General features: G+C 43.2%; 4 protein-coding genes across 7 annotated transcripts in view; 2 read left to right on the top strand and 2 right to left on the bottom strand.

The window, feature by feature from the left end:
* The window catches only part of MTRES1 (mitochondrial transcription rescue factor 1), a 16,774-nt gene extending 847 nt beyond the window's left edge, over positions 1–15,927 (top strand). Inside the window, exons 2-5 of one of the 2 annotated variants that reach the window (XR_014471724.1) lie at positions 1,436–1,910; positions 6,473–6,545; positions 10,674–12,487; positions 12,530–15,927. Coding sequence is in view for 1 of the 2 variants with exons in the window: in XM_083176948.1 (XP_083033074.1) it covers positions 1,444–1,910; positions 6,473–6,545; positions 10,674–10,877 (744 nt within the window). In the remaining variant the exon portion in view is untranslated. Of the gene's footprint in view, positions 1–1,435; positions 1,911–6,472; positions 6,546–10,673 lie in introns of both variants that reach the window. The other variant, XM_083176948.1, reaches the window with a different exon arrangement.
* Positions 15,928–31,363: 15,436 nt separating this feature from the next.
* Positions 31,364–40,958, bottom strand: BEND3 (BEN domain containing 3). Its single transcript, XM_083176947.1, has 4 exons — positions 40,606–40,958; positions 38,939–38,990; positions 36,957–37,150; positions 31,364–34,060 (listed from the first exon to the last, which is right to left on the bottom strand). Exons 2-4 carry the CDS (start codon positions 38,976–38,978, stop codon positions 31,814–31,816), a joined length of 2,481 nt encoding a protein of 826 aa, XP_083033073.1. The 5' UTR covers positions 38,979–38,990; positions 40,606–40,958; the 3' UTR covers positions 31,364–31,813.
* A 43,192-nt stretch (positions 40,959–84,150) lies between these two features.
* Positions 84,151–300,757, bottom strand: PDSS2 (decaprenyl diphosphate synthase subunit 2). Of its 2 annotated transcripts, none has more exons than XM_083176945.1 (9): positions 300,418–300,591; positions 292,965–293,252; positions 225,672–225,806; positions 154,017–154,215; positions 128,050–128,124; positions 107,583–107,756; positions 94,206–94,334; positions 92,637–92,672; positions 84,151–85,807 (listed from the first exon to the last, which is right to left on the bottom strand). In XM_083176945.1, exons 2-9 carry the CDS (start codon positions 293,234–293,236, stop codon positions 85,649–85,651), a joined length of 1,179 nt encoding a protein of 392 aa, XP_083033071.1. In that variant the 5' UTR covers positions 293,237–293,252; positions 300,418–300,591; the 3' UTR covers positions 84,151–85,648. The 2 variants fall into 2 exon arrangements, with proteins under 2 accessions (XP_083033071.1, XP_083033070.1); XM_083176944.1 differs by lacking the exon at positions 300,418–300,591 and adding an exon at positions 300,625–300,757 and having other exon boundaries at positions 84,152–85,807.
* A 24,202-nt stretch (positions 300,758–324,959) lies between these two features.
* On the top strand, positions 324,960–487,257 carry SOBP (sine oculis binding protein homolog). 2 transcript variants are annotated; one of them, XM_083176942.1, is made up of 8 exons: positions 324,960–325,428; positions 372,019–372,157; positions 374,314–374,445; positions 378,323–378,517; positions 383,842–383,993; positions 429,060–429,155; positions 472,667–474,621; positions 485,310–487,257. In XM_083176942.1, exons 1-7 carry the CDS (start codon positions 325,333–325,335, stop codon positions 474,617–474,619), a joined length of 2,763 nt encoding a protein of 920 aa, XP_083033068.1. In that variant the 5' UTR covers positions 324,960–325,332; the 3' UTR covers positions 474,620–474,621; positions 485,310–487,257. The 2 variants fall into 2 exon arrangements, with proteins under 2 accessions (XP_083033068.1, XP_083033069.1); XM_083176943.1 differs by lacking the exon at positions 374,314–374,445 and having other exon boundaries at positions 324,961–325,428.
* The last annotated feature ends 53,433 nt before the right edge of the window (positions 487,258–540,690 follow it).

The following is a 540,690-nucleotide window of genomic DNA, read 5'->3' as shown; positions in this document are numbered from 1 at the left end:
GGTGTTCTGAATGCTATTACTATTTTATTGCATAATCTAAAAGTTAATGGAATTCAGTATAGTGGGTCTACAAACATTGCCCAAGAACCATTAAGGAACTGACGGCTTCTTTATGCTAGAGACCTATACACTACGCAACTTCTCCGAGGGGACAAGTCGCATCCTATGCCCCTTGATCTCACACAATATATTGAATGCAGTCTTAAGGTGCCCATACACGTTACAATTATTGTATCCAATATTGGATACAATATCGCATCTCGGATTTGTGATGAGATGAGGTCTAGTACAAAAAGTATGTGCAGCACATGCGATATTGTATCCCCAATATTGGATACAATAATTGTAACGTGTATGGGCACCTTTAGTGCCATCCCATTCCGTGCTGCCGAGAGTCTGTCCGAGTCGAAGGTCCCATATCTGACTGATCAGATGCACATGGGACCGGGCATCAGATCGGATGTCAAACACATCAATTTGGCCACGTTTCATATGATTTCTTGGCCCAATCCATTGGAAGTGGAAAAGTGTCCAAATCGCACTAGTGCCTTGATGGCTAACATTGACAGATGTTGTTGGCAACCATCAATGGCAACGTTGGCCATAACCAACTGACAATAAACTGTATTTCATGTACTAGAAATTTCAATTGCATAAGTTTTTTTTTTTTTAATCACACTGTGGGGACTTATAGTATGGCAAGTTTAAAAATTACAGCTTTTAATTGTACCTCAAACTGTTAAGGTAATGCAAAATTCCTTATAGAACCTCTTTCCTCATAGTTATAGTATAGCAATATGGAACTATTGCATTCTATATTTAGATGGTGTTTGCTATTCTAGTTGGGATACATTTCTGAACATATAGCAGCTTGTGCCTTCATTAACTGCATTGGGTGTAGTGTAGGCTCAATATGGTTACCGAACCCCCACCCCCCCAGTCTGAGGAACGTGCAGTTCAATATTGGCTATGTAGCCAAAGACCTGCATGTTCTGCGGGATCGCAGTGATGTCACTGACAGAAAATATAGTTCAGTTCAGATGCACTACCCGGTTTGAACAGTGGCACCACCAATATAGCTAGCTATATAGACAGAGCCATTGGTCTGCTAATGTGTACAGTGCGTTAGAATTGAAAAATACAAAAATCAAATGATTTGGGTGGAATTAAGTAACACGCCTAATGACAGCCAGACTCGCCCATGTGATTTCTTTTTACTATTAAAAGGAATGTTTTTTTTGTTTTTTTTAAGGACTAGATCCATTATTTTATTTCTTTTTTATTAAGTTATGGGGATAGCGTGACAGGATCCATGCAGTTAAGGTGCACTCTCTACCACAAGTGATGTATAATATTCTGTCCCAGTGTCCCAGTGTATCTTGCTTGCACTGCTTACTGTATTGATTAGTGTTGTCTGTTTCATTCTAATAAACAGGCTATGAAATGACTGGAGTTAGACAATACCTCCGGGCTTTTAAAACCCTACATTTTTATACAAGGATATGTGGAAGTTCAAGCTCGTTAGCTTACAGTCATGCTCAGTGCAGCACTCACTGGACTCATTGTAGATATCTGACACGTTTTAGATGGGACCACAATCTACCAACTACTACTGGCTTGTTCCACACAAACTCTAATGGTTTTTTGACTACTTCCCTACAAAATGACTTCCTTTATACAGTCAGGCATAAAAGTAAGAAATCTCAAAAAAGGAACAGGACAGGCCCTGATGAAGATGATGATGATGTAAAAGAAGTTGATCCAGAAGATAGTGATTATGAAGATGAGCCAGTGGAAGATGAGCCAGTGGAAGACTCCACTATTCCAAAGGACTATAAAGATGTAGAAAAGGCTGTGCAGTCATTTCGCTTTGATGTAATCTTCACTGCTGGATTAGACTTGTCAAGAAAGTAAGTTATGTTATTTGCTCTCATATGTGTAAAATTAAATTTAACTTCATGGGCTAATATTTTTTCCAAAAACTGCTTAGAAATGTTTTTTTTTTTTTTTTTATAATTGAAGTAAGCTAAAAACATTTATTTTAAACACAGTAAAGTTGCTGTTTTTTTTTTTTTTTTTTTTTAAACACCGATTTGAAACCACTTACCCATGGAGTGACCGGAACCCCATGCTGAGCGATGTACTTAAGCACCATTGAGTGTACATGGAGCGTTCTGTGCTTCATTTCTAAAGCTGGGTCCATACTAGTAGATATATCTGCAGATCAATCGATCTACAGATATATCTACAAACCGGCAGCGTGTTCTCCATGCACTCTGCCCAATCCGTCAGGACTCACATCACAAATGGGAAGGTACATTTGCATGCGCCCACCGACTGAGCTGTTAATCATCGGCAGCTCCCGGCGGGGCTGTACATGTGGCCTGCGGATCGCCCATACACACAGGCCCTTATTCAAATTTGATCGCAGTACAAATTTGGGTACTTGTTTCCTAGCAAATTGCTTAGCGGGTGATTCTGCGTAAGAAATTCGCATCGCATGCGGTTTTTGCGTGCAATACGATTTGCATGCGATGCGATTTTCCCATGTAATTTATTCACTGCTTTTTTTTGCCCCTGGCGATTCACAAAATCGCATGTGATTCTATAGGGTGTGAGTGATGCCATTTAGTTTACTATACACTTATATGAGATGTAATAAGCTTGAGGCACCCCCCCACTATCCACGCCACCCCGAAGCATGGCGAGCGCAGCGGAACGCATCCTCCCAACCTTTTCATACCCCCACTATCCACATGAGCATGGAGTTGATTTTATATAGTAATAGTCCGCTCGCCACGCTTCGGGCTCGGTGGCTCGCTGCACTCGCCACACTATGAGGGGTATTCAATGCTGCAGCGAGGGGGTTAAACAGCGAGGATTGCTGAAAACCAGCGATCCTCGCTGTTTAACCCCCGCGCCGGCCGCTCGCTCTATTCAACGTACTGGGGAAATCCTCGCTGTCACAGGAAGGCGAGAATTCACCAAAACAGCGAGACCCGCGGCTGCTGCAGAAAACTCACCGTTTTTAACTGCGGGTCTCGCTGCTTCTGGAGCCGCATCCGCCAATTCCCCCTCGCTCAAAAAACGGAGCGAGGGGGAATTGGCGGATGCGCAGGCTGTGTTGAATGCTGTCAGGGTGAGTAGTGACAGCGAGCAGGAAGACCTGCTCGCTGTCACCACTCGCAAACAGCATTGAATACCTGCCTATATATCTTCAACTCCACGCCGACGTGGATAGTGGGGGTATGAAAAGGTCAGGAGGACACGTTCCGCAGCCCCTCACGGGGGTCGCTGCGCTCACCACGCTTTGGGATAGTGGGGGCGGTGCCTCAATCTCATTGCACCTCATATAAATATAGTAAAGTAAATGGCATCGCGCCCTATAAAAATTGCATGCAATTTTGCGGTGTGATTCGATCGGATCGCACTGCCCGGGGCAAAAAAAGAGCAGTGAATAAACTACATAGGAAAATCGCATCACATGCGATTTGCCTACGGTGCCATACGTATGGTAATTGGGCACCATGCTAGGAAACAAGTGCCCAAATTTGTTCTCAAAATTTCAAAAAGCATGTGCATTGCAGGTGGGGAAGATTTAACGTGCAGAGAGAGTTGCATTTGGGTGGGGTGTATTGAAACTGAAATCTAAATTGCAGTGTAAAAATAATGCAGTCAGTATTTACCCTGCACAGAAACAAAATAACTCACACAAATCTTAAGCTGTGTACACACGGTGCAATACATTGCTCAGTGTCTCCTTTTTATCAGTGACCAGAGATGGTTGCTGATGAACAGGAGACTCTGCCGGGGGAGCTGCACAGGGAAACTGCTGATCGCAGGAGCAAGCTCCTGTGACCATTAGGAGGCTGAACACGGGAGCGCGCACTCTGTGATTTATCGCTGCAGCACAAACAAATCCCTGGCAATATGGTCGCTCAGCGTCTATATTGCCAGCAATATTGCATCGTGTGTACACAGCTTAACTCTCTGTATACATGTTACATCTGTCCCACATGCAGTCCACATGGTTTTGCCCATTTTGAGAACAAATTTGTATCTGCATAAGGGCCACAGCATGATGCACCGATATATCTTTAGATAATGGCCATCGGTTGTATTGCACAGTCAACGCGATATGTCTGTGAATGGCTCTGTTCAGATACAATGCCCGTACACAGTGGCTGATGGTGCATCAATATATTGGCCAGTGGGTATGCACCTTAAGTAATCTAGACAGATTGGTAAAGCTGGGTACACACACACACACACACACACACACACACACACACACACACACACACACACACACACACACACACACACACACACACATTTTTCTGTACAATATGTCTGGTGGGAACAAAAATCTTGTAGTGTATGAAGCATATGGCAATAAACCATTCGCTCCCAAATACTGGTAAATAGACAAAAACGATTGTTTGTATAGATTTGTTAAACCAACTTGATTTAACCAATTTGTCTGAAAGACTATTGTTTCCTTTCCAGTATTTATTTATTATCGGTTTTTTATACATACGCATACATATTCTGCAGCGCTTTACAGAGAATATTTTAACATTCACATCAGTCCCTGCCCCAGTGGAACTTTCAATCTATATATACCACATCTACACGCACACAGCCATTCTAGGGTTAATTTTGTTAGGAGCCAATTACTCTACCAGTATATTTTTGGATTGTGGGAGGAAACCGGAGTACCCGGAGGAAACCCACGCAAGTACGGGGAGAATATACAAACTCCGAACAGTTAGAGCCATGGTGGGGATCGAACCCATGACCTCAGCACTGAGGCAGTAATGCTAACCATTACACCATCTGTACTGCCCAAATGTTCTATTCTTATACATTCAGTGTCGGACTGGGGCATGAAGGGCCCACCAGGGAAATGCTCTCGCAGGGGCCCGCCAAGGGGCGTAGTCTTTTTTAAAAGGGTGTGGCCACCTGACCAGAGAGGAGTGGCTATACACTGTGCGAGTTTGGGCCAATTTCATCCGCTTTTGGCACTTTGGGGCAAAATCGGCCCAAAATCACAGGTGTGTGACATCTGATCCATAAATACCCTCCCTGATAATAATGCACATAGGTCCCACAGATAATACAGCAAATAGCCCCCCCCCAGATATTACAGCACATAGGTCCTCCACACACAGATAATAGTACAACACATAGACCCCCCCCCCATATATAATATTACATGGGTCCCCCCACTCAAATAGTACAGCACATAGGCCCCCCATATAGTACATTACATAGGTCCCCCACTCAGATAATAGTACAGAGCACAGGTTCCCCCACTCAAATAGTACAGGCCATAGGCCCCCCCTTTTAGTAGACTACATAGCCCCCCCCCCCACTCAAATAGTACAGCACATAGGCCCCCCAAATGGTACATTACATAGGTCCCCCCAGTACAGCACATAGGTCCTCCCTATCCAGATAATATGGCACATCGGTCCCCTCCCCCTCCCCACACACACAATACAGCACATACCCCTCAAAAAAAAATAATATATATATAAAAAAGTTAATGCAGCACATGGTTAGTTACCTACCAGTTTGCAGAGGGGGTCCAAAAGCACCTCACTCTCCACCAGCCAGGAGGAGATCTCCCGGGACTTGTACTTCCCCAGAGGCATCCTGCAGCCGGGGGAGGCGGTTACTGCGGGTGGGGATCTGTGCTTGGGGCCCCAGGGGCGACTGCTCCCGCTGTCTGCAACTGCAGACTCCTTCCCATGTGCTGCGCCGGCGGGCTCACTGCGCAACATCATTATGCATTTGATGTCTTGGTACAGCGTCCCCTGCCTGTAGGGCTCCACTACCCTGCTTGCAGCCGCTATTGTGGCGGCGGCGGGGATAATGAGCGATAGCCTGTAAAGGCCCTGCCCCTAAAGAAATGGGCAGGGTCAGAAATCACTGGGGGGGGGGGGGGTGGGTGTTTCCCCGCCAGTCCGAGCCTGTATACATTACCAGATTTCTGTTCACACCAGATAAGATTGGACAGATAAATCTTTAGGTGTGTATCCAGCTTTAGAAAAGAGGCCAAAATTATTACAGGTGTATGCCCCTTTAGGCGGGGGTATTACTTTTTGGAGGTCTGTCCCAGAAGTGGCAATCGCATAACAGATGAGACCAAGAAAACAACACTGCAGCAAGAAGGGAGCGGGGCAAGCAAATACCACATGATGACATTATAATATTTGCACCTTTCTACTGTCTGCACCATGATGATGAATGCCAACATGGTCATGGTTAACGTTATGACCATGTCAACATTACGCCTGTCGATGAATCATACCAAACCTGTAATTTTTAGATCTAAATCTTCTACAGTGATTTAGGGGATACTATACAGCATAATGCAGTCTGTACATGTAACCTAATTACAAAATAACGCAATCCATAATGTGAACATAATTTCTATCAAGTAATGATAATGTTGTGTTTATAGCAAAGTTGAGGATGAATTTTACAAAGGCAAGCTGCGTCTTAATGGAGAGAAGCTATGGAAGAAAAGTAGAGCGGTAAGTTCTGTTTGAATGTAATAACTGTACTGGTAATGCCAAGGTTTTGATCTGATTTTTGTTTTTATGTGATAAAATAGAAAATTACTATTCTGGTAGGGCAAGTCCTACCTACATCAGTTTCAATCATTGGTTTATTTTCATTAGCGAGAGTATGATTTCATATTGACATATTGAATACGTTTGTTCATACACATGTATTTACTTCTGTATGTTTCTATAAGACAAGTGTTTTGTGGTGTGGTCACATCAGAGACCCTAAGGGCCATTTCACACACTGTTTTTGACCGACTGGCAGAACATTTTTCCGGGTGTAAAAAGTTAGTGTGTGTAAAGTTAGTGTGTCCTTTCACACGGATTGGCCGCCGGGTTACAGCTAGAATTATCCACTGACTTACCCGGCTGCCATGCCATCCCTTCAACTCGGTGAAAAGCTAATGTTATGAGTGCTTTCACACACACACACCGGCTTTTCACTGAGTTGTAGCCAATGTTGCTGCTGCTGCACATGCCTCATTAAATAAAACCGTCTGAAAACCAGTGCATGTGATAGACACTGACAGCTGGCAAAACCCCCAGTTTTTGTCAGGTTTTTTTGCCGGCTGGTCAAAACCGGTGTGTGCATAAAATTACCATAAGGATAATGCTCAGGAGAAGAAATAAAATAATAATAAAAATTATATATATATTACACACACTAAATTATTAGAGGTTTCTATAACCTGGATAAAGGCACCCACTTAGCAGCCACCTGTACTCAATGTGATTTCAATTCTGCAACAGCTAAATGGCTTACCAAGAGACTTCTGAACCCAGTGTAAGTGTAATTATTGATACAGACCCATTAGTAACATATACAGTAATTGTTGAAAATACTGGGTTGTATCATTAACCTAGGCTTTTGAAGTGTACTGCTGATGTTACTTTGGATTTCTTTGTATAGTTGCAGTTCCTATTAAACTTAGGCAAATTTTCTGTTCTACCGCTGTATATGATTTGGCTTTGTTAGAGTGAAAACCTTTGTAGGACTGTATCACTGTAAACCACATTCTGTAGAATGTCTGTGTTTGCATGTATCTGTATACAAGGGGTTGGTTTTCTTTAGTACTTGCTTTCTGCAGTGTGATACTAGATATTATGTATGTTTTACCTTGCAGTACTAAATATTAAATAAGACCTACCAAACCCTTATTCTAGGGATTCTTAACCCTTTGTCATTGTGTTTTTTTTCATATTATTTGACTGCACCAGTGATCGCTGGTCGCAGGAACATGCTCCTGCGACCTGCTGATTTCCACTGCCGGGCTTCCCCCCCCCCCCCCCCCCCCCTCTCTGGTCGCTGATGAAAAGGAGAAACTGAGCAATATATTGCTCAGCCATATATTGCTCAGCTATATATGGCTGAGCAATATATCTCCCCCATGTGTATGGGGCTTAAGAGAGCTTTAAAGGGGAGCTGGTAAAACCATTAACAGATTTATTCAACCAGTCACTAGCAACTGGAGTAATCCCAGAGGACTGGAAAACCGCAAATGTAGTCCCACTGCACAAAAGTGGAAGCAAGGAAGAGGTAAGCTACTATCGACCAATGAGCCTTATATCAGTAGTAGGGAAATTGATGGAAACACTCTTAAAACAAAGAGTTGTAGAATATCTCAAAACTAGCAATTTACAGGATCTGAAACAGCATGGGTTTACTGGGGGAAGATCATGTCAAACAAATCTTATTGACTTTTTTGATCAAGGTGGGGCTGTAGATGTAGCTTATCTAGACTGGAGTAAGGCTTTTGACACTGTCCCACATTGCAGACTGTTAAATAAACTTGAAAGCTTGGGAATGGATTCTAAGATGGTTGAATGGATAAAAACTTGGTTGCAGGACATAAAACAGAGTTGTAGTAAACGGAGTACAGTCAAAGGTGGGAAGTACCCCAGGGATCTGTACTTGAACCAGTGCTTTTTAATATCTTTATTGGTGATATTGCAAATGGAATGGAGGGTAAAATGTTTTGCAGATGACACAAAGGTATACAACAGGGTAGACACACCAGGAGGGGTAAAACAAATGATTGATGATCTAGGTAGAGCATGGCAACTACAGTTTAATGCCAAAAAATGCAAAATTATGCACTTGGGTCTCAAAAATCCAAAGACTAAATATAGTATAAATGGCACTATAATGGAAACTGAGGAAGATCGGGATCTAGGTGTCACTATTTCAGGGGACTTAAAGGCAGGTAGACAATGTAACAAAGCAATGAAGAAGGCGATTCGGATGCTTCGTTGCATAGGGAGAGGTGTCAGCAGTAGAAAGAATGAAGTAATAATGCCACTGTATAGGTCATTGTTACAACCTCATCTAGAATTCAGTTCTGGAGGCCATATCTCCAGAAGGATATAAGTACAATAGAGACTGTACAAAGAAGGGCAACTAAAATGGTGCATGGTCTACATCAGTGGTTCCCAACCCTGGTCCTAAAGTACCCCCAACAGTGCACATTTTCCAGGTCACCCAGCAGGTGCACTCATTATTCAGACACATTTTAAAAGATCCACAGGTGGAGCTAATTATATCACTTGTGATTCTGTGTGGAGACCTGGAAAACGTGCACTGTTGGGGGTACTTGAGGACCAGGGTTGGGAACCACTGGTCTACATCACGAAACGTACCAGGAAAGACTAAAAGATCTAATATGTATACTTTAGAGCAGAGAAGGGAAAGGGGGGACATGATAGAAACTTTCAAATATATCAAGGGTTTTAACAAAGTACAGGTGGAAGGCATTCTTCACAGGAAGAGTAGCAACAGAACACGAGGACATGCACTGAAACTAGAGGGAAGAAGTTATTATTACTTCACAGAAAGAGTAGTAGATAAGTGGAATAGCCTACCATCAGAGGTGGTAGAGGCAAATACAGTAGAACAATTTAAACATGCTTGGGATAAGCATATTGATATCCTTACAAAAAAATAAGGATCAAAATATGGTTTGAGGTAACATGTTTAAAAAAGGGGCAGACTAGATAGGTCAAGTGGTTCTTATCTGCCGTCAAATTCTATGAAACCCTGATTGCTCACCCTCTTGGATCCGCCACTGGAATGAAGTGTAGGTGGTGTTCCTCCAACCCATATAGTACTGAAAGAATTACTCTCCCCCACACCCACCTCACAATCAACAATTCAAGTTTAGCAGCACGCAGGGACACCTCCCACACAGACACCCAACAGGCAATTTTGGTCATATCTATTTTTTGGAGGCTGATGAGGATATCTAACGTAGAGAAGTTCAATTTTTTTTTCTTTGCAATTCAAACAGTCTGTTTTAAATTAATTTGTCTTTTTTTTTATTCAAAAATGGTCTACATTGAATGCATCTGCTATTAGCGCTAGAGCTGTTGAGACTGACTAGACGTTGGACTTAAATGGGTTAAGCAATGGAAACTAACAAGTTATCCGATAGATAATGTAGCTTTAAAACTAGGATTGGGCATTGTCCTAAAGTTGTAAGATATGTAGCATTTATGTATATTTGAAGCAAGCTGTCAGCCCTGACAAAAGTTATCCCTCCACCTCCATATGGAGGTGGAGGGATAACTTTTGGCAGCGCCATTGTAACACACAAATTTTGTTGTTTATTGTATTGTCTTGGTTGGGCTACTGGTGTTTAACCCTAGTGTGTCACGGGCAGGAGCCGGAAGGTTGCGCATTCATTTTTCACAAATCTTGTAAAAAAAGCTGTCAGCCCTGTCCAATTAGAGTACACCTTATTTGGTGGTTGTTGTTTGGTTAATCCATGGGTCCTCAAACTGCGGCCCTCCAGATGTTGTGAAACTACTAATCCCAGCATGCCTTGCCACAGTTTTAACACTCCCTTATAGCAAAACTGTGGCAAGGCATGCTGGGATTTGTAGTTTCACAACATCTGGAGGGCCGCAGTTTGAGGACCCATGGGTTAATCCATTATTATCTTATGGGTGTTGGTTATTTGGTTGATCCATTATTATCTTTTTCCTAATTATAATAGACCTAGTGACAGCTGACACTTGTCACGTGTTTAAATGATTTGTTTTATAGCTTTTATTTACGATTTCATTGTAAAAAATTTTTTATCTTTTTCCTTTTTTTAGGTGAAAGTTGGAGATATTTTGGATTTAATTGTTGAAGAATCTAGTGAAAATGAGACTACAACAGTGATGAGAATTGTACTGAAAGATGTGCTAAAAGAAAAGACATCAAAAGATAAATACAAAGTTGTGCTTAGGCGATGGAAAGCTCTGAAGGTTCCTAGGGCTTTGGAGACTTTCAAACAGACCACTGGTGCAGAAACCTGAGAATTGGGGTTTTCACTGGGAAGTGAGAATTCTAAAACAAAATCTATTTTTACTGTTAACGTGCATGGTATTTTGACTGTTAACAATTGTTTGTTCACATTCTGCTGCCTTAGTTTGTGATTTGTTTGTCTTTTCTTGCTAATATTTACACCAGTGAAGAGCAATTTGATAACTGCCAAATGCTGTCACACAGCGGTTCTGATTCTGGGTTGTAAACAAAGCATAAAAGGAGAACTGGACAACTATGTTGCAATGCAGGGGAACAAATTGTTTCTTTTCTCTTTGCAATTAGGGTAAATACTGGCTGCTTCTGCATGTAGTCCACAAATGCTTTTAAAGCCTTATTGTCACACAGCAAATAAGAGTTTAGATAGATTGTACTCCTCCCAATTCTGCACATTTTAAACCTCTCATATACAGTTCATCATGGTTTTTCCTAGGTGCAAATTTGCTCCTTTATTTTGCCTTGCTCAAGTTCTGCATCAACTTCATTAACTTTGATTAAGATATTAAGGCAGGTTTTTCAATATGTTCCAATATTCCCGCTGATGGAAAATCAACACTCCTCTATTTAATGCTGTCATTTCTGACTGCATTGAAGGTTTTCTGATCTCTGGGGCAACAAACCGCTCGACAGGGAGCCTGTCAGCAGCGGCTGCTGTATCAGCATTGATACTGTAGCTGCAGTCTTCTGAAAGCTGCTCCAAAGGACTGCCCCTGTATGGAGCCGAGGAGATCTGTCAGCCACTGGAGGGCTACCTTCACTGACCGCAGCAATGGCCGGACACACTGCCTGCGGGACCGCCTCTCTCCGGTGCCAACACTAATCGGCTACCCAGAGAGAAAGCGGTCGTCCTGCAGGCAGTGTGTTCGGTCATTTCGGTCAGTGACTGATAGATCTCCTCGGCTCCATACAGGGGCTGTCAGTCTCTGCAGCTATGGTATTAGCTCTGATACATTGACCGCTGCTTCCTGGCCAGATGCCCCCCTCCAGAGCCGAATTTCTCAACATTTTCTTCTATGATCCCCATGGTAGCCATGACACTGGGCTATTCCCCTCCTCCTCCTAGTTCAGACAGGACTTTTTTTCAGGGACTGCCCACCTTGGGTATAGTAGCCTCCTACCTTTCCCCTGTGTCTTTCTCCTGTATCTGTTCTAGTTAAGACAATGTAGATGGTTTCTTTACTTTTAAACAGGGTTACTTCTATTTCAGCTGGAGTTGACTGGGTGGCTCCCCGGAGAGGAGAAGAGTATAATGCTGCCCATACACTTATGCGATCAAATGCGATACGACTTCGCAATGCAATGCATCTGATCGCATCAAGTGGTGCCCAGTGCAGCACCTGATGTCGCATGCCACCCTGCGATGGACATCGGGTGCTGGAAGAGGGGTGGTGTGGGGCTGTGTAGGCGGGACCAGAGCTTGTCAGCAGCAGCAGTGACTTTGAAACACTGGACAGCTCTCTGATTGGCTGAGAGAGCTTTCTCTCAGCGGCCTCAGCCAATCAGAGGGCCGTCCAGTGTTTCAGTCATCTGCTGCCGAATCCCACCGCCTGAAAGCTCCAGAGGTCTGATCCCCACTACACAGCCGCCATGCCTCCCCAGCCAGGTGCCGCTCCCCGTTACACAGCCGCCATGCCTCCCCAGCCAGGTACCGCTCCCCGCTACACAGCCGCCATGCCTCCCCAGCCAGGTACCGCTCCCTGCCACCGCTCCGGTCTCCGCTACACAGCCGCCATGCCTCCCCAGCCAGGTACCGCTCCACGAACCCTCCGCTGATTGCATTCGAGCAATCGCATGTGGTTAAAAACCACATGCGTTTGCTCATGAAATTCGCTAAATATTATGTGCAGCTCATAATTCGATTTGTCAGCCAGCTGTGGCCAAAATCAAATGATTGCATGCAATATCTCACATATGTATGGGCAGCATAAGAGGAGTGTGGCCTGTGTAGAAACCTGTCTCTTACACTATAATGCATACTTGCCTGTATTTGTGCCTTCCTGCATGAAAAGGAGTGGTCTAGTAATACCTTAAAAGGTAGTCAGCATAACGCTGGATTGAGGTGTCTGGCAGCTGTGGTGTGCTGGCATTGATGCTGCGGTTGGCGGCAGGAAGGCAGGAGAAGCCTGTCCTGTTCGAACACAGGAGACTGCTCTTACAGGTGGGTGGTGTACAGGCAGAAGTGTGCGAGACTCTCACTTCCGTCAAGCGCTACCCAGGTGCACATTCTAAAAATGTCCCCCTCTGAAACCCGGCTTGGAACATTAATTTCCGCTCGACCATCCTGAATATGGGCAGTGTGGTGGAGCAAGGGTTAAGGTACTAATTTAAAAAACCTGGGAAGGAACATGCTGCTGTGTGTCAGTATTCACATTGCAGCCTGCTGAGTTGGATTCTAGCAACATGGATCTGCCTTCTCCCCAAAATCCAGATAAAGGAGAATTAGAAAGAAAAGCGCTGCTTGGGAAGATGCAGCAACTATTGGATACAAAAGCAACGAAAGAAGGGTTTTTATTCAAACCTGTTTTTGGTGCAGAAAGGAATCTTCTGTCTACATCAGCGTTATATATCCCAGGGACAAGAATATAGTCGAGGTATTCAAGGTATTCTCCTCAAGCATTTGCTCTGCTCATTCTCGATACAATGGCAGATCAACTTCAGTTATGTCTTCCCACCTATACCCATGATAAACACGATTCCAAAGAAGATCAGGTGGAAGTGCTGGCAATCCTACCCTTATTGCCAAGACCAGACCACCTGTGTCAGGGGCCGATTTTACATCCAGATCCGAAAACCATGCGAGGGGAGGTGTCACAAAGACACATCCCCTTGCATGTGCCCGCAGCAGGAGAAATCATTCAATGGTAGCCAATCATCAAATGATTTCTCCCTTCTTAGCAAATATAAGTCAGTGGAGTCTGACTGACTTATATTTGTGGGCAGCGGGACAAAGACAAGATGGGTGGTTGACATCATGTGACGTCAGCTGCCCGGCCCGCCTCTCGTCCCACCTGCAATCCCATGGGAACGCCAGTGAAATTCTGGGTGTTCCCATGGGCAAAAACCCCCACTGCCACACACTCCCGGCTCGCACCGCTTCCGTGCGAAAGGCCCTGTGACATTGTTAATTGTTGCGACCGTTTGCAGTCAGGGAATGCACATGTGCAAACTCCAACCATTGGGGCAGGGGACAAATTTGGTTTACTCTGCGTGAACCAGAGTTGGCCCCTGAGTTTGACAATCACTGATCTTGAGATGCTTAATGAAACTTAAGTGTCTAGACTTTTTTTTAAATATGCAACTTGTTAACCATTGTCTAGATTTATTTTAACAATATCAGTTCATTAAAAAATTATATCATATCCATTGTAATAGATCATCCAATCTTCTATTCAAAACACATTGTACTTTTTAATTATACGTTATCCTTAATAGCGCTGCTCCAGAACCTTGTGTTCTATTTCCCAATTTTCTTTGTCTTTAGCATGTACGACTAACCTGTTTGTGCAGCTGCTGTGATTAACCACACATACTGTATTGAGCGCCCCCAGGTGGACACCCTCACTCGGTATCCACCTAATCCCTAGTGCAGTGTTTTTCAACCACTGTGCCATGGCACACTAGTGTGCCTTGAGCTGTTCTCAAGTGTGCCCTCAGATCTACAGATGCCCAAACCAGTTTACAGCCACCACCAGTTCAACTGTTATTTACTGTTCTCTTCTTTTCATGTAATGGGCCAGTGTATTTTATTTTTGTTACCTGTGAGGACCAGTGTGATTATTTTTATCTGTGGGCCAATAGGTTTGGTTTTTTCCTGTGAGGACCAATGTGTTTTGCCCTGTGGGGATCTCATGGTGTGCCTTCGAAATTTTAAAATCTTAAAGTGTGCCGCAAGGTAAAAAGGTTGAAAATCACTGCCCTAGTGTCTAGAGACTGAGCCTTTATTCTAAAAGCACTTTTTCACCAAATTACAGGTGAACATTACACGCACATTCATCTAGCTGCGTAGTGTGACTGCACACATTGTGAATGATTGATTGCCTTATAAGTTTTATTTAGGTATTACTACAAACCTTTATTCTATGGCATACAAGCAATAAAAAAATATATAATATTTAAAATGTTAAGAACAATATTAATATATTTTAATTCTTCTCAGAAATAAAACAAACTGAAAGCTGCTCCATCAAATTAGTATTGCCCCTCGTGCTGAAAAAGAAGGGGTTGTTCTGGACTAGAAAGACACACAAAACCTATTTTCCCCAGCACACCAAGGGGCATTAGCAATAAGACTTGAAAAACGACAAGGTTGTAGGTAATTTAGTGATCTTATGCTGGGTACACACTTGGCGATCTATCCTGAACGAGATGGATGATATCGTAATTGTTAACAAAATATATATATAGTGTAGGTTGTACACTCAATGTTGTTAACACTGCGTGCTCCCATTATGTCACAGACCAATATTGGTCAATGTATATGTGAAAGACAAATTAGCGTTACAAGTTGCAGCCCCCATTATTCCCAATAAGGACAGTGTCTTCAAGCTCCTAAATGTACAGCCTTTCAGAATTTTGCCCTGTAGTCTATCCTTATCTGACGTTAACCATTTTATTCTTGCAGGAGAAAGGTCATAAAATCCCTCTCCCAAAGCCTCTGAGCAGCTTTGGTAATGAACAATGTGTCAGATTCTTAGGGAGAGTTTTAAGAAAATGTGACGGCGGCGATGGGCCCGGGATATAACTCTTTGTGATAATTGTTCTCACAACCCCTATTCCTATGAGTTAGTTGTAATAATGTTCGTAGAGGGAGTCATTTTACTTAAAAATGAAAGTCAGTCACAATGAGCACGGACAGTGGCATCCCCCAGTCGTCTTTTGCCACCAAAGAATTTCTTTGAGACCCAAATCTCCTTGGAAGGACATCCAGGGAACTTTCTCATAGTTTGTTGCTACGTGCCCTATGGGGTTTTGGTCATAACCTTTACTCTTATGATTTATGTAGCTTAAAGCAGTTAGTAAGAGGAGTTTCCAGAGGGACATACACTAGCTTTTTCTGGATTACTTTTTATTTTCTGTAAGTGAGCATGCTGCACATTGCTGATTTTAGGATACATTTACTGTCCTTTATTAGCTTTGCACTTTTACTGTGAATGCTGTCAGTATAAAGACGCTTCATCTAATGGTAATGCATTAGTGTGGCCAATCCCGGGATCGGGATCGGCGGGATCCCGGGATTTGGCCTAAAAAAGTCCGGGATTTCAATCCCGGGATTGGAGAATCCAATCCCGGGATTTCGGGATTAGACTGCGCATGCGCAGTCTAATGCCGGGCAGCGTCTGAGCACTCGCTCAGACGCTGCCCGGCTGTTCCCGTAAGATGACCTGGCGTGCGGCCTGCCTAGCGTGACAGTAGAGGTCACGCTGCGCAGGCCACACGTCACCAGTGACCGCCTGCCTACCCGCCGGCCTGCCTTTGCCTGCCCGCCTCTTCTCCACCGCCCGCCTGCACGCCAGCCTGCCTCCGCCCACCTGCCTGCTGTCTTCGATGGAGGTGCACTTGCCGGGAGGCACCGTGCACCTCCAAACCCACTCCCGCCCGCCCGCTTCCTTATGTACTGTAAAGTAGATGTGCGGGTCGGCCGGGGTGGGTCCAATGCTAATAATGGGCTTTTTGGTTTGGATGCCAATCCCGGGAATCCCGGGATTGAGCATTTTTCAATTCCGGATCCCGGGATTGAAATAATGCCCCGGGATTGGCATCCCTATAATGCATATTCAATAGTAAGGAAGTCATACACTATCTTACAGAGGATTTAAAAACAACTCTTGTTGCAGAAGGAATTGTTGGTACAATGGGTACATTTACTAAAGATTGTATCATATTGAAGATTGCAAAAGACTAATTGCAAACTAAAAACTGATTGGTTGCTATCGGCCTTTCAGCATCATCACCACTTTTCATTTTTTTGAAGCGTTAGTAAATTTACCACAAGGTCTTCTGGAATAAGAGTATTAGGATTGTGAAAATGTGTGGGCTTACTGAGGCTAAGCTATAGAAACAATTAAAATAAGGTAAACGTATTACTTTTTTTTTTAAGGTAACTGTAATCAAACTGGCATGTATTTACAAAACAATGTCATAATGAAAGTGTGCTTAAAATAAACACAGAATTTGTATTTTATTAAATATTTTGTTGGAAGAAAAAAAATCCTCTTTATTTTTGTCTATGGAGACATCCTTTTAACCCCTTCCCGACATTTGACGTATATATACGTCATGGCCGGGATGTACTTCCCGACACATGACGTATATATACGTCATGACTTCAAAGTGCCACTGCGTCTCGAGACGCAGTGACAGAGGGACGATGTCTGCTGTCCCTGACAGCAGACATGTCCCTGCATGCCCAGGGGGCGATCGCTGTGATTGGCTGTTCAATGTGAACAGCCATTCGCAGCGTTTTCCTGTGTTACTGGCGAATCAGACGCTCGGTAACACAGGTGTCAATCACCGCCGGGTGTGAGGGGGCATGAGGGGGTCATCGGTGACGACGACACCTCACCCCACCTGCCCCCAAGGCTGTGATTGGTCCGTCGGACCGACGGACCAATCACAGCCAAGGCGCGCCATTTAAACTAACGGTGACTGCGCTGCAGACGCCATTCCGGTCTGGAATTGCGTGCAGAGCGGTCACCGGCCACTCTGTCGTGATATACATACCTGAACCTTGCCTGATACTTACCTGATCACCGCTGATCACCGCTGGTAGCGTGCTGCCAGCAGTTGGATGCTTCCTGGATCTTGTGACTTCCTGTGTCCTGCTGCTGCAGTGTCATAGTCACAGATCGTGAGAGATAGTGACAGATAGTGACAGAGCGTGATAGAGAGTGCTATATTTTGTGTCTGCTGCACCCCTTTTGTGCTGATCAGTATATCTGTGCTGATCAGCAACTTTTTGGGTTTTTTTTTTTTATATATATATACCTGTCAGTTGCACCAAAGGTTGTGCTGCCTGTGCAACTGACTGCTGCCCCCCCCTTTTGTGCTGATCAGTTTAAATTAATTAACTGATCAGCAACTTTTTGGGGGTCCAGGGTTTTTTTTTTATATATATACCCTGTCAGGTTGCACCCACAGTTGTCTGCCTGCTGCCCCTCACTGCTAATCAGTGTCGCATCACTGCATCACTGATCTGCAGTTTTTTTTTGGGGGGGGGATTGCAGTGGGGTTTTGTTTTTACACCCACGTTGCTTTTGTGGGTGCTTTTGTGGGTGTCCTGTGGCCGCTGATCAGTGACGTACATCACTGAACAGCATTTTTGGCACAGGGTTGATATCATTTTTTTTCTGCAGTTTTTTTAAATTGTTTTTTTTTTGGAGAGTGCTGTGGTATTTTTTTTTTTAAATTGTTTTTACACCTGTTGCCTTTTGAGCGCTGTTCAGTGACGGACGTTACTGACCAACATCTGTGCTCAATTTTTGGCGCAGGACCTTTTTTTTTTTTTTTTTTTACCCCTTCAATTTTTTTTTTTTTTATTGGGATCAAATTCCTGTATAAAGTATTTTTTTTTCTGCACTACATACACACTACACACTACATACCCCCGTGTTGAAATAAAGTTTGTACCCCCCAACACTATACACGTGTTGAAACATTACACTTACAGAAACACAAAAATAAAAATGGCATCCCAAATGTCATCCCAAATGTCATCCCAGTCATCCAGAAGAATGTATTCAGCGGAGGAGGCATATGCCATGCTTGCCTCTGACTCTGACACAGCCAGTGATGCAAGCGGGGAATTTGAAGGATTCGTCTTAAGCTCCTCTTCCTCCTCTAGTGATGAGGGACCCCCTCAAAGACGCCCCCGTAGAGCAGCTGAGACCCCCCCCCAAATGATTGATCCCGTATGGACCCCACCACCAGACAATTTTGAGCCCCAGGTTCCTGAGTTTTTGGCCATCCCAGGAATCCAATTTGATTCAACAGGTCTCAGAGAAATTGACTTTTTCAAATTATTTTTCTCTGATTTTATAAATTTAATGGTGGACCAAAGTAATTTATATGCCCAGCAGTTTATTGCTCAAAACCCCACGTCATCATTTGCTAGGTGGACCCCTGTAGATGCAGTAGAGATGATGACGTTTTGGGGTCTGGTGTTACATATGGGCATAGTAAAAAAGCCAGAAATTAGGCAATATTGGAGTACAGATGTTCTGTACAGCACCCCACTTTACCGTATGGCCATGACTCGGACTCGTTTTGAGATAATCCTTAAATTTTTACATTACACCGATAATGCACAGTGCCCACCCAGAGATGATCCCACCTTTGACCGGCTGTTCAAAGTTAGGCCGGTCATTGATCATTTCAGTGCCAAATTTGCAGAGATGTACATCCCTGAAAAATTTATTTGTATCGACGAGTCCCTTATACATTTTAAAGGAAGGGTTAAATTCCGCCAGTACCTTCCCAGTAAGAGGGCAAGGTATGGCATAAAAATGTATAAACTGTGTGAAAGCACCTCAGGGTACACCCACAGGTTTAGGGTATATGAAGGGAAGGATTCAAGAATTGAACCGCCAGAATGCCCCCCCTCCCTCGTAGGTGTTAGTGGAAAAATTGTCTGGGATTTAGTGCACCCCTTCCTGGATAAAGGTTATCACCTCTATGTGGATAACTTTTACACTAGCATCCCCCTGTTTAAGGCCCTTGGTTCAAGAGGTACAGCAGCTTGCGGTACTGTGCGCAAGAACCAGAGAGGCCTCCCAAAAACGCACATTGCCCAAGTACTGAGAAGGGGTGAAAGCAGGGGAATATGCACCGAAAATATGTTGTTGGTCAAATATAAGGACAAGAGGGATGTCCTTATACTGACAACAATTCATGGAGACAGTACCACCTCCATCCCTGTACGAGGTACCAGTACCCACACCTCAAAACCTAATTGTATCCTAGATTACAATAAGTACATGGGCAGAGTGGATCTTTCAGATCAGGTACTGAAGCCGTACAGTCCCCTGCGGAAAACAAAAATCTGGTACAAGAAGCTGGCCGTGTATATCATCCAGATGGCACTGTATAACGCTTACGTGCTATTCCATTCTACCAGCCAGAGGGGGACATTTATGCACTTTCAAGAGGAAGTCATAAAGGGCCTAATATTTGGGAACCAGCAGGCAGAGGGCCCCAGTACTGGCCCCCGTATTGTACCAGGGCAGCATTTTCCTAACGAAATCCCCTCCACTGCAAGAAAGGGCAGGACACAAAAAAGGTGCAAAGTTTGCTATAAAAAGGGAATAAGAAAGGATACTATTTTCCACTGTGAAACTTGCCCCGACAAACCCGGCCTATGTATAAAGGAGTGTTTTAAAATATACCACACATCTATGGATTATTAGGTTCATCATTTCACCGTGCTTCGGGGTCTTGCTAATGCCACATAGCACCCACCATTCATTCCACCAGAATCTGACCTGCAAAATCCAAAAATCACTCCTTCCCTTCTGAGTCCTGCCATGCACCCAACTGGTATTTTTTGGTCACATATGAGGCATTGCCATACTCGGGAGAAATTGGGGCACAGATTTTGGGGTGCTTTGTCTCCTTCATTCCTTGTGAAAATGAAAAATTTTGAGCCAGAACTGCATTTTTGTGTAAAAAATGTAATTTTTCATTTGCACAGCCCAGTTGTATCAAAATTGGTGAAACCCCTGGGGGTTTGAAATGTACACTATACCCCTAGATGAATTCCCTGAGGGGTGTAGTTTGCAAAATGGGGTCACTTGTGGGGGGGTTCCACTGTATTGGTGCTTCGGGGGTCTTGCTAATGCGACATAGCACCCACCAACATTCCACCAGAATCTGAGCTGCAAAATCCAAAAATCACTCCTTCCCTTCTGAGTCCTGCCATGCACCCAAATGGTATTTTTTGGTCACATGTGAGGCATTGCCGTACTCGGGAGAAATTGGGGCACAGATTTTGGGGTGCTTTGTCTCCTTCATTCCTTGTGAAAATGAAAAATTTGGAGCCAGAACTGCATTTTTGTGTAAAAAATGTAATTTTTCATTTGCACAGCCCAGTTGTATCAAAATTGGTGAAACCCCTGGGCGTTTGAAATGTACACTATACCCCTAGATGAATTCCCTGAGGGGTGTAGTTTGCAAAATGGGGTCACTTGTGGGGGGGTTCCACTGTATTGGTGCTTCGGGGGTCTTGCTAATGCGACATAGCACCCACCAACATTCCACCAGAATCTGAGCTGCAAAATCCAAAAATCACTCCTTCCCTTCTGAGTCCTGCCATGCACCCAAATGGTATTTTTTGGTCACATGTGAGGCATTGTCGTACTCGGGAGAAATTGGGGCACAGATTTTGGGGTGCTTTGTCTCCTTCATTCCTTGTGAAAATGACAAATTTGGAGCCAGAACTGCATTTTTGTGTAAAAAATGTAATTTTTCATTTGCACAGCCCAGTTGTATCAAAATTGGTGAAACCCCTGGGGGTTTGAAATGTACACTATACCCCTAGATGAATTCCCTGAGGGGTGTAGTTTGCAAAATGGGGTCACTTGTGGGGGGGGGTTCACTGTATTGGTGCTTCGGGGGTCTTGCTAATGCGACATAGCACCCACCAACATTCCACCAGAATCTGAGCTGCAAAATCCAAAAATCACTCCTTCCCTTCTGAGTCCTGCCATGCACCCAAATTGGTATTTTTTGGTCACATGTGAGGCATTGCCGTACTCGGGAGAAATTGGGGCACAGATTTTGGGGTGCTTTGTCTCCTTCATTCCTTGTGAAAATGAAAAATTTGGAGCCAGAACTGCATTTTTGTGTAAAAAAATTAATTTTTCATTTTCACTGCCCAGTTGTACCACAATTGGTGAAACCCCCGGGGGTTTGAAATGAACACTATACCCCTAGATGAATTCCCTGAGGGGTGTAGTTTGCAAAATGGGGTCACTTGTGGGGGGGTTCCACTGTATTGGTGCTTCGGGGGTCTTGCTAATGCGACATAGCACCCACCAACATTCCACCAGAATCTGAGCTGCAAAATCCAAAAATCACTCCTTCCCTTCTGAGTCCTGCCATGCACCCAAATGGTATTTTTTGGTCACATGTGAGGCATTGCCGTACTCGGGAGAAATTGGGGCACAGATTTTGGGGTGCTTTGTCTCCTTCATTCCTTGTGAAAATGAAAAATTTGGAGCCAGAACTGCATTTTTGTGTAAAAAAATTAATTTTTCATTTTCACTGCCCAGTTATACCACAATTGGTAAAACCCCTGGGGGTTTGAAATGTACACTATACCCCTAGATGAATTCCCTGAGGGGTGTAGTTTGCAAAATGGGGTCACTTGTTGGGGGGTTCCACTGTATTGGTGCTTGGGGGGTCTTGCTAATGCGACATAGCACCCACCAAAATTCCACCAGAATCTGAGCTGCAAAATCCAAAAATCACTCCTTCCCTTCTGAGTTTGCCCTGTGGTTTGGTCAACGTGCACACTAGGGCCACATATAGGATATTTATGAAAACAAAAGAATTGGGGGAATCAATTTTTAGTCACATTTCTCTAGTAAAATCTACTGTGTTCCTTAGAAAAATGTATTAAAATTGCAAATCTGCAAAAAAAATGAAATTTTGAAATTTCACCTACACTTTGTTTTAATTCCTGTGAAACACCTAAAGGGTTAACAAACTTCCAAAATGCTGTTTTGAATACTGTGAGGGGTGCAGTTTTTGAAATGGCATCATTTATGGGGGTGTCTCACATACAAGTCCCTCAAAGTCACATCAGAACTGAACTGGTCCCTAAAAAAATCAGTGTTTGAAATTTTCTTGAAAATTTGAGAATTTGCTATTCATATTTTAAGCCTCCTAGTGTCCAAAAAAATTAAAAGGATGTTGAAATAATGATGGAAACATAAAGTAGACATATGGTCTATGTTAGTTATTAACTATTTTGAGTGGTATGATTATTTGTCTCACAAGCAGAAAATTTAACATTTTGAAAATTGCTAAATTTTCCATTTTTTTATGACATTTTGGTATTTTTCACAAAAAAACACAGACTGTATCGACCCAAATTTACCACTAGCTTGAAGTACAATGTGTCACGAGAAAACAAACTCAAAATCACTGGGATAAGTAAAAGCAAAAAAAAGTTATCCCCACTTAAGTGATACCTGTCAGATTTGAAAAAAAGGGCTCTGTCAGGAAGGCAAAAACAGGCTGCGGCGGGAAGGGGTTAATAATTGTATGTCTATCCTATGCCCCTGGGAAAAATCGTGAAAAACGAATTTATTTGCATTAAGTTATTGACCATAATACAATGTGAGCTATTAAATACCAAATATTCATCAAATTAATATTTAGTATTCCCAAAAGTACAGTGTACACGAAGTTATACATCTTTTGCATCTTAGATGGTACAAAATACCATCTGGTTTGTTTACAAGCATTTTCCATTAAAACTACATTGATAGTAGCTTTGTCAACTGTGCACCCACATAGTGTAAAGGAGATTGCCCTGTTTAAAAAAATGTATTTTTATTTGCTGTCATGGATTTATACTATTCTGACATGGTGTTATGTTTATTTATTGGTGTAGCAAAATGTCAATAAAATTTACTTGAAAAAAAAAGAAAAGACTGAGTACAGCTGGGTACTCAGCTATACAACCCTTGGCCCTGCAATGCTCGGTAGTGGGAGATCACATCTTCTTTGCTACACAGCCGACCTCCCGATCCCATACAGAAGCCGCTTACCTCACTGCTACAGTGTCTGCCTCACTACTGGATACACGCTACTTGGTTGATAGTTACCATGAAATGTGGGAATGTGTAACAGTATTTATTTGGGTTATTTAATTGCTTTGGACTCCAATTTTTACTTTGTAATATCTAAATAAAATTGTTTGTGTGAGTCTATACTTCCAGAAAGATCAGTAAAGAATGAAGGGAAAATTCTCTTGATACCCACGTTAAGCAATAGGAGATTTAAATGGTGTTACATGGAGTAACATCGGAGTAAGGGTTTTATGGCTTGTTGAACGTTACAAGTGTGATGGTCGTTGGTTTCTTTCCAAATGACTAATGGTTTTTGGTGCATTAATAGAAAGTGGGCCCATAATATTTAAAATAAATAAATTAACCCTACTTATATGCTTGGCAAGATACCAGGCAAGTCCAATCTTAGCACAGAAGATTTAAAAATAAATCTGTAAACTATCAATCTTCCTCCTGTGACGTTCTAGGCATGATTAGACTAAGCCGTTTACAATAAAGAGACTACTGTATCTCTCCTGCTCCAATGATTTGTAACTTTGACCGTATCTGAATGGCATGCAGTCACATTGTCAATACTCTCATACAGTGCATCTGGAAAGTATTTACAGCACTTTTTCCACATGTTGTTACATTACAGCCTTATTCCAAAATTAAATACATTTTTCCCTCAAAATTCTACACACAATACCCCATAACGACAACATTAAAACAAGTGTTTTGAAAGATTTTTGCAAATTTATTTAAAATAAAAAACAAAGAAGTCACATGTACATACGTATTCACAGTCTTTGCCATGAAGCACAAAGTTGAGCTTAGGTGCTTCCTATTTCCATTGACCATATTTAAACTGTTCCTACAGCTTAATTGGAGTCCCGAAAGTGAAGCATGGTGGTGGCAGCAGCATCATGCTGTGTGAATGTTTTTCAGTGGCAGGAACTGGAGATTAGTCAGGATAAGAGGGAAAAATGAATGCAGCAATGTACAGAGACATCCTGGATTAAAACCTGCTACAAAACAGTCTTGACCTCAGACTGGGGCAACTGATCATCTTTCAGCAGCAAAGCCACCCTAGTAGAGCAAACACATGGTTCGATATAGACTATTTCTCTATTTGATTTTGCTTATATAAGCAAAATCAAATCAAAATTTCAATTTGATCCCGTTGCGCGGACCCGCTGCATCAAAATCAAACAGAACAATAGACTGTGCGGGCAAGAATATATCGTCTAAAACGAATATGTACACGGCGCCGTGACATTCAATCAGGTCTGAATCGGGATGGAAGCGAAAATACATTGTACCATGTGCACACAGTTAAGATACCAAAGAAGTGGCTTCAGGATACCCTTGTGAATGTCCTTGAGTGGCCTAGCCACAGCCAAGACTTGAATCTGATTTGAATATCTCTGGAAAGCTCTGAAAATGTCTGTGCACCAACTCTTCCCATGCAACCTGATGGAGATTGAGAGGTGCTGCAAAGAGGAATGGGTGAAACTGGCCAAAGATAGATGTGCCAAGCTTGTGGCATCATATTCAAAAAGACTTGAGGCTGTAATTGCTGCCAAAGGTGCATCAACAAAGTATTGAGTAAAGGCTATAAATACTTATGTACATGTGATGTCTTAGTTTTTTTCTTTTAAATAAATTTGCAAAAATCTCCCAAAAACAAAATTTTTCACATTGTCATTATGATTATGGTGTTTTGTGTGCAAAATTTTTAAGGAAAAAATGTATTTATTCCATTCTGAAATAAGGCTGCAACATAACAAAATGTGTAAAACGTGAAACACTGTGAATACTTTCCAGATGCATATTAGATACAAGAATGTCAAAAGTTATGTTGTCTTGATAAAAACATCCACATAATACATGTCAATGTCTACAAATGTTACTGCCCATTTCTCAGTCAGTAATTACAGTACAGATGGGGCTAGTTAATCTTTTATCTTGAGTGCGGAGGAGGAGTGTGACTTGCCTTTAGCATTTTTACATGATTTAAGTAAATCTGACTGGTTTTTACCACTCAAGTGATGAATACATTTTACAATTCACTTTTTCAAGTCTGCATTTATGTAAGAATACAATTATGAAATAAAAACAGGAAAGCCATTTTCTTTGGTAAAATCATGTTTACTTCACCCTAATTTAGGCTAAATAACATCTGAACATTAACCTTTAGCTCTAACAGGAAATAGTTAATGAAAAACTGTACATTTAATGTTAGACAACAAATAGATGATGCTGGTGAGACTATTTACATCTAAAAAAAAACAAGAGTCTGGATATCAAATATCTAACCTGAGATGTAGCACAGCATTTTTAACAATATCATGCTTGCTATTTGCCTTATGACCTTTCCAAACAAAAATAAACGTGCCACTAATGAGATGTAAAAATGACATCTCTATGTAATGTGTAACAATAATGAAAACTCAGTAGGAATCACATTAACCCAGATATTGAAAGAGCAATGAAAACATCAGCTGTGGAGTGTGCTGGTCCCTTTCACTATGAATGGGCTAAAATATAAAGCAAAATGTGCAATGTAAATCTATGTAATAGAGATAAGAGGTATATATATTTTATATGCTATAAATATAATATGTGTATCCTACATTTAAACACTGTATTGATACTAATAATACCAAAATAAAGTATTGAAAGTTGACATTCAATTTTATATGTCGAAGTATGGAAATATCATTTTAATAACCTATATTTAACCTTAGAGTGCAACTCTGATTTATTGAGCATTTTGTCCAAGACGGTTGTGCTGCTTTAAGAGAATCTGATAATATAAAAAAATGTGCAATTTATTTATCTATTATAATCAAGGCCAAAATGTTTCATAGCTAACTTTTCTGATACCCAATAGCCCATATAAAAGGAACATAATGGTCCCTAAGTTAATGGGTTTTATTCCAACTTTAACCACAAGGTCCTCTTACAACTCTTATTTCAAGTAACAAATATCCTAAGAATGCAAAGCCCTTAACCTATGCGCTATTTTAGTTCCACTAGACCGTAGTAATCAATGTGTTACTTCAAACCTTGTAAAGGTTGAATTATTTAAATAATGTTCTAGTGAACTTCTATAAACATTTGCTACATGTGCCCTAAAGACTATTTTGAGAAGCACTAGTTTATATAATAAATAATATTGGAGTGACCGGGTCATTAAGTTTAATGCTGTATTTTATCATTTGTAAAAACACACAAAACACTGTGAGCTATACATGTTATAGCCTCCAAGGAGGAGCAGGACTTTTGTACAAGCAGTCATTTACAAGGCAATACCTGGTTGGTTTTGCCTTGTAGATGACTGGATCCCCATTGCCACCATCAGTCACAATGGTTGCAGCCCTTGGCCATCTGCATAAGCCAAAATATACTCAGACAGGCCTTCGGATTTCTTTTGCCGGGTTCATCAAATCTGCGCCTAATCATGCAGACTCTGGGCTTGGATTGTCCCTGCTTTGAAGAACAGTAGCTGATGTAATGGGTGGGGGGTGGGGCTGCAAGCGATCACATAGGACTCATTCTGCACACGCACAGAATGTGTCTTGTGCATGCACAATTATCCCGGTATGGGGTTAGAACATAAAACACCTGGTTTATGTATGAACCTGAATTAGGCCCTAGTTTATACCATATCTCCAAAGTTCTTGTCTATAGTGAAAGGTCTGTGTAATTTGTATACTAATTAAATTAACAAAAGAACAATATGAAAGCACGGAGTTATAAGATAATAGCCAGTATGGGTCTAAACCTTCGTAGTTGCTTTCTTAAAGCTTTTGAACAACACGTGGTATACTGCTTTAGATTATAGTAATTTAATAACTCACAGCAAAATATTGAATAAAGGGTTGACTTCCTAATACATTTTTCCAGTTGACAATTTGTACTAAATAGTCAGAGGTATAGATCATGGGGTCATCAGCATCTAGGTCATCACCAAAAGGTCAATCCTGGAAAAAGGTCAACACGAAGAAGGTCAACATGAGTTTTTCAAGTTTTTTGTTGTTGTCAATGTTGACACTTCAGCATGGTAATCCCCTAAAAGTGTACCATGTAACCTTGGCGAGTGAACTTCAGGTCACTTTACCATCCACGATTGGGAGCAGTAAAGTATGTAAAAAAAATGAAAACAATTGTAAAAAACTCATGTCGGCCTTTTCATGTCCTGACCATTGTCATGTGGCTATTTTGCGCGTGTCGAACTTTTGTCTATGTTGATCTTTATTGTGTCATCCTATTGAATGTTGACTTATTATCTGGATCTCCTAATCAGTACATTATACATATATGTATATTGTTGGTTGCTATTAGTACTATTTGCTAAACACAAAATGGTAGTGTTTTGTAGGTGAATTTGCAGAATATAGAATACACTAAAGATCACCTACACTTCCCAAGAGGAAAGAAACTTGGAATACGTGTACATTATTAAAATGAACCCATGTAGAGGAGAAAAATGAGGGTACATAAAGGATTCTTAAGCTAAGTTTACGTCTACAAATTAGAGTAGGGCCAAAGCAGTTAAACTTTCTGAGCATGAACATGACGTCTACGGTGATGCCTACATTAAAGGGCAGCAGAATATTACCTTGGATTTCAAGAAATGATTTAAAAAAAATAGGATTCTTACAGCTATATGTAAATCCTTGTTTTTGAGATGACCTTTTTCTTTTTTTTACAGTCACCAATGCTTTATCATGCTATTGGCGATGATGGACGGCCAGGTGGTGTAATGGATGTTAGCGCGAGTGTATGTTTTCCTGCTCAGCATATAATAGAGACAATAGAAGAGATGAACTAAGCATTGGAGAGTGATAAAATAGAAAGATAAAGTACAGATCATTCTATATCTAACCTCAATACAACTTGTGTAAGAAGCCTGCCATTAGAGCTGCATCGTCCTGTTTGTTTTTTTGTTGATGAAAATGCATATTAGTCACAACACAAATGTAAGTATGACACTTTAGGAGCCTGTACTGATTAATTTGATATATGACACTTGTATATTGTGTGCGAATGAGTCTGTATACAGAGCACAATGGAATTTGTTTTGTAAATGCTGCAGCTGCAACATTGTAACACTTTGTGACTCAGTTGCATACATACAGATATACAAGTGCTGCACTTAAAATCAATCAGCACAGTCTCCTGGTATGTTGTGACTTCAATGCATTATCGGCAAAATAAAAACAGCTAATGCTAGCAGAGTCTCATGAGACCTGGCGATGTATGAGGACACATCTGTACCAACTTATCAGCTCCTAACTGCCATGTTACAGGTTGTTTTAATATCTCTTCAAGGCTTAGTAAATGGACCCATAGTAATCAATTATCTTTGCCATCTTCATCTGAAAATTAACAGATTGTATGTACTATGTGACTTTCTTTAGTAGACACTTGAAAATATTTTTTACTATGTTTCATAATACTGCTTTCATAATGTGACGGTCGGCCCTGTAAAATCATTTCTGGAGGGGGGTGTATCCTACTAACTAAGCTGCTTTGGCTAATAAAAATGGGCAGATATTGCGATTTAATGAGTGATTGTCATTATCACAGTATCCAATTACCAGCCGTTTGTATTGCCCGAAAAACGAACCCACGATCGGGCTAAAAAACATATGCGATCAGGAATAAGCCCCCACTCCTATGTGTTGTCACAGGTCCCGGCAGCTGCTTATCGGGGTTTCTGCTTCGCTTGCCTCAAATAACAGCGTTTATTTGGGGAAAGGATGCCGGCATCAGGGCTACTAGGATAGCCTCAGCTGAACCTATTAGCAGCTAATAGAATATTCCCCTAAGTCTCTATCCGCTGGCAGTATCAGACATAATTCAAAAATTTAGCTGGTACAATATTTGGAATATTGTACTAATGTACAAATGTGGAAATTAGACACACACGTTGCCCCGAAGACAAATGATCAGGATTACAAAAGAGAAATAATGAAATGTATAGTTTTTGGTGCAATGGATGTTCACTTTTCACTCTATATAGTCCATCTAATAATATAGAAACCTGAACTACAAACATACAGAAGTAGCATGTGTGCATATGCTTTGCATTCCATGAACTGTCCAATACAACACTTGTCATGGCATGTTAGAATATCTTAGTACTTGAAGTACAGGTGACATTGGCAGTAATTGCATTAATCAATTGCAGCTATCAATTAAGAGGTAGCCTTTGCATGTGTCTTATTGGCGAAGGGCATACACAAAAGTACCACTTTAACAAATGGCATTCATTTAAACAAATCATATTACTTTACTTGTGTGCAAGAGGCTACCCAACAGTAACTAGCCTTACATTGGGAAAAGCAATGCAAAGCTGCTGCGGATGTACTAACATAGCTGGCAGGCTGCACACAAAACAGGACTACTACAGTATGGGGCCAAGTTGTGACCTTAATTGTTAAATATCAGGACCCTCTCCCACACAAGTATAAGGCATTTTTCACATAACAAGAAAATTTACTGTAATGCCCTGAGCAAGATTTTTCATGGAAAATCCACTAGTCAAAAACAAATGAAAAGTAGGGCCTTGGGAATGGATTACATTGGTTTTCATTCCACTTGTGAAGTTCAACATAGTTTATGTGCTTATTTTAAATAAAATATAGCATTTCTGGCAAACTAATCACCAAAAGGGTAGACATATTGCAAAATGGTGTTAAATACGGCTTAATTGACATATGGCGCTTAATAAAATTTATGCCACCCATGGGGTGTATTAAGAGGGTAAGGGGCCTCCAAGTAGGGGCAATACACACAAATATCAGACTGGCGTGGAAGCATTCTCTGCCTGTCCAACCTATAGCCAGGCCGTGAATGTTAGTGAGTACTAAAAGCCATTCACTGTGCAAAAGCATGTGGAGAGATAGAGGAGCTTGTTATGATTTTTGATAATTGTTTCCCGGTAATGTGTGATCAAGGGCTCCAGTGCATTGCTTTGTCCAGAGCCTATAAAGCTGTCAAGATGGCCCTGGGTGCGGAGACGCAAATTGCAGGTAAAATGGCCATGGCTGCATATTCCATGATATATGAATCTGGAGGTATGCAGGGTGTGCAACGTGGAACCACTGGACCACATTCCCTGCATCCACTCTAGATATGTCACTGACAATGACAGTACATCCCCATCTAGAGCAGTTTGATTTTGAAGTAAATGTTAAAGCAACCTCTTTAAACAAAATACTAGGTAACCCTTCATTTCTATAGGGTAAAATGTCTCAAGGGTACTTGTGAGTTATCTGGACGCCCGATTTTTTGATTGTATGCCTTAAGTTAAGGCATACAATCAGATGCGATGCGATGCGATATCGCATCGCATCGCATGCGACCATCGGATGCGATGACCCGATTTTTCCATAGGAATCAATGTTAAAATGATTCCTATGGAAAAAGGGGTCCTTTTCATACCCCTACTATCCAAGTGGGCATGGAGTTGGATATAAACCTGTGGCGAGCGTAGCGAGCCACCGAGCCCGAAGCGTGGCGAGCGAAGCGAGCCCCGCGAGGGGACGGTATTCCGTGTCCCCTCGCGGGGCTCGCTACGCTCGCCACGCTTCGGGCTCGCTACGCTCGCCACGCTTCGGGCTCGGTGGCTCGCTACGCTCGCCACAGGTTTATATCCAACTCCATGCCCACTTGGATAGTAGGGGTATGAAAAGGACCCCTTTTTCCCATTGAATTCCATGTTAAAATGGACTCAGTCCATTTTAACATTGATTCCTATGGAAAAATCGGGTCATCGCATCGCATCGCATCGCATTGCATCCGATGGTCGCATGCGATGCGATGCGATGTGCCCGATCCGACCCGATTTTGAAATCGGGCGTCCGGATAACTCACAAGTACCGTCTCAAGCAGCAAGAAATAATTTTTTAGAGACCATCTAATTAAAAATACAAAAAAAAAAAAAAAAAAAACATACAAAATGGGACAAAACGCAGTATGAGAATAGTGAAACAAAAAAAATTAATATAGGTTTTGAAAGGAAGTGCAAATATGCAGTCAGTCTCACATACTGGCTAACTATGTTCAGAAATAGACACAAATAAAAGCAGCACTATAAATCTCTACATACACTACTACAATAATTTAGAAGGTGTTAACAATTTTCAGCAGATATTGATTTGATTTTTTGAAGCTTTTTTGAGTATATCACATTTTTTTCTGTTTGGGCGTCTGCACCTTTCATCAATGCTAGGAATACATTCATAATGCCATACTTCTTCCATCTTATCCACAGGGTATACTGCCTCCACATAATGTCGGATCAGGCGTAGCCTTACAGGATCTAGTTGCTTCTTGTTGCATGCACCTGAATGGTTGTACTGTAGCCTAAGATTGTCTGGAGTAAACAGCTCAGGGAAAAGTCTTACCAATAGTCTGGCAGCAAAATTACCAACAGAAAGGCTCTGTTGAACAATGTCTCTTACTTCTTTGTCGCTCAGAAGGTACACTGAAGGCACAGGAAAGTCAGGCGGTGGAACAACAATCTTATCCAGTGGTATTTTGCAAAAGTCCTTTGTGCTGCGCTCAGGAGGCAAGGGTGGTCCTTCAATTAGATCTCTGTATCTGTCAGAGTTCAATTCAAAAGGCACAAAGTCTCTCCTCTCCGACATAGGCACATATACCTTCCTCTGTTGCTGATAAGATCGCCTTTGCTCAGTATCCCTGCGGCGACATCTCTCATCCAGCTTTCCTACAAATTCTAAAGTCCAAACTCTGTCATTCCTTGCTCTGGGGTAAAGCATTTGCACATAATGGCGGATAAGTTTTATCCGAACAGGATCAAGCTGTTTTTTCCCTAGTGAGCCACTACAGTTATATTGTTTTCTCAAGTTCTCGTGTGTGAAAAGCTCGGGAAATAAATGAACCAGAAGCCGTGAGGCAAAATTGCCAATAGACAAACTAGTCTCATATATATTTTTAATTTGCTCTTTACTGAGCAGGAATTGCGGGAAAGGAACCTCAAAGTCCGGTGCTGGAATGTCAATATTATCAAAGTCAAATGGAACAAGCCATATTTTTTTTGACCTTCTTCCTGGTTTATCGATATCAGAGCCATCTTCTACCTTTACAAGAGAAAGATCATCAGGTAGGTTAGAATCATAACAGTCGTCCCTTATGTCGTCACATTCACTACCGTCCATAAACATGCTTTCCAACTCATCATTTATTCTCTGCACACATTGCTGCAGCCAAATCTCCTCCTCTTGAACATCAGGAAAGTAAATTTCTGTATACTGTCGAATCAGTTGCAATCGCTGAGGATCAACAACAAAATTCTCAGGATCTCCAAAACACCTCTCATTAAGTTTTCTTTGGTTAAAAATTTCAGGAAACAATCGGTGAAGTAAAAACACAGAAAATTCCCCTGGAGAAGAAGCCTCCTCCAAAAATTCATTGAGGTCTTGCGCATTGAGAGCATATTCTGAAACAATGGCATCGGCTCTTTCCAAAGTTATATTTTCCTCCTGCTCTTTAGATTCCACAAAATGAGAATTTTGACATGACTGAGTCTCAAAAAAGCTGGAGGTCTGTATACCATGATGGCTGCTTTCCATTTCCCTCTCAGCCCAAAAGCGATTGAAAAAATCATTTATTTGAGGTAAGACATCAACCTGCCAGACAGTATTGCTTTTGACAGAAGGGTGGCATGCTTCTACATAGTTCCTTATAAGTTGCAGATGAAGGGACTCCAGTTTATTCTTGCTGAGAAAGCCACAAGTGCTACAGTTTCTGGAGAATGCATTACTTCCAAAAAGCTCTGGAAAAAGTTGAACCACTAGCCGACATGCCAGGTCACCTGCTGAGGTGCTCTGATCCATCACCTGCTGTATCTCAGCACTAGTTAGCTGATATTCAGGAGGTGGATGAAATTCTGCCACCATGTCTTGAGGACTGACTTTTTTCTTTATTCTACTTACCTCAAGTGATAGCAGGTCTACTTTACTGTGGAGCTGTGACATATTGGAATTAAGAGTATTGAGTGTGAAAAACATCTTTTGTATTAAAGAATATATGTTTGAGTCATCACTAACTGGTGAAGCTATTGAAGTGCCACTAGTTTCTCGTTTACGAAAGTCATTAAACATGCGATTGGTTGAAGGGCTGTCTTGATTTTTCTTGTCATAAAGGTCATAAGATAGCAATAGATCAGATGTAACAGGATTTCTTTTCTCTGTAATCTTATGTGATATTCCATATAAAGGTTTCTTGTAAGATGTGGCAAATTCATTGCCCGTTTCTTCTTCTTCCTCTGGAGATGCCGCATTGTACTCCGAACTGGTAGTTAATGACTCAAAGTTTGGCTGCGTGGAAGATTCTGAATCTCTGTTCCTTACGCATGAAAGAAGGGTCTAAAAAAAACACAAAAATTTGATTAGTAGTGATATACTGTATAAGAAAGAATGCTAAACAATAATACAGCAATAATTGGACAATTTAATTATTTAATCAATATTATTATATTATGCTAGAATATCTAGTACGTAAATAATTAATAATATATTTTTATATAATGAATTATTTATGCATAATTAAGCATTTGATGGAATAATATGAAATAGAAATCATTACTATATGATCCTGCAAATATAAAAAATAAATATGTTCAGCCGACATAGCTACTGAAAAGTTCAAATTGTTGTCTTTTCATTTGTTAATGAACTAATTAAACTAACCACTATCAAATATATATTTTCTTAGAAAACAAACACTATGGGTGAGTAGCATAGATAATACATGTCATTTGTGAAAATTATTTTAATATCAACACATGAAGAAGCAGATGCAACAGACACAATAACAACAGAGAACTGACATTTGTGACAAATTAAGAAAAAAAACCTTCTGTCGATTAAGGGAAGTGATTAATGTTTTTTTTTTCTGTGTGTTTTTTCTTACATGAATGGTAACCACTAAATTGATTTCATACATGCATGCTAGTGCCAGAATCTTCACCATTAATATTTAGAATTTATAGTAAGAGAAGGTTCTAGTGTGGAACCAGGAGATCATCTGGGCAGTTTGGCATTATTTGAATACATAAGGAGCGGCCTTTGGCTGGTGGGCCAGACTAACCTGACATGTGGGAGGAGCCGCAAATGTACACAATCATTCAGGCTTCTCTCACAGGGATACTGCCAGGCAGAGAAGACATTGATCCGTGAGGCATGTGGTGAGTATAATATCCCTCAATAGGTAATTGTTTGGATTCTACATGGACAAGAGAACAGATCTTCATGGAATCCATAGGTAATGTATGTGTGAATGCATGTAGTATGTAATAAAGTTATACTGTTCCTGTGTGTTTGTGTTTTATTTCACTATTTGTCATGTTGTGGAACTACAAGACCCAGTGGGCCCTTTAATGCCCCACATGCTGGGACTTGTGGTTCTCAAAGTCCCTGCATGCGGCGCAGGCTTGCTGGGACTTGTAGTGCCACAACATTACACAATAGTTTAATCTACTCTTAACCATTTATCAGTCTGGTGCCCACCACCCCAGGGGCACCGGGGACAGCCCCAGGCTTCAGCCTGGGCAGGGGGTCACTCTGGAAGGGGTCCCCACTCCTCCAGGGTCCCTGCCTGGGCTGACCAGCCACAGGGATGAATGATTTGGTCAGGGGGAGTTGCAGAAAAAGTTTCCCCTGTTGGCTCTTTGTGTCTGGTGCTGGTTGCCAAAATATGGGGGACCCCTACTCATTTTGATCTCGTATTTTGGGGACTAGGACCAGCCCTTGAGCCTGGTGCTGGTTTTAGAAATCCTGGGGGTCCCCTATGATTTTTTACCCCTGAATTTCTAAAACCAGGACTGGTTATTTGAGCCTGGGCTGGTTTTGCTCAGGAGGGGAGACTTCATGCAGTTTTTTTCCCCGAATATTAACTTTTACACATTTTTTTTGGGACAGAACCATGCACAGATCGCACTGGTCTGTGCACGGTTCTGTCAAACTCTATTTGTTTTGTGATTTTTGGTAACAAAAATCGCATCCTATTAAATTTGCAAGTTGTATACTTTATAATGGGAAACATCTGGATGTGAATTGAAGTTTGAGAAAAAAATTGACAGGTCAGAATGTGCGGCAAAAAATGCAATTTTTACTGCAAATTGGACCCTATTAAATAGGCGATTTCAGAAAAACATGCAAATTCAGCCGTTTATTGACTAAAAATCGCAAAACTCAAAATATAATTCGCAATGTTGACATTTATTAGAATTGTCATTTCATTGATATGTCATAATGTAGAACTGACCATGTCCACACTGATGTTATGTCAACATTGTTTGAATGTTGAGATTCTGTTTTTCTGTCATTCTGTTCCAAACCCTAATTCAAACAACCATCCTGAGGCTAACCCTAGCTGTAACCCTTAAAGTTGTGTAAATGTCTACATTCTGCAGTTGTAGATATTAACCCCTTGAGTGGCGGGTATTCCTGGGGCAGGACAAACTGACCACGAAGGTGTGCATGGGGTGGGGGGCAGACATGAGGGATGTATGCCCCTAGAGGTGGTGCACAGCTGGAGGCACCACTGGCGCACACCTATTTATCAGTGGCATGCCCGGAAATTTCTCCAAAGGGACCAGGCCGGTGTGTGAAAGGTATCCGGCATCCCGGCTTGCTTCCATCTGGACAGTGGATTCCGGGGTCCAGACTGCAGGGATCCGGCAGAGGAGGCTGTGTGCCTGTAGCACTATTTGTCGGGCAGCAAGACAGGAAGAGCTGCTGGATTTGAAAAGACTGGCCGGACGCTCTCAGCCAATCAGCGTCCGGCAAGTTTTTTCAAAATGCTTTCAAATTCTCCCGCCCTGCTGCCCGGCAAATAGCGCTACAAGTGCTCAGCTGCCGCTGCCAGATCCCCGCAGTCTGGACCCCGAACCCCACCACCCACTTCCCCCTCATACCAGAAAATGCAGGGACTAGGCCGGGGTGAAAGGGGCCATGTCCCTGCATGATCCAGGGACAATATTCCCAGGTAAGTCCCTGCATTTTCTGGTGTGAAAGGGGTATTACATGCTTATATGATCAGTACAGCATGGCATTTGGAAGGAAATTATTTTCTTAATCTCTACTGTACTTTCATAATTTAGATTCTATATTGTGTGTTCTTTCTCTATATGCAATTTTCAAAAAGTTTGTGATACTTTAACAGAAAATATATTTTTAAATCCCTTACCCTAAACACCCAAGGAGATTAATTTAATTACAAGTTTTTTTTTTAATATTTAATAAAATATACTGAAATTACCTCTGGGATGAGTCTTCTTTTTTTAATAGTAGTTATAATTTCAGAATCATTGCTGTCACACATGAGAGAGACTTGTTTCCGTTTATTGGAGTGACAGTTAAGTGAACATTCTGGTGCCATCTTCCGCACTGATGTAGCACGTGTATAGCCCAGCCGACTCTCTTCACCCAGAGTTTCCGCTTTCACTACTTTAACTGTAGGGGGTTCATAGAAGTGTAATATAAAATTTTTACTAAAAAACACATAAAAAACAACCAGAGAATAAGGTACAATCTGAAGCCCCTTACACACGGTGAGCGACCATTTAGCCATGCATACATGGCGACTGTCTTCGGGAGCACGCTCCATCAACCAGCCCTGTAATGGTCGCAGGAGCATGCAGTGGCTTCCCGACAAACAGCTGTGTCCACCTGCGGCTTCCCCGGCAATATCTCCTTTTCATCAGCGACCATCTCTGCTCGCTGATGAAAAGGAGACACTGAGCATTATGTTTGCTGAGCAATATATTACCAGAAATCATATTGCTCAGTGTGTACAGAGCTTAAAGGTGGTTACAATCTTGACAATGGGCGGGACAATTTATCTTTATCCCAGACCATGCAAAATTGCCAGTACACACTAGGAACATTTAATGAACAACAGAACAATTACTGTTCTGTCCTTTATTAATATGCATGGCGCCACATGCAATATCATCCAGTTGGCTGTGCAGCATAAAAAAAACAGACATATGAATTGCCAGAAATATTGGGGTGAAAAAAAAAATCACAAACATTTTTATCTGTGGAAAACTTTTCCGCCTACTATTTGAATTCCCCGCTAAGGGGGGTATTCAATATTCTGCTGATATTCCTGACAGGGGAAATAGAGACGGGGCCCAAATGAATGCTGTCTTTCCCGAATGCCTTGAACTTGGATCGCAGCAGGATGGGCCTGACTTTAGAAGCAGTTGAGCCCATTCTGCCATGAACGGCCATGGATTGTGGACAGGGCCGGTGCAAGGCACCAGAGCGCCCCAGGCAAGTCGGGGTGGGGGCGCCCCGGTGTCTGCCGCCCGGGTACCTGTCCTGCGGCGCTGTAAAGCTGGTGGCGGCGGCAGCGGGGGGTCCCTGCAGTCAATAAGAAATAACGAGTGCTATCCGCCGGGATATGCAGAAGCGCTTCTGTTTGGAAACACTGGCCGCACGCTGATTGGCTGAATCTCAGCCAATCAGCGTGCGGCCTGTGTTTCCAAAACAGAAGCGCTTCCGCATAGCCCGGCGGATAGCGCTCGTTATTTCTTATTGACTGCAGGGAGCCCCCGCTGCCGCCGCCAGCTTTTACGCCGCAGGACAGGTACCCGGGTGGCAAGGGGGGGCAAAATACCGCCCTCCAGTGGCCGGCGCCCTAGGCAAATGCCTAGATTTGTGGCCGGCCCTGATTGTGGAGCTCCTGGCCGTATCTCGCGACCATGCCCCCTTTTTGGCACTCGGAAGGCGGGACATTGTATCCCGCCTGCAGATTGCCACTCGAGCCAGCAGGACATAGTTACGGGTCGTACCACCCGACTGAATATCCCCCTAAGACTGATAAACTAGTTCATGCAAACTTGTCAGGTGCTCTTTATTCACTGAGATAAATTGGTGTATTATAATGGAATATTATAATTTATTTGTATTGTAAATAGGGGGAAACACACATTAGTAAATTACACACACACACATGCATACCTCCCAACATGACTCTCTCCAGGAGGGACACATTGCTCTGTTCCTGGGCTTCCCTCATAATGTATGATTGTTTCACACAGGTTAATTCGATAACAAAGGTGCTTCAACACAGGTGAAGGCAATCATTAATTAAGGAAGAAGTCCAGAAACAGAGCAATGTGTCCCTCTTGGAGAGGGTCATGTTGGGAGGTATGCACACACACACACACACACACACACACATATATATATATATATATATATATATATAAACAGTGCACATCAGGTACATACCTTCAGTATCATCTTCCTGTCGGAATTCAACAGAGTTCATTTTCCTACCCACCTGTTAAACGATAAAACATAACCACCTATCTCAATTGTACAGTGCACATGACAGACAGTGAAAGTAATTTTGGATACAACAATTAATGAGCATGTAAGTCATTCACTAGCTGAGAACAATAACTGAGGTACAGAAATAAAGATTGTAAGATCTTTTCCAACAACAAGAGGTTGCTTTCACAAGAAGAGGGACTATGATGGAGAAGAGGTTGGGCAGAAGATTTGAGACTAGTCTCTCTGCATTGCACGTGGCAGACAAAGACAACAGGACTGTGGATTTTTGTAAGTTAATATTAAAGAAATCCAAGAGAATAAGCCTCACTAGAAGTGGAAGAGGTTTTTTTTAACTGTTTGTACAAGTTTACACTTCACCCAAAAGACCTGATGTAAATGTCTTTAAGTTTCATGGTAACTCAGTTAGTCTTGTCATTGGGACAAAGGGATTGAGCTGTCCATTCAATGACACTTTCAGCTGTGGCGTTTCCTCCTTTTCCCACTCTTTGGTAGATTAATTTATTTAGTTTTGCCTGTCCATGGTTTGAGGTAGCTTATACCTTGGCTTTTGGCACCTTAGTCAAATCTTCTATGGTCACTGCTAAAATGCAAAAGAGTCTGACAAAACAATCTAGGAGGTATTTCAGGAAACGTGGGTTTTTGCAGTCGCTACCCCATTTGCACATAAAAATGGGACACCTCCGGGAGAATGGTTTCTCCTGCCTGAGGCAGTTAAAACAAAATCCCTGAAAGAAAAATGTAGCTTGCACCGGCCTTTTATTGAATACAATTGTTTGTGGTAAATTACTGCAGGTTGACAAAGGTCAAATAAGAAGCATCCTATGTTCTATTTTATTTTTGGCAGACATTTAAACTATATCTTTCTCACACAATTTCACAAACACAGACGGTAGAAGACTAGCTTTCAAAGCTTTTGCTTCAAGCTGGCTTACAAGTGTATAAGAAGTTGTGGAATAGCTTCTTTCACCAGAAATTGATCATTCAATTTTAATATATTTTAAATATCCATGTTTCAAACTGCATATGTGTAGAAATTTGAGCACACAGTAACCGCTACAAACACCGGGACAGTGAAATAATGGACACTTCTTTCGTATCTATATGAAAATGCTGACAATGCGCGCTTACGGTGTACCCAGCTCACACCACTAACGCAGCAGTGCACTGACTGTCTACGACCAGCATGCACGCAGCGGCAGCTTGCCGTCACAGCGCGCTCCAGTCCTCCTCAGTCCCTACCCTCACACTCTTTATAGTCCAGAGCAGGAGAGCGTTGCTGCTGTTGCCCGCTGGCCACGCCCCCTCATGTTCTTCTGTGGCCGCGGGACGGCGGCCAGTGACGTCACAGCGGCACTAGAATGCAGCATCGCGCGTCAGGCGTAGTGTGTGCGCGAGAGTCAGCCCCACGCGACACGCACAGCACTCCGCATATTCCTCTTTTGCGACTTTAGGAGAAGGGTGGCGCCGCTGTTACTGGCTAATGCTTGACTCCCTTTCCACGCCCGGCTGAAGCTGGCAGACCTCCTTAAACCGCTATATAAGGCTTGGAAGCTCGTGTTATTCCCGTGTTTTTAGGCTGCCCACTGCGTGATCCCACTCACCTTGCATCGAGACTACGGCTCCGAATCAGGTGCGTGACCCGCACTCCAGAGTTTGCGATGTTCTTGAGCGGGCGCGCCTCCAGCACCCCGAGATCGGGGGTCTCTCCTCAGCTTCGTGTCGTGTGTTTTTCCCACAGCCTCCCCACAGTCTTTGTGTGCTTCGTGTCCGTGCGCTCTCGCGTGACGTGACGGGACTCCGTGTGTGTCATTTCCGCAGAAGGACACAGGGAGACAGGCTGCAGTGGGAACAGCCCCCTGCCCTCTCTCCACTCAGGACACTGCACAGGGAGGGTGTGGGGGACATGCATCAAGGACACAGTCACTCATGTATTATCCACTGGAGTGTGGGAAGCAGCTGTGTGTGTAGTAACACGGTCACGCAGCTCCCACATGACTTGCTGCAAACTTTTCCCACGTACGTAGCAGCTGCTCTGCCGCAGTCAGATGCACAGTGTGATGCCGGACTGCGTGCCCAGGATTCTGTGCTTCTGCTGTTGCAGCTTGTCAGGATTACACTTTGTTTATGTAGTTCATTTTTGTTTTTTTCTAATGATTGACCATGTCTGGTATATGATTTTCTTGTTAGGACAGCATATATTATTTATGGACTTTAGGGGTGGGCACTGACTACTGACCCACCACTTTTTCGAATTATTATTATTATTTATTTATTTTAGAAAGATTGATTTTCATTCCCCGTACATTACAAATTTGGATGGATTCTGGAGACCTGATGTATTGTTTGAAACAATACAAAAATCTTAATTCTGCAGCACTAATAAACATACCTGTTCCCCATCTTTTCCTGCTGCACTATTACTGTTGAATTAAACACAAACATCAATCTGGTAGATCAATGCTGGACCACAGGTTGACCATCCCTAATTGGCAATCTGATGTTTCAGGAGAACCCTGTTCCCAAAAATGACCGTATAGTATTTGTAATTGTTTCCTCAACACTAATTACTAGTTAGAAACCCATCAAACAGATGGAAATCAGGGTTGGAAATATTATACTTGCACATAAGCTAGCAGATTGCTGGAACGGGTGCCAGAAAGGGTCCTGACAGACTGGCTATTCTCCCTTGTGGGGGTCCACAACCCCCATAGAGGGAGAATAAAATAGGTGGCGAGCCACCGTGCCCGCAGCGTGGCGAGCTCACCAGGGGCTTTGTTGTGCTCGCCATGCTGTCTCGCATGCATGCCAGTCGGGATCATGACTGTCTGAACCCTATACCACACCCGCTGGAACTGAGGGACTCCTATGGATCTCCGGGACTTAGCTGATGATTAGTAAAGTGGATGCTGTGTGTGTCAGAACCAGATTTAGTCATCAGGACTCTAGGCAATACACCAGTTTGGGGCCCCTTACATGATTTGTTGTGCCCAAAGTCCCTATGTGAAATTTCCTGGGCCCAACCAAATAACCCCTAAACTAACTAATAGCAAATGTGCTTAACCAGCCTTAATACAGTGTCCCTAATTACTATAAAGGCAGGCACACATGATGTTCTGTGTGTGTGTATATACACACACACAGAGTATCTGTATATAGATTATATACACACAGATGTAGTCATTTTCAGTTTTGCCATAATGTGCACACACGGGTATAAGCATTGTGACATGAATGTATTCCCTATGGCAGTAAAAACTAAACACAAGAATGACATATATGGCTCTGCAACATTGACAACGTCCTCTCTATTTGAAAGTTTTGATCGCTTTTGACTACTTTAATAGGAATAATCAAAACATTTGTCTTACCTTAGGTATCTCTCCGAATACAGTACAATGGCTGGATGGTGTACCTAAATGACAATTTTAATGACTATGTTGGAATTGTTCAGAGAAAAACAACGTTTAGACATCAAGTGAATAATGATACCCAAATAATTTCAGAAATAATACTGAATAGGGTTTCCCTATGGATATTTGCACTACGTTCAATTCAAAAGAATAGTCACCCTAAGAAATGTAAATATCCTCTTGAGACATTAAAACCGATTATACCTGAGAGACCCAAGTTTATATATGCTGTGCCCCCACTATTAAAGACAAGCTGGTGTCCAGTGCTTTGCGTATGGATGGAAATAGATTTTTGCCTCATTACAATGGGTTGTTTAGATGCAGGGTCTGCAAATTGTGGAAGTCATACTATAGTTCCCACTCTAAAATGACCGATTTCGAGGTCAATGGTAAATATTTTAAAATTGATGATTTTATTATGTCCAACATAAGATATGCAATAAATGCCATTGAATGCACCTGTAATCTCATCTGTGTAGGTAAAACGAAGAGGCAGTTGAAAACCAGATTGGTGACCACACATGAAACCTAGTTAAGGGGTTACAGAGCCACCCCCTTTCAGCCCATTTTAGGGACAAACATGAGATCTTTAAAATGGATTATTAAAAAAAATAGCAGGAACAATAATCTTGATGTTTGCTTAGCCCAAAGGGAAATGCGGTTTATTCATGAATTGAACTCATTGAATTCTCATGAGTTGAATTCAGACTTCGAAGTGGTTTTTAAAGTGATATTTTTTTGTTTCTTGTTTTGTTTATAATAGGTTTTTTTAGTATGTGTTGTAAGTCAAAAGCAGATGGTTCTGTTTTTAATGGAGCCATATGCCAGTCTTGTGCTTAAAGTGTTTGTTTTTTGTTATGTATATAGAGTAATTATTTATTAGTTGTTTATATTATATTGCAGTCATGTGATCAAGACTCTTCGCTACGTTTCCAAACAAAATATATATATGCACAAAACACTCTCGGAGTGCATTCAAACATTAAAGAAGATCTGCATGTGATACCTGGAAATGACACAATGCTGAATTTGGCAAAAGCTGATCACCGCATCCATCTCCTAGCTAACGCTAAAGGCCCACGTATAATGCATTAACCAGCAGGACAGAGCCGGTCACTGCGTCCATCTCCCTGGCAATGCATAGAGGCGCTCGCATCGCACGCCCACTGCGACATGCAGCGATCGCAGCCATTTGCTGAGACTCACTGGGTTGCCATGGAGACTAAATAGAATCAACTTTATTGGCCATGTATGCTTGCGCACATTAGGAATTTTTTGTGGATTTACAGTGCAGCATCAACCAGGGAGGGGGGGACGGACGACATACATATATTAAATTGAGACATTATATGCGGGGAACACATGCCCACCGAGCTGCACAGCACCTAGGCAGCCATCAGCGGCACCACTGGTCTTTGCAGCAGCCAGGTGGGTAATAATATAAGCAGGGACAGTACAATATCATACCCTCCAACATGGCCCATTCCATTAGGTACAAAATGCTCTGTTCCTGGACTTCCCTGCCATTTGCAGCTACAGAAGTGAGGCTCCAGCACAGTCCAAAATTAAAAGAGGGGGAGTCACATCAACTGCCAGTGAGTCCAGGACAGTTATGTTTAGGGTGGCTCCCCTTTTGGGATATTGGACTGTGCTGTAGACCCACCTCTGCAACTGCCACTGGCAAGGAAGTCCAGAAACAGAGCATTTTGTACCTAATGGAATGGTTCATGTTGGAGGGTATGTAATATCACACAGGGAACACATACCCACCATGCTGCACAGCACCTAGGCAGCCATCAGGGGCGCCACTGGTCGCTGAAGCAGCCAGGTGGGTAACAATATAAGCAGGAACAGTACAGTTATCACACAGGGAACATACCCACCGTGCTGCACAGCGCCTAGGCAGCCATCAGCGGTGCCACTGGTCATTGCAGCAGCCAGGTAGGTAACAGTATGGGCAAAGACATCGCAGTTGTAGCAGAGACAGTACAGTTATCACACAGGGGACACAAGGTTATATCTGGTTGAGTGCACAGATCCTAGGCAGCCATTTGCGGCGATATTTGCAGTGGTGATGGTGGTGGGGGGAGTCATTGAGGCCTGGGAAGAGACAGTGACGCCTGTGGCTGGAGTTGGGCTCCCGCATCTGCTGGTGATGGGGGTCAGCAGCTGGGGCCTGATCATTTCCAATGAGTCCGGGGGCCTTTGTTTTGGGGCCGTGGCTGAGCAGTAAGCCAGGGTGTGAGATAGGGGGGCCAAGGCTGGGCCTGCAGTAGGTGCAAGCCAAAGGCTTTATCTCTGCTTGTATCAAGCCATGTTAGGTTACACTGAATATAAATACATCTATCTATATATATTCTCTCTCTCATATATGTAGGTGAAAGTGCACTTTTTGACCAAACAAATTATTTTATTATGCTTCAGATTAAAAAAAAATGTATTACTGGATCTGTAGCACCTTCACAATAGCCCTGCAAGTGTCAGGAGTGATCCGTCCCAAAATTTGACCAGAAAGGAGGGTTCCAAACTTGAGATCTTTCAGTGATCGGCCGGTAGCCACATACCTCAGGGTAGCTGCCAGTCTCTCCTCAGGTTATATTGCCCTCCGCGTGTTTGTGTCCTGCCTCCCAATATAGGGAGTCACCGGGGCCAATAACTCATGGAATGTAGCCTCATCCATCCCCAGGTAGTTGCGGTGGTCCTGTGGGTTGTTGTCCCTAATTTCAGTAAGGAGACACTTGTGAGTGTTCTTTTTCTTAAGCCAGTCCTTTGTCCAGCAGAACATCACCCTCTTCCTTCTCTGAGCGCTGTCAAGTCTTCCCTTTAGAAAGCCATAGGCTAACAAGAGATTATAATGATAGGGATGCATAGCAGAATAGAAGAGGAAAAAGCACTTTGTTCGGGGGAAACAAAGCAGTGTACAGTAGCAAAGTGGAACGCTCGGAATGTATAAACCAGCCTCACTAGCCACAGAGCAGATTGTAGAAAGAATTTCTACATGGCTGCGGTTTATATATAGTAATCCCATCCCACCTGATGAATCACATGTGTACATTGCTGGTAAAAAAAATGTCCTTTCAGATTTATCACATCAGATGGATCACAGTAGGCTAGATTGCATGTGATAACTAGGTACTGCTTTCCTAGCACGGCGCCCGTCTCATTGATTGTATTACTTAAGGCATACAATCAACTCGATGGACCCAATTTTTTAATCTCATGGATCCATAAAATGCATGAGATCCATGAGATAAAAAATCGTGAGCCCCCAATAACCATTGTTAACGCCACCAGCACTATCAACGCCAACCCGAAGCGTGGCTAGCGCAGCGAGCCTGCGAGGGGCGGCGGTGCGCGTCCTCCGACCTTTTCATACCCCCACTATCCACGTCGGTGTGGAGTTGATATTATATAGTGTGGCGAGCCACCGAAGCGTGGCGAGCGGACTACTTTACATGTATTCCGCGTGCGCTCGCCACGCTTCGGGCTCGCTGCGCTCGCCACACTATATAAAATCAACTCCACGCCGACGTGGATAGTGGGGGTATGAAAAGGTCGGAGGACGCGTACCGCCACCCCTCGTGGGCTCGCCACGCTTCGGGTTGGCGTCAATAGTGGGGTGGCGTTAACAATGGGGGGGCCATTTCACCCATGAGGGAGGGTAAGCAATTAAAATTGGGGTTTTGGGGCCTTTTTACATTGATTCCAATGTAAAAATCTCGTCGATTCCAATGTAAAAAAAAATCTCATTGATTCCAATGTAAAAATCTCGTCGATTGCATCATCTAATGCATCTTATGCCGCACAAACACATAAGATGCTTGAGATATCAGCCCCACACATACAATCTAGATTGTGGGTGCCGTGCTAGGAAAGCAGTACCGATAAATCTTTTTTTTCAGCAGGAACTCCGTTCCTGAGCCTCTTATTAAATATGACCTCATCAGGAACTAGGTTCCTGAACCTGTTCTGGACCAATATGTTCTTTCCATAACATAAGTTTTATAAGTCACCTATGAGTGCCTTTGTTTATAAATACAATATATACATCTCCCTCTAATTTTATTTATTAGATCTGCCTCCAGACCCGGAGTTCCTGGACCTAGGTTTTTTCCGTCCTATCAGTAGTTGGTCCTAGATGCACCTTGATAAAGATCCATTAAGGATCGAAACGCGTCGGTGGAGACCAACTACTGATAGGATGGAAAAAACGTGGACGGGAAAAACGGGGCCCCATTGGCCTCGTCCACCTACATAACAGCTCAGTTTCCAGTTTATGCCGGTCCTATACAGTTAAGTGGCTCCAGTGTGTGTTTTTTGCTTTTGTAAACACTTTGTTATAAATAAAGGATACTTGTTTTTAATTAATACAGTATCCATAGTGTATACATTTTTTTCATCTTCTATGGGATAATACCCTATCTTTCCTTGGAGGAAGAAACAAGAGGAGAAAGACCCACCTTACATGCAATCAAAATTACAGTCCTGAGTGAATAATTTGATTAGGGGGATTTACCCCATCATATGTACATCAACTACGGTATCATATACACCATATATGGTGTGATATGTGCTGTTAAAGTATAGATCCTTTGAGTGTCTCTTGAAGGGGGACAACCCCCATACCAAAGTCACTTGATATACTGCTTATTTACTGTGATTTGAACGTATTTAAATTGGCTATAAAGTCAAACAGTATTGGGGGAAATGGTACTACTCAAAATATTATTATCAACAAACACTTTTAACTTGAGAGGTATATATTGGTTTATATGGGGTTCTCACGGATAATTAAGGATATATCTTTATTATTAGCACATACAAATAATGAATTAACCACAATGTTGTGGTCTAAACACTCCTTCACTAAATACTGTACCTATATAGTACATTAATAAAAAAAAGGGGATATGAGAAACAAGAAAAATATTACTCTTATCACTTTTATACTTTATACACTAATATGCACTTATAATGTTAAGGGCAGAAATGTCTAGGTTAAAACAATCTTTCATTAAATAAGGTACAAATATAATATATTAATAAAATAGTCTAGGTAAGATTTTAAAAGATAGCACGAAATGGGAAGGTTAGTTATTTATTTACTTATTAAGTTATTCATTCCTCTGTATGTCCTTTTCTTATTTAAAGTAGACTACCTAGGAACCGAAAAGGGGGAGAAAGGGAGAGGGGAGATAGGGTCGCCAAGAAAGAATATGAGACAATTATGCATAATGGGTTGACGTAGAAAATGGGAAAGTTTGCTATGTATTTATTGTTGTGAAAATATGTACATGTCTTGTTTAAATGTTGTACGTTGATTGTTTGTACGTATATAAATTTTTGAATAAAGACGAGTAAAAAAAAAAAAGATATTATCTTTGTTGAACATCTGCAGTGGACACCTTTTCAATCAAGTGGAAGTTGCTTCTGGGTTATGTGTTTTCCCTCTGATAGGTTGTATCTTAAAGAAGATAAGAGAGGATCAAGTAGAGGCGATAGCGATCCTTCCCTTCTGGTTAAGAAGAGCATGGTTCCTGACAGCTTTGAAAATGGCACTACAAAAACCTTGGACTCTACCCATCAGTGCGGACTTTTTGCACCAGGGTCCATTTTATAGTCCAGATCCAGCAGGATTATGTATGAAGACATGAAAATTGAAAGTATTCTGTTGAAATAAGGATTATAACATTAAGTAATCCAGGTTTTATTACAAGCAAGAAAATAGTTTATTCTCTGGCATATTATAAGATAGGGCAAAGATTTATCATCTGGGGGGATCCTCAGAAAATGTCACTAACTCTTCAACAGCGCAGGTCTTATGGTTCATGTCTCACTAGGTCTATCAGTCTCTACTATTAAAGGATAGATAGTGGCCCCAAGTGTATTACTGGGCAGGAGATTGGTGGAAGACAGACTGATTAAGAAATTATGCAAAGCCATTAAGAGAATGCGTCCACCCAATACATTTTTTGTGGCTCCTTGGCATTTGAACTTTTTTCTGAACTCTCTAATTAAATCATTCAAACCATTAATAGAGTCGGTTCTCAAATTCCTGACCTGGGAGTAGTAATTACATCTGTAAGAGGAGTTGTATCAAGCTTCAAAAAGTGACAAAGTGGAGAGTGATCTCCATTTTGTCATTATTTGAGGCTTGATACACCTGGCCCTATGAGATATCAGCCCTATACATGGAAGAACCATACCTAAATATATCGCCAGATAAAGTGGTGCTGAGAACTCATTCTGACTTCCTTACTAAAGTACTTGTGGAGGAAGAAAAAGTACTCTTTTTTGGGGGGGCACAATGTAATGAATTTTTAAAACTTAACATTTTTATTAGTACAATCAATTATTAAAAATGACATACACACAAAGATAAAACAGATACAGTGACGCTTGAGAAGTGTCACAGAGAGTCCACACAACCAATAATAAGTGTGTGTTTTTTTTACCTAAGAATTTCTCAGGGATATCACAAAAACACCACTAATTATAGATTACTTTGTGTGTGTGTGTGTTATCTAAAATATATTTTCCCAGCACTCAGGAATCCATTACAATTTGGCAACATCATCAAGAGCTATCAGAGGGTGCTCACCTAACACATCCTGTAGGCATTAGTCTGGGTATATCACTGTGAATGTACCAGTCATTCATGTATGTTAGGTTGTTTGCGCAATTAAGTAATTACCTCAATTATAAACTTTTATGCACCATTGTTGCCTTTACCTTATGTTTGTAAAAAAAATCTTTGCAAAACTGCTAAAATATACTGCTTTAACATTGTATATTTGCTATAAGGGATACATAATTTATCCCCTTCACTATTTCAGTCTCTAAAAATTCTTCTGTATCACCTCCACATATACCCTCATTATTGGATTCAGGTTAAGGTAGATTAAGGGTTGGCATGAATAGGTTGTGAAAGGTAACCCACACTATGTCCAGGACTGCTGCTTGTAATCATGGTGTGGGCCACAACTCTCACAAGTGAGCGGGTCCCCTGTAGTTCAGGGTAGAAATGAAAGGCAGCATCTGCTTTCCCTGATCATAAAGGAATAGGGGCCCTGTTGGTAAAAGCCAGCACAGATCTGGGATGAGAGTACTCCCATGAATAGTGTGATAAACAGGTATGAATGTTGTTTCATGAATCCGGTAATATGCTGATGCTCACCACTTGCCTGCAGGTATAGGTGGCCAGTGAGCGAAACATCAATGGAAAGAAGGCACCCCACAGACAGGAAGAAGTGGAGAAAAGTAGGGGCAAGAATCTTCTTTTTACCTGTTATGGGTTGAGCGGTGCTGCAGCATGCAGAACCCCTGAAGGGAAAATAAATAAGTGACAGTGGGCCTTATTCTGATCGGAGCGGCCAAACGTGCGTACGTTCGCTAATAACGTACGCTATCCGCACGCGGCCGTTGGGGTTAAGTCCACCCACAACTCAGCCGCATACGTACGGCCAGAAACAACGTCGAAGGGGAGTGGCGTACAAATGTGCGTACGCCAACGTACACGGACGGGCCAGCCCTTACACTCCGACAACTGGCGTACAATTGAGCGTACACCACCGTTTACGGACGTCTCTCGTCCGTCTTCCCACCGACTTCTTGCGGCTATCTGAGCGTACGCCAGCTTGCACGGACGGGTCCCTATAGTTTTCAATAGAAAAGTCAGCTTATGTCACCGCTCGTGAGAGTGAGCGTACGTCCGTGTACGCTGACATACCCTTCACATATATGGACCTGCAAATCTTGCCTTTCAACTATAATTATGAAAATTAATTAATTGATTGAATTAATTAATGTGCAAAATAGTGGGCATGGGCTTAAAACATTGCTGAAACATCCTTTGTAGGTGTTAGATGTGGTTTATGTTATTGTATCATAAATACAAAACCTATGTTTGTATTAGAGTGAACACGTTGACACATGTCGACTTGTGTAGATTGAGTGTGCTACTGTGTAAAGTCTATGAAAGCACGTAGTGAATGTGTCTAACTGTTTAACAAATACCTACCTTAGCATATATAAGCAGGTCTTAAAAAGATTCTTACCTTAAATTAAACAAACCTTTAAATGTAGAGAAGTATGGAAAGATAAGCTTCCAATGTGTTTGAGTGCTGTGTGTGGCTTGCAGGTAGTGAAATCATGGTTTGGACTTAATAGACTGCAGCATTGGTTATTACATTCAGGTGTATGTGTTTGGTAGTAAGCAGCGTAAATTAGCAAACCCAGGCCCACGCTGGCATGCGGTATCTGTAGGGGTGGTTTGAGATGGCGGTTGGCGGCCGCCTGTTTTGTGTCCGAAATGAACGGTGCTGTAGGCGATCGTGCGGTAGTAGCACCGCTCATTTTTGGTGCACACCCCCGTGTACGCCCATATTTACGCCCATTTTCCCTCATTATTTCGGCCGCTCCCCTCTTCATGCCCCTATGCCGCCCCCAATGCCCGTACACTCGCGTATAGGTTTTTTCGCACGTAGAGACCCGTCCGTAAGCGTTGTGGAGTGGTCGCGCCTGCGCATTAGCGAATGTACGCATGCGCAGATCATAAAAAACACCGGGACGTCCGCGTACGGCCCGGCCGCTCCAACCAGAATAAGGCCCAGTATCCTGCAGGTACCTGACAGTGTCTGCCACACTATATTGCAGACACTGGGCGGTATTCAATGAGGCTGATTCGCCATGTTTTTATGGCAATTTTGTGCTGTAAGGCGAATTTTTGACTAAAACGGTGAATCACCCTATTCAATGACCAGATGGCGAATACATTTCAAGGTTTTTTCGCCATGATTCACCGAGTAGCAATCGCTATCTTTTTATGGAGAAGTGGAATGTGAACTTTTAAAATAAAGTGTTTTGTTTTTTACATTTGGTGTCAAAAAATCAGGAATTTTATTCTGAGGAGGGGCATGCAGGAGTTAAAATTTGCCGGTCAGGGGCAGCGAGCCCCTGACTCGTTGAATACTGGAGCCGGCGATGCTCCGGAACGCGGCGAGCAGTGGCGAATGTGCAGCGAATCCTAAACAGGATTCGCTGCACATCGCCAAAATGCTCATTGAATACTGCCCACTGTGGGTCTGCGTGCCATGGCCAGATAAGGCTCTCAGCGTGTGAATACACTGTTTACTGGGAGCCGTGGAAGGTAGAGCTTACAGGAGTTGGGTGCTAATTAGTTAAATCATGCTGCGTGCAGCGGGACTGTGAGAAGTGGTCAGGGGTCAAATGGCTGTTTCGCAAACTTGATTCATCAGTTCTCTTTTTCTTCCTCCACAAGGACTAGTTATATTTACTCTCTGGGGAGATAAAATGTACCCAGGTACTTTATTATAACAATTGTGGATTTAAAGATGGAATACTGTGATTTTGATCTCAAAATCTGTGCGATAAACTTTTACACCGTTGCTTTCCCACTTCCCCATTCCCATCTGTAATATTCCTTACTAAAGTAGTTTCAGCATTCGATTTGAATTAATAGATTATACGGTACTTGTGTAGTTTCATGGCGCCACTTACGTAGTCAGCGTAGTGTTCCTGTCAGCATCAGCGTAGTGTTTCCACGGGCAGCGTAGTCAGCATCAGCGTCGTGTTCCCGCAGCCAGCGTAGTCAGCTTGTGTCTGCGACTGTGTGTACATTCGCGCCTAACTGTAGCTTACGCAGTTAGTGTAGACAGTCAGCGTTGTGTCAGTGCTTATTACATTGTGTGGGAACCATTGACCATTTTTAACCTGCCTGACATGACAGGTGTGAATGTGTTCCTGAAACACCACTATCCACGTTCATAGCCCCACTATCCACGTCGGCGTGGAATTGATTTTATTAAGTGTGGCGAGTGCAGCGAGCCCCGCAAGGGGACTCGTAAAACGGGCCCGAAGCATGGTGAATACACGAGTATTACTTGACCCCTCGCTGTGATTCGAGCTCGTTTTAAGCTGTGCTCATCACTCTTCGGGCTCGCCACACTTTATAAAAACAACTCCATGCCAACGTGGATAGTGGGGATATAAACACGTCGGGAGGACGCGTCCCGCATGCGCTCACCATGCTTCGGGCTGACGTGGATAGTGGGGGTTTGAAATGGAGGCATTTGCCAGTATGTAACATGGAGCAAATGTGTCCTTTATTGTGCATGAGACGCACTTGCGCCCACACCGCCCCCTCTGTGCACAAGATGCACGTGCTACCGAACCCATAACCCTGACCATCTCACTGAAACGGACACGGGCAGGGTTGCCGTACCCTGCCACAAGAATTACTGAGACGCTTGTGCGATACAGAGTGTATGAGACGCTCGTGCGTCTCAGACAGATGGAGCGCCTCTCCGCCGGCGACCACCAGTGCAGTGGATCTGGCGGTTACTGGCTCTGTGTGAGAGGCGCTCAATAGGCTTGCCAGGGACACTGGGGACAGAGCTGCAGCTCGCGGGGACAGAGCTGCAGCTCGCGGTGACAGTACGTGACTACGCTGCCTGACGGGGACACTACGCTGAGTATGCAGGGCTGCCGCTGGGACACTACGCTAACTACGCATGGCTGCCATTGGGCTTCGCTGACAGCATAGCGTTAGGTGGCGCCGTGAAACTACACAAGTAAGATTATACTGCCTGCTTTAAATCCTGAGCCTAATGACAGGTTGGAAAAAAGAAGACTTGAATAAGTAGGATTTGGTCAGGGGGATACTAGGGGATAATAGGAGAGACTAAATGACATTAGAAAATCTAAACATTTATTCATCATTCCAGAAGGAATTGGGAAAGGTTTTGCTCCCACAAAGCAAACTATTTCAAGATGGATCAAAGACCCTATTGCATTCACATGCAAGAATGAAGGATAAGATGTCCCAATTGTAATCAAGGCACAGGTGACCAGGGCTATGGCTACGTCATAGCCCTGGTCTACAGCATGATGGTCGACAGTCATTAGGTCGACATGGGAAAAGGTTAACATGGGTCAATGTCAACATGGTTCTAGGTTGACAGGTCGTTAGTTTGACAGGTCATTAGTCAACAGTCAAAAGGTTAACATGGGGTTTTTCACAGTTTTTTTGAGCTGACATGTGCCGACAGGCGGTATTTCATGCCCTACCATCCAACAGGGCGTGGTGGGAGAATAAAATAGTGTGGCGAGCGTAACGAGGCACCACGCCCGATGCATCACGAGCGCAGCGAGGAGATGCGGTGCACTTTAAACTGTGTCCATGTCGTCTGTGTTCACATTCAGGTAAAAAAAACTGAAAAACCCCATGTCGACCTTTGGACTGTCGACCTACACATTGTCAAACTAATGACCTGTCGAACTAATACACTTTCGACCTAGAACCATGTCGACCTTTTCCCGTGTCGACCGAATGGTGTTGACCTGTTGACCATCATGCTGTAGACCAGGGGTGGCCAAACCTGTCCTCAAGATCTACCAATGGTGCATGTTTTCCAGGCAACCTGTGGATCTATAGTAGGAATGAATGCAGCCTGTTTTAAAATGTTACCGTTAGTAATTACTACAGCTGTGCACCAGCTAGGTAACCTAGAAAACGTGGACCGTTGGTAGATCTCGAGGACCGGTTTGGCCACCCCTGCTGTAGACCAAATGATCCCAACCCGCGAGGAAGGCACAGACGTCTATAAAGGACCTCGGCGAAGCAGCAACCAGGTCCTCAAGTTGGTGCAATCGTTTTTTTTATTTTTATTTTCCAGTATTTGGGAGCATATAACATATTGTCATTTGCTCCCATACAATATTAGATTTTTTCCCCTACTAGCATTGTGGGTTGGTTGGAAAGATAATCTCTCTAGGTGTAATATAGGATTTGTTTTGTTCATGTGATACAGAATTCTAGAGTCATGCCAACATGATTAGATAGAAAATTTGCCAGAATGAATTTTGTGCGTGTGCTTAATATAAGTACATAGAGGGGTATTCAGACATTGCCGTTGTTTTATCATATTCAATATTTTTAACTTATCATTTTGTTCGGCATTCGAATTTCTTTTTCGCATGCGAAGTTTTCGCATATTCTAACTTTATAAGGTGCGTTACACCCCTCTGCGAAATCTGGCCAATCACGCGATGTGAGGGCATATATTTTTCGCTTTCCCGCCCTTATTTTGCATATATAAGTTTTCGATCTGCGTAGTCATATGCCATTTTCATGTCAGACGCGGAGGAGTTACCATCGGCAGAGCGGCCTACAGCTCCAAGAACATCGCGGGACAAGAGCCGGTCTACACGTGCATACGGTGGTGAGAGTTTCCATGTATTTGTGGTGCAGTGTTGTTTTTAATTATGTTTTGCATTTTGCGATACGCTGGTTTATGTTTGTTTATTTGTACTGGTATAAATGTATTTGTGTGTTTGACCTTTGCAGTTTCCAGGATGTCTCAGTGGGCTTTGGGGGGGGTATGTTTGTCTGCCTGCAGTGGTCTCCTCACAGGGCGCTGCACTTGCTGTCTCTTGAGCATGTTTTCAGATGTCCTTTTAAACCTATTGGCTGCTGGATCAGTGCTGCTGGATAAGTTTAATGCAAATCTGTGGTGTCTCAGTGGGCTTTGGGGGGGGGGGGGGGGTGGTATGTTTGTCACATATTTAAGTAATGGATCTATGGAAATTACATGAACACATGAAAAATGAAATGAACACACACAAAAAAACAAACCTAAAATAGAGAAAAAAAAGACGCATTTTTAACATGTGCCAAGTTAACGCGGCAGGAAAAAAGCGCAATAAAAATCGCGAAAGGCATCCTCAGAGAAAGTGAAAAAACATAGAAAAATGAAGAGTGAATAAGCGAAATCATACTACAGTGAAAGATACACTGATATAACAAAAACGCGAAATGATAAATTCATCAGTTTTCACAAGAAAAGGTTGAAAGAAACAAAACATTTACAAAATTCGAAAATTACAAAACAAGTGAAAAATCAATGTGTGAATACGCAATAACAATTAGAAACCGGGGAAAAAAAGTGAAGAGATTCCGCACAAAAACCCTTAACGCCCAACTCTGAATACCCCCATAATCCTTTAACCATGTAGACCTATCAAGATAAATCGGTACTTATGTATTATCTGGGCTCCCATGTTAAATGCACCCTATTTTTTCATACCCCTACTATCCAACTACGCATGGAGTTGATTTTATATAGCGCAGCGAGCCACCGTGCCCGAAGCGTGGCGGTCTCATAAGAAAAACGGGAGCCCAGATATTACATAAGTACCGATAAATCAATATCTTAGTTAAATGAAAATATATAGTACAATGTATTAGAACTCAGAATTGTTTACTGTGCTGGTGATGACAATATATATGACCAAAGGACAAACAGCTTTGTTCTATATAAACATAATATATAATATTTTTGAATGGTACCTGGATTACATTAGTAACCACTACATACTTTTGCAGTATTCAAATTGTTACCACAAGAGGTCACTTTAGGACCAATTTTTTTCTGTTTCAAAAACATTTATTCCAGGAATAGGAAATAAACTAATGGGAACACATTTTACAAATGTAACACAAATGTAACACAACAAAGGGTATATATATCTAAATATATCTATCTATATAGATAGATATATATCATATATATATATATATAAAAATAAAAAAAACAATATATATATATATATATATATATATATATATATATATATATATATATATATATATATATATATATAGACATTGTAGGGGCTCTGCACACACTAAATTAACTGATAATAAATAGTGGAGATTTGGTTCATGAATTGATCAATGCATTTAAGCCTGCAGCCCCCTTCACGGGACCCCACTTTTCTGCAGGTCCTAACAGTATCGCTGAAAATGGCTACAATACACATAGCTATCACATCAATGTTTGATTCCAGGCATGCTATCTGGTCTGAAGCTCACAGCACACTTTGCTTTTATAGGTGAGCAGCTACCAACACACCTGTCACTAATCATCTAGGGAAATGGTTAACATAAGCTATGGAATCTTAGTTAAAAACAGGGTGCATGAGAGAATGTGACCACAATAAGACTAATTAAAAATTGTTATCTAATAAACAATATATACACTTAACATTGTTTATTAGATACATTTTTTTTTTAATTATATCTTCTCAATCAGGGATTGTTTTTATGCTTAATTTTTTATTATTATATCATCTATTATTATGTGTTATTTTGATACCCCCGGGAGGTTTATGTATGTTATTTATTTATGCTGATTAAAATGAATGTATACATTTAATGAACAAGGTATACATTTATTTTTAGATAACATTACTCCCAAGGCAGCATTCTGTCATTGGGGGGTATGCAATCCGGGATCACGGCTGTCGATCCCCGCCGACAGCCGCAATCCTGGCCCGTTTGCGGTCAGATCGACCGCATAACGACAGACGGGATTCAATGTCCCGCCTGCCGATGGGCACATAGGAGGCGTGGCAGCAAAAACGGCCATGGATTGTCGATCTGCGGCCTGGATCATGACAATCCACGGCCATTATCGGCAGAACGGGCCCGACAGCTTCTAAAGTCAATGCTGTCGTTAATGACAGCATTGAATAAATAGCTGCAACTATTTACCATGTCGGAAACAGTGGCGGCACATTGCATACCCCCCTTTGACTTTATGATGATGACATTTTGACTGTCCGTTGCATAATTGTCATCAGTTTAATCAACTTATGATAGATGTTACAAAGTTATATGTTAGTTGCCTTGTAGATCAGTGGTTCGCAAATTCATTCCTCAGGATCCCAAACAGTTCATGTTTTCCAGGTTTCCTCATAGACTCACAAGTGAATAATAGGTCCATACACACTGGGCGACTATGCCCAGCATGTATGGACAGCGATGATGCCAATCACCGCTGCGGGGAAAGCCGCTCAATGCATACACTCTGAGCGGCTTTCCCCCTGCCCGACAGTGGAGGGGGGAGGACGGCTTTGCATAGCGCAGAGCTATGCAAAGTCGTCCTGAAAGCCACTCATCTGCTGGTATAGCCAGCAGATGAACGGCTTTCCCGGCGATGATGCGGGTGTGCGCAGCAGTGCTCATCGCCGGGGCATACACACTGGGCGGCATTGAGCTGAAAGACGCTCAAACTGGGTGTTTTGAGCGACTTTCAGCTCAAAGTCGCCCAGTGTGTATGGGCCTTAATCAGTAGATTTTTTTAAAATGTGTCAATGAGTAAATGACTAAACCTTTGCAGCTGATTAGTGACATAGAAAACGTTTACGGAAGGCCTGGCCAACCTGTGGCTCTCCTGCCATTGTGAAACTACAAGTCCCAGCATGCTTCGCCACAGTTTTGCTATTAGAGAATACTAAAACTGTTGCAATGCATGCTGAGATGTGTAGTGTCACAACAGCTGGAGAGCCACAGGTTGGCCAAGTCTGGTTTAGGGCTACTGAGAACAGAGTTTGAGAAAAACTTTTCTAGTGACAAAATGACAGATATTTCAAGGTGCATTTCTAAGGAATTCAGGAAAAAGCCCTGAACACATGAGAGCAAATTTGACATTAATGGGTTTATCCTTTAATTTTGTTACTTTGCAGTAACAAAGACTGAAACATTGGCTGAGATACTGTTTTCAAAGGGCATTCCATTTCAGTAGGAATTTTCTTACAAGTCTGTGGTTAAACATAACAAGACACATATGTCACATTGTGTAAAATGCCTTGTATCATTTTTCACAACGTGACATATGTGAACAATGTGACATAGCCCACCACAGAGGCCAGAGAGAGCACCAGTCTGTCACAGGGGACTGGAATACTTACATTTTCCAAAAAGCAACTAAGCAGATTGCTGAATGGAGAGCTTGTGAGGCTATTGTTGGTAGGAAAGAGGCCTGAGGTAAGAGTTAGCAAGGAACTGAGATGGTTGACATTATAACAGCAGTGTATTACAGAGTATAAAATTACTGTATGATAATGTGTGCCACTACTATAGCTAAACTACTGTACATATCAGAGAAAGCAGGGCAGGGACACACAGAAGGCAGGTCCCAGGGTGCAGGACTCAGTGACTGCAGTTGCCATTGTGGTGATACACCGAGTGGGAGTAGATCTGGCGTTGGGTATAGGCTGTTGAAGGTATGCCTGATTCTCTCAGGTGTCTCCTGCGTGGGAGCAGCCATGTTGGATACCAAGGTTGCTCCAGTCCCTCTCCAGGGATTCTCTCAGGAAATCCTGTGCGTTCTGCCCTTATAAAAAGGGGCTCGGCCTATGACTCCGTGCCAGCTTCAAGTTACCTTCTGGAGTAAGGTTCTCTGGCTTAGTGCTCCTGTGGTTACCATTGCCTATCCTGATGTTGTTCCTGCTTGGTGTGCCAGAGTGGTTCCATCTTTCCTGTCATGCCAGCCAGGTTGTCACAGGGGTTCAGCATTGTCCGTGCCGGGGTACAGTATCTGCACCTGTCAGTACTCCGCACAGTGTTCTTCAGCATCGTTTCCAAGTCACCAGTTTGCACAGTGTTCTTCAGCATTGTTTCCAAGTCACCAGTTTGCACAGTGTTCTTCAGCATCGTTTCCAAGTCACCAGTTTGCACAGTGTTCTTCAGCATTGTTTCCAAGTCACCAGTTTGCACAGTGTTCTTCAGCATAGTTTTCAAGTCACAAGTTTGCACAGTGTACTTAAACATCGTTTCCAAGTAGTTATCTCAGTGTTGTCTCAAGTCACAGATACTAAGTACAGTATTCTTTAGTCTCAGTTTCTAATCACAGTTGCAAAGTCTTCAGAGTTCTTTAGTCTCGTCTTCTAATTAGTTTTTACAAATTCTTCACAGTATTTGTCAATATCATTCCGCAAACCATCATCGTAAGTCTTTACAGTATTCCTCCAGTCATATATATAGTGGCAGATGCTCAATTTGTTTAGTAATACCACTTAGGTGCATGAGAGGGAGGGGTTAATACTGAATAAGTAAAATAGACATGCTTTCCTCCACCTCACTGAATGGTATTAGTAACCAATCTTGAACACTACATGCTAATAGAATTCAGAGATATTGGTTACATATACCTGCGCAGGTGTATGATATGCCCCCAAGCCATCGTCAAGGCTTCTCTGTATATTGGGGGTCCCCAGGGCTACATCTAGGTGCAGGGTGCGCACACCCCAAAAGACTGGCATAAGCTAGAAAGCCCAGGGTGGCACACCAGTGAGATACCATAGTGCTAATAAATATTAGTGATAGGAAGCCAAAGCTATATATATATATATATATATATATATATATATATATATATATAGAGAGAGAGAGAGAGAGAGAGAGAGAGAGAGAGAGAGAGAAATTAAATTAAAATATTAAAGAAATAGTGTTAAGGTGTGTACACACTTGTACAATTTAGACCAGGCATGTCCAAAGTCTGGCCCGGGGGCCAATTGCGGCCCGTGCTGTCATTTCAAGCGGCCCGCAGCCTGGGGAGGGGGGCAGCAAGGGGGTAGCTTGCTCCCGTAACATGCAGAGCGGAGGAGGGCAGCAGCGGCAGCCCAAGCATCTCCTGTCCTTGCAGTGCCTGCTTTGCCTCTACTTCCTCTGGCTCACACAAGGGGCTGGGAAACATGCAGAGTGGGGGACATACAGTGAAGGAGGGTCAGGCTGGGGGACATACAGTGAATGGAGGCAGTGATGGCCATTCAGAGAAGGGAGAGCAGGGGCAGGCTGGGGGAAATACAGTGAATGGGGGCAGAGTGGGGGTCATACAGTGAATGGGAGTCATACAGTGAAGGAGGGTCAGGCTTGGGGACACACAATGAATGGAGGCATTGATGGACATTAAGAGAAGGGGGGGGGGGGCAGGCACCCATTCACTCTGTCCCCCATACAGTGAATGGGGGACATAAAGTGAAAGAGGGACAGACTGTGGGACAGAGTGAATGGGGGCAGAGTGTGGGACCATTCTGATGGGATTAATGAGTCAAAGAATGTCAGGCTGAATGGTCGGCCCCCCACATTTACACTTCACCAAATCTGGCCCTCGTCGCAAAAGGTTTGGACACCCCTGTTTTAGACTATATTACAATTTAGACTATGTATACTATGTTAGACTATCTGCATACTATTTAGACTATATAGTGCAGATCTGCACTATATAGTCTATGCAGCCAAGACTTTCTGGCTGCGATACGGGAGCGCGCATCGGGATCACATTGGGATCGCAAGGGATAAAACCCATACAATCTGCATGAGATCCAGATGAGATTTTGACTATATAGTCAAATCTCATGCACATTGTACAAGTGTGTACACATCATTAGTGAGTAAAAGAAAAAAAATGTACCAAGTGTTAATATAATGTAGGGGTGTGCCCTGTGCCGCACTAAAGCCACCCAGTTCAACCAGTCCAGGGGCACCGCACCCTACACCACCGTTACCCTAAATTGGTATTTCTCCAAACTCATCTTCTAAGTTCCAGCATACAAGTCTTCCAGTATTCTTATCATTGTATCCAAACCACAGTCTGCAAGTCTTCATGTTACTCCATATTGACTTTATCCTCGGTCTGCTGTTCTATATTGATCCGGCTCCAGTTTATGTCCAGTATCCTCCACAAACTATCAGTATCCTTCTATGCATGTGATCATTGAACTGTACTGCAAGATTCTTTTATTAAACCGTCAAAATATTATTGGGTTCTCCTCAGTTTCATCCAGTATCCTCCAGTCTCTCTACATGAGAAGGCACTAAATACGGCTGCCAAGTTTTCACCACAATCCCACCACCACGTCCTCAGCTCCTCCTTTCCTGCCTGTCTCACAAAACTTCCCAAGTGTGACAAATAGGCCCCTATAAACTTTAATAGAGACTGAAATGTATGAAAAGTTGTCTTTAACGCTTTTCTTGATCTTGCATATGTACAACAAAGTCTAAGTGGAACATACTGTACAGTAGTTTAAAGATATATTTGATAAACTGTGGAATTAGCATGGGAGAAGTATGCTGCACAATGACTTTTACTTTCAGGGTAATGAACTGCAGCATGGCTAAATACCAAATTATGTCAAACCTATTGTCACAATTCAAGAATAGGTTGATTCATGATCCTGCTTCTCAATTCTAATGGTGAGATTTACCAACAACTCTTGAGTTACCAGTGGCATACCATGTATTTTGGAGTATTCGGTCACATCCATGGATGGGTTGATAGATGTTTACCTGTATTGTGAAATTGCCTAAAACTCAGCACAGAGGTGCAGAGTCTGATGTACCAGTGGTGTACAATCAGAATCAGAAGGTTTGGGCGTCATTGCTCCTGACACACAGGTCACAGCCCTCTGAATTGGGTTCCAAGTATAGGAGATGGTATAGACTGGAGTCAATATAGGTTAAGGTTATTTGCTGTGACTGTATAATTATGAAGACCTAGACTATCTCCTCCATATTCCCTCCTACCTTCCCCTTACTCCAGTTTCATAGCTTATGTGTGCCCTGACCTGTCAATGCTCTAGCTATAAAAATAAACTGATTCTACACATTGCATGCGCAGATAAATTTCAGATCGCTAACTCTTGAAAGACGCCACACCACCCGAATCGCCAACAGTTACATCTGTTGTTGCTAAAAGAGTACATAATGAGCAGCCAAAATAATATGGTGGACTCCGCCACTGTACCCTTCTACAGCTTCCCTTCCCTCCCATTTATTTCACTTTTGTTCCCCTAGCCTGCTTCCCTCTCTCTCATTACCCACTCTGTATATTTCATGCTATTCTTTAACATCTCAAACTCCACCTTATCATCTTCTTTTTGCATTAAAAGGTCTTTAATTTTACACAGGTCTTTGTGTGTACCCTAAGGGGATCTATGGTTGAACTTGTCTGTACACTGCAGACTGAGACCAACACAGAAGAAGAGGAAGACTTAGTGCAGCTGGTGCCGGGGACCTTTTGCTTGCTCCCTGACGCTGACCAGTGCTGCTGGACCTGGTGACAGCTGTCATTCAGGGCACTGTGACATTAACCCCCCCCCCTCCCCTCTATGGATGGGCACTAAACACCCTTCTGAAGGCTTATGAGAACATTTCTGGTGGAAATTATAAAGAAACTGTGGAGTCAAACATTTTACTCAACAACATTTTTCAGGGCCATATCCCTTCTAGTACCCAAGTATTGAACAACACAACAGAAATCCCGGAGTCCAAGACATGTTTAACCTTGTTTTCATCTTAACGGACAATAGAAATAGCAGGAGGTTATTTTGGATGCTGAAAACTGATTAATAAGGAAATTTACTTAGATTTCTAGATCTTTTCTGAGATCTTGGTTCACTGTTTCCTGTTGCTTACTAGGCGAGAAGCTGAGGAGAAGCACAGGTTTAAACATTTGCACAAAGCTCTCTAGAATTTTTAGGTAAACTGTACCCTGAAACAATGTTCTTAGGGAAAGCAGTAAGTCTCAAAAGTGCGTATAGGTATTTCTAGTAACTTAGGATCAGAAGGCAATCCCTTCACTGGAATGAAATGGGTTGGAGAATTTGTTCACTACCTCCAGATGGTATCAAACCCTTGGCTGGAAGGCAGATCAATGATCAACTCCATAGAAAATTGTGTTCATGGTTGGTCACAAACTCCATGGAGACGCCTACAGCCAATCAGGGCTGAGTGCTTCTAAAGCAGCGACAGCGCGATCCTCCGCTGTCAGTACATCGGAGGCAGCCGGCTCACCCCGCAGTCAGTGCAGGGTGAGCCTGCAGTGGAAAGGACGGAGTCAGCGCTGGAGCCTGGTGTTGTAAGTATACAGGTGTAAAATGAATGTATGTTTAATAAACTTTTACTTTTGTGGGGGTTTTTTTTACATTCTTTTTACAAGTGAACTACAAAGTCCAAGGGGGCCCATTAATACACCACATGCTGGGACTTGTGGTTCACCAAGTCCCAGCATGCGGTGGAGGCCTGCTGGGACTTGTAGTTCACCTGTAAAAGCAATGTGGGGGTTTTTTTGGTTGATTTTACCATATCAGGCCAGTGACCTTATGTAAAAAGTGTCCCCTGGCTGTGGCCAGGGGCGGCTCTAGACCTTTCTTCTAGGGGGGGTGGTTTACGGTTACATTCGAAACCCCTCCCCTTTCCAGTCCTGACCCCTCCCCTTTCCAGTCCTGACTCCTCCCCTTCTAGGGCCCCATTACTCCTAAATCACCCCGGCTGTCACTATTTTGTCGGTTACCCATGAATCAATACTACAACTTGAACAGCTATGATAGGAACGGATACTTTCCTCCCTGTAGCAGACATTTCTGTAGCTTAGCAACCTCATTAACTTCTTGGCATCTGAGGACAGTACCATGGTGGAGGGGTGAGGTATGGCCAGTGCAAAACGCTTGTATTAGCAAGGAGGGCCTGGTGATGCCCCCAGGAGGCAAAGCAGTGGTTGTGTCCAGAGGGAATATTTAAATGTCTTCTGTTAGGTGCGGAGTACATGAGTGGCAGCACAGAGTGTGTGGCTGCTGGTGTTGGACTGGGGGAGACAGGGCTCTGTGTGAAAGGGACATTATTACTGTAAATAATCAGGGTGGTAGTGACCAGTAATAAAGGGAACACTGTCAGGGCTGCACAGCTGTCACCTGCACACACATTTATCTAGGTAGTTGTATATACACACTATAGGTGCGAACACACGTACAGATTTTTCTGTTTGATCTATCTGGTGGGAACAAAAACCTGGAAATGTATGGGAGCAAATGACAATCAAAAAATTGTTCCCAAACGCTTGAAAACAGACAGTGATCAGTCAAACAATTTGTTTCAATCATTCTGATATAACAAATTTATCAAAGCATATATTTTTTCTATTTTCCTGCATTTGGGTGGAAATTTTTGATTGTCATATGCTCCCATACATTTCCAGGTTTTTGTTCCCACCAGATAGATCAGACAGAAAAATCTGTACGTGTGTGCGTATCTTAACCGTATTTGGGGAGAGGGGTGACATGCTCTGTTCAGAGGGACGCTGCACAAGTCAGGGAGCAGCAGCTGTGAGTGTAATGGCTTCTACAGAGTGTCTAAATCTGGGGTAGCCAACCCTAGTCCTCGAGAGCTACCAACAGTGCATGTTTTGCAGGTCTCCTCACAGAATCACAAGTGAGCTAATTAGCTCCATCTGTGGATCTTTTAAAATGTGTCAGTGATTAATGAGTGCAGCTGTGCAGCAGCTAGGTTGTCTGGAAAATGTGAAATGTTGGTAGCTCTCGAGGGCTAGGGTTGGCTACCACTGGTCTAAATGAAAGGATAGATGAAAGAAATCTTATTCAACAAACTATGCCAGGGGTGACCAAAACCTGCTGCATTCATTCCTACTATAGATCCACAGGTTGCCTGGAAAACATGCACCGTTGGTAGATCTCGAGGACAGGTTTGGCTACCCCTGAACTATGCTGATTAACTGCGTTAGAAGAATTTATTGTTACCTGTGTCTGGGAGCTCGGCTCACGCTCACCGACACTGACAAAAGCTGGGAGGAATGACGCCCTCTCCGTATCCATCCCTGGCTGTGGCATGACACCGCAAGCTGTTGGAGCCCGGTGATGGTTTCAAAATACAGGGGGACCTCCAGTTTTTTTGTCCCCCGCATTTTTGGAACCAAGCTCAGTCCAAGAGTCAGGGGCTTTTTGTCCCTCATATTTTTGGAACCAGGTCTGGCTCAATGAGCCCTGGGCTGGTTATGCTCAGGAGGGGGGAGCCCACGCATTTTTTTTTTTTTAACACAAAATCACACATCCTCAAATTCGCACATTTTCATGACTAAAAATCGCACTTTATCGTACATTTTTGCCACAAACTCACATCTCATTAAATATGCGAACTCGCTGAAAAAATGCGATTTTCAAAAGTGCAATATAATGTGCAATTTCAGAAAGTGCAGAAAAATCGCATCCTATTAAATGTCACCCCAGTAGTCCATTCTCTATACTCTCTGACTTTTCCAACCTATTCATGGGCCCACTTATTCTTTACTTCTAATAATTCCTCTATCAACATGTCACCTTCATCGCTTTTAATGTATTGTCCCCTCATTACTGCCGCCTGTCCATTCATCATTCTATTTACATTAATCAACCTCATCCTCCATCTCGCCCTGCATCAATCATGATCTCCACCTTTCTGCATTATTGTTATTAACCTTCCTGCAGTTAAACACACCATCCTATTATAAATTACCTACATTGTTAATCCCTTTAACCATTAAAACTTGGTTTTCTGCTCTACATGTTTGTAAGTGGATCACATATGATCACACCTCTGATGTGTTGAGCTCACTTGATTAGCGAGAAAATGATCAGTGATCAATACCCTATGAGCAAGTATAAATATAGTGCCCCTGAAAGCTGTGCCCAATAATAAGCTACCATAATGATCTGGGGTTTGTCAAGCCTTGCATTAGTTATGGTTGCCTACATTTTCATTTGTTTTATCCTACTTAAAATAAGGATCATGTGTTGAATTGTGTACAAAATGATATACCATGTAGCATGGTTTTGCCTTGTAAATAACATTTCCCATTTAAAAAAGCCTCTGTGTCCCGCATAGCCACCTGACACTACATACCAACGCTACACCCCTATACTGTAACTCTAGATAAGTCTAGATAACACTGCTGGACATACTGTAAGAAGCTTCTGGAGTTAAATTCTATGGGAAATTAAGTCTTTCTTTGAAGCTTTAAAAGAATGAAGTTGTTCGATATAGGCAAGTTTGTACTCCCGTTAGGAAATTGAATGGGCATGCTGTTGTTTAAGCCTGTTTCAAGTTTGTACCACTATGTACCTAATGCTTACAATTGGGACACAACAAAAAGTTTGAATAGAGGTTTCTATTGTGAGAAGGCAATCTTCCAGGTCTTTTTCTAAAGACAACTTGGCATCAGGAGATGTGGGCAAACACAAAGGGCGTAGGAGGTACTATGGGATATGTTAGGTCAGTGAGATATGTATATATTCCTTTACTTGAGAAGTCAATGCGAGTTTGTATCAAAAAGATTTCTTGTACGTGACACAAGGATGTCTTAATCCAGCTCTGCCTGCAGCCAATTTGCAAAGGCATCATGAGGTGCAGAGTCTAATTCTAATTCATGAGGTGCAAAGTCTCAGATGCACAATCACCCTGGTGCTGCCTGCCTTCATTCTAAGGTCCTAAATGTTCCAATAACTAAAAGGTTCATATTGCAGTGGCCAGGGGACAAATGCAGTACATACTTTGAGGTCAAAGTGGACTTGTACTGGGGGCAAATCTTAGATGGGTGTAGACAGAGTTACTGGAGGTGCGTATTACTGAGGACCTCCTTGGTAATGAGCTGGGGAGAAAATTCAATGTCCATTTTGTCAACATAATCACTTGTAGCCATACCTGAGCTCAAGCAATGGTTATGGAATATACACACTACGGGATTGACAGAGAGGTTCCTGCAGCAGGGTCATCTCAGTTTTTCAATGTTAAATTTACTATATGGTGTGGAAGATACAAGAAACCCTGGTCCTAATCTTCGAGGACATTTCCAGGCTACCTCAGGGATCAATACTAAATATGTAGAGCAGATGCACCAGCAACTGAGGCAGTTAATGGAGCATAACTGCTAATCTGGCATGGGCCGGCTCATCGGGAAAATGACTACAATAGATGAGCCATCACCTGGCTGTCGAACAGAAGGTTAATGATAGTATAGCGGAGAAAGATAAGCTATAGGCTATCTTGTCTGTAATATGTAAATGATGGATGTATACAGTATAGCACATGGTTAACATATTTATTTACATCTATTGCTGTTCTATTGGACACAGCGATGGAAAGAGAAACACTTATGCTATAAACAATATGCTACCTAAGTTTAAATAAGGCAAGGGACGATTTGGAAATGTCTTTATTATGGAGTTGAGTGACAAGTCCAGAGACATCTGGTTCTATGGATAGTTGGAGATAACTGCAGAAGTAAAAAGTTTTTCAGTCTTTAGCATTTACCACTTTAATGACATCTTCATCTTTGCTGCTGGCAACCACCCTGTATGCCGAAACTGGAAAACCCAGTCTGTTGGGCAGATCAGATAACCCACAGGGTCCTTAGGTTGGTCAAAAGTGGGGTTGTCAAGAAGAATCACATTGCCCCTGAGCATGTAGTGTCAGTGCCCATGAAGTATCAATCCATTATGTTTTTCTTGAAAAACTGCAGGCTACATGAGGTACTGTATCATACATGTCCTAGTAGACACATCAGTGGCTGAGCGTAAAAGATGCGATTATTTATCATTTTTATTTCTTAGAATTATTTATTTATGTACAGTAGGTGTGAATGTGTTTGGCCTGTTCTTCACATTTCCTGTTTTATGTAAGATGTAATATCCCTTTTTAGGAATATATGTAATTTAAATCTGGTTTACTCTGTCCTTGGTAATTTTGGGGTTATCTGCATCTACTATGCTTAGTAACCTCATATTAGTTTATCCAATACCTGTAGCACTCTTTTAAAGATTAGGCTGTTTGTAAAATAGGGCCTTTTAAAATATATGTAATTTTAGCTTTTTTGCTGGTTTTGAATATCCGGGTTTTGACTGGATATGATTAAACGCTGTACACACTAGGTATTATAATGGCCAATATCACATGCAGCAGGGCCCCGCTCCCCCCTTTCATCGCTCACCCCCATTGGCAATGGCCAATTTGCACGTACTGATGGCAGCATTCTGCTAGATCGCCGCTGCTACTGATAATGGCGGTTACAGTGCTCACCAACAGTGTATACTGTACACCATTATATTTAGATACAGCTCATTCAGATCTAGGTCATTAACAATTTGCACTAACCAAGGCTTAGCTCTTTACAATGCTCACAAGTTTCAGGATATTTATCTATTATTTATTTATTTACAGTTTCTTATATAGCGCAGCAGATTCTGTTGCACTTTACAATAGTAGACAGTGATAAAAAAAAACTGGGTAACAGACGACAGACTTGGAGGTAGGAGGGCCCTGCTGCAAGCTTACAATCTATAGGATTATATAGGATATTGAAGTTCTGAAAATTGGTCTAAATTAAGATACAGTAGGTTTAAATTCTTGGATGTCCAGATGTGCCAGGTCAGGATCTTGTTGAGGAGCATGCTGGTGCATTATATTATTCTATATACCCAAGTATGTATATATATATATATATATATATATATATACCTTGATGAAAACACACTAATGCCATTTGTGTTTCAAGACAAAATGTGTTAGCATTTTTTTTCTTCCTGATGCTGTTATCGGATTGACCTTGGATGTCATAACCAGGAACACTCTTGTTTCAATATAAACACATATTAAATATAATTAATGTATTTTAAATATACTGATATCGCGCCTCTCATTCAGCTGGCAATAGAATCGCCAACCACCAGCCCCCGCTATCCAGGGGTTTGTGCAGGCGCATGAAACGCTCTCAGCCACTCCCCCTCCGCTGGTCCGCACGACCTCCCGGCTAATCCTGCCTATCTCCATGAAGCGGAGATGGGCAGGGATTCCGCTGCCGAGTGACGTGGACGCTGGCGCGTCCCCGTCAGATGGAGCACCTCTCGCCAGCACAGGGAATCTGGCGATTCCCAGCGCTTATTGGGAGGCGCTGCATCTGTACTACACTATGGTTGTGTTATGCTTTCACTTCAAAAAGATGTGAGGAAACATGACTTTCCTTATGGATTTCCATCTTTCATTTATAAAAGGAATTCCATTTATTTAATATGGTTTAGGTAAAAAAAAAGTCACTTGTTTATGTGTTTCTCACACAGTAGTGATCTTTTAATATATTACAGTAGGAGGCGCCCTTGTTTTATTTACAGAACTTTTGTGGATCATCTGTGGGATCTCTCACCAAGGTTTGCAGTCACTTTATAAAAGTACCCTTGAACTGGGCACAGTGTGCTATGCCTTGAATAATAACTAATGTGACAGCACCTTTCAGAAGACCGAATATCACCTCCTGGAAAGGTGACAGGACTTTGTAACTGAATGAAATAGGGCGGTATTCAATCCCGGGTTACGACAGTCAGAATCTCTGTAGTTTTTCGTTCCTTCCGACAAGAATTTGACAGTCGGTATTCAATGTACCGGCTGTCGATTGTCGGAAATTCCGCAAATCAGTGAAAAGAAACGCGGATTGACGAAAAACGTCTGTGAATTTCACAATCCCCAGGCATTTTCGACAAAAAAGATCCAACTTGTTTTAAAGTAAGGATCTGTTGTCAGAAACGGTCTTCAATGCAGTTGGCAACGGCAGCATTGAATAGGTGATGGCCGCTATTTCCCCCTTCAGAAATAGCGCCCATCCCCCGTCGGAGCTCGTCCTGTGATGTACTGAGCCGGCAGCTGGGAGGTCTGCACATGCGTGGTCAGCGCTAACCCCCCCACTGACCGTACTTCCCCGGCAGCAGTGCGGTGTATAGCCCATGCCAGAACAGTGGTAGCCCGGGGATGCAATGCGCTGCTGCCTGATGATAATACATTGAGCAGCTTCACATCCCCCATAGAAACCTATGGCGGAGGCATACGGTGGCGGTACAGGAGGGATCGCAGATTTCTGCTGTGGTCCCTCCTACATACATTAGGGTGATACTTAAAATTTGCGGCTAACCCCTGAAAACACCCAGGGATTTACCGCAAATATAGAATGATAAATTGGCCCCTTAGTCCCTGCCTCCAATTACATCCAACGTTGCACTGTTGGTTTCCAGGGATGTCAGCCACTTCCATACCACTGGGGACAGTCTGCACTGGTGTGAACCCTGCACCTCTTCCGAAATATGCTGCTTGTCATCTGGCTCCCAGCCGAATATCCTCCCGGTGCAGGTCATCATTCATCGTGCCCTGACAACTGCTCCGCTGCGTGATATCTGGCTACAGACTATACATATTAAGCCATATACATCCTACACATCTAGAAGCAGCGGATTTGAGTGGATATCTGACTGTCTGCCGCACAGGACATAAATCAGGTAACATTCTTGCCACGTTTGAAGATCCAAGGACACTCATTTACATATATTTTTTACTTTTATATTTAGTATTATTAATTAATTACATTTGTGTATCGTCTTTATACGTGGTATTCACTGCACTTTAATTGAACTTTTCTGATTAATACATTTTTATTATACTATAATTGTCAGTTTAATAATTTTTCTGGTACTTGTTTCCTAGCACGGCGCCCGTCGTGGTAGATCGCATACCTTAAGTTAAGGTAACTTGTGGATGTGATTTTCTGTCAATTAAGTGTTTTAATTGCCGGCAAGGAGAAAATCGCGTTGATCGCGTCCATCGCTTGCCATTATAATGGCATGCGATGCGATCAACGCGATTTTACATAGGTAACAATGGGAAATGGCCCAATGGGCCCAATTTTTGATTCTATATGCACAGTCATGGGTTTTAAGTATGTGAAGTGTCCCCCCATTGTTAACGCCACCCCACTATTGACGCCAACCCAAAGCATGGTGAGCGGCGGCGGTACGCGTCCTCCGACCTTTTCATACCCCCACTATCCACGTCGGCGTGGAGTTGATTTTATAAAGTGTGGCGAGCGCAGCGAGCCACCGAGCCCAAAGCGTGGCGAGCCCCTGTATACCTGTGAAGTTATGCGCGTCCGCTCGCCACGCTTCGGGCTCAGTGGCTCGCTGCTCTCGCCACACTTTATAAAATCAACTCCACGCCGACGTGGATAGTGGGGGTATGAAAAGGTCAGAGGACGCGTACCGCTGCGCTCGCCACGCTTCGGGTTGGCGTCAATAGTGGGGTGGCGTTAACAATGGGGGGCCATTTCACCCATGAGGGGGGGGGGTATGCAATTAAAATTGGGGTTTCGGGGGCTTTTTACATTGGGACCAATGTAAAATTGGGTCTCAGTGACCATTTTAACCCCTTACCGCCGCAGCCTGTTTTTGCCTTCCTGACAGTGCCCTTTTTTTCAAATCTGTATCACTTTATGTGGGGATAACTTTTTATTGCTTTTACTTATCCCAGTGATTTTGAGATTGTTTTCTCGTGACACATTGTACTTTAAGTTAGTGGTAAATTTTGGTCGATACAGTCTGTGTTTTTTTGTGAAAAATACCAAAATGTCGTAAAAAAATTGAAAATTTAGCAATTTGCAAAATGTTAAATTTTCTGCTTGTGAGACAAATAATCATACCACTCAAAATAGTTAATAACTAACAAAGACCATATGTCTACTTTATGTTGACATCATTATTTCAACCTCCTTTTAATTTTTTTGGACACTAGGAGGCTTAAAATATGAATAGCAAATTCTCAAATTTTCAAGAAACACTGATTTTTTTAGGGACCAGTTCAGTTCTGATGTGACTTTGAGGGACTTGTATGTGAGACACCCCCATAAATGATGCCATTTCAAAAACTGCACCCCTCACAGTATTCAAAACAGCATTTTGGAAGTTTGTTAACCCTTTAGGTGTTTCACAGGAATTAAAACAAAGTGTAGGTGAAATTTCAAAATTTCATTTTTTTTGCAGATTTTCAATTTTAATACATTTTTCTAAAGGAACACAGTAGATTTTACTAGAGAAATGTGACTAAAAATTGATTCCCCCAATTCTTTTGTTTTCATAAATATCCTATATGTGGCCCTAGTGTGCACGTTGACCAAACCACAGGCTTCATAATAGAAGGAGCACCTACTTGATTTTGGAGCCTCCTTTTTATGAGATTATTTTTTAGGCACCATGTAGGTTTCTAGGCACCATAAGATGCTAAAAGTTAGGAACCCCCCCCACAAGTGACCCCATTTTGCAAACTACACCCCTCAGGGAATTCATCTAGGGGTATAGTGTACATTTCAAACCCCCAGGGGTTTCACCAATTTTGGTACAACTGGGCTGTGAAAATGAAAAATTACATTTTTTTACACAAAAATGCAGTTCTGGCTCAAAATTTTTCATTTTCACAAGGAATGAAGGAGACAAAGCACCCCAAAATCTGTGCCGCAATTTCTCCCGAGTACGGCAATGACTCATATGTGACCAAAAAATACCATTTGGGTGCATGGCAGGACTCAGAAGGGAAGGAGTGATATTTGGATTTTGCAGCACAGATTCTGGTGGAATGAATGGTGGGTGCTATGTCGCATTAGCAAGACCCCCGAAGCACGGTGAAATGATGAACCTAATAATCCATAGATGTGTGGTATATTTTAAAACACTCCTTCATACATAGGCCGGGTTTGTCGGGGCAAGTTTCACAGTGGAAAATAGTTTGCTTTCTTATTCCCTTTTTATAGCAAACTTTGCACCTTTTTTGTGTCCTGCCCTTTTTTCCAGTGGAGGGGATTTCGTTAGGAAAATGCTGCCCTGATACAATACGGGGGCCAGTACTAGAAGTACTGGGGCCAGTACTAGAAGTACTGGGGCCCTCTGCCTGCTGGTTCCCAAATATTAGGCCCTTTATGACTTCCTCTTTAAAGTGCATAAATGTCCCCCTCTGGCTGGTAGAACGGAATAGTACGTAAGCGTTATACAGTGCCATCTGGATGATATACACGGCCAGCTTCTTATACCATATTTTTGTTTTCCGCAGGGCACTGTACGGCTTCAGTACCTGATCTGAAAGATCCACTCCGCCCATGTACTTATTGTAATCTAGGATACAAATAGGTTTTGAGGTGTGGGTACTGGTACCTCGTACAGGGACGGAGGTGGTACTGTCTCCGTGAATTGTTGTCAGTATAAGGACATCCCTCTTGTCCTTATATTTGACCAACAACATATTTTCGGTGGATTGTGCCCTGCTTTCACCCTTTCTCAGTAATTGGGCAACGTGCGTTTTTGGGAGCCCTTTTTGGTTCTTGCGCACAGTACCGCAAGCTGCTGTACCTCTTGAACCAAGGGCCTTAAACAGGGGGATGCTGGTGTAAAAGTTATCCACATAGAGGTGATAACCCTTATACAGGAAGGGGTGCACTAAATCCCAGACAATCTTTCCACTAACACCTACGAGGGAGGGGGGGCATTCTGGCGGTTCAATTCTTGTGTCCTTCCCTTCATATACCCTAAACCTGTGGGTGTACCCTGAGGTATTTTCGCACAGCTTATACATTTTTATGCCATACCTTGCCCTCTTATTGGGAAGGTACTGGCGGAATTTAACCCTTCCTTTAAAATGTATAAGTGACTCGTCTACACAAATGAATTTTTCGGGGATGTACATCTCAGCAAATTTGGCGCTGAAATGATCAATGACCGGCCTGACTTTGAATAGCCGGTCAAATGTGGGATCATCTCTGGGTGGGCACTGTGCATTATCGTTGTAATGCAAAAATTTAAGGATCGTCTCAAAACGAGTCCGGGTCATGGCCATACGATGAAGTGGGGTGCTGTACAGAACATCTGTACTCCAATATTGTCTAATTTCTGGCTTTTTAACTATGCCCATATGTAACACCAGACCCCAAAACGTCATCATCTCTACTGCATCTACAGGGGTCCACCTAGCAAATGATGACGTGGGGTTTTGAGCAATAAACTGCTGGGCATATAAATTACTTTGGTCCACCATTAAATTTATAAAATCATCAGAGAAAAATACTTTGAAAAAGTCAATTTCTTTGAGGCCTATAGTATCAAATTGGATTCCTGGGTTGGCCAAAAACTCAGGAACCTGGGGCTCAAAATTGTCTGGTGGTGGGGTCCATACGGGATCAATCATTTGGGGGGGGGTCTCAGCTGCTCTACAGGGGCGTCTTTGAGGGGGTCCCTCATCACTAGAGGAGAAAGAGGAGCTTAAGACGAATGCAAATTCATCGCTTACATCACTGGCTGTGTCAGTGTCAGAGGCAATAAGGGCATATGCCTCCTCCGCTGAAAACAGTCTTTGGGATGATTGGGACATTTTTATTATTTTTGTGTTTGTGTAAGTGTAGTGTTTCAACACGTGTATAGTGTAGGGGGGGTACAAACTTTATTTCAACACGGGGGGTATGTAGTGTGTAAGTGAAAGAAAAAAAGCTCCTGCGCCAAAAATTGAGCACAGATGTTGGTCAGTAACGTCCGTCACTGATCAGCGCTCAGCGGCCACAGGACACCCACAAAATCACCGTGGGTGTAAAAATTTTTTAAAAAAAGACCCCACAGCACCCTCCCAAAATTTTTTTTTTTTTAAAACTGCTGATCAGTCAAAGGCAACAGGAATTTGATTAAAAAAAAAAATGAGATCAACCCTGTGCCAAAAATGCTGATCAGTGATGTATGTCACTGATCAGTGCTCAGTGGCCACAGGACACCCACAAAATCACAGTGGGTGTAAAAAAAATTAAAAAAAGGACCCCACAGCACCCTCAAAAAAAAAAAAAAAATGCTGATCAGTCAAAGGCAACAGGAATTTGATCCAAAAAAAAAATTAGATCAACCCTGTGCCAAAAATGCTGATCAGTGATGTACGTCACTGATCAGCGCTCAGTAGCCACAGGACACCCACAAAATCACCGTGGGTGTAAAAAAAATTAAAAAAAAGACCCCACAGCACCCTCCAAAAAAAAATAAATAAAAAAAAACTGCTGATCAGTGATGCAACACTGATTAGCAGTGAGGGGCAGCAGGCGCACAACTTTTGGTGCAACCTGACGGGGTATATATATATATATAAAAAAAAAAAACCTGCACCCCAAAAAAGTTGCTGATCAGTTAATTTATACTGATCAGCACAAAAGGGGGGCAGAAGAGACAAAATTATATTACACAATGACGCTGCAGCAGCAGCACAAAATTATATTACACAATGATGCTGCAGCAGCAGCACAACAACCAGGAAGCACCAGCAGCAGGCAGCACGGATGCCACCACACCACCAACGCTGATCAGGTCAGTATAAGAGGACAGATGGGCACGGAGACCGCTCTGCACGCTGTTCCTGACCGGAATGGCGGCTGCAGGGCTGTCTCCGTTATTTTCTCTGAGGTGTAATGGCTGTGATTGGTCCGTCGGTCCGACGGACCAATCACAGCCTTGGGGGCAGGTGGGGTGACCACCAGTGACCCCTTTACACCCGGTGGTGATTGGTGCTGTACTTAACAGCACCAATCACCACCGATCCCTGTGTTACCGAGCGCCGTTATTCGCCGGTACACAGAAAACGCTGCAATTGGCTGTTCACATTTGAACAGCCAATCGCAGCGATCGCCGATGGGGGGGGCATCGATGCCCCCCCTGGGCAATGAGGGAAGATGTCTGCTGTCAGGGACAGCAGCCATCTCCCCTCTGTCACCGCGTCTATAGACGCGGTGACACTTTAAATGCATGACGTACATTTATGCCATGCGTCGGGAAGTACATCCCGACCATGACGTAAATGTACGTCAAATGTCGGGAAAAGGTTAAATTGATTCCAATGTAAAAATTGCGTCAATCGCAACGCATGCGATTTGGTTGCATGTGATGCGATCAACGCAATTTTTTTAGGTCCCGATGATAAAAATCGCTGGCGCCGTGCTAGGAAACAAGTACCATTTTTTCCCATCACCCACTAATCTGTGCTGCTTTCCACTCCTTGGGCCTTATTTTGGTTCATTCTTTCTGACCAAATCCTTCTTAGATGGGTAAAACCATGAGCACCGCAGGTGAGGCAGGTGTTACTTGTGCAGAGAGAATTAGATTTGGGTGGGGTTTTACTTCAAAGTGAGATCTATATTGCAGTGTAAAAATAAAGCAGCCAGTATTTTCCCTGCACAGAAACAAAATTACTCACCCAAATCTAATTCTCTCTGCACATGTTACATCTGCCCCCCTGCAGTGCACATGGTTTTGTCCATCTAAGAAGGATTTTGTCAGAAAGAATGAACCAAAATAAGGCCCTTTGTTCTGAGTACAGTTGCAATCCTTAAATGTATCTCTTTGATTTATCCTTTTTTAATCTGTACAGAGACATCGCAACTTTGTAGGCAATTTTTTTTATTAATAATGTAAATTTTCTTTATGGACAGTAGCTGCAGTCTTTTCAGATTATGAATCTTACAATATGGTCACAGCTGTGTAAATTTAAGATTTGTGTTGTTAAATATCTCCTATGGGATAAGAAAAGGCTGTATTCTCTGTTTGCACAGATTGGCTGCAGTAAAGATAGGCAGTCAATTAAGGACACTCTCAGAACCATTCAGCAATCTTCATAAGCAACTTTAAATGATAATCTGGGAGAAATCACCACTTTATTTCTTACTGTCCTCTGCCCGCCTTCAAGGTGAGGATTATCCACCTCACCTCCCTTGTGGGACAGGAAAGTGTTCCAATGCCTGCCTTCTACCTACCTGTTGTTACCAGCCCCTTCCACTATTTCATATCAACCTGCAATTATTCACTGAACCCCCCAAGCTCAGCCGCTGCCTATGCATACTATGGGGTTTATTAGTTAAAATGCAAGAATGGTACTTGTTTCCTAGCACAGCGCCCGTCAGGGTTGATCGCATGCCTTAAGTTAAGGTACTTAAGGCATGCGATCGACGCGATTTTCTGTCAATTACCAGCTTTAATTGCCGGTAAAGAGAAAATCGCGTTGATCGCGTCCCATTATAATGGCACGCGATGCAACCGACGCGATCAACACAATTTTCCCGTAGAGAACAATGTTAAATGAGTTTTAAAGTTACAATTGCTTTGATTATAATGGCATGTGATGCGATGAACGCGATTTTACATAGGGAACAATGGGAAATGGGCCAATATGGCCAATTTCTCATTGTTTATGCCCCCTCATGGGTATTAAGTATGCTTAATGCCCCCCCATTGTTAACGCCACCCCTCTATTGACGCCAACCCAAAGCATGGCAAGCGCAGCGAGGGGCGGCGGTACGCATCCTCCGACCGTTTCATACCCCCACTATCCACGTTGGCGTGGAATTGATTCTATAAAGTGCCCGAAGCAAGCCCCGCAATGGGACGCGTATACCTGTGAAGTTATACGCGTCTGCTCGCCACGCTTCGGGCTCGGTGGCTCGCTGCGCTCGCCACACTTTATAAAATCAACTCTACGCCGATGTGGATAGTGGGGGTACGAAAAAGGTCGGAGGACGCGTACTGCGGCCGCTCGCCACGCTTCGGATTGGTGTCAATAGTGGGGTGGCGTTAACAATGTAGGGCCATTTCACCCATGAGGGGGGGGGGGGGGGGGTGTTGCAATGAAAATGGGGGTTTTGGGGGCTTTTTACATTGAAATCAATGCAAAATTGGGTCTCAGGGACCATTTTACCAATGCAAAAATCACGTCGATCGCATGCGATTTGGTTGGCATGCGATGCGATCGACGCGATTTTTGCGGCCACAATCAATACAATTAAAATCGGTGGCGCCGTGCTAGGAAACAAGTACCGCAAGTTCTATTGAAGATATGGTGTTGCTATGGGCAACCAATCAGATTCTATTACCTTCTAGAAGGTGCTAAATAAATAAGAAGATTGCTTGCTATATGAAACATCCCATCTTCAGTAAAACTCACATCTCAATAAATAAACCATTAGGTATCCACAGACTATGGGCCTTATTCTGATCTGAGCTCAGTACAAATTTGTTCTTAAAATGGGCAAAACCATGTGCACTACAGGTGGGGCAGATGTAACATGTATAGAGAGAGTTAGGTTTGTGTGAGTTATTTTGTTTCTGTGCAGGGTAAATACTGGCTGCATTATTTTTACACTGCAATTTAGATTTCAGTTTCAGCACACCCCACCCAAATTTAATTCCCTTTGCACAGGTTACATCTGCTTCACCTGCAGTGCACATGGTTTTGCCCATTTTAAGAACAAATTTGTACTGAGCTCAGATCAGAATAAGGCCCTATGTTTCTCTCTCACTGACAAAATGGTACAAGAGCGATTTTCACAGATACCTGCACTTGAACAGTAGAAAAATCACTATTTAGCATGTGTTCCTGTAAGAAAGAGGGGTCCTGCTTGGAGGCTGCACATGGGATTTCTCCTCTAAAACGGGCTCCTCATCTTGTGATCCATAAAAAAAACCTTTAGCTGCCTGGTGTAAAAAAATTAAAATAAAACACCTATTTGGGGGATCAGGTTTGGTGTGAGATAACGGAGAATAAACTTTTTGTAAAAAAATGTGACATTGGAGAGTACTTTCAGGCAGGCTGAGTATATAGAGAACTGAAAACATACTGTAAATACATACAAGTACATAGCACTATTAAAGTTAACTTAAGACAGCTTACTACAAATGCTGCCTACTCCTTGGACACTCAAGTAAAGCTGCAGGACGACGGCTTGGTGAGGGGAGGGTGAACTTCAGCTCTCAAAGAATAAACTTTCCCATCAATAATATTTAGTGCATTTTTTTTCCAGGAAAAGGGGTACAGAAAAAGAGAGAGGAAGGGGAGGGAACATAAGGGATGCATACAAGAAGAACCTAATAAGAACACAACCCTGCAACCCTGTCCGTGTCAGCTTCAGGGAGACGCACAGGGTTAGGGGCTCGGTAGCAGTGTGTCTCCTGCACAAAAGGGGAAGGGGGGGTGCGGTGCGTCTCATGAACAATAAAGGATGCGTTTGCCAGTGCTCCGTGTTACATACTGGCAAATGCCTTATTTTCAAACCACCACTATCCACACCAGCCCAAAGCGTGCTGAGCGCAGCAAGCCCCGCGTTATGCTTCCTCCCGACCTGTTCATACCCCCTCTATCCACGTCGGTGTGGAGTTGATTTTATACAGTGTGGCCGAAGTGTGGCGAGGGGCGCGTAAAACGAGCCCCGCAAGGGGATGCAGAATACACGTCAAGTAATCCGCGTCCTCTCGCGGGGCTTGCTGCGTGCTCGCTTCACTTTATGAAATCAACTCTACAATGATGTGGATAGTGGGGGTAAGAACAGAACGGGAGTTCACCACGCTTCGGACTGGCATGGATAGTGGGGGTGTTTCAGGAACACATTCACACCTGTCATGTCATCCATCTTAAACAATAATGATGACACGTGTTAACTGCGCTAACTACGCAAGCTCCGGCTAGCCGCGAACGTACTGACTACGCTAACTGCGTAACGCTAACTACGCGAACTACGTCAGCTCTGGCTAGCCGTGAACATACTGACTACACTGGCTGCGGCAACATGACGCTGATTTTGACAGGGGCTGCGGGAACACAACGCTGATTCTGACAGGGACGCTGACTACGCTGGCCGTGGAAACACTATGCTGATACTGACAGGGACACTACGCTGACTATGTAACTGTCGCCGTGAAACTACACAAGTACCAAAAAAAGCTTCACTATATTCATCCAATAGAGTGCGGAGATGAGGTAACAAGGTCAGAGGCTCTGTAACAAAAAGGAGGACATTTTTCGTGAAAAGGCAAAGGATGAGTCATATAAGCAACCATGACACCAAAAGAACAAACATTTTAAATACCCAGCTATTATGCTCTCAACTCCAATATTTGCAGTGTCACCCACAATGGATAAAAGAGAATATAGAATTGGCTACTCGTTTCCCATAAAAAGGCAGTTTGGTTTATCTAGACTAGTTCACAATCTCATACCTTGGAAAGAGTCCATAAAGTATTCAGTTAATAATTAATATTGATGACACACTATTATTGAACCCAGGGGCGGATTGGGATTTTAAACCAGCCCGGGAAATTTCTCAAAGCAGCCCTAATGGAGGTGGGATCTCGTGAGGGGGTGTGGTCAGCCAAGGGGGAGAGGATACTCCCGCCTCATATATCACTCCCCCCCCTTCCTGGTTGGCCAAACCCCTCACCAGATTTCCACACCACAGTTATGCTGCAGGCTACGGTGTATGAAATATTAGGGTTGGGCTGGGGGGAGGGGGGGTTATGGACAGGGTTAGGCTATGGGTGTGTGTTTATGGACAGGGTTAGGCTACGTGTTTGTGCGTGTATGGACAGGGTTAGGCTACAGGGGTGTATGTACAGGCAGTTTTAGGCTATGGGTTTGTGTGTATGAATAGTGTGTGTGTATAGGGTTAGGCTACAAGTGTGTGTGTGTGTGTCTGTATTTATGTACAGGGTTAGGCTACGAGTGTGTGTGTATGGACAGTAGGTTACAGGTGTGTTTATATGGATAAGGTTAGGCTTCATGGGGTGTGTAGTTGCTACAAACCTGGCCTTCCTGTGGTTGAAAGGAGCCTGCTTCTTGGGGAGATGCACCGGTCCAGATTTACCTCATGTCACCCCACTCCAGCTTCAGAGGTACAGACTCTGATACTGTAGGGCAAATAAGATGTCATTACCTCACAGTAATTGCCACCTGTATGGAGCTGGGCTGGTAGGTTCTGCTGCTTGGGAAGTACAGGAAAGTACACTGACGGTAGTAGCATCATACCCCCATCATCCTCCTCCTTCCGCCCCATAAGTCAGTCAAACAGCATATGAGAGGCAGGGCAAGTGGCACAGGCAGCAGGTGCAGTGTGCACTGCTACGGTCAGTGTACTTTCCTGTACTTCCCAAGCAGCAGAACTTACCATCCAAACTCCATACAGGTGGCAATCACTGTGCACAGCAGCAGTGAGAAGTTGCAGAGCACATTGCCCAGCATACGGCGCATTCTCACAGTGTAGAGCTCCTCTGCATCTCCTGGTACTCACTGGGCTCCCCGCTCTGTGCCATCCAGTGAGGGGCAGCAGCTGACATGGGGATATCCTGCACTCAGGGGGTGGAGGCTGTGCTCAACAAGTGATGTGCAGCAGCAACACCCACTCAGGGGAGGCGCTGTCACACACAGGGCCGGTGCTAGCCATCCCTGTGCATTGCATATAACTGCCACTACCCTGCACCCCTGAACCACACACATTACACTACCGTTGCTACCTTGCAACTCCCTCCCCGCACTTACTACTCTACTGCTGTGACCCTGCACCACACTCACTATGCTACCACCACCACACTGCACCCAATTCCTCGTACACACTACACTAACACTGCTATCCTACACCTCCTACCCTACCTTACACAAACTACACTACCACCACTACACTGCACCCCACTCCGTGCACACACTACACCACTGCCGCTACCCTACACCTACTACCACTACCTTATACACATGCCGCTACCACCACTACACTGCACCGCACTCCCCGCACTACAGCTGCTACCCTACCTTGCACACAATATGCTACCACCGCTGCACTGTACCCCATTCCCCGCGCACACTGAACTATAGCTGCACAAGCAGAAAACCCCTCCCCTGCATGCATCACATACCTGACAGTGCTGATGTGGCTGGCTTCTCTATTCATGCTTTCTGGCTCCTCCAGTGAGTGCACATGTGTGCACCATGCTCAGCAGCAGAGCATCGGGAGGAGTGGCTGCTGGGTTGCTGCTATGGGGTAGGGGGAGCTGCGCTGCAGAGCAGAGACTGCTCTCTGTTCTCACAGGGGACGAAAGAGAGGGGGGTGCAATGCTGCTGGCTATTTCCAAAAAAAGCGCCATATCATATGCCATGCTGCCAGCGCCGCTGTCTGTCACACAGTGTGACAGGCGCAGGCAGCGGCTGCTGGCAGCAACATTGTAGACACCTCCTGTAGTCTCCATACCAGTGTATGCAAAGCCTCCCTGCTTTGCATACACTGCTGAGTGGCTCCGGCTGGTGACACAGCAGCGCTCACCTGGGACAGGATCTGTGCACACCGCAGTGGGGATCAGAGGGCGGAGCCATGAGTTGTCACTCACGAGCTCCGCAAAGGACCATGGGCACATGGGCAGCAGCCCTCCCACAGCCATATTGGAAATGGGTAAAACGCCGCGGCCGCTAAGCTAACCACTGAGATCGCAGTCCGCGGCGCAGCCAGGGGGGTGGGGGAGAATTGCCCGGCCCGATTGTAATGTTTTATAGGCCGGCCCACCGGGAAGTGGCCGCGTTTCCCGGTGGGCCAGTCTGCCCCTGATTGAACCTGATCACCATTGTTCATCACAGGAATTTAACTCTCTTACTTTCCCAGAAGACAGGCCAAAGTAAGTTATGACTGTAACACATTTTCTTATGGGGCCTACACACGGGGCGATTTCAGGGCATTTTCTAAATGATCTGACATAAATTGACTAAATCGCTTAGAAAATGCTCCTACATTGCTCCGTGTGTAGGGGTCATAGCGATGCGCATCACTATTGCCCAGCAATTAATATACAGCATGCTGTATAAATCCAGTTAAATCGCCGGTCAGGGCCCATGTTCTCACCGGAGAACACTGGCCCTTACAAATCTCTCAACACACATAGCTGTGCAGCGCTGTGTGCTGAACAATCCAGCATCGCTCAGCAAACTCTCCCTGTGTCTAGGCCCCATTACATGTCTGGGGTATTTAATTGAACATTCCAGTTCTAGTAGAAGTTCTAGTAGAAGTATTGGAATTTAGGGGGAAAAAAAGTGCACAATCCGGGAACTGGAACACTTTAGAAACCGAAAGACAGAACATACGATGGGTTACAGCTTCTGGTGGACTGACCAAGTAGCAAAGTTTACAGTGAAGGATTATAAAGACCAGTGATAATCTTACTGTGTCCATTTAGTTTTTGTGGATTTTTTAATTATTACTAAATGAAAGTGGGGTGACATTGAATCAACACAGACTCCGACATAAGCTATTAATGTTGGTTTTTGGCCATCTTGTGTAGGCACAAATGGATTTGGCCATAGAAAACCATGTAAGAAGGGAAAATGTAGCAAATGTAAATGTTACACCTATTTGTTCCTTCCTATATAAACGTTTTGCCCTTTGTAATTCATTTTGTAAGGTACATTTTAAACTCATCCCTTTTACCTGTAAATCTTACAAAATGCTAAAAACTGGTACGCTTGTCACAAAATATTTCTCGAAATATACTGCTTGTAAAAATGTATGTGATGTATTTTTATTATTCACAGGATTGTCAAATATTGTTCTAAAAGCATTAAGTTGGTTTACAGAAGCAGTTCATGTTTATGACATTTGTAACAATTGTAATGTGTGTTTCACACATTAGATCAATGCAATGATTTCTTGATAAGTAAAATATAATTCTCTGTGGGCTATTATCTCAGTATCCATGGTAACAAGACAGAATACTTTCACACTGCTTTGTTATGTGCTAGTCAAATATGGTTAAACACTTTAGCGCACAGGTATATGGCTTAAGACAGGAAATGCACAGAGTTATATCTCTAGGGAGAAACCGTTAATTTGCTGCGTCTTGCCACATCAACCACAACCTTCTAGCACTTTAGAATTAAAAGGTCAATAATAAGGGCTTCTTTAAAAGCCATTGTTATTTTACTATAACAGCCCTAAGGTTTGGGGGCTTGACACTATTTCCTGAATAAAAAATAACAAGAAAAAAGGTAATATACAAGAAAGCTGTGACATCTTTTATACAGTAAATGAGTAGAGCACACTGCAGAGATGTCTGAAAACAATGCTACTTTGTTAAAACAGAAGTCCTTTGCTAATGAGTAGTAGTATGTTACAAGCTATCGAGCAATAACTTGTAGGTGTAATACTGTAGGTGAAATAAAACTGTAGGTGAAAGGAAGGGAGAATTGGGGAAAAAAAGAGAACTTAACTGAAATAACTTTACTTCAAGTGTCTAAGTGAGCGATGTAATGAAATCTGTTTGCTGCGCTAGCTGTCTCCAGATTGGTCTGTAATTACAGCACAGAAGGAAGAAAGGTAGCTGAGTCTCAATCTAGATCATTTGTGTAAACTCAGCCTTCTTGTCAACGATGTTCTCACGTTGCATGCATGCAAACCACAAAAAACATCTCCGATGAACAAAACAGAGACAGGCTCGAGTTCAGAGTTTGTGATTTTACCTTATATTCTTGTCAATGGAGCTTTGAGAGTTGTTTAATCTGACAAAGGTTAGAAAACATTTTCAGATACACCAGGACCATTAAAAACAAAGGAAATCTGTTCTTCCACATTCATTATGTGCAAGCAGAATTCCAGCTGGGTACAACACTGAAATTATAATATTTCTCTCTAAGAAAAGTGAATAAAGATGAAAAGCTACAGTATAGGCATACACAATTACAATGTGTTGTATATTTCAGTCTGGAGTCTGTCTGGGTATGACAAGCTACAGATTATTATGATTTAACCTCCCCAGAGGAATTACCTTTTAAAGACTTCATTCAAAAACAAAACAGAAAACACTTATGTACTTCTTAGATAAACGTTCATTTATTTTTATACATCTGGTTGTATTCTCTGGTGGCCAAGACATTCACAGGGGAGCTTTTATATCATTCAAAATCTATAATAAAAAGCAGCATGTACGGGCGAGACACGCGCTCCTCCTAGAACTCACAGTGACAGTTGTAAATGTTAATTCATTGATAGTATTCCATTAATCATCACTGCATAGCATATGCTGCTGCTTAAATGTCATTGGCCTTACTTTAGTTTCTTTACCATTGCAATTACTCTGACAATTTAGAACATATTTGTGTCTGAAAATCTCATACACTTTAGAACAGTAAGTGCACTGGTTTTATTATCCAAAACAAAAACAATGCTTTAAAATGAGACATTTAGTTAATAAATGTAGAAAACATATAAATCATTTATATTGAACATTACAGACAGAGCTATTTATTTAGGTGTCAGTATATTGTGACATTAAAAATAATTATTGCAAAATCTTACAACATGCTTGTAGCATTATATAATGCAGATTGGAAATGCAGTATTGTCTAGAACAGAATACTATTAAAACATGACTGCATTCACTTTCAATTAACAGCCTTCACATTAGTACTGTGTGCACATTTTGGATGACTCCGTTTCACATTTCTTGGTAATGAGGAGTGTCCTTGATGTGGGCACACACTGCTCGCTTATGAGGAACTTAGTTTAGAGAAGAGATTTCCTACTGACACCTGCAGAACCCCGCCCCTTCTGTCCTCCCTGGAGCAGGAAAACCACAGGCCACCACACTGGCGCCATCCCTGGTTATGTCCAAATCAATAAGGGCTTATTTCCTGGCCATTTGCTGAGGTCACTGCAGCACACCTCATTAATTATTTCTACTTGTTCTGCCTCAAGTATGCTTCTGGCATGACAAGAGAAAACGGTTTGACCTTTTTTTTTTCTAATTCTATTTATATCTTTAGCAATTCAGACAAGAAAAGAATAGGTTGTACACCCGGCACAATGTTATGAATGAAAATTACGATGGACTCTAGTCCATTGATGACCATTCAAAAATTCCAGTCCACAATATTCAGATGAACTAGAATAAAATAAAAATAAAATGAAGCAGCAGCATTTAGCTGAGGACAGTGTCAGTGAAATCTTGTCACAGCATGTACAATGTTCTCTAAGGCAGATCTGGCCTTTGAGGGAGGGAAGCAATGTAAATTCTCCAGAGCTTTGTCTCCATGGTAACAGCACAGGTCAGCCGCTGCAGTCACACCTTTGCCAGCGTTGACTGCTTCCTGCAGCTGGAAGAAAGCACAGGCACACGTTAAACACCTGTCATATTTCCACATGGCACATATTTATATCTCCTGTTATTATCTAACAAAGAAAACTACCAGCTCTGCTGAAATAGAAGATAACTGCTTCAAGTGATCACATCATGCTGATAAGTATAAGACAGCTTTTTTTGGGTTAAGATAATGGGGAATGTCATGATCTGCCTGATTTGCTAGGTGTAAAGTTCAAATCACTACTTTTCTAAGAAGCTTTTTCTTTTCCAGTGACAACTTGTGTCAAAGGGGCTTCATATCAACAATGAAGAGCAGAATGGAGTTTAAACTCTGCACAAAACATGTCTGTAAACTGATCAGCAAGTGACTGTTGTTCCCATTAGTAACCCTTTGAGTGCCAAGTGAATTTGTAAAAATTGGTGTGAAAATTGCCAAGCAAACATTTTTATTCATCATAATGACCTGTAAAGTTTACCTTGTATAAGAAATATAATCTTTTTTTTCACACATTTTTTTTTTAACGATATAACAAATGTGAGCGACGCTGGCATTTTTAGCCAATATTTAGCAAATCTCTCAGAGAGATGTTGACACTAATGGGTTAAGAATTTGAATCCATACAGGTCATCATCATGGTGTATTCATTATCTGAATTTTAACATTGATGTTATAATTACACCCCTTTTTCCTGTCTGCTCTAAGGCAATAATAGATGTAAGGAAGGCATCCTAAAAAGCAAACTAAAATGAGAAATATTTGTGGATTATTTTAAATTTTGTAATGAAAATTTATGACATTACTATAACTCCCACATTACTATTTCACAAGAGAAGTCACAGTGCACAATGGTACATATGTCCAAATGAGAGCCAAAGAAAAATACTGGCACAGGCCAGCAATGTACATATTATTGGCACGACTGCCCACCAGGGGTTAAAGTGAGCCGGAACGGTACAGAACTGCGTTCGGTCAGTTCCATTTTGGAGGCGGAACAGTTCCACCTCCGTCTCCATTGCTAAAGGTGAAAGCCGGGCAGAGCGGTGGGAAACCCAGATGTCTCAGAGCAGGTCCATCCATCCGTGGCACAGCTATTGATACTCCAACTCATGAGCCAATCGGAGCTTGCGGGACAGCAACAAATCAGGAGCTGCCAGACTGCGAGCACCGATTGGCTCGCGAGTCAGCGAGTCATTTGAAATAGCCGTACCACGGACCCGCTCTGAAACATCCATGTTTCTTACCGCTCTGCCCTGCTGTCTCCTTTCCCACACAGTGCAGAGCACTGGGCACGTTACCCCTGGCACTGAGAATGTAATACTTGGTAATGAGCATGTATGTAAGCAGCACGTATGTGGCATAATATGTAATGGGCATTATGTGTTTGGCATATTGTGTAATGGGCATTACCGTGTTTGGCATATTGTATAATAGGCATTAATGTGTGTGGCATAATGTGTAATTGCCATTACTATGTGCATAATCCCCTGTCCCATAAAGCCATGCCCTAAATTGTTTTTGTTTGCACTGTGGGGCATCATTTGAATTAAGGGTGGTATTATGTGGCCCATATTATTCTTTTCATAGGTGTGTGAGATAGGCCATATATATAAAGCATGCAGGGGGGCGCCGAACACCCTAGCACCCACCCTGGCTGTACCATAATGGCACGGAAGCGAGTTCCACCACCTCACCAGGACCACTTTAAGCACTGCTGCGCACCATTATATAGTAATAAAAAGTCAGTAATGTAAACATTGCAGTCGCAGGTTAGCAATGTACTGTATAGGTTACAGCGCCACTGCCCCCCAATGTATATTTTGTTATGGCGGTTACATATACATTGCTGGCGCAGGTGAACGGATTTTTCCCTCCATGCACGGCGGCAAATGAAATCGTTGCTGTGCACATGGGCGGAGCAGAGTGAGGTGGCGTTTACCTGTTCGCTGGGCTGTGAATATACACAGCCCAGAGATCAGTTCTGAATCAGGCCCAAATAACAGAAAGGCACTGAATAAAATGGCCCCTGCTCCCAAAATTCTAACCCAGTTCTGAATCAGGCCCAAATAACAGAAAGGCACTGAATAAAATGGCCCCTGCTCCTTGAAATTCTAACCCAGCCCATTATGTAATTAGCCTTTTATATGAAAGATTTTCAGCGAAGTCTTTCGCCTCCTGAAAATCTCTCGCTCTTTGGGGAAAATAGCTCAGTGTGTACACACTACTTTGATGAGAGATATATCTTTCAGAGATTTTGGCAAAGTCTTTTAAATGAAAATCTTCTAGTGTGTATGGGCCTTAAAACACACTAGAAGATTTTAATTTCAAAAGACTTTGCCAAAATCTTTGATCTGTCACCAAAGTAGTGCATACACACTGAGCTATTTTCTCAAAGAGCAAGAGATTTTCAGGAGGTAAAAGACTTTGCTGAAAATCTTTCATATAAAAGGCGATTTACATAATGGGCGGGGTTTGAATTACAAGGGTGGGAGCAGGGGCCATTTTATTCAGTGCATTTCTGTTCTTGGTGCCTGATTCAGAACTGATTGCTGGGCTGCATATATTTAATGCCCAGCAATCAGGTAAACTTGCGCCGCAAAATTCCACTCATGTGCACAGCAAACATTTAATTTGCAGCTGTGCACCTGGGGAAAAAATCCATTCACTTGCACCAGCAAAGTACATCATAACAAAATATACATTGGGGGGAACAGTGGCGGCGGTAACATATACATTGCTGGCCTGCGGAAAATTTAAGGCATGGCTTTGTGGAACAGGGGACTATGCACACCGTAATGCCCATTACACATATACCACATACTGTAATGCCCATTACACATTATGACACACACTGTAATGCCCATTACACATGCCACACACCATAATCCCCATTCCATATAATGCCACATAAGTGCCGATTACCTACATGCTCATTGCTAGGGTTTTCCTGTACGGTGCCAGGGGTAACATGCTATGTGCACTGCACTGTGCTGTTCTGCATCCTTACGCTCACCTTGCCCTGCTGTCTGTCCCTGCCTGCATCAGTAAAGGAGACCGCCGGGCAGAGCATTGAGGAAATCCGACTGTTTTAGAGCATGTCCATCTTACCGCAACTCGCAGCCAATCAGGCAATGGTGGCTCACGAGTTGCAAGCAGGCGTGTCATTCGAAATAGCCGCACAGCGGATGGTTGGACCTGCTCTGAGACAGCCGGGTTTACCACCACTCTGCAGGCTGTCTCCTTTACCAATGCAGGCAGGGACAGACAGCAGGGCAAGGTGAGCGGACATTTTACCTCCAAAATGAACTGACGGAACGCAGTTATGCCCCGATCTGGCTCAATTTAATCCATGGTGGCCAGTAATATATACATTGATGGCCTGTGCAAGCTATGTATATATTACTGGCTAATAAGCAATCATTGGTGCCCAGTGGTGCCTGTAATATATATATATTGCTGGCTTGTGCCAGCAATGTATATATTACTGACTAATACTGCAAATTATCATTGGTGTCCAGTGGTGACAGTAATATATATATTGCTGGCTTGTGCCAGCAATGTATATATTACTGACTAATACTGCTAAACATCATTGGTGCCCTGTGGTGCCTGTAATATATACATTGCTGGCCTGTGCCAGCAATGTATATATTACTGGCTTATAACATTGGTGGCCAGGGCTCCGTGCACTGAGCAGGGTGGGCTGTGTGGCGGGCAGAGGGAGCAGCCTCCGTGTGGAGCAAGCCAGCCTGCCTGCCTGACAGAGCGAGGCGGAAGGGCGGGGCGAGCAGGCTGTGTGGCGGGGCGGAGGGAGCAGCCTCCCTGTTGAGCCAGCCTGACGTGGCGGTGCGGACGAGCGGGATGGCGCTGGTGAGTATGATCTGGTGCAGGGGAGGGAGCAGGGCGGTCAGCCGGGCTGAAAGACTATAATCTTTCAGCCCGCGCTGCGTACACACCTAGCGATGATGGCTGAAAAACCAGCTATCATCGCTAGATGTGCTGGTAAAACCAGCAGACTGCCCACCTCGCTGGTGATAATGCGGGAGCGCGCATCATCGCCAGTCGGCTGTCGGTGGGGCATACACACTAGGCGACTTTCAGCTGAAAATCGGCTAGTGTGTATGGGCCTTAACACTAATGTGATAGCTATATATATGGTAATCTTTTTGAGCAATAGTAGATTCCTGCAGAAAAGGGGGGTCCCCTGCCAGGGGCTTCAGGCTTCACACACATTGGCCCTTATTCTGATCTGTGCGGATATTCCCGCATTCTTACGGAGCGGTCCGCACGCCACGGTGTTTTGCCGCATGCGGCCATCGTCCGTAGAAACGCCCACGTGTCCTCCGCATTCGGACGGACTCACTCTTTAAGAACAGGGCGTGTTTACGGACGACATACAAACCATGCGTGTGCGGGAGAAACACTCCGATTCTGCACGGTATTACAGAGTATTACAGAGTATGCTCGGGAATACCGCATCCGAACGGGAGCCAAGCGGTGCTACCGCACGTAAGCGGAGTATTTACGCCAAACAACCCACTATTATGTATCTTCTGCAATACATCACATGACCCACTTATTCAATTACCTATCCTCATAAAAAACTTCTTATTTGGAATTGGAATCAATTAGATGCCAATATATCCTTACAAGCATGCCTAACACATGCATTGCACACATTAACCCTTACAGCAATTGAAGTGCAATGGTTTCTATTAAAGCACTGACAAGCGTCCTATTAGTGAGTAATGAGTAAAGGAGTCGATTCTATTGGGTTCAGGTGTTAATGCTTGTAGTCATTAGGCGGTACGTTCGCCTACCGCATGAACGAGTGGTGTCCGCAAAGCAATAGTACACTTGTGGACACCGCACATTTCTGCCCTTTTTGATCGCGTGCATTCGGAGTGCTATCCGAATGTACGCCCCCCAACATAAGTGTACTCCCCCGTGTCCGCCCATGTTTCCGCCCCGTTTTGCCCACTTTGAAACTACGCCCATGTGTCATTCCGCATGACGCCCATAATACGCCCATATTTCCCGAGTGATTGCGGTGCACAGTTTTGTACGGGATTAGCACGAACAGGTACGGAGTCAAGGCGTGGCACATGCGCGTTGCGTTCTCCACGCATGCGCAGACGCCGTAAAGACGCGATCCGAAAGTATGCGGTAAAGTACGCGTCAATCAGAATAAGGGCCATTGTATGTAGTCTTTGTCAGAAATTTAATTTTTTTCTTTAGAACAGGCATGTCCAAAACGATGTCCCTCCAGCTGTTGTGAAACTACAAGTCCCATCATGCCTTGCCACAGTTTTGCTATTAGGGAATGCTAAAATTATGGGAAAGCATGCTGGGATGTGTAGTTTCACAACAACTTGAGGGCCACAGTTTGGACATGCCTGCTTTAGAATATACTCCCTGCTAATGCTTCTACTGTGAAAACGCTGTTGTACCATCTCGAAGGATAATACATAAAAAAATCTTCTAAAAGTGTTATTTTTGGTAGATCCGTTATTAAAAAAATAAAATGAGAATGACATATCGATACAATGTGCATTATTATCTAATGCCCAGCCTTTCAAATTAAGTATTAGCCTAACAATTACTTTAGGGGAAGAATCCTCTGAAAACATCACATTTAGGGGGAAATTTACTAAAGGAAATTTGTAAAAAAAATAGGTGTATTTGTATCCAGAAATACACTTATTTATGACATTTACTATCCTGAAAATACGGCAATTCGTATTCGTATTGATAGCACATCAATACGAATTGCCGTATTTTTGGGATAGTAAATGTCATAAATAAGTGTATTTCTGGATACAAATACACCTATTTTTTTTACAAATTTCCTTTAGTAAATTTCCCCCTAAATGTAAACTAGATCCCAAGTTCTTAAATGGGTATGGGTCATTGGGGTCATGTTAGGTTGACACCTGAAACAAGTTGACAAGCTCAAGGTTGACATGGATGGAAGGTCGGCACAAGCATAAGGTCGACGGTCAAAAGGTCAACATGGGTTTTTCACTTTTTTTGTCCCAAATGACGACACCTATACCGTCTAATGTAAGGTACACACCAGAATGACCAGGATCGTTACACCAGGCAGACCCCAGCTCACAATTTGTTAAACATTTGATTTTGTGCGAAACGATCTCAATCCGATCCGGATGCGACCGCCAGATGGACACCCGGTCGGAGTCGGATCCTACCTGCTGCAGGTAGGATCCACAAAACAACCAAACTACCGGCAGGGACGCACATCGGATCGCATCGGATCTAAAAAAATGGCAAAACATGCCCAATGTTCATACAATCTACATACAATCTGTCGGAATTGGATCTAAATTGACGGGATTGAGGCCAAGTCATTCTGGTGTGTACCCAGCATAAGTGTACTGCGTCCCCTCGCATGGCTCGACTGCACTCGGCACACTATTATATTCTCCCTCCACGCCCTAGTAATAGTAGAGCATGAAATACCGCCTGTCGCCTCAAAAAAAGTGAAAAATCAATGTCGACCTTTTGACTGTCGACCTAGCCATTGTCGACCTGGTGTCGAACCTTCCATCCATGTTGACCTTAAGCATGTCGACCCTTTTCAGGTGTCAACCTAACCCATGTCGTCCTTCAGTGGTCGACCCAATGTATGCAGACATTTCCTGTATCGACATAATAACCGTACCCCTTCTCAAACTCGGTCCTCAGGGCCCTACACAGTTTACATTTTCCAAGTTACCTGTGGATTTCCGCAATGCCCTAGAAAACTGTGTAGGGTACTGAGGACATAAAGTATAAAGTAATAAATAAGCTATAAAGTAATAACAATTTCTACATCTATCCTTACCTTTGCTAGATCTATTAAGTTTCCTTTGAGTTGAGCCTAGAAAGAGAAGACAGAAAAAAAGTACTGCATATTACAAAAAAATAAATACATTTACGGTATAATTTTACAAAAGCAGATAACTACAAGTAAATGTGTTTTAGCATAAGTGATCCTTGTAAAAACACTGGTTAACTTATTTGTTGTATGGAAACAAAATGAGGTTGTAAACTACAATTCCAGCTTTGTACCTAAACCAATATATTTACAGTACAAGGTCAGCAAAGTGGCTTGATCTTCAAGGAGAAAAAATATACATTAGATGTATATAATATTTGTACAATAAACAAAACAGATGCTACATCACCTTTAACAAAGCACTCGGCTAGAAATACCATAATGTAACCCTCTATGCATCTTTATGGCACCTGCACAAACCCTGCCTTATAAACAACAGATTTGCAGGCAGCACAAATTGAATTGCCACCCACATACAGTAATTCCAACTGATACTGCACCTGGGAATTGATGGGGAAAAAAAACTTTTCTGTCCCAAAACTCCCTGTTTAAAGTACATTTGGAAAATGATTAAAGAGAAGCTATAATGTATAAGGCTGAAAATCTATCTTCTCATGAGATCCCAACACAACTACACAAAGAGAACAAAACATTTACAACATTAATCTTAAGGGGCGTACACAAGGGACCTGGCTTTTTTTGTGCTGAGCGACGTGCTGCAGCACGAATACTCAGCACATAGTGGGATAACCGCTCAGCATGCTGCAATGTGTTGATGCTGAGTGTTGACGCTGAGCGGGGCTTTGCCTAGTTTTCTAATAGGCAAAGCCCCACGATCTAGGGAGAAAGCCAGTGCAAGCAGCCAGCCGACGATACTGATGCGCTGGACCGCGCATTGGCATCGCTGCAGGGCATACACACGGAGCATTCTAATCAGATCGCTTTCAATAGGGTTTGAAATCGCCCCGTGAGTATGCCCCTATACACTTTGCCTTTGCACTTGACTTTTAAGCCATCACAAATCAAGCAGTAAGATGGGTTATTGCATCAACTCAAGTACTTCCCTGACAGCAATCTATTCTAACCAGATCCCAACAGGTGTTGCTGACCCAATAACTCCTCCCATCTGGAGGAATGATTATCGGATTGGTGCACACCAGTATACAATGAGCAATTTCTCGTTCAGTGTTTATTTTCTTTTAATCTGTAAATTTTTATCTGGAAGTATAAAGGCTCCATACACTTATGCGATTTAGGCTGCTTCCACCCGATTCAGATCAATCAGATTGAGAAATCAGGTGAAATAGTCCAAAATCGCATGTTTTTGACAACGGGTCCGATCCAATGCGTGGTTCTGTGCACATTGGATTGAAGTCGGACCTTCTTGCGCAACAGACCTCTGACTCGGACCACCTCCTGGCAGTGGGGAACGGGGTTGCATGCGATACATTACATGTAGAAGGATCGTATACGATCCCGGCCAGCTCAAGGGGGAACGGATGGCCATACACTGCTGCGAGAAATGACAGTAATACATGACCACCTTAAGACTACTTCACTGAATTGAGTGTTTACCTGTTTGACCAACTCCATCCAGGCCTCTCTTCCTATAGATTCCTGATGTAGAATGACTGGAGCAGAGTTCAGACTAAAGGACGAACCACTGTATTTCTCATTCATGAATGGCTGAAGGTCGGAGTTAAGCTGAAAAACAATCACCACATGTTGAATAGTATAATCAAACACAAAAAAGATTTTAATTAACTTTTTTTTTTTCATTGGGCAGACACTATATAACATAATTCTGGAGCATGGACCCAGCAGTAATATAGGGAAACTGCCCCATTGAGAGCTGATACACTATACAGAAACAAATCAATAACCAATGGCAAAGTAAATTAGGGATAGACAATGAGCGGTATTCAATGCAGCCGGTGAGGGGGTTTGTACGGGGAGGATGGCTTATTTTCAGCGAGGATGGCTTTCCCAAACCCCCTCACCATATTCAATGTTTGGCCAGAATCTTTGCCGGGAGAGGCCGGCTAGGATCCTCTTATACTGCAAGGTTTGCCGCAAATACAGTGAGTCCACCGCATTTTGTGGCGGGCCACACTGTTTTAATAAGCATATTCGCCATTTCCACCTCGCCTCATGGAACAGGCAAAGGGCAAGTGAATACTCTGACAGCGAGGTAAAGCTATCCTCACCGTACAAACCCCCTCACCGCGGCTTTGAATACCGGCCAATATCTTGGCCCAAAAAAATTAGAGGCCAAAGTAAATAACAGCAGTTCACTATACTTATATATGTGTTGGATATATACTGTAAGTAAATGAATACTTAGTATATGATGCATTGATAATGGAGAGTGGTATGATGTGATGACTGGAGACAGTGTGAAAAAACCCTGTGAGTGCCAATTTGTCAAAATTGGTGTGAAAATTGCCAAGCAAACCTTTCTATTTATCATAATGAAGAAAATGTTCACAAGAATAATCAGGCGCTTTAGACAGTAGCTGGAGTTCTAATAAAGCAGCTGCTCAAAATGTGGGGGTAGTCAATCCTCACCAAAGAAAGAAACCGCAGATATCACACACAAGGCATGTGAGCAGCGCTATACTAAAAAACAGGGATTTTGTACTTACCGTAAATCCTTTTCTCCGAGTCCACAGGTGTCACTGGAGTTACACTGAGGAATAGAAGGCGACCACAGGGAGCATGGGCACTTTAAAATAATTAATCAGTGTGACCAACTCCTCCCCTTCTACTTCCCCTCCCAGGCAGTCATAAAGATCGTGCCCGAAAGGGAGCAGAAAGATATAACACACATCCGAGAGGAGGTTCATCACAACATAACATCATTCAATATGTATAGTAGAAAAAGAATATATATGTATGAAAAAACAAACACACACACAGAGTCAAACCAGACGAGACAGGTGTGTAATAACCATGTTTAAATAACCCTGACAAGGGAAAACTCCAGAGGTTACCCAAGAGGAACCTAACACTGAACGTAACAGGTGGAGAACAGCGCTGAGGTGGGCGTCCAGTGACACCTGTGGACTCGGAGAAAAGGATTTACGGTAAGTACAAAATCCCTGTTTCTCCTTCATCCACTAGGTGTCACTGGAGTTACACTGGGGACGTCCCAGAGCTTTCAACCCGGGTGGGTGAGCGCTGAGATCCCCTTAAAACAGAGCGGCCAAACTGAGAAGCTGGTGCCGCAAAGGTATCAAACCTATAAAAGCGCACAAAGGTGTGCCGACCTGACCATGTCGCAGCACGACAGAGCTGTTGCAAGGAGACCCCACAGGCAGCCGCCCATGAAGGACCCACCGATCTGGTGGAGTGCGCACCTATGTTAGTAGGAGGCGTATGAGCCTCAGCAAGGTATGCCTGACGAATAGTCAGACGGATCCATCTGGCCAGCGTTTGTTTTGAAGCTGGCCATCCACGACGCACTGGGTCGTAGGTAACAAACAAGACATCCGTCTTGCGAAGAGAGGCCGTGCGAGAGACATAAATCCGCAGGGCCCTCACCACATCCAAAGACCTATCCTCAGATGAAGCCTCTGTGAATGCTGGAACCACTATGGGTTGGTTCACGTGGAACGCTGAGACCACCTTTGGAAGGAAGGAGAGACTGGTACGGAGCTCTGCTCTGTCCGGGTGAAACTGGAGGAACGGTGAGCGACAAGGAAGCGCCCCCAGTTCCGAAACGCGCCTGGCCGAGGCCAGAGCCAAAAGAAGAACCACCTTCCAAGTGAGATATCGAAGATCCACCTCTTCTAACGGCTCAAAAATCGATGACCTCAAGTACCTGAGGACCAACTCTAGGTCCCAGGGAGCCGTAGGCGGACGAATAGGGGGCTGAAGCCTCAGCACCCCCTGGAAAAACGTGTGGACTTCCGGAATGAGAGCTATACGTTTCTGGAAAAAAACTGAAAGTGCTGAAACCTGCACCTTAAGTGTATTCAGTCTAAGTCCAGAGTTTAACCCCTCCTGTAAAAACAGGAGCAACCGAGCCTTCTTGAACAGAGTAGAGGACACTCTGCGTCTTTCGCACCACGCCACATAGGATCTCCAAATACGATGATAGTGTCTGGAGGTGACTTCCTTCCTGGCCCTCATCATTGTAGGTATCACCGCCCTAGGGATACCTGCATGTCTCAAGATGGACCTCTCAGCAGCCACGCCGTCAAATGTAGACGTCCTAAATCTGGGTAGATGAAGGGACCCTGACTGAGGAGGTCCTCTTGAAGAGGTAGCGGACACGGCTCGTCGATTAGAAGATCCGTCAGGTTGGTGTACCACGAGCGCCGGGGCCAATCCGGCGCTATCAGAAGCGCTGTTACCCCCTCCCTGCGAATGCGCTGTAATACCCGAGGTATCAGCGGAAAGGGAGGAAAGAGGTAAATGAACTGGAACGGCCAAGGGGCGACCAGAGCGTCCACCCCTGCGGCCTGAGGATCTCGAGTCCGCGCGAAGTATGTTGGGAGCTGGAAGTTGTGGCGGGACGCCATCAGATCCGCCTGCGGACACCCCCAACGATGTACTAGGGACTGAAATACCTGAGGGTTGAGGCACCACTCCCCCTGGTGGGCATGTTGCCGACTTAGAAAGTTGGCCTCCCAATTGTCTACTCCGGGGATGAACACCGCTGACAAGGCCTGAGCATGATTCTGAGCCCAGAGAATGATCCTGCTTACTTCCTTCATCGCCGCCTTGCTCCGAGTGCCGCCCTGTTTGTTTATGTAGGCGACGGCTGTGGCGTTGTCGGACTGAACTCTGATTGCTCTGCTCCGCAGCAGGTGTCCCGTCTGCAGAAGAGCATAGTAGACTGCTCTGAGTTCCAGCACATTGATGGAGAGTAAGCTCTCCTGTCTCGTCCATAAACCCTGGAACTGGTGTTCCAGCGTTACCGCCCCCCAGCCTCGAAGGCTGGCGTCTGTGGTGAGGAGAGTCCACTCCCATATGCCGAACCTCCTGCCCCTTTGCAGGTTTTCGGAGTTGAGCCACCACAGCAGAGACAGACGGGCTCGAGGAGACAGGGTCACCCGCTGCTGAAGATGCAGGTGGGACCCTGACCACTGGTGAAGGAGAGACAACTGGAATTGGCGCGAGTGGAAGCGGCCATATTGTACCGCCTCGAAGGAGGACACCATCTTCCCCAAGAGTCTGGTGCAAAGGTGCACCGTTACCTGTGGCCGTCGCAAGACCGACCTGACCAGGACCTGCAGGGACTGAACTTTGTCGGGTGGTAGAAAAACCTTCATCTGCTGGGTGTCCAGAATCATCCCCAAAAAGAGAAGACGTTGGGACGGCTGTAGCTGAGACTTTGCAAAGTTCAGAATCCACCCATGACTGATGAGAGTCTCCTGGGTGAGTCGTATGTTGGACAACAGGGCCTCCCTCGAACGATTCTTCAGAAGAAGATCGTCCAAGTAGGGGATGATGGTAATCCCCTGTGCCCTGAGGACCTCCATCATCACCGCCATCACCTTGGTGAAGACCCTGGGGGCCGATGAGAGACCGAACGGCAGGGCCTGGAGCTGCCAGTGTTGTTCCTGTATAGCGAACCGGAGGAAGGCCTGGTGAGGAGGCCAGATGGGGATGTGCAGGTATGCGTCCCTGATATCCAAGGATACCAGGAACTCTCCCTGTTCCAGTCCCTGAATCACCGACTGCAGGGACTCCATCTTGAATTTGACCGCTTGTAGAAATGGATTCAAATCCTTTACATTTAGTATAGGCCTTACCGAGCCATCCGGCTTCGGCACAAGGAACAGACTGGAGTAGTATCCCTGAGTACGCTGATCCTCGGGTACTGGTATCACAACTCCCGTTGTCCGCAGCTTGTTGATTGCTGACAACAGAAGTTGCGCCTTGTCTCCTAAGACTGGGAGACCGGTCTTGAAAAACCTGTTTGGAGGGACTAACCTGAAATGGATTTTGTAACCCTGGGTCACGAGATCCCTTACCCACGAGTCCTGACAAGACTGCAGCCAGATGTGACAGAAGGACAGCAGTCGGGCCCCGACTCTGGGATCCCCCAGATGAGACCGTGGACAGTCATGCGGCTGGCTTTGAGGACTTGGGCTCCTGGACAGCTGCCGAGGCGCCTCTGCCTCGTCCTCTGGAGCCTCTAGATGGAGCTCCGCCTCTGGAACGACCTCTGAATCTGGTCGTAGGCCGAAAGGACCGAAAGGAGGGCCTTTGAGGGGTCCTGCGTGTAGCTGGAGGAGCCGCTGAGGGAAGGAAGTGGGACTTACCCCCCGTTGCTTGGGAGATCCACTTGTCGAGCTCTGGCCCGAAAAGAACCTCCCCATTGAACGCCAGGGCCTCCACAGCACGCTTGGACTCTGCGTCAGCCTGCCATTGGCGTAACCAGAGAGCTCTGCGAGCTGATATAGATAAGGCCGAAACCTTGGCTGCAACCATGCAGACGTCAGAAGAGGCGTCTATTAGATAATTGGATGCCTCCTGGATCTGTTCAGCCAGCTGAACAATAGAAGCAGGGTCAGAGCCCTCACGGACCTCTGTTAGGATCTGAGAAGCCCATACCCCCATGGCTTTATTTACCCAGCACCCGACCTGGGCCGGACGCTGAATAATTCCAGCTGCTGAAAAAATGTTCTTAAGGGTTACCTCCAACTTACGGTCAGAAGTATCCTTAAGAGTAGTTGCACCCGGCACCGGGAGAACCGTCTTTTTGGACAGTCGAGAGACTGAAGAGTCCACTACTGGAGGAATCTCGACCCTCTTTCTACCCTCTGGTGGAAGAGGATAAGCAGCCAGAAACCTCTGAGGTACCTGGAATTTTTTATCAGGATGATTCCAAGCCTGCAATATATGTTCATCCAACTCCTCCGCTGGGGGGAAGGTGGGTGACTGCCTTTGTCTCTTTCCAAAGAAAGAAGGACGAGCAGGAATGTCTGTGTCATCTGACACCTTGCAGGCAACCTTTACCATATGTATAAGGTCCTCCAGACCTGGAGTGGCTGGGGCCGGCTCTTGCGTAACTAACGCCTGAGCCTCAGGTTCCACATCATCATCATCATAATTATCTGGAAGGGCAAATTCGCCCTCCTCCAGATCAGGCATATCGTCATACTCCCCAGAATCCCCAGAGGGCTGTAATACCCTTTTCCTGAGTAAGGTAGGGGGATTTTGCCTAGAAGATGAAGCAATGGCGCCCTCTGCTGGTGTCAAGGCCTTTGTTAAGCTCTGCACAGCAGAAGTCAAGGAAGCCTGTTGAGTTCTGGAAGTTTCTCTGTCCTTTTGAGCTGCAGAGAGCTCGCAAGCTAAATGAGACATCACATCAGCTAATTGTGAAGCCCAAACAGGGGTATGAACGGGGGACTCTGGAGCTGGGGGTAAAGCAGCGCATTTATCACATACAGAGTCTCCCTCCTTAGAAGGTGTAAATTTAACAGCACACTTCTTGCAAGTAACCCTCTTGGAGCTACCCCCTGCCATGGTTCAACAGAACACCCAGCAATCACCACACACTACCAGACTGATCACAGATAGTAGGTATAGGATAGGCAGCAATATATTATGCTGGAAGGGAGAGACAGTGAAAGTAAAAGAGCTGTCACAGAGCTTTGTACAGCGCTATGGCATATACCTAGGAGCGCTATAGCTCTAAGTTTGAGACACAGCCCAAACTGTCTCCACCTAGCTCTAATCCCCACTGTAACTCACAGACCGGATAGAGCGTTCAGCAGGACGGTCACCAGGGGACAGGAATCGCCCAACTGCAGTCAGGATAGATCTGCAGCGCAACTGTGGAGCCTCCAGCAGCGTGTTCAAACGGCGCCAAATGTCCAAGATGGCCGCCGCGACTTGCAGGAACGCTGGGGTATGCCAAGGCCTGCTGGGAAGTACCGCGCGGTAACTCCGCCCCCCGCCTGGCAGCTCCGTCACCCATAATGGCGCCAGGTTTAAAAAACCCTCTGCTGCACCGCCGTTTGTGTCCCTGACCTTCCTCTAATAGGAAGGCAGGGTAATACTCAGAGTGCTGCGGCCATGCCGTCGGCGGTGGGGCTGGGGGAGGATCGGGTGCACGCTGCGTGAGAGCGGCGCCCGTTACAGCTCCAGAGACGGTGGTCTCTGTCAGCCAGGGAGCCGGGCGCAAACCCTTAAGCAGCAGCCGGCTCCCTCCGGCAGGCTCCCACGTCGCAGGCAGATAGTAGCAGCAACTATCTGCCTGTCCTCAAAGGCAAAACTTGCTGCTTTATGCCCTAATTATCAAAAAGCCCAGGAGATGAGCCAAATGTGACCTGCTCCCTTTTGGGCACGATCTAAGACTGACTGGGAGGGGAAGTAGAAGGGGAGGAGTTGGTCACACTGATTAATTATTTTAAAGTGCCCATGCTCCCTGTGGTCGCCTTCTATTCCTCAGTGTAACTCCAGTGACACCTAGTGGATGAAGGAGAAATAAACCAATAGCAAATTTTACTTTCACTAAAAAAGCGACCACATATAATTAAAGTACAATATAAATGAAACAATGAGAGTAAAAACCGTGACAATAATTCCACGCCACAGGAACTAGGATTGGAGGTGTGGATAGGCCCAGAGCGATTTTTAGGTCACAGGTAAGTGCACATTACCAGTTCTTGTATACCTCTGTATAGGCAGAGTGCTCCACTTTTATTGGGGTGGTATTCCTCACTATTGATACGGAGCTCGTAATGACCTGTAATGCTTACCTTATATAAATAATATTATCTTTTTCTTAGAATTTATATAACAAATATGAGCGACGCTAGCATTTTTAGCTGATATTTTGCATATCTCTCACAGTGGTGCTGGCATTTGTAGCATATATTTTGGGCATCTCTCACAGATGTTGGCACTCAAATGGTTAATAGTGTATTTGTATATGCAGAGTTACATTTAAATAATATTTTGTTGGAGGCAGATAACAGATAAATGAAGGAATCTGTCCCTTTTTTCAGTAATAATTTAGATAACCAGCAATTAGTCAGATGTGTCCTCATAATTCTAGACTACTGAATATGCCAACCCAAGGCACCTGGCACAATTGAGGCATGCTGTTTTAACTGGTGCTATGTTACAAAACTGCTTTGCCAGACTGAATTCATTCATTTGATATGTGACACCAGCATGTCCATGTGCGACTGAGTCTCAATCTGTATACAAAGCAGAAGAGAACTTGGCCCCCAGTAGTTGCAGGGTGGCATTTTGTATACAGATTCAGACTCTACAAATTTCACACATCAAAATAAACAGTGCAAGTATGTTGTTTTGTCACTTATTTTGATTGTGGGAATAAGAGCACATTGCAACAGGCGCTCAGAGTGGCCAAGTAATGGAGGACTTTCTTTCTCTTGCCACTCTCTGCTGAATGCAGCATCACCTCTGCCTGCAATGTTGCCTGCATTGTGTGTATACATTTGCCAATGACAGCTCTCCGATGGGTTCTGCCGCTGCCAATTTTGTGCTGGGTACACATCACATAGGACCTTATTCAGGTCCATTCGCTCCCCCCACGTGGAGCATTATTAGCGACTGCGCATAAGAATTTATATGCATGTGAATTGCTTATTCGCCATCCGTTCGCACCTAGCAATGCGGGTGAAGGGCGTGGGGTGGCGGCGATGGGAATGCCTAGCGTTTCATGGGCGTTCCCATGCTAATGCAGCCATGATACAGGTGCGGGTGTCGGGGAGCTGATGTCACCGGATGTCAGCTGCCCACCCTCTTCCTGTACAGGGAGCTTGCAGATCTAACACACCAGAGAGTGTCTCAGATTAGCGCGCACCTTAGAAATCATTTGATCCTCGACAACCACCGAATGAGTTCCTCCCCGCACACAAGCTGCAAATGGATGTCTATGCTAAATATCTATTCGCACGCGTGCGTTGGAACTCGGCGTGTGCGGGAAGGGGGGGAGGGCGCAGCATTTTTATAGGCTGAACATTAATTTAAAGTGCCAAATTATCAATAAAAATGGCAACTAAAAATGTCTGCACAGTCCTGTTGTAAAGCATCAACTTAAAACAGTGCTGCTGTGGTATGTCTATCCTTTGCAATACATTAACTACTGGCCATGTTTTATACTTGCTTACATACTGCTTATATTTCCATAAGTGTTGAGCAGTTTGCAATGTAACAGGAAAAAGTCATTGCTGTACCCAAGGGAGGCCAGGATGCTCCTGGGCAAAACTTAAAACATCAGGGAATACATCCGCAGAGTGCTCTGTACATAGAAAATACTCTTGAATAATGGATTCAAAATCTGTTCTTTTCCATTACCTTTAACATGAAAAGGGACAAAATGTTTTATTTTAAAGCAAAATGTCCATTCCTTATGCAAAAATAGTCTTTTCATGTCTACTTTTGGCATCATACTTTGAGAGAGAAAAAATGTGAAATCAGGTGTTCAGGTGACTATTCAAGGCCGCCCACACATGGGTATTAAACACCAATCATTCAATGCACGCAAAACTCCCAGCAAAGATTACAAGGCAATTTTTGATATCAAGGTTCAAAGAAAAAGCAACTGCTGTATAATCAATAAGGTGGGACAGATGACCACCTAGGGCCCAGAGGGACCCAAGAGGCCTGCTTGACACCCACTCACTGGCATATATATATATAAACAAGAAAGAGAAATACGTGGGGCGCTCAAAGATGAACAAGAATATGAATTTATTAAAAACACACATAAACAGAAAATTCACAATACATATAAAAGAAAACTCTAAAATAAAGATATATCACTGTACCATAATATAAGCACTAAAAAACTTGTACATCAAAAAAAAGGGGGGCGTGGACTCTCTGCCCCTTGTAATTGGGGAAAGGAGGTATATTTTCTTTCAGTTAATCCAATTTGTTATTAGGGCTAATGTCCACTTATATTTGCACCATATGGTTTTAAAAAAGATTAAATTGGCTAGTGTGCACACTTGTCAGTCCATAACAGCAGCGCTTATTTATGGTGAGGGTATCGGTTTTGAGTAGGTGATACAAGGATTTCTGTTGTAGATTTTAGAAACAGTGTCCGTCCTCTTATCACAGATATTAAACTCTTACCCCTCCGTGGCGCTGGGCAGTAATAGAAAGCTGTCGGCAATCTGGTGTGTGTAGCAGCGCTTGCTGCCTCCGTCTATCTGAGCTGACCTGTAGCTTTGATCGGGTCAGCAGGCTGGATAATCCCGACAGGAGCCGCCTCGCTGTTGCCTTCTCTTTGCTGAAGTTCCCGCACAGCGCTCTGCCACAGCGTCTGTGTTGTTCAGGGGGAATCTGTGGCTTTAGCGTGGAGGCAATTCCGGCTCTTTGTGTCAGCAGGTATCGGAAGACGGGAAAGCAGTACTTCAGATGTCCATCAGAACGCGTTTCGCCGCACACTGGGCGGCTTTCTCAACAAGGTATGGAGTTCATTCTCCTTAACCAGCTATAAATGCTGGTCTGATTGAGTTGCACAGGTGTTCATGGTTGATTCGTCACCTCCTTGATTTTTAGTCAGTCAGAAAGTTTTTGACTATCTCGTTTAAAGTGCTTAAATCTATTCTTTAGATGCATGTGCTTATTCTTATATATGCTTACAATCTATTGGTACCAGTTAGTATTATATGCTCCATAGATAGCCATTCCGCATATTTGTATTCCATATTTGTATATATATTTGTATAAATCACACTTTTAATCATTATTAAACATAAACGATTTTTAATTAATCTCTCTTTGCTATATCGGACAGATTCACGGTATCTAAACTAAACAGACATATTTTTAAAGAAAAAGTTATTTTAATAAAAAACATTAAATGAATAAATAATATAATATAATAGGACATCAGGAGAAAGATAGTAAACGTAGATACTATTTCTGGAACATATTTAAGCAGGGTATTTGCTGGTCTCATTATCTACCATCTGAGTATCTATCATGCCATTCATCTTTTAATTATTAGTTGCTTAACCTCACTGCAGAAACAATATCTCGATTAAACATATCTAATATTCCATCAGTATCACTTCATTCTACACAATTTTATATTAATATATACAGTGGCATAATTAAATTCTGTTATTTTTTAAAAAATGTTTTTTTATAAAAATTATTATTTTATTTGTTTGTTTTTTTGTTGTTTTTTTGTTTTTTTGTATGAGGAACCCGTACTATTTCTAACGTATATTATACGTATATTCATATCCCTCCTGTAAATAGGGCAAATTGATAAGGCAAATCTATATTGATATCTCACATGTATTTTAACTTAAATAAGGTGAAACAAAGGGAATTGAAGGTACATTTTCAATTACATTTATATGAAAGGAGAAGAAGAAGGGAAAAAAAGGAGATGCCACATTGTTTCTATAAGATTTCATGGACAATAGCAGCCAAAATCACAGAAAGAGTACATTTAGACAAAAACTGACATAGATCTTTTAATATATCTCCATCAATATCTGAATGCAGATGGACAGCAGCGTTCATACTATCAGTCCGCATTCAGGATGCGACTAGTGTGTCATACTTAATTTTTAATTTTTTATTGACTATAATATGCAGGTAATAAGGAGAAAAAGAATATTTATAAAGGGAGAGAAAGGATGGGAGAAAGAGCAAGGTCATACATAGTCTTCTACATAAGGGTTGGGTGGGGAATAGACACCTTTAAAGATACTCTCTATATAGTCTATCTGTGTGTCACTAGATGAATTCAAGATCAATGTTCTCATTTAGACCCTGAGGTTTTAAAGACTGCAGCTTCAGAATCCATGCTGCTTCCTGTTTGCAGAGAGTTCTAAAGCGATCCCCTCCCCGACAAGTTACTTTAATTTGCTCAAGTCCAATCACCAGCATTCCGTCAGGATTGCTGTTGTGTGCTTCCAGATAGTGTCTTGGGACACTGTGATTCGTGCGTTTATTCAGAATATTCCGCCTATGTTCTGTTACTCTGTTTTTAAGCTGCCGTGTGGTTCGTCCCACATAATACATATGACACGGACAGATTAAAAGATAAATCACATAACTTGTGGCACAGTTAATAAAGGACTCTATTTCAAAGGATTTCCCCGAGGCCACCGCTTCAACTGTCCGTCTTTTGTTACTTACATGTTCACATGTTATACATCTTGCATGATTACATCTGAAAAAGCCCCGTACCTCTGGACCTATCAAAGTTCTTTGTGTAGAGCTTTTTCCTTTTTGAGCGCTTTCCTTAAGCATGCTCGGGGCTAGGATATTTTTAAGGTTACGCGCCTTTTTGAAAATTATTGGCGGTTTTGTCTCAAGGTTTAATTTTAATATTGGGTCAGTGCTGAGGAGTTTGTAGTTCTTTTTAATGATGGAGGTAATTTTGCCAGCTGCTACATTATGTGTTGACACAAAAAAGGGAGTTTTGTTATCATATTTATTTTTAGTTCTGTCTTTATCTTTATTTTTATTTTCATTTTCCTCTTTGTTTTTATTTCTATAAAGCATCTCTTCCCTATTTAGGCTCTCAGAGTATTTAGAGGCTTCATCCAACACTTCTTGTGGGTATCCTCGATTTTTAAATTCCCCCAGTAGGGATTCGGCCTGTTCTTTAAACTGTGTGTTGGAGGTGCAGTTCCTCCGTATCCTGTGCAGCTGGCTCTTAGGTACATTTTTTAGCCAGCTTTTCTTATGGTTACTAGAAAACGGGATATAGCTGCACACATCCACAGGTTTTTTATAACTGGCAACCGTCACCACACCCTCCACCACCTCCACCAAAATATCAAGAAAATTGATTTGTGTTGGATGGTGCGTGCAGGTGAAGGATAAACCAAAATTATTAGTGTTCAGATAAGAAACAAATTCTGTGATAGATGAAGTGTCCCCGTGCCAGATAAAGAACAGGTCGTCGATATAGCGACCGTACAGGACCAGGTTCGACGCGTAGCTCCCCCCCCAGATGTATTGATGTTCAAATGCTCCCATATATAAATTTGCGAAGCTAGGCGCGAACCTGGTCCCCATCGCTGTACCGAGGACCTGTAAATAGTGACAGTGATCAAACAAAAAATAATTGTGAGTGAGAATAAATCTAATTGCATCTAATATGAAAATACGCCTCTCCCCTGAAATGTCATCGTCTGACATAAGGTATCTTGAGACTACCTCCACACCTTTTTGGTGGGGGATGTTGGTATAAAGTGCCTGAACGTCACAGGTCACGAACTGGTATCCGGAGTCCCATTTTAGACCTTCAACCATCTGGATAAATCCAGTGGTATCCCGTATGTGTGATTTCAGGGAAGAGGCGTGTGACTGCAAAAAACTATCTACAAATTGTGATTTGTGGTTAGTAGAGGCTGGCAATCCTCTCACGTGGTTGGCAGCAGGGTGACAAGTTACACCTCCATAGTCTCTAGCGCCAAAGACATTCTTGTTGTTTCCAATATATATATATAAAATGGGGCAGGTTGTTCAAGGGGCCCCGCGTACAGGGGACCCGAACAACCAATTTCTTAGATAATGTTTTATTTGTAATTTGCATTCATGTTTTAATCAACCATGTTTTGATGCTTTCTAGCATTAACAATCCAGTTATTAGGCTCTAATATGATTTGACATCTTTCAATAAAACCATTTTTTACTGCTTATTTTTTTTTACATCTACCGTATATACTCGAGTATAAGTCGACCTGAATATAAGCCGAGGCATCTAATTTTACAACAAAAAAACTGGGAAAACTTATTGACTCAAGTGGGACCCTCACTCAAGTATAAGCCGAGGGGGGCTTTTTCAGCATGAAAAATGTTCTGAAAAAGTAGGCTTATACTCGAGTATATATTGTAAATATATGTAGATAGGCTAAGCATATTAATGTACAAAATACATGCAGAGACCTCTCAATAGGACAGAAGGATCTACATTTAAAATAATTATGAAGATTAAACCTGAGAGAGCTTATCAGTGTATTGACAACAGATACATACCTTATAACTCAAAGACATGTGCTTCCCATACTGGAATGCCATAGATTGAACCTCTGTATCATGCTTTGCCAATTCCATTGCAGCTTGACAGCTTTTGGCCAACAGTGCACCATGAGATAGAAAAATGTGTTCCATCCAGTTAGTTATTCCAATATCATCAGTGAAAGAATTTTTCTGCAACGAAAATGAATTTATAAATAAGGAGTATTTAAAAATATTCTTACATACATTAAACTACAACTTGTTTAGTCTGCAACCCAAATATCATTCTGATTCCCAGTGGAGATTTTTTTTTTAACATACAGTATTTGCTAAATAATACATTTATATTATATGTATTTAATATTAATATGCTTAGAGGATTGTTTGCCATATAATTGTGTATAAATCAGAACGTGTTGGATTAAAAGGAGGACAGTGTGGGTGGTTGTCCCAGGGTGAAGTGGATGCAAAAGCCCCTTATTTCCACGTAATGTTTTATTATAATAATAATTTCATAGTTGCTGCCACATACAGATCTTTTAAGGTAAGCAGCTCATCAATAGAAATGATCAATTGTTTTCACTGTCGCAATAACACATTTTAACGTCAATCTTTTTTGTAACGAGCCACAAAACATGGAAAACAGCGAATTATACTGACAGCGAAAATTCCATTTCTTCCTAAACACCCCTTGGCAGCCAAGACTCCTCCTTACCTAGTTAGACAGGACAACCGTGGGCACATATTCTTGCTCCTCCCCTTCTTCAGTTGTCTTTTGAGTTTCTCCCTCCTACGCTCTCTGCAATGCCGTAACAGAGAATGGGAATGAATGGCTGCTAAGACCTGAAGAGAGACAGATCTCTCTTCAGATCTAGCTCTGAACTCCCTGCTATTAAGATATCATCCAGATATGACTACACCTGGATCTGATGTTCCCTTAGACGTGCGATTAAGGTCACCAACACCTTCAGAGAGGTAGTCAGGCCGAAAGGAAGACATGTAAACTGGTCACATCCCTTGATACAGAACCTCAGGAACCTACTGTCAACATTTCCATATGTCCTTCCTTCAATGTCCTGATAAATTAGTTTAGACCGCTTAAATTCAGGATCCTCCTGAGCTATTTTTTTTTTTTACAAGAAACAAGCTGAATAGAAGACTGTATGCCATTGTTCTCTCTGGACAAACTCTCTAGATCTGATGTTTAATAACTGGTTCAAAAGAGCTAACACAGCTGTCCTTTTTAAAGGCAATTTTGACTGCAGGAACCTGTTCTGCACAGTAAGTGTTTGACAATGCTGATGACCCACTTGGTGTTGACTATTTATCCCAAATGTCCACAAAATGTATCAATCGGCACCTCACCTGAACAGGAACATAGTTACATTGCTTCGTATATTACCTAAATGGTTTACGAAAGAACGTTGAGAAGACCCAGAGGAACCCCTCCTGCTGTAATGATAGCCTGATTTGTAGCTCTGGCCTCTCGATACTGCTGCTTAGAAGAAGCTGGCAAAGGAAATCTGCTCTTCCTGTCATGAGGCTGGCTAACAAATTTTCCTCCTGTAATCATTTGAATCAAGGCATCTAACTTGGCCTCAAACAACAATGTACCCTCGACTGGCAGGGTGGCTAATCTGAATGCCACACTCCATGTACACAACCATAAGGCTCTTCTTACTGTCACCCCAGATGCCACAGCTCTAGCTGAGAAGGAAACCATATCTAGTGAGGCCTCACAGATTTACTCAATGGCCTTTGCATGATCTCAAGGCTCCTCAAAAAATACTGTTTAGAAATTTGCTCTTCCAGATCAGTATGCATATTCAAACCCCAGACTCTTAAAGCTCTGGACGCCACAGCAACTGCCACTCCTGATTTCAGAGATGACAAATGCAACTTCTTAAGGGAGTTCTCCATCTTTCGATCCATGGCATCCTTGAAGGATGCTCTATCCTCCTAAGGGTATAGTGGTTCTCGATGTCAGTTCTGCTACAGCTGCATCTACACACCAGCTGAGAAGTTGCTCATCTCTAAATGGGTACATCCTATCCATTCTGGACAGACTCTATCTCTTGTCCAAATTCATCCATTCTTTAGAAATCAGATCCTTCATGACCCTCTGAACGGGAAAAAATCTTCCCTTTTTAGAGCAGTCTTAAAACAATGGGTCCCGTTCCTCCAAATGGGCAGCATCCTTATAATTCATAGTCTTATAGATAGTTTTGCCGCATACTTTACTGCACTTCCAGGTTGAAAAACCAACTCTTCATTGATCTCATCAAACTCTTCAATGGATGTCAGCCACATCCTCCATAAATTCTTCTGACGACAACGCTTCCTCATAACTAAACCCTGCCTGAGACCTGGACATCTTAAGGGTTTGAAATTCCAAGAATTCTTCCTTAGAGACAAAGGACATCTTAATCCAGTCCATCAGTTCTTGTAGAACATTAGGCTGGCTGGAGCTAGCTGCATGCCCTCTGTTCACAATCTTCACAAAATACCCCTTTATGATATCACGGCATGATTTATCACAGGCTGCATGATTAGAAGCCACATTTTTCTTCTTCTTTGAAGTCTTCTTAGGCTCCATCGAAGACGGCATACGAAATAATATTAATATCAGCTAACAAATAAATAAGTGACTAATGCCTTAAATGAAAGGAGAATGGGGGAGAGGGGAGTATGGGGAAAACCCACGCACAAGTTACACCTTACAGTGTAATATAGAATTTGAAATTAATTAATATGTCAAATTTTGAGTCCACAATGTGAGAGAATTAAACAGCAAATCGCTCATGTGGAGGTGCACCCCTGAGAGTAAAAATGTAGCATAAGAAAAGAGGGGAGAAAAAGTACTCTCCTTTGTTTGGGGGCACGCTTTTGTAGAAAAAATCTTTCAAGTACTGATGATAAAATTTAAAACATAACTTTTAATTGTCTTTAATAAAAGGTTGTTAGAGGACAAAGACACAGACAAACTACACAGAACATATAAGGTTGGTTATTATAACCAATAACGGCTCAAAAGAGTCTCGTCAAAGAAATGCTGACGTGAATATAAATTTGATTACCAGTAAAGTATAATAAATAGACCAATATGCAAGTCAAACCACAATGGGTAAGTCTGTTATACACGTTTTGCTGGTATTTTTATAATGGTAGCGAAATGGAGAAACAAATTCATATATCTGGTCAACACCAATAATTGTATGGTGTGTACCCACATGCACAATTCAAGATTTCTAGATGTTTGAGAGTAAAAAGATTTTGTTATATATAATTCTCTAAATACAGTATTATCTTAAATTTAAGCATACAGGAAAGCGATGGTAGCCACAGAGTCTGATGATTGCTTATAAAGATTTATGGAATAGACACTGAATGATTAGTGAAATCCCAGTCACTGATACTGTCTCGACCAACTAGTCCTAGTTCTAGGTCGAGGCAATGAATAGACCAGTGCTGTGAAGCCAGATTTACAGGAATAGAAGAGTGAAAAAGTAAATGAGCATCTGCTGTCTCTTGCCCCTGGATAAGGTGCCCTGTTGATGATATATCAGAGCAGGGTCTAGCCGAAATCCTTGGGGTAGAGATGAGAGTGCTGATGATATGGAAATGTGATAGGGGTGCCCAGATAGGGTGTGTATAGAGACGACTTGTATCAGGTGGGTTGGTAGGCTGCTGCTTCCCATATGTCAAAGCATTGATGGGAAGTGAGCGGTACACACCACAAGATAGCGTTAATTGACAGAGAGGGATATCTCCTATCCCTTCATGCAAAAAATAGGGTGCCCTGTTGCGCAAAAGACAGTGCAGGGTCCTGCCAAATCTCACATGAAGTAGGTAGGGAATCTCTGAATAAAGATGTGAAAAGGAGAAAAAGGAGACACAGTGGTCTAATGACAATAATCTTACAGTGTTCACAAGCAGTGTTGCGTTAGTGCAAGAGATAGTTCTGGAGTTAGGGCATAAGTATAAGTAGTTATATACCATATGTAATCAAGGTGAAGTGTCACAAAGAAATATCGCATATGCGGACAATCAATACAGACAGTCTACAGGGAAGATGAGTGTGTCCGCCAAATGGCGGTAGCTGTAGCTGAGCAGGTCGGTGTGGCTAACACCGCTTACCTGTTGCAGGAGAGCTCCGTGTCCTCCGTGAGCTCTCAGCATGTGTCCTGTTCGGCGCTGGGTATCGGCGTCACAGTCAGCCGGCGCCGCAGGCGGTGTGTGCTTGCAGACAGCTGTTTCGCTATGAGCTTCGTCAGTGAGCAGCGCCGAACAGGACACATGCTGAGAGCTCACGGAGGACACGGAGCTCTCCTGCAACAGGTAAGCGGTGTTAGCCACACCGACCTGCTCAGCTACAGCTACCGCCATTTGGCGGACACACTCATCTTCCCTGTAGACTGTCTGTATTGATTGTCCGCATATGCGATATTTCTTTGTGACACTTCACCTTGATTACATATGGTATATAACTACTTATACTTATGCCCTAACTCCAGAACTATCTCTTGCACTAACGCAACACTGCATGCGAACACTGTAAGATTATTGTCATTAGACCACTGTGTCTCCTTTTCACATCTTTATTCAGAGATTCCCTACCTACTTCATGTGAGATTTGGCAGGACCCTGCACTGTCTTTTGCGCAACAGGGCACCATATTTTTTGCATGAAGGGATAGGAGATATCCCTCTCTGTCAATTAACGCTATCCTGTGGTGTGTACCGCTCACTTCCCATCAATGCTTTGACATATGGGAAGCAGCAGCCTACCAACCCACCTGATACAAGTCGTCTCTATACACACCCTATCTGGGCACCCCTATCACATTTCCATATCATCAGCACTCTCATCTCTACCCCAAGGATTTCGGCTAGACCCTGCTCTGATATATCATCAACAGGGCACCTTATCCAGGGGCAAAAGACAGCAGATGCTCATTTACTTTTTCACTCTTCTATTCCTGTAAATCTGGCATCACAGCACTGGTCTATCCATTGCCTCGACCTAGAACTAGGACTAGTTGGTCGAGACAGTATCAGTGATTGGGATTTCACTAATCATTCAGTGTCTATTCCATAAATCTTTATAAGCAATCATCAGACTCTGTGGCTACCATCGCTTTCCTGTATGCTTAAATTTAAGATAATACTGTATTTAGAGAATTATATATAACAAAATCTTTTTACTCTCAAAAATCTAGAAATCTTGAATTGTGCATGTGGGTACACACCATACAATTATTGGTGTTGACCAGATATATGAATTTGTTTCTCCATTTCGCTACCATTATAAAAATACCAGCAAAACGTGTATAACAGACTTACCCATTGTGGTTTGACTTGCATATTTGGTCTATTTATTATACATTACTGGTAATCAAATTTATATTCACGTCAGCATTTCTTTGACGAGACTCTTTTGAGCCGTTATTGGTTATAATAACCAACCTTATATGTTCTGTGTAGTTTGTCTGTGTCTTTGTCCTCTAACAACCTTTTATTAAAGACAATTAAAAGTTATGTTTTAAATTTTATCATTAGTACTTGAAAGATTTTTTCTACAAAAGCGTGCCCCCAAACAAAGGAAAGTACTTTTTCTCCCCTCTTTTCTTATGCCTTAAACGAAGCCTCCACAATTTTTGGAGTGCACTTCCTAACATGATTTATAAAGACATAACAAGACATACAACATATATAATATAGTAACTGGCACTTTTAGTCATAGTCATTGAGGCTAAAAAGGGCTCGATGGCTGTAATAGATATTTGTACAGTTATATGATTGAGTCAATAGTTTCTGTATTTACCAGTCCCATATTAGGATGTTGCTTTCCCAGTGACCATGTTTTTACCAGACACTTTCCTGGATATTTAGACAGTCTCTTATCAGAGTATAGTCTTCCTTTGGTCAAAGGTGTAATCCAGGTGCTGGATGTCAATACTTCTCAGGCCACAAACAATGAAATGAGGGACTGCCCAACTGGCTGAGTCCCAGCGGTGTTTGTGTGGTTGGCGATCACCCGCTGTAAGGCCTCACAATACGTGTTTCTATGCCTGCATAAGTAAATCAGTGGCTTCCTCAGCTTTGTAGGGGGGGGGGAAGGATGCTTCATAATGCTGCACCACAGCCTGCCACCGATACCCAGTCCTGGACAAACAGACAGTCATGATGGCCAGCCATACGCCAAACAGCTTTACACTGAGAAATACCACAGCCACACTTCTGGGTTCACTCATGGCCCTGGGTCCTGGCTTTTTTGCAACACCACCCACCACAAACAGTCCTCCATGCAGCATCCCACGGCCAACCAGGAAGCTACGCACCTGGGAAAGACTCCTGTAAGGGCACAACACTCCCAGGCAAGACATCCAGCAGATGAGGCAGGAATCACATGACCACACTCTTTGCCCCCCCCCCCCCATAGAGCCACCACACATATGAGGTAAGCCTAATGGTAAAAGCAAACAAAACCTACTCTGTCCTCTCTCTAACTTTACAGATAGAGTTGTGGTCACAGGTTGGCACTCCAAATTGACAATAACAGTTCCATTGCCAGGCACATAAATGTATTACTAATAAGCACTTACCACCCACGACGTGAAGGAATGGAGCCGGCACACCGCAGAAAGTGAAGAATGATTTAATGCAGTAGCATCGTAGAAGAGAGTGTCAGCTGTTTACCCTATAGCTGTTTCAACTGCTCACAGGCAGTTTTCATCAGGGGTGATAGGAGAAAAGACACCTGAGGAAGGGGGGGGGGGGGGGCGGGAAATGTGTCCTGTCTAACTAGGTGAAAGGGAGGCTTAACCCACTGTCTTGGCTGCCAAGTAGGCAAGAAAAAGTAGATTGCAAGAAAGAATAAAAAAAAAACTGTCAAAAAAGGAACAAGCTAAACTTGAACAGAAGAGAAGCGAATAAGTGAGAAAGTCACAAAGCACAGACTACTGAAGAAAAATAAAGCACTCTTACTTCTGCCCATACTACTCTCCTGGATCCTGCTTGAGACTCACAATTTTTAGGGTAGCTCCCCACACTCGCTGAAGAGTGGGCAACCCTCCTGCATTCTGCCCACTTGTGAAGTGGAAAAAAAGGAGAGCTTACCAGCAGTCTGGCAGAGGGGGTGGGGCACAATTAAGCAATATTATACCAATTGCATTATTGGTACTCTTTACCTAGAAGGGCGCCAGCGATTGAAATCGCGGGCGTCGGGGGTAAAATCGCGGTCATCGCGGGTACATAAAAATCTGCTGCCCGCGATGACCGCGATTTTCCCATAGGGAACAATGTTAAAAAGGCTGATTGACCGCGATTTTCATGTAAAATGCCTCAATGCCCGCGATTTGGCCATAGGAATCAATGTTAAATGGGCTACAGAGCCCAAATAGGCACAATTAACCCTTAAATGTCCCCCCAAATTTTTAACGCCACCCCACGATCCACGCCAACCCGAAGCGTGGCGAGCGCAGCGAGCCCGCGAGGGGCGGCGGTACGCGTCCTCCGACCTTTTCATGCCCTACTATCCACGTCGGCGTGGAGTTGCGAATAGAATAGTGTGGCGAGCGCAGCGTGCCACCGAGCCCGAAGCGTGGCGAGCGCAGCGAGCCCCGCGAGGGGACGCGGATACCTTCACAGGTAAACGCGTCCCTTCGCGGACTTCACAGGTGTCCGTGTGGCCACGGACACCTGTGAAGCCCGCGAGGGGACGCGTTTACCTGTGAAGGTATCCGCTGCGCTCGCCACGCTTCGGGCTCGGTGGCTCGCTGCGCTCGCCACACTATTCTATTCTCAACTCCACGCCGACGTGGATAGTAGGGCATGAAAAGGTCGGAGGACGCGTACCGCCGCCGCTCGCCACGCTTCGGGTTGGCGTGGATCGTGGGGTGGCGTTAAAAATTTGGGGGGACATTTAAGGGTTAATTGTGCCTATTTGGGCTCTGTAGCCCATTTAACATTGATTCCTATGGCCACATCGGGTCCATTGAGGCATTTAACAGTAAAATTGCGGCGGTCGGGCCATTTAACATTGATTCCTATGGGAAATCGGGTGCATCGCGTCGCGGGCATCGCGGGTACATTTATGGCCGGCCGCGACGCGACCGACACGATTTCCATGTTTAACATGGGTTTCAATGGGAAATCGCGGGCATCGCGTCGGTCGCGTCGCGGCCAGACATAAATGTACCCGCGATCACCACGACGGGCGCCCTTCTAGGTAAAGAGTACCGCATTATTTTAGCCCCACCTATATGCAAATTTGTGCCAATCATGACACATGTAATAATGAAAAAAGGTTTTAGAAATTCATTAAACATGGAAGAAACAGGTGAAACGGTCCACAAGATCACGAATGACAGAATTTTTTAAGTTTTGGAAGAAGGAACAACAAACGAGCTTATTCAGTACATTCAGATAATCATTCCACAGTTTCTTGAATATTGTTATGTGAGACTTCAAGCCCACAGCTTTAGAACGATCAGAGTCAACAAAACAGCACTTAATCAGGATGACTTCTCTGAAGATTACACTTGTGCACCCCAAGATGAGATCAATCGACCCACTGGCATCAATCAAGTAAAGTTATTCACTACAGAAGTATGGTTTACTGAGAGATCACAGCTTTTTTTTTTTTTACTGGTATCAGATAATCTTATGCAGCAGCCCATCATGTAGATGTAACTTTGACACATTCAGTACCACCTACTACATAGTTCATTATTATTATACATAGCATTCATTAAATATGTATTCATTTTGGAGTTATATGTACCAAAATGTCCACCTGCAATTTACAATGCATCAGCATTGCGACATGTAATCTCACAAACACTTGTATGAACTAAATATGAAAATAAAAAAGATGATCCTCTACCTAAATGATGTTGAGATACGTCCACATACATCTATACTCCCTGCACTACAAGTCGTGTTACATTTAATGTATGAGCGCTGTGTGACTCTGTAGTGCAGGGAGTATATCCCTGTGACTTTCTGCTTTAAAATACATTTGCAAAACAATGCAAATAGGATGCACAAGCATCTTATACTGATTAAAATATGTGGTATGCCTAATTTCTGTGTGCGTATCGCGGCTGTATCTGCATACATCTAAACAAATATTAATAATAATCGTAGTAATAGATAATAATAATAGTTCACTCATGTATGAAATGAAAGGTTATTGCTTATATAAATGTAGACACTACATTATTATTTGATATAGGATTATGATTTATGTGATGTTCATAATGCTAGCAACATGAAAAGCTCTTAACTGAAGTGATAAGTTACAATTTAAAGTGCAGTAGTAACTAATAGAGGCATCAATAAAAGCATGACATTTGTGCAATGCTGACAATGTGCCTTGGTGAAGGGAATGGTTATTAGTAAACAACGTTCTTAGATATAAAAGTTAAGCCTACAAAATGTTCAGTCTCAGATGTGTGTGCAAGTGTATGTAATATCAAAATGTGACTACTTGTAACATATTTTGCTTCTTTTGTGTGTGAAACTTGGTGTGTGATATTTTTTTATTTGGCACTCCAGGCCCCCTATAACCAACATGAATCAAACAGTGCCGTACAGTGTGCGGGAAACACAGTTGCTGATCTAGAACATGCATGGAAATAGCGACTCTCTCTCTCATTAATTCAAATGGCATTAAATACCATCTAACTACATTATCTCTTGTGTTTAATAATAAACAGATTTTATGTGAATGGGCGTATAGCACCATGCAAAAAATCATGTTGAACTGTTGCCCATAGTACAAAATGCAACATATGATACGCTAAGAAAAGAATGAAATTTAAGCCCATCTCATTCGTATGAGGTATCATCTTTCTAGAAATCAGAACCAGAGACTAAATAAATCAAATTCCTGCAGCAGTCTCTAATCTTACTAACTTGAGCACGTGCCAAAGGGTGCAATGTTACATAGAGAGGAGGGATCACAAAATTTGAGACTGATTTGAAAAGAAATAATATCTTTTGTAGCGAGAAAGCGTCATATCAAAATTCACTGTGCACAGACAGTCTATTAATTCAGGAATGGTAATGGGGTAATATAATGACAGATTCAGACTTTCAGGTAGGATAGGATAAAACAAGTGAATGCCAAACTACAACTAAAGCATCATATTATTGTTTGTAGGGATCTACATATCATGGCTACAGAGCAGGTATACTGAATGGTTGCTATTATATTAATATCAAAGTATACTAGACTAATGATTTAAATAATCTCAGTTATATCCTTATACAGTTGCTATCCTTAAAGACGCATATATATATATATATATATATATATATATATATATATATATATATATGAACTTTTATACTGAAGTTATTTGACACTACAACTGACTTGTGTCACTACTGTCCCATGGAGGCTTTGCTCTTTACAATATCTAAGGCAGACATACTGTATGGCAACCAATATAAGGCAACTCTTCTAAAGCTGGGTATACATTAGGCGAAGTGCGTACCCAGCGGCATCAAGGGCGATGGGACCAGGTAGGAAGTTGGCATTGGCAAAGTGCATAGACACTTACTAATGCTGGCAGTGACGGAGAGAGCCATGCCAGCATCCATACAATACGGATTGTGTAGTGATAAGTATTTTGGTGGCAAAAGCATCTACTGACAGACATAGAGATGCAGCATGTACTAATAGACATGGGAACAGGACCCCTGCACACAATAGATCCACTGACAGACACGGAAATAGGGGTCACCTCCCTCCCCAGCCAAACAGCTGCGTCCCTGTACCTGAGTAGTCCATGCAGCTGGGTCAAGTTCCAGTAGCTTTTAGGAAAGCACTGGAAGCTGCAGTGGCCACCTTCCTGCTCACTCCTTGTCCGCTCGTTGGGCTACTCCCTGCTTACAGAAATGTTGATCAGGTCCCTTCCCTCCCCACATTGCTGAATCCCTGTACCTGAGCTGTCCATGGTGCTGAAGTGTGGTTGCTGCTGCAGGCACTGTCCTGCTTACTCATTACCTGCATCCTAGCCACTTCTTACCCAAATGTGTATGGGCCTAGCCTTCACTGAGCTTCAACTGAGGAAGGTATGCCAGGGATTTACCCATCACCCCGGCAGGCCATTCCGACCTTGTCTGTAACATTTTTCAGTAGGTATTCTTTTATTCCTCATAATTTTAAATATCTGCATCAGAATTTACGGTATTAGCCGTGCACCCGGTACGTAGTTAGCGTAGCGGCGCTGTCAGAATCAGCGTGGCTGCGCTCGCCACACTTTATAAAATGAACTCCACGCCAACGTGGATAGTGGGGGTATGAACAGGTCGGGAGGATGCGTAACGCGTCCGCTTGCCATGCTTCAGGGTGGCGTGGATAGTGTGTGGGGGGGGGGGGTTTGAAAATCCCTTTATGCATGAGGCGCACGTGCGGATGATTTGCGTGTGCGAATCATCACGGCACCAGGCGCACTTTACGGCGGGCTGAATTATTTTAAAAGTGCTCACATCTCCATAGCGGTGCGAGCAATTTTAAGCAAATTCGGCCCAGCGAAGGGTGCGAGAGGGGCATAAATTTGGGTGCCGTTTTCAGTGCTTAAACGCATGAAAACGGCACCCGAATAGCACCTCGCACCCTTCGGACCTAATAGGATCAACCCCATAGAGTGGCATACAATACACTAACTTTTTTTTATTCATACACTTGCCCATTACTACTGACATACATCTACTGTAGATAAATATTAAAAAATGTATCTTATTATGGTATAAAATATATTTGTATCATACTGAACAGGAATCATTTTCTTTTCAAACAAACCGAGAGCAGTAATGTAGTCTGCTGTGGTAGCATTGCACAAATCTACCATTGCCTCTCTCCCACACTACATATATTTCCCAGTTCACTCTCCATTTGTTCACTCTTTTCCCTTTGTATACAGTATAAGCTCTTTTGGTCAGGGCCCTACACAATTCTCTTTCCTAGCACTATGCTAGTCCCCAGTGCTCCACTCTGCTTCCTTGTCTCCACCCCTTCAGTGACAAATGAAGGGTTGACAGGAATCACTGAGAACCCATGCCCACATTATCTGTACTACCTAGTCTGTGAATGAGATTTGTTATTTCTGCTACATAATTATAATTCGATCTGCTTTTTTGTTCAGATACCCTCTTACTGTATGTTTCCTTGGTTTACCTTGTACTGAGCTACATTCACTTCTTGATGCATTATATATAAAAGTTAGTAATAATAAAGTAGCATTTTTCCAACTGCTTTGTAAATACAGTTCTGACACTATGAGGAGGAGAGAATGGGAAATATAGCTGAAACTAGAAGCAGGTAGTGGTGGTATGCCAGAAAAATAGCCCATTTCAGATATATTCAGTATGTAATTGTTTAAGTAAGCCAGGGAAATTAATGTAATATAGAGTAGGTATGTCAAGGCTTTATGGGGTAGAGGCTTACAGTAGATAAACAATTTTGATAAAAATAATAGCCATTGTCTGAATCACAATGAAATCACATGACCCTTAGTAATCTAATGACTATCCTTCAGTCATTTGGTAATAAGTATATCAGAAATGCTTCAATAAAACCTATGCAGTGAGCAAACTAATGCAAAATAAAAATATTTTGCAGAAAAACCTGCTGCAGCCTGCAAAATAACTAGGGCTGGGGAAAACAAATAGCATACAGCAAAATCTGCATCAAAAGGCTTAAACACAGGTATGTAAGGTGCCACGGCTGTGCCACTTAGCTTATTTGTTGTTGAGCAGGTGGGGAGAGACGCATCGCCATCCAACCATCTCACCTGTAGAAGAACAGTACAGGGGCTTTCATAGCATATGAATAGACAGTCAGGCCCTATAATCAGCTACATGGCTGCACATGCCTAAATAAAAAAATGTTGTGTGCAGTCCTCATTCTTATTGAGAAATAATGGAATTAATATTTCTCCCTAGAGTAGGTCCAACTGAAAAGTGAAGGGAGCGTTTCAACATGGATATAATCATATACTGGATCCAGGGGTTTCTCCATTCTCCTGACACAGATAAAGAACTCCACACAAATATTGAATCTCCCACATATTATAGGATGGAGGCACATATTTATACTGTCCAGATATCCAATGCTAGCATAGAATTATCCAAGCAGACTATTATACTGTAAATATAATTGCAGACACAGATGCTTTCACCAAGCAAAACAGGTGTGTGTGTGTGTAATTATTTTTATTTTTTATTGTTTAACACTACTTTATATTATGTATTAAGCAGTGGGTAGAATCCCTGTTTCCATGATGTAAAGGCGACATTTATTGAGGGGGTGGATATATTTTACAGCCATTATATCTGTGGAGGGTCACATCGCCTAATGTTCTTACTTTAATTAATGATGTTGAGAATTACTATCTGAGATAAATATAATAAGATAGAGGGGCATATTTATTAAGCTTGGAGAAGAGATAAACTGGAGATAAATCAGTGAAAAGGTAAAAGGAGATAAAGCACAGCCAATCAGCTCCCAACTGTCTTTTTCAAACACAGCTGATTGGCTGGTGCTTTATCTCCTTTTACCTTTTCTCCGCTTTATCTCCAGTTTATCTCTTCTCCAAGCTTAATAAATCTGCCCCTAAATCACAGCTTCATTGCTTCAGGGCTAGGACGTGGTGTGATAAACAATACACTCACTAATAATTTGTTACAATCAGCTGTCACTTTTACTTCGTGCAGAGCTAAAACATTGTGAGACTTTTAACAGTACAAAATACGGAACTTGTTTCCGAGCGTGGCGCCCATCGCATACCATAAAGGCATACAATGGTATGCGATGCGATGTTAGCCGATGTTATACAATTTTAAATTGTATACCATCGAATTGTATGCCATTGTATAGCATATACAATGGTATACGATTTATTTTAAATTGTATAAGCACCCTAATGGGTGTTTTCAATGTTAAATGTGCCCCCTATAAGATAAATAATTGTATAAGCACCGTAATAGGTGCTTACAATGTTAAAAGCACCATGCCACCCGTACTAACAACGCCAACACGAAGCGTGGCGAGCGGCGGTGGTACGCGTCCTCCGACCTTTTCATACCCCCACTATCTACGTCGGCTTGGAGTTGATTTTATATAGTGTGGCGAGCGCAGCCAGCCATCGAGCCCAGCGAGGGGACGCGGAATACATGTCAAGTAATGCGCGTCCGCTTGCCACGCTTCGGGCTCAGTGGCTTGCTGCGCTCACCACACTATATAAAATCTATTACACGCCGACGTGGATAGTGGGGGTATGAAAAGGTCGGAGGACGCGTACCGCCGCCGCTCTCCACGATTCGGGTTGGCGTTCATAGTGGCAGTGGCGTGGGGGTGCATTTAACATTGTAAGCACCTATTAAGGTGCTTATACAATTAAAAATTGTATACGGGGACAATTTAACATTGAAAAAACCCATTAGGGAATCGCATTGCATTGTATACCATATACAATGGTATACAACATTTAAAATTGAATACAATGCCATACGACTGAATATAGTGGGCGCCGTGCTAGGTACTCAAAGTACACATTAATAACTTAAGCCTAACACATAGGTCAAAACTGCTGGGGTAAATACAGTATATACTTGAGGTAAAAGCGGTCTTTCAATAGCCTTATAACATATTGGAAGACCTGAAACTTTTATATTAAATAAAAATGTCATATACTGTAGATCTTCCCATTACAAGCATTTAACATTTTAAAATGTTGCTGGTTATGCTTGTTAAATATTTAATGTTTATACCAAGTTTGAAATGAGTGTACAGATCTACTTTTTGTGCTTTTTTGTTCAAATGATGATGCAAAAATCTCGTGAAATAGAAAGAGCTGTAGGATCAAAAACTGCCTGATACTGTAATCCACTAACAAGTTGTCCAAGTCGAATTGCATACACGCCATTTTAGAATGGTATGGCCACCATTTTGGTTCGCAGAGTTACGCAAATAAAGTATAATACCCAAGTTCTGTAATAAGGCTAACCCAGTGCGCTGCCATACTAATACACGTAAATTCATAGCCCACACTCACAAGTAAAAAAATATAGTTAATATGGTTTTAATTCGCAGCACATAGTTTAACTGATAATACACAATCTTTTTTGGACATATTTAGCATCTATAGGTTCCGTCTCTCATGCGCAGCACTCCGGTCCATGTGCTCTGAGAAACCTTAGGAAATCAGGTTTGCAGCTGGTTTCAGTGTTGATTTACAACCCCTATGAATACATCTGAAGACAAAGGAATCTAGGTGCATTCTCCTGCACCAATCTAATGGCCCATACACACTTGACGATTTTCAGCAGAAAATCGGTCAAAACAGCCGTTTTGAGCGATTTTCGGCTGAAAATCGCCCAGTGTGTATGCCCCCCAGATTGCCGACTAGCGATGATGCGCGCTCCCGCATTATCGCTAGTTAAGTGGTTCATCTGCTGGTTTTACCAGCAGATGTGGCGATGATGGATGGTTTTTCATCCATCATCGCCATGTGTGTACGCCTGCCGGGCTGAAAGATTAACCACTTTCAGCCCGGCGGACCGCCCCCTGCCCCCCGCCACCTCGCCTGTCATACTCACCAAGCTGGTCCGACTCCGCAGCTCCAGTCATCTTCTCTCCGGCTGCTGCTGCTGTCTCTGCTCCCCGGCGACTAGCCCCGCCCCCCGCCCTGCTCAACACAGGAGCAGACAGCACTGCTCCCTGCCCGGCAACACAGTGCACCCTGCTGGCCCCGCCCCCCTGGCCACCAATGTTTATATTCATTTAAATGCACCAGAAATATATTATATATATATATATATATATATATATAATATATTTTATATATAATATATATATATATATATATTTATATATATATATATATTATATATATTATATATATAAAAAATATATATATATATATATATATATATATATATATATATATAGATATAAAATATATTATATATATATTTAATATTATAATATATTGTTGATGCATTTAAATGAATACATTGGTGGCAGTGCGCATATAAACATTGGTGGGCAGCTGTGTGCGTCATCATCTGACTCCATGGGGGACGGCCAAGGATGGTGCAGGGCACAGGAGCGCCCCAGGCAGAGGGGGACGCTCTGGCGCTTACCTGCTCCACTGGGGGGGATGCAGCCGCCACATTGCTCCACAGGGGAATTATGCAGCCACGGCCGCATCGCTCCTAGGGAGGGAAGGGGCTGGCGGGTGATGCGGTCGGCGATGCATGTCTGTCTCCACTGTGGGGGGGGGGGGGGGGAAGAGGCGGGCAGGTGAAGAGGTGAGGGCTGCCGCGTTGCTCCACGGGGGTGGCGGGTGATGTGGCGATGACCGCCGAGGTGCTGTTATACTGTTTTTCTCTTTCTGTAACCCCCTGCTGTCCGATAGGGACTAAATACATTATTTGGAGACTATCTCCTTATTTCTTGAGTTATACTTGAGTCTTGGCTTTTATTCGCATTTAGCGACAAAGGTGTAATACGGAAATTGTCCTTTAAAGGTGTACTCAAGTTGGGTACTCAGTACTGCGAAAGATACTCTTTTATAAGTATCAGTATAGCATGTATCATACACGTACAAGGTTCGCTACGCTGTGTTACACTTTGTTCGCACGTAGCTAGGAATAAAGGGTTAGTGGTTTACGGACAAAGTACGTAAACTGCACACTTCACTTGTTATCCATCTGGTCATATTTATATTGATATTGATAAAGTCTAAACAGCAAATAATGCAGTGTTTCACAAACCCAGTTGTCAGGGCACACACAGTTCATGTTTCCTCATATATATATATTTAAAAATAAGTTTTATTGGTACTTGTGTATTATCACAGCGCCCACTAAGCAAATAGCTTAGCACCTTATTCAGTGTAGTGAGATCGCATCGCATCACATGCAATTTGCACATGATGCAATGGTACTAGTTAATTTTCACTTCACCCCTGGCAGCGAATTGCTTCGCATGCGATTTAGCACAACCCCACTATCCACGTCACTCTGAAGCATGGCGAGCGGACATGGAATGCGTCCTCCCGAACTTTTCATACCCCCATGTCGGCGTAGTCAAATTGGGCGCCGTGATAATACACAAGTACCGTTTTATTCAAATGATAACATACCTAACAAAAATGACCTAAGCAAAGGTCTAAAAATAGCACACACACATTTAAAAAAACACAGTCATAAGGGGCATACACACGGGTGCGATTCTGACTTCACTTTCTTTATGATTTTGACTTTATAAGAGAATTGCATTAAGTACATTTGGGGGAAATATACTAAGACTACTGTGTATTGTACTTTACATGTGATGTTGCTATGGGCAACCAATCAGCTTCTGTCTACTATCTTCTATAGGGTGCTAAATAAATAAGTGGATTCTGATTAGTTGCCCATAGCAACATCACATTAGATAGTAATAAGGCCTTGTCTGCAAAGAGCTCTATTTTGGGTTATTCAGATCTAACCAGGGGTGCTGAGAGGGGGGGGGGGGAGCAGGTACTAATTACCCAGGCCCAGGCTTGCTGGAGGGGCCCCTGGTCTGACACTCCCCTTCCCACTCCGTCCCTCCCGGGCAGCTGCAGCACACACCTACAGCATGTGCTGCTGCTGTTGAGGTGGTGGTGGTGGTGGGGGGGGGGAATAACACTCCCCCCTCGACTTTGGAATGTATTCACCCACCTTAATATTTTTTGGGTGTGGCCACGCCTCCTGTTATTACCACCCCGCAAAATTTTACCGGGGCCCAGGATTCCTCTCAGAGGCCCTGGATCTAACCTCTGACCGTTTTTGTTCAGCAATACTGTATGTGGAAGCAGATTGTCAGAAAATAGGCGGAAAAGGTACTGTAGGAATATCTCGGGGTGACTTAATAGAGAAGGGTATGGGCAAATTATAAAGGTTTTTAAAATAAGTATAAAACTCAAACTATATCCTCAGGGTCAAACGTGACCCCCCCAGATATGCATGGCTAAAGCTGGGTACACACACAAAGACTTACCTGTCCGGTGGTAATAAAAATGTATATCAGCAAATGACAATCAACCTTTCCTCCCAAAACTCCAGAGGAAATCTCAATTAGTGTTTGTTCCCTAAGGCGGGCTGTCTCATTAATAAAACTACCCTGTTCTCCCTGATGTATTGTCCTGTTTTACAGATGTGCTCTACCTAGGGGGCCTGAAACACTTGAAGGGATAGGGTACTTGTAGATTTTGGGAAACACTAGGACAGAAATTATAACTGCATAGATAGACACTTTGGGGTCATTTATTAAAATTCACGCTATGAGATGTGAATTGTTGATTAGTTCTTTTATATATTTATTTTACCAGTATTTCCGAAGTGTGAGCAAAGAAAATATTTTACAGTATTTACTCCATCATCATACAAAAAAGGTGAATAACTGAGTTAGGGCATTCTCATTCTGCATACGCATATTGGAACACAGATGTCAACAGAACTTTTAGGGCCAGATTCAATTATCAGCGTTGGTTAGTGCAAGCGTCTATCTCAAGGCTAATAAATGACAAACCCATTTGCTCGCACTGTGGTAACACATTAGCCCATATGTTCTGGGTAAGGTATCTGGAGCTATTGGTTTACTCGCTTGAAGTAGCTGAAGTAAAGCTCTACTTTCCACAGATTTCTGTTCGTACCTAGTGGGGGTGCTCTCAGAATTGTGCGGTAAGTGTAACCAGCAGGCTTTACCAGAGGCTGACATTGAAAAAGCATCATGGATAATGTCATTTGGTACTCAATTTTGTAGAAAGCTAAAAATTATAACAAAAGCAAATTGTAAATCATGTATAATGGATTTCTCCTACATTAAGGAAAAACCCTACCATCAGCAAAGGACACCTTCTTAGTTTGTATTTATAGTCCTGGAGTATAAGGGGGATATTCAATCTGCTCCAATGTTTTCCGACATGGGGAAATATCGTCACTCACTTATTTAATGTTGCCACTAATGGAAGCATTGAAGGGTGTCATATCCGACTTTTTTTAAATCTGTCAGAAATGGCTGCGGATTGTCGAATTCACGTCCATTTTCAGGCAATCCGCAGTTGTTTCCTTCAATTCATGGACTTTCCGACACTCGGAACATTGAATACCGACTATCGAATCAGCCAAAAACGACCGGGGTTCTGACTGTCGGAATGTCCCACCAGTCATAATCCTGGATTGAATACCCCCTAAGGAGCACATAGCGGAAGTATTGTATATTTTTTACATACATACACGTCATGACAATTGTACACCACACATGACATTGTAAAAACAGTTACTAAGGTAGCTGCAGGCTATACTGCTATTTGTATATTGATCAGATATGAATACCAGCATTTATTCTATGGATAATTTAGAAAACAATAGAAAGCCTGAACAGCTTTCTGTCTCCATGTGTTATGAAACTAAAACTGCCTCCCATACTTGCCTACTTTTCTTCCCTCCTATCCAGGAGAAGTCTTGACACTGGCATCATCAAGCCCTGCACCCACTTTGGCAAAACTGTGGGAATCTCAGGACTGCTGGGACCGGGACTACAATGATGTGAATTGAATAATGTTAGCCCTGCTCCCTGTGCTCAGACCCGTGAATACCAGTAATTATCTCTCCATCCTGCTTGCTTCATTAGGATGCAGGATATATGTTTGCTCTTCTGGGGATGTGGGAGACTACCCGAAATATTGTGAGTCACCTGCAACTTCCAGGAGAGTAGGCAAGTACGCCTTGCCAGTGAATGCCATAACACTTAAAAAGACACGAGACCTCAGGGCAGCTTGCAATGCTGGTATTCATGGAGTTGAGTGACTTTTTGCTACTGCATGTGCCAAAAATCCCTAAATACTTTTATGGCACATGTGTTACACACAAACATAACGTTGCTATCTCAGTGATGTTTTGGCAAAGAGCAGGGCATTCCTTGGTGGTGACGGGGAAGTTGCTAAACAGATGCATGGAGTAGGTTCGTCTTATGAGTATGTTATGCTAGTATCATGGTCGTGTTGCTGAAGTGTTTGCATACCCAGGTGCTTGAATGCTCACTTTGGAAGACATATTCACATGATATCTGCACCTGCCATAGGTCTGGCAGGTAATAAAGGCCTTTATAACAGTGTGTACCGATGCTGACAGTGGGTATCTCACCTTGCATATTTACACGCATGGATGTACACCAGGAAGGATTTTGAAACCGCATTTGCATAAAGTTGCATGCAGACGACCACCAAATAACTGCAGCAAAGCTAAATCAGGCTCAAGTTGTCCAGGTCTGATTAACCAATTACTGATCAGTACACCAGAAAGTACTTTGAATTATTAGCCTAAATAACATGTGATGTTTTAAATCTGCAACATCTCACAGTGCAACACTAGAAGTAAAATGTCACTGATACAGTTTAGCGCTCATTATATACATAGAACTTATATATAGAACTGCTTACCTCTGGTAAATATGAATTTTCATAGTATATTCCTTGTACAAGATCTCCTATTGCGCTGGATACAAGCTCCACAACCTACAACAAAATAGTACAGGTGAAATCACAGAGAGAAGATGATTAATAAGGAACACTATTCAAAAGGCTGGAGCAAGAAGGGTACCTGTCACCATAAGTAGAGTAAAAGTGTGTGATACTCTTGTGTAAATAATTAAATAGATGAGGATTGCTTACTTCGGTGGTACAATACATAATGAGAGCTTACAGGTTAGAGGATAAAATCCTATTATTACAGCAACATTTTGATATTTACGTCTGATGATTCGAGGACACACTACCCTAGAGATTAAAACTGAAGTGAAGAGGATGTTCTATAAATGTAACCTCATACACAACAGACCTTGGGACTTCATACCTCTTTTACACCAAAATCCCGGATCCGACCCGATATTTGGAACATGGTTCCAAGCCGGGTCGGAACCGGGATTTGCGCCATTTACACTGCGGTACCGACAGTGTAAAGGGAGGCGGCACTTGAAGATGACATCATCTCTAATCGGCGGGACCGCCGATAACCGTGCCGGGGCCCAGGACTGCCACGCTGAGGGCAAGCCCAGCACCAAGGTAAGCTGCTGGACTGCCCCCAGCCTCCGTGCACCCCCCACCCCCATCCGCAAGTTGAATGGATGCCACACACAGGCATCCACTCACCTCCTCCCTGCTTCCACTGCGGATTGCACAGTAGAGCAGCAAAGGCTGTGTTCGCTCCCCTGCCCAACCTCCATACTGACCGCAGGACGCTGCGGTCTGGAGGTTGGGCTTCCCCATTGCTGTAAACAGGAGCCGGGTCAGATGACCCAGCATACGCGCTTACACTGCCCCCCACCTGGGTCCTCTGGTTCCACCCTGGTCAGGACCAGGGTAGGATTTGCGGGGAAATGGACCTGGCTCTTTTTTTCAGCTACTCCTTTTATACCGACGCTGACCCGGGTCCACCCCGGTTTTTTCCTTGGTGTAAAAGGGGTATAAGATGCTCAGAGAGCAATGCCAAAAATAACAATGGGGCTCCAGGCCTCAATATAGAAATCGGCCCATCACCGCAACAGCATGATTATGATCAGCCACCCAGATGGGCAGACATAAATCAGTATCCAAATGTTTTAGTTTTTTTCTCAGAAAATTATGCTTTTTTTATGATAAGCTGCTTGTAGCAGTTTAGCATATGCAATCCTTAAATAATGCATATGCAGGAGGAGATGCATACCAACAGCTGCCTGCATTTTGATTCATATAAAACTTTGATTGCAGTTCAAGAGGAACATTATGACCATTGGTTGCGGTAACCTTACTCAGGCTGCCTACCATGAACTGGCTTGTGAGGCCAAGGAAAGTGGATATCACAGGTACAGTCCTTGGCCTGGTCACTTCTGGTAAATGGGGGTGACAAGCCCCACATTTCCGGAAATACTGTCCACCCCACCCTTTTAAATCCCAGTCAATCAGGCAAAGACAATTGCAGTTGTGCAATGCCATCGCAGAACCTGCCCTGAACATGCCATTGGGAATTCTGTTGCGGAATGCAGAAGTGATCCCAGCTGAATTAGGCCCTTTATCTGGACTGTAGTCCCTTTTGTCAAGCATTGCTGCTTGGATATTATTCAAGCTGTTTATACCCATTTGCTGTACTGTTTTTATGTTCCCACTCAATACATTTTTACCTTTACTATGGGCCCGATTCAGACTATTCTCAGCCTGAGTGATTATCGAAAGAACGCACATGGATCATAGAGCACATGCACTAGGCCTCCCTGCAATGAAAGCTAGTGTTGGCTTTTCATTGCTGGCCGTACGCATAAAGATTAAAAGGCAGCCGGAGTTTGGGGATGGCACCTGGCCATTTCCAGGGAGTGTTAAGGAAAAAACGCAGCCAGGCCCAGCCTTTACGTCAGCTTCAGCCCCATTCAGCCAGTTTCTTTGCAGCCACCAAATAAGTCCCTGGCTACTCGACCAATGCAGACATGGGGGCAATCATTTGATTGTGTGATCGCGAATCGATTTGCAGATTATTGCAAGGCTGCGATGCCATTCGCAGCCTTGCACATGAGCGGGATTTCACTCTGGTGGGGCGGCAGCTAAATGATTGCAGGGCTCTGCTTTCTAGAAGCCCTGCGATCGGGTCTGAATCGGGATCTATGTACAGTGACTTATAGTGGTATGTTTTACATTATTAATTAGACTACATGTCTATAGTCATTTTGCTTTTGTAACAATGCTCTATGAGTACAATGGTATTTGATCGTTGATTTTTAAAGTGCACACAGACATCATATCGCACAGCTCAAAAAGTATGTGCTGTGTATGCGATGCGATGGGCACCTTTACAATAATGATGTGTGACACCCAGTCAGAAGTGCTTGTAAATAATTGATCTAATGTAACAATCTAGGAAACAAACTCAACAATTGATTTAAAAGAGCATCTATCTATCTATCTATCTATCTATCTATCATAAAACAATGAGCACAACACAGTTTGTAAAAGCATGACAAAAAAGACCAGCTTTTCTAAGTACAGGAAGGACCACTTATAAAGGCAAGATGAAAAGGAATGAGACTCTAGTGTAAATTTAGTGTGAGTAGAAGTTTAGAAATGTTTCCCATAGCAAATCAATCAGATTCTAGCTATTATCATGTAAAAAATGCTAGATAAATAAGTATTATCTGATAGGTTGTTATGGACATCTCTCTCTTCTAAAAACGCCCACTTTAGTAAATCTACCCATACAGTTCTGAAACAAAAATACATAATAGTGAAATACAAATAAAACAAAAATACAACCTGAAAGTGAAAAAAAAAACAACGTTACAGTAAACTCCACTACATTGCTGTACAAACTCCACAATCATTTCTAAACAGTTTGTCTGGACTCCATTTAGAATGTGCATGAGGTAGGAAATGAGAAAAGAATTGGGCACACTGATGTCTTTTAGCAGCCAGCAAAAGTTTTTGGTGTCTGTCACTGTCAAAGGCTATTTGTTTCATGAATACACCATGAGCATAAGGCTATCAGAAGGAGTTTAACAACAGGTAGTAGAAGCACCCCGGATGTGCCTATTATTATTATTATTGTTTGTTGATGTGGCCCCACAAGGCTTCTGCAGCGCCTTACAGTACATAAATGAGCAAAACACAATTCAATAATGAATTACAGTACAAGGAAATTTAGAACAAGTACATGCTAAATAAAGACAGTTGCATTAGGGGACAGAACACTGAAGTAGTTACTAGGGAGGCATGTCCCTGAAGATGGGGGTACGCCCCCGGCGTTTTACCTCTATTTAGCTCTATTTAGGGGCTGCCGTCGAAGTGGTTTGTAGGGTGAGGATGGCTTGTTTTTGGTGAGGTTCGCCGAAAACAAGCCATCCTTGCCATCTAACCCCCTCACCGGCCGCTCGCTGTATTCCACGTTACGGGGAAATCTTCAATGTCAGAGGACGGGGAGGATACTCCGGAACAACTAGGTTTGCCGCAAATGCATATATATATATATATATATATATATATATATATATATATATATATGTGTGTGTGTGAAAACTGTATATCCAAAGATACATAGAAGACAGCACTCCTTGATCCTTCATTTATATATATATATATATATATATATATATATATATATATATATATGCAGTCCAATGCTGGCACTCCCCTTACACGGATTCTTGATGCCCGGGTGCAACACTCGAAAGGGAAATATAGAAAGCAAATAGCGGCACTCCTAGGGACTTGGTTGAACAAATGACAGACACAGATGTCACTGACGTTTCGGATTTTACTCCCACTTTGAAAACGGAGTAAAATCCGAAACGTCAGTGACATCTGTGTCTGTCATTTGTTCAACCAAGTCCCTAGGAGTGCCGCTATTTGCTTTCTACATATATATATATATATATATATATATATATATATATCTATCGGGGTTTGCGGCACGGCACTCTCCGACCTTTTCAATAGGCCCCGGTGCCCTCCGGAATACATAGACAAAGTTGAAACTAATCAAGCAGTGGCACATCGAGGATCTAGTAAAAAAAAGTATTCTTTAAAGCATCAAAGCTGTGATCAATGTTTCGGGGCCGGCACGCCCCTTTGTCAAGGCGCAGGTGTAACGATTGGTTCATTTGCATGCTATATATATCTATCTATATGTATATATACACTATATTGCATGTGATCCCAGAAGCATTCCAACAGATCGGATTGGTGTGACTCTCAGGCTCCGGAGCGATGGGCACAGTACCATGCATTGTATCGGACCTGCTGTCAATCACTTACAATTTGGATGCTTTTAATGCGATTGAATGAAATTGCATAAAAAAGCCCAAATTGCATGTGAATCGCTCTAGTGTATTGGGGCCTTTAGAGACTAATGATTGTACCTGCACTCTATATATATCTATCATACAGTATATCAATTGACTTTAACTTACTATAGCATCTTGGGTATGTTAGCAAAATTTAAATTAAAAGAATGGATCTCTGTATGGAGAAATTCCTTTCTAGGATTCCTTTAAAATGGTTGTACTTGACCACGATCGCCACAAATTTTCCCGTACACCTTCTACATGTGTGCAATAAAACTGCTGATGCCATGGTTCCATATCCTAAAGCACGATGCTGAGAATTTAATGGGAATCCATTTCAGGTTTTACCAAAAGGACGATTAAAGGAAGTGAAAGAAAATCATTATTTCTGGTTATGTAGGAAGAGAGTATACTATATACATACATCAAGTGCTGAATGCAATAATAACAATTCCTCCAGGCAACTCCATCTGTTATAATATGAAGACAAGGGGTAGTTAGTGTCTGCTGCAGGGTGAAGTCAGCCATCTGAGAATCATTTGCTGCCTTCTATCTCCCTTATTGGCAGCCTCATCTCTGATCTACTCTATACCACTTATCTATCAAAACAACTTATTCATACTGTATGTAACCAATAACAACTTTTACAGGGATTCAGTGAAGCAGCAATACTATATATACCGGATTTGGCAATTAAGGCTTATTAACCACTTGCAAAGGCGTGCACAGCACATTTTACTAGGGGGTGCACCGTCAAAGGGGTTTGCATAGCTCCATCTATTGGGCGTGTCTAACCCCGCCAATTAGGCATCTACCATCATCGATTGGCACTGGTTACAAAATATCTCAGCCACACCATAATCTGCCTTTTTGTTTTAATCTTCTGATCACTCTTTGTAACAGTACATGCAAATAAAGTCATAAACATATATGGATGACGCAGGTATGTAGTAATATGACAATGGTCTAGTAAAATTAACAATGCAAACATACATTATTGATTGATAAGTGCTTCTGTTAATGGAATACAGTTCTCAAAAGTATTTTGCTGGTATTGCTAGCGGCAGAGATGTTCATAAGGGTGTGCACAGCAGCACCCCTAACACTCAATGTGCGCACACCTATGACCACTTGAGTGGTATGCCAGGAAAATTTCCGGGCTCAGCTGCTCTGCCGCAGCGGGCTGTCCCAGAAAATTTCCGTGCATACCACTAAAGCAAAGGTGTGCGTCAGTGGTGTCCAGGTGTGCACCACTGGCGCATCACCTGTCCGGGCACCCCCCCCCCCCAGTGGACACTCCCTCCCATCCCATCAATCCCTCTCACCTCTTAGCTCCGGCGATTGTATGCCGGAGCTTCCCTGCCCCCCCCGCCGCCATTAATTCTATTAATTGAAAGGCGGCAAGCTTGGGGATGTTCGGCACGGCTCAAGGGGGACTCGGGATTTCGGGCGCCCGAGTCCTCCCGAGCCTGCCACCTATTATGATCGGTGGCAGGGGCAGCGGCAGGGCACAGCCGCTCTGGGATACGACAGCAGAGCAGAGATGAGGGAGAGTGGCAGGAGGGGGTAGAGACCCAGGGGGGGGGGGGGGGGGGGGTGGCCCAGAACTCTGTGGTGGGTTTTGCTGGGGCAACACAAACCTGCACTGGTAGGTTTGTCCTGCCCCAGCAAAACCCACCACTCAAGGGGTTAATGAGGCTAACATTCTAACCACCTTGTTTTATGCAAAAGCAATAAACCTACTGTATGACCACTAAAGCCCTCCATTGCAGCTTTGGCCTGAATCAGGCAGAGCCTGTGACCTGAGCACATCTATTGAAGGTGAGAATTGCCTTGGAATATCCCAGACTCTATTCTGAATTTACTGCTTTTTAATCCGATTTAAGTTTTAACAGCTGGAATCCACCAGGAATTGAGCCTGGGTCAATTCATATCACACACGGGGCCTTCCCAGATGGAGTCTGCTCTCTCTCTCTCTCTATATATGTATATATATATATATATATATATATATATATACATGTAAGAAGGGATGTCACTCAGAAACTTTCAATGTAGAAAGAAATACGCTGACTGCGGTAGGTTACGATCGTAACCTACCGCAGTCAGCGTATTTCTTTCTACATTGAAAGTTTCTGAGTGACATCCCTTCTTACATGTATACATCTTTACCTTGGATGCGCACCGGAACAAGTTGTACTATCTATTGAGAGTGCCAGACCCTTGGACATTACTATATATATATATATATATATATATATATATATATACTTTAATATGGAGTTGGTCCCCTTTTGCAGTTGTAACAGCTCTTCTTGGAAGGCATTACAAAAGATTTTGGAGTGATTCTGTCAGAGTTTGTACAAATTCATTAATTTATGAGGTCAGGCACTGAGAAGGCCGGGCACACAATCTCTGTTCTATTTCATCCCAAAGGTGCTTTGTGCTGGCCAGTCAAGTTCTTCCACACCAAACCCATTAAACCATATCTTTATAGTCCTTTCTTTGTGCACTGAGGCACAGGCATGTTGGAATAGAAAAGGGCCGTCCTCAAAATGTTGCCATAATGTTGGAAGCACAGCATTGTTGAAAATGTCTTGGTATGCTGAAGCATTACGATTGTCCTTCATTGGAGGTAAGGGACCTAGACCTGAAAAAAAGTCCTATACCATTATCATTCCTCCACCAATGTTCACAGTTGGCATAATGCAGTCAGGCAGATAATGTTCTCCTGGCATCAGCCAAGCTCATCTGACGGCCAAACAGAGGTGTTATGTCACTCCACAGAACATGTCCATAGTTCAGTGTTGGAGTGCTTCATACCACTCCATCTGATACTTGGCATTACACTTGGCGATATGAGGCTTGCATGCAACTGCTCGGCCATAGAAACTTATTCCATTAAAAGCCTGTTGCACAGTTTTTGGGCGTACATTAATGCCAGTGGAATTAGGAACTCTTCTGCTATGGAATAAGCAGAGTGTTGGGGACTTGTACACACAATGTGCCTTAGCAGTCGTTGACCTTGGTCCGCTTCATGGCTGAGGTACTGCTGTTCCTAAACTATTTCACTTTCTAATAATATCACTTTACACTTGAATGTGGAATATCCAGCAGGGATAAAATTTCATGAACCGTCCTTTTGTAAAGGTGGCATCCTATCACAGTATCACGCTTGAAGTCACTGAGCTCTTCAGAATTACCCATCTTGTATCACAAATATTTGCAAATGGAGACTGCATGGCTAGGTGCTTGATTTTATATACCTGTGTCATTGGGTCTGACTGAAACACCTGAATTAATGATTAACATGTGTGGCAAAATACTTTGGTCTATATATTGTATCTGCATGATATATTGCTAATAGTATCAGATGAGTGAACAATATATATAGTATATGGTGAAGTGTACACACAGCCTTAAACAGGTGCACAAAGGGTCTCTGAAGAAAAAAATGTCTCAAAAACATCTGTGGGATATTTATCCAGTGTACCCCACAGACTGTGGCCATAAAGAGGACAATTATCGGTACTTATGTTAGCTGGGCGCCCACTATAGTTAGTACGCTCATACCCCCACTATTTATGTCGGCATGGAGTTTATTTTACATAGTGTGGCGAGCGCAACGAGCCACCGAGTCCGAAGCGTGGCGAGCGCAGCAAGCCCCGCGAGGGGACGTGGAAAACTAAGCAAATAGCTTAGTGGGCGCCCAACTAACATATAAGTACCCAATTATCTTATTCAATAAAAGATATAATTAATTTTGAAAAATATTATTGATTTTCAACATTGTAATATATCAAATAAAGCTCTGTATTTTAATAAGGGTACTAATACTAAAGTTTACTTTTGTGCAAACGCTTATCTGTAACTAAGCCAAGTGGTTAGGAGTACAGTTTTACTCTACAATACACTTCTAATATTTATGCCACAACTCAACTTAAAACTTATGATACCAAAATATGACTAATCTGTGTCAGGTCTTTGTTTTACTAATATGGGCCACAGCAAATAGTGTGTTTAAAAAATAAAAATAAAATAAAATGTCTTTGAAGGCAGCCCTTCATATATACAGCCACAAAATGGGAACAATTTATATAATCTCATTAAATAAAATATTACAAACTATAAAAATAAATACTTAAGAGTTACTGATGAACAGCTATTCAATCGATCATTATGAAAAACCAGGACGACTGCCAGCTACAAATATTTTGAGTCACAATTCCTCAAAAATTAATCTATCCTTACAAATGTAACAGTTTAAATAACATGGTAAAATGAGTCAGGTTTTTTTAGTGTTATTTTTTTATTTTCCCTGCACACTAAGAATATTTTGAGCTCAAACAATTATATAATTGAATGATGGCTAAAGAATTGTATTTATTTTATTACAATAATTAACTCATTATGCAAATCAGGATTTGTGTTGGGTCACAAAAGGCAAGTATTGGGCACTTTGCATATCTACCCAAATTTCATTTCTAGGATTAGGCTAACCTAAATGATGCACTGTTTGGCGGGATCATGTTGATTGTTAAAATATAGTTATGAAATTTGTAAATTAGGTCTGTTGTAAGTCTTTTACAATAGAGGGTTTTTAGTGTCCTTGTACTGCAACTCTCTACGCCATAAAAAGGAAAATGTTCTCAGGTGCTGGACAGTTCATGTTTTCCAGGTATCCTCATGGAATCACAAGTGCAATAATTATTTCCACTTGTGTCAGTGAATGAATACACCTGTGTATTTGCAAGGCGACATGGAAAAAGGTGAACGTCAAAAGCCTGAAAGCATGATCCACATCTTGCACTAATGAGTGTTAATCAATTATGGGTCTGATTTAGAGTCAGTTGTACTTTTGAAGTACAACTGTCTGCGGTAGGCTGCAGGGGATGTCCAGCACAGAGCAAGCTTGTCCCATTTGCGATGTGCCTACAAAAAGGCACATCGCTAAAGTGCAAGAGCTATGCTCCACAGCAAAGCACTCACACATGACCAGTATCCCCATCTGCGCAGCGCCAAGTGCAGGCCACCCGTGTTCATTGTCCCAGCGACTGCGCATGACGTTACACAGCGGCCCACGCCCTCCCCCAGAGGGATCCGGACATGCCTGTGTTTTCCGGGCCGCTCCCAGAAAATGCTCGGCCCTCCCCTCAGCGGTCTGTTGCCAACCTTAAACTGCAATTTTACGAAGATTGCCGTTTAGTGTTTGCACACGGAGATCTGCATCTGAGTCTGAATTAGGCCCCATAAGTATATCTGACTGACATGACTACTTCTCTGGCATTAATAGTCATTTATGACGGCAAAATATCTCTTTGTTGCGTCTTAAAAAGTCAGTAGTCCGGATACATGGTTAGCCTACAGGAGAAGATAAGAATTTATTGTCACATCTATATAAGAGAAGCTTAATCATTATAATGCAATAGGTATTGTTAGCCGTGATATATTAGCTAATAGAATGTTATGACTTAAATTGCAGAAATGTATATTAGTAAACCAAATAGTAGTAAAGTAAAGCTGCCGGTGATTACGTGAGATAAACAAAAATGGAATGTTAAAATAAGCCAACTGTGGTTGACTGTAAACTTAATGCACCAATTTCAAACAAGTATAGCTGGAGGCTACCCCTTCAGCTGCTTTCAAACTTTTTGCTTCTTGAATGTTTAATTTCCTATGCGTGCACTTCAGAGGACATCTGATCCTTCCTATAACTCTGCCTAGTTCTGATTGAATTAAGGGATTTTGTTTCAGTCTTTATCATTCTTGTAATTGAAGACATCAAGCTGAAGGATGTAGCCCTAAATAACCCTATACCTCTCAGTATCGCAGTCTGCCTTTATTTGATAATAAAACTTCCTAAAGACCTATTGTGTTTCAGTTATTCTTCCATGGCCCCTTGATTAACACATTCACTGCTGAAGAGACACAAATAGAACATAAAATCACCTTTTCTTCAATATTAGCTCATGCTATGGGAATTGCTAGATGTAGGAACAGACTTTTAATAATAAACTATTCCTATGTGTTAAAATAAAAAATATGCTTACATAATACAGTAGTCTTTGCATAAATCACATTTATCTGCCATGTAGCCTACCCTTTACTAGGCTGCCCCAAAGACTTGTAATAAAATCAATTGGTAATATTCCTGTAACTAAAACCCTGTAGAAACTAACAGGACAATGTTTCTACAGTGTTAACAGATGTGTTGAGTTATTTCAATAGGGAAAAAGAGGAAAACTAGGTGCCTACCTCCCCCATGTTTTCCCAAATGGTATCAGATAAAACACGGCTCCCAAATCCTGCAGTATTAGATATCGCCTATAGGTCTACAACAAGCTGAAATGAAATGTCATGCCTCATATTGTATTACAGTATATGCAAGAAGCATCACCAGATTATTCTGACGGCTGATACATCATATGGATCAATCACTCACTAGCAAATCTTATGGTTTGTGAAGCGGTCTAAGCTCTGAGGCTGGTACTGGTAATACGAAGAGGAATGTACAAAGACACAGAGTCCTGCTCTAAATGTCAAAGTGATAGAATGAACTTTTAACAATGCATCTAGCTGTGGAGATCCAGCCTTCTTCCTCCCTCTGCTGAAACATGATACACAGCACAGATTCTATTTCTACTTTAAATGAAGTAACCACCACAAGGTTACGTTCTGAGCATTTGCAAAATAAAAACAAAATTATCTCTGCTTTGAAGCGTTAGAAAGAAAACATACAATTTTTTTGGGGCCAGTGACCATTTAAACAGGAATAAAATATTGAACCTACTGTATGGATACAGTTTTAAAGATCTAACCAGACTCCATTGATGAAGCAAAAGGATAAAAACATTACTTGGTAGGGCTTGCCACAGTAATCTCAAACTTTGGGGTAGATTTATTAAGCTTGGTGAAGTGATTTTTATCACTGGCCAATCAGCTCCTACCTGTCATTTTTCAAACCAAGCCTGTAACTTCACAGTTAGGAGCTGATTGGTTTTTATCACCGGCCAATAAGCTGATTGGCCGGTTAGGAGCTGATTGGCCGGTGATAAAAACCAGACACTTTATCACTTCACTGAGCTTAATAAATCTGGCCCTCAATTCCAGTCCAATAGATCATAAGTTTATTCCCATCCCCCAGAGGTAAGTTAGAGGGCAGGGGTAATAGGGCCATGACAGAACATAGGGGACAGGAGAGAGGGGTGACAGGGCCGATACAGAGATGACAGGAACAGTAGGAACAATCAGAAATGCACGGCCAAGAAAGAGATGACTGAGAGAAGATAAAGCCGACATCAAGACATTGGTGGCCGGGCCAGGACAGTGAATTGAGCACTGGTGGGTGGAGCTAACTGGTAGCAACAATCACTATATACAGTATACTGAAACAGATACTATAACCTCCAGTCCCACTCACCGCTAGCTACATGTACTGCAGCTGCTCAAAGCCTGCTCTCAAAAGAGGGGAGTCCTGATGATGACTGCGCAAGGAGTAGAATCCAGAAAGGTAATAGCAGCAGGCTAATGCCCATTTCAGACCGCATTTTTTTACCCGGTATTTTGCCAGTTTTTTACTGTTTCAAAACAGTAATCTGTGCAGGGTGAAAGGTCCAGAGCGAATTTACCGGTTCCAGAATACTGGTATTTCTAAATGGTAAAAAAGCAGGGTCCTACCCGTTTCAGACCCGTTTTTTTTTTTTGCAGTCTGAACATCCACTGTTTCCTATGGGTTAAAATGGGTTCAATGCGAAGGGACAAAAAAACGGCATTGAAATAGCGTTTAAGATATGCGGTGTGAAAGGGGTTTACTTTCAGCCTCCGATGATGCTATAATAGCAGGAAGGGCATTGAATGGCTAGTGGACAATGGAGGAGGTGCTCTTTCAGGGGTGGAGCCCAGCAGTAGTTGACTCCTGCCCACACCCTTTAATTCTGCTCCTGCCCACACCCTTTAATACCGGAGCCCCGGAAGATCTCTTGGCAGCCCTGCATTTATGTAACTCAATTTAAACCATTTAGCACAGTTGGTTGACATACGCCTCAAAATGTAGTCATATTTGTTTTTTTTCCTGGACATGCATAAATTTTAGTTTTATAAAACTCAGGACACTGAGGCGATTTAACAAGCAACATGATTTGGACCATTCTAGTTATATTAAATCATGTCTAAAGAGAGCTGCAAACAATCTTAGAAGGAATGTGTTTGCATTCAACAAGCAAAGTTTTCAAATCAGATCTAAATGTGTATTACACAGACACAAATTGATTTGTGAACAAAATCAGTTAAAGATGGACAGTGTAAATTGACATGGATGTGATCTTCACATCAGACTATTCCTTAAAGGCCATTTGTTTGCATTATTGTAAAAGCCATTTAACAACTGTCAGATAACATTGAAAAAATGGAATGGGAGAGGTCTTTCTGGCAACAAAGACAATTCCTATTTCTAATAAAGTGAATCGAGTGATTATCGACTGCACGTGTGCAGCATCCGCATTGCACATATTTTACTTCAAATGTGAGTGAAAATACAAACACTTAAATCGTAGTGCAGTAGCAGTTTGACTGACAGGAAGCCGACATTTGGGGGGAAATATGCAGTTTTTCTGGGTGTGTTTGAAAAAAGAAAGGCGTTTTTAGGGTGGGTCTCCGACATCAGCGCTCACCAATAGCAGCCTGTTTCAGTCACAGATATTGGAAGCCTCATACTAATAAGACATAAAGAAGACATTAATATATGATATAAGACAGTGATGGCTAACCTTGACACTCCAGCTGCTGTTGAACTACACATCCCAGCATGCACTGCTACAGTTTTACTATTTGGACATGCTAAAACTGATGCAGGACATGCTGGGATGTGTAGTTCAACAACAGCTGGAGTGTCAAGGTTAGCCATCACTGATATAAGGCAGGAGAAATAACTTGTGCTACACACCGCGCTGTTATTCAGGTGTAAATTGAATATATTATCTCGCACTGATCACAATAATACAAGGCACGCCATGTAGCAATTAATTAATAAGCTTTATACATACTTGCCTTCCCTCCCGGAATGGCCGGGAGGGTTCTGCAAAACGGGTCCCCCGGGAAGGGGGGCAAGTCTCCCGCATTTCCCTACAGCCCCGGCTCCCCCTCTCCCCGCGGTCTAAAAACTATGACTTTTGCGGGTCCGCGGGGAGGGGGCGGGGCTAAATGACGCAATTTACTGCATTTTTAGCCCCTCCCACCACCCACGGACCTGCAAATTGAGGCTTCAGCCCATCATGGGGGGCGGGGCTTGATGACATCACCCGTGCCCCGCCCCAAAACGAAGCCTCTACCCGCCCCCTTTCACTCCTCTCCGGGCTTCTCCCGGAAAGGAGTATGCCCAAGTCGGCAAGTATGGCTTTATATAAAAAATAATATTTTTATAATGACAATAGCAATGCAGGTGGGTAAACAACTGAAATTGGTGTATAAATAACAAACATTAAACATAAATTACGTATAGAATATATTACTAAAATATACGGTTAAAACTTAACCTGATGTGCACCTGACTAAAAATCGCTGGCGTCCCAGCTGTAAGTAGGAGGGTAAAAAGGACATTTCCGCTCGATCTCAGTCAAATAACTTGAAACATGCAGTTAGTAGCAGGATGTTAGTAGCATGGGGCCTCAGATCCTCATACACATCAGTATATTGCAGTATGACAACTGCAATATACTGATGTGTACTCATACACCTTAATCACATGCCTTGTATCATTTGTATATATATATATATATATATATTTTTTTTTTTTTGAAACTACTGCAGTTACCTGTCTTTTGTAGTTGTGTTAGTGAATCCCCTGGCAAATTATTGTGTGTGCATGTGTAAGGGGGGGAGGAGGTGTTTGCTGGCAACAGCAGCAGGGGGATTTACGTAGAAATCACACATGACAACATTTGCACTGCATAGCTATACTACACCCGCTTAGGAGTGTCAGAGAAAAGGCCGTTAATTAATATTTTCTCATTAAAGGTAGCACATACTATTGGCTCATACTGACAATACTGTAGATTAAACTCTAATATCGGTATGTACTGAAAAGGAGAGGGCGTTAAAGAACAACAAATGCACTGCCTTCTGGCAACAGTGTGTGATTGCAGGTGCACTGAGCAATCATTCCCCCATGGTATTGTATCCTACCTGGACAGTGCTCTTGTGAGGGGGAGGGGGGGGGGGGGAGTTGGGGTTCAGGGCACATTTGTCACCCTTGATACACCACTGATACTGGCATGGCAGTAACTAGGAGTTGTGTAGTCTCCAAGGCGCAGGGTCCTAGGGCGGCATTATTGTTGTCCCACAGCATGTGGATTGCAGTGTGTCTGCAATTGAATTGCTTCACTGGGTGCCATCTAGTGGCAGCCACAGGGAAAACAACTAGATTCCCCCTTAAATTTTCAATCGGATAATCTGAATTAGGTACAGTAATACCCCTTTTCCATCTGCAAGCCGGGTCACACCCAGGGTTTTGTACCCGGCTACAAACTGGCTTGCAAACCCATTTACACTAGAGACATAATAGCGGGCGGGTGACATCACCGGAAGGTGGGGTCAGGGTAGTGCTGGGAGATGAGTGTGTCTCCCAGCGTCGGCTTTTGCACTGTAGTGAACGGGACCCGGGTCGCATCGACCCCGGTTACACTACACAATGACCCAGGTTGATCACGTTTTTAACCCTGGTCGCTACCTGGGTAGAAATGCCGGGTCTCATGACCTGGGTTATTTCTACAGGGTCCGTTTCCACCTGCCGGGTTTTGCGCGCTCCTGTGCAAAGACCCGGGGTATTTAGGCTAGTGGATAAGGGGTATTAGTTTGCTTCATCAAAAACTCTCCCTGCTCTGATGTCTGCCCAGCTCAATTGAAGAGAGTATTGTATTAATTTGACTTACATTTTTGAGCACTGATTTAAGCTAATTATTTATGTCTGTTAGAATCTTCCATTGCTGGTACAGAACTAATTAGAACTCCAACAAATCTGCTTAATGATATTCATGATACTTTTTTGGCTCCAACATACATTTTTATTGCAGTGTCAATATAGTGACTACAGTACCTTGTCACATTTCACATTGCATGCACACAATTGATAAGTAATCTAGAAATTAGTATATACAGTATAAGGGATTCCTACAAAAGTTCCACATTTCTTTTTCATTATTCATCAGTTAAAATAATTGTCAGCAGTAGTTACACTAAACGGAAGGCATTTCCAGACTCCCATCCTTCCCACATCATAACCAGATCCCCAAGTGCTTGCATCTCGGCTAATTGGAAAGCCCTGGATGAGTCAATTACCGTATATACTCGAGTATAAGCCGAGGCACCTAATTTCAGAACAAAAAAACTGGGAAAACTTATTGACTCAAGTGAGACCCTCACTCGAGTATAAGCCGAGGGGGGCTTTTTCAGCTTAAAAAATGTTCTGAAAAAGTAGGCTTATACTCGAGTATATATGGTAACCATAGTAGATTATTGGATACCAGCCTATAGTTGCATATACATATTTTTTTAATGCTTACGTTTTTTTTTATAGTGAAAAAGACGCATGCATATTGCCGTGGCTCTCTGACCTTTATTGTTATGTGTAAAAGAACATCGTAAACTTTATTGACCACTTACATTTTACAAAACATCCTTATTTGAAATACTTATGATGTCTACTTTTTTTGTTTTGGATCTATACTGCATACTTTCCCAGACATTCTGTGAGACTGAACAATTTTAGTGATCTCTCCTAGAGTTCCAGAAGAGTAGATTTCTGTAGAATTGCACAGGTAAGTGAGCAGAGCCATTAAGTGATTTGTTATGAATGAAACCCTCATGGCTACACCTTACAAAATTTATTAAATAATGCTATTTTTTTTCACAGATGGAGACAACCAACAAGATGGAGCCAAAGGCAAGCAGAAGGGCAACATGTGGCATAGGATTATTCAGTCTTGACTTGTGAGTATTCCAGCAAGCACTCCTGCTGGGTGTCCTGTGAAGTCCTGCCTGTGTCAGGCAACCATTGCTGCAGTCTATAAGACCCTGTATGAACACAGACACTGTCTGACAGAGAGAAGTGCTGGTTTTTCCACCTTCAGTATTTCAGCTGATCCCTGTTAGAGTTTAGTTGTGTGGAGTATATGTCCTCTCTTATTAGGGGTTTTGCCATCCAGCTTCACACAGGTTATATATTATTTATTATTAACATCTTCATGCATTGTTGCATTTATGCCAATAGCCAGGACATGCTGGGTTTACATCCTGCTGTGTCTCTGTAGTTACAAGTGTGGGTGTGAGGATTTATTTATTTTCATAACATCTTCTTGCATGGTTGCATTCCTGGGAGTTCAGGGAAGGATTGCTCATATATACTTCCACTCAACTCACTAGAGTTTCTGACTACTTGTTATAATATGTACCACTGTCGTTTTGTTTGTTTGTTTCCACGGGTTTTAGTCAGTTAGCCTTTTGTCCGTCTCCCAATCTCGGTTGATGTATTGTCCTACATAAGACCTGGGATCATCGGGTTTGGAGCAGGCCTAACTTGCTCCTTCGGAAGCAGCTGCTATAGGTTAAGTCTAGCACTGCATGTATCAATCGACCACTGGGAGAGACAACAGAGTCAGGTGTGGTGCGTGGTCAGTCTCCTTCCATATTTTGCACACGGGGACTCCCAGAGCCCTAACATTATAACCGGCTAACAAAAAGATTTCTGGAGCTGACTCCAGTACAGCCTTGTCCAGTCCAGTCTGGTCTTAGTCCATTTTGCCTTTTTTGCCATAGTTTGCCTTGTTTCGTTTGCGTTTTCAGTGCATGATTATGCAAGCTCTGCAGGAGTCCGTGGTGGTCTTAAACATGGCTTTCAATGCCTTAAAACCTTAGCGGTTAGAGGTTCTGCAGCAGTCCCTACTGCAGTTGCAAAAAGTTTTAACCAATGTTTTTCTGATCCTCTCAGAGGTTGGTGGGGTTCATTCAGCCCCTAATGCGACCATGTCTAAGACATTATTAGATATTGAGTCTCCAGGCCAGGAGGCCCAGAAGAGTGGGTATCTGCAGCCCAAGTTCTCCTTAGAGGAGCGAAAGCGGCGCAGAGACCAAAACCTGCACCTACTGTATATTGTGGGGGTTCATGCCACTATATTCAGACCTGTGAGTTGCGCAGGCCAAAATGTGGTGACAATTCCTGTCTTCTGGCCAAACTGTCAGATTTCAAAACCTACAGTACTCCTGTCTTTACTGTGGCAGAGGTACTTGTCCCGGAGCCCACACAAAAAAGCACTCTGAGCTATAATTGGGGTCCAAGGATTAGGGAGCCCAATTATAGATTCAGGAATGAAAGGAGGATGTTTCCCTTATCTTTCTCCTTTCCTGTAAAATCAGAGCTGCAAACCCAAGTTGGGGAGTCTCAGGTGTCAGTCCCAGAAGTGGTCTGGAGTGGCACAGCCCCAGGAGGGGTTCCAGAAGCCATAGCCCTGACTGGGGGCCCAAAGGCCGCAGCCCTGAGTGGGGGCCAAAAGGCCGCAGCCTTGAGTGGGGGACCAAAGGCCGCAGCCTTGAGTGGGGGACCAAAGGCCGCAGCCCCGAGTGGGGGACCAAAGGCCGCAGCCCTGAGTGGGGGACCAAAGGCCGCAGCCCCGAGTGGGGGACCAAAGGCCGCAGCCCTGAGTGGGGGACCAAAGGCCGCAGCCCCGAGTGGGGGACCAAAGGCCGCAGCCCCGAGTGGGGGACCAAAGGCCGCAGCCCTGAGTGGGGGACCAAAGGCCGCAGCCCCGAGTGGGGGCCAAAAGGCTGCAGACTCGAGTGGGGGACCAAAGGCCGCAGCCCGAGTGGGGGCCCAAGGGCCGCAGCCCCAAGTGGGGGCCCAAGGGCCGCAGCCCCGAGTGGGGCCCAAGGGCCGCAGCCCCAAGTGGGGGCCCAAGGGCCGCAGCCCCAAGTGGGGGCCCAAGGGCCTGCTCCACCCCAGAAGGGAGTTCTGTCTGTTTGGCCTCAGAGAGGGACTCAAGCAGTGTCGTCTCATAAGGGTAATTCAGTCATGTTAAGCCAGAATGGGTCTCAGGTGGCATAGCCCCAAGTGGGGTCCCAGAAGCCATTACCCTTGGAAGGATCTCGAGAGGCACTGCCTCAGGAGGGGTTCCAGAAGCCATAGCACCAGGAAGGGACTCGAGAGGCACAGCTCCAAGAGGGGTCCCAAAGGCTGCAGCCCCTAGTGGGGGCCCAAAGGCCTGCTCTGCCACAGAAGGGGGTTCTGTCTGTTTGGCCTCAGAGAGGTACTCCAGCCATGTTGTCTCAAGGGGACTTCAGTCATGTTGCCCCAAAAGGGGTCACAGAAGCTATATCCCTCCAGGATGACACTCAGAAGGCAAAGCCTCAGCCCCAAAGGCCACAGCTTCAGCCGAGGTCCCAAACCGAGGTCCCTCCGCCGGCGTCCCAAAAGCCCCTGCCTCCGCCGGCATCCCAAAGGCCCCTGCCAGCGTCCCAAAGGCCCCTGCCAGAGTCCCAAAGGCCCCTGCCAGCGTCCCAAAGGCCCCTGCCTCCGCCGGGGTCCCAAAGGCCACTGCCTCCGCCGGGGTCCCAAAGGCCACTGCCTCCGCCGGGGTCCCAAAGGCCACTGCCTCCGCCCCTAAGGCCACTGCCTCCACCCCTAAGGCCACTGCCTCTGCCAGGGTACCTAAGGCCACTGCCTCCGCCCCTAAGGCCATTGTCTCTGCCCCTAAGGCCACTGCCTCCGCCGGGGTCCCAAAGGCCACTGCCTCCGCCGGGGTCCCAAAGGCCACTGCCTCCGCCGGGGTCCCAAAGGCCACTGCCTCCGCCGGGGTCCCAAAGGCCACTGCCTCCGCCGGGGTCCCAAAGGCCACTGCCTCCGCCGGGGTCCCAAAGGCCACTGCCTCCGCCGGGGTCCCAAAGGCCACTGCCTCCGCCGGGGTCCCAAAGGCCACTGCCTCCACCCCTAAGGCCACTGCCTCCACCCCTAAGGCCACTGCCTCCACCCCTAAGGCCACTGCCTCCACCCCTAAGGCCACTGCCTCCACCAGGGTACCTAAGGCCACTGCCTCCGCCCCTAAGGCCATTGTCTCTGCCCCTAAGGCCAATGCCTCTGCCAGGGTCCCTAAGGCCACTGCCTCTGCCGAGGTCCCTAAGGCCACTGCCTCTGCCGAGGTCCCTAAGGCCACTGCCTCTGCCAGGGTCCCTAAGGCCACTGCCTCTGCCGGGGTCCCTAAGGCCACTGCCTCCACCCCTAAGGCCACTGGCCACTGCCTCCGGCGGGGTCCCAAAGGCCACTGCCTCCACCCCTAAGGACACTGCCTTCGCCCCTAAGGCCACTGCCTCTTCCAGGGTCCCAAAGGCCACTGCCTCCGCCGGGGTCCCAAAGGTCACTGCCTCCGCCAGGGTCCCAAAGGTCACTGCCTCTGCCAGGGTCCCAAAGGTCACTGCCTCTGCCAGGGTCCCTAAGGCCACTGCCTCTGCCGGGGTCGTGAGGCCACTGCCTTCAACAGGGTCCCAAAGGCCACTGCCTCCACCCCTAAGGCCACTGCATCCGGCGGGGTCCCAAAGGCCACTGCCTCCACCCCTAAGGCCACTGCCTCCGCCCCTAAGGCCACTGCCTCCGCCCCTAAGGCCACTGCCTCCACCCCTAAGGCCTCTGGCGGGGTCCCTAAGGCCACTGCCTCTGCCGGGGTCCCAAAGGCCACTGCCTCTGCCGGGGTCCCAAAGGCCACTGCCTCTGCCGGGGTCCCAAAGGCCACTGCCTCTGCCGGGGTCCCAAAGGCCACTGCCTCTGCCGGGGTCCCAAAGGCCACTGCCTCTGCCGGGGTCCCAAAGGCCACTGCCTCTGCCGGGGTCCCAAAGGCCACTGCCTCTGCCGGGGTACCTAAGGCCACTGCCTCTGCCGGGGTCCCTAAGGCCACTGCCTCTGCCGGGGTCCCTAAGGCCACTGCCTCTGCCGGGGTCCCTAAGGCCACTGCCTCTGCCGGGGTCCCTAAGGCCACTGCCTCTGCCGGGGTCCCTAAGGCCACTGCCTCTGCCGGGGTCCCTAAGGCCACTGCCTCTGCCGGGGTCCCTAAGGCCACTGCCTCTGCCGGGGTCCCTAAGGCCACTGCCTCCACTAGGGTCAAAAAGGTCACTGCCTCTGCCCCTAAGGCCACTGCCGGGGTCCCAAAGGCCACTGCCTCCACCCCTAAGGACACTGCCTTCGCCCCTAAGGCCACTGCCTCTTCCAGGGTCCCTAACGCCACTGCCTCCGCCCCTAAGGCCACTGCCCCTGTCCCTAAGGCCACTGCCTCTGCCCCTAAGGCCACTGCCTTTGCCAGGGTCCCAAAAGCCACTGCCTCCGCCGTGGTCCCAAAAGCCACTACCTCCACCGGGGTCCCAAAAGCCACTGCCTCCACCGGGGTCCCAAAGGCCACTGTCCCAGGAGGGGTCCTGAAGGTCAAAACCCCAGGAGGGGTCCCAAAGGTCACAACCCCAGGAAGGGTCCTCAAGGCCAGTACCTTAAAAAGGGTCCCGAAGACCACTGCCCCAGGAGGGGTGCTGAAGGTCATAGCCCCAGAAGAGATCTTGAAAGCCATAACTCCTAAGGGGGGTCCTAAAAGTCACAGCCTCAGGAGAGGGTTCCAGTGACTTTACCTCTGGGAAACACTCCAGCCAGTCAACGTACAACTCCAAGTCCATAGTCATTGCCGCTGGATGTGCTCAACTATCTTCTCCCTAGAGAAGTTCTCCTAAAGTTCCAAGGGGAACGGAGCCAATCTAAGGTCTTTTCTCAGATTCTGAAGTTGATGAGATTCCTAATGTGTCTAGGCATTCAGGTAAGAAAGGGAAGAATCATCTGGTTGCTCGACCTATATTTTTTGATGATTATTTTGAACCAGAGATCTCTTCCTTTCCTGGTGTCTCCAAGCGGGCACAACAGAAAAAGATGTATATTCAAGAGGAAAAATGGGAAGATTTCGCTAATATATATACAATAAATTCCAATGCACCATGGAGGGGATCACATTTATAGCAAAAGACTGGAGACTGCTTCAAACTATTGTATCAAAAAACTATTTAATTAACATATAAAGTATACATATGTATAGCTATTTAGGGTGGCCACCTAAAAAATTAAACATGTATATTAGCATATGCTATAATAACAATGTGCACATAAAAACAAGCTAAATATTTAGCTCTGGATAAAAAAGGGGGTGATGATAATATTCACTCTGAATTTACATAAAAACTGCTGGCAAGCAAGAAGTTGGCTAGTAAGCAGGGCTTTTTCAAAGAAGGGCGAAACATGTTAGAAGCCAGCCATCCAGCTTACTAGCCAACTTCTTGCTTGCCAGCCGAATACTGGGCGATTACCATCTGATATATCACTCCATCCTTATCGCCGTGCGTGGAACGGTACATCCGCCAGCCCCTGTCCATTGTGCAGAGTGGAGAACGCCAGCAGGAACCGACACAAGCACCCGTGAGTGAAAGTCACGGTGGTGCACTGCAGGACCCTAACATCTCCGGCAGCGTGGGTGAGAGATGCGCGTACCGGCCATTACATCCAGGTCCGCACAGTCATTCTCCTCAGGTGGGACACTCCACCAAACAAACACCGCACAGGACTTTTTACCATCTGGCAGCACAGGTGATGTATGCGCGCACTGTGCTATGATCCATTGCTCCTGAAAAGGACATTGTTACTACCAGCATTCTACTAAAACATCCCCAGTATGGGTCTGACACTAAACCCAGTCGACACAGTGTCAACATATGCAAGATTGCTAGTTTTTATGTAAATTCAGAGTTAATATTATCATCACCCCCTTTTTTATCCAGAGCTAAATATTTAGCTTGTTTTTATGTGCACATTGTTATTATAGCATATGCTAATATATATGTTTAATTTTTTAGGTGGCCACCCTAAATAGCTATACATATGTATACTTTATATGTTAATTAAATTGTTTTTTGATACAATAGTTTGAAGCAGTCTCCAGTCTTTTGCTATAAATGTGATCCCCTCCATGGTGCATTGGAATTTATTGTATATATATATTAGCGCAATCTTCCCATTTTTCCTCTTGAATATACATTTTGCTGTACAAGTTTGTGGTCTAGGCCATAGACTTGATACATATTTTGCACTGACACTAGTGCAATTTTTGAAGATTGCTGCTCATTTTTTCATAGAAAAACCTTTTTCCTTATAAGTGTCCATTCATTTTTAAGGGATATTAGCGCCCAAGTCCACCTCCGTTTTTGCTGGTCTTGTTGTGTCCAGTGTCCACCGTTAAGGCTGCAGCTTGTTTGCAGCCACAGCTTGTTTCTGTTTGTTTTTGTTGTTAGTACCTGCATGCCAGGGTTTCGTATGTATCCATGTTGTGGAAAACCTGGTATTGGGGTCCCTTGAACCCTCTTTAAGAAGGGGTACTGTTACAAGCCGCCTCTGGTGGGCCGGTGTTATCCATATTCTGTTTGCAGTTTATATGTTTCCCCCGGATCAGTACTCTAATCCACCTTGCCTGGGTTTTCATGCACACCTTGTTCTTGGGTGTGGCTGCCTGCTAAGCCTCTGGGTATTTAGGTATTCTCTCAACTTTGAGAACCTGCCAGTTATAGTCCTGTTTAAGTCTTGTCAGAGTTTTGTTTAAGCCTTGTCTGAATCTGGTTAAAGCCTTGTCCTGAGTATTCCAGCAAGCACTCCTGCCGGGTGTCCTGTGAAGTCCTGCCTGTGTCAGGGAATCATTGTTGCAGTCTATGAGACCCTGTATGAACACAGACACCGTCTGACAGAGATAAGTGCTGGTTTTTCCACCTTCAGTATTTCAGCTAATCCCTGTTAGAGTTTAGCTGTGTGGAGTATGTTTATTATTAACATCTTCATGCATTGTTGCATTTATGCCAATAGCCAGGACATGCTGTATTTACATCCTGCTGTGTCCCTGTAGTTACAAGTGTGGGTGTGAGGAGTTATTTATTTGCATAACATCTTCTTGCATGGTTGCATTCCTGGGAGTTCAGTGGAGGATTGCTCCCATATACATTTACTCAAATCACTGGTGTTTCTGACCACTTGTTATAATATGTACCACTGTCTGGTTGTTTGTCTCCATGGGTTTTAGTCAGTTAGCCTTTTGTCTGTCTCCCAATCTCGGTTGACGCATTGTCCTACATAAGACCTGGGGACATCGGGGTTTGAGTGGGCTTAACTCGCTCCTTCAGATGTGGCTGCTATAGGTGAAGTCTAGCACTGCATGCATTAATCGACCACTGGGAGAGACAACAGAGTCAGGTGTGGTGCGTGGTCAGTCTCCTTCCGTATTTGCACACGGGGACTCCCCAGAGTCCTAACAGGAGATCGTGCATTTGCCCGCTTCTCCACGTTATGCAGGAGAAGCGAGACACGTTATAGGGTAGATTAATACATCTGACCCACTATGCCTGAAAAAAATTCATAAAGTTATGAAAAGAAATGTTGTATAGCAGCTGACTGTACACAAGCTGTTGTTTTCTGAATTTCCCAGAAAGAAATATCATTTAAGCAGAAGAGCATCATGAGAAAAAAAACAACATATAAATTAAAAACTCAAAAACTTAATCTAAAAAATGACATGGAAAATATGAACATTCCTTACTGAATCCAAAAATCCATTGTTATTCCAATACACTACAACTTTCACCACCTACCAGTAGGTGACAAAAAAAAAGGCTTAATACCAGTCCAACCCTGTTAATTTAATGTCTGTTTCTAATTGAATAGTGTATTCGTGAAAAAACACATGAAAGCGAACTCAGCATTTTTTGTCCAAAACAAAGGAATTAGATAGTACAAAAAAATGTCTCTAGTAACAGTGTATTCCAAAAATCTACTGGTAGGTTATTTGGCTTCCTTCAAAATTAACTAGAATATGTGTGCGTGTACATGTTGTAGGGAATATAGTTTGTAAACACTGGGGCATTCACTGACGTGAATGTTCAAATATTCTCAGTAAAGCGCTGTAGAATATGTGTGCGCTATATAAGAAACTGTTCATAAATAAATAAACAGTTTTAAAGTCCTTTTTGCAGCCAATTAGATTTCCCCCAAAGACTTTTTTTATTCTTATTAGCTTTGGATTAAAAATTTGCATGCAAGTGCAACAAGACGAGAGCAATTAAAAGAATTCTGAACATGTTATTTGTCTTATTTAAAAGAAAAAAAAAAATAAGTATTGCCTGAGGCAATTGTTTTATCTAATTAATATATACAGTAAAAAGGCCTCAGGGAAAATAGCTGACTTTACTAATTTTAACACTGACAGTTACAAAATAGCTTTTCTTTTCATTTATGGCTTACAATTTTCACAATTAATTGCTAGTCCCAAGAGTGGAATTGTGAGGAATGAATCACAGAGAGCATGATATAATCCTGGAGGAGTATTCACAGTTGTGGAGTAGTATTAGATTCAACTTTGACCTGGAAAAAGGGGAGGATGGAAGTAATGCCAAGCAATTTATTTATAACAGTTATTTATTCATATACCACATTATTATTATCTTTTATTTATATGGTGGCACAAGGGTTCGCCAGAGCCTATCAGAGTATAATTGTAATATTTAGGATATACAGTATATAACGGTTCATCCCAAGTAACTATATAAACATCAATACACGTCAGTGAAAAATTGCCTTAAGTTACTAAATTATCATACAAACAAATTAGTGTTTGAACAGAGTTTGTTAGGAGTAAATATTTTAAGTACAATGATTTCCACATGCATCTCCATACAAAAATATAGAATAGCGTTCAGGCTAGGCTGTTTTAAAGCCCTGCCCAATTTTTAAACAGCAAAGTGTGCCTGGCCCCTGTAGCAGCGCCTGCTATACCAGCCTGCTGAGCCATCACCACCGCTGCATAAATAGATGCCATGCGTATGCGTGCAGCATCTATTCACAATAACCAGAGACCTTGGGGGAAAGCCAGGCACCTCCATAGGTGGCGGGCATGCCCCATCAGTGATGGCAGCAGCAGGGCATCTATAATATTGGCTGTCCTGGCCCCCGTAACCCTGAACCCTGTCTGCTGTGATTCTAGCGGATCACTATAGAATGTGCAAATAACTCAATAACAGATCTACGATACACCAAAGATACTAATTTGAATCTGAGAACCGGTTACATGAGATATTTTATGTGAAACTGGATAGACTTGACTGCTCAGGAGCGTTGAGCCTTAAGTGAGCCTTGGCCTAGAGAGAACACTATAAGGGGATGGAGAGGGGGCAGTGATGACCTACATTTCTAAAAATAGAGGCATCGTTGCAAGGCAGGGGTGGAGGATCTCCATCAGATTTACCTGGCCTCTTGGTAGCCCCTGCTTGGTGTTGGAGAAGATCCGGAAACAGATTGGATCAATTATGCATGCATGAGGCATAACACCTCTGGATGCATTAAAATATTAGTGATATCCCTACTGCTTCTAAGTAAATAGCAGCGATAGCAAATTCATCATCATCTGAATAAGGTCCTTAGTTTGTAAACAAAATGGACAATCAGTAAGGAGCTTTAATTTTTATGTTAATGGCATGGTCTATACATGTAGTACACATTCTGAAATACTGTACCTTTGTGTTTTGTAGATGTGCAAGCCCAGTGCAAGCATTTGCAAGTAGAAAGTCCCCACTCAAAATAGCCATTTTGTTTCCAAATTGCATGTCCTTAATTGGGCCATCGCAACTCTTCAGCTCTTCAATATTGACAATCCCACGGTGCACTAGGAAAGCTGTGTGGATCAGTTCTGTAATTTCAGCCAGATTTCTCTGGCTTTAAAGAAAAGAAAATTAGAAAAAACTGTACTATATTATGCAGTCTTATTACCTATAAAGCAATGTGGTCAAAAAGTCTGCATACATATGGAAAATTTCCATACATACAGTACATAACAAAAATATATGCTTTTATTAAAACATAAGTTTAGTCACAAAGAGCAGATAAATACTATTCAATCTTTGATTCCGATTGTCGGAACGTTCTGACAGTGGGAATCCTGGCCTGTTTTCTGACTCAACATTTTCTTGAGAGGCGGAATTCAATGTTCTGCCTGTCAAGTGGAGAAAACGTGGATTATAGAGAAACGGCCGTAAATTCAACAATAAATGGTAGTTTTACAGTACGTCAAAACAGATCCGATCAGATCTGTTTTGTCGAGAATAGCCTTCAATGCTGTTGGAAACGTAAGCATTGAATACCACAGACCAGGAGGTCCACTCCCTCATCCTATTGACTCTGACATCCACCTGCTCCCTGGGACCCCTTCCACTCTTGCCTCCTCCACTCAACCTTCCCCTCTGTGTGCTCTCGTCTTGCTCACCTCTTCAACATATCACTCTTTCCCAGCACCTTTAACCTGCCATTCAATGTGCTCTTGTCTCACCTGTTCCTATAAAAAACAACTTTGACCCTTCCTTACCTACTAGCTACCACCCAAACTCTCTTCTCCCCTTTGCCATCAAACTAGTTGCTGTAAAGAGTCATCTCACCAGCTACCTTTCTGACAAGTGGATCCTCTTCAGTCTTCGCCCACTCCACTCCACTGAAACTGTTGTGGGCAAAGTTACCTGCTTATAGCCTAGTCAAGGGGTCACATCTTACTGCTTATCCTACTGGATCTTTATGCTGCTTTATTATACTGTAGATCATCTTCTCCTACTCTACACCATACAGATTATTGGCCTCTCTAGTACTGCTCTAGCTTAATTCATCTCTTACCCCACTAACCACTCTTCTTTGTGTCTGTCTTTGACTCTACCTCACCAGCTTCCATCCTGATTGTCGGAGACCCCCAGGGATCTGTCCTAGGCCCCTTTCTCCCTGTACACCTCTTCCTTGGGTGAGTTCATAAGCTCCTTTGGCTTTTGATACCACCTCTATACCACAACTTAAAATGATACCTCTCCTCTAATGACCTCTCTCTCTCTCTTTGTCCTCTCTCAAGTATCCATCTGCCTCTCTGCCATCCCCTCCTGGATGTCGGAGTGCTCTCAAAAGTTCATACATCCAAAGCCTCCAGACCAACCCCCTCCCACCACCAATATCTTCATCACTGTTGACAACCCCATCATCTCCCCCATTCCCCAAATGTGCTGCTTGGGTATTACTCCTATTCAAATCCCTGGCTCATTCCTGAATTGTGCAGTTTCTCTCCCAGAGTGTATCTAAATGTATTATTCACTCACTGTTCATCTCACAGGTGGACTACTGCAACAGTCTCCTCACTAGTCCTTCCGTGCTACCATCTAGCCCCCCTCCACTCATTCCTAAACTGTGCAGCTAGAAACCTGCTGCTTCATTCTGGCCAACCCCTTTAAGAAAATTTGCACTGGCTCCCCTCTATAACACCACTGCTCCCTACATCTACAACTTCATTTCCCTACACACTCCCTCCCGCACTGCCAACCAATGACCACTGCCTCTTCTCTACCCTGGTCACTGCATCCCATGTGCACATCCAAGATTTTGCCTGCACTGACCCCCTTAACTCTCCTTACCTTTCACAGCTTCAAATAGTCATTGAAAACCACCTGTTCATCAAAGCATAGCCTTCTTCATAACCTAATACCGAGGCAGCTTTCACTACATCTCTTATCAGGTCTCAGTCAGCCCTCCAATGCTCACTTTCTGCCTTCAGGCCTCCTTGCCTGCACCCCATGTCATCTGTCAGTTTCCCCCTCCCTCTAGACTGTAAGCTCCTTTGAGCAGTACCCTTTACCTTGTTATCACAGCGCTCTTTAATTACAGCTCTCTCTTACACAACAACCATCTATAACCGCATTTCTTAATGCATGCAATCATTCATCTGTACTAACAACAACAACCTGTCTCCGGTAGTACGTATACAACTTCCCTAGATCTGGGCTGTACTGTATTGTGTAATGAGAATTGCGGTGCTAATTGTTACTTGTTTATTCTTCATTTAACCACTTGAGTGGTATGCCCGGAATTTTCTCAGGCTCAGCTGTGCAGCATACCACTAAAATAAAGGTGTGCACCAATGGTGTCCAGGTGTGCACCACTGGCGCATCACCTGTCCGGGCATCCCCCCCCCCCCCAGTGGCCACACTGATGTCCCCTCCCTTCCCCTCACCTCTCAGCTCCGGTGATTGTACGCCGGAGCTCCCCTGCCCCCGCCGTCATTAGTTCTATTGATTGACAGGCAGCATTCTCGGGATGTTCGGGGTGGCTCGGGGGACTCGGGAGAGTTCAGGCACCTGAGTCCTCCCGAGCCGCCGCGAAACATCCCCAAGCCTGCCGCCTATCTGATGACTGACTTGGGCAGCGACGGCACGGGAGCTCCGGTGTACTAACGCCGGAGCAAAGGTGAGGGGAGGGGGGGAGATTGGTGGTGGCGGCGGCTTCTTATGATCGGTGGTGGGTTTTGCTGGGGCAGGACAAACCTGGGAGTCCAGATAATACATACCGTATATACTCGAGTATAAGTCGACCCGAATATAAGCCGAGGCACCTAATTTTACAACAAAAAACTGGGAAAACTTATTGACTCAAGTGGGAACCTCACTCGAGTATAAGCCGTGGGGGGCTTTTTCAGCATAAAAAATGTTCTGAAAAAGTAGGCTTATACTCGAGTATATATGGTAAGTACCAAAAGTTATTTTAACTTAGTAAATTCACTTTAATATTAATCTTTACATTTTGGAAATAAAGTCTCAATGTAAGTGACGTCTTTAACCTAGGATCACAAAATATATTTCATACCCAATTCACAATTTTTTTTATGCACCTCTACCTGCAGGTGCGTCACTTTCTCTTAAACAAGGTCATCTCCCTTCTCTAGGTCCTTATTGCAGGAAGATTGTCTAAACTCTCTTTTTTAAATCTTACTCTGTGAGGTTGTATTCTTCTCAATGACAACAATTTATGGGCTTGATTGTGGTTCTAATTTATAGTTAGGAAATTAATAAGGAGATACAGGTCGAATGAGGCGCTGTAGTACACATTGAAAAAAACTGACCTCTAATATCTACCTCTATATCAAATATTAAAATCATACCCATAGATAGAGCAATGTTATGTGCACACTGGAAAACAATGGTCAGAGGGCAAAACTGTGAATGCTTAAATATAACTCTTCTGTGATTCACTAAGCATTGCGTAATGTGACAGTATCACTTTATCCACCGGGTAAGAAAAACAAGGTAATTCCCCTGCAGCATGCATAAAATAAAGGGAATATATTTTTTAAGAAATAAACTACAGGTAAGATCTCTTGGTAATGCCATTACAATATAGTTTCTTGTTCTCCTGTATAGTATATATCCATTTTCCCTTTGGAGTTGAAACTCAGACAGGAACATGCAGCACAATACCACAGGACTTGGAGTTATTATCTTAAACAGACTGTAATGTGATAGTAAAGCATGGTGTGCATTGACTCCAATATAAAAAATCAAACTTCTTTTACTATACATATTTTATATTAATGTTATTATTAATTATTGCCACAGCACCCACAAGTCCATATATTTTTGGTTGTAGTGTTTTTCATGTTACATGTTTACATGTATGCTAGAATGAATGATACACTATTTTTAAATGGCTGCGGGGGGTTCCTTAGTCACTGCTTTCTGTGATTGGCAGGTTACATAGACAACCTGAGCAACTATGTAAGGTTGTACTGGCTAAAGATCTACTAATTGAAGGTATCATTATGCTGCAAAAGTGCCGCTGGTCAGACCTTTGGCCATTCTCATTAGAAAAGACTACTACTGGTTTAGACAGAATCCACAATGTCCAGCATTTACTTTGTTATTGCTCCCTTTCATTCTGCCCAAACTGTTTCCTCTTTTCGAAATGCATAAACGCCTTCAACTGCCCAGAACCAAACACCTCAGTGGGGCCTGCTGCAGCAAACCCAACAGGGAAAGATGAACGGACACTGCCCCAATCAGAAAGCATCCTATCATCCTGGAATTATTATTTGCAACCACAATTGGGCTTGAACCAGGTTTAAAAGTGGATCTGCCAATGGGTCTTCTTTTGTCAGACAGCACTCACTACAACAAGAACAGTTTGGCTTGTCTACATGTTAGTGATGGGATATTCTAGCTCACCAGATAGTGCTATGTGGCAGCCCCTCAAAAAATACGTAAATACGGTATCCTCACACATAAAGCATAGGATACTAACTAAAGGGATAAATGAGAGAATAATACAGGGGCTGATTCTGCCTGGAGTGGTCTAGAGCGCTAGGTCATGAACAAATTACCAAAATAAAAGCTCATGTTTTGCATTGGTGCAAGAATTTCCTAAACAGAGTGTGAAGTCACGAGAGACCTCAAAATAACTTGGTACACCGTATACTACACCAGGAGTTATATGGATAGAACTGTAATGAAATCACTTAAATACCTTATATGACATACGGTAAAGAAAAAACTATTTAACCTTCAGCAGTAGCGGCCATGATGGAGCCTTACAGCTCAAGAGGCATTATTGTTTCCACAATCCACTATTACAAACATTTTCTGTACACATTATGTAAATGTTCCTGACTAAATGCCCAATATGCATCCTATATTCAGAGTGCTATAAGGACATGCTATTATTTTTCAGAAAATCCTACTAAGACACACACAAAAAAAAGTCTCTTGAAAACACACAGTTTCAGGGAAACGTGTATATTTGCCACCTCTGCCTGATTTTCACAAGTGGTGGCTTTTCGTGGCTACCTGGATAGCCCTGGGTGAGGAAATATCATAGTTGATTGGATACTGCCTTTAATCAGTAAGCAGTCAAGTATACAGAAAAGTATACGATTTAACTATACATTGTTCTCTGACAGAAACAGGTTTACTGAAATGATACATATTCAAATAATAATTGCATTGTCAGAATATATGCATATTGTTGCATTTATTTATGGTAATTAGCAGTAAAAGAACATGTTACAATAGATCTTGTTAATAAACAGTTACAGTATTTGCCTCATGGTATTTATATTCCTAACAATATGCTGTTCTAGTAAGCCATGTGCTGTCCCTTTCGAGAATAAGTTTGGTACATCTGATAGACAAGCTGATCAACATTAAAAAGACTTGCATTGGGCAAGTCAGAGTATCTGTCCTGAATATCAACTAGATTCTCAGAAATTAGGCACAGGTTTCCTTCCCCCTCTGTAGAGCAGATACAAGCACAAATGGGAATCCCTGGGCTGAGAGTTAAAAGAAGCAGCTAATTTAGGCAACGGCTCATTTCCTCGACTGAAGGAAACATCAATATCCAGAGGAGATCAGCTCCACCTCCATGACCCAGCTATTCAGGCACAACTGTGACTATATCATTACTTTACTTAATAAGCTTTTAATGAATGAGTATAAAATTCTATCAGCAATTCTGCATAGTAATGGAATACAGTAAGACAATGCAGACATTTTGCGAAGCAGATAATATTTGCATAGGCTTTATTCCCCTCTTCATAATGCAGGTTATTAAGCAATTCACTAATGAGCACAGTAAAAAGAAATATTTAAAAAGGGATCTGTCTCCAAGTATGTAATTGGGATGCGGTCAACGTCTTGGTGGTCAAGATGCGGGCTTTAAATATATCAATATATATAGCAGGTGGTGGGGCAGGAGGTTAGGCACTAATGGGAAGGTTTAGGGTTAGGCTGCATGGAAGGATGGTTAGGCTGCTGTGAGGCAGGGTTATGGTGAGCAGGGCAGGGGGAAAGGGTTAGGGTCTAAACATTACCCCTGTCAGGACTCTCTGTATCAGGATGCTAGGGATGGTCTTATGACCGCCGGCATCCCCACCACCAGGATATCATATGTATAGGATATAATTAGCCTATGGGCAGATCTGTATAGCCCATGTTCTCAGTTATGACTAGTTACCTGACAACATAAAAGTAATCATATCACTGGTGAATGTGTGCTCCCGAAAGGTAGGGCAGGCTCTATCATTGGGCAGCTTTAGACTGGTGCCTAGGGTTGCTAGGGTGCTGGGATCTTTTGGGGGTCTCCATGAGTCTATCACAAAATTAAAGATGACCATAAGAAGGACACCCTTGTTGTACTTAATGCAGGTGGCAGCTGAGGATCGTCTAAAATGCCACCACCACACCTTTGCCTAAGGGGCTGGTAATGGGGTATAGGTAGCAGTCCAGGGTTGGGGGAAGCAGTAGGCTGCATTATTGCCTAGGGTGCAGAGAATCTTTAACCCAGACCTGCCGAACAGAGCACCATTTGAATTGCTCTATCCGGTGCCCTCTAGTGGCTGCTTGTGCGCACAACACTTGAATTCCCTCATAGAGGTGATGAGCAGCGTTAGCCTTTTATTATATAGGATAACAATATCCATTCCATTACAGTAACTTAAAAGGGCCACGAATTGCCAAGCAAACTATGTAAAAATATAACAGGTAACAAGATAATAAACAAAAAGCTACATATAATTGCTGTTTTAAATAACAATCTTTGAGAACTTTCACAAATACATGTAATACAATACGTTTGTTCTGTTTTTAAAACAATTCTTTATAGAATCAAAGGAGACTGAATTGGCACATGTTATTATGGTTTAAGCCAGGCATATTTCATGCGATCATTGACCTGACTGCTGTTTATCAGCAGATCAGGATTATAATGGCAGGTGTATGGTCACGACTGATCAATGATGAACAAACAATCGGGCATGAAAAATCTTCCAACATGCCCATCTGATCATGCATCTGTAGCCAGCTGTTCTACATTTTCCCTGTTTATTCGCTGGAGAGGAATGGGGAAATTTCTCCTCACCAGGAGAAGAACCCAGATATCATGTGGCTATGCCCTGTGGGAATCTCTGTAATAATTCCCCTGTGATGGTATGGAAGACACTAGTGGAAAAGACTGCGGATGTGCATTTGAACCAGTGGATTCAGAATAATGACAATGTATTCCTACAGTACTATTATAATAAACTAATTTAATATCCATAAAGACGAAAATATACCCAATAGTTAGTGCCAACTTTTACTATTCACTACTATAGTGGATTTCAGTCTGAATGATTTAAGGACATAAATGTATTGCTTATTAAGAGCTTTTTTATTAACTATTTAATTCATTCTTTTTTACAAATGTATTCTTGTTTTATTATTGATTGAATGATATGATATTAAATGAGTTTATTATAAAAGTATGAATACATAGTCATTGTTCTGAATCCACTGATTCAAATGCACATGCCCAAGTCTTTTCCACTAGTGTCTTCCACACCATCACGGAGGAATTATGACAGAGATTCCCACAGACAACTGCAGTGAATTGGAACCAAGGGATTGTTTAACCCCTTCCCGACATTTGACGTATATATACGTCATGGCCGGGAAGTACTTCCCGACACATGACGTATATATACGTCATGACTTCAAACTGTCACTGCGTCTAGAGACGCAGTGACAGAGGGACGATGTCTGCTGTCCCTGACAGCAGACATGTCCCTGCATGCCCAGGGGGGGCGGCGATGCCGCCCCCCGTCGGCGATCGCTGTGATTGGCTGTTCAGTGTGAACAGCCATTCACAGCGTTTTCTGTGTCACCGGCGAATAACGTTCGCCGGTGACACGGGATCGGAGGTGATTGGTGCTGTAAAGTACAGCACCAATCACCGCGGGGTGTAAGGGTGACACTGGTGTCACCCCACCTCACCCCGCCCGCCCCCAAAGGCCGTGATTGGTTCGTCGGACCGACGGACCAATCACAGCCATGGAGGGGGGTTTAAACTAACGGTGACTGCACTGCAGACGCCATTCCGGTCTGGAATTGCGTGCAGTGCGGTCACCGTGCCCAGCTGCCGCCATACACTGACCAGAACCTTGCTAAATACTTACCTGATCACTGCCTGGATCTTGCTTCTTCTTGTGACATCCTGTGCTGTGTTGTGCTGCTGCGAGTTATTAGATAGAGAGATAGAGAGAGATAGATAGAGAGGCCTAGTGACAGAGAGTGCTATATTTTGTGCTGCTGCAGTGTAATAGAGTTATAGATAGAGAGATAGAGAGAGATAGAGAGAGATAGAGAGATAGTGACAGATTGTGCTATATCTTTTTTATATAACTGACTGCTGCCCCCCCTTTTGTGCTGATCAGTATAAATTAACTGATCAGCAACTTTTTGGGGGCGCAGGTTTTTTTTTATATATATATATATATATATATACCTGTCAGTGCTGCTGCTGCAGTGTCATAGAGTGATAGATAGTGAGAGATAGAGAGATAGAGAGAGATAGTGACAGAGAGTGATAGAGACTGCTATATTTAGTGTCTGCTGCCCCCATTTTGTGCACCCCCAGCAACTTTTTGGGGGTGCAGGGGTTATTTTTCATATATATAACTGTCAGTGCTGCTGCTGCAGTGTCATAGAGTGATAGATAGTGAGAGATAGAGAGATAGAGAGAGATAGTGACAGAGAGTGATAGAGAGTGCTAAATTTTGTGTCTGCTGCCCCCGCCTTTTGTGCTGATCACTATATCTGAGGTGATCAGCAACTTTTTGGGGGTGCAGAGGTTTTTTTTTTTTTATATATACCTGTCAGTTGCTGCCAGTTGCACTGTCAGTTGCACCAAAGGTTGTGCACCTGCTGCCCCTCACTGGTAATCAGTGTCGCATCACTGATCACCTTTTTTTTTTTTGTGGGTGCTGTGGGGTCTTTATTTAATTTTTTTTTTACACACACTGTGATTTTGTGGGTGTCCTGTGGCCACTGTGCGCTGATCAGTGACGTACATCACTGATCAGCTTTTTCGGCACAGGGTTGATCTATTTTTTTTTTTTTTTGATCAAATTCCTGTTGCCTTTGAGCGCTGTTCAGTGACGGACGTTACTGACCAACATCTGTGCTCAATTTTTGGCGCAGGACCTTTTTTTTTTTTTTAACCCCTTCAAATTTTTTTTTTTAACCCCTTCAATTTTTTTTTTTTAACCCCTTCAATTTTTTTTTTTTGTGTAAAGTATTTTTTTTTTCTGCACTACATACACACTACACACTACATACCCCCCGGGTTGAAATAAAGTTTGTACCCCCCCCTACACTATACACGTGTTGAAACATTTCACTACCAGTAACACAAAAATAAAAATGGCATCCCAAATGTCATCCCAAATGTCATCCCAGTCATCCAGAAGAATGTATTCAGCGGAGGAGGCATATGCCATGCTTGCCTCTGACTCTGACACAGCCAGTGATGCAAGCGGGGAATTTGAAGGATTCTTCTTAAGCTCCTCTTCCTCCTCTGGTGATGAGGGACCCCCTCAAAGACGCCCCCGTAGAGCAGCTGAGACCCCCCCCCCCAATAATTGATCTCGTATGGACCCCACCACCAGACAATTTTGAGCCCCAGGTTCCTGAGTTTTTGTCCATGCCAGGAATCCAATTTGATTCCACAGGTCTCAGAGAAATTGACTTTTTCAAATTATTTTTCTCTAATGATTTTATAAATTTAATGGTGGACCAAACTAATTTATATGCCCAGCAGTTTATTGCTCAAAACCCCACGTCATCATTTGCTAGGTGGACCCCTGTAGATGCAGTAGAGATGATGACGTTTTGGGGTCTGGTGTTTCATATGGGCATAGTAAAAAAGCCAGAAATTAGGCAATATTGGAGTACAGATGTTCTGTACAGCACCCCATTTTACCGTATGGCCATGCCCCGGGCTCGATTTGAGACGATCCTTAAATTTTTGCATTACAACGATAATGCACAGTGCCCACCCAGAGATGATCCCACCTTTGACCGGCTATTCAAAGTCAGGCCGGTCATTGATCATTTCAGTGCCAAATTTGAAGAGATGTACATCCCAGATAAATTCATTTGCATAGACGAGTCCCTTATACATTTTAAAGGAAGGGTTAAATTCCGCCAGTACCTTCCCAGTAAGAGGGCAAGGTATGGCATAAAAATGTATAAGCTGTGTGAAAGCACCTCAGGGTACACTCACAGGTTTAGGGTATATGAAGGGAAGGATTCAAGAATTGAACTGCCCCCCCTCCCTCGGAGGTGTTAGTGGAAAAATTGTCTGGGATTTAGTGCACCCCTTCCTGGATAAAGGTTATCACCTCTATGTGGATAACTTTTACACTAGCATCCCCCTGTTTAAGGCCCTTGGTTCAAGAGGTACAGCAGCTTGCGGTACTGTGCGCAAGAACCAAAGAGGCCTCCCAAAAACGCACATTGCCCAAGTAATGAGAAGGGGTGAAAGCAGGGGAATATGCACCGAAAATATGTTGTTGGTCAAATATAAGGACAAGAGGGATGTCCTTATACTGACAACAATTCACGGAGACAGTACCACCTCCGTCCCTGTACGAGGTACCAGTACCCACACCTCAAAACCTAATTGTATCCTGGATTACAATAGGTACATGGGCGGAGTGGATCTTTCAGATCAGGTACTGAAGCCGTACAGTGCCCTGCGGAAAACAAAAATCTGGTACAAGAAGCTGGCCGTGTATATCATCCAGATGGCACTGTATAACGCTTACGTGCTATTCCGTTCTACCGGCCAGAGGGGGACATTTATGCACTTTCAAGAGGAAGTCATAAAGGGCCTAATATTTGGGAACCAGCAGGCAGAGGGCCCCAGTACTTCTAGTACTGGCCCCCGTATTGTACCAGGGCAGCATTTTCCGAACGAAATCCCCTCCACTGCAAGAAAGGGCAGGACACAAAAAAGGTGCAAAGTTTGCTATAAAAAGGGAATAAGAAAGGAAACTATTTTCCACTGTGAAACTTGCCCCGACAAACCCGGCCTATGTATAAAGGAGTGTTTTAAAATATACCACACATCTATGGATTATTAGGTTCATCATTTCACCGTGCTTCGGGGGTCTTGCTAATGCCACATAGCACCCACCAACATTCCACCAGAATCTGAGCTGCAAAATCCAAAAATCACTCCTTCCCTTCTGAGTCCTGCCATGCACCCAACTGGTATTTTTTGGTCACATATGAGGCATTGCCATACTCGGGAGAAATTGGGGCACAGATTTTGGGGTGCTTTTTCTCCTTCATACCTTCTGAAAATGAAAAATTTTGAGCCAGAACTGCATTTTTGTGTAAAAAAATGTAATTTTTCATTTTCACTGCCCACTTGTATCAAAATTGGTGAAACCCCTGGGGGTTTGAAATGTACACTATACCCCTAGATGGATTCCCTGAGGGGTGTAGTTTGCAAAATGGGGTCACTTGTGGGGGGGTTCCACTGTATTGGTGCTTGGGGGGTCTTGCTAATGCAACATAGCACCCACCAACATTCCACCAGAATCTGAGCTGCAAAATCCAAAAATCACTCCTTCCTTTCTGAGTCCTGCCATGCACCCAAATGGTATTTTTTGGTCACATGTGAGGCATTGCCGTACTCGGGAGAAATTGGGGCACAGATTTTGGGGTGCTTTTTCTCCTTCATACCTTCTGAAAATGAAAAATTTGGAGCCAGAACTGCATTTTTGTGTAAAAAATTTAATTTTTCATTTTCACTGCCCAGTTGTACCACAATTGGTGAAACCCCCCTGGGGGTTTGAAATGTACACTATACCCCTAGATGAATTCCCTGAGGGGTGTAGTTTGCAAAATGGGGTCACTTGTGGGGGGGTTCCTAAATTTTAGCATCTTATGGTGCCTAGAAACCTACATGGTGCCTAAAAAATAATCTCATAAAAAGGAGGCTCCAAAATCAAGTAGGTGCTCCTTCTATTATGAAGCCTGTGGTTTGGTCAACGTGCACACTAGGGCCACATATAGGATATTTATGAAAACAAAAGAATTGGGGGAATCAATTTTTAGTCACATTTCTCTAGTAAAATGTACTGTGTTCCTTAGAAAAATGTATTAAAATTGCAAATCTGCAAAAAAAATGAAATTTTGAAATTTCACCTACACTTTGTTTTAATTCCTGTGAAACACCTAAAGGGTTAACAAACTTCCAAAATGCTGTTTTGAATACTGTGAGGGGTGCAGTTTTTGAAATGGTATCATTTATGGGGGTGTCTCACATACAAGTCCCTCAAAGTCACGTCAGAACTGAACTGGTCCCTAAAAAAATCAGTGTTTGAAATTTTCTTGAAAATTTGAGAATTTGCTATTCATATTGTAAGCCTCCTAGTGTCCAAAAAAATTAAAAGGAAGTTGAAATAATGATGGAAACATAAAGTAGACATATGGTCTATGTTAGTTATTAACTATTTTGAGTGGTATGATTATTTGTCTCACAAGCAGAAAATTTAACATTTTGCAAATTGCTAAATTTTCCATTTTTTTTACGACATTTTGGTATTTTTCACAAAAAAACACAGACTGTATCGACCCAAATTTACCAGTAATTTGAAGTACAATGTGTCACGAAAAAACAATCTGAAAATCACTGGGATAAGTAAAAGCAAAAAAAAGTTATCCCCACTTAAGTGATACATGTCAGATTTGAAAAAAAGGGCTCTGTCAGGAACGCAAAAACTGGCTCTGTCAGGAAGGGGTTAATTAAACAGATGATTATTATTTCAATTGAATGATAACCCTATGTGCCATTTTGGAAGTGGTAAGAGTTTAGATAAAATGTCTGTCGGTCTTTAGCAGGTATGCATGTAAAATGTATAATCAGTATTTAAAACACAAGTGTGCCAAAGTCTTATGGAATATATCACATGACCACCTTTTGTGACACCTTGTCTAATCATTATATTACAAAATCCTGATAAGAACCTAGATGTTCAACAGAAGTAAACATAGTTCAATTACACCACAAATCAAAATTACTGTCACTCATTACATTAATGGCATATTTATTTATTTACAGTTTCTTATATAGCGCAGCAGATTCCGTTGCGCTTTACAATAGTAAACAGTGATAAAACTGACTGGGTAACAACAGACAGACTTGGAGGTAGGAGGGCCCTGCTGCAAGCTTACAATCTATAGGGACATAGGAGGGAAACAAAAGGACAGGCACCAGTATTAGCATAGCAGTCCCACCAAGTTGTAAGTCCATTAGAAAAGCTATATAATACATAAGTGCCTCAGAGGTTTATGCGTATGGAACTTAAATATGATAGGCTTGCCTTAAGAGGTGAGTTTTCAGGGAACACTTGAAAGTTTGGAGGCCAGAGGAGAGTATTATTGTGCGTGGAAGGGCATTCCATAGGATGTGAGCAGCCCGATGAAAGTCCTGTAATAGTGAATGGGAGCTAGTGATCCGTGCAGAAAAGAGACGCAGATCTTGTGCAGAGCATAGTGGTCGAAATGGGAGATATTCTGTGATAAGGAAAGAGATATATGTTGGTGCAGTATGGTCAATAGCTTTATATGCGAGTAGAAGGAGGGACTGGCAGAGCGGATCAGCAGACGATGAGCGTCTTGCAAGGAAGATCAGCCTAGCAGCAGCATTTAAAACGGATTGCAGAGTCTGTCCTTGGGAAGACCAGTTAGGAGACTATTGCAATCATCAATGCGGGATATAATGAGTGCATGGATAAGAGATTTGGTAGTGTCTTGTGTGAGATACGGTCGTATTTTGGATATGTTTTTTAGATGCATGTAACATGATTTGGAGACAGATTGAATGTGGGGCAGAAAGGACAGTTCAGAGTCGAGGATGACTCCTAGGCAACAAGCTTGTGGGGTAGGTCAGATTGTCGAGTTGTCAACAGTTATGGAGATATCAGGATGGTAACTGTTCTTGGTTGGTGGGAATATAAGTAATTCAGTTTTGGAAATATTGAGTTTGAGTTGGTGAGAAGACATCCAAGATGAGATGGCAGAGAGACATTCAGAGACTCGGCCCAAAACCACTGGTAAAAACTCTGAGGTTGATAGATAGATTTGTGTATCATCCGCATAGAAGTGATACTGAAATCTGAAAGAGCTGATTAGTTTGCCAAGAGTTGAAGTATAGATTGAGAAAAGCAGAGGACCTAAGACTGAGCCTTGTGGAATTTCAACTGACAGACGTAGTGAAGAGGAAGTAGAGTCAGAGAGGTGAACACTGAAAGAGTGATCAGATAGGTAAGATGAGAACCAGGAAAGGGCTGTATCATTAAGACCTAGGGAGTGTAGTGTTTGTAATAGAAGAGTGTGATCTACAGTGTCAAACGCAGCAGAAAGATCTAGAAGAATAAGTAGTAAGTAATGGCCTTTAGACTTAGGTGGTTACCAGATCATGCAACAATTTAGTCAGTGCTGTCTCAGTGGAGTGTTGGGAACGAAAGCCTGACCGAAATAGGTCTAATAGGGCGTGAGAGTTAAGAAAGTGTGTGAGGCGAAAGTAGACAAGTCTCTCGAGTAGCTTGGATAGGCAAGGGAGCTGCATGTTTGAAGGAAAAGTACCAGTAGCAAGAGAGAGATTGCAGATTTTAGTTAAGGTTGGAATAAGCACAGGAGATAGAGTTTTAATGACTTGTGCATGTATAGGATCAAGAGGAGAGGTAGTAGAGGAGGAGGATAAGAAGAGTATGGATACTGTACTTCATTTTCATTTGTGGGCTCCAATGAAGAGAAAGTGCCAGAGGGTTCAGCAGGGGAAAAAAGTGGGTTAGAGGTTGAGGAAGAGCATACCATTTCATCTCGGATGTTAGCAATCTTGTCCTTAAAGTAGGAGTTCTTGTGCACTGATGGTAGCCGGTGGGGGAGGGTAAAGAAGAGACTTAAAAGTTACTTAGGGTTGGTGGCATGAGAAGAGATGAGAGATTGGTAGTATGTTTGTTTGGCAGTGTCCAAAGCATTGCTGTAGGAGTGGTAGCTAGTCTTATATGTGAGGAAATCAGTCATATTACGAGATTTACACCATTGGCGTTCTATTTTACGTGACTGATTTCGTAGTTGTCTTGTTGTTTTGGAGTTGGGTATAAAGCAAAAGATTTCAGATAAAGGAGTATAATGATTCAGCTTAGAAAATAAAATATGCCATATATAAATTAAAAAATATACATAAAGCAGTTATTAGTTATCAATTATCATTTATGGTAGCCACATTCACAGCATCTGGTAATCAGTTTAATAACTGCATTTCACTTTAACTGTTAATTGTATAAAACTGTAACTATTTTCTAGTTTTACACAAAATTACAGGATGTTGTAGTGTTCATTCTAGCACCCGCCATCTTTTAAAACCCATGCAGTTCCGCTTCTCTGCCTGGGGCGTCTGTCTGCTGTAATGCTTCTAGCACAGTGTGGTCTGTATATCAGCACTGATTTGCAAAACAGACCTATGCTAGAAACACTACAGCAGACAGAGACACCCCAGGCAGGGAACAGGAACTGCATGGGTTTTAAAAAATGGCGGGTGTTACACTCTGTTGTGAATGTTCCTCACTGCATTAAAAAAAAAAAAAAAGCAAGGAACATTTTAAAAAAAACATTGTACAGTGAATTGTGTAGAAACCGATGCCTATAACCCACTTCATAAATACTCAAAAATGTAACTACTTAAATTAATATTTTTATAAAGCGATGATTTATATAATAACTTCTAAAAATACATGCAAAAGCAGGAATTTCCTTTTATCTTAATGTCATGAACTACGATTGGGAATGCAAAAGTGGTACACTAACTGGTGGGCCCCAGGCTCAGGTGTTGACATTGACACATAAACGTGAATAATGCCTGTCGACATTTTCTTGTGTCAACCTTTTTCATGTCGCTCTCCTGTCACTGTCAACCTAGACACTCCCTCCACAGACTGCTGCTGACTCACAGCAGGTCATATGCCAACCAGAGAACGTCTATCCCACAGACGTTTAACTGGATGTGGGTCCTGAAGAAAGAACAGCTGGTCAGAAGCACCTAGGGTTACTGCAGTGAGACGCACAGGCCTCCAGGAACAGCCCACAGCAGCTAAGGTACCAAGAGCAATTCAATCACAGCCTAAGTAGATTAACAATAAAAGCTGTAATGCCACCAGGTGCTGCAAATACAAGTATAAGGTCAGTCAAACACCTGAGGCATATTTACACCAACCAGAAAAGGCACCCTCATTCAGGAACAAGCGTGAATCGCACAATAGCACAATAGCACAATACATTGAATTCTTTATCTGCATTGAATATGGATTCCTTTTACTTGCATCCATTGGCATACCAGGTTACTATGAGAAAAGTCAATGTTGTACTACTGACCATTTATATTTTGTCTTTATTTTGAGTAAAGTGGTAACTATGTCAGCAGCTTGAAATAGCAGCCCTTTAGTCTCCAGTCCAATCCATCTCCCGTGTAAGAACCATACTCCACACTACTACGAATTATGATAATGGTCAAAAACAACTGTCAAAGAAATGTATAAGAGGCACTACTACTGTGCACATTGTGTGTGGCACTAGTACTATGGGGGTTATGTGTAATGGGCATTACAACTGTTATATGTAAAAAGGACAACAACAGTGGATATTATGTATAATTGGCACTAACACTGTGGATATTATATGTGGCAATACTACTGCAGGTGTTCAATGTAATGGACACTACTACATTGGGTGTCATGTGTAAGGGACAATACTACTGTAGGCAAATTTGTGGCCCTGCTACTCTTAGCATTATGTGTAAGTGACACTATATTGTAGGCATTATGTGTAAGGGGAACTACTACTGTGGGCACCATGTTTAAGGGTCACTTCTACTGTGGGCACCATGCTTATGGGGCACTTCTACTGTGGGCATTGTGTGTTATTGCTACTGTGGACGTTGTGTAAGGGGTACTACTACTATGGTCTTTCTGTGTGGCACTACTACTGTGGTCTTTGTAAATGACACCACTGTGTAGCATTATGTGTATTAGGGGTAATATTGTGTAAAACAATGTGTATAAGGTGTACTACTATGGGGTGCCGGATGGTATCCCTACTGTGAGGCATATTTTGAATTTGGAGTACAATAGCCATGCCCCTTCCTTGTGTGAGCACACTTTTTTGGGGGTTCACTGCCCCTTTATCATGTATGGAAGGGAAAAAGCTTTTTTTTTTTTTTTTTTTACAGGAGACAACAAACCCCTACTATCAGCCCTGGCTACCTTTTAAAACACTTCTCCAGGAAAAGCTGAAGAGAACGCTTTGCGTGCAGAGTCAAGTGAGCGTGTCATTACACCCCACTTCCATGATTGTAAATCCTGCAAATTTCGAGCCCTCGAGGAGGTAGCAGGGTTGAATTGATGGCAAATATTGCCCTAGCAGGTTGGATGTGGGAGTGTACCCATTCCTCCAAGATTGCAGGGGACTACCCCACATGCAAGAGTCTCCTGCAACTTCTGACAGAGGTGGTAAGCATGATTTATAGAATATTAATACCTCCCCACCACCCATCTGTAGATTTACAGAGGGATGACACCCAGTCATCTCCCCCTCCCTTTAATTTTCAGGCATTTTTTCATTTCACTGTAAAATTGCTGCCTCACTGTAAGATTGATGTTCCTGCATTGAGAACCAGGATATCTGAGCTGCACCAGAGCGGACAGCTCAGTGACCTGGGAACTATGCCAGTGACCCAAGGTGTGGGGAAACCTCTCCTGGCCTCTCTGGGAGCTGTGCCCTGGCACAACCTCCCTGAATTTGCAAGCAAGAGGTTGGGGATCAGAGGCAGTGGTCAGGCAGATGGCCCTTAGCATTAGTATCCAGAAACAGGCCCCCAAGCACTGCATGGAACTGCCCGCCAGCCCCTGACTGCATCTGCTGCACTTCCTGCTTCTGCAGTGCACGGAGTACTGCTATAAGGACAGAGAGGGTGAAAGTCTGATTAGCCACAGTGGGGACACCATCTCCTGGTCATCCTCTGCCTCTACCTGTCATTGTTTCCTGACACTAACTGCCATCCTGTCTCCAACTATTTCTCTCATCAACCTCCACATCACTTGCTGCCTGTCATCTTCCACTTATTTCCCCTCTCACTCACCCCCTGGCTTCATCCACTGCCACCCTGTTACACATTCCCTGGGTCACCCACTGCTTTTCATGGTCACCATCTCTTTCCCATTATGTCTCCCTGATACCCTCTGCCAATCCACTTTATCACTATCTCCCCATCACTCTCTCTATCCTGCCGCACTCTGCCCATCATACAAATATTGCATTACTTTTGAGGCCACATTCCTTGTTGCAAAGCCATACCTTTGATGCACTTTCCCAGGAGTAATAACCACCCGCCCTTCCCCTGTCATTTGTTCTGGATTCACCCCTGCTAACACTTTTTACCTACTTATCTAACTAGACCTAAACACTGAGCAAAGAAAACATAACTAAAGCTTTTAAAAAGTATGCAAACCTTTCCATAGAAAAAAATAAATTGATTTCTTTGAGGTATCTCAGTGAGGGAATTATCAACTAAAAAGGCTCCCCAGGAGCAATTAACATCATTCACAGCCAAAAGCAGTTTGGAACAGAAAGGAATGCTGGTTTACAATTCATTGTTAATTTCATGTGGGGTGAGTATATCTTTTACATATAAGCATCACTTATATTGCTTTTTGGTACGAACAATATAATTTACATATTATTACCACTTTATGCTCCTAAATAAAACATTATTAAACACATGTCATATCTGCACAGTCAGAAGAACCAAAGTTCTAGCTGCCCCATAACTTAATCCTTTGTTGATTCTGGAGGATGGTGGCAGCAGTTGCCAATGTGCCATTTTATTCTGAAGACAAAATGAGATTCCGCGCATGTGCGGAAGCACTGAACTGCCACATCAGGGATCTACTGCAATCATGGCTTCAGGGGACAAGTGGGGGTAAGATAAAGATACAGGGCTTGTCCGGCGTGAACTGTCCCATGCTTCTGGTTGCCCAATCCACTCTGGTAAGATGACCAACAGCATTTGTATACAAAAACACCACTATATAAAAACTATATCACAAGTTTATGAACCTACAGTGCACAGTTTCTGTATTGTAAAATGAACCATGATCAACACATTATGTCCCATAAAAGCAGAACAATACTACATTTGGCCAGTTTTGTAAAACTCATGCATAAGACAACGGTTATGTGCAAATGGAATGGCTTGTAAATGAACACTGGATGTCAATGTGCATTCCTCCCTGCATAGCAATATTATATACACACGAAAAATCAGTCTGGTGACCGCCATTTATGCTCGAAGCCTGTAAGGGCATTATGGGACCTATAATTCTTCAACAGCTGTATAACCACACATTGCAGTCTGATCTTTATGTTTCTGCTGTAAATTCTGTGATTTTCTTTTCACTTAAACTTAAATCAGTCATCCACTGTTCCCACAACTTGCTGCAGTGATTAATTATTAGGTTGTGCCCAACTAACAGCCAACACCATAACTAATTCCTCTCTCTAGATAGCACTTATAAGCTTTGCTGAATTAGTGCCCTCCTGGCAGAGTACAGCCTCTTATGTCCCTCGTGTACTAAATGTAGGCTCAGAGCAGGTGGCTAAGCACCAGCAGGAAATATTTCATCTTTTCTAGCACGCCAAGTATTGCATATTTTTTGCCTATTATAAAAATAACCACAATAACTGTTCTAACAAGCTGTGAAGACATGCTGTATGGAAAATAAAGGGTAATATAGTGAGCATGATTCATCTCATGTGCCAAAGGGTTGCAAATGTGACAACAGGAATCATATTGATGGCTCAGTAACATCTCTACTAATGTGCATATATGTGTTGCTTGAGATTTACGCTTAATAACACAAAAATACCATCTTTAATTATACTTTGCCTTATAACCATTAGAAAGTTTCAGTCAACCATGTTACATTTATTAGCGGCAGCATGTCAAATAGGAGTTGACAATTACTGGTTATATCAATACACATTATGCCAGATGGTAATGAGCCATACACAAAGGGCTAGCCATCCAAAATAATCATGCCATTTTCCATAGAAATGCTGAAGAGGTTATGGTTTATTACACAGTACTCATTAGATATACGAAATCAGCATTAGTAATTCTGCCTTGTTTCACTGAAAGCTCCGACTTCACAACTTTGACAGGCGAGTACACAAGGTTAAAGTCATTACAGGCAAAAAGTAGTTCACTGTATACCTTAATAATACAAAGTGTTAGACAAACCTAGCACCCAGAGGAAAAGAGTAACTCTTTTACACCATTTGAACATCATATTTCACACAAATTATATATATATTTGTAGCGATCTGAAACGGGGCTAGAAGTATAGGGGAGTTGGCGGCACTCGGAACAAACTGGACCACACAAATGGTTATATATATATATATATATATATATATATATATATATATATATCATGCAGGAAACCCGGCACTCAGAGGAACTCCAATGGAGTTTTAAAGTAACAAGGACGATGGCTGTGGTGCCTTCCTGAGGAGGTCCAAAAGATCCACCAAATACAAGCAAGGAAGGAAGAGGCGGCACTCAGCAGACTTAAAGTATATGGGTCCTTTACTCCAACAGTTTCGGCTTCACCCCCCGTTGTAAGGGACAGACAGCATGCAATTCACACATATAACAGCTACTGCCACATATATACAGTATATACCAAAACAAAGCCCGCCCCTCACACAATTACTCACTGATTGCGCTCACCTGCCGGCCACATGGGATCAGCTACAGACGCCGAGGAGACCAGAAGGTCCTTCAGCTGCAGATGTCCCCCCCCCCCGCCCGACAGCCGGAGAGAAAGGGTCCCTGTGCCGCCATTCCTGCGGTTAGCCGCCAGCCGGAAGTGTGAGAACGGACGGAGGACAGCATATGCTTGCTGTGTCACTTCCGCCAACCACTCCATTCGCGGCATCAATCCCCAATCAGGCACCAATATGCAATGCCTCAAATATCAAAATGTTACATATAAAAAAAAAAAAAAGGAAAATATACAAAAATACAAATCATATTAAACCAAGTGGACAAATACTACACATAGAACAGACTAAATATGAAAGTCCGTCAGACTGGAATTGCCAGATCTGACAGGCTCAGGTGGTAATATTACTCAAAAATATAACCCCCATAACCCAATCCATTTATCTATGACATATAATCACTGAGATTTAAAGCAGATATGTATATTTGCATTTTTGTTTTTTTTTAGATGTAACATTTTGATATTTGAGGCATTGCATATTGGTGCCTGATTGGGGATTGATGCCGCTCTGTGTGGGGGCCATGGTGTGGAGGTTTTGTTCATGCCGGGCTCACGCACATGGTGAGTGTTTATGCCCACAACAACTGCCTGTATTGTTACTTTATATGTGTATTTTTTTCTTCACTTAATATATGTTTATTCTCTCCAACAGCTTTATCTGTTCATTGAAAGCACTCCGTCTGGGGAATAAGGAGTTCAGTCGCACTTCCGGGTGTGGTTGGCAGGCCGCTGATGGAGTGGTTGGCGGAAGTGACACAGCAAGAATATGCTGTCCTCTGTCCTTTCTCACACTTCCGGCTGGCGGCTAACCGCAGGAATGGCGGCACAGGGACTCTTTCTCTCCGGCTGTCGGGCAGGGACATCTGCAGCTGAAGGACGTTCCGGTCTCCTCGGCGTCTGTAGCTGATCCCATGTGCCCGGCAGGTGAGCGCAATCAGTGTGTAATTGTGTGAGGGGCGGGCTTTGTATTGGTATATATATATATATATATATATATATATATGGATACGGTTCGTTTTATCGAATGACATTAGGTCGAATGTCATTTGGTCGACCCCACTAGGTCGAATGTGTAAAAAGGTCGACATGGGTTTATGTCGAACTTCCGACTATGTCGACTGCCATTAGGTCGACTGGGGTTAGGTCGAATTGCTCTTTTTGGGGGTTTTTTGGCCGAAATGTCAACAGTGTCGACATGGACACTGTTGACATAGTGAATCGGACCCTCGAATCGCTCGCTTCGCTCGCTCTGCTTCGGGCACGCTGGCTCGCTTCGCTCGCCACAGCTTTAATAACCTCCTCCACGCCCTAGTGGATGGTAGGGCATGAACCACCGCCTGTCGGCACATGTCGGCACCAAAAAAACCCCAAAAAGAGCAATTCGACCTAACCCCAGTCGACCTAATGGCAGTCGACATAGTCGGAAGTTCGACATAAACCCATGTCGACCTTTTTACACATTCGACCTAGTGGGGTCGACCAAATGACATTCGACCTAATGTCATTCGATAAAACGACCGTATCCCATATATATGTAGCAGTAGCTGTTATATGTGTGAATTGTATGCTGTCTGTCCCTGACGACGGGGGGTGACCCCGAAACTGTTCGCGTAAAGGACCCATAAACTTTTAGTCTGCTGAGTGCCACCTCTTCCTTCATATATATATATATATATATATATATAATGTCCATAAAGAATCCGGCACTCCACATAAGACTGAATATGTACTTACTCTGGTGCCATCCCAGGGTTAGTACCCAAATATAGTCCAGAATTGCTATAGAAAGCAATGGGCGTCAATTAGAGATTTCAGAGTGTAGAATTTATTCAAACATCAAAGAACAATCTTTCTATAGCAATTCTGGACTATATATATATATATATATATATATATATATATATATATATATATATATATATATATATATATAGTCCAGAATTGCTATAGAAAGATTGTTCTTTGATGTTTGAATAAATTCTACACTCTGAAATCTCTAATTGACGCCCATTGCTTTCTATAGCAATTCTGGACTATATTTGGGTACTAACCCTGGGATGGCACCAGAGTAAGTACATATTCAGTCTTATGTGGAGTGCCGGATTCTTTATGGACATTATATATATATATATATATATATATATATATATATATACACATACATACATATACACAGTAGTCAGAGTCATAAAAAGGTCTAATTCTTAATCTTAATCGATTAAGAATAAAACATTGATATGACTACGTGACTACTGTTGTTTTTATTCCACGAGTGCCACACCATTCGCACTATATCTTCCTCATTGGGATGAGGGCACTGGGTGCAGCTTCATTATGTAATTTGCAGTGCCCGGCCAAAGAATCTCGTCTGTCCACTGGGACAGGAAAATAATTGCCCAACACCCAAAGGCACCATTCAGGGTCGTCAAAAATAAAAAGGGATGCATATTAAAATAATATTTGCCCATTAGAGTGTATAAAATCTACCTGTAGTAAATTGAAATAGAATAATAGCATATCAAGGCAGAATCTAATAGTATATTTTAATAACAATGTCTAATAGTATATTTTAATAACAATGTCTATCAATTAAAACAAAAACAAAACAAAATCCAAAACAAACCTCCCCATAACCCCCTAATCCCTGTATAAGTAAACCCCAATTTAGGAAATACTTGGATCCCCAAAAACCTTAACCCCCCTAAATGCATACTAATCTAAACAATCCCCCGCCCAATACTATCTACGGATAACAGACAAATGGACTTTGTTGGGCAATGACCCAGTAGCCATTAAACATATATAGCCAGGATTTACCAACAATATGTTGTAAAAATTGAACACAATAGAGAATGGGACAGATATATAGCATGACCAAAAAAAATAAAAAACAGGATATATGCAAGGCAATAAGGAAAATAACAAAGAATACAAATAGTCAGAAAAGGCATCTAAAATTATAATAGCACAGAAAACATTAATCTGGCCAGCTCTATAAATGTCCCCATCTTGTGCAATAGTGAACATCACAATAGAGAATGTGACAAATACAGTATAGGATGATCAAAACAGGATAAATAAATGCACGGCAATATGAAGAATAACAAGAGATAAAGGCAAACACTAGTCTGGCCAGCTGTCGATCCCTTGAAAAAGTTAACTCAGTAAACTCCTCCCCAGTCACTCGAGGATAATTTAATTAGTAGTAAGAAAGGGAAGTGTAGGTAAATTCCATCATCAGCAAAGCAATCAGGTACGGAACAGCAAAAAGATTCAAATTTGGACCGGGCCAAAGAAAAGTTCATTTCCAGAGTATAGGAGAAGTAAGAACCGCAGGTTCACTAGATATAGGCAGGACACCCTCATCAATCTCAGCAGTGCAGGTAGAAGACAGGGTATTACCCTTTATATCATCCATCTTTTGAAGAAGCCTAGTGGTAGAGGTGTAAACCGCACGTAGTATTTGTTGAAGAGATTCCATGGTCCAATATAAAACACACTAAACAGGGATTCTAAATGGAGAGCTTTGTTTTATTATGCTTTGTATTTTATTTAATTTATAAGGGGATTTTTGTAAGAACTTACCGTTCGAATCCCTTTCTCTGAATCCATCCTGGTGACAAAGCTCAACCATGCTAAAGATTTTAGAGAGGTAGGCTCCTCCCTTCTGCATCCCAGCATTCCTCAGTTCAACTTACAGGGCACACTGGGATACATTAACTCATTACAACGCCTGAACATATTAATATGCACAATCACATAATAACCATATAACATGACAATACATGAAACAGTAAATAACTGAAAAGAGAAATCCCCTTTTCTCTTTCATCCATCCCTGTGACACAGCTCAACCATGGGACGTTCAAGAGCCGGTCCTTTGGGATGGTACGCTAAGGCCTGCAGTTCTCATCATTGGTCGCCCAAATGATGCGTCCTCCGCCGCAAACTCATGGAACCTGTAGAATTTAGTGAAAGTGTGAACAGAGGACCAAGTGGCAGCCCTGCATACTTGCTCCGCCGTAGCCCTGTGGCGCACAGCCGAAGAGGAAGCAACCGACCTGGTGGTATGAGCATTAATTCTGGAGGGCACTGGTCTGCCCATTTTAGTATAGGCAAAAGCAATAACTGACCATAACCATTTGCCAATGGTAAGCTTAGAAGCTGGCCAGCCTCTTTTAGGTACATCATACAGAACAACAAGTCAGTTTTACGAACGAAACTCCTTCACTCTGTCCATATAAATGCGCAAAGTGCGAACATCCAATTTCTTTGTCTCTATTCCTACCTCCTCTGGAAGACTAAACACCGGAATCACAATTTCCCGATTTAAATGAAAAGTGGATACCACTTTAAGAAAAAAACTTTGGAACTGTTCTCAACACAGCCCTATCATCATGGAACACCAGAAAAGGCGGCTTGCAAGACAAGGCCACCAATTCAGATACACGTCATGCAGACGCGATCGCCAACAAAAACGTCATTTTCCAGGTCAGAAACTTAAGGTCAGCTGACCCTAATGGTTCTTGCATGTCATTTGCTCCACTGGGGAGCTTATAGCATGTCTCCACACCAATTGTTTGTTTGATAATTTGATAAAAAAAGAGACCCCAATTTGTATAGATCGATGCTGGGGGTGCTGTTCCTTCACAGTCAAAGGTACAATATTTTTTCAAAAAGAAGAGGGAAAGGGACTGTTTGTGGAGAATGCACTAATAGTCAATATTACAATAAAATATAACTTTTAATAGGTATTTCGTTAATATTTTCTATATTACTGTATACGGAAACTCCTAATGGTTCAAAAGGTAGTTTCTGCAGAACAGATAACACAAGAGATAAATCCCAAGGTTCCCCTGGTTGTCTATACGGAGGCTTAAGAGGGGTAACCCCCTGGAGGAAGGTCTGCAACTCCGGTAACAAGGTCACTCTCTTTTGAAAGAAAATACACAAACCAGACAACCGCACCTTCAAGGATTGAAGGCTTAAGCCCGTGGAAAATCCATCCTGAAGAAACTCCAGAAGTCTTGAAACTTTAAATCTAGATGTGTGAACTTTTTGTCTCTCATACCACCTAATGTAAGTCTCCCAAACTTGGATTACCGCGTCGGAGAAACCCATCTTTTTTAAGATGGAGGTTTCAAGAGCCAGGCCGTCAAATTGAGCCGAGCTAGGTGCTGATGAAGGAAGGGACCTTGCTTGAGAAGGTCTGGTTGAAATGGATGACGCCACGACGCTGTCGACAAGCTCAGAATGTTGGAATACCATGAACTCCTTAGTCAATCCGGAGCTATTAGGATGATGGTTGCTCCCTGTGTCCTCACTCTCTTGGGGACCCTTGCTAGCATGAGAAATGGTGGTAAGACATATGCGATGTTGAAGCTCCAGGGCATGGTCATGGCATCCACCGCCCACGCCAACGGATCCCTGGTTCTCGCACAGAACCTGGATACCTGACAATTATGTCTGGACACCATTAAGTCACCTTCGGAGTCCCCAAAGAGCCACAATTTCCTGGAACAACTCCGGATGTAACGCCCATTCTCCTTCCAGGAAATCTGCTCTGCTGAAAAAAATCTGCTTCCACATTCCGAACCCCCGGAATGAATACAGCCGATAAAGCTGGAATATTGGCCTCTGCCCACTCGAATATCCGAGACACTTCCTGCATCGCCATCCTGCTGCGAGTGCCACCTTGGTGGTTCAGATAAGCCACACCCGTGGCATTGTCCGACTGGATTTGAATGGGAGATCCCTCAGAAACTCTTCCGCCTGCAGAAGCATCTTCTAGACCACACGCAGCTCCAGGACATTGATCGGCAAGGACGACTCCACACTGGACGATAGACCCAGCAACCTCAGATTCAGGGTTACTGCTCCCCAGCCCCTGAGACTTTTGTTTGTGGTGACCACCAACCAGTCCCACGAACGAAGGGAGCACCCTAATTTGAAGGATTCCACATATGTCCACCATAGTAGGGAATTCCGAGTTTCTTGAGTAAAGAGAACCCTATCTTGTTTCATGGACTTCGGATTCCTCGACCAACATGTAAGGATCTACCTTTGGGCGGGCACTCCAAATTACATAATGTAGCTCCACCCAGTGCCCTCATCCCAATGAGGTAGATATAGTGTGAATGGTGTGGCACTCGTGGAATACAAACAACAGTAGTCATATCAATGTTTTATTCTTAATCGATTAAGAATTAGACCTTTTTATGACTCTGTGACTACTATATATATATATACATATATATATATATACATATATATATATATACACACACAATCCAAGAACTGCCGGCACTCCAGTGAAAAAGTCCACAGCTTGCCCCCGGTGCCAGAAATGAGATGCACACCAATCCAAGTCCAAATGGACAAATAGTGGACGGCTCCGGAGGTCTGTGAGTATAAAAATGTGTTTTCTGTATGTGTTCTGTGCTGTAGGAGTGGGCTGAAAAAGGGGCTCATACCCCGAAACGTCCCCATTTCAATACACTTTTATTTGCATGAAAAACGTCTCCTGAGTGCCTATTTGTCCATTTGGACTTGGATTGATATATATATATATAGATATATATATCTATATATATATATAGATATATATATCTATATATATATATATAATGTCCATCTACCTAGATCATCAATCATTTGTTTTACCCCTCATAGTATATATATATATATACTGTACTTGTAAATAGCAAAAGCAAACTGCGGCACTCCAGGGTCTTGAAAAGGTATCAAAAAGGCATTTATTGAGCAGATGCAAACAGGAGTTCGCATTTGCTCAATAAATGCCTTTTTGATACCTTTTCAAGACCCTGGAGTGCCGCTGTTTGCTTTTGCTATTTACAAGTACAAATATTGTCCGGAGGGCACCGGGGCGAATGAATATTGGGAGAGTGCCAGGCCGCAACGCCGAGTATATATATATATATATATATATATATATATATATATATATATATATATATATATATATAGTAGTGGGATGAGCCGGCACTCCAAATGGGGATGATGCAACGATAACTGACCTGGTGCCCTCCAGCGTGGACATACAGTCCTAGTATAGGGGTAGGAATCAGGCGGCACTCCCGGATTTTGTTGCAAAGTGAAGAAAATTTATTCAATCATCCAACATGTTTCGGGCTCCTGGCATATCCCTGAGGACGGGCCAGGAGCCCGAAACATGTTGGATGATTGAATAAATTTTCTTCACTTTGCAACAAAATCCGGGAGTGCCGCCTGATTCCTACCCCTATATATATATATATATATATATATAGTAGTGAAGGACGATCGGCACTCAACGGGAACGACACTTTCAGGAGACGTGTAGTAAGGTGCCCGGGTGCCTGCCAGGGGCACGTAGATGCCAAATGTAGCAGGGGGGTGATTGGAGGCACTCCTGGGTCTTGCAAAGAATTAGACAGACACGGTGGTCCGTGCGGGCAACGTTTCGATCTTTAATGATCTTTTTCAAGCTCACAAAACAGCAAAAACAGAACATACCTTTAAACCTTCACCAAACACCGTGTGCACCGTCGCCAGCCCACCGCCGCAGGTCCGGGTCATCATGACGTCACTAGCCAGCGACGCATACCGGCCGGTATGCCAGGACGTCGACGGGTTGCTAGGCGACCTAAAAATAACAAAGTGATATTAAAAACCGGCAACACTACTGACATGTCAGCTAAGCAAAGAGGCAAAAATGCATATAATTAAACATATAAATGAACAAAGAGAGAAGCTTAGGACAGAGCAAACTGTACATAATATGCAAGTCACGGAGAGCCAAAACAAATTATTACACAAATGGCAGAAAGCTGCAAGCTTCATTGAGACCTGAGGGAGCCACCGTGTTAAGACGGTGTATCCACCAGGTCTCTCGTTGCAGCAATTTAGTATCACGATCACCACCCCTAAGGGTTTTGGGGATGTGATCGATCATTTTATAGCGTAAAGAAGCTAACCCATGTTTAAACTCACAAAAATGTCGTGGGACTGGTTGTTCTTGAGGCAAAATCTTTCCTTCAAGCGCCTTCCTGATGTGGGAGCGGTGTCCTGCCATTCTTTCCTTGAATTGACAGGACGTCTTTCCCACATACAGGAGACCACAGGGACAGCGTATAATATAAACGACGTGTGTAGTACTACACGTCATCACATGTTTGAGCTGAATGCGAGCACCTGTATGGGGATGAGAGAAGCTGTCACCAGTTTCCAGGAAGCTACAGGTTGTACAGTTGATACACCTGTAGCATCCTGGCTTGCGAACCAAGAAGTTGGAAGCTGCGGGCGGTTTCTGATTAGAAATATCGTTATGGACCAGAAGGTCCTTGAGATTATGTGATCTCTGATAACTGGGCAGAATAGATGCTCGAGAGAACATCTTCAAATCAGGGTCTGTGGAAACCATGGGCCAAAGATTGCGTACGGTTTTGGTAACATTAACACTAGCTGTGTTAAATTTCTGTACAAATGGGATTTTATCAGCAAGGGTGGCAGGTTCTTTCACCAGGAGCGTTTGTTCACGGGGGATGGACAGAGCTCTGTTTTTGGCTTTCTGGAGTTCCCTCCAATTGTACCCCCTTTGAAGGAATTTGAGACACATGAGTTCAATTTCCCGTGTGGCTTCCTCAAGGCTGCCGCAAATACGGCGAACCCTGAGAAATTGGGAAAATGGTAATCCTTTTTTAGAGGATTCCGGATGTGCGCTGCTGGCATGCAGCAGCGTATTCCTGTCAGTGGGTTTTTTGTAAAGACCCGTGGTGATGATGCCTGCTTTCAATCTAATAAGGATGTCAAGAAAGTGAATTTCAGTGTTACTGATCTCATAAGTGAACTTAATGGTAGTGTCCATCACATTGATAGACTCCATCAAGTGAACGAATTCACTGTGCGTACCGGTCCACACCAGTAGCAGGTCATCTATATAGCGGCCCAATAGCAGGATGTTATTCGCAATGGCAGGATTACGGAAAAATACGTCATTTTCATACTCAAACATATAACTGTTCGCAAACGCAGGGGCTACGCAAGATCCCATCGCGCAGCCCCTGCGCTGCAGGAACCACTTCCCATCAAAAAGAAAATAATTGCGTTGCAAAGTAAGAGAGAGCAATTGACAAAACAGATTAATGTCCGGGCCATTGTATATCCCACTGTCCAGCAAAAGTCTTTTTACAGCAGAAATCCCCGCAGCATGTGGAATGTTTGTATATAAACTCACCACATCCATGGTGCATAAGAAACAGTTCGCAGGTACTGTGGAAAGGTTCTGCAATTTAAGGATAACCGCAGTAGAGTCACGGAGATAAGTACGCTGTGCCTGTATCGTCGGCTGTAAATAATGGTCCAGGAATTTAGAGACCTTATAATAGATCGAGTCCCTGGCCGCAATGATAGGCCTTCCCGGGGGATTCAGCATGTCCTTATGAAGTTTCGGAAGAGAATAAAGAACAGGAGCTACAGGATTGTCCTGAAAGAGGGCTTTGGCTGTACTTGATGGTAACAGGCCATCGGAGACCGCTTGATCAAGGATGTTCTTCAATTCTCTATTGTAACCATCCGTCGGGTCAGTCTCCAGAGGCATGTAGACGTCAGTGTCACTAAGTTGTCGATACAGCTCATTTTTGTACTGCTGTAAGTCCTGGATAACTATACCTCCTCCCTTATCCGCCGAGCGGATCACTATGGAGGGGTCTTGTCCCAGAGTTTTAAGACACTCGCGTTCTTCTTGTGACAGATTGGGTACAGTGTTTATAGGACGCGAGGCTTCACTGGAGACCAAAAAGTCTAATGCTTTATTAAAGCTTTTGAGAGTCAGGCTGTTAGTTATAGGGTCAAAGGACGACTTAGTCCGTACAGGGCAAGCAGGGGTGACGGACTGGTTGTGGGTTTCATTAGCTTTGTGATAGAATTCACGTAAGCGCAATTTCCGATTGAAGCGATAGGATTCAATTTTCCACTGGAACTGGTTGAATTTTGAAGTGGGCACGAAGGTGAGACCCTTGCTGAGGACAGCCATCTCCTTGTCCGTCAGCGGCCGTTTGGAGAGGTTGAAAACTATTTGTTCTTCCTCCCGTCTGCCTTCTTTTTTGATGTGCCGGATCCACTGGCCTCCCCGTCTGGTATTGGATCTCCTTTGACGACCCGCTGGTAGCGGGTCTTCACCCCTAAAGGGGGTCTCCTATTGCTCGTGGTTTCTTCAGGTTCACTCTGTGTGGAAAATCCACCGCTAGATGTATCAGTCTCTCCCCACCTTTTGTTACCCCTAGGTCTTCTGTAGTTGCCTTTTTTATCAGTGTTTTTTCTTTCAGATGGGATATTAGTAGCCCACGAATACACTCTGCACTCAGCGTAATCCTTTTGGACAATCTCAAGTTTATTCCTTTTAAACTTGATGAGGTCCCTCCGATAGTTGTCGATCTGGGTATTGAGTTTAGCGATCCAATCTGTTTCTGTGTCGGCTTTCAATGTGTCGATATGATTGGATTCAAAGGCTGCAATATTCTCTTTGGCCGTATTCAGTTCTTTAGTAGCCTCAGAGATGACCAACAAGATAAGGTCCAAACTGCATTTATTCAATATTGCCACCCACTTCCTGCAGAACTCGGGGCTATATTTGCCAATAGTCGGTGTATTATGGATTCGAAAACCTCTGGGTATTTGGCCAGCACGGTGGTAGTCAGAGAGGGTGACACCGTGTAGATAATAGTCGATTTCCCTCTTGCGAAGTCTTAGAAGTTTAGTGAAAATTGTCTCGTTGGATTCCTGGCCGCCAGTGGAGATAAGGTTATCCTTAAACAGTATGTTTGCCTTGTCAGCGTTCGAATAGGTTAGGGTCTCACAAGGAGGTAAAGAGATGCTTCTGTAGCCGCTGGTTTCTTGCATGATAGGTACAGCGAACTTCAGTCTGTAGTGTTGCAGACGCGGTGTGTGGGAGCAGTAAATCGAAAAGGTGCCTTATCAAATGCCACAATTGCGGACACTGAATGTAGTAGTGAAGGACGATCGGCACTCAACGGGAACGACACTTTCAGGAGACGTGTAGTAAGGTGCCCGGGTGCCTGCCAGGGGCACGTAGATGCCAAATGTAGCAGGGGGGTGATTGGAGGCACTCCTGGGTCTTGCAAAGAATTAGACAGACACGGTGGTCCGTGCGGGCAACGTTTCGATCTTTAATGATCTTTTTCAAGCTCACAAAACAGCAAAAACAGAACATACCTTTAAACCTTCACCAAACACCGTGTGCACCGTCGCCAGCCCACCGCCGCAGGTCCGGGTCATCATGACGTCACTAGCCAGCGACGCATACCGGCCGGTATGCCAGGACGTCGACGGGTTGCTAGGCGACCTAAAAATAACAAAGTGTTGCCGGTTTTTAATATCACTTTGTTATTTTTAGGTCGCCTAGCAACCCGTCGACGTCCTGGCATACCGGCCGGTATGCGTCGCTGGCTAGTGACGTCATGATGACCCGGACCTGCGGCGGTGGGCTGGCGACGGTGCACACGGTGTTTGGTGAAGGTTTAAAGGTATGTTCTGTTTTTGCTGTTTTGTGAGCTTGAAAAAGATCATTAAAGATCGAAACGTTGCCCGCACGGACCACCGTGTCTGTCTAATTCTTTGCAAGACCCAGGAGTGCCTCCAATCACCCCCCTGCTACATTTGGCATCTACGTGCCCCTGGCAGGCACCCGGGCACCTTACTACACGTCTCCTGAAAGTGTCGTTCCCGTTGAGTGCCGATCGTCCTTCACTACTACATTCAGTGTCCGCAATTGTGGCATTTGATAAGGCACCTTTTCGATTTACTGCTCCCACACACCGCGTCTGCAACACTACAGACTGAAGTTCGCTGTACCTATCATGCAAGAAACCAGCGGCTACAGAAGCATCTCTTTACCTCCTTGTGAGACCCTAACCTATTCGGACGCTGACAAGGCAAACATACTGTTTAAGGATAACCTTATCTCCACTGGCGGCCAGGAATCCAACGAGACAATTTTCACTAAACTTCTAAGACTTCGCAAGAGGGAAATCGACTATTATCTACACGGTGTCACCCTCTCTGACTACCACCGTGCTGGCCAAATACCCAGAGGTTTTCGAATCCATAATACACCGACTATTGGCAAATATAGCCCCGAGTTCTGCAGGAAGTGGGTGGCAATATTGAATAAATGCAGTTTGGACCTTATCTTGTTGGTCATCTCTGAGGCTACTAAAGAACTGAATACGGCCAAAGAGAATATTGCAGCCTTTGAATCCAATCATATCGACACATTGAAAGCCGACACAGAAACAGATTGGATCGCTAAACTCAATACCCAGATCGACAACTTTCGGAGGGACCTCATCAAGTTTAAAAGGAATAAACTTGAGATTGTCCAAAAGGATTACGCTGAGTGCAGAGTGTATTCGTGGGCTACTAATATCCCATCTGAAAGAAAAAACACCGATAAAAAACGCAACTACAGAAGACCTAGGGGTAACAAAAGGTGGGGAGAGACTGATACATCTAGCGGTGGATTTTCCACACAGAGTGAACCTGAAGAAACCACGAGCAATAGGAGACCCCCTTTAGGGGTGAAGACCCGCTACCAGCGGGTCGTCCAAGGAGATCCAATACCAGACGGGGAGGCCAGTGGATCCGGCACATCAAAAAAGAAGGCAGACGGGAGGAAGAACAAATAGTTTTCAACCTCTCCAAACGGCCGCTGACGGACAAGGAGATGGCTGTCCTCAGCAAGGGTCTCACCTTCGTGCCCACTTCAAAATTCAACCAGTTCCAGTGGAAAATTGAATCCTATCGCTTCAATCGGAAATTGCGCTTACGTGAATTCTATCACAAAGCTAATGAAACCCACAACCAGTCCGTCACCCCTGCTTGCCCTGTACGGACTAAGTCGTCCTTTGACCCTATAACTAACAGCCTGACTCTCAAAAGCTTTAATAAAGCATTAGACTTTTTGGTCTCCAGTGAAGCCTCGCGTCCTATAAACACTGTACCCAATCTGTCACAAGAAGAACGCGAGTGTCTTAAAACTCTGGGACAAGACCCCTCCATAGTGATCCGCTCGGCGGATAAGGGAGGAGGTATAGTTATCCAGGACTTACAGCAGTACAAAAATGAGCTGTATCGACAACTTAGTGACACTGACGTCTACATGCCTCTGGAGACTGACCCGACGGATGGTTACAATAGAGAATTGAAGAACATCCTTGATCAAGCGGTCTCCGATGGCCTGTTACCATCAAGTACAGCCAAAGCCCTCTTTCAGGACAATCCTGTAGCTCCTGTTCTTTATTCTCTTCCGAAACTTCATAAGGACATGCTGAATCCCCCGGGAAGGCCTATCATTGCGGCCAGGGACTCGATCTATTATAAGGTCTCTAAATTCCTGGACCATTATTTACAGCCGACGATACAGGCACAGCGTACTTATCTCCGTGACTCTACTGCGGTTATCCTTAAATTGCAGAACCTTTCCACAGTACCTGCGAACTGTTTCTTATGCACCATGGATGTGGTGAGTTTATATACAAACATTCCACATGCTGCGGGGATTTCTGCTGTAAAAAGACTTTTGCTGGACAGTGGGATATACAATGGCCCGGACATTAATCTGTTTTGTCAATTGCTCTCTCTTACTTTGCAACGCAATTATTTTCTTTTTGATGGGAAGTGGTTCCTGCAGCGCAGGGGCTGCGCGATGGGATCTTGCGTAGCCCCTGCGTTTGCGAACAGTTATATGTTTGAGTATGAAAATGACGTATTTTTCCGTAATCCTGCCATTGCGAATAACATCCTGCTATTGGGCCGCTATATAGATGACCTGCTACTGGTGTGGACCGGTACGCACAGTGAATTCGTTCACTTGATGGAGTCTATCAATGTGATGGACACTACCATTAAGTTCACTTATGAGATCAGTAACACTGAAATTCACTTTCTTGACATCCTTATTAGATTGAAAGCAGGCATCATCACCACGGGTCTTTACAAAAAACCCACTGACAGGAATACGCTGCTGCATGCCAGCAGCGCACATCCGGAATCCTCTAAAAAAGGATTACCATTTTCCCAATTTCTCAGGGTTCGCCGTATTTGCGGCAGCCTTGAGGAAGCCACACGGGAAATTGAACTCATGTGTCTCAAATTCCTTCAAAGGGGGTACAATTGGAGGGAACTCCAGAAAGCCAAAAACAGAGCTCTGTCCATCCCCCGTGAACAAACGCTCCTGGTGAAAGAACCTGCCACCCTTGCTGATAAAATCCCATTTGTACAGAAATTTAACACAGCTAGTGTTAATGTTACCAAAACCGTACGCAATCTTTGGCCCATGGTTTCCACAGACCCTGATTTGAAGATGTTCTCTCGAGCATCTATTCTGCCCAGTTATCAGAGATCACATAATCTCAAGGACCTTCTGGTCCATAACGATATTTCTAATCAGAAACCGCCCGCAGCTTCCAACTTCTTGGTTCGCAAGCCAGGATGCTACAGGTGTATCAACTGTACAACCTGTAGCTTCCTGGAAACTGGTGACAGCTTCTCTCATCCCCATACAGGTGCTCGCATTCAGCTCAAACATGTGATGACGTGTAGTACTACACACGTCGTTTATATTATACGCTGTCCCTGTGGTCTCCTGTATGTGGGAAAGACGTCCTGTCAATTCAAGGAAAGAATGGCAGGACACCGCTCCCACATCAGGAAGGCGCTTGAAGGAAAGATTTTGCCTCAAGAACAACCAGTCCCACGACATTTTTGTGAGTTTAAACATGGGTTAGCTTCTTTACGCTATAAAATGATCGATCACATCCCCAAAACCCTTAGGGGTGGTGATCGTGATACTAAATTGCTGCAACGAGAGACCTGGTGGATACACCGTCTTAACACGGTGGCTCCCTCAGGTCTCAATGAAGCTTGCAGCTTTCTGCCATTTGTGTAATAATTTGTTTTGGCTCTCCGTGACTTGCATATTATGTACAGTTTGCTCTGTCCTAAGCTTCTCTCTTTGTTCATTTATATGTTTAATTATATGCATTTTTGCCTCTTTGCTTAGCTGACATGTCAGTAGTGTTGCCGGTTTTTAATATCACTTTGTTATTTTTAGGTCGCCTAGCAACCCGTCGACGTCCTGGCATACCGGCCGGTATGCGTCGCTGGCTAGTGACGTCATGATGACCCGGACCTGCGGCGGTGGGCTGGCGACGGTGCACACGGTGTTTGGTGAAGGTTTAAAGGTATGTTCTGTTTTTGCTGTTTTGTGAGCTTGAAAAAGATCATTAAAGATCGAAACGTTGCCCGCACGGACCACCGTGTCTGTCTAATTCTTTGCAAGACCCAGGAGTGCCTCCAATCACCCCCCTGCTATATATATATATATATATATATATATATATATATATGTCCATCTACCTAGATCATCAATCATTTGTTTTACCCCTCATAGTGTGTCTACCCTGTTGCATACCTTTGTGTCATCTGCAGAAAGGCACATTTTACCCTCAATTCCATTTGCAATATCACCAATAAAGATATTAAAAAGCACTGGTCCAAGTACAGATCCCTGGGGTACCCCACTTGTAACCTTTCCCTCCGTTGAATGTACTCCATTTACTACAACTCTCTGTTTTCTGTCCTGCAACCATGCAATTATCCATTCAACAGTGTCAAAAGCTTTACTAAAGTCTAGATAAGCTACATCTACAGCCCCACCTTGATCTATTACTTTAGTCACCCAGTCAAAAAAGTCAATAAGATTTGTTTGACATGATCTTCCCCCAGTAAACTCATGCTGTTTTGGATCCTGTAAATTGCTGGTTTTGAGATATTCTACAACTCTTTGTTTTAAGAGTGTTTCCATCAATTTCCCTACTACTGATGTAAAGCTCACTGGTCGATAGTTGCTTACCTCTTCCTTTCTTCCACTTTTGTGCAGTGGGACTACATTCACTGTTTTCCAGTCCTCTGGGATTACTCCAGTAGCTAGTGTCTGGTTGAATAATTCTGTTATTGGTTTTACCAGCTCCCCTTTAAGCTCTTTTAGTATCCTTGGATGTATCCCATCCGGCCCTATTGATTTATCCACTTTCAGTTTTCAGAGTTTTGTGAGGACTGTCTTCTCTATAAATGTTCTTGTTTCTTCCTCAGTTTTCTGACTATACTTGCAACTTAACTGTGGCCCCTTCCGCACTCTTTCAGCAGTGAATACTGAGCAGAAATATATTATTATTATGATCTGCTATTACATTGTCCCCCTCAAGAAGACTTCCACTCTCTGTCTTTAGTCTTATTATTCCACTTTTTGTTTTTCTCCTTTCACTTAAATACCTTAAAACGGTTTTCCCCCTTTTACCCACTGACTGGGCCATTTTCTCTTCAGCCTGTGCTTTTGCACATCTGATTACCTTCTTAGCCTCCTTCTGTCTAACACGATACACCTCTTTGTCCTCATTATTCTGCGTCTGCTTAAATTTCTTAAAGGCTAACTTTTTTGCTTTCACAATACTTGCTACATCTTTCGCAAACCACAATGGCTTCCTTTTCCTTGTGTTTTTTCCTAACTCTTTTTACACAAAGTTCTGTTGCTTTCATTATTGCACTTTTTAATTTTTCCCACTTCTTCTGCACTCCTTCCAAGTTCCTCCACTCTGCCAAAGAATCCCTTACAGAGTTTCCCATCTCTACAAAATCAGCCTTTCTAAAATCTAACACCTTTGTTTTTGTGTGCGATAAGTCAGTTTCTGTCTTTATTTTCAACCATACTGCTTGATGGTCACTGGATCCCAGGTTTTCACCCACATTTACATCAGATATTCTGTCACCATTTGTAAGTATTAAGTCTAATATTGCGTCCTTACGAGTGGGCTCCCTCACCAATTGCTGGAGGGTTGCTCCTTGCAAGGAATTTAGAATGTCCCTACTTCTGGTGGAACTTGCAACAAGCAGCTCCCAGTTTACATCAGGTAGATTAAAGTCTCCCGTTAGTATCACCTCTCTTTTTAATGCCATTTTATTGATGTCCTGCAATAGGCTCTTGTCAAGTTAATCTTCCTGACCTGGTGGTCTGTAGATCACCCCTATATGAAGAATCGCCTTCTCCCCTGTTTCTATAGTCACCCAAAGGGCCTCAGTTTTTTCTTCAAATATTAAGGTAGTCTTTATGCTTTTTTTCCACATATATTGCAACCCCTCCTCCGATTCTTCCCATTCTGTCCTTCCTAATTAAATTATATCCTGGTATAGCTATGTACCAGTCATGATTTTAATTGCACCATGTCTCTGTAATAGCCACAATATCCAGTTCATCCCTTGTCATTACTGCAAGTAGTTCTGGGATTTTATTTACCAAGCTCCTAACATTTGCACAAATAGCTCCTAAAGTGTTGTTTGTGCTTCTTCTGGTGCTAGCTATGTTCATCTTTCTGCCTACATCTATTCGGTTTTGATCAGCATTATCTTGTGTTGCAGTGGATAGGCTTCCTGTTCCATTTGCCTGCAGAGACAATACCTCTAGGTTGGGGGAGCAGATTTATTCCTTCTTATTTGGTTCACTGCCCCCCTCTGCTAGTTTAAATAGTTGCTGATGAAGCTTCCAAACTCCTCACTTAGGCCCTTATTCTGATTGACGCGTACTTTACCGCATACTTTCGGATCGCGTCTTTACGGCGTCTGCGCATGCGTGGAGAACGCAACGCGCATGTGCCACGCATTGACTCCGTACCTGTTCGGCCAAATCCCGTACAAAACTGTGCACCGCAATCAGTCGGGAAATATGGGCGTATTATGGGCGTCATGCGGAATGACACATGGGCGTAGTTTCAAAGTGGGCAAAACGGGGCGGAAACATGGGCGGACACGGGGGAGTACACTTATGTTGGTGGGCGTACATTCGGATCGCACTCCGAATGCACGCGACCAAAAAGGGCAGAAATTTGCGGTGTCCACAAGTGTACTATTGCTTTGCGGACACCACTCGTTCATGCGGTAGGCGAACGTACCGCCTAATGACTACAAGCATTAACACCTGAACCCAATAGAATCGACTCCTTTACTCATTACTCACTAATAGGACGCTTGTCAGTGCTTTAATTGAAACCATTGCTGCTTCAATTGCTGTAAGGGTTAATGTGTGCAATGCATGTGTTAGGCATGCTTGTAAGGATATATTGGCATCTAATTGATTCCAATTCCAAATAAGAAGTTTTTTATGAGGATAGGTAATTGAATAAGTGGGTCATGGGATGTATTGCAGAAGATACATAATAGTGGGTTGTTTGGCGTAAATACTCCGCTTACGTGCGGTAGCACCGCTTGGCTCCCGTTCGGATGCGGTATTCCCGAGCATACTCTGTAATACTCTGTAATACCGTGCAGAATCGGAGTGTTTCTCCCGCACACGCATGGTTTGTATGTCGTCCGTAAACACGCCCTGTTCTTAAAGAGTGAGTCCGTCCGAATGCGGAGGACACGTGGGCGTTTCTACGGACGATGGCCGCACGCGGCAAAACACCGTGGCGTACGGACCGCTCCGTAAGAATGCGGGAATATCCGCACCGATCAGAATAAGGGCCTTAATATTCTCGTTCCCCTTGGAGATGGGTGCAGGCCATCACTTTTAAATAAGGCTCTGTCTTGCCAGGTAGCTTTACTCCCCCCCCTCCCCCCCATCGGCATCACATGCCTTAAGCCATAAGTCCCTCCTGGCAGTCACGGAAATGGGCAACACCTTAGAGGCCATCTTAACTCCCTCTTCTCCAGCCTCACAAGTGTATTCAGTCGCCGCCTTTAACTTCTCTGCCAAGGCAAACACTTCTGAATCTGGCTGAAGCAGTGAACTCAGGTTATTTGCCCAAACCGTCATGGCCTTGGAGACACAGGCTGTGGCAATAATGGGTCTCAGAGTAAAACCATCACCTTCAAAAACTGCCTTCAAACAACCCTCTAACTTTTTATCCACAGGGTCCTTGAATGCAGAACCCCCTTGCACAGGAAAAGCTGTTGCTTTAGACAGCTTAGAGACCAGGGCATCTACCAGTGGAACCTTTTCCCACAATTTTACATTCTCTTCTGGCATTGGGTACAAGCTCAAAAACCTTTTGGGCATTAGGAGTCTCTTATCAGGCGTCTTCGATGCCCCTCCCAGAAGTTCTTGCAGGTCTTCATCTGAGGGAAAAGTAACTGTGTCTCTGCACTGTTTGTTAAACACTCCTTGTTGGGGAGCCTTATCCACCTCAGATAGATTTAATGTCCGTTTAACAGCCAAAATCAAATCATCAATACCAGAGGCAGAGAATTCAGCTTCCCTCTGATCCCAAAACATCTCTTCAACACACTCTCCTCCTTCTTCAGAGTCTACATTAAGAAGAGGGAGCGTGGATAAAGGGTGTCTGGGAGAAACCTCAGACTCCTTATTAAACTGCTCCATAAAAGCATTTATCTTGTGTACACTTTGAGCAGTGTCCTGCATAGCCTGTATGAATGCAGGGTCCCCATGAGAGGGGAGAATGGAGCCAACAGAAGGTTGTGGGGATGACAATGGCACAGATTCACATGCAGGGCATATATCCCAATGGTCCATCTGTTCAGCAGTTAATTTAAGCTTGCAAAACTTGCAGTTAATTAACATGGCAGGCGCTCCCTTCCCAAGCACAGCAGCATTACACCTTTCTGTCATGATGTATCACAGTGCACTAAGTCAGGTGTCTGTACAAACACAATATATCAGTACTTATCTGTCTGCTACTGTATCTGACCCTCAGTGGTCACTGGTGAAAGCGATGCCTCAGAAGTAACTATCACTCTGTCTGCAGAAATAAATCTCCTTCCAGCTCCGCACAGTGTGGGAAGAAAGGGCGCCAGGGCAAAGTGAAGGAAGAGACCAAGTCCCTGCTACAGCAGGGAGGGAAGCTGTTTGGCGCCTTCCCCCTGTAAGCCACTCCTACCAAGTGTTTCTTCTGTAAATCCTTTCAATATGGCGGCCGCCGTCACCCATGATTACCCCCCCCCCCAAGCAGGGAGCCAGCTAAAGAGTCCCCCAGGGCCCATGAAACCTGTTGGGAGGTCAAAGCGCTGTGCTGAGAGACAGTGTGAGGAAATTCCCCATGAAGACTCACGCTTTATCATGCACAAACTAAGGTGAAATATTAATAAAAAAAAAAAAACCCCTAGCTACTCTAAAGCATGGCTGCTTCAGCAGACCTTCAGCATAGTACCCACTCCGGTGGGCACCTAAAAATAACTGAGGAATGCTGGGATGCAGAAGGGAGGAGCCTACCTCTCTAAAAGCTTTAACATAGGTGCCTGGCTCCTTTAAACCCTCCTACATTCCATGGTTGAGCTGCGTCACCAGGATGGATGAAAGAGAAATATTTATTTCCCCCGGCAAGTTCCAACTGGAGGCAGGGCCAAAATGAAGGTCAGGGTCCCGAAGAGCAGACTGGAAAGTGGGGAGAGGCAGCAACCAGGGTTATCAGAATAGGGGAGATAGACCAATCACACCTGTGACAGGCTGGGGTCCCAGGGATGAGGCAGCCTCTATGGGGAGATAGAGGCACCACAGCACAGCGGCCCCCAGCAATCCCAGTGCGGCAAACAGCCCACAGCACCGCAACCGCACGGCCGCAGGTCACACCAGGCAGGAGGGCAAGCGACCTAGGCCAGGGAGCGAGCAGTCAGCCTCAATTCTCTCCCCCCACTGCAGGAAAAAGTCTTGGCGAACTGCGAGAGAGCAGGTTAGAGGCAGCAGGGCCGGGACGACTGCTCCAATATGGCCGCTGGACCCACGTCAGAAGCCCGGGCCAGAACAGAGATACCTTAGCACCGGGTAGGAGGAGGTACTTTGGGGGTCAGGGAGCAGGCAGACTGCCAGCTACTATCCACTCGGCAGCTGCAGGTGGAAGTCCAGGCATGTGGGGTAGCAGAGGCTGAAGCCTGGGGCTGTCCCTGCCACCCCTGGGCTGTGGGTGGCAGGCTGATATCATGGTAATAAAAATAATAAAGTATTGGTGGACATTGGAATCAGCAGCCTCGTGAGTATTTTCTCCTGTCCGAGGCTGCTGCTGCCGCCGCTTAGCTGGGTAGGGGGCAGTCAGGGACCAGGAAGGAAGGAGATGAGGTGGCTGGAGACCTTGCTGCAGCTGGGTGGAAGGAGGGAGCAGGGAGAGGAGGCAAGCCCTGCAATGTCTCGCAGCGGCATGCGCTCCTAAAGACCCGGCAGGCAGCGACGGATTTCCCCGGCCGTAGGTACAACCTAGGAGGTAGGATGCAATGTGAACGGGAATGCGCATTGCATCGCACCTCTTGTCATGTACATGCAATCTAAACAATGTACATGCAAATTATCTCTGAAATCGCATGTAAATTGCCCATATTGCATGTAAATCGGCCTAGTGTATGCAGGCCTTTAAGATGGCTTATTTTTGACTATGCAATTTTCCTTGAACTTCCCAGAGAGCAGAACCCTACAGTCTTGAATATCTTCACTTGAGATGTTGACTATGTGCTATTTGGTCTTTAGCCAAATATATTAAGGGGGGTATGCAATGTGGGATCACGGCTGTCGATACCCGCCGACAGCCGTGATCCAGGCCCATTTGTGGTCAGATTGACAGCATACCGACAGACGGGATTCAAAGTCCCGCCTGGCGATGGGCGCAAAGGGAGCGAGGCTGTGAAAACGGTCGTGGATTGTCGATCTGAGACCCGGATAACGTAAATCCACGGCCGTTAGCGGCAGAATGGGCCCAACAGCTTCTGAAGTCGGTCCGTTTCTGCCGTGATCCCTCATCAATGCTGCTGTCAATGATGGCATTGAATAGGGAGCTGCCGCTATTTTTCCACGTTGGAAATAGCGGCGGCACATTGCATACCCCCCTAAAAGCGACACAGTCAAAATTGCCTTGCCTGCACAGTCTATTTATCTATGTGATACTGACTAGGGTGGCCAATCCCGGGATCGGAATCGGCGGGATCCCGGGATTTGGCACCTAAAACGCCGGGATTTCAATCCCGGGATTGGAGTTTCCAATCCCGGGATTTCGGGATTAGACTGCGCATGCGCAGTCTAATGCCGGCCAGCGTCTGAGCGTGTGCTCAGACACTGCCCGGCTTCTCCCTTCCCCGGCAGTGCATCCCTGCGCAGCGTGACGAGTACAAAGGTCACGCTGCGCAGGCCAAGCAGCTGCACAGAGCCAGTGTGGCTCTGTGCAGCATGCGTTTGCCCCTGCCCACCAACCCGGCTGGCTCCCCAGAAGCCCGCCCCCCCCCACCCCCGGCTCGCTGCCCGCCCCATTAGCCGCCCATCCACCCACCCTCCAGGCCGGCTCCCCGCCCATCCATCCGGCCGGCTTCCCGCCCATCCACCTACCGGCTCCCCACCCATCCACCCGCCGGCTCCCCTGACGCCCGCCAACCCACCCGGCTGCCTGGCTCCACAGACACCCGGCCGGCTGGCCGGCTGCCCACCCACACACCCGGCCGCACCGCACCCCAGCCCACATGTAAGTAAATATGCGGGGCGGCCGGGGTGCGTTTTTTAAATTAGGGAAGCCAATCCCGGGATCCCGGGAATCCCGGGATTGGGCATTTTTCAATCACGAAATCCGGGATTGAAAAAATGCTCCGGGATTGGCTTCCCTAATACTGACCTCACGGGGCTGCGCTTAGTTATTGCAAGCAGGGGAATGCTATGAGATTTCGACTATATAGTCAAAATTGTAAGCCAAAATCACACATATACACACCTTTAGGCACAATATTTTCCACATAAATTTGCTGCACGAAAAAAAAATGGTTGAAAGACACATGATCCAGGATAAATTTTCATGGATCCGTGTGTTTTTGTGATTGTGGTCTCGAAATAAGGACAGTTAGTCCCCGATACTGCCGGCTTTTGGAACTAATTACATAGCCCCCAGGGAACAATTGCCCATGATAATTTACCATGGCTAATTAAATTCAACCTAAATACTTTTATCCATCCTTTTTACAGAAAAAAACAATACTTAATTGAATACCCCATACTGAGAAATTGAAAAACAAAGATAAAACACTACCATGTACAGTGAATACTGATTTGCTTACAATTTACAGGAGGCAAACATAGCTTGAGGCAAGGTGCAAAAAAAGTAAGCTATGTAATAGTTTCATGTTCTTTTCTGCTGGCTCGACTTCACCGTTAAGCATACCCATCAAAGTTAAATGTGATTTGCAATGAATATTTTGAAACAAATTGCAAAGCAGTAACACATTTCAGTTACAAAGTGGTGTCAGGTTCCTCCACACAACAGCAAATCTGTGTATGGATGCCCAGTCAGCCAAGTGTTTCCCTGAAACATATTATCTCTAATTAGAGTGTGTATGTAACATTAGAAGTGAATATACTGCTGTTTTAACACTTAAAAGGTTCAATAACAAGATAAGTACAAAACAAATCTCACCCAGCTCCCAATACGCGGGGGGTATTTGAAATGCATGAACAAATTATCAGTACTGCAATTTATGTGACAGAATCAATACATTATGTAATAACTTTATTTCAATACAGGGGCGGATCCAGGATAAAATGACAGGGGGGGCACCATGATAAAAGAGGGTTTAGGTGAGTGAGGGCCAGTGTTAGTGGTGCCAGTGTACATGCTAAGAGAGCGGCAGAGAGAGGGTGGCAATGGGATTAAAAATAGGCCCACCATGGCAACAAAAGTGAAGGATGTAGTTGTGCGTGCTCTGGAAAAGGGGATGTGACCACTCAACAGGGGGCATGTCCTTGAGTGGAGTGTACAACACCATATACAACTTCTACACATTATGCTACAAAATACTAGACCCCATTATACTTGCCCCTTACACATGATGCCAAATGGAATGAGCCAAAATTCAAACAATGCCACATAGATTGTGTCAAAATTCACACAATGCCACACAGATTGAGCCAAAATTTACATAATAACACACAGATTGAGCCAAAATTCACAAAATGCCAAATGGATTGAGCCAAAATTCACATAATGCCAAATGGATTGAGCCAAAATTCACAAAATGCCAAATGGATTGAGCCAAAATTCACATAATGCCATATGGATTGAGCCAAAATTCACATAATGCCACACAGATTGAGCCAAATTCATAAGATGCCATATGGATTGAGCCAAAATTCACATAATGCCACATGGATTGAGCCAAAATTCACATAATGCCACACGGATTGAGCCAAAATTCACATAATGCCACACGGATTGAGACAAAATTCACATAATGCCACACGGATTGAGCCAGAATTCACATAATGCCACACAGATTAAGACAAAATTCACAAAATGCCAAATGGATTGAGCCAAAATTCACATAATGCCAAATGGATTGAGCCAAAATTCACAAAATGCCAAATGGATTGAGCCAAAATTCACATAATGCCACATGGATTGTGTCAAAATTCACATAATGCCACACGGATTGAGCCAAATTCATAAGATGTCATATGGATTGAGCCAAAATTCACATAATGCCACATGGATTGAGCCAAAATTCACATAATGCCACACGTATTGAGCCAAAATTCACATAATGCCACACGGATTGAGACAAAATTCACATAATGCCACACGGATTGAGCCAGAATTCACATAATGCCACACAGATTAAGACAAAATTCACAATACGCTTCATAAACAGGGACATTGTCCACCAAAGGCGCGCATTAAACATTGACACCATAATGTCCATTGCACGTTAAGTTACACGGCATGATGTCCATTATGTATTATGCCAAACACCATAATGCCTATTAAAAATTATGCTACATACAGTAAGTGCTGCTTATCTACATGCTCATTGCCAAGGGTTCCATGCTCATTGCCAGAGGTTCCATGCTCGTTGCCATGTGGGATTACATGCTCATTGCCAATGGGGAATACATGCTCGTGGTAAATGGGGGACAGCCGCCGCCAGGCAGAAGTGATAGCCACTGACAGTGGCAGAGCCTGGCTGAATTTCGAGCACTGCAGGTCCCAGCTATTTGAAATAATACCCATTTCACACCAGAAAATGCATTCCCAGGTTGGCCCCTTTTACACCAGCCTAGTCCCTGCATTTTCTGGTGTGAGGGGGAGAGAAAACCACCCCTCCCCCCCTTTAACCAGTTATCTCATTTATATATCTTCGGAACTAACTGATCCATTTGCATGAGACAAGTATCATATTGAAGAACTTTTAAGTGGGCTTTGAATGATTTTGGTCCAGTGAGTTTGGTTCCAGAGTAATCTGTCCTCAAAGAACATGAACAGCCATGAAATGACATTTAAAAAAAAAAAATCGATTTACACGCTATATCTAATGTTACAGCTTTGCCAGGCAATATCTCCGGTTCCCGGGGGGCTAGAGACATGGGGCTGGGCTCGTTGGAAAGCTCTGGTCCTCATCTACAAAATGAATGACAAGGGGGGCACGTGCCCGGGTGCCCCCCCCCTGAATCCGCCACTGTTTCAATAGGTGTGCAAAATTAGTGTAGGAGGCAATATATTTATTTTGCAGCTTGGCTGGCCATGCGACAAAGCGTTAATTATATTTTGTATTATAAAACTCAACACACTGAAAGTAAAATGTTTGTTACAGTTTGGTAATAAATGGAAGGTGTTTTCTTCTCTCTTATCACAAGCTGTTTTCCGTGCATAGGCCTTGCATAAGTATGTGTGTATATAATTCCTATTTCTCATTTTGCATGTGACAAAGTTCTCTAGGAAGGTTCTGTAGTACATATTTTAGGGTTTCAATTTGCAATAAAAACCTGACATGTGAAGCACACTGAAATCACCTCAGTGCATAGTGGCCTACAGTTTCTGTTGCATATTGTGCTTTAGATTTATCATACTGTATATATATTTTAAGAAAGTGGGCGCATATGCAAAAGTTCTGGCTCAGTGACAAAAGATACAACTTAACATTATGTTGATGAAAATAATGTGAAAAGGGGTGATTTCGCACTTATTTTGCATTATTTTAGTTTACCTTAAATGTACTTAAGAGTAATTGGAATATAATTCACAAAATTCTCCTCCAAAACCAAATTATTGCATTTTTTAGAAAGCAGATCTTATTACAATATTGTAATGGGAACTGTAATCTGTTTAAATTTACTAATCTACAAATGTGAAAAAATATCATTAGTGAGCCTAGTAATAATAACGCCACTTCAGACCAGCATTATCCAGGCTTACTTCTGTATACTGTACATTTGCAGTAAACTGCTTTTGCTTCAAGGAGAGAGCATATCCTGTTTTAGAGAACAGAGCAGTAAGCAGCAATAGCACACATCCGCACTGACCCAATAAAATAGTGTTCATTAACCTTTAACCTATTTTATTTTTATCATACTGCCTGGCAGATGAGTGAGATTGACGGCCACTTGGAGCAGCTGCCATGGACCTGTCTGCGTCCCCCAGTGCCCAAGCTTAATGCCTTGTGAATCGCTGTGCCTGTTCTCCTCGGACAGTCACTGTCCTCTCTGTTAGGCCAGAGAAACAAGAGAGCTGCGGTATCTTTGACGTTCTTTGAAGCGGAGCATGCGCAGTAGCAGAATGTCTGTTGCAAATGCAACAGACTAGTGCTACTGCAAGTACACGGATTCACCAGGACAGGGTTTTATTGTAAGCTCTGTCTCTGCACCCTGAATTAGATACATTCAAGTGATGAGTAATATCGCAGTGCGATATTACTCATTATCACATCAAAATTGCATGTCAAATGTGAATTGTGATAAATGGAGGCCAAAGTATTTACATCCTCCTGGGCCATATTTCAAACAAAGTAGGCTGCTGGCAACAGGTATCATAATAAATACAGCTGTATTCACGGTCAAATAATATTACTAGTTATTCAAAAAAAACACCAACAAATGTATTTTTATTACAGATACCGATTTAACCCTTTGAATGCCAACATCTCTGTGAGAGATTAGCAAAATATCCGCACAAAATGCCAGCGTTACTCACAATCGTTATATAAATTCAACACATTTTTTTGAGTAAAAAACGATTATATTTCCTATATAGGGTAAACATTACAGGTCATTATGATACACAAAAATGTTTGCTTGTAAATTTTTACAACTATTTTGAGAAATTCACTTGGCACTGAAAGGGTTACCATTATACTGTAACTGACCCTTCTCATGAATAGCAAATGAAAGTTGTGTCTGTCTCTGATACTGCAAATGAACCAAAATGTAATAAGAATATGTAAATTACCTTGGCCCCTACAGGTCTCCTATTTTGCTATAGAGCGCATTCTATGTGACAGTAATTAGAGAGGGATTTCTGAGCAATGATCACATTCGTACATGTATAATTTACACTTAATTGCTCTCTTTGTGAGATTTAAACTAAATATTAATTTTACATTTGTTCCCTACCGAGCTGAAGGTTTGCAGACTATGTAGATTTGTTTAAAAAAAATTATTGGTTTAATATTTATAATTATTGTTAAAAATAGAAAAACTAAACAGGCACCATCACATTAACTTTTGATGTTAATTAAATGACTAAAAGCTATTATTATTAATGGAGGTAAGAAAAAGGAAATGTGACCAATGGGGCAGTCAAAGCTGCTGTAATTGGGAGGGTGTGAGACTCCTGGGTAAAGTGCAATATCTATCAATAAAAAGGTAAACAGCAATTGGGTTTTACCAAATAGAAAACAATATGGAACACTATGGCTAGGTAAAAGCAATATCATTTATTAAAACATATACCAATAACATTCAAATAACTTTAAGACACAGTATTACTCATGGTTGTATATTTTTAAAATCATACAGTATGAGAATTCTCAAAGAGTTAAAATCAAGTTCGCTGTGCCTAAATAAGTATAGGGCAGAGATGGGGGATAATGTTGAACCCCAGTGATATTATATAACATTCAACAGTCCTGTTAACCTCATAGAGACTGAATTAGTGCTCAAATGTCCTCCTCAAAGTAGAGTAGAGTATATACATGCTTAGTATAGCATCCCAGAAGACTACACAGCAGGGGTGGTGAATGACATACAAAATTCCTGTTTGTATGTAATGCTGATGTTCTAACAACGGAAGAATTACTGGCAGACTGCACATGTGCTGAAGCGCATTTTTGATCACACTTGAACTGAGATTTTTAATGCAGAGTGATAGACAGGAGGGGATCATTTGGGGGAGGTATGGCATGATCACTGCTACTTCCACAGCCAGTTCTTATTACCATAAGAAGTCCATGTTGCTCATTACTGTGTCAGTGCTGCATATGCCTACATAGTTCCTGAGCACTTTGCCATGGCTCCTGTGTCTATATCATGTTTTTGATGCCAGCAGTACGACAGCCATCCTTGATTATTACAGACAATTCCTTGTCTGTTTTTTGTTCTGCCTGCGCTTCCATTACACTTGCAGTGAAGAGGTGCATGGTCAGTACCACTCAGCAGAGTGATTTCTTTAATACTCAATGCATTTTCTGGTTATGCATGTGACATAACACTGAAGAAATATTTTGTAAATTATAAATACCTTGAGGAATTTCCTGATACAAAACAGATTTTAACTAAGGCACTAATACTAGTAAGAGGAAACATATGTGGTTTAATTATATTCTTAATGTTGATATATATTTATTGGCCAAAATTTTTGCCTGCATTTTTGAGACATTTTAAATCAAAGTTTGTGATACAAAGATAATCTAGATTCAATGTTAAATATATAATGGAGTATTTTTTTCCAGATTACTTCCATAAAATGACCTTAGATTTTATTTTCAGAGAAGTGAACTGCCAGCTGTTAATTTGACACTCAAGTCAGTAATATAAACTTAGGCATTCTAGGAGGAAATGGAAAAGTCTTTGGGATTAAGTAGCAGAGACAAATTTTCCTTTTGTGGATTGGATAGAACCTCATGTTTCATGTAAGATTTGTGCAGTCCGTCAGGGAAGCATCCAGTAAAATCTGGGCTTTATGTACAAGAACTACAGTATGAAGCACTTGGCTTGGCCATGCACAGTATTATGGTCCCATGGTAACTGAATGGATAGCCATTAATCAAATATGAAATAGCAAGGAAAAGCCATAGACAGTACAAGTAAAAAAAAAAAAAAAAAATTCTCCATTCTTTAAAATCAAACTTATTTGAAAAAGAAATATGCCAGCACTCTGTCTCAGTTGTATTACTTTGGTCATTTTCTTCAAAGCAAATATATTTTTAGAGGTTCAATTCTATTAGCTGCAAGTAAAGCTGCATGCTACATATACGTTAGTTTCGGGCTTGCAGATTTTTCCTGACACCAGCAGCATGAACATACATCCAGAGTCACCCGAGGGAAACGTAAATAGTTGATATTCAAGTAAAAGATCTGATAATGACTTTGGAGCTACACGCATACAGAACATGAACATAATATGTCCTCCTCATTCAGTAGTTTAATTTGGCAGTAGCGGCTACAACTGCTGCACTGTGCACACCTCTAAATAACCCCCTTATCTTTTTAAATAGCCCATAATTGTATTTAAATAGAAAGCTACAGTATATGGACAGCTACCGTGAGTGCTGTTGTTTAGACAGCACAAGATATCTGTTTCCATGTACTTTTCACAAATAGGCCCCGCCCCATACATGCCCAGATGCTCCAAAGAATATTATTATTGTTATTATTATAAGTAGTGTAGGTACTCTAATACTGTATCAATATTTCATTGCAGTGCTGTTGAATTCTGTTGTACACAGGTTTTCAGCTAGAGACAGTATGGGAAATATATCAAGCCTTCTAAACAGTGCCGACAAGTTTCCCATAGTAACCAATCAGCTTCTAGCTATTATTTTATAGTATGTACTTGGTAAATGGTAGTAAGCAGCTGATGGGTTGCTAATGGCAAATTCTTAACACTTCAAGAGGCTTAATGTATCTCCACTAGAAACTCCAATGTTGAGCATTCCAATGACCATTTTTATATAAGTTGTTTTAGTTTTATCAATGTACGCTTCTATGTTTAAGGGATATTGTATAAAGACTGTGGCATTGCTTAAAAAAATGGAGATTGTTGCTGTATATCTGAACATTGCTACTGAATCTTTGTGTCAAGCCTGTGACTACCATTGTGTCTGCATAAGAAATGGACAGTGTTTTCCTGGAAAAGCAGTGTAACATAGCATTTTGTGTGCAGATACAGCCTGAGTTGCACACTGAACATATAAATGCTGCATATCATTTTAATCAGCAAAAGCTGCTTGTGCATAATTGATTTGTTTTTCAAATAAGCAGCTATATAATGTAAAAAGTTGAAAATACACATCCGGCACTATATGGCAGGGCACGCGAAAGGAGGCTAGATGTACTAGCACAAATATGTACGCCATAATACGCAATACAGTGGACAAGTGTATCATCAGGTCAGGAACACTGCATACCAGTGAGCACTTCGTCAAATGTGACAGGAACCTACAGTAAGGGCAAATCCATGATCGATTAGAAAACACTAGCCTTATTTAGTTATTTGGGGAAATACATTTAGATAAAAGCTCTAGAGAAATCATCCTAATTTTGAACATGAGGGACAAAATATAATAGCCTGGGAGATACAGGATGTTCAGGAATTCCTTTGACTACACCTGTATTTTTAAAGTGGCAATCATTTACAAGGCAAAACCAGATCCTTTGCCTTTAAAATGTCTGCTTTAAAAATACAGCCAGACTCGCAGGAATTCCCAAACATCCTGCATCTCGCAGACTATGACAATTTGCCCAAAGTGTAACTACTGTATTATAAAACACAATTGGGCACATTTATGGGGCCTACACACATGCCGATTTTGTGCCATTTTCTAAGCGATTTAGCAAGGTCGCTTAGAAACTAAGCATACATCGGTGTGTGTGTGGGGGCTAAACTGATATAGATGCGCGGCCCCGCGCGTCTAAATCGCATTAAGATGAAGAATGAGCATGTCCCATCAATCTAGCAAAATCGTTTAGCAAGACCCTGCATATCGGGCGCCTTCTGTGTGGTGTCTTTTTTTTGTGCTCAAGTGACCACCGATTTTGCTCATCTGGACACTCCCTGAAGCCCTCCTCTCCATTCTGCACATGCTGCTGCTGTCAGACACCACGCGCTGTGAACCCTCCGGAGCTGGTAAGTACTATGCTCTCCACTATGCACCACCAACGCACTGATCGCAGGTGGGGTGGGGTGGTAATGAGAGGGGTCCACTGTGCCACCAATGTAAACTTCATGGGTGAGGGTGTCACGTGATGCGCGCTGCACCCGCTGCGCGCTGCCCCCCCAGCGCAAGAATATGGGCACAATGATGTTTGGGGGGATGAGAGGCGCCCACTGTGCCACCAATGTCATAAAATAAAGCATGCTTCTGGGTGAGGGTGTCATGTGATGCCCGCTGCCCCCAGCGCAAGTTTGGAGAGGGGTGATGGCACATTGCTAAGCTAGCCATGTGGTTTTTGCTTGCATGCTCTGGGGTGTTGGCACATTGTAAAAGCTAGCCATGTGGTGTTTGCTTGCATGCTCTGGGGTGAAGGCACATTGTGAAAGCTAGTCATGTGGTGTTTGCTTGCATGCTCTGGGGTGATGGCACATTGTAAAAGCTAGTCATGTGGTTTTAACATGCATGCTCTGGGGTGTTGGCACATTGCAAAAGCTAGTCATGTGTTGTTTACTTGCATGTCTATGATGGGGTAAATTGTCTTACCAGACCCCCTAAAAAAACAGTGAACGTGTGCGCATGTACATGTGGTAGGGACAATAGATTGTAAGCTGACCTAGTTTGGACTGTTTATGTACATAATGGTGGATGCCTATTTGTTAATTATGTATTTACATTTTATACCATATTATTCACACAGAAATGGCAAAACAGAATAGTTCCAAGAAATTCACCACTGGGTTCATCGACATATATCGAGCCCACGAATGCCTGTGGCAAATTACAAACAAAGACTTTTCAAACAAACAGAAAAGGGATCAGGCCTACAATGCTTTGCTGGCCTATGCTAAAGCCAACAGAAGTGATGCCACCATGGAATGTGTGAAGAAGAAGATAGCGAATTTGAGGACCGTCTTTGTGAAGGAGCACGCAAAAGTGACTGAGTCGCAGAGTTCTGGAGCCGGTGCCGATGACGTATACAAGCCAACGTTATGGTACTACGACCAGATGCACTTCCTGCTGGAGAAAGAATCGAAGACGCATGGACAGAATAGCATGGATCCTGTGCCTCCAATTAGGCAAGAGGAGGAGAGCCAGGATCTGGTAAGTGTGAACACATATAGATATGCGACATGTCATCATTATTCATGGTCCTAAAGTATTTTATTTTACAGGATGCTACTCCGGAGCTGTTTGCGGAGACGTCCGAGACTACAGCGGCTACAGATCTAGAGTGTGAGGAAGTGGAACCCTCGACCTCTACCCCCCTGCCAACGCCACCACCCAGGCAGAGGAAGAAGACAGCCAAAAGATCTGTAGCCGGCAGCTCTGAGCAATTTTTTCAATTTGCGGAGGCAAGGCTTAATAAGCCTATTAATTCAATTAGGCAATTTTCAAACACTGTAGACTCGGAGATGCGTTCTATGGATGACGACACCCGTCGGAAATTCAAATGCATCGTGTACGACGCAATAATTCGGGCACAGGATAAAAACATTCCTGATGACCTCAAATTAATGCGCGACCCGATGCATTACGCATCTGGCGGACCCTCACCACAGTATCCCTACCACCAACCCTATATTAATCCGGCGGCAAATCCTCCGCAGCTTGCCCCAGCTAACACGACGGGAGCCCCTTCACCCAACCCGCCCACATCAGCCACCACCAGCAGTCTGTCCAGTGGAATGTACTCAGCGTTCTCGAGTACACAAGGACAGGACGATGCTGTTTATTATCCATTATAATTTTCAAAACCAAAAAAATTCCAAATTTTAAAAGTTGAAAAAATTGCTCTTCCATGCGTTTTCGATTCCGTGTAGACTATAATGTCTGCTTATATACGTCATTTGGCCCTGACTCCAGAATGATGCGTTATCAGTCACTGTTGTGTGTCCTTCACTGAAGACTGTCCTTACCTTTGCTATCTCTTCTTTGCACATTTTGTGAGTCATCACTTCTGTTGGCTCTAGTATACTGTTGTGAGTTTGTTGGCCTGATCCCTTTGTTTGTTTGAAAAGTCTTTGGGCCAGAGGCATTTCTCGGCCTGATATTGTTGATGAACCCAGTGGTGTTCAATTTTATACTTTTATACTATTTACAATAAATTATAAAAAACACGGTATGGTGTCATTTCATTTAAAAATGTTATTTATTGTTAATTTTAAGTTCAATTATGTACAGGTATGGTTCCTCTTTGCAACACTTCTCCTGACTTCTCTCCCCTTGAAAAATAATCTTTTTCAAGGGGTGGGGAGTGAAGAGAAAGTACTGCAAACACTCTGGTAAGGTGCTATTATGTACAGGTACTCTTTGCAACACTTCTCCTGACTTCTCTCCCCTTAAAACTCCCCAAGAACTCCCCCAGCCCTTTGAACTGCCCATTTTTATTTGAATGAGTTTTTTTTCTTTTTCCCATGCTTGAGAAGAATCTGGCATGCTTAAATCGCTAAGCAGAATCGCTGAGGCATATCGTTGACACATTTTGCACGTTCTAAGCAATATAGATGATTTTGTGCTCAAAGGAAATCTGCTATGCTAAATCTGGCATGCTATATCTCTGGCCAAAATCGGGATGTGTGTAGGCCCTATTAGACCGGACAGATAGGAATTAATATGGCTGTTTTTTTTTTTTTTAACTACACTGCTTTATATAAAAGGTGATTCCTCACTTCTAATAAAAAAAATTTTTTTATGGGATGTTTATAGCACAGCGGATGTCTTCCAGATAATACAATAAATTCCATTCTGACAAGTAAGAAAAACATCCTAATTCGGGTCAAGTCTAGTAAAATTTATTTGCTCTCCTTTTCTGAACAGTATAGTGGTTGCATTAGTTTATCATTTTTTAATTCTGTGAACATTTAGAATATGACAATAGAGTTTTCTGTTATACAAATGATATGCTCTAAGCAATAAAATATAAATTGCTACCTGACATACGAAACAATTTCATTTTGAGCATTTTTACAGTATGGTTACAAGAGCTCAATTAATATTGCATTCATTTTATATATGATCTTATTCTAATTCTGAGTACCCAATAACCAAAAAACTGCTATATGGGTTTATTCCAGTTGAATTAATTCTGAGACTGCACTTTTCTATGAATATTGGTGATATTTATTTATCTGTATTTAAGGAAATAGATGAAATTACTGGTACAGATGTGTTCACACACACCTATCAACAAAATTTGGCAAAATGACCAGTTTAGCCACACAGATTTTGCGACTTAACAGCGCCAAATTACTAACCCAAAGAACCTAGTACACTGTAAGTAAAGAAAGAAGCAACATTAATAAAATGTAGGAAGATTGCAGTCTGTGTAAAAGGGCAAAGGACAGGTGCAATAGGAGTGTTCTGTACCATGCATTTTTGTATTATGTGCAACAAAAAAACAAATCCTAGTTACCTAGTACACCAGGGGTCTTCAACCTTTAAGACAGTGTGGGCCACATTAAAAAATCCAGTGAAGCCAGAGGGCCACTAGACACACAGCTGAATAAATTCAATTCAATTTATTAATTATATATTAATATATTTAATTTCTATACACCAACACTAGTGTCTTCAGCGCCCTAAACCACGTGATGTCTTCAATATTACTTCAGTAAGAATAAATAAAACAAATTAATAAAATCAATACACTTGTAGCTTCTTGCTTGTTTGAAGAATAAATTTCTTTTATTTCAAAGAGCTTAAGATCAGAACCCAACGCGTTTCGTCTCTCTTGGAGACTTCATCAGGGTTTTTTTTCTTTAATAAACTATGCGCCTATCTAGGCTCTGAATATTTGTCCAACTGGATGGAGAACTGGACTCAGACCTTTACAATGATAAATACCTTTTTATGATTAAAAGACGAAAAGGCGTCTAAGTGCTACTGCAACAAGATTTATGGAGGACCAATATGTTGTGTTGCCGCTCCAATACATACAAATATTCACAGTCCCAATAGGCCTTCAATCCAAACTACTTTTTTCAACAAACACAATCTTGGTTGTACATCAATTGGGTCGAGTGAACTTTGGAAAGTATTCCCTGTTTCTCTCCTGGATGTGTGTGCTCTCTGGAGTCCAAATAGCAAGCATATTTAATTTCTATATCAAAAGACATATAGCAATGATATACATATAAAAACAATATTATGATTATTAGTACAATAGTAACTGGAAATCACACTCCAATAAATTCACAATCAAACTTTCCCCAATCTGTCCCGTGCTGTATTTAATAAACAGGAATGGTACTTTTGCGGCACCTATTAATTTAGCTTAATATAGGTATCCAAAGCTGATTGAGTTCCTTTATGTTATTTGGCAAATTTATATCCACTTTATATATACACGTTTGTTGTTGGCTTATTCAAATAGGATAGAAATTCGAGCTAGAGAAGGTGCCCTGTTTTTGGAGGGTGTCCAAAGTAACCAAAGCTGGTTCTTGTGGATGGCTCTAGCTCACCTGTGCGGTTGCCACCGCTTGATGTTATGCTGCTAGATGACGTTTTGCAGACAGGGAGCGAGCCGCTCGCCTGCTTTCCAAAAAGCAGCCGTACAAGTTGACTCACTGGGAGGATTGGGTTGAAAGCTCAATTGTAGCCGCAGAGTGATTTATTTTATGGGAGGAACAAAGGCCAGCCGGGATCTGCCGTGGAGTTAAAGAGGCAATGCTGTCAAAGAGTGCGAGTGGTTTCAGAAACCCCTTCTCCTGACTTCCCACAAAGCAGGAATGATGTGAAGTCCAACACAGCAAACCGCAAATAACAAAAGAAATTAAACTGAAGACAAACTCTCTGGAGCTCCAGCAGTGTGCACACTCTCCTGAGGGCACATTTTTCTAAACTGGTTCGTGGGTGGGGATTCAGAGGGGAGGAGCCAGTACACCCAGTTCAAAGTTTTATATATGCCTGTCTCCTGCGGATACCCTTTAATACCCAAGGTCTTAACACGTTTCCCAGTATCCCATAAAGTTGATAGTGAAAAAAATAAAATAAAAATCATGCATGGCGGGCCGGCGGCCAAATGAGACCAGCTGAAGACCCCTGTAGTACACCATAATAAACTTACTAAAATGCTACACTACCTGTGGGTTGTGGATAGGTGCACAAATCGACAGTATATCCTGTGCAGATGCACATCACCTTTTCTACTACATTTAAGAGTAATCAAAAACTTTCCATAATGAGAATGAGGAGGGGGGGAATGGGGGATCAGCATGTGGCCATTAGGTCGACAGTCAAAAGGTTGACACGTGAAAAGGTTGACATTCATTAGGTCGACACAAGCAAAGGTAGACATGAAAAAAAGGTTGACATGAGTTTTTCATGATTTTTCTTTTTGAACCAACTTGTTCATACTTTGCCATCCCAGTGGGCATAGAGGGAGTATATAATAGTGTTGCGAGGGCAGAGACGCACCATGCCCAAAGCATGGTGAGCACAGCGAGCAATGCAAAGGGAAGCAATACACTTATAAGGTGTCCATGTCGACCTATGTCAACATAGACATAAAACAGTGAAAATCACATGTCAACCTTTTTCATATGTCGCTATTTTGACTTTCAACCAATAGTGGTCGACCGTTTGACTGTCGACGCAGACACTGCTGACCTAATGACCCATACTCAAACAAGACACCTAGGGAAAGTAGTTTCCTTGAGCTCTTTATCCCTGTGCGTCACATTAGGCAAAATAATGCCTAAATAAATGTCTGTAAATTAAAGGGACATGATCATCTAACACCATGGGTGCACCATAAGGGTGTCCTTCCCATAGGGAGATCTATCCTGAATTCCTCAAACCATTAAGACCAATAATATTAACACAGATAAAAGAAAACTAATGAAGATCAGTATATCTATATACAGTATATAGGTTGAGTATCCCTTACCCGAAATGCTAGGGACCAGGAACATTTCAATAAGGGATTATTTTGAATTGCGGAATAATTCACATTGACCTGGTTTCAGCTGCATTTCCCGACATCTACCTGAGCATTTACAGGTCCCAATGATGCATCGTGCAATGCATCATTGAGACTGGGAAAGCCTCTGAAGATAGACGCCGGGCGACCAGGTGACTTTGAAACACAAAAATATAAGTGTGAATGGTCCAAAAAAAAAAACAACCCTGGACATTCCAAATATGTATATTGTTAGATAAACGGATAAGGGATACTCAATAGGTATTACTAAATTAATAGCATGCTCTGAAAATGATAATCTTATTCCCTCTACCCAAATACATTAATAACTTCAAAGTAAATACTTTCATAAATACATTCAAATAAGACATTTAAGCCTTCTTCCTGCCCAATCATTCACCAGGATCAGCAGCTGCACAAAAGTGGGGACTTGTACTTGAAGCAATTATGCATCTCCACAATCAGGCAATACAAAATGACTTAGGGATAAAGTGTTCCTGAATCTGTTGAATTAGTCCACTTGGATGTGCATTTTCAATAATGGTTCAACAAGTTAGCCCCTCAGTTTCATGATTATTAGCTGTTGCTGGAACATGCACTTAGGGCCCTTAAACAGAGATCACAAGGCCAAACTTAATCAAGAAATGTTTACACTCTGAACTCCAGTGTATGAGACAGGTCCCCAGAAAGATTAATGTGCGCTACTGTTGAGGCTTCCCCATTTCCTCAGCAATTCTCTGCAAGATCTCTTCCTGAAGCACAGACCTGGTTCTAGAAGATATGCCTCTCGCATGAGGTCTCCCTGGGCTTTTTCACAGTAACTTTCTACTGTGCTCCCCAAACCTTACAGAACCCTTTAAAAAGAATTTTCCACTCTTTCAAACCCCACAGAATGTTGCATTGGAATTTTTAGTCGGGATGTGCAGATCCGGATTTACCCGTATCTCATAATGGGATCTTATTGGCAGCGGTGTAGCTAGGTGGCATGGTGCCCGGAGCAAGGACATATTTTGCGCCCCCCCCCCCAGTATAGAATTGGGGGCCTGGCTAACGTGTTGGCGCCAGGTGCCCAATCTGCGCCCGGAGTGTGTGCTCCAGTGGCTCCGCCCTCCCTACGCCTCTGGAGGGGATAGAATGACGCAGGGCGGGAGGGAGGGGATAGTGAGATGCAGGGCGGGAGGGAGGGGATAGTGAGATGCAGGGTGGGAGGGAGGGGATAGTGAGATGCAGGGCGGGAGGGAGGGGATAGTGAGACACAGGGCAGTAGGGAGGGAGGGGATAGTGAGAGACGCAGGGCAGTAGGGAGGGAGGGGATAGTGAGGGGCAGTAGGGAGGGAGGGGATAGTGAGACGCAGGGTGGGAGGGAGGGGATAGTGAGACGCAGGGTGGGAGGGAGGGGATAGTGAGACGCAGGGCGGGAGGGAGGGGATAGTGAGACGCAGGGCGGGAGGGAGGGGATAGTGAGACGCAGGGCGGGAGGGAGGGGATAGTGAGACGCAGGGCGGGAGGGAGGGGATAGTGAGACGCAGGGCGGGAGGGAGGGGATAGTGAGACTCAGGGTGGGAGGGAGGGGATAGTGAGACGCAGGGTGGAAGGGGATAGTGAGACGCAGGGCGGGAGGGAAGAGGTAGTGAGACGCAGGGTGGGAGGGAGGGGATAGTGAGACGCAGGGCGGGAGGGAGGAGGTAGTGAGACGCAGGGTGGGAGGGAGGGGATAGAGTGACGCAGGGCTGTAGGGAGGGGATAGTGAGATGCAGGGCGGGAGGGAGGAGGTAGAGAGAGACGCAGGGCAGAAGGGAGGGGATAGAGAGACACAGGTCAGTAGAGAGGGGATAGAGAGATGCAGGGTGGTAGGGGGGGGGGGGATAGAGATCCCTGTACCTACAGCATTTGTGCATTTGGGGAGGGACCGATGTTGGTGGTTGGAGGGAAATGCTGTACTAGGGTGGCACTCCCACCAAATGCTCATTTCTTCCTGTGGTGCAGGCATGTCCATGGTGCACTGATCCTGACAAAGAAGTATTTCACAAATGGGAACACTGGCATGCTGTGTTCTGTAATACCCTAATGGTGGAGGGGAGCTGCGGACGCTGACACATAACACATAAACAAACACACACACACACACACACAAACAGCTGTACACAAACACACACTGACACACCTTACCTTCCACTTCCTGGCTATTTGCTCCATCTTGCTGACTCCCTCTATCTGGCTGACAGGGCTCCATGTGATGGCTGCCGACCCACCTCTACCAGCCAGTCATACTCATAGTGGAGCAGCAGAGCTGCACATGTACCACTGGGTCCAGCCAGGCAAAGTGGGGGCGTGGCCTAATCACGGACCCCCGGTGGCCACACCCCCTTTTTGAAAACCCCTCTCCAGTGTACTGTTACTGTATGTGCGCACAGCCACAGATCAAGCTGTCTGGCAGGGGACAGGGAGAACTGCGGGACCTGGCAGGCAGCTGAGGAATCAGCAGACAACTGCTACTGCCCCTATCAAGCTGAGCCCAAGCTGCAAGCAGGGTTTCTTTGGAGCAGCCCCTGGGTTTCCCCTTCGCTGGGGTCTCATCTGGGGCTGTCACCGGGTCCCCTCCTAGAGTCCTAGCCGGACGCAGGGTCTCCTGGTACCCGGCTCTGGCAGTGGCTGGGCTCGTCATTTTGGCGCTGTTAGCGCCAGATCTCCTCCCACGGCTGCTGAAGGGGCACAACACTCTGCTGCCCGGGCAGCAATATTTAAAACTGTCTGTGGCGGTTCTGGGGGGTTAAGGATCCAGCAGGGAGGAGGACACTCAGACTGCAGTGCGGAAGAGAACAGTAGTCATTCCGTCAGGGATGGTCTCCTCCTCCTCCCCTGCAGTCAGGCGGCTGCCACACTGGTGCTTCTTTCAGCCCGCTGGTGCACCCTGTCACGCTCTATACTTAGTGCGCGCTGCGCACAGAGACTCGGGTCCTCCGCTTGACGTCAGCGGCACCCGCAGTGCTGAGTGCTCTTCTGGGAGAGCTTCTAGGGACCGGGTGAGCAGGCAGGCCGCAGGTGCCGGGCAGAGCAGCCGCCGGCGCACGCTGCCCCTTATGTGAACATGTATTGCAGTCACAGCTCATTTGCTGGGGGGGGGCCCGGGCGGCGCCAGGTGCCCAATCTGCGCCCGGAGCGTGTGCTCCAGTGGCTCCGCACTCCCTACGCCTCTGCTTATTGGCTATCAACTGTCACATGTTTTGGCTCCAAAACATGTGACAGCCGGATAACCAATAAGATCCCGTTTTAAAGTACTAGTAAACCCGGATCTGCACATGCCTGATTACTAGTTGCATCACATGTCATGCACTCTGGACTCGATTGGTGACACCTTTTCTAATAATCCCAGTTGAACCTCCCTGGGATATCAAATTTGTTTGTTGCAGAACTACTTCTCGGGAACCTGGACAACATTAGCTCATGTAGCCTATGGCTACAGATCACATTGCCGCCAGTGCAGTGCGGTCAGCGAGGGGTCAGCGCTAACCAAGCACGCAAAGACCCCCCAGCGCCCAGCTCAGCACATCGCAGGGACAGGTTCCTTTCGGAGCCCTGTCTATGCGCGTGGGGATGATAAATCTCACCGATAGGTTCACATTTTACAATGCGATCCTGGGCAGTAATATTCCGCCCTTATCGCATTGTAAATGCAATTCTTGATAAATGGGCCCCTTATTCATTTACATGCAATATAAGACTGCATACATTGCACATATTTTTTTCTGTGTGCTCCTGTGAGGTAAAATGCACAATGTACACGTGAATAGGTACAATGTAGAGTGCAATTGCTGGTGCATTTTTCAGATGAAGGCCTAAGTATTTGACAATAAATCAATTAGTCAATAAATTAAGTATTTTAATTATTCTCAATGACTTCAATTATGGAACGCTCTTCCTAGAGAGGTGGTGTTGGTAGACACAATAAATACATTTCAAATAAGGTTGGACAATCATTTATTGGTTAAAAACATCCAGGGGTACAACAAACAATCATAATTTGTCCAAATTAAATCAAAATATACAAGAATATAACAAATAGACCATACCATAACCAAAGGTTGAACTTGGTGGACGTATGTCTTTTTTCAGCATAAACAACTATGTTACTACTGTAGTTTACATCTGTAACATTATAATGCCCTCCAGTCCATTTTATAGCACATTATAATAAATGGGTCATGGGATATGGCTAAATATATTGTAGACCTGAAGGCAACATTTCTAGGGGCCCCTATGTACCAATGGTAAAAATTGTATATAACACATGTAACTTTGACAGAAATGGTGGCCCCCTCTCTCTGATGTGGACCCCATAGGATCTGCACTTATGGTAGTGAATCTTGGAGATGTGCACAAAAAACAGTACATTTGAAAACAAATCTGTAGTAGAGCATATGCAAGACTGGCAGGTATGAAGTGATAATTGGACAAGACTGAAATTAAAGTAAAAGGAAGGATACTTAAGTATGTACAGTGTATTGATCATGCTTTGATTTGAATCTGATAAGAGTGCCAATGTTTTTGCAAGTCTTGGAACAAACCTGAGGATCTGATGAACTAAGGACATTTGCAGCTGCAAGTGGAAATAACCTGCCTGGCCATCTCATGTCAACTAAACTGAGAAAGCATACTGCTACATTCTCCCTATTAATGAATATAGAAAACATGTTGTATCTCGGTGCCAAGTGTATGTGACAGGATTTTAGAGTACAAAGGGAGTAATACAGACTGTTGAAAAACAATTTACAGCTGATGAAGATCAGCAACCTTCTGTTTGCCATGGAAAAGGGAATACGTGTTCCAACAGTATGCCATTAGATTGTAATGCAAATAAACATAGACAATCTGTTAAACAATGATGTGTATATTTTCACTGTGAAGTTCTAAAGACTTTCAAAAGATGCTGAAAGCATCATATCGGATACTGAGGTCTCAATACATTGGGGAATAGAGGTCATCCAACAGGAAACAGGCATATAAATTTCTTCAACCAGGGTGTGCTGGCTCCTCCCCTCTAGCTCCCACTACTAGCAAGTTAAGAAACTGTGCCCAAAGGAAGGATAACATATGTGAGGTAGGATTTAACATGAATAAGTAGTGTGGTGAAATTCGCACCAGCACACTGCAACAAACACAACAACACTCTCAACTAAATTTAGTAAACCCCGTTACTGCGTCATAAAACATAATAACTTTCGAAATCACTGTGATTTGTAGGGAGCAAAAAGTCACCAAAACTCAGGCGCTCCACTCAGGTCAACGGATCTGTAAGGTACAACAGAGTACTGAAGCCACTGTCTCGCAACCTGCAAGAACAGCTGGAACAAGATCACAGTAATTTGCAATCAGAGTACCGCACTAAGGCGGGCGCTAAGTATCCCATAAGACCTCCGTGAAAAGGATTTACCGGTAGGTATTAAAATCCTATTTTCACTATCATTAATATGGGATACTGAGGTCCCAAAGCTTTCAGAAAGGGCGGGAACGTGTGGAGTCTTTTGCAATACCGCGTGCCCAAACTGGGTATCATCCTTGGCCATAGTGTCAAACTTATAAAATTTTACAAACGTATGTTGACCTGACCAAGTGGCAGCTCTACAAAGTTGCAATGCTGAAACACCCCGAGCAGCCGCCCAGGATGCACCCACCGCTCTCATGGAGTGAGCTCTCACAGAAGCCGGCACCGCAATTGAAATGCCACAAGGGCCTGTTGTATGGTGGATCGGATCCACCTTGCAATTGATTGCTTGGATGCCGGGCATCCTTTCTTTTGTGCATCATAAAAGCACAAACAGGCACTCTGTTTTATGAACACGTGCAGTTCTCTTGATGTAAGCTTGCAGAGCTCTGGCCACATCTAAGGATTCTGGTATATCCTGATGTCCTAAGCTGGAAGGTACCACTATCGGCTGGTTCACATGGAACGTCGATACCACCTTCGTCAGGAACTGTTGTTTTGTCCTAAGCTCTGCTCTATCCTGATGAAAAATCAGTGCGCTAAGTTCAGACACCCTTCTGGCAGAAGCCAGAGCTAACAACGTCACTGTCTTCCAGGTGAGGGGTTTCAATTCTGTAGCAACCAATAGTTCAAACCATGGTGATTTCAAGTAAGTTAGAACCACATCCAGGTTCCCAGGTGCCGTTGGAGGCACAAACGGAGGCTGTATACGTAGCACACCTTGCAAGAATGTCTGGACTTCTGGAAAGGCAGCCAACTTCTTCTGAAAGAAGATGGAAAGGGCCGGCACTTGAACTTTTAGGGACCCCCAGGTGAAGGCCCAAGTCTAAGCCCACCTGCAAAAAACGCAGAAATCGTTTTTGAAGTCCACTGGTGGAAAACTCATCTTTTCACACCATGCCACATATCCACGCCAAATCTTGTGGTAGTGTGACCCAGTCACTGATTTCCTGGCCTTGCTCATAGTTTCAATGACAGAGGAATGAAAATCCTTTTGAGCTAAGATCTGCCGCTCAACTTCCAGGCCGTTAAACAAAGCTGCCCTAAGTCCTGGTAGACACAGGGGCCTTGGAGAGGCAGTCGCCACAGATCTTTCACGAGCATGCCTTGCAGACCTGCGTACCACACCCTCTGAGGCCAGTCTGGCGCTATTAGAATTACCTCCACTCTTTGGCTTCGGATTCTATGTAACACTCTTCCCAGCAGTGGGAGAGGTGGAAATAGGTGCACCAGAGTGTACGACCATACCGTAGTTAGAACATCTACCGCCTCTGCCTGTGGATCTCTTGTCCTTGAGCAATACCTGTTGACCTTCTTGTTGACTCTGGAGGCCATCAAGTCTATCTGTGGGAGCCCCCACAGATCCACAATGCTCAAAAATACCTGGGGATGTAGACCCCATTCCCCCGGATGGAGGTCATGGCGGCTGAGAAAGTCCACTTCCCAGTTGTCCACCCCGGGAATGAAGATGGCTGAAAGTGCCACTGCATGAATCTCTGACCAGGCAAGGATCACGGTGGCCTCCCTCATGCAGGCCCTGCTCCTTGTCCCTCCTTGCCAATTCAGGTATGCAACCGTCGTTGCGTTGTCTGACTGGACTTGGATCGCCTGACCTTCCAAGAGGTGGGGAGCTTGTAACAAAGTGTAATAACCCCCCTCAGCTCCAAGTTGTTGATATGGAGCTTTGCTTCCAGGTGCGTCCATTTTCCTTGAAAATGCACCCCCATTTGTCACTGCCCCCGAACCTAGCAGGCTGCCATCTGTTGTCAACAGGGTCCAGTCTTGGATTCTGAATCTCTGTCCCGCGAGGAGGTTTGGAGAGTGGAGCCACCACTGCAGAGACGGTCCTGTCTCTGCCGACAGGCAGAATAACCTGTGCATGTGAACATGCGATCTGGACCACTGGCTCAATAGGTCCAACTGGAACACTCTGGAGTGGAATCTCCTGAACTGGAGGGCCTCGAATGAGGCCACCATCTTTCCCATCAACCTGATACACAGTTAGACTGACACCTTCTCTGGGGTTAGCACTTCCAACAACAACAACTGCTGAAGTGCGGCAATCTTTTCCGTCGGAAGAAAAACCCTCCTCTTCACCGTCTCCAATATCATCCCCAAGAATTGGAGACGCTGAGTCGGCACTAGAGAGGACTTGGGTATGTTCAGGATCCACCCGTGGTCTGACAGCACACATCTGGTAGTCTTTATCGCTACCTGCAGGCTCGACTCTGACTCCGCTTTCAGGAGCAGGTCGTCCAGGTATTGGATTATGTTTATCCCGTGTCCTTAGAAGGAACATAATTTCCGCATCACCTTGGTGAACACGCGTGGGGCGGTGGACAAGCCAAACGGCATAGCCTGAAACTCGAACTGCTCGTCAAGCATGGCGAATCTTAAATACACCTGGTGTGGTCCCCACACCGGTATGTGAAGGTAGGCATCTTTCACGTCTATGGACGCCAGGAATTCTCCCTCCTCCAATCCTGCAATTACCGCCCTTAAAGATTCCATGCGGAACTTGAAGACTCGAAGGTAAGGGTTTAGAGATTTTAGATTTAGGATCGGTCTGACCAAGCCATCCGGCTTCGGTACCACAAAGAGATTGGAGAAGTATACTTGGTTCCGCTCCAGTGCTGGTACAGGTATGATTACCTGAGCATGTACCAATTTTTGCACTGCTTGCCTGAGGATGCTGCGATCCTCCGCAGCGACTCCGCAGCTGCTGGGAGTCTGCAGAGACGCTTAGAGACTTGGAAGCATTTCTCTGGATTTTTCCAAGCTGCTTTGAACACGTCTTCTAAATCAGAGTGTTCTGTAAACACTACATCCTGTCTCCTATGAGAGACAAAGAAAGGATCCCCTTCTGTAGGAGCAGCCAGAGGTAAATCTAACACCTCTCTAATCGCTAGGATAAGGTTCTCTGTGCCCTGAATAGGAGGCTGAGACCCCGGAGAGTCTTCTTCAATTTCTTTTGCCTCCTTGCCATTATCTTCCCCCTCCTCTGTATCAGGTTCATGGGAAATGGCAGCCAGTTCTCGTTTATGGGACACCCATGGCATGGGTGTTAAAATATCCACCCTAGCAGTAAGAACAGATAAATCCTGTTGTAAATGCTTGGTCTGCCTGTGAAGAACCACAAAGTTGTGGAGACACACTACTGAGCACCTGAGCTGTGGTGGCATGCATTGCTCCAAGCAACTTGTGAAGTAGAGTTTGGAGCAAACTTGTTGCTGCAAATCATACAAGTTATCTTTCTCACCATTTTGGAGAAACAATACAATACATATAATATATATATATATTATATATATATATATATATATATATATATATATATATATATATAACACCCCCTAGACACACTCAAAAAAACAGTGTTAAAACAGATAGTAGCTATGTGTTTGCTCTATCTTCTAATATCAGTACAGTATGAGTACAGATATATGTGTGCACAATATAACAACAGAGAAGCAGCCCTGGAGTTACAATGAATAAACAATGGTTTGAATTTAATAAATTCTTTATGTAATATCACTGTTTTAAAATAACATTAGCATACATACATATAACAATTAAATAATAAATATACAAACGTTCACTGGTGGGATGGATCACGGAACCACAAGGCCTTAATTGTTATGAATTTCAGTCCAACTGGTAAGTGCACTTGACCATCATTTTTTGTATCCAATAACTCTGCTACTGTATATGGGGAGGGGGTGATGGATGAAAAGGAAAGTTCGCTGGTCCTCTCTATTTATACGGTATCCTGTTTGGTGCCGCTGTAGGAATCAGTGAAGACTCTGTCCAATTAAGCCCAAATTGGATTTGGGCTCCCCTGGAACCTCAAGATGGTAGATTGAGGCAATTAGAACCCAGGTGGGAAAAGTCCTCCTAACTGTGACAAATGTATCCGATGTCACTTGATATGTGTAATCACACCTTAGGGGGGACCGCAGGTTCTCCTATTGCAGTTGGGGGGGGGGGGGGGAGACCCAATGCTCAAACAGGTGGCTAGAGTTGGATATAGCTCATCTCGAGGTGGGTTTCCCCAACTGAGTGGCTTTCCCCATAGGAATGATTGCCATCATCGTTGTCCATACCCGCTGGGCATAGTCGCCCAGTGTGTATGGACCTTTAATTCTGCAGAAATGCTTTAGTTAAAAAGCAATGAGAGTCCAGCTGTATAGCTCACGGTTGTATAAAAGTGCAATAGGCTTGGTATGTTAAAATCACGCATTTCTAGTGGTTTACGATGACATTACTACATTCTAAGCAGACATATTAATAGGTCTATTTCCCTTGCAGACAGGTAATTGCCTGACAAATATTGTTATTTAAGCCAGGGAAGAGGAGAGGTTATGGTCCCGTTCTGTGTTTTTCTTTTTTTCTTTTAAACCATAAAATCTGACCTTTTGCTAACAAAAAGTTTATATTCATGTACAGGGTGAGTATCCCTTATCTAAAATGCTCAGGACCAGGAGAATTTTGGATAATGGATTATTTTGTATTTCAGAATATTTTATTATTTCAATGATATATTTTGAAGTATCTTGCATTTATGCTGTATAAACACCTCAAACAAATTACATACACACACACACACACACACATATATATTTTATTTGTGCATAAAACAAGGTCGCAAAACATGATACAAAGTTTGTGTACTATCTCGGGCACTGAATATGAATGCCAAGCAATCATTTTCTTGCACATATTTAGTGCCAGTTACATACAGTATCATGTCCTCAGTAGTGCTGTTACAGATGTCCCTATTAAGTTTTTAGCCAAATAAAGAATTTTTTTTTTCACTTTCCGTAATGTATGGTTTCGGAATAATTCGGATAACTGATATTTCGATAAGGGATACTCAATCGGTATATTGTTTACGAGGACAATATCGAAACTGTATTGCAAATAGTTGCACAGGTGTCGCTATTGCCACAAAATGGGAAACAGGGGCAATGCTGCATTGGGCAGCATGGCTCTCGTACTGAGATAGTAGAAATAGATTGTGCTGCAAAGTCTCTACATTTGATTCCGAGCTGCATGCGATTTTGACTATATTTCAAAATTGCTAGTGCAAATTGTACCGTGTGTCCGCAGATTAAAGGGTAGCTATATTATTGTACATAGGCACCAATTCAGAATGACAGGAAGGGCTGCATTTTTTGTAGTACTGCAGATTATCGAAAAACAGCACATGCATGTGGTCTGCAGTACACATGGGCGTCTGAAGAGAATCGACTGCCCACAGGGTGACTGACACCCTGTGGGCATTTGGGGGTGGATATGCAGAATTTTCCAGAAGTGTCCCGGAAAACAAAGGCGTTCCACAACCTTTAGGAGGGCTGCTGTTATCAGAGGCCTCCAACTCTCCACAGCCATCGCAGCACTGAGTAGGTCTAGACTCTGCGCTGCAAGCATGGGGAAAATCACTCAATTGTGAGTGATTTTCCTCCAATGTCCATGCTGCACAGGGGTAGGGGAGTGTGCAGGTGGTGCAGCATTTACCTGATCGCTGTGCAATCCTTCAGCGCAGCGATCAGGTCTGCACTGGGGCAAGAGTGATTATTTAGATACCTCCCATGTGCAGCACATACAGAAGGCTATTAAGAGCATTTATTTACTGGTTCTTCACGATAATCATAAGGAACACCTCAGTAATGTAGTATGCATTTGCATTACATTATGATAAATGGTGAGAAAATGGAAAGAAAAGAAATCAGTTTACATTAGGACGCACTCCTCATCCACCAAGTCCCTTATGGACTGTTAAATAAAAAATGTTTTTACCTATATATAGGTGTATATTTTATTAGCTTGGTTTAACTTAACCGGCAATTCATTATTTGTATTTATACAATTGTATTAATTATAGACCTTTATAGAGTAATTCCCTGTGCCAGGGATATACACGTAGCGAAGAATATTAAAATCAAGTGAAAGTATAAGAAAAGTGAAGAATAATAAGATTTAAAATCGATATGTGCAATATGTAGCTTGATAGTGTTAATTATTGTGTTGCTTCTCAGATGCTAACACTTATTTATACTTTGGAGCCTGTACTCCTTAATGCCCTGATAAGCATGAGGTGACACTGTTGTCTGTTATCTCGTGATGCGTATAGGTATCACTGCCTATTATACACGATGTTATTGCGTGATGCCACTACTACAATGATCTTGGTGCCCGGAGACAGAGTTGTCTGCCGTACGGCCCAACACCCTGTCCCCAGATGAGATGGTGTTGATCACACTAATGGTTCTCTCACCAGGTTAATTTTGCATACTCATGACCTCATAATTTGGTGACACAATGTGTCTACTAGAGGTTTTTATTTTAGCCAAAAAAATCTTTTGCTGATAATCGTGGCCGGTAGCAGTGATACTTTTATTAAACCTGAGCTGCTGAGCACCATAAATAACAGTGTTATATCTTATACCTGCACTTCGGGTTCGTGCCAATTCGCTGTTATTCGGATCTGTTAATGCCAGGCAATCAGCAGTTTATATATACGCTGAGAGTATACCCACTGCGTTAAGGGTGTATTGCAGTTAATTATCACTGCGATCGGATATTGTTATTGCGGGGATATCTTATGCCATATGGTTTGACCCCAAACCTATATACGGCATCCTTTAGTATTATACTTTATTCAATATCCCCCAATGCAGTGCTGTGGTAGGTTGGCTCCCCTTCTTTTATGTATTTGCAAAACAGTCTCCGTACACACCAGACGATATTCAAATTGTTAACATTGGATGTTTCACCCTTTGTGTATATATTGGGGATACACTCATAGCACTAAGTGGGTGCTTCAGTTACTGATAGACAAGGAATAACGCTAATTTAGGGATTGTTTGTGCCTTCTGGTTTGATCCCCAAACCTATGTGCTATGAGTGTATCAGGAGAGATATTTTTATAAGACTCCTGCCCGGGGTGACTAATATCCATCCACTAAAAATTAAAAATTAAAAAAGCATTACATACAACTCAATCTATGGTGCGGGTCTCCAAACCCTTCTCTCTCTCTAGCATTATGATAAATGGTCCATTTTAACGGTGATTTTAAGGGTAACTAAAATATAGTCTGTACATAACAAGAGACTACAGCTTAACAGATGTTAGTATTAAATAATGATAGAAGTTGCTCTGCACAGTTTGGACTTCTATGACTTGGTATTCTAATTGGTATAAGGCAGAGATACCATTCCAACAGAAATTTGTCCCAACAGACACAATGGGCCGAATTCAATTCTTGCCACCCGAGAGCGCCCACTGGTGGTACTCAATTATTCCTGCCAACGGGCGTGCAAACAGTTCTGCTCACCACCCCCTGGGGTAGCGGGCTAAACGTTGAGAAAAGTCACCCTTTTAAATGCACAAACGGGGCTTTTCTTGTCGCACCTATTAATTTGGTCAGGTTGGGCCATTTTGCACATCTAAACCCGACCTTAATGGGTGCGATCAGTGCGAAAATGATCATCAATTAAATATCGCCCGGGTCTTCTATCACTTTAGATGGGAAAGCAGCCACAATATAACAATTAAATCCGACCCATTGTCTAAAGAATGACTTCTGGGTTACCAGACATTGACCTAACCAAGGGTGGAAGGAAGGGGATTGAAAAAGTGGTAAGTAATGATATGAGTGCAGAAGAATAAGGATGTTTGAGATGTGAATGATGTGACAGGGGACATAAAAATAGTACATTCAGGCCACATACTAGTAAATGAGAGAATAAATGTTGTTCTTCATTTTACGATATCACGTTGTTTACACAAAGAGGATTTCTTTCCCACAAAAGTGTAACGTGTGTGAGCAGCATATTATTCTGTTGCATATCAATATAATTTGTCAGCCAAACAACATGGGCATGTTTTGTTTTAAACTAAATTGCCAGATGTAAAAAAAAAAATGTTTAGAAAAGCAAAACCTAAAAGTTTTTTACTATAAATAAAGTGCAAAACAAAATCACCCCCCCCCACCCAAATTTTTTTTAAAAAAACAAGCCTCATAGACATCAGTGTATATACATAAAATCTTATTTCCCACCTTGCATAAATACCGCTGACCATGTCATGCTGTAGAGGGTCTTCTGCTGACTTACTAGGCCCAGCTGCTTTCGAAATGAGCAACACCACCAGGCCTCGCATCTGCAGATTGTTGCGACTGTCATACACAAAGGACCTGCAAAAATAAGGCACTCATGATCACAATGCACAAAATGCACAAAATAACTACCCAAAAAAATAAAAACCACACATAGGGCCAGATGCACTAAGCTTCAAAAGGGATAAAATAGAGAATGATAAATAATCAACCAATCAGCTCCTGCCTGACATTTTTCAAATGCATAATGCATCTGGCCGAAAAACTGATTAATTTATGTGAAATAGTATAATATCGCATTTTACTATACTTACTGTAGGTAACTTCATTTTCAATATTGGCATTCAGAGATCCAGTACCATAAGGATTACTATAACGGGTCATTTAAAAAATTAAAAGATTTGAGAAGAGTTTGGTAAAAAAAAGTAAAATGATGTATATCAATTTGACTACTACTGTAAATGCTGCCATAGCTATGCTATGGAAAGTACGCAGAAAACAAGATTTCAAATTTAGACTAAACTGGAAAGATTTACCATCTTTTAAACACAATTCTTTTTTCCTACATATGCTGCTTTATTTTTTCATCTGATCACTTTCTTAGGAGCTGTCGGTACTGGATTCCTAGCAGGGCGCCCACTAAGCTATTTGCTTAATGGGCTATTCTGCGTAGTGAAATCGCATCGCATCGCTTTTTGTGCCTTGTGATGTGATCTCAGTAGTTAATTTATTAACTGCACCCTGAGTGAAATTGCATGCATATGAGATGAGCTAAGATGAGATGAGATCTCAGTAGTTCATATGGTAAAATACCTAAAACAGCACCACTGTCCACGTCACCCCAAAGCGTGGCGAGCACAGCGGAACACATCCTCCGACCTTTTCATACCCCCACTATCCACGTCAGCGTGGAGTTGTTTTTATGAAGTGTGGCGAGCGCAGCGAGCCACCGAGCCCGAAGCGTGGCGAGCCCCGCGAGGGTACACGGATTACTTTACATGTATTCCGCTGCGCTCGCCATGCTTTGGGCTCGGTGGCTCGCCACTCTATATAAATTCAACTCCACGCCGACGTGGATAGTGGGGGTATGAAAAGGTTGGAGGATGCGTTCCACCGTCCCTCACGGGGCTCGCCACGCTTCGGAGTGACGTGGAGAGGTCCTGTTTTAGGTGTTTTACCATATGAACTACTGAGATCTCATCTCACATCTCACGCCACAAAAAAGGGCCATGCGATGCGATTTCACTCAGGGTGCAGTGAATAAATTAACGAAATTAACTACTCAGCGTACGTAGGAAATCTGGGCGCCCTGCTAGGAAACAAGTACCGAGTTGTCTGTCACTGTGGGGTAGATGTATGAAGCAGTGATAAAGGAGAAGTGAAAAAGTAAATGGTACTTTATCACCAGCCAATCAGCTTCCTTTTTAAACCCAGCCTGTAACTTAAAAGTCAGGAGCTGATTGACCGGTGTACCAGGCACTTTATCACTTCTCCATATATCTAACCCAGAATTTGCTACCTTCCTGCTTTCCTGTCTGTCTCTCTGACTGTGTTTTAGTGACAAAGGGGGATATTCAATCACCGGCGAGCATCTCCCGTCGGGGAGATCCCCGCTGGGCCCTATTCGATGCGGTTTTCCCCGACTGCATTGAAAAGGGGATCTCGGCAGAATGAGCCCGACATCATAATCTGTCCGGCTCGTTCTGCCAAGAACTGCCGGGAAGTGACAAGCTGCCGGCTGCAGCTCGCCTCTTCCCGGTCGCAACTCGCGGCCATGCCCCCCTTCTCGCTCCCTGGCAGGCGGGACATTGAATCCCTCCTGCATGTTCTCGTCGAGCTGGCCGAGAACGGGACTGGGTCACGGCGGTCGAGCAAGCTCGACCGCCGTGACCATCACATTGAATACCCCCCTAAGAGAGACTGGTTTATCAAAGCTTGGAGAAAGATATATAGAGAGATAAAGTTTCAATCAATTTCCTTAAAAAAAAAAAGTTAAACGAGTTAGGGACTACTTGGATGATACTTTATCTCTCTCTCTCTAAGCTTTTATAAACTTACCCCCATTTCTTTAATATCCATTTAACACCAATAACCTGGGTTACTGAATACGCTTTTCAACATGTTCTCACTGCAGGCAGCTGTTAAATATGTGGTTAGGCAATACGGGATCAGTGTGAAATCCCGGCGGTCGGAATCCCAACCGCCGCAATACCGACAAAAGGGGGCCGTGAATCCCTCCCCCTTGCGGGCTCGCTGCGCTCACACAGTATTTTATTCTCCATCTATGGGTGGACACCCATAGAGGGAAAAGTGCCGGCATTGCGGCGGCGGTATTTCAAATGCATCCCATCAGTACAAATAGTCAATGCAAAACAGCACTAAAATCTATCTAATTCTCTCTGCACAAGTTACATCTGCCCTTACCTGCAGTGCACATGGTTTTGTCCATTTAAGAAGGATTTTGTCAGAAAGAGTGAACTAGAATAAGGCCCTTTGTTTCAAAAGAGTTAGGAAAAGCACAAGGAAAAGGAAGCCATTGTGGTTTGTGAAAGATGTAGCAAGTATTGTGAAAGCAAAAAGTTGGCCTTTAAGAAATTTAAGCAGAAAGTGAAAGGAGAAAAACAAAAAGTGGAATAATAAGACTAAAGACAGAGAGTGGAAGTCTTCTTGAGGGGGACAATGTAATAGCAGATCATATTAATAATTATTTCTACTCAGTATTCACTGGTGAAATAGAGGGGAAGGGGCCACAGTTAAGTTGCAAGTATAGTCAGAAAACTGAGGGAGAAACACGTACATTTACAGAGGAGAAAGTCCTCACAGAACTCTCAAAACTGAAAGTGGATAAATCAATGGGGCCAGATGGGATACATCCAAGGATACTAAAAGAGCTTAAAGGGGAGCTGGTAAAACCAATAACATAATTATTCAACCAGTCACTAGCTACTGGAGTAATCCCAGAGGACTGGAAAACAGCGAATATAGTCCCACTGCACAAAAGTGGAAGAAAGGAAGAGGTAAGCAACTATCGACCTGTGAGCCTTATATCAGTAGTAGGGAAATTGATGGAAACACTCTTAAAACAAAGAGTTGTAGAATATCTCAAAACCAGCAATTTACAGGATCCAAAACAGCATGAGTTTACTGGGGGAAGATCATGGCAAACAAATCTTATTTACTTTTTTGACTGGGTGACTAAAGTAATAGATCAAGGTGGGGCTGTAGATGTAGCTTATCTAGACTTTTGTAAGGCTTTTTACACTGTACCACATGGCAGACTGTTAAATAAACTTGAAAGCGTGGGATTGGATTTTAAAATAGTTGAATGGATAAGAGCGTGGTTGCAAGACAGAAAGCAGAGAGTTGTAGTAAACAGAGTAAAGTCAAAGGAGGGAAAGGTTACAAGTGGGGTACCCCAGGGATCTGTACTTGGAACAGTGCTATTTAATCTCTTAATTGGTGATATTGCAAATGGAATTGAGGGTAAAATGTGCCTTTTTGCAGATGGCACAAAGGTATGCAACAGGGTAGACACACCAGGAGGGGTAAAACAAATGATTGATGATATAGGTAGATTAGAGGAATGGTCAAGAGCATGGCAACTACAGTTTAATGCCAAAAAAATGCAAAATCATGCATTTGGGTCTCAAAAATCCAGACTAAATATAGTATAAATGGCACTATAATGGAAACTACTGAGGAAGAGCGGGATCTAGGTGTCACTAATTCAGGGGACTTAAAGGCAGGTAGGCAATGTAACAAAGCAATGAAGAAGGCAAGTCAGATGCTTGGTTGCATAGGGGGAGGTATCTGCAGTAGATAGAAATAAGTAATAATGCCACTGTATAGGTCATTGGTACGACCTCATCTAGAGTACTGTGTTCAAGAGTACAAAGAAGGGCAAATAAAATGGTGCATGGCCTACATCACAAAACGTACCAGGAAAGACTAAAATATCTTAATATGTATACTTTGGAGTAGAGAATGGAAAGGGGGGGCATGATAGAAACTTTCAAATATATCAAGGGCTTTAACAAGGTACAGGTGGGAGACATTCTTCACAGGAAGAGGAGCAACAGAACACGAGGACATGCACTGAAACTAGAGGGAGGAAGATTCAGGGGAAATTTGAGGAAGAATTACTTCACAGAAAGAGTAGTAGATAAGTGTATTAGCCTCCCATCAGAGGTGTTAGAAGCAAATACAGTAGTAGACATATTAATATCCTTACAAAAAAATAAGCATCAAATATGGTTTGAGGTAACATGTTTAAAAAAGGGGCAGACTAGATGGGTCAAATGGTTCTTATGAACCATACCCCAAGCAAGGCTACTACGCTGACTGATTGTACTTCATTGCTCCAAGCTCCTTGATAAAGGTCCTCTATTAGGGCCAAAACGTCGGAGCATTTATGGAGATTAACACCACATTGCCAATAAATCACTTATTCTTGGAATACTACGACGAACTCTTTATGAAACTGGAGAGTGCTCCATCACCATCCACCTTCTGGTGTGTGGTTACCGGACCACATTTGGTGAATGTCATTGCATGCATCCTAGATGAGCACCCCATTGCTGTAAGGTTGGGTGAGTGCAGGTTTCATATATATATATATATATATATATATATATATATATATATATATATATATATATATATATATATATCAATAAGTCCGGTTTTTTAGGCCAGAGAGGGCACTCACCACCATAGCAGGTAAAATTGCTCTTTAATTTAACGATGCAGAAATATATATATATATATATATATATATATATATATATATATATATATATATATATATATATATATAGTCCAGGGTTCCCACACAGGTCTGTATAGGATATAAGGCACTCGCCGGAATAATGAGTATCCAAACTCTGTTATAGGTTCATCAAATTATTGTTTTTTATTCCATTAATAGAATTGTGCTGCAGTAATCGCTATCCATATGCCCCAACGTTTCGGTCCCTGCCTTGGACCTTTGTCAAGGAGCTTGGTATAGAAGAGTAGCCAGCGTAGTCAAACGTAGAAAGAACCTCTAGGATGAGGAATCAAATGTGCTGATTCCTCATCCTAGAGGTTCTTTCTACATTTGACTATGCTGGCTACTCTTCTATACCAAGCTCCTTGACAAAGGTCCAAGGCAGGGACCGAAACGTTGGGGCATATGGATAGCGATTACTGCAGCACAATTCTATGAATGGAATAAAAACCAATAATTTGATGAACCTATAACAGAGTTTGGATACTCGTTATTCCGGCGAGTGCCTTATATCCTACACAGACCTGTGTGGGAACCCTGGACTATATTTGGGTGCATGCTCTAAATGCACCTCTTATAAGGCACCCCAAGTTGCATTGGGTGAGTGCGAGTGTGGTCTTCCCTCGAACTAGATAGATAGATATAGATAGAATAGGGAAAAAATGCTGCTTAAGAGGGAGTCCTTTTGGTCTGGCTGGACTTGCTGGCTGGACTCCAAAGAGTACACACATCTAGGAGAAAGATAGGGAATATTACCTCCAGGGTTTATCTGTCTAATCGATGTACACTTCTGGAGATTGCTCTTGAACTTTACACTTGATGTTCTATTGAAATTTTCAATTTTTTGGCATTGGATCCACTATATTATCTACAGGCCATCTAGTAATTGAGGAGGACGGCTAGTTTTCTCTTAATTAAATATACCAAGGAAAAGACATTGGATCTGTCTTACCACCCAGAGGTCATCTGTAAATTAAGGTGCGGTGGCACTTAAAGAGAAGTTCTCTTTCCATTAAATCTATTAAGGTATATACACCATAAATAAAGGTGGAGCTCACAAATTACCAACTGTTTGGGTAGAAAACAGATCGTCAATCTTCTATATTCAAGATTGGTACATATAATTTAAAGAAAAAACCCCTGATGAAGTCTCCGAGAGAGATGAAACACGTTGGGTACGGGTACTGATCTAAAGCTTTTGAGAATAAAAAGAAAATCATTCTACAAAAATACAAGAAGCTACAAGTGTATTCATTTAATATATGTTTTATTGAACTGTTTTAGAAGACATCACATCATTAGGGCGCTGAAGACACTATTGTGGGCGTATGTTTGAGGTGTTAGTTCCTACTAGTGGGGAACTAAGTGTCAACAGCGACCAATTAGGCATAGTAAGTGCAAATTGGAGATTGTGTTCTATATATATATATATAGATATATATATATATCTATATATATATATATATCTATATATATATATATATATATCTATATATATATATATATATATATATAGATATATATATATATATCTATATATATATATATAATATATATATATATAGATATAGATATATATATATATAATATATATATATATCTATATATATAGGGTCTGTACGCTGCCTGATGAAGAACTAATTAAAAGTTTGAAACGTCGCTATCAAGTTGGTGTGACATTGCATCATTTACTATCAAGTCATGTGGAAGTGCCAGTCTAAGGAGGAGTTGTTGCATGCAGTAGCCAGACGGAGCACTCCGGCAGATGCAAATAGAGAGGAGAGTGCCAGCTCATCGGAAATATATCTATATATAGATCTAGATCCACAAACAGCCTGCACTCGCACCTTTTATGGAGACGTGGGTGGGGTGTCTATCAGGACAACAGGTGTGACCTGTGTCCAATGTATACAAAACAATGATCCCACACAAGGTGGGAACAAGACATTCGCCACAGAAAAAAATTCTAAAATAAAGCTCAGCCAAGTATAACCTGTATAAAAAGTCCAGTTGTTCTCCCAACGTTTCGATCACCCACAGTGATCTTTGTCAAGAAATCAATAAGGTCACATGATCAATGGAGCATCACAAGCCAACATATATATATATATATATATATATATATATAAGTCCAGTTAGCCGGCACCCTCCTAGTCAATAATGTAATCACAGCTACCGCGGTGCACAAGCCCCAAAAAATTCATACAGACCAGTCCATAAGGGCGGCACCCATCGGATTTTAGCAGCAAGGAATCAAGTCAACGCCAGAAGTGCAAGCTTTCGGATTTATTAATCCTTCGTCAGGCAGCAAATAAAGTACATAGACATAGATATATATATATATATTTAAATAGAATAATAAAATGGCACCTTTGCAATAAGGCACGCTGTGAAATATCATCCCTAGTGGATATTTCACGGTCAACTGTAAGTGTTATTATTAGAAGGTGAAAGAATTTAAGAACAGAAAGTCAGCCACGAAGTGGAAGACCACAAAGAATCCCAGAGTAGGGTCAATGACTGTTAAGGTGCATGGTGCGTAAAAGTCGCCAACGATCTGCTGATTTTATAGCGGAAGAGTTCTGAAATTCTATTGGGTACTTGTGTATGATCACGGCGCCCCCCGATATTAAGTTGCACGATTTTTAATCGCATCACATGCCATCGCATGCAATACACCCGATGAACAGCGATGCAATTTAAGCCCCCTATACGGTTTTAAATTGTATAAGCACCCTAATGGGTGCTTACAATGTTAAATGCACCCCACGCCACCCCCAGTATGAACGCCAACCAGAAGTGTGGCGAGTGCAGCGAGCCCGCAAGAGGCGGCGGTATACGTCCTCCGACCTTTTCATACCCCCCACTATCCATGTTGAGTTGAATTTATATAGTGTGGCGAGCGCAGCATGCCACCGAGCCCGAAGCGTGGCGAGCACAGCGCGCGGGGACGCGTATTACTTTACATGTATTACGCGTCCGCTCGCCACGCTTCGGGCTCGGTGGCTTGCTGCGCTCGGTGGCTTGCTGCGCTCGCCACACTATATAAAATCAACTCCACGCCGACGTGGATAGTGGGGGTATGAAAAGGTCGGAGGACGCGTACCGCTGCGCTCGCCACGCTTCGGGATCACGTTCATAGTGGGGGTGGCGTGGGGGTGCATTTAACATTGTAAGCCCCCATTACGGTGCTAATACAATTTAAAATTGCATCGCATCGCATTGTATGGCATTGTATGCCATATACAATTTTAACATTGTATGACATCGGGGGAAATCTCGTCGCATCGCATACCATCGCATGCCTTATGGTCTGCGGTGCGATGGGCGCCGTGATAGTACACAAGTACCTTCTATTGTTAGTGACATAAGCCTAAAAACTGAGCGACGGGTGCTTAATGGAATGGGCTAACAGCAGCTGCATGTAAGCCTCACATCCAATGGCAAAAGTCGGATGGAGCGGTGTAAAGCACACTGACACTGGACTGCAAAGCAGTGGGAACATGTTCTGTGGTATGACTAATTTACGCTTCTCTATTTGGCAGTCAAATGGGCGAATCAGGGTTCGGTGGAGGCCAGGAGAATGTTACCTGAATAACTACATTATGCCAACTGTGAAGTTTAGTGGAGGAAAGATAATGGTATAGGACTGTTTTTCAGGGTTGGGCTAGGTCCCTTTTAATGCATCAGCATACCAAGACATTTTGAACAATGCTGTGCTTCCAAATTTGTGGCAACCGTATGGGGAAGCCCTTTTTTAATCCAACAGGGCTGTGGACCAGTACACAAAGTAAGGACTATAAAGCCATGGTTAGATGTAAAGGTCCATACACACTGGGCAACTATGCCCAGCGTGTATGGACAGTGATGATCGCGTTCATTCCTGGGGGGGAAAGACGCTAAAGTGCATACACACTGAGCGGCTTTCCCCCTGCCCAGCGCCGTCAGTGGGGAGAGGACGGCTTTGCATAGCGCAGCGCTATGCAAATCCATCCTCATAGCCGCTCATCTGCTGGTAATACCAGCAGATGAACGGCTTTCCCGGCAATGAAGTGTGAGCACACACACCATTGCACACACTGGGTGGCTTTGAGCTGAAAGCCACTCAAACAAGCTGTTTTGAGTGACTTTCAGCTCGAAGTTGCCCAGTGTGTATGGGCCTGTAGGTGTGGAAGAACTTAACTGGCCTGCACAGAGCCCTGACCTCAACCCCATCGAGCACGTTTGAGATGAACCAGAATGGAGATTGTGAGGCTGAACTTTTTGTCCAACATCAGTGCCTGGCCTCAGAAATGCTCTACAGAATGAAAAGGCAAAAATTCCCAAAGAAACACAAAAAAATCTTGTGTAAAGCCTTCCAAGAAGAGTGAACGCTCTTATAGATGCAAAATGGGGACCACCTTCATATTTAAGTATATGTATTTAAATACAATGTCATTACAGTCCCAGTTGGTGTAATGGTCAGGAATCCAAATACTGTTCTGTATATCCAAGATTGCTTTGGTTGTCATTGTGCCTCCCCTAGCAACACAAAACAAAAGACTAATGACCACCCATCATGTCTTTATTAAAAATTCTTTCCATACATTACCCAGGTGTCACTTTTACAGTTGCAGGAGTATGTACTTTTGGGATAACAGATAATGGGACAGATTCTCTAAACTTCAAAAGTGATAAAATGGAGAGTGATAAACAGCCAGCCAATCAGCTCCTACCTGCCATGTCACAGACTGTGTTTGAAAAATCTCAGGCAGGAGCTGATTGGCTTGCTGTTTATCACTCTCCATTTTATCACTTTTGAAGCTTAGAGAATCTGGCCCAATGAATGTTTTTTTTTTTCTTTTCAGTATGACAGTATATCTACACAAAGAATTACAGTTTTCCTCAAATTCCATACTTCCCAGAAATGTTTGCCTACAGACACATAGAAATGCTATTTCTGGCAAGAAAAATCAAGGGAAAAATAAACTTCAGGTAAAGTTGTTGCGAACAGCAGACAAACATAGAAAGGAGTGAAGTAAACGGAGGTCCTTTCTATCTGCTTTAACTACTGTATATGGCCAGATTCAATTTCCTTTGATTCTCAACTCACATGATAAATTCACGTATGATGCCCACGGACCCATAAATTCTGTGCCCACAGTGGCAATCACAAAGAAGGGCAGACAGCCAGAATTACTATACATTTTGGGTTGAGACTCAGGAGGGGTTGAACAGTGATCAGTGCTAAGTGCTGAATGTGAGCTTCAATGGAATAGTCTCTGACACTACTTTTGAGACTAATTGAAGCTTCAAGGCTAATTGAATCTTGCCCATACTGTAGTTGTTGTCATCATATGACAGCAATTGCACATACCTGAAACACTGACCTCCATTATCCAGTACAACTACCATCATTACATACTGACTGCAGCGTGTGGTGAAAACAGGAGGCGATACACTACATGGCTATGTGGATTAGGAATAGAGTAATGTCAATCTTTTTACAAACTGCATAATTGACATAAGGAATACAAATAATTAGCTAAAGTCAGCATTTTCAGCAATATTTCTTATTCATATGCTTACTTTTAGAGCACCAAAACCAGTGGCGTAACTACTGTAAGGCAGCCCCAGCAGCCGCTTGGGGGAGCAAGCAGCAGTGGGGTATGTGTGGGCGCCGGCACCCACTCGACGCACCAACATAATGCTGCCTGCCCACTGACTGAGCACTGGAGCCGAGTCAGCCGCAGCGCGGGTGCCGCCATGGCAGAGACGACAAATCCCCCCACTGTTTCAATTGACTGTACACAGAGCCAGCTATTGGCTACTGTGTACAGGGTGGGCGGATGGGCGTGCTAGGGCGGCCTGGGATGCGTCAGAGCCAAGGGAAGCAGCAGTGTCTGCTGGTCTCTCTTCCTCTCTCCTGCTTCAGCTTCTCCATTATGCGTGTGATATCATCACGTCACACACTGGGGAAACACGCTGGAGAGGAGCCTGGGGGGGGGCACAAACTTTTTGGCAGGGGGGAGCAAAATTTATAGTTACGCCACTGACCAAAACCATCACTTCTTTAAATTTTACTAAAACAGTTTAGGATAATATAACATGTGACGGTAACCCGGTTTATATGTTGAGCTTTATTTTTGTACATTTTACCTTTACACTCATATTTAATAAAATACCTTTATCATGCACCAATTCCAGAGAAAATAACTTATACAGATGGAGTGTCAGCCATCCTTTGCCGGCGCTCACCAGATCGAGACTGGGAAGCGTGTGCGTCTCACGCTCACGCACGTCCCAGTATCTCGGCGGCTGGGTAGCGTCTTCCTGCCCGCCTCCGCTTCAGGGAGACGCTGCCCAGCCCCTGCAAAGTTAAAGCCGGCTCCATCTTTCGCTGCTCTTCTCAAAGATTTTCCTGTTAGTGAGACTTAAAAGTAGTAGTGTTTAAAATAGCAATAGGAGAGCGCTTGCGTATATTATCTAACTTTGTGTGTAATTAAAAATGTATTAAATAAAACTGCAATTTAACATTATCAAAAATATAATTAATAGAATACACATTTTAGCTAGTTGATGGATCTCAAGTATCTCATAGCTGGTTCCAAGCCTCGATAGACAATGATAGTGTTCATTCTAGCACCCTGCTCCTTGTATAATCCTTGTAGTTCCTCCTTTATGCCTGCACCAACTTGAAAATCAGGAACTAATAATAGGTGCACGGGTGTCGGACGGGGTCCTGACAGTCGGGATCCCGACAGGCATTTACCCGACATCGGGCTCCTGGCTGTCAAAACTCTGACAGCCGGGTTCCCGGTGGCCACCTGTTATTCTCCCTCGTGGGGGTCCTCGACCCCCATAGAGGGAGAATAGAAAAGGTGGCGAGCGTAGCGAGCCTGCAAGCGGCTTTGTTGCGCTCACCCATGCTGTCTGACGTCGGCCTAATGACTGTAGGGATCCCGACTGTCGGTCCCCTATACCACACCCTAGGTGCACAAATGATTCAGCACTACAGAAAATTATTTAGTAGCTTCTTTAAAAAGTGAATAGACAAAGACTTGAACAGAAATGTTTATGGTAGTCCTATCTGGATGTGCTATAATAGATCTACAAAGTCTAGATCAGTGGTCAGGTAACAGTGGTAAATAACCCCAAATGAGGTAAAAAGTTCATTCCTGGGGGTAATGGACGGTTGTGCTGCTGAGATACAGCCGGGCATGCATATGAATCTATATGCATGCCCAACTGTGTCTGGGCAGCATGACCGTCCATCACCCCCAGTAATTTAACTTCATTGCATATAGAATCTATACATAGATTTTATATGCATGCCCGGCTGTGTGTGTTACTGTACAAGGACCTGACGCAGTGCAGTGCGTCAGGCCCTTGTGTATAACACACTTCCTTGCGTGATGCCCCGAGCACCGCCTCCAAGTCTGACCACTTCTTCAATAGAGTCGGCTAGTTGCTGCGCTCTCGGCAGCACTCAGTCTGTACTGCCGCTGCGGTGCAGAGTTTCTTTGCCTGGTTATAGGCTTCTGTCAAGGTATAGCCATCTCTAGTCTAGGGAAAAAAATTTGCACAGACTATCACTATATCATATTGAAATACCGACACCAATAGTTGCCTGGACGTCACATTATCAATGGCTATACCACACACATTGATAATGATGATGACCACGTATGGCTGTGTGTGTACCACACACAGCCATACATTATCATCATGATCATCAATTACTGCCAGGCTGCGTACCGTTCTAGCAATATATATACAGGTTGAGTATCCCGTATCCAAAATGCTCGGGACCAGGAGAATTTTGGATAGCGGATTATTCCGTATTTCGGAATATTTTAATATTTAAATTATGTATTTTGAAGTATCTTGCATGTATGCTGTATAAACACATAAAATACACACATATATTTTATTACCACATGAAATGCACACAAATATATTTTATTTGTTCAAAAAACAAGGTTTCAAAACATGACACAAAATTTGTGTACTATCTCAGATATTGAATTTGAAGGCCAAGCAATCATTTTCTTGTACATATATAGTGCCAGTTACATATCATGTCCTCAGTAGGGCTGTTACAAATGTCCCCAGTGAGTTTTTAGCAAAAAAAACATTTTTTTTTTCACTTTCTGGAATGTATGGTTTTCGGAATAATTCGGATAACGGATATTCGGATACGGGATACTCAACCTGTATCATAATTTTCTGGGGGTACAGTGTGTATTACAATTATATGATTTCCTTCCCTCAAGGGGTTAACGTCGGCGTATCTAAGTATCCAAAAATATTTTGGGGTAAAAGGTAGAAAGTTCCCTGACCCATGTGTATTTTCAGCTGTATGACATGTCCCTTTAGGTGTTAGGTGTTAGGCTGAATACACACCTACAGATTTATATGCAGCAAATGGGAGCAAATGACAATCAATAATCAAACGCTGGAAAACAGACAATGGTCAGTTAGACAAATTGGTTAAATCAGAGGTTCCCAATCTTTTTTTAATCCCGGCACCCTAGAGTATCGGAATTTTTTCACGGCACCCCTAGGCCCCCCAAAAATTATTAGATTGGGTTTATATGCAATTCTTCGGTTCAGTTATGTGGTAAAGGGCAGGATTTCCTTCTGTTTGTACACATTTTACCATTGGCAGCCACCAGCACTGGTTTTGCCCATTAATCATTAACCATAAATAATTTGAATTGGTCCTGGATCACCAACCCGGGGCACCCCTGCACGTGTTCCGAGGCACCCCAGGGAGCCACGGCACACAGTTTGGGAACCACTGGGTTAAATCAATCTGATACAAAAATCATGTCTGTTTTCCAGCATTTGGGAGCAAATGTTGATTGTTATTTGTTCCCAAACATTTCCAGGTTTTTGTTCCCACCAAATAGATTGTACAGATAAATCTTTAGGAGTGTACCCAGCTTAATATCTTAATGGCTTCAACTGCAAATACTCAAATAGCCTGGATATAATGGATTTATCACATTCTCCACTTCAGATCAGTGCAATATACAGTAGCGTTTGATCACGATTGATTAGTATAACTACACTGTGCTTGAGGGAGTAGGTTTACTACAAACTTTAAACAAGGTATGTCCTTTTAAAAATATTTTTTTTTCAACTTACAAATGTAATGTTATCACGCAAGCGTAAACCTGAAATAATAATACCTCCCCATAGCTATATATAACATGAGCAAATTGCTTTGTACTGGGCCATCATTACTTGTCTGACATAGCCTCCCATAAGACTGACACCATCGGCTTCACTACAGGTGATCTAGAGCTCACCTAAGGGCACTAGCTGACATGATCTAGCCTTCTGCATTAGAAGTTTCTTAAAATACATAATTGTTTATAGCAATTGTTTTGTAAATGGTATTCTAATAACTGTCAACATTAAATAGGATGTTGCTGCAAAATAAGTAACATGCATAAGTTAAAATGAAATTGAATATGACCAGTCCTAAAAAGGACATCATCAACCACTTGACATTGCTTTAGGCATGATAAGAATATGGAGTATAGAAGTAAAAACCCCAAGGGATCCACATCAACTATTAAGAGAATAGAAGAAAAAAAAAACGTCCAGATGCGCCAATTATATCTAATGAGCATGTGGCAGCAGTCACACGCCTGAAGAGAGGCAGAGGTGAGCAACATAAGCAAAAATGGAAGAAAAAACAAAACCAACAACATGTGACTGGATTATTTTCAGGAACTCTCTACAACCAGATGAGAACATTTAGGCAGGAATAAAAACTCCGGGCAGCAGGTGACTAAGTGCTGTGCCAGGGATCATTTGGCAATATAATAGACACAAAGAGGAGAGTAGAAAATGACAGATGAGTATATAAATCAGACATTTTAAAGTCGAAACAGCATAAAATGTTTGATCAGGTTTGCAGTTTAAAGCTTGCATTGTTCCTTTATGATTTACGGTATGTTGAATTATGCATTTTGTACAATAGAAAATAAATTACAGAAATCCATGTTTTAAAGATTTTAGTATGCTGCTTCACTAACAATATGATATATTTCTAGGAAACCACAGCCCAGCACAGGTTTAGTCTCCAATATCCAAAATGCTTCAGATAAGACATCATTTTGAATTTTTCCGGTATTTTGGAATATTTGCATACCATACTGAAATTCCTTTGGGGATGGAACCCAAGTCTCAATATTAAATGCATTTATATTTCATATACACAGTAATTTTATATACTATTTGTAATAATTTTGTACATGAAACAAAGTTTGTGTACTGTACATACACACAATTAATTTAGGTTTCATATAGACATATAGCTTGATGTTAATTTTAAACAATATTTAAGAATTTTGATGGTAAAAAGCTTGTATACACAGACTCATCAGAAAGAAAAAGGTGTCACTATCTCAGTGGCGCTCAAAAACATTTGTTTTTTGGAATATATTGGATATTATATTTTTGGATATGGGAGACTATAGGGCAGGGATGGGGAACCTTTGGCCCTCTAGCTGTTGTTGAACTGCACATCCCAGCATGCCCTTACAGTTTTGCCATTTGGTCATACTAAAACTGTTGATGTATAGTTCAACAACAGCTGGAGGGCCAAAGGTTCCGCATCCCTGCTATAGGGGGTATTTAATTATTGCTGGATCTTTCACCAGGCATTTTTAGGGCCAATTGGTTTTACCCTATTCAATGTCCTTGCTGATTTTTCAAATGGTCAAAAAATCTGTCACAGGAAAAACCATGTGGATTGGCAAATTTACTGTCGATCCATGTGTTTCAACTATTTTTGGTCAAATAACAGATGCCCCAAAAAAAGTGAAAAAAAAAAAACAGCACTTAATTGAATACCTCCCCGAGGGATAAATGTAAGAAGCCTCTTTATGGGGCAGAAGCAGTATCAGCACCACTATCTGTGCTGATACCCCTTCTCCTCCATGTATGAAGGGGTATTATCAACACTTTTTAAAATAGCACACCGATAGCAGAGGGCAATGTATGAATGATCAGCAGTGCTAACCTTTCTGACATCTGTAGCTAATGATTTCAACAGCTGCAGGTGTCTTACACCATATTAGGGCATTAAGAAATTGGAAATCAGCACTTGGCTGATACGCTATGCCCTTTAACCGGGATCGCCAGAGTTGTTTTTACTCCTTCACTTTGGCACCAGAGTTGCTAATGAAATTTTGAATATTTGACTTTCTGCTTCACCTCAATACTGCATATTATTTTTATCAGCAGAAGCTGCTTTTGTTTCCTAATTGTTCAAATTTACAAATAAGGTGCTATTAAATCTCAAGATGCACTACAGAGTCGCGCGACGCTCACATGTTATTTATAATGTGACTTGTATTGCATGGAGGATAGATGTAGGTGTACACATCTGCACAGCATCTACCCCTTAATATACATTACAAAATATTTTTTTCTTCCGATGGGAGTGCTGTGACCAATGAGATAGACTCATACAAAAGATTCCAGAGCCATATAACACCATTACTGAGTATGAGGATGGGAATGTATAAAACTGAACTTAAAAAATAAAAAAATCAGTGCGGTTTCCTTAAGGGAATTAGAACTGCCGAAACTGCTTTGGTTTTGGGAGAAAAAAAAATTAACACAGAGCGGAAAAGCACAGGTCCAAACTACTTGAAAGACTTGCCTACACTCGCCTCACACACTTTCATAACTCGCACAAATTAATGGACCCGCATCAGTCAGGCTTTCGTGCCCAACACTCCACAGAGACAGCACTGACTAAAATTGTGAATGATCTGGTTAATCCATAGGTCTTAAAGACACAGCCCTCTCTTAGTTCTGATCCTACCTATCTAACTGCTCCTTTAGTGTTCGTTTCTCTGATTCTACCTCCTCTTCGCTACCTCTTTCAGTTGGAGTACCTCAGGGTTCAGTTTTAGGTCCTCTGCTTTTCTCAATCTATACCTCATCTCTTGGCAAACTAATCAGCTCCTTTGGATTTCAGTATCATCTGTATGCGGATGATACTCAGCTGTACCTATCCTCCCTGAACCTGTCCCCATCTGTATTGAGCCGTTTCTCTGAATGCCTTTCTGCTGTTTCATCCTGGATATCATCTCACCACCTCAAACGTAATATCTCAAAAAACAGAATTAATTATATTTCCGCCAATAAATAGTAGTTACCAACCTGATATCTCTATTGCTGTTGAGATGACAATCATTCCTACATCTCAAGATCGCTGCCTAGGTGTTATCCTTGACTCAGAGAACTTTCCTTTGTACCTCACATTCAATCTGTTTCAAAATCATGCCACATGCACCTAAAAAAACATATTTAAAATGCGCCCTTACCTTACACAAGACACTGCAAAAACTCTAATCCATGCTCTCATCATCTCACGCATTGCTTAATGCAATAGTCTCCTTATTGGCCTTCCCCAATACAGACTCTCACCACTACAATCCATCATGAATGCAGCTGCGAGGCTAATCTTCCTAGTCAGACGTTCATCGACTGCAAAGCTACTCTGTCAGTCACTTCATTGGTTACCTGTATTCTACCGTATTCAATACAAATTTATTTTACTTACACACAAAGCCATAAACCAAACTACACCAACATACATACATTCTCTTATCTCAAAATATCATCCAACACGACCTCTACGCTCCTCCCAAGATCTGCGTCTCTCCTCCACACTCATTACTCGCTCCCATTCCCGACTGCAAGACTTTCTTCGGGCTGCACCCACTCTGTGGAATGCCCTCCCAAGCACAATAAGACTCTCCTCCAGTCAAACCTATAAGCGTTCCCTAAAAACTCATCTCTTCAGGCAAGCTTATCAAATTCCAGAACCAATCATAGAACCTTGAATTCTGGTGGAATCGATGCAATAAAGAATACAGTATCTATCCTAATGTATCAATGGAAAAGGGAAGGAGTTTCAGAGGGTGCTATAATATAATGAATTAACGGTACTCTTTACCTAGAAGGGCGCCAGCGATTGGAATCGCGGGCGTCGGGGGTAAAAATCGCGGTCATCGCGCGTAAATCGCGGGTACATAAAAATCTGCTACCCGCGATGACCGCGATTTTCCCATAGGGAACAATGTTAAAAAGGCTGATTGAGCGCGATTTTCATGTAAAATGCCTCAATGCCCGCGATTTGGCCATAGGAATCAATGTTAAATGGGCTACAGAGCCCAAATAGGCACAATTAACCCTTAAATGTCCCCCCAAATTTTTAACGCCACCCCACAGCGTGGCGAGCGCAGCGAGCCCGCGAGGGGCGGCGGTACGCGTCCTCCGACCTTTTCATGCCCTACTATCCACGTCGGCGTGGAGTTGAGAATAGAATAGTGTGGCGAGCGCAGCGAGCCACCGAGCCCGAAGCGTGGCGAGCGCAGCGAGCCCCGCGAGGGGACGCGGATACCTTCACAGGTAAACGCGTCCCCTCGCGGGCTTCACAGGTGTCCGCGTCGCCACGGACACCTGTGAAGCCCGCGAGGGGACGCGTATAACTGTGAAGGTATCCGCGTCCGCTCGCCACGCTTCGGGCTCGCTGCGCTCGCCACACTATTCTATTCTCAACTCCACGCCGACGTGGATAGTAGGGCATGAAAAGGTCGGAGGACGCGTACCGCTGCGCTCGCCACGCTTCGGGTTGGCGTGGATCGTGGAGTGGCGTTAAAAATTTGGGGGGACATTTAAGGGTTAATTGTGCCTATTTGGGCTCTGTAGCCCATTTAACATTGATTCCTATGGCCAAATCGGGTCCATTGAGGCATTTAACAGTAAAATCGCGTCGGTCGGGCCATTTAACATTGATTCCTATGGGAAATCGGGTGCATCGCGTCGCGGGCATCGCGGGTACATTTATGGACGGCCGCGACGCGACCGACGCGATTTCCATGTTTAACATGGGTTTCAATGGGAAATCGCGGGCATCGCGTCGGTCGCGTCGCGTCCAGACATAAATGTACCCGCGATCACCACGACGGGCACCCTTCTAGGTAAAGAGTACCGAATTAACCACTACAAATGGACATTTAACATTTAATAAAAATGTACAGAAAATAAAAGGCCCACATCAGAGTATCACGAATATACAAATGGTGAACAATCACTAGTAGAAGCTGCTCAGTTCAGATGATCAATTCGGTCAATACAGATAGCCCAACGCGTTTCGTCATGTCATGACTTCATCAGGGGCAGACATTGCAACCGACAGTAACTATGTGTGTCCTATACAAAAGGAATCCGGAAACGGGTATTTCAATAACAGTTTGGTACACTTCCAATATTCGGGAAAGATAAAGATTGGTCCTCAAATTGAATGAGATTTAAGGAATTTGCAAGATGATAAGAATCATCAAAATAAGAAGATCTGGAGCAGTAGCATGCAGCAGGGGATCACCAAAGTGAATCACTTTGTATTTATTTATCAATGCCTGTTTCCCTATAGATTGTAAGCTTGCGAGCAGGGCCCTCCTAAATTTTGACTGTCTGCAAATACCCTGTTTGTTGTATCACTGTCTCCTTTGTAAAGCGCAATGGAATATGCTGCGCTATATAAGAAACTGTTAATAAATAAGCCTATGGCATCATCTGCAGCTAACATGGTTGTGAACCACAGTAAGTTTGAACTGAATATCTTACTGAATTTCATCCAAAGAAAATTTTACATTTAGAGTGAAGCTTTTCCTGTAGTTAGCAGTTTGGAAGCAATAATAAACCCTTAATTATTATATATATATATATATATCTTGACATTTTGGTGCTAATTCATCCTTTAAATTTCATCCACTTTAAAAAAAAAAAAAAAACATCTGTTTATTGAAGTACTGCATGATGTACAATAAAGGTATAAAAACAAAGCATCAATTGTTCAATGTACACAAGAATGATACATATACCTTGTAGTTTCACACAGAAGAATATCCAATCATTTTAAGATTATTGTGTTACATATTATTTCAAGTGTACAAACATATGAGCAGTAATATAGTTAAGTCTAATTATTTAACAATAGCAAAAATGGTACTTGTTTCCTAGCACGGCGCCCGTCGGGTCCCATCGCATACCTTAACTTAAGGCATGTGATGGGACCCAACTGACCCGATTTCGGGCTTTTTAACAGCTTTCCCGACAATGTAAAAATCGGGCCCATCGCATGCCAACCTGATTTTACATTGTATGTAATATTAAATGGCTGTTTAAAATCGGGTCCATCGCATGCCATTATAAATGGCATGCGATGCAACCAATGCGATGGACCCGATTTTACATAGGAACCAATGTTAAATGGCCCCCCATACCCTATTTTTGATTGTATAGCCACCCAGATGGGTAATTTGTATGTGAAATGCCCCCCCATTGTTAACGCCACCCCACGATGAACGCCAACCCGAAGCGTGGCGAGCGCAGCGAGCCCGCGAGGGGTGGCGGTACGCGTCCTCCGATCTTTTCATACCCCCACTATCCAGGTCGGCGTGGAGTTCACTTTATATAGTGTGGCGAGCGCAGCGAGACACCGAGCTGGAAGCGTGGCGAGGCGACGCGTAATACGTCAGAAGTAATGCGCGTCCGCTCGGCACTCTTCAAGCTCGGTGGCTCGCCACACTATATAGGATCAACTCCACGCCGACGTGGATAGTGGGGGTATGAAAAGGTCAGAAGACGCGTACCGCCGCTCGCCACGCTTCGGGTTCACGTTGATCGTGGCGTGGTTTTAACAATGGGGGGGCATACAATGAAAAATGGGGTGTGGGAGGCATTTAACATTGGGGCCAATGTAAAATCGGGTCTCAGGGACCATTTAACAATGGTTCCAATGTAAAAAATGGGGTTGGTCGGATCGCATGCGATTTGGTTGCATGCAATGGACCCGATTTTTGCAACCCGATTGTATACAATTAAAATCGGTGGCGCCGTGCTAGGAAACAAGTACCGCAAAAACTTGCAGTGAACTACAATAATTCAATTATTCCATAAAGTAAAGTATAAAACAGATGAAACATTGAAAATGTTGAAATAAAAAAGATAAATACATAAAAATAAAATACTGTACTAGCATCCCCCCAGGTGTATTATACAGGTTGAGTATCCCGTTTCCGAATTATTCCGAAAACCATACATTCCAGAAAGTGAATTTTTTTTTTTTTTTTTGCTAAAGACTCACTGGGGACATTTGTAACAGCACTACTGAGGACATGATATGTAACTGGCACTATATATGTATAAATCCTTTTCTCTGAGTTCTTATGGGATACAGGGAAGTCGTTGATAACGATGGGGAAAAGAGGGTTTCCGTAGGAGTATAACTTTTATACAGGGTGTACTGGCTCCTCCCCTCTGCTCCCCTCCCATCTAGCCAGTTAATAGAAAACTGTGCTGAAGGAGAAGAAAAATATGAGAGGAATATGTGTACCCTTGTAGCGACCACAAAACACGTGGAAGTTTCAGGGCCTTATAATATGTCAACTATTGACAACATTTGTAATACTTTGTGTCCCAACTGGGACAACTTTTAAGAAATGTCACCTAACTGACAAAACACACTCATGAACAGCTGAGTTACATGATGTAAACAATAAGGTTATTCTAGTAACCTCCACCCTTGTTAACCGTCAAGGAACCAGGGTAATGAAAGAACCCAGTAGTGGTCCCAGCTCACCAGAGTGGGTAAGGCAGAACTCCGCACAGAGGCGGGTGCCCTGTATCCCATAAGAACTCAGAGAAAAGGATTTACCGGCAGGTATTAAAATCCTATTTTCTCTTACATCCTTATGGGATACAGGGAAGTCGTTCATAAGGATGGGGATATACCAAAGACATCAGAACGGGTGGGATTGTGCGGAGAATGCTGCAGCACCGCTTGTCCAAACTGAGTATCTTCAGTGGCCAAAGCATCAAATTTGTAAAACTTGACAAAAGTGTGTTGGCCTGACCTTGTAGCGGCTCTACATAATTGTAAGGCCGACACTCCTCGGGCAGCCGCCCAGGAAGTCCCCACTGAACGAGTTGAGTTGGCTTTCACCCCAGCAAGCATAGGAAGCTTTGCTACCACATAAGCCTGTTTGATGGTTGCACAGATCCAGCGTGCAATAGACTGCTTGGAAGCAGGGCGCCCGATCTTTTGGGCATCATATAAGACAAAAAGTCCTTCAGTCTTACGAATTCTTGCCGTTCTCCGGATATACACACGGAGAACCCGAACCACATCCAAAGCTGTCGGCACCTCAGACTGAGGGCCACTAGCAGGAACCACAATTGGTTGGTTCACGTGCAATGCTGACACCACCTTGGGAAGAAAACGCGGATTAGTGCGTAATTCTGCCCTGTCTTCATAGAAGATCAAATAAGGGCTCTTGCAGGTTAACCCCCCAGCTCAGAGACCCGCCTAGCCGAGGCTAAGGCTAATAAGACCACCGTCTTCCATGTAAGCTATTTTAAATCGGTTTCCTCCAGTGGTTCGAACCAGGAGGATCGAAGGAACGTCAGAACAACATCCACGTCCCATGGTGGAGTTGGGGCCAAAAAAGGAGGCTGTAAATGCAAGACGCCTTGTAGAAACGTCTGCACTTCAGGTATATTAGCCAGCTTTTTTTGGAAAAAGACAGACAGTGCAGATACCTGCACTTTCAAGGAGCCTAACTGTAGGCCCAGATCCAAGGCAGATTGAAGGAATCTGAGGAATCTATCCAGTTTAAACTCCGCCGGAGCAAACTTCCCTTGTTCACACCATCCTACATATCTCTTCCGGATATGGTGGTAATGTGCAGCCGTTACCGGCTTCCAAGCACTCGTCATGGTCTTGATGACTGATCTGTGAAATCCTTAATCAGTTAGGATCTGCCGCTCAACCTCCAGGCCATCAAAGCTGCTCTAAGGCCTGGAAGACGCACGGACCTTGCACGAGCAGGTCTCTTTGCAGAGGTAGACGCCACGAGTCCCTTTGAAGACTTAGAAGATCTGGATACCATGTTCTTCGTGGCCAGTCTGGAGCCACTAGGATGACCTCGGCGCCGTCTCTCCTTATCTTCCTTAGCACCCGAGCCACTAGGGCAGTGGTGGCCAACCTGTGGCTCTTGAGCCTCATGCGGCTCTCCCCCTTGTAAAGTGTGGCTCCTGCTCCCACTGCTGGCCGCCGCCCACCGTCCGTCCCAGTCCCCCCTGCTGCCGGTTCCCTGAATCCCTTCTCCTTCTGAGGGGAGGAGAGTGCGCATCGTGCATCTCTCCTACCCCTTACTGTGCATCCTTGTGACTGGGCCGTCAGCCAATTAGAGCTCGCAGGCCAGCAGCCAATCAGGAGCCGGCCAGCGAGCTTTGATTGGTGGATGGCCCAGTCACAGGGAAGTGAGGGGGAAGGAGACGCGCGGTGTGCTGTGCTCTCCTCCCCTTGGTGACATCACAGGACTGCAGGGGGACGCCAGACTGTCCTCTCCCCATCCGGCAGCAGAAGCAACAACGGTGAGTGCTGCTGCTGGGAAATTTGCACTGTGGGGGCATACCAGCTTTTTGGCACTGTAGGGGCATACCTGGCACCGGGTGGGGGGCATATGTGTATCTGGCACTGCACTATTGGAGGCATATTTGTATCACACCCACCCAAGGGGCCAAAATAGACCAAGCCCCTTTTTTTGGCGCATGCGCCTTCGGCGTGTGCATGATGTCAGCTCTTTAGCTTGACTACCGATATTTTTCGGCTCTTTACCTCTGACCGGTTGGCCACCCCTGCACTAGGGGAATCGGTGGAAAGACATAAATCAGGCTGTTGAACGCCCACGGTATGGAGAGGGCGTCCACTCCCTCCGCCTGAGGGTCTCTCGTCCTGGAGAAGTACCTGGACACCTTCCAATTGTGTCTAGATGCCATCATGTCTACTAGTGGGTTCCCCCACCGAGCCACCAGAGCACTGAACACCTGGTGGGTGTAGGCTCCATTCCCCGGGGTGAAGCTCGTGGCAACTGAGAAAGTTTTCGGCTTCCCAGTTGTCCACCCCGAGTATGAAGATGGCCGACAGAGCCTGACAGTGACTCTCTGCCCACGACAGGATCTTTGTTGCTTCCCACATGCAGGACCTGCTTTTGGTCCCGCCCTGCCTGTTCAGAAACGCCACAGTAGTGGCATTGTCTGATTGGATGCGGACCGCATGTCTGCTGAGGAGAGGGGCCGCCTCAAGGAGTGCATAATACACTGCACGTAACTCCAAGTTGTTGATATGGAGACGTGCTTCCAAGAGGGTCCATATGCCCTGAAAGGACTGACCCATGGCCACAGCACCCCATCCCAGGAGGCTCGCATCCGTGGTGACTAAGACCCAATCTTGGATGCCAATCCTTCGCCCTGCCAGCAGGTTGGGCGTGTGGAGCCACCACTGGAGTGACAGTCTCGTCCGAGGCGACAACACAATCTTCCGACGCATCTGAAGATGTGAACCGGACCATTTGCTCAGTAGATCGAGCTGGAAGATCCTGCTGTGGAATCTCCCGAATTGGAGGGCCTCGAAAGAGGCCACCATCTTTCCTAGAAGGACAATGCACTGACACCTGGGAAGTTTTCAACAAGTCTGCGACCAGCTGTTGAATGGCCACAATCTTCTCTTGTGGCAGGAACACTCATGAGAGCCGTGTCCAACACCATCCCCAGGAACAGGAGTCTCTGAGAAGGGATCAGAGAGGACTTTGCTAAATTTAGGAGCCAACCGTGACCCAACAGGGTCTGCATGGTAATCTGTAAGGCCGCCTGCAATTCCTCCGACGACCGAGCCTTTACAAGCAGGTCGTCCAAGTATGGTATTACACAGATCCCTTGTTTCCTGAGAACCACCATCATCTCCGCCATCACCTTGGTGAATATGCTCGGGGCTGAGGACAGGCCAAACGGCAGTGCGCGGAACTGATAGTGATCGTTCAACAGCGCAAACCTCAGGTACTTTTGATGAGGTGGCCAAATTGGGATGTGGAGGTAGGCGTCCTTCACATCCAAGGATGCCAAGAACTCCCCCTCCACCAGTGCCGCTATCACGGCCCGCAAGGACTCCATCTTGAACTTGGTAACAGTCAAGAATGGGTTTAGGGATTTTAGGTTCAGTATTGGGCGAACCGACCCGTCCGGTTTTGGGACAACAAACAAGTTTGAATAATAACCCTGCCCCCTTTCTAGGGGAGGGACCGGGGTTATTACTCTGGCCTGCACCAGTTTTTGGATTGCGTGCTGCAATACCATTTGGTCCACTGGGGACACTGAAAGGCCTGATTTGAAAAACCTGTGAGGTGGTTGTTTTGCAAACTCCAGCTTGTAGCCGTCCAAAATAAGACCCCGTACCCAAGAATTGAGGCATGATGCTTCCCAAACCTGGCCGAAGAACGCCAGTCTGGCTCCCACCTTGACCGGAGCTATTGGTGGAGCCCCACCGTCATGCTGCAGGTTTACTTTCAGCTGCCCCGGATGGCCGCTCTGTGTTGGCCGAAGCAGCAGGCTTCCTGAATTTACCTCGGGAGCCTCTGGCAGCATTTGAACCACCCCTGGCTTTTGGGCGGAATTTGCCGGTCCGAAAGGACTGCTGGGTGTGAGAAGGGAAAGGACGCTTGGGTGCCTGTGGGGTCGATGGCAGGAAGGTGGACTTCCCTGTTGTGGCTTTAGAGATTAACTCATCTAAATCGCTGCCAAACAACCGTTCGCCTGTGAAGGGAAGGTTTTCAACGCTCCGTTTGGAGTCAGCGTCAGCCACCCACTGCTGGAGCCAGAGGGATCTGCGACCCAATACTGCCATGGCTGAGTTACGGCCGTTAATGGCTCCTAACTCTTTCTGCGCCTCACACAGAACTTTAGCTGTGTCCTGAATATGGTGTAATTTTTCAGACACCTGCGCCACTGTCATGTCACCCAGAAGGCCTTCCTGAATCTGGGAGGCCCATGTAATATAGACTTTGCCATATAACAGCTTGCTAAAACTGGACGCTGGCACGCGCCACTAGCAGTGAAAATGGACTTAAGCGTATTTTCAACCTTTCTGTCCGTGATGTCTTTCAGAGAGGAAGACCCTGGTACTGGAAGCACCATCTTTTTTGCTAAACGAGACACAGAGGATGTAAATTTCTTAGCAACTTTAAACCTAATTTCTGGGGTTTTCCACCCACTACTTAAAAGTAGTCTCCAAGTCAGTCTGCTCAGGGAAAACAACCTGCTGTTTCTTCTGAGTGGCAAAGAAGGAATCCCCTTCAGAGGACTCTGCTAAGGGAAGGTCAAGCACCTCCCTGATTGCCATAATTAATGTCTCTGTGCCCCGGAGCAGTGACTGTGAAGCATAAGGCTCCTCACCCCCCATGTCTGCTTCGTCATCCCCATCCTCCCCCCCGAAAATCTGCTCCAGACTCAGGGGTTTGGGAGGGTGCACTTCTCTTACGAGATACCCCAGGAGTAGGAGTCATTATATCAACTCTGGCAGAGAGGATAGCAAGCTCCCTCTGCACTCTCTGGGTCTGTGCTGCGGTAGTAGCTAACTGTGATGTTACAGTTTCTAGCATGGATTTCATACCTGCTGCCCAGGCAGGCTCCTGAGAGCTGTCCTGTGTGCTACTTTGCTGTCCAGTAAGCTGTGGGGGAACCCCACTACTTTGCGGGGACATGCATGGCCCACAATTAACTTGTGAGGAAGAAGCTGGCACAAACTTATCACTGCACACCTTACATGTAAGTTTCCTCACCATTGTGACAAACATCTCCCCTCACACACAGAGCAAACACAGTGGATATGCAGTGTGTTCTAGACACAGATAATTACTATGTGTAGTACTATCTGACCAGTCTATAGCTTAACAAGCTAGTGGGGTAGTGTACAGAGGGTAATGGAGGGGACCAATAAACCAAACAACCTGAGCTCTCCAATTGTAAGAGCTGGTATACAGTACAATAATATAACAGTACTTTCAGTGTATGTAGGCAAGTGCATAAGCGCTGAAAACCTGATGTTGTCTCTGCTAGCAGATTCCCTCTGTTCCACACCGCTGAGGAGTGTCTGGAGCAGTACAATGGTGTTCCCAGGAGCCAGGGAAGAAGCAGGAAGCAGGTTTTGGTACCCTCACAGAGCTATGGTCCCGCTCTGGGTAAGCTCCGCCCAGCGTAATAGCGCCAGAGCTTACCTACATTTTTATACTGAGACTGACATTGAAAAATGTCCAACCCGTGGTAAACTGCCCTGGATAGTACTTGAGGCAGTACCCTGTCCCAATGTAAGCGGGGGGGTTGCGCGGTCCCTGTGCAGGGCACCGCCAATACCACCGCCATCTTGCCGCACAGTAACCCGGGGGCCCCACGGCGGGGGATCCCGGGGTAGTACTCACCACACGACGTCTTCAGACTGGACTAGGGGTGTGCGGCATGCCAGGGGTGTGCGCGCTGCAGCGCAATGCCCGCGGTAACATCACCCACGCAGGACAGTGGTCCTGTGGCAGGGACAGCTCGGTACCATGAAGTGGCCTGCAGCTGAACCCTTCCCCCAGTCTCCCACGACGCAGGACTGCTGTGGAGTCCAAAACAGCAGTCCCAAAATAATAAAGAAAATAAACAGAAGAAAAACTCTCTGGAGCTCTTCCTGATGCGTGCTTCTCCTGAGGCACATTTTCTTAACTGGCTAGATAGGAGGGGAGCAGAGTGGAGGAGCCAGTACACCCTGTATAAAAGTTTATCTGTGCCTGTCTCCTACGGAAACCCTCTTTTCCTCATCGTTATGAACGACTTCCCTGTATCCCATAAGAATGTAAGAGATATTTTGTTTCATGTTTTGAAACCTTGTTTTTTTAACTAATAAAATATATTTGTGTGTATTTCATGTGTTTGATGTGTTTATACAGGATAAATGCAAAATACTTCAAAATACATCATTGAAATATTAAAATATTCCGAAATAATCCATTATCCCAAATTCTCCTGGTCCCGAGCATTTTGGATGCGGGATACTCAACCTGCATAGGTGCCGATTCTGTGGGTGCTCGAGGGCCCGAGCACCCACGGAAATTGATGAGCACCCACCCACTCAGCAGCGGCCCACTCGCCCATCTCCCACTGCACTCCCCCTCCCTTGTCGCTGGCACAGGTACTTTGTGGGCATTTATGTACCTGCACTGTGGGGGCATTTATGTATTTGGCACTGTGGGGGCATTTGTGTATTTTGCACTGTGGGAGGGGGGGTATTTTTGTACCTGCATTGTGTGGCCATTTATGTATTTGGCACTGTTACCATAATTTGAATATTGGAGACAACTGTGCTGCGTAATATAAATCAGTATTATTTTGTGGCCACGCCCATGAAGTCACTCCCCTATATTTTTGGCTTGAGCACCCACCAGCAAAAACATAAATCGGCACCTATGTCAACATGTACCTACAAAACCCTTTCAACCAAAGCATCGGTGCTAGATTAATAAGTAATCATGTAAATATGCAGTAATATTTGATCATCAATAATGTAATCAAATTGCTGTTGAATTATTCCAATGTTGAAACTGCATGCCAAGTTGTAAATTTATGTGTGTGTGTGTCTGATTTATAGAGACGTGCAGGTTGGCTAACCGGATATAGTTTTGTATTATTTAAAAATATATATATATATATATATATATATATATATTATTAAGCATAAAAAGGTTGGAGAATTTGTGCAAACATTTGTGGTTTTGGAAATGTTAGTTGCTATGGCAACCAGTACGACTGTCTTTATATAGCATTATAAACAGATGGTAAAAAGTGGTCATGTTAGTTAGCCTGCCAGCATATCAATAAAACTGCAGCAGTAGCCCTGTGTTTAATAAATAACTTAAGTATACTAGCAACAAGACCTACTCTTAATCCACACAAATACAATGAGCGATTCCTATAGAACACAAAAATGAGAATTTGCACAGTAAAGTCTACATTGTCAACCAGTCGAACTTGGCTAGTGTCCCTACAAATGTTTTCATAGTACTTGTTATGCAGGGCACGTCAACGCAAATATGAATCTGCTTGGTAAGGTGACAAAAACATAATTAACCCATTTGCTGCACTAGAGGGCAGATAAAACCAGACTAGAACATGAAAATTAGAATGCTTTTCTGATCATCAACTGGGAGAACTTTATTTTCCTATGTAATATACAGTATTTAAAAATGGATAGTGAATATAGTAATTTACAGTGGATCCTCATTGGAAGCACTTTGAGTAATTTCAGTGGGAAAATAACATTCTTGCAGTCCATGGAGACTGGAAAAGTAACTTAATATACTGAATAGAAAAATCTCTGGACAGAGGCAGGAGCATTACCTAGTACAAAACCCCATATGTTTTATGCTATCAAGCTTAAAAATGTTTTAAGATTCAATCCTGTTTTTTTTTACATCCTAGATCTGAAGCAGCATGAATGGTGTAATGGCAATCATTTACTGCCTCAGAGCACTGAGGTCTTGGGTTCGCGTCCCACCATGGCCCTAACTGTGTGTAGTTTGTATATACCCTCCATGTCTGCGTAGGTTTCCTCCCACAAGCCAAAACTATAATGGTAAGTTAATTTACTACTGTCAAAATTAATCCTAGCACTAATATGTGTGCATGTACATGTGGTAGGGAATATAGGTTGTAAGGTCCACTGGATCATGTGAAGAGCCATGACATTCTCTGTAAAGTGCTGAAGAATATGTGTGCACTATATAAATAACTGGTAATATATAAATAAAATGTATACAAAAACAGAACACTATTAGATCTGTTCCTTTATACAAGATGCTACCACATACCTCCCCCATTGTACCATATAGTTCTCAAAATTCATATTCTACAATAGTCTTGGAACAGAACAGCAAAAGGCACACCCATTATCCAGGGACAGTAATTTCTGGAATTGGACTGTGCATTAGACAACTGGATAGAATATTATCATGGATTCAGGGGTAATATATCTATAAACTGTGCAAAGCACTAATACATACACAGCTAAATCGGATTTATTTATTTTTATTAGTTGCAATTTTAGTAGATTATATATTTTTTTAATTATTATTGGTTTCAGAATGCCTAAAACCAATATTATTTTTTACTTTACAGACACTTTTCACTAACCAAACTAGGAGCTTCATGTACATTTTTTCCCTTATATGCTAGAATTGCAATGCATCATCATAAAAAAAAAAAAAAAAGAGTATGAGTAATTATATTACACATCAAACACGATAAAGGTGGCGCTTATTTAATGCATAACACATGGAATGAATAATACAGAACATTATAAATTGCAACACAATATATAATCAAAAAAACGCCCAGGGGTATAAAACATTAATGATGACATGATGAAATCGTTAAAAAGAATGGCTAATTCTTAGCAGTAATATAATAAAACCAGTTTACTGTAACATTAATATACAAGGTCCCTTGCTGAACTCAACTAGATCCTTTAAAGGTTCTGGGATATATAGAGAACAAAGTAATGGTGTGTACACACGGCAGATACTGCATCAGGACTCACATCTCACGGCATATAGTGCAGATCTGCACTATAGAGTGTTGCCTGCCCTCTCTATCTGGCTACCGATATGCGCTCACACGGGAGCGCGCATCGGCAGCGCATCGGGCTCGGAAGCGCTAAAAAAGCATGCGATTTGCATTCAATTTGGCTTCCGATGTTCCCTATAGCGGGAACATCGGAAGCCAAATCTAACCGTGTGTACACTATAAGTTCTTGAATAATGGTAAAGATAATGCTGAATTGAGTCTAGTTCAGCCCGCAATATGAAGGCGTCTAAATAAAAAGAGGCTCTACCAATCCAGGCAGCTGCTGTAGCGGTTAATACAGTGATAGCTGTAGGATCTTATCTGTTAAACCAGGGAGCATATGGGAAGAGGGGGGCCCTAGACTGCACACCCTGTAATGAGAGGTGCTACCTTGGACCAGGGAGCAGCAGAGTCCCTCAGATTAGTCACCACAATTGCTGGACGGCCTCTGGGAGCTGTCTGCATGGCTGATAGATGGATAGACTGCAGCAGATGGATTCAACAGTGGTTTCCGTAAACCAATTTGTCTCCGTAACTGTTGCAGGGCTACTGGGAGCTGTCTATGCGGCAAGCGGATGTGTGGACTGTGGCAGATTAAATCGGCTGTGTACTGTACCATACCATGCTGTAAGATCTCCACAGTGCTGGGAGCACTCTGACTCCACTCAACAGAATCAGCTGGGTGGCTGTGCAATGCTCTGTCTCTGGCTGGCTGGGTTGTGGCATCCGCTGATAGCAGAAAAAGACTTCTGGGTGAGCTTAATCACCATCAGATGGACATGGGTATAAGAACAATGCCATAGTGAGTTCTTGAGCAAAAAATAGGATTTTGGGTACCTACCGGTAAATCCTTTTCTCGTAGTCCATATGGGATACTGGGCTTCACTACTATGGGGATTGAGACCTCCGCAGGAGAGACAGGCACATAAAAAAACTTTCAGTGTGGGTGCACTGGCTCCTCCCCTCAATCTCCCTCCACTAGTCAGTTAATGCAAAAACTGTGCCGAAGGAGAGCATGTGAGGAGTATGTGATAATGTATTGTGGTGAGATTCATCCAGCACACCCAAACGAACAAAAAACATATAAGAGAAGGTGAATCCTAACAACTTAAGAGGACACCTGTAACTAGAACAATCTATAGACATAAGTATTCTATAGAAAACAAGGCATAAGCCTAACCATAAAGTAGATCTGACAGCAGAAAAAGCCGCACTGAGGCGGGCTCCCAGTATCCCATATGGACTACGAGAAAAGGATTTACCGGTAGGTACCCAAAATCCTATTTTCTCTACCGTCCAATGGGATACTGGGCTTCACTACTATGGGGAGGTCCCAAAGCTACCAGAACGGGTGGGAACGTGCGGATTCTGCTGTAGAACCGCATTCCCGAACTGGGAATCCTCCCTGGCCAGGGTGTCAAACTTGTAGAACTTCACAAATGTGTGTTGCCCTGACCAAGTTGCGGCCCTGCATAGCTGCATTGCCGACACCCCTCGAGCAGCCGCCCAAGAGGTACCTACAGACCTGGTTGAATGAGCCTTTACTGAAAAAGGAAGCGACAAACCAGCTGATGCATAAGCCTGTTGGATAGTACATCTTATCCACCTGGCAATGGTACGCGTTGAAGCAGGTAAACCCTTCTTCTGCGCATCATAAAGCACAAACAGGCTGTCCGTCTTACGGATCCTAGCTGTGCGCTTGACATACCCCTTAAGGGTGAGGACTACATCCAAGGTATCTGGTATATCTGGGTGTGTCGCGCTAGAAGGAACCACAATAGGTTGGTTTAGGTGGAACCCTGACACCACCTTTGGAAGGAATTGTGGTCTAGTCCTGAGTTCCGCCCTATCGTTGTGGAACACAAGGTAAGGGCTCCGACAAGACAAGGCCCCGAGCTCGGACACCCTCCTGGCCGAAGCTAGCGCCAGCAGAACAACAGTCTTCCAAGTGAGGTGTCGCAGCTCAGACTCTTCCAGTGGAACAAAACGGGCTGATTTTAAGAAAGTAAGAACTACTTCCAAATCCCATGGTGCAGTGGGAGGCACAAAGGGGGGCTGAATCCTGAGCACCCCCTGTAAGAAGGTTTGCACTTCCGGCAAGGCCGCAATCTTTTTCTGAAAAAACACAGATAGTGCGGAGATTTGGACCTTTAAGGAACCCAATCTGAGTCCCTTATCCAGGCCAGCCTGAAGGAAACGTAGCAGACTGTTTAATCGAAAACTGGCCGGAGGCAAGTCATTCTTTTCACACCAGGCAATATATCTGCGCCATATTACATGATAATGAGCAGCCGTCACCGGCTTCCTGGCTTTTATCATTGTAGTGACGACAGAGGGGTGGAGACCCTTGTGGACTAAGATCTGCCGCTCAACCTCCAGGCCGTTAAACGTAGCCGCTGTAAGTCCTGGAAGACGAACGGGCCCTGGAGGAGCAGGTCTTCTCTTAGGGGCAGACGCCACGGGTCTTCCACTAGCATGGCCTGAATGTCCCCGTACCAGGCCCTTCTTGGCCAGTCTGGTGCCACCAGTATGGCCTCCGTCCCCTGATGCCGGAGCCGCTTTAGCACCCGAGCCAACAATGGGAGAGGTGGGAAGAGGTACACCAATTGGAAATCCCAGGTCCAGGTGAGAGCGTCCACGGCTATCGCCCCTGGGTCTCTGGTCCGTGCACAGTACATTGCTACCTTGTGGTTCAATCGTGAAGCCATCAGGTCGATCTGAGGGAGCCCCCACAGATCCACTATGGCATTGAACACTTGAGTGTGAAGGCCCCACTCTCCCGGGTGAAGATCGTGACGACTCAGGAAGTCTGCCTCCCAATTGTCGACCCCCGGGATAAAAATGGCAGACAGGGCCTGGACATTCTGTTCCGCCCAGGACAGAATTTTTGACGCTTCTCTCATGCAAGGCATGCTCTTGGTACCACCCTGCCGATTTATATATGCCACAGTGGTGGCATTGTCCGACTGGACCTGGATCGCCTTTCCCTGTAACAATGGAGCTGCCTGTAACAGGGCATAGTAGACCGCCCTCAACTCCAGCTTGTTGATATGAAGACATGACTCCAGTGGAGACCATCGACCCTGTAGGCGGACTCCCTGTGTCACAGCTCCCCAGCCCCTCAGGCTGGCGTCCGTGGTTACCAGAATCCAGTCCTGGATCTGAAACCGTCTGCCTGCCAACAAATTGGATGAATCTAGCCACCACTGTAGCGAGATCCTGGTTCTTGTTGCAAGGCCAATCCTTCTGCGCATCTGCAGGGGGGAGCCGGACCATTTTGTCAGAATATCCAATTGAAAAGTCCTGGAATGGAAGCGACCAAATTGTATTGCTTCGAATGAAGCCACCATCTTGCCTAGCAGCCGGAGGCAAAGATGGATCTGTACCAGAGGTGACTGCAGGACCTCCCTGACCAGCTGTTGTATTGCAGTGACTTTTTCCATCGGCAGAAAAACTTTTTGTTCTGATGTATCCAGGATCATGCCCAAGAAAACCATCCTCTGGGTTGGAACCAGCGATGATTTGGGCATGTTTAGGATCCACCCGTGGTCTCTTAGCACCTGTATGGACAGATTGAGAGCACTGCTTAAAGCCTCCGCCGACCCTGCTTTTATTAGCAGGTCGTCCAGGTATGGCACTACATTCACCCTTCGGAGCCTGAGTAGTGACATCATTTCCGCCATTACCTTTGTGAAAACCCGCGGGGCTGTCGACAGGCCGAAAGGTAACGCCCGGAATTGGTAATGGTTGTTCCCCAAGGCAAACCTGAGATAGATTTGGTGTGGGGGCCAGATAGGAATGTGTAGATAGGCGTCTTTGACGTCTATAGAGGCCAGGAACTCCCCTCTTTCTAGGCTGGCGATCACAGAGCGCAAGGACTCCATCCTGAACTTGAACACGCGCAGGAAGGGGTTCAGTGACTTTAGATTCAGGATGGGTCTTACTGAGCCGTCTGGCTTCGGTACCAGGAATAAGTTGGAATAATATCCCTGGCCCTGCTCCGTGACTGGCACCGGTACAATTACCTGAGACTGAAGCAGCCTGGTAATGGCCCCCTGAAGGAGCACCTGATCCTCCTGGGATGCTGGAAGTGCCGACCTGAAGTATCGTCTGGGAGGGGGTTTGTCGAATTCCAGCTTGTAACCTAGAGAAATGAGACCTCTGGCCCAGGTATCCAGACCCGAGGCGTCCCACACATGGCTGAAATGCAACAATCGCGCTCCCACCGCGAGAGAGTCTCGTGGCGGGAAAACCCCGTCATGCTGCAGGCTTAGAGGAAGTCGCGGCATTTGGACGGTCCTGGGTGTTGGAGGTGTTAGGCTTCCTAAACTTGCCTCTCGTGCCCCTGCTGGCATTGGAGGCGCCCCTAGCCTTGGGGCGAAACCTGTTCCCACGAAAGGACTGCTGGGAAGCACCTGTGAAGGTACGCTTTGCAACCGTGGGGGCTGATGGAAGAAAGGTAGATTTTCCTGCCGTGGCTTTGGAAATCCAACCGTCTAATTCACTGCCAAACAGCCATTCTCCTGTAAAGGGAATACCCTCCACACTCTTCTTTGAGTCTACATCTGCAGACCACTGCCGCAGCCACAAGGCCCGCCTGGCTGACACCGCCATGGCTGAATTGCGCGCGTTGATTGCGCCCAATTCCTTCTGTGCCTCGCACAGTATTTTTGCGGTGTCCTGAATGTGACGCAGGCTGTCCCCTATCTGGGCCACAGTCATGTCACCCAACAAGCCTTCCTGAATCTGGGTTGACCAGGTATGAATAGCCTTGGCCATCCAGCAGCTGGCTAAAACTGGACGCTGGGATGCTCCACTAGCCGTATATATGGACTTGAGGGTAGCTTCCAGCCTTCTGTCCGCCCCGTCCTTAAGGGTGGATACCCCTGGGACTGGTAACAACACCTTCTTAGAGAGGCGGGAAACAGAGGAGTCCACTACTGGTGGCTCCTCCCATTTCTTTCTGCCCAACGGTTCAAAAGGATAAGCATTTGTGAACCTTTTTGAAAGAGTAAACCTCTTATCAGGGTTTTGCCATGCAGCCCTGAAAGCAGTTTCTAACTCTGCCTGCTCAGGGAAGTACACTGGCTGTTTCTTCTGGGTCATGAAGAAAGGGTCTCCTTCTGTGGATGCCTCTACAGGGAGATCTAAAACATCCCTAATGGCCCTGATAAGGGGCTCGGGACCATGTACTGCCGTCTCAGGAGCTGGTTCCTGCAGACCCTGCTCCTCACCCTCCTCCAATATGTCCTCATCGTCCTCATCCGTGTCAGGATCCATAGCAGTAGCCTGCCTCTTTTGAGGCTGTGCGGGCGGGGGAGGTACATTTTGGGTATGAAGAATATCCACCCTAGCAGATAACATGGATAATTCCCTCTGAACCCTCTGCGTTTGCTGAGTGTTAGTGGAAAGCTGTGAAGCCACAGAGTCCAACAAGGTCTTTATGTTGGAGGCCCACGCAGGCTCCTGCTCGTCTGCCTGCGATTGCCCCGCAAGCTGTGGGGGAACCCCACTGATCTGGGTGTCAGCACTACTGGGCTGTGGTGACATACAAGCCTCACAAGTAACCTGGGACTGTGACTTGGGCACAAACTTGGTGCTACACACCATACAAGTGAACTTTTTCACCATGATGAGATAGTACTACAATGTCTGTAGTAACAAACACAACCCCCACGCAGTCACACACGTGCACACACTGCTGGATGTGTTTCCTCTGAGTGAAAACAGACTATGTGCTTGCTTTTATGCTGTGTCTGTAACTAAACAGTGGGGAAAAAACAGAGCAATTGGGGAGCCAAGTGCACCCTTAACCTGAACTCACAGATCTGGGTGAGCTGGTAACGCTAACACAGTGATATAAACAACACAGTGTCTGACTAAGCTAGATAGCGCAGCAGCGCTAAATCGCTATAAAAAACCTGCTGTCTCTGCCGTGCTGCAAGTACCCGGATCCACCACGCCAGTGAGGAGCCCTGTAATGGAGTCTGGCAGCGTGTGAAGAAGCAGGAAGTGACAGCGCGCGCCCAGCAGAGCTTGGTCCCGCTCTGAGTGAAGCCCCGCCCCCTTACACGGAGCTGGCGCTTACAAAGAATTATACTGACATTAATAAAGGTGTAAAATATATATATATAACATACATTATTACCCTGAGGGGTGTCCCTGGTGGTCCAGCGGCAGCACCCCTATGCCAGTTATCAGACGCGGTGTTCACGCGGTCCCTGCTGGAGAGCCGCCATTACTAGCCGTCGTCTTGCCGCACCAGAAATGGCTGCGGGGACCCCTTGTGGGACCCCCAGCCTGTACTCACCACCGATGTCTTCAGACCTGTCAGGGGTGTGCGGCGGCTAGGGGACTTGCTCGCTACAGCGCAATGCTGTGCGGTGACAAGTCCCACGCAGGACTGGATTGTCCTGTAGCAGGGTCAGCTCTGCACCTGAAGAGGTCGGGGACTGACCCTTCCCCTGACACCCACGAAGCAGGACAGCTGTGTGGTCACTACAGCGCCCCAAAATAACAAACTTGAAAATAAATGTGGAAAAAACTCTGGAGCATCCAGAAGCACTGCCTCTCCTGAGGCACATTTTTCAAAACTGACTAGTGGAGGGAGATTGAGGGGAGGAGCCAGTGCACCCACACTGAAAGTTTTTTTATGTGCCTGTCTCTCCTGCGGAGGTCTCAATCCCCATAGTAGTGAAGCCCAGTATCCCATTGGACGGTAGAGAAAAAGCAGTTTGTTATTTAGTATAGGAGGCAGGCATACCTCCTTCAAATGGCTGCTATTTTACATAGATTATTATAGATCATTGTTCTCTCTAGCTCTAGGGTCACTTTCTTTATCATGAGCAATTATATTGTCTGCAGGCCTGCAAGACTGTGCTGAGCTAGACAAATATTAGAAATGCAGTGTGTTCTGTTGAGGTTATTGCTGTGTTTTTAGTAAGGTAAGTTGGAAGGCCTGGAGAACTGACAGAAAACGACAGAAAGAGACAAAGGGCTATATTTAATTTAAAAGTTAATCCATATTGACAATTTCTGTTCATGTTTAGCCATATCTGCCGACTCTCCTGGAACATTTTGAGAGCCTCACAAAAATGTAGAGCGCAACACAGATTAAACGAAATTGGCCCAGCAACGACGGAACCTACGAACTTCCCCAGTAAATTGTGCAATCCTGGGGCTTGCTTATACAATTTGTGGAAAATCACATTTCTTAGTCCCACTACCTGCAGCACAATGGGTTAAGTCCCAATTTTGTTCATACTGAGTATATGCTATTTCATTTGTGCTCAAAAAAAATTATAGCTTTGCTCAGGAACCACAACTTCATTTTAAATTGTATATTTGCATCATCACGATACTCTACTTCTGAAAAAATAGGATTTTAATACCTACCGGTAAATCCTTTTCACAGAGTTCATATGGGGTACCGAGGTCTTATAACCTTGGAAATAGAGGGTATCCGACAGGAGACAGGCACATAACTTTTTCTTCAACCAGGGTGTGCTGGCTCCTCCCCTCCACTTCCCCCTATCAGCCAGTTAAGAAACTGTGCCCGAAGGAAGGATAACATATGTGAGGTAGGAATAAGCATTAAAAGGTAATGTGGTGAGATTCACACCAGCACACCACAACAACACTCTCAACTAAACTTAGTTAACCCCGTCATTGTGTTATATAACATATAACAATAATCTCTTAAGATTTGTGGGGAGCAATTAGTCACCAAAACTCAGATGCTCCATAATAAGGTCAACGGATCTGCAATGTACTAGAGTACAAACTCCACTGTCTTGCAACTAGCAAGAAGTCAGAAACAAGAACACAACATGTGCAATCAAAGCACCGCACAGAGGCGGGCGCTCAGTACCCCATTTGAACTCCGTGAAAAGGATTTACCTGTAGGTATTAAAATCCTATTTTCACTATCATTCATATGGGGTACTGAGGTCTTATAACCTTAGGGAGGACCCAAAGCTTCCAGATAGGGTGGGAACGTGCAGAGCTTGTTGCAACACTGCCTGCCCAAACTGGGTATCATCCTTGGTCATAGTGTCAAATTTATAAAACTTGACGAAGGTATGTTGACCTGACCAGGTGGCAGCTCTACATAGCTTCCTCCCACACCTTCCTGCCCATGGGGTCAAAAGGAAAGGCAGACTTAAAACGCTTGGATAAGGAGAAGCGTTTCTCTGGATTTTTCCAGGCAGCTTTGAACACATCTTCTAAGTCAGACTGTTCAGGAAGACAATATCTTGTCTCCTATGGGACACAAAGAATGGGTCCCCTTCAACAGGTGTTGCTAGAGGCAAATTCAGTACCTCTCTAACAGCTAGGATAAGGTTTTCAGTGCCCTGAATGCAAGACTGTGACGCCTGTGAATTAACAACATCATCTGCGTCACCATCGCCATCGTCCATATCAGAGTCAGGTGTAATGGCATCGAGCGCCCTTTTGCGGGACACCCCTGGGTGTTAGAATATCCACCCTTGCTGAAAGCACTTTTAAATCCTGCTGCACCTGCTTAGACTGCAAGGTATTTGTCGCCAGCTGTGATGAAACAGTCTCTAACATGGCTTTCATACCAGTGGCCCATGAGGGTTCCTGGGAATCAGCCTGCGAACTACTGCGCTGCGGAGACATGTTACTGAGCTGTGGTGACATACATTGCTCACATGCAACCTGTGATGTGGAGCTAGGAGCAAACTTGTTGCTACAAATTATGCAAGTTATTTTTCTCACCATGCTGGAGAAAATAACACCACCTTAAACACACTGCAATCACACTGAACACACAAGCAGTTGAATGTACAGTAATATATACACTATGTGCAGTCACATATAAATATAACAGTGTGTAAACGCTTAACTAGCAGTGGGGGAACTCAGAGGAATATGGGGGACACCAGCACCCTGTAACCTGGTCTACCAATTAGATAGACCGGCCTTAATGCACAGACACCAATATTATTAATACTGTGTACTGCTATAAGTGGCTTATAGCACACTTAAAGCGCTATCAAGCGCTATACTTGCTGTCTCTGCTGACTGATCTCTCTCCCTTTAAGGCTGCGCTGAGGAGTGATCTCTGCTCTGCTGTAATGGCGCCCACAGCATGAGAAGAAGCAGTAAGCAGTGTACAGGCGAGCTCAGGTCCCGCTCTGAGCTAAGCCCCGCCCCTTGTAATGGCGCCAGGGCTCTACAAATTTTTATACTGGCGCCTGCTAAACCTTGCAATAAGGAATATCCACATAGCGGTATATGCCCTGGTGGTCCAGTGGCAATGCCTGGCATCCAGTCTGTCGGCGTGGCTGCAGTGTAAAAACAGCTGCGCGCGATCCCTGTGCAGGGCCACCGCGCCGCCATCGCCATTATGCCGCACATAGAACCGGTGTATGCCACTGAGGGGACCCGGTTATTACTCACCACCGACGTTTTCAGGCTGAGCCAGGGGTGTGTGGCAGCTGGGGGTGTGCTCGCTGCAGCGCACTGCCCGCGGTAACAGCACCCTCTCAGGTCGGTGGACCTGCAGCAGGGATCAGTTCGGTTCTTGAAAGGCCTGCAACCGTTGCTTCCCCCGGCTTTCCTCGTCGCAGGGAAGCTGTTAAGCCCAAACAGCAACGCGAAAATAACAAACTAAAATAATTAGAAGAAAAACTCTCTGGAGCTCCAGGAGTGTGCATCCTCTCCAGAGGGCACATTTTCTAAAACTGGCTGGTAGGGGGAAGTGGAGGGGAGGAGCCAGTACACCCTGGTTGAAGAAAAAGTTATGTGCCTGTCTCCTGTCGGATACCCTCTATTCCCAAGGTTATAAGACCTCAGTACCCCATATGAATGATAGTGAAATGTTCATTATATTGCATAACAAGTGGTATTTATATGTTAGTTGGGCGCCCACTAAGCTATTTGCTCACCACGCTTCGGGCACTATATAAAATCAACTCCATGCCGACATGAATAGTGGGGTATGATAAGTACCTAACAAATTTTACCTATACGTAAGCAATGCAGGTAAGTTATAGTCCTACTAATAATCCATTTTTTCGTAAGTTTTAAGGATGCAAAAATAAAACTATAATACCAGAATATAATGAGCTAAAAGCTAAATTGGCATTCCATCAAAAAAACTGAGCCAAGATGAGGAAATTGATGAATAGGAGAAAAAAAAAACAATACATTACCTCTTACAATTTACTACTGCATAAAACTTAGTGAATTTTGGAATAAAACAAAAAGGTCAGCCATTACTGTATATTTTGTTGTAGGGCAGGCCCGTGGCTTCCCAACAGTTGTAAAATTACAAGACCCAGTGTGCCTGTTTTACTATTAAGGAATGCTAAAACTGTGGCAGAGCATGCAGGGATGTGCAGTTTTAGCTGACCAGGTCTGTTCTAGTGCTTTTTTTTAGTGACGTTAGAAAAAATAAAATGCATTGTAATTTTCAATGTAGTTGCAACCAACACAAGGTGGTCCATATAAATCCTGGCTAGGTTTTAGGGGGGTTTTGGGCCTTGTCTCAAGGCGTAATGTACCTGGCAGAACGTTGACCCAGGGAGCCTCTTCTGGGTGTTTCAATTGGATGGATTTGGAAGAAAACTTCAGAGTGGTAACACTGGATCCTTGAATATATATTAGGGGTTGGGGTAGGTCTGAACTCTTGACAGAATGCCCTGGTCAGTACTTTGAACCAGGGAGTCTGTTCTGTGCCTTCCACTTGGTACATTTTAAACAAAATTGAGTGCTAACATTGGCTCCCAGAAGACATACTAGAAGGTTGGGGGTTCCAGTTGGACCTCCTGTTGGCATAACCAAGCCCAGATCTTTGACCCAAAGAGGCTGTTCTGAGCCTTCCACTGGATGGATTTGGATAAAAATGACACGGGGGGGAATGTAATAGGGTGAGAGAATCAGAAAGTGAGAGATTTGGTAAAAAAAATATAATTTCTTTAAAGCGGCAATCATTTACAATGCATAACTAGTTTGATTTAGAAGTGTAAATAATTGCCACTTTAAAAAAACCTGGAGATTTCTTACCAAATCTCTCACTTTCTGATTCTCACACCCTATTACAATTCCCCCCAGAGTGGTAACATTAGGTACCAGAAGACTCAATAGGGGGCTGGGGTTCAGGTCAAATCTCTCGATGTACACTGGGCTGAAATTTGACACAGGGAGTCTGATCTTGGGCTTCCACTTGATTTGGATGACATTTTTAAGGAACTGTAATAAACATAAAACAATTAACTAAAATAACTGACAGAAATGGAGGCCCAAATGCCTTGCAATAGCAACACTGATAGCAGTAGACCTACTATGGTAAATTTTTATGGATGTTCAATTGAAAGTATTTTGACTTTTGGCATTATTGTTTGGTTTTGGTAACTGCACTGCCAAGGAACTTTCCATTTTAAAGCGTATTGTTAATACTGCAAGTAAAATCATTGGAGTACAGTTGCCAGCCATTCTGGAGCATGGAGATTTATAGATCTAGTGTTTTAAAATGAACTAGGAATATTTTATTAGATCTGAGCCACCCGTTTTATGTATGCGGTTTTAGAGAAACTTCCATCACAGAGAAGTTTTGGAAGTTTGAGGGCACGTACGAGCCTCCTGCAAAATAGTTTTCTCCCATCCGCTGTATGCATGTTAAATTAATAAGTGATCAAGTGTTTGATTGTTTTAATGATATACCTTTGATTCGTGTTATTTTATGGATTACTGTTCTTATTGCACTAGAATTTCTGGTACTTCATAATTTCATCTGTAACCATTTGTTTTCTTGCTGATGAGAACAATAAATTAAATTCAAGTAAACCCAAATGGAAAAGTGATAGAATTGAACAGAAAGAAAATCTGGGGATCAGAGCTAATAATGACACCCCAATATCAGAAAATTACACTGGGCAGTCAACTTAGGGGTGTGTTGGAAGAGATACTAAGCTGCTAATTATTTTTAATATGTTGTCAGTTACATCCAACTTATCAATGACTTAATAACTTGAAAATGTAAACTCAGACAATGCTGGGAACTTCAGCTAGTTAATTATAAAGGTAATGTTAAGGTAAGGTTATACAGTACCCCTTTCATATCGCAAAAATAACCCAGGTCGATCCTGGGTTGTTACTGGGTCTCTGTGCGATGTGAAAGAGCCTTTCTGAATAGTTACAAACCTGACATCTTTATTAATAAATTCACAATAAATAGTACCCCACAAGCTCCATGAGAAAGAAAAAAAAGTTTCATGTCACCACCAACAGTACTCCAAAGCACATTACATTAACAGCCTGGTAATCTGAAGTATTTCCCAATAACCCCCACTCCTGACACACGCACCCTAGATGGCCAAAGCCCCACCTAACTCCCCCAGACCATCAATGGGCCATCCAAACCTCCACCACAATGCTTTTTTAAGCACCATTCCTGGGTCATTTGAGGCACAAATTGGATACCACGTCCAAGAACTTCCAAACACTTATCTAAAACAACAGATCCAGCACAGCAATGGGCTTGATAGTAGGTTAGACTGTTAAGGCCCCCATACACTAGTCCTAAGGACAAGTTGGACCAATATGCCCTTGAGCTCCCCTGGCAGCTCACTTGCGATTTGGCACTTGATGTGCCATTTTTACATGCAATAAATCACATGCGATTTATTGCATGCAATACTCCCGGGGAGCTGCTGCAGCAGCAGCAGGGGATGGACAGCGGTTTGCGGGGTCCTGGCAGTTGGTAGCTGCGGGGAGCGGGTGGCGGCAGGTAGCTCCATTTGCCGGACAGCAGGGCGCGAAGCAGCTGCTGAATTTACAAATATTTTCAAAAGACTGGCCAGCCGGTTATTGGCTGAGGGAATTCTCTCAGTCAATCAGCAGCCTCCCATCTAATTGGCGGAGAGAATTCTCTCAGCCAATCAGCGGCCGGCCAGACTTTTGAAAATATAATTTTTTTATTCAGCAGTGGCTTCGTGCCCCACTGCCCAGAAATTGCTGATACCCGCTTCCCGCCACCCGGATCCAGCCGATGCCAACTCCCTGCCACTGTCTAGCCCTGAACATAGGTGTGTGCCAGCGGTGCTTCACCCCTGGCACACACCTATGGATCGGATCCAACACATCTTGGGTGCTAAAAAAACACCCGCGGTGTGCCGCTGATGGGTCCGATCCGACAGATCGGGTCGGAGGGGATGTCAAATACGTCCCGATTTGGGTTGACTTCTTGGCCCGATCCGTCGGGATCAGGTGAAAATCGGCCCATATCGGATAAGTGTATGGGCACCTTTACTCATGGCAGATCCCAGATGAAAAAAAAAAAGAAGCTGTTTGGGGGGTTGCATGGGCTTATGTGTTTGCATTTGAAAATGTTGATTAATTCAGTGTGGGTCAAGTTGAATGTACTGGAAGCTCCTGAATAATGTGGAGTTCTTATAAACTCCCTGAAAATTAAGATTTCCCTAATACGATGCAAGTACGCACCTTAGCAAGCATTCAGTATCTCCATGAACAATTTTCATGGGGATCGCTGCGGTGCTCTCTGTATTCTATTGCAGTCACTTTAATGCTCTATGCATTATATGGTGGTCACTGTAATGCTCTGTATTATATGGCAATAACTAGAATATTCTCTGTATTATATGGCGGTCGCTTTCTGTATTGTATAATAATCAATTTTCTGGATTTTTTACTGCATTTCCTATATTTATTTATTAACAGTTTCTTATATAGTGCAGCATATTCCGTTGCGCTTTACAATAGCAGACAGTGATACAACAAAACAGGGTATCTACAGACAGTCAAAATGTAGGAGGGCCCTGCTTGCAAGCTTACAATCTATATGTGTACCAAGTTGGCAATGCTTGGCTTTGCTGAGGAGGGCAACATCGGCTATTGCTGGCATTAGACTATAGGCCCCAATGGGCTTGTTTCTGCATTGTGCTGTTAGAGGCGTCAGATTTAAATCACAATCACAATCACACACACACACACACACCCCACCAGCACTATGTGCGTCCAGTGACTGGTGCTGATTGCAAAAGGCAGCTCTTACTGGAGACCTGCCCTTTGCTTTACTTATAGCATATGTGAGTAAATATGCAATTAGTATCAGCACGAGGTATGGCGGGATGTACCACAAGAGGTTAGCACAACCCGCCCGCACAGTGAGAGCAATCTAATGGGAACTATAAGGGTCCCCTTATAATTGCATAACTTTGCAAGAAAGATAAACAATTTTAAGCTTACAGAGGACTAAGCAAACATCAATATCAGTACAAATACTGTACAAAGTTCTAGAAATGCTGGAAACAAAGTTAAGTGCATAAGTTGCTCAAGGTAACAAGGCGGCTTAGCTGCCAAATAAAAACCTGGACTTGCGAGGACGACTCTAATTGACATAACAGAAAAGCGCCTTGGAAACATGTCTCTGGCTCTTCAAGTCTGGGGAGGAAATTACATGTCACAGAGTAAGGGCTTTCCTACTGTACGTCAGAAGAAAAACAAAACTGTACCAATCAAGCCTGCTTTATTATCAGTCACATAGAGCTGCTACAAAAGTAGAGAATGTTAAGGTTAGGTAAAACAAGGCAGTAAATTAAGTTGCTAATTGAATGAATGTGAAAAAAGAAACTACATCAATGTAATATTCTAAGTATGTATTAAAAACACATTGGGAAAATGTGTACAAAATAAGTCTAAGGGCCATATTCAATGAGAAAAATTTGCCGTGTTTTATGGCGAGTTTGTGCTATTTTCGCGTTGGAAGGAGCATTTTGCTCTCCAAAAGTGAACCACCCTATTCAATGTGATATTTTCTAAGTCGTTCTAAGTGATTTTCGCCGTGTCTCTCCGTGTAGCAATTCTCCATCTTTTAATGGAGAACTGGAATGTGAACTTTTAAACTAAAAGTTTTTTTTTTTAATTTTGGTGTAAAAAAAATCAGGATTTTTTTTCTGTGAAGGGGCATGTTATTTGTATTCATGTGCTTATAGCACATGAATATATATTTAATTTAAAAAATATATATTTTTTTATTTTTTTTTATTTTTTACACAGAGCAGCCAGCAGAGGGCCGGAGCTCTCGAGCCGCTCATTAGATATTCATATATTCACTGCACCCGATCATTACATATGCATGATCGGGTGCAGTGAATACTGGGTCCCCCGCTGGCTATAGGGGGGGGCAGCTTGTGCTGCCTGGGTCCCGGGGAGCCCTCCTCCCCTCCACATATGTTCTGGGGCAGCCAGGGAGACTTTAATCTCCCTGGCTGCCACCGTCCCCCGGCTCCCTGCCAGCTCCCTGCCGCGGACGCTCATCCGCTGCAGGGGTTAAGACTCGCCGCGAGTGGCGGCGAGTCTTAACCACATTGAATAGTGGGAGCAGGAGTGGCAGCGAGCCCTCCGGAACAGGGCGAGTGCATGGCGAGAAAAAAAATCTCTCGCCATGCACAGAGAATATTTCTCATTGAATACAGCCCTAAGCCGTTAGTAGAGTGGATGAATCCTTATGTACTAGTTGTATCTTTCTTACACAGCTCTAAAAAGAGAAAAACGAGGGACTCTAAACTAACCATTACTCAAAATTTATATTTAATAAAAAGAAAAACCATAGACTATGTTACTGATAGTTACACTTTTGGTACAATGGACAGATGTATTCGTCGTGTACATTAAACCACCCTTTGCCATCTATTCCTTTCCTGCCTATAACTCCAGTCTCATTCACACTCCCTGCGTATTTCCACTGACTGCCACCTCTCATCCCTGATCCACTCCTTTCATGTCTAGCTCCAGGACTTCTGGGCTGCTCTCCCATGATCTACAGATGTATCTAGCCTCATCCAGGTTGCTACTATTTGATCCCACAATTAGTTGGTGCAGGTAGCGTCACCATACAGCGGCGCACCTACAACCCAATGAGATAGCATTGTCTAATCACGGATGCAAATAGTCACAGCCAGGCGCACCAAGTTGTTGCCATAATGGCAAAGATAACACTATAAGCTACCGAACACTTCTGACACAATATAAAAAAAATAATTGATGGTGTATTTTTACTTGCACGTACATCAGTGTGCAAATTGAAATTGAAGGGGGTGGTAGCCAATTAGCTCCGATAAAATACCAGGAGAGAAAAACTGATGTTTTTCACAATTTTTTACAGATATTTTTCTTTTTTACCGCTATCCAATTAGGACTGCCTGTGAATAAAATACATTTTCTCATGAAAAGGCACAGTGAAATATCTTTCCACTGGCCGTAGCCCCATTTTCGCAGGATAATTGAGTGGTGAACTACTGTACGTCAGAAGAAAAACAAAACTGTACCAATCAAGCCTGCTTTATTATCAGTCACATAGAGCTGCTACAAAAGTAGAGAATGTTAAGGTTAGGTAAAACAAGGCAGTAAATTAAGTTGCTAATTGAATGAATGTGAAAAAAGAAACTACATCAATGTAATATTCTAAGTATGTATTAAAAACACATTGGGAAAATGTGTACAAAATAAGTCTAAGGGCCATATTCAATGAGAAAAATTTGCCGTGTTTTATGGCGAGTTTGTGCTATTTTCGCGTTGGAAGGAGCATTTTGCTCTCCAAAAGTGAACCACCCTATTCAATGTGATATTTTCTAAGTCTTTCTAAGTGATTTTCGCCGTGTCTCTCCGTGTAGCAATTCTCCATCTTTTAATGAAGAACTGGAATGTGAACTTTTAAACTAAAAGTTTTTTTTTTTAATTTTGGTGTCAAAAAAATCAGGAATTTTTTTCTGTGAAGGGGCATGTTATTTGTATTCATGTGCTTATAGCACATGAATATATATTTAATTTAAAAAATATATATATTTTTTTATTTTTTACACAGAGCAGCCAGCAGAGGGCCGGAGCTCTCGAGCCGCTCATTAGATATTCATATATTCACTGCACCCGATCATTACATATGCATGATCGGGTGCAGTGAATACTGGGTCCCCCGCTGGCTATAGGGGGGGCAGCTTGTGCTGCCTGGGTCCCGGGGAGCCCTCCTCCCCTCCACATATGTTCTGGGGCAGCCAGGGAGACTTTTTTACCGCTATCCAATTAGGACTGCCTGTGAATAAAATACATTTTCTCATGAAAAGGCACAGTGAAATATCTTTCCACTGGCCGTAGCCCCATTTTCGCAGGATAATTGAGTGGTGAACGGGGCAGGCAAAACAAAATCTCTGATAAGTCGGAGCTAACTGGATAGTCTCCGACAAGACAATTATCCATGGTCAATGACTGTGGGTATTTGGATACTGCCCAAATAAAAGCAGTATGTGTCTCTTGTGATAAAAGGTCATATACACAGTTTGTAACATTTTGCAAATATTTGATTCTACACATTTGAGATAATTTTATGTATATGATACTTTACCATTAAACAATTAACTGGCACAGCATACAATATTTCTTCTCCGCTCAGGGGCCAATTCTTTTTTTTTTCTATTTTTTTCCATAAGATGCTTGCTTTAAGTAGGCTGCCAGTGTGAGCAGAGAGTAAATCATTGCCAGAAAGGATAGAAATAAGCAGTGCCCATAGTAGGAGCATGATCTCAACAGCTGTGAGTAAAAGCTGGAAATTTAAGCAATTTGCAGAATTTTCTAGGAAATGTTTAGTAGTTGAGATTAATATAAAGTAAGTTTTTTTTAATATAATAATTTATATTACTTCAGCTTTTGAGTTTTGTGACGTCGGTAGAAATATTAGCATAATCATACTACCAGAAGCCTACAATAAAGCCATTTGAACTTTACTTAAGTGAAATTACCAGGATATGACTGCAATAACTTAACTAAGTAAAAAAGTAAAACAGTGGAATGTCAAATTTAAAGTGTCTAATATGTATGAAATGGTAAATGGTGGCTGGGGCTGACCGTGCATGTGCAGAAGCCGGTTGTGGTATGATGCTCAGACAGTCGGTATTCTTGCAGTCATTCGTATGACATCAGAATCCCAACTGCTGGGACTTTGAAAGGAGCGATCACTATGAAGACCCTTGTGGCAGTATTAGAGAGCGCAATAATAATCCAGTCGGCTACCCAAATTATTCAATTAATAAAATATACCTCAATTTTGACAATATTCAACATAGAATAAGATGTATTTTAATTTATACAATTAAAACAATTTATTAAAATTGAAGATAAAATACAAATTCCAAGACGAATACAGTTGTTCAAGATAGTGTATCCAATGCATAGTTACATAGTAGGTAAGGCTGAAAAAAGACTTGCGTCCATCTAGTTCAACCTGGTATAGATATCCATTGCTGATTTGGTAGGTTCTGGTATTTTACAGACAAATTATATTTCTTATTTGTACCCATGGATGTTTTTCTCCAGTAAATGTTTGTCCAACTTTGCCTTGAACGCATTTAATGAGCCAGCCATTACCACCTCTCTGGGAAGAGAGTTCCAGAGTTTGACTGTTCTGACCGTAAAGAAATTCTTTCTACTAGCTGAATGAAATCTTTTTTCTTCTAATCTATACTTATGCCCTCGCGTCCTAGATTCCTTTCTAGTAGAAAATAGGGTTTGTGACAGTTCCTTATATTGGCCCTTGATATACTTGTACATGTTGAGCATGTCCCCCCTTAAACGTCTCTTTTCTAATGTAAATAGTCCCAAATTGCTTAATCTCTCCCCGTAGCTTAAATTCTCCATTCCCCTAATAAGCTTTGTTGCTCGCCTTTGGACTTTTTCTAATTCTATGATGTCCTTTTTATAGTGTGGGGCCCAGAACTGTACTCCATACTCTAGGTGAGGTCTCACCAATGCTTTATATAGTGGCATAATTACCCTTGAGTCCCTAGTTTCCATTCCCCTCTTAATACATGCCAGAATTTTGTTGGCCTTTTTTGTAGCTACATTACAATGGGCACTACATCCTAGATTGCTGTCTATTTGGACTCCTAGATCCTTTTCAAGTATGGAATTACCCAGTTCCTCTCCGCTAAGGTTGTAACTTGCACACTGGTTGTGTCTCCCAAGGTGCATAACCTTACATTTATCTACATTGAACCTCATCTTCCATTTTTTAGCCCACTCATCTAGAATTGCAAGATCATTTTGAAGCATGGTGACATCTTCTGGTGATTTGATGACTTTGCTAAGTTTTGTATCGTCCGCAAAGATGGATACATTGCTGAGTAACCCTATCCCAATATCGTTAATAAAAATGTTAAACAAAATGGGCCCCAAAACCGAGCCCTGGGGCACTCCACTTAGTACCGGTATCATATCTGATACGGCACCATTCACAACCACTCTTTGTTCTCTATTACATAGCCAATTCCCTACCCATCTGCAGATATTTTCACCCAATCCTAGGTTCTCCATTTTATTAATCAATCTCTTGTGTGGGACAGTATCAAATGCTTTAGCGAAATCTAGGAAAATCACATCTACAGCATTTCCATTATCGAGGTTTTTGCTAACCTCTTCATAGAACCCTAGTAGATTAGTTTGGCATGAACGATTTTTCACGAACCCATGTTGGTTAGTACTGAGTAGACGGTGATGATCTAAATATTCCTGGATACCATCCCTTAAAAATCCTTCAGGGGTATATCAAATGGAAAATTAGTATAAATAATATCTGGTTTATCTCTTGACAAAGTATATAATAAAAGATCCTTAGGACAACGTAAGTATAAAAAGGAGAGGACCAGCGCCGTATTGGTCTAAATCAGTGGTTCTCAACCTCAGTCCTCAGGACCCCCCAACAATTCACATTTTCCAGGTCTATACACAGAATCACAAGTGAAGTAATTAGCCCCACCTGTGGATCTTTTAAAATGTGTCAGTGAATAATGAGTGCACCTGCAGACTGACCTGGAAAACGTGAACTGTTGGGGGGTCCTGAGGACCGAGGTTGAGAACCACTGGTCTAAATGATTTCCCTACATTATTAACCAATTTTACGCTAATACGGAGATCTCCTATCCAGCTCATCTATCAAGTGAGAATCTTGATAGATGAGACGGATAGGAGATCTCCCTATTAGGGTAAAATCTTTATATTATCTACAACTCTAAGAAAATGTTGGAAGATCTCAGTTTTTTAAAAAATACACCTTATTCTATGCTGTTGAATATTGTCTTATTATTGCACTCCCTAATACTTCAATATACACACACATATACATACAGACACACACACATATACATACTTTCATGGGGGGGGGGGACTCACATTTATGAGCTCCATTTTATTTTTTCAAAATAAAAGCTGTATAAGCGCGATTGCTGGTTCTTTGCTTTTTCTTCATGAAAGTTAATGTTTTTCTTTTTTCAAATGAACCTGGCACGGCACCTGTATTTTGTTATTACAAGAAATGTTGTCTTGTCTGTACTATATTATACTTGATTTGGACTTGTGCCGCTGCCTTACCAAGTGGTTTTAGCACATAGAAGGCTGCATAGATTTCGCTGAAAGATATTTAGAAAAAAATAAATAATGTTTACTTTGTATGTAAATATAAATTTTGTACATCCAGAAAATTATTGCACATCCCACATATGTAGAGAACAGCTTACAATCTGACCCCCTAGTAGTGCAGAGGTTAGCTGTGGACATAGGAAACACTTGCCATGTGGCTGCCATTGGACAATTGGAGGTGGCACTGATAAATGTGCTGTGTAACAGGCATACACAGGGCCAGCAGACCCATGTTCGTGAAGTGACCCTACACTATCCTGGTACACTCTCCCCATGGTCGGACAAAGAGAATGGGTTATACACTACATGTGTACATTCATGGAAGAGTAACAGCAGGTAGCTGACAAGAGGTGTCAGGGAGGCAAAGGACTGCACCAGCACTTTGTTTGCCAGGCTCTGCCCAGTGAGAATGGATGCACAGATGTTAAAATGGTTAACACGGTTGACTCGCAGCACTGAGGTCATAGGTTTGATTCCCCCCACTGCCCTATCTGTGTGGAACTTGTATATTCTCCACATGCTTGTACAGGTATCCTCCTGGTACTAAAGCTACCTCCCATAATCCAAAAAAATAGACTGATAGGTAGCCTGGCTGTACATGTATTAATGGCATGTTACATGGGTCATGTGGTTCTTATCTGCCATCAAAATCTACATTTATATGTTATGTTTCTATAAGAAGAAAATCCAGGGAAAGATTTTCTACTACAATGAAGAATAATCCCCACAAGTACTTGGAATAAAAAAACATGTTAGAAAATTGCTACACGATGCTTGGGAGCACATGATCAATTGTGGTTTGCTCCCACGCACAAGCAGATTATCATTCCAACCAGCAAACTTCTGTAGCTGACTGGATGAAAGGATATTCTTCAGAAGAAGTGCGTTTAGGTTAAGTCACCAGAATCATAGAAATGTGGCTCTTGGTTGTGAGTTGTATTTTTTTTTTTTTTAAATCATACTTATTATTTGGTGGGAGAAATACTGCAGTGTTTAAATCTGAGCTACTTATGAATATATTGTTTGCAAAGTGTTGTATATTTTGCCAATATTCTTCATGTCAACAGCTGTGTTTTGCAGGGTCTAGTGGTGACTTCTGAATGACTTCCAGTGGCAAGTATAACTAACTAATCGCTAATTTAGTCTCTAGTGCCTAACCCTCCCCTATTGTAGACTAAACCTGACCCTGACGGTCCATGCAGAGTGTGGGTATTTAACAAGTTGACATTGTGACTATGTCAACATTCTGCAGATACTTACACTGTGGTGCTGACATTACGACAAATGTATTCAATCCCTTTTCCAACTATCAGAAAATTTCCAACTGTGGGAAATATCAGCCAAGTCAAACATCGGAATTCAATCTCTGGAAAACATAAATCGGTGAAAAACTCGCCAATCCATGTGTATTTGTCGAAAACGTTTGGAAAATCTATCATCCGTTTTCGACAATGCATATTCAACTTTTTAAAAAGTCAAATTTGTGTGGAGAAAGAAGTCAAAGCTGAAATAAGTGTGTGCCAATGTTTCAGAAATATTGTACACCCCTTATATCCTTGTTTTCCATCTTAAGAACTATGAACATTTTGGCATCATAGGTCTTAACAATTGCAATAAAAATAACCAAATTTCAAAGATCAAAAGGATGTAAGGTTAGTGAACAACTCCCGGTGAACATTATGAACAACATTTACACATTCATTTTTTTTCCTGTAATCTTTCAAAAAAGAAAGTCTCTTTAATAGGTACTGTAAGTGGGGATGATGGTTTATTTCCACTTATTTATAAGCCATGCGCATATAAAAAGGTTTCTTTTGCTCTTTTGAGTTCTTACAGATTTTAATTGCAGATATTAAAATCTGCATGATGCATCCTAATACAACAGTCAATCTGTTTTACCAGTTGTGTTCAGAGTTGTTAAATTAAACAAACTATGCATTCTGTTCAATAAATCGATTTAGTCACTAAAACTCCATATATATGTACAAAATCTAGGTAAATTAAGAGCTTAGTTAGCTGACTGATCAAGCACTAAAAAGAAATTCTACTGGCAAGATCCAGTGCCAAAATCTGAGGGTTTATACAAAATAGTCTACAGCCAGTCTGTCAAATTTATGAGCCAGCAAAGAAAGCAATAGAAGACTGCCAAAAGTTAAGTAACAAAGGTTAAGCACCATGGCTACTTGGCTCCTGCAATTTGCCTACAGTATTCCTGACATGGAGCGGTTACAATTTTTTAACTCACACTAGACAAGGAGAATTAAAGCTGTAGTTAGGAATGGTTTCTTTTATTTAAATACTAAATAAAAAAACGGAGAACTTTATTCCATATGGGATCCGGATAACACTAAAGGGCTCGACATGTAAAATGGTTGACACTTATGTTTGGGGTTTCTTTATATTATTTTCTTTTTTTTTTTACTTTTTCATATTTTACCATCCACGTGGACTCCGACTGGGAAGGTTAATGTGTTCCAAGCATAGCCGTAATGGAGGAACCATGTCTAAAACGTGGCGATGGTACCAAAACAACAACAAAACCCTCATGACAACTGTAATAATGTGCCGACTATGTCTTGGTCGACCTTGTTCCTGTTCACCTTTGGGGGTTTGCGCTAGTAACTGTCGACCCTATGATCCACACTCCTTCCACATAACCAATAAGAGAATGCCATGTCCAAATTTCAAAATGTAATTCCTTGTAGATTGTACAAAATACCAGAATTACTACAGCAAGATCTTCAACACCATTGCACAAAATACCAGAATTACTACACCAAGATCTTCAACACCATTGTAATAATAATAACCCTTAAGTACACTCCAGTTTTAAACTAAATGGTATATGATATATTGCACATTATGTAACAAATATTAGCAGTGTTATTCTCATAACACCCAAATTTAATAGTCCACTGTACTAGTTCTCTGTACATTTTTTACTAAATCGCTACAGTAGCGTGCTTTTTGAACTAGATGCGATCTAGTGAAAAAAAGTACAGCCTGCACATATGTGATGTGTGCGGAGGTCTCCATTTTCCATATTTAAAAGCACTGTCATTTTCTTACTCACTTCAGTTACTAAAAAAACGGAAAAAATACTGAAACAGTAAATGTAATCTATTGTCACAAAATCTATTAAGTAACATTAACAGCACTGCTACAGATGCTTAAACAACAGTTACACGTAACTGACCCCATTAATTATTAGTGGCCCAATGTTGCTACCTAATATTCAAACTCAGGACTAAAATATTTTAATGTTTGATTGTAGGAATTGATGCTGTTGAAACAGTGCTAGTTTTTATTGGACGGAGTCCTGAAGTGTGAACCGGATCAATTCAGATCCTCCTGACTATTCCTGTCCTCTCTGTAACTTGACAATGAATAAACTCGATAAATTCAAATTTTGGATATTTAAACGCAATACAAACATGTGATAGTAACTATTAGTCACATGCTTTATAACTAATGCCAAGTGAGGAATCTGAATGAAAATGGAATCCTCTTATGCATGGTCTGTAAATGACACAAATAATGCTTCAACGCATGAATGAAAGAAACAGAGGAAACCTTGGTTGTAGCTTATTTCTGACACAATACAATATGAAGCATGAGGCTTGTGCAGGTTCAGTATGAAATCCTAGTAGTCAGAAGATAAACAACAGAATCCCTACTGATCACAGTTTTTTTTACACCACCCACTGTTCTAACTCAACTACAGCATAGGGCGGTATTCAATGTGAATACCGGCAAGGTGCAGCAAATCCTGTTTAGGATTCGCTGCACATTCGCCACGTTCCGGAGCCTCGCCGGCTCCGGTATTCAACGAGTCAGGGGCTCGCTGCCCCTGACCGGCGAATATGAGCTTCTGCGGCGAACGCCGCAGGGAGCCTGAGGACGGTGGCAGGCAGGGAGATGGAAGTCTCCCTGCCTGCCCCAGAGCGTATGTGGGGGGGAGGTGGGCACCCCGGGTGCCAGGCAGCACAGGCTGCCCCCCCGGGGGTGCCAGCAGGGGACCAGGTATATTCACTACACCCGATCGTGCATATGTAACGATCGGGTGCAGTGAATATATGAATACCTAATGAGCAGCTCGGCTCCGGCGCCCCCTGCTGGCTGCTGTGTAAAAAATAAAAAAAGTATATATTTTTTTTTAATTAAATATATATTCATGTGCTTACAGCACATGAATAAAAATAGCATGCCCCTCCTCAGAATAAAATTCCTGATTTTTTTACACCAAATGTAAAAAACAAAAACACTTTATTTTAAAAGTTCACATTCCACTTCACCATAAAAAGATAGCGATTGCTACTCGGTGAATCATGGCGAAAAAAACCTTCAAAATGTATTCGCCATCTGGTCATTGAAATTTGCAGGAATTTTAACCATATTCTGTGTACCTGGCCATTATTGCTCCTGGCCAAGTTATATCATTTAGTTGTTTTAACGTTCCTAAGAACTCTGTATACATAATAACAGTTTTGTTTTTCATTTTCTTCTAGGAAGAAATAAATACAGTACATATATGCTTACAAAGTTTTTGTAGGACCCCTCCCACTTTTCAATTGATATAACTTCTTTAAATTCTTGATTCGGTGTGGGTATTTCCAAAACATAATCCAGATTATTTTACATGTTTAAGAAAAGTGAAAAAGCTTTAGCAATTGTGAAGGAAGAGGATTCATAAGACTACATCAGAAACTACCTCTACAATATGAAAGTGTGTTGTGTGTCTTGTAATAATGTCAATGGCAACAGCAATTCCCAAATGACTCTTGGATCCAAATTTGCACATGCATAAATTGATGGAGAACAAATGTCTTTATGTCTGTTAATAAAAGTGTTTAATTTTTCATTATTCTGCACTAGTAAGTGGATGTATACAGTACTTCAAAAGAGCTGATTTTGCCTGGGCCATATGACAATGAATGGATGACAGGACAGCTCTATAAATGCTTAAGAAATTGGTTTTAAAATCTTCAGGGAGTTCTGTAGCTGAACCCAGAAAACAAAATCATGAAATACTGCATTCATTCCTACTGGGGACTTTGGAACATCCAATTATTTCTGTTTCTTAATTAGCTTTGTTTTGATTTTTTTTTTGTAAGCTGTGAAGAGAACTGGGTACTTATATATTATCTGGGCTCCCATGTTAAATGCACCCCATTTTTTCATACCTCTACTATCCAACTACGCATGGAGTTAATTTTATATAGTGTGGTGAGCGCAGCGAGCCACCGTGCCCGAAACGTGGCGAGCGCAGCGAGCCCCGCGAGGGGACGCGGTCTCATAAGAAAAACGGGAGCCCAGATATTACATAAGTACCGAGAACTGTACCATATCTGGTTTTACAATATCACTACATTTCGATTTGTGTTCTCTTCCTGCTTTACTGTAAGATTAGAGCAACTGTTTGTGATCTCTTCTATTCTATAGATCTTCAACTTCATGATGCTATCTAATGCTGATTTTACATTACTTGCATTATCAGAAAGGTTCATATTTTACCACTATTGCTCTTCCTTCACTCTTTACATATTTACTATTAACATAGATTACTAATATACTCTACAGCAGGAACCTATACTATGTCCTAAAACTCTGACAGTTCTAATGACTGTGAAGAGGCCGTTGCAGTGATTTATGTGGTGGAGTAATCATATGAGGTAATTAAATAGCATAATAAATATCCCAAAATGCCCCACGAATGGTTATAATTCACACCACAAACATGAATCTCTCTGATGTGGAAGTGATGCTTGCAATGATCATGTCTCTTGGAGTTTGCCTTGATGCAGCTTGGGAGCACCCAATGAATTATATCTATTGTAAAATCCAGAAATATTCAACAGAGAATTCTCCTAAATTGCCCCTTTGGGAAGTCCAAAGAATGTGTTTTACTATAACAGTTTTTTTGGAAAGCAGTCATCTTTTGCCAATATGAAGCCTGGCAGCAACAAAGCTGAACTGCTTTCACCTGCAGCACATCTGTTTGGTACTCAGAGCGGCAACCAGTGGCAGAACTTATAGGTTGTGTGCCCAGGTGCCAAAACATAATTTAGCCCCCCTCCTCCAGCCCAACGGAAGTTCATGATATGCAACACGGCACTGAGTGACAGTGAGGGGCAGAGGGTGACAGGAAGAGGCAGTGGGCCCCATAGTACTGCACTTAGTAGTTCAGCCTCTGGCTACTTAAAATGAACTTTGTGCAATTCATAGTGCAATGTTTGTTTTTTAACTTGCAAAAGGGAAAACTTTGTACAAATGTTCATAGTCTCTTGGACTCATTGCTGGTGTGGGTAATCCTTCTGTAGAACTGTCCTGGATCATACTGGACTGCTTTGTTTGTTTCTATGTGACATCTGCAAAACTTCTGAACTGAATTATATTGTGTAATGCAGACATAAATTTTACTTGCAGGTGTGCCGTGCAGTCTATCACTCCAGCATAGGTTAAGTCTCCTCTCCATGTTAAACAAGTAATGATATAGAGAACATATGGAAAGTGTTTTGCTTGAGGGAGACAGTCAAGGTATTATTTGTAAGGCTGCAGCCTCTTGGGTGTTCAGGCAGCCTTGGATATTCGGGCACCATTAGATATTCAGATGCATTCTGGTGAATTCCTGCACTTGGGCATATGGCTCATTCCTGTGGTCGCGTGCCTTCCTGTGCTTGGGCGCGGTCCTGTGCTCGGGCAATTGGGCATGATCCCGCACTTGGGTGCATTCCTGCGATCGAGTGTTGGGCATTTGGGAATGTTCGTGCGCTCGAGTGTTCAGGTGTGCTCAGGTGTCCCTATGCATTGGTGCGCTCAGGTGTTCGAGCGCATTAAAGTGTTTAGGCGTTTTCTGGCGTTCAGGTGCACTTAGGTGTGCACGTTCGGGCATTTAGGCACTTCCATGCCCTCGGGTGTTCAATCGCATTTGTGCACTTGGGTATGTTCTGGTGTCCAGGCACACTTGAATATTCGGATACATTTGGGCGTTCTGGCGTGGTCAGGTATTCAGGAGTGCTCAGGTATCCAAATGTGCTTGGGCGCTCTGGTGTGCTTATATGCTCGGGTGTTTGGGCGCGTTACTGCGCTCGGGTATTCAGGCACTGTGTTTGCCCAAGCCGGCAGCGCAGCTCAGCCCAGAAAATTTCCTTGCATACCACCAAAAGGGATTTTTTTTCTAAAATCTTAAAAATAATCTTTGTCAAAATGTACTCTTTATACAAAATCTTTTCCCCAGGACTGATGAGGAGTTCAAGAAAAATCTTAAGATCACAGATCTTTCTAGTGTCTGGGCAACTTTAGGGGGCAGATAAAGCGGTGATAAAGTGCAAGGTGATAATGCACCAGTCAATCAACTGCAGTCATTCTTCGGTACTTATATGTTAGTTGGGCGCCCACTAAGCTATTTGCCCGCTGGCCACGCTTCGGGCTCGGTGGCTCTCTGCGCTCACCACACTATAAAATCAACTCCATGCCAACATGGATAGTGTGGGTATGAGCGTACTAACTATAGTGGGCGCCAACTAACATATAAGTACCCATTCTTCAAACACAGCTGATTGGCTGTTGTGTTATCACCTTCTACTTTATCGCCACTTAATACATCTGCACCACTAAAAGAGAGATGAAAATTCTACAATAGAAATAAAGTGCTTCGAGTCACGAAGACACTGGCCAATGTGAACCATCAGAAGATCAAACAAATGCTTTATCTACTAATTTGGGCATACTAAAAGTACACATACCTATGTGCCTGATTTTAATAATCACATTACAGTAACTGTACAACTATTGTTTCTGCTTTGGCAATGACATGTAGGTGCAGTGAAATACAGTAAATTAATGAAACCTATGTGCTTAAATCAGTAGGATATTCTGTTATAAAAGGTATTCAAAAGCAGTCAATTAGAAAAAAATACCTTAATTAAGATCACTATTTCAGTAGTATGATTGTGTATAACACAAAATCCATTTTTAAAGGAACTCAAAATAATTGTCTTTGTTCTAACAATTAGACTGAAAATGCAAATGTAGCCACTAGAGGGTGCAAACATTGTACTGCGACACTTCTTCCAGCTAATGATCAGCATCTTCAGAAAACAACTCATAATCATATTAAACTGCAGGCTACATACACACTGGTATCACATTTTCTTTCTTTATTGATTTTCTAAAGGGCAATTCCATAAAGAAAACTTTTCTATAGTCTGACAGACTACAGTATTGAAATACATAATGTGCAGTACAGGTTAGTTGGAGTGGTGATGTGCTTTATATTATATAAAGTACACTCAGCCAGATGTAGGAGAATAGTGCATGTAATGGAGCATAGGCACTAAGAAAGCCTTTGTGTATATGTGGTCAATTATTGTATGGATATAGTGCTATTGGTTGCCTCAGTCACCCAAAGCATAACTACTGTAGCTCTTTGATGCGATAGCACATGGGTCCAGATACTTATACTGATCCAATGAGTAATCAAAGTGAGGCGAGCACAGCTTGAGGACTCACCAGCGGGAACCAAAATGAATACAGCATCAGATCTCCCTAAAGGAAGTATTACACCGTATATATTTTTCACTTCGAATATCCTGGTGTCCACACAAGAGAGGCGCTAAGTCTGGTTTGCCAGACCTTTCAAACCCTGTCAACCTTAGCCATGTCAACCTATTTCAGGTGTCGACCTTCAGTGGTTGACCCAATGCATGTTGACCCAATGACGCATTTACATTCATATCATGCTGAATTGACTCTAATGAAGTGAAGAGAAAAAAAGATTTAAAGAGGCAATTCAATTTAAAGAAAAATGCCAAAACCAACCAAATAGTAGGCTATTGCATTTGGCCACTAATGCAGTTTATGTAGAACTTAAGAACACTTATTGCATGTTAGTTTATATCTAACATAGAAAGCATATTAATGCCCCTTTCAGATCGCACAAAAAAAACAGGATTTTGCCGATTTTAAACCGTTTTAAAACGGTAATCTTTGCGGTCTGAAAGGTGCAGAGTGATTATACCGTTTCCAAAAAAATGTTTTTTGTAAACGGAATAATAGCAGGGTACTACACGTTTCAGACCCGTTTTTTTTGCGGTCTGAACGGGTCTGAAACGTTACTTAGGCAGCAGTGAGCACTATTGGTCCCCAGCGCCGTGCATATTAATGAGCCGGCCGCTCATTACATATGCGCATATGTAATGAGCGGCCGGCTCATTAAATATGCACGGCGCTGGCTCAGAGGGGACCAGCTAATGCTCAGTGTACTCTGCCCCTGCCTCAGGTACCGGGGGATAGGTACCTGTGATGTGTGCCCTGAGCGAGGTATGCAGTGTGTAACATTACCTCCTTACAGCAGCCCATACGCCTCCCTCCTGCCTGCCCCGGAACCTGCATTGCATTATCGGACCACACGATGTTCGCAGGCTGCGCTTCCTAGCTGGGAAACATGAGGAGAGGCTGCCGCGGTTCGTGTGGTTAGTGCTGGGGGACAGACAGCAGAGAGAACATGTGCTATTGACAGCGGGGATGGGAATAGGAGGACGGCGGGATTATTGTGCTCCCCGCTTCCACCTGGACTGGAGAGACCGGGATCGGGACTATGGGTGTCACTGTCTGATGACCCGCAGAGCTGACACTCAGACCACCGGAGCCATTCCTGTAGCAGGGGAGCCAGATTATGTGCTTTAAGCACCAAAACAGAGAGACACCCCAGACTGGGAAGAGGAACTGCATGAGTTTTGAAAGGTGCAAGGTGCTAGAATGATCACTACTTGAAAGAATACCTCAATAAATGTAACAAAACATTTTGTATTCAGATTTGATTCTTTTCCGGAATGCTCTTTATAAAACGCTTGCAACTTGTCTACATGTACCCTTTGTTGTTACGGATTGCATTAATATGTTCCTTGCATTTTATCTTGTCCTAGCAACTTCTTCACACACAAACAACCACATAGTCATCAACAGCAAGGTAATATGGTTGCAACAAAAGTAGTTGCAGTACAATCTGTTCTTTAATCAAAGCATACTCAAGTAGCACAGGCAAAACTATCTGGCACTAATCCGAAAGAGAAAACGATCACGGTCAGCTATCTTCATATCAGTGTCAACAGTGTGATGGATTACATGATCAAATTCAGCAGCATTGCATGTAAGGTCAGAGTACATATTTGAGGATAGCTAAAAGTCTGATCAAGCACAGCTGATCAGGAATATCAACCTTTTTCTTTCTAATGGAAAGCAGATATGCAAGTTCAGAAGTATACAATAATGTAAAATTATTCTAGGTGTTATTAAAAAATGATCTTGTTTTACATGTAACAATAATTCAAGCTGTGTACACACGGGGGCGATAGGGGCTGAAATCGCTGGAAATATGGTCGCTGGCGACCATATTGCCAGCGATTGGAGTGCGCACCAGCGATAAATCGCCAGGTCCGCGCACCCATTTTCAGCCCCGTTATCGCTGGTCGCAGGAGCTTGCTCCTGCGACCAGCTGATTACCTCTGCGGCATCACCGGCAGAGGCTCCCTTTCATCAGTGACCATCTCTGCTCGCTGATGGAAAAGAGAAACTGAGCAATATATCTCCCCCGTGTGTACCGGGCTTTACAATTATTTCGGATTTGTCAAAATAGGTGTGAAAATTGGCAAGCAAACATTTTTATTCATAATAATGACCAATAATATTTACCTTCTATAACAAATAACTTTAAAAAAAAATTTTACACAACATTTATTTAAATTTATACAACAAATATAAGCAATGCTGGAATTTTAGTGGATATTTAGACATCGCTCACAGAGATCTTGGCACTCAAAGAGTTAATTATGGAAAACTTTAAGGTATGTTCACACAGTGCTGATCCGGCGGCCACCAATCTTGATTTGATATTGGCGGCAACTGGGACCCGGCATTTTCTGGCAGGGAGGGAGGGATGGTGGGATGGCGCGGAGCAGGGCCACGCTACTTTGAACAGCATGGCCCTTGTTTAGAGATAGTAGAAATAGTCTATTTCTACTTTCCATTCCGATGCCGCTGGGTCACGCATAGGGATCGAGTAAGGCTGATTTTGACTATTTTCTATAAGATTTTGACTATATAGTCAAAATCGCGCCATGTGTATACAGCATTAATTTAAAGATCATCTTTTTAATGAAAAATATGGCACTGCGTATTACATAGTAACCATAAAAGATAATGGATAATACACATCTGTATAACAAATGTAAAATAAATGGGGAAAAACATAATAAGGGGAGAATTTATGACAGCTTTTGTATGCTGAAGATGATTTAGGAAAAATTCCTTACTAGAAGTGCAAGACTGTTGCATCTGGCAATCTACTCCAATTAAACTTTAGAGGCTCTCCTAACAGTAATTGTAGAAAAAAAGCATTTTGTAATTATGTCGATGTGTCTGGCCAAAGTAACAAGAACGTTAGTGTTTCTGGATTTTGAAACAGGAGACCTGTACACCAGTTTATGTGATAGATAGATATATATATATATATATATATATCAGACCTGTGTATGTCCTGGCACTCCGGTGTCCCCACGGACTTGCTTGCTCCGGTGCCCTCCAGTGGGATATAGAATCCTTAGATAACGGCGTTGGACATGCGGCACTCGGAGGCTTGTTTAGTGAATATAACCGTGCTTTAATGGCGACATCTATGTTTCGGGGCTCTGGTCTCCTTCGCCATTCTGACGAATGGGACAAGAGCCCCCGAAACGTAGATGTCGCCATTAAAGCACAGTTATATTCACTAAACAAGCCTCCGAGTGCCGCCTGTCTAACACCGAATATATATATACAGTATATATATATATATATATATATATATATATATATATATATATATATATATATATATACACACACACACATACAGAGTACCACAACACTCGCCATCCCTGCGAATGGGGTGCAAACAGCACTCGCCATTCCCAGGTTGGGGTGAAAGTGGCCTGTGACCACATGCTCTAATAAATACAAATACAGGGACTCAACACTCTCCATAATGAACTAACTCACCTTAGTATACAATTAATCAAATAAATAATGGGGTTTTAGTTCATGAATTGATCAATGCATTTAAGCTTGCAGCCCATCGCCAAGGGACCCCATTTCACTGCAAGTCCTACGCTAGCAATTTGTTTCTCAAGAGCCTGCCAACTGCTGACACATCATAGCTAAAGTTGACATGTGTTTTTTCCTGGTTTAAAGCTCACCTGCCAAGTGCCTTATGGCTTTTAAAGATGAGGCAGTCACCTAACACAACACCTGACTTAGAATTAAAGGGGCAGCTGTAACAGGTTACAGATAAATTAGCTCATCTGGGGTGAAAGAGAAAGCTATGATCACAGTAACAAAGGTTAATAAAAATTAACCCACATATATACACACATACAGAGTACCACAACACTCGCCATCCCTGCGAATGGGGTGCAAACAGCACTCGCCATTCCCAGGTTGGGGTGAAAGTGGCCTGTGACCACATGCTCTAATAAATACAAATACAGGGACTCAACACTCTCCATTTAATTCTAAGTCAGGTGTTGTGTTAGGTGACTGCCTCATCTTTAAAAGCCATAAGGCACTTGGCAGGTGAGCTTTAAACCAGGAAAAAACACATGTCCACTTTAGCTATGATGTGTCAGCAGTTGGCAGGCTCTTGAGAAACAAATTGCTAGTGTAGGACTTGCAGTGAAATGGGGTCCCTTGGCGATGGGCTGCAAGCTTAAATGCATTGATCAATTCATGAACTAAAACCCCATTATTTATTTGATTAATTGTATACTAAGGTGAGTTAGTTCAATATGGAGAGTGTTGAGTCCCTGTATTTGTATTTATTAGAGCATGTGGTCACAGGCCACTTTCACCCCAACCTGGGAATGGCGAGTGCTGTTTGCACCCCATTCGCAGGGATGGCGAGTGTTGTGGTACTCTGTATGTGTGTATATATGTGGGTTAATTTTTATTAACCTTTGTTACTGTGATCATAGCTTTCTCTTTCACCCCAGATGAGCTCATTTATCTGTAACCTGTTACAGCTGCCCCTTTAATTCTAAGTCAGGTGTTGTGTTAGGTGACTGCCTCATCTTTAAAAGCCATAAGGCACTTGGCAGGTGAGCTTTAAACCAGGAAAAAACACATGTCCACTTTAGCTATGATGTGTCAGCAGTTGGCAGGCTCTTGAGAAACAAATTGCTAGTGTAGGACTTGCAGTGAAATGGGGTCCCTTGGCGATGGGCTGCAAGCTTAAATGCATTGATCAATTCATGAACTAAAACCCCATTATTTATTTGATTAGTTGTATACTAAGGTGAGTTAGTTCATTATGGAGAGTGTTGAGTCCCTGTATATATATATATATATATATATATATATATATATATATATATATATATATATATATATATATATATATAGCGGGGGAGGATTCAATAGTGTTTTCAAGCACTTTCACACCTGATTTGCCCATCTAAATTGACATTGTGATATTTAACTTCTGTCAACTGTATGTGCCAGTTGTCATGGGTTACAGGAACCCCAATACTTATGCTGCGCCGAAACTTTCATTGTTTAGACGTGTGAAGCGGCTAAGCAGATCTTCTAGTATGTAGTGTTTGGGTACCCTAAAGAGCAACGATTTGTGGATTTTTGCTCAACACATCTGGAGAGTGCAAGCAAAAATATCGGAGAATTTAGCAATTGTGTCCCTTGGCATAAGAAATTGAATTGCTCCATCACTCTTTAGACCAGTGTGCCATGGCACCCTGGGGTGCCTTGGGGAACTTGCAGGGGTGCCATGAGTTGGTGGGGAAAGTTTTAGCTTAAGGGTGCCGCAAAAACTTTTTTGATGTTTTGGGGTGCCGTGCTTCAAAAACTTTGGGAACCCCTTCTTCAGAGGTTTGTTTCATTACAAGTAAAGCTTTTTATATGCATCTAGGGATGCAAATGGGGGGGGGGGGGGGTGTTTTAGCCCTGGACGAAGAGGAGTTCCCACATCAAATATACAGAAGCAGCACACATGTAGTACCATACAAGGCACAGGTAGACTATGAACATGGAAGGGAGAATGGTGGCTCCAACTCACACAGCAGCAGTGCCATGCTATGTGGCACCCCCAGCAACGGTCAGTAGCCGGGAGGGAAGGGAAGGCTGTGGGGCAGCCCAGATTAATTATAAGTACATGTGCACCAAGACTAATAGTGTGTGCCTAACGAATATGCTTCATTCGTGATATCAGCAGAGATGACCTCACAGTCAGATGAGATAATGCAAACACACTGAAAATATCACTAACAATACTGCTGAGTGATGTCATCCTGCTCCCAGTCATCCTGCTCCCACGCCCTACATACAGTCATTGACGGTATGGTCATAATAGAGCTGCATCAACAGACGGTAATGATATTGAGCGTACACACAATATTACCAAACAATATTGCTCAGCAGGGACAAAATCAGAGAGATCGCTTGTAAAATCGTTTAGTGTCTTCACAGTTTAAGTGTAACCCTGACTATCCAGTAAGTATAATTTTTATCTCCACTCAAACCAATATATATATATTGTAATAACCCCTTCAATATATACAGTTGAAGGGGTTATTGGATCTAGCAGGGCTACCTATTTTGCCAGTCCCAAGCACCACAATTTCTGAGGGCAACCTTGTTTGTATCACTCATGAACTGAATAAAGTACCTGGTCAAAAATAATGTCAAAGTCAAAACAGGGATAGATTAAATCATATTTCCATGCCTGATCTCCAGTCATGGGGCAATATTCATTTGTTTTGGCAGCTGTAAGTAACTGAGCACCGATAACTTTTTGTGCTTGTGTTGTCTCCAAATGTACCAGGGTTAAAGTAAAGTATCTAAACCCATCTAAAATATTAATAGTTATGCCTTTAAAAAATGCACTTTTCTTATACACAAGGTTTTTGTGCCACGTCACGTGACAATTATTACGCCTCAATGGGTAGAGAGTCCCATTTTATTTATTTTCCAGTTTAAAAGACAGATTGTCATTGCTTCTCCTGGACAAGAAATGTATGTAAAATACAACAAATATTTGATTAAGATACATTAAAGCTCTGGTATTGTAAAGACTAGAGTAAATCCCTTAGCTTTTGCATAGAATCCCGTTAATGCACATGGTGCAGAGATTGGTGTAGCACATTTCTGACCATTTAAGCTTTAAAAGGATTAATTGCCCAGAAAGTCCAAACTAGCACACTGTGCAAGTAACAAGAAGTACAAATCCACAGTGATTTAAAGGAAAAGCAAAATCTATTCTACATTGTCGTCACCATGACAACATGAACGTGTTGCCTGATATCGATTTGAATCATTAGCCAACAGAGAAGCTAAAGCAATGGGGCACATACACTGGTACGAGATTGTGGGTTAATAAAAAAAAAAAAAAAGCACTAAAAATTATTTGTGGTGCTATTGTTTTTCACTGATTTGGCAATATGGTAAAAGCAACAAAACACATTGTTTTGTTAAAATCAAAATTTTGTATACACTAAAATATATATAGAATATTACCAGTAAACTGAACATAGTACAGTCAATAAGCACACGCTGCTATATGGGCCAAATATAATAGGTAGCAGGTTTTTGAAAGCACGGCGAGATTTCAGGGAGTTGACAGTCAGATTTACAACAGTAATTGCTACTAAGGTAAAACCAACCTTCTTTTGCTTCTACTTACAAGACTATCAAAATATTTAAAATTAATGACCTTAACAGAAGATGCAAATTTGGTAGACAATTTGATATAAGTGAAAACGATTCCCTGTGCAGAAAGAGGACAGTACATAATGGACCTTATTCTGGTTGACTCGCAAGGCTGCAAATTGCAAGCCTTGCGAGTCCCCCAGACGCCGCACGCCCGCAAAAGGATGGTTTGGCAAAACATCCATTCACAGCCTATGGGCCGACACTCACATCCAATGATGGCCGTCGACCATCAAACGATGAGAAAGGTGCACGCATATCTAAGTGACTCTGGGGTCACTTAGATTTGCATGCACATTCGACAGGAACTGGGCGGGCAGCTGATATACGGTGATGTCATATACAGTGATGTCAGCTGCCCACCCCCCTCGTCCCCGGGCGATTTCCATGGGAATATATTGTATATATTGTGTTCCTTTGTGGGGGTACTTTAGGGTAAGACCCCAAGATATTCAGAAGGGCGAACTTCAGACCATTTAGCGCCACGTTAACCTTCACCCCAGTTTTTTCCATGGGAATGCCCATTGTTTTCATGGGAACGCCCAAGAAATGCTGGAAATTCCCATGGATGAATCCCCCGGCACGCCGCTCCACGCTTGCAGTCCTGAGTGCGTGCGCCTGGCGAACACTCTGTTTGCTGTGGCCGCACACACCCGGCGCATGCACATGTGCAGAAATGAGCATACGCATTTAACAAACATTGCGTTCACATGTAAACCAGAATAACCCCCAATAAGTATTAGAGTATGTAGTACCTGGCTGTATTCAGCAAAGGATGCTTAGTTCCCACCAGCTTCCTGACCTGCATTGCTATATTGCTCAGTTCATCACTCAGAAGACAACGGAGGCTCATGAAGGAAGTTGGATAACCCACAATTTTTTCTGCATCTGAGACAACTTTGCTCCAATGAGTAGTAGTAGCAGTAGGGGAGCCAGAAAATAGACTGATTGTCCTTCTTGCACCAAAGCCGCTGGTACAGCCTCTAAAAATCCCTGCTGATTGGGTTACACCCTTGACCACAGACATGGTAAAAATACAGACCCTGCAAAAGAGAAAGAATAAAACAAATATTATATAGAAAACATCAGCAATATAAATTCACAAAATTCCAAAAATCAATTAGGTTGTCGTCTGCAGGATACTATACACAGGATAATCAGATCACTCTGGGTTTCATATTTTTGTGAACAGATTTACAAGTTCAGTGTTCAAAAAGAAAACCAGCAATCCAAAATACGCAATGCTATGACTGATATTCTATTAGTTCTGCGTGTTTTGGATGATAAAAACAACTGTATATTGCGATTATTGATGGTCATTATTGCGGTATACAATTTTTTGTTTAAATTGAGTCATTTTTATTGAGTTTTTGCAAAAAACTAATTAAACATAGACATATTACAAGTAAGCGATATGCAACCACCCAGCAAGGCTTGACAACACAGAAATTTAAAAAGATATATATTGCAATTAGGATATACATAATACCTCGAAGACAGGTGTATAATAGTCCATAAACCTGAAGGCGCCATTCAGATTGGACAGGTTAAAGATACATATAGGTATATAGTTAGGGAACATTTTGGCATTGAAATGTAAAAAAACAGCCTGTGTTAAATTCAGGTAGAGGAGCGGCATATCGATTCATGGTTCAATAGTATAGTAATAATTATGTCTATCTAAGAAAACAAAACCAAACCAAACAAATTACCTCCCCCAAAAGCCCCAAAACAACCCTACCACAAAACCCCCCACCCTGTACAACCCACCCCCAACTTAGGCGTACCTGGATCCCTAAAAAAATACCTACCCCTCTAACTACTATGCATTATAGGGGAAGGCAAGTTAGTGGCCTTTAGCTGTAGTAGCTAATCTATGCCAAACAAAAAGCTAACCTACCTCTCCCGTTTTACCCAACCACCCACCCATCTAACCCACTAACAATCTATACTACACTATACTATATCCCCTCCCACCCATACTAACCCACCCAGATAAAGGATATTAGAAGGAGAACTGCCAGGGGCATAAAGAACAGGATATGATTCGCAGAGTGAAGTGGCCGAAACAATGTAGTGGCAAAGGGGACAGACAGCCTGAGATAAGATTTCAGAGACAATGGTATAGGAAGAACAGGTTATTATATATGACACCAAACTAAGGGTTATTATCTCCCACATCAGAATGTACGGATGTAATACATAGCCTAGAAATTACGTAAAACACCTGACTACAAAGTGAGGGCTAAATCAGCAATTACTTGAGAAATAATGCAAATAAAAAGGTTTGTGAGTGAAGTGGGAGATAGCAAACGGAAGCCTTTTTCTTTTCGGTGATGTGATATAGAGTATTAGTCCGGCCAGTCCTCGAGGCCAGTGTAAGCAGGGGGTATGTCGACATGTACCGAGGAAACAGCCGAAAACCAAAGAGGCACGTCCAATTTCTGGATACTGGCACTTCTAGTGGTACAGCTCATAACGGATATATAGACAGTTCTCAATAGCAGGAGTCAGAGAGCCAGTAACGGTTATAGAATACACCTCATCTTGTTCAGATAGGTCCACTAGTGGAGCTGTCACAGGTGGTATGCAAGCCATTGGATTAGAGATCAAAGATTCGGCCACCACATCACTAAGTTTATTGAGGAGCCGCTGGGTGGAGGCGTTGATAGCCTGAAGGATACTTTGCAAGGAGCTAGACATCATGGAAAATTGGCAAAATGGTGGTGGCTAGCATATATATATATATATATATCACTTTGTGCTGGCGGCCCGGCACTCTCCCTGGTAGTCACTGCGCCTCGGTGCCCTCCCGGCAGATAAGTAGAAGAAGAGAAATGGGCGGCACTCCGAGGAAACTTTCAAGGGTTTAATATGGTGAGACGAAAAACCCACGTTCACCACTAATTTAGTGACAACTATTTACAAGATCAGACATGTGGTCACCTGCAAAACCACCCACGTGGTGTACCTATTGACTTGACCCTGTGGGCTAGGGTACGTTGGCAAGACCATCAGAGCCTTCAGGGAGAGAGCAGCCATACACCGGTCAGCCATTAAAAGTGCCATTAACAACAAAGCTAAAGGGAAAACCTCCGATCAGCCTGTGGCGAGGCACTTTGCTGAGAAAGATCATGACCTGAATGATCTACACCATGGGTCTTCAACCTATGGCCCTCCAGATGTTGTGAAACTACATGTTCCAACATGCATTGCCACATTTCTTCCTATAAGAGCATGCCAAAACTGTCAGGGCATGCTGGGAAATGTAGTTCCACAACATCTGGAGGGCCACAGGTTGAAGACCTGTGATGTACACCATCAAATTATCGATCACGTGCCGGCGAACCCCAGGGGAGGAGATCGAGCATCCAGACTCTTCCAGGCCGAAGCCAGATGGATCTTCAAATTAAAAACAGCGGTACCATATGGACTCAACGACAGAATGCCGTGGAATGTGTTCTGACACCAATATTGGTGATTCTACATTTCCACTGTTGTTCCTACACCCAGTTTTTCCACCCCCAGCCTACCAGGCACATTTGGTCAACCACGGCCCATCACACTGGGGACACCGGCTCATGCATGGGTGATTGGCCACCAGCTATAACATTGGGCATAGTTAGGGACACATTAATTACACAGGTTCTGTGGCTGGCTTTCACCTGGTTTTAAACTGCCACAGAACCTGTGTAATTAATGTGTCCCGGATTAAAGGGATGAGTTGGTCACCCTAGGCATAGTCCACGTGCGGGGGGGGGGCACCAAAGGTATTCTTAAGCAACAGAGTGGCCCCATTAACGCATCACAGTGGTTTCATTATTAGAGATGCACCTAGTTCCTTTCACCATGAATGCAATTGGTGTTAAACAGGCACTTGTAACTACACGCACACCACCATATATGTTCATGTACTGAACAACAGTCTGCTATATGAGTACGCATTAATCGCTTATCAGCAATCATAGACTCCCTGCAGTAGGCGCATTGCTTGCCACAACAGGACATTTCTGTAGCGCCGTATCACTGGGTCCCAGGGATCACTTCACAGTGCTTTGTTTTTCTGTTGCCTAGGCAACGCTCACAACTTCTCCCGGCTGCCGGACCGGAAGTGACGGACCAGCCGCTTCTGCCCTGACGCCGGGACTGCACGGTAATGGGGACACGTCTTTCTTTACCTATATAAAGGTATGAGTCTTATTTTATTTCTTGTTGTGACAGTATCTGCACCTTGAAAACGAGGGTTATCCACGAAACATCGGCCTTGGTTTTGCACCAGTATGGGATGTATACTTGAAAATACATTGTGTTAACCTAAAGTCTCGGAGTGCCACCTTCATTTATCCTGGAATATATATATAATACTTACACACACAGGTTGAGAATCCCTTATGCAAAATGTGCAGGATTATTCTGTATAAGCACATCAAACACATTAAATACACAGAAATATATTTTATTTGCGCATGAATCAAGATTTCAAAACATTACACAAAGTATACTATCTCAGGCACTGAATTTGAATACTAGGTAATCATTTTTTGTACATATTTTGTGCATATTTCCCCCTACTGGTGTTGGAGGCAAAACTTTGACAAAATACTGTGGTGGTTTACTTGGATTTGGTCTGTTATATTAAACCCTAAAAGCTTAAAAGGCCTGTTATGTCTTCCATTTTTTTGTCTTTAGGATATTGATGTGATATCCATACTTAACATTCTTCTAGACCAGTGGTTCCTAACCCCAACAGTGAACGTTTTCCAGGTCACACAACAGGTGCACAGATTATTGAGGCACATTTTAAAAGATCCACAGGTGTAGCTAATTATTTCACTGATTCTGTGTGAAGACCTGGAAAACATGCACTGTTGGGGGTACTTGAGGACCAGGGTTGGGAACCCCTGTTCTAGACACCCGAATGCCTCACCCAATTATATAAGGGCCATGAGTAATGAGAACAGGACAACACCTCATTTCAAGCGTTAACCCAACCCCAAAAAAAGCTTTTACAAACAACTGCAGCTTTCACTCCATGAGGTGTCTAAAACCATGTTCTGATTGCTGCCCCTGCAAAAACCCGGGTTTTTGCAGCAGTAAGAATCGGGTATAAGTGGGTATCTAGCTATAGCATCATCTACCTTCAGGACTGAACTAGCTAAACTATACCTATTTACTAAATGGATACATACATGGTTGTCTTTTTGAATAACATTCTAGCTACATTCACACCTTTGGAATTAAATCCGTATTCTAACTGCTAAACATTATTTATAAAACCACAAAGGGTTTTTGGTGCCTCATTAACACTATTTGACTTATAAAGAGACACGTTGATGCCACAACAGACACATTTACTTGCTCCACTAAAATGGTCACTGCTTGGCTCCCTTTAGTCACAGATTAATCCCCATGCCAAGGCACAGTAGGGATGTTAAAGATAGGGAGAGTCAGAAAAGCAAATAGAGAGGGACACACAGGGAGAAAAGAGGGGAGGCGTAGGTCAGAGTAACATATGGGGAGGTAGAAGGCAGATTGACAATATTATCAACAAGGTTTTCTTTCTTTTTTTGGATTATTCCATGCTTTACCATCCACGTGGACTCCAAAAGTGGACACCAAGTGCAGCAGTAGTAGAGCAAGGTAGTGTTCATTCTAGCACCCGCCATCTTTTAAAACCCATGCAGTTCCTCTTCCCTGCCTGGGGTGTCGCGGTCTGCTTTGGGGTTTCTAGCACAGGTCTGGTTTGCATATCAGTGCTGATATACAGACCGCACTGTGCTAGAAGCACTACAGCAGACAGTGACACCCCAGGCAGGGAAGAGGAACTGCATGTGTTTGGAAAGATGGCAGGTGCTAGAATGAACACTACAAGGCACGGGTTCAAAGCATGGTGTGCAAAGTGATGGTTCACACCATATTAAGTGGGAGCCCATGTGCTCAGATGTCAACATTGACACCATAGACTAGATACCTGCTGCAGGTATCTAGTCTATCTCCCAGGCTCCCTGCACTGCAAAAAAAGCATGAAACTCTTGTCGACCTACTGTCACTGCCTACCTTTTGTCTATGAGCTATACCACCAACCATCCATATTTGCCTGAGTTCCTGCTCATTTTACTCTTTACATTGTAGCTTGTTGTAATGGTTAGTGTATATAGATGTAGCCTTGTGGCCTCTCTACCTGTTGGGATGTGCTTGAAGCTGAATATCTTTAGGACTGCTAAACAGCAAATAGAAAAGTTACTTATGTAGGAGGCTTGGGATGCTATTATTAGTCAGCACTAACAGAAGCAACTGCCTTATGTGATGAACAATGCTGGATACTGGACATCAAAGAGGTGTAAAAGAAATAATCAGATGCTGCTGCAGGTATCTAGTCTATCTCCCAGCCTTACTGCACTGGGTTTCCATACAGCTGGATTTGGAACCCGGTGCTCTGCTATACCATAGAGGTGGCAGTCGGACATGCTTCAGGGGTGACGATACACAAGCCGATAATACCAGACCGCGAAGACCCAGGGCACCGGGCGGATTAAAACAGCAACAAGTTCAATATCTTCAGCCAGAAGTGACAGAGTCAAGGTACTGAGCCGGACAGGGCAGTGTGGGTGTCTCTCCATGCCCTTCTGCTCTTACTACTGCTGCCTATACCCCAGTCCTGCCTCAGCTGCCTTCCTATTTATATGCCACTTACCTGCCTAACCCTTTCTCTCTATACCACTCACCTGCCTGCCTCTCTATTCTACTCACCTACCTCAGAACAGCCTCTACTACCTGCTACTCTTTCTCTCTATTCCAATCTCCTGCCTCCTCTATCTCTATCCCACTCACTCAAATGCCTTTCTTTTCCAGTCACCAACCAAAAGTCCAGCATTTTCTACCTGCCTCTCTCTCTATTCCAGACAGGAGTGGGCGGGCGGAGCCGGCGGTGGCAGCAGCAGAGCCGCACGGAGGCGGTTGGTCGAAGCTGCAGACAGAACTGAAAGGTGAGGGGTCACTCTGTAGCGGATATGGGCAGTGCAGCCTGCGACAGTCAGAGGTCACACTGCACAGGTCGGACTGCCCATACCCGCTCCAGAATGCAGGACGGGGATCGGGAACTTCTGGGCAGCGTGTCCGGCATCAGATATGCACATGCGCAGCTGATCCTGTAATAGAAAGGTCCAATCCCGGGATTGGCCAGTCTAGTTGGTAAATACTTGCTGCTTTCTTACTACACTGCCATTTAGATTTCAATTTTAACACCCCCCCCACTCAAATCTATATCATGTTATATTACTTCCGGGTTACGCTCGCCACAAACTAAGTAAAATAAACGAAGTTAACGCCATGCCAACATGGATAGTTCATACCTCCACTATCCATGTTGGCATGGAGTTGATTTTAATTAGCGTGGCGAGCGTAGCGAGCCACCGAGCCCGCAGCGTGGGCGAGCGAAGCGAGCCCCGCAAGGGGACTCTGACGCGCGGCGTCGTGAAAGTAAAGAAGTACCAAAAAGTTTTACGATCAAATCAAGCCCAATGCATACACTATGAGCAACAGCAGAAACTAGCAGCTCAGACTGCCATGGCGGCACTGCGGAGACGGAGGCTGATGTTACTAATCACAAATTGCCGCGTTTTGTTAATATACAGTAGGGATGGCCATCGTTGCCATTGCCATCGATGGCAATTCTGCAACTGGCCATCGATATTTTTACATGGGCATCCATTGTGTTTGTTTGATTGGCCTGTGGGCCAATCAAAACACAGGGGCGTGGCTTCACGGGTGTCGGAGCTATGCTCCGTGTCCCGGGACTTTAAAAAAAAGCAAAACATCTGGTTCTCCCCCATCGATGGCTAAAGTATTCATCATCGGCCATGAACCATCGATGACTTCGAATCATCGATGGTCGATGGCCATCCCTAATATACAGTAACAGTATGTGCTGTAGGCTGAGAGGGGAGCACTGTATATTCTGATTGTTTCTGTTTAAAGTCTGAGAAAAACACCATTAGCCAAACAAGGGTCATTCCCATGTACCAGAAGCCACATCCCCCTGCAAGTGCCTGAAGCAATGACTATAAAGCAAAGTTTAATGTCACCAAGTATTACACTGGATGCAATTATAAAATGTACTATTTACACTGGCAATTAAGAAGCGTGACCACATACACACAGTCACGTAACACGATGGGAACTGGGGAAGACTACCCGAACCACACACACCAGGGTCACTCCTGACAGCTTGATCCGGGACATGCAGCAGGTACAGCAAGGGGCAGGGGAGGTGCGTGCAAGCGGCACGCCGGGGACAGTGGGTGCGGGGCCTGGTTACTGTCCTGAGCGGTCACTCGCACGATATCCACAGCCCGGCCCGGCATTACTACAAGCGTTTTTTTCCACCGGCTCCACTCAAAGAGAAAAAAAACTTACCGTATTCACCGCGCATGCGCCCAAAGAATACCGCCCTATGCCGCGAGATCACCCAGCACACCCGCCGCTCTCAACGCGAGCGCGCGAGGTGCCGGAAGCACGGCGCATGCGCAAGACGGCCCCCCTCGCTCAAAGTAACGTGTGAGTGAGAGGTTCATCATTACTGCTGTCGCGGGAGCCGAGCTAGTAAAAAGTCACTATAGTAGTGCGGGCGGTGCGTGCCCTGTGCTGCGGCCATGAAGACATGTCATAAACCAAAGGTCATTTACACCGCTAAGACGGACATGGGAGAAAAAAAATTGAGTAGAAATATATTTAAAGAAAATGTAGGAGTAAGGTCCCCAAACACTAGTCCGACTTGTCCTGAGGACAAGTCTGACCCGTTGGACCCAATTTTCCCTGACAGGGTATGCAGTCATTAAGGAGCCTATACACTTTTCGATCCCCGCAGGTAAAAGGTGCGATTATAAGCACATGCAATGCGTTTTGAACGTTAAAAGTTCAAAACGCATGCTACTGTATAGTCGCAACGTGTATGGGCACCTTCAGATCAACCATGTCTAGGTCAACAACTATTGGTAGACAGACAAAAGGTTGACATCGTCAAAAGGTTGATGTTCTTTATAGGGCAGTATTCAATGAGATAAATTATCTGTGTTTTATGGCGAGTTTGTGCTTTTCTCGCCTTGGACGGAGACTTTTGTTCTCAAAAAGCGAGCAACCCTATTCAACGTGCACTTCTCGCCGTCTTTCTTAGTGATTTTCGCCGTGTCTCTCTGTGTAGCAATTCTCCATCTTTTCATGGAGAAGTGGAATATGAACTTTTACAATAAAAGTTTTTTTGTTTTAATTTTGGTGTCAAAAAATCAGGAATTTTAATCTGTGAAAGGGCATGCTATTTTTATTCATGTGCTTATAGCACATGCAGCCAGCAGGGGGCCGGGAGCCGAGCCGCTCATTAGATATTCATATATTCACTGCACCCGATCATTACATATGCACGATTGGATGCAGTGAATACCCGGCCCCCTGTTGACTCTCCCTGCCTGCCACCGTCCTCAGGCTCCCTGCGGCGTCACCTCATTCGCCGGATTGGCTGATACTCGCCTCAAGGGGCGGCGAGTATCAGTCACATTGAATACTATCTAAAGTGCCGTGGCGGAGAATCTCCAAACATGGAGAATCTCCGCAAAAACACGGCGAGTGCATTGCGAGCGAAAAAAAACGCTCGCCATGTACGGAGAATATTTTCATTGAATACGGCCCATAGTCAGAACAGTCAAACTTTGGAACTCTCTTCCTGGAGAAGTGGTGTCGGCAGACACTATAAATACGTTTAAAATAAGGCTGGATAAACATTTATTGGTTAAAACATCCATGGGTACAAATAAGTAACATAATCTGTCTTTAAAAAATCAGAACATCATTTACAACAAGCAGTGGTGCAAGTAGAAAAAAAATCTTAGTGGTACTGTGCTGCGCGGATCGAGGGAAATGGGCTACATGGGGGGGAGTGGCTACATGACAAAACTTTAAAACACAATGACATTTATTTTTGGGCTTGTGCACATATATGCCCCCACAGTGCCAGATATCATTTCCCCCCACAGTGCCACACATATATGCCCCCACAGTGCTAAGTATGCCCCCAGTGCCAGATATACCCTCACAGTGCCACACATATGCCCTCAGGGCCAGATATGCCCCAACAGTGCCACACATATGCCCCCACAGTACCACACATATGTCCCCACAGCACCACACATATTCCTCCACAGTGCCAATTATGCCCCCACATTGCCAGATATGCCCCCACAGTGCCACGCATATGCCTCCACAGTGCTAGATATGCCCCCAGTGCCACCACAGTGCTAAGTATGCCCCCAGTGCCAGATATGCCCCCACAGTGCTAAGTGTGCCCCCACAGTGCCAGAATAAGTCAGAAGCACAACTCACTGTTCTGCAGTGCTGCTGGCTCAGGATGTCTCCAGGACTCGTCTTGGTTGTCCCCTGCCGCTGTTTCCCTTCAGAGAGGAGGGGAGCACATTGTGTGTCTCTCCTTCCCCTTCACTGTGTCCCTGACTGGGCCGTGAGCTAATCATACCTCGCGGGCTGGCTCCTAATTGGGTGCCAGACCGCAAGCTCTTATTGGTTGACAGCACAGTGACACAGGGAGGGGAAGCAGAGACGCGTAAGGCCACGCCCCCCGCCACTCACATATGCACGCATATGGGGTAACGGCACCATATGTTTTAGCGGTACGCCGTACTGCCATACTTACACCCCAACAACAAGGGATAAACTATTATAAACATAGGTTGAACTAGATGGACGCAAGTCTTTATTTAGTCTCACCTACTATGTAGCTATGTAACATTGTAGATCTAATATACTGGAGCCCCCTGGTAGCTCCTCGGGAGAGCTCACAAATTTTTTGGGCACTTGTTTACATTAGATAAATCGCATACGATTTATCCCATGAACATTTTTGAGGAGCTGCGGGGCCAGGAGAGTAATGAAAAAGAAAACAATTCTGGACAGCGGCGGGGCCCAGGCTGCACTAAGCACCCAGGGGGTGTGGGTGCAGCAGCGGGGCAGGCAGTCCGCGTTGTCCGGGAAGTGCTGAGCAGACCTGCGATGGCTAAATTTATTTTTTTTCCCTGAAAGATAGACCAGCTGCTGATTGGCTGAGTGCTCTCACCAATCAGTAGCCTCACTACCTCGCCGATGATTGGCTGAGAGAGAGATTGGCTGAGAGCGGCCGGCCTATCTTTTTAATGTTTTTAATTCAATTATGCCACTGTACAGTAGGTCCACTTAGCACTTCCTGAACACTGTGGACTGCCTGCCGCAACGCTGCTTCCGCATCCCCTGGATGCTCAGCGCAGCTCGAACACCGCCGCTGTCCGCCCCTTCACAAAGGTGTGTGCCAGCGCGTTTCACCGCTGACACACACCTACTGATTGGACCAGGGCCAGCGCCACCACTAGGCAGGACTAGGCATTTGCCTAGGGCGCCGGCCACTGGAGGGCGGTACTGAGCCGCCAAGGTACCATAGAGAGGTACCGGAAAGCAGGCACACGACGCGATGCCCACGATTTCCCCATAGGCTTCAATGTTAAAATATTTTAACATTGAAGCCTCTGCGCGCCCGATGCGATGCCCCCGATTTCTCCATAGGCTTCAATGTTAAAATATTTAACATTGAAGCCTATGCGATGGACCCGATTTGTCCATAGGCTTCAATGTTAAATTATTTTAACATTGAAACTGAGTCCATTTAACATAGTAAAAAATGGGAAAAGGCCCATACCCAATGAGAAATGGCCCATATTGGCCCTTTTACCATTTTTTACTATGTTAAATGGACTCAGTTTCAATGTTAAAAAAATTTAACATTGAAGCCTATGGACACGATGGACCCGATTTCTCCATAGGCTTCAATGTTAAATTATTTTAACATTGAAGCCTATGGAGAAATCGGGTACATCGCGTCGGTCGCGTCGTGTGCGTTTTGGTATGCACCCGACGCGACCGACACGATTTTTTCCGACACGACCACCACGATAGAAATCGTGGTGGCCGTGCTAGGAAACAAGTACCCCACTTTTTAGTGTCTCCTCATCGGATCAGGTGATACCCGTCTGGGTTGTTTTAATTTTTATTACTTTTTGCTTTACCATTTTTTGTGTGATTCACCACTTGTTGCACTGGTGCACCAATTCTTTTCTGAACACTGGTCATACATAAATACCAGCTTCTAAGCACCTCTGTTTGGTACACTGTTGGTGTGTTTGATCCAATCTATACTGGGGCCTACACATTGTGATTGTGTCGGAGCCTCTAAGGATGGCATTGGGTGTGGATGATGTTACCCCGGGATTTCAACAGATGTTGTTCCCCATTGGGGATGTCTTTAGTTATTCGGAATCGGAAGCCGAGAGCATACGGTTCAAAGAGGACTTGTCTAATGTGGGTACATCTACACCTGTAGAAGATCTATATAAGAAACTGTTGAAAATGCATAAAAGGCACACTGATTTCTATATGCATGGTGTCACACTCAGTGATTACCATAGATCTAAAAAAATACCTCGCGGTTTGAGGATGCGTAACAGCCCTACCATCGGTAAAAATGATCCATTGTTTTTGTCCATTGTTAATAAGTGCTCCTTAGACTTATTGCTTCTTATTATCGAACAGTGCACTAAAGAAATTTCTAACATCAATGACGAAATTAGCGCATTTGAAGGCATACATAAGGTTGAATTACAGAATGATGTGTCTGCAGATTAGTATGGCAAATTAAATACCCAGATCCAGACGTATAAACAAGAATTATTAAAGTTTATAAAAGAAAAAAGAAGCAAAGTGGATTACGACTACGAAAGCAACACCGTGTATAGGTGGGCGGAACCAACCCGTGATTCGCGGAAGAGGAAACCGTTTTTCGCAGAAATCTGGATAAATTTACCAGAAATCAGGATTCTTCCGCTGATTTCTATTCTTCAAATAGCGAAAGTGACCAAAGCTGAGTACAGTCAAAATCTAATGTGTCTAATCGCCCTTTAGGGTCCATGACACGAGCCCACACACAAGGCGTGTTAGACGTTACCAGACATGGAGATCACCAAGCGAGGAAGAGGGCATGGCAAAATGCCCCCCAGACCATAGAAAATCTGGGAGTGAATCTATCTTCACATTGTTTGTCCCCACTGGAAACCAAAGTATTAAATAAAGGACTTTCATTTGTTCCATATGTCCCTTTTAATCGCAATCAATTGAGCAGCACCGATTCCATCATCAATTTAAGATGAAAGAATTATTTGCAAAAAATCCATCATCATCGAGCAAGACAGAACAGCTTCCTGCTCATCTTGTGAAAATTCTTCCCAAATCTACATTTGAGCCCCAGGGATTTAATCCCTCTGTTAAGACGTTTATGCATCTCCTCAATGAAGATGTGGACAAGATTCATAAGACAAAGTGTGATGTCCATCAAAATGTCTCAAAAATAGAGAGAGACTGTCTTAACAAATTGGCTCAAGATGAATCACTAGTGTTCCATTCCGCGGACAAGGGGGGTGCCCTGGTAATTCAGGATCAAGTAAAATATAACCTTCAAGTCATGAAACATCTTTAAGACCAAATTACCTATAGCCTCCTCCCAGAAGATCCTACTGCAAAGTTTAGAAAATAATTACAAGAGACATTGCAAGCAGGGGTCAACATGAATCAAATTTCTAAGAAACTCATGGAAGCATTATTGCCTAAACATCCAATTGTTCCAATAATGTACTGTATCCCCAAGATACACAAGTCCTTGGAGGATCCCCCTGGTAGACCAATAGTGTCTGCCAGGGGTTCCCTATTACAAACAAGATCGATCTATAAAGATTGATTCATACAACCCTGCCTGCGGGCGAATGACCACTTCCTGTTGGACATCACTTCACTGCTAGTGAAACTTGCTGAATTACCGACACTAGATCCCAATGTCTGTATGTTCACTATTGACGTTGGGAGTTTGTACACAGTGATCCCGCATGATCTTGGTTTATTGTGTATGGCCAAGTTTCTCAGGGAGAGTGTACTGTACACAGGACCTGACGGTCTTATTGTTGATTTATTCAAATTATTCCTCACAAAAAAAAAAATCTTTACAGGGACAAATTTTACTTACAGAATATCGGTTGTGCTATGGGGGCGGCGGTAGCCCCCTCCTATGCCAACGTCTTTATTTTTTCTGTTGAGGATGACGTTTTCTTCAGTGAGATCTATGTGGGGGGACGGATTAAATTCTATACCCGCTACATTGATGACCTCCTGGTTTTCTGGAAGGGAGATCCACAAGATTTGATTGATGTGATAGAAGCACACAATACCAGTTTAAGCACGGTTAAGTTTACATATACTACCAGTCGGAACGAAATTCATTTTCTGGATGTGCGCATTACTCTTTCTAATGGTCAGATCTCCACGTCTTTGTTTTCTAAGCCAACAGACAGGAACAATTTACTGCATTTTTCTTTTTTTTCTTTTTATTTATAACTATTTATTCAAACGTTTCACATAACATATAAAAGATACATAGACAATTTTTCCTAATTCCATTCTTATCCATAATATTAATTACAAGACGTACATACAATCACAACCTGCAATACTCGGCCGATACTTTATCACCACGTTTCGGATTATATACCGCTAGGAGATCTATTCACTGCATCACAAATTGACGATGATATATAACAAGGATCTCACTACCAATTAGTATTGATAAATTATATAAACCTACTGAGGGGGAGTACTATGCTTATCCAGATCACTTGCATGTACTCTAATTTTATATAGACCTTATAAGGGAAGAAAAAAATGAACTTATTCTATGACACCTGCAATTCATGAACTGACTATGACCACTATTACTTTTAATTTCAGTATTGTTTACCCGAATTTAGGACCAGGACAATTACAACTCAAATATTGTGACTAACACTCTTACTACTTTTTTAAGTGTATTATTTAACCCAACAAAAAAAAAACATAATTCTAAATATTTGTGAACAACATCAAGTATTTTTGTGAGTCTTTTTACCTGTGAATCAATTTTCATGTGACTTTTATTTCCACTATTTAAACAATTAATATATATTCGACACAGCAGTCAGGCCTGTTTCTCTTTTTTTATAATATTTTGTCCTATACCAACCAACCCATATTTAAAAAAAAAAATTGTATACAGGTATTATAAGGAAGAGCTTATATGAAAGGTAGCAAAGGAATAAAAGTGGAGCATGATCTGGGGCTGTGAACTTGTTAGTGTTGTGGGTGTAAGTTTATGTCTGTACATGTGATGTTTAAGAGATGTGTATATGTTTATATGTTTTTTTATACTTCACAATATCCGTTGATTGAACATGGATGTGATGAATTGTGTTTTTTGTGATATGAAATTGAAATGATAAATAAAGACTCAATAAAAAAAAAAAGAAAAACATATTTAAAAAAAAAAAATTGTTTGTGGTTTTACGTGTGAGGCTAACAAATCTTTCATGTTCAAAAGTGATATTCACCCAATTGATCCACATTCTCACTTCTGGACCTGTCTTTGCCATCCATGTGCGTGCGATAATTACTTTAGCTATAGAGCTCAAATATATTGCTAATTGCCTTTGCCCATACGTCATCTGGTCATTATGCCAAACCCCCAGAATATAAGCAAGAGGAGAGGCAGTTTGAACCGGAATGCCACTTGTCTCCATTATTTGCTCAATTTCTTGCCAGTATCTCTGAATCCGTTCACATTCCCATATTAAATGAAAAAAGCCACAACCTGACACATTACATTTTGGACAGTTATTGGTAGATTTCTGTGAGAACTTACTAATTTTTTCAGGAGTCATATATGTTCTGTGTAAGAAATTAAACTGAATTTTTTGTGTTCTGATAGAATTTGTCGCTACTTTAGATTTTAAAAAACATTAGATTTGCAAGTATTTGCATATTCTCCCTGCAACTGTGCAAATGACTTAAGTTGGCTATTTGTGTACACTTGTCCAATAGACACTATGCCATATTGACTCCAGACTCTAACACCTTGATGCTCTTTAATCTTTTCAAGGTGGTTCAGTGAGAATAAATATGTATCTGGATCTATACTCTCTACTCCCGTAACCTTACTGACCCATTGCCATATTTTCTTGGCCTGCGTGACCATTGGGACCTGGGTTCTAGGATTCCCTTTGGTCAACAAAACCTGTAAAGGCGTGTGCCTAGGGGCCACGCATGCCAAAAGTCTAAGCAACTAAGAGGGACACTCTTGCTCACTTAACCATACCTTTAGTTGCGCTAGTTGTGCTGCAAAGTAATAGAGCTTAAAATTAGGCAGTGCCAGTCCCCCCTTTTTCCTTGGTCTAGTCAAGGTGGCCATCTTAACTCTAGGCCTTTTTTTTTCCATACAAATGTTGAAATAATACCATGGATCCTATTAAACACAGTTTGTTCAATGTAGCATGGTGCGTGCTGCAGCACATACAATACCTTGGGTAAAATGACCATTTTAACTAGATTAACACGCCCAGCCGCAGTGAGGGGTAACTTTGACCAATTTTTACATTTAAATTTAATTTCCTTTATGATTGGTTCTATATTGTTGACTACATATTTTTCCGGCTCCTCAGCTACATATATACCCAAGTATTTAAACTGCTCAACCCTAGGTGGATAATGGGATGGGATATTTAGCGATTAAGGTTTTCCCCCAGAGATAAGGAGTTGGGATTTACTAAGATTAGTTGTTAAGACAGAATAATTCCCATAAGTCTGTATAACTTCAAGCACCTTATCTAAATCTTTTCGGTAGTCTGAGAGACCGGCCAATAAATCGTCGGCATACAATGCTACAATATTGTAGACATCTGGACCTCACGGTACTCTAAGGCCTCCCTTAATTTACAGGCCAGGGGCTAAATTGCCAGCGCAAATAATTGCGGTGACAGTGGGCACCCCTGCCTGGTTCCCCGAGAAAGACTGAAGGGCTCCGATACGTGTCCATTAATTAGTACCCTTGCAGTAGGTGATTGATAGAGCAGAAACACTCTCTCAATGAACCTAGGTCCAAACCCAAAAGTTTTTAATACCTGCCGCAGAAAAGGCCATTCTATTGAATCTAACACCTTATTGGCATCGAATGCCGCTACTCCTACACTTTTATCTACAACACCGGCCCATTGCAAGTACGAAAATACTCTGCGAAGATTAATAGCAGTCGATTTCCCACCGATAAAACCGGTTTGGTCCGGATGCACCATATAGTGAATTACTTTGCTTAATCTTACTGCTATAATTTTGGCATAGACCTTAGCGTCAACAGAGATCAAGGAGATTGGCCTGTATGAATCCACTATCAGGGGGTCCTTTCCCACTTTAGGGATGACATTGATAACAGCCTCAGTCATTGAATGGGATAGCCCGCCCTCCAATTCCATCCCCCTGAATGACTGAAGCATATAACCAGCTATATTTTTCCCAAAAAATCTGTACGCCTCCCCTGGCATTTTTCTAGTTGTCACCCAAGATCCAGTGTTTTTGGGCTACCATAATCTCAGCTATTACGCTGTAAAAGGATCAATTCGGATCCTGATATGGCTAATTCCCAGATGGATAAGTTGATTAGCAACTTTGTGGCTAGGGGGCATAACCTAAATCAATTAGAGTGTACTAAGGCCAAAATTAGTCAGATACCCAGGGAGGAGTTGTTGACTCCTAAGCCAATTGCCCCTCAAGGTGGAGCCATGATCCCTTTTTTTTCCAACAATATAATACCAGCAGTGAAACCATCAATAAGAACTCCAAGTGACTGTGGCACATTGTCCAGTCGGATAAAGAGCTGCCGCTCCATAACACCAGATTGATGCCGTGCTTCAAACGAAGGAGAAACCTTAGGGACTCGTTGGTGAAGACCTTTAAAGAACCTGTACCTTTTGGCCTTAAGTCCGCTAAATTGGGGTGCATATGATGTACGTGTGTTACCTGCCAGTTTTTGATCAGTGGCGACACATTCTACCACCCCCATACTGGACATCAACACAGGAAAAAGCGAGCAGCCTGTGGCGCACCATTTTTTTGAGGCAGGCCAATTAGATACAGAATGATTGACAACGTACCTAAGTCAATTAGGGGTAGCAATAGGAGCCTACAGTTGTTACAGTGGGAAGCCCATTGGATCCTGTATTTGGATACATTAAGCCCTAAGGGCTTAAATGAATCAGCAGGTTTAAATACACTGATTTCAATATGTTAGCGACTGAGGGGGTCATTTCTGTAATTCCCTAATGTTTCCTATTGGTTCGGTGGGTCCTATATTTTCCCCCATACCTGATTATCAATATACTGTTTAAGCTGCATATTTGGACACCCTAGTAGAGGAGTTACTAGAGGAGTTACTCAATACTTTAGTGCTATGTGATGTAAATATATCTTTTATGCTTTTTTTGTGTTTTTCATCTTTTTATAATGGCTTTATTGACTACCAGTGGTGATTAGTATAAACATCTCACCATTGATGCAACGTTTTGATGCAACGTAATGCCCATTACAAATTATACCACATAATGTGATGTGTTGTCATACACATCCCCTCGTATGCTAGCGAGGACATGCGTGCGGTGCTGGCAGTGCTTTGGGGAAGCATTTCTTGGGGTGGCGGGCAGTGCTTAATCGCTCAATAGGCAGCGAGTGTATGCTGCCTAGCGAGTGCACCTGAATCAGGTCCTATGTGTGCAATATATACACACAACACATATCTACAGATATAGAATATGTCATATATAGAGCAGATATAACCTGATGTCAGCGTGGCTTCTGTGAGTGTTCTGTTCATCTGTGCAGTCAGCCAGTCACCACCACCAGAGTATGATAGAGCCCCTGCCCCCTGATGTCCCGTCTAACAGTAAATTAGTGCAGGGAAATTTGGAGGTGGAGCTTAATTTGGAGGTGGGGCTTGATCCCGTAGCACCGATGAGTAAGGAATCGGCCTGCCCCTCAGTGAACAGAGATTAAGCCAGCATCCAGTCCAGCACTGGAAGTGGATACATATACTGGAGTGTGGTGCAGGCAAGTGCCTGGTGCTCCCACTGTCCACAGTCCGCGGCTCCCCTCCATTCTCCTGCGCATTGTAAAGCACAGAGAGTTTTCTGCTGAGCTGTACTCTCTGTGCTGGCTGCCCTGATGATCCTAACTGAGGCTGTCACTGCAGAGACAGCTCAGTCTCTGTCTCTGCACTAACAGCCTCAGTAACGATTATCAGGGCAGCCAGCACAGAGAGTACAGCTCAGCAGAGCTCTCTTTGCTTTGAAATACACAAGAGACTGTTGGTCCGTCAGGGGGGGTTTCTATGTAACACCCCCTGCATGCGTGCGCTAATCGGCCCACCTGGCCATCGGCCCTTCTGGCATTTGCCAGAAATGCCAGATGGCCAGTCAGAGCTCATGAAGCACCATACTGGATAGGGTGATGCAAAACACAGGCTGAAGTGCAAGACATCAGCAGAAGTGGTGGGCATAAACAGGAGTCCAGGGCATGAGTTGAAGTGTAAGGCATCAGCTGGAGAGCAACACAGAGACTGGAACCACTTCCTCCAACAGACAATGGCCCTTATTCAGAAGTGATCGCAGTACAAATTTGTTCTCAAAATGGGCAAAACCATGTGCACTGCAGGTGGGGCAGATGTAACATGTGCAGAGAGAGTTACATTTGGGTGGGGTGATTTGAAACTGAAATCTAAATTGCAGTGTAAAAATAATACAGCCAGTATTTACCCTGCACAGAAACAAAATAACTCACCCAAATCTAACTCTCTCTGCACATGTTAAATCTGCCCCACCTGGAGGGCACATGGTTTTGCCCATTTTGAGAACAAATTTGTACTGCGATTAGATCAGAATAAGGGCCAATGTCCAGCCCTGAGTGCTGGTATCAGGCACACTATAAAAGTCAGCTCACAGGTGTCCAGAGTGAGCTGTTTACCTCAATCACCAGACACATGATTCCCCAGAGTCTCTAGAGACAGAACAGCAAGTCCAAAAGTGCCTGATGACCCCTAGTGGTGACACAAGTATATACACACGGACAGATATAACAGTCGCTACATCTGTACAACTCTGTTTCCCAAATGTGCAGCTCTCAAACACGTTTCTCTTTGTTAGTTACTGACATTACTACGACCGTCCCATTCTGTAGCTTTTCAACAATGTCATATCCATGGCCAAATCTTTTATGCCAGAGTTCAAATAACTGTCACTCATCAGCATTACATTTCAGTGCTTTGTATCAAGGACCTAAAACTGCTGGTGAATTCTGCTTGTAACAATAATTTTACCACTTCTGTTTCTGCCCCTAACATTGATGAATTAAACTCTGTGACCTCTCTGAACTGAAATGTCTTGTGCCCGAATCGATAAACCAACAATCATTCCAGTGGTTATCTGTGACACTCAGAGCTAACTAATCTATATCATCACATTTCGGGTGCTGCACAGGATTAACTTTTCTTTTAATTTAATGAACACCATTATAGGTGCAATTCCTATAATTCTGCTGTCAATGATGCAGTGATGTGCAGCTGTCATTGAGCTGCTGCATATAAGTTATGCAGTGATGTGTTGCTGTCAGTGAGGCAGTGGTGTGCTGCTATCCGTGGGGCAGAGATGTGCTGCTGTCAGTGAGACAGTGATGAGCTTCTGTCAGAGATGTGCCACTGTGAGTGAGGCAGTGATGCTGCTGTCAGTGAGGGCCAGGGATGTTCTCCTGTCAATGAAGACATGGGGCGAAATGTAATGGGAGGCGGGTTTTTTTGCGTTTTTTTCCACAAAATATGCAGTTTTCAGGCATTTCCCGAAAATCGCATATTTTATAGGGTGCGATTTGCGGCAAAAATCACATTTTTTGAAGGTGCGATTTTCAGTCAGACTAAAACTCGCATCCAGATGTTTTCCCATTAAAAAGGATAGAACTCGCATATTTAATGGGTTGCGATTTTTAGTAAAGGTTACTAAAAATCGCAAAAAAAATAGACCAGGTTCTGCCTGGCGATTTTATCAGAAACATGCACAGATCATTGAGATCTGTGCATGGTTCTGTTGTAAAAAAATTGTTAAAACAAAAAAAAAAGAAAAAAAACGGCGTGCGGTCCCCCCTCCTAAGCATAACCAGCCCCGGGCTCAAAAAGCCGGTGCTGGTATCATAAAATCAGAGGGACAAACAAATAGGGGTTCCCTTGATTTAATGAAACCAGCACCAGGCTCAAGGTCCAGCGCTGGTTCCCAAAATACGGGGGACAAAATGACTAGGGGTCCCCCGTATTTTAAGAACCAGCACCAGACCCAACCAGCCAGCAGGGTAATGCCACAGCCGGAGGACACTTAATATATAAGGTCCCGCGGCCAAAGCATTATCCCCGTGGCTGGTCAGCATGGGCAGAGGTCCTGGGGAAGTGGGGACCCCCCCCAATGAAGGGGTCCCCCCCCCCTCCATGACTTACCAGCCCATGCTGAAAGTCCGGGGCTGCCCCGATGCCCCTGGGCGGTGGGCATCGGGCTGATGCAAAGTGTAAAAAAAAGAATAAAAACTATTGTCTTCTACTGTAGAACTATGAGTCCCAGCAAGCCTACCCCGCATGCTGGGACTTGGAGAACCACAAGTCCCAGCATGCGGGGCATAAAAGGGCCCGCTGGCACTTGTAGTTCTACAGTACAAAAAATAGTTAAATAAAACACACTGACACCCTGAAAAATAAAAGTTTAATACATACATAACACACACATACTGATACTTACCTACCTTGAGCCCGTAGGTCGGTCCCTGGGTCCGGGGTCCGGGGCTCCAGGACAGAAGAGTCCGGTTCCGGGGCCTTGGTCCTGGTTCCGGGGCTGGTCCGGGGTCCTGGGATCCAGGGCTGATGTCTCCGGGGTCCAGGATCCGAAGTAGTCCAAAAGGGGTACCTAAGGAAGGAAATCCTACTCACCTGGTCCCCGGCGACGACCTCGGCATCTTCTCCGGCAGACGCGCTGCTCCCGGCTGGTACCCGCTCACGGACTGAAGAGGCGCAGAGATGTTTCATCTTCCGCGCCTCTTCTCAGAATGATTCTATTGGCCGCCTAGCGGCCAATCAGGAGCCGACTTTCTCGGACCAAGGCCCCGGAACTACAAGTGCCAGCGGGCCCTTTAATGCCCCGCATGCTGGAACTTGTGGTTCTCCAAGTCCCAGCATGCGGGGTAGGCTTGCTGTGACTCATAGTTCTACAGTAGAAGACAATAGTTTTTATTCTTTTTTTTTACACTTTGCATCAGCCCGATGCCCACCGCCCAGGGGCATCGGGGACAGCCCCGGACTTTCAGCATGGGCTGGTAAGTCCTGGAGGGGGGGACCCCTTCATTGGGGGGGTCCCCACTTCCCCAGGACCCCTGCCCATGCTGACCAGCCACGGGGATAATGCTTTGGCCGCGGGACCTTATATAATAAGTGTCCCCCGGCTGTGGCATTACCCTGCTGGCTGGTTGGGTCTGGTGCTGGTTCTTAAAATACGGGGGACCCCTAGTAATTTTGTCCCCCGTATTTTGGGAACCAACGCTGGACCTTGAGCCTGGTGCTGGTTTCATTAAATCAAGGGAACCCCTATTTGTTTGTCCCTCTGATTTTATGATACCAGCACCGGCTTTTTGAGCCCGGGGCTGGTTATGCTTAGGAGGGGGACCGCACGCCGTTTTTTTTCTTTTTTTTTTCTACACAGCGCACTGTACTGAAAATGTGCAGATTTTCATGACTGAAAATCGCACATTTTCAGTACTTAAAAAGCGCCCGAAATCGCACCATATCGCACTTTTTTGCCGCAAATTCGCATCTCATTACATATGCGAATTCGCGGCAAAAAACGCGATTTTTAAAGGTGCGATTTGGTGCGATTTTTTTCTTACGAAAAAAATCGCACCCTATTACATTTCGCCCATGGTGTCCTTTTGTCAGTGAAGCAGGGATAGGCTTTTTTCCTGGGAGTAGTGTCTCTGTGAATTATGCTAGTGTTTACAGTTGTAGAGCTGTGGTTCTGTGATGAGGTTTGGATGACAGTTGGAAGTTATATACAATACTGTACAAAAGTTTTAGGCAGGTGTGAAAAAAGAGAGGAGACAAGCATTAGGTCGACACCACTAGGTCGGCATGCATGAAGGTCGACATGACTGAAGGTCAAAATGACTGAAGGTCGACATGGGTTAGGTCAACATGCATTAGGTCAACATGGGGAAGGTCAACAGTCAAAAGGTCGACATGGGGTTTAAAAATGTTTTGTCCGGAATGTCGACACAGTCGACATGGACACTGAAACGTAGCACTGTTTCCCTTTGCATGGCTGGCTGGCTGTTCGGGCACTATTTATTCTCCCAACACGCTATAGTGGATGGTAGGGCATAAAATATCACCTGTCAGCACGTCGGCTCAAATAAAAAGTGTAAAAAACCCATGTCAACCTTTTGACTGTTGACCTTCCCCATGTTGACCTAATGCATGTCCACCTTCATTCATGTTGACCTCCATGCATGTTGACCTAGTGGTGTCGACCTAATGCTTGTAGACCTAGTGACCACATCCCGCATAATCTCTTTCCGGAATTTAATTTATATAATGTCTGGCGGTTGCATAATCCAACAGGTTGATATTTGACCTAGTTTTACTTATTTTTTTCCTGGTTCATAACTTTTATTCGTGCATTGGCTTACTTTTGTCTCATAAGTGAATACTGAGCCAAATTCAGCATGGATCGCTGATTAGAGAAAAATAAATTCCTTGTGATTAGGAAGTCACTGTCCAGAAAGAAATAGTAAGTGCCCCTTGCAAAAAAAATTCCATCTCATTACATCTAGGTCTTCCACTAATCTGCTAAAAAAAACCTGGCCGGAAGTGAAGAGACCCACCCAAAACACGTTTGATGACTCCTGCATTTTAACAATTACACCAAGATAATGCCATGTTTCCACACCTAAATGCTGACTTCCTGTCAATAAAGGTGTGACTGCGATGCGTATTTATTTGCAAATTGCATCTGAGCATGCTCAGTGCAAACAATGAGCACGACCAGGTAGTCGAAAATTGACCAGATTGCAAATCCTATAATTAGCTATACATGCTGAATTAGACGCATTGTAACACTCTACAGCAGTAATGGCTAACCTTGACACTCAAGCTGTACTAATATTGTAGTAATACTGATGCAGGGCATGCTGGGATGTGTAGTTCAACAACAGCTGGAGTGTCAAGGTTAGCCATCACTGCTCTACAGTATATCAGTTTCTATTCTGCCAATTACATGGTACGATCATACTCCACTGCTGTGATTTTGAGGGCTTTCCTTTGTACTGTTCTCTTAGTTTGGCTTCCAGGACGAGATTATACATTTTTATTTTGTTTTTTTTATAGATCCTTCTGATCATTTGTTTACGTTGGATTTCTGTCTGATGCCTTTCCCATTACTACTGGTACATGTCATGGATGCCCTCTTATTATTATTTGACAATTCAACCATTGACTACGCATTGGTATAAAGGTTGGTAACATGACTCATAAACGTTGTCTTTTAGTGAACTACGATATTTTCTGCTCTTTGCCACAGAGCCTTATTTCCTGGTTGGGCCACACTGGCAGAATTTAAGATGTCACAGGGCCTGATTCAGAGATGGACGCAAATGCAATTGCAAGTGCCTTTTATTTTGATTCTATATAACATTAGTTTTAATATATTTTGGGAAGTTTTGCAAGTACTGATACTAACATCGCTTTCTGCAATATGGGCTTTCTTGCTTGCAAATATATATTCACTGTGATAATTATTTTCTTCTCACTCAGCACAATGGGCCTAATTCAGACCCAATCGCACGGCTGCTAATTTTTGGAGACCAGCGATCAGGTATATTCCACCCCGCCAGAGTGAGATCCCACCCAGTGCAAGTTTTCAAATTGGTTGTCACAGGCCTGCGGATAGCTGCACAAAAAAAGGGGCAGACTAGATGGGCCAAATGGTTCTTATCTGCCGTCAAATTCTATGTTTCTATTTATTTGCAAGCCACTTAATATCTAATTATTTCTCTGGGTGTGATTTATTAGGTCACCAGCATGTTGGTCGACAGTCATTAGATCGACACCGTTAGGTCAACATGCATTTAAGTCGACATGCAAGAAGGTCGACGTGAGTCTAGGTCGACATGGGTTAGGTCGACAGGGTCCAGCAGTGACAACCAATAGCCAATCAGAAAAATCCGAACTTGCGATAATTTGGAACCGAGTAAATCTGAACCTGCACATCTCTAATTTATTAAATGTTATTTTATTGTGAACACTGGACTCTCTGCCACTTGTAGGCACTACCTACTCTATATTTATTGGATGTGCTGTTTTCCAAAATATGATAGCATCAAATCATTATGGAAACCTGATACTCTTATTAAATAAATTATTACTAGATTACTAGCAAAAATTCTTACCCTAAGGGGTGTACACATACAGAACTTTTAACAGGAGATTTTGACTAGATAGTCAAAATCTCCTAGAAGGTTAGCCAAAATCTCCATATTTTTCTCCTGCTTAGTCAATATTGTCTAGCAGAAATTGCTTAACATAGATTGACTGTGCGGGTAAGAAAATTTCGACTAGATCATAAACTATCATTGCTTAGACAAAATCGCTTAGTTAAAATCTCCAGTGCATCGAGCCAAAATCTCTCATAAAATTGCTTAACATAGATTGACTGTGCGGGTAAGAAAATTTCGACTAGATCATAAACTATCATTGCTTAGACAGAATCGCTTAGTTAAAATCTCCAGTGCATCGAGCCAAAATCTCTCATAAAATTGCTTAGTCAAAATTGCTTAGTCAAAATTGCTTAGTCAAAATTGTCCATTAGTCAAAATCTCCCCGTGTGTACACCCCTCAATGAATGAGTGCACACCAGCACAGATAAGAAGGGGGAAATTTACTAAGATGTCTATTCTACTTCACATGTGATGTTGCTATATGCAACCAATCAGATCCTGTCTACTATCTTCTAGAGGCTGCTAAATAAATCAGAAGTAGCTTCTGATTGGTTGCCCATAGCAACATCACATGTGAAGTAGAATACACATCTTAGTAAATTTCCCCCAAGGTCTCTCTCTGTGTTCATGTACAGTACTTCTGTTTCCTTTATCATTCTTGGTTGGGTTCTGATGGTGATACAGCAACATTTTATCTCCCACCGCTTATCCTTCATGAGAGTTGTCCCTAAAGGTGCCCATACACTTGGGTGGTTCTTCTGTAATTTGGTCACTTTTCATGAGATTGTGGCAATACATTGCATGAAAAGCATCCAAATCTCATGTTGTTAAAATCAGCTTTGTGCGCATCGCATTGGAGCCTGAGGATTGCACCCAATGCACTATAGGAAAGTCACTCAGCCACGCCTCCCGCCATGCTTGGCCGAGGATTGCATATGATACATCATATGCAAAAGGACAGCATAAAAGGACACAGTTTATTGCATGCATTCCTACCACCCGGGAGGTTCCTGGGGGATCGCGGGTGACTTGGAGAAGTCGTTCAAGTACAGCAGTTCCTACTCTACAGAATGGTTGGGGGTACTTAATAGTCATGGTAATGGTGGAAAAATAGGAAGTTTACCAATGGCAGAAGTCTTCCATCACCATGAAGAGCCTGAAGAGGAACCACATTGCATCACTTTCGGCTCCGTTTGCAGTATCAGTGGCGGATTCAGGGGGCCCCCCTGTCATTACATTTTGTAGTTAGGAACCAGGGCTTTCCAACGAGCCCAGCCCCGTATCTCTAGCCCCCCGGGAACCGGAGATATCGCCTTGCAAAGCTGTAACGTTTTTTGCCCATATGATAATATGGGACCCGTCATTTACGACCCCCACTCGGTTCCGATGGCTGCCAGTTGGCCCCCTGGCATCACAGAAGCTTGTGGCTGACCTCATTCAATTCCAAATTGATTGGCCTTCAATATGATACCAGGCTGTTCCATATTTGTCAATCGATTCCAGAGATATTGCATGTAAACCGATTTTTCTTTTTAATGTAATTTCATAGCTGTTCATGTTTTTTGAGGGCAGATACTTGTCTCATGTAAATGGGTCAGTTGGTTCCGAAGATATAGCCAGTTAAATGAGATAACTGGTTAACCCATACCAGAAAATGCAGGGACTAGACTGGTGTAAAAGGGGCCAACCTGGGAATGCATTTTCTGGTGTGAAAGGGGTATTATTTCAAATAGCCGGGACCTGCAGTGCTCTGAATACAGCCAGGCTCTGCCTCTGTCAGTGGCTATCACTTCTGCTTGGCGGCGGCTGTCCCCCATTTACCGCGAGCATGTATTCACCCTTGGCAATGAGCATGTATGGCAGCACTATGTGTGTATGGTAGCAGTATGTGTGTTGTATATAGCAGCACTATGTGTGTTGGCTTTATGTGTGTTTATGTATGGCAGGACAATGAGTGTGTGTATGGACACACTCTCTGTGTGTGTGTGTGTGTGTGTGTGGTACATGTCCTCTTCTTGCATGTTCCTGTCACCCCCGGGGTAGGGGGCTGCCTGCAGGGGAAGATACTGTACGTGGCAGGTATAGTATGGTCACAGTTCTCCTTCCACAGCACCTGGGACGTCCCTAGCAGCGCTAGTTGGAGCACATCAGCAGCAGCATCACTTGGAGTGTAGGGGGCAGAGGATGGGATTTTGGCAGCTGGGAGTTCCTCCTCCTCTCCCAGTCTGGGAGGGACTAACCCCCTCTGCTGCTCCACACAAGAAGCTCTGACCTCATTCAATTCCAAATCGATGGGCCTTCAATATGATACCAGGCTGTTCCATATTTGTCAATCGATTCCAGAGATATTGCATGTAAACCGATTTTTCTTTTTAATGTAATTTCATAGCTGTTCATGTTTTTTGAGGGCAGATTACTCTGGAACCAAATGTTCCAGTTTCACTGGACCAAAATCATTCAAAGCCCACTCAAAAGTTTGTCAATATGATACTTGTCTCATGTAAATGGGTCAGTTGGTTCCGAAGATATAGCCAGTTAAATGAGATAACTGGTTAACCCATACCAGAAAATGCAGGGACTAGACTGGTGTAAAAGGGGCCAACCTGGGAATGCATTTTCTGGTGTGAAAGGGGTATTATTTCAAATAGCCGGGACCTGCAGTGCTCTGAATACAGCCAGGCTCTGCCTCTGTCAGTGGCTATCACTTCTGCTTGGCGGCGGCTGTCCCCCATTTACCGCGAGCATGTATTCACCCTTGGCAATGAGCATGTATGGCAGCACTATGTGTGTATGGCAGCAGTATGTGTGTTGTATGGCAGCACTATGTGTGTTGTATGGCAGTACTATGTGTATGGCTTTATGTGTGTTTATGTATGGCAGGACTATGAGTGTGTATGACAGCACTATGTGTGCATGGCAGCACTATGTGTGTTCTATTGCAGCACTATGTGTGTTGTATGGCAGTACTATGTGTGTGGCAGCTTTATGTGTGTTTATGTATGGCAGAACTTTGAGTGTGTATGGCAGCACTATGTGTGTGTGACAGCACTATGTGTGTATGGTAGCAGTATGTGTGTTGTATATAGCAGCACTATGTGTGTTGGCTTTATGTGTGTTTATGTATGGCAGGACAATGAGTGTGTGTATGGACACACTCTCTGTGTGTGTGTGTGTGTGTGTGTGTGTGTGTGGTACATGTCCTCTTCTTGCATGTTCCTGTCACCCCCGGGGTAGGGGGCTGCCTGCAGGGGAAGATACTGTACGTGGCAGGTATAGTATGGTCACAGTTCTCCTTCCACAGCACCTGGGACGTCCCTAGCAGCGCTAGTTGGAGCACATCAGCAGCAGCATCACTTGGAGTGTAGGGGGCAGAGGATGGGATTTTGGCAGCTGGGAGTTCCTCCTCCTCTCCCAGTCTGGGAGGGACTAACCCCCTCTGCTGCTCCACACAAGGAGCTCTCTCTGTCTCTCCTCCCTCTCTTTCACGTTCAGTCATCAGCACAGAAACATACACACAGCGCGACAGCAGCCGTGCACACTCCGCTCACACACTCACACACAAAGCGGCGGCATCAGGCTGGGGAGGACTCATGCGGACAGCGGCGGAACATGGCATGGTTTTTTGCCCATATGATAATATGGGACCCGTCATTTCCGACCCCCACTCGGTTCCGATGGCTGCCAGTTGGCCCCCTGGCATCACAGAAGCTTGTGGTTGACCTCATTCAATTCCAAATCGATGGACCTTCAATATGATACCAGGCTGTTCCATATTTGTCAATCGATTCCAGAGATATTGCATGTAAACCGATTTTTCTTTTTAATGTAATTTCATAGCTGTTCATGTTTTTTGAGGGCAGATTACTCTGGAACCAAATGTTCCAGTTTCACTGGACCAAAATCATTCAAAGCCCACTCAAAAGTTTGTCAATATGATACTTGTCTCATGTAAATGGGTCAGTTGGTTCCGAAGATATAGCCGGTTAAATGAGATAACTGGTTAACCCATACCAGAAAATGCAGGGACTAGACTGGTGTAAAAGGGGCCAACCTGGGAATGCATTTTCTGGTGTGAAAGGGGTATTATTTCAAATAGCCGGGACCTGCAGTGCTCTGAATACAGCCAGGCTCTGCCTCTGTCAGTGGCTATCACTTCTGCTTGGCGGCGGCTGTCCCCCATTTACCGCGAGCATGTATTCCCCCTTGGCAATGAGCATGTAATCCCACATGGCAACAAGCATGGAACCTCTGGCAGTAAGCATGGAACCCTTGGCAATGAGCATGTAGATAAGCAGCACTTATGTAGCATAATTTTTAATAGGCATTATGGTGTTTGGCATAATACATAATGGACATAATGGCGTGTAACTTAACGTGTAATGAACATTATGGTGTAAATGTTTAATGCGCTCCTTTGGTGGACAATGTCCCTGTTTTTGAAGCGTATTGTGAATTTTGGCTTAATCTGTGTGGCATTATGTGAATTCTGGCTCAATCCGTGTGGCATTATGTGAATTCTGGCTCAATCCGTGTGTTATTATGTGAATTTTGGCTCAATCCGTGTGGCATTATGTGAATTCTGTCTCAATCCGTGTGTTATTATGGGAATTTTGGCTCAATCCGTGTGGCATTATGAGAATTCTGGCTCAATCTGTGTGGCATTATGTGAATTTTGGCTCAATCCTTGAGGCATTATGTGAATTTTGGCTCAATCCGTGTGGCATTATGTGAATTTTGGCTCATTCCATTTGGCATCATGTGTAAGGGGCAAGTATAATGGGGTCTAGTATTTTGTTGCATAATGTGTAGAAGTTGTATATGGTGTTGTACACTACACTCAGTTGAGTGGCCACACCCCTTTTCCAGAGCGTGCCTTCAGCGCGCGCACAACTACATCCTTCACTTTTGTCGCCATGGTGGGCCTGCGTATTTTAAATGACAGGGCCTATTTTTAATCCCATTCCCACCCTCTCTCTGCCGCTCTCTTAGCATGTACATTGGCACCACTAACACCGCCCCTCCCCCACCTAAACCCTCTTTTATCATGGTGCCCCCCTGTCATTTTATCCTGGATCCGCCCCTGTGCAGTATCATCAGCGACTCCTCATACTTTCGCCCAACCAGCAATCCACTGGTGCCCTCAGACATCAGGGATCATCTGCCCTGCGCTGACATGGGTGGAGGAAGCCAGTGTCCAAACACAGACTCCAGACTGCACACTACTCCAGTATTAAGATTCAAGGACACGCATACTGCCCAGTTCCACTCCACTTGTAAGTATTGTGGAAATTTCAAATTAAGAGGAGGGGTACTCATAAATGAAAGGCCTAATCAAAGGGTATGAGAAAGTAAAAAGGTTTGGATCTGCTGCCATAGTGTATGGGGATCTTAAGCCCTGTCTTGCTACTCCGATTCACCCACAATGGTTTTCAATTGATGATGAACCATTTGCTGTCCATCTCTAAGAGAAACCTTCACATTTACAGTGTTACCTTACACATTATTACCTAGAAACCAAATTCAAGACAAATGTGTATTTGCTTCTAATTTAATAGTATTGATGTGTTTGGTTGAATTGTGTTTCCTCTATACAAGCACTAACAATAAGGTATTGAAATATGTTAAACAATGTGTAAATCTATATTCTGTATTTTTTATTTTTTTTTTCAGTTTTGCACGATTTATAATAGGGCATTTGTTATAATACAAGCACTTGTAACAATTTAATGAAACAAATAATATTGACATATTGCTACATTTATTTTGGCACAAAAAAGACTAATAAATATATAAGGCTGGCTTGCTGTGACTGATTTGTAACACTTTATGGCAGAAGCTACTTCCACCATAGTGACAGGCACACATCCCATTCTCATCTCTGTGATTACTGGCTGCAGGCATAAGCATCGGCCGGGTCCTTATCATCCGCCTCATCAGTGGCAGTGTGACCGGCCGGGGAGCTTGGTATGCCCATCACGTCTGCCCATCACTCCCCCTCCGTATCCAGCTGTCACACCGAGTTGGGGGAGGTGGCGGCGGTGTGCCCCGCTCCCATCCCTTGCTGCCTTTGTATAAGGAGCACCTGAGAAAATGCAGGTCTACAATATCATTCTGCACATTCTGCAAAACCAGCCGATGGCAGAAAGCATCCGGGAAACCTTTGGTACCCAAACCGCCAGTACACAGTGTGCACACGGGAACTTACAGCAGCTACAGTATCTGGGGTGATGGAGCTGCACTAATTCCCCTATAACACATCATAGACCTTAAGGAAAATACAAATGTGCCGACATATGTTGTATTAGCAATATCATATAAAAGAGTATGTCCCCTGGTGCTTTACATGAGGGCACACTAGCTCACGCCTGGCGCTGACGCTGCAGTTGATCCTGGCAGTGCCCGGCAGCACTTTGTGTATATGTAAGGAAGCACTATATATGTGTGTGTACGGCAGTACTATGTGTTTGGCAACTTTATGTGTGTTTATGTATGGCAGGACTATGAGTGTGTATGGCAGCACTATGTGTGTATGGCAGCACTATGTGTGTTGTATGGCAGTACTATGTGTATGGCAGCTTTATGTGTGTTTATGTATGGCAGGACTATGAGTGTGTATGGCAGCACTATGTGTGTGTGTGACAGCACTATGTGTGTATGGCAGCAGTATGTGTGTTGTATGGCAGCACTATGTGTGTTGTATGGCAGTACTATGTGTATGGCAGCTTTATGTGTGTTTATGTATGGCAGGACTATGAGTGTGTATGGCAGCACTATGTGTGTGTGACAGCACTATGTGTGTATGGCAGCAGTATGTGTGTTGTATGGCAGCTTTATGTGTGTTTATGTATGGCAGGACTATGAGTGTTTATGGCAGCACTATGTGTGTGTGTGTGTGACAGCACTATGTGTGTATGGCAGCAGTATGTGTGTTGTATATAGTAGCACTATGTGTGTTGGCTTTGAGTGTGTTTATGTATGGCAGGACAATGAGTGTGTGTATGGACACACTCTGTGTTTGTGTGTGTGTGGGTGTGTGTGTGATAGTGATACATGTCCTCTTCTTGCATGTTCCTGTCACCCCCGGGGTACGGGGCTGCAGGGTAAGATACTGTACGTGGCAGGTATAGCACCCGGGACGTCCCTAGTAGCAGCGCTAGTTGGAGCACATCAGCAGCAGCATCACTTGGAGCGTAGGGGGCAGAGGATGGGATTTTGGCAGCTGGGAGTTCCTCCTCCTCTCCCAGTCTGGGAGGGACTAACCCCCTCTGCTGCTCCACACAAGGAGCTCTCTCTGTCTCTCCTCCCTCTCTTTCACGTTCAGTCATCAGCACACAAACATACACACAGCGCGACAGCAGCCGTGCACACTCCGCTCACACACTCACACACAAAGCGGCGGCATCAGGCTGGGGAGGACTCATGCGGACAGCGGCGGAACATGGCTGACCTGGCAGCAGCCTGGCATCCCCTGCCCTCCCCGCACACTCACCTCCTCACACCATCCCTGACGTCTTTCAACTCTAGATAGAGGGGATCATCATCCCCCCCCCCCCCCCTTCACACACTCCTGCTCCCCCCCAGTACTCTTTGAGCGCAGCAGCCATTTCATCATCACAAACTATACAAGACATGGCAGAAATGGAAAAAGAAGGGAGACCCCCAGAAAATAAGAGGAGCAGGAAGCCTGCACACCCTGTAAAAAGAGAGATCAACGAGGAGATGAAGGTAAGGTGCTTGCTGTCATTATGTGCAGGATGCATGGGGGTCGCCGAGCCCCGCCTCCCGGGTGCACATCCCCAGTCCTGCCGAAGTGTTGTGCATTCACCAGATCTGATTTTCAGTAGGGCTGTCACATGGCGTGCTCTAGTGTGGTGTGGCCCCCACAGGGGTGGCAGTGTGGCTGCTGTCACCTAGAAACACACCCTGTCTCCAGTCCTCTGGGTGATTGTCCATACAGTGACTTCTCATGTCGTGTTACATTGTTTCTGATCGCGCTGCTGTTGTAGACTGTGGGATTGTCTGTGTGACAGAGCCCCGGGGACTGTGTGCAGCGGTCGTGCAGTGCTCTGGCTGGCCACCCAGATGTGCTACAGAGGTTGCTCTGAGTGTGCTCCATCCGATGCTGCTGCCCGGGAGTCACTGAGACCTCTGCATTCTGTATAACATGACCAGCTAATTTCATGCATTTATAGTCATCACTAAAGTTGTCAGAAAAGTCTGGTAGACTTTTAACAATGTTGTTATAACAGATAGCAGGGGTGCTGTACTATCATCAGACTATTGTGGAAACCGCATACAGGTTGTGGAGAGGCTGCACAGATTATATATACACTGTACATGGACAGATCTGTCATATCTCTGCCTAGTAGATGACCGGGAGGCCACTTCTATATCTTTCCTGTAAAACGTTACTAATAAATAATATAAGTCTGCGACCCTGCACATGTATATGATTATTTCTACGAGTGATGCCCCCTTTCCTCAATTCAGAACGTTACATATAATTGAAATGGTTAATTACAGTCTTGCACGCCCCCTCTGGGGCTGCCTAAATCTGTCACATTGTCATTGGCTGCTTTAAGCCATCGCTTAATGTGATCTATATGGATTGCAGCTTTTAACATAGGTTCTAGAATTACAAATTAGCTAATTTTAATCAAAACATGTGAAATGTTATCCTGGCTGGATATAAAGGCTGACTGTGCTGGATCCTCTGGGTTTGTTTTGTTTATTTTGGCTGCAGGCTCTCAGTGGTTTGGGAGATAGTTGTTCTTCATAGCAGATGTTTGTCTGTACTGGTGGGGATGAAACAAAAACAACATTGTAAGGGGGGAAATTACACCATTTTTAACTGATGCTATAGTATTAGAGGTAAATGTTACAGTGGCTCAGAATTTTTCTTGTACTGTACCCTTATTGATCAATAAAGTTGTCTAATGGACAGTATTGAATAAGAGGGGAAAGCACACATCAAATATTGTGTTGGTATACAGCATATAACCGTTTGACTCTTGTATGACATATACATGATTACAAATACTGAAACTGTAAAATTAATGTATATGAATTGGAATATGTCAGTGTAACAGAATATAGTTGTACACAGAAGCCATGGTTACTGGGCACAATCTGTACATGATCCCACTGATTTTATTCTTGGGTCCCAGAATACAGTAACATAGTAACAACATACAGTACTGGATACAAGGTAAAATGAGTTTGCTACAAAATGTCAAGAAGCACACAATGTGCTCTTGTGTAGTTTCATATCTGTAATGTTCAAACAGCCTGGCTATGTTTCCCTTCATCTGAACAGCTTTCATCTGGACTGGTGTAAAATAAGCCCTGGTAAGTAATCACTGCAGAGCAGAAAGAAAGGAATGTATACAGCAATAGACGGTCTAAGCTGTAAAAACTGAAACCTGAGTACTGGCCATGGATCGGGTATCAAGGCTTTAAGGTAGGGGAAATGAAAGAAATGAAGGAGAGGGAAACACGAGAGTGGGAATGGAAAAGTCAGCTTGGAAAGTGAAGGGGTAGGAGGAGGCCCTCCTCAGGGAAATTTGGCCCAGGGATTAGGGAATTTTATCATGGTGTACAGTGACCTACTCATGTTTCAGACTACATTGGATTGAATTGCCTTTCCCTGCTAACAGAAGAAGTGGTGTGCAGCAGGCTGATTCCCCTTCCACCTCCTCAATAACAAGACCATTACATTTCATTAACCCCTCAAATGATTCTTTGGCAGTGAATGGGTTATGTTATCCCAGCCTAAGCTTTCAGCATATGTTTTGGATGTAATGTGTAGTGTAAAACTGACTTTTACTGAGAAATACCTAGCACATTGTATAATATATATATATATATATATATATATATATATATATATATGTACTTTTGCAAGTTACATACTTTTGCACTGGTTTGGTACATAATGCCACTTAGCATCTATACTGGGGATATTATTCAGGACCTATCTGCCTACCTGAACTGTAAGCAGCATACAGTATACAGTGGTTATTCCATCAAATACAGTTTCCCATCCCAGCATTATTGCACACTCCCCCAGTGCCAAACAGTGTTTGTCTGTTACATCTGTAATAACAATTTCCAGCCTGGTTGGAAGCTAACACTTGTTGCAGTTTCATAATGTCAGATATTATGTTTCCATTTTGTTATCATTGGTGTAATGTATATGACAGTTGTAGCAGATTTAAATATGATACAATACAACACTGTGCACAAAAAGTACAAGACTGCATAGTTTCTTCATATTACATTTCAATAAAGAAACATAAAAGAATAGTGTTTACATTACCTTGACCTTTATTACATTTCTCTTCCTCCGCCATCTCTTGCTCACATTGACACTAGAAGATACTAGAAGGCAATCACATAATTAGTACAAATGGTTAGCAGGTATAGTTTATTTCCTGTAAATCAAAGTATCACTTGGGTGTATTAAGGAATTTAAGAGGTACATGGGTGTAATCAAGAAGTTGTAGAACAGTAAGTAGCACTGTAACTAAGACCACAAGTATGCCCTTTTCTGGGACTCCAATAGAAGGAGTTCTCAATAAAATATATTCAGTAGCTTATATATAGGAAAGTAAGGAAAGTTTCCAATGTATTCCCTCTATGCATCCAAGATGCACTGCGCAAATGGTTACAGCTGGTGGCGCAAATCAAAATTTTATTGATATCCATTACATTTTGATGGGTGCTTCTTCTGTGGGGGGTGGCTAACAGGAAGAGGTATGTCTCAGACATGCCAATGTCATGGTCCGTTATCTAAAGACAAAGGTGTGGACCAGCACCCTTGGTCCCTCAGACATTCTTAAATTTTCATATCTGACAATGGTACTGATTCTGGTTGGTTCACTAAGCAGCGGTAGTTCGCTGCTTAGCAAGCCTTCATATGCCGCCTGCCAGCCATGTAAATGTCGCCCCCACCTCCCAGCACAGCGAATATATCGCCCGGACTGCCAATGGATGTTTCGCATAAACATCCATTCTCAGAGTAGCATGCCGGCCCGAAATCATTAGATGCTCACCGAATCAGACTATGCTTAGACTTGCAGCATCCTGCTCTGAGAACTGGGCAGGTGGCTGACGTCCTGTGACGTCAGCCAACAGCCCCTGGAAGCCAGATGTCTGCCCGTGTTCACATGGGGATGCCCAACGTTTTCCTGGGTGCACCCAGCATTTTCATGGGTATGCCCAGGAAAAGCACCCTTCCCACCTCCTTCATGCCCCCCCACCCCCCCCTGTAAATATGCACAGAGCTAGCAGCTGCAACAAAAGTCACAACAGCTACTGCAGCTGCTTTCATTTTTTAATAATCCCCTATATGTTAGTGTTGTGCTCTGTTGATTCATTTACATTAATTTTTATACAATTAGGTAAAAGAGAACAAGTGTCTTTATTAGCATACACTGCTGTTAATAGAATGCTACATATATTTACTTATATTTCATATTTACTTATTAGCACATCTTTGACTTTGGATGTGGGATGGACTTTTTCAGAATCATGGACAAGTGCACTGAGAAACATGTGAATTTTGACATTTGCCAGTACAGCTCTAGCACTAAGCCAATGCAAGATAGTACAAGTAATATACCACAAATTCAAGTTACCTACTTTTGTTCAGATCCATTTATACAGTGAGAGAGCACTTGACTGCTCTATATAAGTACTTAACAGTCATTCGACAGGGATAAAACCACATCAATAGATTGATGTAAACAGGTTTTATTTTGCCTTTGTTACAGAAAACATGTAAGATGTGTTGTGATTGTCGGTTATAATAAGTGCTGATGTACTGTATTTGTCTGCTGTATAGTTACTTTGTGCTAGATATGATATTTCTTTAAACTACCTTCAGCATATTTCTATAATACTTGGGAATAATACCATATTATGGCCATGATTTGTAAACTTTAGTGCTGGGAGTGGCAAAAAAATAAAATAAAAGATATTTTCTATTGTAAATAGATTTGCATAGGTGCCGAATAACCACACCAAGCTTGGACAAATCTATATTCTATGAAAATATTGGAAGTACCTTTTTGAAAATGGTAAAATGTTTAAATCTTACGTCTATAGTACCTACTTTAATTTTCAACTTTCTATGCCTCCAATCAAATATGTTGATCTTATTACTACAGCCTGTATGAGCCTACTTATTTGGGCAAGTTTAGCTTAATATGTAAATAATGTGATACTTACATTTACCTGTACAATGAGGTATAAGTAAGTTTCTTGCAGAAAAAAATGCAAGTGCACACTGTAAGCACTAAGAATACAGATAATTACAACAATTATAATTAACTCTACAGTCAGTGGCATAACAATAGCCTTGCAGACCATGCGGTGGCATGGAGGCGCAAGTAAGTGTTGGCCTCCTCTAGCATTCTCAAAAACTGTCTACTGTAAGGGGGCAGACATTTTGTGAGGGAGATATTTCATTTGCAGATGCCAGGATAAGCGCAGGGACCACAGACAGGTAGATCTGCGGGTCCCTGTTACAGACTCGATGGGAAGGCGCCAATTTTCTAGTTACACCACTGTCTACAGTTAACATGAAATTTAAAGGTGCACAAAAAATACATGCCCACCTACCTGTTCAGGGTGAGCCCCTTACATCTCTAGGCGATTAGCGGCACCACGATGTAGTTAACTATAGCAGCGATGCCACTTGGCAAATTATATACTTCATACACATTGAATGATATCATTTAACAATATCGTTCAATGACTTTATCAGGTCCCCTGCTGTGCATGCAGTCACTGATGACGTGGGCCTCATATGTGAATGCAGCACATTGAGCTGCATTCACAGATGAGGCGATCGTTAATGATGCACGGGAGCACACATCATTAGGGTTATTAAGCATACATGCTAGACATGCTTTTAAATGATATTCCCCAGAAGGCCATTTTGGAGTAAGGAGGAGATAGGAGATGTTCTAAGCCTTAAAAAGTGATAAAACGGAGAGTGGTAAACCAACAACCAATCAGCTCGCAACTGTCCTTTTTTCAAACACAGCCTGTGACATGAAAGTTAGGATTGAGGGCGGGACTTAGTGGGTTATTCTGATTGATTCCATCAAACCTCACCTTGCGAATGGTGGCCTGTCCGCCACCCATTCCCAGTGTGTGTTCGCACGCACTGGCTGCGAATGGATGTTTGACACAAACATCCATTTGCAGCCTGAGGGGGACCACCCACATCATTTGATGGTCGCCGACAATCGGATGAAGTGGAAGGCACACACACATCTAAGGTTTCTCAGTGCAACCTTAAATGTGCGTGCACATTATGAAGGAAGTGGGCGGACAGCTGACGTCTGATTTTGTCAGCTACCAGCCCCAGGTGCCCACGTCACCGGGCATTTTCCATGGGAACGCCCAGCGTTTTCTTGGGAACGCCCATTATTATCCAAGACTTTCCTATAACATGCTAATACTGATTTGTAGACAGAAATGCAATGCATGGTATACTGTCGTTGGGTCGACCACACCAATGTCGATATACATTGGGTCGACCACTAAAGGTCGACACAGGAAATAGGGTGACATGCTCAAGGTTGACAGGGTTGGATGTAAACACAAGCATTAGGTTGACAGTGTCTAGGTCGACAGTTAAAAGGTCCACATGGGGTTTTCACTTTTTTTCATCCCGAATGTCGACATCGTCGACATAGACACTGTATCGGTGCACCACGTCCCCTCTCATGATTTAGCAGTCACTCTTGCTTGAGATGTATTTGAATAAGAGATGCGCTTGGGAATGCAGAGCACCACTGACGTGATAACCGCCTTGATCATTAGCAGTATGAAAAATATGTATAACACACAAAATAGGAGTTTAAACACTTATCCAGCGCTCTGTTGTAGCTTTCTGCTGAAACCTTTTAAATCAGCCAATACTCCACATATAGGGAATACAAAGAAAATATCATGGTGTAGTACAGCATGAAAATTTAATTGACATCACAATATAAAAATAATCCACAAAAACTTTTTTCCATCAGGTTTTCAGCATAAGAGGTGGGTAATAACGAAATAATGGGAGAACTGCACACAAAACAGTTCAACAAGCATTTGTTACATGTGCGGGGTCAGGATACCGGTTCCTCCTGTCGCGTTTCTTCCCCGTCCGGGGACTTTATCAAGGACACCTTGATAAAGTCCCCGGACGGGGAAGAAACGCGTCGGTGAAGCCCGCATCCAGACTTGTTTTCTAGCTATACAGAGAGGGGAAACCAGGCACGTGGGAGACCAGCAACACACAGGAGGAGACAGGAGGAACCGGTATCCTGACCCCGCACATGTAACAAATGCTTGTTGAACTGTTTTGTGTACAGTTCTCCCATTATTTGGTAATTACCCACCTCTTATGCTGAAAACCTGATGGAAAAAAGTTTTTGTGGATTATTTTTATATTGTGATGTCAATTAAATTTTCATGCTGTACTACACCATGATATTTTCTTTATATTCCCTATATGTGGAGTATTGGCTGATTTAAAAGGTTTCAGCAGAAAGCTACAACAGAGCGCTGGATAAGTGTTTAAACTCCTATTTTGTGTGTTAGAAGTATTGGTGAAGGTCTCAAGGAGAGCCTTGTTTTCTTGGGAGTTTACGCTGTTCAGCTGCACTTTTCCTTCTGTCACAATCTTTTCTCTCGACCATATGAAAAATATGTAGTTTTTACATCGCCATTACAGCCATTGATGTCCACAATAGCATTAAATTCTCCAAATAGAGGCCAATCCTAAATGTATGGGCTCATTTTGACATGCGTGTTCCAGTGACTATTCAATTAGAAAATGCTTATTGCAGCACCTGCCTGATAACTGTACAGTGCTCATCATGGGGGAGTACAGGAAAACAGGAGAAATCACTGTGTAAACTAAGAAGTAGCAAATATTTTTGGATAGCTGTATAGAGGGCTATCAGAGGACATTAGAAAATTATTTAAATGTTTTAAAAGGTAACAAAGGTCTGATTTGTAAATTATTTTAACAGTTGAAACATTTTAGTAAAAAATAGTTTTCTACCAAATTAAAGCTCCTAAATTATTTTAGAAGTACAAAGAAAATTGAGAGGGTTATTCAATTAAGTCAATGTAGTCTCAGACTTTGGGGCGCATTTATCAAGATCGCATTTTACAATGCGATCTGGGTGGAATATTACCACCCAGGATCGCATTGTAAAATGTGATCATATCGGGGCAATGTATCATTTTTAAGGGCGCAGGGACACGGCTCCGATAGGAGCCCGTCCCTGCAAAGCCCTAACCCGGAAGCAGGGAGGTCAGCACATGCGCAGTTATGCGCTGACCCCCGCCGACCCCTCTTACCAGACTGCCTGAGCAGAAGTGTAGCCGTAGGCTACAATGGGCTATCGCCATATCAGAATGGCGATAGCCCAGGGGTGCGATGCCGGGCTGCCCGATGTTAATACATCGGGCAGCTTCGCATCCCCCATAGAAACCTATAGGGGATGCGGCCGGCGGCGCTGCAGGGAGGATCGCAGCAGGGATCGGAGATCACTGCTGCGGTCCCCCGTTGATACATTTAGGAGATACTTAATATTTGCGGCTAAACCCCGAAAACGTGTGTTTTGGGGGATTTAGCCGCAAATATGGTTTGATAAATGGGCCCCTTTAGTATTCAATTGCAGATGTTTTTGTACATTTTATTTGTCTCTTTTCACCAATGTCGAAATTGGGTTCCACCCATGATAACAGTGTTGATAAAACCGGCAGCTTATTTAACCAGGCTGTATATAGGGATGCCTTTGTTATTCCTTATCAGCAGTTATGGGACCTATACACGGGGCAATTTCAGGGCATTTTCTAAGCGATGTAACTAGATCACTGAGAAAATACCCCTTCATAGCTCCATGTGTAGGGGCCATAGCAATATCGATGCGCGGCCCGTGCATCGCTATCACTCAACAATTAATATCCAGCATTCTGGATAAATCTAGATAGTCGCCGGTCAGGGCCAGTGTTCTCACCTGAGAACACTGGCCCTGACAGATCGCTCAACACACAGCGCTGACACATTCATGTGTGCTAAGTGATCTTGCAGATCGTTCTGAGCGATCTAGCAATGCTCAGAACATTCAGCAAATATCCCCGTGTGTAGACCCTTTAGAAAAAAAAAATCAGGTACTGTAGCATGTGAACAAATATGTATGCGGTTATTTAATCAAGTTTCCATATATAAATCAACAGGATCATTAGCGTTGCAATATTTTTTTTTATCATAGATTCATTAAAACACAAAAGGGATAAAGGCCCTTATTCTGATCGGTGCGTACTTTCCCGAATTCTTACGTAGCGGGCCGCACGCCACGCTGTGCGGACACCGTCCGTAGAAACGCCCACCGAGCCTCCGCATTCGGACGGACTCACTGTTTAAGAAGAGGGCGTGTTTACGGACGACATACAAACCTTGCGTGTGCGGTGGACACACACAGATTTGGCACGGTCTTACAGCGTAAGCACGGTCTTACCGCGTCAGAACGGACGGGAACCTGGCCGTACGCACCGATGCGGTGTATTTACGCACAAATCACTACTATTATCAGAACTTATAAGAATTTATATTTTTATCCCCAAATGTGTGGTTTAATTGTTACATGTAGAAGTGACATGTCTATTTCTATTAGTGATAGTAAGTTCTGTCCATTGGTTGCAGTGTAAATGTGTGTCCAAACTGCAGCATATATGTGTGTGTTTAGTAATGGTCCATTTAAGCTGCAATGGTTCCAATTGAAGCAATGAGAAGCGTGTAATTAATGAGTAATGAGTAAAGGAGTGGATTGTATTGTGTTCAGCTGACATTGGTTGAGGTGCGCCCTTAGTGATTGGGCTTTCCGATTGCCTAGCGCATGACCGAGTGGTGTCCGCAAAGAAATACTTGCTTATGGACACCGCATATTTCAAGCCTTTTGGCTCTTGTGCATTTGGTGTGCTGTCCGAATGCACGCCTACCAGAATGAGTGCACTCCCTCGTGTCCGCCCATGTTTACGCCTAGTTTAGCCCACTTTGAGACTACGCCCCTGTGTATTTCCGAATGACGCCCATAATACGCCCATATTTCCCGAATGATTGCGGTGCACATTTCTGTACGGTATTAGTGAGAACAAGTACGGAGACCATGCGTGGCACATGCGCATAGCGTTGCCCACGCATGCGCAGACGGCTAAAAAACTCCATCCGTAAGAATTCGGAAATTTACGCATCGACCAGAATAAGGCCCAAAGAGAGGAGCTTGAGAACGTAAATTAATTTGTTTATATAAATAGGAAATGATAGTATGTATGTATATATTTATATGTAGCTCTTCTAAATCAGTGAGACCTAAACCTAAGTGCCATATTCATAAATGTGAAATTATTTATCAGTGCACTTACTACTGAAGAGATTCACACCAGTGGTTGGAAGACACGTTAAGCCACTGAAGTGTAATCATTCAGTAGACACGGCATTCATAGCCTGCAATGCGCTCTGGGCAAATTAATTTGCAGGTTGTGGGTAATAGGGCCTTTGGTTCAGGAATGGGGTCATCTTCCACAGAACCCAACCGAATAAGGATTTTACATCCACATGTAAAAGTGTGTCATCTGCATTAAGGGCTAGTAAGGCAGGAGCAGGTCTGGAAATCACTCCATAATGGTAATTTACTGTTAATCAGTTTGGACGTACACCAAGCAAACAACATAAAAACCCAGGATGCAGCTGTCAGTGTCCGGGGTGAACTCACCTCAACCATGAGCAGTTTGTGTAGCACTGAGTTAATGCAAGGCTTTTATACAGTGTATTACACCATTTATGTTTCATAGGATAAAATGACTTTATTTTATGGATTCATTTAGTAGCAAATTCATTACATTTATGGATTCATTAATACCGTCTCCAGGGACAGACCCCCGTTCTCACTGCAAGGCAAATTCCCGGGTGAAGAAGTTCTACCCGGTAATTTGCCTTTTAACACAGGTTTTTATGCATACCCAGATCTCAAACACGGGTAAAAAGAAGGGTTTTACCCGTGTATGAGATTTGGGTATGCGACCCATTTACACTGCAAAAAAATCTGTGTTAAAAGGCAAATTTCTGGGTCGACATGCTAGACCCGGGAATTTGCCTGCAGAGAGAACGGGGTATTAGTAGCAAATTCATGCATGTGCATAATGAAAAATGGGTAAGCACCAATCGCCCATACACACATCACTGTACACTTGTCCGATCTTGCCTGATTTCTTCTGATTTTGAGGCAATGGACTGGTAAATCATATGAAAACTGGCAAATCAGATGTCTTTATGCTCCAATTTGATGCTTTGTCCTTTGCGGATCAGATCAGAACCCATACATCACTAGTCCTGCACTAAGGATCTATCGGGGCTGAAGCCTTGGCTGGGAGTGCATGCAATATATCACATGCAAAAGGACCGCAGGTTATATATCGCACGCGATCTTGCAGCCCCGGAAGCTGCCGTGGTTTAAGGGGGTCGGCTGTGACTTCTCCCCTCCGAGATGTCACAGAAATGTATGGGGGCCTTTAATGTGGGACTATGTAAAAACCGGACCCGGACTAAACCAAGGACCGCTGGACCGGACATCAAAATCTGCAGTCCGGAGCTTGTAGTGTCCGATCCGGGGGGTGTCCTGTCCGGGGGGGTTCCCTGTGATAGCTATCATCAGGGACATGGGGAAGGGGATTGCTGCCTCCCTGTGTGGTCCGGACCGTCCAGTTTTTGCTACATGCCCGGACCATACAGGTAGGCTTTATTCTCCCTCTCCTCCACTCCCTGGTGACAGGTATCACGGCAGGACACCCCCGGACAGGACTCCCCCACGCTACAATACCCCTTTAATGTGGCTATAAGTTTTTTTAGCAAGCAACCATCTTCTGATTGGTGCCTATGATAACGGTTTCTATTAGTGGGTTGCTCCAGTAATGCTGCTCACATAGCCCTAGAGTTACTGTGCAGTAAATAAGGAAACATGGTTACATCAGATAATTTATTAGGTGGTTAGCTATACTTTATAGACTGAGTGAGAATGTGTGAATGTATTTATATTACAGATAAACTTATAAATGGGAGTATATGACTTCACATGAGTTGAGGCTGCAGCTTATTACCTATAATTAGGTCTGGTCATTAACCTAGGCTACACAAGTTAAGTTTGTGCAGGAAGCAAAAAGCATTATTTGTAATCAGTGAATCCTTTGATATTGATACATATGTTTTGTTTTGACTGTGTAACTGGCCCCATATGGGCTTAATACTTACTGTACACATCATGTTATTTGCGTCATCCAGTGATGCCCCTTTCCCACTGCAGCTTAAAAACGGTAAATTGCCGATTTTCAGCGCAATATACCGTTTTAAGGCTGCAGTGGGAAAGTGCCAGAGTTGAAATACCGTTTAAAGCTAAATGGTATTTCAACCCGTTTTTAAAACAGAGTCCTACACGTTTAAATAACGTTTAAGAGGCAGTGGGAATGCCTCTTAAACGTTTTTTAGCCTCCAGGCAGTCCCAGTGCCTGATGAGACCTAGTAGTTCTCACTTTGTGCATGTGTAAAGAGTGCACGTGCATAATAAAGAGACGCTCATTACATATGCGCATATGTAATGAGCGTCTCATTAGTATGCACGTGCACTCATTACATATGCGCAAAGTGAGAACTACTAGTTCTCATCAGGCACTGGGACTTCCTGTACCTTGCATGGACCCTGCATGGACCCCCGCTGCCTCCCCACTGCCCTGCATCCCCGTGCAGGTAAGTACAAGGGGAGGGGAGGTGGGGGCACAGGGCAGGTACAGGGGGTTAGGCACTCTTTACACTGGGGGGGGAGGGATTAGGCACTCTTTACACTGGGGGGGGGGGGGGTTAGGCACTCTACATTTTACACGGTTCACTGCAATGGGAATGGTACTTAAATGGTATTTTAAACGGTAATCTGCTGCAGTGGGAACGCTAATACCGTTTTAAATACCATTTAAGATTACCAGTACTTTAAACTGGTCTGCAGTGGGAAAGCAGTACTGTGAGACTCTGTATTGCTATTGTAGCCCTGTGTTGATAAAAGGCAGACAGATAGAGGTGCTTCAGCCATAATTTTCTGAGGGACAGGAAAAGGTCAGAAAGTAACAAAGTATTAGAATTATCACCATAGTGAATGTTTTCTGCATTCTTATTACTCTAGTAATGAGTGGAGTGACAAATTTGCTGTGTGCTATGTGCCACCGTCCAGCTCAAATTTTTTACAGTACGCATAACTCTCAATTGTCCTGATTTTAGCGGGACAGTCACCATATTTTGTTACAGTCCCGCATCCCACCCAAGCAGGCAGCAGTGTCTCACAGTGGGGGGGGGGCAGTTGGGAGTCCCCCATCACTTGCTGCTCTGTTTAACAAGACATTGTGCCAATACACATTGGGCCTAATTCAGACCTGCTCACTGGGCTGCGAGTATTTGGAGCCCAGCAAGCAGGTTAACGCTGCCCCCCCGAGCTCCATAACCCCACCCTAGTGCACATGCACACAGAGTGAAAATCCCTCACCATAGAGAATGATTTTCCCCCTGCTCACAGCGCTGAGTTAGTCTAGACTCACCCAGTGCTGCGAAGGCTGTGGGGAGAAGGAGGTTGCTGCTGGCGTCAGTGGCTCTCCCTCCCAACGGCTGGGGAATGCCTGCGTTTTCTGGGACACTTGGAAATGCTGGCATAATGTCCCCAAATGCCCAGTGCCTGTCAATCACCTTGTGAGAGGCCAGCAAATGTTAGCCTTCGCATGGTCCGCTCGCAAGGGATGTCATGTTGTGGATGACATGTTGTGATTTTCCTGATGTGTCACTGATATTTTGTTTACATGGTATCCAATTAGTTCTCAAGTAAAAAATGTCTTATGAAAACACATAGGCTCAGTGAATCATGTGTGTTTTCTTGGCCACAGCCCTATTTTTTGCATTTCTGCTTTCGCACTGGCTTATCTGGACTAATTGGATAGCCTCTCCCAATACAATTACCCATGGTAAATTACCATGGATTCCCCCCTTAGTAATGGTCGCAGTCAGGGCCGGCAACAGAAATCTTGGGGCCCGGTACACTAACATCCCTGCGGGCCCCCCTTGACCCTGCACACAAACACACCACCACCACCTTGACCACCAATCCCACACATCTCTACTCAGTCTATACCACGAGTTTGTGATGTCACCAACATGGTACATGAGTCATGGTATCACACACTTTCCATCTTTATGTCCGCAATTAAAAGGACACAGAAACCATGTCACTAATATAGTACTTAAATGGAAGCAGTGCACATAAAACATACAAAGAAACAATTCGAAAACGACATACACTTGACACCAATGAAAAAGTCACAATACCCATGCTAGAAAATTGAGTAAACAGAAATAAACTAAAAAAGGGGGAGAAGGAGGGAGAGACTGAGAAAGAGGGTGCAGGAGAGGAAGAGAGAGAGTGGGGGAGATGGGAGAGAGAGGAACAGAGTATATATGAGTATATATGTGATGGAGGGAGAGAGAGGGTAGGAGAGGGAGCGCGAGAGAGGGGGAAAGAGAGAGAGAGGGTGTGTGTGATTAAGGGAGAGAGTGGATGAGAGAGAGGGGGGGAGGAAGAGAGTATACATGTGATGGAGGGAGTAAATGGATAGGAGAGGAAGAGAGGGAGATAGAGAGAGAGGGTGTGATGAAGGGAGAGAGCGGTAGAGAGAGAGAGGGGAAAGTAGAGATTGACAAAGAGAGATGGAGGGTGTCCCCAGCTTCTGTTGGGCTATTGGCAAGAGTCAAAAAAAGTGGAACACTTTTTTTTTTAATTGTGTGCATATTCCCTGTTAAATCTAATTACAACCAACTTCACCCAAATCACCCTACTCTCACTTCAGTGACTTCACTAATAAAACCCTCAATCCTCTTCTCCTCCCCTCCCTGGACCCCAGTAGCACACGCAGGGGGGGTTTCTGAGTACCCAGAAACCCCCCCAGAAGTCTAAGTGCCCTAGTCTGAAAGCTGAGGGTCTCCTCTTTACATAGGTGCAATAATTTTGAAAATTGGCCCTTGGGAACCGGAGATATCTGACTTCAAAGAAGTGGTCCCATCCAAGCTTGTTAATTGCTCTTCCCAGTCAGATATTTCAGGTTTTGTCTGACTTAGAGTTTTTATGAGGGTACATTCCAACAGCTGGGACTCTCCCCCTTTGATGGACACTAGTAGCTTGTCTCTACTGTTCCCAGATCCAGAGATGTCATTCTTCCAGCAGATGGTTACTGCTCCAGCTCCACACACCTGGTATGTAGTTTTATATACTCATTGGCAGATTGCTCTGCCTCCTGAAATTTGATCCCCTAGTCCCCAATACAATTTGGTAGGTGGGATTCTCTAGTTTTTAATTCCATTAACTATCTACCCCACCCCATCTCCCACCATCTGTGCAGTAAAGGGGTAATTAGTGAAAATTACTGATCCAGGCCCTACATGCTGAGCGGTTGATACAATACCCCCTACCACTCGCGGGACATCAAAGCTTCCCCCACCCCTACCGCTGGAGGATCGGTAGGGGCCCCAATGCATTGCTATGTCCAGGGGTCTACACTGCTGTTGACACCCCTGTATGTTTATATATATTTTTTGTATTATTATTATTTATGTACATTTGGTCTATCTATAATACTTTAACTGACCCGGCATATACTGGGTCACCTAAGTGTCCATCTCCGTGCTTTGCTCCGCCCCTCTGGAAACCCCCTTCTGAAAATCCTGCATTTGCCACTGGACCCCTCCTCCAACTTTACAGCCACGGCCAGGCCCACGCCACCTCACCTGTCCTCCAGTCCACACCTGGCGTCAGATCCAAGCCTTCTCCTTCTGTCTGCTGCCTGCAGATTAGAAAAGACGGCCAGGGTGCAGATGTCCGAGCCTGAGGCCGGGAGTGCGTGCACTGCAGTACAGGCACCCGGGGTGCAGTCCAGACAGAGGAACCTGCGGCCGGGAGCGCGTGCAGTAAAGGCAGCCGGGCGCGCAGTACAGGCAGAGGAACTTGCGGCCGGGAGCACGCGCAGCCGCAGCACAGACAGCAGACAGCTGAGTGAGCCGGCCGAGACAGAACAGTCAGACAGCCAAGCGGCAGTGCTGCCGCAGCGGGGCACAGACAGGCAGCCCAGGAGCACACTACAGATAAAGTACACAACATTCTGCCGCAGCCATGCCCTGCCTCTGGGGCCCCTAAGATCGTCAGGGCCCGTCACAGTTGTCCCCCTTGACCCCCCCTGTCGCCGGGCCCGGTCGCAGTCTCACATTTCCCCCAATTCTTGTGCAATAATTTGCTTAGGATGGAGACAGTGGCTAAGGTCCTAAATCAGAACAGGAGTGTGGTAGAAGGTTAAAGTAAACCATTATCAATGCACCCTATAATAGGATAATAAGGTACATGGTAGGACTAGTCCTGTAAACGTCCTAGGCACACTTGCACAGTTGTAGATGTGTAACATCAAAAAAAACCTTTGCAGTTATGATTCATTGTCTTTGTTCTTAATGTTCTACAATGCTACAGCACACTCTGCCAGCCATTGTTAGTTTAATTCACAGTGCAGTATGTCGTGGGTCATATAAAGAATGAATAATATGTCAGTTCTGATGACTTTAAGCAGCTATGGTGTCACTCAATGCATTTTATAAAACAAGTGCGTGAAGGCTAGAGTCAGTGCACTTGAAATTGTGAAATGAATGAGCACTTTGATAGTAGCTGATTGCCTTTTATTGAGGCTGACAGGTTGTACTTTAAACATAGGCTTTTCAGAAGCATCCTTTCCTCCTGAGGTCATGTATATCTGAAACGCACGCTGGTGGAATACATTCTGTCAGTGCTAATAAAGAAAAGGATGATCGAATCCTCGTTGAAGTCTTCATTCATCTGAATTAATTATTTACTTATAGAGAAATGATGTGAGAGATGCTGTTTTTAGTTGTGTAACATAAATGATGGAGAATATTTGTTAGTCTAATCATATTTAATTACTGGTATCGCTTAATTATAAACCATTAAATTACAGCATTAGTAAAGCGAAATATAACTACATCATTTGGCATTACTGAATTCTTAGCTTAACAATTTATCAAAGGAAAAAAAAATAATCAAAGGAAAATTGAAACACCAGAAAACTATATATATGCTATTCTACAGGCAGAAATATAATTTACTGTTTTCACACAAAGCCACCTTCCTCTCAGATCTTGCTCAGCAGTTTCTATCATATTTATATGAAATCCATTCCATAATTTAGTCACTGGGATTGGGAATAATTTACAAATCGTACGTTATATAGCAAGAGACCAAATTGGATTGGTAGACTGCTTTCCTAGGTGTGACCTGTTGTCTTAAGTGTGTGTGGCATGGTGTATTACATGTCCCAGGAATACATTCATTACACAGTCAGCAAATCTTCAGCTACCTAAATGTAAAGCCAGAGCACTTTTATGGGACAGGAAGAATGTTGCACAAAACTATGGTGGATATATATCCAGCCTTCTATTGATTGACAATAGAAGGCTAGACAAGTGAAGAATTAACTCATAGAAACCAATCTGATTCTCCCTATAATTTTATATACTATACTTAATAAATGCTACCTCAAAGATACTTGGTTGCTATGGGCAACTTCTCTATTGTCCACTTCTCCATTTTTTTAGAAGAGTGGATACATCACCCTAGTAGTGTAAGAAAAAAAATGCCCCCCCACCCCACACAGGAAAAACTTTCTGGCAGACTGCCTCCCCTCCGGTACCTGCTCATTGTAGGGAATCCCCCCTTCCTCTGTCCTTTGTCACCGCTGTTGTTTGTCTCATACAGTATGCCCCATTAACAATGTCCCTCAAAAAAATTTCCACCACCTCCCCTAGCATCCGCAGTAACTTTTCCCTATGAAGCATTACCCATTTTTGGAGGGACATTTTCATTGCTGCCAGGCATGACAGGACTGCAATAACACCTGTAGACCCCCAGCACCCACTAGCCACCTAGTACCTCCAAACCACCATAGGGTCTGCTGGGGCTATTGCTATGTCACTGCGTCTCCCATTTGTTCTGATCTACAAATATTAAAATGACCTCTCAGGAGTGAAGATGGACAATGTGAATTAATTTATCTTTTTTTATAACAAATAAGTCATAAGCACCACCTCTCCCAATTAAATAGTGTACACAGAACATTACAACAATTTATCAAATGTGAACATGACTAAGGGGCCCATTTTTTATTCAATATTTGCCTCTAAATAATGGAAAACACCAGGGATTAGCCGCAAATATTAAGTATCACCTGAATGTATCAGGAGGGGACCACATCAGGAATCTCCGATCCTTGCTGTGATACCTCCTGCACTGCCGTCGGCCGCATCCTCCATATGGGGGATGCAAAGCTGCCAGATGTATCAACATCAGGCAGCAGCGCTTCGCAACCCTGGGCTGCCGCTATTCTGAGATGGCGGTAGCCAATTGTAGCCTATGGGCTGCAGACTGTACTGCCCCAGCAGGCTCGTGGGGGTCAGCATTTATATTTTAAGCCAGTTTTAAAGTGTCCTATGTGTGTGTCAGACAGGCTAATGCAATCACTTAGTTCCTTACACAATTGCAGAGACAAGCTCCTTTTGGAGTTGCTGCTCTGCATGTGCTTTTTAATATACAGTATGTATACTAATGTGAAAGTTTATACCTGCTGTGGAGGCTTTGGTGATGGTAAGAGGCCATGAATGACAGGTGGAGGCAAAGGTTGTCAGTTAGCCTGCCTGAGGACTCCTCAGATCTCTAAGCCAGTGATGCAAGGAGACTAAAATAACAGACAATTCAACTGATTTTTCCTCTTTCCTCTGTGGATCACTGGCTGAGAGATCAAAGAAGTCATCAGCCTGACAGTCAGCAACATGGAGTCGCAACCCCATGCTGAGATGGCTAGGACCCACAGTTTGAGAGCTGCTGGACTATTGGAAGGTATTGTAATGGTCTATCCACCCCTGGTCTACCCAGTCTATGACAAGAACAGGCACTGATATTTTAATGATGTCATGAATTAAAAAAAATCAGAGAAGATTTACAACAAAAGATAACTTGTAGTTGGTGCAGCAGAAATGTAAAAAGTTAATGTGGGGGTAAAGTCAAAACCCTTAAACCAGTGGTTCCCAAACATTCTTGAATTACGGAGCTATAGGGTATCAGCAATTCATTCACGACACCACTAGGGTAAATATTAATATATATATATATTTTAAAATTATTAAATTAAGTAAATTATGCCTACAGTACCAGTCATTCTTAGGTTCAGTTATTTGGTGGGCAAGTTGAGCTTCATGTTTTATGATTGGCAGCCACTATAACTTTTTTAGCCTATCACTTTGACCATAAATAATTTGATTTGAGCCTGTTCCATCATCTTAAAGTACCCCCTGCAAGAGCGTTGTTGTTGAGGGTGCCAAGGCATGCAGGTAAACATGCAGCACAATGAACTAAGATAAATACAATACATGTTGTAATTAGTGTGAAGTATGGTTTTATTTACGGTTTTCACTTATGGAAGACATAATCCATAGCATTCCGTTTTCAAAATATTGGAAGCGCAGATGGACTGTGTAGGTAAGCAGCTGTGCAGATGAACTATGTAGGTAAGCAGCTGTGCAGGTGGACTATGTAGGTAAGCAGCTGTGCAGGTGGACTATGTAGGTAAGCAGCTGTGCAGGTGGACTATGTAGGTAAGCAGCTGTGCAGGTGGACTATGTAGATAAGCAGTTGTGTAGGTGCACTAAGTAAGTAGCAGTTGTGCAGGTGGACTATGTAGGTAAGCAGCTGTGCAGATGAACAATGTAGGTAAGCAGCTGTGCAGATGGACTATGTAGGTAAGCAGACAAAATGTAAATAGATTTGTAAACTGTATACCATTTCAAATAAACTGTAGTGTAGCAATATACTATTCTACCACAATCATGTTTATAAAATCTTAATTTTAAATATAGATAGTAGTAGAACATTCCAATTATTACACAGCGTTTAATTTTTTTTCAAATTCCATTATAAGTAATGCCAAAAACAGTAATGTTTAGCTTCCCTTGACCAACCATGTATTTTCCTGTGGCAATGTTTATAAAAGGTTTGGTTTAGAGGGCCACACAAGTAGGATTATCCAACCAGTTCACCACAGAATACAGAATAACAGATCTTTTCATTTATAACCTACATGTGTGTTCACATACAGTAAAACATAAACATTTCAATGAAATATCTAACAGTTGTTCCTTTGTTAATAAAGTTATTTCAACCGAGTGATAAACCTATCATTTACAAAAGCATAATGAATAATTTAAATACACAGAAATACTTTTCATAGATGTACCTGTGCCACTTGTTACAAGGTACTTTATCAACCATTTATTGTATACTGCCTCATATCTATAGAGATCATTTGGTACTTTACTCGCAAAATAATGACTGAAAATGTTACGCTGCACTACTAAGAAAATGTTTGTAGAACATTCACTAATGAAATTGTGGGATTAGTGTAAAAGATAATGTGGATTGTAATTTACCATCTATTTTGGTGAGTACTGACAATGAACCATAGTGGCTGGTACACAGTTTCACTGGCTACACTAACTTAAAAAATTTTGGTACAGAATTGAGGATTTAACAATAAATTTACCATGAAAGAAGGGATTTTATGTAGCTATTTTTTTTATAGCATACTTTAATATGAAACAATGCATACCATACAGCAATTTAAAACAAAACAAAATAAACAGGAAGGCACAGACATTTCAAATGGCAGATGTGCATAGAATCAGACATGTAAGTTAACACTAATATGGCAAGAAAACATTGCAAAGCATTGATTAATAAAAGGAGGTCTCCATAGTATAGCCTCTGACACATATATGAATGCTATGCATAACTTGTAGACTAGAAAGGAGGGTTTCCATTAGCTACAATTTCCAATTCGTACCATGATGTCATACGAAAGCAATTTCTCACTGCATCTTTCATAGAGTAATCTAAAGTATGTATATAAGGCAACCTTGTATCCACAAAGTAGAAGTTAAGTGGCAGACACCATAGGTATCTGTCGCTTTAAGAAGCGCGGTCCTGCCCAGTAATTAAATGTCCATACATTTGTAATGGAAAATATAAATCAATTTATTAAAATAATATACAATGATAATTTCCCCCCAAAAAACAATTCATGAATTGTATATACAAGAAACAGACGGACAGGACATACAACAAATAACATATAATAAAAGCTGGATAATAGCTGGAATTGGCCGATTGGTTCAGTCACTATATGTATGAGGCTTTGTGCAGAATATAGCTAGAGGCAATTTAGAACTTAGATATAGTTACCAGTCCTGTACATTTGGTTCCAAGATGATGCGCTGATAATGGTGGTAATTAACCCTCAGGTCAGTCTCTCCATAAAATTTTTACCAGAGATATAATCCAGAGTTGCTGCAATGGGGACCTTTGTTTTTTGGGGGGAAATTATCATTGTATATTATTTTAATAAATTGATTTATATTTTCCATTACAAATGTATGGACATTTAATTACTGGGCAGGACCGCGCTTCTTAAAGCGACAGATACCTATGGTGTCTGCCACTTAACTTCTACATTGTTTCCTTTAAAGGGATCAGCACTCCCTGTGTAAGAAGCAGCGATACCCCTGCACAGTTAACTGATTATACTAAGTGATATAATTCTGTACACTGGTCTATTGCTGACAACATTGTGGTGAATATTGTCCTCTAAACTTCCTATACAAATACAGATCTAGCACGACTAGCGCTACAGAGTGGCCCCAGGGTCACTAACTTTTTTGTGGTTTTTGTATCCACAAAAATTGCAACTAACTTTTATTTACTTGTTGCAGCCTCTGTCCAGTCCATTTTGAAGCAAATATTGAACCCTAGGTAGTAATAAGAAATCGGAATCGGTGTCTTGTCAATCCATCTAGAAATAATGGTCTTTTTAGAGGCCACAACCAATTTATTGAGCAGTAGACGTGTCCTGTAGCTATTTTTTTTTTTTAAAGAAAAACAACCTGGTTTTGCCTATCAAATTATGACAAAAATTACATGAAAAAAATTGATATCGCAAATCACTGATGATTACATTTTTTCGGTACTTGTGTATTTTGGCAGCGCCCATCGCATCGCATACCATAAGGAATACAATGGTATGCGATGCGACGCGATATCGCGTGATATTGTACAATGCCATACAATTTTAAAATTGTATGACATTGTATATGGCATACAATGCCATACAATGCGATGCGATTAAACATTGTATAAGCACCCTAAAGGGTGCTTACAATATTAAATGCACCCCCCGCCACCCCCCCACTATAAACGTCAACCTGAAGCGTGGCGAGCGCAGCGGGCCCGCGAGGGGCGGCGGTACGCGTCCTCCGACCTTTTCATACCCCCACTATCCACGTCGGCGTGGAGTTGAGAATAGAAAGTGTGGCGAGCGCAGCGAGCCACCGAGCCCGAAGTGTGGCGAGCCCCGCGAGGGGACGTGGATACCTGTGAAGGCCGCGAGGGGACTGCGATGCGATACGATTAAAAAATTGCGCAATGGAAATCGGGGGCGCCGCTATAATACACAAGTACCATTTTTTCCTCCATGTCATATATTCAGAGTTTGCTGCGTTCGCCACGCTTCGGGTTGGCGTTGACAGTGGGGTGGCATTAATAATGGGGGGGGGGCATTTAACATTGTCATTACCCATCAGGGTGGGGATACAATTAAAAATCGGGTCTGGGTGGGCATTTAACATTGAAATCGCGTCGCATCGCATCGCATGCCATTATAATGGCATGCGATGAGACGCAATATTAAAATTGTACACTCATCCCGGGAAAAGCCCCAAATCGGGTCCATCGCATGCCATCGCATACCTTAATTAGTGGTATGCGATGCGACGCGACGGGCGCCGTGATAATACACAAGAACCACATTTTGTATTAGCAAACATGAATAAGAGTGAAAACTGCATTATATCCAGCGTAGAGACTGTATCATTTTGTAGACTTAATCAAATTTCTCAAATTAGATTAATTTTGTTATGTTTTCATTGTTATTGATGTGACAGCATTTAATCAATCTGAGGGGAAAAAAGATGATTCTTCTACAGGATGGCTGGTACACATTGCCGGCAGATCAGCGATATATCTGTGTTTCATTGATCTCCTGATATATTGACCAGTGTGTACCAACTCATTTATACAAAATGTCAAATTCACAACATATAGTACTATTTTCAAGTATCACTGAAAGTTGTAGTGAGTGCCCTGCAGAGTCATGCACATGCACTATTACAATGCAATCTGTGATCTTCATCTCTGAAATGTCATGACTGGATGAGATTCAGCATAAATATTGCCCCAGAATGGTTGCGTAAACATTGCCAGGTTTCTCCAAACTTTGTGACAAGAAAGCACATACACTGGATCAGATAAAGTCGTGGTCTTTATTTTTGTAGCATGTGAACAGCATACCAGGTAATCAACACAGCAAGAAAGGTTACAGCATTGCAGCCTACAGATCTCACAACGTAGTACCAACACTTCAGAAAGCTACAGTGGTTCCTACCGTAACCCATACCCTGGCCTATCACTTGGGCAGCTATTCCACCATCAAGAGCAAATGACCGTTTGCCCTGGAAACCCTTATATCAGGAGAACACAGGTTCTGCTTAATCAGCCCAGCCCAGTTCACTCCAATTAGGACACTGATCTGGGATAAAAAATGATCACGTGTGACTGTAGACAAACTCTTACAATAGCTCATCAAAAGGTTGTTAATCTTATGAGCTGTCAGACCATTCTGTAGGTATATACCCAGTCGTTCAGTATGTTCCATCAATGTAACAGTCAAAGGAAATGATACAAGCCCAGGCTCGGATTTAGGGGTGGGAGGGGGGGGGGGGGGGGGCGATCACCCTCTCTAGGGTATTAAACACTTCTTCCGTCAGCCAGGACGTCACACAGTTTGGGCTGTGTAGTGATGTCACTGGCAGGGCGGACAGAGTTCCGGGGCTAGGAGGAGGATTGCTGCCGCTGCTAGCGACTGCAGAAGGGGAGGAGTAGCTGCTGCTGGTCACTCCCCTCCATAGGTGTGCGCACATTGAGTGTTATGGGTGCACAGGCACCCCCTAATGCAGTGTCCACCCATAAGAAAACCTCCCTGCCGCTAGCAATACTTTTTACCAAAGACTTTTACTTTTTAGAATGTATTCCATTAAAAGAAGCGCCCATCAATCAATTATGTGAATTTTGCATTGTGACTTGTACTAGACCATTGTCATCACTACGTACTGTACCTGCGTCATGCATATATGTTTTGACTTTATTTGCATGTGCTGTTACAGATTATTAAAACTGAAATAGACAGGAGACTGAGAGACGTTTTATATTGTAGCGAATGCCAATAGATGATGGTAGACATGCCTGATTGGCGGCGTTAGACACACCCAATGAGCGATGTTAGACGCTCACAATAGGTGGTGCTAAGCTCACACCTTTGACAGTGCACCCCCTAATAAAATGTTCTGCGCACACCTATGCTCCCCTCACTCCCTGGGCTGCCACCCCCTCCCCTGCTAAGAGCCGGCTGCTGCTCCTTCCTGCTGCCAGTGTATGATGCCCAATCCCAGCTCTGATCTGCCGCACGATCTGGGTATTTGTGGGTAAGTGGTGGATTTGGGCAGGGGGCAGATAGCCGTGTGGGTTTTTTATCTTCCAGGGGAAGGCTTGGGCTCCCTGCCATGCGCAGCAGGATGGGGCCGGTGTATGGAAGACAATGTGGTGAAAATGGGAGGAGCCAAAAAGTGGAAGGTTATTTTCAAACCGCCCCCCCCCCCTAGATGTAAAGTCTAGATCCGCCCCTGTACAGGCCTGCTCTATGGCGATAAGCTAATGCATAGGATTTTGTTATACAGTATGACATTTTCCAGCTAGGAAATCATGGTAAGCTCCTATAGCAGCAAGCAGCACTGAATGTGAAATGTGGTTTTCCTGCCATCATGCTGCATGCAGATTTCAGATCTGTTTCTGCCTACAGCATTTTCACAGGTGACGCTTCCTAATGTGCATCTAATGTCTCCAGATAACAGTCATTAGGGAACCACCAGACTGTAAACAAGAGTGATGACAATTTTACACAGACCTTTGCATACCCTCCAACATGACCCATCCCATTAGGTACAAAATGCTCTGTTCCTGGACTTCCCTGCCAGTGACAGTTACAGATGTGAGCCTACAGCACAGTCCAATATTCAAGTATGACTGATATAAGGCACAGTCTAATGGGACAAACAGATGCAAATCATGTTCTTCATAAAATAAATGTTACAAATTGCTGTCGCGGCCATCGCTTAGTGAAAGATTCAGGTTTCTGTACTTGTATGAGAGATTCTACTAGTCAAACTTTGGTAAGGTCTGTTCCTACCTAATCTGCTGGCGGATTCTGTCGTATTAACAGTTCCAGAAAGGTCTAGTGCAGGCAAGTCCAAAGTCCGGCCCGGGGGCCAATTGCGGCCCGTGCCATCATTTCAAGTGGCCCGCTGCCTCCAACCAGAAGTGGGCGGAGCATCAGATGCAGGATGCCCAGCACACGACACTAAAGATGGGGTCCCGGCGAGCGTGCCTTTACCTTGCTGTCTGCAGCAGTGAGGAGGTGCCGGCTACCACAGTGTGATGTGTTTGGTAACTTTCGGGTGAGTGGTTGTCCAACCCCTGGACATTCAGAGAAGTGAGGGTAAGCTACAGGACAGAGTGAATGGGTGCAAAGTGGGGAACATACAGTGAATGGAGGGCATACAGTGAAGGAGGGTCAGGCTGGGGGACATACAGAGAAGGATGGTCAGGCAGGGTAATATAATGTGAAGGGGGCAGTGTGGAGGACATACAGCGAATGGGGGCAGGCAGGGGAATATACAGTGAAGGGGCAGCTGGGGGACATACAGTGAATGGGGGCATAGTGGGGGACCATTCTGATGTGATTAATGATTCAACGAATGTCAGGCTGAATGGTCGGCCCCCACACATTTTCACCTCAACAAAACTGGCCCTTGTCGCAAAAAGTTTGGATACCCCTGGTCTAGTGTATTCTGGCTTAGAAGATCCCATTTATTCTCTGGTAGAATTTTGTGGAGAAGAATTCAATTTGAAAGGACTCTGGAAAGACCTTGTGCTGCATGTCCATTGAAGGATCCTGCCTTACCATCTCCAGGAAGGTCCGGTGGATTCCTGTTCAAGGAAATTCTCATAACATCTGGTGGAAAGATTCATCATAATTCTAGTCTGTGTTTTGTCCAGATCACTTGTGTCTGTCACATCCGAGCCTGTCCTTTGATTCCTGTCGCCAGTCAAGCTAAGTCCTGGTTTATTTATCATCTAGTTGCCTTGCTGTGTCCTGTTATATCTGTACTGGCCATTGACTGTGATTCAGTGACTGCTTAGCCCTTCTGGCAGATACCCTATTCACCACCTTGAGGGTAATCCTAGTGACTAGTTTACAGTTGCACCTTCAGCAGCTGTATTGTAGTATTTTCCTGCCACCTAACACCACCTAGCGGTTCTCTGTCTGTTGTATAAGTATATACTGCTCAGAGCCAATAAGGCCCTGGCGGTGGCCTAAGTAACCGTGGGCCTGCTTGCTCTGAGGGAGCAATGGATCATTGTTATAGGCCGAAGACCCTCCACTGAGGGTTCTAATTATTTATCCTGCAGTACAGGGTTCCCTGAAAATACCTGAAACTACGGATCACACATAAACACAATTCTCAAGATACTAGTGGCCTAGGAAAAAAGGTCTGATACTCTAGGGTGCCATGATTCAAAAAAGTTTGTGAAGCACTGATGTAGGAGTTAAGATAAATAAACAATCTTTGCAATGAGACATGCTAATCTGCACTTTAATTAATCTTGTTTTCATGAAATAAGAATGCTAGGCATTTAAAAAGCACAGCTACATTTGCTATAGTGTTAAAAGTAGTACATAATTTATGGATTATAATGTGCTCTGAACAACTTGTGCCTTAAGTGTTTAACAGCAATAATTTAGCACATGTTGTGTAGTTTTTTTTATTCTACAAGCAAGAATTTCTCTATATCCCAATTTTTACACTTCATTTATGTATAGATAAATGTGCATTTTAATAGTTTCATACTTTTGAAGAGGTTCTGGTGTTATATATATTGGAGACAAATCTTAGACTGCTCTCATAACTTAGAGTTTTGAAGTAAAAGCAGAGCTGTCTCTGGGTCTTCAAGTATTATTTATTTCCTTAGCACATAGTGGGCCTGATTCAGCGTCACACAATCCACACCACATGCTGATGTTCACAATTATTCGCTGTTGCCCAAAAATGTCAGATGCTCTTCTGCTCACTTGGCAGGCCAAACTTGACAGAGGAAAGTAAAAAGTGAGCAGCGCTATTCACTAAAAATAAATTGGTTGATCTATTGATGATTATTTTATTAGTAGATACTAAACATTAAAATGCCAACAGGGCCCTCTTCCCTCCAGTTGTCAAAGAACTCTTGTCTTCACATTTCATTCACAGCTCTCCCATACTCAAACACTCAGTGACCATCTTCATCCACTTACTCATCTCCATCATCCAAGTAGCACATTGGTCAAGTCCTCACTACTTACATTTAAGCTGTAATGTGTATTGAATTGTGGCATTCATTGTACCCGTACTCTATTTTGTTATTCATTTACTGTAATGTTAAGTTTGTCTCACCATACTGTTCCTTTGTACAGCGCTGCAAAACACTTGTGGCACCTTATAAATAAAATTTAAATAATAATAATTACCGTACGGCTGGATATACTGATTGCCCATCCATACTTACCATACGGATGGGAAATCACTTACAGATGTCACTGTGGGCAACCCTGAATCAGTCCCAGTGCCTCCATCTAGCAATAGAGCATAATCTACTGAACAAAACAGGTCTATAGCGCACCACCTCCACATAATTATGACAACATCCTTGGAGTGAACAGAGTAGATCAGAATACTGTTTGTGCTAGTGGATTTGTGATATAACTAAGCAAACCAGCTATAGACCAAGGACACATTAATGCCACCTCAAGAAGATGGCAGGAGATTGAGGACCAGTGTGTGCACCATTTTAAAGAAACTGGAACTATCCTTTAAAATGTCTCCATAGACTGTTCCTACTTTTAACCTAAATCCAAAAGCTGGTTTGCAGCATAGGTTTTTTTCCTGCTGGAGCATTAATACCCCTTTCACATTGCAAATGCCGGGTCAAAACCGGGATTTGGACATTGGTGCAACCCGGGAGCGACCTGGCATTTGCGAGGTGAAGCTCCTCCCAGCGACCCGGCGATAAGCTGAAGTCACATGGGGGCAAGGGGGAGCGTCATCGGGGCGGGAAGGCATTGCGTGAAGCTGACGCTGCCTCCTCCTATAGTGTAAATGGGACCTGGGTGTAGCCGGATTAAACCCTTCTTTTAACCTGGGTCAGAATGCCGGTTTGATGGACCCGGATTTTTCCAAATGGCGCTTTCACACTGCACAGAGATTCGAGTCGACCCCGCAAAAACTGGGTTAGACCCGGGTTATTTGTGTGGTGTCAAAGGGGTATTAGTAAATACATTTCACTTCTAAAGTATGTATGGGAACGCTTGCATAAACCTCTATAGAAGAGCTACGGACACCTGACAGTGTGCTCATTTTTAAAATATTCATCTATCTTATTACCTTATTTTCTATTCTTTCACATGTCATTTACTGCCACCTATAATGCCTTATCAGGCACCAACCAAACCCCAAATTTACAGTTTTTAATAAATGAAGCATGAAGGCATGCCTGTACAATCTTACCTGATGAAAACGTGTTAAGCAATGAATTGGATTTCAGAAAAATCCCTATTACAAATGAAGGCAAACCTGATATAATTAGGACACAGGGATATATTTAATAATCAGAGAAAATCCCTATCTCCTACTCAAATATTAGTTTTCACTGAAGACGGCTTCCCTTAATCTACTAAAGGCTGCTGCCATCATTCTATTGTGAAAGTGAGATTTGCAGAGTTTCTCAGCAAATGCTTCCTCATGCAAATGATAGGGAATCCTGTTTAACAAGGACAGTGATGATACACGTACTCCTTCTTTTGCTATCTTCATTTCATGATATCCGATGCAATTAAGCATGAGGCTGTGTCCGTTAATTTGGATGCCTCTTGGTATGGCTTTCCTGGCCAGATAAGTCATTAAGCATTACTACAAGAGTCCAATGGAACATTTTCAATATCTGATCTTTTTTAGGATCTGACTAAAAAAACAATGAGTAGCCTTCTGCTGTAGAACTGTACACAGTACAATGAATGAACACACAAGTGGATTCTGTTTACAGTAGGCAGATGCGGCTTTCCCAGAGAAATTGTTTGGCATGTTAAATTCATTATTTTATATTTATATCCTCATGTATTGAATGAAAACTGCAAATAACTATTTTTTTTTAAACAAATTGTGTATTTCCCTTTTTTAATTTTCATAATTTTAGTTAGTGACTTTCCTTTATTTTCTTTCTCCCTTATTTCAACTATATAATGTATATACATATATTTCCATTTAGAAATAATGCTACTATATATTCTATATAGAAGGTATGTAGTATACACTTGAAGGTATTAATTGCGATGGATGATGTTACCCAGCAATATCATGTTTTTCCTCCATATTTGAATTGTGTTCATTATCTAACTACATTTATTCTATTTAGAAAAGATGTTACTATTTTACTGCAAATTCATTTTCATTTATTCTTTATTGTAATGTTTGGATGCTGGAATCAGAGTTGTGGAATCGCAAATCCGAGAGGGCAGTACCATTGCTTCATTGGTGGTATCTGCACTTGGCTTGTTTTACATTTGGCTTGCAGAGTGCCTAGTATGATACTCTGTAGCCAGAAAAGCATCTAACACTTCCTTAGGCACTTATATTTATGGTTGTAGCCTCCTCCATCTTAATATCATGGCACATGTGCTAGGCCAGCAAGGGGATAGGTCAAGGTGGACCAGTGATCCTCTCCTATATATATTTCTACTGTCTAGAATCCAGATTGGGATGACAGGGACAATTCTTCAATAACACATACATATTCCGCAGCACTTTACATAGAATATTTAAATTTTCACATCAGTCCCTGCCCCAGTGGAGCTTACAATCTATATTCCCTATGTACATGCACACACAGACATTCTAGGGTAAATTTGTTAGGAGCCAAATAACCTACCAGTGTATTTTAGATTGTGGGAGGAAACCGGAGTACCCAGAGGAAAATCAGGTATGGGGAGATTATACAAACTCTGCACAGTTAGGGCCATGGTGGGAATCAAACCCACGACCTCAGTGCTGTGGGGCAGCAATGCTAACCATTATACCATCTGTACGGCCATTTCTGTGTGATGGAATTTGGTTAGCATGGGGTAAGTTTTAAGTGTATGATGTATTTTGTCACAATTTTGCATGTCAAAATGTTGGAAGGTATGAATTACCGTACAGGATTTCCAGACAAGCCTGCAGTATATATGTAATTGATATGATGCTACCTATATATGAATACATTGTGCACATTATAATCACCCATTGCAGTGCCTTAAAATCTATATATTGTATTTCACCAAATAAATAAATGAGCCTGCACTTTATACTCTTATTTTGTGTAAGGCACAACTTTAATAACCAATTTTCTGTGCGATCCATTGCTCATTTCAGTAAAGAAAAGCATTTGTATTTTTCTTTCTTATACCAAAACTACAGGTGTTAATGTAACCCAAAACTAAGTAGTGTAGTAGGCAGTTTATGACTCTTGAGTAGTCGGCAATTTGTGACTCACTTAGGTTTGGGATATTTGTACGGACAACCATGATTAATGTCACTATATTTCTTTCTGAATTGGCCTTGCATATATGTAATACTATATATACTTGGATGCTACCTTCTTACATTTCAGAAACCTGATGGCAGATTAAATGCAGAAGGCATTGCAGTGGTTATATGATGCTATATTTCCATTAGCAGTTTAACTGTAAATACAGCCCAAGACATTTATTCCTGCACTCATATAGTTATTAGCAATTCTCAATGGATTTTCCATAATTTGAGAGAGTTTGTTCATTATTGTATAAAAAATTCAGAATTGGCTTAAGCCAAATTGGCAACAGATTCCCAAGCATATTGCTTAACTTGCTTTCTAGAATCACATTGTCAGCTGCTGTGACTGACTCCCTGCAACTCTCTGGGGTTTATGTACTAAGATGGAAGTTCTATTGAAGAAGAGATGCTGGGATGCGATGGATGTTGCTTATACCAACCAATCAGAGTCTACTTATTTATTAAGGACCTTCTAGAAGATAATAGATATAATCTGATTGGTTTCTTATAGCAACATCCCATCTTCAATAGAACTCCCTTCTTAGTAATTAAACCCCTCTCTGTTAAATTGACTATGAACCCTGGGGATATTCTGACTTGTAGGGTGAATTACAGTGACCCTCATACAGCGGCATGTGTTTCAATCCTTTGCGAATTAAATGATATGTGCAGTAGAAGTAGAATGGTTGCTATGGTCAACATCTCTTTTTTTGGAGGTTTGATAAGTCTACCCATCTTATTCCCTTCTGATTCACTGCCAGACTGACTTCGATGAGAAATGCCATGCCTTAATCTGCTCCCACGGTATGAACTGGGAAAAATCCCTCATACCCAAGCAACAAAGAGGCCTGATACAAACATATGGAATATATACAGCTGGATGTCAGTATGTCATGATAGAAATACATTGTCAGTATCTCTGTTCTAGATATCAGATCTATCTGTAATGATCTGCTTCCTACATGCCATAAGGCCCTATGAAATGTTGCATATATACTTTTTTTGTCAAAACTACAAGTGTTAATGAAAGCCAAAATGGACCTAAAACCTTCTTCCAAACAAATTGTACTTTGCAGGAAGTTTGATCTGCAAGCTCTTTTATTCTAGGCCAGTGGTTCCCAACCTGGGGTACTAGTACCCCTGGGGGTACTCTGCAGACCAGTTGGGGGTACTTGAAAATAATATTGCTAATGGCGAAAGATGAAAAAAAGTATTTTGATGGCAGAAGAAGACCCATTGCTATGGAGAAGAACCATGTTGTGTAACTTATGGTCTAATTGTGCTTTTGCCTGACCAGCAATCCAACGGGAGCTTCCCATGCTGCCCTCAGACATCAGCGATCATCTGCCCCACACTGACATGGGTGGAAGAAGCAGCAGCATTAATCCTACAGGTGTAAGTGGGAACCCTGGAGACAATACACAAACAGCGACCAGACACGGAAGGGCACGATTCCTCTCCCCTACTCCTTAACCCCTTCCTGACAGAGCCAGTTTTTGCGTTCCTGACAGAGCCCTTTTTTTCAAATCTGACATGTCTCACTTAAGTGGGGATAACTTTTTTTTGCTTTTACTTATCCCAGTGGTTTTGAGATTGTTTTTTCGTGACACATTGTACTTCAAATTAGTGGTAAATTTGGGTCGATACAGTCTGTGTTTTTTTGTGAAAAATACCAAAATATCGTGAAAAAATGGAAAATTTAGCGATTTGCAAAATGTTAAATTTTCTGCTTGTGAGACAAATAATCTTACCACTCAAAATAGTGAATAACTAACATAGACCATATGTCTACTTTATGTTGACATCATTATTTCAACTTCCTTTTAATTTTTTGGGACACTAGGAGGCTTACAATATGAATAGCAAATTCTCAAATTTTCAAGAAAATTTCAAACACTGATTTTTTTAGGGACCAGTTCAGTTCTGATGTGACTTTGAGGGACTTGTATGTGAGACACCCCCATAAATGATGCCATTTCAAAAACTGCACCCCTCACAGTATTCAAAACAGCATTTTGGAAGTTTGTTAACCCTTTAGGTGTTTCACAGGAATTAAAACAAAGTGTAGGTGAAATTTCAAAATTTCTTTTTTTTTGCAGATTTGCAATTTTAATACATTTTTATAAGGAACACAGTACATTTTACTAGAGAAATGTGACTAAAAATTGATTCCCCCAATTCTTTTGTTTTCATAAATATCCTATATGTGGCCCTAGTGTGCACGGTGACCAAACCACAGGCTTCATAATAGAAGGAGCACCTACTTGATTTTGGAGCCTCCTTTTTATGAGATTATTTTTTAGGCACCATGTAGGTTTCAAGGCACCATAAGATGCTAAAAGTTAGGAACCCCCCCACAAGTGACCCCATTTTGCAAACTACACCCCTCAGGGAATTCATCTAGGGGTATAGTGTACATTTCAAACCCCCAGGGGTTTCACCAATTGTGGTACAACTGGGCAGTGAAAATGAAAAATTATTTTTTTTACACAAAAATGCAGTTCTGGCTCCAAATTTGTCATTTTCAGAAGGTATGAAGGAGACAAAGCACCCCAAAATCTGTGCCCCAATTTCTCCCGAGTACGGCAATGCCTCACATGTGACCAAAAAATACCAGTTGGGTGCATGGCAGGACTCAGAAGGGAAGGAGTGATTTTTGGATTTTGCAGCTCAGATTCTGGTGGAATTTTGGTGGGTGCTATGTCGCATTAGCAAGACCCCCCAAGCACCAATACAGTGGAACCCCCCCACAAGTCACCCCATTTTGCAAACTACACCCCTCAGGGAATTCATCTAGGGGTATAGTGTACATTTCAAACCCCCAGGGGTTTCACCAATTTTGATACAAGTGGGCAGTGAAAATGAAAAATTACATTTTTTTACACAAAAATGCAGTTCTGGCTCAAAATTTTTCATTTTCAGAAGGTATGAAGGAGAAAAAGCACCCCAAAATCTGTGCCCCAATTTCTCCCGAGTACGGCAATGCCTCACATGTGACCAAAAAATACCAGTTGGGTGCATGGCAGGACTCAGAAGGGAAGGAGTGATTTTTGGATTTTGCAGCACAGATTCTGGTGGAATGAATGGTGGGTGCTATGTTGCACCAATACAGTGGAACCCCCCCACAAGTGACCCCATTTTGCAAAGTACACCCCTCAGGGAATTCATCTAGGGGTATAGTGTACATTTCAAACCCCCAGGGGTTTCACCAATTTTGATACAAGTGGGCAGTGAAAATGAAAAATTACATTTTTTACACAAAAATGCAGTTCTGGCTCGAAATTTTTCATTTTCAGAAGGTATGAAGGAGAAAAAGCACCCCAAAATCTGTGCCCCAATTTCTCCCGAGTACGGCAATGCCTCACGTGTGACCAAAAAATACCAGTTGGGTGCATGGCAGGACTCAGAACGGAAGGAGTGATTTTTGGATTTTGCGGCTCAGATTCTGGTGGAATTTTGGTGGGTGCTATGTCGCATTAGCAAGACCCCCCAAGCACCAATACAGTGGAACCCCCCCACAAGTCACCCCATTTTGAAAACTACACCCCTCAGGGAATTCATCTAGGGGTATAGTGTACATTTCAAACCCCCAGGGGTTTCACCAATTTTGATACAAGTGGGCAGTGAAAATGAAAAATTACATTTTTTTACACAAAAATGCAGTTCTGGCTCAAAATTTTTCATTTTCAGAAGGTATGAAGGAGAAAAAGCACCCCAAAATCTGTGCCCCAATTTCTCCCGAGTACGGCAATGCCTCACATGTGACCAAAAAATACCAGTTGGGTGCATGGCAGGACTCAGAACGGAAGGAGTGATTTTTGGATTTTGCAGCACAGATTTTGGTGGAATGAATGGTGGGTGCTATGTTGCACCAATACAGTGGAACCCCCCCACAAGTCACCCCATTTTGCAAAGTACACCCCTCAGGGAATTCATCTAGGGGTATAGTGTACATTTCAAACCCCCAGGGGTTTCACCAATTTTGATACAAGTGGGCAGTGAAAATGAAAAATTACATTTTTTTACACAAAAATGCAGTTCTGGCTCAAAATTTTTCATTTTCAGAAGGTATGAAGGAGACAAAGCACCCCAAAATCTGTGCCCCAATTTCTCCCGAGTACGGCAATGCCTCACATGTGACCAAAAAATACCAGTTGGGTGCATGGCAGGACTCAGAAGGGAAGGAGTGATTTTTGGATTTTGCAGCTCAGATTCTGGTGGAATTTTGGTGGGTGCTATGTTGCATTAGCAAGACCCCCCAAGCACCAATCCAGTGGAACCCCCCCACAAGTGACCCCATTTTGCAAACTACACCCCTCAGGGAATTCATCTAGGGGTATAGTGTACATTTCAAACCCCCAGGGGTTTCACCAATTTTGATACAAGTGGGCAGTGAACATGAAAAATTACATTTTTTACACAAAAATGCAGTTCTGGCTCAAAATTTTTCATTTTCAGAAGGTATGAAGGAGAAAAAGCACCCCAAAATCTGTGCCCCAATTTCTCCCGAGTACGGCAATGCCTCACATGTGACCAAAAAATACCAGTTGGGTGCATGGCAGGACTCAAAAGGGAAGGAGTGATTTTTGGATTTTGCAGCTCAGATTCTGGTGGAATTTTGGTGGGTGCTATGTCGCATTAGCAAGACCCCCCAAGCACCAATACAGTGGAACCCCCCCACAAGTGACCCCATTTTGCAAACTACACCCCTCAGGGAATTCATCTAGGGGTATAGTGTACATTTAAAACCCCCAGGGGTTTCACCAATTTTGATACAAGTGGGCAGTGAAAAAGAAAAATTACATTTTTTACACAAAAATGCAGTTCTGGCTCAAAATTTTTCATTTTCAGAAGGTATGAAGGAGAAAAAGCACCCCAAAATCTGTGCCCCAATTTCTCCCGAGTACGGCAATGCCTCACATGTGACCAAAAAATACCAGTTGGGTGCATGGCAGGACTCAGAAGGGAAGGAGTGATTTTTGGATTTTGCAGCACAGATTCTGGTGGAATGAATGGTGGGTGCTATGTTGCACCAATACAGTGGAACCCCCCCACAAGTCACCCCATTTTGCAAACTACACCCCTCAGGGAATTCATCTAGGGGTATAGTGTACATTTCAAACCCCCAGGGGTTTCACCAATTTTGATACAAGTGGGCAGTGAAAATGAAAAATTACATTTTTTTACACAAAAATGCAGTTCTGGCTCAAAATTTTTCATTTTCAGAAGGAATGAAGGAGACAAAGCACCCCAAAATCTGTGCCCCAATTTCTCCCGAGTACGGCAATGCCTCATGTGTGACCAAAAAGTGGCAGGACTCAGAAGGGAAGGAGTGATATTTGGATTTTGCAGCACAAATTCTGGTGAAATGATGGTGGGTGCTATGTCGCATTAGCAAGACCCCCAAAGCACCAATACAGTGGAACCCCCCCACAAGTGACCCCATTTTGCAAACTACACCCCTCAGGGAATTCATCTAGGGGTATAGTGTACATTTCAAACCCCCAGGGGTTTCACCAATTTTGATACAAGTGGGCAGTGAACATGAAAAATTACATTTTTTTACACAAAAATGCAGTTCTGGCTCAAAATTTTTCATTTTCACAAGGAATGAAGGAGACAAAGCACCCCAAAATCTGTGCCCCAATTTCTCCCGAGTACGGCAATGCCTCACATGTGACCAAAAAATACCAGTTGGGTGCATGGCAGGACTCAGAAGGGAAGGAGTGATTTTTGGATTTTGCGGCTCAGATTCTGGTGGAATGAATGGTGGGTGCTATGTGGCATTAGCAAGACCCCCGAAGCACGGTGAAATTATGAACCTAATATTCCATAGATGTGTGGTATATTTTAAAACACTCCTTTATACATAGGCCGGGTTTGTCGGGGCAAGTGTCACACTGGAAAATAGTTTGCTTTCTTATTCCCTTTTTATAGCAAACTTTGCACCTTTTTTGTGTCCTGCCCTTTTTTCCAGTGGAGGGGATTTCATCAGGAAAATGCTGCCCTGGTACAATACGGGGGCCAGTACTAGAAGTACTGGGGCCCTCTGCCTGCTGGTTCCCAAATATTAGGCCCTTTATGACTTCCTCTTGAAAGTGCATAAATGTCCCCCTCTGGCCGGTAGAACGGAATAGCACGTAAGCGTTATACAGTGCCATCTGGATGATATACACGGCCACCTTCTTGTACCAGATTTTTGTTTTCCGCAGGGCACTGTACGGCTTCAGTACCTGATCTGAAAGATCCACTCCGCCCATGTACCTATTGTAATCCAGGATACAATTAGGTTTTGAGGTGTGGGTACTGGTACCTCGTACAGGGACGGAGGTGGTACTGTCTCCGTGAATTGTTGTCAGTATAAGGACATCCCTCTTGTCCTTATATTTGACCAACAACATATTTTCGTTGCATATTCCCCTGCTTTCACCCCTTCTCATTACTTGGGCAATGTGCGTTTTTGGGAGGCCTCTTTGGTTCTTGCGCACAGTACCGCAAGCTGCTGTACCTCTTGAACCAAGGGCCTTAAACAGGGGGATGCTGGTGTAAAAGTTATCCACATAGAGGTGATAACCTTTATCCAGGAAGGGGTGCACTAAATCCCAGACAATTTTCCCACTAACACCTACGAGGGAGGGGGGGCATTCTGGCGGTTCAATTCTTGAATCCTTCCCTTCATAAACCCTAAACCTGTGGGTGTACCCTGAGGTGCTTTCACACAGTTTATACATTTTTATGCCATACCTTGCCCTCTTACTGGGAAGGTACTGGCGGAATTTAACCCTTCCTTTAAAATGTATAAGGGACTCGTCGATACAAATAAATTTTTCAGGGATGTACACCTCTTCAAATTTGGCACTGAAATGATCAATGACCGGCCTGACTTTGAATAGCCGGTCAAAGGTGGGATCATCTCTGGGTGGGCACTGTGCATTATCGGTGTAATGTATAAATTTAAGAATTGTCTCAAATCGAGTCCGGGTCATGGCCATACGGTAAAATGGAGTACTGTACAGAACATCTGTACTCCAATATTGCCTAATTTCTGGCTTTTTTACTATGCCCATATGAAACACCAGACCCCAAAACGTCATCATCTCTACTGCATCTACAGGGGTCCACCTAGCAAATGATGACGTGGGGTTTTGAGCAATAAACTGCTGGGCATATAAATTAGTTTGGTCCACCATTAAATTTATAAAATCATCAGAGAAAAATAATTTGAAAAAGTCAATTTCTCTGAGACCTGTGGAATCAAATTGGATTCCTGGCATGGCCAAAAACTCAGGAACCTGGGGCTCAAAATTGTCTGGTGGTGGGGTCCATACGAGATCAATTATTGGGGGGGGGGGTCTCAGCTGCTCTACGGGGGCGTCTTTGAGGGGGTCCCTCATCACCAGAGGAGGAAGAGGAGCTTAAGGCGAATCCTTCAAATTCCCCGCTTGCATCACTGGCTGTGTCAGAGTCAGAAGCAAGCATGGCATATGCCTCCTCCACTGAATACATTCTCCTGGATGACTGGGAGGACATTTGGGAGGACATTTGGGAGGACATTTGGGATGCCATTTTTATTTTTGTGTTACTGGTAGTGAAATGTTTCAACACGTGTATAGTGTAGGGGGGGGTACAAACTTTATTTCAATCCGGGGGGTATGTAGTGTGTAGTGTGTATGTGGTGCAGAAAAAAAAAAATACTTTATACCAATAAAAAAAAAAAAAATGAAGGGGTTAAAAATAAAAAATTTAAGGGGTTAAAAAAAAAAAAAAAGGTCCTGCGCCAAAAATTGAGCACAGATGTTGGTCAGTAACGTCTGTCACTGAACAGCGCTCAAAGGCAACAGGAATTTGATCAAAAAAAAAAAAAAAATAGATCAACCCTGTGCCGAAAAAGATGATCAGTGATGTACGTCACTGATCAGCGCACAGCGGCCACAGGACACCCACAAAATCACAGTGTGTGTAAAAAAAAAATTAAAAAAAGACCCCACAGCACACACACAAAAAAAAAAGGTGATCAGTGATGCGACACTGATTACCAGTGAGGTGCAGCAGGTGCACAACCTTTGGTGCAACTGACAGGTATATATAAAAAAAAAAAAACCTCTGTACCCCCAAAAAAGTTGCTGATCACCTCAGATATAGTGATCAGCACAAAAGGCGGGGGCAGCAGACACAAAATTTAGCACTCTCTATCACTCTCTGTCACTATCTCTCTCTATCTCTCTATCTCTCACTATCTATCACTCTATGACACTGCAGCAGCAGCACTGACAGGTATATCTATATATAAAAAAAAACCTGCGCCCCCAAAAAGTTGCTGATCAGTTAATTTATACTGATCAGCACAAAAGGAGGGGGCAGCAGTCAGTTATATAAAAAATATATAGCACAATCTGTCACTATCTCTCTCTATCTCTCTCTCTCTATCTCTCTCTATCTCTCTATAACTATCACACTGCAGCAGCACAAAATATAGCACTCTGTCACTAGGCCTCTCTATCTATCTCTCTCTCTTTATCTCTCTCTCTCTATCTATAACTATATCACACTGCAGCAGCACAAAATATAGCACTCTCTGACACTATCTCTCTCTCTATCTCTCTCTATCTCTCTATAACTATCACACTGCAGCAGCACAAAATATAGCACTCTGTCACTAGGCCTCTCTATCTATCTCTCTCTCTCTATCTCTCTCTCTCTATCTATAACTATATCACACTGCAGCAGCACAAAATATAGCACTCTCTGACACTATCTCTCTCTCTATCTCTCTCTATCTCTCTCTATCTCTCTCTATCTCTCTATCTCTCTCTATCTCTCTATCTATCTCTCTATCTAGCTAGTACACTGCAGCAGCACAATTTCACAGGAAGGCACAAGTAGCAACAGGATCCAGGAAGCAGTGATGAAGCAGCGATCAGGTAAGTATGGAGCAAGTATGGAGCAAGGTTCTGGTCAGTATGGCGGCAGGGGGGTACGGTGACCGCACTGCACGCTATTCCAGACCGGAATGGCGTCTGCAGTGCAGTCACCGTTAGTTTAAATCCCCCTCCTTGGCTGTGATTGGTCCGTCGGTCCGACGGACCAATCACGGCCTTTGGGGGCGGGCGGGGTGAGGTGGGGTGACACCAGTGTCACCCTTACACCCCGCGGTGATTGGTGCTGTACTTTACAGCACCAATCACCTCTGATCCCGTGTCACCGGCGAACGTTATTCGCCGGTGACACAGGAAAACGCTGTAATTGGCTGTTCACACTGAACAGCCAATCACAGCGATCGCCGACGGGGGGGCGGCATCGCAGCCCCCCCTGGGCATGCACGGACATGTCTGCTGTCAGGGACAGCAGACATGTTGAAACTGTCACCGCGTCTATAGACGCGGTGACAGTTTAAATCCATGACGTACATTTACGCCATGTGTCGGGAAGTGCTTCCCGACCATGACGTAAATGTACGTTAAATGTCGGGAAGGGGTAAATATAAGGACATGCATAAGGATACGCATACCGCTCACTTCCACTCCACTCATAAGTACTGTCTATATTTTAAATTGAGAAGAGGGGGTACTCATCAATGCAAAGCCTAATCAAGGGGTACGAGAGAGAAAAAAGGTTGGGAACCACTGTTCTAGGCAATAGGAATGCTACCTAGCAATAGCACTCATATCTTCACTACCAATTATATTGCTGTTGGATGTTTTTGAATTGTGGCATATATTACTTCTATGTTCTTGCCTTCACTCAGAGCCATCACTAGCCTCTCTACCACCAGGTGTGCCTAAGGCAGATGACACCCGGTGCGTACCCCAACCCCTTGTGATGTCACAGAAACCAATTCATAGTTACTTATACAATCTGGACTCCTGGTTTATACTATCAGTAGTTTATAGTACATTTTCCCATTATCAGTTGCTGTAACTTTTGGATACCTTCCATTTAACTTCATCTACTATGGTCATTGTGATTACAGAGCATGTCTGTAATAAATATATTTGTTATGGGATAAGGCTCTTCACCTGGAATCTTTCAAAAAGTTTGTCTCAACAAAGCAGCTGGGCACTAGGGCACTTGTGACTTAAGTGCACACACTCGTACACATACATAACTTTGATTCTTGGTAGACAGGGAAGTGGCAGCATACTGTTGGGAAGCTAGAGGATAATTTACTAAAGGGTGAGTTTTTAGAAGAGGGGATGTTGTCTAAAGGAACCAATTCGGTTATTGCCATTATCTTCTAGAACTGGGGTAGCCAACCCTAGTCCTCGAGAGCTACCAACAGTGCATGTTTTGCAGGTCTCCTCACAGAATCACAAGTGAGCTAATTAGCTCCATCTGTGTATCTTTTAAAATGTCTCAGTGATTAATGAGTGCAGCTGTGCAGCAACTAGGTTGTCTTGAAAATGTGAACTGTTGGTAGCTCTCGAGGGCTAGGGTTGGCTACCACTGTTCTAGAAGGTGCTTCAAGAACCACTTCTGATAACAAGGCTTTTCACTTGTTATATTCAAGAAGGGGAATACCTATTTGCCTCCTCCCATTATTGGCCCACAATCCAGTGTCCAGAAGCCATTCCCTGTGCCAGATTCTGTGGAACACAGCACTGCTGGTGTATGTGCAGTGTGACCAAAACGTGCACTCAACTAGATAATTAATTCTTGAAGGGATCACATATGGGCGGTTCATTGGAGGTCATCACCAATAAGATATGTTTTACTGAATGACTACAAAACAATACAATATCTAAGTGTTTTCCCTTTAACTCTTGTTTGTACTTGTGGAGCACTACACATTTATGTCATCATAAACCATTGCATAGGCAGTGTAAAATGATTGAAGAAATGGATTTCTACTACTTGTAGCCTTGGGCAGAACGGATTTCAAATATAGACTTATTATATGACACAATTTTTCCACCTTATTTTAGAGACAAGCTACAAACAGAATTACTTTTGTGTCAACACATGTAGGCCAAATGTATAATAAACATGTTGAGAAGTTTCAAGTTCTACATCAGGGAGAAAGATATTAATGGACGTCTAGACACATTTCTCCACAGTTTAGTAGATAGACTTTTAATAATGAGGTCACACTGCTTAGTGAATAGAGAGAAGTGCTCTGATCTACAGGATTAATTCACATACTACAGTATTTATGGATTATTTAAGTGTTATATAAAATATATGTTTAGTAAATTTTAATGGCTCTTGTAGAGGTTAATAAATGAATGAACTAAAGTTAATCATAGTAGTTACTGAATATTTTATTACTTATAAGGAAAACATTCTCAACGGAACAAAAAAAAATTCACAACCACTATTTGAACATTTTTAGTTTCCCCTAGAATCAATCTTTATGGATAGCAATGAAAAGGCTTGAATTGATCATATCAAGTTTTTAATCATTGCACATTTGTTGTAATATTTCAGATTTTTTTTGTGTATAGGTTTAAACCTGGATTTCCTTGGCCGTGTAATTGATCTATTTTTATATATGGGGACCACCACTTTGCTGAGACATTTCTATTTGATAAGACAGTGTTTTGTTCTGTTTTGGGAAATCAATATGGATGTTTTCCAAGATTCACTGTCAAGACCCAGTTGGAATCTGCAGTATCCCTTAATCATTGACATTGCAGACTCCTAGCAAGCGACCTTGTCAGCCATCTATGATTATATCACAATGATGAGAACCTAGGACTTTTTCAAATACTTAAAACAGAGTAATGTGAGAGTATAAGGAGATTGATTGCCTTAAGCTGGGTACACACTAGGCGACAGGCAAACAATGCAATGTTGTCAGGGATTTCCCTTAAACCAGTGGTCGCCAACCTTATTTGGAGTGTAAGCTACTCGAGAAAAATTAAACTGCTTGAAGAGCTACTAAAAATGTTTCTAATTTCACATGTGGTCCCCGTACCTGTCTGGCCAACTTCCAATGCATCCCCTCTCCATCTCGCAGTGACCCCCAACTACATTCCCACTTATCTCTGTGGTAGTGTAAGCTGTTCTGCTGTCTCCCACCAGTGACTGCCGGTGGTGTGCATCTTCGTGGGTCCCAGGAGCAGCCTCCAGTCTGCTATGGGACAATGACACTGGATTCCTCTGCTGCTGCTGGTGGCTTTCGGGTTCTCTATTCCTGCCTCCTGGATTCAGGACCTGATTTCTGGCACTTAATCCCAGCTGACAGCAGTACTGTAGGTAGGCGAGCTACTCAAACTATGACTGTGAGTTACTGCAGTGGCGTAACTACTGTAAGGCAGCCCCAGCAGCCGCTTGGGGGAGCAATCGACAGTGGGGTCTGTGTGGGCGCCGGCACCCGCTCGACGCACTGATATGCTGCTGCCTGTTGCTGCCCACTGGCTGAGCTCCGGAGGCGAGCCAGCCGAGGCATGGGTACGGCCATGACAGAGACCACAAACCCCCCCCACTGATTCAATTGACTGTACACAGAGCCGCATATTGGCTACTGTGTACAGGATGGGCGGGCGGGCATGCTAGGTTGTCCTGGGATGCATCGGAGCCAAGGAAAGTAGCAGTTTATGCTGGTCTCTCTTCCCCTATCCTGCTTCACCTTCTCCGTTATGCGTGTGACGTCATCACGTCACACGCTGGGGAAACATGCTGGAGAGGAGCCCGGGTGGGAGGGCGCCACAAAGTTTTTGGCTGGGGGGAGCAAAATTTATAGTTATGCCACTGAGCTACTGGTAGCTCGCAAGCTACAGGTTGGAGACCACTGCCTTAAACTATTGGACAAACAATGTGCAAATTTCCAAAAAATCATAAAGTGTGTACCTAACTTTACATTAGCTACTACTGTAAATCAAAGGTCCTGCCAAACACTAGTAACCAAATTCAAGTCCAGCCACATACCAGACACTAGCATGGATGTCTTGCCAGGGCCACTGAGAGGGGGTAGTGTTTATTAATTGGCTTGCAGCAGCAGCCACCTATTTCCCTCTCTGTGCAGGGCTGCAGTTGGGGAAAAGAGGCTGCTGCATGATTACCTTCCTCCGCTGTCATCGGGATAACTTCTCCAAAAATCACCAGGAAAACGGAGCGGTATCCATTTACTCTGAATTTTGTGTATGCGCAGTACGTAATCTCTCAGAAAATGTCTGCTGTGGCATTTCCCTGAGATCTGTCAATCCTCAATAGAGTCTGTGCCACCCAGAGCTCAGGCTTTACTGCACTGCTGACTAGAAAGGAGGGACACGGATGAAGGAGTCTGCACCCGGCCTCCTCCTCTATTAATACACCTCTGGATTAGAGGTCTGTTTTTAACACTAAACACCATATAACAGTATGCTCTGCATTTCATAAAATGCATTAAATATATTGCATACCGTTTACCATAATGTGCTCTACATTATACAGTATACGTATTAGCCACAAGCTAGGGCTATATTGTAATTATAGACTAAGACTAAATTATGAGTACTGTTTGGTTATACATCCACATAAATGTCTGCAGCTATTTTTTAATAGTTAGAGTATTGCATATTTCTAAAACTACTGGAAAATAGTTTGTAGCTTATGTTTTCTATTGGAATACATAATGGAGTACTAGGTCAAGCTAAAACTTGCAGCAGGTAGAGAGAGGTACACAGTAGACATACAGTATATTGAGTAGAGCAGTAGTTTCCAAATTTGGATGCTTTAGGGCACTTGCATTGTGCCACGGGTTGGAAGGTAGGTGGTTAAAAATAATTTTTGGTCAATGTGATAGGCATCCACCAGAGCTGGTTTTACTAATAATAACCTATGTCAACAAATAGAAATGCAACTGTGACTACGATAACATAAATGGATGAAAGAGATAACAGGCTCACGCAATTTACTTACCTTAGTACTTATGCCAAGCCTTTGGCTAAGAAACGGCGTACCTAGGGGTGCCGTACAAAACATGCCGATTCAAAAAAGTTTGTTAAATGAGTTTAAAAAAGTTTGGGAACCAAATAACCTCACACATAAATATCTATGATGACACTAATAGAGTATGGTGTGCGTGTGTGTGTGTGTGTGTGTGTGTGTGTGGGGGGGGGGTGGTCCATCTATACGCATGTTTATATAAATTAATTTATCCATCAATATATAGATACACATACAAACATATATGCACACAATCACATTCACACTTTAATACACTTACAGATGTGAACACGGTGACCGCGGGTGTGAATCGTTGTGATTAGTCAAAAACTTTAGCTAATATCGCACCATGTGTATGCACCTTTACCCATATTTTTCCATGATCCTGTTTTATTTGGTTAAGAAACATTGGCAATAACTTTTAATATCATAGAATCATATAGTAATATAACTTAAGGTGCACCTATTCCCTAGTTATTATTATTATTATTATTATAATCATATGTAAAAGGTTGATGTAAAAGTGATAAAACAGCTGTACAAATTTTGTATTTGTCTTAACCTCACTTAACAAGAGTTTTGTTTATCAGAACTTAAATAGAGTCTTAAAAGCGTGCAGTGATTCCACCAAAGTTAAATATTACAGGTATTATCCATTATGTGGGTTATATTTGTGGCTAATTTTGTTGACATTTACAATGTCTAAATGTTGGGCCATCCTTTCTCTAAATTGACAGATGGTTTTACCCACGTAACACATACTACATATACAGTACACCAGATATTTGCTTGTACATGTTAACAATTTTTTGATCTTAATCCTGTTACCCAGATGCGGATGAACTATATATATATAGTCCTGTGTTAGTAAGTGGTTACAAGTGGCACTGACCAAACATTTATAATTCCCTGTTTTTGTAGTCATAAAGTGGCTGGGAACTGTTGACACAAAATCAGATATACGTCAGTATGAACTAACATATCTCTAACGTTATGTCCCCTTGTGAAACAGGGGAGCAAATGGCGACTGGAGAAACCTTTTAGGTCAGGGTCATTTTATACTACAGGCCAGATTTGTTTAGCCATCGATGTTATAGGAGTGCTTTCTGTGGAGTAATTATTAACCCAGATAATGATATCCTCCATTCAATCATTACTCTTAGGTCCACCTTGTTTAGGCTGGCCTAATGCTTTAATTCTGGCCATCTGTAATACATTTTTGGCCTAACCTTTCTCTAAGAATTTTATCTCCATAAGGTCCATTTGATGTTTTTCTTCCAGTGGATCGCTACATATCCTATGCACCCGAAGAAATTGTGAATACGGCAATCCCTTTTTGATAGCTTGAATATGACAGCAGACTATTGCAATGGGTTTGCTGTATAAATAAGTAACAAACCGACCTTGTGAGATAGAGACTTCTACATCCAAGAATTGGACTTTATCAGCTTGGATGTTAAAAGGGAAATGGATATTGGCATCCAATTTGTTAATAACCTCCATCAACTCAATTAGTTGGTCCTTAGACCCCCTCCATAGAAAGAAAATGTCATCGATAAATCTCGTAAACATATCGATGTTAGCAGCATGTTCCCCACCAATAAACAATTTCTCTTAGCTACAGTACTAAACATAAATGCGTTCACGAACGTGGGTACGACCGCTGCACCCATAGCGTACCCAAGCACCTGTAGGAAGAACGATTTATTGAAGATAAAATAATTTCTTTCTAATACTTTGCGGAGCAAGGTTAGAAAAAATGCGATATTAGGACCAGTGTAACTGGCATTCTCAGAAATCTCTATAATTTTCTATTATGATATCTTTTTTAACAAAATTACATGTACAAGTATGTAATACACAGCATTCGTTGTATGTCTTGTTTTTTCTTCTTTTCTGTACTCGTAAAAACAACAACAACAAAAAAAGAATGTTGACAAAATGTTTATAGTGGTCTAATGATGATGATTTGGAAAGTCCGCAGGCTCGAGCTGTATCTTCTGGGTTTATTGATCCTGCAGTTCCTTTATGGAGTTTCACTCCCTCTAGTAACTAACCCTAACCTATCTTCCGCACCCTAACTTTCCCCCTAGTGCTTTCCCACTAGCCCTCACTTCACGTAACCTAATCCTCCTCTCATACTACCTAACCCTAATCATCCTCTGCTGCTGCTTAACCCGAACCCTCCTCTGCTGCTGCATAACCCGCAGCCTACATTCCATGCGGAATATCAACATTTATTAAGTCATCATTTCGAAAATGTAAACATTGTGAAGATGATAACATGTTCCATGTTGACAGTTCAAAATGTTGACTTCATAATTGGTGACATTGTGGTGTCTACATTATGATTGATCAGATTATTAAGACCGTTTAAATACTTATTTTTATTATTATTGATCACTGAAATAATTGGAATTTTTTTTTTTCAGAACTTCGCTGAAAATACCATGAATGAGCTCCTTGGCTGGTATGGCTATGACAAGGTGGAGCTGAAAGAGGGAGAAGATATTGATTTTAAGAATTACCATCCAGATGGGGAAGGACGGCAGCATATTTCTGTTCTCAAAGGTAATACTTTGATATAGAAGTTTATTATATGTGACCTCTACCCTAAATGTCTAAAAAATAACTCCACCTAGAACAAGGTTGCAGATCTTTGTAATCTCCTGTACGGGAGAAGCCCGGAGAGGAGACTCTCAGCAGGAGTTTGGGGGCGGAGCCTTAGCGTGCCATCATTAAGCCCCGCCCCCATGATGGAAACTGACCTGATTTACCGATTTCCTCAGAGGGGGCAGGGCTAAAATGACACGATTAGGACACTTTAGTCCCGCCCTCTCCGCGGAGATCGGCAGATATGGTTATTTAAACGGTTGAGGGGGAGGAAGCCACGATCAGGGGGGGGGGCGGGGGTCCCCCAGAAACCAGGAGGGTTGCCCACCTTTCTGGGGGACCGGGAGGGTGACCCGATTTTCGGGACCCTCCCGGCCATTCTGGGAGGGAAGGCATGCCTGACCTAGAACTAAACAAATTGTTGGCAATAAAGGGATTCAAATAATAGGAACATTTAGTGGCTCTTCTAACACCTGTTAGGGCCCAATGCCATGCTACTCTCTAGGCCTACATATAGCCTAACAACGCTAATCTTTTTTGTCTAGGGTTTTACTTCAAACACATACACACACACACACACACACACACAAACACACATATAAGAGAGTGCTGAGCTTCCTGTTTATTTTTTATTTATTTATTTAAGCAATATAGTCACAGGCCACTGCACCCCCATATGGGAATAGCAGGTTTGTGCATATATTTACTTTTTTTTTTAACCATTTTGTGATAACAGCTTTTTCACTCACCCCTATGTAAGCTAATTTATCTTAAACCTGTAACTGCTGCTTTCTTAGTGGTTATTCAGGAGTTGTGTTGGTGATTGTCTCACCTTTAAAATCTATGAGTTAGTTGGCAGGTGAGCGCTAAACAGGAATCAAGCATATATTCAGTTTGACTATGATGTGATTCCTGATGTCAGGATCTTTAGATATTTACTAAGATGGGAGTTCTATTGAAAATGGGATGTTGCCCTTAGCAACCAATCAGATTCTTCTTCTTCAATAGAACTCCCATCTTAGTAAATTTACCCCTGGGTGTCAGAGCAGGACTTGCAGGGGGCCCCTTGATGGCGGACTGCAAGTTTAAGTGCATTGATCAATCCATGAAGCAAAACCCCATTTTTATTTATTTATTTGTATATGAACTTAAGGTGAGTGAGTTTACTATGGTGAATAGATTACAGTATATAATGAATATATACATTACATTTATGTGTAACTTTTCATTAGTGTGCTTGCTCTACAAATAGATCGTAGTATACAACATGGCAGTGTGCATGCAGGTGCTTGCTTATATGACAAAACACCACCATCTAGGGCCACTCTATTTAATTTACAGTCATGTAACTTTTTAATTTTGATGTCATGATGACAGCAAAGTCAAGTAAGAATACATCTGTAGGGTGGGAGGTAAGCATAGAGACAGGCCCAGATCACCCGTTAGACGAAACAGTGCACATGATTAGGGGCCACTCACCTTGACAAAGGGGCGTTTGAGCCCTGAAATGTTGGTATTCTTGTTAATCTTTAATACATGCTCTTTAAACTTTCTTGGATGGAGTGCCATATATGGACATTTGCATCTGTTTGCTGGACTGGAATATTTGTTCAAATTATTAGGCTTTAATAGGTCACTACAATCTTGCCATGCCACTATTGTTGTATATATCTGTTAACGATTCCTTCCAAAAGGGAATTTGAGTGGGTTAGGCTACAGTGAATTACATTTATTACACTGTAGCACAATGAAGGATGTATGTGTTCGTGTGTATATATCTATCTATATACATACATACACACACACATACACACATATATATATATATATATATATATATATATATATATATATATATATATATATATAGATGTGCACATTCGGATTTAACCGGATCTCAAAACTGGATCTTATTAGTTATCAGCTGTCACATGTTTTGGCTCCAAAAAATGTGACAGCAAAATAGACAATAAGATCCCATTTTGAAATCTGGGTAAATCCGGATCTGCACATCTCCAATTTCATCAAATTGTATATGTTCCATTAGAAGCTACAATTGTATAACTGTTCGTACTTAAAATAATATTGTAAAAACAAGTGGGTATCCTCCTTAGGAACAGATGCTACTGAAGTCCACCCCACCCCTCCAGCGGGTGTGAGCTCCTGGTGGACTCCTGTTGGCTCCTTTTTTGGGGAACCCCGCATGAATCACCCAACGAGTTTCATCTTACATGACTTCTTCAGGGGTGAGACATCAAAATCAAAGTACTGTTGTATTTGTGTAATACAAAATTTGCAATTATATTAATAAAGATACATTTAGAAATATAATCTAGTCTCACTAGTTTTTCAATACAGATTCGCTGGATTTATTGTAGTTATTGGTGTTATGGTTGAGGTAATTTGGAGTATACCTTGTATCCTAGCTGTCCTATTTATATAAAACAACACATAAAATAAATATACATTTCTAGAATTTGGGGCTTGCCTTAAATATTTTATATATATTTATTAGTACAAAACTCTTGGTAGAAACATATGCAATAGTCTCAGACCTATATCACTATAAACATTATATTAAGTATAATCACTGATCACATTGATAAAACTATCTTCTTGACAATTTCATATATATAGTACAACAATTATTTGAAATAATTAAACATAGATGATAATTGTTAATATGAAGATACAGATACTTATTTGTAGCTGTCACTAAAAATATTGACTTATTATTATTATTATTGTTTATTTATCTGGTGCCAAAAGGGTTCCGCAGGGCCTAAGAGTACATAAATGGCATTACCTGGTAAATAAATATAGTTGCATCAGGGGACAGGACACTGAAGCAACTATTAGGGTGGCAGATATACACATATATATATATATATATATATATATATATATATATATATATTCTAAGAAAAGCACATGAGGATAGAGGGCCCTGCTTGTAAGAGTTTACATTCTATAGGGTTGGATAAAAATAATCTAATAATGCAATTATTGGCTTCAGGGGGTCTGAGGGGTACCTGCGGTGCTGTCTGCAAGCCGTGGTCAGAGGGGTCCCTGCGGCACTGTGTATTAAGTTGGCGAGGTCCCTGCAGTGCCTTGGAAATAACAAGTGCTATCCACCGGGCGGCGGCAGGGGAAGTGCTTCTGATTTTGAAAACACTGGCCGCACGCTGATTGGCTGAATAAAAATAATCTTCCAGTACCATAGAAAAAAAATCAAGAGAACCAGCGCCCTAGAACACACACTCAGGAGTACTACACCTATATAATACAAATTGTACCACGGTGTATTTTTCAGGTGCCAAGCAATCAGCTCCTAACTGGCCTTTTTCAAACACATTGGTATTCATCTGTCTCCACTTTATCCAGACTTTGATGAATACCTTTCAGTGAGTAATCAGACATAGAAAACATATATATGGCGTTATGCCTAATGATTTGACTAGTACCGTGACTGAATAAGATGATTATGATGGTTCTCTTGCTACTGAATAGAGTGAGTTCCCCCTAGGCTAATATGCAGTGATTTGTATGACTACAACCATTTTACTACTATTGTTAAATACACCACTGATGGGTTTTTAAATAGCTGACAAATCATTCTTACATATCAATTACATTTGTCAAACATGTTTTTATTCTGAATAATGTAGAATAGTATTGTAAATCTGTTTTGTAATGAAATAAAATGAAATGTAAGTATAAAAACAGGTCCATTTCTCTCTCTCTCTCTCTCTCTCTCTCTCTCTCTCTCTCTCTCTCTCTCTCTCTCTCTCTCTCTCTCTCTCTGTATATATATATATATATATACCTCAATATGTGCCTTACTTACAAAGTACATTATTTGCAGCAATTAAAACATCTTGCGCTATGTACATCCTTGCTCTGATTAGCTCTTCCCTAGGTATGTGCAAGCTTGGGATCAGACAGCTTGTGCTTCAGTAATGTCTATGTGATGCACATTGCACTCATGATTCCCTCAAGTAGCGGTTTCTCTGGAACTTCTAGTTTTTAGCTCTGAGAATCATTTTTGATCCTTGGCTACTGGCAGGTATAATTCAAGGTGATTAGTGAATGAAAGACCCAGCTCCATTACACAAAAAGAGGCATTACAATACAATATGATAACTCAAGACATGTAATCAAACATCATTACTAGTAGTACTAGTATTGTACAATTTAAAAAAAATTGTAGTTGACTATTTAATGTAAAAAAATGTGTAAGATCTAATAATTCAGCCATTAAAAATGCCATAGTCTAGGTACCATACCGTAGTCTAGGTTTGAGCAGCATTTGTGCCTACAGTAGATAATACCATTCTCAGTAGCTACATTTTATATACATGTGGATGTATTTGAGGGTTTCTATTGAAATGTCTCACATACTATCAGTGTATACTAATTATATGACCCTTTTTCTGTAAGACATTGCCATAGTTAATCAAACCTAAGAATGAGCTTAATGAACAAAGATGGTGCACAGCTTTCACATCATTAGCACATAGAGGCTTCTTTGCATATCATGTGCACAAAACCTTGTTTGTGGAGCCAAAGCAAATGTTCTCTATCCAGAAGTTCCTTTGCTGGATCATAAAGTAAGTTAATTACCATGCATAGAGCATTGCTGAGGTTTTTAAGCAGCTCGTTAATGTTACACCATGCTGTCCTCACAGTCTTTCATTTATGTGACCTCTTTGTAGCCGTAGGGGCCTTCTGTCCACTTAGCTATTCAGAATGCATCAGTCCCATATTGCCAACCACTGCTAACTCTTCAGACTTGACTTTCCTGTCTGCTGGCAAATGTATGTAATACATTTTAGTTTTCTTTTTAGGAATTATTATGCAAAATGGCATGGCTTAGTTCTCATTGACATACAGTACTCTCCACACATAAGTCTGTCCATCACCTTTATCTGATGTTTATGTTATTTAGAATGCATTGTAGTTTGGTTGTTTAGAAAATGCATACTTCAGTACATCACAACTGATGCAGTGTGCCACAATGAAGGAAACTGCAGTGCTGACTACGGTAGATAGATAGTCATTATCCCGTTGTTTCTACAAAATAAGGTGAAATAAAACATTTTAATGGGATTATTTATTATATATCCTGCTTACCTTTTAGTCCAAATCTGGCCCTCTGTCTCCTAACACTCTCATGGGGACCAAAATTCAACAAGCACAATTGCAACAGCAACATCTGCCTTTTTGTCTCCTTGGTAAAGCGCAACGGAATATGCTGCGCTATATAAGAAACTGTTAATAAATAATAAATAAATACAATCTGCATTTTACAAGATCTTATTGCACTATGGGCAAAAACAAAAGCTTTCTCTAATGGGCAAATCCATGTTCACTGCAGTTGGGGCAAATGTAACATGTGCAGAGAGAGTTGGGTTAGGGTGGGTTATATTGTTTCTGTGCAGGGTAAATCCTGACTGCTTTATTTTTACACTGCAATTTAGATTTCAATTTGAATACACCCCACCAAATCTACGCTTGGTGGTGAGTGCAGCTAGCCACCAAGCTCATAAGGGGCTTCAATGCTCTCGCCCCCTGTTGGACTCCTGACAGTCGGGATTCCGATGTCAGAGAAATGACCGTCGGAATTCCGACGGGCGGTAAGTTGTACCATATCCCTAAACACAATACCAATTGTGGGCCCCCTCCCTCAAACAATCCTTAACATTATATTTTAATTCCTGATTTATGCCCCTTAAATTTTTTGCTGCTTTTCTTCCTTATATTCTATTAAAGTATATTAATTACCCCCTTCACTGATTGCACAATGTCCCCTCACCTCTAACTATACGTTTGCAAGCGTCTCTCATTAGGTTTACGTACAACACTGAATGATTTCCGAAGATATTACACATTATTGGGGTAATTTATCTTGTAGTTGAAAGTTGTAGTCCTTAATTAACTGAGTAAATAAACTCTTTAAAAGTATATGCAATCTAAACCTTACCAGTAATTCAAAATATTAACAATAATTAAAATTGCATTTATTGTGTATTACTCTGCCTAGTATTGAATCAGTTGAGGCTAACAATATAACAATACAAATAAAATGCATCTTGTTACATTTTTGTTTTAATTTAATTTCAGAAAATTATTTGCCAAAACCAAAACTATCAGAGGACAGTGTTATCTCACCATTCAATACCAATATAAATTATTCAGGGCTTGCTTCAGGAAATGGGCTTGCAGAACTACCAGCGGGGTCAAAGGATCATGGAAATCATGGAAATATGCCAATTGTGGTACCCTTAATTCCTCCTCCTTTTATGAAACCATCATCAGGTACAATATGTTTTACTTACTTTGTGCATTTATTGTATTAGTAGAAAATGATCAGTTATATCCATATAATTCATGGATCCCAACTGTTCTGCCTGTCCTGATTTGAGTGGAATGCTTGCTATCCCACACTGGGGATTGGCATTTGCCAATAGGAGACACTGCAATTCAAAGGACATGACAACTTTACATGACAGGGAATTTGGGGTGGCATAGAACTTGTGGCCAGGATGTACCAAGCTTTGGAGAGAGATAAAGTGGAATTGTTGCCCAACACAACCATTCAGTCATTTCATAGAACATTTTAAGATAAATGACCTTTACAAACTGATTGGCTGTTATGGACCATTTTTCATCTATAGTATACAGTATATCTCGCCAAGGCTTGATACCTATCTCCCTAAATGCGTCACACTAACTTGTGATCACTTGTATGTACGGTGTCTAAAAGAACATTTAGGCAGGCAAACCTTTAGTACTTGTGGTCAAGCATTCATTATTATATGAATGGGGTTCTATATTTGTTCTGTAGCCAGGTGTTTTGGTATGGGGCTAGCCGTGTGTTGTGCTATGGGAATCAATAACAATGCATGCACAAAACTCATTGGGCGAGATGCAGCAAGCATCATAATAAGCTTGTGATGCTTGCCGACAGTCTCTGCATGCATACTGGCATTTAGTAACACCATATGCATGAATAAATTGGCAAAGTACAGCATTTGCGGCAAGAGCCATTCCTTGCAATAATAGGACTTCTGGGTTTTAGATCCGGCGTCCTATCTGCGCATGCATCCAAGGTCGAAGGATCCGGGCTTGGTGCATTCGTCAGATGTGTAGACATGAATATGCCGTGTGCTCTACTAGGCCTATAGGCAGATGTTTGCTTGAAAATTTATCACGCTCATAACTTATCCGAAGTAGTTGAGTTTTTATCATCAATTCAAAGAAGCTCTTCATCCTTTAAAGTTCAAATTGAATTTACAGTGCTCTATTTGTATGGTACATTATATTTCCATACACATCCGCATTACAAGCGTTATTATGATACATTATGAGTATTATGCCATTTTTTGGGGCTGAACGGCAATAAGTTATATAACCTGCATTACCTAGGTTATCTTGACATAGCTTTTAAGGCACGGTGTCCATTGCATGTTATCACTTTATGTATTTCCTCTCTTGTTGGGCTTATTGCCATAACGTAGAAAATGGTTTTCTGTTTCACTATAAGATCAGAGCTCTTTATGGTGATTAGATCCTTTTTCCTGTGTCTGTATCTTTCTTCTTCTCTCATGACCTTCTATCTCTTACCAGTGACACCCCTTTCTCTTGTCCTGTTCACACAGCAACAAAGTTGCCATTCTATACTCTGATATATTCAATTTCTCCACATGTTCAACCTCACACCCATATCTCACTGATGTAGCTAAGTTCTCACACTGAAGGCTTGCTTATCAGACGGTGTAACTGTGGTATTTGTTGAAGGACATTGGCTTATTATACCTTTTGAAACAGTTCAAGGTTCATACTCCTCTTAGTGTTGTTGAATTTGAATGACCATGTCATTATATATTCGTTTTGAAAATTTTAACCTTTGATGATATTTCCCAGAAGGAACCTTGCTGCGCAAACCTAAATCACAGAATATTCCTTTGTGAGCGTTTCCTGGGTGGCATGTTCATAGATTCACCTGCATGCACACAACATTCAGCATTTTCATGTTCTACTGCAGATTACGGGCCTTATTCGGAGAATGTGCAAATGCCGTCTCAGATGCAATCCTTGTATGCAGTAATTGTGCAAAAATATGGAAATCTTGCTGGGATTTGTAGCCACTGGTGGTGAATCAGATCTGCTGGTTGCATACATAATTATGTGTGTGTTGCACTCTAATTCTGAACATAATAAGAGGAGCTATCATTCCAAGAATGCAGGAGCACACTAAAAACAATCAAAACTATTATAATAAAATCTGCAATTTAAAATGGAGTAAAACTGAGGCTCTTAGCATTACTTTAGCATTACTTTTAGCCAAAAAAAGGAACCTGCCTACCATGACCAGTTGACTTCTTCAGATAAGTCTTTAAAATTCCTAAGGGTCAAATCCAGAGCATAGACACCCCCCCCCCCCCCCACACACACCTTTTTTGTCAAACATAATGCTATCACTCTCAGTTTTACTCCATGTTAAATTGCAGTGTTTATAATAAATGTTATTAATATTGCAATTTCTATTTTTTCTAAGTACTGTATATACTCAAGTATAAAGGTGCCCACAGACGCTACAATTGTACTGTGCTATGCGTTTTTGACTGTACAATGGTTCTATACAATTTTTCTTCCAGCTTGCTATGAGATGTGCACTTGGATGCATGTGATGAACCCATGTTTGTAATGTTAAATTTCAGATGTAGTCTAAAAAGTATGTGCAGCACGTACTTTTTTAGACATACAATATCGCATCGCACAAGCCCATAAACACCATCCAATAATTGTACATAAGATGCAATTTGTGCTTAAAAAGTACAAAACGCATTCGATAATTGATGTGTCTGTGGGCACCTTAAGTCGACCCGAATATAAGCCGAGGCACCAAATTTTACCACAAAAAAACTGGGAAAACTTATTGACTCAAGTGGGACCCTCACTCGAGTATAAGCCGAGGGGGGCCTTTTCAGCATAGAAAATGTTCTGAAAAAGTAGGCTTATACTCGAGTATATATGGTAACCTTATAGTCATGAAGCATGGCCATGAGTGACAGGATGTTGCAACCATTTTTACTGCATATAGGATTGAAAGATGAAAGCTTGGACACTACCCAAAATGGTTGGGATATAATAATATAATATAATAATTTGTATCTAAAAAATATTTACTGGTGTATATGATACTATAGCCAATACAATAGGCAGACGTAAACCATTGTCATTACCTTTCTCCTCTTTTTTGTCTCCAGAAAAAATACTATAATAGAGCAGATTTTGCATCTACTTGGATGTCTAATTTTTCAGCTTCTCAATTGCATAGAGTTTAACTGACATGGGGGATGACAGGTGGATGAACAGTACTGCAATATTCATGCAGTTTTCCAATTTTCAGAAATGTGCAGGTGTGATCCTTCATGTTCGCATACAGAGGGGTAAAATTATTAAGATGGGCATTCTATTTCAGATGGAATGGGATGTTGCTATGCTATACTATGCCTTATCTTCTAGAAGGTGCTAAATAAGAAGTCGATTTTTATTGGTTGCCTTTAGGAACATCCCATGTGAAATAGAACTCCCATCTTAGTAAATTTCCCACATAGTGGTATCAGACATCAGGTGTCAGGAGGTTGGAGCCTTTTGGTGGAGGGGAGTGGCTGGCATTGGGTTCTGTTTCACAAAACTGAGGCTTGTTGCCTCCATTTTGTGGTAGTGCCGGGGCAAGGATGACACAGACTTCCTGTCTCCAGCAAATGAGTTGCAGCGGTCATTCTGGGTATCCTGAAGATGACAAATAGTACTCTGCAGAGTGATCCAATGTTGTGTCCTGTTACACAGCAGTGGGTCAGAGAAGAAACCCCCTTCTACAAGATGACTCCTTCTACATAAGCATAGCTTAGCACAGTACCTGTATAAAGGTGCTGATACAGTGCTACTGCATCCATCCATAAGTTAAGCCCAAAGAATGAAGAGTTGTTAGTAAAATAGATGAATGTGATAGGTGACAAGATCCAATTCTAAATTACAGATCTTGTCCTAGGTTACTTCCTAACTCTTGATGACTCATGCCGTGGCCAATGGCCATGCATTGCAGTTCTTGCAGGAGACCCGAACAAGGAAGCAGCATGATAGCGTAAGCTTCCTATTCACCAGGATTGGCTCTTGTCAGAGCCTGTCTAAAATTAATTAACTTGAAAAATGAACTACAAAATGTACATATTTGGGGTGACATCGTGGGCATGTACAATATGTAAAGCACTGTGTAATTCTCATGGGTGGAAAAGTCTATTTCCGACAGATCTTTTGCACCTAGCATGAGGCTGGAGTGGTATCAGATGGTTAACAGTAGCCATGTCGACATTCATAATGTAAACATTATTGCATTGACATGGTTCAGGTCAGGTTGTAGAATCACAATATGTTCAGAATGTTGAAATTGGTTTAAATGGTTTGGATGCCAACTGTTACTGTTACATCTGCCTCCCTTTGAGTTAAACATCCCTTCTAGTCACGCCATGCCATGCTTAAATTCATTGTGGCGGCTGTATCTACATACCATATGCTACATTACAGTTTTTTCCAGGAACACACTGTAACGTTCCATTTCTGATACAGCCTCAGTCACACACTGAATATAGGCATGCCGTATTAGGACGCAAAATTAGCAAAAGCTGATACTTGCTCCGCTTTGCAAATAAGATGTTATTTAACAAAAAAAAAAGTCCCAAAAAAGATGTCACACGAAGCTCACATCTTATGTATGATGTGACTTGTATGGAGGACAGATGTATGTGGACACATCTGTAACTGGGTAAACATGAAAGGGGGTGCAAATACATATATTTTGTGTGCCTACACGGTAGATACTGGCAGCTTTTACATGTAGTCCAGAAATTCTGGATAGCTTTAATTTGAACAATTAGAATTGAGTTTGGGACGCCTCTTTGAAATCTAGATCTCTCTGTCCCACCTGATGTTAATAAATATTCTCCTAAATACAATAATACATTTACCTTAGGGTACCATTTATTAAAATATTTTGTGGCGTTTCAGGGGTCCACAAATTTTAAGAACCCCACAATGTCACATTTCTGGCAACCCCATACATTTCTATATTGGCTGTTGTGCTGCCAGATTTGCTAAGCTCCAGCATGCGAAGCCTACCAGAGCTTAGCTTTTCCTAACCTCCCACTAACCACTGGGATTGGTTTGCATCCGAGTTCCTGTACTGGCGATTCACCAAAGGTACATTCATACGCATAATAATTCCTTATTGCCTTGAATTGAGGCAACAATGAATCTTTATTTTTGGAGGCTAGCCTTAAATAATAATTTATATGATTTCCAGGCTTGATCATTGGCATCAGTGATTTGGATGGTTTTATGGCTACAGATAACAGATTTGGACATTTTATCATTGGTTACATGGAAATAACTCTGGGAAGCTTGAATTATGTTTTATTGCTGTTTTAGATTTGCTTAAGCCTGTATGATTGTATTTGCATAAGAAGCATCATGTAGCTTTAGTTTTTCATAATATAAAGATTTTTTGCAGGTGTATATTTTTGCTTATATTTGAACAAATATACAAATCATGTAATATTTCTTCTTCTATACTATAGAGGATGATGTGTCAAATGTGCAAATCATGTGTGCCTGGTGCCAGAAGGTGGGAATTAAGCGTTACTCCCTAAGCATGGGGAGTGAGGTGAAAAGCTTCTGCAGTGAGAAGTGCTTTGCTGCCTGCCGGAGAGCATACTTCAAGAGAAACAAGGTAAGAGACAGGAGAAACATCTACCGCCCAACATGGCTACACCTGCTTCTACTGTACTTAGGACTTATTAACATTGACATAAACATTGTAGCTATTCCTATTGCTTTCTGTCCCAGATGATATATCGACAGTCAATAAGTCATAGTCATGCGGCTACCAATTGAATTAGATAACAGGTTCAATAGGTCGCCAGGTTTAAAATGTTGACACCTTTTTTTTTCAAAAGTTTGGCTTTGTTTACTATCCACGTGGACTACAATTAGGAATAATAACCTTGCCCACAGTGTGGCGAGTCCACTAATTTGGCTCAGTTGTGGTTGAACACACAAAATGACACGTTTTTCAAAGGAAAATAAGTATTAGAACATGAGGACATGTGCTGAAGAAATGGTAGTGGATGAGTTGAATAGCCTCCTGCCAGTGGTCCTTAAGGCTACATCCAGGGCCACCGACAGGGGGGTGCTGCGGGTACATCTGCCCCGGGCCCCGACCTCTGGAAGGACCCTGGCAACTCATTTTGCCGACCACAACACCCCCCCCCCCCGACTGCCTCCGCTGTACTGCCTGCTTCTTTAATGCAGGACGTCGGCGGCCAATTTAAATGCTGCACTGGCTTTTGAGCCCAATCAGAGCTTGTATTCCGTTAGCCAGTCAGAGCGGCTGCTGGTAATTTTAATTTGCAGCCCGCGTCTTGCATTGAAGAACCCTGTGCTTCTGGACCTGCAGCAGGAGTTGGGTGGTAAGCAAATTCCTAGTGGTATCCCTGGCTATATGAGAACTAAGAACTAAGGATCAAATAGGGTTGAGATTATCTAAAGGTCAAAAAAATGGGCATATTGGCCAAGTGGTTCTTATTTGCCGTCAAATTCTATGTTTCTATGACAAAAAACCCCACCCTTATGTCAACCATTTTTCTTGTCGATCTTTTGACCTTGTCGACCGTTTCCACGTTGACCTTTTGACTGTCAACCTAATGTATGTCAACCATATGGTAATGACCTATTGACTATCGACCTTATTCATTGTCCATCTGTTAATCGATACCCGAATCCCACATGTATAATTACTGTACAGGACTCAGTTATGTCACAAAGCTATTATCTCTTTGTAACGTAAAGGTATTACCAACACATGACCAACCTCTGCTTTTTACTTACCACAGAAGTGGCATTTGAACATGCTGTCATAACCTGATCGGAAAGAGAACGAAGCTCCCGGTGGGCTTAGATTAGGGTTCTGTTCAATTAAAAGCTATTTGCAGCCCTGCATGCCGCGATGCGTATGTCTGTGTGTACGCACTGCAGCATCAATCAGCGTGGCTACATCTATACTTGCTAAGTGGGATATGAATCTCTTGCCTAGATGAACTACTAGACCTGGCACCTTTCATTGAGCCTGATTCAGAGATGGTTAGCAATGCTGCTGTGATCACGGTTGCCCTTGTGTAAATATGCAGATGTCAATCTCAGCCTTTCTTTTGTGCTGTACTGTGCATGCAGTGTACAAGTGTGAGATGCACACTTATTGGTGCACACTCATCTGCAATTGCAAGGACATTGTAAACACTTAAACATTGACACAACATTGGTTTGAACATTGACATTTGCAGTACCCAGGGTCTACTCTAGCTACTCTCCCCAAATTAACTAAACAGTAGCAGTGGATTTACTATATGGAATGTGGCAGCATTACCAGACATGTCATTGACAATCCCATAACACTCCATTTAATGAAACATGCCCTTTTTGTGCTTTAGGTCACTTCCCAGTCCCCACCTTGAAACGACCAGAGATTGAAAATGGTAAACCCCTTCTCAAGTGTTTGCAAATAGTAATGTTATAAGCATTTGTGACCACCATCGGATACTTGTGTTCTCATGTGCCCAGTAAGGGTTTCCAGGACTTTTCATGCATACGCAGTAGCAGAGAATCACTGCTGCGTCAGTCCCTGAATCATGCCCATTGACAAGCATTCAGTTCTGGTAGCAGGTGGCTGCTGTCTAGTCATGATGGCAACTTTGGGGCAGAAATGTCAACAAAGCTTCATGGTGGTTGTTCCTATTTAGCAGGTATCCAAGGAAATGGTTTGTATCCCCTCTTGCTGGTCTGTTTTGTAATATCAGTTAAAAAAATGAAATTGCCACAAATACGTGGCAATTTCACGTAAGTGTCAGCTAACTAATATGAAACGTCAACATATAAAACTGTATAGGTTTCTGACATAACGATAACATGATTATTTGAATGTATAAATAAAGTTTAGTACAAATTAACAACATATATGATCTGTAATGTCTATACCAAAGTGTATACCAATCAGAAAGTGAACACCGCATACACAGCACAATTATGGCTACATATGAAACTACTTAACTGAAGCTTGGTCTTCACTGTCTCTATAAACAATATTAAATTTGCCAACATGAATTAGCCAGGTGCTAGTCGAGATGTGTCAAACATTTTCTCCATCAAAAACCCCAAGGTTATACCTACTGTTCCATGTTATTAGAATTGACAAAACTTTATTACTTGACATTTAGGTTGCTGGAATTTGGTTAAATGCCAGTGACACTACATGTCAAACGCAATCACTTTTGACATGTGATGGTAATGGGGGGTCAGGGGAGGTAAATATAATCAAATGGATCATGTAGTGTCCGAAAAACTGCACCACACTACATGTGCACACCCGACTGCATGCAAAAGGCTTCTGGGTACCCATACATCGGAACCAATGGGTTCCACACTCATGTTTTTAAACTCACAAACAAGGAAAATCTATTACTTTGTTAACCCTTTCAGTGCCAACATCTCTGTGAGAGATGTTCAAAATATCTGCTAAAAATGCCAGTGTAATTCACATTTGATATATAAATTCAAATATATAAAGTTTTATAAAAAAAAAAAAAAAAAAAAAAAGATGATATTTTCTATATACTGTAAGGTAAACATTACAGGCCATCATGCTGAATAAAAAAGTTAGCTTGCCATTTTTTTTACACATATTTGGCCAAATTCACTTGGCACCCAAAGGTTTAACCAACTTTACAAACTTATCAGTGGAATTATAGTAGTATCAGGCACAAAGATAGCAGTTATTAACAATAATGAACACAATCTTTGCAAGAGAGAAGCTGTGAGCCCTTTTTGTTATGTAGCAATTGAGCTCTTGTGGATCTGTAATTAATGTATGTGTGGAATTCTAGAGAAATAGATCCGTGACCTGTTGTAGATCACCTCACATATTTACCCCCTTCTTAACCATTTTTTTTTATGATGAAGGTCAGATTATGTATTTGTGTTAACAGTGTAGAAGTAGCTCTCATCTTATGTTTGCTATGGAACGTTTCACAGAAGTACAGTTATGCTACTTGCTTATTGATTTTCATTTTTGGCCAGTACCAGTCAGATGCAGAAAGCCACTGTTTATTTGTACCCTAGTTATGCCACTTTACAACTTCTCATTTTTCAAACAACAGTGAAATTGCCATTACTCCTGCAAATATGTGTTCTAGGCTACGAGTCACGACAACAATTTAGGATCAGGTTACGTAACATATCTACAACTGCTGCAGAACTGCTACGTGATAGGATTTTGTGGTCAGTTTTGTTGGGAAGCTTACATTTCAAATGTACAGTATATGTATCCTAGCACAAATAAAACATATTATTTGTTTCAGTATTTGAAATATGTTTACCTAAAGCAATAACATTGAATTAATCCTGTCTACAGTACGGGAAACAGATGTGCAGATGGGATGATGTGCATATAGTGACCGCAAATTATACCGACCTTATACCACATTACCTATGTACAAAGGAAATGCTAAAGAAAAGTAGATGGTTAACCCGCCAAGTGACTTTGTCAAAATTGGTGCGAATAATGCCAAGTAATCATTTGTATTCATCATAATGACCTTTGATGTTTACCTTATATAGGAGATAAGGGATAATAAGGGACTTTTTACGGTTTTTGGAATCATTTTTTTTTACATACTTACCTGTCCCCTATGTGTCCCCGATGGTCCTTTGGCGTCCACGGAGTCCTCCGGCATCCATGGCAGGCCTTCAGCTTCATATCCGGCATCTCCAGCGGTCCCAGGAGTGCATTGTGCGAGTTCCCAGGGCCGGGGTGGGGGAATAAAAATACCCCCCCCCCGCCCCCCCACCTCCCATTCGTGGCAAAACACACCCCCCCGCCCCCCCTCCCACGATTCGCAGCACCCCGCGAACCCCCCCTCCCGCGATTCGTGGCAAACACTCCCCCCCTGCACCCCCCTCCCGCGACCCCCCCCCACTCCCACGATTCGTGGCACACCCCCCCTCCCCCGCGACCCCCCCCTCCCGCCATGGAGGGGACTGTCATGATTGTCTGAAGTATTAAGGAGGCTATGGACCCTACGTATATAGGACTAATTTAAATTTAAATAGGAACCCTATCTCACTATGGGGTTTGTTTTGTATAGAATACCCCAGGAGGTCTTTAACTAACTATGTACGCTATTGTCTTTAAAGTTGGGACGAACAGGCTTACTTGATTAATCATGACAGTTCCACTGCATTTGCGATTTTTGTACTGTGTTCATGCATTTCCAGCACCCCTATTAGCTATAGTGGCTTTTGTAGTCCACCCAGGTTATGATGAGAACCAGTGGGGCCATGGAATGAGTGCCTGTACGGCGAGTAGCGGGTGGTAACCATGGCAACTAGTCTAGTGGTCTCCGACGCCTGGGAACCTAAAGCGGCTCCCCCTGCAACTGGTGTATGCACGCAGGTTCCACTGTGGTGCGTACACAGACAGGGGGTAGCGGCGGGTTACCATGGTGACGGATGACGACTATTTCCGGTACCTGGGAACCCATCTGTCTTCCCCGTTACAGTGCGCACATGCAAGGTGGTTCCACCTGAGGTGTCCATTTCCGGGTTGTAGCTACCGGGATTATGGCTCATTGGAGAGGCTGGTGCTGGCTGCATGGGGCAGGTAATTAATGTTCACGTGTTACAGGTGTGTTTTATATCTTATATAGAAGCTAAGTGTCACTTTGTGCTTGATGCCCTTTGAGAAAGGTACTTACCGAAACGGCCCGTCAGGGCACCATCTGCATGTTTGTATGCTGCTGTCTTCAGTCCTTGGCCAGTCACTGCTAAGTATGATTTTTTGGCTATATTGATGTTTGACACGATGCTTTATTAAATACATTTTTGCATCAAATACCAAGGGTGTGCTGGTCCTGTCGTTCCAGGAGACACTGCGTCTCTCTGGCTGGCTTACCATATATATATATATATATATATATATATATATATATATATATATATATATATATATATAAACTGCAATTCCAATAACCAACAGTATAAGAAAAAAATTCCCAATTATTAACTTTTTTACATATATGATAACAGCTGCTCCTAAATGAGTATCTCTGCCATACTGAAATAGACAATAGAGAATTAAAGGGTTAGAAAAAACCTTATAAATAGAGCAGTGTTATACTGCACTTTTTGGGGGTTATTCAGACCTGATCGCTGTTTTGCGAATTTGCACAACGATTTATCATTAAATGACTGCATATGTGTAGGGATCACAGTACTCATGCTGAAACAGCGACAAAAAATCGAATTGAATCTAAACGCAAATCCCCTTGTACCTAGACTGACAGGATGCTGCCGTTTATGGATGGCAAACTGCAATTTTCTGACAGAAAAACCGCAGGTGTGTCCAGGAGTTTTCAGGGAGTGTGTGTCAGCTCTGGCCTCGATCAACCTGTATCTGTCACAGACTTGTGGAAGGGTCAGACTTATGCACATTTGCATAGATTGGGAAAATCATTAGATGTTGATTGAGTTGCGTATGGATTTGCAGCTAGCGACCCATCAGCGGACTATTTGCAAGTCATTTGCAGACTTGCACAGGGCGGGTTTTCACGGTATCCGGACTATTGTTAGACAGCACTTACATAGACAGCCATTACATCGACACCATTAGTTCGACAGCTCAATAGGTCGACATGCTTTTAGGTCGACATACCATTAGGTCGACATGTCATTAGGTCGACAGCTCATTAGGTCGACAGCTCATTAGGTCGACAGCTCATTAGGTCGACATGTTTTTAGGTCGACACTGCCATTAGGTCGACAGTGTCTATGTCGACAGTCAAAAGGTTGACATGGTTTTTTTCACTGTTTTTTGAGCCGACATGTGCCGTCAGGCGGTATTTCATGCCCTAATATCCACTAGGGCGTGGAGGGAGAATAAAATAGTGTGCCGAGCGCAGCGAGGCACCGTGCCCGAAGCATTGCGAGCGAAGCGAGGGGCTGCGGTTCACTTCAAACTGTGTCCATGTCGACTGTGTCGACATTTCGGCCAAAAAAACAGTGAAAAAAACCATGTCGACCTTTTGACTGTCGACATAGACACTGTCGACCTAATGGCAGTGTCGACCTTAAAACATGTCGACCTAATGAGCTGTCGACCTATTGAGCTGTCGACCTAATGACATGTCGACCTAATGGTATGTCGCCTAAAAGCATGTCGACCTACTGAGCTGTCGAACTAATGGTGTCGATGTAATGGCTGTCTATGTAAGTGCTGTCTAACATTGGTCCCACATCCGTTTTCACTCGGTCTGGGTGGCGGCTATATTATTGCAGGGCTCTGCAAAATCACACAGCAGCAATGAGGTCTGAATAAGGCCCTTTCTAAGGTTAGATTTAACCCTTAGCTCTATTTTATAAGGTAGTATCTTTATATATTGGTAGAACATAACGCATGTCTCTGTTTGCATATGTCTCTGCAAACACAGTCTTCTTTTGGCAGCTGCTATTGTCATTCATTTGGAGACTGAATTCCCCAAGGGATTTTCTTTTTGTGTAAAGCGCCTGTGTGCGTTCTGTTACTTCACAGTGATCAATGAGGTCTATGTGAGTATTTATCGCATCTCTGTTCTTTCAGAAAACAGAACGGAGGTTACATAGAAGTAAAAATGGACACTGGCATATTGGGCAAGTTTAAACTGTATTGAAAACACAGCACAACCATGCTAAAAGATTCAGGAATATTTTCAATTCAGGATTCAAGAATAATTGAAATTCTCTGCTCAGCCTTTAATGACCCTACTTGTGTCCCATTAAGTGTCCATCAGGGTATTGGTTAAGGATGAGCGCTAGCAGTGGAATGATTTGGATGATATATAGTGAGTTTTTTCTTGACTTCTGTAGACTATAAATGCAAATAATGGTTGAAGACAGGAGTGCTGGCATCAAAGATAACAGTGTTTTTCTGCACATTAAATAATAATGACTGAATGAAAAAAGCAGTACGATGGGTTATCTCTGCTGTAGGTTGTGACATCTGTTAATGGGAAATTGTCAGAATTCATAGGTGAAATGTTCTTAATCTATTTTGCTATACTGATTTTTATAGCATTTCTGTTCCTGCTCTTCATTCTTAGCTTCATGTCGCATTACTACACTACTTAATGTATTCTGATAACAGAACACAAACACCTCATATTATAATTATACTATCACTGGTTTGATGCTTAGACCTCAGGAAGCATATATTTAATTGGAGGCCCATTAAGGCAGGTTTTTCTTTCTCCTGAAGCCTTTGTATATATACAGATATTGTCAAGGTCTCTTTCTGGGACCCATTTACCATTTGTTATTTGCTGCTTATTTTAAGTATCCCCTGCATGTATCACGGGGGACCGCAGCAGGAACCTTTAATCCCTGCTGCGATCCCTCCTGCCCTGCCGCCAGTTGCATCCCCCATACAGTATGTTTCTATGTGGGATCCAATGGCACCTGATGTATCATCGCAGAGGGTCCCGGGGCTACCGCCATTCTGAGATGGCGGTAGCCCAATTTTGCCTATGCCAGGCTACAGACCATACTGCCGGTGGGACATTGCATATGCAATCCCTTAATAAATGGGCCTTTGACACTTGTTAGCTATTTATTCATTTCACTTTAAGAATACAATATTATTTATATAAAATAATTCATGAACCTTTTTATGTTTTTTTTAATGTATGCTTTTCTACTAGATACAATATGTACTAGGTAGGAAATAGAATATCTTCAAATGAATGTTCATAAGTCTGACTATAATGTACTTTTTCAGGGATCCACAGTGCCCAATGACAGACTACATAAACAAATAAGCAAAACAAGAAAACAGTAATTTACAGTACAAGACAATATAGGACAATTACAGGCAGGGTTGGCTGGGTTTGGTGAAGAAGTGGGTCTTGAAAGCCCCTTTAAATTTTTTGTAGAGATGTGGAAAGTCTGATGAAGAGAGGTAAAAGATTCCATAGAAAAGTTGCAGCTAGTGCAAAATCTTAAATGTAGGAGTGGTAGGAGGGAATTAGTCGGCAGGAGAGGTGTTATGGTTTTGGGTGTGAACCCACAGCTGTGACCGTTGTTTAGGATGGCAACAGTGAGTCTCTGTTGTCTAATCTCAAAGATGGCTGGTACCTTTAATAGCCATGTTTGGAGGGGTGGATTAAGTCCGCCCCAACTTCGGTGCCACCAGGTCTTACTTGGGACAAAGGGGGTTATTCAGGTTGATTCGCAAGGCTGCGAATTCGCAGTCTTGCGAGTCCACCAAACCCCACCCAGCAAACGACCACCCCCCCAGCCGCCCCCTCAAAGTGCGGCTTCGCCCGAACAGCTCCGAATGGATGTTTTGCATAAACATCCATTTGCATGGCTCGGGTAACCGCCCACATCTTTCGATGGTCACCGACCATCGAATGATGTTTAGCGTGCATGCATATATAAGTGACTTTTCAGTTGTGGATATATGTGTGCACGCTGGCGTGGATATGGCCGGGCAGCTGACATCCGGTGATGTCAGCTACCCGCCCCCCACACCCGCGTCACTGCCTCATTACCATGAGAACACCCAGCATTCTCATGGGAACGCCCATGGAACGCTGGGTGTTCCCATATGTTAATGGGGCTATAGCACCGCAGGCCCCCCCCCCAGCGCCCCCATATGCACAACGCCCCCCCCCCCCGCGACCGCGGGGGCTGCGGTGCTATAGTTACGCCACTGCTATAACTAACACTGAATGGCAGCTTGACATACATAACTAATGCTGCTAAAAGGCACCAGCGATCTAATCGCAAAAACAACCTGCGACCGAATCGCATACACAAGAATAATAGCACCACACCAAAAAGCACACCACTCAAAGGAACAAACAACACAGAAAAAGACTGGGAGATGCCCTTACGGGTTAAACACCCTAACAGATCCAAACGAAGGTGAAGCACAAAACTACAGCCCTTTCTGGCAGCACTAAAGGGGAAATACATAAATGACCATGCCTAAAATGGCAGAAAATAATAATAGCAGAAAATGAGGAAAGTAAACTAGGTCTCCTAAAGGACAACTTAAGGCACTGGTAAAAGTACAGCAAGGTTGGATGGGAATTTCCAGAAGCCAGGATTCCAAGAACAGACAGGAGCCTGGAAAAAAGTGGGAGCAGGCAGGCAGATAGCTTCTGTTTAGAGCTATCACCAGAGAGGCTGAGCTGGGCTGACTTCATCAAAAAGGCCAGTGTGGCCAATCCCCATGGAAGCAGCCTGTCCAGCCCCCTGGCCCTGATTACCAGCTGCGGGTGCACGCACTGGCCTGTCTTCCCTGCATTGCATGGCAACCTTTAGAAGGGTCATTTTTTTGAACATGTGGTTGGCACATCAAAAATGTGAGACAGCACATTTTTACAAATTTTACTTAAGTAGAAATAAACTCAATTCCAGGGTGTACTTTGTATAGCTCCAGTTGATAGCAACAACTGAAAATTAAATACAAATTTTGACTTTATTGGAAAGTATAGCAATGAAGCACAAACATATTTACAAGTAAGGGCCATTACTGTAATGACTAAAGAATAATTATAAAAAAATAGTAATAATTTGTTTTTGTGCTGAACATTTGTATATTAAGTCTAATGTTGGATACACACCAGAACGATTTGGCCCAAAACAACCCGATTTAGATACATTCTGGACCGATTGTATGTAAATTGGGCAGGTTTTGAGCCATTTCCAATCTGATTTCTATCCTATGTGCAGCCCCGGGGGTTGTTTGGTCGTTATTAAGATCCTACCTGGATCCAAAAACGACCATTCAACTGGGTACAGGTCGCGATCGAATCGGACTCAGATTGTATGCAGATCATGAGTGGGTCGTGAGCTCCACAGATCGTAAGCTGGTCGTACGATTGTCTCACGACCCGTTCACGATCTGCATCGTTCTGGTGTGTACCCAGCTTAAATGTCTTCTGTTTATGCAACATGTGGGGTCATCTGACATCTTTTAAAAACATGCAGATGCTCCTATATTTTCTGCTGCCCTCACAAATATGACGGATGGAGCTTTAAATCCAGGCCTCCACTAATTCTAAAAACAGCAAGCAAAGACTTGGTCCTAAGAACATCAAAATGTGCAGTTATGGGAGCTGAGGAAGGCCAGGATGAGTGCTATAGACAGTTTAGGATAGGGATTTAAGAAGACTTATTGTAAATGTTGTTGTAGGTAAATTCAGTTAAGGAAGGAAGCTTATAGAAACTTGCAGGGGAGTTACGTTATACTGTGCACAGTTGGAGCAAGCTGACACAGACTGTTCGACATATAGGTGAAGTGTGGGTCATCAGAAACTTTGACCAATAAATTAGCTATGATCATGTGAAAACATTAGAATACCATCAAGAAAAACCACCTCTGAATGATAAAGAAAATATTGGAATATCTTGTTGATGAAGTTAGTAAATATACTGTAGCTGGGGCAATATAAATATTACTTATTAATATTATTATTGTTACATTGCCTTAAAACACAGCAAAAATACAGTATTTTAAAGCAAACAGTAATCTCTATACAGTATCAGAACCCCCAATTGGATGGGTCCCCACTGGAGACATGAATACCTTGATAACTTCTATTATAGCTGGGAGATAGATCAATAACAGATAAGGAGGTAGGACAGAGGGGATGAGTTAGTAATATTGAGTGGTAGTCTTTGAACAGCTGTGTTTTCAGAGCATAATTGCTTTTCAGGATGGTGGTTTTAAAGGGTGGGCGACCAAGATCCAGAGGGGTGCAGCATCAGGGTACAAACGTAAATAGGGCAACCCTCATAGGAAGAGTGCAAAAGCATGGACTGAAATGGGTTTGAAAAGTGGGTACAAGATTAGTAATCGAGTGCTTTGAAAGTGAAATTAAGGAGTGTCATTTGGGTTCTGTAGGGGAATCCACCTTAATACATAACGTTTCCTATATCAAAAATAAAAGAAACTGGGGTACTTGTGAAATATCTGGTTTTATCGATTTTTTGATTGTATGCCTTAACTTAAGGCATACAATCAGATGCGATGCAACGCGATTTTTTGGCAAAATCGCATCGCATGCAACCAAATCGCATGCGATGCGATGCAATCGACGCGATTTTCCATAGGATTCAATATTAAATGGTCCTGTTCATTCCCCCACTATCCAAGTGGGCATGGAGTTGATTTTATATAGCGTGGTGAGCGCAGCGATCCACGGAGCCCGAAGCGTGGCGAGCGCAGCAAGCCCCGCGAGGGGACGCAGATTACTTAAAATGTATTCCATTGTCCCCTCGCGGGGCTCCCTGTGCTCGCCACGCTTTGGCCTCGCTATATAAAATCAACTCCATGCCCACTTGGATAGTGAGGGTATGAACAGGACCATTTAACATTGAATCCTATGGAAAAATCGCATCCATCGCATCGCATGCGATTTGGTTGCATGCAATGCGATGCGATTTTTCTGACCCGATCATAAAATCGGGCGCCCAGTTATTACACAAGTACCGAAACTGGTTCTAAACCAATTTAAATAGTTGCACAGATCCATCTGGTTTCCTTTAATTTTGCTATTGCTTATATTAATATTTATATTGTTTATCTATAAATTTTCACATCTCTAAAAACAGGTTTTGGCTCACCCTTTAAATTCTTCTATCTTAAGCTAGCTTTAAGATTTGGAGAGATTTAAGAATTCAATATGATTATTTGGTAGCATAATTAAGATTAAGAAAATTATGTATTGACACACACATCAAATATACTGCCTGAGCAGTTGTGTTGCATTTAAATTAATCTGCAGAATTCAGTTTGTATGTTATTGTGACAGTACCTTACTGCAAACAAAAAGCTCCCTCATTTGAAAACAATATAAAAAATATCTACTATTTTCCATTATTAATGACTGGCCTCCAATAATAAGTATTTTACATAAATGCTACTTAAACAGATTGTTTTATCACATATTAGTCTTCGCAGCAAATTCATATACTAACAATTTACAGCATTAAAAAGCAAAATATCAATCATGCACATGCAGGGCTGCCACACATTTTTAGCTCTTAGGTGGATTGTTTCTCTGCTCCTGGTAAACTACCACTTACATCTCCAAAGCAGGAGCCAATGTCAGGTCGCGTTCTCAAGGAGGAAGTGACTTTTGGCATGATCCCGAGTTAGATGCAGTTCACATCCCTGTTGCAGCTTTTTGGAACTGTAATAGATCTTGGAGTTTAGATCCAGATCAAGCAATGATCTCTAAACATCAAAATAGTATTTAAACCATCGGATTTGCATTAACTTTGAATCAGTCATATACTGAGAGAGCAAGCAAGTACATAAAAGTTGCTATGTTTCATTCACTCGTACTTGCTCCAGAACATCTGAGATCTTATATTTATTTATTATGTATTTATTAACAGTTTCTTAGATAGCACACACATATTCCGCAGCGCTTTACATAGAATATTTGAACATCAGTCCCTGCCCCAGTGGAGCTTAATCTATATTCCCTACCACATGTACATGCACACACAGACATTCTAGGGTTAATTTGTTGGGAGCCAATTATCCTACCAGTATATTTTTGGATTGTGGGAGGAAACTGGAGTACTAACTCTGCACAGTTAGAGCCATGGTGCGAATCGAATCCATGACCTCAGTGCTGTGGGGCAGTAATGCTAACCATTACACCATCCGTACTTATATAAATCGCGTGAGACTCTGGGCTCCCTAGAAGGCAGAGTAAGTCTTCCGGAGCCTGCACACACCAAGCAAACTGCCCCCGATCTACAATGCTGGTAATCTCAGCATTTTAGAGCGCGGAGGAAGGGGCAGGCTGCGATGACACAATCACGCCTCCACACCCCGTAACTTCTAAGTTTACTGATACCAACATGAAAGTTGTACATGTGTGTTGAGTTGACTCACTTTTCTCTTAATTTTTTGAGGAGGCTAATTGGCAGCTGTAATTTAACTAATCATAATACAAAATTTTATTTTCAAACTTCAGTGCAGTCCACACATAGCAAGGAATAGCCCTATATTCCCAGCTCCTCCCTTTTTCCCTTTCACAGTGTTGGCCCACAAATCCACGTGCTTACCCAAGTGGCACCATAAAATAGCATAAACACTGCACTTCTGTACTACAGAAATTGCTGTGGTTTTTTGTTTTCCAAGTAAACATACATTTATCTTTGCATAAGCCTCTAGACTTTTATTAGTAAATGCTTTGATATTCCTGTCATGAAAAGCTGGAATCTCTTCCTGTGCACAGGTGCTAAAGTGACTCGCATTAAACACTAGCAGATATGCTTTCGCATGCGGGATTTGGAAATGTTCTTCTTCCATCTGTTTGCAGTAGACTGTTCTCTAAAACTGGCTGGCCACCCACATTCTCGCCCACGCACCCACACACTGACAATAACTAAATGAGACGACTACGCTATTATAAGAAATACCCTGGCAGGCATTTACGGGAACTCGTTTTTGTTGGTATTCACAATTCACAGAACATACACAATTCTGGTCTGTGAATATTCCAATTCAGTAATAATTCATTTTATGTGTCATTTCATTGATCTGCTTTTTTTCATGCTTTTAACCAACTGTACTTGAATCGCAGCCACTAGAATGACTTGTGTAGCACAATGGGCGGTATTCAATGAGCCGGAATCGCCAAGTTTTATGGCGATTCCGGGATTTTTTCGTGGCTGACGGTGATTTTTGGAGCTCCAAATGCGAATCACCGTATTCAATGAGCTAGAATCGCCGTTGACGACCGGTGAATGAAGCTGCAATCGCCAAATGTTTTCCTGTACAAATCGCCGTTTTTTGTGTATAGGATTTTTCATGGGGAATCGACGGTAGTTGAGGGGAATCGCCAAAAGTGTATTCAATGTGAAGTTGGCGATTCCTTTTTCTTCTTTCATATCGCCGTTCCTCTCCGAGTGCCCCTCGTCATCTTTTTATGGTGAACTTTTATAGGAACATGTCAAATAATTGGTTTTAAGTGCTCTATTTAACTATGCAAGTCTAATGTATTATTATTTGCTGCCCTTGTGTGATGTCATGGTCGTAGAAGTGCTATAAAAATATATATTTAATTTTTTCTGGTATTTTTATTTTCTCCCACAACGCACTGTTCTTACCCATGGTGCACCTCACTTACCCATGATTCTCCTCCCCACCTCACTCCTTCGTTTGCCCTTTGACCAGATTTCCCAGCGTTTGCCGTCTGCTGTATGGGAAGCGTTTGTCCAGGGTAATTAGCTTGTTTCTAGCATTTATCTGCGATTTTTTTAAACAACTGACTACATTAATGAGGCTGTGTAGGGAAACGCCGGTATGGCTGAGAATCGCCGTTAGGGCCGGCGATTCTCAGCCACGTTGAATAGGGTGACTTGGCGACTCCCCACGAATCCCCATGCATGGCGATTCACTGCTAAAAACCGGCGATTGGCAGGCGAATGTTAAATCTGAATCACTGTAACCAGCGATTCAGGACATTGAATACCGCCCAATGTCATTTACACCTCAATACTATATGGTTGCAATAAACAATTAAATAGCATGTTTGTGTACAGTAGCGTAAAAGGCTAAAATGTTTCATTTGATCGATGAACATACATCATGTAATCTTTGTATAGTTAGCGTAGGGGGTGTGTCTGAAAACTGGAAAAAGAAGGATTTTATTAATTAAATGTTTCATTGAAACATGTGGATACGCTCTACGGAAGGAGCCCGTTGATCTTCCAGTTGGTCTATGCAGCGCAAGGTCTGAGATTGCTAGATAACTGACAAATGGTTAACCATAAACATTGATAAAAATAGGATTATAAAGTAATTGTGCAGGCAGTGTTAGCAGGTTTGAGCTCCTGTGTACATTGCTGCAGAGAGCACCATACAGCTGTAATTTTTTTTCCAGACAATAAAAGGCTCTCAGCAGGGGCACAATTGCAGGCACAGCTGCACAGTCCCTTTTGCTCAATAGAAGGCCCTGCACATTACGTGCAGTTTCCAAGCTACATTTAACACAATTGTCTGACAGTTGCGAGGAAGCAGTTACCACAGAAACCCTTTAGTGGCCAATGAGTCACATGATTCGATTAATTAAAGGAAACCATGGCATCTGTCATTTCTGGTCCATTTTGATGCACAAAATAATAGTGAAAATTTGGACTGGCTGTTATATATTTGCCAGCAAAATACTGTGTATATCTAAATATGAATGCCAACATTAACTTTTATATTGCCAGGACAATGTCAGTGCCAAAATGCTTAACTCCTTCTTAGTTTTGCTCCTGAATTAATTTCTCTGCTTCCCTTCTTATAATGCCACCAGACAAGTCTAGCCTGTTGTTTGGGTATGGATAGCAATTGTTTGACAGAGCATAAAGTGCTAGTTGTATTGATTCTCTCATCAACCGCTCAGTCATCTGTAAGTAAGAGCACTAAGGAAAGGCTGACTCACACTAAAATTCAGATCCACCCAAGATGGAAGGGGTAGAGAAATGTGAGTGCTAGAATTACCAGCTCTTTTCTGGAAAATAATCCTTTTCTAGAATTATAGCTATTCCAGCAATATCTACAAGACATTTGTTTTTGCTAGATGGAGTATATTTTTCTTATGTCATTCTTATGAAGGGTACTTATGTAGTACTATGGCGCCCACTAAGCAATTTGCTTAGTGGGCTATTCTGCGTAAGGAAATCGCATCGCATGTCCCGTTTTAGTGACATACGATGCATGCGATGCAATCTTCCTAAGTAATTTATTCACTGCTTATCGCATCGCATGCCATTGCACCTGACGCAAAATAGCATGCGATATGCGATTTTATAGGGTGCGATGCCATTAACTTTACTACAATGCAATGACATGCAATGTGATTTTAATGCACCCCCCCACTATCCACGCCCCCCCCCAAGTGTGGCGAGCGGCGGCAGTACGCGTCCTCTCGACCTTTTCATACCCCCACTATCCACGTCGGCGTGGAGTTGATTTTTGTATAGTGTGGCAAGCGAAGAGAGCCACCGAGCCCGAAGCGCGGCGAGCGCAGCGAGCCCCTCGAGGGGACACGGATTACTTTACATGTTTTCCTCGCCACGCTTCTGGCTCGCTGCGCTCGCCACACTATATAGAGTCAATTCTACGCCGACATGGATAGTGGGGGTATGAAAAGGTCGGGAGGACGCGATCCGTTGCCCATCGCGCTTCGGGGGGGCGTGGATAGTGGTGGGGTTTTAGGAACACATTCACACCAGCCATACCATACATCTGACACAGTAATGAGGACATGTTTTAACGATAAACTGTAAATTTACTTAATAATTATTAGTCAATAAAACACAATAATTAATGACATTTATAAACAGTAATCAAGATAAGTAACAACAATAATCACAATTCAAGAAGAAAAAAACATAAAAATTCAGTCACTGTGAAGGCAGTGAATTTGCCTTGGGCAGCAGTATGAGAGCATGCAGAATACGGGTAAAGGGATTAGCAGCACCCAGACTCTTCCTCCACATAAACTCTTGGATTTATGACTCCAAATGTTGCCGGGACGTTCCTCGATGGCGCTTGTTCTTCCATTTGCATGCCCCCCACAGCCGCTCTATATTTTGAATATGAACCCCTGAGTCGCGTTCTGAGCACTCACTGAATCAGCCATCTCTATCAGTTATTCATCTCAGAATAAATCTGACAGGGACTGGGAACACTTACGCAAGTTCTGACTGACTACGCTATTTCTGTAAATTAAGCTTATTCTGAAAGCATAGCTACGGTAACTGACAAACGTCCATCCATATTCCATCCATATTAACTACTGAGATCGCATCGCACGGCACTAAAACGGGAAGTGCGATTTTCTTGCGCAAGCGTACGTAGGTTAATTGGGCGCCCTGGTACTTCATAAGTACCTTATGAAGTATTGCGTATATAGCTAGAAACAATAGCTTGTTTGGCACTATTGTTGTACTGACCACAGCCTTTGTGTTACTTACATCAACTTCTTTAAATAATAATATAATCCAACTGTTGTACCCTGTGTGTTGGTGTGAGCACAAATAAGATTTAGTTTAGATAGTACCTTGCAGCTGATATGGCAGTTCCAGAGGCATTCCTTCTTTTATCATAATGACTCCACAAGCTTGTCCATCTCAGGCTCTAGCAGAGAACCCAGCCCTGTACATGACATAATTACATGACATCCATGATAAATAGAATATTCATATAGATAGCTTTATTGAAGGGGATGTAAGAGGATGTGAGTTCAGTGCATGGATAAATTACTGTTCCCCATACCCATGAAGGACAATTTGGCACAAATGTTTTTGGCAGGGTTGCCGACCCTCCCGCATTTAGCGGGAGTATCACGCTTTTTGATCCCTTCTCCGGGGCTCCCGGGAATACGGGATCCTCCCGGCTTTTAGGCTGCCTGTTAAAAAAAAAACCCAGTGACTGCGCATGCGCAAGTCACACAGTGCAGTGGCTGACAGTGACCTCGCGGCTGTCCTATTAAATGCCGGGGTTCTGTAGGACCGGACGCGGTCACCGTCATAGCCCCGGCAGCGGCAGCACAGTGACAGCATGGGGCAGACGCGGGAGCAGCAGAGAAAGCGGCATGAGCAGCAGAGGGCAGCACCACAGAGGACATAGTAAGCTGGCGGCTGGCTTCCCTCCTGCTTCTCTCCCTCTGCTCTCCTCTGTTTTCTTTAATTGGGCTCGGGCTCAGGCTGTCTTCTCCCCCCCCCCCCCAACCCCCGTCTTCAGACTGTCTCTATCCCCCCCTCGCTACAGTTCCCCATGCTGCCGCTGCAGCTTTATAACATTTAATGAGGGTGCAGGAGGAGAGGAACATTTATTTTTATAAAGCAGCAGCGTCATGGAGGGAGGGAGGGAAGAAGGATTTTCAAATTTGGATAGCTCCACCCATGGCTTGCCCCATTTACATGGCGGAAATGAGGCGGGGCCATGGGTAGAGCTATCCAAATTACATTTGAGAGCTCAGACGCCCCCTATTTCCTCTAACAAGCTGCTCTCTCCCGAAAAGCACAGCTCAAAAGTCGGCAAGTATGGTTTTATGGCAAATTTAAGACAGTAGCTTACATTACAGCAGTAAATAGGCAGTGGTCAATTACTTTCTTGTACTTGGAATCCAGAGTAGGTAATAATAACTTCACAATGTAATGCTAGGGTTTCTTGATTCCAGAGCAATAATAGCTTTGACATTCCAGTGCTAAAGCACAATAAACACAGTATCACCTTTAATAGCACAGTATCTGTAGCACTTATTATTATCAATAGCTCAGTCCCAAAGTGCACTTTAATTATCTTCCCATATTCCCACAAAATGGCAGTCTTTATACTAACAGACTAAGGGGGTTATTCTAGTTCATTCTTTCTGACAAAATCCTTCTTAGATGGACAAAACCATGTGCACTGCGGGTGGGGCAGATGTAACTTGTGCAGAGAGAATTAGATTTGGGTGGGGTTTTTCTTCAAAGTGAGATCTATATTGCAGTGTAAAATAAAGCAGTCAGTATTTTCCCTGCACAGAAACAAAATAACTCACCCAAATATAATTCTCTCTGCACATGTTAAATCTGCCCCCCTGCAGTGCACATGGTTTTGTCCATCTAAGAAGGATTTTGTCAGAAAGAATGAACTAGAATAAACCCCTAAGTCACTGGTTCAATACTAACTCAAACAGTACATATATCATGCCATTAACATTCTTATAGCTCTAGTTCAGTCTCTTATAAATAGTAGTTTTTCAGCACTTTCCTTTTATTAGCTTTCACTCACACAGTTCTCACAGATCTCTGCTGCAACTCATAGCACGGTCACATTGTCTCCAGAACTCTGTCACTCTGCTGTTGCTTCTGCTGTGGTCACAAAAGCACACTGTTAGAGGTTATTCAGTGGCTCCTGGCACTTGATACCCCCTCCACACCATTGTTTGCCCAGTTCTAACTCGAAGGGGGAGATTCTCTAAGAATCTCCGCCCCTCTTCGCCTCTCTTCACAATTATAATTATTGCATATGTTCTAACATATGCGATAATTATAGCAAAGGACAGCTCATGCGTTAAGAGCTTTGCGGTGAGAGTCGCCGGGTCCCAGTAGGTCCCGGCAGCTCCCCCCTCCCTCCCACACCCGGCGCTGCTGCTGCTGCGCCGGGATCTCCTCCTCCCTGCACCCGGAAGAGGATCAGTGCAGGGAGGAGGTCACAGGTCCGGGCAGCACAGCTCTGTGCTGTCCGGACACAGGTGAGAGGGGAGGGGGACGATGCGGGGCGGCGGGGGGGTCGTTGCGGGGCGGTGGAGGGTTGCGGTAGAAGCCCACTGGCCTCTATGGGGCATCGCCAGATTTTTCTGGAGATGCCCCCTGCCGTGGTAACCCGGGGGGATGCTTACAGCATCCCAAAATGCGATAAAAACCCAGATAATGGGGTTTTTACCGCATTTTTTGCTTAGAGAATCCCCCCCATAGACCTATAGCAATGTACCCTACTCTACAGCTCTGCTTCTCCATGTCTCTCAGTCTATTCCGTTCATGTACAACCATTAAATCTTTTCCTTTTTGCTGGCTTGTCTTTTTTTAACACTCCTCAGCTCCACTAACCTAGATTATGGCATCTATTAGTTCCTATGGAGCCAGGGGTAGCATACAACCATAGAACCACTGTTGGTTGAGTTGTTGATTAGTGGGTAGCTTATGTGTGGTGCTATTACTCAGAAATCCACTGGTGTAATGTCCTTCACATTCAGAGTCACTTTATTGGCTCCACTTTTCCTCTGAATTGTACAGAAGTGTAATTATGATGCTATCACTGAGGGCCAAATATATTAAGCTTCAAAAAGTGATAAAATGGAGAAAGATCAACAACCAGCCAATCAGATGCTACCTGTCGTGTTTCGGGCTGGGTTTGAAAAATGGTAGATAGGAGCTAATTGACCAGTTGTTTATCACTCTCCATTTTATCACTTTTTGAAGCTTACTACATCTGTCCCTGAATGAGCAGTCAGCTACATATATGTCAATGTCACATGTCCAAAAGCAGTGATAAATATCAGCTTCTGGGAGTGAACATTTGAAGCAATTAGAGTTGTCAGATATGCCCGTTAGAAATCAGTATTAGGGCGTGTAGTATGCCCTGTGTAGGATCTTAAATTGCATCTCGCATAGGAGGTTGAAATTAGCAGTTTATTCAGGGATATTGAGGCTTTGATGGTAGATTTAATTGGGATATCGGGGAAGGTCTCGTTCCAGTGAGTAAGTCCCGTGTTAACTCTAGAGGTATGGAGTAATCCTCATCTAGGAGTTGGTATATTGAGCGAAGTCCCCGGAGGTTGCAAGTAAAGAACAAAGGATCTGGATTCCCTCCTTCAAAGTATCAATGGTGTATGCAATGATATATTAGTTGGTAGGTGGAGTCTTTTTATGGGTAGTCCGCCAGGCTAGATATGGTGAATAAATTAAGGGGTTCTTTTTAAGGTGTTTTGGGAGGGAGCGGGGTGGTATATAGAGTAGCGCGTCTAATGTAAGATCTTGAAGGAAAGATTGATCGAAAGATCTGTAAGTGTAATTATTTACGTTTCCTACCAAGTCCAGAGAATATCGTAAATTAGATGCTAGGGCATAGTCCTGGATACAAGGTAAGTTAATACCGCCATTTGACGGTAGTTGTAGTAGTTTCTGTTGGGAAATCCGAGGACATTTGCCCGCCCATATAAATTTGATAAGGGCTCTGTTGATGCTCAGAATATCTTGTTTGGTCAGTAGAAATGGGAGCATCTGGATTGGGTAAAGAAGTCTGGGAAAGGAGACCATCTTAAAGAGGTTACATCGTCCGATGTAGGATATTGGGAGATGTTTCCATCTATCAAAAACAATTAGCATTTGTGATATGAAGTGTGAGAAATTTATATTAGAAAGATCTTCAATGTTTTTGAAAAACGTAGGCCAAGATAAACTAAATATTCAGTAGTCCGTTGGAAGGGGAACGAGGTTCCCCATCCTAGTCACCAGCTTGATTTTGCAGTGTAAATGATTGCCGCTTTGTAAAAACTGGAGATTTCTTACCAAATCTCTCACTTTCTGAATCTCTCGTCCTATAAAATTTCACCCAAAGTCTCTTGGTTATGCCATCTCTTGGAATTTAAGTTGATGCTTTTGATAAAAATGTTGTATATTTTTCTGACTATCCGATATCTTTCTCATGGAAAATATAAGGTCAAACTCCACTCATTAATGCTTATTTATATATGGAAAGCTGTCGGTCATCTTCTGAGTGGTGCTAAGAGACATGGAGGTTTTGTTCTTCCCAGTCTTCTAATTCATTTTAAAGCATGTGTTTGTACACAAGATAGATCCTCTTTACTATCCAGTACAGTCTGTGTGCATTAAAAAAAGCACGTGTTCCCAGATCTCATATTAGACAATCATATTTGGATCCCTCAACAAATATTACTGACCATACCTTAGTTTTTGTCTTCCACTAGAGACTCTGAAGGTATGGCATAGGACAGTTGCATCCTCTAAAGAATGTAATCTAAAGAAAGCTTGTGCAACCAACTTTACTTGTCCTGGTTAATTTAATCACTAATATAAACTTAATTAGCCCTGAATTAGACCTGTTCTCAAAATGGACAAAACCATGCTGCACTGCAGGTGGGGCAGATGTAAAATGTGCAGAGAGATGTAGATTAGGGTGGGGTGTGTTCAAACTGAAAAGTGTAAAAATAAAGTAGCCAGTATTTACGCTGCAGAGAAACATTAATACCCCTCCCCCCCCAAACTATCTCTCTCTGCACATGTTACATCTGCCCCACCTGCAGCGCACATGGTTTTCCCATTTTGAGAACAATTTTTTCCTGCGATCGGGTTTGAATTAGGCCCCTTATGTCCATATTTAGACAGGCTTTGACTTCTTTATTTACAGTGGATTCCTTGCTTTCTTTTCAAGATATATGTCACTATGATTTAACTGTTTCAGACTTCTTTCAATATTATCAAATTCAACACTGGATCTGTAGTATTCTCTGCAGAGCCAGACCAATCATTATGTCATGTAGGCAGCTGTGTAGAGTGGCACATTGTGGAGGGCACCATCGCTGCCTTCTCTATCCCGACTGCTAGCTGAGAAATGCCACCTTTATGAGATGTGCTCATACTCATTGCCCATGGAGAGACCCTGAACCACAGGATGAGGTGAGTGGGAAGGCAGGTAGGAAAAGCACAGGGGCTATCTCCCTGTCACCTCTGCCTCACCAATCACCCACTATCTCAAAGTTTCCTTTGCCTCCTCAATCACCCACTTTCACCCTGTCATCCTTTACATAACATCCATCTCCTATCTCCCTTTCACTTTTTCCTAACTATCACTCACGGTCTCCATGTCTCCAGTAACTTACTAGTCACCAACTATCTCCCTGTTACCCCTACCTCCCTAGTCTATTATCTGCCTGTCACCCACTATCTCCATGTACCCATAGGGGTACTACCATGTAGCCATGTCACTCTTATTTTATTTGTCCTAGATTGGTAATGGTGTGTGTGTGTGTGTGGGGGGGGGGTCGATTCCTGTGTTTTGGATCGGTATTCTTTATCAAGTAGACAATTTGATAAAGGATACTAATCCGAAACACGCCAGTGAACTGTGAAGATGGAAGTGGTGAGTCCTTATTACCACATCTAGGATGTGGAGAACATTTTCCGTTATTTTTTTGGGGGGCCCCTAAAGTTGATTTTGGTTTGGTTTTCCATTGTATATTTTGTTATCTTTTTGTATTTCTGGAATACTATTTTATGGACCACTGTTATAGTTTTGTATTATTTTGCATTGGTGGTTGTTAAACCAACAAATTTACATGTTCTGCATTTTTGGTGATACTGAATCACCAGTTGATATGGTGCGCTCAATTGGGGAAGACCACTTTGAATTACAGTAAAACCATCAGAGGTATGTGAGGGATGTGGGGCATTACTGCCTCACAGCACTGAGGTCCAGGGTTCGATTCCCACCATGGCCTTAACTGTGCGGAATTTGTCTATTCTCCCTGTACTTGCGCGGGTTTCCTCCGGGTATTCCGGTATCCTCCCTCTTTCCATAATATACTGTTAAGTTATTTGGCTCCTAACAAAATTTACCCAAGAATGAATGTGTGTTAGTGTGTGCGTTTAGTAGGGAATATAGATTGTAAGCTCAACTGGGGCAGGGTCTGATGTGAATGTTCATATATTCTCTGTAAAGCGCTGCGGAATATGTGTGCGCTATATAAGAAACTGTAAATAATAAAAATAATAAATCACTATGTCAGGCAAGAGGGCAGTAAATCAATGCCAAAGAAACCTTTATAGGAAAAGCTTTCTGAGATCAGTGCCATAGGGTTTCTATAGATATTATCACTTGTGTGTTCTTCTTTCCTTCCTCTCTATATACTAGATAATCGGGGATGAATGCACAAAGAGAAATATCGGGGGGGGGGGGGGGGGGGTAAACACTGTCATTTGCTACATTCCATGGACAATGATAAGAAACATTCTTTTTCTTTTTCATAAAAGGCCTTTTGGGCCTTTTATGTTTATTTTGGTCTGGTATAGTATATGACAAAGGGTGTGGCTCAGGAAAAGGACTAAGCAGCTTTCCTCAGTGCAAGTTGTAAACATTTTTCTGTTTTTACTTATAATATTGTTCATAGGATGCAGAACATAATCTCCTATGGTATATTTATGCCTGCATCCTGTTGTCTCCCTCCTCACGTGTTATCGGGTGTGAATCATAGGGTCAAAAGTTATTAGGTCAACATTGCCTAGTTTGACCCCAAAAGGTCAACATAGGCATAATGTTGACACAGTCAAATGGTCGACATGGAAATGTTCATCACATAGATTTCAGCACATAGACCCCAAATGCCATTCCCTCACATGGCTCATTTCCACTGTGGCCAAATAAAATCATACTACACTTGTTTACCTGCTGGAATAGACCAGCAAGACCAGCACATCAGACCCTATTATTTGGGCCTATGTATTTATTGTTTAACTGGAGTGTAATTTTAGGTGAAAAAACTATAACTATTTATAGTATATATATATATATATTATACATACAGGAAATCCACAATTGCGCTAGAAAGTCCCAGAATGGAAGGGTCTGTCCGTAATCAATATGACATGTAGTGCAGCTGTAATCCGTTAGGTGTTTCACCAAACACCAAAGGTAGGAACATGGTTTTTTCCTGCATATATATATATATATATATATATATATATATATATATATATATATTCAGTGGCGGAACTCCCGGAGGCAATGGAGTCATCTGCCGCCGGGCACCAGGCTAAAAGGGGGCTCTGGCTCCATTGCCTCCGATGTTCCGCTGCTGCCTGCCGCACTTATCTTATTCAGCGGCGGGCCTCCCCCCCAACCTCCCCCGTACAGTACCCTGGTGTGATGCGCAGTGGTGCGGGCGTCCCCTTTCAACTGGTTGCTGGCAGGGCCGGCGCCACCACTAGGCAAATCTAGGCATTTGCCTAGGGCGCCGGCCACTGGAGGGTGGCATTTTGCCCCCCGTGCCGCGGGGGTACCTGTCCTGCGGCGCTGTGTATTTAAAGCTGGCGGCGGAGGCAGCGAGGGGTCCCTGCAGTCAATAAATAACGAGCGCTATCCGCCGGGCTATGCGGAAGCGCTTCTGTTGTGAAAACACTGTCCGCACGCTGATTGGCTGAGATTCAGCCAATCAGCGTGCGCCGTGCGGCCAGTGTTTTCACAACAGAAGCGCTTCCGCATAGCCCGGCGGATAGCGCTCGTTGACTGCAGGGACCCCTCTCTGCCACCGCCGCCAGCTTTAAATACACAGCGCCGCAGGACAGGTACCCCCCCCTCCCCCGGCACCGGGGCGCCCCCACCCCGACTCGCCTGGGGCGCTCCGGTGCCTTGCACCGGCCCTGGTTGCTGGCAGTGGCTGGGGCGGAAGTCTGCCTGAGGAAGCCAGGCCAGATAACAGGAGAACGAAGTGTCACTGTCCAGTGACGAAGAGCAGAGACTAGAGTCGGGCGGGAGCCAGTGTGCGGGTGCGTGACTATCTGTCACTGAAGCTGACAAATGACTACAGTAAAAGCCGGGAGTTAGGTGGGAGACGCTGCAGCGTCAGCCTTTGAGGGGTGAGTCTGTGCTGTGGGTCTGTAAAAACCAGCACAATATGTACATCTTGTTGAAAAAGAAAAGGATATTATGTACTGCTCAAATAAAGAGAGGGATCATCATGCAATATATATATATATATATATATATATATATATATATATATATATATATATATATAAATACACTTACCCCCCCAGGGTGAAGGAGTTCAGACCAGCACTCAGTAACGTAGTGAAGAAAACGAAGGTTTGTTTCTGATGTACCTGAAATAAACCTTCGTTTTCTTCACTACGTTACTGAGTGCTGGTCTGAACTCCTTCACCCTGGGGGGGGTAAGTGTATTTGCATTTCTCTTATGGACCCTGCACCAAACTGACTTTGCCCTTGGAGTGCCGCCCTGTTGCCCTATCTTCCTATATATATATATATATATATATATATATATATATATATATGTATATGTATGTATATATATATATATATATACACATATTGCATGATGATCCCTCTCTTTAATATCTTTGACTGTTATTGTGACTTTACCCCTCTCCATCGCTACCCCACCACCCCTTGTTTGCTGCATGTCAGCAACAAGTACATACCCCCCTTTTTTTTTACTGTTGTTCACTGTGCTAGGCGAGTTACACCACACCACTTGCACAAAGCTTTCAATTTCAATTCTGTGGCTAACCCCTCCTAACATCATTTTTACAATTGTCCCCCTGTATTAGAAGAACCCATTACCTGTCTTACTGGAGACATCTTAATTTTTGCGCTATTGGGGGGCGGGGGGGGGGGGGGGCACCAATATTTACCTTGCCTCCGGGCAACTGGGACGAACTTATGCCACTGTATATATATATAGTTATATATACTAGTATTAGCTAAATTGTAGCTTATTTGGGCATGTAGAAACAGTTTTAAAAGACTGCACAGTGTAGCTTTTTACCTCCTTTTGTGAAAAGTTTACAATGTGTGTTTATTATTTTTATCTCTAGATGAGCAAAACTGTTGGAACTTTTCTACAACAATGTTTTCCATGCCTGTGATTGCCAGCGCTCCATAAATCATGAATATCTGCAGTAACCAACAATTGTAGCATCTTTCTTCTCTATAGTACTTCTAAAACGACATGCAAAGCAGCACCCGCTAGGCTTAACTGGGCTTGGCTAGCAATCAAAATGGATGCACACACCTGGCAACACAGAAGCACAGATGCTTCAATAAGCGAAAAAATCTGGTCACATAACAAAATACATTGCATGCTAGAGGCAAACAGGAACTGATAGACTGCCATACTTCTTTTGGAATTGCTGCAAAAAGACATCGACTACACAGATGTGTGTACTCTTCTCTTTGTATAAAAGCGTGGCATTATTTCACATAAACAGAACACGGTTACCCTCAAAATATTAAATTAGTTTTAAGGGTAATTGTGTTCTGTTTATTAAAGTAAGATTAGACAACCTGATGGCACAGCGGTTAGCATTGCTACCTAACAGTGCTGAAGTCAATGGCTCAATTCCATCTGAACACTATTTGCATTGAGTTTATATTTTGTGAGCATTGGCCCACCCTCTCTCGGCCTACATGTGCACTCCTAGATATCACCCTCTGGTGTCACCCTACTCATCCCTCTGGTTTTCTTGCCTGCCACCAGCACTGTATCCTTGTTACTCCTGTGTCCCTATAGAGGTGTGACAGCATTACAGCACAGAAATAATACTGTAGAAGACAATAATATTGTATTAAATAGCAAAAAGCTGATAGGGTGGGATTCAGACTTAATACAGGTCGAGTATCCCGTATCCGAATATCCGTTATCCGAATTATTCCGAAATACGGACATTCCAGAAAGTGAAAAAAAAATTTTTTTGTGCTAAAAACTCACTGGGGACATTTGAAACAGCATCACTGGGGACATGATATGTAACTGGCACTATATATGTGCAAGACAATGATTGCTTGGCATTCAAATTCAGTGCTGGGATAGTACACACATTTTGTTTCACATTTTGAAACCTTGTTTTTTGAACAATTAAAATATATTTGTGTGTATTTTATGTGGTAATAAAATATATTTGTGTGTATATTATGTGTTTATACAGCATAAATGCAAGATACTTCAAAATACATCATTGAAATATTAAAATATTCCGAAATACGGAATAATCCGTTATCCAAAATTCTCCTGGTCCCGAGCATTTTGGATAAGGGATACTCAACCTGTAGCAGGAAATTTGCATTGGCCACAGGGCCGGCAACAGAAATCTTGGGGCCCGGTACATGGACATCTCCGCCCCCCCCCCCCAAAAAAAAACCCTCTTCACACACACACACACACACACACATATATATATATATATATATATATATATATATATATATATATATATATATATATATATATATATATGACAGTATCGATTTGGGAGTCCAGGGGGGACCCTCAAAAAAACAGGCGGCACTCAATCAGCTATAGGAGGTTAATCCAATTTTTATGTACAATGTCAAAAAAGCATTATGCCGACGTTTCAAAGCCGGTGCGGCTTTATCTTCAGGGCTTTCACAGCACTATATGCACTTTCCTTTTGCACAAGCCCTGAAGATAAAAGCCGCATCGGCTTTGAAACGTTGGCATAATGCTTGTACTTTTTTGACATTGTACATAAAAATTGGATTAACCTCCTATAGCTGATTGAGTGCCGCCTGTTTCTTTGAGGGTCCCCCCTGGACTCCCAAATCGACCCTGTCCTATATACTACATTTGGAGGAAGGTACCTCGGCACAATGGCCCTTATTCTAATCGGATCGGTACGGCCCGCGTGCGGCCGTACCGCCGATGTTTTTACTCTGCACATGCGCAGAGGTCAATCTGCGCATGTGCAGCCCCCTTCGCCGCAGACGTATTTCGTCCGCCGCAAAGGGGGCGTATAGGGGCGTGAGGGGCTTCATCCCCTCATTTCCCTATGTGTACGCCCCGCGTTTCATGGGCGTTCCCATGCAAACGCGGGGCGTATGCATGGTAATGAGGGCATGACGCAACTCATGGGGGCGGAAAGCTGACGTCGCCGGATGTCAGCTTTCAGCCCCCATACAAGCTACCACACGGACGATTGTCCGTGTGGTCTCAGCTTGCGGGAGCTGCCGCGGCGTGCGGACCTGCCTTCGATGGTCGACGACCATCGAATGCAGGGGGCAGCTCCCACCATGGTGGAGGCGTACGCCTCCACCATTTTTATGCGGATCGCCAGCCGTCCGTGTACGGACGGCCGTGGCGATCCGTCTCGTGGGCGGGGCTTGGTTTGTGCGGCCGGAGCACCGTGTGCGGCTCCGGCCGCACCAACCAGAATAAGGGCCAATGCTCTTTTAACGAGAGTGCCATACAACCGCAGATATATATATATATATATGTATGTGTGTGTGTGTATGTGTCGTTTAATAGGAAACACTCTATGGCCTGTAAGCATAATAGCGATAGAGAACTGTCTCCCTTCCTCCAAGGCACTTACCTGGTTAATTAAAAAGGTGAAGTAGGCATGAAGCAGGTTCTCTGGAGCATTCTTCTCCTCTGACCTCTCTGTCTTTTTCCTCCCTGGGTGCATCAAAGACCTTTTTCCTGCAAATCTTCCCCTCACACTCCTCCATAAAGTTCTGTATCCTCTATTTTTCCTGGAGAAGGAAACCCTGGCTTCTCATTGGTGGACGGCAACCATCTTTGTGCAGTATCATGGGGGCAGCCATCTTCTTTGAGCTCCTGCTGCATGCTCAGCAGCATACAGGAGCAAAGCCATGCTCCGCCTGGCTTCCGCAGCTAGATGGCCCTGAAATACTTCACAAGTGTTCTACCAGGTGACGGGAAAGGCATGCCCTCCAACATTTGAGGAGTAAAAATCAGTACAACCGCTGAAAAGGGGCGTGGCCATGAGTAAAGGGGGGCGTGACCAGGACCCCTAAACTTCAAAAAACACTTCAGGTATAAGGTGAGTAGGCTGCCTACCTGTGTCTAACCAGGCTGAGAGCAATCAGCAGCAGTTGGTGTGCAGGGGCTGAGAGTGTATTCATGCAGGTGGCATCGCCTGGGATGAAGCCTGCTAGCACACGCACGTGGGGGGTGAGAGGTGGTAGAGGGAGAGAAATGCTGCTGCTTACTGGACGTGACGGTGGGCACACAGGACATAAGAGGAGGGCGGGGGTGGCTCTGTCATTAACAGTCAGAGAGGGTGAGACGCTCTTCAAACTGTCATATATTGTGACAGGCTCAGCGCAGTGAGTAGCAGCAGCGGCGGGGCACAGCAGCAGAGTCGGCAGGGCAGACTTTGTCGTCGCGATAGTTTGTGTGACATGGGCGCATTGGGTTGACAAAGTGGAACTCGGCCACTGGCACCCTAAGCCCTCTGGGAGATGTAGTTTGGCTGGCCACTCCCCCTCACCCTCCCCAAAGAGCTGCCGGCTGTGAAAGAATGAAACTACATATGCAGTTTGCAGGAAGCCAGAGTCAGAGGAGCCAGTTATCAAAAAAAAAAAAACGGTACATTTGGTACACTTTGATTTAGCCAGTACAGACCGTTATAAAATGGTGCTGTACCGGCTAAATCGGTACAGTTGGAGGGTATGGAAAGGGGGGGGGGGGGGAGAGATCGCTCTGCATATGTTTGTCGTCTGCTCCGAGCCAGCGGCGGAGCAGACAGCATAATAAAAAAACGGAGTCGATGTCCCGCTTGACCACCCCTGTCACTGGGCCTGATTGGCCAGCAATCAGTTTAGTTTCCACCCCGCTCCTGTGAAAATCTGCCTTACAAATGAATGCGCATGCTGTGCGAATGGATGTGTACGGCTGCACATCGTTCGCAACTGAGCGAATATGTTCAAAACCCATCAAAACCGCTTACCATCTAATGAGTTTTACACTGGCCACAACTCATGGCAGAAGCCCAGGACTTACTCGGCGACTGCAATGAATAGAGGCATACCCAGCCTGCTACTGACGTCACACACCCTTACCTAACAGGAACTAGCATGCCTGGGTTTTCCTGACACTCCCAGCTGTCTTCCCCAGCATGCCCAGCATTTTTTGCCGCTCCCCAAAAAAACCTGTCCGTTTCCACCCCCACATGCTCACTCCCTGTCAATCACCTTGCGAACGGCTAGCGGACAGAAATAGTTGCAGGCGTTCATTTCAGGACGGCCTCGCGCCTGCGTACTGTGTGAACAGTACGCATGCACAGTGTATCGATAGTCTCCTGCTGTGCAAACTTGTAACAGGAAAGCTGGTTCTTCTCTCTTTTATAGATAGACTTCATAGTGGCATTACAAGTATTTCCGATGCTCGCCCCCCACTGTGCACACTACATTTACCTTTGCCTATTTATGACTAATGAAGTCACACAGATATTTCTGGACACAGGAAAAACCACAGCGGCATCAGAGCATTTATTGAGCTGAGCCAATGATATAGTCATGTGGTGCACACAACCAACCATGAGTGACTTTACGGCATCCAGATAAATGTTGTCAGACTCCTCTATTGTTTCCTTAGATCCTGCTGAGCTTACTGCAAATACATACCACTAATGTAATGTAAATAAATGCAGCTTAAATCAAATGTAGCTATTAGTTTGTAAATCTTCTTCCGTGCCATGAAATTGCCGGTGTTTTACTTTTACATGATTACTTCCCCTCCATGGGCTTTGTGCATGCAGAGTACATCATTGCAAATGTATGCAGAGGAAAGCTGTGCTCACTGATAACACAGGATACGCATATGCAGCCAACAGAGACAAAGCACTGTCACCACACACTGCTGTCGCATCACCATGAATGCCAGGAGCACACCAACATAGATTGTTTGGGGGGATCAAAGACACAACTGCTCTGTACTGATCTGTACTTGTGCTACAGCCGTTTAATACCATAGAAAATGAAGCTGCATTTGACTTGAATGTCAGTATTAACAATTGTATTATATATAACAATATACAGTCAGGGCCGGCGCCACCACTAGGCAAGGTTAGGCATTTGCCTAGGGCGCCGGCCACTGGAGGGCGGTAGTGAGCTGGCCTGGCCAGCAGCAGCAGCAGGAGGAAGCTGCTACGCACGTCGTCGCTACCGCAGAGGAGAAAGGAGGAACAAGAAGGCAGCGGCTGGACTCCACACAGGCTCAGCAACAACTGCACAGCTTGTAAGTAGAATTTGGACGACCCCTGTCCCCGCGTCCCCCCCCGCCCGCGTACATGGCTGCCGCCGGCCTGCCGCCAGCGCTGACAGTCAGACAGTATTCAGTCAGACAGTCGCCCGGACGGTCATCAGGCCGCGGCGCCAGCAGCCAGCGGGAAACTTCAGCGGCGGGCGGCGGCAGCTCCTGCCTTTGCCCCCGCTGGCAACTTAGACAGCCGCAGCGTGACGGTGAATCCACTGCCCCCCCCACCCGGTGCCGTGCCCATGCTGCGCTTAGGCTGTGACACCGTGACCGACACAGGCTCAGCAGGCCTGCAAATCTCCGGCGGGTGGAGGAGCCGCCGCCGCCGCCCGCCCCCTCCTACCCACCCAGCTACTCAGTCAGTTTCACACAGTCTGATCTGCCACTGCCAGTCATCTGGGTGGTGGCAGTCATTATTTTACAAGGTGCGCAGCGCTTCCTTTCTCTGAGGGGGGGAGGAGGGGGGTCATCTCCTATAGGATGGTGCGTGGCAGTAATTTTTTTTTTTTTAACAAGGTGTCGATTCCTCCCTCTATAGGGGGGGGGGGGGGGGGGGCGGGTATCCTGTAGTTTTGCCTAGGGCGCCTAGATGCCTTGCACCGGCCCTGTATACAGTATCTCAGCTACATATTTCCTGCCATTCTCTGTGTGTACAATTGGCAGTTTCAGGGACATGTTGTTATTTTCTTGTGTATGTGACTGGATAGATAGATAGATAGATAGATAGGGTCATTGGCCCTAATTCTGGTATACTCAGTAAGCCGCAAAGCTTGCAGTTTACCGAGGGCCTTCCCTGATGCCCGACGAATCACCACCTTGCCGCTACCACAAGACACATCCCCTCGCATGTCCCGCTGGTGGAGAAATCATTTGGTGGTCACCGACCATCAAATGATTTCTTCAGGCCACACAAATATAGGTCAGCGGAGACTGACTTACAGTATATATGCGCCCATTCCAATAAAGACAGGACAGGGCTCCCGGCACACCTCTTCCCACCCGCATTCCCATGGGAATGCCCAGCATTTTCATGGGGACGACCATGAAATGCTGGTGTTTCCATGGGTGACACCCAGACCCGCAGCACCACGCCTCTTGCCAACACTGCCCCATATGAACGGCCCGGTGACATTGTAAATCGTCGCAGCCATTCGCAGAGTGGACTTGCACATGCGCACAAAAGACTGTGCACAAGCGCAGTCCACCAACCATCGGAACAGGGCCAAAGAATGGATCAGAATGACCCCCATTGTCTTATGAGTATCGGTATACATTACAACTAAAATACTAGCAGAGACATCAGGCAGACTCTTAACCCCTTCCTGACACAGCCAGTTTTTGCGTTCCTGACAGAGCCATTTTTTTCAAATCTGACATGTTTCACTTAAGTGGGGATAACTTTTTTTTGCTTTTACTTATCCCAGTGATTTTGAGATTGTTTTCTCGTGACACATTGTACTTCAAGTTAGTGGTAAATTTGGGTCGATACAGTCTGTGGTTTTTTGTGAAAAATACCAAAATGTCGTGAAAAAATGGAAAATTTTGCAATTTGCAAAATGTCACATTTTCTGCTTGTGAGACAAATAAACATACCACTCAAAATAGTTAATAACTAACAAAGACCATATGTCTACTTTATGTTGCAATCATTATTTCAACCTCCTTTTCATTTTTTTGGACACTAGGAGGCTTCAAATATGAATAGCAAATTCTCAAATTTTCAAGAAAATTTCAAACACTGATTTTTTTAGGGACCAGTTCAGTTCTGATGTGACTTTGAGGGACTTGTATGTGAGACACCCCCATAAATGATGCCATTTCAAAAACTGCACCCCTCACAGTATTCAAAACAGCATTTTGGAAGTTTGTTAACCCTTTATGTGTTTCACAGGAATTAAAACAAAGTGTAGGTGAAATTTCAAAATTTCTTTTTTTTTGCAGAGTTTCAATTTTAATACATTTTTCTAACGAATACAGTAGATTTTACTAGAGAAATGTGACTAAAAATTGATTCCCCCAATTCTTTTGTTTTCATAAATATCCTATATGTGGCCCTAGTGTGCACGTTGACCAAACCACAGGCTTCATAATAGAAGGAGCACCTACTTGATTTTGGAGCCTCCTTTTTATGAGATTTTGTTTTAGGCACCATGTAGGTTTCTAGGCACCATAAGTGCTAAAAGTTAGGAACCTCCCCCACAAGTCACCCCATTTTGCAAACTACACCCTTCAGGGAATTCATTTAGGGGTATAGTGTACATTTCAAACCCCCAGGGGTTTCACCAATTTTGATACAACTGGGCTGTGAAAATGAAAAAATTTAATTTTTCATTTTCACAGCTCAGTTGTATCAAAATTGGTGAAACCCCTGGGGGTTTGAAATGTACACTATACCCCCTGATGAATTCCCTGAAGGGTGTAGTTTGCAAAATGGGGTCACTTGTGGGGGGGTTCCACTGTATGGGTGCTTCAGGGGTCATTCAACCAGAATCTGTGCTGCAAAATCCAAAAATCACTCCTTCCCTTCTGAGTCCTGCCATGCACCCAACTGGTATTTTTTGGTCACAAGTGAGGCATTGCCATACTCGGGAGAAATTGGGGCACAGATTTTGGGGTGCTTTGTCTCCTTCATTCCTTGTGAAAATGAAAAATTTTGAGCCAGATCTGCATTTTTATGTAAAAAAATTTTACACAAAAATGCAGTTCTGGCTCAAAATTTTTCATTTTCGCAAGGAATGAAGGAGACAAAGCACCCCAAAATCTGTGCCCCAATTTCTCCCGAGTACGGCAATGCCTCATATGTGACCCAAAAATACCATTTGGGTGCATGGCAGGACTCAGAAGGGAAGGAGTGATTTTTGGTGGTGGAATGAATGGTGGGTGCTATGTCGCATTAGCAAGACCCCCGAAGCACCAATACAGTGGAACCCCCCCCACATGTGACCCCATTTTGCTCACCAGCTTTGGGAGGGGGGCTGGCGCTGCGGCTGGTGGGGGGGTGGGAGGGGTGCTGGCGCTGCGGCAGCCGGGTGGGTGGGAGGGGGGGCTGCCGGGTGGGAGGGGGGGGGGGCTGGCGATCGGTGGTGATCGGTGCTGTACTTAACAGCACCGATCACTGTATATATATATATATATATATGTGTGTGTGTGTATATATATATATATATATGTGTATATATATATATACACACATATATATATATATATGTGTATATATATATATATATATACATATATACACATATATATATATATATATATATATATATATTTATATATATATATAGGTCATATAAATAAATTTAGCCACAAATCAAAGATTTAACCAGCTGTGCTGCTGCTGGCGGGGGGGTGGGAGGGGGGCTGGCGCTGCGGCTGCTGGCTGGGTGGGAGGGAGGCTGGAGAGAGGCTGCCGGGAGGAAGGGCGGGCTGCCGGGCGGGTGGGAGGGCGGTTTGCCGCTCGGTGGTGATCGGTGCTGTACTTAACAGCACCGATCACCACCGATCTCTGTGTTACCGAGCGGCTTAGCCGCCGGTAACACAGAAAACGCTGCAATTGGCTGTTCACTTTTGAACAGCCAATCGCAGCGATCGCCGACCGGGGGGGGCACCCCTGCCCCCCCTGGGCGGCGAGGGGGGATGTCTGCTGTCAGGGACAGCAGACATCTCCAAACTGTCACCGCGTCTATAGACGCGGTGACAGTTAGAACTCATGACGTATATATACGTCATGTGTCGGGAAGCACATCCCGGCCATGACGTATATATACGTCAAATGTCGGGAAGGGGTTAACGAGGAACATACAGTACATTCCTGGTACATAGTGTGGGACGTGGTCATTGCATTGCAGGACGGGTGAGCACTACCCCTGCATTCCTTGGCACTTGCAGACTCTTGGATATTTTGCCCTGATCCCTTTGCCCCTCCCTTTGCACCCCTAAATATAGTTGGCTGTACTAAACTTATACTTAAACCAAGGCTCATACAAAAGTCTTACCTTTCTGTATTTGTCTTAGATAATGCATGCAAACACACATTTATATGAATGAGACAAAACAATGAATCATAAAACTGAGCTAGCTTATCATCACCCTGATAATGCCCCTTGAGTAGGTTCTGTCTCTTCCTCAGATTGCTGTATTCAGTTTATAGTTTATATTTCATTTTCTTTATAAACAGAGTCCCTTTCAATGTCCAAAGCACATTCCTAGTAAAATCTAGATGCCAAGGCTGTGCCCACAGTTTAACCACAGATTAGTGGGTCTCGTTCTGCACATATACCTCAAACGTGCAAAAAAATATAAATTATGCTTACAAGTCCCCTCTGGTATCTACTGCCAATACGGAGATGGCAGAGAAATGCAATGCTGTGTGCAATGACATCTGTATGCTACAGCTCAGACACTGAACTGCAGAAAAGTGTGCAGAACCATGGGATAATGGTGGAAGGACACATAACGTCCTCAATCTTACCATTCCTGACACACCTACACACTAATGCATTTTCTGAATACATTACAGTAAAAAATAGGTTCCAAAGAGTTATGTAACAATTCATAGACACTAGTATTATATTATAAATGTCAACAATTGGAGGCATATCCAATTAGCCACCACATGGCTGCCCGTTTCATTTAGCTGCAGGAACCCCATGCACTAATATCAGAAACTGCAACTAACACGCCGGAAATCCATAACATTGCACATTTTACACAGAAAGTGGTTTTCCATGTGGGAAAATGGCTAAGTAATGAAATAGCTCCTAGCAATAACCCGGATCTTTCCCCATGCAGTGAAATTCACACATCATTGAATATTTTCCATAGTCTACGGGTTATGTGATTGAAGGTTAAAGCTACCGATTGGGGGTTCGGTGGACTGATGTCCTAAATTGCCTTGACTGATGAACTATTTGCGATACGCGCGGCGCGGGACCGTACATTGCATCGGACCTGCTGTAATTCACTTACAATTTGGGCTCTTTTCCTGTGATTGATTGTTGCAATGACATGAAAAGAGCCCAAATTGCAGGTAAATTGTATAGTGTATGGGGGCCTTTACTGTCCAGGATCGCACTGCAATATGCGTCTGCATGTGGGACTGGAAGGATCGCAGCAGGCATACATTTGGGAGGTATTTAATATTTGTGACTAACCAGCAAAAATGGGTGTTTTCAGGGAATTCGCTGCAAATGTTGAATGATAAATGGGCCCCTAAGCCAGTCTCTGCATCTTTTTGAGAGCAGACTTAATGGCTTCGCTAGCTTAGCTGTGGCAGCCAATCTGAACAACCAAAGGGCTGTTCAGATATTCGATGGTGAAATTATCTAAACCTGCAAAAAAAATCAAATATTTACATAGGAGCAAAGCGCAGTACCACCTACCTTCTCGTCTTACCCAAATTTATAGACCGCATAATGTGCAATCTATTGGATATTAAGTAGCACAAAGTACAGGAGTTTTATATCCTCAGGGACAGTATTAGACATTAACCATTTCTGAAAATAATGCACAGAACTATGGGTTAGTGCCACGCGGCACCCAGGATAATGGCATGTACTGAAGATTTCTGTCTGAGACTCCCTTTGCCTGTTCTGTTTGAGACAAATCTGTCGGGGGTTGCAATTGAATAGCCACGGGTAAATACATCAGCTAATCGAATCTGGTTCTAGCATTAAATAGTATTTATCATCGATAACAGGTTAGGTTACTGATACATGTATGCAGGAATTTACAGTGGTGTTATGCTTTGCATGAACACTAAACAAAAAACGACGGTATAAAAATAATTATGAAGTCATTTTATCCATTCAAACTATGGAACTCTTAATAAATATTTAATAAAACAAAATCCCTGCATAGGGTGTCAATAAGAACAGGAAAGGCAGCCTGGTTTACTGATTAGATGAAAATACACATGCACATTTACCTTCCGGGTTATAGTGCTAGCTAGCATAGCTTCTCTTCTTTAATTAGAAGGAGGAAACAGTAGACAATGATAACTAAATGCTGGAATTATATTACTGTATTATACAGCTTCAATACTGCCTTTGAGAATTCCTGCTGTGTTTCATTACAGACAGAGGATATAATTTATGTTTGTTTTTTGGTCTATATATATATATATATATATATATATATATATATATATATATATATATATATATATATATATATAGTATATCAAAGCTACCTAGTGGTGGTATATTGCAAAACTTTACTACCTATTTAATTAAGTTCTGTTTTATAGCCCATCTTCTTTACTGTCTTCACCGAGTTCTGTACATTTCAGGTTTTATGTAATTACATCTACATTTTCTGTTTTCATTGTCTTTATTGTCTAACAATATGGAAACAATAAAAACATGTAAATAAGTATGTGTTTATGCTGAACCATAAAATATTTTATGGTACAAACACATCCGTGCAGCTGGGAAAACTAGTAATAACTATGTATAAACTGCAAGCTTACTACAAGCACAATACGTGTTTTAATAATAACCATATTGCAGAACATTTTAGCAACAATATGTTGAAACTGAACTGTAGTCTTCCATATATTTCATTATGCATAAATACAGAACGCTTCCTGCTCTATCAATAATTTAGTATCTAAGATTGTAGTAAACCAACAGTATGCATTAGTAAAGTATTTACACTTTAGCTGTTTTGTAAATGCTTGATTTATTTATAGTAATAATGAGTATATTTAATAATATGTAGCCATATGGCGAGTTTTATATAAATGATTATAGCAGCAATGACTTATTATGAAAAACTCTGATGTCATTGCGATGCAAGAGGGAGTCCGACTTCATGTGATTATATAAATATATATACACATGCTTATATAAATATATATACACATGCTTATATAAATATATATAAATGGACAGCAAATAAGGCAACACTCACGGATTTCTTCAAATTGAAATGTGCAGATTTATTGCAGACTGGTCATCCTACATGGTCATCCTACTGGTCATCCTGAGGGATCCCTGAGGACGAGCTTGTAGCTCGAAACATGTAGGATGACCAGTCTGCCATAAATCTGCACATTTGAATTTGAAGAAATCCGTGAGTGCCGCCTTATTTGCTGTCCATTTGTATTGGGGCCTTACACATGCCTATTAAATAAATATTCTGATGTAGAAATGTGCTTTATTTAGATCAGTGGTTCCCAACCTTTTTTCTCTCCCGTACCCCTCGATTAGGCTTTTCATTTATGAGTACCCCTTCATTTATGAGTACCCCTTCCTCTCAATTTGAAATATCCACAGAACTTCTGAGTGAAGTGGAAGTGAGTGGTATGTACTTATATTAAGGAGTAGCGGAGGAGTAGTGTGCGGTCAGGAATCCGTTCCCTCTGTGTCAGGCCACTGGCTGTGTCCGGGTTTCCCACTAACGCCTGTAGAATTAAAGCCACTGTTTCCTCCACCCGTGTCAGATCGCTGATGTCTGAGTGCAGCTGGGGTAGCTCCCAGTGGATTGCTGGTCAGGCAAAAGCAGGAGGAGATGCAAATGATGCTGCCGTCGGAACCAAATATGACGCAAGTATGTAGGCATGTAGAACTCATACACTATAAGCCCCAGTGTCTCCCTAAATATATAAAAGCACAATTGCATGAATGTGTAAACTAGAAATACAATTTTAATACTGCCAACCATGCAAATAGGGCTTTTCCTCCTATAATAAGTAGTTGCCTATTTAAATGTGCATACACACACACACACACACACATACTGTACTTTCCAACATTTGTGCATAGCATCTGTTCAGTGCTATTCTGTCAAGGCACATAATAATAAACATAATAATAATAATAATAATAATAATAATAATAATAATAATAATAATTATTAATTGTATTTGTATAGCGGCCTTTCTCTAATATGACTGAAAGTGATTAACAGATAAAATTAACATAAGGCCTGATTCAGAATTGATCACTTATGTTCATTTGATTACCGAATGAGTGTGCATGCATATGGATTGCGGCCCGCATACATTAGCCAAAATAGCGACAAAGATCACAAAAATATCTAATCGCAATCACAGGAAGTCGAATTTTCGGGGTGGTAACTGGCCATTTTCAGGGTGTGTGTCCGAAACAATGCAGGCACGCTCAGGCCTTTTAAATGAGGCGGTGTGACGTCAGCTCCGACCTCGATCAGCCTATATGTTGCAGAATTGTGGAAGAGTCAGACTTACTCACAGACTGGAAAATCATGAGATGGTTCGTGAATATGGACATATGGATGTGCGACAGGATACCGGATAGTGATATTTTCGCAGATCACGAGCAGATTTACACAGGGTGGGTTTTCTTTCTGCCTGGGCGGCGGCTAATTACTCACATCTGCAACTTTAATCGATAAGCGATCAGGTCTGAATAAGGCCCATAATACAGTACAGAAACAAGCACAGCAAAACTTGAAAAAATACAGAGAATCATTAGTTACATATAATTAAATAAATCAGAGACATTAAAAAGCAAAATAAATAATCCAATAATCTGGCACATCTGTAGAAAGGTGTTTTAGCAGTAAGTGTATATTTATAGTTATTACCCTTTTCTCTATTATGATAAAAAAGAGCACACAGGTGTACACAAATGTGCAATTTTTATAAAAATAAAATAAAAACAGTAAGTTATAATCAGTAAATATTTTAATGCTAATAGCTAATATGCTATTTTCATCTTTTGTTAGTACAGATGGAAAAAAAAATAATAGGTCAGCTTTAAATATATCTAAGATTAATTCATTTTGTGGTGAAAATTTTTCATTCTCTAACTATGTATTTCAAAAATATTTTTGTAAACGTTTTCTAGTTCATTTACAGAGTAAAGGGGAATTCAATTAGATGCAATAAATTTAACGATCAGGGCTATTCAATTATTGTTCCCTTTTCTCACCCGATCTTTTACCATGTAATGGTCATTAACCTGTAGAATCCAGAATAATTTCCCAAACCTATGGGAACACTGTTTTGGTGCCCAAAAACAGGCTATGTATAAGGGATTATTTGAAGCCTAAGAAAATCCACATTAATTGTAGCCTGTGAGCTGCCTTCAGAATGAATTGAGTAGCTGTTCTTCTTCAATTAGCTAGCTGTAAATTACCATGGCTAATTGAATTCCTCCTTTATGATGGGTACACATTAGTCTATGGCCCTCATTTTGGTTTCTTCGGTCCCCGGCAAATTCGCAATGGGGACCAAGGTTTGCTCACTGTGCATGCGCATATTCGCATATGCACATGTGCAGGGCTTCTGTGTGGGCATTTTCGGTGACTTGCATAGTCACTGTGGCGTTTGCACGAGGGGGGGGACAGAGGCAGGCAGGGGGCGTTCACATACAACCCACAAAATTGATGGGTGCGCCCAGGAAAACGCTGGCATCCCCAGTAGAATGCAGGTGGGCACCTGTTTTCGGGGGTGGGGGGGGGGGGGGGGCAGCTGGTATCTCAGGACGTAAGCCACCCACCCTGTTCTTGGACGTGAAAGCCGCAAATCTAGGTCGGTCCAGAATGACCTGGATTTGCGAATAGATCACATGGACGGCATTAGAAGTCTCGATAAGCAGCGAATTTTCACTGCTTAGTGATTCAATTAGAATCACCCCTTAAGTGTACCCAGCGTTGTACCCAGCGTTGTACCCAGCGTTGTACCCACCTTTGTCCTGCATGTACAGATGACAAAGGACATTGCTAACAACAAATGGGGGCGTGCATTGTTATTGATGGTGGTTGGTGCCAGCATTAGCAAGTGCGTACACACTGCTGTAAAATGGGCACAAACAAAGGCTCTCTGTGACCAATAGTTTTGCTAATTTGGTCCCATAGAGGTGCACAGGAAAATAAATAGAGATTGCCTATTATATTAAATAGTAATGTGCATTTATGTCTGGTGGCACATGGCTTAAATTGAATTCCTCCAAGTGATATTACAGTCATTGGATCTGCTTATTAACTGTTTGAAGACAGTACTAATAGGAATGGTTGGTGTGACACAATGGATTAAATACTGCTACGGAAATGTGTACACTGTTTCTGCATGAGTGAGATGTGATGTTACTATTTCCTACATGAGTTAGACATACTGAAGAAACAGAGCTACTTACTGTTCTCCAATAACTGTCACCCGCTTCCATCTACAATGTATTTTCTTTTCAATTCATTTTTTCTTGTAGCTTCATTGGTGATTTTTTTTAAACGAGTTGGCCATGCGCCAGAAAGCTATAATTTTAATGCAGTGCAAAATGAAATATACATAATTACATGCAAGCCATATGGGCTGTAGACAGCTCAGCTGTGAGTTTCAGGAGACAGGAAAAAATGAAAGAGAAAGAGTGGGGGCAGAGCGGTTATGGGAGATGGGAGCGGAGCAGAGTGCAAGTGTCACAGAAATGAACATTTTAATGAGCATGTTGCTGACACTCCTCCTCTCACCTATATGTTCTAGTCATTCACTCTGCAAGAGAAAGCAAACCCGATTGGAAATAAAATAAGAAAAAACTCATGTCAACCCTCATGTCTAATAGGCCCACTTAATGCTGCTATTTAAATTGCAGCTTTCTTAATTAACAATGTAGATCAAAGCAGCTTGCACTGTGTCACAGTCCTCAAGAAATAATTTATCTCTGCATTTTCAAGGAAAGCCCATTATTGTTGACAGCATTGGACCTCCTTATAATATGTGCTTTTCATCACATCTCAACTTCTATTCATTGGTGCATCAACTGCTATTTGTAGCGCTTTTTCCCACTACGACCACTACATATAACTGACTTGCACAAATCCCAGAGGGTGAGGTCAAAGGGGGACATGTGGGGGATGTGGTCCAGTCAATCACGTTTTCACAAGTCCACCCCCTACTATAGAATGTTGTGACTTACCACTGATAGAGGATGGAGGAACCTCTACTCTCCCAGGGGTTCTCCATGAAATCAGTGGCATTTCGGGAGAGTTGGCAAGTATAAAACATTGATGAATAGGAAATACATCGCTTGGCATATACGATTTACTGGAGGTTGAGATGCAGTAGTCCATCCTAAAGCCCCATACACATTAGGCGATATTGTGCATAATATCACTCAGAAAGGGCTTTCTGAGCGATATTGTAGACAATATCTCTTAGTGTTTACTCTCCCTGTTGTTAACAATGCACACTCCCGCACATTGTTAATGGCCCCCTACCTCTTTTAGCATGTCCTGCCCCCCCCCCCCCTTCTGGTCCCCGATGCTGCCATTATCGGCAGCAGGAGCCATCGGCAAGTGGGTATGGGGCTTTACAGTGCATGTGAAGAAAAACCCTTGACACAAGAAATCCCAGCAGAATCGGGTTATGTTTCTGCATCTATAAATGAAACAGTAAAAAATGTTACAAATGGTACGTGTTCCCATAAGTTCCTGAATTATGTTCAACACTATCTCAGACACATCAAACCAAGTGAACAGGGGCAAGGCAGTAATTTGGCTCCGCTCCATTTCTGCCCTGCATGTACGTATGGGTATCACATCAATCTTAGTTTCATTTCTCAAACATCCTTTTGTATAACACATATGTTTTACATGAGATCACAGTGTTAGAATGATGTAATATCCAAAGAAAAAATGATGAATGTCATGTTTGAAAAGAGAATTACACTATAGGTAACATATATTACACATGGTTTTCTCCTGTTAGGCACACATTTGTGTGACACACCCAGCTTAGTGCTACCATAGTGAGCCATCAGAATTTTTCATAATTACTATCTTAAGATGCCCATACACGTTACAATTATTGTATACAATATTGTATACAATATCGCATCTCATCGCATATCGGTTTTGCAATGAGATCAGATGAGATGAGATCTAGTACAAAAAGTATGTGTTGCACATCTCATCTGATCTCATCGCAAAACCGAGATCGGATGAGATGCGATATTGTATACAATATTGTATACAATAATTGTAACGTGTATGGGCACCATTAGAGAGGAGAAGTATGAAAGCTTTGAGAAAGATAAAGTACCAACCAACCAGCTCCTATGATTTTTCAAACAATACCTTTAAAATGATGAATTGGCTGGTATTTTATCTTTCTTCAAGCTTTGATAAATCACCTCCTTAGTATTTATTGTAGAGTGTACTTATAGATATTTTCAGAATTAACTGTACAATAAAAATGTAAATATCTCATGCTGTGTATATGATACATAGGTACTTGATGATATACAATTTCTATGTATTCCTTTGGTGTAAAAATCACCCTCAGAGTCTGGGTATATCTTTATTGTTTCATGATGTTTATATTCTTTCATCATTAATACGGATTCCTGAAGAAATTATATAAAAATCATGAAACGTTGAACATATATCCAGACCCCTTGGGTAATTTATGAGGGTGAATCAATAAAGACAGGTGGTGCTACTGAGCAAAGTCGGTATACTATTGTGTACTACCATCTTTCATACAACGCCATACCAAATTTCAGATTAATTCATAGGTTAGTTTTTTTTTCCACCACTACAATGCACCAGCTCCCTCATCCGAAATTGTTGCGGCCAAATTGCATGAATTGCACAATGAATTGTTGCTGCATCCACCGTACTCGCTCGACTTGACCCCTGCGACTTCTTTCTGTTCCCTAACCTGAAAATGTGGCTTGCGGTAAAAAAAAATTCATCTTCATAGCGCAATTCATGCAATTTGGCGGCAACAATTCCGGATAAGAGAGCTGGTGCATTGTCATGGTGGAAACAAAAACTAACCTATGAAGCAATCTGAAATTTTGTATGGCGTTGTATGAAAGATGGTAGCACACAATAGTAATACCAACTTTCCTTAGCAACGTGTGTATTCAAACACACGTACTTAATGATCCACCCTAGTAAAATGCAGATGTAGGATGATATTATGAGTATTTCAAATGGACACTCTGACAAGTTGCTACACTATAAAGGGGTGCTATCTGTTACAAACTCTATCTATCTATCCATCCATCCATCTATCTATCTATCTATCTATCTATCTATCTATCTATCTGTGTCTGTCTATTTATCTATATATGATACAGGGGCTGTTTTCTTTAATTACATGATGCTATCCTTTGGTTGCTAAAAGTTACAGCATGGGTGCACACCGCACCATTTTATTAAATTAGCCCCAGCAGACTAGATAAATCTGTTTTGTTTTAAAGTTGTTAACAAATACAATTCAACAAATGCATTGTTCACTTGTAGTAATGAGACATACTTATATATGTTATTTTCTGTTTTCAATTTTGTTTTCTGTTTGCCGTTTTGCACTTATGCTTTTTATGAATGCAGGAATTTTTGTATCAAGTCCCTAAATAGGCCATTATATTTCCCTTCAGGCTAGAGATGAAGATGGACATGGTGAAAATTTTCCCCAGCAACACTATGCTAAGGAAACTCCAAGACTTGCCTTCAAGAATAACTGCGAACTACTTGTAAGAATATTAACAGTAATAATAATTTTTAAACAAGTCAGGAACGTTACTTTAGCACAGTGTAAATGCTTACTTTTTGTAGGCTAAGACTATATATATATATATATATATATATATATATATATAAACTTTGCACTGTACTGTTAATGCTGTAAATAGTATCATTGTGTAAAATGTGTAATACATATATGCTTTATTGAAAGGCCAGACTACGGTGTATACATATATACATAATGTATATGAAAGAAACTTTTGCCTTGAATGTTCTTTGCACAGTAGTTAAAATACCAAACTTCATATAAGAGTAGAATAAGAAAATAATGGAGTAGAAAGTTAATCTTACAGAAAGATTAAAACAGTGTATAATAGAAATCATAAATTAAAGGAGACCTCAAGTCATCTTTCTTTTTAATAAGACGACCCTACCACCAATTTTTAGAACTGAAGTGGTCCAATGTCCTGGGCACCAGATATACAATTCGGCATATGTAGCACCCTACACACTGTCCTACCATGATAAAAGGTAAAAGAGGTTTGATACAAAGGTGCATACACACGTTGCGATTTTGGCTTATGATTTTGACTATATAGCAGTGATGGCTAACCTTGACACTCCAGCTGTTTTTGAACTACACATCCCAGCATGCCCTGCATCAGTTTTACTATTTGGCCATGCTAAAACTGATGCAGGGCATGCTGAGATGTATAGTTCAACAACAGCTGAAGTGTCAAGGTTAGCTATCACTGCTATATAGTCAAAATGGTAAAAAAAAAGTTAGCTAAAATCCCAGTGTTTCCCCTGTGTGCGATACCAATGCGTGGCCATGCGAGGTCGGTATCCCAAGTTAAAATAGACTGTGCAAGCAAGGCAATTTTGACTATGTCGCACCCAGTGTACTTGGCCTTAGGCCATGTCGCACATAGTTAAAATCACAAGTGCATGTAGCCAAAATCAGCTCCATCCACTTCAAGGCAAATCACAGTCAAAATCAGCAAAAGCCAATATCTCACCATGTGTATGCCCCTTAAAGGTGCTCATTAAATAGTTATCAGTGGCACTGATTGGACGAGCCATGGGAGCTGTCCAATCATTAACACTTAGTTTTCTGTGCTACATATTAAAATGAAACCTTACTTATTTGGTAGAAAAGTCCTGCTGCACATGCTTATGCTGGGTACACACCAGGACGACTAGGGCCCGATCCCCTCAATCTAGATCCAATTCCGACCAATTGGATGTAGATTGTGTGCTGATTGGGCCCTTTTCTGTCCTGGTGTGGACCGATACCGTTCCGATGCGCGGTCCCGCGGGTCGGTCGGTCGTTATTGAGATCCTACCTGCTGCAGGTAGGATCTCAATGACGACCATACAGCCGGGTGCGGGTCGCCATCGGATCGGACCCGCTCACGGTGCACATCGAGAGCGGGTCGTGCCCCCCCGCGTCACCGTGAGCGGGTTGGACGAGCCACTAACGACCCGCTCACGATGTGCATCGTGAGCGGGTCGTCCTGGCGTGTACCCTACATTAGGTATTGTATGGATTCTAGGGTCCTAGACTCCCCACCCTTTCACCTCAAAAACCCAGTGACTTCCATAGGGCTTTAAAGCAGATGTATTATTAATAACATTGCTCATGCAAAATTTAGCACTTTTTTATTGTAAAGAACTTTTTACTCAAATAAATCAAAGCAAAATCAAATTTGTGTAATTAGTAAAAAGTTAAAAATGGCTTCAGCAAAAGATCACAACAAAATCTAGAAAAGGTGATTAAAATGTCATCATTAAACATACAAAAACATACACAAATTAAACATACAAATGTCATTATTAAAAATACAAAAATGTATGCATACAAAGCTATTACCGGTATATTATAAATAAATAATGATGTATAGAATTACTTTACAGCAATAGCTGGATACAATAATAAATTGTGACAATGGACTGACTTATGGGCCAAATTTACAAGTTTATATTGTTATTTGGGAAAATATTTGCTATTAATTTTATTGATTCATGTGGATATGACAAATAATAAATTCATTAATTAAAGATCGAAAATTATCATGCAAAATTTGATATGTAATAACTTGTGGGTATGGGGTAGGCAACCTTTAAAACTCCAGCTGCTGAAGAACTACACATTTCAGAATGCCCTGCCACAGTTCACAGCCACAACAAAACTGTGTCAGGGAATGCTGGTTTGTTTAGTTCCACATCACATTGTGACACATTGTGACACATTGTCACATTGGGCCTTATTCTAGTTCACTCTTTCTGACAAAATCCTTCTTAGATGGACAAAACCATGTGCACTGCAGGTGGGGCAGATGTAACTTGTGCAGAGAGAGTTAGATTTGGGTGGGGTTTTACTGCAAAGTGAGATCTATATTGCAGTGTAAAAATAAAGCAGCCAGTATTTACCCTGCACAGAAACAAAGTAACTCACCCAAATCTAATTCTCTTTGCACATTTTACAACTTCCCCCCTGCAGTGCACATGGTTTTGACCATCTAATACCCCTTTTACACCAGAGGTTGGACCCGGGATATTGCCTCTCCAGTCCGGGGCAGGGCATGGTGTAAATGGGCTGAAAAAAAATAACACGGGTACTGTTCCCCGGGAATCTGACCCGGCAAATGTTCAGGGTCGGACACGGGGCTTATCCGGGGCTCAGGGTGGTGTAAATGATCATTATCCGGGTTATTTGGAGGGTAGAGGGGCGCGAAGAGCTGATTGGTGCTTCTGCAGCTCTGGCAGATGATGTAATCTGCTGGAGACCCGCACAGGGCGCATGTAGCAGCGCAGCAGCAGCGTTACCACGCTCTGTGCTGCAAGCACACTCCACACTGTGTTTACAGCCTCATCTGCTGCAGCACACACTGGCTGTCACGCAGTGTGTTCCACTTTGGCTGACCCCAAACCTGATCTGCACCATCATGTCTGCAACTGCAACACAGCTACTCCGTCTGCCATCTTTGCTGCAATGCTGGGAGCAGAACCCACCCCCTCCCTTTTCCCTTTCTTGTGACCTCATCTCAAACAGCCCAAAGGTCCATTTTTAATGACACCAGCAAGGAAAGACAGGGCTGATCCGTTTTCAGTGTGAAAGGGCCTTACCCGGGAATAACCCGGATTGAAGTGCAGTGTAAATGGGGTCTGAGGCAGGGCATGCCCTGGCAATATCCCGTGTTCGATTTCCCGGGTCCTATCCGGTATTCTGGTGTAAAAGTGGTATAAGAAGGATTTTGTCAGAAAGAGTGAACTAGAATAAGGCCCATTGTGGCAAAGGTTGCCTAACTGTAGTCATAAGTGAAGTGAATATTTAGGACAGTGGAATCTATAAGAAGTGTGTGGGTGGAGAAATATGCCATAACAACTAATCAGCTTCTATGTATACCTTTATAGAATGCACTTAAGAAATAGTTACTTTAAAGCTGATTGGTTGCTATGGCACACTTATTCACTCTTATCACTGCTTAATCAGACTTTGCTACTCTTAAAATCTACTCTTCGGGAGAACCACGGAGAGGAGACTGTCAGCAGCACTTCTGGAGGTGGGGCTTTATGTAGCCCCACCCCAGATGTCATCAAACTCAGCCCCCAGTAAGGCAAATCCCGCAATTTGGGGGTCTTTCAGGGAGGGGCTAAAGTGACACAATTTTGATATGTAGCCCTGCCCCCTCACCATGAAAAAGCTGCAAATCGCGGTAATTTAACGATGCTACAGGGGAGATGCGGGGGTCTGGCAGTATCCGGGAGGGTTGCCCAATTTTGCGGGGGACCGAGAGGGGAACCCAATATTCAGGAGTCGCCCGGCCATTCCGGGAGGGTAGACAACCCTGTGCTTAATACATTTACAACAATGTTAGGATTAGCTAAAATGAGAGTACATGAATATCAGATGAAGAGAAAGTCTATTCAGTCTTCTGGTGCCAGGAAGATATGCTCCCTGTACTGGGAGATATGGAAACCAATCCCAGGATCAGTATCAGCTGGACCCCTGGATTCTGACCCAAAATTGCCAAGATTTTGAGTCTTCAATCCAGTGATTCATGGGATTAGGTTGTGCTGAGAAGTGCGGAGCACTAGCAGCATGTTGCTCAGACACTGTCCAGCAGTGCAGCCTAGGGGCCTGCAGCATGTAAAATGTGGTGCTGGCGGACTGGCGTCCAGGGAAGTGGCTGTAGCAGCGGCTTCTTATTGGCTGCCAGACTGCCATCTCCGATTGGCTGGCAGCTGGTGCTTCATCTGAATTGCCGCTGGCACTGTCTGTGTCTCTATAGTTGCCTGCCCAATAGTACATGCCATGTACACACTCTGCCTGCTTTCTCCACACACCCTCACTGCGCTCTACTCCCACTGTCCCTTATTGTTCCCTACACCCTTCCTCTCTGTTCCCTACTTCCATCCTTCCTCACTGCTCTCTACACTGACCCACCCTCACTGCTCCATACATTGAGCCACACTTGCTGCTTCTTACACCCTTCCTCACTGCTCCCCACACCCACTCTCCCTGCTCCCTACAGCGATCCATACTCCAATCCCAGAATTCAAGGATTCAGCGGTTTCCAATCCTAATCCCCGGAATTGAAAAAGACAGCCAGGTATTGGGCTCCCTAGTGGAAGAGAATGAGCAGCACAGTGATTCTGGGACGGCATAAGTAAACATGCCTTTCTCCCATGCATTTTCAAGACGTTCTACCTACAATAATTTGCCACTAAAAAATAACTTTCATATTTTGCCCATATTTCAGTGTGAAAAATATTGAGACTTACAGTAAATCTAATGCTTTTCCAGTTTAATAATTATCAGGAAACATAAATTAGCATGAAAACCACATGCAAAGCATCGAGGGCCTTATTCTGGTTGGTGCGGCCGGGCCGTACGCGAACGTTCCGGGGTTTTTCATGATCTGCGCATGCGTACAATCGCCAATGCGCAGGCGCGAACACCCCACAACGCTTACGGACGGGTCTCTCCGTGCGAAAAAACCTGTACGCGAGAGTACGGGCATTGGGGCGGCATAGGGGCGTGTTGAGGGGAGCGGCCGAAATAATGAGGGAAAATGGGCGTAAATATGGGTGTACACGGGGGTGTGCACCAAAAATGAACGGTGCTACTACCGCACGATCGCCTAAAGCACCGTTCATTTCGGACACAAAACAGGCGGCCGCCAACCGCCAGCTCAGACCACCCCTACAGATACCGCATGCCAGCGTGCGCCTGGGTTTGCTAATTTACGCTGATTACTACTCAAACACATACACCTGAATGTAATAAGCAATGCTGCATTCTATTAAGTCAAAACCATGATTTCACTACCTGCAAGCCACACACAGCACTCAAACACATTGGAAGCTTATCTTTCTATACTTCTCTACATTTAAAGGTTTGTTTAATTTAAGGTACGAATCTTTTTAAGACCTGCTTATATATGCTAAGGTAGGTATTTGTTAAACAGTTATACACATTCACTACGTGCTTTCATAGACTTTACACAGTAGCACACTCAATCTACACAAGTCGACATGTGTCAACGTGTTCACTCTAATACAAACATAGGTTTTGTATTTATGATACAATAACATAAACCACATCTAACACCTACAAAGGATGTTTCAGCAATGTTTTAAGCCCATGCCCACTATTTTGCACACAATCCTCAATTGAGTTAATAGAAAACAATAATTGAATAACAATTAGAATAATTAATTAATTGTCAGAATTGTAGTTGAAAGGCAAGATTTGCAGGTCCATATATGTGAAGGGTATGCCAGCGTACACGGACGTACGCTCACTCTCACGAGCGGGGACATAAGCTGAGTTTTCTATTGAAAACAATATGGACCCGTCCGTGCAAGCTGGCGTACGCTCAGATAGCCGCAAGAAGTCGGTGGGAAGACGGACGAGAGACGTCCGTAAACGGTGGCGTACGCTCTGTTGTACGCTAGTTGTCGGAGTTTAAGGGCTGGTCCGTCCGTGTACGTTGGCGTACGCTCAATTGTACGCCACTCCCCTTCGACGTTGTTTCTGGCCGTACGTATGCGGCTGATTTGTGGGTGGACTTAACCCCAACGGCCGCGTACGGAGAGCGTACGCTAATATGGAACGTACGCACGTTTGGCCGCACCGATCAGAATAACCTCCCATGTGTTGCCAAATTTTTACAAAAACTTCCTTGATACATCTGCCACTTGGACTTTTGGCTGGAGATCTCCTTTAATTGTTTAAGTATTTTTCTATACATTTTTACTTGGCATAATAAGGGTAAAATATGTAAAGCCTACATTTGATTACTAAAGCAAACTGTTTAGTATACAAAGCGTAAAGTATAAGCATACAGGTGTCATAGAATGAGTGTATAGGGCAAGGTTTTGTTGCCTAAATGTTGGTTTGAGGGGTCATGTTTAACTGTTATTATACAGCATTGTTTGGATACATAGGGACTGATTCAGACCTGATCAATTATGTGTGAATTAGCAGTAGACAGGTAGACCTCGGCCCGCTTCAGTGAATTCCCACCTATATGTCAATATCCATTTGTAAGTCGCTCACTATCAAATGATTTTTCCACTGGGCACCAGCTAGGAGTAGGCAGGGAATTACTCGGCGGCTGCAATATATACAGGCTTACCAGGCTTGTAGCTGACGTCACGCACCCTCCCCTAAAATGCTTGGTCACGCCTGTCAATTACCTTGTGGGAAAAAGTAGCAGGATTTCTTCGGTATGCATACTGCGGCCCTTATGCATACACAGCATATGGATAATCGTCCGCTGTGTGAATTCGCACAGCAGCGATCAGGTCTGAATCAGGCCCATAGTGAGGTTAAAGTGAGAACGACACAAGGCCATCAAATGCAATCTTTTATCATTTTAATAATATATAAGTCAGCCTTATCAGGGATATTGGCACATAAATAAAGGTTTACTTATTGTTTTAAAAATAACTGTTATTTTGAATTGCAAAGCTTATTGAAGTTTGAATATATATTTAGAACTAAATCGTTTAATATAATCAATATCTAAAATCTATTTACAGACAACACATTTATCATTCTGTACATGGTAGACATCACAAATGACATAATATAATTTAATTATGGACATTAAAAAACAGTTATGTACTGTAGATAGTTGTAGGAATTGTGATTATAATCCTCCAACGGGTTTTTTGTATTGTGTCTATTCAATTCAATGTAAGTAGTAAATGTTCACATTTGTGGACTTTTAGCGTACGTGGGTATTTTTGTGTCACTGTATATTCTACAGATGGATCTACTGTCATTTGTAGCACCGGCACACCGAGATGACCCATCTCGGCATGCTGATCACTGGGACAGGGATGAGTGAGCATTTCACATGCTCGCACATCCATTGCCACGAATGCCTCATTCGCACCAGCGCGTGCTGAATGGCATGCCATGAGCCGCTCAGATGAGAGTGGCTACATCTGTATATGTATTTTTTGTCAGCTGACTGAATAGGGGACTGTGACAGGCCTGTGTGTGGCTCCATAGCTGGCTGCTGCTGCAGGGGTAAAGGCTGTGCTCTCATGCTTGATGAGAAAGTGACAAAGCCAATCAATCCTAGCAATGCTATCTTTTGTCTAGCAGCAGCCTAGAGGAGTGAGTGGCCAAGTCGAATTTTCAGCAGCCATATCAGCAGACAATGGGCGGTATTCAATGAGCCTGATTCGCCATGTTTTTATGGCGAATTTGTGCTGTTTGGCGAATTTTTGACTAAAACGGTGAATCACCCTATTCAATGACCACATGGCGAATACATTTGAAGGTTTTTTTCGCCATGATTCACCGAGTAGCAATCGCTATCTTTTTATGGTGAAGTGGAATGTGAACTTTTAAAATAAAGTGTTTTGTTTTTTACATTTGGTGTAAAAAAATCAGGAATTTTATTCTGAGGAGGGGCATGCTATTTTTATTCATGCGCTGTTAGCACATGAATATATATTTTATTTAAAAAAATATATATATATATATAATTTTTTTTTTTTACACAGCAGCCAGCAGGGGGCGCCGGAGCCGAGCCGCTCATTAGATATTCATATATTCACTGCACCCGATCGTTACGATCGGGTGTAGTGAATATACGCGGTCCCCTGCTGGCACCCGGGGGGGGCAGCCTGTGCTGCCTGGCACCCGGGGAGCCCACCTCCCTCCCACAAACGTTCTGGGGCAGGCAGAGAGACTTCCATCTCTCTGCCTACCACCGTCCTCAGGCTCCCTGCGGCGTTCGCCGCAGGAGCTCATATTCGCCGGTCAGGGGCAGCGAGCCCCTGACTCGTTGAATACCGGAGCCAGCGAGGCTCCGGAACGTGGCGAATGTGCAGCGAATCCTAAAAAGGATTCGCTGCACCTCGCAGGTATTCTCATTGATTACCGCCCAATGTGACAATTCTACGGAGGGCAAAAAATATTGTTTATACAGATGTGTTCACTTATGTTGTTGCTGGCTGCGCAGTAAAGCATTCAATTTCCACACACGCACCAATTGGTGAGCCCCTTTTTCACAGCATACATGCTGCAGAGTAGCACAGCACAAGCAAATATATAAAAGGACACATCTGTATGATCTCTACATATGCAGAAACTGAACCGCTTTATTGGAGAGAAATTGAAAAGCGTGCATGGTATGAATTATGCTGGAAACATGCACAGAAATTTGCATGCTGTGCCATGCTGTAAGCCAAGATGTACATGGCTCCGTGGTATCAGTATGGGAAGTGTATAAGTAACAAAAGAAGAAAATTGCTCAAAGGCTGCAACTTTAAAATTTTATTAAATCCCACAAAACATCCTACAAATTCTCTCTAGATGCAAATAGTCTCTGTGAGCTTACTGATGCTAAACTTATGGATGTGGTCATTATGCTGATCACTATTGCTCTACAGTCAATAGGTCGACACATGAATAATGTTGACATGCATTAGGTTGACATTGTCAGAAGGTCGACACAAGCAAAAGGTTGACATGAGTTTTTTTTCCCCCAAATTCAAAAAAGGACTTGTTCATACTTTACCATCCCAGTGGACATATAATAGTGTGCCAAGCAAAGCGAGGCACCGTGCCCGATGCATGGGGAGAGCAGCAGGCCAGTTAAGGGGACGCAGTACAATTTTATGGGGTGAAATGTAATAGGATGAGAAATTCAGAAAGTGAGAGACTTGGTAAGAAATCTCCAGGTTTTTTAAAGCGGCAATCATTTACACTTCAAAATCAAAACTGTTTTTTTTGGTGTGTAAATGATTGCCGCTTTAAAAAAACTGGAGATTTCTTACCAAATCTCTCACTTATGATGTCCATGTCGACAGTGACACCAAAGTGCAAAACTTATGTCGACCCTTTTCAGTTTGACCTTTTCGATGGTGACCTAATGCTTGTATCGACCATGTCAACCGAATGCATGCCAACCTTTTTCATGTGCCGACCGTTTCACTATTGAGTCGGTTGGACCTATTGACTGTTGATCTTTATTGTGTCGACCCTATGACCCATACTTATGAATAGGTTAGATCTGCATAAGTGTAGGCACAAGTGCTACATACAGTATGAGGTAACAAACTTGGCCCTATGCTTGCTAGGGTTTTAAGGGCACGGTGACTGTAATACTATGTGGACTCTGTTCATGATTCTGGGGTTAATTAAATGTCTACTCATTCCCTCAAATTGCTGAAACTTTTCAGAAGTATTATATGATCCGTTATAACTTAGAAAAGGATCATCCGTCTCATAGCCTTCCTGCATGAGAGGGATGATCCAAAGCTAATAAAGGGAATGGAGAATTTAAGCTACGAGGACAGATTAAACAAATTGGGATTATTTACGCTAGAAAAGAGACGTTTAAGGGGGGACATGCTCAACATGTGCAAATATATCAGGGGACAATATATGGAACTGTCAAGTGCCCTTTTTACTACAAGGAAGCACTCTAGGATAAGTGGGCACGAGTTCAGAATAGAAGAAAAAAAGATTTAGTTCTCTTAGAAGGAAAACATTTTTCACAGTCAGGGCAACCAAACTATGGAACTCTCTTCCTGGTGAGGTGGTGTCGGCTGACACAATAAATATGTTTAAAAAAAGGTTAGACAAACATTTTTTGGCTAAAAACATCCAGGGGTACAAATAAAAATAACAATCTGTCTTTAAAATATCAGTATTCACTACATAAAACAAGGGTTAAGCTAATAAACCAAGGTTGAACTAGATGGACGCAAGTCTTTTTTCAGCCTTAACTACTATGTAACTATGGGGCAGATTTATTAAGCTTGGAGAAGAGATAAACTGGAGATAAACCTGAGAAAAGGTAAAAGGAGATAACGCACCAGCCAATCAGCTGTGTTTGAAAAAAACAGTTGGGAGTTGATTGGCTGGTGCATTATATCCTTTTACCTTTTCTCCGCTTTATCTCCAGTTTATCTCTTCTCCAAGCTTAATAAATCTGCCCCTATGTAACTATGGGGCAGATTTATTAAGCTCGGTGAAGTGATAAACTGTCTGGGTTTTATTACCGGCCAATCAGCTCCTACCTGTGAAGGTACAGGCTTGGTTTAAAAAATGACAGGTAGGAGCTGATTGGCTGGTGATAAAAAACAGCCAGTTTATCACTTCACCGAGCTTAATAAATCTGCCCCTATATTCCAGATGGCGATCTTATCTCTGTAGATTTTTCAGATTGCTGAGGGAGACCTGACTTCTTTGGGGCAGAATTTTACAATTTAAGGGCTAGAGATGGCCTTTTCATCTACTCTACATTGAGTTATTATAAGGCTTTTTTGCCCCTTTTCTTGCAGTGTGCTTCTCGAGGACCATATATTTTTTTATAATCCCTAAAGAGGGAAAGGACCAGTCCAGTGCTCAAGCTATATATCTTTCTCCTTATTGAACAATGAATAAACTGTTCGCTAAATTGCTTGTCATTCGTCTGGGTTCATGGGTCATGTGTACCAGGTGGAATTTATCATTGGCATAGAAGCCAAGGATGGCACCATTAAAGTCATTGACCTTGTCTATTTTGTTAGCACTGGTCCGTCCCCCATGGTCCTCCTGTCCACAAATGTAGACAAGCTTTTTGACAGGATTGATTGTCAATTTATGGAAGGCATTCTTAGGCATCTGGGTGTGGGTCCCCACTATATACTTACGCTCTATCTTTTTCCCTCTGCTAGACTGAGTATGTGTCAATGGCTCCCTTTTAAACTCTTTTCTGATCCAAAGTGGCACAATACAGGATTGCCCATGTCGCCCATTATATTTATGCTCTGCATGGAGGCATTGGTGTGAACCGTCTGGGCAAACTGAGACTTTAAACGAGTACAGGTTGGTGAACATAAGTACAAGTTATCGCTACTTGCTGTTGACCTCCTCGTTACCATTTCTGACCTGATGTCGTCACAAGAGGCTATTCAATGGACCAAATTACTGAAAGTAATTTTTGCAGGGACACTGATCTGTTTCAAACTTGTTGGGTATGGTGAGAGGGAGCTGTGAAGACAGAGATTGGAAGTAGGAGCAGATAACGACTGGGGATGGTGTGGAGAGTTTGTCAGCTGAAAACTTTCCCAGTTCAAAGTGAAAGTAAAAACAGTCACAGCTCAAATTGAAAGTACATTGCAGAAGCCATAAATTTATCAGGTATTTAAATAGGAGAAATATACAGTAAATAGCACAGTAAGGATTAATTAATTAATTAATTAATTATTTATTTTATTTACTAACAGTTTCTTATATAGCGCATACATATTCCGCAGCGCTTTACAGAGTATAGTTGAACATTCACATCAGTCCCTGCCCTAGTGGAGCTTACAATCTATGTACACACAGACATTCTAGGGTTAATTTTTGTTGGAAGCCAATTGACCTACCAGTATATTTTTTGATTGTGGGAGGAAACCAGAGTACCCGGAGTAAACCCACGCAAACACGGGAAGAATATACAAACTCCGCACAGTTAGGGCCATGGTGGGATACAAACCCATGACCTCAGCACTGTGAGGCAATAATGCTAACCATTACACCATCCGTGATGCCCCAGATTAATAATAATTAACAAAAGTATAACAGAAAATACTGAATCTGTTTGTATGTATAAAATCATAAAAGAAAACAACAACTTGCAATAGATTTAAAACATGTTCCCATAATGTCAGAGTACAGAATAAAACAAATAGAAATCAAAAAGAACAAATAAGGTCAAAAAGAAAAAGAAACGTGGAAAAAGGAGAGGGTAAAAAGAGTGAGCCAATGTCTCCAGAAGCACTGAATAGACAAGTCAGACTAATGTATGGGGCTTATGAAGGGAACTGGGCCAGAAATAGATCTTCCTATACCTCCCTAGCAGGCCCATGCTCCTCTAATCCCACCTATCTCACTTTTGTTATGAGGATGCATGGCTACAGTGCACTGCTGAAGTGGGCATTTAAGTAGCTTTACATTAAACCTTCTTGCCAATGGGTTCTTGTTGTAGCCAGCATTAGTTTTCTACTATATAGCCCCATTTCTGCCAATGAGTAATATACAGTACCCTTAACTCTCCAAGTCATTTCTCTGTCTCACTTACAGATACCTCATGTGAAGGATCTGATTAACCCCTTGAGTGGTGGGTTTTGCTGGGGCAGGACAAACCTACCAGGGCAGCCCTTTGTCTTATCTTTTTATTGTATACTTGATATAGAAGAGACCCTTCCTATTTAATATAAGAGGGGCAGGTTTGAGTAAGGTACCCAAAAATGTATAGCCAGTTTTAGGGATATTGATTCTATTTTAAATGCTCTTATCATGCATTAGCCAATGAAAAGTGGAAACATTGGAACAAGCCCTTAAAACCAAAAACAAAATGGTTTTGCTCTTTAGTGGCACACCTAATCATTTAGTAGCATATTTATCACAACACGAATCTCAGATGTGAATGAGTTGTGATAAATACCCCCAAAATCGCATTGTGTTAATTGAATACACTACATCCAAGATTGTATCATGTATTAATTATCGCATACTGGGACAGAGCTAACGAAAAAGCTCCGTCCCTGTGAATCTGCTTCGCACACTTCTCACACTTTTACAAAACATACAGTTAGAAGGTGTTTATATAGGTGCCTGCTGCCAGCTAGCACTACCTTCCTACCCCCTTGCCCCACCACTTAAAGTTACATTCCTATTGATCAGTGATCACTGAGTCTCTCCTCTAGTCAGCTAGGTGCTGGGCTCCTACTCTGTGACCCTACACTGTAAACCATACAATCCCAACATTTCTAATGTGCAGGGCTACACGCTTCTGAAAAGGTCTATGTTAAAGGGGCGATACTTCATGGCAATGTCACGACCACGATTCACTCTCCTATTTTTCATCACTATGGGGTCATGGCCAGTACTTTGTGATCTGCTGGTTATGCCCCCTATCCCCTGCATCTAATGAATATACACATGCACACACACAGGGCTGCCATCAGGGCGGTGCTATGGGGACAACTGTCCCGGGCCCGGCCGCTCTGACAGAGGGGTAGCGCATGACCTGGGTCACTCTATCCCTGCAATACCCCCCTGCCACTTCATTACATAGCCGCCGGCCACTGGAGAGGGGGAGGAAAGTATGGAGAGGGGGCCCTGACAATACTGTCAGTCCCGGGTCTCATAATTTGTGATGGCAGCCCTGTACATACATACAGATGGAGCGCCTCTCATGCAGCTCCAGCGCTTGCCAGATCCTCTCCGCTGGCGAGAGCTGGTGAAGAGACGCTCCATCTGACTGGGATGCATGTCTTACACGCACGTGCGTCCCAGTCACTCGGTGGCAGGGAGTGGAAACCCTGCCTGTCTCCACTTCAGGGAGATGGGCAGGGTTAGGTGGGGGTGCGGGGAGGCGGTGGGGACCGGCGGGAAGGCAACAGGAGGTGGCAGACAGCTCCGTCAGAACAGGGCACATGAGTATCTCATGCGCACCCCCTTCCGGCAGATGGCGGGGACTGGCGGAGGGTGACAAATCGCCAGCCCCGGCTGAATGACATCGGCTCCATCTGTATATACAGTATATATTTCTTTATTAACAGTTTCTTATATAGCGCACACATATTCTGCAGCGCTTTACAGAGAATATTAGAACATTCACTTAAGTCCCTGCTCAAGTGGAGCTTACAATCTATATTCCCTACCACATGTACACATACAGACATTCTAGGGTTAATTTTGTTGGGAGCCAATGAACCTACCAGTATGCTTTGGATTGTGGGAAGAAACTGGAGTACCTGGAGGAAACCCATGCAGCATGAGGAGAATATACAAAGAAAAGGGGGTTATTTTAGTGTGCTAGACTTGGTATCACCTAGCCAATTAAATAATTATATTGACAAGATACACCAATCATAATTCATATAGCAGTCTTCTGTCAATTTTCCAAATAAAAGTAGACTTTGTTCAAATAATAAGATCTTTATTAAGACTAAACCAATGCATTTCGTCAGAATGACTTCATCAGGGGCATGGTAAATAATAGACCTTATAAAGAGGTCTGCACAACAAAGGGTATTCTTTGAACAATGATAAAAAATAAATAAAAATGGTGGTAGTTATATTCCAGGTCTAACCTGATTAACCAGGTCTCAGGGGAGGAGTCAGGATTTTATAACATCAAAGATTTTTAATGAACCGTATTTAAATTATTAGGTATGTGTGGACAATTCATAAGGCACAAAAAGGGGAATAATTTAAAGGGTACCTCCTCCTTTGTTTGAAAAAGTTCACCACAGTGTAGTATAATGTCTTATTCCTCCACTGGCTGAAAGGTTTATGCCAGTGGAGGAATAAGACATTATGCAACACTGTGGTAAACTTTTTCAAACAAAGGAGGAGGTACCCTTTAAATTATCCCCCTTTTTTGTGCCTTATGACTCATCCACTCATTCCAAATAATTTAAATATGGTTCATTAAAAATCTTTGATGTTATAAAATCCTGATACCTGGTTAATCAGGTTAGACCTGAAATCTAACTACCACCATGTTTTTATTTTTGTATCATTGTTCATAAAATACCCTTTGTTGTACAGACCTCTTCATAAGGTCTATTATTTGCTATGCCCCTGATGAAGTCATTCTGAGGAAACGCGTTGGGTTGGTTTTAATAAAGATCTTCTTATTTGAACAGGAGACTTCTATTTGAATTGTGATTGGTGTATCTTGTCAATATAATTATTTAATTGGCTAGGTGGTACCAAGTCTAGCGCACTCTGATAACCCCCCTTTTCTTCTACATTTCTGTATCCAGACTCTCACTAACAGGAGAGTCTAATCGGAGAAGCAGCTCTTCAGTCATAATACATAGCACAGAACGGAGGCCATACTTGTTGTATATATATATATATATATATATATATATAGACGGGAGAAGGACGCAGCACTCCAGACGATTTCTTAAACAGCAAAAACCTTATTGTGCTCAGCAACGTTTCAATACAAGTGTGTATTATCTTCAGGCCTGAAGATAATACACACTTGTATTGAAACGTTGCTGAGCACAATAAAGTTTTTGCTGTTTAAGAAATCGTCTGGAGTGCTGCGTCCTTCTCCCGTCTATATGCACCATTGACGAAGTCACCCGACAAGTAACTACCTGTTGGAGGTGTGCCCGGCACAAAGCAGTCTATATATATATATATATATATATATATATAATGGTTTCGAGGGGCGGCACTCCAAGCGTGCAAACACTGTCCGTGAATGTAGAATAAGTCGGTGCCCTCCACTGGCAGCACAAAGCTGTCAATCTTTGCGCGTCTCTGTGGGGTCGGCGGCACTCGAAAATGAACACACACACACCGTGTTGTAATTCCAACGTTTCGAAGCACGACGACTTCTTTATCAAGGTGCTTTAACAAGTGAAAACAAACTCAAAACAGTGTTTAAATACCTGAACAGTCCCTGTCGGTTCCCGCGGCTTGGTCCGGCGTCTCCGGCGGCTGTTGATGACGTCACCCGAGACCCTTCAAAGGCCGTGGGAACGAGAGGTGATTATACACACATAATACATCAATCTGTAAAAAAGTGAAAAAAAAGTGAAAAAAATCAATTGTAAGATCTGCTAATTGATTATACACATACAAATCTAAAACATTTTGGAAGCAGAAGTTCATATTACTTTAAGTAATATGAACTTCTGCTTCCAAAATGTTTTAGATTTGTATGTGTATAATCAATTAGCAGATCTTACAATTGAAGGGTCTCGGGTGACGTCATCAACAGCCGCCGGACCAAGCCGCGGGAACCGACAGGGACTGTTCAGGTATTTAAACACTGTTTTGAGTTTGTTTTCACTTGTTAAAGCACCTTGATAAAGAAGCCGCCGTGCTTCGAAACGTTGGAATCACAACCCGGTGTGTGTGTGTTCATTTTCGAGTGCCGCCGACCCCACAGAGACGCGTATATATATATATATATATATATATATATATATTTCTTTTTACAGAAGAGATTCAGAGATTTATATACATTTTAATGGTTAATTAGGAAACATTATAATGGGTTTTACTAATTAAAAAACATGTTCTAGCAATTATGGGTACATGAGTACTTATTTTTAACTTCAGCAGCGAAGTGTAAAGTAAGGTTTTAAAATGTAACTAGTGCTGAAAACTTGCTTCTGTTTTTCTGCAGAGATCAGTTAAATCCACAAGGGAACTTTCCGGTACAATTCAGAGAGTCTGTGCTAATGGCCTGTCAGGCGAGATTTCAAATCAGGAGTATACAAAGTGCTTTCTTAGCTTCAGGGTTCGGCTGGGTGTTTTTCCGTTTGTTTATTGCTGGGTGAATGACCTCTTTACCTCTCACAATGTACATGCTCTGAGGTTGCTGCTGGGCTGGATACAGGGGATCCGCGACAGGAGCCTCTGCAACTCCCAGTAGTGCCAGTTCTTGTATAAACTTCGGAATATGGGTGCCAGCAATCGACTATGGATAAAAGTTTTAGCATTATTTTTACTTCACTCATTTCAACAAGACTGGTTTGGGAAATTAATGATAATGTCTCATTATCTCACAGTAGGTGTTTGATAATTGTACTAGAGGCAAGTCACTTATTGATCCCAAGTCTTGGCCCAACTTGCATCAACAATTTTTTTGTGTGAGTAAAATGACAGCCAACTAATATTGGGGCCCATTTTGTTTAACATTTTTATTAACGATATTGGGATAGGGTTACTCAGCAATGTATCCATCTTTGCGGACGATACAAAACTTAGCAAAGTCATCAAATCACCAGAAGATGTCACCATGCTTCAAAATGATCTTGCAATTCTAGATGAGTGGGCAAAAAAATGGAAGATGAGGTTCAATGTAGATAAATGTAAGGTTATGCACCTTGGGAGACACAACCAGTGTGCAAGTTACAACCTTAGCGGAGAGGAACTGGGTAATTCCATACTTGAAAAGGATCTAGGAGTCCAAATAGACAATCTAGGATGTAGTGCCCATTGTAATGTAGCTACAAAAAAGGCCAACAAAATTCTGGCATGTATTAAGAGGGGAATGGAAACTAGGGACTCAAGGGTAATTATGCCACTATATAAAGCATTGGTGAGACCTCACCTAGAGTACGGAGTACAGTTCTGGGCCCCACACTATAAAAAGGACATCATAGAATTAGAAAAAGTCCAAAGGCGAGCAACAAAGCTTATTAGGGGAATGGAGAATTTAAGCTACGGGGAGAGATTAAGCAATTTGGGACTATTTACATTAGAAAAGAGACGTTTAAGGGGGGACATGCTCAACATGTACAAGTATATCAAGGGCCAATATAAGGAACTGTCACACACCCTATTTTCTACTAGAAAGGAATCTAGGACGCGAGGGCATGAGTATAGATTAGAAGAAAAAAGATTTCATTCAGCTAGTAGAAAGAATTTCTTTACGGTCAGAACAGTCAAACTCTGGAACTCTCTTCCCAGAGAGGTGGTAACGGCTGGCTCATTAAATGCGTTCAAGGCAAAGTTGGACAAACATTTACTGGAGAAAAACATCCATGGGTACAAATAAGAAATATAATTTGTCTGTAAAATACCAGAACCTACCAAATCAGCAATGGATATCTATACCAGGTTGAACTAGATGGACGCAAGTCTTTTTTCAGCCTTACCTACTATGTAACTATGTAAATATAGTATATGGTATGTTTTTCCTTAAAATCCCCACCAATATCTTTAAATATGTTACAAAACAAATCAACTGATGAAAGAGGAATGTGTATTCTGCTATCAATCAGTAAAAGGAGAAATAAGGAACTCTGGGGTCATTACTGCCAGCAGGGTGGCAGTGTAGATTTTGTTTCCAACTCACTGCAAATGACAACATTGGAGACTGAAATTGGAGCAATTCTACATTGTTCCAGTACAGGGACAATTAATCCCAAAATCAGGTGCGCCTATGATCTCTAACAATGCTACTTTGGTAGCAATTAAGCTTTCAATATTATTTCTGTTCATTTAGGTCCTCATATTATTGCCAGATTGGGACTGATAAACAGGATATTCTGTAATGATCTGTTGCAGTACATTTGTAATGAATGGCCCTTATGCACATTAAGGTACAAAGCAGAGCCCTTATACATGTTATGCAACACAGAAAACTACTTATAGACATTACGCCAGACAGCATAGCCCTTATACACTATGATATTGACCACTGATTGAATCCAAGCAGCCAGTTTTTGAACAAAACACTGAAATCCGACACTGGAATATCTGTGTTTTGTCAGTTTTCCAGATCTGAGCCCTGCAGGAAGCTCCCAGCCAGGATTCAGATCCAGTTTAGGCTGGTTCAGATTTCCTTAAATCTGATTGCTTGCTATGAGCAACATCTCTTCTTCAAAAAAACTTTACTTTAGTACAGTACATATGCCCCCTGGTGTGTTTATAACATAGTTTGAATAATATATCTATTGAATATGACAAATGGTGTGTACACATGGTGATGTTATGGTTTTAGGTGTGAACCCACAGCTGTGACCGCTATTTAGGAAGGCCACGGCGAGTCCTACTCTGACTCTGTTGTCTAATCACAAGGGTGGCTGGTACCTGCGGGGCTAGATGTTCAACTATAATAGCCACATTTGTTGGGGAAAATTAAGTCCGCCCTAGCTTGGGTGCCACCAGGTCTTACGAGTGACAAAGTACCAACGATCCTTACATAGGAGACAAAAGGTGAACTAACTAGAGGACCTAACTGAACAATTAAACTTGAACTAAATGGTGGCTTGCTGTAAATAACTAATGCTTCTAAAAGAGCCAGCAACCTAGTTGCAAGACCACTGGCAACCGAGTTGCATACACAAAAAAAATTCACCACACCAAATGTGTGCCAGGGATGCTAGGGGTTGGAGCAGCTGGATGCGCCTTCCACCAGGTGGTCCTGCAGTTGCCTGGTGACCCAGGATGCTAGGACTCAGTGACACCCGTCACTTTCGGAACATATGGTTGTCACATTCTATACTTTAATCAGGAGAATAGAATAGGTACCAAGCCCGCAGCATGGTGAGTGCAGCAAGCCCACAAGGGGCTTCAATGAATGCGCCCTCTGTTGGGCTCCTGACAGTCGGGATTCCGATGTTGGAGAATGACCATCAGGATCCCGACTGTCGGTAAGTTATACCATACCCCAAATTAGGGTACATATTATACACCCTTTTTGCATTATTTGTACTTACAGTAAGGCCTTGCTTGATTAATGCATTTATACCTGTTACTCTCATGGAGAGGATAACGCATCTATTCCTTATGTAGAGGTGGCCACATTTTGTATCTGCGGCTAGCTAAGGATAGGTCCAACATGTCACTTTACTTTTAATGTCACACTTTGCTATTATGTTTACAGCCAACTCTCAATAAGGTCTTGGTCTTCTGCTCTTCTACCTCCAGAATTAAGTTAATATTACTATTATATATCACATCAGTGATTCATACAACTATGAAGGGTTAAATGCCATTCCAATAATACAACTTTTAGTAATAAGGCTTCAATTATCCAGTAGCAAAGTAGTTTAACAGCTGTAATAGTTGCTGAAGTTATTCATATGATTTATAATAATTGTAGTATATTCCTTTGAAAATAAATGTGCATTGAAGTGTCCTCACCAAAAAATGTCTATTCACCAACAAAGAACCCTCATGGTTGTCACATTTTATACTTTAATCAAGTCTGGAGAGAATTATGGGTGTTTCAGCTGCAGTCTGTCCCTGTTGGAGTGCTATTGTCTGTAAGCTATGCCAAAGGCAAAAACTCAGCTTCAGCTAAAACCAGAACTTGCCCCCAACACATTTTTGGTCATTAATGCAATTATATGTGTGTCAGCTGTTCAACAGAACAAAACATTGAGGGTTTTATTATGTTATATATAATTTATTGTATTTTATTCAAAGGATTTATTTGTTATTCTGGAATACTATTTTTTTATATTACATATATATATATATATATATATATATATATATATATATATATATATATATATACTGCCAGAAAATAATATTTCTTTAAATTGAAAACTATTAGACATTATGAGGACAAATTATCATGCATCAAAAATCAATTTTTTTTTTTAAAAGGGGGCTTGAATATTAAACATTCCATTAACCAATAAGTACAAAGTAGAAAATAGGAGACTGATATCCATTATTTTTATTATTATGTTATGATAATGTAAGGTTAATCAAATTCCTTTAATTTTAAGCTTATAAATGGTGTTATTGCTGGGGAAACTCGGGTCCAGGTTTGTTGAGAGGGCCCTGTGCCATAGATAATTGTGGCCAGACGCCGCTGAGAGTCAGAAAAAACGCAGGCGTGCCCAGGAGTTTTATGGGAGGGTCTGTAACGTCACAGCTGGCCTTGATCAGCCTGTTTTAGATTTGTGGAAGGGTCTGAGCTGCTCCCATTTGCACAGACTGCATAAACCATTCAATGGTTCTCAATATAGTTTTGCAATTCTCTCGCTATGTGCATGGGTCTTGTTTTCTTTCTGTCTGGGCGGCAGTTATCTTCTTGCAGTCCACTGCAGCTTTGCACAATTGTGTCCAGGTAAGAATCAAGCCCTATGTGTGGAACAGCATACTTAGCTAATAAGTGCAGTATTTCAGCACTAGAGACAATAGAGACAAATGGGTGCTTTTGTAACTACTACATACTTGCCTACTTTTGAGAACTAGTTTCAGGGAGATTGTAGTTGGTAATAGAAATTAGCAACACGCCCCATTGCGGGGGCGTGTCATGCTCCTCCCAAAGGGCGTGGCTAGTATATATCAAGAGATTGTGAACGTGGACCCCAGAATCGTGGGCGTGTACTGCTACAACTGAGAGGAATCTTTTAAAATGACTTCTTTCCAAATATAGATGAGCCCCAAAGCAGTTAGTAAGATACACTATATACTTGTAAATGATAATTCAATGTTACTGTATCTATCTCTCATTCCATTTTTCCCCAAAAAATTTAAAAGTTTAATGTGGGCTAGATGAAATGAGGGAGATTGCTAGACTAATGAGGGAGAGAGGGAGATTGCTGTTATTTCAGGGAGTCTCCTGCAGAATGCAGGAGGGTAGGCAGCTATGAACTACTGTGATGTGCGTGCATAGTTGTGGTCCAAATAAAATAAACAAATCTAAACTGTAGTTTTTTTGAAGGACAGCATCAATGATATTGTTGTTTTTCTTTATAAAATAGCTAATTTCATCAAATGATCATGTTCCTCCGACATCCCATCTTAGTACATTGTTGCTCTTTGCACAATACCATCTGGGAAGTATACATCTTCCCAATTCCTCTGCAGACAGAGTCAAGGTGCCCATACACTGCTGCGATGTCTCGCAGCAGTGTACGGTCACCCGATACCCTGCGAGCTGCCCAGGACCTTCCCGGGCGGCAGGGACGCATGTGATCCATCACAATTTGTTGTGACGGATTGCATGCGTCCCTGCTCCCCGCCTGTCTCGCCACCAGGAGGGGTGGTCGCACGAGCCGGTCCGACCACCTGCTTGGGTCCGATGCGCACGGGACTGTGCATCGGACCTGACAGCATGTCAGGGACAGCCGATTTGGTCCGATTTAACGGCCTGATTGGTCGCAATGGGCCGATATTGGACCAAATCGGCTCAGTGTATGGGGGCCTTCAGATTTGGATGCTTTTTTGTTTCTGTGCAGGGTAAACCCTGGCTGCTTTATTTTTACACTGCAATTTAGATTTAAGTCTGAACACACCCCACCCAAATCTCTCTCTCTCTGCACATATTAAATATGCCCCACCTGCAGTGCAACACGGTTTTGTCCATTTGCTAAAAAAAAAATCTTTGCAATCAGTTCTCAATTATGTGTGTGTGTAGAGTGTGTGTGTAGAGTGCGTGTGTGCACATATAGGAATGCAGTCAAAATGCGTCAGTTTTCAAGGTTTTAGCTGCCATTTACCTTTAATGCATCCATCTCCTTTTAAGAAATGCAGACAACTCATACACATCTGCTTGACATAAAAAATTACACTATATTTAAATATTTAATTCTGTTGTGTAGGGATTCCATTAAGTTATAACTAAATGAAACACTTACTGACAAAGTGATCAGATTCATAAAACCTGGCTTTGCTTTTCACAGTAAATAGAGACTATTATTATTATTATATTTCTGCTGATGCCATGTCTTTAATGTGGTTTACTGGCGTGCAATGTTTCACAGGAAAGAAGTTGAATAAGCTCAAACTCATTCAGCTTTTAAGTAGTAGACGGGCACAATGCCATTGAAATATAAACAGCAGACAACACAATGAGACTTAACTTTTTTTTATCATTGTATTTCTATGAATCGGTCAAATAAATAGATGAATTAAATGAAAAAATTATGATTAGATTAGTACATGTATAGTATAGTAATCTGCATACTTAAAATGTCATCTCTTTACTTGTTATAAAGGGAAGTTAAGCTGCCCATGCCTAACACAAGTGTGCCTATCTTTCTGAATATGGCACCAGCGCCATTTTCCCTGTGTTATCTGCAGCAGTGGCAGGAAGTATAGTCAGTGGGTTTAGTGGAAACAGTATGGGCCCTTATGACTCGGGTGCCTGTTTGTACCACACCCCCTGCACCAGAGGCGGAACTAGCGCATTGTGGACCCAGGTGCGAAAATATGCTTTGGGGCCCCCCTCAAAATGGGAACAGTGTGCGCCAAAAATAGACTGCAATGTGTGTGTGGGGGATTGGGGTTATAGGCTGTGGGGTGTGTGTATGCTGATAGCTAAGGATCCCATTTTTCCAGGGATACCAGAATTTTGAAAATCGGCCCTGGGGAACAGGAGATATCCAACTTCAAAGCAGCAGTCCACATCCGACCTGTTAATTGCACTTCTTAGTCATATTTCTCAGGTTCTCTCTGACTTAGAGTTTTGCTAAGAGTATATTCCAAAAGCTGGGACTCTTCCCTTTCTGTTGACACTAGCGGCTTGTCTTTATCATGCCCAGAACCAGAGATATCAGCTTTCCAGCAGCCGGTCCCTGCTCCAGCTCCAATTGTCTGGTGTACAGGTTTATATTATTGTCAATGGATTGCTCTGGCTCCTGATCTCTGATTCCCAAGTCCCCAGCACCTTCTGAAAGTTGGGACTCTAGGTTTTTATACTATTGAAGGCTAAGAAATCTATTTCCAGATAATGGCAATATCTGCAGTCAAACATGCTGCCCTTCCACTGGAAAATGACGAATATTAAGCCCACTCCATTATCCAACCCTCCCCTGCGTATAAAACACCCCCTACCTCCCTGAAAGTCATTTACAAGGGACCCTTCATTCAGCTCAGTGCCCCCTTCCACACGTTAGTGTTCACCCTCCCACCACCTGTGTAGTAAAGGAGTAATTAGCAGAAGTTACTGCTCCAGGTCCTACATGTTAAGTGGAAGATAGAGCACCCCCTGCCACCCGTGGGACATCAAAGCTGCTACTGATAGCACCCCCACCCCTAGGAGGGGAGAATGGGTAATGGCCCCAGTGCATTGCTTTGCCCAGAGGCCCACACTGCTGTTAAGACGGCCCTGTATATATAACCACCTGTTACAGATCTCCACCACTGTACATTGGTCAGGTATGTTTCTGCCACCACCGGGCTCCTATCATGTGGCACTTGGAACCACATTACTGCCCAGGCTTCTACAACCGGCTCCTGAATACCACTTACTGCTGTGTATGTGTCGACATGCTGCTGACACACCTCCTGAGTGACATTGGTTGACAACGCTGGTCACTGACCATTGACCAGGTCCTGTATCGACAGCTTGACAGAGGCAAAGCTTGGAGATACTGGTCTCACCCAATACAGTTGTAAAACAGGACTATGTTTGTTGTATTCCTGGAAGTCACAGGATGAAGAAAGTGCCGACTTCAAAACATTATGTTTATTTGCTCAAAAAATCTTACAATACATGTAGGTGTATGGCCAGCTTAAGGGTCTGATTCAGAGATCATAACTGAAGTGTGTAAATCACTATTCATCACTTTCTGCACTTATGAGCATGCAGCCGCGCTGGAACGGGCATGTGCGAGTGGACAAACGGCGATCAAAGGGAATCACAGTTTCAGAGATGGTGGGAGCGGCAACAAGGGGGTGTGTGATAGACCGTTGAAGATAGGGGGGGCACCAATTGTTTTGCTCAACAACAGTTCCACGCTTTAGGAGAACAGACCATGTACACATTCTGTGGCTTGCAGGACTTCTTTTTATCTTAATTCAACACACACAATACCACAGGGGTTAGTTTCTCCCTGGGTCTTTTTAACCAATCAGGTTCACAAAATATAAATAAATATAAATTACATTTCAAAATAATTAAAGAAATGCTTTCTTTTATATATTTACATATAACTACAGTAAAACCAGTTTTCTTTCCCCAAGTACCCCATACACACTAGGCGATATTGTTAAGCATATGAGAAAGAGGCTTTTGAGTGATATTGTTCACAATATCGTCTAGTGTGGACACTCAATATCTTTAACAATGTATGCTCTCTCGTGTCGTTAATGATGATTGTGTAATTATTTGTTTATGCACTTTGGTAGGTGCTGAAGAACACTTCTGGCATCTTAGAAATAAAAACAGTGGTGAGAGCTGCTCAATCAAACTAGTAATGCCCCCCAGGTGCTGCAAGGGAGGGGGATTTAACCCCCAGCACACCAAAGGGCATTAGTAATAACATTTGAAAAACCAACATAATAGAAGGTCATATAAATAAAGCCGAATAATAATAATAATAATAATAAAAATCATATATATCATTATTTAACGCATGAGCTTGATGCATTATATTAAATGTCTAAAACTGACTTTTCCTTGCTCTTAATATTTGTTCTAAAAATAGGTACACTGCACACACTCAGGGCCGGTTTCAGTTATCTGTGCTAACAGTTCCGGGGCTATTTAATTGCAGCCTGTGATAAGCCTGCAGACAGCATGTAGCGTGGATTTGAGTTTCAGCCTCTAGACGCTGGAACAAAAATCTGCAATACGAAAGGCTTTCTGCACTTCCGCCGCAAATGCTTCTGGAAAACTGGTAGAGTTCACACAGACAGTATAAAGCTATAGCCACTGCCAAAATAAAAGCAATTATGTAGTAAAGAAGAACTGGATCATTTTGAATACAAAGAGGTACATGATGCAATATGAGGAATGTCATAAATGATCTCATTAGTAACAATAAATTGGGTTCATCTATAATTGATCTTTTAAATTTCAGCATCAAACAACTCCGGAATCTGTCAAATATATATGAAACTGTTAATCATATTATGTACTTTACAAGTGATGTACCAGACGTAATGATTTCTGTAAATGTTGCCCAGTTCATATTACAAAATGATGACAATTATGAACAATTCTTTGGCACAGCAATGGGTATCAGATTCTCACTGATGTATTACAAAGTTTGCTTTTCTTATAGGGATGTTCCATCCTTTAATACAGTGGTGTCAAACTCATGGCCCTCCAGCTGTTGTAGAACTACACGTCCCAGCATGCCCTGCCACAGATTTTATATAATGGACTGCTAAAACTGCGGCAGGGCATGCTGGGACGTGTAGTTCCACAACAGCTGGAGGGCCATGAGTATGACACCACTGCTTTAATAGATCTTGATGTGAACTTGAGGCAGTTTGCACTATACAACAATGATCAGATGTCCAGAGAAGTATCTTTTTCTCCTAATTCCTGAAAATAAGAAAAAATAAGTAAAACATTTGCTAGAACAACTATTCCTGACCCATTAAAACCATTCACAAGGACGATAACGTGTCCATGACCCTTCGGGAGTGGAAAATAACTTATATGGAGGCCCAGACATTCACAGCAGGCATTCATAGGTATCCAAATGTGTGGTCATGCCCCCATAAGAATCAGAACTCAACAGATCTATTGGCAGTTCACCAATATACCCATATTTTTCTTTCTCTTTTTTTGACCTCTGTTCAATTGAAAATATCTCTAAAATGTATATTCTTAATACGGTGTTTATGAAATAAGGGTGCCTATGCGCACAATGTTTGCATGGACCCCTTCACCCCCAGAAATATGGTGCCAAGGCCTGTACAGACGATAGAAAAGGGGCACTGCCTGAGTCATTGCAATCTCCTGCTCAGATGCAAGCATCATGGGTATTTTAGCCACTCGGTCCTCTTCCTTCCCAAAGAAAGCTTCGGAAATAGGGCACCAGTATGTTTGAGGAAGATAGCAAAGACTGTGGCACTTCAGCGGAGTCAATAATCTAATGATACACATTTTTACTTATATACACCTGTGCAGGGGTGAAAGTGTGTGTGTGTGGGGGGGGGGGGGGGGGGGGGGTCGGGGAACTGGGTGGAAATGAGTTCCACCACCTCTAATGGTAGGGGAAACTAGTTCCACCATCACCAAAGCCCTGCACAGTAATTCCAACAGAAACCCCTGTTGCAGCTACTTCCTTCTCCATGGACTTTTACTGTGGGCATTGTGTATAAGTGATACTACTGTGTGGCATACATGTAAAATGAGTACTATTGTGTTTCCTAACATGAATAAAGGGCACTAATAAGTGATGTAATGTGAATAAGGGGCACTACTGTGTGTCATAAAGTGAATAAGGTGCACTACTGTTATATAAATCTAGGGCACTTTATGTTGTCTAATGTGTAACAGTGTAGCATCATTTGAATTGGGGATACTATTGTGTAACCACACCCCTTCCTTATAAGACCACTGTTCCTTTATAAAGTGTGTGCAATAGGGTAGAAATGTATAGGGGGGTGCCAAAATTCTTGGCACTGACCAGAGCCCCAACTAAGAGTGGGATGAGTTCCACAACCTCTCCAAGATCACTTTAAGCCCTGCACCTGTGTATATTTTCCAAAGTTAATGCATTGTTTCTTACTATTTTTGTATTCTTTACAATTGTCCTCCTTATAATACACTACAGGGTGCCTTTATCCTTTGTCTATCCTTCCAGATAACAGTTAAAAAGCCTGCAACTACATCTATTGGCTGATCCAAGGAATTTTTGTTTTTGTATTGTTCTGTAGCACCATGTGCACTGCAGGTGGGGCAGATGTAACATGTGCAGAGTAGTTAGATTTGGGTGGGGTGTGTACTTTAAACTGATATCTATATGGCAGTGTAAAAATAAAGCAGCCAGTATTTACCCCACAAAGAAACAAAATAACACCCAAATCTAACTCTCTTTGCACATGGTTTTGTCCATTAACAAACCGCATGTGCTTTGCGAATGAACCTGAATGAGGCCCTTAGCCTATTATTCAACATTTGTGCTCAATATCAGTAATATTTTTATGCAGCACCAACACAAATGAAACCTTGTATTTTTCAGAATATTCGGAAGACACCATTAGTCTTTTTGTTTTGTCTAATAAACTGTATTTATTTTAAATAGGCCTCTTTATTCAGAAAATGAGATTGATTCAGCAAAAAAACACGCAAATGGGTAAAACTGCCTCGCACTGCAGGTGGGTCAGAAGTAACATGCACCGAGATTTAAATTTCGGTGGCGTGTGTGTGTTCAAATTTAAATTAAATTGGCAGTGTATAAAGCAGCCAGTATTTACCGTGCACAGGGTAAATACTGGCTGCTTTTGTAGCAACTGAAGTGTGTGAGAGAATTTACTTAGAATACCTTGTTTGTACTCTCACAGTGTACTTTTGGTGGGTCATCTTTGTAGCGTGTACCGTACATTGCCATGCGAACAGGAAGCCGCATTATGTCGGAAACTAAGGATTGTGGTTTTGGCTGTTGCTTAGTCACCAGGACAATGCTTTGCCTACGTGAAGCTGCTTAGCTGCCTTAGATACTTTGTTAGTAGGAGGCTGGGCTCTCTGTGGGCTGCTGATTGGTTGTTAATGGCATTTAGCTCCACACTGTGATGTTTCATTTTGGAAGCCTTGTTAGTTCCTGTTCCTTTTAACAGTTCTTGTAATCCTAGCTGTGTTTCCTGAAGTGACTTTTTAGCTAAGTACCTGAACTACCAAGCATAGCCTCTGTTGTTCAAAGTATGTGCTGTGAGAACTATGCATTTATTACTGCTGTGAATTCCATCTCTGTGTTGTTGGTTAATTACTACGGATATTTCTATACTGGATTTCTGCACAAAGTGGACATATCTCTCAGCTGCAAACTCCAACTGCAATTTATTCTTCATACTTTATTACTACTGCTGCTCTAATAATTAGTGGCTATGTATTTCCCCCTTGCTGTGGATATCTATTCTGAACAGCAGGAGCCATTGTGTTTAACCATTGCAATTGCAATCTAATGTGGTGCAGATCTCCAGTATGTATTCACCCCTCACTTGACTATCACCAAACCCTTAGTATTTTGCTGCTTTTCTGGATATACACTAATGGTTAATGTCCACACTCACTGTCTGCATATTGGCTCCCTAACAGGTGGTTGTGTTAAGCAGAAGACCCTTACTGATGTTCTGGGGGTCTTATGTAAATTGTACCAGTAATATTCAGTTATATTTCAGCTATTAATATTTAAATTAACCACATATTTAAACCTTTTTATCTCTTAATGGGCAATCGGCTCTAAGCTTAGTGTGTTATGTATTTGGATGTGAACCCACAGCTATGACCGCTGTTTAGGATGGCCACAGTGAACCCTACTCTGCCTATGTTAGCCTCCGCTGAAGGATGGCTGGCACCTGCAACAACTAGGACTTCACCTATAATAGCCACATTTGAAGGGGCAAATTAGGTCTGCCCCAACTCCGGTGCCAACAGGTCTTAAACAGGGACAAAGTACCAGTGATCTTTAAAGGAAATAGGCCAAAAGGTGAAACTGGATAAAAGGGCTTGCCTAAATGAGCAACTAATTACCAGCACCAGGCCAGCCGTAGGGGGAAAAGAGTAACGCAGCAAATATGAGCTACCTCATTGCAAACCAAGGGTGACCCAGTTGCAAATACAACAGACACTACAAGAACGCACAATACACACCACACAAAAACATGGCAAATTACACAAAGAGATGGATAACTTCTGTACCCAGGAAGTCATCCTGCATGGGTGAAAAGTAAACAAAATGTAGTATAGACCTGTGGCAATCCTCTGGAGATCCCAGAGGGAAGGTACAAATGTAGACCAAACTGAAATAGAAAACTCTGTCCACAAACTACAGCTGAAAACAGGTAAGGAAAGAAATAATGACAGGGCTCAAAGTGGAGCACTTACGGTGTCCCAGAATCGGGACTGGAAGCAGGCTGGAATTTCTACCAACAGGAGGGCAAATGACTACCAAAATGGTTAAACTATCACCGGTAGGGCTGTGCTGGATTGAGACCCTTAAAAGGGCTCAGATGACCAATCACCTGCAGAGAATCAAGCTAGCCCCCTGGACCTGTTGAGTGCAGCTGCTAGAAGGCGTTTCTGCCCGGCGTCTCCCATTACCGCGGTAACTGAGCCACTGGAGACACTGCCTGTCTGAGCGGCTGACACAGTGTGCAATATAAAATACTCCTCTCAGTTCTGCCAATGGGGAACATGATTTGTAGAAGAACAGCTAAGACAAGCCCAGTGCAGAGCACATATATTGTAAGGTAGAAATTAGGTGCAATACAAATACAAACTATTGTGGCGGAAATGTATGACTTGGAGAGAGCTAAAGTAAAACACAATCAGGTTCATCTGACATTCTGTGTTTGAAAAATGTCAGGAGCTGATGTGTAGTTTATCTCTCTCAAAGGTTTGATATATACATGGCTTGCTGAAGGAGGCAGAATTGTAAGACTACAATTCTAAATAAAAAATTTTTTATATTGTCTGTGCTGTCTTGAATTATTCAGTCCCCACTGATGATTGTAACAGTAACTTGTCCATAGCTGACAGTAAACTGCATTAATTGGGTGTATGGAGTTGTATATAATGTATGTATATATATATATATATATATATATATATATATATATATATATATATATATATTATAACCCCTAAAATTGTTTATATATTAGCGTTAGTGTTAAAATTGATTTATATATTTTATCAGTAGATATAAAGAAAGAGCATTTTAAAAAGAGCATTTTAAAATACTTTATATTGAACAGTCATAGTTTATGATATTATATTTTCTCACAATTCTGATACTTAGATCTGGCAATGGTTTATGAATAATTGGAAGTGAAAGTACATACATTTACATCATGGATGGGTAAAGGATCCAGTCCAAAAATGAAGGCATCAGAAGAACTGCTGACATCTGTTTATCTGTTTATAGCTATGACAAGAGAACCCATATTAATTCTAGATCAAAATGCCATACAAATGAAAGGCATTAGTGCAAACAAGAATCAAATTTGAATTGTAGATCATGCATTAGCCATCTGTGAGAACGGATGGTATTGAGAAATAATGTGTTAATGAAATCACAATAATTTCTCAAAAGCAATGAATGGGGACTAAAATTATGGTTTTAAAGTAAAGTTGGGTTGATCTTATTATGGAAAATGTTTTTTTTTTTTGTTTTTTTAAAGAGATCTTAAATGATAATTAGGTGGCAGTTATATTAAAAGGGCTTGAGAGTGTTGACAGCAATGGGGTATAGCTGGTCACAGAGGTCATTCAGGTTAAGATGCATACATTACATCGCTCTTATATTGCACCATGTGACAACCTCTTTAATGAGGTACACCTCACTTTTGCATAGTCCCATGGCAGATTTTTCTTATTAAAAAAAAAGAGTATTTTTTTAAAGTTTTAATTAATAATCAAACCTTATTTTTAAATACAGTACTACAACTTATAGGACTAACTGTTAACCCTTGGCACAGAACTTGTCTCTGATATCTGGTTCCCTTGGACAGCTGAGATACCACAGTATGTCAGTGTTACTTGTTTCCCTGGACAGCTTAGGTACTATATCAGTGTTACTGGTTTCCCCGAAACTCAGGTACTTTATCCGTGACATTGGTAGCTGAAGTACTATGTTAATGGGACTGGTTCCCCTGGATAGCTGAGGTACTATGTCTGGTAGGTGCTACGTCTTACTGTTTAGGCCTGCTTCATCCATTGAGTACCTTGAATATTCACATGCCCCTTACATAGGAACCCAGTCAGAGGGCTATGAAATGCATGTTGGAGGCAGCAAAGCCAAAAACCCCTTCCATGGGTCCTTGGTGAAAACCACCAATATGTTAGACTTGACACCCATGTTTTGGGTAAAAAATAAATTTTACTGGTAAGTCAACATCCATACCATTCGCTCAACAGTTGTAAAAGCTGTAGCCCAACATTTGCAAACTTTAGGGTCAAAGGAGGGAAATGTATCAAACCTTCTAAAGAGCAGAGACATTTCCCATAGCATCCAAACAGCTTCTACCTATCATTTTATTAAATGTACTTGATTGATGATAGCTAGATGCTCATTTTTTCCTATGGGCGGTTTGTTTATGTGTACATTTCTCCACTGTTTAGAAGATGTGATACATTTACCCCTAAGCAACCATATTTAATGTACACACAATAAACCCATCCACAGGCTATTCAGGAATCTTAGCTACCCATCTTGAATGTAAACTGTTTATTTATTTATATACACTTTGGGCCAAATGTAATAGGGTGAGAGTTTCAGAAAGTGAGAGATTTTGGGAGAGTTTTCCCATTTTTTTAAAGCAGCAATCAATTACACTGCAAAACCAGGTTGATTTTGCCATGTAATTGATTGCTGCTTTAAAAAAATGGGAAAACTCTCCCAAAATCTCTCACTTTCTGAAACTCTCACCCTATTACATTTGGCCCATAATGTTACACTTTGGCTGAATAAATCATTTTAACATTTATACATTTTACCATAGTTTTAGTTAATCTGTCAAATTGTGAACTTTAGAATTCCAACACTAGACTTCAGAGGGACTATTAATAATATGCCCTGTCTATGTATTAGGTTTTTGGAACTTGGCAACAAAAATTATTTTGTTAATGGTGTTTTACATTTGAAAATTGTTTTGCAAAATTGACGTGCTCTTAAGAGCTTTATTTTGCTGAATATAACAACAATACTCCCATGTCTTAACCCCTTCCTGACAGAGCCAGTTTTTGCGTTCCTGACAGAGCCCTTTTTTTCAAATCTGACATGTCTCACTTAAGTGGGGATAACTTTTTTTTGCTTTTACTTATCCCAGTGGTTTTGAGATTGTTTTTTCGTGACACATTGTACTTCAAATTAGTGGTAAATTTGGGTCGATACAGTCTGTGTTTTTTTGTGAAAAATACCAAAATATCGTGAAAAAATGGAAAATTTAGCGATTTGCAAAATGTTAAATTTTCTGCTTGTGAGACAAATAATCTTACCACTCAAAATAGTGAATAACTAACATAGACCATATGTCTACTTTATGTTGACATCATTATTTCAACTTCCTTTTAATTTTTTGGGACACTAGGAGGCTTACAATATGAATAGCAAATTCTCAAATTTTCAAGAAAATTTCAAACACTGATTTTTTTAGGGACCAGTTCAGTTCTGATGTGACTTTGAGGGACTTGTATGTGAGACACCCCCATAAATGATGCCATTTCAAAAACTGCACCCCTCACAGTATTCAAAACAGCATTTTGGAAGTTTGTTAACCCTTTAGGTGTTTCACAGGAATTAAAACAAAGTGTAGGTGAAATTTCAAAATTTCTTTTTTTTTGCAGATTTGCAATTTTAATAAATTTTTATAAGGAACACAGTACATTTTACTAGAGAAATGTGACTAAAAATTGATTCCCCCAATTCTTTTGTTTTCATAAATATCCTATATGTGGCCCTAGTGTGCACGGTGACCAAACCACAGGCTTCATAATAGAAGGAGCACCTACTTGATTTTGGAGCCTCCTTTTTATGAGATTATTTTTTAGGCACCATGTAGGTTTCAAGGCACCATAAGATGCTAAAAGTTAGGAACCCCCCCACAAGTGACCCCATTTTGCAAACTACACCCCTCAGGGAATTCATCTAGGGGTATAGTGTACATTTCAAACCCCCAGGGGTTTCACCAATTGTGGTACAACTGGGCAGTGAAAATGAAAAATTATTTTTTTTACACAAAAATGCAGTTCTGGCTCCAAATTTGTCATTTTCAGAAGGTATGAAGGAGACAAAGCACCCCAAAATCTGTGCCCCAATTTCTCCCGAGTACGGCAATGCCTCACATGTGACCAAAAAATACCAGTTGGGTGCATGGCAGGACTCAGAAGGGAAGGAGTGATTTTTGGATTTTGCAGCTCAGATTCTGGTGGAATTTTGGTGGGTGCTATGTCGCATTAGCAAGACCCCCCAAGCACCAATACAGTGGAACCCCCCCACAAGTCACCCCATTTTGCAAACTACACCCCTCAGGGAATTCATCTAGGGGTATAGTGTACATTTCAAACCCCCAGGGGTTTCACCAATTTTGATACAAGTGGGCAGTGAAAATGAAAAATTACATTTTTTTACACAAAAATGCAGTTCTAGCTCAAAATTTTTCATTTTCAGAAGGTATGAAGGAGAAAAAGCACCCCAAAATCTGTGCCCCAATTTCTCCCGAGTACGGCAATGCCTCACATGTGACCAAAAAATACCAGTTGGGTGCATGGCAGGACTCAGAAGGGAAGGATTGATTTTTGGATTTTGCAGCACAGATTCTGGTGGAATGAATGGTGGGTGCTATGTTGCACCAATACAGTGGAACCCCCCCACAAGTCACCCCATTTTGCAAAGTACACCCCTCAGGGAATTCATCTAGGGGTATAGTGTACATTTCAAACCCCCAGGGGTTTCACCAATTTTGATACAAGTGGGCAGTGAAAATGAAAAATTACATTTTTTTACACAAAAATACAGTTCTGGCTCAAAATTTTTCATTTTCAGAAGGTATGAAGGAGAAAAAGCACCCCAAAATATGTGCCCCAATTTCTCCCGAGTACGGAAATGCCTCACATGTGACCAAAAAATACCAGTTGGGTGCATGGCAGGACTCAGAACGGAAGGAGTGATTTTTGGATTTTGCGGCTCAGATTCTGGTGGAATTTTGGTGGGTGCTATGTCGCATTAGCAAGACCCCCCAAGCACCAATACAGTGGAACCCCCCCACAAGTCACCCCATTTTGCAAACTACACCCCTCAGGGAATTCATCTAGGGGTATAGTGTACATTTCAAACCCCCAGGGGTTTCACCAATTTTGATACAAGTGGGCAGTGAAAATGAAAAATTACATTTTTTTACACAAAAATGCAGTTCTGGCTCAAAATTTTTCATTTTCAGAAGGTATGAAGGAGACAAAGCACCCCAAAATCTGTGCCCCAATTTCTCCCGAGTACGGCAATGCCTCACATGTGACCAAAAAATACCAGTTGGGTGCATGGCAGGACTCAGAAGGGAAGGAGTGATTTTTGGATTTTGCAGCTCAGATTCTGGTGGAATTTTGGTGGGTGCTATGTTGCATTAGCAAGACCCCCCAAGCACCAATACAGTGGAACCCCCCCACAAGTGACCCCATTTTGCAAACTACACCCCTCAGGGAATTCATCTAGGGGTATAGTGTACATTTCAAACCCCCAGGGGTTTCACCAATTTTGATACAAGTGGGCAGTGAACATGAAAAATTACATTTTTTACACAAAAATGCAGTTCTGGCTCAAAATTTTTCATTTTCAGAAGGTATGAAGGAGAAAAAGCACCCCAAAATCTGTGCCCCAATTTCTCCCGAGTACGGCAATGCCTCACATGTGACCAAAAAATACCAGTTGGGTGCATGGCAGGACTCAAAAGGGAAGGAGTGATTTTTGGATTTTGCAGCTCAGATTCTGGTGGAATTTTGGTGGGTGCTATGTCGCATTAGCAAGACCCCCCAAGCACCAATACAGTGGAACCCCCCCACAAGTGACCCCATTTTGCAAACTACACCCCTCAGGGAATTCATCTAGGGGTATAGTGTACATTTCAAACCCCCAGGGGTTTCACCAATTTTGATACAAGTGGGCAGTGAAAAAGAAAAATTACATTTTTTACACAAAAATGCAGTTCTGGCTCAAAATTTTTCATTTTCAGAAGGTATGAAGGAGAAAAAGCACCCCAAAATCTGTGCCCCAATTTCTCCCGAGTACGGCAATGCCTCACATGTGACCAAAAAATACCAGTTGGGTGCATGGCAGGACTCAGAAGGGAAGGAGTGATTTTTGGATTTTGCAGCACAGATTCTGGTGGAATGAATGGTGGGTGCTATGTTGCACCAATACAGTGGAACCCCCCCACAAGTCACCCCATTTTGCAAACTACACCCCTCAGGGAATTCATCTAGGGGTATAGTGTACATTTCAAACCCCCAGGGGTTTCACCAATTTTGATACAAGTGGGCAGTGAAAATGAAAAATTACATTTTTTTACACAAAAATGCAGTTCTGGCTCAAAATTTTTCATTTTCAGAAGGAATGAAGGAGACAAAGCACCCCAGAATCTGTGCCCCAATTTCTCCCGAGTACGGCAATGCCTCATGTGTGACCAAAAAGTGGCAGGACTCAGAAGGGAAGGAGTGATATTTGGATTTTGCAGCACAAATTCTGGTGGAATGATGGTGGGTGCTATGTCGCATTAGCAAGACCCCCAAAGCACCAATACAGTGGAACCCCCCCACAAGTGACCCCATTTTGCAAACTACACCCCTCAGGGAATTCATCTAGGGGTATAGTGTACATTTCAAACCCCCAGGGGTTTCACCAATTTTGATACAAGTGGGCAGTGAACATGAAAAATTACATTTTTTTACACAAAAATGCAGTTCTGGCTCAAAATTTTTCATTTTCACAAGGAATGAAGGAGACAAAGCACCCCAAAATCTGTGCCCCAATTTCTCCCGAGTACGGCAATGCCTCACATGTGACCAAAAAATACCAGTTGGGTGCATGGCAGGACTCAGAAGGGAAGGAGTGATTTTTGGATTTTGCGGCTCAGATTCTGGTGGAATGAATGGTGGGTGCTATGTGGCATTAGCAAGACCCCCGAAGCACGGTGAAATTATGAACCTAATATTCCATAGATGTGTGGTATATTTTAAAACACTCCTTTATACATAGGCCGGGTTTGTCGGGGCAAGTGTCACACTGGAAAATAGTTTGCTTTCTTATTCCCTTTTTATAGCAAACTTTGCACCTTTTTTGTGTCCTGCCCTTTTTTCCAGTGGAGGGGATTTCATCAGGAAAATGCTGCCCTGGTACAATACGGGGGCCAGTACTAGAAGTACTGGGGCCCTCTGCCTGCTGGTTCCCAAATATTAGGCCCTTTATGACTTCCTCTTGAAAGTGCATAAATGTCCCCCTCTGGCCGGTAGAACGGAATAGCACGTAAGCGTTATACAGTGCCATCTGGATGATATACACGGCCACCTTCTTGTACCAGATTTTTGTTTTCCGCAGGGCACTGTACGGCTTCAGTACCTGATCTGAAAGATCCACTCCGCCCATGTACCTATTGTAATCCAGGATACAATTAGGTTTTGAGGTGTGGGTACTGGTACCTCGTACAGGGACGGAGGTGGTACTGTCTCCGTGAATTGTTGTCAGTATAAGGACATCCCTCTTGTCCTTATATTTGACCAACAACATACAGATGGGTCACGGTCCATCTTTGCGGGGGATGGCGCTGGCGTCGCCAGCCGCCATCCCCCGCCAGCGCCATGGCGATCGTGAGAAGGGGGCGCGCGCGCACGAGAGGCGCGCGCGGCCCCTTCCGACGGCGCTTCCAAACGTTTCCCCGGGTCCCCGCCGGCTTGCCGGCGGTAACCCGGGGTCCCCGCCGCCTGCCCGCATCCCCCCTAACCCCCCCCTAACCCCGTCCGTCTCCCTGAGGCGGAGACGGACAGGGTTTCCGCCACGCTAGCGACGGAGACTGAGACGCGCGTGCGCGTGAGACGCACGCGCGTCTCAGTCTCCTCGCTGGCGAGGCTGCTGGCGGGTCGCCAGCGCATACGTTCTGGCGACCCGCCAGCAAGGATGGACCGTGACCCATCTGTATTTTCGTTGCATATTCCCCTGCTTTCACCCCTTCTCATTACTTGGGCAATGTGCGTTTTTGGGAGGCCTCTTTGGTTCTTGCGCACAGTACCGCAAGCTGCTGTACCTCTTGAACCAAGGGCCTTAAACAGGGGGATGCTGGTGTAAAAGTTATCCACATAGAGGTGATAACCTTTATCCAGGAAGGGGTGCACTAAATCCCAGACAATTTTCCCACTAACACCTACGAGGGAGGGGGGGCATTCTGGCGGTTCAATTCTTGAATCCTTCCCTTCATAAACCCTAAACCTGTGGGTGTACCCTGAGGTGCTTTCACACAGTTTATACATTTTTATGCCATACCTTGCCCTCTTACTGGGAAGGTACTGGCGGAATTTAACCCTTCCTTTAAAATGTATAAGGGACTCGTCGATACAAATAAATTTTTCAGGGATGTACACCTCTTCAAATTTGGCACTGAAATGATCAATGACCGGCCTGACTTTGAATAGCCGGTCAAAGGTGGGATCATCTCTGGGTGGGCACTGTGCATTATCGGTGTAATGTATAAATTTAAGAATTGTCTCAAATCGAGTCCGGGTCATGGCCATACGGTAAAATGGAGTACTGTACAGAACATCTGTACTCCAATATTGCCTAATTTCTGGCTTTTTTACTATGCCCATATGAAACACCAGACCCCAAAACGTCATCATCTCTACTGCATCTACAGGGGTCCACCTAGCAAATGATGACGTGGGGTTTTGAGCAATAAACTGCTGGGCATATAAATTAGTTTGGTCCACCATTAAATTTATAAAATCATCAGAGAAAAATAATTTGAAAAAGTCAATTTCTCTGAGACCTGTGGAATCAAATTGGATTCCTGGCATGGCCAAAAACTCAGGAACCTGGGGCTCAAAATTGTCTGGTGGTGGGGTCCATACGAGATCAATTATTGGGGGGGGGGGGTCTCAGCTGCTCTACGGGGCGTCTTTGAGGGGGTCCCTCATCACCAGAGGAGGAAGAGGAGCTTAAGGCGAATCCTTCAAATTCCCCGCTTGCATCACTGGCTGTGTCAGAGTCAGAAGCAAGCATGGCATATGCCTCCTCCACTGAATACATTCTCCTGGATGACTGGGAGGACATTTGGGAGGACATTTGGGAGGACATTTGGGATGCCATTTTTATTTTTGTGTTACTGGTAGTGAAATGTTTCAACACGTGTATAGTGTAGGGGGGGGTACAAACTTTATTTCAATCCGGGGGGTATGTAGTGTGTAGTGTGTATGTGGTGCAGAAAAAAAAAAATACTTTATACCAATAAAAAAAAAAAAAATGAAGGGGTTAAAAATAAAAAATTTAAGGGGTTAAAAAAAAAAAAAAAGGTCCTGCGCCAAAAATTGAGCACAGATGTTGGTCAGTAACGTCTGTCACTGAACAGCGCTCAAAGGCAACAGGAATTTAAACAAAAAAAAAAAAAAATAGATCAACCCTGTGCCGAAAAAGATGATCAGTGATGTACGTCACTGATCAGCGCACAGCGGCCACAGGACACCCACAAAATCACAGTGTGTGTAAAAAAAAAATTAAAAAAAGACCCCACAGCACACACACAAAAAAAAAAGGTGATCAGTGATGCGACACTGATTACCAGTGAGGTGCAGCAGGTGCACAACCTTTGGTGCAACTGACAGGTATATATAAAAAAAAAAAAACCTCTGTACCCCCAAAAAAGTTGCTGATCACCTCAGATATAGTGATCAGCACAAAAGGCGGGGGCAGCAGACACAAAATTTAGCACTCTCTATCACTCTCTGTCACTATCTCTCTCTATCTCTCTATCTCTCACTATCTATCACTCTATGACACTGCAGCAGCAGCACTGACAGGTATATCTATATATTAAAAAAAACCTGCGCCCCCAAAAAGTTGCTGATCAGTTAATTTATACTGATCAGCACAAAAGGAGGGGGCAGCAGTCAGTTATATAAAAAATATATAGCACAATCTGTCACTATCTCTCTCTATCTCTCTCTCTCTATCTCTCTCTATCTCTCTATAACTATCACACTGCAGCAGCACAAAATATAGCACTCTGTCACTAGGCCTCTCTATCTATCTCTCTCTCTCTCTATCTCTCTCTCTCTATCTATAACTATATCACACTGCAGCAGCACAAAATATAGCACTCTCTGACACTATCTCTCTCTCTATCTCTCTCTCTCTATCTCTCTCTATCTCTCTATAACTATCACACTGCAGCAGCACAAAATATAGCACTCTGTCACTAGGCCTCTCTATCTATCTCTCTCTCTCTATCTCTCTCTCTCTATCTATAACTATATCACACTGCAGCAGCACAAAATATAGCACTCTCTGACACTATCTCTCTCTCTATCTCTCTCTATCTCTCTCTATCTCTCTCTATCTCTCTATCTCTCTCTATCTCTCTATCTATCTCTCTATCTAGCTAGTACACTGCAGCAGCACAATTTCACAGGAAGGCACAAGTAGCAACAGGATCCAGGAAGCAGTGATGAAGCAGCGATCAGGTAAGTATGGAGCAAGTATGGAGCAAGGTTCTGGTCAGTATGGCGGCAGGGGGGTACGGTGACCGCACTGCACGCTATTCCAGACCGGAATGGCGTCTGCAGTGCAGTCACCGTTAGTTTAAATCCCCCTCCTTGGCTGTGATTGGTCCGTCGGTCCGACGGACCAATCACGGCCTTTGGGGGCGGGCGGGGTGAGGTGGGGTGACACCAGTGTCACCCTTACACCCCGCGGTGATTGGTGCTGTACTTTACAGCACCAATCACCTCTGATCCCGTGTCACCGGCGAACGTTATTCGCCGGTGACACAGGAAAACGCTGTAATTGGCTGTTCACACTGAACAGCCAATCACAGCGATCGCCGACGGGGGGGCGGCATCGCAGCCCCCCCTGGGCATGCACGGACATGTCTGCTGTCAGGGACAGCAGACATGTTGAAACTGTCACCGCGTCTATAGACGCGGTGACAGTTTAAATCCATGACGTACATTTACGCCATGTGTCGGGAAGTGCTTCCCGACCATGACGTAAATGTACGTCAAATGTCGGGAAGGGGTTAAGGACACTTCATTAGAAAATTACTCACTGGTAGCACCATGCAAATGGTTTACTATTAATTCTAATCTGTGTGTTTTGCGATGTAAATAATACAAATGAATATGAATTCTATGTATGATTAGAGCACAGTAAATTTTACTGTCTGATTTTTTTCTTATTTATTGTATATAGGGGTTTCTTACTATAAAGTCTAAAGGAGCCCATACACGTTACAGTTATTGTATACAATATTGTATACAATATCGCATCTCATCGCATCTCGGTTTTGCGATAAGATGAGATGAGATCTAGTACAAAAAGTACGTGCAGCACATACTTTTTGTAATAGATCTCATCTCATCTGATCTCATCGCAAAACCGAGATGCGATGAGATGCGATATTGTATACAATATTGTACACAATAATTGTAACGTGTATGGGCACCTTTAGATATATATAAATAATTAACAAATCGGGTAACCTCCATTGTGCGCTAATCATGATTAAAGATTAGCTGCCCCTCCGATATGACTCTCCTGTTAGTAAGAGCCTAAGTGTACAGTAAAAGTTGATGGACTATCTGTACTGATTGGCTAGGTGGTACCAGTTATAGCTCACCCCGATAACCCCCATTTCATATATATATATATATAGTACAGCAGGGGATCCGGCACAGCCACTTGAGAAGAAAGCTCCGGCGGGTGCCCATACGGCAAACAGCAAACTATACTCCACAGAGGTACCGCACTCCAGCCGATTTTCAAACAAATTTATTGCAGACAATGCAGACAGCAACGTTTCAATACAACCAAGTATTATCGTCAGGCTCGACTTGGTTGTATTGAAACGTTGCTGTCTGCATTGTCTGCAATAAATTTGTTTGAAAATCGGCTGGAGTGCGGTACCTCTGTGGAGTATATATATATATATATATGTTTTTGTTTGCTATGTACGGCGCTGCGGACACTTTGTGGCGCCTTATAAATAAACGTACTACTACTACTACATATTGGATGGAGACCCCCAGGCTTTTGGCAGAGCCTAAGGGAAATAAGGCGGCACTCCACGGATTTGTAGAAAAAGGTGTTTTATATTATCAAGGTGAATGTCACATAAACATCATCGACATTTCAAGGCAAAGGCTATGCGACAAAGGTGCATAAAGTGCTGTGCATAAAATTGTATTTATTTTTTATTTTTTGCACAGCACTTTATGCACCTTTGTCGCATATCCTGATGAAAAGGCCATCGGCCTTGAAACGTCGATGATGTTTATGTGACATTCACCTTGATAATATAAAAAACTTTTTTCTACAAATCCGTGGAGTGCCGCCTTATTCCCCTTAGGCTCTGCCAAAAGCCTGGGGGTCTCCATCCAGCATTTCATTACATTGGGAAGGCACCATGGTATCTACTATTTGTCCGGAGTGCCGAATAACAAAGGATGTATATATATATATATATATATCTACAATAGAAAAAACGGGCGCTTCATAGTGCGATTATCAGATGTATAAAAAGTGTTTACTTCTTAAAAAGATATCCACCACAAAGGTCAGGGTGAACGTACCACATGTGGCGGTATACAATCACCGCAGAAGATAAAGCATAAAATTGGTGCACAGCACCGGGTTACCACTGCTGGAGCGGTCTCTCTCGCCTGGGCTCCACAGTCTGAACGTCGCTAGGCCACGCCCACTTCGTCCAACGTGACGAAACGCGTAGGGGCGTGGCCTAGCGACGTTCAGACTGTGGAGCCCAGGCGAGAGAGACCGCTCCAGCAGTGGTAACCCGGTGCTGTGCACCAATTTTATGCTTTATCTTCTGCGGTGATTGTATACCGCCACATGTGGTACGTTCACCCTGACCTTTGTGGTGGATATCTTTTTAAGAAGTAAACACTTTTTATACATCTGATAATCGCACTATGAAGCGCCCGTTTTTTCTATTGTAGATTTGTTTGACTGTGGGATACAGGACACCCCTCGTGGGTTAAACGGAGCAGCCGGTTTTCCAAAAAGAACTGAGTGCAATCTATATGAACGGACAATATTGTTCATGGATAATTGGTTCCCTCTGATATTCGGAATTTTACCTTGAGTGGAAACCTATGTGACTGAGCTCTTATTGGCAGAGACCTTTTCAATTTATTGACTATTCGCGCACCGTTATTTGTTCTTATTTGATATATATATATATATATATATATATATATATATAAAAGCATAAATAAAACAGACATGTATTAACACAATAATCAGTACAGAGTCTCAGCAGCACAGAGAAAGACAGGTAAAATCCACAACAGGATGAAGAATTGCTCTTTCTAGAGGAGGGAATATAACTTGAGAGAGGTGCAAATTAAATGGCAATTCAATTTACCTTGGTAAAACATTGGGCTAATTGATCTCCAGGGACTATTCAATTAACCCTAAAGGAAGCCTGCAGGCTGCAGTTAACAGGGATTTTTTCCAGGTCTGGGCAGACCCAAAATTAAATTCTAGAGAGGTTGCCTGTTCCTGGGTGCCACAAAACTGGTAACACATAGGTCCAGGAACTTATTCCAGTTATATGTGTTAATGTTTGAAAATATTTAATTTACCAGCCGAGAAGAAAGGAGCTCTAATTGAGTAGCCTCAGGCATTAAAGCTCAAGGCTACCACTCATTTTCACACCTGCTAATTAAAGATGTGTAATTGAATTCCCACTTAGAATTAAGATAAACTAAAGTGACCTGACGTGTGTGGAAGTAGTTATAAAATAATTTTCTTTGTTTTTTCTTTTCTGTTTCACAATCACACAAATTTGATTTTGCTTTAGCTTGTCTGATAATTGTATTAATTGTTCTCCTGATTTTATATCAATTTCTTCTCAGTTTTATACATTTTTATGTCTATTTTATTTTAGGTATGTGATTGGTGTAAACATATACGACATACTAAAGAATACCTGGACTTTGGGGACGGGGAACGGAGGCTTCAGTTCTGCAGTGCAAAGTGTCTAAATCAATATAAAATGGACATATTTTACAAAGAAACACAAGCCAACCTTCCAGCTGGACTGTGCAATGCATTACATCCTCCAGTTGACAATAAAGCAGAAGGCACAGGGGTACAGCTGCTAACTCCAGATTCCTGGAATATACCGCTGACAGATGCTCGTAGAAAGGTTCCATCCCCAGTGTCTGCAGCTGGCCAAATGCAAGGTCCTGGATCATCAGCCTCAACTACTGCCTCTCCCTCTGATATTGCCAACAGCTCAGCTAATAAAATTCCAACACCAGTTCCCAAATCCATTCCCATGAATGAAAATTCAAATATTGCCCCAGTTCCAGTCCCACCACCTGCCAGCATTGTGCCTCCCATGGGCATGCCGCCAAGAAGTCCACCTATGATAATGACAAACAGAGGACCAGTTCCTCTGCCCATATTCATGGAACAGCAAATGATACAACAAATACGTCCACCATTTCTACGAGGCCCCCATGGCTCAAATCCTAACAGTCCTTTGCCCAATCCAATGATTCCTGGTATGGGCCACCCACCAGGTGGCCCCAGAGTTATGGGTCCTACATCTAGTCCTATGCATAGACCAATGTTATCACCTCATATTCACCCAGCAACTACACCTACAATGCCAGGCAATCCACCAGGACTGCTTCCACCACATACACCTGGAGGTCCACTACCTAGTCTTCCTTTCCCTCCCATGGGCATGATGCCAAATGGTCCTATGCATATGCCACAGATGGTAAATTTTGGTTTACCATCTCTTGCCCCTTTAGTGCCACCACCAACCCTTTTAGTGCCATACCCTGTTATTGTTCCTTTACCAGTCCCAATACCTATTCCCATACCCATTCCTCATGTAATGGATTCCAAACCCCCAAAGGACTTTTCCAGTAATGGTGAAAGCATCATTCCAAGCTCATCCAGTGAGACATCGGGAGCAAAGCCAAAGGATAATTCTTTGCACCCAAGGGATTCTACACAAAGGTCTTTAAAGACTTCTGACTCTTCGCCTGGTGGTTCAGGGCACTCTTCTCACCAGGCTACAGTAGTTCCGGAACATATGAAATCTGAAGTAGTGGACTTGACAATGAGGACAGCAAGCCCGGAAAATAGTAAACATAGCATCCCTAATATACTTCAGTTCCAACAGGATGGAGTCATAGATTTAACTGTGGCACACAGGTCTAGACTTCACAACGTAATTCATAAAGCTATTAATTCTCATCTAAAACTTGAATCTGAACCTATCAGTGTTGTAAACTTGGCTTTTGGTAACTCAGAGAGAACCAATGGTAGTGACTGTATGGACAGCAGTAGCCCAGTGGAGACAAAAATATATCCATGCAATGACTCTAATTTTTGTAGTCCAAACTCTCGGGCTCCCAGCACGCCAGGATTTGAAAGCAGTTCTGCAGTTTGCAATGTCATTGTAAATGGTACAAAGAGCACAGAGGCTCCTAAAAGTTCTGAGAAGTTACATGAGCAAAAAAAGGCAATTCTGGACAAGGAGCCAGTGGTAAGCGAGTTGGAATCTGTTAAAGAAAACAACTGTGCTTCAAATTGTCACTCAGAGAAAGAAGCTAGCAAGAAGAGTCTTGCGGAAGACTTGTCCCTTACATCTGGTGACAAACAAGATCCAAATCTAAACAACCCTGCAGATGAGGACCATGCTTATGCTCTAAGGATGTTGCCTAAAACAGGCTGCGTTATCCAGCCTGTGCCAAAACCAGCAGAAAAGACTGCACTGACACCATGTATAATCTCAGCTCCCATTCTCACCACAGGGACAGAGGATATGGAGCCACCACTCAAAAGGAGGTGCCTCCGTATTCGAAATCAAAATAAATAAAGGTTTGTGTAAATATTATTCTTCTTGTTTAGATGATCAATATAAAGTTATGCTTTCTCTCTTCTATACTTTTTTCCCGTTAATTTGTTTTTATACATTTTTGTATATCTTGAACGTAAGCTTCCAATACATTGAGGGCCTGATTCAGAGAGGCCCATGCAAAAAAATATGTAAATGTCACAGCCTCTCGGTTTTTAATTAGTCGTCCTCTGGAGTTTTCTCAAATCTTGTTTCAATAACCGACCTACTAAGGGACCCTATGGTTGCACAGAATGTTTGTTGGAAGTAAAATGCTGGAGCCATTGTAACTGCATATGGAAATGCATTTTAATATTAAAATGTTTGTGAACTCAATATAGCCAAATAAAGAGTAAAGGCCAATACACACTTGTTATTTTGAGCTCAAAGCAACTCAGTTTTACCATTAGAGTGCTTTCAGCTCAAAAGCACCCCCGTTGTGTACTGCCCGGCAATGAGCGGTATTACTAGCAGATGAGTGACGGGGCAGGGTTGCCGACCCTCCCGGATTCAGGGGGGACCCCCGCCGACCCCCGGATCGCGGCATTAAAATGCCGCAATCCTCGGGTCTCAGAGGAGGGGGCGGAGCTAAAACGGCACAATCGCGTCATTTTAGCCCCGCCCCCTCCACGGAGATATGTGAATTTGATGCTTTAACAACATGGGGGCGGGGCTTAGTGATGTCACACGTAAGCCCCGCCCCCTGAGCGGCTTCTGAAACTCTCCTCTCTGGGCTTCTCCCGTAGAGGAGAATCTTAAAGTCGGCAACCCTGGTGACGGGGTGGACGGCTTTCCATAGAGTCCTGCTATGGATAGCCATCCACCCCTGCTAAAATCGCTTGGATGGGCTAAAATTGCAACAAATTGTCTTTATTATCTGTATACATTTAGCACTGGGGCCCAACCAGGTGGGGTTGTATTTGGCACACACAGCTCATTAGTATACTTATACATTCTTCCCTACTAGAGAAACAAATCCTAGCTCATTTTTTCAATCCTAGAATTTGGTATTTCCAATACCAGGAAAATCCTGGATTGGCCACCCTACTCCTTACCTCCAAAACTCAAGAAATTACAAGAGAAGATACAAGAGCACAATTTGCCTTAAGATGCTAAATAAATATGTACAGTTTTAAAAAACAAACAAACAGCAATCTGAATGGAGAAAAGGTGAAAATGACATTACATCCCTGACAAAAATCCCTGCAGTGCTGGGAAAGGATATTCAGTTTATTGCAGTCAGCATGGGTTGCATTTTGCGCACACAGCTCCTTAGTTTACTTATACATGCCTCCCTACTAGGGATACCAATCCTGGGGAATTATTCCAATGCTAGTATTCGGTATTAAAAAATGCTCAATACCAGAATCCCGGGTTTGGCCTCCCTAATTAAAAAAAATGCCTCTAAACTGGCCATCCCGCACATTTATACCCCTTTTACACCCAAATCCCGGATCCTACCCAGTATTTGGAAAACAGATCCAAGCCAGGTTGGATCCGGGATTTGCACCGTTTACACACCGGATGTCAGCTGCCCGCCCACTTCCTCCTGAGGGTGCACGCAAATCTAAGTGACCTGAGAGTCACTTAGCTATGCGTGCACGTTCACCATCACTTATAGAGTCACTTAGCTATGCGTGCACGTGCCCACCATCATTCGATGGTGGGCGGCCGGGCGGGGCTTAGTAGACTTGCAAAGCTGTGAATTTGACCAGAATAACCCCCATAGTACTGTGTATGTATTATACAGCATCATTGACAGATCTCCTGAAGGCAGTGCAAGGATATGATTTTCAAATTGCTCTTTTTAACAAAGGTGACTACACCATACTTGCCTACTTTTGAAATCTAGTTTCAGGGAGATTATAGTTGATAATATCATTTTGCACAGCGCTCCATTGATGGGGCGTGTCATGCTCCACCCAAAGGGCGTGTCTAGTTCCATATATGGAGAAATTGTGAAAAGAGATTGTGAATGTCGCACCTAGAAGCGGGGGTGTGTACTGCTACATCTGAGAGGAATCTTATAAAATGACTTATATCCAAATGTAGATGAGCCGCAAAGCAGTTAGTACGAGCTACTGTACTTGGTAAAGTGCTGGGAAATGGTGCTGAAGATTCAATGTAAATGTATCTATCTTTCATTCCTTTTTTCCCCAAAAAATGTAACAGTGTAATGTGGGCTAGGTGAAATGAGGGAGATTGCTAGACTAATGAGGGAGAGAGGGAGATTGCTGCTATTTCAGGGAGTCTCCTGCAGAATGCAGGAGGGTAGGCAACTATGGACTACACATCAACATAGAAGCCAAAAAGAAAGTAAATATGTAATAGAAGCAAAATGATGTGTTTACCATGGTGTTTTTCTTTAATTATTGATACTTTGGTTTTATAAAATGACACAGTTGTCTAAAGATGGAAAATGCCTAGAAGTCACGCTTTTAAAATATGAAATAATTCTACTTTACTAGAACTGTAGATTCTAGCTATTATTTTGTAGACTGTATTAGACTATGTATTGGTACTCTTTACCTAGAAGGGCGCCCGTCGCGGGCATCGCGGGTACATTTATGTCTGGCCGCGACGCGACCGACGCGATGCCCGCGATTTCCCATTGAAACCCATGTTAAACATGAAAATCGTGTCGGTCGCGTCGCGGCCGGCCATAAATGTACCCGCGATGCCCGCGACGCGATGCTCCCGATTTCCCATAGGAATCAATGTTAAAAGGCGCGATGGACCCGATTTTACTGTTAAATGGCTCAATGGACCCGATTTGGCCATAGAAATCAATGTTAAATGGGCCACAGAGCCCATTAACCCTTAAATGTCCCCCCCAATTTTTAACGCCACCCCACGATCCACGCGAACCCGAAGCGTGGCGAGCGCAGCGAGCCCGCGAGGGGCGGCGGTACGCGTCCTCCGACCTTTTCATGCCCTACTATCCACTAGGGCGTGGAGTGAGAATATAATAGTGTGGCAAGCGCAGCGAGCCACCGAGCCCGAAGCGTGGCGAGCGCAGCGAGCCCCGCGAGGGGACGCGGATACCTTCACAGGTAGACGCGTCCCCTCGCGGGCTTCACAGGTGTCGGCGTCGCCACGGACACCTGTGAAGCCCGCGAGGGGACGCGTATAACTGTGAAGGTATCCGCGTCCCCTCGCGGGGCTCGCTGCGCTCGCCACGCTTCGGGCTCGGTGGCTAGCTGCGCTCGCCACACTATTATATTCTCACTCCACGCCCTAGTGGATAGTAGGGCATGAAAAGGTCGGAGGACGCGTACCGCCGCCCCTCGCGGGCTCGCTGCGCTCGCCACGCTTCGGGTTCGCGTGGATCGTGGGGTGGCGTTAAAAATTGGGGGGGACATTTAAGGGTTAATTGTGCTTATTTGGGCTCTGTGGCCCATTTAACATTGATTCCTAGGGCCAAATCGGGTCCATTGAGGCATTTAACAGTCAAATCGCGGTCAATCAGCCTTTTTAACATTGTTCCCTATGGGAAAATCGCGGTCATCGCGGTCATCGCGGGCATCGCGGCAATCCCGATTTACCCGCGATGCCCGCGATGACCGCGATGACCGCGATTTTTACCCCCGACGACCGCGATTTCAATCGCTGGCGCCGTTCTAGGTAAAGAGTACCTTATTACTGTATCTTCAGATTTCCTTTTAGAAAACCTTCTTGCTTATTGTAGGTATCTTTATCAAAATAAAGAAAAGGTTGTGTTAACACTGTACATGCTTATTAGGTTGTACTGCCATCTTGTGCCCACTTTCAGGTAGGACTTGTGCACTGTGACTGCTGTAGCCTTTCTAGTGTCCATTTGTTCTGTGTCAGAGAATCACAATTGATTGCATCTGGACATATGTTGCTATGGAGTAAAATAGGTTAAGTGGAGTTTTATTTAGTACATAATCTTCCATTAACATGCTATATAGTTGTTGAATCTCCTGAACCACTGAAGAGATTGAGGAGGAAGGAAAAAGAAGGACTCTCCAAATGCAAGAAATAACCATTCTAGACAAATTCATGAGGTGTTTAAGCAGTGATTTTATTATAATGAGACATTAGTAGATCCATTAGATGTACAAAGCTAGAATCCATCCACCCCTAAAGCAGACTCTAATACTATATCTAAAATGTCTCCTCTCCTTCAGTGAAGAAGCAGCCACCTTTTTATTCCAAGATGCTGCAGCTGAATAGAGCAGTTTCTAATTGACTATCTTGGGAGCCAGCAACAGCAGTGACTGCTGCCACATTAGCTTAGCATTGCATGTCCCAGAGGGTAAAGGGTTTTTTGGTAGGCTGGATAGTGTACTGTATTATCTGAAAGCTTATTATAAGTACAGTGTGATTTGGTTTGATCTCAATGTTGGTTTTAATACTCAAGTAATAATGGCATTAAGTGTTTAGCTGACAGTGGTTCCCAATGTTTTTTGAATCACGGCACCCTAGAGTATCAAATTGTTTTTCACGGCACCCCTAGACCCCCAGAAAATTAATTATATTGGGATTCTATGCGATTCCTAGGGTCAGTTATGTGGTAAAGGGCAGGATTTGCTTCTATTTGTACACATTTTATGATTGGCAGCCACCAGCACTGGTTTTGCCCATAAATAATTAATCATAAATAATTCGAATTGGTCCTAGATCACCAACCCGGGGCACCCCTACAAGTGTCCCGAGGCACCCCAGGGAGCCACGGCACACAGTTTGGGAACCACTGGTTTAGCACCAACATTTTACACAGTACTTTCTAGAGATTATTCACATGGGCCCCCCTCACAGGACCTTACAGGTTAATTTCTCCACCAAACAACAGCGCAAAATATGTACATTTGCTGTGGGTGTCTGTGAGTGTGTGTGTGTGTGTGTGGGGGGGGGGGGGTCACTACTATCTTGAGATGTTGCCCATAGCAACCATTCAGAATCTACTTATTTATTTTGCACCTTCTAGATTAGAAGATAATAGATAATATAATCTGATTGGTTGCCTGTAGCAACATTCCATCTTCAATAGAAATCCCAGCTTAGTAAATAAACCCCTTACTTGTTTAAATAGTAGTGTGCCCTGCTGCTATTACTGTATATTCAGTTTATTGGTGACAGTTGCCAATCAGCTGCTCAGTGCTTGCTCCAGGCCTACTAGCGCCCCCAGACAGAAAATTTTGAAGCACCTTCCCCTACCACCAGCACACCACCTCCACAAAAGAACCCCTTACAAGAACCACTGTGTTGTACATTGCATTACCTTTTCTGTCTGCGCAGGTAACACAACTTGAGCACGGAAGGCATAGAAGGTCCCAGTTCACACTCACAGAGGAGCCACCGAGCGGCTTGTGTTCCACCCCTGCATGCAGTACTGCTGCTATCGCAGTACACAGCGAGCAGGTGGAGGTGGCAATAGCAGGTAAAGGTGGGTTATCGCGGGTCCGGGGCTGAGCTGAGTCTTCCCCAGCTCTCTCCTCCTAGCCATCAGCTGACAGGTGTCGCCTCATCCCCTCAGTCAAAGCTGCTCTCTAGGGCAGCAGCACAGGGCGGCATCAGGCGGGCAGCACCAGGATCACACATAGATGTGGCCACTGGAATATGGCATATCCTGGAGGCAGGGCCAGCAACAGAAATCTTGGGGCCCCATACACTGATATCACTGAGGACCCCCACACTCTTAAGCGCTACAAACTCCCTCCCACGCTTGAACCTAAACTGGACGCGCTCCCTTACCCTGCGGCCTCTCTCTATCACAGATGCCCACCCTCACACCCTGCGACCTGCGCTCTATCACACTGACACACTCCCTGCAGCCTGTGCTCTATCACACTGACACAATTCCTCGCCCTGCAGCATGCACTCTATCAGACTGATGCTCTCCCTCACCCAGGAGCCTGCATTATGTCACACTGACGCAATCCCTCACCCTGCACTCTATCACACAGACCCAATCCCTTACCCTGCGACCTGTGCTCTATCACGCTGACGTGGTCCCTCACCCTGCAGCCTGCATTATGTTACGCTAACACAGTCCCTCACCCTGCACTCTATCATACTGATGCACTCCCTCACCCTGCGGCCTGTGCTCTATCACACTGACGCACTCCCTCACCATGCGCCCTGCGCTCTATCACACTGACGTGATACCCCCCCCCACACACACACACACAAGCTAATCCTGAAACTCTAGCAACCCTAGCAAATTCAATAGCAGGAAGCACTGAACTGCAGCAGCAGATACATAGCTCCACCCATTTAGCCCCCGGTGGGACCCATGTAGCTTCACCCACTCACGAGCAGGGATGCCGGGCGTCTGAGGGGGGAGGCCAGGGGCTGGGGGCTGCTGAGGCCACTGAGAGAATCCTTGGACACATGACAGCCTCCTGTCCTGCTGCTGCTCCTGGAGGCTGTCACATATTCTCACCCCACACAATGCTGACAGTGAGTCTCCTCGGGAGCAGCAGCAGCAGGGTATGTCATGACCCAGTCCGGCACTGATGGGGGCCTGTTTTGGGGTCCCTCAGATCAGCGGGGCCCAGGTCAGCTGATCCCCTTGACCCCCCCCCTGTCGCGGGGCCTGCCTGGAGGACACATGCAGGAACCATACACACAAAGTGTGGAAGCAGTCTTCTAGGGGGGCACCCGCCTTGCCTCCCCCCTGTATCCGTCCATGACTGAGGCCACCCTTAGAAGTCATCGCCCAGCGCGGCCACTAAGGAATGTGCCTTGAGCCGGCCTTGCTGCTGCACCCAGTGTGTGGGCCGAAAATGCTGGGCTCCCATGTGCAAGGCCCCATGGACAGGTGACAATTAGAAGTGGACAGCTGGCAGTTGGAGGAAAAAGTGCAAGGGCTGCTGGGTAGTGAGAGTCTCTGAGGAGAATGAGGATTGGCGGACGTTCCATCAGGCAGTTTTTATATGTTCACTAGACTGCGATTACACAGATGAGCAAACAGATCTGAATCAGGCCCTTGGTGCATTTGGCCCATGATGTTTATTAAATTTACCCCTAGGTTCTATTTGCCATAAGTAATTTATTTGGTTGTGGTATGCAGGGCTGATTAAAGGTTCCAGGTGTCCTAGGCTAATACACATGTAGTTCCCCTTGTAATGCTGCTAAACACATGTGTATGAGCACTCAGGGACTCACCAGTCATACTGCCCATGTGCATGTAATGTGAAGGTTATGCAACTGGCATTTAGGATCTATAACGATTGTGGATACTTTGGCTTTAGACTGCCCAGCTGGAGCTGTAGCACAATGTACATAAAGTAATGGTTCCATCAGCAAGTTACATTGGCACAGTCATCTGGCAGACACCTTAAGAACTTCACTCCACACAGCACATCGGTATAGGTTATAGCTTAGAAGCATGGAATAAATTACCCTTTTATTTTATTCATCGGCTGTCACATGCATGCAGGACCTTCCCCCCCCCCCAAAAAAAATAAATATATAATCTTGGTTACCCAGGCACTGGTGGTATGTTATTTAAATAGTAATCATACATAAATGCATCACAATGTCAACATGGTCAAACTGTCAACATGCTTAGCATGTTTTCTGGGTCTCGGCAGTCATGTTACCATCATTTCCACTGCAGACTAACAATTCCTAACCCTGGAAGCAGGAGGAGGAGATTGCAGGTGCACACTGAATATAAATGCTAAACCTATTAATATCATTGCTGTATTGTATTTCAGAGGTTCTTAGCATAATGATGGCCATTATTATCGGCTTGTCCACCGTGTCCAGGTAACCTCTATCGTACATGTCCCTAACACTACTCTGAGACAAGTACAGGGCGCGGGACCCCCCAGGCCAGCCCAGCAGAACCACCCCATGGCATCACATTAGTGTGAAATTAAAGTGATATTAAAGGGATATAAGGGAAATCAGCATTTATATTTAGTGTGCACCTGCATTCTCCTCCTGCCTGCTGCACTACAAGTCTCAGCAGGTAGCACCTCACATGTTCAGGGTGTGCAGTCTAGGGCCCCTCCCCCAATTCCTAACACTAACAGACGCCTCCTCCAGCCTAATCCTAACCTCCATCTGTAGCCTAACCCTCCTGTCAGTCACTATCCATGTGTACATGTTAACATTCTGAGGATGTTGACTTGCTGTCTGTCAACATGTTGACAATAGGAATGCGGATGTGGAAACTGTTGACAATATGACTGGATCCAATTCCCAAATTAATTTAATAGGATATTTATGATACCTGCACAAACACACATGGAACATGAAAACTCCTCATAGATAGTGACCCGACTGGCCTGCAACCAATGGCTCCAGCACTTTGAACCTGCAGTGTTCTCTATGCTAAGAATGTTGTGCCAACATCTCCATATGTTAATGACTGCCATAGGAAAACACGTATAATACAGTGGCAGATGGGCAAGAATACAACAGGCATATTCACTTCTGTCATGAGAGCCTTTCCATTTGTATACTGATACTATTTCCTGCACCAGCTTCTACATTAACGTTATTTTTTTAATTTAAAACTAAAGATAGATTTTTTTTTTTTAAGTAATGGTCACAACTAATTTGCATGTTTTTTTATATGATACTCAATAATTATGTACATAGTAATGTAATGGTTAGTTACAGAAATAGCTGCATTTCCACACTGCAGCATCATCCCATTCTGCACGCCACTTATACAGATAATAAAGCAATTAAACTTAATTAACATCTATTTAAAGCTATGTAATGCCAGTGTGAATAGTATTGTTCCAGAATAATAGTTATCCTAAACTCAAACAAACTAATTTACCATAACAGATGCAAATCATATTTTGATCAGAATGATTTACAAAACAATGTTTCTGCTGATTACTTAGGAAGAAGAACACTGAAATGCTTCAATAGGGATTTCCGGGTAACAGTTGCATCAGCATGTTATTATGCTTTGACATTTACCCCACTAATGTAGTTGTAAAATACTAAAAGTTATATTAAATTATATTTTCTAAGTGTATTTTTTGCCCGATTAAAATCTATGCTATTTGCTAAGACATATAGGGGAAATTTACTAAGATGGGCGATCTGTTTCACATGTGATGTTGCTATGGGCAGAATCTACTAACCAGAATCTACTTCTTATTTATTTAGCACCTTCTAGAATAGGGGTGGGCAACAAGCGGCCCTCCAGATGTTGATGAACTACACATCCCAGCATGCCTTGCCTTAGTTTTGCTATTTGGCCAAGGTGAAACTGATGCAAGGCATGCTGGGATGTGTAGTTCATTAATATCTGGAGGGCTGCTTGTTGCCCATCCCTGTTCTAGAAGATAATAGATAGTATCTGATTTTTTGTCAATAGCAACATCCCATCTGAAATAGATCTCCTATCTTAGTAAATTTCCCCCACAGTATAACATGTTGTCGTTTGGGATATTTTTCATTGTGATCTGCAACATAGAAGAAGTTGTATTTAATGTCTCATTTATTAAATGCTTGTTGGTGTGATGTTTTGCTGACATGTCTGATAGCTGCTGTGCTCTTAAGAAATAACAGATAAGAAAACCAGTTATCAAATTCAATGTTTAGTTTTTCAAATATCTGTTGATTTTTCACATTTTCATATCTATATGAAATCTGCCCAATTCACATCCTGGGATCCCCTATGTTTTTTGTCCCCTGAGTTTCTAAAACCAGCACTGGTTCTGTGAGCCCGGGGCTGGTTATGCTCAGGAGGGTGGACCCCATGCCATTTTTTCTTTTTTTCTTCTTTACTTTTACACATTTTATTGGACAGAACCATGCATAGATCACACTGGTCTGTGCATGGTTCTGTAAAACACACTATTTTGAACTTGGTCTATTTGTTTTGCGGTTTTTGGTATCGTTTTCCAAAAATCACATCCTATTAAATTTGCGGGTTGTATACTTTATTATGGGTAAACATCTGGATGCGAATTGAAGTGTGAGAAAAAATCAGCAGGTCAAAATGTGTGATTTTCGCTGCAAATCACATCCTATTAAATGTACGATTTTTGGAAAACATTTTGTGGCAAAAAATTCAAAATGCAAAAGTTTAAATATCTTATCCATAGATGGTTTTCAATTTAGTCACAATGTGTGCTCCTGTTTAGTGTAAATCGAACAGTAAAATAGACTGTGCAGGCAAGACTATATATAGTCCAAATCAGGGTTGCCTACTCTCCCGGAATGGCTGGGAGGCTTCCGAAAAATGGGTCCCCCTCCCGGGCTACCCAGAAAGGAGGGCAACCTTTCCGGATTCTGAGGGACCCCCAGAGCCCCAATCCCCCCATCCGGAACACGGCATCATCCTTCCAACTGCAGATTTTTTTTTTTATTTTTTTTTTTACTGCTGGATACTCTCTCTCTCTGTGTGCGTGTACATGTTGTAGGGAATATAGATTGTAAGCTCCTCTGGGCCTCTAATGTGAATGTTCATATATTCTCTGTAAAGCGCTGCAGAATACAATATGTCACTCATTATAACAATTACGTCTAGGTGCCTGTAAGTGGAAAATTATAGAGGATTAGCAAGAGCCGTGGCACTTAAAAATTGATTGATGCTTACACACATCTGATGCCCTAGTCTACCATATATAAATACAGCCAGCTTTCCCTTACTGTTCATGTGATGTATTGCAATGTCTGCTTTTTGTGTAACCAGTTCTAATGTTCTTCTCTGTATTTGTTTCTATAGGATGCTGGCGTACAGGGTATCTTGCATGGGAAATGGGAATGGCGCAATATATGTTACTTCACCAAACTACCAGCTGGTCCACTCCTTGTTTCCGTCTGCCTGCCACTGCCTTTGCTGAACACAAACAGATTTCCTGCTGTCTCTATCCATTGTGATATCACGCAAGGAGAGTCATCTGTAACTCACAGGATGCTGAGCATTCCTCCTTTACTTTCCACTACACCCGCAGTAACTTTCAAAAAGAAGAAAGTGGACCAATTGATTACTTATCCCCTCAATGTCTGTAGGGTTTGGAAATGTATGACTGGAAATATGTGGACTTCTGCTTTTTATTTTTGTTTGTTTTAAAGAGACTTTTATGGTTTTGCTGCTACAATGAGAATTGTACTTTGCTATTTAGGGTTTGGAACTGTTGAAAGGGTAAATGATTTGTACTGGAGTAGCAACACTACAAAGTCATCTCTCTCTTACCCACAATGCACTTTTAATTGAAGCATATTATATATATAAAAAAATCTTTTAATGGCTAATATTGTACTTTTTTTTATTTTAACAAAGGCCACCTTTATGTCTGATGCCATATTTTCAGTGTTAGGCTTTTTGGAGTTTCATCCTTAAAGATTGCGGTAGAAGGCAGCATGAATAGTTGATATTGTGGTTTCTTGTACAGGCTAGATGGCAAAAGAGATCTGTAAATGTTTATTCTACTCAAATTTCTTATAGAACTCCCCCCTACACAGCACCCCAGTTGGGAACAGAGCAAAAGTGTAGACCTAAAGACCAAAATTCCCCTAGGGTGTAACATAATCTGAGAGGGGAGAGAAGAGATATTTGCTGAGCGTCATAAGAGATGTAGGATGAAATTTCACCCTCCTTATATTTAACTGATCCAGGAAGCCAGAGAGAAGATCTCATCACATACACATTGCCCTTTCATGATCATTGGAATAGTATGGGCATGCCAATGATGGAACAGGGGAAAAGTGGAATTTTTGTCCCCAGACACACTTTTTCATAGAACCACAAACCCATTTCCCTGCCTGCTATTTTGTTTTTGTATTTGCTTACTCCTGTTTTGATAAAGAAAAATGTGCAATTCAGTCCTCAGTCACTGGTGTGAGGATATCACAGGGTAGAAGTAACATTAATGTAATTATGTGCACTTGTACAGATGTAGCCAAGAGTCCAAAATGACACTAGCATAGAGCTTGTGTGGTGGCACTTATCTATGAGAAAGAGCGGAACTAATGTAAAGTCTCCCCACCCCTTATTATTTTTTATTACAAGTTTTAAAAGTCTCATTAAATCACATTGTGATTCAGTGTATATGTTTACTAACTCAAATAAAGCATTTGCTCATTCTCCTATCTCTGCACAGTGCCTGCTATTCGAGATAGACATGCATTTTATAAAGTTATGTGGATTCAAAAGGAAGGCACTCTGTGCAGTGTGGGTTGGAGCATAGCAGCTTTTTTAGTGTATGTGTACTGTTAGTACTATGTATATACTGTATTTCTACAGCTTCATTTGTAAGAAAGGAAAAAAAAAACAAAAAAAAACTAAATCAGCAGTTTAAACTACTGTTTCCGCAACAACTCCCGTTATTTATTAATATGGACTCAATTCTGATTTTGTGGAGTGTCAAATCCTCTGTCATGTTACATGTTTCCAAAGTTGTAACTCTGAGCTTGTTGGGAACAGCAGACCTGTCCAAATGTTTCCAAAATGAAAAATACAAAATATCATTCTTTGGTAAATTTGAAGAAACTCTTTGTATTGTTATTAACATTCCCACTGTGAAGAGGGTGACCTGTGTGTGTGGAAAGAAAGTAACATACAACTGAAGTGTTGCTGTTTGTTATTTGTTGGTTTGGATTCATAGGATGTTGTGATGGACTGTTCTTTAGAACATCTCTTTTTATCTGATAAATTTCTGTGTAACTTTGAATATGCTGTTTTTTGTGATTTCTGTACACACATTACTGTGCATACACTAAACATGGTCATGGTTTTTGTAAATGTATTTACTAAGGGGCACCTGTCACCCATCCCTCTACTGTTACTTTTGTTTTACTACATGGTGCTGCATGGTAGTTTGTGTAACTAGACATGGAAACGAGCCTTTTTAGGACCCCAGTGGCACTGGACCTTTCTCTGACAACCCATCATGGATTCCAAGCTGAGCTGTTACACTGTGTGTGTGTGTGTGTGTATATACATATACAGTATATATATATATATATATATATATATATATATATATAGACGTGCAGAGGTGCGGCACTCCTGGTATCAATAAAGACTCGTAGTCGGGAAACTTCCACAACGTTTCAGTTCATGTTGAGAACTTTTTTCAAGTGTACAAATAACAATAAAAAACATCTTACCTTTATAGTACCAACACCCAATGTGTAAGCGCGGCTGGCTGGAAGCGGGACCTCACTCCCGTCCAGTGTTGTCGCAGAGAAATGACGTCATCATGCCCAACGTGGCGCATGACGCAGTGTGTGTGAGGGAAGCCCGTAACCAAGGAAACATGTAAACAAACAAAGCAGCGGCCGTACCTGTACATAAAGCAAAATACAGTTCAATCAGTAAGCGAGTAGCGGGGTAAAAATGTCTGAATATACGGCTATGGGCGCTATGCATACAATAAGGCTAAGATAGCACTGGAGTTAACTAATTAAGTGAGTGCGAGATGCCATGCCTATAATGGCAATCGACATACTGGTGTCAACCTAGGTACCATACATGAATACTGCAGGCTAGAGACAACCTAATGATAATAATAATATAGAGATATAACACAACTAAATATGTAAGCATGAATATAACGAGCAGCAAAAAAATATAAGGATGAAAAAGATGTAGAAAATACCAAGAATAAAGAGCAATAGAGAAAAGTGGACATAAGTGTAACCGAGAATGGCAGATTCAATGCGAAATAAAGGAAATGTTCTCATTAAGTCCTTTAGGTGAGATGACATCCATTGTCATGATCCACTTAGTTTCTAATTGGATAAGCTTCAATGATCTATTGCCCCCTCGTGTAATAATCAGAAAGGGATAGGCAATGTAGGTGGAAATCCACTTCTTTCTTCTTTAAGCGGAGAAGATCTCTATAAATGCTTTCACATGATGCTGCTTCGGCTTCATCCGCTATGCCTTTGTCACAGACAATCTGTTCCACTTCTGACTCTGAATACGTGAACGTATCCCCAGCATGAAATTGCATATGGCCAAACGCCTCCGTTCCTCCCTCTGCCATACCTGTATTTGCACTAAGGCAACCGCTATATGCTAACTCGGTAATAGGCTGAGGGCCGTTGCAGTGTATAAGAAAACACCTCACTGTGTGACAACTGCTATTGCGGATCCACTCCTGTATCCGATCCTGGCAGACAACCACATGCACTATAAGATGTAAAATAGTGCTGTGACAAAGACGCTCCAAATTGAGTACGTTACTTGCTTGTAGATTGGGTGCCCATGACTGGTTCCAACGCTTTCCCAGCAGAGGTTCCTATATAAACATCGATGGTCTGGCACTCCAAATGATAGGTAAACAATGTCCCGGGTGCCCTCACAGAATAATGGTGATAGACGTGCAGAGGTGCGGCACTCCTGGTATCAATAAAGACTCATAGTCGGGAAACTTCCACAACGTTTCAGTTCATGTTGAGAACTTTTTTCAAGTGTACAAATAACAATAAAAAACATCTTACCTTTATAGTACCAACACCCAATGTGTAAGCGCGGCTGGCTGGAAGCGGGACCTCACTCCCGTCCAGTGTTGTTGCAGAGAAATGACGTCATCACGCCCAACGTGGCGCGTGACGCAGTGTGTGTGAGGGAAGCCCGTAACCAAGGAAACATGTAAACAAACAAAGCAGCGCCGTACCTGTACATAAAGCAAAATACAGTTCAATCAGTAAGCGAGTAGCGGGGTAAAAATGTCTGAATATACGGCTATGGGCGCTATGTATACAATAAGGCTAAGATAGCACTGGAGTTAACTAATTAAGTGAGTGCGAGATGCCATACCTATAATGGCAATCGACATACTGGTGTCAACCTAGGTACCATACATGAATACTGCAGGCTAGAGACAACCTAATGATAATAATAATATAGACTGGACGTAAATATCTGATAAGGCACAGATTCAATTGTGACAGCACTCATGTGGTCTATCAGATACTTTGCCCGTGTGGGCTAGCCTACATAGGCAAAACTGACTGCAAATTCAAGGATAGAATGACGGCACATCGGTCAGCTATTCGTAAAGCACTGGCATCTGGAAAAGCAGAACAACCGGTCGCCAGGAATTTCCTGGAGTTCAGGCATCCTTTGAATTCATTGCGATATCGTATGATCGACACAGTACCTCCGTTGCCACGTGGGGGCAATAGATCATTGAAGCTTATCCAATTAGAAACTAAGTGGATAATGACAATGGATGTCATCTCACCTAAAGGACTTAATGAGAACATTTCCTTTATTTTGCATTGAATCTGCCATTCTCGGTTACACTTATGTCCACTTTTCTCTATTGCTCTTTATTCTTGGTATTTTCTACATCATTTTCATCCTTATATTTTTTTGCTGCTCGTTATATTCATGCTTACATATTTAGTTGTGTTATATCTCTATATTATTATTATCATTAGGTTGTCTCTAGCCTGCAGTATTCATGTATGGTACCTAGGTTGACACCAGTATGTCAATTGCCATTATAGGCATGGCATCTCGCACTCACTTAATTAGTTAACTCCAGTGCTATCTTAGCCTTATTGTATGCATAGCGCCCATAGCCGTATATTCAGACATTTTTACCCCGCTACTCGCTTACTGATTGAACTGTATTTTGCTTTATGTACAGGTACGGCCGCTGCTTTGTTTGTTTACATGTTTCCTTGGTTACGGGCTTCCCTCACACACACTGCGTCACGCGCCACGTTGGGCGTGATGACGTCATTTCTCTGCGACAACACTGGACGGGAGTGAGGTCCCGCTTCCAGCCAGCCGCGCTTACACATTGGGTGTTGGTACTATAAAGGTAAGATGTTTTTTATTGTTATTTGTACACTTGAAAAAAGTTCTCAACATGAACTGAAACGTTGTGGAAGTTTCCCGACTACGAGTCTTTATTGATACCAGGAGTGCCGCACCTCTGCACGTCTATCACCATTATTCTGTGAGGGCACCCGGGACATTGTTTACCTATCATTTGGAGTGCCAGACCATCGATGTTTATATATATATATATATATATATATATATATATATATATATATATATATATATATATATAGACATTGGATGGGCTCTGCACACACTAAATTAACTGATAATAAATAGTGGAGATTTGGTTCATGAATTGATCAATGCATTTAAGCCTGCAGCCCCCGTCAAGGGACCCCACTGTTCTGCAGGTCCTACCACTATCGCTGAAAATGGCTGCAATACACATAGCTATCACATCAATGTTTGATACCAGGCATGCTATCAGGTCTGAAGCTCACAGCAGACTTTGCTTTTATAGGTGAGCAGCTACCAACACACCTGTCACTAATCATCTAGGGAAATGGCTAACATAAGCTATGGAATCTTAGTTAAAAACAGGGTGCATGAGAGAATGTGACCACAATAAGACTAATTAAAAAATTAATCTAATAAACAATATATACACTTAACATCGGCACTCACCTTTCCTAGTTTTGGGGTGCCCTATGGCTTGTGACCACATTGTTTAAACAGACATTGGATGGGCTCTGCACACACTAAATTAACTGATAATAAATAGTGGAGATTTGGTTCATGAATTAATCAATGCATTTAAGCCTGCAGCCCCCGTCAAGGGACCCCACTGTTCTGCAGGTCCTACCACTATCGCTGAAAATGGCTGCAATACACATAGCTATCACATCAATGTTTGATACCAGGCATGCTATCAGGTCTGAAGCTCACAGCAGACTTTGCTTTTATAGGTGAGCAGCTACCAACACATGTGATAGCTATGTGTATTGCAGCCTGGCGGAAGTGACGTCGCGGCGCTGTGCACAAATGTTTGACACCACGGACTCTGTAACCATGTTACCCTGTATTGTTGTTTGCACAGGTTGCCAGGGAAACCGTGCACAGCGCCGCGACATCACTTCCGGGCGACCGAGGCTGACGCCAGGAAGATGGAAGTTGGAAGATCAGCGGCGTCTGCACGGACCTGAGCTCCTATAAATATGGTGAGTGTACACGTATATAACTGTTCTTGATAAAAGCGCTACGTATATATATATATATATATATATATGTGTGTGTGTGTGTACCAGAGGTGACAGCAACCCCTCTAGGTAAATCACCAGCGTGGCACTCCAGGTCTTGTGAAGCAAAGCAATTTATTGGTGCAACGGTTTCGGGGAATATCTCCCCTTCCTCAGGCAGACAGCTGCTTCACAAGACCTGGAGTGCCATGCTGGTGATTTACCTTTGAGGGGTTGCTATCACCTCTGGTACATGTTTATTCTTGCAGAGGCACCCAGGCAATTGACCACGGAGTGCCAGGTCTCCACCACTGTATATATATATATATATATTTGTTGGAGGATCCGCACTCACGGCCAGCCTTTGTCAGCACAAGGGGTGCTCGGGTGTAGAACAGTATAAGATCCACAAGGAGCACTCACCAATAAGACAATTTAATGGTACTTTTCAGGATATAATACGTCTTACTTTTTATATGCAGTCAACGTTTCGGCCACTAGAGGGCCTTTGTCAAGACAGGTCAGTAATACACGTCCGTACAGCAAAATCCAGCGTAATGGATTTAAATTGTCTTAGTGATCTTATTGGTGAGTGCTCCTTGTGGATCTTATACAGTTCTACACCCATGCTATATATATATATATATATATATATATATATATATATGGAGTTCCCCGATCTGCGCTCAAACTATATGCAGCAGCACCTCTGAAGGATTCCCTGTTAGGCAGAATCCAACATATAGATAAGAAAAAGATTCATGATTCACAGGGTGCTAAAGGATTGTTGAACAACTAGTTAACCTAATCGGTCTATTATTGCCCCTGATGAAGTCATGGTTATGACGAAACGCGTTGGGCCCTCAACATCGACTGATTAGATTGTTGTCAAACTTTCCAAAGAGATTGTTTTATTGACATATTACAAAAATGTATATGTGAAGTGTACCTGCCTGTATTTGCCCAAAGGGAAACTTTTATGTCATTTTTAAACTCTATGGGTGACATTCTATGCTTTGGGCTAAATGCGCATGTTTTTTTCGCGCACCACATCGCCGCAAATCGCCTTTTTTCAATTCGCACTTTTCAGTCAAAATGCGCATATTTAATGTGATGCGCATTGGAGGCTGAAAAGTGCGAAGAGGGGCGATTTTCGGCGAAGTGGTGCGCTGTCTTTAGTCCTGAAAATGTGCGATTTTCATGTCTGAAAATCGCACGTTTGCAGGACAGCGCAAAGTAACCAAAAAAAAAAAACGAGCGCGGGGTCCCCCGCCCGAGCATAACCAGCCCCGGGCTCACTGAGCCGGTGCTGGTGACATAAAATCAGGGTCCCCGACAAATAGGGGTCCCCTTGATTTCATGAAACCAGCACCAGGCTCAAGGTCCGGCGCTGGTTCCCAAAATACGGGGGACAAAATGACTAGGGGTCCCCCGTATTTTAAGAACCAGCACCGGACACAACCAGCCAGCAGGGTAATGCCACAGCCGGGGGAAACTTATTATATAAGCTCCCGCGGCCAAAGCATTAACCCCCTGGCTGGTCAGCATGGGCAGGGGTCCTGGGGAAGTGGGGACCCCCCCCCAAATGAAGGGGTCCCCCCCTCCAGGACTTACCAGCCCATGCTGATAGTCCGGGGCTGTCCCCGATGCCCCTGGGCGGTGGGCATCGGGCTGATGGCTTGTGTAAAAAAAAGAATTAAAACTATTGTTTTATACTGGCGAACTATGAGTCCCAGCAAGCCTACCCCACATGCTGGGACTTGGAGAACCACAAGTCCCAGCATGCGGGGCATTAAAGGGCCCGCTGGCACTTGTAGTTCAGCAGTACAAAAAATAGTTAACAAAAACACACTGACACACTGTAAAATAAAAGTTTAATACACACAAAACACACACACACTGATACTTACCTACCTTGAGCCCGTAGGTCGGTCCCTGGGTCCCTGGGTCCTGGGTCCGTACTCCGGGGCTCCAGGGCAGAAGAGTCCGGATCCGGGGCCTTGGTCCTGGTTCCGGGGCTGGTCCTGGGGTTCCGGGGCTCCTGGGCTGCAGAATCCGGGGTCCGCGATCCGAGGTAGTCCCCAGGGGTACCTAAGGAAGCAAATCCAACTCACCTGGTCCCCGGCGACGACCTCGGAATCCTCTCCGGTGACAGCGCTGCTCCCATCTGGTACCCGGCTCGCAGGACTTTGACAGGCACAGAGATGTTTCCTCCTCGGCGTCTCTGCACAGAATGATTTCTTGGCCAATCAGGAGCCGAGAAAGTCGGCTCCTGATTGGCCAGAAATCATTCTGAATACAGACGCCGAGGAAGTAACATCTCTGCGCATCTAGAGCAGAGATGTTTCCTCCTTGGCGTCTCTAGTTAGAATGATTTCTGGCCAATCAGGAGCCGACTTTCTCGGCTCCTGATTGGCCAAGAAATCATTCTTTGCAGAGACGCCGAGGAGGAAACATCTCTGCGCCTGTCAAAGTCCTGCGAGCCGGGTACCAGATGGGAGCAGCGCTGTCACCGGAGAGGATTCCGAGGTCGTCGCTGGGGACCAGGTGAGTTGGATTTGCTTCCTTAGGTACCCCTGGGGACTACCTCGGATCCCGGACCCCGGATTCTGCAGCCCAGGAGCCCCGGAACCCCAGGACCAGCCCCGGAACCAGGACCAAGGCCCCGGAACCGGACTCTTTTGCCCTGGAGCCCCGGAGGACGGACCCAGGACCCAGGGACCGACCTACAGGCTCAAGGTAGGTAAGTATCAGTGTGTGTGTGTTTTGTGTGTATTAAACTTTTATTTTACAGTGTGTCAGTGTGTTTTTGTTAACTATTTTTTGTACTGCTGAACTACAAGTGCCAGCGGGCCCTTTAATGCCCCGCATGCTGGGACTTGTGGTTCTCCAAGTCCCAGCATGCGGGGTAGGCTTGCTGGGACTCATAGTTCGCCAGTATAAAACAATAGTTTTAATTCTTTTTTTTACACAAGCCATCAGCCCGATGCCCACCGCCCAGGGGCATCGGGGACAGCCCCGGACTATCAGCATGAGCTGGTAAGTCCTGGAAGGGGGGGACCCCTTCATTTGGGGGGGGGGCCCCACTTTCCCAGGACCCCTGCCCATGCTGACCAGCCAGGGGGTTAATGCTTTGGCCGCGGGAGCTTATATAATAAGTTTCCCCCGGCTGTGGCATTACCCTGCTGGCCTGTTGTGTCCGGTGCTGGTTCTTAAAATACGGGGGACCCCTAGTCATTTTGTCCCCCGTATTTTGGGAACCAGCGCCGGACCTTGAGCCTGGTGCTGGTTTCATGAAATCAAGGGGACCCCTATTTGTCGGGGACCCTGATTTTATGTCACCTGCACCGGCTCAGTGAGCCCGGGGCTGGTTATGCTCGGGCGGGGGACCCCGCGCTCGTTTTTTTTTTTTTTAACCCTTTGTTTTATTTTTTACAGCAGAACCCTGCACAGAACATTGCGATCTGTGCAGGGTTCTGGCTAATTCGCCAAACAGACCCTGGTCTGAAATAAGTGCGATAATTAGGCACCTAAAAAATGCGATGTGCAAATGCGCATTGCATTAAATAAGCGACTACTATACTTTTGTATTGGAAAACATCTGGATGCGATAAAAATGCGAATTAATCTCGCACTTTTACTCAGCATACCTTAACGCACATAATATGCGATTTCAGTCCCTTAACGCATCACATTAAATTGGCGATTTTAAGGAAATATGCGATATCGCCATTTTCTGCTCTAATTAACGCAAAAAAAGCCAAATCGCAGTCCATAGAATGTCACCCTATGTATTAAATACCTTTTGAGTACAGTTGTTCAACAATCCATTAGCGCCCTCTGAATCTTTTTCTTTTTCGTATCTATATATATATATATATATATATAGGTTGCGGGAGCTGTAATAAGCCTGCACAGGAAAAAGATAACACATGAAACAAAATGCTTTCTTCCAAGTGAAAGAGGTTTCAAGGCAATAATGTTTTTTTTTTTATTGCTTTCTTACTACAAAGTGTTCTATGGTAGGAATCCACTTCATGGCAGAGGCTGCAATGTCACGGACAGGTGCTGTAACATTGCAAGTTTTTAACTTGCTTCTGAGAGAGGTGCAAGGAAAATTAGTGACGCTTGGCTTCCACATCAAGCAATAATGTGCACAGGAGACCATCATGGTAGACCATTATACTCAATTTACATTACACTTCATGTTGTAAAACAAAAAAGCGCTAGAGGACTTAGTGATGTGTCTGCTTTTCAAGTGACAATAAAGCAGCAGACTTATATTAATATACTATTTACTATACTGTGGGTTTTCAAATCATCCGCATTTTTGCCTGCAGAATGTAGAAATATTAAGAAACATACCCAGTTTTGACCCAAAATGCATTTCCATATATTTCTGTGTAGTTACCCAATAGATTAATGATCTGTATTAACATCAGAATCTATTTCAACAGTTGGATGACAACTATAGATAGGTAATAACAGTACAGACTAAAGCATTTATATTTAAAGATGTCATTGACCCCGCGGTCTGCGCTTTATCACACTGACTTGTTCCCTCGTTGTTTTAGGGCACCTCATATCGATGGGGCTGGGACAGCTGTCCACTTTAACCACCCCTGTCACCGGGCCTGAGTGTGAGGGGTGTACACACTCAAGTGGTTCTGTCCACACCCATACAGCACTTCTCCATACTTGTTTACATTTCTTATTGCCTCTGTGGGAGAAGCTCCTGATGTCACAGAGATCCGCCCCTATTCCACAAAAATGCCAGTCTTCGTGGGTCTGCAGGGGTAAAATGATGCAAAATTACATGTTTCACGTCAGTTTAGCCCTGTCCCCTCATGGATTGCCACACATTCTGGCATTTGTCACGGTGGAGACATGCCCAACTTTCCGGGAGGGGGACAGGATTTTTCGAGAGCCTCCCGACCATTCCCAGAAAGGTGATCCAGGTTATTTGTCGATGTGAAAGGGGTATTAGAGAAAAATTTCCTTTGTGATCCAGTTTGAATTAGGATCTAATGGGGCCTACACATGGGGTGATCTCAGCCCATTTTCTGACTAGATAGCTTAGAAAATGACCCACATCGCTCCGTGTGTAGGGGCCATAGCGATAGCGGTGCGGCCCCGTGCATCGATGTCGCCGGATGATTAAGATTCTGCATGCAGGATAAATCTAGTTAGTTAGTTTGCTAGTCAGGGCCAGTTTTCTCACTGGAGAACACTGGCCCTGACAGATGGCTCAGCACACAGAGCTGACACAGCGCTGTGTGCTGAGCGATTTTGCTGAGCGATCTACTGTACATTGTTTAGATGGCTCAGCACAGTTGCCCCTTTTGTAGGCCCCATATGTGTTGCAAAATAAGATGAGCTGGCATTAATGAGAAATGACAGAGGGCTGAAACCAAATAAAACATATGGTCTCATTCTGTTATCACTGTCAAGAATTCTCCACGGTCACAAAAAGGTCATTGAAGTATAGCTTCCTTTCTCTACGTAGTATCTATGTGACCTAGATTTTCTGCTCTGAGCAAGAACAGGTCGTTGCTTCAATCAATGGAGAAGGACTTGAGGGAATGCTTGTCACCCATCCTATCTTGGACAAGCATCACCATTCTACAACTTTAACGGCACATCAATTGGTTTTATAAATGTATAAAGTCGCAGGTGACACACAACAGAACCTGGCATAAAGAATGCAACACAGGTGTGACTCGGCCACAGGAACATGCGAACCATGAGATCCAGAGGATTGCTATTGCGTACACTGTGCACATGCATGGGCACACTAATCACGGCAAATGAGCCGCTAATACCCGCTCCTGTGGATCAGATGACAATGACCACATCTGTATAGCTGGTTGCTTCATTGCCAATATTACACAGATTTGGACTCAGTCTCAACAAGTGGTCACTGTACGCTAGCAATACAGTTGTGTTACATCTAGATCATGTATTATATATGTGAATAAGATGCACCGATCAGGCAAAAAAGACAATTGGTGCAGCTGTAAATGTGTGAAATGGAGAGACGAAAGCCCTCGGGGCAGGATACATTTGTAATGTACAATGTTCATTTATAGTTATACTTATTTCCTACAGCAAAACAAAACAATAGAAAAAGAATGTTTCCCAGCAAAGCCAGGTGTTAGCGAGCTTTTAATGCTATATTTTATGACCTTCAGTAATGAATACTATGCATTATGAAGTTTGTGTTTTGGCTAAAGAGAGATAAAGCCAGGTTTTAAATGGAAAACTGTATCATAGGATATTCAATCAGTTCTTTGGCTGGATTAAACTGGCTCATTACGATCCATCCACAAGCAGAGCCCGGTCAGGTTTCATGCGTGTGGGTACTCAAGTTTCAGTTTAAAGTTTAAAAAAATAGATTCTGGGGGAAATGTATTTTCTAAGTGTGCAGATACAGTATACTGTATGTATTATGTATGGGATGTTGTAAATCTCAATTATATCATCAGCCGGTGAAATAAGTTGTTAAATAACTGTTCCTAACGTTGTCCATTTAAATACTTTTTGTTGTAGTTGACCTTCCAAGATGCAGGGATAACATGAAATCCTTCTCATGATATGTGATATTATGACATAAGCATTCCACAGGGAGAACTTATGAAGACTTTATATTACATTTTAGTTATAGTTAAACCAGGAAAATACTGGGTACTTGTTTCCTAGCACGGCCACAATCGCGGGCATCGCGGGTAATTTTTAATGGTCCACGATGCGACCGACGCGATGCCCGCGATTTCCCATTGAAATGCATTGAAAAAGTCAAAATCGCGTCTGTCGCATCGTATGCGGCCAAAAAAAGCATAAGATGGTACCGACGCGATGCCCGCGATTTCCCATAGGGAACAATGTAAAATGCCTCAATTTAACCAAATCAACATAGGGAACAATGTTAAATGGGCCAGAGAACCCCAAAAACCCCCCTGAGCAGTGAAATGTCCCCCCAAAAATAGTTAACGCCACCCCACGATCAACGTCAACCCGAAGCGTGGCGAGCGCAGCGAGCCCGCGAGGGGCGGCGGTACGCGTCCTCCGACCTTTTCATACCCCCACTATCCACATCGGCGTGGAGTTGAGAATAGATTAGTGTGGCGAGCGCAGCGAGCCACCGAGCCTGAAGCGTGGCGAGGGGACGCGGATACCTGTGAAGCCTGCGAAGGGACGCGTTTACTGGTGAAGGTATCCGCGTCCCCCCGCGGGGCTCGCTGCGCTCGCCACGCTTCGGGCTCGGTGGCTCGCTGCGCTCGCCACACTATTCTATTCTCAACTCCAAGCCGACGTGGATAGTGGGGGTATGAAAAGGTCGGAGGACGCGTACCGCCGCCCCTCGCGGGCTCGCTGCGCTCGCCACGCTTCGGGTTGGCGTTGATCGTGGGGTGGCGTTAAATATTTTTGGGGGGCCATTTCACTGGTCAGGGGTTTTTTTTGGGTTCTCTGGCCCATTTAACATTGTTCCCTATGTTGATTTGGTTAAATTGAGGCATTTTACATTGTTCCCTATGGGAAATCGCGGGCATCGCGTCGGTCGCATCGCATGCGATTTTTTAGCCCGCATGCGATGCGATCGACGCGATTTTTTTACCTGCGATGCCCCAGATCAAGATCGTTGTGGCCGTGCTAGGAAACAAGTACCAAATACTGTTCTAGTAGTGATGAAGGGAGGAGTATATTACATTGCTTCCTGAGCTGAGAAAGTATAAGAGACTAATCCCAGGGAACCGTGCTTAATCTAATGATGACTCAGATGGCACATATTTCATACATTTAAGAATGTTGAGGAAACCTCCTTTTTGCTTTTGATCCCAAACACATGGATAACTTGTTTTCATATGCAAACAACCTTTATTTATATCTTACAGAATTTCCTGCATTGAGAGAAGGATTACCAGTTGTGGTACAGAGGTCAATGAGACTGGGAATGGCCAAGACCCCTCTTCCACAGACCTGAAAAAAGGTTGTAGCTCAATGGGTAGGGAGTGTGGTTTTGAGGAAGTCATTTGATGATGTCACTACATGGGGAGTGGTCTCGTGGCAAGCCCCTCAAAGATGCTTCACTGCCCAGAGACTCTGGCTGCACTGCCGACTCCTTATCAGCAACAAGAGCCAGATGCTGCAGGATAATGTCACACTAAAGAACCCTGATCATGTCACTGCAGAAGAGCTGGCATTAGTGTTACCCCCGGGCATAGGCGTGCATTGCACATTATATTAGGGGGTGTACCGTCAAAGGGGTACCATCATCTATTGCAGGCATGTCCAAACTATGGCCCTCCAGCTGTTATGAAACCACAAGTCCCATCATGCCTTGCCACAGTATTGCTATTAGGAAATGTTAAAAATATGGCAAGGCATGCTGGGATGTGTAGTTTCACAACAGCTGGAGGGCCACAGTTTGGACATGCCTGATCTATTGGGACGCGCTACAATATAAAACATCTCTCAGCCACACCATAATCTCCTGCCTATTGCAATTTTAGTCTTCTAATTACTCTGTGTAACAGTACATGCAAATATAGTCCAAAACATATATGGACGACTCAGGTATGTAGTGATATGACAATGACTAGTACAAGAACCAATGCAAAACACACATAATTGATTGATGGGTGCCTATTTTAATGGAGTACAGTTCTAAAAGTCTTTGGTAAAAGGTATTACTAGCGGCAGGGAGGTGTTCATAAAGGTGGGCACAGCATCAGGGTGTGCCTATGCAGGGCAGCCGAGAGGGGGGTGGGGGGGCGGGTACTAATTACCGGGGCCCAGGCTTGCTGGGGGGGAGGGGGGCCCTGGAGGGGCCCTGGTCCGTCCCCTCCCTTCCCCCTCCATCCCTCCCAGGTAGCAACAGCAGGACACACTTCTATAGCATGTGCTGTGCTGATAGCAGGCTCAGCATGAGCATCGCACTGACAGCGTGTGAGCTCATGCTGAGCTTACTGTCAGCACAGCACATGCTGTAGGTGTGTGCTGCTGCTGCTGCTGCTGCTGAGTTTAGAGGTTTCTTTCACCCTCCTCTAAACATTTTGGGGGCGTGGCCTAAGTGCGGGAGGTGGCCACGCCTCCCACACTTAGGCCACACCCCAAAATTTTACGGGGGCCCGGCATTTCTCTCGGCTGCCCTGTGCCTATGCACCCCTAACACTCAATGTGTGCACACGCCTATGCACCCAGGATGGCGACACCCATGTGTGGTCAGACCCACTTGTAATGCCTCAGAGGATTACTATATGGACAAGTACAGTAAAGTGACTATGATACATGTGCAGTGCAGGACTAGGGCATGAAGGGCCCACCAGGAGAATGCAATCACAGAGGCCCACTAAGGAGTATAAACATCTGCTGGAAGGGGTATAGCCATTCATAAAAATAAGCTGTCAACCATTATAGAAACACCATCGTATATAGTACATAAAATGTATTTATGGCCAGTTTCACATTATGGATCCCCATCATACTAGCAGCACATAGCATCATCTTTCTCACAGTATCCCGTGTCCCGCAGTATCCAATGCAGCCTCAAAATGTTTCAGGTTGGCTATCATTGTCCTAGTGGACAGTCCTGCAGTACTGTATGCTATACTAGTGTTTTTTACTGGCTTTAACCTGGCACATACTGTATACTGCTGTACTCTATCCGCACAACTGGAGCATATGCTGTTACAGAGAGGTACAAGATTTGCCCAGCTCTGTAATCTTTTCTTCTGGAGCAATACATGTTGGTGTATTTGGTGCAAAATGTTTCCAATTTATCATTGCCCACTCAGTATTTAATGGTACGTAGGGCCTGATTCAGAGCAGCAAGCTGCACACAATGCTGTGGTTCAGGTAGTTGAGCATTTTGTTTTTATTTTGCAGTTGTGCATGCACTGACACACACAGCCACAGGCAATTTTTCAAATCGCACCCTAGACAAAAAATAGACAGGTGAGTTTGCCAGAACCATGCACAGATCAGTGAGATCAATGCATGGTTCTGTATGTAAAATTATTTGAAGATAAAAATAAAATAAAAAAACTGTTTGGGGTCAGTCGCTGGGACTCCTCTTACCCAATCATTATTGTAACATTGATTATGCAGAGGGACTACAAATCCCAGCAGGCCCTTCAATGCCCACATGCTGGTACTTGTAGTTCTCCATGTCCCTGCATGTGGGTGAGGCCTGCTGGGACTTGTTGTTCCACAATACAGCCCAATGTTAAATGTTCATTCTATATTTACAACAAAATTATCAGCCCGGCATCCACCACCCAGGCACCCAAGAGACAGCCCTGGAAAGGTTAAGTCTGGGGGGCTCCCCTTTACTGAGGGGTCGCCACCCCTCCCGGTACCTTGTCCAGGAATGACCAGCCAAGGTAGTCATGTTTTAGCCGAGGGACCTTGCGTTAAAAGTGTCCCCCAGCTGTGGCATGACACCACAAGCTGTTGGAGCCAGGTGCTGGTCCAAGTGCTCAATGCTGGTTTCTTAAATACAGGGGGGTCCCTTTATCAATTTTCCCCCTGTATTTGTGAAACCAGGACAGGCTCAATGAGCCTGGGGCTGATTATGCTCAAGGAAGGGGGGGAGGGAGTTTACCCACGCCTTTTTTAAAATTATTATTACTTTTAGACACTTTTTGCCGGCTGCAGTTCGCCTCTTCCAGACCGCAACTCACGGTCACGCCCCCTTCTCATCCCACTGCAGGCGGGACATTGAATCCCGCCTGTGTGTTCTCGGTCGAGCTCGACAGCCGTGACCCCAAGATTGAATACCCCCCTTAGTGGTAGTTTTAGAGTTCTATTTTTCTTATTTTCAGGATATTTTGCACAAGTCAAACACAGGAACAGTGGAAAGTTAGAAGCCCTAAATGATCAGACTTGAGTAGAGCCAGAAAAATGGAAATATAGATCTGAGCCAAGAAAGACTGTCATCATATCCTGTGGTGAATTTTAAGAAAACAGCCACATTTATTGAATAAACAAAAATGGTTTAGTCACAGCGCTTAAGTGGGGTTAGCACAAGACTATTTGTGTGTCAGCAGCCTCTAGAGTGGAGGTATGCCAGCCCCCCAAAATCCACAAAACTAACACCCATCTAGCGGCGCTTAACACACATTTATTGAATAGTTGGTGAACTAATGAAACTTTGAAAGGATTAGCTATTACAAAATATCTATTTCCATTACAGAAGAGAAAGAACATAGGGCCTTATTCTGGTCGATGCGTAAATTTCCGAATTCTTTCGGTTGGCGTTTTTTTAGCCGTCTGCGCATGCGTGGGCAACGCTATGCGCATGTGCCACGCACGGTCTCTACTCGTTCTCACTAATACCGTACAGAAATGTGAAATATGGGCGTAATATGGGCGTCATTCGGAACTACACAGGGGCGTAGTTTCAAAGTGGGCTAAACTGGGCGTAAACATGGGTGTACACGAGGGAGTGCACTAATTCTGGTAGGCGTGCATTCGGATAGAACACCGACTGCAAACGAACCAACAGCCAGGAAATATGCGGTCTTCATAAGCAAGTTTCACTTTGCGGACACCACTCGGTCATGCGCTAGGCATTCGGATCACCCAATTAGTACGGCCGCACCTGAACCACAGTCAGCTGAACACAGTACAATCCACTCCTCTACTCATTACTCATTAATTACACTCTTTTCATTGCTTCAATTGGAACCATTGCAGCCTAAATGGACCATTACTAAACACACATTTGAAACAAGGGCAAATGTGGGTACCCTGTGCACGGGATTGGGTTGCACACATGAAGCTAACACACACAGCAAAATTAAAGATTTGGGAAGACATAAGGATGGAGATTAATGCAGAGCCAAGTTCATTTTCGGGACCGTTTGGCCCTGGTAGGGTCCTTGCCACGTGCAGCAGCTCCACGGCCACGTTGGGATGGTGGGGCAGGTGGAGCAGATGATGTGGAAGGGGGGGATGGTATTCCCCTTCTGCCAGCAGGGAGTGCTGGTGTAGGGAATGCACCAGAAACAGCTGACAATAGGGCCCTATTGGTGGTAAGTAGCTCCGCCACAAGCTCGTTATGGCGGAGAAGGAGGTCATTTTGGCGAAGGGCTTGCTCTGCCAACACCTGCAGGCTGCCAGCTATGGACTGCTGGGTGGCAGCCATGGCCTGCTGGGTGGCAGCAATGGTCTGCTGGGTGCTGGCAATACCCTGCATGACCTCCTCGGTCCTACGCAGCCGCTCTGATGCTAAGTCTCCCTGCTGGCGAATCTGCCCAAGCATCTGCACCCACCAGTCCAAATCCTGTGTGGCCGTTGGCTGATGCACATGGCTGGCACGTGTGGCAGGTGGCACTGACTCCTCCGCCTCCTCAAGAGTCTCACTACCGCACGTTGGAGATGATGCTGATAGAGAAACTTACAATTACAACACATTCCTATAAAATTAGTACAAACTACTTATGCCATGCAAACAAATTACCTTCTAAATCAGCCGCAAACACTTCCACTGGGGCCTCACTATCCATGTTGCTCACCCCCCGGACCTCCTCAATAGCAATGCATGGCAAAGCCAACTCCTCCAGGGGGGTGAGCTTCAGGCGGCCTGGCATGGGGCCAGCCCCAGAGGTGTGGCTGTGGGTCCAACGTGCGGTCATTTTCTTCTTGAGGTTGGTTTTGAAGTCATGCCACCTGCAACCAAAGATTAAATATTATTACATGTCACCCCTGACGTTTGATGTAGCATGCATTGAAATCTGCTACAGATTTCAACGTGTGCTTCATTCAACATAACTTACATTATGTTAAACTATAAAACCAACACTTTGAAGAAACATTCACACTCACCCGACAAAAAATATAGAATAAGTGACATGGCAATCATGTCTGTTGCTCCTAGCAACGTGACCGACCATTTACCAAATCCATCTAAAGGTGCGTACACACGTATAGATTTTCTGTCTGATCTATCTGGTGGGAACAAAAACCCGGAAATGTATGGGAGCATATGACAATCAAAAATTTCCACCCAAATGCAGGAAAAGATAAAAAAATATATGATTTGATAAATTTGTTATAGCAGAATGATTAAACAATTTGTCTGACTGATCGCTGTCTGTTTTCAAGTGTTTGGGAACAATGTTTTGATTGTCATTTGCTCCCATACATTTCCAGGTTTTTATTCCCACCAGATAGATCAGACAGAAAATTTGTACGTGTGTACGCACCTATACATCTAATAAAAACATTAATGGTGTTGTTCTGCTCAGATGTAACACACTTGAACTTGCTTCTTTTTCACGTGCTCCGTCTCACGAACTTGTGGAGCTACCGCATTAATCTCCACAGTTATGTCCTCCCAAATCTTCCATCTCCTTGTGTGTGTCAACCTGTCCTGTGTCAACTCTATCCAATCCTGTGCACGGGGTACCAGTATGGCAAGCTCCTGCGCTTCAAATGCCATGTTCCTGGTGCTTGGTTCCTCTGTTGGCCTCTTTCGGCCACGGCTACCAGCCGCTGTACTTGAAGTGCTGGCCAGGCTACTCTCTTGTGAAGCCAACTGCTGTGTTCCCAATGATTCTGCTGAGGCCAAAGATGGCCCAGCTGTAGGTTGGGCAGCTGTAGATTGGCCAGCTGTAGATGGGCCAGCTGCCTGCTCACCTCCCAATGGCTGGTCTCTGGTGAGGGCCACATTGGAGGTGATAGAGTCCAGGCGAGCTAGGAGGCGCTGATGCTCCTGTTCTCCCTCTGATTGTGAACCAGACATGTTTGCAGCACAATATTTTGTTCCATGCACACCTATATATACACATTGCTTTAATTGGCGTACATCAGCCCCACCGTGCATTCTGTGCGGCAGTGTACCGTACGGCTACGTACACCGTGGTGTTTGTGCAGCACTTAGGCCACGCCCATACAAGCGAAAAAACAAATGTACAAAACCAGGCATACATTCCAAGTCTGATTTTGTACTCATTGCCAGATTTGAACACCAATAAACACCTACAACTTTGGCCAGACATAAATTCTATATGTGAATGTTCATTTGTACTGTGCACTTGTTTGGTATGTACAACAAATGACACTAACCCATTCCATATGTTAATCCAGTCCACAACTCATGCATTAGTAATCACTGCTTGCATCCAAATCACATTGGATAGGCCTATAAATACTGCCTTGATGCTAGGTACATAATGGCACCATGGGAATGGAAAAAAGTATAGCGCTATTTTGTATGTTAGTGGTGTATTGCTTTCAGACCAATAAGGCTGACTAATGTAGTACCTTGTACAGATATGTGTAACTGTATATTGTGGCACACTATTTCACCTGTTGTTTTCAGCCATGTTTGGTGAGTATATTGGTTTTCCAACTTCTTTCACCCTGTCTGTTTAGCATATACTAAGTAATGCCAAGGTTAGCTCAGTGATGCCAACCTACAGCAAGTGTTGTTTTGCGATGCGATGTTTTAGCCGTTTGTTGTGGCGCATACACGCTGTTAATGTAAAAATGTTCAATAAAGTTATTACCAAATATCACTGATTGCTTGTATTGCGCCATTGCTAAGATGGCGGCCTATGGGAGAGCAGCCCCATTCTCTCCTGCGGAGCTCAGGGCACTGGTCTCCATTATGGAGAGTAGGCTGGGCCATGTGGGGCCTTTTATTACAAACAGTCAGAAGCGCAGTGCTTATGCTGCTGCCCGCCGCCGAATATACGCCCGCACCCAGGTGCGGAGGACCATCACCCAGCTGGAGAGGCGATGGTCAGACCTCCGGAGGCGACAGCCAGAATTGCTCCAGCAAATAAGGCGCAGGATAGCTCAATGTGAGTGTTTACACAATAAATACAAATTTTAAATTGATTGCTTAAATTAACTTTTTGAAGTTAATAAGGTAAACTGGCTGATCATGAGTTTAAAATGGCATACACTATATGTGTGCTACTTTCTCTTTGACATGCAGTCATGTGGATATAATATGTAATTCTAGAGGATTATTGATTGTGATGCATACAATGACCCTTAATTGGCACTATTCGTTCTTTTCTCCAACACAGCACGGGAACGAGCACGACAGGCCCGGGAGGCGACAGAGGAGGAGCAGGCCCGGGACGAGGTGGTGGAAGAGGTGGAGGAGGAGGTGGTGGCGGAGGAGGAGGTGGAGGAGGAGGTGGTGGCGGTGGAGGAGGCCAGGGAGGAAGTGGAGGAGGTCGAGCTGGAGGAGGAGGAGGCCTGTGAGGTGGTGCAGGTGGCTGAAAGTGGTAGGTATACATAATGCATCATTACTAACTTTTTTGACTACTATTTGTTATGTAGCACTGGTGAATCAATTGTGTTTTACAATAGTATAAAGTAATAAAACAAAGTGGGTAGCAAAAGACACACTTAGGGGTTAGATAGGGTGACCAAGTCATCCCTTTCATCCGGGACACATCTTAATGAGACAGGTTCTGGGGATGGCTTTCAGCTCGATTTTAACTGCCACAGAACCTGTGTAGTTAATCTGTATCCTGGATTAAAGGGATGACTTGTTAACCTTAGGGTTACATGCCCCTGCTGCAAGCGTACAATCTGTAGCCTCATATAGGTGAATAGAGTTTATAGTTGATTTATATTTCTAAACTACATTAATGGAGTATGGACAGGCGTGGCTTATAATGGAGTCATAAGTGGTCAGTGCCCCTGGGCCCTCCTCTAGCTAGCCACCCCCTGTGGTTGGTATGTATTTTTGCCAACATAATTGTTGGTTGATTTTGTCTTAATAATGATTTTGTGCATGGGAGTGGTTTAGTGCTGCAGCTTCACCTAACTGGCAATATGACAATGATTTATGGAGCAGACCATCAGCAGCCAAGCCATCCATGATTGCACAAGTGTACTGTGCATTCCTGAGAGTTGACTAAGTCCCATGCCACGTTGCATCAGAGAACAGAGACTGAGAGGTTTTTGATGCGTTGTGATTGGTGGAGCTCGTTACATGCTTCTCATGTCCAAGGACAACAGCAGCAGCAGCTTAGTCATGGGTGGTTTGGGATTCAGAGGGAGCACTATGACTGTGAGGTCTCCTACAGAGTAAAGGGTAGAGGGACAAAAACAGGATTTTCATGTGGTATGTATGTATGTACAGTATGTATGTATGTATGTGTGTCATATATATCTATCTATATCTATCTATCTATCTATCTATCTATCTATATATATATATATATATATATATATAGATGTAAAAGAGTTTTGAAAACAGGCGCTTCATAGTGCAATAAGACTCTTTTAAAAATTTGTATTTATTAGGTGAAAATAATGAACAGATAGGGATAGGGTAAACGTACCAAAATGAGCGGTATCAACAACCGCAGTACATAAAACATATAAACAAAGTGCAGGGCACCAGAGATAGGGAGCCGGTGTACACTCACTGCTCCTTCTTAGTAGTGACGTCGCTAGGCCACGCCCAACGCGTTTCGTCATCGACTTCGTCAGAGCCCTCTGACGAAGTCGATGACGAAACGCGTTGGGGCGTGGCCTAGCGACGTCACTACTAAGAAGGAGCAGTGAGTGTACACCGGCTCCCTATCTCTGGTGCCCTGCACTTTGTTTATATGTTTTATGTACTGCGGTTGTTGATACCGCTCATTTTGGTACGTTTACCCTATCCCTATCTGTTCATTATTTTCACCTAATAAATACAAATTTTTAAAAGAGTCTTATTGCACTATGAAGCGCCTGTTTTCAAAACTCTTCTAGATTTTCTACCTGTTTGGACCCAGGAACACACCGGTTCGGTGGAAAACAGTGCTGCCGGATCCTAAAAGATCTGAGTGCTACAATTACCGATTGAATATATCTATTGGACATTATCCAGTGGACTGTGACTACACAGACTTTGGGACGGTATTTCCCTTACCCTTAAGGGACATTATTTTTTCTATTTTTGCGCATCGTTATCTGTGTGATATATAGATGTAACCTTGCATTTTTTGGATTTATGTCTCACTATGTTAAATGTATTCATGAATATCAATAGTAATTTTGTACCCCCTTTAACATGCCCACAGATGTCCCTAGCCAAGTAGATGAGGGTGTCCGTGGGGCCCTCCTACGACTCAGGGAGCACCTGCAGCTAGTGATGACCGACCTGCAGGACCTGACTGACCTGCTCCAATAATTTTATTTTGTTTATTTTTTCATTTTCATAGTATATTGTTGTTAGAATAAATTCATTTTGGGTTCTACCCAGCACTGTCCGAAATGCTGTTCTGCCCCAAGACTCTTCCTGTACTGTGAATAGATGCACACAGTGGTATCTTACCGCCAGAATTGTATTGCAATATGCAATCCTATCGGTGGTATACAGCACAAACAGGGACAGGGGCTCCGGAAAATCCCCAGGTCTGCGATGCACTCTGCCGGCACTCCGGGCAACTGGGACGAACTTACGCCACTGAACAATGACCACCGGTTAATCATGCAGTCAGTGCTACCTGGCTGGTGCTGCAGTAAGTAGCCCATAGGCTACAACGGGCTACCGCCCTCTCAGAATGGCGGTAACTGTGGGACCTGATATCTGGAAATGGGCAGCATCTCATCTCCATAAAATGCTATGGGGGATGTGGCTGCGTGGGACAGGAGGGAATGCAGAAGGTATCAGAGTTTCCTGCTGCGGTCCCTCCTACCCACATTCCGGAAGCACTTAATATATATGGCTGACCCCCGAAAATGGCTTTTATCAGGGAATTAGCCACAAATTTTAAATAATAAAGTGCAATAGAATATATTTTGGATACAATTTTTTTTTTACTATATCTAAATGATGTTAAATAAAATAGCACATAAAAACCATATGATAAAGTGCAAAGTGAAGTCAAAGCGACCTATTGTACCATGAAAACAATAGATAATACAGTTGCAATTAAAAGTATATGAACCATTTCGAATTACCTGGATTTCTGCATAAATTGGTCATAAACTGCGTTCTGATCTTCATCTAACTCACAACAATAGCCAAACAGAGTCTGCTTAAACTAATACCACACATAGGCGTGCGCAGCCCATTTTATTAGTGGGTGCACAATTGGAGGGGCATTTCTATCACCGCCTACTGGGCGTGTCTATCACCACCTACTGGGTGTGTCTAGCACCGCCTACTGGGCGTGTCTATCACGCCTACTGGGCATCAATGCAAACTAAATTATATTAAATACAGTGTTGGCGTGAGTGGCCTCATTTATTGCAATATTATATATATACACACATACATACATACATACAAGCACGGCGAGAATATATAAACTTCACACAGTTTGAACCATGCTTGGAATAGAAAAGAAATACACAAAATTTCTAAGTGTGTAACAGTAATCCTAACCCACACCCAGAGTCCCCTCCTTGTTGTGCTGAAGCATATGGGAAATGGGTTGTACAGACAGTAATAAATGTAATGGCCTCTAGCAGTAGCAGGGGAAAAAATACACTTTCCCATTAACCAGGAATTTAAAATGAAAACTGACAATTTCTAAGATCACCAATGATACTTATTTGCACAGCAGTGTAGTGATTAATGATGCCCATACATGGTGTGATGCTGCTTTTGCTCCCGTGCATCGCAAACCACAAAAAGAATGTGCAGCACATACTTTTTGTACTAGATCGCTTCGCACCTAGTACAAAACGCATGCTGTTGTAGTGTATCACATGCGTTTTGAACTAGATGCATTCTAGTTCAAAATGCACAGAGGATATCGCTCAGTGTATGGGCACCGCACATTTAGTGCCTCCAAGGGAATGTTATACCTAGAAATGTGCATGTAACTTTAATCATCACAATTCAAGTTTTTTTTTTTTTTTTTACAGTGTCTTATATAGGGCAGAAGATTCCGTTATATATTTTTTTACCCTTGGCCCTCTCTCAGTGACTGCTGCAGCAGCTCCTACTTACCACAGCAGTAAACTCTATGTGCATGTCAGTGGGGCATACCACTTTACATTAGGTGCACGCCAGTGGTGCCTCTAGCCCCACTGGTATACCACTTTACATTAGGTGCGCGCCATAGGTGCCTCCACTACCTTTAGGGCCCCCCCTCCTGTCGCCTCCCCCCCACCCCCTCCGGCGATCATACCCGGAGCTCCCCTGCCGCCAGTTGCCATTCACTGTGATGTAGGCGGCAGGCTCGGACATGGTCGGCGCGGCTCGGGGGGACTCAGGAGAGTTCAGGCACCTGAGTCCTCCCGAGCCACCGCAAAACATCCCCGAGCCTGCCACCTGTGTGATAACTGACAGGCGGCAGGGGGAAGCGGCGGCAGGGGAGCTAGCGCCGGTGTACTAACCCCAAAGGAGAGGTGTGGAGGAGTGGAGCGGAGATGAGGGGGGGGGGAGGGCTCGGGTTCCAAATATCTGTGGTGGGTTTTGATGGGGCAGGACAAACCTGCCCTAGTAGGTTTGTCCTGCCCCAGCAAAACCCACCACTCAAGGGGTTAATTGCTAATTTTTTTCCTATGAATAAATACCTTATCTAGTTTGCTTCCTCCTAGGAGGAACACTGCAGGCTCCTGCTCATCGTGAATATCATTCACTGCCTCTGCCGGGGTGCGTGCTGCTGCGCTTGCTCTCTGAGGCAGCAAGAGGAGGAGAGCAGAGCTTGGGCAGGAGGACAGAAGCGCGGCCAGGAGAACAGGAGCACTGCCAGGAGGACGGGTGTGCGCTGTGACGTCACCACGTCACGCTAGCTTGTGTTCTCTATAGAGGCGGGCCGGGGCTAACGTGAATGAAGCAGCCCACACACAGCCCAGCCAGCGCTTCCTATTCACCCGGCCGCAGTGTTATGTTTGCACTGCGGGCTGGAGATCGGCGGCGGTGACAGGCAAGGGCTGACCTGACCGTCGCCGGCTAACGGTGCTGATGCATTTTGCGTGCAATCGCGTGGGGGGTGCCGGCGGGCATTAGGAGGTGCCTGTGCACCCCCGGCACCCCCCGTGCGCACGCCTATGATACCACACAAGCAATTATATGTTCTCATGTTTTTATTGAACACACCATGTAAACTTTCACAGTATAGTGTGGACAAAGTATGTGAACCCCTAGGCTAATAACTTCTCCAAGAGCTAATTGGAGTCAGGAGTCAGCCAACCTGGAGTCAATGAGATGAGATTGGAGGTGTTGGTTAAAGCTGCCCTGCCCTATAAAAAACACACACCAGTTTTGAGTTTGCTATTCTCAAGAAGTTTTGCCTGGTGTGATCCATGCCTCGCACAAAAGAGCTCTCAGAAAACCTACATACAGATGGAGCCCCTCTCTTTCATTTCCAGTGCTCGCCAGAACCTCCCCGCTGGCGAAGAGGGACTCCATTAAAATGGGGCGCACGAGCATCTCACACACACGCGCGTCCCCCGGTCAGTCGGTGGCTGGGTGGCGGGACCCTGCCCATCTCCTCTTCAGGGAAATAGGCAGGTTTAGGGGGGTTCGGGGAGGTGGGGGCAAGTGTTGGGGACCGGAGGCAAGGCGAGGGGAACCCAGGGGGAGCTCCGTCAGAATGGGGCGCGTGAGCGTCTCGTGCGTGCACCCCCTTCAAATGGCTGGGGAACCTGGCGATGCAAGCATAAGCCATGCTCCATCTGTATGATTAAGAATTGTTGCCTTGCATAAAGCTGGAAAGGGTTACAAAAGTATCTCTAAAAGCCTTGATTTTCATCAGTCCATTGCAAGACAAAATGTCTATAAATGGAGAAAGTTCAGCACTGTGGCAACCCTCCCTATGAGTGGCTGTCCTGTAAAGATGACCACAAGAGCACAGCGCAGAATGCTCAGTGAGGTGAAGAAAAATCCTAGAGCAGTGGTCAGGGAACTCGGTCCTCATTACCCCATGCAGTGCATGTTTTGCAGGTCTCCTCACAGAATCACAAGTGAAATAATTTACTCCACCTGTGGACCTTATAAAATGTGTCTGTGAGTAATTAGAACACCTGTGCACCTGCTGGGTTACCAGCAAAACATGCACTGTGTGGGGTAATGAGGACCGAGTTCCCTGACCACTGTCGTAGAGTGTCAGCTAAAGTCTTACAGAAATCTCTGGCACATGCTAAAATCTCTGTTGACGAATCTACAATGCGTAAAACACTAAACAAGAATGGAGATCATAGGAGGACACCACGAAGGAAGCCACTGCTGTCCACAAAAATCATTTCTGCACATTTGAAGATTGCAAAAGAGCACCAGGATGTTCCACAGCACTACTGGCAAAATATTCTGTGGACAGATGAAACCAAAGTTGAGTTGTTTGGTAGAAACATACTATGTGTGGAGAAAAAAAAGGCACATCACACCAACATCAAAGACTCATCCCAAATGTAAAGTATGGTGGAGGGGGCATCATGGTTTGGGGCTGCTTTGCTGCCTCAGGACCTGGACAGATTGCTATCATAGACGGAAAAATGAATTCCCAAGTTTATCAATACATTTAGCACGATAACTTCAGGCCATCTGTCCACCAAGTGAAGCTCAACAGAAGATGGGTTATGCAACAGAACAACCCAAAGCACAGAATAAGAAGTAGTTCAACAAAATAATGAATTCAACAGAAGAAAATACGCCTCATGGAGTGTGACCTGAGTCCTGACCTAAACCTGATTTGAGATGCTGTGGCATGACCTCAAGAGAATGATTCACACCAGACATCCCAAGAATATTGCTGAACTGAAACAGTTTTGTAAACAGGAATGGTCCAAAATTCTAACTGGGCAGGTCTGATATGCAACTATAGGAAACATTTGGTTGAGGTTATTGCACTGTGAATGTTTAAATGTGTGTTCAATAAAAACATATAATTGTTTGTGTGGTATCAATTTAAGCAGACTGTGTTTGTCTATTGTTGAAGATCAGAACACATTTTATGACCAATTTATGCATAAATCCAGGTAATTCCAAAGGGTTCACATACTTTTTCTTGCAACTGTATAATAGAGCTATAATAATACTCTATAATAATAATATTTGTATATAGAATCCATATCAGACAATGAAGCTGGGTGGACAGGTTGGCGGGCGATCAGGTGATCAAATGAGCCAGGTGGATGAATGGAGCCGGCGGGTGGGCGGGCAGGTGGGCAAATGGAGCCGGGCAGGAGGATGAGGCGACTTGAGCTCGCCCAGTATGAGGCGGCTGTGTGGCCTGCGCAGCGTGACCTCTGACCTTGTCGCCCTGCAAAGAGCCTCACTGCCAGAGAAGGGAGATTCCGGGCAGCATCTGAGCACTCACTGAAACACTGCCTGGCATTAGGCTGCACATGCGCAGTCTAATCCCGAAATCCCGGGATTGGAAACTCCAATCCTGGGATTGAAATCCCGGCGTTTTAGGGGCCAAATACCCTGGGATTGACCACCCTATCTAGAACATAAAAATAAAAGATTTTTATAAGAATAGCTCATTCACAGCTCTGAAGCTGAAGAAATGGTCGGCTGGCGTCCCAGCATCTGGTCTTATTAGGCTGCTGGTGATAGCGGGGTGTCCTTCTTCAGCTCCAACGTGTTTTGTGCCATTCAGCATATTGTCAAGGAAGTCAAGGATTTTCCACCTGGGGACTCCACCACTGCAAAGGAGTGTAAACATTGTTTTAATCACATTTCTTTTTTACAGGTGCACCCTCAGTTGTATATATACTACATTCATAGAGCTCCTTAACTTATATTGAACTGCCATTAAAAATGGTTTAATAAGAAAAAAAAAAAAATGAGGGAAGAAGAGCTAACATTCTAAACCTAAAGGCATTAAAGAGGTATTACAGATCCCTAAAGACTACTTTATTAAAGCCATCACTTTGGTACAAAAACACACACAAAAATAATCCCCTAGTCATTAAATTTATAGCAGCCATTGCAGTTATTCCTAGAGCCACTCGAGCATTGTAGCCTATTGTTAGAAATGACAAAAGGTTACCTTTTTTAAAGGAACAACAATCATGCTGAGTTCTAAATGACCTCTTAGTAAAAACAGATATCACAATAAAAAACTGCTTACTTACTCAAGCACTACTTGCAATTTTTAACAACTGGAGCAACATTACAACATCCGGTACTTGTGTAATATCTGGGCGCCCGATTTTTTTATCGGGTCGGAAAAATCGGGTCGATCGCATCGCATGTAACCAAATCGTATGCGAAAGAGCAGTGAATCAAATACATAGGAAAATCGCATCACATCGCATGGTCCTTAAAATGGCCCATGCAATGCAATGCGATTTTCCTATGCAGAATAGCCCACTAAGCAAATTGCTTAGGGAGCGCCATGACAATACACAAGTACCCATATTTTTTTAACTAAAAACCTCAATTAACGATGCGCTGTTACTTATGGGCTGATGCTCTGGACTTGCCCCCCATGCTAAAAGTTGCCAGCCAGACCCTGGTTACATACTTCCCAACTGTCCCACTTTCTGCGTGAAGGTCCCAGTTTTTGGGGACATACCCGCAACCAGTGGCGTAGCTACAGGGGTCGCAGCGGTAGCACCTGCGACCGGGCCCCTGAGCCAGGGGGGCCCAGCCCCCGCCACTGTCCGGCCGTCCTGGATGAGGATAGTGAACAGTAGCACCCGTTCCCAGTGGTGCTTTGCGGGCCCGGCCAGCGTGCGTCGCGCTGACGTCACGCGGCTCTGGCACGTACCCTCCCGTACTCCTCTGTTGGCGTATGGTCTGCTGAGGCGCCATGGATTAGGAGGACCTCCCACACTCCTCCGCGGGCGCATACTCTGCAGAGTATACAAAGCGCCGTGGAGCAGAAGGACTGTGGAGCACCTGCGGCGGCTGGCGGGAGTCTGGACACAGTGAGAGGGGAGCAGTGAGCAGAACACAGAGTGAGTGGGCAATTGCATACATATAAATGTTGGAGGCTTCACCTTAAACTATCATTTTATCTTGCCTGCACCTTTGTGAAGGATAACACATTAGTTACAGACAGTGTTATGGGGATCTCACATGGAACTTGGAAGAGACTAGTTAGTGGTAACAATGCATGCACTGGACATTCTAATGGGAGTAATTGCTTGTTGCCACTATCATTGCATGCAGTGCTGCGATGTCACTGCAGACTGTCCTTCCCCACTAGGATTGCATTTTGAAAAGATTGAAAGCCAGGAAACTGCTAACCTGGGCCTCTCCAGTTTTATCATCTTTGTTCTTTTAATATTTTATTTAAATAAACTACTATCCTATGTTTAAATGTTAGTTCTATTATTAACATAATATACTTGATGTATTAAAATATAAACAGACCGAGATTTTAATTTTGTTGTATGTAGGGGGGCCCCAAGCTGACCTTTCGCACCAGGGCCCATGAACCCTTAGCTACGCCCCTGCCCGCAACCCTCCCGGGGCCGCCAGTTTCCCACGGCTGGGGGGGCAGTTGGGAGTCCCCCCTAGCCAGAAGGAAATAGATGCTGTGCACAAGCACAAAGTGTCTATTCAGCGATGCAGAGGGGCGAAAAATGGGGGCATGGCCCAAGGACACGACATCCCACAAGGCCACGCCCCCTTTCCATAGGCTCCGCTGTGCGAGTGTCCCGATTAGTGAGACACCGATGTTGGGAGGTATGTAGTTATAGCAGGGTTGCCGACTTTTTAAAGCTCCTCTCCTGGAGAAGCCCGGAGAGGAGACATTCAGCAGGCGTTCTGGGGGCGGGGCTTGAAAGTGACATCATTAAGCCCCTCGCCATGCTTGAAAATGACCCGATTTGCACATCTCCGTGGAGGGGGCGGGACTAAAATGATGCAATTATGACACTTTAGCCCCGCCCCCTCATTAGAGATAAGCATATCAGGTGATTTAAATGGTGCGTGGTGAGTGGGGGGGAGCCTCGATCAGGGGGGGGGGGGGGGGGCGGGGGTCCCCCAGAAACCGGGAGGTTTGCCCACCTTTCTGGGGGGCCGGAAGGGGGACCCGATTTTCGGGTCCCTCCCGGCCATTCCGGGAGGGTAGGCAACCCTGAGTTATAGAAATAAAACTTCTAAGCTAAACTAATTGCAAAGTCCTAATAGCACCTTAATGGTGCTTGAGCCAGAAATTATAAATGCTCAGATCTCTTACATTTTGGAGTCTTCAGATTTTGATGAAAAAAACCCATCTCATCTCTTTTTTTATCCCTGTAACTTTCCAAAAATGTTAGTGTTTTACTGGCCCAATACAAAATTCTAATTATCAAGTGTAAAAAATATGCCACTTTTTTACTTAGGCATAAGATGTGTGGCCATAATTAGTACACAATGAGGTTGATGGATTTAGATAAATAAACCTATTGCCTTTTTCTGATTTTGGTACATTATGTGACAACTTTATCCTTATTGTGTTTGTGCCACTAGATGTCAGTAAAAACCCTTCTTAGTTTTGTGCTCTGCTCTAGATACATTATCAGGGATGGAAAAAAGTTCAATGCACATAATAATTAATGGTCTACAGAATTTCACATATCCGATATAAACTAAAAGAAATAAATACATTTGTAAAATAAATGTTACTACATTAGTATGTCCCTGTGAGCTGTCCTACATTGGCAAAACTGAGTGCCAATTCAAGGAACGTATGACAGCTCACAGGTCTTCTTTCAGAAATGCCATCCTCAAGGGTACCAGTGACCAACCGGTTGCCCGTCACTTCTGTACGCACCCTCATTCCTTGGCATCCATCCGGTATCGTATGATAGATCACCAGCCTCTATCCATTAGAGGTGGTGATAGACCTAAAAAGCTGATTCAGTTGGAAACACGATGGATCCATCGGCTAGGTACTCTAGCACCGATGGGGTTAAATGAACATTCAGGCCTAAGCTCATTGTTATGAGAAGTGTAACCATTCATATGTATTTATTGCATGTGTCTTTTATGTGTAAGAGAGTAACGTATTGATGCTGCTATTGTTTGGTTACTGATGCTGCTCTACTGTTTTACAGTTTGTTTACATGTTGCTATGGTGATGGGCTTTGCACGATGACACTCTCCTCATGATGTCATCTCTTTGCGACCCTCCGCCCCGGGTCTTGGCACGCTCACAGGGTGTCTTTTTAAGGTAAGAGTTTGCCTTTACTGGTGTTACCTGACAAAAATGCCACATTAAAGGGCATTGAAATGTTGTAAGTCACACTTGTGTCTGCATATTTATTCAAGTCGTCTGGAGTGCCGTGCCCTACCCCCATCCCATATATATATATATAGTAGCAGAGGTGGGCCCAGCACTCAGCTTTAAACGTCCAAATAATTGCTGGGGTAGCCTTCCAATAGTGCACAGCACCAGTATAGACCGGTAGACAGGAACGGCGGCACTCTCCAGACTTGTTCAAGATTAAAAAGCCTTTATTTAATCCTACGGCGTTTCGGGTTTCCCCGTTCTCAAGGACATACCATATATACATACTTTACAAGAAGAGAAAAGATGTTACTCCGGAACTTGTAAATAAAATCCTTCACTGTATGCCTACGCTGTTTCGGGACTGAGCCCATTTTCAGGACATGACACTGGACAGAGGAAGATCAGAAAAAAGTGTTATGGACAGACGAATCAAAGTTTTAGATTACACAGAAGAACATTTGTGAGATGTAGAACAAGTGAAAAGATGCTGGAAGAGTGCGTGGCACCAACTGTCAAGCATGTTGATAGTAATGTGATGGTCTGGGGCTGCTTTGGTGCTCGTAAAATGGAAGATTTGTGCAAGGTCAAATGGATTTTAAATAAGGAAGGCTATCTCTCCATTATGCAATGCCATGCCATACCCTGTTCCTGTCTATATTGTACCAGATATTTACCTATTAATTATAAACTTGTGATGCATAATTAGGAATTTGTATAACATTCTATAATGTTGGAAAACAACAGAATTTAAGTAAATTGCCTTTTTTTCCATATACAAAAAAACAATTGACATAGACACAACATACATGATTCAAAAGACAGTTGACATGGACATAACATACATAAATCAAAATTACATACAGAAGGTCATTTAAAAATTACCTAATGCTGCTATTAAGTCGCTGTGTCCGTTAGATGCACAATTCATAGTATATCGTCAATTCTAGTTTTCCAGGTTTAGGGGGGGGGGGGGGGTGTTGACTTTTTATACTTAGTGTTCATGGCGTTTTAACAGTATTATTTATCTTTGCCACATAGTTCACAGCCATATTAATGAACCTGGGGATATTCAGTGATAGGATAACATTTACGAAAAATTTTGTGTACTTTGTGTAAACGTGAGGAGTAACAAAGTTAGTTACCGTGTTATGTGTGTAAGTGTGTAAGTGGTTTACAATTGGACTACTATTTTGCCAACCAATTCGTGAGACCATAATGAATGGGTTGTGTTGTTTAAACTAAATACCCTAATGGAGTATTTGTGATATACAGAGAGGTGATAAAAAAGAAAAAGATAACATTTAACTCTTATCTATAATGTCATATTTTCAGTGTTCAATCTATACAAGTGCTAGTTGGTGCTATTACCAATACATAGAATTAATCCAATAGTGCCAAACTTGGTTAAATTTATTTAGCATGTGACGGCTAGCATATAAATACTGTTCTTGCTTAATAGTATAATTCATTAGAGATTTCCAACTATTATAATCCGGGGATTCCTTGGACATCCAGGTTCTCCCCACAATTAATTTCGCCAATGAGCAAAGGTTATTAATATATATTCTTTCATTACCCGGAGCTTTCTCACTGACTATACCTAATAAACAGCACTTGGGGGTTAAGAGCTCATTGGAGATCCCTGTATCTACTATAGTGAGTTTAACTTTTTCCCAGAATTCTTTTACTAAGTAACATTCCCAGATTAGATGAGTAAAAGTACCCGGGAGTTGATCACATTTAGGGCAGTTTGCCGAAGACCTACCAGAAAATTTACATAGTGTTGTAGCTGATAGATATGATCTGTGTAAGATATACAATTGTGTCAGTTGAACACGTAACAAATTCGTGGCTATAGTTACTGCTCTTTTAGCCCTGTTCCATTCCTCGTCATTCAGCACCCCCACATCAATTTCCCATTTCTCCTTTAGCCCCTTTAGTCCATCATTATGTAGTTTTTTACATATTGTTCTATATATCCTTGATATTGATTTTCGTTTATTGCTAGACTTCAATATCAATTTTATCGGAGATTCCCCGAATAGGGGGATTTTGTTTGCAATTTTGGCTTGTATCGCACTTCTCAACTGAAGATAGCGAAAAAAATAGGTCTAAGGCAAGTTAAATTCCTTTTACAATTGTAAAAATGATTTGAGCCCTTCTAGGTTGAAAATTTGGCTAAATTTAGTCACTGCATGGGGATACCATGTCTCTTTAATCTGCAGGGTTTCCGACTCCTTATTTGTAAAGTATTCTGCCAATGAATGATCATTATCTATAAAATCAATCTTTAGTTGTTGATTAGTTTCCTGTCATATTTTAATTGCTTGAACTATTAAGGGGGGGTCAGTATGAACCTTCTTTGCCTGTATAATTCTTTGCATCGGGCTGACCCCGGGAGTAGAGAAGGATATTAAAGTGTTCACTGATTTCCAACTATGCTCTTCCTGGATAAACCATGACCTTAGGTGGGATAACTGTGCGGCTATATAGTATCTCCTAATGTCAGGTAGGCCTAGTCCCCCGTCTTCCCTCTCCCTCATCAGATTGTTCAGTTTTATTTTTGGACGTGTGTCGTTCCAGACAAACGAGGCCAAGATGCTATTTCATTTTCTAAATAATGATTTAGAGAGATAGGTCGGTGCTTGGTGTAGTACATATAAAAATTTAGGAAGGACCACCATCTTCACTAGATTCATTCTCCTGGCTACTATTTTTTTTTTTAATTCAATGATTTTTATTGAAAGTTTTTTGTTTTTTACACATTACAACAAACAATAAAAATAAAAAAACAAATATGGAAAACAACGTAAGAGTTACACGTTGTCTGTGGCTACATACTAAGCAAGTTTACATGTTACAAATACAGATAGTATGATATATGCGTACACTATATGAATCAATACATTCTGAGTAAAAGGTGTTGCGAACTCAATATTGTGTATGTTAATAAAGATTACCCAGATACACCGGTTGCACTGCATCTGTCATTGCAATCGTGCCATTGACTATGGGGATGCTGAGACCGCAGATGCCATGCCTCTCCCAGCTCCACAGGTGTCCTGCACTATACCAGTAAAACCAAACACATACGTGTGGGGGTCTCAGTCGCATTGTGTATAAAATTGTGAGTTGATCCAATTGTTCCAAATTTTGAGATATGTCCTCTCGGCCCCCCTGGACAGATAGACAAACTTCTCATGTCTGACTACAGAGTTAGCTAGACAGATCCATTCTCTCAGCGTGGGCCCCTCCGAAGCCATCCATTTCCTGGCCACACATACCTTTGCCAGCGTACAGAGATTTATAGCGTATTTCAGCAAGTATTTATCTAGGCAGTCCACTTCCAATACTGATAGTGTGCAGAACTGTGGATTGAAGATACTGCGGGGAATACCAGTAGTGACACATGCTGATATGACCTCCTGCCAGAAAGCTGACATTACCGTGCAACTCCACAATAGGTGCCAGAATGTGCCCTCAGAGGAGTTGCATTTGGGGCAGTTAGAGTCTCCCCTTCCTCCCATCTTAAGTAATCTCATAGGGGTGAGGTAGACTCTATGTAATATATAAAGCTGGATTTGTTGAAATCTAGGAGAGGCAGTGGCGGAACGTGGGCTACCCAGGGCGGTCTCCCAGTCCTCGTCCATAACAGGACCCAGATCTAGCTCCCAGTTCGTCTTAAGGTGTGGCAGATTATGGTTATGCTGTGCGGCTGATAATGCCGCATAGAATCGGGAGATCGCCCTGGATGAGCCCCCCGATGTCAGCAGCATCTTGACAGGTGAATTAGTAAACCTCGGTGGGTCTCCAGGGAATTGTGTCTGGCAAGCGTGTCTGAGCTGGAGATAACGGAAGAAATGTACATTGGGTATATTATAATCATCCCTAAGTTGCTGGAATGACCTAAACACACCTTCCAAATACACCTGGCCCAGCGAAGTAATACTCCACGTATTCCAGAACTCCCGTATCTGAAGTCCAGCCAGCTCGGGAAGGACTCTAGAGCTATCCAATGGCATATCCGGGTCTAACCCAGTCGCGGACAAAAGGCGGCTGGACTGCCGCCACACCAAGATGGCCTGTTTAACCAGCGGCATATCTATTAACCTGACGTTATCACTCAATAGTATCTGCAGTGGAGACAGACCCGGCAGCCGCAGGCCGATGAGCGCAGAGGGAAGTTTGGAAGCGGCATCTTCGCCGATCCAGTCCAGAAGGTGTGCTAATTGTGACGCCAGATAATACAATCTGAAAGAGGGCACCGCCATTCCCCCCTCATCTCGTGTACGCGTGAGAGTGTGTAGCTTAATGCGGGCCCTCCTGCCAGCCCACACGATAGATGAGAGTATACCGTCTATCTTTCTAAAAACATGGAGGGGAATATATATCGGGGCATGTTGCAGAGCGTACAGAATTTTGGGTTGAGCCGTCATTTTAATCAGGCTAATCCTACCCGTTACTGTCAAGGGAAGTTTACCCCATACTTGTACCCTAGTCTTTAAGTAAGCTATTTGCGGCTGAATGTTAAGTACATGGTACCTGGCCGGGTCATTGGAAATGTGGATACCCAGGTACTTAAAGGAGCTCACCCAACGCAGAGGGAGCTGCAGGGCTGGTGGGTCGGGAATGTCACCTCGGTAGGGGAGGATGCAGGATTTGTCCCAGTTAATTTTAAGTCCAGAGTAGGACCCGAACGTGTCGATGATATCAAGAAGCGGGGGCATAGAGGTAATATAATTTGAGATAAACAATAGGATATCATCCGCGTACAGAGCTATCTTTTCTTCCAAGTGTCCAACCCTGAACCCTCCTACAACGGGGGAGCTACGGATAAGACAGGCCAGGGGTTCTATTGCTATGGCGAAGAGGGCGGGCGACAGGGGGCATCCCTGCCGTGTGCCCCTCTCCAGATGGAATGGGGAGGATATGAAACCATTCACCGTTATCCTGGCTTGTGGGGAGGCATATAGGAGCTTAACCCACTTTATGAAGCCATGGCCTATTCCCACCTAAGACAGAGTCTGCCACAGGAACTCCCACTCCACCGAGTCAAAAGCCTTAGCCGCATCTAGCGAGACCACCACCGAGGAGTGGGAGTCACCATGCGAGCCCTGTAAATGAGTGAACAGCCTACGCAAGTTTATCGCAGTTGATTTGCCGGGCATGTAGCCAGTTTGGTCACCGTGGATTACACGGGCAATCACAGTATTAAGGCGAATAGCAAGAATTTTAGCTAGGATTTTAATATCCGTGGGTATTAACGATATAGGTCTGTACGAGTCTACCCGCCCAGGGTCCTTGTCCGGCTTTAACAGAATTATAATATTTGCTTCTGACATGGACCTGGGAAGGGAGCCATGAGAGAACAACTCGTTGAAGAGTTCAAGGAGGATAGGGGCGTAGAAAGAAATATGTTTTTTGTATAGTTCTACTGGTAGGCCGTCTAGTCCTGGGGCCTTCCCCCCGGGAATGGATCTAATCGCCACTTCCACCTCATCTAGGCGTAAGGGAGAGTCGAGGGCATCTCTTTCCGCAGGTGATAGAGAGGGCATATCTATCTGGTTTAAATAGTTTTTTATGGTGGGTATGTCATGTGTCGACCTGGAGCTATATAGATGCTTGTAATATTCCAGGAATTGAGCAGCTATCTCAGGGGTTTTTGTAAGGGGTATACCTTGCGGTGTGAGAACCTGGCATACGATGTTGTTGGATTTGTCTGCTTTAGCCAGTCTCGCTAAATAACTGCCGGGCCTGTCTCCAAACGCATAGTGCGAGTGCTGAGCGTATAGTAATCTGTACTTAGCTCTATCATTAAGGTGGTCCACCCACGCCTTCTGGGCAGTCAACCATCTTTGCTTTGATTCATCTTGACCGTCCTCTAAATATATTTGCTCTAGGTGTCTGCATGAGGCTTCTAACTCAGCCTCTGTTTGTCTATGGGACTTTTTGAGTATCGATATTTTCTGTAACAGTGAGCCCCTGATAAAAGCTTTGAACGCATCCCACACCGCAGTTGGGGACGCAGTGCCTTTATTTAAGTCCAAAAACTCCTGCCAGATGGTTATCAATTCGTCCCCAGGGCCCAGGCTCTTTAGCCAAAATTGGTTCAGCTTCCAAAAAGTGTGACCCCTGTCTCCCCCCATCAACACCTCCAGGGACAGTGGGGAATGGTCCGAGATACCTCTAGACTCATACTCAATGGAGTTTATATTGGGTAGAACAGATTTTGACACCAGGGCCATGTCTATTCTAGAGAAGGTGGAGTGCGTGGAGGAGAAGCAAGAGTATTGTTTAGCGGTAGGGTGCCTACGGCGCCACGCATCCTCCAGACCCATCCCCTCTATCAATGCTACAAATTGTCTAAATCCGGGTCTACATGTCGCCTGCGATGTATTATGACAGTCAAGTATTGGATCGAGAACATTATTATAGTCACCCACACTTATGACAGGTACATCCGGACAGTCAGCTATGAATTCCGCAGCCCTCTTGAGTACTTCGACCGAGAACGGGGGTGGAATATACAATGCAAGTAGTATCAGGGGGTTGGAGTGGACCATACCCATCAAGAATACATAACGTCCCCATTTGTCAGTTTTTACCCGTTCCAACCTGAAGGGAACAGACCTACGGATTAGTATAGAAACACCCCTGGAGGATGAAGTGTGCGTTGAGTGATATGACCAGCCAAAGCAGGGCTTTTTAAGTGCTAAGACTCTCGAACCCTCCAGGTGTGTTTCCATAAGGCATACAATGTCAGATTTATAATTCCGTATCTGTTTAAGCACTAGTGCGCGCTTAAGCTTATTGTTAAGACCTCGCACATTCCACGAGGTAATTTTAATCATATTAGGAGCCATCTGGGAGGAAAAGCATGGGCCCGCATCATACACAACAGAGCATCAGACGCATTGCAGAACACATAGCACACATGAGATGGAGCAAATGTGTACCCACTCAGATGGAACAGTGTACATATAAGCAACAGGAGCAACCCTTGGGTAGTATATAGCAATAGTAATAGTAAGTAGCCAGTTAAAATTAGAAAACATATTAAGTGAGGCACGGTAGGTATGCCAACGTAGAAATCCCAACAACCCCCCTCCCTGTATGTCTCCCAGAACTGTGACATACCTCAGTCCCTAAACTAAAACCAACCAGAAGTTGAGAAAGGAAGAGGGGAGAAGCCCCCCTTCCCCTACCCAACTAAGTAATTATACTAAGAGAAAAAGAAAAGGAAGGCAAAGTATATAATGACAACAGGTGCAAGTAGCAAACTTAACCCGCAACATGTGTATATGCACTCTGCACCATCGTGATCCATATTGTAACAGGGGCGAGAGGTCCCGTAAACTCCACCGTAACAAGTCCCGGCAGTTTAAAATTGTGTGCCCATCGCCTGAGCGATATAGATGTACCTTACACGATCATGAGTTGTCCATCAAGGCCCGTCTAGCCGGCCTCGTAGTGTCCAGCCACATCGTGGCTTCCCGTGGTGTGGCAAAGAACTTGGACTCTCCATCCACCACCACCCTCAATCTGGAGGGGAACAGCATGGAGTAGGGGATATTAAGGTCTCGCAGGCGGCGTTTAACCTGTGTGTATTGGGCGCGGTTTTTCTGCACCTCCACCGCGAAGTCAGGAAACACCGAAACACGCTGGCCATTCCAGGATAGAGGACCCTTGGTACGGTTGAGTTTCATAATTGTATCCCTGTCTCTGTAGTGAAGGAGCTTGGCAATGAGGGTGCGGGGGGGGGCACCAGGGGGTAGAGGGCGCACAGGGATTCTGTGCGCGCGCTCTACGGAGAAGAACGATGAGAAGGCATCCGCCCCATATGTATCACGAAGCCAATTTTCAACAAAACTTTCAGGGTGTAGACCCTCTTCTTTTTCTGGTAGGCCCACTATACGGATATTGCTTCTACGTAGCCGGCCCTCCATATCCAGAAGCTTGGTTTGTATAGAGGCCACCTGTGAGGATCTGCCTGTTACTTTCTCATTCAGCGGTGAGAATTTGTCCTCGAGGGTAGATGTGCGGGCCTCCACCTCACCCACCCGCTCGCGAACCCTCTGCAGGTCGTGGCGAATGATGGACAGGTCAGCTTGTACCTGCCCCATTTTCTCGGTTAGCCTTTGTTCACTAGAAGTCACCGCCTCCAGAACCTTTTGTAGGGCGGCCTCGGCTCCCTCCTGCGGGGGGTGTGGGGTACCCTGTGGGGAGGTCGGTCGGGAAGATGTCTGTGAGGTTGTGTCAGACTCCGCTGCCTCCATAGGGACCCGCGGGGTTCTTATAAACTTTTCTAGTTGAGCGGCTGCTGAGCTGCGATTTGTTTTCCCCATATTGTAGTGAGTATTCAGGGGTATCCTTTCAAGCTGCGACAGGCAGTAAGGTTTAGTAGTTTGAGTAGTGTGCCTATAAAGTGTCACAAGTGTAATGGATATTTGCGACACGTGCCTAATGCCTGTACTGCACAGCTATAAGTATGAATCAGTCCAGGGTATAGCTCACAGGGCAGAACACAGCTTAAACCAGCAGGGAACAGTGGAAAGTATAAAGGGGGTTACCCCAGTTCTTCAAAAGTCTCACCTCCACTCCAGGGGATGTGTGTATCACCAGCCACACAGCCTGTTCCCCACAGGCAGCGCACACAGGGTCCCAGGTGTTGATTTAGGTGGTCAGTTGCACCAGAGGATCCCAGTAGCTGTAGCCAGTTGTTGCCAGCCACCTCGTGTGTAGTTAGGCAAATAGCGCCTGTGAGTCCAGTGCCTGCGTGGCCAGATGCTGTCACAATGGCGTCGCTATGCTGTAGGCGGCAGGTGAGGGAGAGACCAGCGGGCGGCAAGTGAGGGAGAGATCAGCGGGCGTAAGGTGAGAGAGGAACTAGCGGGCGGCAAGTGAGGGAGGAATCAGCGGGCGGCAGATGAGGGAGAGACCAGCGGGCGGGAGACGAGGATGAGACCGGCGGTCGGCAGAGGAGGGAGAGGTGTCACGGGTAGCGGCTCAGAGCCCAGTCGGAGCGGGTCACAGGGATGCGCCTACACGTGCGCGCACCCAGCGCGTCCTCACCTCCAGTCAGGTCTCCGCAAGATGGCGTCCGGACCAGGCCGCGTTCAGGAGTCGGGCGGCTATAGCAAGGTAAATACCTCCGGCAGCGGGCACAGCTAGGTCTCCAGGGGTGCACAGGGGTCCCCCACACAGATGGGACCTGTGATGTCGGTTGCAGAGTGCACTTAGGATGGGTGTCAGGATATATGGTGCGGGAGCTGCTGCACAGCGCGTCCACTTCTCCTGGCTACTATTAGAGGAAGTTTTTTCCAGGATTTGATTTTTTTCCCCAACCATTCAAACAGGGTTTCTATGTTGAGTTTCACAAAGTCTCTAGGGTCCCAAGACACAGTGATACCTGGATACTTGAAGGTCGTGACCCATTGCAATGGAAGGGGAGGATATGGTAGGTAGTTCGTGGGGGATCCTGCCGGGAAAATAACGGACTTAGTCCGGTTAATTCGAAACCCGGAGAAGTCACCAAATTTCTCGATTAATTCCAAAGTCTCCAAGAGGGACTTGGTGTAGTCTGACAGGTATATTAAAAGATCATCCGCGTATAGTGAGATTCCCTCTCTTCGTTTCCCTAATAAAACATTGGTGATCTCAGTATATTGCCTTAATTGGCAAGCCAATGGTTCAATCGCCAGGGCGAACAGGAAGGGGAGAGCGGACACCCCTTTCTCGTTCCCCTAGCTAGGGCGAATGTCGGAGAGGTCCACCCATTGATGGTAACGCGGGCACTCGGTGTAGTGTATAGGAGTTGGATCCATTTGATGAAATTCGGACCCAGCCCGAATGATCGTAATACCGCCCATAAATACGGCCATTCTATTGTGTCAAAGGCTTTAATTGCGTCTATTGACACCACAGCCGGTCTTTTGTCATCTTTCCTAACTGTCTGTAAATAGGTATATAAACGTCGTATGTTTATAGAGGTTTCCTTCCCGGGCATAAAACCCGATTGGTCGGAATGTACCAACGTTTGAATATACCGATTTAACCTATTGGCCAAAATTTTGGCCAATATTTTAGCTTTGGAAGGGATCAAAGAAATTGGTCTATACAAGTCTAATTTTTTAGCGCTTTTCCCAGGTTTTAATATTACCACAATATTGGCCTCTGTCATTGTTGCTGGAGCGACACCATCCTCAAATGAGTTTTCGAGGTTTCTAGAAAAAGGGGGGCCAGGAACTTTGTGTATTTCTTATAGATCTCTACTGGGATCCCGTCTATTTCGGGGCCTTACCATTGGGTGATTCTTTAATTGCTTTTATTACCTCAGTTATATTTAGGGGGGCCTCCAATTCTTTACTTGCCTCTATATTTAATCGTGGAGGGTGGATAGAATTTAAATATTCCTCAATCTCTTTAGAATTTTTTTGTAGTTGGCTGGTATAGATCTTGGAAAAGTAAGACCTGAAGGCTTTTCTATACCCACGTTTATGTGAGTTTGGTACGCAAACCTTCTATCTTGGCAAAGGGTTAACCGGCACAAACTTTTTAGACCCAGGCACATGGGTGAAGAATTGTTTTGGTTAAAGAAAGAAAAATAAGGAACTATTTGGACATACTTCACTATTGTTGTTCATATATCTCTTTTTCATGTTTATACCACCGTGAACAATCCAATTGGTGAGGATCCACTTAAATCCAATTGAGGACAAGTGTGGAAAACTGTACCTTTGAAGGGAAGTAATATTCACATTATTAGCGCCAGTATTGTCTCCGTCTGAATTGTGTATTTCTAGTATTATAAACTGAACTGAATGGATTACACAGTCAATAAAAATATAGCATCCACCCGGGTCTATCCATGTTCTATTACAAGTAAATGACAACGATTTTTTAATCAATAATGATACCCCCCTAGCAGAGGAGGAGAAGGAGGCATGGCAGGTATATCCAACCCATGGCCTCTTAAGCGCCATTTGTTTCCCACCAATCAGATGTGTTTCTGTAAGAGAAATGATGTCTGGCCCATATTTTCTTAATTGATTCATTACTAGGGACCGTTTTATTTTCTCATTTAACCCCCTAACGTTCCACGTTAGTACCTTTACCGTCATCTTAAAAAAAAAAAAAAAAAAAATAGAAGAAAAAAAGAGAAAAAGAAAAAATTTGGGGACTAAGGACTTAGTAGCCACCAATTCACGGGTGAGATCCCTAGTAGAATAGTTATAATTTCTTTACAGGCCTAGCCCTCTGCCAGTTGCCGCGTCCCTGGGGCATAGTTATCCAGCCACTTGGCTGCTTCTTGCGAAGTTTGGAAGAAGACAGTTTTATTATTGTAGATCACCCTGAGTTTGGAAGGGAATACCATTGAATATTTTAAGTTTTTTTCCCAGAGACGTTTTTTTACTTCCGTAAACTTTGCCCTCTCTTTTTGAACTTCAAGGGCGAAGTCGGGGAACACGGAGATTCTGACCCCATTATGCTCCAATGGGCAATTGGCTCGTATCAGGCGTAATATAGTATCTCTATCCTGAAAGTTCAGAATTTTAACTATTAGTGTCGGTGGGGGAGAACCGGGAGGCAGTGGGCGAGAGGGCACTCTATGAGCCCGTTCAACTGCAAACTGTTTTTAAAATGCCGCTTGTCCGAACTTTGAGGTCATCTATTCCACAATGAACTTTGCTGCATCAGCCCCCTCCTCTTTTTCCAGTATACCCACAAAACGCAGATTGTTCCTTCTTAACCTACCCTCTGCGTCTAGCATTTTGGACTTCATTTCAGTTACTTGCAGGGTCATCTTATTTACCCTACTGAACCACTGGTTATTAACATCCTCAAGTGCAGATATCCGAGCCTCAACTTGAGTGATTCTTTCTGTTGTTACTTTAAGATCGGATTTAATAGAGAGAATCTCCACTTGTACCCCCGTTATTTGATCAGACAGGCGCTGCTCGGAGGTGTTTATTGCCTCTAATACTTGCTGGAGAGTGATTTCTGGCACAGGAGGCGGGCTTTTGCTTTTAGAAGGTGTGGACTGTGGGGTCGTAGTAGGGGTTTGTAGGGTATTCCCCCCTTGAGCCCGGGCATACATCTCCAATCGAGCGGCTGCCGAAGTATTGCCGGTTTTACCCATGTTTGCAAGATAAGGCGGCGTGGGTAGTTGCAGGTCAACCGTATCAGTGGGCTATAGTCGCCGACCACGCTATTGCCAATGAGCCAAGTTGTGTACAGTTCTGCTGCAGTTGATGCTTCAATGACCTAAGAATAGACCCACCAGAGCACGGGTAAATACTAATCAAACGTTATGTGCCAATAGCAGCGTCCGACACTGGCAAAGCATGGACCCATACACAGGGGTAAATCAGCAAAGGGGGCAGGGATACCACAGCACAGTCCACCCGAATGTCTCACCAAGCGGGGCAATTACCCAGGGATTTGCCGCTGCTCTCGGGCAGCGAGACTGTACTTTCTCACTCCGGATCTGCCCAGTGAGGCCTAGCAATCTTGCCCAGATAGACTGGGCAGCAATGCACAGATTCCCGATCCTGCCGGGGCCAATATACCCGGCTTCCCTCAAGCCCGAAAGTTTACAAGGCTGGATACCAATATTAGTCTCTCACTTCAGCAGCACATTTAAGCGGGATAGTGGTACAACAACAGATAGTAAATTTATACTGCACCGGTTTGTCGACCTGGCACCCACGTCCCATCCAGCCTGGGCCTTGCCGTCCTGAGAATCAGTCCAGAGGATAGTAGGATAACTGGATGGTCACTCTTGGATTACTTGTATGGGCCAAGGCAGGTCAGACTTTACTCCTGTGCTCCAGCACGCTGCGACCACCAGGGAGTGTGCTGTGGAGTGGCACTAGATCCGTGCTCCTGCTGTGTGGGTCCGTCTGTGGCCTTTACCTGCAGTATGCGATGCTGTGTTGGAGCGTGCTGTGGAGTGGCACTGGATCCGTGCTCCTGCTGCGTGGGTCCGTCTGTGGCCTTTACCTACAATATGCAATGCTGTGTTGGTCAGGGGGGGGACCTCTCACTGTCTTTTACCCCGCTGGCAACTACACTCTCCCGGGGCTAGCTTCTTACGGCGCCGTCTGTAGGGAGGGAATCAGTAGTAGCCTCAGTTTCTCTGCAGTGGGGGGGAGGGGAGACTCGCTCGCAGTCTCTCTCTCCAAGAGCTCTCGGCAGCTGGCACCTCTATGTGCAAGACGTTTGTGCGCTGACCCCCGGCCTCAGCCGTCTCTTCTGTCCAGCGCAGCACAGGAAACAGTCAGGTGGGCGCACACACTATGACCCGCCGGAAGGGAGAGAGGGAGAGACGCCCCTGCCGCACTCACTGTGCTCGCTGTCCGAAAGCACAGCCTTCCTCGCCAGCAGATGCCCGCTCCCAGCTACGGTAACCAAGCAGCTTCCAGGGCATACAGGCAGTGTTATTCCTCCGGGCAGGGCGCACTGTTCCGGGCATAGGTCATTACGGATATTCAGGGACCAGGGAGCTCATGCCTCCCTCCTGCTCACTCTCGTAACGCCGTGGCAACGCCCCCTATCAGCTCCCACCAAGTAAATTGCCTTTTTAATACACTGTTTGTTCTTCTACAAATCTATAAATGTTGTCAGTCATTATCCTCATCCTCATTTATATATTATATATTTTAATGTATTCCATTTTATTATTTTTTATGTTCATGTTAAAAATAAAAAGTATGCAATTTTAGGTACTTGTATCCTAGCACGTCGCATACTGTACTTAGTGGTGTGCGGTGCGATATTCCCTTTAAACTAACAGGAGTGCTCGTACATTGAAATATCGCATAGCATTGCTTGGCAACAAATGGCATGCAATGCAATGCGATTTTGAATTGTACAAGCACCCTGACGGGTGCTTACAATGTTAAATGCACCCCCATTGTCAACGCCACCCCCACAATCAATGGCAACCCAAAGCGTGGCGAGCGCAGCGAGCCCACGAGGGGTGGCGGTACGTGTCTTCCGACCTTTTCATACCCCCACTATCCACGTCGGCGTGGAGTTGATTGTAGATAGTGTGGCGAGTGCAGCGAGCCACCGAGCCCGAAGCGTGATGAGCGCAGCGTGCCCCGCGAGGGGCCGCGGAATACAGGCCCGAAGCGTGGCAAGCACAGCAAGCCCCGCGTGGGGACACAGAATACATGTCAAGTATTCCGTGTCCCCTTTGCGGGGCTCGCCACGCTTCGGGCTCGCTGCGCTCGCCACACTATCTGAAATCAACTCCACGCCAACGTGGATATTGGGGTATGAAAAGGTCGGAGGACGCGTACCGCCGCCCCTCGCGGGCTTACTGCCCTCGCCACACTACGGGTTGGCGTTGATAGTGGAGGTGGCGTTGACAATGGGGGTGCATTTAACATTGTAAGCACCCATCAGGGTGCTTGTACAATTAAAAATTGCATCGCAAGCATCGCATGCCGCTATATTTCTGAAATATCTGGGTGGACATTGAATTATGTCAAGAAGTCGAAGTAGAAGAGGGGAGTGTTGGCGCTCTGGGGTTGTTTGGGGGAGGGAATAGTATGATGTATGGGAAGCGGGGAGCTGGGAGCAATAACTGTGGGCTGGGTGTTGTGATAAATGAAGCAGGTAGCAATAACTGTAGGCTGGGTGTTGAGATGGTGTAGAGACCGGAAACAATAACTGTAGGCTGGGTGTTGCTGGTGGAAGTGGTGGGGCGGTCCCCGAGTTGGGTTGAGGTGATGCTAAACTGTCCCACGGTGAGGCAATGCCTGCTGGCTCACCGGTAGATGGTGGTATCGCGGTACTCAGATCCCTTCACGTCAAATCCTGAAGTGGATGTGTGTACCTCCAAAAAATAATGTGAATGGTTCAGGGTATGCAGGTGGTAAGCAGGAAAGGGTAGTAGTAGCTTACCGTGTGGTATCGATGTATCGGCTGATGTCGATGGTACGTGATTGCCCCGGGTCCTGGCACGGTTCCAGAGTCTAATGTATCCGTGTGGTGGGTGAAAGAGGACTTGGTGGTGCACGTGTAGTAAAGGAGAGGTGGACCGGTAGTAATTTTAAAAGGTGCTAATTTATTGTGACTATTACAAACAGTTAGTACAACAAATTAATACCATTGAAAAGTAATTACCAGTAGCAACTGGAGCAAAATAAAGTACAAGAAGGTTTAGCAAGTATTTACCAAGTGAGGTGTAGCCAAACGCGTTTCATCCCAGATTGGGACTTTTTCAATGGCAGAACTGGAGTGCTGTGTCCTGTGGTTTAAATAGGCTGAATTTCTTCATTGCAGCTGAAGTGCCTGGCGTCCTAATCACTTCCGGGGGCGTGGAGATGAATTGCGCATGTGCACAGTCCTGGGCGCTAGAGCCCGAATTGTGGAGTGTAATCTATTAATGGATGTGGTGTGTGCTGCGCATGCGCGAGCACAAGTTAGGGCGCCCGGGTGACGGGGGATAGGACCGGATGTGGTCAGCGATGTGTAGGGGGAGGCTGGGAATTGTAGTGAATGATGTAATTGCTGATAGTGGGCTAGGAGGACGGAAGGAAGCGGCCGGAAGTGGTCAGACGTGATGCGGGCAGGGATAGCTGGGAGATGTAGTATAGGAATCTACAGCCTACAGTTATTGTTTCCGGTCTCTACACCATCTCAACACCCAGCCTACAGTTATTGCTACCTGCTTCATTTATCACAACACCCAGCCCACAGTTATTGCTCCCAGCTCCCCGCTTCCCATACATCATACTATTCCCTCCCCCAAACAACCCCAGAGCGCCAACACTCCCCTCTTCTACTTCGACTTCTGCACTACTAGGGGGACCGAGACTTTCCCCACGGAGTGAGGGCTGCTAGGGGTTCCCCTCTCCGAGCGCTGTGTATTTTTCTCTTTTACCACTGTTCGATTGTCTCTGCCTACACAGCAGCTGGAATCCATTAATCTGCATGGGTATCTTAGATATCAGGAATGACAGACAACACAAAGCTAACACATTGTTCTCTAATGTAGGTGACACCACCAACCAAGCTCCCACCCCTAGCGATTTTTGCCATATTTTTCTACAACTAGAGAAAACACTTGAAAAGGAGAATCGCTATTGGTGGGATTCTGCAACCCTCAACTGGTACCTAGAACACAATTTAATCCCCAAGGGTCTACAGATCACAAAACCGCCTACCCATAACCAACATAATACCACTTTCATCCAGGAATGGAACGACATTCTGACGAACTGCTCTAGGGAACTCATTAAACTCATCATCAAAGTAAGACACACAGAGCTCATCTCCCTGGAGAATTCCCTCAAAGAACTGGACACACAATTAGAACCACACAAGGGAGATGCAGAATTCAAAACACTTGAAACCTTGATGCTTAAACGCATCAAGAAACAGGAGGAGACACTAATTCAAACAAAAAAATCCAAAATCCTTAGAGACAAGTACGGGATTAAAAACCCCAAAACCATTACAAGAACATCTAAGATTAAGAAACCCCTCCTAAAAAGTACCACCGCCAATCACGCATACTCCAAACCACCCATACCAACTATCAAAGCTAACACTCCCATATATAAAAGACTTAAACTTTCATACCAACAATACATGACCAAACTCCATACTAAACCCACCGAACAGCAAGAAAATCTAGAAACATCATCCAACAGTGAGGACAAATTTGATAGCTTTTCCATCTACACCATAGATGACCAGGACGAACAACCAAACGCATACACAGACATAGCCAGACAATCGTTTGAACAAGGGTGGATTGACTTTACCAAAGTCACACTTAGAACTAACACGAGAGACATCCCGATCATTGAGGGTAATTCCATCAAGGAAACCCACGACCAAACACCAGTAGGTCAGGCGCCCAGCGTCCCGTTACATACCACATCTGCTGACAAAAAGACACCGCTATGGGGGGACCATTTTTTAGAACTAGGACTACCCAAAACACCTCCGCCAATCAGGACAAACAAAAGAAAACTAAACGACATAGGAGAGGATGTAGAGGAGGACAAAACAAACACTCAGGAACACAAAAAACTGATGACACCCAACCAAAAGGTATCTTCAAATTAAGCAGCCATACACTCAGTATACCAGAGACCCAACTTTTGAATAAAGGACTTAAATTCGCGCCCAATAACCAATTAAACAAATTTGACACTTACTTAGACATCAAAAACTTTACCAGGAAATTGGCCCTCAAAAAGTACTTTATGGGTACCAATCTAGACACCAGACAGACCCCACCAAGCGAATTCCAGCACACACCGTTTAGGCCGCCATCCACATTCAATCCATCACACCTTAAAGGCAACCACATACATACATTTGAAGAAGCAGTAATGAGAGACATCAAAACACTCAATCCACCGCCACGAAAGAGATACAACTTAACTAAAGCAGAAACCAAAGCCATGTAAGACCTTAGTAACAACACCTCACTGGTCATCAAACCAGCTGATAAGGGGGGAGGGATTGTCCTTTTGGACAAATCCGACTACATCACAGAGGCCCTTAAAATCCTGGGAGACACCCAAACATACACCAAACTCAAGAGCGATCCCCTACCACACTTCAAGACAAAATTGAGTAACTTACTCAACCAGGGCAAACAAATAGGCATTCTAACCAAAGCAGAACACAATTTCCTCTATCCCACCAACCCTGTCACACCGGTATTCTATTACTTGCCCAAGATCCACAAACACCAGACCAAACCACCAGGAAGACCTATCGTTTCAGGAATTAACTGCCTGACTGCCCCCCTATCACAATACATTGATCATTTCCTACAACAATATGTAACACAACAAAGGGCATTCCTCAGAGACACCACACAAGTACTGAACATTCTCAGCCAAACAAAGTGGCATGAACATTATTTCCTAGCAACCAGTGATGTCACTTCACTTTATACAGCCATTGATCACCAGCAAGGCCTAGAGAGCATAGAATATTTTCTCGATCAGGACTCCACACTTGCATCACCACAAAAAACATTTATCCTGCAAGGGATTGATTTCATACTGAAACACAATTACATGTGGTTTGAGGGCGATTTTTACCTACAACGCCACGGGACGGCCATGGGGACCAAATTCGCCCCCAGCTACGCCAATCTCTTTATAAATCACTGGGAGAATGACAACATCTGGGCGCGGCTGGAGGCGAATTTGGTCCTATGGGTCCGTTACATAGATGACGTTCTATTTATTTGGGGAGGAGATGAGTCTTCATTACTGACCTTTCTTGGGCATATCAACAACAACACCAAGAATCTCAAATTAAACACCCAATATAGTCACACTCAAGCAGAATTTCTTGATCTAGAAATCAACATCCGGGACAATCAAATACACACCCAAACATTCCACAAAAAGGTCGATGTCAACAGTTATATCAGGGCGGACAGCAATCACCATCCCAGCTGGATCACCAGCATCCCACGCAGCCAATTCACACGTATCCGACGCAACTGTTCCACCCTCACAGACTATGAGACACAGGGACAGGACCTACAAAAACAGTTCTTAGAGAAAAAGTACAACACCACCACTGTCAATAAAGCTTACCAGGATCTGAAACAAAAAGATACATCTCAAGTACAAAGAGAAACATCTTCCCACACCCACCAGTGACAAAGTCTTTTTGATAACTGGCTACACTGATGCAGCACCACAATTCAAAGCCATTATTCACAAACATTGGCATCTCCTGCATCTAGATGAAAAACTACAAACCTTTCTACCACCAAAACCAGACATCGTCTTCAGGAAAGCCAAAGACATAGGGAGACAAATCACCAAAAACCATCTGACAACCAATGACACATTAACACAAACCACCCTAGACGGACACCCCGTCACCAAAGGCTTCTTCCATTGTGGCAAATGCCATAGCTGTCAAACACTTCAATATAGGCACACCAAACCCACTACCACTTTCACATCAAACCAAACAAATGAACAGTTCACCATCTCCAAAACCCTCACCTGCAATACTAAAAACATCATCTACCTCCTAGAATGCCCCTGCCAAAGACAATATGTGGGCCGTACCATTCGCAAACTGCATACCCGAATAAGTGAACACATCCGTAATATAAAAAATGGACGACAACAGCATAGTGTCTCAGAACATTTTAGACTACAACACAACAGTGACCCTCAAGGCCTGAAATTTGTTGCTATTGACCAAGTCACCCCACTCTGGCGTGGAGGGGACCACATCCAGAGGATTAACCGAGTTGAAAGCAGTTGGATTTTCAACCTGCAAACTTTGAACCCACAAGGTCTGAACATAGACCCTTAAGACACATTAATTACCCCGAGGATCCTACTACCCCCCCCTCTCTCCCTCTCCCACCTACATCAGGTCCATCCCTCTCCGGCTCCCCGACCCCATCGCATCAGCCCCCCTCCCTATTCCTCATAACATCACAGCACCATAATACCAAGCTGTTCACAGCTTCCCACCCCTTGGTTCTGCTCATCACCCATCATCCATTTCATCTATCTAGTAATTTAAATTTTTCCTCATATCCTTCTAACCCCACCATCATACAGGTTTTTATTCCCCTTTCCTTTACACCAAGTGCCCATACCACCATATTTTCACATACCCTCCCACCAATAATAGTTTCTTGTTAACCTCATATCGCCTCCATCTCCGTTGTGACCCTCATATCAAGCCATTTAATACATCCACTGTCTGCACAGTCCAGTTATTAATTACTGGCCAGCAGCAGTTTCAGTGCGCCCCTCACACACAATCATTTTATGTGCCTCAGTTACGCAGGCACTTCCAAATATTTATATCACACTTTTATCCCATTTACTACAAATCCCGGCAGCCACTGCCCTACGCAGGCGCACTGCCCAGCCTCATCACCTCTGATACGCAGAGTTCTGCTCCAGACTACAATTCCCGGCAGCCACCGCCCCACGCAGGCGCACTGCCTGCCCTCACAAACCTGCATACGTGGAGATTCCTATACTACATCTCCCAGCTATCCCTGCCCCGCATCACGTCTGACCACTTCCGGCCGCTTCCTTCCGTCCTCCTAGCCCACTATCAGCAATTACATCATTCACTACAATTCCCAGCTGCCCCGTCCCCCTACACATCGCTGACCACATCCGGTCCTATCCCCCGTCACCCGGGCGCCCTAACTAGTGCTCGCGCATGCGCAGCACACACCACATCCATTAATAGATTACACTCCACAATTCGGGCTCTAGCGCCCAGGACTGTGCACATGCGCAATTCATCTCCACGCCCCCGGAAGTGAGGACGCCAGGCACTTCAGCTGCAATGAAGAAATTCAGCCTATTTAAACCACAGGACACAGCACTCCAGTTCTGCCATTGAAAAAGTCCCAATCTGGGATGAAACGCGTTTGGCTACACCTCACTTGGTAAATACTTGCTAAACCTTCTTGTACTTTATTTTGCTCCAGTTGCTACTGGTAATTACTTTTCAATGGTATTAATTTGTTGTACTAACTGTTTGTAATAGTCACAATAAATTAGCACCTTTTAAAATTACTACCGGTCCACCTCTCCTTTACTACACGTGCACCCCCAAGTCCTCTTTCACCCACCACACGGATACATTAGACTCTGGAACCGTGCCAGGACCCGGGGCAATCACGTACCATCGACATCAGCCGATACATCGATACCACACGGTAAGCTACTACTACCCTTTCCTGCTTACCACCTGCATACCCTGAACCATTCACATTATTTTTTGGAGGTACACACATCCACTTCAGGATTTGACATGAAGGGATCTGAGTACCGCGATACCACCATCTACCGGTGAGCCAGCAGGCATTGCCTCACCGTGGGACAGTTTAGCATCACCTCAACCCAACTCGGGGACCGCCCCACCACTTCCACCAGCAACACCCAGCCTACAGTTATTGTTTCCGGTCTCTACACCATCTCAACACCCAGCCTACAGTTATTGCTACCTGCTTCATTTATCACAACACCCAGCCCACAGTTATTGCTCCCAGCTCCCCGCTTCCCATACATCATACTATTCCCTCCCCCAAACAACCCCAGAGCGCCAACACTCCCCTCTTCTACTTCGACTTCTGCACTACTAGGGGGACCGAGACTTTCCCCACGGAGTGAGGGCTGCTAGGGGTTCCCCTCTCCGAGCGCTGTGTATTTTTCTCTTTTACCATTGAATTATGTCAAATTCCACACCCTTACAAAAGTAGTCTTTAGTAAATTGTTACTGATTTTTAATTTAATATAGTACAGAATTTATTGAGTGAATTTATTAACCCCTTCCTGACACAGCATGATTTTGCCTTCCTGACAGAGCCCTTTTTTTCAAATCTGACATGTATCACTTAAGTGGGGATAACTTTTTTTTGCTTTTACTTATCCCAGTGATTTTGAGATTGTTTTCTCGTGACACATTGTACTTCAAATTAGTGGTAAATTTGGGTCGATACAGTCTGTGTTTTTTAGTGAAAAATACCAAAATGTCGTAAAAAAATGGAAAATTTAGCAATTTGCAAAATGTTAAATTTTCTGCTTGTGAGACAAATAATCATACCACTCAAAATAGTTAATAACTAACATAGACCATATGTCTACTTTATGTTTCCATCATTATTTCAACTTCCTTTTAATTTTTTTGGACACTAGGAGGCTTACAATATGAATAGCAAATTTTCAAATTTTCAAGAAAATTTCAAACACTGATTTTTTTAGGGACCAGTTCAGTTCTGATGTGACTTTGAGGGACTTGTATGTGAGACTCCCCCATAAATGATGCCATTTCAAAAACTGCACCCCTCACAGTATTCAAAACAGCATTTTGGAAGTTTGTTAACCCTTTAGGTGTTTCACAGGAATTAAAACAAAGTGTAGGTGAAATTTCAAAATTTCATTTTTTTTGCAGATTTGCAATTTTAATACATTTTTCTAAGGAACACAGTAGATTTTACTAGAGAAATGTGACTAAAAATTGATTCCCCCAATTCTTTTGTTTTCATAAATATCCTATATGTGGCCCTAGTGTGCACGTTGACCAAACCACAGGCTTCATAATAGAAGGAGCACCTACTTGATTTTGGAGCCTCCTTTTTATGAGATTATTTTTTAGGCACCATGTAGGTTTCTAGGCACCATAAGATGCTAAAAGTTAGGAACCCCCCCACAAGTGACCCCATTTTGCAAACTACACCCCTCAGGGAATTCATCTAGGGGTATAGTGTACATTTCAAACCCCCAGGGGTTTCACCAATTGTGGTACAACTGGGCAGTGAAAATGAAAAATTAATTTTTTTACACAAAAATGCAGTTCTGGCTCCAAATTTTTCATTTTCACAAGGAATGAAGGAGACAAAGCACCCCAAAATCTGTGCCCCAATTTCTCCCGAGTACGGCAATGCCTCACATGTGACCAAAAAATACCATTTGTGTGCATGGCAGGACTCAGAAGGGAAGGAGTGATTTTTGGATTTTGCAGCTCAGATTCTGGTGGAATGTTGGTGGGTGCTATGTTGCATTAGCAAGACCCCCGAAGCACCAATACAGTGGAACCCCCCCACAAGTGACCCCATTTTGCAAACTAAACCCCTCAGGGAATTCATCTAGGGGTATAGTGTACATTTCAAACCCCCAGGGGTTTCACCAATTTTGATACAACTGGGCTGTGCAAATGAAAAATTACATTTTTTACACAAAAATGCAGTTCTGGCTCAAAATTTTTCATTTTCACAAGGAATGAAGGAAACAAAGCACCCCAAAATCTGTGCCCCAATTTCTCCCGAGTATGGCAATGCCTCACATGTGACCAAAAAATACCAGTTGGGTGCATGGCAGGACTCAGAAGGGAAGGAGTGATTTTTGGATTTTGCAGCTCAGATTCTGGTGGAATTTTGGTGGGTGCTATGTCGCATTAGCAAGACCCCCGAAGCACCAATACAGTGGAAGCCCCCCACAAGTGACCCCATTTTGCAAACTACACCCCTCTGGGAATTCATCTAGGGGT

The sequence above is a fragment of the Crinia signifera genome, chromosome 3, assembly GCF_055691185.1.
Source record: "Crinia signifera chromosome 3, ASM5569118v1, whole genome shotgun sequence".
NCBI classification, from domain to species: domain Eukaryota; kingdom Metazoa; phylum Chordata; class Amphibia; order Anura; family Myobatrachidae; genus Crinia; species Crinia signifera.
This window is presented reverse-complemented; position numbering and strand designations above follow the sequence as displayed.

Coding starts and splice junctions, on each gene's coding strand:
- PDSS2 (XM_083176944.1), bottom strand. CDS start 293,236: ATGTCTGTGGTCAAGGGTGTAACCCAATCAGCAGGGATTTTTAGAGGC. Junction 225,807..292,964: donor CCTTTGCTGAATACAGCCAG/GTACTACATACT, acceptor TTATTTTTGCAG/GTCCTTTGTGTATGACAGTC. Junction 128,125..154,016: donor CACATCTACAAAACACAAAG/GTACAGTATTTC, acceptor ATTTTGTTGTAG/GTTGTGGAGCTTGTATCCAG.
- SOBP (XM_083176942.1), top strand. CDS start 325,333: ATGGCAGAAATGGAAAAAGAAGGGAGACCCCCAGAAAATAAGAGGAGC. Junction 325,429..372,018: donor AGATCAACGAGGAGATGAAG/GTAAGGTGCTTG, acceptor TTTTTTTTTCAG/AACTTCGCTGAAAATACCAT. Junction 383,994..429,059: donor CATACTTCAAGAGAAACAAG/GTAAGAGACAGG, acceptor ATTTCCCTTCAG/GCTAGAGATGAAGATGGACA.
- BEND3 (XM_083176947.1), bottom strand. CDS start 38,978: ATGAACTCTGTTGAATTCCGACAGGAAGATGATACTGAAG. Junction 37,151..38,938: donor ACAGGAAGATGATACTGAAG/GTATGTACCTGA, acceptor AACCCCCTACAG/TTAAAGTAGTGAAAGCGGAA. Junction 34,061..36,956: donor AAAGAAGACTCATCCCAGAG/GTAATTTCAGTA, acceptor TGTTTTTTTTAG/ACCCTTCTTTCATGCGTAAG.